This window comes from Monodelphis domestica, chromosome 2, assembly GCF_027887165.1.
Source record: "Monodelphis domestica isolate mMonDom1 chromosome 2, mMonDom1.pri, whole genome shotgun sequence".
NCBI lineage: Eukaryota > Metazoa > Chordata > Mammalia > Didelphimorphia > Didelphidae > Monodelphis > Monodelphis domestica.
In genome coordinates this window covers 135,533,330-136,110,045 of record NC_077228.1, presented here as the reverse complement: position 1 = coordinate 136,110,045, position 576,716 = coordinate 135,533,330, and the positions used below count along the sequence as shown (strand labels likewise).

Genomic DNA, 576,716 nt, shown 5'->3' with positions numbered 1-576,716 from the left:
TGTCTGAGGGCTGATTTGAATTTAGGAAGATGGGTCTTCCTGACTCCAGACCTGGCACCTTATCTACAGTGCTACCTTGAAGCAGTAGGTAAGGTAGTTCTGGATCCTCTGATCCATGTCCTCTTAGTAAGCCTCAGTTTCCTAATCTGCAAAAAAGAATAGTCTTAGACGGCTTCTGGGGCGCTTTTCAGCTCTAGATTTGTCTTTCCTGGTATTCTCAGCTCTTAGAAGAATATCTTGCAGGTGCCTAATAAATGCTTGCTGACTGGCCAGCTATGATTTTCTTCCTTCTTCCTCAGGCTCATTCTTCCTCTTTTTCTATCTTTTTCTATCTCTTCTTTCTTTTCACCTCACTCCTGGAGTGAGGTGCCGCTGAATCCCCATTGGTATCTCCCAGGACCACCAGGGGCATCAGTGTCTGGAGGCAGAGAGGAATACACAGTTTATAGAAAAGAAACCCGTGAGCACCCCCTCAATCCGCACCGCAAAGACCCCAGGCTCCCTCACCCAGCAGCCCTATCTGAGGGGATTCGTCCCTCCTGAGAGCTAAAGAATTCACAGACCGTTTCCAACAAAGCTTCGCCCCAGCCACCCTCCGCCTCCCGTCTCGTCTTCCTTGCTGCTCTCCGAGGTATCTATCCGCCTCCCCAAAGACTTCTCTGACCGAGCTGTAAGCTGTAAACAAGTCTGTTCAGATGTACCCGCAGAGTCACTGAAGGGAGGGAGAAGCTGACAGAGGAAATGATCTCAAAGGCCCAAGCCACAAACTTGGGCGGGTCCTGGCAGGCTCTGTGGATCATGTTTGTCATTTCTGAGCCGCTGAAGGAGGGAAACCTTGCCCTGGAACCTGCCAGCCGTCCTCCCCTTGAATCTACCCATCTTGGCTGAGTGAGCAACAAGAAATAGGATCAAAGAGATGAGCTTATGTAGTCAGAAAGACCTGGATTCAAATTCTGATTCAGACATTCCCTGTATAACCTTGGAAAAGTCATTTAAGGGCTTTGCTCAGTTTCCTCATCTGTAAAATGGGGATATTGATAGCACCAACCTAAAAGGGTTGTTTTGAGGTCCAAAATAGATAATTTTATATGAAGGGCATTAGAAATAGATTCCCTAGCTGTTATTATTATTGATTATTGATTATTGATAGGTCCTCCATATTTTTTTTTTAATGAACGGGGGACAGCAAGCCAAGCCAGGGGTCAGTAGAACCTGGGTTCAAATTTGGCCTCAGACATGTCCTAGCTGTGTGACCCTGGGCAAATCACTTGACCTGATTTGCCTAGCCCTTACCTGCCTTGGAACCCATAAGACAGAAAGTAAGGATTTTTTTTTTAAGAGAGAAAGGAAAGCCTTTTAGTCCTCCATGCACCACCCACCTTCCCAAGGGACTTCCCCAAGAATTTTAGAACGTGCTTGAGAGAAATATTTATTACAAATACAAAAGGAAGGCTTAAAAAAATAAAAAGAGGGCATTGAAAGTATATGTATGAGCTGTTATGATTACACAGAGAGGTCCTCCATAAATTTATTTAAATGAAGAAATGAATGTAACTGCCAAATTCTGTCCTGACACATGGGAGTCCTTCTGGGTGGGCTTTCTGTTGCATTCACCTTTGAGTTCCCTTTCGATCCATCAAGTTTCCTGGATAGGGATAAATCATAGGATGGTAGATTTAGATCTAGAAGAGAACTTTATTTTTTTTAAAACCCTTACTATGAACAAATTGGGGAAAAAATCTTCATAGAAACCTCTGACAAAGGTTTAATTACTCATATTTATAATGAGCTAAATCAATTGTACAAAAAATCAAGCCATTCTCCAATTGATAAATGGGCAAGGGACATGGATAGGCAGTTCTCAGATAAAGAAATCAAAACTATTAACAAGCACATGAAGAAGTGTTCTACATCTCTTATAATCAGAGAGATGCAAATCAAAACAACTCTGAGGTATCACCTCACACCTAGCAGATTGGCTAACATAACAGCAAAGGAAAGTAATGAATGCTGGAGGGGATGTGGCAAAGTGGGGACACTAATTCATTGCTGGTGGAGCTGTGAACTGATCCAACCATTCTGGAGGGCAATTTGGAACTATGCCCAAAGGGCGACAAAAGAATATCTACCCTTTGACCCAGCCATAGCACTCCTGGGTCTGTACCCCAAAGAGATAATGGACACAAAGACTTGTACAAAAATATTCATAGCTGCGCTCTTTGTGGTGGCCCCAAACTGGAAAACGAGGGGATGCCCATCAATTGGGGAATGGCTGAACAAACTGTGGTATATGTTGGTGATGGAATACTATTGTGCTAAAAGGAATAATAAAGTGGAGAAGTTCCATGGAGACTGGAACGACCTCCAGGAAGTGATGCAGAGCGAGAGGAGCAGAACCAGGAGAACATTGTACACAGAGACTAATACACTGTGGTATAATCGAACGTAATGGACTTCTCCATTAGTGGCGGTGTAATGTCCCTGAACAACTTGCAGGGATCCAGGAGAAAAAAACACCATTCATAAGGAAAGGATAAACTATGGGAGTGGAAACACGGAGGAAAAGCAACTGCCTGAATACAGAGGTTGAGGGGACATGACAGAGGATAGACTCTAAATGAACACTCTAATGCAAATACTATCAACAAAGCAATGGGTTCAAATCAAGAAAACATCTAATGCCCAGTGGACTTACGCGTCAGCTATGGGGGTGGGGGGGAGGAAAAGAAAATGATCTATGTCTTTAACGAATAATGCTTGGAAATGATCAAATAAAATATATTTTTAAAAAAAAAGAAAAAAGAAAAAAACCCTTACTATGGTCTTAGAATCAATACCAAGTATCAGTTCCAAGATAGAAGAGCAGGAAGGGCTGGCCCACTGGAGTTTAATGACTTGTTCAGGGTCACACAGCTAGCAAGCATCTGAGGTTACATTTGAACCCAGGACCTCCCATCTCCAGGTCTGTGGAAGGGAAATTTAGAAGTCACTGAGTATAATCATTTTTCTAAGGAAGGAAACTAGAACCCAGAGAGTAGAAGACTTGTCTATGATCACATAGGTAGTAAATGTGGTGTGAATTTGAACCCAAATCTTCCTAATTTGTACCATCCCAAATCCTGACATCCAACTCTTCTCCATTCTAGACTGTTGAGTTCTTTTCAGAACCTGACTCTGCTATCCATCGTTTTCCAGATCCCTCCTAGCTTAGTGTCTTGGGCAAATTTGATAAGCAAATGCTTAGCTGCATCTTCATCTAAGAGGTAGATAAAAATGTTAAACAGCTTGGGGTCAAGCCTGGACACCTGGGGCACCCGCCAGAAGCTGCCTTCCAGCCTCAGATTGAATCCTTAAGGCTTACTCTTTGCATCTGGCCAAATCCACCCTCCCTGCTCTATTTTCTAGTTCCACAGCTTTCCAGATTGCCTGAAAGGACAGTGAAAAGGATTTCGGTGCATGATGAAATCTAGGTAAGTTATTTAATAGATCAAATACATCTGGATATAAAGGATAACCCCAGAGATGTTGTGGTTGGCTTCCAGCCCTCCCAATAAAGCAAACAAATATCGCAATAAAGGAGGTCACATGAATTTTTTGGTTTCCCAGTGCATATAGTTGTGTTTACACTATACTATAGTCCATTAAGTGTGTAATAGTATTATGTGTAAAAAAATGGATGTGGTTTAATTAAAAATATCTTATTGCTAACCATCATCTGAGCCCCCAGGGAGTCGTGATCATTTTTCTGGTGGAAGGTCTTGCCTCAGTGATGATGACTGCCAACCGATTAGGGTGATGGTTGCCGAAGGCTGCGGTAGCTGTGGCAAGTTCTTAAAATAAGACAACAATGAAGTTTGCCCCATTGGTTGATTCTTCCTTTCACTTGAACACTTAGAGGCCATTATAGGGTTATTAGTTGGCCTGATTTCAATACTGTTGTATCTTAGGGAATGAGGAGACTTGAGGAGAGGGGAGAGATGGGGGAAGAATTGGTAGGTGGAGCAGTCAGATCACACACATTTATTGATTCAATTCACTGTCAACATGGATCTTCTTTGTGGCTTCCCAAAATAATTCCAGAGTACCATCATGATCATGGATTACAGATCACCATAACATATATAATAATGGCAAACTAGTATGAAATATTGCCAGAATTACTAAAATGGGATAGAGATACAATGTGAGTATGTGTCATTAGGAAAATGACAGCAGTGAGGCAGTTGGGTGGCTCAGTGGATTGAGAACCAGATTTAGTGATGAAAGGTCCTGGGTTCAAATATGAATTCAGATACTTCCTAGCTGTGTGACCCTGGGCAAGTCACTTGACCCCCATTGTCTAGCCCTTACCGCTCTTTTGCCTTGGAACCAATACTCAATATTGATTCTAAGATGGAAAATAAGAGTTAAAAAAAGAAAAGAAAAATGGCAACAGTAGACTTGCTTGATGCAGGGTTGCCACTACCCTTCAGTTGGTAGAAAACACAGTATGTTCGAAGTCCAATAAAAGGAGTTATGCCTGTAAAAGGACTCTGTGACCTCTTAGGCTACCTCCCAGATCCGAAGACCTCTTGTGTGTGAAGTGGTTAAAATCTTCCTCCCTCTCGGCTGAGTCACTTGGCCAGAGCTTCACAATTGCCATATTATCTTACATTTGCATAGTACTTTGTAGTCACATGGCAAAGTACTTTTTGTACTCAGTCTCATTTGATCAGCACAGTAGCCCTATCTATGTGCACTATTGTTATCCTCATTTTACAGAGGAGAAAACTGGGGTTCAGGATTTGGGGGAATGAGACACAATAGTTCATCTGATTCCAGAAGCCTTGTTCCTTTTCCTTTGTCACAACTTAGAAATTTCCCCCTCCTTAGAAATATGGGGTTTGGGTAGGGTGAGGTCACTGGTTCACTGTCTGAATTAGGCACTCCAGGGTGGAGATATTTGATTTCTCTCTTAAACCTATTCAGTTTCCTATGCTTCTATTTTTTAATTTATTTTTAATTTTTAAAAACCCTTACCTTCCATCTTGGAATCAATACTCTGTATTGGTTCCAAGGCAGAAGAGTGGTAAGGGCTAGGCAATGGGGGTTAAGAGACTTGCCCAGGGGCACCCAGCTGGGAAGTGTGTGAGGTCAGATTTGAACCCAGGACCTCCCATCTCTGGGCCTGACTTTCAATGCACTATTTATTCACTATATATTCACTATATATTATTCAATACACTTTTAATACACTTTTCAATACCTAGCTGCTCCCTCATATTCTTTTAAAAGAAAATTGAGGCTTCCAAATTTTTTCCTCTCTCCCACCCCTCCCTCACCCATTGAGAAGGCAAGCAATGTGACATCATGCAAAACATTTTTCCATGTTAGCCAATTTAGGTGTTTCTGGCTTCTAATTTAGAGAGGGGAGATGGAAAAGGCCAACTCCAGGTCATGGAAGGAAAAGGTTGAGAAGACACAAGGAGAGTCAGTAGTCTCCATATTTGAAGAATTTCCCCTTGGAGTGAGATCCAGGACTTTCTTGGTCAAGCTGAGTTACCTCACTCCCAATGGGAGAGCTCTTTCACTCTGTGTCTGTTATATATTTTCCTATGTACATCCTCTTTGATTTCTATTTTGCTACTCATTTGAGTTGTTTTCTTTGCTATTCATTTTGTGCCTTCATTATGGAATTGGTATTAGGTGGGAAAGAGATTAACCCTGGATATAGATAAATCTTGGGGTCCCCCCTCCCTCAATTACAATGAGATACAATCATTAGAAGTTAGATTACGTCTTGTCAGATCCTGTAGACTAATATTATTTAAGGGAGCAGATAGATAAAATTCTACCCTCATTTTTCCCTTTCTCTGAGAAGACCAGAGTGGTAGCCTCTGACCCCAACTTCCTGCTTCCCTCATGGCGGGAATTAAAGTCTTCCTTGGAGAAGGCTCTATTTTTTCCTCCCTTCAAGGCACACAAGGATAGCCTTGGCCACATGGGAAATCTCCTTTATTTGGAGGGTCTCTCTCTACACTTGGGGGGTCTCCTTACACGTGGAGCCCTTTCAGCTACCCAGCTTTAACCCATCTTCTACCTTTGTGAACCAAATAGAGCAAAGCTATTTCCTGCCATATCCTCTCGGGTACTTGAAAACATTTGTCAAAGGTTCATCAATATAGAACTGGAAGGGACCTTAGGGGCCACCATGTTGCAGACTGAGGCTCAAAGAGGTTAGTCCTAAGACAAACAACTTTGAAAGCCTTAAGAACTCTGGCCAATACAATGACCAACCATGACTCCAGAGAGCAGATGATGAAACAGGTTATCCACTTTGTGACAGAGACGTGATGGAATCAGAATGTGAAATTAGTTATTCATTTTTGGAGATGCGTATTCATCACAAGAATTTCCCCTTCCTTTTAAATTGGGAGGAGAGGAGGAGAGAAAAGAAATGTTTGTTAACTGAAAAATAAAAACTTAACAAGAGCTTAAATGATTTACCTAAAGTTACAAAGGTGGTATGAGTCAGACCTGGGGATCTGACCTCAAATCCACCATACTTTCCAATGGATCACCCATCTTCCCCCTAGACATTCTCAGCTCCTTGAATCAATCCCTATAAAGCGTGAACTTGTAAGCCTTTCAGCATCCTGGTTGTGCCAGATTCTAGTCCACTGAGTCTCTTGAAATGCCACCTTAGGCCACAGTGCTTTTCTATGAAGAATCAGTAAGAGTTATTTTACCCAAAGGAGGAAGAGAAGGAAACGTTCTATAATTCAGTCTGAAATGTGCCCAGCTATCTGGACAGCTACAGAAATGACTTTTTTTTTTTTATCATCGGTCCCTTCACCCTCCCATCCTGCCTGTATTTTCAACCACTAAAATCACTGACCCGGACCCTTCTTTTTATTCCTCTCCAGATGCCTGGCAAAGAGGACCCAGTCGCTTGCCTCCAGCAAATACACTTCTAAATAACACAGACTCTTTTTCTCCTCCTTTTAAAAGCAAAGAAAAAGAGCAGCAAAAAGCGGAGGCAGCTTATCTTCATGCCTGGATTTACTCCTGCAGAATTCCTGCAGCCTTCCTCAGGTCAGATCTGTAATGAGTCTCTCTGTCCAGCTGTCCCATTTATTGGGGATGCCCAAGCACAACTCTTCCTCCTTGGCAGAAGGTATCGAAGACTGGGCAGCAGTCCTAGAAACTTCATGGAGAGGCTGGTTCCCTCCAGGGCATTTGGTCCTTCCCTGTTTCTCCTGTAGCATCTCTTAGCCCCACTACTGTGTCCAGCCCAAGGCTTAAGAAAGCCCAGGAGATCTCTAGCCTGTTTCCTTTTTTCTCAAGATACAGAGCAGGAAATACATTGTGCGGTTCGTGTCCTGGTGAAAGCTTGGCCTCCATGGTCCCCTAGCTTGGAAGAGGAAGGAAAAAGCCCAGAAACATTCTAGGATTTCAAGGCTGCTTCCAGAGAGAGGAGCAAATCTGAAGACTGAGTATATCCTATCTCTCGTTTGTTAATTTGGGCAGCCATAGGTGGCGCAGGAAATAATGAGTGCTAAAACCAGGAAGTTCAAATCTAGCCTCAGATGTAGCTGCGTGACCTGTCTAAGCAACTTAATCCCATTTGCCTCAGTTTCCTCATATAGAAAATTTTAGCCAAGAGTCTGAAACGACTGGACAAGGAACATTTATTTATTCAGTCTTTGATTGTACAGGAAGAGGCAGAAAAGTTCCGAACCCAAACATTGACTTAATTTTCTTTTTAAAAAACAATCCCCTCCAAAAAAAACAAAAAGTATAACATTTTTAGGATGCTTGTAGGGCAGGGAGACAACATTAAGATATAAAAGTCCCTCGGTTATTTGCAAATCACTGTTCTATAGGTTATTGATTACATAACTAACTTTTTTGGGGGGAAAACTTATTGATAGTTTTTGTCTTTACATCATCTTAATTTCCCAATATATACCCTCTTCCTCCTCCAGAAAACTCTCCCTTACAACAAAGGATAAAAACAAAAGAGGGAAAAAATAGTTCAAAGGGACTTAAAAACACATGAACCAAAATTGACAGCATAAGTTTTCCACATCCATAGTCCTCTGCCTCTGCTAAGAAAGAAGGCACATCCTCCAGTCTCTTCTGGTGTAAAAACCTGCGAATACTCATTTTCAATTAAGGTGATAAAGGTGTTTGAATTTAGGATCCAGCACCTGGCTGTGGTCACAAATGTCCCCATAGCCTGTCAATCCCCTGCTATTGAACTACTTTTTTTCGATTTACCATTATTCATTTTCTATTTTGCTCTGCTTATGTCTTATATGAGAGTGTCTCCCCCAGGAGAATGTAAGCTTTTTCGAATAGGGATTGTTCTTTCTTTACACTGATCTCCCAGCACCTAGCACAGTGCCAGGCACATTTTTGTTGTGGTTCAGTTGTTTCAGTCATGTCTGTCTCTTTGTGACCCCTTTTGGGGTTTTCTTTGGTAGGGATCCTGGAGTGGTTTGCCATTTTCTTCTCCAGCTCATTTGACAGATGAGGAAACAGAGGCAAACAGGGTGAAGTGACTTGCCCAGGGTCACACAACTAGTAAATATCTGAGGTCAGATTTGCACCCTGATGTCACCTGATTCCATGTCTGGTGCTCTCAGCAGGGAGCCCTAAAAACTTATTCCTTTCCCTCCTTTCCAACTCTCTGGTTCCATCATCTGTAAAATGGGGAGATCACCCCTTCCCCAGATACTTTGGGGAGGAATGTGCTGGGAAACCCAGATGGTTCAATACCAATGGATCCTAGAGGAATCGAATGTCCCTTCTCCTAGTGTGTGTGTGCTGGGGGCCGAATTCAGCAAGAGAAAAGATAAAGTACCCTTTATTTATATATTCATTTGTTTGTTTTTTAAAACCCTTACTTACCTTTTGTGTTAGAATCAATGCTGTATATTGGTTCCAAGGCAGAGGAGGGGTAAGGGCTGGGCAGTGGGGGTGAAGGGACTTGCCCAGGATCACACAGCTGGGAAGTGTTGGAAGCCAGATTTTTTTTCAATGTTTTTATTTTTTATTTTTGTCAGTTACCTGCAAAAATAATTTTGATCATTGTTTTTTGACATTAAAATTCAGATTTTCTCCCTCCCAGGAGGCCAGATTTGGATAAAGTACATTTTAAAGCAAATGGCCTCAAAACAAAAACAATGGAAAGGGTGCTAAATTCAATGTGAGAGGACCTGAGTTAAAATCCTGGCTCTGCCATTTATTATCTGTGACCATGGGCCAAAACTTCACCTTTTGGTCCCCAGGTTCTTTATAAAATGAGGAAGTTGGACTAGGTGACCTCTAAGGTCCCTTATAAATGTAAGCGCCGTAATGGGGCAGCTGGGTGGAGCAATGGATAGAGGGCAGGGCCTGGAGTCAGGAAGCCTCATCTTTCTGAGTTCAAATCTGGCCTCAGACATATTAGATGTGTGACCCTGGGCAAGTCACTTCACCCTCTTTGCCTCAGTTTCCTCATCTGTAAAATGAGTTGGAAAGGAAATGGCAAACCACTGTAGGATCTCTGCCAAGAAAACCCCCAGATGGGGTCATGAGGAGTCAGACACAATTGAAACAATTGAACAGCAAAAATGTCCCAATGCAGCTAAACTGAGGGCATGAGCTATAACTAGCAAATATTGTGTGGGAGGCCAGCCACAAAACATGTACCGTGAGAAATGCCCTCAAATGAACTCCTTAAGATCAGTTCCCTTTTGAGGCAGCTGGGTGGTACAGTGGGTAGAGGGCAAAGCCTGGAGTCAGGAGGACCTGGGTTCAAATTTGGTCTCAGACATTTCCCAGTTTGTGTGCCCCTGGGCAAGTCTCTTAACCCCCATTGCCTAACCCTTGTCCTTCTGTCTTAGATTTGTTACTATGACAGAAAATAAAATGTTTTTAGATTAAATTAAATTTAATTTATTAATGTATTTAATAAGTTAATTTAATAAATAATTCAATTTATTTTATTTTAAATAATTTATTTTAAAGATTAAAATCAAATAAATTTTAAATGAAATAAAAATTAAAATTTGATTAAAATGAATTAAAAAATAAAATTAAACATTTAATTTCAAATGATAAATTAATAACAACCAATTAATTAATTGAAATTACTTTTTTTAAAAAGGTCAATTCAGTTTTGTGGTAATGTCAGGGAAAAGGCCTTCATCGATCCCATAGCTGTGTCAAATGCAAAGCCAAAATTATTCTAATTATTCTTCATTTCTAGACCAGAAGCAGTAGAAATCTGTCCCAAATGGCCTAGATAGGTCCTGAGAGGCAAAAGAATTGTGCCCAACTGGAGAAAATTCAACACTCCTCCTGCCAGCTACACACACAGGAAGGGAGCAAAAAAATAGGCCTTCAATGGGAGGGGGGGAATGCTTTCTCACAAGAGAGAAACTACTGACCAAGGGAAGGATTGGGGGGGGGGAGGAAGAGAGAAAGGGAGGGAGGGAGGGAGGGAGGAAGAGAGACAGAGAGAGAGAAAGGGAGAGAGGGAGGAAGAGAAAGAGGGAGGAAGAGAGAGAGAGAGGCAGGGAGGAAGAGAGACAGAGAGAGAAAGGGAGGGAGGGAGGAAGAGAGAGGGAGAAAGGGAAGGAGAGAGGGAGGAAGAAAGGGGGAAGGGAGAGGAGAAAGGGAGAGAAGAAGAGAGGGAGAAAGAGAGACAGAGAGGTAGGAAGAGAGAGAGAGAGAAAGAGAGGGAGGAAGAGAGGGGGAGGGAGAAAGGGAAAGAAGAAGAAGAAGAAGAAGAAGAAGAAGAAGAAGAAGAAGAAGAAGAAGAAGAGAAAGAAGAGGAAGAAGAAGAAGAAGAAGAAGAAGAAGAAGAAGAAGAAGAAGAAGAAGAAGAAGAAGAAGAAGAAGAAGAAGAAGAAGAAGAAGAAGAAGAAGAAGAAGAAGAAGAAGAAGAAGAAGAAGAAGAAGAAGAAGAAGAAGAAGAAGAAGAAGAAGAAGAAGAAGAAGAAGAAGAAGAAGAAGAAAGAAGGAGAAGGAGAAGGAGAAGGAGAGAGAGAGAGAAACAAAGAGAGAGTTGGCCTGGGGTGCTTCCAGGGGGGGACCCGAGGGGAGGAGGGAGGCCTGCAGTTTCCTTTTTGCAGCTCCAAAAGGATTTTCAGTGAACAGGTTGTAAGCAAACTGGCAAATCTCCCCCTAATGAGGAGTTTGTGGAACAGGAAGGGCCTGCTAGGTTTAGCTTGTCCTTCACTAAGCAAGAAGGTGGAAGTCTGTTGAGAAAGGGTATTGCAACAGACTGAATTCTAAGTTGAGTCAAATAGAAGTCCACTCTGGTAAAGCAATGAACCCAGGCAGGAAGCTCTCAGAATCTTGGCTCAAAGACAGACCTACTTGACTTTTTGTTTGTTTGTTTATTTTTACTCTAAAAAAAATTAAGAGGGGAGAGAGAAAACACAAATCATGTAAGCTTGGGAAAATATTCTCAAAAAGATAAATAATGTAAAAAAAAGTAATTCTGGGTTTGACATCCAGTTGAATGCTAGTAGTTGTCAATTGGCACCTTTTAGGCATATAATAAATTCTTGTTGAATGAAAAAAAAATAAACAAGAAACCCCAAACCTGAGAGCTGAATCTGCAAGGAAAATATGAGTTCAAATCCATCCTTAGACACTTACTAATCAGTTAACATCTATTTGCTTCAGTTTCTTCAACTTGTAAAATGGAGACAGTAAGAGCATCTAGCTTGAAGGTTATTGGGGAGATCAAATGGGAAACACTGGCAAAAAGCCAGGAGGTACTAAAGAAATGCTTATTCCCTTCTTTTTTTTTTTTAGCTCTTGCAGATATTTCCTCTCTTTCAGGAACCCTGACTCCTAGAATTCTGATTAGTCCTGAGGCTTATTTCAGCCTCAGTTATGGACATTTTTTTGAACCCTCATCTCTGCCTTAGAATCAATACTATGAATTGGTTCCAAGGCAGAAGAGTGATAAGGGCTAAGCAATGGACGTTAAGTGACTTGCCCAGGGTCACATAGCTAGAAAGTGTCAGGTCAAATTTGAACCCAAGACCTCTCATCTCTTGGCCTGACTCTCCATCCCCTAAGCTACCCAGCTGCTGGGTTATGTCAAATAGAAGTCCAATCTGGTAAAGCAATGAACCTAGGCTGGAAGCTCTGAGTCTTGCCTCAAAGTAATGGGCATTTTTTAACATTACTTTAGTTCATAGAGTTTAGGGTTTTCAAAAAGGGCTAATAACTAAGTAGAAAAAGTAAAAATGAGAGGGAAATAAATAATGTTGTAGGGCTAAGTTAACAAAATATGGATCCCTAACGTGGTCGCCTTCTTAGGTTGCTATCTAACTAGAGGCCAGACCTCCTCTTCTCAAATGGGCATCCCCGGGGGGCCAAGCCCCCCAATTCCTTTCGGGCACAGAGATGTCAGCCCTTCTCATCTCTTCCAGTAAACCAAAGTCAGGGGGCTTCCAAGGCAGCTCTTTCCCCCTTCCATAAGGAAACAAGGGAAGGGTCCCATCTTCTAGTTTTACAGCATTTTAGTCTTTTTGACACCCTAGTTCAGCTGCTTTGTCATCGGGGAATTCCCTTGGTGGCCAAAGTCTTCCTACCAGGCAGCATCCCTCTTCCTTGCCAGTCCCCCTTTCCCTTGGCGAGTTCTTTTCTTTTTGGGTGTAGGACCCAGGGCAGCCATCCTTCATCCTTCATCCTTTTCTTGGCCATGCTTCTGACTATAAGGACATTCACAATAGTTCCCACCATCCCACTCCTCTTTCCAGCTCTATTTTTTAGATGTTATCTTTCCTTATTAGAAGAGAAGTTTGTTGAGGGCAGAATCTACCTTTCTTTTTGCTTATATCCCCAGCACTTAGCATCATTGCCTGGCACATAGTATGAACCTAATAAATGCTTGTTATCTATCTTTTTGTTGAACAATAAAAATAGTTTCCACTACATCTTTGATCTCATTATGCCCAAAGCTACTCTGTTTAAGGGGAAAAAAAGTTCTCCAAGGCTCAGCCAATGGCTTTCCATCATGGAACACTGGAAAGAATGCTAGATTTAGACTCAGAGGACCTGGCTTCCAACTTAGGTGTTGTGTGTGACGTTGGGCAAAGCCTTTTATTTCTCTGAGTTTCATGGAGACTTGAGCTTGAGGATATCTAGGGACCTTCCTCTAAATGCATGACTATGATCCTGTGGGAGGGTAAAATTTAATTTAATTTGTTGTACAAGTCTCTGATTTCATCAGGATTGGGAAATTCTGGTGAGGAAACTTCCTCCGCTGAGGCAGATTGGCAAATTATGTGTAATTTTTGGTCCTAAAGAGTTGCTTGGGGCACTGGGCCAGCCAATGACTTGCTCATGATGATATAGTTAATATACGTCAAAAACAAGACTTAAATAAAATAAAATAAAATAAAAATCAGGACTTGAATCCAGGTCTTCCTGATTCTAAGGCTAGCTCTTTATCCATTCTGCCAAGCTGCCTTTCTCTCTAATAATTTAACATTATCTTCAAAAGAAAAGAAACCAAAGGCTTATGGATTACCCAGAAACCGGATACATGAATATCATAAATACTTTTTCTAAGAAGAGAATCAGGAAGTATTAAGTAGGGTGAACATTGGATGGTATCCCCAAAATGAAGTTAAACAACATAGTATAGTGGGGGAAAACACTCCAGAATTGTAGTGAAAGGACCTGGGTTCAAATGCTGGCGCTGCCATTTGCCTTTGTGATCTTGGTTAAGTCCCTTGGTTTCTCTGGGTCTTAATTTCCTCATCTGTAAAATGAAGAGGTTGAGACTGATGGCCTCAGATCTATTGATTGTCCTTTGCTGGCAGGAGTTGGGAGATATTTAGCCTCCCCTGTTGAATAATCCCAACAGATTCAGAGGTGGCTCATTTGTACCCTTTCCATATTCCTTTTGGGTCTTGTGTAAATGGATGACTAGAGACAGGTATTTTTTTTTAATCCTTATCTTCTTTCCTAGTAATAACTATAATACAGAAGGGCAATGACCAGGCAACTGGAGTTAAATGATTTGCCTAGGGTCACACACACATCTAGGAAGTGTCTGAGGTCATATTTGAACCCAGGACCTCTATCTATTGTGCTACCTAGCTGCTCCAGGACAGAGGTGTTGAAGCAGTGGCCCCACAACTTTGATTCCTCAATTTTTAAAAAACCCTTACTTTTTGTCTTAGAATCAGTACTATGGATTGGTTCCAATGCAGAAGAGCAGTAAAGGCTAGGCAATTAGGGGTTAAGTGATTTGCCCAGGGTCACATCTAGGAAGTGTCTGAGGTCAAATTTGAACCTGGGACCTCCCATCTCTGGGCTTGGCTCTCCATACCCTGAGCCACCGAGCTGCCTCTCTCCCTGCAATTACTTCTAAAACAAGTGATCCTCCAGCTCTAAATAAGTTTCATCTTCCTCAAAATGGTGCCCAGGGCTGGTTCCATCCTCCTGACACTCACTAGTAGGAGAGCTGAAAACCGCGGACAGGGATGCTCATGGCCTCAGAACCCTTTGACTTTGTCCAGTGGAGGGGATGGGACAAGCCCGTGACCATTCCTTACTCTGGCAGCCTCCGACAGCCTGACACTCCTATTAGCCCAGGGGAGTAAACAGACCCACAGCTGTCTATAAAAAGCCGGAAACAGTTCTGTTTCCATTCAAGGTGGATGACTGGGGGGTGCGTGGGAGGGGGCGAGGACCGCTACATCTGGGCGAGGGCGGAGATGATCTGCTGCCTCTGACGCTTCTGTTGTTATCCCGAAGAAGGGCTTTCTTCATCCTAGAGACTCGGGTTCTTTGTTTCCTGTGGCAGAGGTGAGAGAAGGGGTGATGGGAAAGCGGGAACCTCCCAACCCCCAAATGACCTGTCTCCCCATTTCTGCTTGGGGAATCTGGGTGGGCTTGTGTGGAGAGCAGGACCGGAAAAGCTTAGCTCAGAAATCCAGACTTGTCTCCCCCCAGAGCCGTCCCAGGTCCAAAAACCCCGAGGCTAATTTGAGCCTGTGTAAATTGCTGCTTTGTCGCGGTTGGGATGAGCCAGCCTGTCAGGCTGAAAATTACACTGCATTTGTCATCCAGAGCTCATGAATAATAGATCAGACACTGCGCCAGGCTCTGCCCAGCCTTTCTGCACAACTCATTCCCACCCAGGTCGTATTTTTTAACCAACCCAGGTAAGGTCCAGGTTAGCGAGAATGCTCCGGGCTCCAACAACAACAACAACAACAATCCTGTTCCTAATAATAATAATGGATGTCTCTGTAGCATTAGAAGGGTCACAGGGACCTTTACCTGCGCTACTTACTTAAGCCTCATGAGGACACAGTGCTGTGGCTATCATTTTTATCCCCATTTTACAGATAAGTAATATTGTGAGAGAGAGCATTCAAACCAAACACATGAAGTATGCTTAGTATCTCTCATAGGATAGGTATATTCCTATCACACAAAAAAGGTTCTGGGAAGGCAGAGAACCCTAGGAAGGCACCCTGAGACAGGAATTCATATCCGATGGTTCCTGTAGTACTGGAAACTTTCAATGTGGAAATAGCCTCCAACGCAACTTATCTATAACTTGAAACCTTAACAAACTTGGCTGGAGACACTGAGACATTGTACGGCTTGTCCAGGGTGCCTAGGGAGAAGAGACCAGAGAAAGGACTTGCCTGAAATCAAAGCTGACCTTCTTTTCATTAAGTATGTTTCCTCTCAGCATGTATAGAATATACACACGTATTTTGTATACACAACTGTTTGGATGGTTTCAAATACCAGAAAACTGCACAAAGACCCTCTATCACACATATAGGTCTACACTAATGCTTTGACAGCTCTATGACCTCAATGATTCAGGCATTCCCTCCCATCAGAGCAGATGGCAACCCATCTGTGCATCTATAAACCCACTGCCAATGGTCCATCCACCATGAAGTGGGGCCATCCTCTAGGATTCTCAATGCATGGATAACAGCAGAACCCAGAAGCTATCCACTGGTACTACCTGATTGGGTACATGCCATTTTCTAGTCTCTCTGATGGTATCCTTGTATACAATTTCTTTTTCTTCATTGATAAGGTCAGATCATATCCACCATGCGTTCCTCCATTGTCTTTTGGGAAACCTGCAATTTTAGACCTTCAGTAACACTGTAAAAATTAAATTTCAACCTATAGTAATAAGATTTTATATTTTATGAGGTTTATTAAGGATCATTAGAAATCAAGGAATAAAGAGGATACAAAATAAAAACCAGTTTCCATGGCTGGTTAGCTATTTTCAAAATCCCCACTCACCACCATCATTGCTGATTGCTGTATCATGCCCAAAAAGAGAGTGTGGGAGGTGTTACCACCAGTTAAATACCAATCTTGCCAACATGGAAACACAGGAGAGATTATAGGGAATTTTGGGAAATACTAAGGACTTCTGGGGAAGGAAGTAAAAGGTTCAAAATCTCCATTTATACAACTATGGCATTCCATGATCTAAAGCCAGAATATTATTTGAAGAAAAATGAAGTTAAAAAATGGGTCTTTAGGGAACAGTTGGGTGGCTCAGAGGATTGAGAACCAGGCCTAGAGATGGGAGGTCCTAGGTTCAAATCTTGCTTCAGACACTATGCGACCCTGGGCAAGTCACTTGATCCCCATTGCCTAGCCCTTATCACTCTTCTGCCTTGGAATCAATACAATGTATTGATTCCAAGATGGAAGGTAAGGGTTAAAAAAATGGGTCTTAAAAAAAAAACAAGACTCAATACTGTGTAATTATAATGATCATCAAGCTTGGCCATGGCTCAGAGTCCTGATTCTGTGGGGATCATCCCTTTGTAAGATCTTTGTATGGATCCTTTGTTTATCTCAGACCATATTTGGCAAGAAGGCACAATTTAGCTTAATTTATGTCCATAGGGCAGTGTGGCAGGTCTATAAGGATTTCTTCCCCCTCCCCTGCATTTCTTTTTTTAAAATTTTATTTAATTAATTAATTTAGAGCATTTTTCCAGGATTACAAAAATCATGTTCTTTCCCTCACCTGCCCCAACCCCTTCCCATATCTGACTCACAATTCCACTGGGTTTTAAATGTGTCATTGGTCAAGACCTATTTCCATATTATTGATATTTGCACTAGGGTGATCATTTAGGGTTTATAACCCCAATCATATCCCCAATGACCCATGTGATCAAGCAGTTGTTTTTCTTCTGTGTTTCTACTCCCACAGATTTTCCTCTGAATGTCGATAGTGTTCTTTCTCATAAGTTACAAGGGTTTCTTAGACTCTTACTTTTTGAATTGTGCTTTTAATTTCTCAAGAGACTTTATGGATAGAATCAAGTTTTATTCCAAAATAGTCCAGAATCCCTGAATTGTTCTAATTTAGGAATATCCAGTTATCGATGTTAACCGTCTCCACCTCTGTTATTGAACCTAAAGGGCTTTTGCACCATTTTGTCAAGCATTTGATGGTAGCTCTAAAGCTTTTTTTATATTACCCAGTATGTGGAATGGAAGCCCTCACTGCTCTAAACAATGACTGTCTTCTCAAAGCTCAATTCAGATGCCACCTCTACCATGAAGCCTCTACAAACACATGATTTAGAGTCTGAAAACCTAAGTTTGAATACTGACTCTGCTTCTTTTCCCTGAGTGGTTTAAGGTAAGTGATTCCTTACTCTGGGACTTCATTTCCCCATCTGTAAAGTGTGTCTCAGGGGAAGGAAGGAACAAGATAAATTCTAATGTGATTTTTCCTTCCAAATCCTGCCAAGCCCCCAAGGTCTTCCTTAAACTGAGGGCCAATCTTTCCCTTGGCTGAAAGTCATCTCTCCCATCTCAAATTTCTCATCCTGTTTTTTTTTCTGCATCACCTTTTCATCTCTCTCTTTCTTTCTTGTTTCATTAACATTTATATCTTTCCCCAAATTAGGTTGTAAGTTCCTAGAGGGCAGGGTATATGTTCTAACTAGGTATCTCCGGTGGCTTAACGTTGTAGGTATTTAATAACAAAAGTTTGTTGATTTGAATTAGCTGCTCTCAACCCCAATTGATCTGGCACCAAGAAGTCATGGTTGAGGCACTGTGGGGGATGAGAAAACCAAGTTCTTTTCTTTCTTTAGCTTTTGTTTTTAAAGAAAGTTCAATTGAGATAATGTTCTGTACTTTTACAAAGGAGTCTTTCAGCTACTCATTTCCAAGAGGTTCTTATTACAGTGTTCATTTCTCCCCATAGCCCTCTTGAGGAGGGTAACCAGACCTGCCTGGTGCTTCATGGGCATGGAGAGGAGGGCAGAACAGACGATTTTCTGCACATTTGCAGTTCAAATGGCATCCTGTTACAGGATAGTCAAGGCCAGTCTGGTGAGGAAATAGTTAATAAAATAAGTCACCTGCATCCCCTTCTATAGTCTATAGACAGAGGGTGATGAGTTTTTGTGTTGATTGAGTCCTGGTCTTGGGCTCTGATGTGTGGGCTCAGGTGTTGCTTCAAATACTTAGCAGTTGTGTGACTCTCAGGGCAAATCACATAAGCTTTCCAAGCCCATTTCCTCAGTAAATAAGGGGAAATAATAGCACCAACCTCATGAGTTATTGGGTAGCTAGGTGGAGCAGTAGATAGAGCACTGAGTCTGGAGTCAGGAAGACTCATCTTCCTTTATCTTTCAAATTTGGTCCCAGACTCTTCTTATCTGTTTGACTTTTTGCCTCAGTTTCCTCATCTGTCAGATGAGCTAGAGAGGTAAATCACTCCAGTATCTTTGCTAAGAAAGCCCCACATGGGGTCATGAAGAGTTGGACATGACTAAACAATAATAAGATGAATTGTTATGAGTGTGTACTGAGAGAATGCATATAAAGTGCTTTGCAAAATGTAAAGCACTCTACAAATGTGAGCTATTATCATTATTATTTCTACAATTGGAGGCTGCAAGATTCCATGGAAAAAGTATACATTAGCTCTTCTGCAGAGGATATGGGCTTATATGCCATCCCTGATGCTTTACCCTGCGATCTTGGACAAGTGACTTTGCTTGCCTGGATATTTTTCTTTATTTGAACTCAGGAAGATGAGTCTTCTTGACTCCAGACCCGGTGCTCTATCCACTGTACCAACTAGGAGTTCCCTACATCAATTAAATCACAAGTCAGAAATGCCAACTTGGGTTTTCCTGGAGAACAACCTCGTTAGCCAACTAAGAAGCATAAATATTGCATGGTTGCCTGTGCAGACCCAACATGGCCAAACGAATGGTAATGCAGTTGTCAAGACTTCTAACCCCCTCTAAGAAGTAGGCTAATCTCTGGAAGTGGAATGATGAAGATTCCCCTACTAAATACTTCCCATTTCTCCATTATTCTTTAGAAGTTCAAGGAATGTGCTCTACCACTGGATCGAGCCCCCATCAGTTTTGTTCTTCCCATTTGTGAGAGGACAGTGACTAGCACCATTAGTTCCATTTAATCACTTAAAAATTAATGATCTTTTACAAAGAGATATTCACTTCAAAGATATAGCCAGAACAAAAATTTAAGCATTTCCCCCCAATTCCTCAAAGACTTACTTTCCCTTTTATGACACTGATCTCCAGAGAGGTAGACTCAAAATGTAGCTCAGTTCCTTTGTAGCATTGGTCCCTCCAAGTTCATGACTAGATAAAGTCTGACCTCCAGCTGAGTCCTTTCTCAACCCTGAGGTCTTGAACATCACTTTCGAAGATCACCCCTTGTTCCATGAGGCTTTGATGCTGTCTGTTGCAAAATCTGATGTAAAACCCAGTGGAATTGCATGTCAGGTTACAGGTGGGGAGGGAAGGAGAGGGAAAGAACATGAATCATGTAACCATGGGAAAATGTTTTTAATTAATTAAGTAAAAATGTTCAACTAAAAAAAAACAGCAGATTGATACATAATAATCTAGATATAAAAGATCACAGTGTAAACAAATTAAAATAACATACAATTATCTTTTGGTTGTTCTGTGAAGAGTTAATGACTAAATGAGTAATAAAATTGCATGTGATAAAGATGACATTTTTTATGTAAAAATATCAATTTGCATATGTAAAAATATTATATATTAATACTAAGAGAACAAGTAACTGAAAAAAAAAATCTGATCTGAATTCTGATTCCCTGAGCTCCTCCACACCGGAATGAGGTACAGAGATGGCTGAGGCTGAGCCAGGTGCTGACCACTCTGGCAAGGCAGCCAATAGAAAGAGGCTCCTTTCACCCACATGGTTAGCCAATTTGAACCCATTACAGAGCAGCCAGGCTTCCTCCATAGATTCTCTGAGACACTGACCTTTTGTGTCATCAGAATTCCCCTAAAAGCCATCTCCCCAGCATCCTCCAGGTGGAGAGGGACTCAGAGTAAGTTGATAACATTTGTTGATTTGTACACTAGACCCCCATTATGAACATATTCCTATAATGAGTATTCTATTTTAAGTAAGAAGACCTGGGTTCAAATCCCAGACTGACACATTCATTTTGTGACTTTAGTCAAGAGGAACCTTTGAGGTCAGCTAATGTAACTATAAAGCTTTGTATAAATGTTAGCTACTCATTGTTTTTAGTAAAAGTAGTAGTTGCAATAGTAATATTTTAATATAATAATAAAAAATAATAATAATTTATATTACTATTGCTAATACTATTTTACTCATGAGTAATGCTAAATGACTACTATATTAAAAGAAAAATATATACCATCTTATATATAACTTTACATAAGCATAGTATAGAATATATAATTTTATAATATAAATCACATATTATAAAAATATATAATTAAATGTTGTTTACCATGTATGCTATCACATTATATATATCAAAGTATATTATGTTACAAATTAAATTACTAAGTGATTTTATATGTTATTACTATGTTATATTATTCGTGGTATCTCCCCTCCTTTCCTGCCTCCTTTATGTTATCTCCCACCATTAGATTATACATTCCTTGAGGCAGAGATTGTCTTTTTAGTATGATATTCCTAGCACTTAGCACAGTGCCTGGCACATAGGATATATTGAATAAATATTTATTGGTTTGGACTGGATTATTACTTTTATGACTACCAATAAAAATAGTAATAATAATAATAAACCTCTAAGATCCAGGAAGAAAAAGTAATTTGCCCAGTATCCCACTGGTAGGATAGGGGCATAGCCAGATAAGACTTATTGCTACTCAGTTTCTCCATCTGTAAAATGGTGCTAATAATACTTACATGACCTTCTGCATTGGGTTGCTGCAAGGAAAGTCGCATCTATAAATGGTGATATAAGAGCAAGTTATTATTACTTCAGTATTTCAAAGATTTCATTGGGATGGGTACTCCCACCACCAACAGAGAATCAAGGTCTCCTTGGCTGAAAAACGCATCTCTTGGTAATCCACTGCCTGGTGATGGATGTGGCAGGCAAAAGGTTTTCTTGGGCAGTTTGTGCTCGAAGCCTGCTAGAGCTTGTCCTCTGCTGCCACAGCCTTCAGGAGTCCAGCATCCCCTCTGTACCATACCAAGACATTGACAAAGTAGAACAGTGAAGCATTGTGGTGGAGTGGCAAGAAGCTGGGCTCAGAGGCTTTTTAATTGTTTATTATTCTCTTGTTTTCAGTTGTGTGTCCAACTTTTGGTGACCCCATTTGGAGTTTTCTTAGCAAAGATATTGGAGTGGTTCAGCCATTTCCTTCTCCAGCTCATTTTACAGATGAGGAAACGGAGGCAAGCAGGGTGAAGTGACTTGTTCAAGATCACACAGATTTCAGCTCAGGAAGATGAGCTTTCCCTACTGCACACCTGGCATTCTATCTGCTATGCCACCTAGCTGCCTCGAGGGCTGTGTGCCCTTGGTTAAATTTCTTCATCTCTCTGGGCTTCTGCTTTCTTACCTGTAAATAATGAAGAATGACAACCTCCTAGGACCTTTTTGGCTCTAAAATTATGATCAAAGCGAGCTGCTACTTTCATTATTGTCATTTTTAAATCTGGTGTGGTACAGTGGGGAAAAAGCAAGTTGGGAAAACTTGAGTTCAAATCCACCATCAGATACTTACCAATGAGGTGACCCTGGGCAAGTCCCTTAATCCTCTCTACCTCAGTTTCCTCACTTATAAAATGGAGACAACAATAGCACCTCCTTCCCAGGGTCATTGTGAGGATCAAATGGGATAATATTTGTAAAGCACTTGGCAAACCCTAAAGTGCTTGGTAAATAATAGCTATTACTGGCTAATCAGAGATAGTATTACACACAGTCTCTGTTGTATGGAGAGTTACATAAGGTATTTGTTGTAGGTGGCTGCTGGGTTTCTAAGGATATAATCCAGCCTGGAGGAGATTATGTCAAGTAAATCAAGGGTCTCTGGTTTTGTTGGTGTGTGGTAACTCCCCATGTGAGAGCTCCCTCCCCTGAGGCAGATCATGACCCCCCAATTCTAAAGAGGGAGAATTACCTGTGGCTCTGGGAGTCAGCACGCTTCCCCATGGTCGCACCATTCATAATAGCTAATAATTGTCAGAGAATTTCATCCCAGGTCGCTCCGCTCCAACTCCAACAGAATATGCATATGGCGTCCTACCAGCCAGCTAGAGCCAGGCTATGCCCCATCTTGTCATCACAGGGTCCTTTTGCCCTTTGTTTTATTTATTTGTTCATTCATTATCATCATTATTATTTTGCTCTTTGTTTTAGAGGAAACTTTGGGCGTGTGTCTAGGAAGACAAGAGTATACAATCCAGTGAAACCTTCTTGTTAGCAGGCCAGGAGAAGAGGCAAAGGCCCAAATAGGCTAGGAACACTCTCTGTACATCTAGAGCTGTCCTATGACACAAGACTCATTAACTCTCACAGGAAGACTAGTTTCTTTTTTTAAAAAATCATATTTTCCAAAGCAGTCAAATGGCTCAGTGAATTGAGAGCCAAATCAGAGGTCCTGGGTTCAAATGTGACCTCAGATATTTCCTAGCTGTGTGAGCTGGGCAAGTCACTTAATCCCCATTGCCTAGCCCTTATCACTCTTCTGCCTTGGAACCAATACACAGTATTGATTCTGAGACAAAAGGGAAGGGTTTTTAAAAAACATTAAACTATTACCTTCTATCTTAGAATTGACACCAATTCTAAGGTAGAAGAATATTCCCAAAGCTGAGAAGTATCTGAGACCAGAACTGAGTTCAGGTCCCCGGGATACCAGACCTGGCACTCTATCCACTGGGCTACCTAGCTGCCCCTTGATGTTCTTAAAAACTCAGTAGAACTTGATATTCCTATATTATTGGGTACCAGCCCGTCTCTGAAGTTCCAGATAACCAGGTGAGAAGTCGTGGGATCTTTCCCCTGCCTAAGAGAGGGGCTGGAAGGTCAGACACAGAAGCTGCCATCCAGTCATGGGAACTGCCACCTTGGGACTCCTAGGAAGTTTGCCCCCCTAAGAAAATAAGGGCCTTCTAGGCAGGCTAGTTTTCCCAGGAACAGACAAACCAGAGAGCCTCGCTAGCAGGAAACATAAAAGCCAAATTACCCTATACTTTTCTTTAATTATAGAACTGGAACAGTTCAAGACCCAAATTCATTAAACAAACATTTAATAAACAGCTACCTAAGAGTAGGGCATTATGGTAGGCTTGAGACCATTTCCTACCTCCTTTCTTCCTCCCTCTGTCCCTGTTCCTTCTTCCTTCCCTCCTTCCTTCCTTCCTTCCTTCCCTCCTTCCTTCCTTCCTTCCTTCCTTCCTTCCTTCCTTCCTTCCTTCCTTCTTTCCTTCCTTCCTTCCTTCCTTCCTTCCTTCCTTCCTTCCTTCCTTCCTTCCTTCCTTCCTTCCTTCCTTCCTTCCTTCCTTCCTTCCTTCCTTCCTTCCTTCCCTCCTTTCTTCCTTCATCCTTTCCCTTCTCCCTTTTTTTGGAGAGGAGTTGAGGTTAATAGCTACAGTGACTCAGTGACTATAGAAGGATATAAGATTACAGTTAGAAAGCAAAGTGCACTTAACTTGGGCTCATGAAATGTGTATTTTAAATCCTGACTCTGACATTAGCTTTGTGACCAAGGAAAATCTCTTAATCAATCTGAACCTCAGTATGCTCCTCTGAAAAATGGAGATGATATTTGACCTACCCACCATCATGAGGTGTTCATATTGTTGCCCACAGTTGGTAAACAAAGTTTTTTGTAAACCTTAAAGAGCTATTTGTTGTTGTTGAGTCATGTGTGACTCTCTGTGACCCTATTTGAGTTTTTCTTGGCAAAGACACTAGAGCAGTTTGCCATTTCCTTCTCCAACTCATTTTTACAGAGGAGGAAACTGGGGCAAACTGGGTTGAGTGATTTGTCTAGGGTCACACAGCTAATAAGTATCTGAGGGTCACATTTGAACTCTCAAAGATGAGTCTTCCTGATGCCAGGCCTGGCACTCTATCCACTGTGCCACCTTGCCACCTAAAAGTCCTAAAGGAATGTGATTATGATTATTTATTTTATAATGATAGCTCAGACAGTTCTTGAGCCTCCATGAAAGGAGTATAGCTTGGAAAACAAAAACTGGAAATTCAATGTTACATATAATTGGTAAAAAAAAAAAGTAAAAAAAGAGAAAACCCTGAATTGGACAACAAAGAGTCAGATGAGACTGAACAACAACATATTCTTTTCATTAGGCATCTACATGCTCTATATACTGGACCCCATTTCTCAGATGATAGTTTTCACTGCCCACTTTACAGGATAAGCTATATGAAAGGATGGGTAGTTATTGCTTTCCAGTTCTAAGTCTATGAAATCATCTGATCCTTGCTCAGTCTCCTCATCTGTAAATTGCTACTATAAAGTATGAAGCAGGTAGTAAAAGTATTTTGGGGATGAAAGAGCTTTATGAGCTATAACGTACCACCATAGAGCCCAAGCTAATATAGCACATGAGGAGGAAACAGTCCAATGAAAAACATCGGACTAAGTAGTGGTCAGGCAATCAAAGAAGAAATCACAGTGGGTCATCTAGGGCACCTGGAGTCAGAAAGACTCCTTCCTGAGTTCAAATCCAACACCAGACACTACTTGGGTAATCTTGGACAAGTCATTTAACTCTGGATGCCTCTGTTCCTCATTAATTCCAAAGGGGTTTAAGTGATTTGTCCAGGGACATAGTTAGGAAGTTTCAGAGGCCAGACTTGAGCCTAGGTCTTCCTGATTCTAGGCTACTGTACTACCTAGCTGCCCCTTAGAAATATTTTATTGAATGATGATGGTAACTATGTGCTTTGTGACTCTGGCACATGGCTGCTAATAAACTTCTTCATTCTCAGGAAGACAGGGTCGATGTAGAAGAAAAAGAAATTTAAAAATATATGGCTGCCACACAGAGCCTCTGAAATGATGGATCTTTGATGGAGGGAAACCCATTGCTACCAAGGCTGATATCTAGTACGAAACAAAATTATAGACTATCTGAGTAGAAGAGGTTCACTCTCAAGCCATCCATCCTTTGTTGTTGTTGTTTTTTAATGACTGCTTTTGACTCCTTGGAATTCTCCACCATTCCTCAACTGCCTTCTCATCCTGGAAGGAACTTCTACCTTTGGAGACCCCATTGGTGAAGTTCTTCCTTGGAACCTCCATGTTGAGGAAAGGCCCAGACCAGCCATGTCCACTCCTGTCCTATCTCAGCTCTGCTCCTGACTCCTTGGACTTCTACCCACAATGTCTCATCTGCCTTCTCACCCTGGAAGAACCCTCTGCCCTTACAGCTTTCCCCTCCCACTGGTGAGTTTTCTTGGAACCTCCATTGGGAGGAAGTGCCCAAGAGATAGAGTCTTTTTTTGCAAGGGAGAGGCCTTACATCTGTCTTCCCAGAGCTTAGTATAGTTCCTGACACATAAAAAAGTACTTAATAAATAGCCATTGATTATTTAGATCACAAATTCTACCTGGTCACAAGCAAGTGGCCAGAGTTGGAAGTGATGAAGGGGGGATGGCTTAAATCATTAATTCAGTGCCCAAACTTCTGATCTAGTCCAGCAGTGCCAGAACACTCAGAGCTAATTTTAGACTTAGCCCCAGTCCATATCTATTTGCCAAGGAGATAGAAGGAAGAGGAAAAGGTCCTAGATGTTCAGAAATATTTTTAACAGATTTTTTTTGCGTGTGTAGTGGCCAAGAACTGAATACTACTGGGGTGCCCATCATTTAGGAATGGCTGAAGAGATTATGGTACATGAATGGAACGGAATATGATCTAGTTGAAAAAAGTGAAGAAACTGTTTCAAAGAGACATAAAAAGGTCTGTATGAGCTGATGCAAAGTGAACTGAGCTGTCGTTATCATCATTGCCTGTAAATTGGTAGTTTTTCACCTCCATAGAATCAGTGTAAAGACCCATGACCAGGGCCAGGTAGGTGGATCAGTGGATAGAGCACCAGGCTTAGAGTTCAGAGGACCTGGGTTCAAATTTGACCTCAGACCTTTCTTAGCTGTGTGACCCTGGGCTAGTTACTTAACCTCATTTGTCTAAAAATAAAACTAAAAAGACCTACCTCCAGATTTTACTTCCAACAAGATAAATTAGTAGTCAAATCATTTATCTCCCTGGGCTTCATTTTCCTCATCTGTAAAATGGGGAGGTTGGACTAGACCACCTCTGAGTCCTTCCAGCTGCAGGGAAATGATGCTATGGATCAGTTGAAAGAAAGATTTTTCTGGGAACTGAGGAATTTGAGAAAGTTACAGGCTATATTTACAAAGGCCAGCATAACCAAGGAGGCTTTCTCTGCTGTGTCCCAGGACACTGAACTGGGTCAGCTTTACAAAAGCTCCTGGAATTTGGCCCCTTTTCACTGATATGCACTTGAGTGCAAGACCCAGCACCTCTTATGATTCAGAGAGTGGCAAAGGAGAGCCATATCATGCTGAGTTAGGATAATTGAAGCTTTGGGCATATGCCTAGGAGTTTTCTTGGAGTCCTTCCCCTGAAATGAAACTATTTAATTAGTGGAACAGAAGAAAAGCCATCTTATTTAAAGGACCACATTTAAGAGTTTGATTGAGTCTTTGTGCTGTTGAGACAGCTTCTAGACTAGGGTATTCCATTGCTATACTCCAGGGAGTCTATTAACAAATTCTCTGGGAGGGAAACCCTGATATATTTAAGGAAGCCAGCCAAGTACATTATCCTCATTTTACAGATTTGCATCATGGGATCACAGATTTAGAGCAGGACATTTGGTACAAGTCCTTCAGTGGGGTGCTTTACATTTCCTGCCAAGCAGATGGCCCAGGGCACAGAGGAAAGAGCAAGGAGGTAGTGTGTGGAGAAATGGTCTCTGAGGGCCAGAAACTCCTAAAAGGGAGAGTAGAGAATGGCTACCTAGTGTCGAGAGATAAAAAAGGAGAGTCCAGCAGTTTGGGAAAGGATGAGATGGTAAGTGAGGGAGAGACAAGGATGGAAGAGAGAAGAGGATGAAGGAGATGAGAAGAGAGTACAAGAAAAGAAGGGAGAGAGAAGAAAGGAGGAAAAGAGAGAAATGGTAAGAGGAAGAAACTAAATGGAGGAAAAAAAGAATTAGATGGAGGAAGGGAAGAGAGCAGAGAACAAAGAAAGAGGCGGAATAATTTTTCTCTACCACTGAACTTTAAGAATTATAAGCCTTCTTTTCTAATGCCCTGCTCCTGCCCCACAGTATTTTTATTTTTGACAATGAAACTTTTGACAGTGAAGTGACCCATTAGAAGTAGCTAATGAAGAGTGGGGGGAGGGAAGGGAAGGAAAAAACATGATTCTTGTAACCAAGGAATAATGTTCTAAATTGACTAAATAAATAAATACATTAAAAAAAAAAAGAAGTAGCTAAGTGTCATAGCAGAGAGAGCATTGAGCCTGGAATCAGGAAAACCTGAGTTCAGGTGTGATTTTGGACACTTAATAGCTATAACCCTAGGCATGTCACTTAACTGCTATCTGCCTCAGTTTCCTCAGCTGAAAAAAATTGAAATCATAACAGAACTTAACTAATAAGGTTGCTACTACGATCAAATGAGATAATGTCTGTAAAGTGTTTGAATAATGCTTGGCACATAGTAGGCAATTATTAAATGGTTGTTCCCTTCCCTCTTCATCAATCTATTCATCTTCCTTGAGGTCCAAAATCCCTTCTTGGGCTTGAGACTAACCCAGCAGGAAAGCCCTGAGAAGCCAGGGTACTTGGGCCAGAGTTCAGTTTCCACTTGGGGTCCTGGTTCCCAAATCTCCATGGCTTGAAGTACTGGGTCCAGTGGGGTCTATTTCACCATTTCTGCAACTGAGAAGGATAAGCAAGACAGAACAGAAACCTGAGATCTGCCTGGGTAAAAGAAAGACTAAGGAAAGGATATCCTTCCCCTTTGACCAGTTCCATCCATAGTGCCCATTACTGAGAGTGAACTCTCATCTTCACTCTCAACACTGAGTAGGAAAAAAAGAGGGAAGGAAAAGTGTGAGCCAGAAAGAGCGGGACTGTCTCAATTTGAGCAATTTAAAAAACAAAGCTTGCTTCTCCTTCAGGCAGCCATTCAAAGGAGGCTACCCTGACCTGTATGGTATGCAGAGTGCCTCCATTTTGGATGAGCCTAAGCAAGCCTTGCTACATATATTTTTTCTTTTGGTTCTCTTTCTGTTAGAGTCCCTTAAAAGGTATTGGTTAAACTGGCGAAAGCATCGCTCACCTGTGACAACTTTTGACATGGCTATTCTCTCAATGAGTCAATCACTTATTCAGTAAGCATTTATTAAATATTCCCTATATGTCAATCATTGTAATAAAGTCTGGGGATTCAAAGAAAAAGAAAAAAATAGTCCCTGTCCTCCTTAAGGGACTTCTGTAGCAATGGGAGAGCCAACATCTATGAATCAGAACATACAAGAGAAATGCATAGTAGTTAGAAGTAACCCTCATGATAATGCCATCAGCAAGTTGGGGCAACAAGAAAGGCCTCTTCAAGGAAGTGACACGTGAGCAGCCAGAAATTCCAAGAGTCTGAAGATGGACAGAAGAGCATGTCAGCATGAGGAACAGTGGAAGCAAAAAATGGAGAAAGGAAATGGGGTGCCCTGCCTGAGGAAAACAAGTCTGCTCATGAAGTTGAGTTTGTAGAATGGATGGATGGGAGAGGAATATAAGAATATTGGAGATGGAGGAAGGAGCCAAGTTGTGAAGAACTTAAAATGCCAAACAAAAGACTATATTTGATCTTGGAATCAGCCCTATGATTTAGGAACATCACTATGGTAGCTAAGTAGAAGCTGGATCAGAGTGGGGAGAGACTTGAGACAGAGAGACTAAGTAGTAATGATCTAGGAGAGAAGTGATGGGGGTCTGAACTAGAGTGGTCACTCTGCCAGTGGAGAGAAGAGGATGTGTTCCAAAGATGTAGAGAAAGAAATAACAAGATTTGGCAATTGAAATATGTGGGATAAGCAAGAAAGAGAGATTGAAGATGACACCAAGGAAGCAAACTGACTGGAAGGATGGTAGTGCTTTCATCAGGAATATGGAAGTTCAGAAGTTGGAAAGGTTTGGGAGAAAAGGTAATGAATTGTATTTTGGAATTGAGATGCCTTGGGATAGCCAGTTTGAAATATACAATAGATAGTTGGTGACATGGAAATAGAACTCAAGAGAGATAGTAGAACTGGATAAATAGATCTGGGGATCACTTCTATAGAATAAATAATGGAGGGGCAACTAGGTGGCTCGGTGGATTGAGAGTCAGGCTCAGAGATGGGATGTGCTGGGTTCAAAACTGGCCTTAGATACTCCCTAGTGGTATGACTCTGGACAAGTCACTTAACCTCACCATATTTCTACCTTAGAAGTAATACACAGTATTAATTCTAATATGGAAGGTAAGAGTTAAAGAAGAAGAAGAGATAGTGCGAATTGATGAGATCATCAAGATAATCTATACTAAATTATTCTGTTGGGTTTTTTTCAGGTATTGGAAATGTGTCTACTTTTCATGTTTTTGGTTTCCTTTGAGAGAGGAGACAAAGAGGAATGTTGGGATGGTGGGATAATGTAGGAAAGTGGGTAGAACAATATGAATTAGGGTTATATCATTGAAAGTATGAACATTGTATCAGATCTATAAAACGGATTAAGCTTTGCTCAAGTGTATCCAAGTAAACTAATACTAAATTCAGCTTAGTAATGATCCTAGAAGGAAAGCTGTTTTTCTTCACTTGAAGGGCCAAGAAGAATTAGATTTCTAGCTTAGATTCTGGATGGACCATGTTATGTCTGGGGAACTTTAGCAAAAGATGATAGAGAGAGAAGACTGCTTAGGACAGAACCTTGAGTTATATCTACAGTTATTGCATGTGACATGAATGAAGATCTTGCAAAAAAAAAGAAAAAGAAAAAGTAGTCAAAGAGATAGGAAAAGAACAAAAAAAAGATAATAGAGTCAGAAAACCACAAAGGGAAAGAGTATGGAGGATTAGCAGGTGGTTGACAGTGTCAAATATTGCAGAGGTCAGCAAGGATGAGAATTGAGAAGAGACCATTCAACTTGGCAATTAGGTCACTGTGAACTTTGGAGACAGCACTTTCAGGGGAATGAAGAGGTGGAAAGCCAGATTACAGAGGAGAGTGAGATAAGAAGAAAGGAAGTGGAGATTTGATCATAGGTGGCTTTGAGAGTTGAGAGAGGATAAGATATATGGAATGATGATATTTAATGGTGACACTCTTGTGAATTTTTTCAGGATTGCAGAGACTTGGGCTTATTCATAGGCAACAGGGAAATAAGGGAAAGATTCAAGATTAAAGAGAAAGTGGGGACAATCTACTGAGAAGATAGGGTCTAGCATCAAGAGCATATATAGTAGGGTTGACGTTGGCCATCATGATGTCCATCTCATCAGAGACTGTAATGAAAGAGGACATAGTGAGGAATGATGTCAGCAGCAGGACCTCTGATTGAGTGGCTTCTGTTTTTTCAGTGAAGTATGAAGCAAAATGAAGGATGAATGACATGGAAAGTCTGAGAAGAGAATAAAATAGTGGGGAAAGCTGCTGTGGTGAGTTAGATATGGAATAAATTAAGGAAGAGTAGGATTGCCTTCCTGAAGTGAAGAACTTGAGACTCGGTAGCATAAATTTATTAGTTCTTAGGCATTAAACCCCATGAAAACTTGGGAAAGAGCCTTCCAGGAAACATGTATCGTGTGGTAAGTTACAGGTATAGTCCAGTAAATTACCTTCTAATCTTATCAGAGAAGTCCCTTTTAATTATTTCAGATGGTTTGTACATCAAGCATCCCTATCTGCCTAGTATACTGTCTGCCTTAGGTGTTTAGAAGATGTGTTAATGTCTTGGATAAATTTCAATTATGATCAAAGTGTCTCTGAAATTTGCCCCCTGGTTATTTTAGTTTGGAATGATGTTTTACAGGTCCTACCATGTGATGATGCTAGTAATTCATGTTTATATACATTTATGTAGGCTTTGAGGTATATAAAGTGCTTTTGTGATGGACATTCAATTACTTGCTCAGGATCTCTCAGTTAAGTGACATGGCCAGAACTCAGTCCTGGGTTTACTGACTCCAAGTAGAGCACTCTATTGAATTCTGCCTACCAATCTTGGCACTTCCCCAGAGTCTTTGGTTGTTTTTTTACTGGAGAATGTTGGGGGAAGGGTGGTTCTCATGGTTAGGTAATCTACCTTCTAGAATTGCCCTGCGAGGTTCAATTAACAGTAAGTATGTAATCATAAAGGAGATTAGAAACAAGTCTCCAGGGGAAATACCTTGATAGATACTAAATGAATATTCAAGTAGGAAGAAAAAGACTTCCTTGCCCACTCTTTGGATTTATGGATCTGCATGACTTGAAGTAAGAGGCAAAGTCAGGGCTTGTCTATAGAGAAGAGCAAGTCATGGTAAAGCTACCTGTTGGGGTGAACTATTTTCTTGCCACTCAATCTCCCTCCTCTGAAAGGATCAAAACATGACCATGAGAAACCCTTGGAACCTTGTAGAGGAAAGGTGTGGTCTCCTTCCAGGCAGTTTTCCAGTCTAGTTGTGTTCATTGTTGAGTTTTTTTCCCTGCCCATTTCTTCTAATCCTTCCAAATTAGCATTCACCAGATCCCCTACAATAATGGTTCTCAAATTTTGGGGATCTCTTTGCACTCTCAAAAATTATTGAGGACCGGGGAGAGCTGGGTAGTTCAGTGGGTCTAGCCAGGCCTACAGATGGGAGGCCTTGGGTTCAAATCTGGCCTCAGACACTTTCCAGCCATGTGACCCTGGGCTAGTCACTTAACTTCCATTGCCTAGTCCTTACCACTCTTCTGCTTTAGAACCAATACCCTGTATTAAGTCTAAGGTGGAATGTAAGAGTTAAAAAAGTAAGTAAGAGTTAAAAAAAATGATTGAGGACCTTTCCCTGCAAGAGCTATTGTTTCTGTGCAGTGTAGCTATTGATCCTTACTATATTTAAAATGAAAACATTTTGATATTATTATGAAAATGGTCTTAAACTTGTGATCTCCCTAGATGTCGCAGGACCACACATTGAGAGTTACTGCTCTACAACATAGCATATAGAAAGAGCTTTTTTTTTCTTCTTCTTGGGAATTTAGAGGCAATCTATACTAAATTATTCTGGGCTTTTTTTCAGGTGTTAGAAATTTGTCTATTTTTCATGTTTGTTTTTTTAAAATTTCCTTTGAGAGAGGAAAGGGTGAAGAAAGCTAGTTAGCCATGGGATTATATAGGAATGTGGGTAGAACAAAATGAAGTAAGGTCATGCCAACAGGAGACTTCCTGATTATATGAAGATGGGATCCAATCTATAAAATGAATAAAGTTTTGATCAAGTTTACACAAGTGGACTAATCCTAAATTTGGCTTAGTAATATTCTAGAAGGAAAGCTACTTTTCTTCACTAGAAGACCCAAGAAGGGCTTGACATTCTGGCTTAGATAGTGGGTGGACCATGCTACATCTGGGGCACTTCAGCAGAAGATGGTTTGATGTCGTGGAAGGAATTCTTGATTTGAAGTTCAATGGCCTCGTCTTGAATCCTAGCTCTACTTATTATCAGTGGAAAATTGGGCAAATCACTTTGTCGTTCTGGACCTTAGTTTCTTCATCTGAAATGAGACCAGAGATTTGTCAGCTGACTGGTATGTATAACAAAGTCAGGAATTTAGAATAATGGATATAATAGCTCAGAAGGTTTCAATTAGTCCTTTTTGTTTTTGTTCTCAGGGTAATTTGCAGGCTTTTATCAGGAGTATTATGGGAGCTGAGGAAAGTCTCATCACTCCAACCCCAAAGAGCTTCTTTTTTGTTGGGTGAAGTTGTCATACTGGTTTGAGGGGATAAAGACTGATAAGAATTAAAAGACATTTCTCTATTCCATAGTCAGAGTGTTGGCAGGGGCTGGAAAATTTGACTGAAAGTCACATAATAGGAACTCATGTTTGCTCTGGCTGGACGTGTTACCTACATAAATGTCCCATACATGTTCATTTGTGTATGGATCCTCTCCCCATTGGTGGTGATAACACACTAGAAAATGTGACTATGGGAGACATTTTTCTCCCTTGTCACTTAATTTACTATACTGTTTGAATAAAAGTCTTTTGCTTTGAACTAATATGTCCTTCCTGTTTGGCTTTGGCCCCAAAAAAGGCAAAGACAGAAAGAAAAGTTTCATAAATATAAAAATCATAGTAGCCCTTTTATGGCGGCAGCAAAAACTTAGAGAAAGTAGGTTCTCATTCTTTGGGGAATGGCTATATAAATGCATTAGAATATGATCCTGTGAGGATTGAACAAATGTGAATAATTCTGGAGAAACGTGGGAAGGTTTGAATGAACTAATATAGACTAAAATAAATAGAAACAGGAAAACAATAGGCACAATGGCTACAACAATATTAATGAAAAGGATGATGAAATGAAACTGAATGTTGTGTAATTATAGTGATCCTTCTTGGATTTGGAGAAAAGAAGAGGAAATGGATTTCCATCTTTCTCTTTACTAAGATGGGGGACTTTGGTTTTAGAACTACAGAATGTCCCCATGTCTAAGCATCAGACATGGTTGATGTGTTGTTGGTTTTGCTTAAATATGTTTTTTTTTTTTTGGTTACCAGGAAAGTCTCGATGGGAAGTGGGAAGTTTAAGAAGGGATATATATCCCCAAAATAACTGTGATGTTGAAATAAAAGCAAAAAAAAAAAAGTGGGAGCTCATAAATTCTGCTTTTGATTGGTACTGAACCACTGATTGTTTCAGATCTGGCATACGTATCTGATGATGCACAAATGAGAAGGACTCAAAAGGAAGACACAAGACTAGATCAAAGCTTTTAAGTATTTTTTATGTCACAGATGACTTTGGCAATCTGGTGAAATCTATGGACCCCTTTTCAGAATATTTTTTTAATCCCAATTGAAGGGAATGTAAAATTTCAGTGAAGATGTTAGTAAAAATAATTATATAATTTTTTTTCTATTCAACTTCTTGGACTCCCCCAAATCTATCTGAAGATCTTCAAGGACCCTGGATTTCAATCAGGAACCCTTGGACTGTATGAAATCTGAAGTCCTTCTCAATTCTAAATCCCACAGTTTAGTTCAAGTTTAGGTTAGAAATCTTAAACCCCAGTCTAGGATGAGTACACATCTTCTTTTGGAGTGTCTGAACTTCTGATTTCTCAGAGGTAGGTAAGGAACTCCTTTTCAAGGAGATTTCCTCAAGGACATTTGCAGATCTCCATTGTTCTCCAATCGGTCACCCTGGAGAGCTTTCTGGTTTAGTGATTTGCATAGAATCACATAGCTAGTATATTCCAGTGGCTAAACTTGAATCCAGACCCTTCTGACTGCAAAGACAGCCCTCTAATCATTATGCCATCTTGCCTATCAGTTTTCTTTTACCTTTAGTTCTAAGAGCTTTGCCATTGGTATAAGTATTACTTCTCAATTTTCCTTGTAAGTAAACCCTAGAAAAGGTAATCAAGCAGTATAATGTTTGTGCAGACAGGGTAGAAGGAAAAGGGAATTAAGATACCAAATCAGCCATAAAGTTACAGAGGCTATGTCTGAAAAGGGGAAAAATATGATTAAGCATCAGGCACAGGAGTCACTGAGGAGATTTATGGGATGCAGAAGATCAGGAACCTTGGAGACTTATAGTCAGTGGTCAGGTTTGGAGCAGTGGTGTCAAATTGAAATGAAAATGGATGCCTGCTGGCTGCAGAGTGACATAGAAACCACAAATTGACATTATCTCCATTGTGCTGTATTTTTATTTATTTTGTTAGACATTTCCCAATTACATTTTAATCTGGAGTTTTGCTTGCCCGAAAGAGCCTGTTAGCTTTAATACTTCTGGTGTAGAAAATCATGAAAAGTGAGCGTTCTGGGGCGAAAGGCAAGGCCACTTGGATATTTCTTAGGGAGATGCTGGCCTAGGGCCAAGAGAAGATTCTTCATAGCTAAGTATTGCTCCCTGGCTTTGGCTTTTCCATTCTAGAAAGAACCTCAAGTAAGCTGAATGACCGCTTTCAACTCCATCACTCTGCTTGTCATCTTGGCATCTTCCTGTTACCTATAGTTGACCTCCTTTGGAGGAAGACCAGTTCTAGTAGTTCAAATACAGTAAAGTTCTAAAGGGGAAGCACTGGGCTTGGAGGGCTTTTGGATTTTCCCACACAGAGCTGGGTCTAGAATAAATGTGTCTTTAATGCATTTGGTGTTAAATTGAACAAGAACTTTCCCCTCTGTCCTAATAATACCTCAGAAGAAGAGTGGCCAAATGTGTATGTTTCTGGCAACTGACCCTAGTTCCCTTTCTCCTTCCTTGGCTCTGGTCATCTTCTCGTTTCTGCTGTATGGGGCAAAACACCAAACTTTTTCAATACAAGAGATAGTTTTCATTTTCTTCAATTGGGGTCAGGAAGGGTGAAATGGAATGATGATGACAGGACACTGCCAGGATGAAGTGTGCCCAACTGGAACTCTGCCCTCTGCCTAGCTCAATAAATGCCAAGGCCGGCTGAACTAAGAGCTGGTGACTTGTGAGTTAGGGGGAGCATCCCAAAAATAAATCTGGGGGCAGGGACTTGGGATCATGGATTAAGGATTAAAAGGAACCTTGGAGACCATCCTGTCTAACCCCCTCATTTTACAGATGAAGAACCTGAGACTTGCCTGAAGGGGGGAACTGACAGATAGGATTTGATCCTACAGGTTCTGACACCACTCACTACTTTCCACCTTCTATCATAAAGACTCTTAAATTTTTAAAAAATCCTTACATTTTGTCTTGGAAGCAATACTATGTGTTTGCTCCAAGGCTGAAGAGTGGTAAGGACTAGGCAATGGGGGTTAAGTGACTTACCCAGGGTCACACAGCTAGGAAGTAACTGAGGCCAGATTTGAAGCCAGGACATTCTGTTTCCAGACTTGGCTCTCAACCCACTGAGTCACCCAGCTGACCCCCAGATATTGTTATAATTCCCATTTTATAAATGGAGAAGCGAGGCTCACAGAGAGCTCAAGGGACTTGCTCATTATCCCACAGCCAGTATGTATCAGAGTCTGGATTTAAATCTGCGTCTTCCTGACTGCAAGTCCAGTAAGTTATCCACAATGCCTGACTGTCTGGATACTGCTCCCCTTCTCAGCTCGTGCAGCAGTAAGGTCCACAGAGGTGGAGCATCAAGGTTTATTTTCCTGAATGAATTATGATGTTACAGATAATCTTTAGGAATTTCCATTGTGGTGAGGTTCCCCTTTGGGGAACATTTCCAATTCTTTTTTTTAAACCCTTTCCTTCTGTCTTAGAATCAATACTACATATTGGTTCCAAGGCAGAAGAGTGGTAAGGGCTAGGCAGTGGGGGTCAAGTGACTTGCCCAGGGTCACACAGCTGGGAAGTATCTGGGATTAGATTTGAACCCAGGACCTCCCGTCTCTAAGTTTGGTTCTTAATTCACTGAGCCACCCAGCTGCTCCCAACACTTCCAGTTATTTATGATTTTATATACAGCCGTGAAAGCTGGGATGAAATTACATGGTGTCGGGAAGCAGAAGCTGCAGCCATAAAAATGTTCTTCAGAGAGAGTAACCCATTTTTGATGCTGCTCCACCGATCACTTTTGCAAGTTCACTTCTTGGTTTTCACATTAAGGCCTAAACTCAAACCACAGATGCACTTAGCATCTCTTCTTAAACAGACCCCTACATGTGTTGGCCCCAAGCCCAGTCCTTCCCACTTCCTGTTGTATGTGTTCTCTTGGCAGTGATCGTTTAGTCCAGGATGTAAAGACTGAACTGAATCCAGAAGTAACGTGTTGGAAATGGCAGTTACATGCATGAGCTTCCATGCTATGAGCCTGAGAGAATTCATGAGATTCCACCCATCCTAAAGGATGAATAGAGGTGAGAACCACTCATTCAAGCCCAAGAATGAACTGCAACTTCTTACAGAGTGTCTGGAATTATTTCTCTCTTGAGCAACAGCTCCTCTGTCAAAAGAAGAGGCAAGATAAGATGGTCCAGGAAGATCTTTCCAGCCCTGATATTCCAGGAGTCTATGGTTCCAGAACCTGTAAATATATTTGAAATATAATACAGAAGCTCATTAGTGACTCCATTCTTTTTAATTTTATTTAGTCAATTCCTTGGTTACAAGAATGATATTCTTTCCCTCCCTTCCCCCATTCCTTCCTGTAGCTGATGTACAATTCCACTGGGTAATGCATGTGTCCTTGATCAGAGCCTATTTCCATATTGTTGGTATTTGCACTAGGATGTTCATTCAGAGTCTACATCCCCAATCATATCCCCTCGACCCATGTGATCAAGCAGTTGTTTTTCTTCTGTGTTTCTACTCCCACATTTTTTCCTCTGGATGTGGATAGCGTTCTTTCTTGTAGATCCCTCCAAGTTGTTCAGGATCACTGCATTGCCACTAATGGAGAAGTCCATTACATTCAATTGTACCACAGTGTATCAGAGTGACTCCATTTTTAATATCAATCAAGCAACAAGCATTTTTAAAGCATCAATATGCCAGGCACTGAACTCTACATTGAAGATAACAAAGACAAAAGCGAGTCCCTGTCCTCAGGGAGTTTATATTCTGTCAGTGGAGACAACCTAAGTATATATAACATACATACAGAATAAATACAAGGCAATTTTTGTGGGGAGATTTCTGTGGAAATTGGGGGATTTCAGGGAGTCAGGAAAGGACTCATAAAGGAGATGATATATATGTATGTATATATATATTTAAGTTAAGTCAATAAAGATTTATTAAGCAAAGCTAATTTGGGCCCTTCTTCAAAATGGAAGTTTGTGAGAAAGTCAACAATGGGAAAAGGGGGCCACAAGGGCAAAGGAAGAAGGCAGGTGACAAAATCTGGAAAACGGAGTATGCAAGGAAATTAGGAACTGTGAGAGAGGGAGGTGAGGAGAAAGAACATTCTAGGCTTGGGAGACAGTTCATTCTGTCTTCCATTCACCTGGATCCCATAAAAACTCTTTCTGGTGAGATGGCTAAGTTGGTAGAGTTAAGTGTTCAGGAGAGGATGGGACTCATGTTAGGAGAACCAACAACCCCAGGAGAGGTCTCTTTCCTGGTTATTATATGAAACATCATGGAAAGGCTGTAGCTGGGATCCAGTACCACGGTCAGCCAGCCTACCAAGTCAAGGAAGGATAGACTGCTAAAGTAGGGAGGATCTTTAGAGATCATCCCCTGCTTATCACCCAGAGGAAGACACTTAAGCCCAGAGAGAGGATGTTGACTTGCCCACACCATACAGTTTGTTAGTGGGAGGGAGAGTCAGGACTAGAACCCATTAGAGGTTTATGGAAATTTCCTCCCACTCTCATTTAGGTCATTTTCCTCTAAAAATCTCAGGATCACATGATCATTATCCTTCCAGCACCTCATGGATTGTATTCTTGGTTTTCTATAAGACCACCTGATATTGATAGTTCCTGAATATCATGCAAGCTGTGAAATGAATATATGTACTAATGAAAAAACATTTGTTGATACTTACTATATGCCCCCAAACTGTCATAAGTGCTAGGGTGACAAATAGAAAAATCGAACCCATCTCTGTTATCAAAGAAGTCACCCTTCAAGTGGAGGAGATGACATATGAAAGGAAGATCAACTAAAGGGAAAATACAAAGAACCAGAAGTCCTAAGTGGCCAGAAGCACAATGACAAAACCCAGGAGTCTAACGTTAAATCAAAAGGTCAGATGATAGTGGCAGGAGTGTGGTCCAGAATCATAGATTTGGAGCTGAAAAGGACCTGAAGGGTCATCTGCTTCAACCCTCTTATTTTATGGATGTAGAAACTGATGCTGGGAGAAAGGAAATTGCCCCAGCTTTCACAGAGAGTAAGTGGCAGTCAGGATTCAAAACCAAGTTCTCTAATGCCAAATCCTAGACTTCTGACTCCAAGTCCAGAATCCTTTCCATTGTACCACACCATCCCCTCTCTCTCCATCCTATACGGTATGTAGCTTTGAAGCAACTTCTTCCTTAATCAAATATCATGCACGCACAACAATCTTTCATTTAAACATTTTGAATAATTTTAAAACATGATTAAAATAATGCATCATTCCATGTTTTTTTGAATGAGAACTGATACAGAGAAGGGTGTTCAAGGTCATCAGACCACTGGCAGACTGTATGGGAACTGATCCTAGTGACTGCACCTGTACTTTCCTTGCTTTGGTCTTGATACAAGGGCACAACCGTCATTTTTTGAAAGTTGAAAGCTTCTGAAAGTCGGAGAGAATTGCATGCTCTACATGTTTGCTTTAACACTTCCTTCTATGGGGCTCTCCGGAACTCCTGTGCAGTAAGAGGGAGGATCCTTTTTTAAAACAAAACAAAACTGTGTGTGTGTGGGGGGAAGTTCTCATTCTTCAGCAGAAGGGTGATGAATACTCTAGCTTAAGATATTGTCCCAGTCCAAGAAAGCACAATTGATACGATGCAATTTTTTTGCTATTCTTGGGAGCAGATTAGAATCATCTGGGAGACAGTGGAGGTAGGAGGTTTGTTGAAAGAGTCTTGTGAGGGGCATCTAGGTGACCCAGTGAATAGAGAACTAGGTCTGGAGATGGGAGGTCCTGGGTTCAAATCTAGCCTCAGACATGTCCTTGCTGTATGACCTTGGGCAAGCCACTTAAAGCTCATTGCCTAGCCCTTACCACTCTTCTGCCTTGAAACCAATACTTGGTATTGATTCTAAGACGGAAGGCAAGAGTTTAAAAAAAATAAAAGAAAGGCAATTGTGAGAACTTAGAGGGTGGAGACAATGGGAATAGAAGAAATATGGAGGTAGAATAGACAGGGCTTGATAACCTTGTATATGAGTGGTGAAAAGAGAGGGAATAGTAAAAAAATAAGCCCAATGTTGCAAATATAGCCTACTGAGTGAATGCCATTGCTACAATTAGAAAGAGCAAAGTCAGAAGGATGAGCAAATGTAGGGAGAAATATATTAACTTGGGTTGTTGATAAGCCTGGAGTAGTAGAAAGAGCCTGCATTGATTAGTGGACCTGGGCATAAAGCTGGCAAGTGAGATTGCTTGGGGATCTTGAGCAAGTCAAGAGAATGAGGACTGAAAAAGTCAGAGACCTCCAGGTTCACTTCCTGGGTCTGTCATTACAGGTGTGATTTGGGCAAATAGCAACCTCTCTGGGTCTCAGTGTCTGCATCGGACCAATGAGAGGGTTGGACCAGATATCATCTAAGATCCTTATGCAGCACTACATCTATGAATTGATGAAAAAAGACAATTGGATTTGGCTTACCCTTTGAAAGATTAGTTTCTATAGTGCAGTAGGGATATAAAACATTGCAAAGATTTAAGAATTGGGTGGGTAAAAAGGAAGTTGAGCTAATGGTTATTGATATGTTTAAAAATTATTTAGTATGATCTTAATATTAAATATCAACCCAACTAATTAAGTGTGCTTTGCAACTATTTTTTAAAAATAATTTCAGTGTATGATATTTCATAACAACCCTTCAGTCACTTCTAAGTCTCCAACAAGATTCTTTGGTTACCCACTCACTTCTTTTTGTTTTTCCTTTTTTGATCCTGCTTTTGTTTATTTTATTTTATTTAATAAAATCCTCTGCACATTTCTATCTATTCCACATTCTTGTCATCTATAATTCAGGGACAGGTGAGGAATCTATATGAATGGAGTGCTGGACATGGAGTCAGGAAGCCCTGAGTTGGATTCTGGTCATACTTACTAGTTGTATGACCTTTCAGCAGGTCAACCAGCCTCAGTTTCCTTATTTGTAAAATGAAGATAATACTTTCCTCACATGGCTGTTGTGAGGGTCAAATGTATATATATGTACATATATATATGTATATACATAAAATATATAAAGTTCTTTTGAACTATGTAAATGTAATGTAAAAATAATATATAATAAAATCAATGATAATTATGTATGCTATAATAATATGAAATTATTATACTACATGTTATGATGAATTGCATTATAATATTTTATTACCTGAATGTACTACATCTTATTTAACTATTGCTCCTCTGTCGCATGCTTTGGTTTCTTCCATGTTTTGGTAATTACAAATAAAACTCTTCTGAAAATCTTTGAACAAAGAATTATTCTTAATTGTTTTTATAACACTATAAGGGTATGTTCCCAACAATGGAATTATTGGATTAGTACAGTAAGTGAAAGAAGTTTGATTGAGAAGTGGAGAGAGGTGATGGCATCTGGACAGCAAGAAAACTCAGAGAAAGACACTGGAGTGGGGATATGTGAGGATGTTCACAGGAAGATGAAAATGAGTCAGTAGAGATGAAGACAAGTTCCATGAAAGAGAAAAAGATGGTTACAAAAATGAGATTATAAAGTTAAAGAAGGATATGGAATAAAGGGCTCGGATAGAAGAATCGACGTTAATGAAGATGTCTCTTTTTTGAAGAGAGGAGGAGAGAATGGCTGTAAAGCAATTGAGACATTTTAAGCAATGGAATATTGGGGCTGAGGGTGTTGATGGTGGGTGGCCTCCACCTTCTCAGGGAAGTAAGAGACTGTTATCTTCTGTGAGGTCATATATCGTGTGGGGGAGGAAGGAAAGAAAAGAAGGTCTGGAATAGACATTGGCCAATCAGAAACAACAAGGGTTAAGTCAGACTGTTGAGTAGCAGCAATATAGGTAGAGTTATACAGTGTGAAACTGCAGTGGGTAAGACTACCTCAATTTTGTGATTTTTCCTCATTCATGCTCAGCATCTCAAGGAAGAAAAAATAAATCATGACAGAGGCTGTTACACAGGAAGAAAGTAGCAGACCTGAGAGGGGGCCCGCTGGTCCTCTGAATCTAAATATGGTCCTCTATTCTCCACACCAACCTCCTTATCTATTTGGTAAAGTAAGATTCACATACTCTTCACTGTACACAGTTATGAGAAAAGTGCTTTATAAACATTAAAAGCAACACATAAATGTGAACAACTGTTATAAAGAGACTTGATCAATTTGATGATTTCCTCAATCAACTGGAGCTGACAGGGAATACCAGTTTCCTGTCAAGATGGCAGAATGAATAGGTGTGCATTTTCAAAGCATTTTTAAAGCATTTACAATTTGCCAGGCTCTGGAGATTCAAATACAAGGGAGAAGAAAAGCCATTCTTGCCTTCATGGGACTTCCATTCTAATGGGAAGAAGATAATATGTGTACATGTGCCATTGATCAAGACCTAGTTCCATATTATTGATATTTACATTAGGGTGATCGTTTACAGTCTACATCCCCAATTTTGACAGCCCTACAATACTCCCACCAAGACACCTCAGGGCTCTCAAGTGAGAGATCTGAGTGCTTGTTCCAAAAAGGAGGTCCCAATTCAGGGAGTAAACTAGAAATGTGAATAAACAGAAGACACTGAAGATAAAGAAATTTCGTGACTCCAAGGATGTTGATGACATAGGCCTAGAGGAAGAGATTATCTCCATAGGGACTATGTGGCAGCTAGATGGTACAGGGTATAGAGCACTGGACATGGAGTCCAGGAAGACCCCAGTTCAAATTTGCCCTCAGAAACTTACTAGTTGAGTAACCCTGGGAAGGTCATTTAACCTTGGTTTGCTTCAGTTTCCTTACCTGTAAAATGGGGATAATAATAACCTGTCTCCCAGGGTTCTTATGAAGATCAAATGAAATAATAATTGTGAAGAGCTTAACACAGTACCTGGCATACAGTAGGTGCTCTATAAATGTTATTATAATGCTGGTGATGTAGAGCCTTAAATTAAAGGATGTAATGGTCACAAGTTCTACCTGAATTCCTAAAAAAAGACAAAAGGAATTGTTAAAAGGGATATTATTGATGAAATGAGTATTCTAGAGGAAAAATAAAATGGAGACTTAATGGTTAAGTACAGGAGGTTACAAAAATCTAGTAACAAACTATCTAAAAATTGGATGAATCAAACAGAAGTAAATGACAACCAGGCAAGAAGATATAGGAGAACAAAATCAAAATGGAAAATAAAAATTATCTCATTAAAAATAATTGAGGGGCAGCTAGATGGCTCTGTGGAGAGAATTCCAGGTCTGGAGTCAGGAGGACCTGGGTTCAAATAAGACTGTAGATGCTTGCAAATCACTTAATCCCAATTGCCTGACCCTTATTGCTCTTCTGCAGTTGGAACTGATATTTAGTATCAAATCTAAAATAGACAGCAAGGGTTTAAAAACAACAAAAAAAATTGACTTAGAAAACATGAGAGAAAAACACCACCACCGCCACAACAACTATAGATTAGATACTATATTTCAATAAATCATAAAAAGAAACTTGCCCAAACCAATTAAAACCAGAGTACAAATAGAAAGAACGTGTTGATCACCTCCTGAAAGAAACTCCAATTTCACAATCCCAGGAGCATCATAGCCAAAAGCCAGACCCCTCAGGATAAATTTTTAAAAATATTATGGGTATACAGAAATAAAGAATTCAAATGCCAAGGATCTGGTGAGCATTACACAAGACTTGATAGCTAACATTATGAAGAACAGGAGATCCTATCTGATATTACAAATTTATTTCTCAGGACACCTAATGACTTTAAGAAGTTAAATAAGACAGACAGTGGTTCTGGGGACAGCTTTGTTCTGTTTTGATTATTTTAAGTGAAAAAAGAAATGGTAAGGGAAAAAGAAATATATTCCAGGAGAAGGATGAATGAAGAGGGTGTGAAATTTATTATTTTACCTAATAAGGGGCAGATATAAAACAAGACTATACAAAGAGAGAAAGTAGTAGGGGAAGTGAAGGTCAAATGAACTTTGTCATCAGAACCAAAGAAGAGTTGAAAACATGTGCACACTCATGTTTACACACAGAATTTAGCATAGAAAAACATTAAAATCAACAGGTAGGCAGGTAGGCATCAAGAGAAGGAAAGAGGTGTTCAACAGGAAGGCAAAATAAGGGAGGGATTAATTAAAACCAAAACTTTGGAAGGTGAATTTTGAAGTAGAAATTAAAAGGAAAGAAAAAAAAAACTTGAAAACCTATGACTGAGGTCTGGGTGAGGAAAAGTAAGTTGTATATAGCACAGGTTCTTGGTTTCATGTGCCATCCTCATTCTTTTTTAAAAATTTGATTCAAAGATATTTTATTTTTCTAATTACATGTAATAATAATTTTCAACATACTTTCCCAAAAATTGTAAGACCCAAATCATCCTCCTCCTTCTCTTCCCTCCACTTGGAGATGGTAAGCAACTGGAGGTGGACCATACATGTATTAGCAAGAAAGACATATTTCCATTTTGGTCATTGTTGTAAGAGCACACTCATACAAAACCAAAACCCCCCAAATAAATCTGTAAATAAACTGATGTGAAAGATAGTATACTTTAATCTGCCTCTGACTTCTGCAGAACTCTTTCTCTAGAGGTGGATAACACTCCCCATCATAAATCTTTCAGGATTGTCCCAGATCATTGCCTTGCTGAGAGTAGCCAAGTTTTCTAAGTTGATCATCATACAATATTGCTGTTAACTGTGTATAATGTTCTCTTAGTTCTGCTTATTTCATTCTTTATCAGTTCACATAGATCTTTCCAGCTTTTTCTGAAATCATTCTATTTATCATTTCTTACAGCACAATAGTATTTTGTCACCAACATATACTACAATTTGTTCAGCCATTCTCTAATTGATTGACATTCCCTTAATTTCCAATTCTTTGCCACCACAAAAAGAGCTGCTATAAATATTTTTGTACAAGTAAGTCATTTCCCTTTTTTATTATCTCTTTGGGATATAGTAGTGGTATTACAGGATCAAAGTGTATGTTCAATTTTATGGCCCTTTGAGCATAGTTCCAAATTGCCCTCCAGAATGGTTGGATCAGTTCACAACTCTACCAACAATGCATGAGAGTCCCAGTTTTGCTCCATCCCCTCCAACATTTATCACTTTCCATTACAGTCATATTGGCTGATCTGATAGGTGTGATGTGGTACCTTATCATTGTTTAATTTGCATTTCTCTAATCAAGACTGATTTAGAACATTTTTCATATGATTATTGATAGGTTTGATTTCTTTATCTGAAAGGTGTTTGTTTATTTCCTTTAACCATTTGTCAGTTGGCAAATGGCTTTTTACAAACCTCATTCTTATATGGCAATGCTAACTTTATTTAATAATTGTTAAATTTAGATCGAAAGAAATTAACTTAAAAGATAACAAAAAAATTATAAAGCTTGAGCCTACTTTTGAGGAGCAATTCCAAAGGGAGGGTCAACATACCAACTGGTCCTTTAGTGAAAGGATAAAGAACTCCTACTTGGTTCCCAATGACCAGGATGCCTCCAATGCACTTGATTGCCTAGAACTCTTGTGGAAGGAGCAATCTCTTTCCATGGTCTATAAAAGCGAACTGACAGATTAGTCATTTTTTGACTTTCTTATATTCCTCTGTTCAGAGCCCTATAGTAAATCCGGACTGGTTTTGGAAGTCTGTATACAATTATAGTTCCTTCCACCAGGAAATGGCTGCTTTGGGGTAGGGCCACAGAAGAGTTGTATGTGCTTGCAGAAGACCTGAAAGGAGAGATACTGAGAGAGGACTTGCCCACCCCAAGAGATAACAGCAATCCAGTCACTGATAGATTTCCTGCAGAAGCACATGGTGCAGGTAGATATATGCATACCCATTTGGTACAAGAGGGTAGTGCAAGGACAATGTGCTTTAACTCTAAACTCCTGAGTGAAGGAAGGTATTTTTAAAAGTTCCCTAGGCAGTTTAATCTGAGTCTAGACTTCTAGCTAGAGAAGGAAAATTTATTGGGCAGTGCTAGCCTGAACTATTCTCCTGTGGCTAGTCCCCCAAACTTCTTCCCCTTCAAGAATTCTCAGGTTCAAGATTTTAAGGATCTAGACCTTCTAGAAGGACTAAAGGGATTTCCTCATTCTACTTGGAGAAAGAAAAAGATTGCCCAAATAGTTCCTGAGCAGTATTCTAAATGGAAAAACAAAGTCAACAAGTTATCTGGATAGGTCAAGTATCACAGAGAGGGGAGGACTGCTTGTTCAGTCATCCTATTTACCTTCAAAAAGGGAGAATTCAAACTATGGGGGTGGTGCTCTGGGGAGCATCCTGTGGGAGAGCTAGAAAGTAATCAGAATGCCAAAGTTGCTATAATTGTTTAGAGCCTCCTGTGAGTTCTTGGTATTTGCTACATTTTCTGGGAAGTAAAATACTGTCTTATTCATATACATTGCTACTTTGAGTGCATATTTTAGAACAAACAGGGACTTTGTTACCCACATTTGAAGAGGGACAAATAGTAAGTGTAAAATATTTTTTAGAGATTTTCCTGGAATAACTCCAAATGGGGGAAAATGAACTAAAGAGAGAAAGTGACCCTTTTGGGATTAGTCCCAAGAATCAGAGCTAGTCCATGTGAACCCAGTATCTTGTGGGGGCACTGGGCCATGGGTTACATCAACATTAAAAGAGAAGCAGTTAGATATATATTCCAAGGAGATCACTGACAACAAATAAAGACTCCATATACAACAAAATATTCACAAGAGGACTTTTTGTGATAGCAGAGAACTAGAAACAAAGTAGATGTCCATCAACTGGGATTTTGTTAACCAAATTGTGGTTAATGGATGCAAAGGAATGTTATGTTGGAAGAGGATGAATATGATGAATATGGAGAAGCATGGAAAAACCTATATCAACTGATGCAAAGTGAAGTAAGCAGGGAAACAGGATGCACAGAGAAGACAGCAATGCAAATGGAAAGAGCCTTGGCCATGAAACAATTGAAAATTAATGTTGCAAAATTATAATAAGCAATTCTAGCCCCAAGTAACAGGTATAATAAGAGGTGTGAGAAGACATTTTCTCTCTCCTTTGGAGAGGGAGAAGGAGGAGGAGGAAGAGGAAGAAGGTAGTAGTAGGAAGAGTAGGAATAGTAGTGGTAGTAGAAGAAGGAGGAGTGGCCAAAAACTGGAAAACGAGGGGATGCCCATCAATTGGGGAATGGCTGGACAAATTGTGGTATATGTTGGTGATGGAATACTATTGTGCTAAAAGGAATAATAAAGTGGAGGAATTCCATGGAGACTGGAACAACCTCCAGGAAGTGATGCAGAGTGAGAGGAGCAGAACCAGGAGAACATTGTACACAGAGACTAATACACTGTGGTATAATCGAACGTAATGGACGTCTCCATTAGTGGTGGTGTAATGTCCCTGAACAATTTGCAGGGATATAGGAGAAAAAAACACTATTCATAAGCAAAGGATAAACTATGGGTGGAACCACCGAGGAAAAGCAACTGCCTGAATACAGAGGTTGAGGGGACATGACAGAGGAGAGACTCTAAATGAACACTCTAATGCAAATATTATCAACATAGCAATGGGTTCAAATCAAGAAAACATGTAATGCCCAGTGGATTTACGCGTCGGCTATGGGGGGTGGGGGGGAGGAAAAGAAAATGATCTATGTCTTTAATGAATAATGCTTGGAAATGATCAAATAAAATATAATTTAAAAAAAAAAAGAAGAAGGAGGAGTGGTAGTGGTAGTAGTAGGAGGAGGAGTAGAAGTAGTTGTAGTAGTGGTAGTAGTAGTAGTAGGATGGGAGGAGTGGTAGTAGTAGAAGGAGTAGGAGTAATAGTGGTAGTGAGAGGAGGAGGAAGAGGAGGCTCCATGGGTTTGGAATGTTGTAAACAAAGTACAATTTTCAAATGATCAGTTTTGCTGTTTTTTTTTTCTATTTTTAGTTTTTACTTTCTCTTTTTTCTTTCAAAAATTTCTTTCAAAAAATTCTTTGTTATTAGGGACAGCTCTCTGGGTGGAGGAAGGGGCAGGAAACAAAGGGGAAATCTAGGTGATGTTAAAGCAAAAGCTATCAATAGAATATATTTTAAAAGAGAGACTCAGAACATTGAGAGAAATAGCCATCTTTGCCAATGATGCCTTTTGTTGATTTTTTTTCATAATTCCTCTGAGAGTGGGGTCAGGGGACAAAGAGAAGAGAAAGGCATGGTGGGGGGTTGGGACTCCCCAGTGTATTAAAAGCTGCTGCTCAGCTGTTTAGCTGGTTTTAACAGAAAACAAGAAGGTCCTATTTATTTTCTTCTTTGAACTCCTCAGGTGCATACCAAGCCTAAAAGAAATCTAAACAAAGCCGCCAAAAGATTGTAGTTCTTCTACCATCTGTGAAAGCTGGTGGGAAAGATAAGGTTCTTGGACACCTTCCCAGGCTCCACACCATCCGTAAACAATGTGCACAGTTCACACTCTCCGGGGGAAAAACGAGCAGAGCAGGTCTTAGAATATACTCACTAGGGAAGGCTTCAATTTTGTTCTGCCTTTCGACTCTAATATTTCAGTGAGAAGCATCCGTCAGACCAGAACGATTTCCCTCTTTCCTGTTTTTCATCCCTGTTTTCTCTCTGTGGCTCTAAGCTATCCACCCTCTCTCTCAGTCACAAGGACAGCCCAGCCATGCTTCAGAATAATTCTTATTTGCAGCCAGTGCTGTTCATACCAGCAGAGGGAGCCTCAGGAAGGGACCGGTTATTAATTCATTCTTCGATTCCTGAGGACGCCATCCAGACATTTTGTCTTCCAGTGGCCAATAGCTTGCTGAAAAGTACATTGTCTGCCTCCTAGTTACTGGGTCACCAAAGTGCAAATTTAATCAAGCAGCCGCGGGTGTGAGCAGAAAGCCACAGATCAGAGGAAGCCAGGAGACTCCAGGGAGTCAGAGGTCTGAATGGCTCTTCCCCAAGCTTGAACTCAGTTCCTCATCCTATAAAGATGATCTGTTTTGAAGATAGGATGTGTAGGACGCCTGGTGGAGAAAAGATCTTCCCTGATTTATGGCTTTGGGGCAAGGTACTGCTGGGGCCAATTTTCGGGATTTTAACAAATGTTCTAGAATAGACTAGTGTTGGGGTCTGTATAAGGAGATGGGGAAGTGAGAGGAGTCAGCAGGTGTCTAGTTCCCCATCTGAAAGGATTTGTCTTTCTCTTCGGGCACTGGCTGTTCACAATTACATGGTGACCTCAGAGTCTACAAATTCCCGGTGTTTTGTAAAGGCTGCCTTCTAATCTGCATTTGGCTGGGCAGTTAAGTATTTCTTTCTTCTAATTAAGGTGGTAGCCAAAGATTAGGTCAGTTCAGTTTTCTATAATAATAATAATAGCTGGAGAGGCAATGGAGCCAGCCTGGCATAATGAATGGAGGATTAGTCTTGGAATAAAGAAGTCCTAGGTTCCAGTTCTGCCTTTGATACAAACTATCTACCTGAACATGAGCAAGTCTTTAAATTCTTTTTTTTTTTCCTTTTTTAACTCTTACTTTTGGTCTTAGTAACAACTCTAAACTAAAAAGGCATGATAAATGGGATTAAGTGACTTGCCCAGGGTCATACAGCTAGGAAGTGTCTGAGTCATATTTGAACCCAGGTCCTTCTGATTCCAGACTACTCTATCTACTGTGCCACCTAGCTGCCCCAAAGTCATTAAATTTCTCAGAGATCCAGGAAATTCCCAAGATATCAATGGAGGAAGTTGCTATAATAGGGAGTACTCTACATCATTGAAATTACATCTGGACAAATAAAAAGGAATAGATAGATGATGGACTCATGATTTCATTGATCTAGAAAATTTCCTGAAGAGGGAATTCCCTTACCAGTGCAGAGATAGTGCCTTTTCTTTAGATCTATTCTTTGAAAAGTTACCTCAAATACAAAAAGGGGGAGTGACTTGCCCAGAGTCACAATAGGTGGTATATGCCAGAGGTAAGACTTGAAGAGCCTTTGGGGCTCTGAGGCAAGCTCTTAATTTAATATGCTACTTAACCCCTACTAGACAAATAAAAATACCCATAACTGAGGTTTGCATAGCATTTTAAGGTTTAGAAAATCCTTTATGTATTTTATCTTATTTGATCAGTCTTTTCTTGCAGCATGTTGGATGGAAATAATTTAGTTCTTTCTGGGAACCCAACTGTGTAATTGGAAATCTTGTGCCTTTGAACTATATTTCCCAGGAGCCCACTGATTTCCTGTCATTACGTGCTGACACAGACAGGAGACAAATTGGGTGATCTTCTGTGGCTAGCTCACCTGCCTTCCTGGATCGGGACACTGGTGGAGCGGGCTATTTGAGCAGGTAGATTAGCCATGGGCACGTGGTTTTATTTTGTTACTTCTAGTGATTATTAATAAATCATAAAATTTAATATTTGAAGTTATTGTATATTAATTTTAATTTTTACACAGCTATGCTGATTGGTTTTGCTGGATATGGTCAATATGGTCACACAAACCCATCTGCTGGCTAATTCATCCAGCAAACTGCTTGGCATTTGACAAGACCTTGCTACAGTGGAAAAAGAAATAAGGGCTTGGAGTTGGGAAACCTGGGTTCAAATCTCTGCTGTTGTTACTTCCTTGGATGTTACCTTGGCATCTCTGACTCGATATGACCTTGATTTCATTTTATTCAAGGGAATTAAGATGAGATATTCTCTAATAATCCCTTCTGGCCCTAAATCTTATGTCTTTGCTGCTGTTCAGTTGTTTCCTCATGTCTGACTCATCATGACCCCCTTTGGGATTTTCTTGGTAAAGATACTGGAATGGTTTGCCAGTTTCTTCTCTAGCTCATTTTACAGATGAGGAAATTGGGGCAAACAGAGTTAAGTGACTTGCCCAGGGTCACACAGCTAGTGTCAGAGGCCAGATTTGAACTCACAATGATAAGTCTTCCTGACTCCAGACCCAACTGCCACTAAAAACAAATCTTATTCCTTAGCAAATATATGCCAGGCACTGTGCAAAACCATGGAGGAGACACAAAGAAAAATAAGATGGAGTTCCCTAGGAGCTTGACTATATTTCAAGGACTAGCAGGGAATGGATGGAAAAAGCAGTTGCAGCTTTTTGTAGTCTTTTCAAACAACTGCTAATTAGCTACATAAACTCTTCCAGAAGCCAAGACTACAATCATCTCTTGGAGGACTGTGGGCATGAGAGTGATATATGCAGGACAGAGCAGGAAACACAATAGGAAGTAGTGAAGAGAATACAGAACTTGACATCTCCTGAGGGCAACCCAGAACCCTGCAGGCCAAAAGTGAGCCACAGGATCCATGGAGAATAGCATCAAGGAACACTCACAGTCTCAGGAGGAATTGCAAGCCGTGGAGTTGCGTTAGAGGCAGAAGCTCCAAGGAGCCTAGCCTGGGCATGATTCTAGGTGACTATGGCTACAGAGACCCACAGGGAATGCCATCATGGACTCCCATTGTTATTTCCCATGAATTATGAAGGGCTCTTAATTGTCTTCTTTGACGTCTCTATGTTTTTAACCTGTTCATTCTCTGAGCCTGGTGAACCATTGGTTTGCAAGGGTATTGGGTGACAATATGCTTAGTAGTATCCTATGGAGGTTCCCAGATTTTCTGGATGCGGATGTTGAGAGAAAGTAAAAAATTCCACAAAGTATATGCAAGTTCTTGTATATACTTTGTCATATGTGAACCTCAGACACAAGAGTTACAATGATATATATTTATTTAGTTTATTTAATCATATATATGTATATTTATATGTTTATCTTACCTTCTGTCTTAAAATCAATACTAAATACTGGTTTCAAGGCAGAAGGGTAGTAAAGACTAGGCAAGTGGGTTTAAGGGATTTGCCCAGGATTACACAGCTAGGATGTGTCTTAAGGCCAGATCTGAACCCAGGATCTCCTGTCTCCAGGTCTGGCTCTCTATTCCCTGAGCCACATAGCTGCCCTTATAATTATGTTTTGCTTTTACCCAGTTTTTATAATTAAAATTTTTTATTAGCAATAAAATTTTAATAAGCATGGCTAATGTGATAGGACCAGTATCCACCAGGGCTCTTCTCATTCCCAGGGTGAGGTTGAGTTTTCCCTAAAAAATGACAAAGGCAGGACTTGATTGTCTGGGAGTGGGGCAAGGCTTAAGCTGTGTTTCTCTTTATACAGTTTCCTAAGGGCCTCTGGCTGAGACGATGGGGCATCCTGGTCACCTAGGGTCATAAAATGTCTTCCTAATTGGTGGATACCTGAAGACAATGTGGGCTGTCACGCCATGTCCTCCTGGAACAGAGATGAGGATCCTGCTTCTACTAAAGCTTAGTGTCACTCTATCCTTGCTATGTTGTGGTTAAGTACAATATCAACCTCCTTTGTTAACATTTCAGGGACTCACAAGTGCCTAATTTCATCCCCACATTCAATTTGAACTAACAGGGTGCCAGCATTAAGTTTACCGCTAACAGTGAAGAAGGATAGCAGCGAATCAGAAAGTCACAAATAAATGTTGAGTGACCACCCTCAGTGCCATGGGGTCAGCAGATTTCAGTTCTAAGCCAGATGCTGACCTATACTACTTGTGTGACCGCGAACACATTCTTTAACCTCTTTGAGGTAAAGTGAACCAGTTGAACTAAATTATCTTCTTAACTTGAACTCTATGATCCTACGACATAGTCTTTCCTCTAAAGAAGCACATCATCTCTTTGGGGAGGGAGAATAATTTGGTACACATGTCAATGACTAAAGGGCAATACACTTGGCAAATTAATACTCCACAAAACATGCCTTCTTTACTAGTTCATGACATTCAGTGACCCAGCCCAGGATAATTGGGGGCAGAGAAGGTCCAGGAGACATAAATCGCAAAACACATTTTTTCTCCCCTAAAAAGCAAGAGCAAAAGTTCTTACTGTGTGGTCATGTCAGCAGATGCCAGTAGAACAATAGCAAGGTTCCTGTTGAGTTTCATGGGAGGAAATAGATGCTGGAAGATGTGTTAGCTATACAGCTATAGAGCAATTTGTTGTAAATCCTCAGTTACACTGTATAGATCCATCTGAAATAAATAGAGAAAGTATGGGGAAAATGACAACTAAGAAGACAGTGAGGATGAAGTGTCTAGAGGCATAAATGTTGACAGTGGAATAACTGGGAGAAACTGTAGGAAAAGTCTATAAACTTTTTGTGTAATTTTTCTTTTGAATATGACATTTTAAAACTATCCTTGGTATCCAGACACTTTTGGAAGTTATTGTCTGGAAGGACTGAGTTCAAATCTAGCCTTAGGCATGTACTCACTGTGTGCCCTTGGGCAAGTCATTTAATTATTGTCTGTTTGGTTTCCTGATCTGTAAAATGGGGATAAAAAGAGTACCCACATTCCAGGATTGTTGTAAGGATCAGATGAGATAATATTTGTAAAGTAATTATAAATCTTAAAGTGCTATATAAATGCTAGTTATTATTATTATAGTTGTTATTTTTTAGTATTACATAGATATTATCATTAACATAATGCTTCATTTTTCAAGTAACAGAAAAGGAATCTTGAAAATATTAAATACCTGTTTAGGGTGATGGGCTAATCCAGTCTAATACAGCAATTGGTAAAATTCTGATGCCATACACAGAAATTTAGAGATACAAATTTTCAGATTCTTCTCTTGCTCACTATTGACCATCCAAAAATGCAAGAGGATTTTGTGAGAACAACTCAGGTTTCCTACAACTCAAGGAGTAGGATCATAGCTCCATAGTTTTTTTAATCAGGGGGGATTTTAGAAGTCATTGAGTCCAATTCTCACATTTTAGAGATGAGGAAACTAAAGCCCAGAGAGATAAAGTGACTTGTCCAAGGTGACAAAGATAGCAAGTGACAGAAGCAGAATTTGCACCCAGGTCCTCTGATTTCAATCTGATGTTTTTTCCTATTGTACCATGAGTACTTTCTTGTCTGATTTATTTCCTGGGATTCTGAGATCAGAAAGTAACCTTAAAGATAATTTAGCACAGCCCCCTTCATTGTACAAAGGAATAAACTGAGACCTAGAAAGGTAAAGTTGGTTATCCAAAGTCCCCTAGAGTGTGCAGAAGAATCTGAACTCAAACTCAGATCTCTTTATTACAAATCCAGGTCTTTTTTGACAGCAGCATTCTGTCTCCACCAATCCTTATGCCTAAATCTTTTATTTGTTGTTATCTCACCCACAAATCTACATCACTTTTAGAAACAACCTCCTTAAGGTCAAGACACATTGTGGAAATACATCAGTGCTTGGCACTTCTTGCCTGGACTGTCATAGTAGCCTCCAAATTGGTCTTCCTGCCCCAATTCATCCTCCATACACCTGCCAACTGATATTCCCATTGCCCTACTCAAGGAGCAGCTATAGTCCCTAACTGCTTCATCTAGAACTAAATATAGACCCCTTGATTTGGCATTTAAAATTCTTCATGAGATAGCTGCAGCCTACCTTTCCTTGCACATCATTTTTCTTCCCACTGTGTTCCAGACAACCTGTTCCTTGTTCCCTACGGATGGTCCTGACATTAGCAAAGATCTGCTTTGCCATGACAGGAAAAAGGATGCTTGTCAAGGTAGGCAAGGAAGACGCCTAGAGTTGATGCATTTGAATAGACTCCCTTGTCCCAGTTGCCTCTCCTTCAGGTCAAAGAGTATTTATTCTTTGCATAGTTGAATGAATGATGTTTTGTGGCAGAAGTCACAATAGGGACTCTGGCATCCCAGATGCTGTTCAGGGATCTGGCTTGGCACATTCCACCTGTCCATCAGACTAGAGAGGAGGCTATGTGATGGTAAAGGGAATCTGCATTAGGGAAAAAGCAGGGGGAATTATGTAGGCTAGAAATGTAAAGAAGGACTGTGATCAGAAGTGATAGAAGAGGGGGCAGCGGAAGGCTCATCAGATTGAGAGCCAGGCCCAGAGATGGTAGGTCCTGGGTTCAAATCTAGCCTCAGACACTTCCTAGCTATGTGACCCTGGGCAAGTCACTTAACCCCTATTCCTTAGCCCTTACCACTCTTCTGCTTTGGAACCATTACACAGTATTAATTCCAAAATGGAAGGTAAGGGTTTAAAAAAAAAGCGATATAAGAGAAGAGATTCTGGGTAAAGAAAATTTTTCTTTCAGAATACGGAGGTAGGGATTTGGTAAATTCTGCTCTTACTGCTACTCAAGGACAGAGCTGGGTAGTCAAGGGCTTGTACCCATGAAACTTCTCAGGACACTGGATATAGCAGTAGGCATTGTTGTCTACTCCTAACCCACTGCTTTATCTGTAGCCATTAAAAACATGTTTGGGGGGCATTTCCTTTATTGAGAAAGGATCCTGTATTTTTATCTGATTTTTCACAATATCCATAGTAGCTCAGAATGAGCAACACTTTATTGAATCATCGCTGCTTGGGTTTCCTGGTGTCTCAATTAGACCTTTGCTTTATAATATTCCCCATTCATAGATAATCTAAAAGGAGCCGTGACAATACAGCCAATTCTAACTACTTACAATCGTCTTTGTTTGAAATCTCAATACTCAGTGAGATAGATCATAAAAGAAAAAAGAATGCATAATTGCTTTTTAAAAACCCCAAAACCTTTACAACACATTTCATAATAGGAAATGACCCACAATGCCCAGGAAATGCAAACCTCAGGGGGTAATACAATGAAGTAAGTCAGTATGCAGACTACCAGTAAACATGACTTAGAACTGAGAACCCATCAAAGAAAAATGTCATGTGGTGTAGTCTTTCAGAATCTTATCTTGTATTCGCATAGCACTTATATAGATTTTCTACAGGTATTTCATTTTTGTTCACTAGACAGCACTGTGTGTGTAGATCTGAGTTCAAATCTGACTTCAGATACTATTTGGCTTTGGGCAAGTCACTTAATCCTGTTTACATTAGTTTCTTCATCTGTAAAATGAATTTGAGAAAGAAATGGCCAACTACTTCAGTATTTCTTCCAAGAAAACTCCAAATGAGATAACAGAGTCAGACACAACTGAATTGATTGACACAGTCATGTTTAAGAAGACTAGAAAGGCAGGAGGGGGATATTAGCTGCCCCATATCTATCTTCTCCACAATGATAGCATGAGATAAAATGTTTAAATGAAATGTATTGATATTTTGTTCTTATATGGCTTAAATTTCTCTTTGTATTCTTCCTGTGTCCTCTACCCAGAGAGTTAAAAAAAAATCTTTTAAGAAAAAGAGAAAGGAAAAGGCAGCAAAACCAATCAATACATAAAAAAAATTCTGAAAATGTAAGCAATGTTTCACACCTGTGGAAGTCTTTTCTCAGCAAAGGAGGAGGAGGAGGTATCTTAATTCTGCTAAACTAAACTTTGGATAAATGATATAATTTATAATTAAATGCACTTATAATCTATAGCATTCTCTTGTAGTTAAGTCATCCCTTTAAAGAATGAAATGAAGTTAGTCTGGCATGGCCTGTTCTTGATGGAGCCGTGCTGGCTCCTAGTGATTATCCATCACTCACTATCTAGATGTTCACTATCTCTTTAATGACATATTCGAGAATTTTCCCAGGAATTGAATTCAGGCTTACAGGCCTATAGTTTGCAGATTCTAGTCTCTTACTTAAAAGGAATATTGGGATGCCATATATACCCTTCCCCAGCCCAATGGTAGCTCTTCTATTGTCTGCAATATTTGAAATAGCTTTGATGGTATTTCAGCAATCAAACCTGCTAGTACATTCAGTGCCCAAGGATGAGGTTTATCTATAGAAAGTGACTTGACTTCTTCTAGAGTAGTTAAGTCCTCCCTTATTCTAGTCTTACACATTTTGAGTATCAACTCTCATTTTTGTTCTTTCCATTCCAAAGATCATTCTCTTTGGCAGAGAAAACAGTGCACAGCACTTCACCCCTGATGCATTGGGGGTATCCTAATGGCTCTATGCTGGGTCTCATTCTTTCTCAGTGATCTCATCAGCTCTTGTGGGTTCATCTTTAAGTAGAGCTTTATATATCTATCCCTTGAAATCTTTCTTGAGTTCTGGTTCCAAGTGTCTATCTAGCTGGACATCTATAACCAAATGTTTCATAGGCATTTCAAATTCATAATGTCTCAAACAGAACTCGTTATCTTTTGCCATAAACCAACTCTTCTCCATTATTACCCTATTTCTATATAAGAACACTACCATCTTCCATCTCAGACCTATCAGACTGGCTAAAATGACAATAAAGGAAAATGATAAATGTTGAAGAGAATGTGGCAAAAGTGGGACTCTCATACATTGTTGGTGGAGTTGTGAATAGATCCAACAATTTGGGAGGGCAATTTGGAACTATTCTCAAAGGGCTATAATTGATCCAGTAATACCACTACTAGGTCAGTATCCCAAAGAGATTTTTAAAAAAAGGGAGGGGAAATGGACCTACTTGTACAAAAATATTTATAGCAGCCCTTTTTGTGTTGGTAAAGAATTGGAAATTGAGGGGATGTCCATCAATTGGGAATGGCTGAGCACATTGTAGTATATGATGGTGATGGAATACTATTGTACTATAAGAAAAGATGAACATAAATAATTTCAGAAAGACCTGGAAAGCCTTACATGAGCTAATGCAGTTAAGTGAGTAGAACCAGGAGAACATTATATACAGTAATAACAATATTGTAGAATGATCAACTGTGAAAGACTTAGCAGCTCTCAGCAATACAAGGATCCAAGACAATTCTGAGGGACTTATGATAAAGAATGCTGCCCGCCTCCATAGAAAGAATTGTTGGAGTTGGAACACACATCAAAACATACTATTTTTCACTTTAGTTTTTTTTTGTTTGTTTTTATGTTGGGGTTTTGGTTTTATATGAGTATTATCTTTAAAAATGAACAATAGGGAAATATGTTTTGCATGATCATACAGGTATAACCCAGATCAAATTGCTTACCATCTCTGGGAAGAGGAAGGGAAGGGAAAGAGGGAGATGGTTTGGATCATATAACTTTAGAAAACTTATGTGGAAAATTGCTATTACTCATAATTGGTTAAATAAAGTATCTTTACCAAAAAAAACCCAGAACACTACTATCATTCTAGTCACTTAGGTTCAGTGTCCTTTATTCCTTGCCCTTCCATTTATAATCAAATGCCAAATTTAATCGATTCCAGGCAGGTCGCACATATGACTGTGCCAAAGAATATTGGCCTTGGAATCAGAAAGACCTTTGTTTAAATCCTGACTCAGGTACTGATGAGTCATGTGACCCTGGGCAAGTCACTTAACTGCTTTGAGTCTCATTTTCCTCATCTGTAAAATGGGGATAAAATTGGCACGACAGGGTTGTTGTGAGGATTAAATGAGATAATATGCATTTAAGTGATTTGCAAAGCTTAAACCACCATATAAGTGATAGCTATTATTATTATTATTACTTCTACCACATTCCTCATATTCCTTTCCTTCTCTATACTCACACAACTACAACCCTAGCACAGACCATAATCAATTCTGGTTTGTTCCACTGAGCTATCTCATTCCTTTCTAGTTCATCCTCCTAAAAGTTACCAAATGGAAAGTCCCAAGGCACAAGTCTGATGTGAATTCAGCTTTAACTCTTACTGCCTTTAGGATAAAATTACAAACTTCTGTGATATTTAAAACCATTTAGTCTGTTGTCAATGTATTTCTCCAGACATATTTCACATTATTTCCCTGGTGTACTCTATGTAGACAATCTGTTGTTTCTTGCAGGTGCCCTTCCTTCTCCCATCCCTGAGTCCTTGAACAGGCTGTCTTTCATGCCCAGCATGTTCTCTTTCCTCATCTTTCCCTTTTAGAATCCCTATCACTTCCTCCCAGGTTCAACTCAGGTGACATCTCTTAACTGAGACTTTTCATTTCCCTAGTTCCTAATACTACTCCTATATGACATCTCTCTCTCTCTCTCTCTCTCTCTCTCTCTCTCTCTCTCTCTCTCTCTCTCTCTCTCTCTCTCTCTCTCTCTCTCTCTCTCTCTCTCTCTCTCTCTCTCTCTCTCTCTCTCTCTCTCTCCCCTCTCCCTCCCCGCAAGCCTTTAATCGGTAAGTAGTTTTTCTAGATGTTAAACCTAATTTGGTGTCTCTGCAACTTTCTCCCATTGTATCCATTTCTACTCTCTGAGGACAATTGGAACAAATGTAATTCTCCCTCCACTTGGTAGTATGATGAGAAAAAATATCTAGGGGTCTTTCCTTATTTTACTGACTGTGTGTTATAGCTCTGCTTTTCTGGGCTTTAGGCAGAGAGATGGTAAAGCCTGTTCTTCCTTTTATGGGGGTGAGTTGGATCTGAAATGAGGATGAAGCCAAAAGCTAGAAAAGAGAGAAGGTTCTGTCCAGGGGAGCCAAGTCTGGAAATGACTAATGATTGGAACCAGTAGAGCACTATCAAATTGCAGCTATGTGATACTAGCAGGGATCAATAACCGGCATAGACTCTATGTCATAGGAGACCAATAGGGAACATGCCTAGAGGACCAGCTTGATGGAATCTCTATTAGAGAGGTTGTGGTCCTACAGTGTTAGGAGCATGTTACCCCTTCACATATGTGCCCTGGCATTTTTTTGTGTGTGTATTTGGTCTTTCATGTACATGTCCTAACCATACATTTTCCCTATGTATTTGTTCCTCCATGAGTGTACTCTTCCCCATGGGGGGAGTATGTACATTTGTGGAACAGTGTGCCTCAAGTTTATGGGGAGAAATGACCTATTTATATGTTTTCCACAAATGCCTTTGTTTTAAACAAATTATGTCTTTGGGCCAACTTGTAAAAAGCAAGCACATCAGTGGGGGCTCGTGAGCTATGGTTTATTAGTCAATTTGCAGACTTACAAAGTACTTTGAAACTTATCTTATACAGGTTTGAAGGACTCATGATGAAAAATGCTATCAGCCTGCAGAGAGGGAACTAGTGAAATCTGAGTGCAAATTGAAGTATAATTTTCCCACTTTGTTTTTCTAGCTTATTTTTTTGCAACATGGCTAATATATTTTACATGATTTTGTATGTATAATTGACATATATTGCTTGTCTTTTCAATGGGTAGGGGAAGAGCTGGAGTGAAGCAGAGAATTTGGAGCTCAAATTTTTAAAAAAAAGGATGCCAAAAATAATAAATTTTTTTTAAAATTAAAAAAGAAACATTTTATCTGGAAAGACCTATCGACAAATTAGAGATTGTGTCCAGGTAACATACATGTGAAAGTTAAATAATAATAATAATAAAAGGAATTTCATACCAAAACACATTAAGCATTGAGTTCAGGGAGGAAAAGTTTACTGTGGGAGGGAGTGATTGGTGAAAACTATGTGGAGGTCAGACTTCAGCAGAATCTTAACAAAAGGTAAGATTTGATAGGAAAGAAGAGGGACTCTGTTTCTTGTTATAATGGAATATGAGACTGAAAGGCTTTATTTCTTTTTCTCTCTTCATACCTAGTTCTACTATATGGATCTCTACTATACCCAGGGATAAGAGGAGGTTGTCAGATCAATCCAATCAATCAAAAACCAATAAGCATTTATTAACTCCCTACTCTATGCCAGGTATTGTTAAGAGCTAGAGATATAAAGGCAAAAATGAAGCAGTCTCTTTCCTCAAGGAGCTAATAAAAAATGCCATTATTTTATTTATTTAATTAAATATTTCCCAATTATGGGAACATGTGCATTTTTTTAAACAATCATTAAAAAAAAAGTTGATTTCCAAATTCTCTCTCTCCCTTCTGAAGGGACAGATGTAAGATATTGTATTAGTAGAAGTGGCAGAAGCTCAGCAACTGATTAGATATAGGGAATGAGGGGGAAGGGAAGAGTTGAGGAAGAACACCAGCCAAGAGCTGTGTTCTTTTTCCAAATCTTTACCTTCTGTTTTAGAATCAATATAGTATAGTGATTCCAAGGCAGAAGAATGGTAAAGGCTAGGCAATGGGGATAAGTGATTTGCCCAGGGTCACACACCTAGAACATGTCTGAGGCCACATCTGAACCCAAGATCTCCCTTCTTTGGGGCTGGTTCTTGATCCACTCAGCCACCTAACTGCCCCAGAGCTGCATTTTTTTTTTAACCTGTATTCAGTCACACCCCATACAGGGCCCCCATTGACAGATAGCAAGTGATTGCTATCTGGTTTGCCAAGTCATGATAGTCTTCCCTCAGAAGAACAACATGATTGTCATTTCCCAAAGGGAACCCTCTGTTTTCTCCTAGTTTCACAGGCTTACTACAAAGTTATACCAAAAATATAGCCAAATGGTACAACTGGTATGGGGAAGAGTCTTCTGTTTAGTTATGGGTCAGCTATTAACTAGCTTGTTAACTTTGGGTAGGCGACTGACTCTTTGAGGACAGAATGACGATGGGGACAGTCAAAGGATCTGGGATCAAATCCCAGATCTGTCTCTTATCACCTATTATGTAAACTTTCTGGGTTTTGGTTCCCTTATCAAATGAAGTGGATCAATTGAATGATCTCAAAGGGCTCTTCCAACTCTAAATCTAATTTGTCCTAGCTATGTGATCTTTACTTATTATTTAGTCCAAACCTTTACTTCTTATTTAGTCCTAAAATTTGATTGAGTTTATAACTAATAAGGAAACAGAGGTACAAAAATCTAATGTGATTTGCTTTAGACCATAGAGAAGTTATCTAATTCTTATACTAGTTTAGGGTACTTTAAATTAATAAACATTTTTTAAAAAAATCTTTATCTTCTGTCTTAGAATCAGCACTAAATAATAGTTCCAAGGCAAAGGAGCAGACTAGCTAGGCAATTAGGGTTAAGTAACTTGCCCAGGGTCACACAGCCAGGAAGTGTCTGGGGGTAGATTTAAACTAAATACCTCCTATTTCTAGGCCTGCTTCTCTAACCAATGAACCACCTACCTGCCCCCAATTAAATTTAAAAGAAAAGTAATTTATTTTTATTCTGAACTTAATAAATACCAAATAAAATGGACATTGTCATAGTAGAACAAAAAAAGGGAATTGTACATGAAACTGTAGATTTCTCTTATGTGTAAGTTGCTTTTCTTTTAAAATAAATAATAAATTCCATCTGTAGCTTTCAAAGCTATCCTACTTTTCTGGTCTTCCTTATTAAACACACATGCACACGTGTGTACACACATACATATGAGCAAACAAAAAGCCATTGATGCCTTAATGATTCTTTTTTTCTTTTAGGGTACATTCCAGAGTTGTACTATAGGTAAAATCCCATTATGATGAATTCCATTAGAAAAAAAGTTTTTTAGAGACACATTATTGTGCTCAGATTCTGCATATGGCTTCAGCAAAGCCTAACCAGGAAATAGTCTTACACAAGAAGGTCAAGGTCTTTGTCCATATAACATTCTCAAAAAAAAACTCCAACAAAACAAAACAAAAAAAGACAAAAGCCGTCAATAATGTGCTTTTGGTTTTCTAGAGAGGAGAGCAGAGTTTACAATTCTTTTGCCCTTTGTACTGAGGACTACACCTAGCTGGGAGAAGAGTGACTTTATAAAGTTATTAAGTTGGTTTTAACTTTAAGCTGAATTGATCTCTACCCAGTCAGAGATGAAAGAACACTGCACTTGGAATGAGAAACTATGGATATGAATTCTGGGCTTTAACACTTAATAACTGTGTGACCTTCTGCCAGCTAAATAACCTCTCTGAGCTTTAACTTTAAGATGGAAATTTAAAAATAATTTTTTTTCTTCCTGACCTATGATTTTATTAATTCAGGGGATTCCTGGTGAAACTCTCTCCCAGCACTTAATAGACCACTCTTCTGTGATGTTATAACCTTCATTGACTGGGGCAATCCAAAGTAAGAGATAAGCAATTTTTGCTTATCCATCTTATATTTTCTGTACCTAAATCTTTCTGATTCTGAAACCAGCTCACTATTGTCTATTATGAAGACAGTATTGTACTAAATACCCTGGGCAAGTCCCTTAACCCTTTTTGCTTTAGTTCCTCATCTGTAAAATGAACTGGAAAAGGAAATGGCAAACCATTACAGCATCTCTGCTAAGAAAACCTCAAAAGAAGTCACCAAGTGTTAGATGTAACTTAACAAAGTCTAGTAAATACTTCACAGGACTGTTACAAAGAAAATACTCTAAAATGTAAAAGCTATTGTTATTAGTTACATACCCCTCACCTGGGCCAAGGCAAGAGCCTTCAACTGGTTTTCCTACCACCCATTTCTCCCCTCTCTAGACCATTTCCACACACAGATTTAATGGAGGAAATCCTCCCCTCCTCTCAGCTGCTAGCATATTCCCTCAAAATATTTCCTTTGATTTGTGGCAACAGGAAGACTGGTAAGAGGAGTCCAACTGTCAATGCCTTTGGGAGGTTTGGTTAGACTGCTTCTGGAACTTCACGATGAAGTGTCATGGAGGGATCCTGCTCTTGACTCAGAGTATGCTTTGTACAGGTGGTCTGTGACCAGGGGTATGGAGAAGCCTGCTCTTCAAGGTCCATTGGGATATTTTTCAGTGTGAGCATTTACACCTAGGAAATTGGTGCTACAAATCGGGGCCTGATTTATTCTTTTTTTTTTTTTTGATTGCTTGTTTCAGTTATTCTAACTTTTTGTGGCCCCTTTGAGGGTTTTCTTGGCAGATACTGGAGTGATTTGCCATGCCGTTCTCCAATTCATTTTACAGGTGAGAAAACTGAGGCAAATATGGTTAAATGACTTACCTAGTGTCCCAGAGCTAGTAAGTGTCCGAGATATGAATTTGAACTTGGGTCTTCCTGACTCCAGGTGACTGTCACCTTGCTGTCCCAGAGGTAGGCTTAGAATACAGAATTCTCCTGACCCTGAAAGCCAGTGCTTGTTCCTGTAAAATGTCTTGGATTTGAAAACTAAAGCCACTGTAAATTGTTTAGTCATCCAGTTAGTTAGAGCTAGAATCAGAAGCCTGGCCTCCAAACCTGGCTAAAAATCTTTCTATGTCACCTCTCACACTAGGATCCATTGTCTGACAAAACCCTGAAGGTTTGTTCTTATATCAACCTTGAAATTTGTGGATTTTGGTGAATTCTGTAGAAGGCAGCAATGAATTTAATACTAAATACTCTTGTTGATTTTTGTAGTTAGCCTTCATTCCTAAAAAAAAAATGATTTGCTTTAAATGATGAATGGAGCTTTCTACTATTTATGCTTCAAAGATAGTTCTAAAAAAATGTCAAAAAACAAATGCAAGCCAAAATGACAGAAATGGACAAGTGGTCAGATAACTTCATGGGAGAAGAAAATCACCTCCCAAGGCACCCTCCATTAATTTGTAAGCGCTCTTAGACCCAAATAGCAAATTGATATCTTTCCATTTTAAAATATTTACGAAGTTCCCAAAAGAAGTCCTATGTCCTACACGATGTACATTATAGCTTTGTTTAGAATCTGAACACAGAACTGGCAACCTCATTTCTAGACCTGATCCTCGGTGGGTCACTTTTATTTCTCTAAAAACTAGTTTGGTTCCTCATCTGTAAAATGGGGATAATCTCATAGGATTGCTGAGGGAAAAAAAAAAAGCAAAGAACCCAAACAACTCCTTTTATCAGCCAAGTAGAAACTTGAACCACAAGACAGAAGAGAGCCGGTGGAGAGCTTACTCTCGGAGCCTTTGTAGTGGAAACAGTCAAAAGAATCTAGCCGGCTTCAAAGCAACTCACTTGGCACAATGTATACTCTTAATTATCAGAATTCTTCCCTGAAGGGGGTGGTCCAGTCGCTTGTAGGCAAAAGGCTGCCCCAGAAGTAGAGGCTTCACCTTTCCCCACAATCTCGTGGGCACGGTTGGAATTTGTAGGGTCCTGGCTCGGCTACTTAACTCTCAGGTCGATCTTGGGCAAGTCACTTATGTCTCTCTGGGCCTTGATTTTTTCATCTGTAAAATGAAACTATTTAACTAGCCAATGTCTAATCCAACCTAAAACCTATGAACCCTGCATCCCTCAGAACTTGCCTTGGGCAGTACTCAACATTTATTAAGCGCTAAAATTGTTAGGTTTTGGGGTTGCGAAAAGAAAGCGAATAGATCTAAGTGCAATAATATCTTAAATGGAGTTCCAGAAAGTCAGTCCCAAGGGAGACAATGCTTTCCCTCTGTCTTGGAGGTCTCTAAATGCTCCAGGGTAACGCAAGAGTCAGGCAAATTCAAGATTGGGAAGAGAATTCTATTGCAGGATTCAAAGAAAATGCAAAACCATTCATTTATTTATCAAAGCCTCTCCACTGTTCCCTCACTGGAAAATTTTCTAACAAAGAACCTTACAGAAGTCAGGCAGAAGGCCGGAGCTGACCCCTCGTTAATATAATTTGCCTTGACTCCTAAGAGGTGCCAAAGTGCTCAAGTCGCAGCTCTCCGCTCTCCGCAAAGCACAAAGAAAGGCCAGAGGAACTGGGGCTGCAAGGTCCTGGCGGGTTTCGGGAGGGAAACGGCTAGGGTGGGTAGCTGGGAGGCCACTAGAGACTGCCCCGGGTCAGACGCGAGGGCGTCTGCGAGGGCGAGATAAAATTGGGGTAAAAGAAGGACTCCAGCCCGCCCTCGGGGTCCGCCCCGCCCCACCACGCAGATCCAGATCTTAGTCCGAGGCTCGCCCACATAGGGCGGCTCTTCTGGAGGGGCCCAGAGAGAACGACAAACACTCGTCCGGCACACGCCACAAGCCCTCTGGCCAATAGGCCGCAAGGCGGACGATTCAAACCGCGGGCAGGAACCAATCAGAATTTTTGGCGCCACCACCCAGCAGCACGCTTTGGGGAGGAGAGAGGAAGAGAAAGAAGGGAGGGGAGGGGTTGGTGTGGGAGGAGCGCGCGCGCGCGTCCCGGGAGGGGCGGAGGCAGCGAGCGCCGCGGGAGCGCGAGAGCGCGGGCTGGAGGCGAGTCGCGCGCCCGGAACCGCCGTCGCTGCCGGATTTACTTTTCTGTACTTTTTTGGATCTGTTTGTGTCCTCATAGGAGCCTCGGCTGCAGGTATGGATCCCTTCCCTTCCCCTTCCTCTCCTCTCCCCTCTGAGGCCCAGTGAAAGGAGGCTGGGTCCAGAGGCCGTTCCTCATCTCGTGTCCTCGCGGGACAGCACCCGGTCCCCCACTCCCCCATGTCGGGCACGGAGCCGCCACCGAAGCGGAGCTTGGGACGTCCTGAATAACAGGCTTGGGGGCTGGTCGTGGTGGTAGTGGTGAGAAAAACTGCCCGGATCTCGATCCCACGATTGGGGGGAGGAGTAAGAAGAGGAAGAGGGAGACCACCCTCCCCGCAAAGGGGAGATGGTTCTTCCCTCCCTCCCCCACCGCGGTGGTTTAAACTGGCCCTGAGTTCTGTGCTTCCTGCAGCTGCAGCTTGCACAACCGGGGGAGGGGGGCTGAGACGGAGAGGGGGCGGGGAGAGGGTCCTCTGCCCCCCCTTCCCTTTCTGCAGGTGGGCTCCCATCTTTCGGCGGCCACGCCAGTTGCACTGGACCTTTGAGTGATTCACTGGGACTTTAAATGACTGACGTTTTCCCTCCATTTCGGCTGCGCTCCGAGGCCAGGGGACAGCCTCTCGGGAAGCGTTCTCCGACGGCCTAGCATTTATTGCTTACGCTAACCTCCCTCATTTTGCACCCTTATTTGGCGGGGTGGTGAGTGGCCGGAGAATAGAGACATAAGCTTTGGACTGTGCAAATACTCCAGTTTAGGAGTAGAATGAAGGCAGTTCAAGATGGGGGAGGGTTGGGGTGGTCCCCGAGCTTGACCTGTGTTTTGTATTTACGTCATCAAGTAAAGGCCTCGGGCTTTCAGTGTAGGACCTACTAGGTGCAAGGCATCATACTAAATGCTGAGGATACCCCCAAAGGCCACCGACAGCTCTTGCCGTCAGGCAGCACATAGTCTAACGGGGAAGGAGGGAGTCTCCATGCCTACAAACTGCACAAACTACTCAGATCCTGGATAGGTTGGCCTGGATCGGAGGGAGGGCACTAAGTTTAAGGAAGGATGGGAAAGGCTTCTTAGCGAAAGTGGGATTTTAGCGGAGTCTTAAAAGAAGCCTGAGGGCAGGAAGCATTTTTTTTTTCCTGGCTTGGTCTGTGATAGTGAAAATGTGCAGAGTCGGGGGTGGAGGTTTTTTTTTTTTTAATTTGCTGTTAGTGCGCTTGGGTTTGTGACGCCGCTTAAAAAAGACAGAAACTGTCAATACCGTTTGAAATGCCAACTTGGAGATAGGCTGTTTTGGACATTTGTAAAGACAGACAGGGTCCTTAGGCGTCAAGCTTTGTGGCCCCAGTTTTAAAAGTTTTTAACGTTTAAAATACAATGTACAGTAAATTCTTTGCAGGCAGGGGCTCTTTTGCGCTCCCCCCCCCCCCCCCCCCGCATCCCCAGTTCTTATCACAGTGCCTGGCACATAGTAGGCGCTAAGTCATTGACGATGTACAGTAATTTCATAATGGTGCCAGCTAATGATTAAATCTTGAGGTGGGGTTTAACAAACTGTTACCTTCGAAAAGTACTTTATTAAGCACCCTTTGTGGAGAAATGAGAATACTTGAAGTGAGTCTGGAGGACTTGGACTCTAACCCTGATTGGCTGACACATTACTTCGCCTCTGTGCCTGAGCTTTCTTTCCCTCTGTCTGTAAAATGGGGGTAATTATACTTGATAATTATCAGTTTGACTGGGTTTTGTGAGGAAAGTTGCTCGCAGATTTTAAAGGCTGTTATGTGAAGGAGAGTTGTGATGGCTGGGGCTTACTCTGCAAGGCACTATTCAGAAAGGATGATAACACCTGGACTTTACTGTCTTAAGTTGATCACTTAATGAAATTGATACACCCTTAGAGGACATTCAGACAGTCGAATAGAAACGTTAAACCAGCACTTTAATGGACGCTAAGGTAACTTCCTCTTTCCAACCTTCCAAGGCTTGTCACAAGTTAGCATTCAGTTCAGCAATTATTTATTGTGGTTGTGCTTGTTTGTCATTTATAAAGTGAATATAATATGGAATGTTATGAGGGAGAAAATTGTGTACAAACTTCTTTTATGGAAGAAAAGGCTATTTTTGCCCATTTCCTTAGTAGTTGTTATAGCCTTTTGGCTTTGAGAGATCCATTAGGGCATTAGGGCAATTAGTGTTAGAATGTTCTTTATTTCATCTTTCATCTTATTGATGACTGTAGTTTAAGACCAATTCTATCTTGAAACAACTGTAAGAATTAGAACCTATGGTAAGTGCCATCTTAGGAAATTACAAGGACATTTTAAGGCAAAATATTTTAGAATGTAAAGATCATATTGCAGAGTTAGAATGTATAACATAGAATCTGCAGAATGTTATAAAATCCTTGACATTTTCCACTATTGCTTAATCCATTCCCTTTTTAAACATAATTAGAGCTGTGACATGTAGATTTGCAGAAGTGCTTAGAGAGCAGATTGACTTTCTCCTTTCCTATGGAGCTGTGATAATCTGGTTTTTGACAGCGTCACTTTTAAGTTAAGAATAAACTTCAAAAGTATTTTTCAGTTTTTCTGTTACTTAGATCTCCAGGCATTTAAAAAGGTGAAATCATTCTTAAAATTTTCCATAACAAAGCTGGATTTGTCTTGAAATTGGAGGGAATCTCTAGATCAGGTATTTTTAACCTGGAATCCATGGACCCTCAAGGGATCCTTGAATAGATTTCAGGGAGTCCCTGAACTTGGGTGGGATGAAAAATAGCATCTTTATGTCAATTTAATTGGTTTCCTTTGTAATCTTATATATTTTTTGCTTTTAAAAATGTTATTCTGACCTTAGAGCCCTTAGGTTTCACCAGATTGCCAAAGTGATCCATGACAAAAAAAAAAAGGGTAAAGAACTGTTGTAGACTTCATTTGGATGCAACCAAAATTAAGAACTATTAGCTTGTTGAAATCAAATCTTTCAGGGAACAAAGTAGAATTGTGGTTTAATGGAGAAGAATTTCAAGGGAACAATAGGAATGAGGATATTGAACTCAGTGAATAGAATTTTATGTTAAAGTCAAATTTAATTGAACCAAGCCCATTCAAGAATATCTAGATATTTACATATACATCTATCCTAAATAATTTTCTCCATTCAGAAAAAGGTACACATTAGCTGTATAGTAGCAATAAATTCTATGTCTTGGTTCCTTGTCCCCCCAACTGAGCCCAAATTGGGATATGACTGTTGTTTTGTAGTGAGTAACTGGGAAAAGAACTTGTAAGATAATTTTTGTTTCTGTTCTAAAATGTTTGGGGAGGAGATGTTTGTACAACATTCACGTGTTTTAGTACCCAGGGAAAATAGGATTATGTAAAATATTGTTGACTATTTTGAGGGGGTTGATTTGTTTTATGATATTACATAGTGAGAGAAGACTTGGTGTAGAGGAAAAGATTGTAAGATCAGTCAACATGCTTGTGTTTAGATATTGGCTGTGCTATTTACTAATATCTGTGTTGATCTTGGACAAGGAACTCTGGGCTTCAATCATCTTTTTGTATGTAAGGGGGTAACCTAGATAAGGGTTGTCAAACTCAAATGGAAATGGATCTCTCTGTACCATATATAGACTTAGAAAACCACAAATCAACATTATATTGTATTTTTTTTTATTGCATATTTCCCAATTATATTTTAATCAGTTAAGGCTGCACTTGGGAGTGTTCTGGGCTGTGTGTGCCCTAGTGTTTGACACCCTTGAACTAGATGACCTAATGTGACCTAATGTGCCCTTTCCATCCTGAAATCTGTGTCTGAGATAAGCTTAAAAAAAACAAACAACAACATTGCTAGTGTGAATTTAAAGAAAGGAAACTTGTAGCCTCTTGATGCTGGAAAATATTGTAGAAAAATACTTGAAACAATTTAAGTGCATGTAAAAATATATGCATTTTGTGTGTATAGTTTTTGAGGTAATCTATGACATGGACTTTACATTAGTTCTGATTTTTTTCTATGCTTCAGAAGCACCTTCCCTTTGTGGAATCAAGATTATAAGGCTAACTTTTTTTGGTGAGGGAAGGTGTTCTAGAAACTTGGCTTTACTGCAGAAGGCTAGGGGAAGACTAGACATTGCTGTCCTGAAAACTGTGTCAAAGTGCTTTTATGCACAACAAAGGAAATGTTCCCTTAACTTTATGTAATCAATTCCTTAGTATTTTATCTTTTTTTTATCATAGCATTCCAGACTCTACCATTATGCCTCTGAAACTTGCTGACTTAACTTCATATACTTTTATTTCTCTTAACTTTCTAGTATATCCTTGTTTATATTGTACAATCTATACTTTTCTAAATTATTTTATCTTTAAGGATTATTAACAGATGAGTTTTTGTTTAGCTTAAGGAAGAGCATTTTCATGGCACTAAGACTGTCTCTGTGTTTGAATATCTCTTTCCTTGGGGTTGTAAGAATACAGAGATGTCTTCATTAAGCAGAATTGCAAAGTCAAGTTTTGGACACCTTGTCTTAAATATCAGCAGTTTAAGAGCACTGCATATAAGGGATCCAATTTAATGGGCATTTATTAAGGACCATAATTGAGACAATTCCCATCCTTGAAGAACTTAAATTTTGTTGAGGGGCTAGGACATTTCTACAAATAAAAATAGTTCAAGGAGAATTTCAGTGGTAAAGAGCATATTCTGGTCATAACAGAGCACCAAGGTCAGTCTTACTATAAATTCTTCCTAATACAATAAATACACATAATCAAGAAAAAGTGCTTGTGGTGAGAGGAAAGCTAGAACTTTAATTAGTGATAAAGGAAACTTCAGAAAAAATGAAACCACATGAATATGAAAAGTGTCATTCTTTCCCTTGTTCTTCCTGTTATCCATTCTCCCCCACAATCTATCCTTACTGACAAAATAATCTTCCTATGTCATAGATCTGATCTGGCTCTACTTCAATAGCTCCCGATTGCCTACAGGATACAAGGCAATTGGGAACTATTGAAGTATTAATCAAACTTATGATCTAATAGGGTGGGAAAGGGAGGGGAGATAATGTTCATTAAAATATTGAGGGATAGAGCTTTCTTCTTGCAAGGAAAAGCAAGGAGGCAAGTATCACTGGGTTTAAGAATACATGGGGAGGAGTAAGGTGTAAGAAGATAAGAAATATTGTAAAGGACCATATTATGAAGGACTTTGAATACCAGGAAATTTTATATTTGATACACAAGGTAATAGGGAGCCACTGGAGTTTTTTGAATAGGCTGTGATATGGTTAGACTTGCCCTTTTAGGAAGATCAATTTGACAAGTGAAAGGAGGATGGTCTGGGATAGGGAGAGACTTGAGGCAAGGAGACTAAGTAGATGGTTTTTGTAAATAGAGATAAATACTTGAAGAGTGGTAATGGTGTCAAAGGAGAGAAAAGGGCATAAAGATAGAATCAGCAGGGTCTGGCAACTGACTAGATCTGGGGAGTGATTGAATGACATACTTCAATTGCAAGCCTGGGTAACTGGGATGGTGATGGTGACCCTGACAGTAATAGAAAAAATTAGGAAGGAGGAGGTGGGCTTAGGTCAGTTTTGGTTGGACATAGTTTGAGATGTCTACAGGACATTCAATGCTCAGTAGGCATTTTGAGATGTGAGATTGGAGGTCAGGAGAGCAGTTAATTCTGGATAAGCACTGCATGGGGAGAATACTTGAATTCATGGAAGTTGATGAGATTATAAAACAAAATAGTTTAGAGCAGTGATGGTGAACCTTTTAGAGACAGAGTGCCCAAACTGTATCTTCATGCCATGTATGAGCTGCCCTTACTCCAGACAGGGGAGGGAGAAAGTGCTCTCATTGGCAAGCTGGGGAGAGGAACTGGTGATGAGAAAAATGTCCTGAGGCATGGTGGAGAGGAGGAGAGCAGCCCCCTCCGGCCTGCTTGCCATAGGTTCACCAACATGTGTATAGAGGGAGAAGAGAAGAGGGTACAGGACTAAGCCTTGAGGGATGCCCATAGTTATTGGGCATACCCTGGCTAAAGATCCAGCAAAAGAGACAGAGAAGGAATATTAAGAGGAGACAGGTAAGAGAAGAGTAGGGTCACAGAAGCTTAGAAGAGAGGAGTATCAATTAGAAGAGGTTGATTAATGGTGTCAGACTATAAAATGGTCAAGAAGGATGAGGACTGAGAAGAAGGCCAGTGGATTTAGCAGTTAAGAAATCATTGGTAACAGAGAGAGCAGCTTCAGGCAGATGATGGAAATCAGAAGCCAGACTGTAGAAAGTTTAAGAAGAAAGAGGATAGGAAGTGAAGACACTTATTGAAGATAGCTTTCTTAAGAAGTTTATCCACAGAAGGGAGGAGACATCAGGCATCTACAATGTCTCATGGGGAATTGAGAGATCAAGGGAAGGCTTGAGAATGAGGGAGACATGGGCATGCTTGTAGTCAATAGAGGAGCCCATAAGACAAGGAAAGATAAAAAAATTAATGAGAGTGAGGATGATAGAATGAGGTGTCCTTTTGAAGAAGATAGGATTGGATTGGGACCACTTGTGCATATAAGAGGGATTTTCCTTGGTATTTGGTCTTTGAGATCAGAGGAAATTAGTGGGGAGTTATCAAGTGTGGGTGGATGGGGAAATGTAGTCAGATGCATACTTTAGAAGAATCATTTTGGCAGCTGAGTGGAGAATGAATTGGAGTTGGTAGAGACTTGGCAGGGAAACTACTCAGAAGGCTATAACAAGAGTCCACTCAAGTTACATAAGGACCTGAACTAAGGTAGTGGCCTGTGGATAAGGAGTAAATATCATAGAGGAGAGATGATGTGAAAGTAGCAACACAAAGGTTTACCAATGAATTGGACATGGGAGTAAGGAAGGGAGGATACAGAGATTGTAAGCCTGAATGAAGAGGTGGATCTTTCAACACTAATGAAATTCAGAAGTAAGGTTTTGCTGAGAGAATTATGAGTTCTGTTTTGTACTATGTTGAGTTTGAAATGCCTTTGGGACCTCCAGTTTGAAATGTCCTGTAAACAGTTGATATGGGATTAGAACTCGAGAGGCTAGGGCTGTGATTTTTTTTTTTTGCATAGAAATGATAGTTGAATCCATGGGAGTTGATGAAATTACCAAGTAATGTAGTATAGAGGTAAAATAGAAGAGAGCCAAGGACAGACCCTACCTGGAAGAATGGACAGATCGAGTGAGAGTTTTGGGAGATCAGGGAGACATGGGCATGTTTGTAGAAAGCAGGGAAGCTTCTAATAGGCAATGAAGATTAGTGAGAGTAGGCTTGATAGAAAAGGCAATCTGTTGGAGATTACTTGTGCACCTAGAGGCAGCAAGGCAGTTAAATGCTTCCCTTCCTCCTTTACTTCCTCCTTTTTGGAAATCTAGGGTTAGTAAGTATGACCTGGATGGAGGTGTAGGAAAGGAGACTGAGAAAGAGTAGTCATATAGGTAAAAGGAAAACCAGTCAGATGTTGCAGAGGTGGTCAAGAATGTTGAAGACTGATAAAAGGTCATTAGATTTGCCAACTAAGACTTCATTGGTAACTTTGGAGAGAACAGCTTCAATTGAATGATGAAGTGGGAAACCAGATTTCAGAGGTTTTAGAAGAGAATGAGAAAAGGAAATGCAGAGGCCCAATATAGATTATTTTTTCAAGGAATTTGGCCAAGAAGGGGAGGAGAGGATATAGGGCAGTAGTAGCTCTCTGGGCATGGGGTAGATAGAGCAAGGTTTTTTGGTTTGTTTTTAAAGATGAGAAAGGTGTAGTGATTTATAGGCAGATTTATAGGCAAATAAAGATTGGGGATTAGAGAGTGGGAAAAATGATGGGAACAATCTATAGGGGATGGGGCGGGTATTAGAATTGAAGGTGCATGTAGATGGATTGGCTTTGATCAGAAGAACTACTTCATATGAGACAGATGTTAAGTAGGAGAGTAGAGGAAGGTTTCTCAGTGAATGGAGATAAAGGAGATGGGAGGAGAAGGAGTTTGGTGCTGGACTCAGCAGAGAAGGTAGAAGGAAGAGAAAGTTTTGTAGGGGACTTTTGAGAGAGGAGAAGGTTGGGAACATCAAATGGATTAGGGAGGAGTAGAACAATTGCCTGGATGTGGTGAGGGCCCATTTGAGATTAGAAAACATAAATTTGTCATTGACTCAGCATGATTTTTTTTTAATTTTCTCCAGCTTTGTTCAGCTGTTTGACTAAAAGTGAAGGAGGCAGATGGTCGTGATAATATAGAGTTGGGATTTGGCAAGGTGATTGGTCATGAAGGTTTAAGGGTTTTGAGTGTAGAAAATGGTGGATAGTTGAACAGTTTTTTTTTTTTTTAAATTAAACCCTTACCTTCCAAGGCAGAAGAGTGGTAAGGGCTAGGCAATGGGGGTTAAGTGACTTGCTCAGGGTCACACAGCTGGGAAGTGTTTGATACCAGATTTGAACCCAGGACCTCCCATCTCTCGGCCTGACTCAATCCACTGAGCTCCCCAGCTTCCCAGATGCCCCCTTGAACAGTTTTAACAAGGAGTCAGGATAAAGAAAGAAGGTGACTATAGCCATCATAGGACTGATGGTCAGGGTAAAACAAAGAATACTTTTGGCGTTAGGATTAGGGGTTGTAAAGTAAAGTACAAAGGAGATTGTTATGATTATGATCAGATAAAAAATTGAAGTTTGTGAACATAGACATGGAATATTTATGGGCAATGGAAAGATCAAGAATCATCTGTGTTGCTTATGGCAGAGTGGAGAAGTGGGTTATGGAAATTGAGTAGATTGAGGAACTACTAAATTAGGGTATTCAAAAGGTCATCAATAGGTAACAGAGTCAGATGTATGAATATACAAAGTATTTAAGTTTATAGACCAGAAGAGTAGCAGATGAATTTTGAGCCCAATGTTTGTAGGAGATAAAAGAAGTTTTTGTTATGATGTAGATTGGAAGCAGAAGAGGATCTAGCAGAGAAAAGTACCTGATAAGCAAAGAGCACATGGATTATAATAAGCAAAGATGGAGTTATTGTTATGATTTGGATCCTGTCTCACTTCATAGGACTACAAATAAGGATTGAAAATCTTACCCCAACCCTAACAAAATTGGCATGTGTTTATAGATTTGGAGCGACATTTCCCCCCTAGTGGTGGATTTTGTAACCTGTAAGTGGAAAGAATTCATCAACACATGTCCTTCTGTGACTTAGTTAATTGTGTCTATAATAATAAATTTTAGTGTGCCCTAGACCAAACATACTGCTAAATTAACTTGGCACTTGATTTTCTTTATCATTGCTATATTTATATATTTTATATCTCACATTCATTTTTTTTTCACTTTCATTTCTGAGAGTATGTTTATCCCTTTTACTCAATAGGCCTTCATTTGGAAGAGATTAAGAAAAACAAAAAATAAAGAGTTCAGTAAAACCAACTCACACTTCTGCCTCTTGACAGCATTTGCAGTATTCTAAAACATCTGTCCTCTCCATTTCCCTCTTCCCCATCTCTGCAATTAAGGGAGGGAAGTTTATCTTTAATGTAGCTTTTGTGACCTTTTGAGCTTTGGTTTTCTTACATGTAAAATGAGGTAGCTGAAAGAAGTGATTTCTAAGGTCTGCCATATTTAATTCTAATACTTTAGAATAGGTTGAATTAATAACATATAGAACACTTCAGAATGTTACATATTATCTGCTAGTTAGTTAAGAAATATTTTTATTGCACTGGTACTATGTATCTCATTTTAAAATTCTTTTAAAAATTATAAAAAAAAAAATTGAGTTCCAAATTCTCTCTGTCCTTCCCCACCCATTGAGAAGTCAAATAATATACCCCTAATTAAAAAAAATTTATTTAATTTGGAATAGTTTTCTATGGTTACATGATTCATATTCTTTCCCTCTCTTCCCTTCCCCCTCCCGGAGCCAATGAGCAATTCAGCTGGGTTTTACATGTATCACTGATCAAGACCTATTTCCATATTATTAATATTTGCATTAGGTTGATCATTTAGAGTCTACAATCCCGATCATATCCCCATCAAACCATGTGATCAAGGACATGTTTTTCTTCTGTGTTTCCATCCTTCAGTTCTTTCTCTGGATGTGTATGGTGTTCTTTCTCATAAGTTCCTCAGAATTGTCCTGGATCATTACATTGCTGCCAGTAGAGAAGCCCATTATATTTGATTGTGCCATAGTTCAAACAATATATCAATTATAAAAATGAAATCATGCAAAATGTATTTTTATATTATTCATGTTGAAAAAAATACCAAGAAAAGTAAAGAAAGTGAAAAATATTTAGTTTATACTCAGAGTTAATCAGTTTTCTCTCTGGGGGTGGATAGCATTTTTCATAATGGGTCCTTCAGAGTTACCTTGGATCATTCATTGTCTTGATCAGAGTAGCTAAGTCTTTCATGGTTGATCATTGTTACAATATTGCTATTATTGTGTGCAATAATCTGTCATTAAGCACTTATTAAGGGCCTACTAGTATGCCAGGCACTTTGCTAAGTACTGGGGATACAAAGAAAAACAAAAATAAACCTAACCCTCTCCCAGCATTCAAGGAATTGACATTCTAGTGGAGATATATTTGAAACAACTAGGTGCATACCAGGTATATGCAGAATAGGTGAAGGGGATCTGAAAGGAAAGAATTATTAGCTAGAAGGCAGATTTTAGCTGATTCTTGAAGGAAGCCAGGGAAACATAGAAGAGAGAGGCACAGGAGGCAGCATTTTGGACATGGAGGACATGGAGTAATAGTAGGAGAGGGAGATATTTCAGTTTTGCATGTATTTATTATTGTTAAAAATTTTTTTCAGATTAACTTTGGAAAATGCCAAGCAGAAAATTTGCTGATGGTGATATAGTAAGAGGACGTTGGCCTGGAAGTTCACTTTATTATGAAGTGGAAGTACTTAGCCAAGATAGCAAATCCCATCTTTACACTGTGAAATACAAAGATGGAACTGAACTTGAATTGAAAGAGAGTGATATAAAGGTAAGGGTGTATTCTTGTACCAAGATATATTTAAGAAATAGTGATAAATATTATTGGGTATCTTATTTAGCTTATTAGGAAAATGTTCTATTATAACTTCTATTTCCCACCCTTTGAGACTCTTAGATAAAGGTGAGGGAGTTTGGAGCCAGTGATCCACAGAAACTAGTCAGTCTCTGACTACACAAACTAAAAATGTAAAATTTGGGGGGGCAAGAAAAAGAAATCATTCCTTTTTTATTACTATTTTATTTATAAAAAGAAATACAAAATATTATTCAGTAAAATATAATTATGTACTTCCAGTTAATAAAAGCATCAAAGATGCCCACTGAAAAAGAGTTGCAAGGTTAAGAAGTATGCTTAGTGGGATAATGTCATCCTCTATTGGCTTTTTAAGATACTGTAATCAAGACTTACAAAGCCTTATTGTGTTTTCACAACTGGTTATAAAAGATGACACCAATTTCATACTCCTACTTCCCAAGTAAAAATTAAGTCTAGTATTAAAATTACGTGCGAGGCCCTGTGCTAAATGTTGAGGGATACATAAAAAAGTGAGAACGTCCCCAAGGTGGTTCTTACCCTCCTCCCTCCAAATCCCTCCAGGTGCTTTACAGGACAGTTAATGTGGGAGACTATGTGTTAACAACTATGTACAAGCTAGATACATGCAGGATAAATTGGAGATAAATTCAGAGGGGAAGCACTAAAACAAAAGAGTACTGGAAAAGGCTTTTTGAAGGTGGTGGGGCTTTGATTCAGAAATGAAATTAAGACAAGGCAGCCTGGAGGCAGAAATGAGGCATGGGGCAATCCAATCAGAGAGTGTCATGTTCAAGCAACAGCAAGGAGGCCAGTGTTACTGGCTAACAGATTATGTGGGGCTGATTAAGACATAAAAGGACTGAAAGATAGGAAGGGGCCAGCTTATAAGGGGCTTTAAAAGTTAGAGAATTTTAAATTTGATGACAGAGGTAGTAAGGAGCCATTGCACCAGAGGTTAAAACTAGAGAACCAAAAGTAGAATAGGTTATAGTTATCCTTTGCTTTAATAAAAATTTATAGCCTGAGAAACTTGTCTTCTGAGATTCTTCTTATTTAAACTAGTCTAATTTCTCCCCATCTTATATGGAAACTCATGTTTCTCAGTTGTTCTTCCTTATTTGAATGAAGGCCAACAGTTCTAGCTGTGTTTTTGATGTGTTAGGTTTGAAAATGCATTTTATAGTTAAGATTTGTCTTTTAAAAGTAAGTTATGAAACTTCAATTAAGCAATGAAACATTTTCCATTTGCTTTCAAGCTTTACTAATATGTTTAGTGTACATCAGTTGTGAGCAAAACAGTTTTCATTGGGTTATTTGAGTTGGCCAAATTCTTAATGGTATTAGTGTCTTTTATCAAATACTTTAAATCTCTAATGATCTTAATTACAATTTGCATATAGTCTTACTGAAAAAGTTCATCTAAGGGTTAATTAAGTTATGTGGGCAAAAAAAAAAAAGCAGTTATCTTGAAGTGTGAGTGGGAGGGTACTTCAAAGAATGGATTGAACTTATGTTATTAGTGTGTGCCTATATTTGGCCCTGTGGACAGGGGATTTTGATTGATTTACTTTTTTCCTAAGTCTTAAACAGCCTAATGCTAAGTTTAAAGGGTAATGACTTAAATATTTTAAATATTTAATAGTAATAGTTACTTTTTGAGGATATGTTTGTGAGTGAAACTATTTTTTCCCTTTTAAACAGATCTATATATATTTTGTAGATTTATATTTGTACATTGTACATTTGTATAACTTAATTGGATTTCTCTTTCCCTTACTTTCTTCCCCAATTTCTTTTAGCCTTTAACATCATTCAGGCAAAGGAAAAGTGGCTCTTCTTCCAGTTCTCCTTCCAGACGCCGTGGGAGTCGATCTCGTTCTCGATCTCGCTCTCCTGGCCGTCCGCCCAAAAGCATACGTCGTTCTGCTTCCCAGCATGCAGAGATTAAAGACAAGAAAGAAATTTTGGAAATCAACTTGTCTCCATTGGTATAGAGACTTTTCTTGTGAAGACTTTAAGATCAACCTTGATAATACTTATACATATAAATATTCACATAGTAAATTTTAGCCATGCAAGTCTCCATCAAAACTTTTAACATGTTATAGTATTTTCCTTTCTGAAGATATTATACATGTATTTTTTCATATTATTTTTTGTTTTTGATGTGGACTTATAATTTCATTAGTGTAGAGAACACTAGATGAAGTAATTTCCTTTGACTTGGCATTTTTGGAGATTTTCTCAAACTGTTTAGAGGTTGACTTGTCCAAACTTATACAACTAGTACATGTCAGATTTGGATCTGAACCTAGGTCTTCCTGATTCTGAAGCTAGTGTACTACCATTACACTGCTGCCTTTAAAGAATTCTAATCTTATTTATGGTTGCACAAAATTGTGTTTTTCTTACCACAAAGTAATAAATTGTATACAAAGATTTAAAACATGATGCTAGAGAATAAGATTTCTTTGCTTTATTTAAAAAAGGATGGTTTTACATTGCAAGGTACATATAGGTGTTTTTAGTTTTACAGTTTTGTCATAATTTAAAAATAGATTATACTATTCCAGAACAAATGGAAACAAAGCTGACTCATTGGATTGAATTTCTACTGACTATAAGCTTATTTTAATTCATGTACAAATTTGTGTGAACCATAATGCCTGTGAAATAGGAATGCAGAGACTTGGGTGAAACTATGGACAAATCATTTCTGGCTTTTTTTCCTCCTCATCTGTAAAATGAGATCAAAATAGGTGATCTCTAAAGTCTCTTTTAACTCTAAAATTCTATAATCTAGCTTCTGTGATGAGTGTTGATGTTAAATGGAACAAATTTTAGCCCCATTCTAAACCATCAACCTCAGTATTTAAAAGTGATGTTATCTAAGGTACTATTTTCAATTAAATATGTTAATAAAACATTGAATATGAAGGTAATCAATGAAATATGCTTAATGCAACTATTTGTATTTAAATTGCCTTCTATACATGAATATTTTAACAACTTTAGTCATATCAGTCCATCAGGATTCTTTGTATAATGATTATTTCCCAAGTGTGTGCATAACAAAATATCACTATGCCCAGCAATACTTTTTGCATAATGCATAATTGAATATAGAGTTAGCATTACCTTTTTAAAGGATCATTTCTCTTAATAGCCTTTTTTCCCCCCTCTCTGAGAGAAAAAAAGGGTCTATTTAAGAAGATTCTGCTTCTTCCTTCCACCACTCCCTATTCTAAACTTAATCTCTGTTTTGTGTTTTGGCACTGAATGACTTAACAATTTTTGGAAGTTAGAAGTTTTGAAGAGCTTCTGGTTTCCTGTGAAAGAATCATCTGAAGCTCATTAATCATGGTCTGAATGTTACTATTCTAGTGATTCTTTTGGGTTTTCTATTATGATGGTCATGGCTTTGGTCTTCTGATCAAAGTTTTCATGAACGTAGTTTCACTATATGTGGGCAACTGTTTTAGGACTAATGGTTGATTACTGTCTTACTAGATAGTGAGTGCAGTTTATAAATGAGACTAGTAGAGAAATATGGCTTACATTCATAGCATAAAAAGTAGTTTAAAATAGGATAGACCTATAACTTGATCTGGAGCTTGACGTATTTATGTTGTACTCTATTAACATTCTAAGGGACATATTGGTTCTTTTCTACTACTTATCAGTATTCTATGATTTGACTTTATCTTACTGCTTCATCTTCATGTTTTTTCATTGTCTTTGGTGTCTTTGGTAATGCATAGCATCATATCCATTACTCAGTCTAGTATTAGAAAAATGTTTTTGTCTTTGGGAGGAGAGATGGAAAGAGGGAAGCAGAACATAGAATAATACTGCTTTGCAAAGAAATGGAATTCAATTAGCAAATTTCACTCAAACAGATAAAAAATGAAATTACTTTAAGTTCTGTATTTTAAGTTGTCAATTTTTATTGCATAAAATTGGCATTGTTTCTCTTAGTAGCAGAAATTCTTAACCATCATTTCTTTCTTCATCAAAGTTTATTATTGTTAATTGTAAATTTCTGTGGGACAGCTATTTCCTCTTTTTCTTCTTTTCCACATCAATTGGTTAGTTTTTCTGGTTATTATAAAACTGTTAAAGGAAACATGTTACATGTATTGTTAGGTCACATATATTGTTAGCCTATGGTTATTGCCTGAAAATTATTATAACATTTTCTAAGTTCTTAAAGGTTATTATAATTTATATCATTTTTCAAATTAGAAGCAAAGTGGAAACAGCATTAACAGATACAATGGTGAACCTGACCGGATAGAAAGGAATGACATCTCTTACAGAAACATTCAGGTATTGAAATTAATGGTTGTTGCTTTTTTTAAGCAGTCCTTTTTTTGATACAGTAGCTTTTTGAGGAAAACAAACTACATACACACCCTAATGTTTTCTCACAAATTGATGTCTAACTTCTTAAATTGTAATGTTTATTATTAATTTAATTATCATTAAGAGATACTGAAATTTTAACTTGGGGAGAGATATGTCTAACACTAGTGTTAAATCTAATGATGATTAATATCTTTTATAAATTAGGACAAATCTTATTTGTCACAAGAAAGCAGCTATCTGGTCACACAGTATAGCCTTCGCCCAAGAAAAGAAGAGATCAAATTTGAAGAAATTATTTCTAGAGAAGAGAGAAATGTTGCAAAAGAACCAAAATCAATAAGAACTTTTGACATGACATCTACAGAACCAGAGGAATTAGAGTTTGGAGGAGGGATTGGTATGTATATTAGAAATTACTTATTTAATTGTTGAAGAAATCACAACCTTAACCCTGAAAGGGACTATGACGTCATTTTAGTTAAGTCTTAAATTCTAGACTTTATGATTTGAAGAAGTTGAGTATTTTTTAAAATAGTGTTTCTATATCCAAAGGATTCCATTATGGGTTACCATTCTGGGTAATTGTTACTTGAAATACAAGTATTGAAATTTAAAATTATATAATCTTTTATCTTTGGACTGGGTTATAGGAGAATCCAGATTTGGAGACAAAAAAATAGTGATGTCACTGGGTTCCCTCCAATATCTGTCCCTGATAGATGACTTGGAAGGAATAATAAAATATTTCAAAAGTTTGGAATTGGCTCTATAATTACCATTATATAGAGAGAAACAAGTTAAACAGGAAGTTTTCAGCTTATTGCAGTAATTCTTTAGTGAACAATTTACTGCCTACTTCCTTTAACTGAAGCATGCATAAGTTGGGCATGCAACTTTTTAATGCAAACCATTAAATACTTTCATTGTATCATTTGGTGTAAATTTGAGGAAAATTTACAATCTGTTTTTGCTTAGATATCCTAGTGCTCATTACTGTAATGACTATATGCTTTCCAGACTATACAGAATTGACCAAATTATCAGAACTGTCTTTCTGACTCTAGAAATGAGAAGTCTCTGTTAGTAGAATTAGCAGCCTCTAGTACCTAAACTCAGACTGCTTCACTATAATAGAGGCAGAAGGTAATGTGAATATTTGGGGATGAACTAGAAATGGGAAACATATATAAAAGAGAGCTACCTGAATCCTCATTATGGGATACATTTGTCATTTAAACAGTCGATGGGAACATCGTTTGTTACATGATGAATTTCTGGGTGGATATTGTATAAAACATTGTATAAAGTTAATACATTGTTGAATAAATTTTTAAAAGTTGTGGTATTGCCCTAATTCATCCTATACATTGCTGTTGGAGTAACTTTTTTTTCCATAGCTATGATTTTTACTTCCATCCTCAGAAACTTTGAGTTGCTTTCTGTACCTCCTAGATAAAGTCAAAGTCAAGTTCTTCCATCCTCTGGCTCCTGCCTTCCTTCCAATTCATCAAATTCTTGTTATGTCTTCCACTAATCCTTACGTATCTTGTGTTCCTCTAGCTAAACACTGTTCACTCATCTCCCAAAAGAACTTTTTTATGTTCAGACTTTTTTTCTCATCCATTTTTTCTGTCAGAAATGGCTGCCCAACTTTTTCTTTCACTTGCATATTGAAATTCTCCCCATCCTTCAAGTTATACCTCCTGTAGTACCTTTCTGAAACCAGTTGCCACGCTTCCAGAGAGTGATCTGAATTCCTTCAGTTTCTTTCTGGTAACTTATTTTTAGATCTTATGACAAAAGGTCTTCTCTTATTGTTTAGAAGATGTTGTTTAAAAAGTAATTCCCTGTTGTCCTCGAGGGCTTGAAGAGAGATGGTTGGGGGTAGCTAGGTGACTCAGTGGATAGAGATCCAGACCTGGAGACAGGTGGTCCTGGGTTCAAATGTGAACTCAGACACTTTCTAGCCATGTGATCACAAGCAAATCAAAACCCCCATGCAGTCCTAGACCGTACTGCTTTTCTGCCTTGGAAGCAATACATATTATTGATTCTAAGACAGAAGGTAAGGGTTTAAGAAAAAAAGAGATAGTTGTTGCTTTGGAAAATGTTCAGTTTGGAGTCAGAGAACCTGGTTATCAATATAGATTCTGCCACTTTCTATCTGTGTGACTCGAAAGCCCTTTTTCTGACTCCTTATTTCTAAAAAAAGGAATTTACATCATGTAGAATCTAAGGTCTCTTTCCAGGTCCAAATCCATAATCTTTTAACTTTATTATTCATCTTTGTATTCCTCATTGAAGCTAACATAGTGCCTCACCCCTAGTGAATGCTCAATAAATTTATGGAATGAATCAATCCTAAATTTCCTAGTATTTATTGTAATGGTATAAGTTACAACTAAAAGTATGCCTATTTCACAGTAGTAGTGTAAAAACAGTATAAGATAAGTCCAGTGGCATTATATAACAATTGATTGGTAAAAATTATAATACAATAAAATTCTGATATGCCACATTTAAAGAGCAAATATTTAAGTATCTTCTGTGTGCTTACTCACTGAGGATATGAAAAATATGATTTAGTCCAAGCCTTAAGTGATTTACTATTTAGTTGTGAAGACAGTAGGTATTAAAAAAGTAACATATATAAGTGCCAAATAAATGCTTCGGAAATATAGCAGATCCTAGCTATAAGAGAGCTTAAAAACTATCCAGTCCAGTTGTTTATTTTCAGGGGAGGAAATGGAAGCCCAGAAATGTTATATAATTTGTCTAGTGACTCACAGGTATTAAATTACAGTTAGGATTTGGACTTATATTCTCTGATCCAGTATTATAACATGTAGTGTTTGCTAAATTGTATTAAAATAATTTATTAATTAAAATTTTTTTTCTCAAAATATTTTTAGAGATAATCTGTTCTATGGTGCTGTACCACTACTTTGTACTGTATTTATATTTACAAGTTCCTAAACTTTTATGTTTAAAATATTTTACTTTCCCAATTAAATGGCTGAACTTTTAGAAATATGACCCATGGATTAGTAATGTGGTTGTTGTATTAAGAGGAGATAGTTTGTTAAGAGCTTTGGATCTGGAGTCAAAAGATCTTGCCCTGATACTTAATTTGTTTTCACTTATTTCAGTTGTGTTCAACTCTTCTTGACTTTTCTTTTTGGGTTTTCTTGGCAAAGTTGTTTGCCAAGGCCTTGCCTAAGGTCACACAGGTAGTAAGTATCAGAGGCTGGATTTGAATTCATGAAGATGAATCTTCCTGAAGTGGCACTCACTGTGCCACTTAGCTACCCACTAGTTGTAGTTAAATCATAAACTATCTGTGCCTTAGTTTCATCAAATGCTAAATGGGAAGAAGAATGCTTGTTCTATCCACCTCTGTAAACCTTAAAGTACCATAAAAATGCAATCTTATAAGAAATATGATGCAATAACTGAAGGCTAGGAAAGCCATAAAATTAGGATATATATTTTGTTACTTCATAGTGTAAGATTTTTTTTTTCACACAAAACACTTTCATATTGGTCATTGTTGTAAGAGCAAATTCATACATAACCCCAAACCCAAAATAGAACAAAAAATACACTGATGTGAAAGACAACTCCAACAGTGGCTTGTCCCAAATCATTGCATTTCTGAGAGTAGCCAAATTTTCAGAGATCATCATTGTCCAATATTGCTATTATTGTGTACAGTGTTCTCCCAGTTGTGCTTGTTTCACTCTCTATCAGTTCCTGCAGATCTTTCCAGCTTTTTCTGAAATTATCTTGCTTATCATTTATTATGGCACAATAATGATCCATTACCAACATGTACCCCAGTTTGTTCAGCCATTCCCCAATTGTTGGATATCTTTCTACAATTTCTAATTTCCAATTCCTTGTCACCACAAAAATAGCAGTTATAAATATTTTTGTGCAAGTAGATCCTTTCCCCTTTTTTATCTTTGGGATATAGACCCAGTAGTGGCATTACTGGATCAGCGTGTATGCACAGTTTTTATAGCCCTTTGGGTATAGTTCCAAGTTGCTTTCCAGAATGGTTGGATCAGTTCACAACTCCACCAATAATGCATTAGTGTCCTAATTTTGCCACATTGCCTCTATCATTTACTACTTTCCTTTACTGCCATATTGACCAATCTGATAGAGGTGAGATGGTACCACGGTGTTGTTTTAATTTGCATTTCTCTAATCAAGAGTGATTGATAACATTTTTTATATGATTATTGATGATTGATTTCTTTGCCTGAAAATTGCTTGTTCCTATCTTTTGACTATGTGTCAATTGGGGATGTAAAATTTCTTTGTGATAGCATTGTATCATTTGGGTTGTCCATTTTCGATGTCTCATTTATGATACATGATTGACTTCCTTCTTTCTCTTTTGTAAATGCAAATAAAAGAAAGGCAGAGCTTATCTAAATGGAATGAGCAGGAAGGTATTTCCCTAAGGGAAAAATGATTTGAGAAATATTGTAGCAGCTGGAACTGTGAGTTTTTGGCTAGAAAGAAGGGTTCTTATTTAGGGAGAGTAGGATAAAAGATTGGAGAAGATAGATAGGACCCAGATTTCAGGGAGTGGTTAAATAAATGAGGTTCGGATTATGACTGCAGGCATTGAGGTTAGTGAAGTTTTTGAGCAAGAAAGCTAATGTGTGCAAATCATTGTCTAATGATAAATCTGATATTGTTGTGAAGCATAGATTAGGAGTGTGGGAGTGGGAAAGAAACTTACTTGAGTTAAGTAGACAAACTGGCTTTATTGAAATACCCAAAGTTGCGATTTTAGAGGAAGAAGTGGTAGATGGTATCTGTGATTGTAAAATCAGAGGGTGATAATATATTTACTTTAGAAGGTTTTTGTGAGGATAAAATGAGAGAAAAGAAACAATATAAAGTATTTTAAAATATAGGTAGAAATGATGGCATTTTGTGAGTTGATAATGAATTTGTTGATTGAACAATAAAGAATTCTCTAAAATTTAATTATTTTGATTTTAGGGTTAAAAATCTTATTCTTTAATAAAATTATTCAGGACTCGCTTTTCTTGTCTGTTTCCTATTGATCTTGTTTTCTTCTATGAATTAAAAAATGCTTTTAATAACCTTTTTTCTTTTTTTATTTTGATAATTCAATTGCTAGACTTCCTTTTCCCTATCTGTCTCTCCTTCCTACTCTGTTCCACTGAAAGAAAGAAAAACAAAATCCAAAACATATCCATATCATCAAGACATCTTTAAAATCATGATTAGTTATTAAAGTAATTATTTGTTATTTTCATGCCTGCTTTCTCTCCTTCCCCACCCCCACCCCCAGTTGGAGAAAGGAAAAACAAAACCCTGTTTCAAACATGTATAGACAAAATGAATTCTCTAACTATCCATTTCTGTTTGTGTGTATCTATGTATATATTTTTTTCCTAGTCTGCTTTCTGAAACCATCTTTATCAAGAAGTAGGTTGCATAGTTCATAGTAAGTGCTCTGGAAATTTGATTGTTTATTGTGTTGACCAATATTCCTAAGTCTCTCAAAATTGTCTAAACAAAATTTCTTTAATAAACTGTTTTCCCCTAGTTTTTGTCATTTTCTCTCTCTATTAGTTCATAGAAGTCTTCATTTTTTCTTGAAACTGTTCCCTTCATGTCATTTCTTACAGCACAGGAGTGTTAACATGCCATTATTTGTCCAGCCAATCTCAGTTGATAGATACTCCCTTAATTTCCAGTTCTTTGCCACCACAAAAAGAACTGCTATAAATAATTTTATACATATAGGTCTTTGTTAATCACAATTTAATTCTCAAATACTAATTGTTTTACAGGAGCTTTTTCCATTATGATTGGTCTGCCGGTTATGCTTTTTATGTTATTGTTGATGTGTAAACAGAAAGATCCCAGTTTTGTGAATCTTCCTCCTCCATTGCCATCTTTGGCTAGTTTATGGGAAACCAGAGTATTTGGAGTTTGTCTGCTTTGGTTTTTTCTTCAAGCCCTCTTCCATCTACTGCCAATTGGAAAGGTAAGTTTTTATTTGTTATGCATGATGGTATAAGATGTTTTTCATTTTTGCCCATGTAAAATATAAATTCAATGATCCTGGATTTTAAAAAATCTACATATTTAATTTTTTGTATTCTCCATAGAGCCTATGTTCCTTGCTTTGCACATAGTAGGTGCTCAAAAAACGCAACCCTTCAATGCTTTATGTTTTAAAGTCTCTTCTTTGCATTGTTATATAACACTTCAGACTTAAGCTGTTCTACTTAAGTTTCTTACATAACTTTTAATATGAATTTAAGCTGAATGATAGGGAAGTTGGATACAAAATAAAATTCCTTTCACTTGTATTACCTCATGTTTCAGATTAAGATTGTATTAAAAATGGAGATAGTTGGGTGCAGCTGGGTGGCTCAGTGGATGGAGAGCCAGGCTTATAGATGGGGTTCTAGGTTCAGATCTGGCCTCAGATACTTCCTAGCTGGGTGACCCTGGGCAAGTCACTTAACCCCCATTGCCTAGCCTTTATCACTCTTCTGCCTTAGAATCAATGTTGAATCTAAGACAGAAGGTAAGGGTTAAAAAAATGGAGATAGTTTAAGGAACTTCAGTAGACTTTGGACATCATATTTTGTCATAGAGGCTATCAATTTCCACTTTCCCTTCTTCTGATAATTGTTGAGATTGTTGAACATTTAATAGTATTTGGAATTAAATATATATGCAATGTGAGAATGCTTACTAAAACAAGTGATTTAAAGGTCTTATTCTTGGGCTTCCAAGTTTGCCAGCTGCCTATATATAAACTTAGAAGATTAGGTTTAGTTTTATTATAGAGGGAAGTATCATTGGAGAGAGAGTAGCACTTAGCAAATAAATTGGAGACTCACTAGAACACTCAATTTATTTTGAAATTCAGTATACATTAGAAAGTAGGTTTGTCTTAGAATTTGTTTCATGGAGTTTAGTTTCTGAAAGTAACAACAAAAATGTATGATATTGATTCTTAATATTTTGACAGTGAGATTACAGTATATAGTAAAATATTACTAATTCACTTTAACTGAGGGGAAATATTAGTTGGGATTACAGTATATTTATTAAGAAAAGTTTTCTTTTAATGTTATGTATGGTAGCACAGGTAGCACAGACTAAAGACCAGGAAAGAATTGTCAGACTATTTTAATGAGTAGGTAAATTTTATTTGACAATACCATGAAGACACTGCTAAGCTGGGGATTCTTAAGTAGGTTAAATAAGTTTGCATTTATTCCCCTGTTCCTTTTTTTTTTTTTAACCCTTACCTTCCATCTTAGAATAAATATTGTGTATTGGTTCCAATGTAAAAGAGTGGTAAGGGCTAGGCAGTGGGGGTCAAGTGACTTGCTCAGGATCACACAACTAGGAAGTGTCTAAGATCAGATTTGAACCCAGGACCTCCTCTCTTTGGGCCTTGCTCTCAATCTACTGAGTCACCCAGCTGCGTCCCCTCTGGCGTGTCCCCCCTGGTGCGCCCCACCCTCCTCAGTTCCTTTTTATAGTCAGTCATCTGGTCAGTGCTTTAGCATTTATTAAGTGCCTACTACATGTGAAGCTGAAGTGAAGTCCTGGGGAGACAAAGCGGCGTAATATAGTCCCTGCTTTCAGGGAGCTCACAGTCTAATGGGAGAGAAAACATGCAAATAGGTATAGATTGAGAAGGTAAATTAGGCCTGGTAGGTCAGATTGAGTTCTGAAATAGTGGAGTTTGAATTAAGAAATGGAATAGCTATTCTCAGGAGTAACATTTGACTTTAATTGGGAAAATGTTTCATTTGTTCAAGTAGTATTTATTGAATGCCTACTGTATGTATAATTAAGTATTGTAGGCTGTGGTATACAAAGAAAGTAGCTGGTCCTGAGGAGATAATCTATGCATTTGACTTCCTATAAAAATAGTGCCATATAAGTATAATGAGTACCACAATAAGAGTTCTGTACAATGACTTAGACTGTATTTAGAAGAGAATAAGAAGTGAGAGCTGGAGTCGTGTAGAAGCCACTGGAAGATCCAGTTCTGGAAGAAGGGGTTCCTACAGGTCATTTTGTATAACACTCATAATTTTAGAGGTGAGGAAAATGAGACCCTTTTAGGTCAAGTGACTTATTTAGGGTAAATAGTAAATTGTGGAGCAAGATTTGAATTTGGGTCCTATCCCCTCCCCCCCAATTTAATGCTCTTTTCATTGTACTATGAGTAATCTGGAAAGGCTTAATGGGTGAGATGAAGTATTTGAATTTTGGTTGAAAAGAATGGGTCTACTGTGTACTTGAATATCAATTAGAGAAGTTTGTTTTTTATTGTCTGTAAGTTTGAGAGCCATTAAAGATTTTTGAGTATGGAAGTAACAAGGTGAAGGTGGTGCTAATTTGGGAAAATTAGTCCGGTAATGGTGTGCAGAGTAGAAGAGACTGGAGGCAGAAATAAATCATTTAGGGAGGCTCTTGCAGTAGTCTATAGTAACAAAGGCTAGGACTACAAAGGTAGTCAGGTAATTGGGAAAGAAAATAGGAGATGATTGGGAAAGGCATTTTGGAGTAAGAATCAATAGGACTAGTTGGATATAGTGGTGAAGAAAAGGGATGAGGTAAAAAAAAACCCAACTTATTAAAAAAAAAGCCTTTGCGGGAGGGGGATGATGGGGAGTAGTGTTAAAAATAAAGACATAAAGAAAGTGAAGGATTTTGTAAAAGTGGGTTTGAGGCAGGTTTGATGAGGGTTATTATGATTACCTTGGATTTTAGGTGATTGTTGTGCATGCTTTTAATAATTTTTTTTTCTTTCTCCTAAGGTAGTAGAAGGAACACCTCTTTATAGTGGAAGAAGACTGAAGTATAGATTAAATGGTAATTTTTGTTGAATTAATACAGTTGTAATTTAGAGTCCTCTACTCTGTAGGTGGGTTAGTTTAATAATATGGCACATGAAATGTTTTTAAGTATGTCGTTTTAGAGGAAACTATTTACTCACCTCACATCTGAAATTAAATACTTCTAGAATTGTATTGTTTAGATATGATATTACTTACTTATTTTTGTCCTAACAATAATTAACAAATTATATCCTTATTGCCTACAAAAGTTATGAGGTTTTCCCCCACTTTCTCTGGATGCTTGGTTTTGTTAGTATAGGCAGTTCTTCCATGGATGCAGACTCTCCATGTCTTAGAAATGGGCTTCATGACTTTCTTTGGCCAAACAATTAATTGCTTAATGGCAGTCTTATGATGATCAATCTTTCCACATTTAGTTGGTTGGTTCTGAAGGATGTGATCAGATTTATCCTTCGAGCCTTTTCTGACTCCTGGGTCCACCATAGTGCTTTCCTTCTGTCTTTGTTTATAAGAGCCCAGGACAACGAAGTCCATAAATAGTAATGGAAGTGGGACTTTATGCCTACATACTAGTTGTCATAAAATCTCAACATAAATCATCTTTCCCTCCAGTTCTTCATAACACTATATTCGCTTTCCCCCTGACTTTAGTAATTTGTGTGTAAGTGAATTGTTTATCCCCTCTCTCTTCCAACACCTGGTAAAGCCCTTTGAGGGAATTAGATATTTATAGCATGTGCCCCTAGTATATAATGAACATAGTTGAATTATAGGATAATAGCTTTGGAGCTGAAAGATACCTTAGAAGTCAACTAATTCAATGCCATTATAGAGAAGGATATTCTTAACTTGACCAAGGTCACTCAGGTAACAAGTAGGGCCAGAATTTAGACCTAGGTCTTTTGCATATCTAACACCCTTAGTGGGTTCTTAAGTTATCAGATTCATTTCAACAAAACATGTGATTATACCATGTAAATGGATGAGAAAGTTGTCTTGTTAATTGGTTTGGGTCTTCTGTGTATAGAAATTTCCTTATGCCAAATGAGTACCTAAGTCCCACTGTAGTTTTGGTTAATAAGTATTTGAGAGTATTTTAGTTTGTTCATAAATATACCTTTTATATACATGTATGTGTGTATACACACAAACACGTGTTTATATTTGTTCTCATCGTTTTTCCTAGACTATATGTACTTTTCCCCCTTGCTTGATAATTACATTATATAAATGTAATTTATGATATTTTATCAATTTTAAAATACATTTATAATCACTCATTCAACTAATCTTTGTTGAACATCTGCTATGTATATATGAAAAAAGAAAAAGAAATGTAATGTGCTTTTGCTCTCCAAGACCTTACAACCCCAAATTCTTTATCACTATAATCCTTGGTATAATATTGAGTACTCAAAATTGGGTTTAATTTGATTAGGATACTTTCTTCATTACAAAACTATGTATGTCTGCCTGTTTTTGGAAAATTGTTACATTGCATTGTTTTAGTTTTTGCCACCAGGTCTCTTAACATAAATAATTTTATAATTTTCTCTCTGAGTGCCAATTTTTGTTTTTCTAAGCAGTCTCTTTTTTTTTCTTTATTCTCAAAGGTTGGGCAAAGTACTAAGGCTTGGGAGATCTGAGAAACATTACATTAGATTAATACTTTCATTGTTTTGTCTATTCAGTGAGTAAAATACATGTTAATAGGATCATATTATGAATTAATGTCCAAGGGGAAGCTAGGTGGTTCAGTGGATAGAGAGCCAGGCTTAGAGATGGAAGGTTCTGTGTTAAAATATGCCCCAGACACTTCCTGGCTGTGTGACCCTTTCCTCTCTTCTGTCTTGGAAGCAATATTAACTATTGATTCTTAGACTGAAGGTAAAGGTTAAAAAATTAATGACTAAAGAATTCAGCAATCAATTATATGCATATTTAATTTTGTATAGTCATTTATTTTTAACTCACCCAGCAACTATGTTTTACCTATCATTTTATTAGGTATCATGTAATAAAGATTGGGCAAAGTATAGCAAATAGAACTAAAAAGTCTACTCTGTGTTATTTACCCAAACCCTATTTGAGAGCAGACTAGATTTTAAAAATAGACTCAGTAAGGTTGATACTTACTGCTGCTTCAAGATGCATTTTTTACAAAAGCAGTTAACATAGAATTCCTTAAAATATTATCTCCCCCCCCAGAAGTTGCTTTCACCATCATTATGTATTATATACTGTGCTCAGTCTTGGGAATACAAATGTGAAAGAGAAATAAATAATCCCTGGCCTTAAGGAACTTCTATTCTTATGGGAGAGAGAGCACACATAACCATTAGGTTAATGAAGGGTGACATCACAGAGGTTGATAAGTGCATCCATGGGATAATCAAATTATATGCCCTTTCAGGAGCAATGGTAGTATTGATTTAATTGCTCTTCCTAGAGCAATAGGTGAAAAGAAGGGACTAGAATTGTGGGAGATGTAGCCAGCTGCATGGTGGGATAATGGTCATATTAGTTATAGATGGCAAGATTCAAAGTATCCTTAAGACTATCTCATGGTTATGGGAATTTGGTATTTAGAATCTTATACGAACTTCTCTTACGCTTCTCAACTCTTAACTTTTGCTCTGAAAAGTAGTAGCTTTACCTAAAGATTATGATTATCAGTTCAAATTTTAAAGGTTTTAGGTATCTATTGATAAAAAATATTAATTTGATTCTTATTTGTCTTTCTAAAAGAGCAAATTACTCCCAGCTTTTCAACATAGTTGATATAGTGTTAATATTCTTAAGTGTTTTCAAGTAATCATGGTTTGTGTATTCTTAGAAAGCCTTTCTATTAACTATACTTAGTCTAAATAGTGAAGATGAAGACATTTTAAAATATTTGTGCCTGCAGTACCTTACATAACTGTCTTCTTGTTTAATTGTTAACTGCCTACTTTTTTTTTTTTAAGGATTCTATGCTTTTATCCTGACATCTGTAGTCATTGGAACATCTTTGTACTGGGGTATAGAGCTCTATTATGTGTATGACCACTTTCTTCAGTTTGCAGTTGCAGCTACAGTTTTTTCTGTAGCCTTGAGCATTTATCTCTATGTGCGGTCCTTGAAAGCATCCAACAATGAGCTCTCTCCAGGAAAATCAGGTGAGCATGCTTTAAAAACATTTTTTTCTTTTAGAATATGGCTTCATGTGGAATTTTGTGAACTTTATACCTTGATACAAGTACTTATTTTCAAATACTTAGGAGGTTGGGCTTTTCTGAAATGAGAAGATGGGGAAAAATTTTAAGAAAGAATGGAATTAATTTCTTGATAGCTTAAGTGTTTATTGCCATTGCACCATTTTTAATAATTTGTTTATAGGGTCCTAGGATTTAGAGTAACCTATGTTTTCATAGGTCATTTGAAGGAATTCATAAATGACTTGCCTAAAATTATACCAAGTATTGTTTCTCAGCCTTTTGGCTAAGATCAAGTGTAGAATTATACCAAGTAGAAGGTTAGAATTTGGCATTCAGATTCCAAGTGAACTTTCTATTATACTAATTACCTACTTTTGGCTAAGGAGCAGTGTCATTTATGAATAATTTTATTTTAAATCCTGATTCAGTGAATAGTTTTTCTTTTTAAAAAAAGAGATAGAGAAGACTCTATCTAGTGTTAATAGGAATTTTATTAGAAAACTATTGGTTTGCAGTTTCCAATTTTTTAAATATCTGGGAAATCTTGTTTCTCTTTCTAAAATCCTAATTCTTATAGATTCATTAGAGTTCAACCAGTGCTTTTCTCATGCCTCAATTCTTTGCATATGCATCCTTTTCAGATGTATTAAAAAATCACCTTCACACACAAAAAAGAAATAACTTCAAATTACAAAATGCTGAAAATTTAAAGCCTCACTATTGGGCTGAAATGATTTTGGAAAAATACTTTTTCTTTTGCAGGAAATATCATCTATGATTTCTTTATTGGCCGTGAATTAAATCCACGAATTGGACATTTTGACCTCAAATACTTCTGTGAATTGCGTCCAGGATTGATTGGTTGGGTTAGTCCTTTCTTAAATTCAGTAATATGGATGATCAAGTTCTATATTAACGTTTAAAAAAAGAAACAAAAACCTAAATACCTGATGCTTTATTTTTAACTCTAATTATAAGGTGTTCATAAATTTAGTCATGCAAAATTAGGTGATTGATGTTAAGAGACTACACGTGGAAACCAGTATTTTAAGATACTCTGCCCTTCCATGGTGTGTATGTTATTAAGGAGATTTACAAATTTTCTTTATGCTTTTTATCATCCATATTTTCATTTCAATATAAAAGTCTTCTAAAAAAGTTTCCTTTTGAAGCCTCATCCTTGCACAGAGATAACTATGGTTTCCTAAGTGCTATGTGTTTGGAAGATAAGCTGTGCTAGACCCTATTCTATTGGATTGTAAAGGTTCAGGCTTAAACCCTGATGTATACTTTGTTTCCATTATCAGAAGACCAGCCTTTTTAAATTTGGGAATGTCCACCATCCTATTGGTTACAGGATGATGTGGGCATATCAATTCTCAATGACTATTTACCAAGTCAAGGTTGTGATTTGCATGGTGTGTTGAAGAGAGAGCATGTTTAACTGGATTCATTTATACTTTTTATCCACACTTCTTCTTTTAGGTTGTTATTAATTTAATAATGCTTTTGGCAGAGATGAAGGTCCAAGGTCGTGACACCCCGTCTTTAGCAATGATATTGGTTAACAGTTTCCAGCTTTTATATGTTGTGGATGCTCTTTGGCATGAGGTAATTATTCCAATATGAGAATTTAAGACTCTTAATAGTTCTGAATACGACACCAAAATTATCTGTGGTTTGTTTTTAATCTTTGTTAATGTGTGCTTCTCTCATGTCCACTCTTGCTCTCCCAGCCTACTGCTACTCTTCTAGGTTTATCCATGAATCCATATGTTGTCACTCTCAATTTTTCTAGCTGTCAGGAAGCCTCTCCCCCTAGATGGTGTGCCCGCATATACTTGTATGTAGTCTCTGGCCATCCATACCCAAGACTCTGAAATAGGGATAAAGAAGAAGATGGGTCTTGCATGAATGGCCCTGCCATTCCTCTCCCTGTGGAGCTGGTGCTGGGCGCCTTGTTTCCCTTCCTTCGTCAGATCCAAGGAGTTGATGTTCTCTATGGTATTAACACACCTTCGCACAAACTCTGAGCTGTCCCAGAGTGCACTGCTCTGAGACTGCCTTCTTTCAGGTGTTTTAGGGATACTACCACCACATATTGCTTCCATTTCCCCACTCTGTTGAGTCTTTTTAAAAACAATTAATTAATAATATTTTTCCATGGTTACATGATTCATTCCCCCACCCTACCCCCCAAGCTGACAAGCAATTCCACTGGGTTATACATGTATCATTGCTCAAAACCTTTTCCCATGTTATTCATATTTGCTGTAGAGTGATCTTTTAAAGCCACAATCTCCAATCATTTCCCCATCAAACCACATGATTGTCCCTATGTTTTTCTTCTGTTTCTGCTCCCACAGTTCTTTCTCTGGATGTGGATAGCTTCTTTCTCATAAGTCCCTCAGAATTGTCCTGGATCATTGCATTGCTGTTAGTAGAGAAGTCCATTACATTCAATTGTACCACAGTGTATCAGTCTCTGTGTATAATGTTCTCCTTGTTCTGCTCCTTTCACTCTGCATCAATTCCTGGAAGTCATTCCAGTTCACATGGAATTCCTCCAGTTCATTATTCCTTTGAGCACAATAGTATTCCATCACCAACAGATATTATAATTTGTTTAGCCATTCCCCAATTGAGGGACAACCCCTCATTTTCCAGTTTTTTGCCACCACAATGAGTGTAACTATAAATATTTTTGTACACGTATTTTTCCTTATTATCTCTTTGAGGTACAAACCCAGAAGTGGTATGACTGGATCAAAGGGCAGACAGTCTTTTAGCGCCCTTTGGGCATAGTTCCACATTGCCTTCCAGAATGGTCAGATCAATTCACAACTCCATCAGCAATGCATTAATGTCCCGATTTTACCACATCCCCTTCAATATTCATTACTTTCCATAGCTGTCATGTTAGCCAATCTGCTAGGTGTGAGGTGATACCTCAGTTGTTTTGATTTACATTTCTCTAACTATGAGAGATTTAGAACACTTTTTCATGTGCTTATTGATAGTTTTGATTTCTTTATCTGAAAACTGCCTATTCATGTTCCTTGTGCATTTCTCAATTGGGAAATGGCTTGATTTTTTGTACAATTTACTTAGCATCTTATAAATTTGAGAAATTAGGCCTTTGTCAGAGGTTTTTGTTATAAAGATTTTTTCCCCAATTTGTTACTTCCCTTCTAATTTTGTTTGCATGAATCCTTTTTAATTTAATGTAATCAAAATTATTCACTTTATGTTTTGTAATATTCTTTACTTCTTGCTTGGTCTTAAATTCTCTCCTTTCCCACAGATCTGACAGGTATACTATTCTATGTTCACCTAATTTATTTATGATTTCACTCTTTACATTTAAGTCATTTACCTATTCTCTCTGTTGAATCTGACCTAGATGCTTTCTACCAGGTTTCTCCTTTTGTGTTCCTAATGTTCTTGAATGGATGTCTGCTTCATATACAGTGCATTTCCCTTCTCCCCCCATTACCTATTCTTTTCCTTTTGACTGAAATGGACTGTAGTTATTATCAGTTCCAACCCCCTCATTTTATAGATGAAGATACCTGAGGCCAAGGAAAGTTATGGCTGATACAGGGGCATTCAGCTTCAGAGGACTTGCTCCCAGGTCCACTGACTCCAGAGACCCTGTTCTTTATACTACTTCAGGTTTGGACTAGATGGAGGGAAGGGAAAGATTCGCATTTAAGTGTTTATTGTGTTGTAAGCTCTGTTCTAAGCATTTTTTACAAATATTATCTTATTTGATCCTCACAATAACCCTGCAAGGTAGGTGCTCATATTATTCTTATTTTATAGTTGAGAAAAGTGAGGCAAATGTTAAGTGACTTGTCCAAGGTTGCATAGCTAGTAAGTGTCTGAAGCTAGATTTAAACTGAGTTCTTCCTGACTCCAAGCCCAACTCATTATCCACTGCACCACTTGATGAGGCTGCTGTGAGGCTTCTTTCAACTCAGAATTTCATAATTCTGGGTAATGTGTAGGTTCTTAATTTTATACTAAGTGGCCTCAAGCTGTATACTTTTTGTGTTCTTTTTTCTCCTTTTTATCTTTCTCTCCTACTTGGAAGGCTGTAAATATCTCTTTGAAGAAGCTAGGTGGTACAGTGGATGGAACATTGGGCCTGGAGTCAGGAAGACCTGAGTTCAAATACCCCCTCATAAACTTGTTAGCTGTGGGTGATCCTGGGCAAATCACTCCTGACTCTTATTTGCCTTAGCTGTAAAATAGGAATAATAAGAGTACCTATCTGCTAGGATTGTGAGGATAAGATGAGATGTTTGTAATTATGCACTTAGCATAGTTCCTAGCACCTTCTTAATAAGCATGCAGACACATGAGAAGATGTGTATAAGGCAAAGTTCCTGACTTGAAAGAATGAGTCTCTGGATGGGGAGGGAGATGAGACTAAAAAGAATGTTTAAAATTACATCTAGAAAGGAGTAATAGGCTCTGAATAATGATTTGTAGAACTCACAGTTCAAGTTCAGGGCTTTAGTGTGACATCTTTTTGCCTTTTTCCTGGTTGTTGGTTGTTTCACATAATTGGAATTGGATGATAAATCGCTATAATTTTTAAATCAAAAGGTGGCTATGACTTCTTAACTGACATCTTCCTATTTTAATGTTTACTCACTTGAATACTATCATTAATTTTAATTTTATGAGAGCTTAATTGTCAGGCCTTGATTTCGGAGGTAAAGTTTTGTTCAGTTATATCTTTTTCCCTACTGTATTTTTAGGAGGCTTTGCTGACAACAATGGACATTATGCATGATGGATTTGGGTTCATGTTGGCATTTGGAGATTTGGTATGGGTGCCATTTGTTTATAGTCTACAAGCCTTTTATTTAGTCAGTCATCCTAATGAAGTTTCTTGGCTTTTTGCATCCGTGATTATTGCTTTGAAACGTAAGTCATAATTTTACTTGTTCAATGCTCATTATTATGCATAGAGTTCATTACACTCCCATATGTCTGTTTATTGCATGTCAGTTATTGAAAATGCTCATGGTTCATGGCAGAAACAGCTTTTAAAAAAATTAAACCCTTACCTTTTGTCTTAGAATTGATACTAAGTATTGGTGTCAAGGCAGGTAAGGACTAGGCAAAGGGGGTTAAGTGTCTGAGGCCAGATTTGAACCCAGGACCTTCTTTTTCCAGGTCTATCTACTGAGTCACTCAGCTATCCCCACAAGTGCTTCTGAGAAGTGTATTAATTGCCAGTTCAGCATTTATTTGCAAATACTTTTTTATACCTGCTATGTACAAACTGTAGGAGATAATAGAATCAAGAAAGATCCTCAAGATTATATTCTAGTAAGAAACTCAAGACATATTCATAAATGCCTTTTTTCCTAGCACAAGGCTATATATGAGCAATTTGTAAGTCAAAGGAAGACCAGAAGCACAGAGGGAGGAGGAGGATCAAAGAAGATTTATAGAAAGTTGGTATTTAACTAGGTCTTGAAATATGGAATTCTATAGTTAGGAAGGAGGGGAAAGTCATATTCAATGGAGGCAGCCCAGCTCCATGGGTGGGGAGCTTGCTCCTAGCTCTTACTGCCTTTGTGACTAGAGCAAGTCATGTGGGAGCAGCAATGGCAGTTGCCTTTGGGCTGTCACTTTCCACGTTTTCTAAACATTTTCTCATGATCCTGAAGGTGTTGGTTTTGATTTTACAGATGAGGAAACTGAGACTCAGAGGATAAGTTATTTGCCAGTGATCACACAGTTAAGCACTAAAAGTACAGTATGAACCCTGTCCTAACTGATTCTAAGTCCAAAATCCTACCCCTATACCTTTGCTATACCTCTCTAATCTTCAGTTTCCTCATCAAAAAATGGGGTTAAAGAATACCTACCATACAGGCTCAAATACCTACCATCTGAGGCTCAAACGATGACAATAATATAGTTGTTTGCAAACCTATTTAAACTAGTAAACCTACTATTTAAACATCAGTTGCTAATAACTATAATGTCATCTTTTCATCAAAGGACAGCATGCATAAAAGATGGTTAGAAAGTACAGGCGTGTTTAGGGAATATAGGGAAATATCCAGCTCTAGATTATTGGTTGATTATTCAGACATTTTACTTTGTGATTATTTTAGTTACTAAATGGAGCAATAATGACACTTTATAGTTTACAAAACTGTAAATAACTGCATAATTATTAGATTTTATTATTTTCCCATTGAGTTATCTTAAAGAGGTAGGATTAGTAAAAATTAAAGTTCAAATTCAGATCTTGGTTGTGCTGATTGCTAATGAGCAGCTCTGATACTTCCTATTTGTTTAAATTCTATTTTGTATAATTTTGATATCTCCTTTCAATCCTTGATCCCAGGGGTTTAATAAATATTGACATAACTAAGGAAAATGTGGCAACAGTAAATTTCTGAAAACTACTAGAGTTCATTAAGTCATTTAAAATAGAATATTTCTTTTTATTTTTAAATTTTAGTTTCAGGATACATAATATTCCGTTGTGCAAACTCTCAGAAAAATGCATTTCGGAAAAATCCCAACGATCCCCGTTTGGCACGTAAGTTGTAATATTATAAATTATTGTATAAAAGAATTCTTTATATGAACTAAAATTGCATGTGCTTATATACTTGATTATATAAATTGTGTAATATCTCTGTTCACAGATCTAAAAGTTATTCATACTTCAAGTGGAAAGAATCTTCTAGTATCTGGCTGGTGGGGCTTTGTTCGACATCCCAACTACTTGGGTGATCTCATTATGGCTCTGTCTTGGTCTCTACCATGTGGTAAGATACTGATATTTAAGTACTTGTTGTAATGGAAGTCATTATTGAGTGTTTTAGCAGCAGAATGAAAGATCAGGCCATGTGAATTTGAATCCAATGTAATAGTGTTTCATTTTTGTCTTATATAGGGTAAGGGTTATACGGGTTCAGTGTCTCAGACTGCTCCTGCTTTGCCCTTTGGAAGAAACCATATATGCTGATATCTAACATACTTGAGTGTTTTGGAGGAGCTGGAAAATTTTCCAAAAATGTTAAATATTTAACTTGTTGATTTGGTCATCATTAAGAATAATTATACACATTGTAGCTAGCAGTGATTCCTTTTTAGGGACTATGGAAGTGCATGGTGTCTTTTGCAATTGTAACCCAAATTGCTTTCCAAAAAATGGCCCCTCATATTCTTGTCTTAAGTGATTTTTGTGCCAAGGAAACTAGATAATCCCAAGTACATCTTAATTTTATCCCTAGTACTAAGTAGACTTTGCCTTAAAATGTAAATGTTCATGATTTGGGGGGGCAGCTGGGTAGCTCAGTGGATTGAGAGTCAGGCCTAGAGACGGGAGGTCCTCGGTTCAAATCTGGCCTCAGCCACTTCCTAGCTGTGTGACCCTGGGCAAGTCACTTAACCCCCATTGCCTAGCCCTTATCACTCTTCTGCCTTGGAGCCAATACACAGTATTGACTCCAAAACAGAAGGTAAGGGTTTAAAAAAAATGTTCATGATTTGGGGGTGTGGAGGGGAAAGACGGGAGTCTTACTGAGTTCTAAATATTAGAGCTATATATATGGATTTTATTTGCAGTGTGCAATGTGGCTGTCACCAAGTAACAGTTTGTAATGTACTGCTGCTGCTATCAATTCACAAGACCCAATAAATAACTTAGCACAAATGTAGCTGTTGTTGAGAAAATTTGTATGTTCTGTTAGGAAAGTGGAAGTTAAAGGAATGCTTTTAAAGCAACTCTTTAAAAATTTTTTTAAATTTATTATTTACTTTTAACATTGTTTTTGAAAATTTTGAGCTCCAAATTTTCTCCCTCTCCTCCCACCCATTGTGAAAGCAAAAAATATAATATCAGTTTTACATGCAAAAAGTAAAATGGAAAAAGTATGCTGCAATCTACATTCAGACTCCATCAGTTCTTTCTCTGGAGTTGGATAGAAATCCTTGAAAAAATGTTCTTAAGTACTCATTGTTAAAGAAATTGAAATTAATTTAACTGAGGTAGTGCTTCATACCCATCAAATTGGCTTAAATTGACAACAATGGAAAATACCAGATGCTAAAAGTGCTGTGGGAAAAAATATTCTTTAAGGTACTGTTGGTTTAGCTTTGAACTGATCCAACTGTTATTTTCCAAAGCCATTGGGAAGCATGTCCAAAAAGCTGTTTAATTCTATGTATTGATTCATTGACACGACTACTATTTCTGTACTCCAAAGAAGTCAAAGAAAGAGAAAAGGGACTTCATATACGAGCAAATATTTATATAATAGCTTTTTTTTTTGTAGTTGCTAAGAATTAGAACATTAAGGAATATCCATTAATTGAAGAATAGCTGAACAAATTATGTTAATGTCGTGGTATATTATTGTGTCATAAGAAATTATGAGGGAGAAAATTTTAGAAAAACCTGGAAAGGCCTAGATGTAAACTGATAACAAGGTAAAGTGAGCAGAATCAAGAGAACAATCTTAGTAGCAGCAATATCATAAGGACAATCAATCACCCGAAAATTCTAGGAACTCTAATCAACACAGTGACCAAACACAATTCCATAGTACTCAAGATGAAACATGTTTTCCACTTTCAGTTAGAAAAGTGATATAGGCTCTTTATGGATTGAAGATAAGGATAATGTGAGAATTTGTTTTGCTTGACTATGCATATTTGTCATAGACTTTGTTTTTCCTTCCTTCCAATGGATGGAGTGGAAGAGGAAAAATTTTGGAACCAAAAATAAAACAAAAGTAAAAAAAAATTAGATAGGGGTTAATCAAGAAGAATGTCTTTATCTACTTCTTGATATTAATGCTCTGTGTTTCCACAGGTTTTAATCATATCTTACCATATATCTATGTGATTTATTTCACCATCTTGCTTATCCACCGAGAAGCTCGTGATGAACACCAGTGTGAGAAGAAATATGGTTTGGCATGGGAAAAATATTGTCAACGTGTGCCATATCGTATATTCCCATACATTTACTAAGATCTCTTGTTTTAAACTCTTAGATGCTTCTGCAGTTCTAGCTTCCTTGCAAACAAAACATACCTCTTTTTTTCCTGCTGGGTCTGTAGGTATTTTGTTCTTTGTTTTGTTTTTTGAAGAAATACATAATTAAACAACATAGTGAGTCCATAGATATATAAGAAATAAGTCTGTCAGGTCAAGTTAGGTTTGTTCATCATTATAGTGACTGAAGTTAGCCAGGATTTTTATGTAATTTGTTTTAACACACTTAAAGGAAAATAAAATCAGAGTACAGATATTTGAATTGGCTTTTAATGAAAATTTTCCTATTCTTAATATATGAAAAGAGGAGTCTTAATAGGAAATCCACCAAACAGAAATGGAACACTTGATTTTTGGATTTGGTTCCTAGCTTTTCAGATAGGCACTTCTGGTTTGATCAGTTGATTTAATTTTTTAAAAAGAAAAATGATAGTTTTTGACTTGGTTTCAGATTGTTTTTTCATGGCTAGTTATATTTTTATTTCATCAATTAGGATAGGCTTTTCATTTATTTCAATTTAAGTGAATCATTTTGAGTTTTTTGAGTTAAAATTAAAACTGATTCTATGTTCAGTGCTGGAAACCAAGGTATGAGGAAGTAGTAATTTAGTTGCAGGCCCTAGAGAAAAGAGGAAAAAGTAACAGCCAGCTTACTTAAAATTCTAAAATTACCTTTAAAATGTAAATACATAGCTTTCTTTGTGTAAAATATGGTGACTTTATGTTCTTTCTGTACAGTATTTTGGATGTGAGGTGCAGTTGCTTATTTAGGACCAGGAAATATCTTTTAACAAAAAATGTTCAGTATTTTTTAATTGTACTTTTATGAAAGTTTTATAAAGTAATGTATTGATATGAAATTAAAGTTTTTTAAACAATCTGAGTTCATTTAAATATTGTATTGGAAAATGCTATGAAAATATAGGGGTCATATTTTTAATCCAAAGGTTGTGAATTTGGCTTTGCTACCTCAATTATAGGTTCTCAGTTGCCTTTTATACTATTACAAATAAGTAAAAATAGTTTGGACATATATATTTATATATTTTTGGAATAACATCACTATTTAAACATTTTTTTACATGAACCTGTGGTTGAAAACTTGCCATTTCGGACTAATATTTTTGTATATTTTTGACTTTTGTAAATTAAAACACTGTGTTTGCTACTGTTCATTTATGCAGTTTATACTATATTTTGTGTATCCAGTAGTTAAAAATTCTACTTCATTGTTGTGATTTTATTTTAAAAATTGTTATTTTTCACCTTTTGAAGCCTCATCTGCAGATGAATTGAACATGTATAAAATGTATTTCTTATTTGATTTTATTTGAAGTGGTTTTTTTTTATGAAGCAGCATCTGCCTTAAAATCTTAAATTTAAAGGGGCTCATTATTAGTTGTCAGTGGTGGAATGGTAGCAAAGTCAGAAAATGTGAAAGTGTTTTTTCTTTTAAACTGAGATTTTTGTGTTAAAAGTTAAAATAGTTCCCAGTGTCTTAAATATGTGGCATTGTAACAAAACTCTAGTGTGCATGTTGGGGTTTTTAATTATACATTTTGTATATGAGCCATTTGGATTTGTAGTGTCTTGTACACTGCGATTTGAAGTATATGTAGTATAGCTTGTTTTAATATGATCATCATGTTTTTTCCTCTAGCACATTGTAACCTGCAGCTTTTGAATATTTCTTTTGGGAAAAATTGTAAAATTTCACTTAAAAATGTTTGTATAGTCACTGTTGTATGTAAGTAGTTTCTTTTTATTATAAACATTTTCAGTATTAAGAAGGCATGGTCTATGATATAGACCATTTGGTCTATGTTATTTTCATTAAATGAGCTTGGTGAGGGGTGGGCTGGGGAAGGGACAAATAGGCTATTTAATCTTCCTAGTGGTGAAAACCAAACAAACTTACTTTCCTACACAGTGACATGATTTCTGAGTGACTTTAGTTATATTTTTTCTTCCTTTTCATTTTGGACACAAATTTGATAAGTAGGAGTTTTTTTTTTAATAAAATTTTAAGTTGAAATAAAGTTGGAAGTAACAGTGTATTAATTTGACCACTTCTCATATCTAGAAAAATACTTAAAGTAGAAGGAACCTTAAGAGATTATTTCATTTCACCCATATAAAGAAACAAGACCAGAATTTCAAGTACAAAAATAACGATAATCGCCATGAGTCTTGAATTACTTTGAAAAAGGAAGCAGACCAAACTTGATCTTACCTCACATCCATTCTCATGCAAATCTTATGGTATTTTGTGTGTTACTCAAGTTGAGTCCGAGGGTTTTGTGTTTCTCTGTGTAACTAAGTGCCTATTGTTGAATGCCTTTTTAAGAAGCACAGTATCCTAGGTACAACAGTAAGTACCACGACTTTTAGTTTTGTTAGTGGTTGTTTGGAACGGTTTGCACTAGATGGATATTTGACAAAAGTTTGTTTCTAGCCCTGACTATATCTTCTAACTGGGGAAAGGCACCGAGCCTCTTTCTTTATAGAAAATGTGGAGGGTTTTTATCAGTTTCCATTTAAGGAAGTGGAGAGACTGAAATGTTTGTAAATATATAGCAAGTTTGTATATATGGAGTAACTTATTCCAAAAAAATTTAAAATATAAATCATTAATGCAAAATGTCTAGTGTGGATGGGACTTCCATCCTTAGGGAAAAGATGAATTGGGTTCCAAGTCTGATCACATAATGTCCAAGCACTGACCTGTATTTTTCTACTACTACAGGTACAGATCCCTGTGGTGCTTATTCTCCCTCTGCCCCTGTTACCCCATTTGGAACACTTGCATGTAGGTGCAGGCATTCAAATATTAACTTGTTTTGAATTTAGGCCCAGGGTTTGGAAGGAGGGCAAGCAATTTCCTTCATTCAAGATGCTTTAGCCTGCTGTAACTTCTTTGGTGTTAATAAAATTATAAGTTTAATAGGGGCTTTATTTTTTAAGTACACCCTGTATTTTATTTGCTATAATATAGAAAAGCTCTCAGTAAAGGAAAAAACTACTAAAACAATGCTAATTCAACAAACATCTATTAAGCACATGCACTTATTAATAAATCATCAAGGTTCTATGCTATGCATAGACTTTATTTAAAGATGAAACATTTACTTTTCTACTGGAGGCATTTGTGGATACTACATAAATACAGAGAAGTTAAATATAAGGTAATTTGAAGAAGAACAAAACCTCAGAATACAAAATAAAAAGGTTTCATGGTTAGAGGAACCTGACTGAGCCTTCCTTGAAGCTAAGAATTTTGAGAAGCATAGTTAATAAAATTCATTTCTAGGTTTATGGAAATGCCCAGAGTATTGGGTGGATCAAATGGTAGTTGTGAGTTTGAGTGGAGAATTTGAGGAGAGGAATAACGTGAAATAATGTTGGAAAGGTATTTTGGAATTAGACCACAGAAGATCTTAAAACGCTAGGCCAAAGAATTTGTTATTCAGTCCAATTATAGAAGCTGTTCAGGGTTTTTGAGTAGGGTAGTGATATGGTCAGACTTAGGATAGAACTATCCCAGAGATCCATTAACCTTGAAATCAGCCGCCAGCTTCTGCCCTCTCTTGTTGCCATAGGGCCATATTCAGGCCTCCTCCCATTTCTACTTAAACAACATCTTCAAGAGTTCCCTTTTCTCTACTCACATAACCACCACTCAGACTCTTAACACATCATACCTACTCATTCTCCCATGTCAAGTCTGTTAGATACCAAACTTGCCTGCCGCAAAGTGCAAGCCTGAACATGGCACATCTCTACTTGGGAACTCTAGGGATTCCTCTTAACCTCTAGAATGAAATAGAAAATCCGTTGTCTTTTAAAAGTCCATCACTGCTTGGCCCTCCCTTTTCCCAGTGTGGTCCCCTCTATATACCTGGCAATCCAGTGGCACTGCTCTTCTTGCCATTTCTTGCTTAAGATTAAAATTAATATCCAATGACTTTTATAAGATTTATTAATTGCTTGAAGTAGAGGAACTAAAAAGATAAAAGTAAAAGCCTGAGTAAAAGATGTTTTCCCAACTGCTTTAGTGGAAGAAGAGTGCGCAAGGGAGGGGTTACAGAAACTATCTCCAAAATGTAAGGACATAATGTGAGGACAAAAGTGGGATTCTGGGAAATGGAGTCCTGGGGTACAAAATTCTAATTACACAATCCCTCTGTGATTCCAATGGAAAACGAGCTTGTAGAAATCTCCCAGATTTACATGCCTAGTTTCCCCATGTTATCAGTATACATAACCAACTTACATCTCTAAAGATCTTTAATTAGAGGTACATAAAATATTGTAGTTTCTAAGGGGAAATTAAAATAATTTGGGGATAAGAGGGAAATAAAAGAGATAAAGAACAAAACCAATGTTAGGTGCATTGACAAAAAACAAATTAGGGGACAGTCCCCTTTGGCATAAGAGTGTATATCCAAAACCAATGCGTTCAACCCCCACAGTTCAAATCACCACATCCCAAAGTTCATTCTGGATCCTTTGGTGCAGTGTGAGGTTTCTGCAGGCATCTCCACGGCGCCTTCTCCAAACAGTTCACTTTCTGGATTAAGTTTCATATCCTAAAGTTACTCTCAAAAACGAAAATTTTTTATAAACCCAGAATTTTATGACAATAATACAATCCTCTCTGAGGAGGGTGTTGACAAACACATGGATCACCCAGGGATACATGGCTGAGTTATGAGGTATATGAATCAATTGTCAAAAGAAAATCAAAAACATCAAAAAAACCCAAATAAAAGAGAAAAAGTAACTTCTGGATGAAATATAAAATATCAAAGACTCATGTGTAACAATTCTACGTAAGAAAAAATAAACCCGTAACAGGTCCTTGAATTAGTACCTGATTAAAGTGATTTATGTCTCACAACCTTTAGTAGCAATTATGCACTTGCCCAATCAGCAGCCAGGACTACAGAAAATTGCCATACTGTAAAAGAGAAAACAGACTAGATTTTGAAGCAGAAAGGGAAATATAATTCTTTGGTCTGATTTTATCTTTGCTTTCAGGGATAGGGTTTGTAGAAGTGTGGATCTGGCACAAGGGAATCCTGCATCTGACTTTGCAAACAGCCACTTCCTTGAACCCCCAAATAAGTTCAAGTCCTTTGTCTTGGCACAGAATCTAATCAATCCCACTGGGATTGGTTGGTCTCCTTAACCTTGTGCTCATTGGCACTACAGATTAACTGTGCTCCTTGGCACTGTGCAGTGGTTCTTTAGTGATCCCTTCTCCTGGAATCAGACACAATCATTAATCAAAGTCCTATAATATTTAACAACCAATGGTAGGTTTCCATAGTCTAAAGCTTTTGGATATGCATTGATGTTAGGGCTAATGGACGTTTTAAACTTTACCCTAGTGCAAAATCAAAAAAACATGAATACTGGTAATATGTGCTTCTGGTACAAAAAAATGAGAGAAAAAAGGAAACTCAAAATACTCTATTGCATATACAAGGAAAAACAAATCAAAAGTGTTTAGTTCACATTCAATGAAAAGGTCAGCCATGTAGTGGCACAATGCAAAGGTTTCTCACCATAAATCAGATCCATTTCCTTTATAATTTGGCCAAGTGTGAGTGCACATAATTTTCACTAAGTAATAGCTTTATAAAATAGTAATATAACAGATAATGCACATTCAAAGAAATACCAAAATCTCCAAATCATAAGAACCCATTTAATGAGAATAGCAAACAAACCTCTCATTAGGATTCACATGAGTCTTTATAGCCACTTAGTGTTTTAAAAAACCTTTGAAGCTCATGGATACTTGTCACAAATTCTCCAGATCTAGCCAATCCTTCAACCTTGCCTGAGATATTTTTAACAAAGTCTATTACTGCTATTATTCCAAAATTTGGCAGGAGAACCCAGAAAAAAACAAACCTCTGTATTACTGATGAAAACCTTTTGGGTCTAAAATGTCACCAAGAATCTAGACCATTCTGGTGGAAAGGTAGAGTAAGCTAAAGAGTACAAATGTAAAGACCCGTCTAGGGGTTACAAAGCCCCCTGGGAAAACCTTCCCACCTCCTAGATGAGATTATTACCCATCATGGGGTAACCAAACCCCTTGGGAAACCTCCCTTCTCTGGTATGAGACTAACAGCCGTAAAAGGCATGTCTTTATATGTCCCATCCTTTGCAGTGTAGAGGCAAGGACTGTAATAGCGAAAATCACTTCAGATGTTTCATCCATTACATTTTTACAAATGTGGAGGTTGTAATATATATTGGGAAAGGAAATGGGAATTGGAAAACAGGAGGATAATGGGAGGTTTGTATAGGGGTAAGGAGAGAGAGGAAATAGTGCTAGGTGAGGCAAGGGAGGGAGATGCCCCCTGCTGAGAGGAAACAGCAGAGGTCCAATAAGGACAGTTTGTCTTTGAATGACTGAAACTGAAGTTCAGCTCCCTCTATGACCAGAAAAGATAGTCCACTTATCTGACTGCGAATTCAAATAATATAAAGTTTAATAATCCAGTTGGAATTGGAGTTTTTCCTTAGCTTCAGAGTATAGGGCCAGGGCCTAGAGGCTGGTGGAGAGTTTGTCCCACTCCCGTCTACTCTCGTTCTAATTCAGAATCTTGGCAGTACACAGAAAGCAAACAAGAACAAATCTGACCTTCAGAAGCCTGTGTCTTCCAGCTGAACCAAGAAGAGCATGCCACTCCAGACTGGGCTGACCACGCTCCTCTCTCCTCCAACACCCGGAAGCAAGCCCCCCAGGCAGGAAGGAAGTGCTAGTCACAAGACCCCACTGCCACACCTGGCAGGAAGGAAGTGCTAGTCACAAGACCCAACTGCCACTCCCAGTTGGCCCTTTCCCCCACAAACTGTCAGTCTTGTTTCCTTTCCACAATCATCCCCTTTTTTTGTTTTGACCTTCCCAAGGTCACATATTTATATTATAGTTACCAATTTACTAAATCTACTCTAAGGATTCTTTGCAGGAAAGTTTGAGTAAGGGTACTTTTGGGGTTTTACAATAAATTCAGTACAATACATGTTGAACAAAACTATTACAAGAAATTTGAGTTTTAGTGCTAATACTACTTACTCTAAGTTAAATAAAACTAATATACTATTTATAGAAATTATTTACATATAATACAACAGTATACATTGTTCCACATCATGATGTCAATCAAATAGAAATATCTATTGATCTTTCTATTTGCCTATTTTGTTAATTGACAGTCTAGTTTGTGAGAAGTTCTACATCAGAGAAAGGAAGATGTGATAGGAGCATTACATTGTTTTCTTATTATTCCTTTTGTTTTGGATCAGGTATATGATTTTCTTGTACTGCAAATTTAGTGTCTATATCCCCTTTATCCACTTCCACATACTTTTCACAAAGTTCTTCATAATTCTTGACTCCCAATGCTGCCAGCATTTCTTCTATTGTGATTGTGTAGTTTATTTCCTTAACTAACTCTTCTGACTGGATCGTTTGTTCTTGATTTGAATTGTTAATGTAATTATCTGTCTTTCCCTCTTGTAAAGCTTTATGATCTTGATTGTAAGGTTTGATATATTCATAAGGTTCTTGGTCTTCTTCATTTTCTGAATCAAACATTATTGAATATAGTGATGCTGTGTGATTCGTGTCTTGCATTGACTCTTGCTTGGTGATCTCTATATTCCCCAAGTCTTTTGCAAGCTCTTTAACTTGGATGTAACTTGTGATTTGGCTGTCTTCAGGAGATGTTTTTAAAACAGATTTAGTTGCTCCTGTATCAATAAGAGCTGGGTAGATCTCATTACCCACTTTTATCATGACCCTTGGTTCTGTGTTCTCATTTTGTTGGCACACTTGGACCATAGGTGCCTCTATTTCTATTTTGTTCAAATCCCAGTTTTGTTCTTCATCTACAGACTTGTTGCTTTAAACATTCATTTTGCCATTCATCATCAGTTTGCAATGGAGTTGCATTATCATGGAGACTTAAGGATGGCATAACAATGTTTGTGTTTGCTTTTTCTTGTGCACTTACTATTGGTTGGAATTCTTCTGCATAAGGATTTAAAGTTGACTTTTCTATTATATCATTGGTATTTTCTTCTGTAATAGCATCCCTGCTTTCCATGCCATTGTTTCTAGGAGGTCTGCTAATTTGAATGTTTTCTGTTATTGCATTTTCCTCCCCATTGGACCCTTCTATTGTTTGCTCATGTGTTTCAATTAATTCATTTACAGTTTGTATATTACAGATTGTTGCCAGTTCTGTTTCTTCCTCTTTCTTTTTAGCTTGTTCTAGTGTTCCAAAAATTTTCTCTTTAATCTGTTACATCATTATCTAATTGGATTTCTTCTTCAATCTGTTCTTTAGTTTTATTTTGTGCTTTTGGCACCCCACATTTCATCTGCATGCAGTCTCCTTCCTTTTCATTTTTCCCTTTTCCTTTCCAATTTTTCCTTTTTGATGTTACCCCATGCACCTGGCTTCATAACTGACTTTGTTTTGCAGCACCTGAGACTACTTGCGAATAACGTGGTTTCACTCCTTGTTGGATGTACCGCTCCATGGTTTCTAACTTTGGTGCTTGCAATGATTTCTTGCAATTGCAATCACAACATTTTGCATTTGTTTGTGTATTATTGCTGCTATACTTTATGTTGCTTTTCCAAGACCTCTGTTTGTTATTAGCTTGGAATAATTGTGCCTTTAAAAACAGTCTCGAACCATGTGACCCATTTTTCCACAGAGGAAATATCTGGGTAAATTTCTCCTTTGATTGCTTTGAGTGTAATTTCTTGTAGGTTTGTATGATTGCAGAGTGGCTAGATTTTTTATTTCTTCAATTTCTTCATATTTACTTGAGCTATTTGCCTCCTTGAGCTTGGCTTTAAGGTCTTTTATTATTTCATCCTTTTCCTCTAGCATTTCTTTATGACCTGAAAATATGTAAGTTGCAGTTTTTCTTAAATCTTTCAGACTTAGTGTTTCCCAATCTGGGCACTGAAGTTTAAAATATGATCTAATAGATGTGTTACTGCCTTTCACAAATTGTCTCCTTATGTGTTGGAGATTTTGTTCAGTTAAATTTTCAAATCCAAGCACATCCTCTGCTACTTCAATCACTCTATCGAGGAACTTTGATGGATGTTCCCCACTTTCTTGTTTCAATTTCTCAAATTTTCCCCAATTATCTGGTCTTTTTGAAAAACTTTTCATTGCCTCTAATAGATCTTCTCTGGCCTTTCTTAGGTAATGTAGATTTTCATTATTAGATGACTCTAAGTCTGTTCCTTCCTCTGGCCATGATGTTAAATTTGGATTTTTTCTAGTTTCATCAAGGAATTGTTGTTTTTCCCTTTTTGAAAATAATTCTGAGAGAAGAATTTCAGTATCCTGGAAATCTGGATCATAAAACCTAATTGCTCTTTTAAATTCTTTTAAACATCTCATTGGTTCTGAAAACCAGGAAGGCATCCGTCTTTTCAGACTTTCAAGGTCAGCTGTTGTAAATGGTTTATGTGTTTTAATATGAATTATGCCACTATCTGGTTGTAGGCTTGTTTGATCTCTTAGTGGCAATATTGGTATTCCACCTTCAGCCCCATCTGTGTTTTCTTACTGAACTACATTGTTATTTTTAGGTATGTCTTATTGTGTGTTAATACCTTTGCAACATTGTTTCTCTTCAGTCAGTTGCTTCATCATTTCCTTTATTTGCATTATCTCCTCCTTCATGACTAAAATAGTCACAGCCATTTCATTATCTTTTGCTTTTTTCCCAAAAATTAGATGCACACCTATTTTTAGGGCATAGTATAATTTGGTTACAAAGAATAATGCTCCAGCATATGTAGGAATGAATGAAATCAAGCGATACATACTTATATTCAGCCTTTGCAATGTTTCATAGATGCTAAGCAGAAAATAAATATAATCCGGAATCGTGACAAAAAATAAGTTGTAAAACATATACAAGAAATACGCAATCCAATCTAGATAACCCATGGCAAGTAATAGTTTCTTTGCCGTCTTGTATCTTGAAAAGGCTTTTGTAACAGAAAAATGTTTTTAAGTCTGGCCCTTTAAGAGTCGCCTCCTCCCTCCAGGAGGAGTGGTTTCTTTTGGGTGTGGTATCACTAGGCAGATTAGTTGCACTCAGCACTGCTCTCAAAATGGTTACTTTTCACAGTCACACAGGCTTTTGAAATGTATGCAGGCCTGACTTCTCTGAAACTCCAATTGCCTTTTTTCCCCCAAAATTCTTGACAAAATAGGTTGGAAAACCTAGCTGGCTCTGCCAAAAACTGTAATATTTATTGGGAAGGAAATAGAATTGGAAAACAGGAGGATAATGGGAGGTTTGTATAGGGGTAAGGAGAGAGAGGAAATAGTGCTAGGTGAGGCAAGGGAGGGAGATGCCCCCTGCTGAGAGGAAACAGCAGAGGTCCAATAAGGACAGTTTGTCTTTGAATGACTGAAACTGATGTTCAGCTCCCTCTATGACCAGAAAAGATAGTCCACTTATCTGACTGCGAATTCAAATAATATAAAGTTTAATAATCCAGTTGGAATTGGAGTTTTTCCTTAGCTTCAGAGTATAGGGCCAGGGCCTAGAGGCTGGTGGAGAGTTTGTCCCACTCCCGTCTACTCTCGTTGTTCTAATTCAGAATCTTAGCAGTACACAGAAAGCAAACAAGAACAAATCTGACCTTCAGAAGCGACTGGGCCTGAATCTTCCAGCAAGAAGAGCATGCCACTCCAGACTGGGCTGACCACGCTCCTCTCTCCTCCAACACCCAGAAGCAAGCCCCCCACGGCAGGAAGGAAGTTCTAGTCACAAGACCCCACTGCCACACCTGGCAGGAAGGAAGTGCTAGTCACAAGACCCCACTGCCACACCTGTCAGGAAGGAAGTGCTAGTCACAAGACCCAAATGCCACTCCCAGTTGGCCCCTTCCCCCACAAACTGTCAGTCTTGTTTCCTTTCCACAAGGTGAGGAATACAATAGTGCTATTGCACTTCAACTACTGAACGGACTTTTACCTCTTGTTACAAACAATTCAAAGGCAGGTAAATGATCAGTCAGAGAGAGTGGTGCTACTAGATAACTGAAAATTACTACTGAAGACCCCTTAAAATCTATTTAAATTCCCAAGTCATTAAATTCTCCAAAGATTATCTATTAGTTGTAACCAGTTTGATGGAGTCCATTTATCATCATCTATGTGACAATTAAAGGCAAAAAGGAACAAAAAGGCTGTTAAGGCAACATGTGATCTTGATGGATCTGGTGACACACCCAGCATCTATAAGGACCTATGGCTTTGCCACAGAAAAGGGTTTGTCCAACTTGTTTATGGACTTTTATAATGGCATTTTCTTCAGTCCAGTCATAGGGGGAGGTACAAATAAAGACAATGTAGCAGAACATATAGTTAATGTCCAAAACACAGTAGCTAAAAATGACTTAGTGTAACAAAAGACATTAGATTAGATTAATATGTGAACTTAAAAAACAAAATTAAATCTTAAAACAATAAGCAAATATAACATATGTGAGAGGATGTGAGCAATCAATCCAAGAGTCCTTTTCTCCAATTCTGATAGTTGCATTACAGAGACTTCACTATTTGGAGGGGAACAAACTGAAACAGTTAACACCAATAAAGCCATGGGGTCTGAAAAGCCTTAAAATTCACCTCCGGATTCTGAGGTTCCTTCCCGTCCCAAGTATCATCATCCATTTAGATTCCTTTGGTCACATCTCTGGGGTTCCCCATTCCTGCACTGAGCATAGTGTAGACATCTATTGGATGTGTTGCAGAGACTGGGCAGGCCAAAATGGTTAAAGGGGTGTAAAGAGATGAATCTCCCCTTAAATCTCTAGATTACTCAAGTTATCAACTGCAAGGTATCCAAGCAGTACACCCTTGAATGGTAGTAAGAAAAGACAACCTAAATTTGTAATGCACTGCTCTTTCATAAAGTGGGCCATGCTTGCAATTCTACTTACTGTCTGTAGGTGGTACTACCCTAGTATGTACTGGCTAAAGTTAAGAGATTTGGTAGAGTATTCTTCCTTCCCCTCTTCCCTAGGGGCAAAAATGCCAGGGAGAACAAAAGGGTATTTGAATAGAAAATACAGGCTCTACCTGATATTTGGGTCAGGAAACCCCAGACACTAATTTCCAGAAATTCTTGCTTCAAATGCTCCCCTCCTCCCCCTATTATGTTGGGTTTTTAGGATGTAGAGGTGGCATAGGAGACACTCCCCCCTGTGCAGGTTAGCCCCTCAGTTTCCACCCTCTCAACCAGAAGCGTGAAAACCTCCAGGGTCAGCTTGCAAGTTAGGTGGGGGTTGGGGTGGGCAGCCTGTAAGGGGCTTCTCTCCTCCCTGAAATGCTGGTCTAAAAACCACCTCAGTTGCAAATTGGAACTTTAAATGGCTACCCCACTTGAGATCCATATGGGGGTAGGGAAGGGGTGTAACCTCAACTGGAGGTGGGGGCAGGGGCCAGTATTAGTCACTCAGATGTTAGCAATATAGGGGAAATATATATTTTACCTTCTTCATGGAGTTTTAGGGAATGGGAGGCAGCAGCCCGGGAGCAGCTCACAGTGATGGTGCAGGGCGGGCAGAGATGCTACTACCCAACTCTTGTGGTGGGCCCATCCTCACCACCAGGAAAACTCCCTACCTTCACTCAAAGGCTATCTTAAAAGAAAATCAAGGATCCTATCTTCCGTACTGGCTTGCCAAAGATGAAAGATTAAAATTAATATCCAATAGTTATATTTTATTTATTTTATTTTATTTTATACAATTTATTAATAATCACTTAAAGTAGAGGAAATAAAAAAACAAAAGCAAAAGGCTAAGTAAGGAGTTTTCCCAACTGCATTAGCTAAAGAAGAGCATGCAATGGTGGGGTTATAGAAACTTTCTCTCCAAAACATAAGGATGTAATTAAGGACGAAAGTGAGATTCTGGGAAATGGAGCCCTGGGGTACAAAATTCTAATTACACACATGTGACCCTCATCTCCGAACACCATGCTTTTGCACTGTTCTCACCTCTGTTTCCTGGCTTCCCTAGCTTCCTTCAAGACCTATTTTCTGCACCAAGTCTCATCTCAATGCTTGTGCCTACACTTACATTTCCCCTGTTCAACTTCTGGGTATTCTGTAAATGGATAGTTATTTGCATATTGTTGCCTTCTAATTAGAATGTCAGCTTCTTGAGGGCAGAGATTCTCTACCTTTCTTGGAATCCCTAGAATTTAGCACAGTGTCTAACATATATAGTATGCACTCATTAAACACTTATCTTTTTTCTTTTTTTTTAACCCCTTACATTCCATCTTAGAATCAACACTGTGTTTTGATTCCAAGCAGAAGAGAGTTAAGAGCTAGGCAATTGGGATTAAGTGACTTACCCAGGGTCACACAGCTGGGAAGGGTCTGAGGCCAGATTTGAACCTAGGACCTCCCATCTCTAGGTTGGGTTCTCAATCCACTGAGCCACCCAGCTGCCCCCATTAGTAAATACTTATTAATTATTTGATTATTAATACCTTTTCCTTGCTCATGCAGTCTTTTAGATAATACATTGTATATTTTAGAATAGATCCTCCTAAAAAACAGAGAGTATTTTTGCTTTTGTGTCTTCAAGCACTTAGCACAGCCCCTCACACAAGGTAAACATTAGAAGTGCTTGTTGACCGACTGACTTATTGGAGAAGGGAGAAACTGATGGCGGGGAGTCCAATCAGAGGCTATTATTCTATCCAGGAGATAGATGTGGATTTGAACTAGACCAGAAAATCCATGAGTATAGAGAATAGCTGTTAGGGAGAGAAATGACCCATTTTAGCAGGTGACTTGAGATGTGGTGTGATAGAGTGAAGAATCATGGTGTCAGAGAGAGCTGCCCTCAACAGATAGAGGGGAATTTGGGCTGGTTTGGAAGCAAGATGATCAGTTTCTTTAGAGGTAAAGGAGAAGTAGAGAGAAGGGAGAATGAAGGCCATTAGCAATGAAGTTGGTAATTTAACTTAGAGAGCTGATTTAGTGGATTGGTGGGTTGAGGAGCCAGATTGAAAGGGTTTTTGAAGTGAGAGGCACTGGTGGGGACTTGGGGGTAGTGAAAATATTTAACTTGGAGCTTTGTAGTAGAAGAGATGGCAGGATAATTGCTTAACAACTGGCTTTCTGAAGAGAAAAAAAGAACATTATTCATAAAACACAAGTTTAACCTGGATTAAAAATTTCCTAGCAATACTTTCTTATCACTTTTAAAAGTCTAGACAATCAAAATAAATCAAGCTCTGATTTGTAGCTTTTTGTCTATTTTTCAGGGTGTAAATACTCACTTTGAAAATGTAGCAACTGATTCTCACTTGTTCTAGCACATTTCATGGTTTGGTGAAGGTTTTTTATGGATGGGAGAAACCTGGGAATGTTTGTAGGCAACAGAGTTATAATGTGTAGGGATTGACAAGAGGGAGTGCTGATGGAGCAATGCCCTGGAAGATATGGCAGAGGGGTGGGATCAAGGACAAAAAATAGATAGGGAGGACTAGATAAGAGCAAAGCAGAGTGTGCCAAAATTGTGCAATAGTTTGGAATTTTGGATTAGGGAAGTGAGAGAACAGACTGGATTTTTTTTCATCTAGTGGAGGAGAGTTCTCTGAGTGGGGTAGGGTGTGTGTCCCTAGGATAACCCCAGATACACCTGGAATTTTTCCTTAAAAGCTTTATGATTCTTAAAGGTGAGGATGGAGAGGAGATATAATTGTTTTTGCAAGCTTTTTTTTTTTTTCTAGCTCATTTTAGAGATGAGGAAACCAAGCCAAATAGGGTTAAGTGACATGTCCAGGGTCACATAGCTAGTAAGTACTGTCTAGGATGGGGTGTATGGGGTGCTCAGGGAGGGGTAATATCTCTGGTATGGAGGGCTTGTCGTGCCCTTCTAGGGCAACTCTCCAGCCACTGACCCTCACCTGACACCCAGCTCTCACTTGTGGCTCCTAGTAGCTGCTAGCATGCGGAAGCGGCCACACCCCGGGCAAGGGCTTCAACAGGCCAGCAAAACCTTGTGAGGGTAGCCATCGGGTCGAAGTCAACCTCTGGTGAACCAGGGCTTTGCTCACCCAGCATGTGAAGACTGCTTCGGCGGAATAGGCGGAAGAAACCAACAAGAAGGTTCAACGGCTGAGATGGCGATACAGCAATGCACTGTGGAGTGCTTAGGGCGTGTTGGAGCACAAAAGACAACATGGCCATCCAATGCAGCTGAGGAAGTCTCCAGGTGTAATGACTTCGTGCCAATGGACCCAGGCTTCCAACGCCGAGAGAGTGGGACTGTCTCTGTGCATCGACTTTTTCACTTAAATCTTCATGCACAGGTATCTTTGTGCACAAAAACGCACAAAGACAATCGTCATCCTCGGTTCGAGAGACAACCAACAACTGTCTAGGACCAGATTTGAACTCAGGAAGATGAATCTTCCTTGACTCTAGGCTTGTCATTCTAGCCACTCCACTACCTAGGTAGGCCTGCAAGGGAACCAACAAATAAACCTTATGTAAAGGGAATTTCTTGAGTACCTCACAAAAGAGGAAAAAAAAAAGGACCCAGCTACCCTAGTCACATGTGCTTTCCAAGTTTTACAGTTCCTTTTGGGAGATTGTCATGAACTTTTTTTGGGGGGGATGTTTTGTGCCAACTATTCCTCTTCTACCACCTTAATAACTAAACTTGATTCTTGACTGATAATCTTGGATGAAAGCATACTGGTGGGGACTCTATTGATTGATTCAACTGTTAACCAACTCAAAATAGGATTAAATTTTATATGATTATACACCTTTCCACATTGCAGGAGTTGGGGTACAGTTGGGGTACTGCACTCCAGAAAATCTGTGTAAGATCTTTTGGTCCTTCCTTTCTACCAGAGAAGAAGTTTGCTTTTTCTTTTCTTTTAAGGGGCTGTTAATAGTACCTTATTGCAAAATTTGAGTTAAGGATGCATTTCTGAGTTTCTAAATTTTTTTCTGTGCCCTCTGCTGACTCTTGTGTGTCAGCTATGGCTTCTGCAAAACTCCCCCCCCCATTCCCATTTAATTTCTTATGCTGACCTGCAATATATTGAAACTGTGATGGGGTAAGTTAGGTTGTGGAAAGGCAACTATATTTGATTTAGGTAATATATTTAGAAATTCAAAACTCACTTTGCAAGTTTAGTATGGGAAAGACATGGTTAAAGAGTGTCTAATTGAAAGTTGGGATGTTTAGAAGATAGCAAGCTTGACATGAATCATCAGTTCAATATGGCAGCCAAAAGGCTATTGTAATCTTAGGCTATAGTAAGGGAATCATGTTGTCTAGGACTAGGGAGGTGGTAGTCTTCCTTGGTTGGACCACACTGGGAATGCTGGGTTCAGTTCTTGGAACCATAATTTAGGGAAGACATTGGTAAACTGGAACAGAGCAACCTGGAGGATGCAAAGTCTCTAGTTCACTTCACTTAAAGGGTTTGTGTGTGTGTGTGTGTGTGTGTGTGTGTGTTTAAGAGTGGGTCTCACCATCTCAGCTAGACTAGATATTCAGTGGTTCCCACTATTGCTTGGCAGCCTGGTGGCCCCATCCCCAATTCCTGGGGGTTTAATACATTGGTGCAAATCTTAACCCTATTATAGCTCAGAACTCCTAAACTCAATTGACCTGCCAATCTTAGCTTCCCGATTATAAGAAATTACAAATATGGGCTAATCAAGAATGATTTAAAACATTTTTTCAAATGATTATTGATGGTTTTGATTTCTTCATCTGAACTGCTTGTTCATATCCTTTGATCATTTGTTATTTGGGGAATGGTGATGGATGTCATTTCAACTAGCAGCCTTGCAGAAGAGGTACGTGGATTCAAGGTGGTCTCTTTTTCATTCTCTTTATCTATGAGACATGTCTTAGGCTGGAATTATGTCTATCTACCACATGTCAAATATCTGCAATCTGTAATAATAAGTTTAGAATAAAAGCTATCTTCCCAGTTTGTTTATAAGGGGGAGTTTTGGGGGGCAGCTAGGTGGCACAGTGAATGGAGCATTGTGTCTAGAGTCAGGAAGACTTGATTTCAAATCTAGCCTTAGACACCAGCCCTGTGACCCTAGGCACCTCACTTAACCTTATTTACCTCAATTTCCTCTTGTGTAAAATGAGCTGGAGAAGAAAGTAGCAAAACTACTCCCCAAGAAAACTCCAAAAGAGTCTGGCACAATTGAAACAACCGAACAACCACAGTTATTTTACTCCTGCCAGTCTGTCTTCCTCCCCCTAATCTGGTTATACAAATGTCATCCACTGATAGCTAGTTAACCTCTTTATCAAAGGAAACAAAGCAGATAAATTATACAGATTAGGACAAACAATACAAGACATCCAAGTAAAAAGGCATTTAGGAATGAACTTGACCCAGTTCAACTAAGGGGAAAATGATGGAATGGGCCATGGGGAAGAGGTGAGGAAGAGCTCCAGGAATGGGAAGCATTATATATTTCTTCATTCTGCTAAATGATGTCTGGTACATAAAGAGGGACCGGATCAATAAATAGTTCTTAGGAATGAATGCCAAATTCATTTCTGCAGAAGTTTGCCTTCTTTTCATCAGATAATGATAAATGGCATATAGTATGTGTAATCTTTGCCTTTAGCTTCCAAGAGGCTCTGACTTAAACCAGCACTGGAAATAATTAACTCATCCCAGGAGTCTGTAAACACCTATTTCTTTATTACTTTGTATTGTTTTTAAAATAATTATTTTATATTATGCTTTAAAAAATTTCCCCAAGTCCCTTTTGGTAGCAGGTACCATGGAACCCTAAATAAATTTATGTCAGTGGAATTTAACCGAAGACTGAATTTTTGTACTAACACAGATGAGGGCTTTTTAGGGAGCAGTAGTTTATCTTATAAGACTGATAACCTGATCCATTTGAAGATAGGGTCCAAACAGACTTTAAACAGAGGCCATAAAATCCTTAGGCTCTTGAGTCTGTTAGTGGATAGAGTGCCATTAAGAAGATTCCTCATGCTGAGTTCAAATCCTCAGATACTTAGTCGCTGTTGACCCTAGGCAAATCACTTCACCCTATTTGCCCCAGTTTCCTCATCTGTAAAATGAGCTGGAGAAGAAATGGCAAACCACCCCAGTACTTTACCAGGAAAACCCCAAGTGGGGTTATGAGAAATTAAATGACTGAAATTAGTGAATAAAAAAACCCTAAGCATCTAATCTATTATTAACTCCAAGATAAAGAAACTCCCTCAGCCAATGTAGGTTGGCATCTTTAATTTATAGTCTTAGAGAAATGCTTAGAGCATGGAGAAGTTACCCAAGGTTCACATAGGTGTAGATGTCAGAGGCAGGACCTCAGTTCAGTTCTTCCTGGTTCTAAGCAGCTAGGTGGCTAATGGATTGAGCACTGGACCTGGAATGATGAGGGATCATCTTCATGAGTACAAATTCAGTCTCAGATGCTTACTGTGTGCGTGACCCTGGACAAGTCACTTAACCAGGTTAGCCTCAGTTTCCTTACCTGTAAAATGATCTGGAGAAGGAAATAGCAAACCCCTCTAGTATCATTGCTGAGGAAACCCCAAACTGGGATCACAAAGAATTAGGTACAAATGAAATGATTGAACTATGAGAACAAACTTCCTAGCTCCAATGCCAGCTCTTCTTCCATTACCCCATTATGCCTCCCCAAATCCCCTCTTATAGTCCCCAATAGCACAGAAAGACTTTGCAATTGCCAGGCACCTCTTACCTAATAAAGGGGGAAAGAAACCCACAGTTGTGAAAGTAATAGGTATGTAGATATTGGGTTTCCAGCTTCCTGAGGCAGGAAGAAAGCTACTTGCTCCCAAGGAATATATTAGCAATAATGGTGGTTGGGGTCTCCCAAGACTTTGCATCCTACTTTTCTCCATCCATTTGCTCTGTTGTATTTTTATTTCTCTTGCCAACTCAGCTTTCACTCCTCTGCCTTTACTAGTTTCCTATGTTCTCCCCCTAATGAAAACAGCTGAGTTCAGTCATTAGCTGTCTGCCTCTGGGCATGTCACTTAAGCTCTCAACCTCAGTTTCCTTGCTGTAAAATGGGAAGAATAATAGCACCCACCTCCATCAAAAGATTGTCATGAAAATAAAATGAGATCATGTTCATAAAGGAATCACCTAAATGTTAGCTATTACTATTATTATCTTATTTGGGATCAATTTCTTCCCAGATACATTCAATGAGCATTCATCCTAGACCTGCTAGGTCCATGAAAATGAATATGATTTCTTCCCTGAAGGAGGCCACAGCCTAGTTACAGACTCCTTCCCATAAAGAAGAGACCCAAAAGGGCAGTGAGATGGCTCCGTGGTTCAAGCATCAAACTTGGAGTTGGAAAGTTCTGGTCAAATATGACCTCAGACACTTCTTAGCTTAGACCCTGGGCAAGTCACTTAACCCTGCTATGATGAAGACGGAAAATGGTTAAAAAAAAAGTCCCAAGTGTTAAAAAAAAAAAGACCCAAAGATAACTGAATGTATAGAGCGCCAGACCTGGAATTGGTAGGACTTGGGTTCAGATTTTACCTCAAATACTTCCTAGCTGTGTGACCCTGAGCAAGTCACTTAACACTCCTATAACCAAGACAGAAAGTGTTATAAAAGGCGGCGGGGGGGGGGGGGGGGGGGGGGAGGGGGGGATTAAAGAACCAGTTGTTCCCCTTGAATAGTGTGTTAACCTCACAAAGCAACAGATCTGTTGGTGGGTTCAAATTACAGGGTGCTTGAAATCCCCAATTTAGGGGATTTAACCTTCTCACCCTCCCCTGCCCCTACTAAGTAGCCAAGATTTTTCTGGAAGGATAAACCTGAATGGGTCGAACTCGGCAACTTCACTGCTCCCAGCCTCAGAGGGGCAGCCGTTGTTCAGCACAGCTGGTGGCAAACCCGATTTTCCTGTACATGCAGTTGGCGGAAGGTTTTTATTTCTGGGGCATCACTTTCACACAAGGCTTCTTCCCTCAAGCCAGGGCAATAGGGAAACATCCACGAGATGGAGAGAAACAGCCCCGGATCTCACAACCACGACTGGAGATTATTTCTCTTCTCAGTTTTGGTCTCGCAGGCTATCAGGGGATGATGCTGTTGAAACACCCGCGGGCGAGGGCTGGGGAGAAAGGGAAGAATGGAAAAGGAGGAAGGGAGGAAGGGGAGGAGATGAGAAGGGAAGGGAAGGGAAGGCCAGCGAAAGAAGGAATGAGCAGGGGAGAGGAAGGGCATAGTGGGGGAAGGAAGGAATGGGCTTAGGGAGAGAGAAGTAACTGATAGCTCCAGGGATGCAGTTAGGAGCCAAGGGAGAAGCCAATTCCTGACATAAAGCAACTTGACCAAAAAAGCAAAACCCAATGATACGGAAGGACTCGATGGGGTTAAAAGAATGAGTGCTTTTTTTTTTTGTCTTTGTATCCTCAGCACCTAGGACAGGGCCCGGCATAGAATAAGTATTTTAAAACAAACTTTTGATTGAGTTGCAATGCCATCCTCTCTTAAGTAGTCATCACTTTACTATTCCTGAACCGAAAAGGGCCGTGTGATAGAGGGGATTAAATATCAAACGTGAGTTCAGATTCTGGCCCTGTGGCTTGGAGATGTCCCTTGTTCTTTGCTGGGCTTCAGTTTCTTCATCTGTACAAAGATGGAGTTGGACTAGAAGAGCTCTAAAGTGACTCCCAGTTCTATAATTTTATGTTTGTCCAATTCGAGGATGAGGATGGAGAAAGAGTCAAGCGAGTATTTGGGAAAAAATTCACGAGGCTTTACTGAAATGTATGTGATAAATATTTATTGAAGATGCTCAAGACCTACTTTCTAGCATACAATGTCTATTTCAGGCATTGATCTGGCTCTTCTTCTCAGATGTGAGATCCTTTATAAATAGGAAGTTTTCCTTTCATTCATTGAGTTCACATATACATGCCACCCTTCTTGTCACCCAGTGACTGGGAGGCTGCTTTGTTTTCAAGAACACTGACGTTATGTAGTTGGTGAACATGCTCGAAGTGTCCCCTGTTTCAATCCTTTGAGGAGTGCGGTAAATCGGACATTCATAAAGACTTTTTTTGTTCATCTCCCAGAAAGCATGAGTTGTGGAACCAATCTTGGTTTGAAAGGAGAAAAAAAAAATAAAGCACTCAGATTGCACATTTCAGGGAAACTCTTATGAATATTTTTCTTTTTGCTAGATTGGAGGGATTTTAATACAAACTCAATGTATGGAAGGCCAGATAGTAATGTATTTTTATTGAGTATTATGACAGAAAAAACAGATCAGCACAAATCATCATGGCCATGGTTTTCTTTAGGATAATAATTGCTGTTACATTCATGGCACTTTATTGTTTGTAAGATGCTTGCATCATAACTCTGAGGTAGATAATGGGAATATGATAAATTCCACTTTACAAAAAAAAAGGGGGGGGGATTTAGTACATAAGCTAGGCCTTGACTAATAGTTTGAATAATGCATGCCCTGAAGTTGTTTCATGTATACTTTTCATTCATACTTTTTTTTTCTTTTTCAATCCTTGCCATCTGTCTTAGAATCAATACAAGAATCAGTTCTAAGGCAGAAGAGAGTTAAGGGCATTTAACCCTGAGACAATGCAGGTTAAGTGACTTGCACAGGGTCACACAATTGGGAAGTGTCTGAGGTCAAATTTGAACCCAGGACCCCCTCTCAACAGGCCTGGTTCTCTATCCACTAAACCATCTAGTTGCTCTTTCAGAACATACTTTTGACATTTAATCTGGATTATTAACATTTTCTCCATCAGTTTCTTAAATCTAGACAATCAACAACATAAAAAAAATTAGGCTCTGATTTCTAGCTTTTGATACTGAGGTATAAATGTTCACACTGAAAATGGAACAGCTGGTTTTCTTCTGCCAGTTGGAGCTGGCTCTTGCAGGCTCTTTAGAGGGGGTCTTTTTTTCCCCTCTTGTTATTGAGAAGATTCATTCTTTCTTGTTTTTTTTTGGCTAAGATCAAATATATGCGATTAACCAAAGAATCACATTAAATCATGTTTAATGATCTCAAGAAATACAATAATGAGTGTCAAGATGAATGATGTTCATCAAGGATATAAACATATTTTCAAACTATATTCAGTTGACTGTAGGTATAATATCAAGAAACATAAAATACATAGGATAATATGTAATAAATCTATTTTGCTAACTCACTTTATAAAGTACAAATCCTATCCTGTCTCTATTTATCATCATTAAGACTCTTATTTGTTGGGGGGCAGCTCAGTGGATAGAAAGGCAGGCTTGAAATCAGAAGATTCTGGGTTCAAATTTGGCTTCAGACACTTCCTACCTGTGTGACCCTAGGCAAGTCACTTAACCCATTTGCCTAGCCACTCTCCTGCCTTGGAATGGACACTTAACATCAATTCTGAAAAAGAAGGTAAGTGTTAAAAAAAAAGTAAAAAAAAAGACAGTCATCATACTATCTCACCTTGGTGATGGGGCCATAAATATTTCAGATCTACCCAAGAACACTATAGAGTCATAGTTGACAGTAAGCTCCAATTTTCAACTTGGATAGTCTAGGCTCATAATCTGCAACAAACCTTTCAAGACTCCCACAATATATGCATATTTATTGAAAACAGAGTCCTTTCTCTGTTTTGATTCACAGAATGTCTGATATATCCTCTATGTCTGGATTCTCTTTCAGGTAGATTTTTTGTAAGAAGGAATTGGAATAATAAGTGCTCAGTTCATTCTAAGCATCAACCTAATAGTGCTTGGCACACAGTAGGGTCTTAACAAATGCTTAATCACTTATTGATATGTAACTTGTAAGTAGTTGTTGAAAATAAAAGGATTTTACCCCCAATGATTTTTTTTTTTTAGTTTTGGCACTTATGTCCAGAAAGAGCAAATTTCTGTTTTGGTGTAGAATTTATTTTAGATTAGAACATGCTTTGAGCTATACTAATTTCAGAAAATAATATTTAGTAAGTCACAAGTCCTATGACAAGGTGGTTTGCATTTTACAGAAAGAAAGCTAGCCAGCCTTTGGCATTAGAGAATTTATGATTTGGTGGTAAATAAGTATTACCTTGAAAGGCAAAAATAGTATTTCTGGAACATCGAAATATCTTTCTCGAATTGCTGGATCATCCAAATGTTGCTCTTGTGAGTTCCATTTTGCCCCCTCCATATGTAACCCAATAACAATAACTCCAACTTGGTCAGGGTTAAGGTTCTGAAACAAACAAACAAAAGAAAAGGTGACAACTCTGGCATTCTTTTAATAAAAGCAGAAATGTGGTAATAACTTGGATTTGGAAAGATGTTGTACAGATCACTGTATAAAATGATGAACAAGTTTATGATGGATTTAGGGGTGTGCTGGAACCAGCTTCCTACTTCCCTCTTTATCCTAGAGCTGATTGTTACATTTTCACTGTGAGAAATTGAGAAGCTACAAATCAGGGCTTCTTTTATTGTTTTGCTTATTGTCTAGATTTAAGAAACTGATGCAGATTAAGCTTAAAGTTGTCTTCCCTCCCTCCCTTCCTCCCTCCCTCCCTCCCTCCCTCCCTTCCTTCCTTCCTTCCTTCCTTCCTTCCTTCCTTCCTTCCTTCCTTCCTTCCTTCCTTCCTTCCTTCCTTCCTTCCTTCCTTCCTTCCCCATGTGAAACCATGGGCAAATCACCTTGCCCACTCAGGACCTCAGTTGCCTCATCTGTAAAATGTGAGGGTTAGACTAGGTGGCCTCTGTGAATGCTTGCAGTCCCAGCCCTACATTTATGATTTGACGATGCTCCTTGGAATGCCATTATTGCCTTCCTCTCTCCTCCACACTCCAAATGTTGTCTCACGTACATAAGACAGGTTAGTAGGTGAATTTGAAACTTGGTGACTGGTAAAAATCAGAACTGTACCCCCCCCCCCATGAGTTTCAAGATCTTTTCCTGCCTTCTATCTTTGTGTAGAGGGTACCAGCCCTGGATTTCAGGAGCCTCTGAGTTCAGATCCAGACTCTGATACTTACTAGCTGTGTGGCTCTGGGCAAAGTCCCTTTACCCTGTTTGCCTCAGTTCCTCATCTACAAGGAAATAGTACAACCACTCCAGTATCTTTGCCAAGAAAACACTAAACAGGGTCCCCAAGAATTGGGCACGGATAATTGACTAAACAACAACAATCTTGAACAGAAATCACATGAACATAAGCTCACTAGCCTACATCAGTGATTTAGTCAAAGCTTCCCCTTCCAGAGGCTTCCCCTCTCCCCAATCTCCTCCACCCCCCTTTTCTGTGGCCACAATCCCACACAAGATGAAGTTGCATACTCATGGACACCTCTGGCCCCAGAAGAGCTGCTGTCGTTCAGGAAACTCAGGAAGACTCAGGAAGCCAAGAAAGGATAATCATACCTTTGTCAAAAGATTTAGCAAGAAGGTTTGAGGCAAAACCAAAAGAGTTTCTGATGAATTTTCTAGCTGCGAGTCCAATTATTTATGAAAACCCCTTGTTCTCTCTCCAAGGATTTCGGCCCCATCGAGGTTTGGATCGATAGCACAGAGAGAGCCTTGACAACAAGGCTGAGCTTTTCAGCTGGGGTATTTTGGCAGAGAGTCAGCCCCAGAAGACTGGTGGCAGGAAGGCGGGGGGCACCCCATTCTTCTCTGGGAGGGCCTCTGGGCCTGCTCAGAGAGGGCCTGTATTCATGGGCTACAACACATTGATTGTTTCCCGCAGGTGGAGAAGCCTGGCTCTGAGGGAGGTTTCATCTCTAATTGAATGGTGGCATGAGAGCTAAAGTTTTTCAAAGTCACAACATGTTTCCGCTATGGAAGGGGCTACTGAAGGAAATCCTACTGGGATTTATTTCTCAAAGGAAAAAAAGAAGGAAGGAAAGAGGCAAACAAATATTTATTAATCATCTGTCATGTGCCAAGTGGGTGAAGTGCTTTACAAGGATCACCTCATTTGATCCTCACAATGGCCCTGGGAGGTGGATGCTATTTTATCCCCATTTTATAGTTGAGGCAACTGAGGGAAACAGAGGAAGTGACTTGCTCAGAGTCACATGGCTAGTAAACATGTGAGGCTGGATTTGAACCTTGGAGTCTTCTTGACTCTAGGTCCAATGGATCATAATTCCCTTCTCAACTTTATTTTTTATAAACCTAAGTTTTAACATAATTCTTAAAAAATACTCTAATTTTCTGTCTTGGAATTGAGGCTCTGGCAGAAGAGCAATAAAGGCTAGGCAATTTGGGTTAGGTGACTTACCCAGGATCACACAGTGAGGAAGTGTCTGAGGCTGGATTTAAACCCAAGATGTCCCATCTCCAGCCTTGGCTCACTATCTATTGGGCCACTTCGCTGCCCCTCAAGATAATTCTTTTCTTTAACTAAGACTGGATAGCTACGTGGCACAGTGGATAGAGTCCTGGCCAGATTATTTAATCCTGTTTTCCTTGGTTTCTTCATTTGTAAAACGAACTGGAGAAGGGAATGGCAAAACCAATCTAATATTTTTGCCAAGAAAACACCAGATGGGGTCGTGAAGGGTTGAACACAACTGAAGTGACTCAACAAGAAGCACATCTGCTGCCTTTTGATGTAAAAGTCCCGGGACAGAGATGATAGCAAATTGGACAAATTACATTACTTCAAGGACCAGCAATGTGAAGGACTCCATCTCCCTGTGTCTATGAGAGGCTCCCGTGGCTGTAGGAAATTGTGGACTTGAGTCTCTGGGGTTTCCCCAAGTCATGACCCAATGGCGGATCTTCTGATGAGGAACCTTCCCAAAGGCAGTGAGGCTGGCCCTCCAAGGAGAGCAGGGCTAACTATATCTGCAGGGCTCACCACCATGTCATGGGAAAGCCATGGGAGAAGGACAGGAGTGGGTTTTGCGGGAAGTCTTACAAAACCAGTCTCCAAAGAGTAGTCACCATTAGGTGATAGATGGGTATATGGGTACATTCACGTACACCAACAGCTACTTAGCCAGTGTATATAGGTCCTGATCCTTAGATATCACTTCATATAGTTGGAAATTCTTGAATCCCTAAAACTACATTACCCACAATTCCTTTCTGTATTACCCAGAATGCTTTCCCCTTTGTGCACCTTTGAGAGGTCACATAATTGTTTATAAGTTCTGTAGCTCCTCCCTCTTCCTCTCTTCTTTCTGGAGTGGGCTGGATGGTTTAGGTAGCTTTTACTCTACTTGTTATTGATACATTTTATAAAATATAATACTTTAGATATTGAACATTAATTTTAAAATCCACAACTTTAATTTCCATAACCAAAGCCTTCCACATGCTGCCTCAGACACCAGGTTCCTGACTCCAGGACTGATTTCAGTAAGAAAGACTCAGATACCAGAACTCTATCTAGTAAGTACAAGAAAAGTCTGCCCATACCAGATCCAATCTCAGAGAAATATGATCAGAGATAAAAATAGCATTTACTAAGCACCTACTATGTGCCAGGCACAGTGCTAAGTGTTTTAGAATGATTATCTCATTTTATCCTCACAACCCTGGGAGATAGGTGTTGTTATTATCCTTACTTTACTGATGAGGAAACCAAGGCAGAGAGTGCCTGGGGTCACAAAGATAGTGTTTGAGGCTGGATTGGAATTTGGGTTCTTCTTGATTCCAGGCCCAGTACTATTACTACTGTGCCACTCGAGAACCTTAGTCAAAATCTATTATGTGTCCATCCTATGGCTGGCAAACTCCTACCTCCTCTTTTTCTAGTCTTATTGATGCAGAATATTTGTGTGTCTAAGCAAAAAAATCCACTTTCCTTTGTGACTGGATACTTTTTTTTTCCGCCTTACATAATATGCCTTGGCTCCAATCTCCCAAACCCCAGGTCATCCCCATCCACTCTTTACATTTTGAGCTTTAAAACTCATGTTTTTCAGTGGAATTTTTCATTGGTTATGGGAGGGAGGTGGGAGGTGGGGAGAGAAAGAATATGAATCATGTAACCATGGCAAAAAATTTTAAATTAAATAATTAAATAAATAAACAAAAAATCCAACCCATGTTTTATCATGAATAAACTTTCCTTCATTTTAGATCATTTTCTCTTGGGCTCTATCTTTTGGTCCATGCAATTTCGCTCAGAAGATATTGTATCCTTGACTACTCTCTTCAGCATTAAGTGAACCTTCTTACATGCTAGCCTTCTCCTCATTAGACCAAGAAGTTCATGCTTTATCCCTGTCCCTTCTGCTTCCAAACATTCCTTATGCCCTCACTCATCAATTTCTCTTTGGGGGTTTCACTCTATCCATACATACCACTTTGTCCAGATCCTGGTGGCAATTGTCTAGTGGCCCCCAGTTCATTTTCTCTCTTTTCTCAAGGAGTTCACATGTCTTCTTCACCCCAATATTTACTTTTAAACTCAGCGATTTTAATGTATATTATAATGTCTCTCAAACACCTTGGCTTCCTATTTCATCAATATCCTCAATTCCCATGACCTACACCTTTACTCTCCTATTCATCACACAGGGATGGTCATACCTTTGATCTCGCTGTGTCCTCTAGTCTCCACAGAATTACAGAATATGAGAGGTGAAAAGGGACCTCAAATGACATCTCATCCAACCTTGTTATATGAAAGGAATTCCTGCTATATGATGCTTCCAATGAGTGGTTGTCCAACTTCTATTTGGAGATGTCTGAGGAGGGGGAATCCACTATCTCTTTTTTAAAAACCCTTATCTTCCATATTAGAATCAATATTAATGTATTCATTCCAAAGCAGAAGAGCATTAAAGGCTAAGCAATAGAGGTTAAGTGAATTGCCTAAGGTCATAGAGCTAGGAAATGTCTGAGGCCAGATTTGAACCCAGACTATATTTCAGTTTCTTTCTACTATTCATTTTTTTATTTGTAATTCCTTAATGACTAAAATAACTAAATAAATGACTAAATTGGAATGACTAAATAAAATAACTAAAATGGAAAATGACTAAAATGGAAAAATGTTTTACACAATTGCACATGTAAAATCTATATCGGATTGCTTACTGTCTCAGGGAGGTGGGAGGGATGAGAGGGAATAAGGAAAGGAGGGTGGGTGAGGAGGGAGAGAATTTGGAACTCAAAATTAAAAAAAATGTCAAAAATTGTTTTTACATGTAATTGTAGAAAAATAAAATATTATTAAAAACTATTCATGTGTTCCTACTATCCCCTCAATCTATCCTACATTTTCCCTCAAATTCATATACAAAGTCCTAGAATAAAATTATCTGTAGCCATTGCTTCTTTTTTCTCTCCTTTCACTTTTTGGGACTGATTTAATTCTCAATAGATGAAAAATATAATAAGCTATAAAGAAGTATCAAGAGAAAGGAATAATCTATTATAAATTTTATAATTTATATATATAAAATAACCAAGTATCTGATTACCCTAAAAGATCTCTTCAGTATCTTCTCTTCAAATGTGAGACCTCTGAAGTATGTTTCATCCTTGGAATCACTGACTATCTGATGCATAAAATTAACAGAATCCACAGAGATTTTTTTGGATCTTGCATAATTCTGCAGTACAGCCATAAAGAAACCTGTGGTAGTAAAATAGATAACAGTAGTCAATCAATTCAACCAGCATTTTATAAGTGGCTAATATGTACCATATATGAGATATGAAGGATGGATCTTTTCCCCCAACTTGTCTTTCTACGATCATCCTATTTATGCTCCTTTTTTTTTTTTGCCTAGTTGGTTAAATATCTCTAGGTTTACATCTCCTTTTTCTTGATAGTTCCTTTCTCAAAGGAGGAGATCAATCCATGTTACATAGAAAGGTATGGGCCTAGGTCTCAGCTAATTCCTGAAGTTGCTTAAGTATTTAGAGATGAAGAATGGTCCATATTCAAACTGCTATGATCTATGACCGATAGATAGCCACACTGCTGCTGTTGATAGATTTCATAATTCTACTAATGAAACTAATTATTACTGTAACTTTTTGATAGCATGTCAGTGGCATTAAAGACCTGGGATTGCCATCTGGGGTATTTTTCCTATTCACTTGGATGGAGTCCCTAATTTCTCTTCTTAACAGCCCAGAAGACTGATTAAAATTCCACAACTGTAAGCATGATAGTTTCATTCTCCACAGATTTAATTAACCCTGCTAAAGCAGAAATGGATAGTAGAGAGTGGAAAACCAAATTAGGTAGGAGAGAGAGAAGGAAATCACTCAGTTTTCCCTTATGACTTCAGGTTGCCAGGCTTAGACATGGCATGCAAATAGAATGGGGGGATAGGTAGTTAAGCCATTATTATTGATATATGAAAAATCCAAAGGCATCCCACAGGACTGGAAAAGACCAAATATTTCAATTTCAAAACAGGTAAGAGAAGAGAGGATGTCAACCAGAGATCGGTGAGCTTGAGTTGGATTCCTGGTAAAATCCTAAAATGTATTGCTAAAGGGATGGCTAGTGAGCATTGAGAAAGGAAAGAAGTGGTCATGAAGAACAAGAACAGGTTATATTAAACTAGCTTCCTTTTTTGATAGAGTAATGAAACTGGTAGGTCAAGGGAATTCTACAGATAGAATTTATCTGGATTTTAGCAAAACATTTGACAAAATCATATTGCTCTTGTGAACAAGATGGACAAATGTAGCCTAGACCAGAGGCTGGCAAACTATATAGCCAGTAGGCCAAATCTGTTTTTTTTTTTTTTTAATATCCCTTGAAAAAAGAATACTTTTTAAATATTTTATTTAAAAATGCATTTAATTACATACAAATAGGCAGTTTATATTTAAATTAGAATATTATCATATTGCTTGTTTTAAAATAAAAAGAGGCAGCAAGGCATAAAGTCCTCTCAGTTGAGAAGACCAAAGCAAAGAGAATTTAAGTGACATCCTTAGTTAGGATCACAGAGTCAGTAAGTGTCTGAGGTAAAATTTGAACTCAGGTCTTTCTGCCTCTAGGGTCAGCACTTTATGTGCCTCTAGCTGCCTCTAAGCATTTATATGCCTTCATGAAGCACTTATTTTGTGACAGGTGCTGTGATAAATTCTAGGGAAACAAAGATAACAGCAAAGCAGTTCCTGCCTTCTAGAAGTTTATATTCAATTCAAATATGGAATGAACCTGTACATACATATATAAGTATATGTAAAACAGATACAAGGTAACCTGAAGTGCAGAGATGTATTAGAAGGTTGGGAGACCAAAGGAAGCCTCTTGAATAAAGGGGTGCTTGAGTTGAATATAAAGGAAACCAGATATTATGAGATTTGCCTCTAGCTTTCCCAGAACCTGGTGGAAGGGTAGAGTCAGGAATATTGACAGTCCTACTGACAATGCTCTTTCTCCCAAGTCACTTTTCTGATTTTGGACCACAGGACCATGGCCAGTCCCCTTTTAGAGAATCTTTCAAGACACTTGAGTCCTGGACACCAGCACCACCGGGAGCCTACTCCCACACCCACTCTCACCATGTTGTTGTTATCTAGATACAGCCCTTCTCCCTTCTTTAGAGGAATATAAATATTAACACTGATGCTTTACATTCCAGTTAGCTAGCTGTGTATTTTCATTTAATAAACAAACAAATAATAAATGTAAATTAAAAGAAAAATTCCTGATCTTGAGATTGTTTTTTTGTGTGTTTTTTTTTACCCTTCAGAAAAATTCCTGCGGGGAGACAAAGCCTATGTCATGATGCCCCAGTTAGGTTTCTAACCTCTCATTCTTAGGTTGAAGGATTCTCCTTTTAAAATGAAATTACACTTGGGTAGAATAGTCTAAGAAACCATGAGCAACAAAAAACCCATTGACTAGATGCATATTAGTATAGAGAGTCCCAGAATGATTGGTTTGAAAGGGAGAGAGAAAGGGGAGAGGGAGCCATATGGGTGTGGGCAGTAGGATCAGGAAAGGATAGGCTCTGGTGGAGAACATAAATGGGAGGGAAAATGAGTGCCTGAAGGGGATGTGTGGTCACCTAAAACCAACTGCTAGCTTCACAATTTCACCTAGGGCTAGCCCCAGGTTCCTACCTTGTGGGAAGAAGAAAGCTGGAAGCCAGAATCGGGAGGGAAAAGAGCTAACAACTCGGACTTTTTCTTCTTCATTTCCGTATTGTTTTCCCCGAAATGGAAAGAAGCGCTTCCAAGCTGAAGTCAGTTTAGAATACCTGATGGTGGGCATAGAATAAGCTTTGAGACGGCTGATGTTACAACAACTTTCTCAGATTTCTGAGATCTCAATTGAATTAGCTCATTTCTATTCAGTCAATGGCAGAAATAGACTATTTGCAGTAAATATGTTTTGGTGGGTGCTGGAGAACTTTAAAAAGACCTGGTCCTTGTTCTTATGGAGCTTAAAGTAAAGTAGGAGAGTATGACGCAAACGTCATCAACACAAGACAGAGTACAGGCTAAATGAACCAGATAGGTACTAAACATAGTTCCTTCCCTTTAGAATGTAAGCATCCCGAGGGCAGGGACTGTTTCATTTTTGTCTTGGTATTCATGGTATATACCACAGCATACTACATGCAGAAAGTGCAGGATAAACACTTCTCAAATTTTTGCAATCTCCTCTTAATCCCTTCTTCTTTTATTTCAGTATCTCTCAACTCAAGCTACCTATCTTTTACACTTCACAGAGGCAAAGTATTTTATAACTACGAAGCTTATGAAGGAAAAAAAGGTAGTTATCATGGGGTAAAGAGTATTTTCTGTGCATGACTCCACTAGAAAACCTTAGCAGCCTTCTCTGCCTCTATCCCTGAGGGCATTTTTGTTGGGGGTCTCAGTCTGTAGAGGGGGATTTTACAGGTAGTGACCAATACATTTAGTTTAAGGGAGTCTAAATATTTGTAACTGAAATTAGGGTGGCTATAAAACATTTTCACTTCATGCCATGAATCAATGGTAGTAGAAGGATGAACTTATAATGCCATTAACCTTGTGAAGCAGTGGTATTTCTAAAGGATCCCCATGACTTATTAGAGCCAGGTGGCACTTTCTGCAGGAAGTGTTTCCTAGTTCTTTCTGCTGCTTTCCCTCTAAGGTTACCATCTACACTGTACATATCTATAAATATCCCTGAAGGCAGGGACTCTTTTTACTTTTGTTTTGTAACTCTCTTGACACATAGTAGGTGCCTAATAAATAAATGAATCCCTGTTTACTGACTGATGGGAAGATAATAGGGTCATAGTATTATAAAGGTACTCTATGTTTATGTGTTACACAAAAACACAAACAAAAGAGTACATAAATAAAACTTTGAGGTCTCCTTGGGTCCAGGAACTTATCTGGCTGGTCTAACTCCAAGCAAGCAAGACTAAGCTAAAAATACCCAAGAGAAAGGGACCCAAACAACAGTCAGGAAGACATGCACAAATATTCTTTGATTCACTTCTTGTCTCTGTAGGTTACAGTAGTGCTGCAATAGCTCCAGTTTCTTTCCTACTCCTATTCTAGTTCCTCAGCTGGGATCTGTAAGCATTATCCTTCCCATAATTGCTCAGTTCTAATAATAATAATAGATAGTGTTTATATAGTGCTTTAAGGCTGGCAAAGAACTTTACAGATGTTAAATCAATCATTCCTCATAATTCTATAAGATATTATTCTTCCCATTTTACAGTTGAGGAAACCAAGGAGCAGAGAAACTTGGGGACAAGTAAGCAAAGTAAGATTCAAACTCAGATATTCAAGACTCCAAGACTTGTGCTCTATTCATTGTGCCATCTCACTATTCCTCTTGCCCCTATTATATGTCCCATTTATAAGACTCCTTCTTGCTTCTAAGGAAGTTAAAGCACAGAATAAGAAGAGGTAGAACACATATGTCTGGTATTCATCCAGGCGGGCCAAAGCAGAAGCCATATTAGTCCTGCAGTCTTTCCTTCAACTCCAGAGTTTGGTAGAAGTTGCCTTTCCCCCTCTGCTTTGGATTGAGAGCTCCCAAAAGTGGTCCTTTCTGACACCCTTAACCTTTGAGAGAGCATGAAGGAGTAAGACAGCTAACTCAAGGTTCCTTTTCTTTCCAGGAAAATTGTGGGACAGGGATGGAATGCCTTCATTGAGCACACCACTGACAAGTCCCAATCTTTGGCAATGCAAAATGCATTGAGCTTCCATCCTCTTCCACAGGCTCGAATTACCTCAGCACAGCCAATAGTGCCAAGAAAGAGTGGCCAAACTTGTGAAAATGGATGGATTTCCTACTACTACAGATTATCTTGCTCCCAGTGTTTAGTCTCATCGACTGAGCTTGCTTAAAGCATGTGGTGATAGATGGGGAACCAAGGAAAATTTTAAAGGTTCATTCTAGCAAGCTGCAGGTTTGGATCTTTCCTCAAGGAATCTTGGTATTTCTGTTATTAGGAAGAGGGCTAGCTAGTCTTCTATTCTTCCATGGAGCAAGGGGAACACCATTTTTGCTGTTGTTGTTGTGTAATTTTTCAATGGTGTCTGACTCTCCATGATCCCTTTTGGGGTCTCCTTGGCAAAGAGAGTGGAAGGGTTTGCCATTTGCTTCTTGCGCTCATTTTATATATGAAGAAACTGAGGCAAACAGGGTTGAGTGACTTGGCCAAGGTCACACAGCTATTAAATATCTGAAAGCAGATTTAAACTCGGGAAAATTAGTTTTCCCGATTTCAGGCCCAGCTCTCTATCCACTGCACCACCCAGCTGCCATCATGAATGCCATATGGATCTGGAAAGCAGGAATGACGAGAAGAGTGACACTTGGAATATACAACTTCAGGGCTAGAACAGGTCTGAGGGGGAAAAGAGATACCTACACTTAAAGATTTAAACACCAATGTCTGTGCCTGGCTTTATGTTTTACTTATATATCAAAGAGTACTGAGAAAATTGTCCTCACTTCCACTAATGTCAAATGCCATCCTTTGGCTAGGAAATGTACTAAACAGTATTAAAATTATTATGCAAGAGAGTTAGCTAGCTTATAAAGTTATTATCAGTTGTTTCTACCTTAGTCAGTCAACTAATCAGGCCCTAAGCTTTCTGGAACAGGTTTTTTATTTTATTTATTTAATTTTCTTTTTAATTGAAAAATTTTACTTAATTAATTTAGAATATTTTCCCATGGTTACATGATTCATGTTCTTTCCTCTCTCTCCCTTCCCCCCTGTAGCCAGTGAGCAATTTCACTGGGTTTTACATGTGTCATTAATCAAGACCCATTTCCATATTATTATGTCCCCATTGACCCATGTGATAAAGTAGTTGCTTTTCTTCTGTGTTTCTACTTCTACAGTTCTTTCTCTGGATGTGAATATCGTCGGGAACAGGTTTTTTAAAGTAGAAGGAAACTGGTGAGAAAGTGGAAGGGCCCTGGGTTCTTAGATGGTATCAGGGCAGAAAGAAGATATAGGAAGAGCTGGATCCAACAACTTTGCTCAGTTCTAATGATATGAGGAAGATATGTTCATCTTGTGACAATTCTGGAGCTGGCTCAGCTCCTTTTCTTTCAATTATGTGTCAAGTCTAATTTTTACTTTGTGAGAAAATTTTATTCAATTGTGGGAATCAATTGTTGCATTATTTGAACTCACCTCTGCATGGTTGGGAAGCTGGACCACCTCTCCATGGCACAATAGAGACCCATAACTAAGGACCTAGAGTATGCTGTCCAGAACCCAATCAGATTCAAAGAGGAATGTCTAATTTTCATAATTTTATATCTCAAGCAACTCATATGTTTTATCTGAAGATTGGCCTTGTACTTGTTACTCTTTCCATGTTTTCTTTTTTTAGCCCTTACTTTCTGTCCTAGTAACAAAGAAGGACAAGGGCTAGGCAAACAGAGTTAAGTGACTTGCCTAGAGTCACACAGCTAGGAAGTGCCAGGTCCTCTTGACTCTAAGTGTGGCTCTCTTCCATTTTCCAGTGATTTGAGTATAGGTACTTGTGTTGAATGGAACACCTCTTTTTCTGATTTCAGGGAATTACATCTGTTTGTTCTGCTCCCTCCCATCTTGGAAAGACTAATATTTTCTTCAATTAGAAATCAGATTAACTAATTTTGTATACTGGTTAATTGTTTTCTATTAATCTTTCTTATTTGATTATTTTAATGCATGAAATTTTTTCTATTCAAGGCACAGTGCCAAAGTTGAGGACTGGTCTTGATATATTATTATTCAGTTGGTATGCTTTGCTTAATAAATTGATATGTTTGGATGCTTGAACTCTTTTTCCCTCAGTCACCCACCACAAAACCTTAAAGTGTGATATAAATGTTACTTACTTTTTATCATTTGAAGAAGTAACATCTTTATATTGTCTTTTTAATTTTATATTATGTACTTAAAATTTCTTTGTATATTTTAAAAATTCTTTGCTAAACAAGATGGTTCTCTTAAAGGGGAAGCAGGGCAGGTAAACAGGATAATGTATAGAGATGAGATATCAATAACAGTTAAATAAACATCTATGGTAAGATATCAACAACAATTAATAAACATCTATGACACGCAGTGTGGCATAATGGATAGGAAGACCTGGGTGGAGGTGCCTCCTGCATAAATATTGGTGGCATGATGCTGATCAAGTCGCTTTTAGAGTTTTATTGTTTGTGCCAACTTTCTAAGACTTAAGAGTAACAAAAGTTTCATGGTGCCTCAGTAGAGGGAGTTTCCTCATCTGGGAGTTCCCTTTAGGAATAAAATCATAAGATCAGTTCGTAACACTAAAAAGAGAGATGTTGCAATTTTTATGTTATACTTTTATTAATCCAGCTACTTTGATTATGGGATAATATCTTTATTTTCCACTTTTGACAAGTTTTAAAATAGATAAGCTTATAATTTTAGGTTTCCATATTCTTAGAATTAGTGAGAGTTTAGATAATTAAAAATGCTTTCCATTCTCTCATTTTCCTATGAAAAGCTCGCCAAATCTAGTTTTGAGTAATAAAATACTCTGGTCCCCTTAGCTGCCAAAATGGATCTTTAGAAAGGTGGGCTAGGTATACCTGCCTTATTTCCCTGGAGGTTCACAATGCTTACTGAATTCCTGCTTAAAATGGGGGTCTCCATTGTTCTAAATTGGCATTTGTCATTCAGGATTGTTCAACTCTTCTTGACCCCATTTGGGGTTTTCTTGGAAAAGCTACTGGAAAGGTTTGTAATTTCCTTCTCCTGCTCATTTTACAGATGAGGAAACTGAGGCAAAAAGGGTTAAGTGACTTGCCCAGGGTCATCCAGCTAGTTAGTGTCTGAGGCTGGATTTGAATGCAGGAAGATCCATTTCCCTGACTGCAGGCTTACCATTCTAACCACTGTGCCACTTAACTGCCAAACTGACATTTGTCTAGACCTGAAAAAATTTTAGATCCCAGAGATTTGCATCTCAACAAGAATTTTCCAGTTAACCTGCTTCCCATACCGATGTTGTATAGCATCGTAGGCCAGTTTTGCCCATTTCCTGATGAAATCCAGTCGCTGGATGAGAAAGGTGATCCAGGAAGACAACAGCTTTCCAGTACTAAAGGAAGAAGTCTATTGGGATTGAGAGACATAGACATCAGATTAAAATTTTTTTTTTAATTTTAATTTTTTAAACCCTTACCTTCTGTCTTAGAATCAACACTGTGTTTTGGTTCTAAGGCAGAAGAGTGGTAAGGACTAGGCAATGGGGGTTAGGTGACTTGCCCAGGGTCTCACAGCTAGGCAGTGTCAGGCCAGATTTGAACCCAGGACCTCTCATCTCTAGGTCTGGCTCTCAATCCACTGAGCTACTCAGGTGCCACCCCCCTTTAAAAATTTTTTTTAAAAGCATAACGTCTATAATGATGAAGTACTTCATTGCAAACTCTAATAATAGGTGCTAGTGTCAGAGAGGGAGAAATCACTATAGGAAGCCATTCCTGCCTCAGGTACTTACTGATGTGTGACTCAAGTGACTCACCCTGGCAGATAGTTTTAAATCTATTTTATAGCCTTTGGAGAAGTGACTATGTCTAGGGTTAGAATACTAGTAAGTGGCAAAAGTTTTCGGACTCTCAGTTTAGTCTTTTAAATAGTTTAAGCGTGGCAGGTTCTCATCATAGTCATAGTCATAGACTATTAGAGGAAGAGAACTATAGCAATTTTTCAGGACAACCCCTTATTTTTACAGATGAGGACACTGAGGCTGGAGGGCTGAAGGAACTTGGCAAAAGTTGCAAAGCTATTTCTGAGAATGTCTATTGTTCCCTTTCCTTGTAGAGATCAATATGCTGCTATAATTGTTGTTGAGTTGTTCCCGTCTTATCTGATTCTTCCTAACCCCATTTGATCCTCCCCCCTCCCAAGATCCTAGAGTGGTTTGCCATTTCCTTCTCCAGCTCATTTTACAGATGAGGAAACTGAAGCCAACAGGGTTAAATGACTTGCCCAAAGTCACACAGTTAGTAAACATCTGAAGATGTATTTGAACTCAGGTCTTCCTAACTCCAGATCCAGCACTCTATCTGCTTCCCTATGCTATAATTGCTTTTTCCTTATTAGAAAGTAATTCTTCATTTCAAGAGACTGGGTGTTCATTACAGTTTTCCTATTCTTGCTTTAGTCATAATTAGCACAATCCCACAATCCATTACTTTAAAAGAGGAGGTAGAACTCTGCACTTTGAAGAATGTTAAGAAGAGCTTACAGTTGTCCAGGGAACTCACCGTAATGATTTATGTCAGTGGTGTCAGTCAAATAGAAAGGGGATGGGGCATGAGAGGAGGCACTAAATTATACCAAAGCATCTCTGTGGGCTGCATAATAACTTAGAAAACATGCTAACATTCTGTAGGCTCTACTGTATTTTTATTTATTTTGTTAAATATTTCCTTAGTTTGGAACACCAGGGCATGTTTGACACCTTTGATGGAAGTTGCTGATGAGAATAATAACGTGTCCAAAACCAAGCTTGGGAAACAACTGCTAATATGGTTTTTTTAAAGGAGGAAATGTGATTGCCTATCAATGTGCTACCTGTCAGAAGAATGCAGAATATGTTAACAATGATCACATGTGAAAAGAGAATAAGAATATTGGTGAAGATTAAAGGAGAAGGACTGAAAGAGTATTTTAACTCATTGGTTTTAAGTAATTTAAAACAAATTGTTATTGAGCAGGTTTAACTTGCTGATTTTACTATTAACAAAAACAAAAACAAAATAGATATCGCACGATCCAAGGACTATCCTGAGCATATCAAATATTTTCCCAGAGTTGGCACAAACATGATTTCATGGGAAGGTCAATGTGTTGATTAGAAGTCATGTTGACATGCAAAGAGAACACTGATTTTTATTTATGTAGCCTGAATCCAAAGTTCTTTAAATAGAAAACTATGTGCCACTCACCTGCCATAAGTCAGGCACCTTGTTATTAATGAGACAATCACAGACATCCTCCAGTTTCTGGTTGAAGGCAGCTTCACCTTTGACAGCATTCTGGAGGTCTTTCAGAGATTGGTGGATCAAGGCTAATAACTTATTAAATCGAACAATTTCTTGACTTAGGAATGTTATTAAGGCAGAATTAAGGAGGGGATCGTAATCTGGTTTTTAAAAAAGAGAAGGCATTATTATAATATCTTATAGAGAAAGAAAAAGGCAGAGACATAAAAAAGACAAAAAAAAAGAGACGTCAAAAGTTAGGCTAATCAAGGTAGGTATTTTTAGAGATCTTGAAAAGTGTTTAAATGAGAGACAAGCTACTGTGAAAGGCAGGAAATGTTAGATCTTGGTTGTAGAATATTTAAATGGCGAATTTATCATAGGAGATGATGTAACTCAGGACTTTATATCCATATTCATTGAAGACAGCAGTTACAAGACTGAAAATACTTAGGCAGCAGACAGGAAAGCAAAAATCCCAAAGGGAGCTCATAAACACCTAGTAATTTGTAGTTTATAACATGACTTCCTCAGAATAGTCCTGAAAAGTATATAAGCATTATAAGTATCATTTTATAGATGGGAAATCTGTGTTTCAAAGAGTGACTTGTCCACAGGCAGACAGCTTTTCTCCATCTTCATTTAGCAGCACATGTATAGAAATCTAGGCAAAGAATAGTAGGAGTATCCTGAGGCTGGGGCTTCTCAGGGCACAATCAGAAGCCATAGACTAAAGAGAGGAATATAATGGTAGAGTGAAGACTTGGACCTCCGTTTTTTGATTCTAGAATTGGCATGTATTCCATTGATCTACATGAGCTCTCCTTATATAGTGCTTTGAAATTTGAAGTGAAATCAGGGCATAGGAACTATTCCCATGTTGGAGAATAACTCTGCTCTTTTATTTTATTTTTCTTTTTAAACTTTATTTGGACAAAAGCAACTAGAGTTTCTGGGCTGAAATTAATTACTCCCTTTCACTACTCCTCACCCCATTTACTACCCTCATTCCTGAAAAGAGCCAGAGCCCTTCTAGGTGCAGGATTGGTCCTTAAATAGACCAATCCCATGCCTGGAAGTGGGGGCGTGGTCTCGTCCTAACACAGGATTGGTCCATTCAGGACCAGTTCCACACCAGGAAGCCTAGGCGTGGTCCCTCCTCCAGCATGGGATTGGTTGCCAGGAAGTAGGAGGGAGGGACCCCTGGGGCATGCTGGGAAATACAGTCCCTGGCCAGGATGCAGTTTGAAACTCACCCTACTATATAGCATGTTATGTCTAACTCTATTCTTTTAGAGTTTGCCCACGCTGTATCCGTATTGATAATGAAAATACCAAGCTTTGTTATAATAAGAATAGTGGGGAGGAGTTGTGCTCTTCTCTGCATTATTATTCATGCTGATTCTCTCCCAAACACATACAGAGGTTCTCAGCCTACTCACTCTTCCAGATCTACTCCACTATACCTCAGTCACACACAAGGATGGTTATAACCCACAAATGCACCATATCTCTGGGTTCAAGATTCAAAATGTCTTCACCTAATCCTAATCGAGACTTTTCTACCTCTCTGCTTTACATTCCTCTTTTTTCTTTCTCTATCTCTCTCTGCTTTACATTCCTTTTTACATTCCTTTTTTTCTACACTCTGACCTTCAATTCCTTGACCCTTCATTTCTCTTCCAGATCATCAACCCTGGACTATCCACATTCTCCTATTTTTCCTCTCTTGATGTCTTGGTGAACCAGTCCAACTCTACATTCTACTCCATTCTTGAGCCTATGGCCGTTATAAAATCTTCAGTTGTGGCCTGAAAAGCCCCAACCAGAGATTATTTCCATTATTTGCTGCCTTAATTGTGCTTCTAAATGAAGGTGGGGAAAATCACCTAACTGTTCTGATAGGGTCCATCAAATTTATGTTACACAACTTCAACTGGACCCTCATTACTGTTAGGCTATCCTGTGCCTCCCTAATGAACTCACTATCACAGCGAGTCTTCCAAACCTTTCTTTCTATCCCTCCTTAAGCCTCCTAAGCCTTGCCCTCCCCTCACTCTTTCATCTGAACTTTGCTTCCTACTTCACAGAGAAAGCTGAGGCCAATCACTCCCTCCTCTCCCTTGTTCTTCATCTCAAATTACTCAGATGCTTTCTGCCACTATTGTCTCCCTCACCTCTGACTCCCAGGAAGAGGTAGTGTTACTTTTCACCCAAGCTTACCCTTTTATATGCAAAAGAGATCTCATTCCATCCTGGCTTCCCCAACAAATTACCCCTCTATAATCCTCACTCTGTCATTTATCTTCAGTCTCTCTTTATCTACTAGCCTCTTCCCTATAGCCTACAAACTTGTCCCCATTTCCTCCTTCCACAAAAAATCCTCACTTGATCTTTCTATCTCTGCTATTGTCTTTTGTCTCTTCTGCCCTGTGGCCAAACTCCTTGAGAAGATTATCAACAGCTGATACTCCATTTTCTCTCTTCTCATTCCACCAAAACTGACCTCTCAACAGTTTCCAATAATTTCTTGATTGCCAAAAGGTTCAGGCATCTTGGCTGAGCCCTTTGGAGTTCAGGCTGATTCTTTCCTCCTTACTCTTCAAAAAAACCTTATCTTCCTAAAGCCTCTGGTCTTCCTCCTGGGACTGGCTAGTGGGGAGAAAATCCTACACCCTTTTCCTTCTTCTTTCTTCTTAATTTCTTTCCACTATATCAATTAAATCACCATAAATTTTCCAGCTGACTTGGTTATATTTCTTTTATATTTGGGATATCCATGGCGACCAAATAATTAGCATAGTTTAGGTCATAACGCTAAATTATCCTTTGTAGTTTTGGCTGACCACCTCGGTTGTGACGAAATACCCTCCATCTTTTTAACTCTCCTAAATCTTTTCTCTTCTGTGATTATCCCTAAGTTCAGCTTTTAATAGCTTATTTTGATTAGCTGTAGAGGTAAGTAAATTTGGAATTTTTTTCCTCTCTCCTTAAATTAGATAGAATACAGCTGTTTTTCCTGTTTTGTTTTTTTTTTTTAAATCCAAAGACCCATGACTGGGAAAACTGTTTAGCTACAAATCTCCTTTCCCTCAGGGAACAACTACCCCAATTAATCTTAATTAGGAGTGAAGGGGATCTAAAGAGAGTTTTTGGCCTTGCCCTGCTCCCCACATGTTTTGTGAAGCCTGCTAGGAAAATAAATACTCTTAACTACTCTCTCTCTCTCTCTCTCTCTCTCTCTCTCTCTCTCTCTCTCTCTCTCTCTCTCTCTCTCTCTCTCTCTCTCTCTCTCTCTCTCTCTCTCTCTCTCTCTCTCTCTCTCATATATATATATATATATATATACATTCTTTGACATTTATATGGAGGTTGAAGAATTAGGGACATTGAGAAATTCAGCATACCTCCAATTTTTTATATTATTAGGTAATGTCATATTTAATGTCAAAGTACTCCTCAGTACTGTGTTTAGAGATGTTAACATAAAAAAATTTTTTGAAGCTGAAATTAAAAAAAAACATGCAAAATTCCAAAGTTAAAATACAAGCACAATTGGAGAATTAAAAATGTTTCTTACAGGATCAATTGGCAAACATCCATGCCACTAGAAACAGGTCTGGTCCTGATAGACCTGTTTCTGAACCTCTAAATGAGGAAATTTCCTTTCCTGAAATAGAGATGGAAAACACCTTCCCTATAGTTCAGTTAACAGACTGGCTCTCTCATGGTCTGCAAATCTTGGCTGAATTTAATCTCCAAGACCTTTCCCCTGTAATCCCAGTTTCTCATGTTCCTTCTCCTACACAAAACCACATTCCAGCCCAAGGGATATCTCATCCTTCTAGAGAAACTCATCTTAGTCAAACTGACCCACAGGGTTTTATACTAGGAATGCAGGGGTATTGAAATACATTAGGAAAACTATAGGCATGACCATATCGACAACAAAACCAACAGAAACTAAATGATTATCTTAATAGATGCAGAAAAAGCCTTTCACAAAATATAATACCTATAGTTTATAAAAACATTGGAGTAAAAGGATATTTTCTTAAAGTGATTAATGGCATCTATATAAAACCATCAGCAAGCACTATTTTTAATGGAGACAAACTAGAACTCTTCCCAAAAAGATCAGGGATGAAGTTCATTGTCCCCACACCATTTAATATTGTGCTAGAAACCCTAGCTATAGCAATAAGAATAGGAAAAGAAATCAAAGGAATTAGACGAGGCAGTGAGGAAGCAGCACTCTCACTCTTTGTAGATGATATGATGATATACATAGAGAACTCCAGAGAATCAATAGTAAAAATAATGCATAACTTTAGCAAAGTTGAAGGATACAAAATAAACCCATGTAAATCATTAGATTTCTATTTACCACTAACAAAGTTAAACAACAAGAGACAGAATAGGAAATTCCATTTAAAATAACTGTAGACAACATAAAATGCCTAGAGGTATACTTGCCAAAACAAACCCAGCAACTATATGAATATGATTATAAAACAGTTTTCACACAAATAAAGTAGGACCTAAACAATTGGAAAAATAATAGTTGCTAATGGGTAAGCTAAGTCAATATAATAAAAACGACAAATCCTGCCTAAATTAATTTACCAATTCAGTACAATGTCAAACTAACCAAAAGTTATTTCGTAGAACTGGAAAAAAATAACAAAATTAATCCAGAAGAACAAAAGATCAAGAACATCAAGGAAACTAATAGAAAAAAAAATGAATGAAGGAGGTCTAGCTATATCATATGTCAAACTATACAACAGTGTTAATCATCAAAACAATCTGATATTGGCTAAGAAATAGAGTGATCAATGAAATAGGTTAGAAAATCTGAAAATAGTTAATGATTTTTTTTAGAAAAAAACCAAAGATCCAAGCAATTGGGAGAACTCATTATTTTACTAAAATTGCTAGGAAAACTAAAAAGCAATGTAGAAGAAACTAAGGCATTAGACCAAAATACACTGTACACCAAGATAAAGAAAAAAATAAATATTTGATCTATAAATAAATAAAAACATAAACAAAATAGAGGAACACAAAGAAGTGTACCTGTTAGTGGATAAGGGAAGAATTTATAACCAAATGAGATATAGAGAACATAAAAAATGAAATGGATAATTTTGATTAAATTTAGTTTAAGAGATTCTGTACAAACAAAATCAATGCAACAAATATTAGAAAGAAAATAACAAATTGGGAAAAATTTTATAGCAAGTGTTTCTCACAAAGGTCTCATTTCTCAAATATATAGAGATCAAGACAAAGAATACAAAGCATTTCCCAGTTGATAAATGGCCAAAGGATATGAACAGGAAGTTCTCAGATAAAGAAATTCAAACTATCTTTAGTCATATGAAAAAATCCAAATCATTATTTTTTTAAACATTATTTTATTTGGTCATTTTCAAACGTTATTCATTAGAAACAAAGACCCCCTTTTTTTTTCTCCCTCCCCCCCCCCCCCCAGCCCTCCCATTGGCGATGCGTGATTCCTCTGGGTGTCACATGCTTCCTCAACCCGAGCCCATTTCCATGCTATTGGTTTCCGTAGTAGGGTGTTCATTCAGAGTCTCTCCTCGATCATATCCCCTCCACCCCTGTAGTCAAGCTGTTGTCCTTCCTTGGTGTTTTTACTCCCACCATTTGTCCTCTGCTTGTGGGTAGTGTTTTTTTTTTCTCCTTGGTCCCTGCAGGTTGTTCAGGGACATTGCATTGACACTAATGGAAAACTCCATTACATTTGATTGTACCACAGCGTATCAGTCTCTGTGGACAATGTTCTCCTGGCTCTGCTTTTTTCGCTCTGCATAACTTCCTGGAGGTTGTTCCAGCCTCCATGGAATTCCTCCACTTTATTATTCCTTTTACCACAATAATATTCCATCACCAACATATATCATAATTTGTTCAGCCATTCCCCAATTGAAGGGCATCCCATCATTTTCCAATTTTTTGCCACCACAAAGAGCACAGCTATGAATATTCTTGTACAAGTCTTTTTACTTATTGTCTCTTTGGGGTACAAACCCAGCAGTGCTATGGCTGGATCAAAGGGCAGACAGTCTTTTATCACCCTTTGGTCATAGTTCCAAATTGCCCTCCAGAATGGTTGTATCAATTCACAACTCCACCAGCAATGAATTAATGTCCCGACTTTGCCACATCCCTTGGGGATAATGAATCCCCAGCATTCATTACTTTCCTTCACTGTCATGTTAGCCAATCTGCTAGGTGTGAGGTGATACCTCAGAGTTGTTTTGATTTGCATCTCTCTGATTATCAGGGATTTAGAACATTTTTTCATGTGCTTATTGATAGTATTGATTTCTTTAACTGAAAACTGCCTATTCATGTCCCTTGCCCATTTGTCAATTGGAGAATGGCTTGATTTTTTGTACAATTGCTTTAGCTCTTTATAAATTTGAGTAATTAGACCATTGTCTGAGGTTTTTGTTATGAAGATTGTTTCCCAATTTGTTGCTTCCCTTCTCATTTTGGTTACATTGGTTTTGTTTGTACAGAAACTTTTTAATTTGATGCAGTTGAAATTACTTATTTTACATTTTGTGACTCTTTCTGTCTTGCTTGGTTTTAAAGTCTTTCTCTTCCCAAAGGTCTGACATGTATACTATTCTGTGTTCACCTAATTTACTTACAGTTTCCTTCTTTATGTTCAGGTCATTCACCCATTCTGAGTTTATCTTGGTGTAGGGTGTGAAATGTTGATCCAGACCTAATCTCTCCCACACTGTCTTCTAATTTTCCCAGCAGTTTTTGTCAAATAGTGGATTTTTGTCCCCAAAGCTGGGGTCTTTGTGTTTGTCATAGACTATCTTGCTGAGGTCACTTACCCCGAGTCGATTCCACTGATCCTCCTTTCTGTCTCTTAGCCAGTACCAAATTGTTTTGATGACCACTGCTTTATAGTATAGTTTGAGATCTGGGACTGCAAGGCCACCTTCTTTTGTATTTTTTTTTTCATTATTTCCCTGGATATACTTGATCCTTTGTCCTTCCAAATTCACTTTTTTATGTTTTTTTCTAAGTCAGTAAACATTTTTTTTTGGAAGTTCAATGGGTATGGCACTAAATATATCAGTTTGGGTAGGATGTTAATTTTTATTATATTGGCTCATCCTACCCATGAGCAGTTAATGTTTTTCCAATTGCTCAAGTCTAGTTTTAATTGTGTGGAGAGTGTTTTGTAGTTGTGTTCATATAGTTTCTGTGTTTGTCTTGGAAGATAGATTCCCAAGTATTTTATTTTGTCTAAGGTGATTTTGAATGGGATTTCTCTTTCTAATTCATGCTGCTGAGGTGTGTTGGAAATATATAGATATGCTGATGACTTATGTGGGTTTATTTTGTATCCTGCAACTTTGCTAAAGTTGTTGATTATTTTGATTAGCTTTTTTGTTGATTCTCTAGGATTCTTTAAGTCATCATATCATCCACAAAGAGTGATAGCTTGGTCTCCTCATTGCCTATTTTAATACCTTCAATTTCTTTTCCTTCTCTAATTGCTACTGCTAGTGTTTCTAGTACAATGTTAAATAATAGAGGTGATAATGGGCATCCTTGTTTCATTCCTGATGTTATTGGGAATGCATCTAGTTTGTCCCCATTGCAGATGATGTTTGATGATGGTTTTAGATATATACTGTTTATTAGTTTTAGGAAAGAGTATTATAGAATATTATTATTATAGGAGGCTATTTCTATACCTTCTAGTGTTTTTTTTTAAACCCTTACCTTCTGTCTTGGAGTCAATACTGTGTATTGGCTCCAAGGCAGAAGAATGGTAAGGGCTCGGCAATGAGGGTCAAGTGACTTGCCCAGGGTCACACAGATGGGAAGTAGCTGAGGCCAGATTTGAACCTAGGACCTCCCGTCTCTAGGCCTGGCTATCAATCCACTGAGCTACCCAGATGCCCCCTCTAGTGTTTTTAATAGGAATGGGTGTTGTATTTTATCAAAGGCTTTTTCTGTGTCTATTGAAATAATCATGTGATTTTTGTTGGTTTGCTTGTTGATATGGTCAATTATGTGGATGGTTTTCCTAATATTGAACCAGTCCTGCATTTCTGGTATGAATCCTACTTGATCATAGTGAATGACCCTCCTGATTACTTACTGAAGTCTTTTTGCTAGTATCCTGTTTAAGATTTTTGCATCTATGTCCATTAGGGAGATTGGTCTGTAGTTTTCTTTCTCTGTTTTTGATCTACCTGGCTTTGGAATCAGTACCATATTTGTGTCATAAAAGGATTTTGGTAGCACTCCCTCTTTGCTTATTATATCAAATAGTTTGTATAGCATTGGGGTTAGCTGTTCTTTGAATGTTTGATAGAATTCACTGGTGAATCCATCAGGCTCTGAGAATTTTTTCTTAGGAAGTTCTTTGATGGCCTGTTGGATTTCTTTTTCTGATATGGGATTATTTAAGAATTCTATTTCTTCTTCTGTTAGTCTAGGCAATTTATACTTTTGTAAATATTCATCCATATCACCTAGATTGGCATATTTATTGCCATATAATTGGGCAAAGTAGTTTTTAATGATTGCCTTAATTTCCTCTTCATTGGAGGTAAGGTCTCCCTTTTCATCTGTGATACTGTTAATTTGCTTTTTTCCCCTCCTTTTTTAAATTGGGTTGACCAGTACCTTGTCTATTTTATTTGTTTTTTCAAAGTACCAGCTTCTTGTTTTATTTATTAATTCAATAGTTCTATCATTTTCAATTTTATTAATTTCCCCCTTAATTTTTAGGATTTCTAATTTGGTTTTCTTCTGGGGGGTTTTAATTTGTTCGCTTTCAAGTTTTTTGATTTGCATGTCCAATTCATTGATCTCTGCCCTCCCTAATTCATTATTATATGCACTCAAGGATATGAATTTTCCTCTGAGTGCTGCTTTGGCTGCATTCCATAAGGTTTGAAAGGATGTCTCACCATTGTCATTTTCCTCAATGAAATTATTGTTTCTATGATTTTTTCTCTAACTGATTTTGGAGTATCATATTATTTAATTTCCAATTGATTTTTGATTTGGCTCTCCACATACCCTTACTGATCATTATTTTTATTGCCTTATGATCTGAAAAGGTTGCATTAATTATTTCTGCTTTTCTACATTTGTATGGCATGCTTTTATGACCTAGTGTATGGTCAATCTTTGTGAATGTGCCATGTGCTGCTGATTTATTTTTCTCCATATATCTATCAACTCTAATTTTTGTAAGATTTCATTCACCTCTTTTACCTCTTTTTTATTTATTTTTTGATTCATCTTAATTTGATAGTGGTTGGTTCATATCTCCCACTAGTATAGTTTTATCATCTATTTTCTCCTTCAATTATCCTAGTTTCTCCATTAGAAATTTGGGTGCTATACCATTTGGTGCATACATGTTGATTAGTGATATTTCCTCGTTGTCTATACTCCCTTTTATCAGGATGTATTTACCTTCCCTATCCCTTTTAATCAGATCTATTTTTGCTTTGGCTTTGTCAGATATCATGATTGCTACTCCTGCCTTCTTTTTGTCAGTTGAGGCCCAATAGGTCTTACTCCACCCTTTAATTCTGACCTTGTGAGTTTCTGCCCGCCTCATGTGCGTTTCCTGAAGACAACATATGGTAGGGTTTTAGATTCTAATCCACTCTGCTATTCATCTAAGTTTTATGGGTGAGTTCATCCCATTCACATTCAATGTTATGATTATCATTTGTGAGTTCCCCAGCATTTTGATATCCTCCCCTAATTCTGACCTTTCTTCTTTTGCTATTACCTTTTAAACCCATGGTTTATTTTAAATCAGTCCCCCTAGTCACCTCCCTTGTTATGCTTCCCTTTCTAGCCCCTCCCTTTTTGTTCCATTCCCCTCCCCCCTCTCCTGCCCTCTCTTTTTGTGTTCCCTCCCCCCCCCCTTTGTTTTTCCCTTCTCCCTTACCCTGTTGGATAAGATAGAATACAAGATCCCAATGGATCTACATGCTCTTCCCTCTCAGATTGGTTTCACTGAGAGTAAGGTTTTAGTATTACCAATTGGCACTCGTATCCTCTCCTTCTTATAAGAGAATTCTTCCCCTCCCCTTCCCATGTATATCTTTGTGTGACAAATATTGTTCTATTTAATTTATTTCTATTTCTTCCAGTATATCTTAGTACCATCATTGATTCCCCCTTTCCTTTTTCTTTCTTTTTTTCCCCTCCCTCTCTTCCAAATCATGTTAATGCCCCAATCTTTCCCTATGAGTGATTCTTCTGATTAATCTATTAATGCATATAATTTTTGAAAGTTGCACATAACATTTCACCCATATGTTAGTATATATAATTTGATCCAATTGTGGCCCTTATAGATGAGAGTTTGAATAAAAGAAAAAATAAAGCACTTTTCTCCTTTCCCTTTCTTTCATATTTACCTTTTCATGTTTCTCTTGCTCTTTGTGTTTGGATGTCAAACTTTCCACTGAGTTCTGGTCTTTTCTTTATGAATATTTGGAAATCTATTTTGTCGAATGCCCATACTTTCCCCTGGAAGTATATAGTCAGTTTTGATGGGTAGCTGATTCTTGGTTGAAGACCCAGTTCTCTTGCTTTTCTGTATACTGTTTTCCAGGCTTTACGGTTTCTTAGCATGTTTGCTGCTAGGTCAAGTGTGATCCTTACTGAAGTGCCTCTGTATCTGAAGTTTCTCTTCCTAGCTTCTTGTAATATTTTCTCATTAGTTTGAAAGCTCTTGAATTTGGTGATTACATTCCTGAGGGTTGTCTTTTGGGGATTTAGTATAGAGGGTGTTCTATGAACTCTTTTGATTTCTATTTTGGCCCTCTTGTTTGAAAACATTAGGGCAATTCTCTTCTATGATTTCTTGTAGTATGGCATCAAGATTTTTGTTAATCTCTGATTTTTCAGATAGATTCTCAATGACTCTCAAGTTGTCTCTCCTTCCTCTGTTTTTCTTGTCTTTCACCTTGTCAGTGGGATATTTTATGTTTTCTTCTATTTCATTAATTTTTTGACTTTGCTTTATTAATTCTTGCTGTTTTGAAAGATCACATGTTCCAGTTGCTTAATTCTGGTCTTTAAGGACTGGTTTTGCTTTTCAGTTTGGTCTGCCCTTCTGTTAGAGGCTTCCAGCTCTTTCTCCAATTGTGAGATTTTGTCTGTCAGGCTGAAGACCTCTTTTTGAATTTGTCCCCATTTTTCTTACCGGAAGGTTTCCATCTTTTGGATAAGCTTCATTTTGAGTTCTTCCAGAGCTTGTGGATAGTTTCCATTTTTTTGGGCGTGTTATGATTTTATTTGCATTTCATCCTCTTTTTCATCTGTAGCCTGGGTTTTACCTCCATAAAAGTTTTCAATAGTCACTTTTCCCCCTTTCTTTTTGGAGGGTTGATCATGGGCACTCTGAGCCATCTCTTTGGTGGTTTTCCCTTTCCTTTTCAGTCAGAAATCTGAGTGAAATGGGTGCATTTTGATGTTTTTGCCTCAGGCTGATTCTTCCCAGCCTCCAAAGTTTGCTAGCACCCACCCACTCAGTCTGTGGTCTCTTCTCTCTCATGCGCGCAGGTTTCCCCTGTAAAACCGTTCCACGGGGTAGTTCCCTGGTAGTCCTTGTTAGTTCCTAGGGACCCTGGCATACCCCCCCTCACTACAGCGAGGAATGGAGGAGATTTTGCCTCAGGCCATTTCTAGAGCCTCCACGTTCCCTGTGGTCTGCGTGCTCTCCAGTGAGACCGCTCTGAGGGGTAGTTCCCTGGGAGTCCTCTTTAGATCCCAAGCACCCTGGAGTGCTCCCCACTCACTGCAGAGATGTTCCTCACTCACTCACTGTCTCCGGTGAGTACGCTGGTCCCTACTCTGGGGTGAGGGAGGGCAGCTCAGCTCAGCTCATGCTAGGCAGTGAGCTTTCTCTCCCTCTTATAGTGTGGATGTGTTCAAACCCCGCATACCTTCGTTGCTGTGGGTTGCTGGAGAGTCCCTCTGATCTTGTAAAGATGATTTTTATGCTCTTTTGAGGTAGTCTATTTCGTTCAGTTTGGGAGAGAGGAAGCAATTTGAGTCTAGATTGCTGCCATGTTTACCCAGAACCAATCCAAATCATTATTGATTAGAGAAGTGCACATTAAAACAACTCTGAGATATCACTCTATACCTATCAGATTGACTAATATGACCAAAAAGGAAAATGATAAATGTTGGAGGGGATGAGAAAAAATTGGGACAATAATACACTGTTGGTGGAATTGTGAACTGATATAATGATTCTAGAGAATAATATGGAACCATGCCCAAAGTACTATAAAACTATACATACCCTTTTGACTCAATAATACCACTATTGGGTCTGTATACCAAAAGAGAACAGAGATAAGGGAAATGACATCCTTGTACTAAAGCATTTTTAGCAGCCCTTTTTGTAGTGGCAAAGAACTGGAAACTGAGGGGGATGTCCATTAATTGGGAAATGAATGAACAAGTTGTGGTATATGGTTGCAATAGCATATTATTGTTCCATAAGAAACGACCAATAGGATGAGTTCAGAGCAACCTAGACAGACTTATATAAACTGATGCCAAGCGATCAGAACCAGGAGAATAAGAGATAGTAACATAAATATTGTACAATGATCAACTGTGAAGGACTAAACTAGTATCAGGAAAACAAAGTCCCAAGATAGCTCCAAGGGGCTCAGGATAAAAAAATGCTATCGACAGTCAAAGAAGGAACTATTGGAATCTGAACACAGATCAAAGCATGCCTTCTTTTATTTTCTTTCCTTCATGAATTTTTTTATTGTATATATCATACATGTCTTCTGTCATGGCATGAGCAAGATAGAAATATGTATTGCATGAAAGCATTGGTACAACCTATATCAGACTATTACCACCTTGAGTGGGAGAGGAAGGAAGAGAATCAGAATCACAAAATATCAGAAAACAGTTGTCAAAAATTATTTCCAAACATAATTAAAAAATAAAAGAAAGTTAAAAAGGAAAATCTTGCTCCATATAGATTTTTTTAGCTTCTTTAAGCATTATTTTGCTCAAGATGTGTATTCACTACAGTTCTCACCTTGAACACTTTGATTAAGCCTTTTCCAGATGGAACTTGCGAGCATGCTTAACAATGTGGTTGGAATGATATCTTTCATTTCATTATCCTGTGGCTCCCTTTCTACAGTCAGAGGCACACGCTTGAGCATATCAGCTATGAGTTCTAGCAACAGGTCCTCTTGGCTCTTTCCACTCCTGAAAAGTAAGTTCTGGGAATTATAGGAGTCACAGGCTAGTTCAGATCAGAAGGCACCTTCATTCAGGTCCTTTCTGGAGACAAACAGCAAAAGGCAACCTCCCGGACGGAATTTGGAAGGAGACGATGCTTTCTGATTGTTTTGGGATTTTAATGTAAGATTTTTCTTACCCTGGTGTGACTATGTAAAATGAGGTCATATACATTCATGTCCCCACCCCAGGCTTCTGTATCCTTTCTGTGTCCTCCCACATCTTCCTCAGGGAAGTCAGTTGGTTTAATTTTTTATATTTACTCATGCATATACATATTGTTTCCCTGTAAGTGAATACAAACTCCTTGAGGGAGTTTCATTGTGTCTTTATATTCTCAGCACTTATTGGGACCTGATAATAGGCACTCCATGAATGCTTATTTTGTTTGAACCCTTACTTTCTGTCTTAGGATTAACCCTAAGACAGAAAGGCAAGAAGTAGGCAAATGGAACCAAGTGACTTGTCCAGAGTCATGTAGCTAGGAAGTATCTGAGGTTAGATTTGAATCCAGGTTCTCTCCACTCCCTGTCTGGGGTTCTGGCCACTGTGCTAACCTAGATGGACCTAGTAAAAGTTTATTGATTGAATTGAATTGAATACTTACCTCTACAAAGATATATCAGGTAGAACCATAGGCATGCATATACATGTATAGCACAGAGGTGGTCCACTGGGGGGTTAAATATTACCTTTAATGCTTCCCCAGCCAATGAGAATATTCTTCTCAGGATATGCTGCACCTCCTTCCCCCTTCCCTCAAATAAATGTCCCTTCCTCAAGAGAGAAACACTTTGACCAGGGGAGTTTACAGGAAAAATCTTATGGATTAACTGGAAAGTAGACTGAGTTGAGAGAATTATTGCAGCTTGGCTTCAAATACTATTAATTCAAGTTGTCATTGACAATCTGATGTAAATCCCAGCTGACTTGCTGAAAATATTATGGTAAAGCTTGGATATATTTAGCAGATTGGGAGATAATATTGTCTAAGGCAATATTACGGAGAGTATGCTTTTATACCATTTTAGGATTTAAGTTCTTTGATAGCACAGAGAGTGTTTTTTTGGAAACTAATTCTCTCTCTCTCTCTCCCTCTCTTCCCTGCCCTGCCTTCCCTCCCTTCCTTCCTTCCTTTATTCCTCCCTCCCTCTTCCCTTCCTCCCTCTTCCCTCCCTCCCTCCCTCTCTTCCTCCCTCCCTCTCTTCCTCCCTCCCTCTCTTCCTTCCTTCCTTCCTTCCTTCCTTCCTTCCTTCCTTCCTTCCTTCCTTCCTTCCTTCCTTCCTTCCTTCCTTCCTTCCTTCCTTCCTTCCTTCCTTCCTTCCTTCCTTCCTTCCTTCCTTCCTTCCTTCCTTCCTTCCTTCCTTCCTTCCTTCCTTCCTTCCTTCCTTCCTTCCTTCCTTCCTTCCTTCCTTCCCCTTAAATTGATACTAAGTATCAATACCAAGGCAGAAGGGTGGTAAGGACTAGGCAATTGGGGTTAAATGTCTTACCTAGGTTGCACACCCAGGAAGTGTCTGAAGACAGATTTGAACCCAGGAATTCCCATCTCCAGGTCTGGCTCTCTATCCACTGAGACACCTAGTTGTTCCTGGGGCCTTTTTTGATACCAGAGGAGAACTCATGAAGCACAAATTCCATTAGTTCTCCTTTCTTACTACATGACTGGCCTACCTCCTTTTTTCTAGTCATATATCTCTTTGGAAAACAATAAGGATAATGACATGGCTAGCCAAAAGGTTGGAAGTAGGGTCAGTATCATAAATGTAAGAAATTGATTTATATTATATTTTGGAATTTAAAGAAAAGCTTTTGTTTCTCAGAAAATCTTACCCTGTGATTATGTTGGCAATAGCAATTCTTGGTTGCATTGAGATGATGCTTTCAATCAGCTCTTTGGCCAGGGATTGCTGATAAATCCTTGAAGCTTGTTGGTGCATTCCAAGGACTTCGGGTGGTTCACTGTCTGGGAGGGATTCTATGTACTCTGTACATTCATTTAGGTTGAAATGATCAGGTATAAGTTTATACTCCTGTAAATTTCATAAATTGTTAATGTCCTTCTTATGAAGTGAGCGAGAGAGAGAGAGAGAGAGAGAGAGAGAGAGAGAGAGAGAGAGAGAGAGAGAGAGGAGACAGACAGACAGACTGAGAGAAAGAAGAGAGACAGAGGGGGAGGAGAGACTTTTAGCATGTATGAGAGATATTTTCAGCAAGGAAAGAGCTGACTATATGAAATGTTGTCTGCAAAATATTATACTGAAATTATATCTCCCCAATTATAAAGTATAGATTTGAGAGCTGGAGTCTGGGGTACATGAATTTTTAAAAGATCGATAGCTGTTTTTCATAATTATACTTCAAGATATTTGGCTTAAACCCCTACAACCCTTTACCTTCTGTCTTAAAATTGATGCAAGTATTGATCCCAAGGTAGAAGAACAGTAGGAGTTAGGCAATTAGGGTTAAGTGACTTAAGTGCCTGAGGCCAGATTTGAACCCAGGAACTCCCAGCTCTAGATCTGGCTCTCAATCTACTGGGTCACCCAGTTGCTGCAAGATAATTGTTTTTTTTTTTTAATGTATCTTACTTTGTTAATTTATAGACATTATTTTGAGGAGAGCAGTAGCTTTACCAAAGGAGACTGTGACACTAAAAAACCCTTAAGAATTTCTGTTCTAGAGATACCTTCAAATAGCAAAATGAATCATTTATCAGAATGGCTAAACAAAGTCTAGTATGTGATCATAACGGAATACTATTACCCTATAGGCAGTAATGGCTATAGGCAGAGAATTATGGGAAGACTTTATGAACTGAAGTAGCATAAAATATGCAGGAGGAAAAAAAACTTATACAATGACTAGAGCAATGTAAATATTAATAATAGTAAACCAAAAACGGAATGCTATCTAATTACAATTACCAAGCCTGCCCTCAGGGAAGAGATGAGAAAATGATTCTCCCTCTTATCAATGGAGAGGCAAGGTGCCACTGTTGTGGAATGGGACATGTGTTGTTGGATATGCTTTAATGTATCACTTTTGGTGAATTGCTTTTTCTTTTTTAATCTTTGACACAAAAGAAGACTCACTGGGTAGTGGAGGAGAACATACTAGAAACAGACTGTAAGACAAAGAGAGTGTCAGTAAGACAGAATCCATACAGTGAGAGAAAAATAAGACTTAAAAAAATTAAAAGAAGTGGGTAGAGGGGGCAGCTGGGTAGCTCAGTGGATTGAGAGCCAGGCCTAGAGATGGGAGGTCCTAGGTTCAAATCTGGCCTCAGCTACTTCCTAGCTGTGTGACCCTGGGCAAGTCACTTGACCCCCATTGCCTAGCTCTTACCACTCTTCTGCCTTGGAGCCAATACACAGTATTGACTCCAAGAGGGAAGGTAAGGGTTTAAAAAAAAAAAAAGAAGTGGGTAGGGAAAGATGGTAGATGTTTTTTGTCAATCACTATGGTAAAAGATTAGGATTTGTTTTTCTCCTATACTGATTACAGATTTTTCACGTAAAGTTAGATCTTTTAGAATGATATTTTCTTCAAAAATCTACCAATGCTTTTTTTTTTCTCTTAGTGAGTGACAATTTCACTAGTACAATTTGAGTTCTTCTCAGGCCAGGGGAGAAGAAGAACTGGAATTGGCCAGGAAGTTGCTGAGTTAAAAAGAATAAGAATTCCATACTTGTGAGAAGTAAAGGAAAATGCTCAGTTATAAACTGAGTTGCATATCTAGAGTGTTTGTTCCTTAGAACATAGGTTATATAAACTGGAGTGGTGAATAAAAGATTTTGAAAAGAAATTAGGATGAGGCAGCTAGTTAGTTCAGTAGGTAGAGAGCCAGGTCTGCAGATGAGACATTCTGGGTTCAAATGTGGCCTTAAACATTTCCTAGCTATGTGATCCTGGGCAAGTAACTTATCTCCAATCGCCTACCCCTTTATTTTTTTCTGCCACATCACATTGTTGACTCATATTGAACTTATAAACCCTAGATCTTTGTTTTTTTTTTCCACAAAATACTGTCTAACCATATTTCTCTCTAGTACTTGTGAAGTTGATTTTTTTGACCAAAATTTAAGACCTTACACTTATCTCTACCAAATTTCATCTTCTTATATCCAGTCTAGGGCTACATTCCAAAGGCCAGCAGTCAAGAACCCATGGCCAAATCTTTCTGACATATATATATATTTTTTTTTTTTAAATGTAAAAACATTCTTGGCAGTTAGGTGGCATTCCAGTATTTTTGCCAAGAAAACCCCAAATGAGGTTATGAAGAGACGGACAGGACTGAAGACGACTGAACAGCAACCAAAAATATTCATAGTCATATAAAACCAAGTAATAGGATTCAGTCTGTGGCTCATATTTTGCTGACCTCCATCCTGGTAATATCTTTTTGGACCATGACCTTTGCCATCCAGTGGTTTTATCCATCAGTTTCAGCAGTGTGCCATTTATAACTATGATGAGCGGGTCATCTACACCTTTATTTAAGCCAATGATTAAATAGGGATGGTGATTAGACTTGTGGTTTCATTGCTCTGGGATCAGTACTTTTCCTGTAATTTATATTCTTAGTGTTATCTAGGATCCTGAGAGGTTAAGTTATTTGCCTAGAGTCACCCAGTCAGTACATGTTAAAGCAGCACTTGAACCCAGGTCTTCCTGGGTTCAAAGCCTGCTCTCTATTCACCATGCAGTGCTGCCACTCTTTTACAAAGCCATTGCTAAAAATATTCAATAGTGCAAGACCAAGTGAAGATCCCTGGAATACTCCGGTAACATTTATTAGAAAGTAGAGCCCCTGCAAGTTGTGTTTTAAATAACCGTTACAAGTTTTTCTTGTTATTTATTTGTTCACATGATTTTGTCTCCCTTTTCATGGATTTTGTTCTCGAAGATATCTTTGATTCCATCTAGTCCAGTTTCTTCATTTTATACGCAAGGAAACTGGGTCACCAGATAAGAGATCTAGTTGGTATCTATTAACTAAGGTAAGAGAGATCTAGTAAACGGCAGAGCAGAAACTCAGACTCAGAGACCATATCTTTGAAAATGCTCAATAAAGATTTCTTGAATTAATTTCAAATTTGTTATTTTGCTTTCATACTGCTTTGCATCATTATTTAAACAGGCATGTAGTGGGGTGCAGTGGATACGGTGCTGGATTTGAAGGCAGGAAGACCTGAGTTCAAATCCAGTCTGGAACACTTTCTATCTGTGTATTTCTGGGCACTTCTGTTTGGCTCATTTTCCTCTACTGTAAAATAGGGATGATAATAGCATCTACTTCACAGGGTTGCTGTGAGGATGAAATGATATAATATTTGTAAATAGTTCTTAGCTTGGTGCTTGGTACAAAGTAGGAGCCATAATACATGATAGCTATGATTATTAATATTTTGTTTCATGTTTGAATATTTTGTTTTTATAATGAGATTTTGAGCTCCTTAATTCAATTTAACCAACATTTATTAGAAAGTTGACCAATGAAATCACAGGTCTGGATTAAACACAATTTATTAAGCTTCTATTGTCTATGGAGTGTTTAAGAGGAGGGGCCATGGTGGCATGGAGTCAGAAAAGATGTGGGTTGAAATGTCACCTGATGAGCTTTGAGATCATAGGCATGTCATTTACATTCTCCGAATTTATCTGTCAGATGAGAATCAATAATCCTGGCAGAGCCTTCCCCTACATCCCTTTGAGAAGAGGATGAAATGAATGAAATAACGTATGAATAGTGCTCTGTTCGCCTTAAAAGTGACAAGTAAATGCCACCTCTCATTATTATTTGCACATCTTTAGTTTCTCTTCTAGAGCCTGGCACTGAATTAGTAAGTAGTTGTCTGGCAAACATGGAAGTGAGCTGCCTTTCCCAAAGTCAGTTTCTAATCCCCAATACTTTCAGTGCCTTTTATTACACGGGTAGTCTATCATGTCCAACATGACTGTGCATCTAGCTAATTCCTGAATAGCAGGGACTTCTCGCAACTGAGCTAGCAGGGAGGAAATACTGAAACCAGTATAACACAAGCCCTGGAAATCGCCTTTATTTCCCAATTTAAAATTTCCTAACCTTAAGCTACACAACATACATATTAACATTCTTAAATTTTAAGAGTAATTTCACAATTTTCAATTAGGTAATATCACCGTAGACTTTCTTTAGAATTGAAAGCAAACATCCGGTGGGGACAGGCATCTCCATCCTTAAAATGAAGTTTTTAACTCCCCTAAATGAATTTCATCTTGACAGAACAGTCAGGGGAGGCATTTTTCAGCAGAAGAACCAGCTGGTTGGCATTCTGCCTGCTTCAAGGGTTCACCCTTCCCCCTTTCCCCAAATTAATGCATCTGGGAATAAAATACAAAGAATCATAGCTCTAGAGTTGGTAGGGATTTTAGAGACCATCTAGTCTAATCTCTTCATTTTATAGGAATGGCCTATAAAATGGCCTTAGGAAGGGGCAGCTAGGTGGCTCAATGGATAGACCGTTAGGTCTGGTGTCAGGAGGATCTGAGTTCAAATCTAGCCTCAGACGCTTCCTAGCTGTGACCAAGAGCATGTCATTTAACCCCAGGTGCCTAGACTTTACCATCCTTCTGCCTTGGAACTGACACTTCTATGAATTTAAGACAGAACAAGAGTTTTTTTTTTTTTTAAAGAGCCCCCAGGAACTTTAAGGGACAGAATCAGGATTCAGACCTAGGTACTTTGACTTCATTTGTCAGAATTGCTTAGAAGCAGCATATAACCACACCAACACATTAGCACTCAATCATTCTTCCTCATCTTTGCAAGGTGCTCTGACTATAGAGGCTCAATAAATTTTATTGTATGAATGAGTGAATGAACGATGGAAAGAATTCTGCTGGTAAATGAAATAGAAAATGCATAAAAACTTGAAAGGAGAATCTGAAAAAAGCAAAAGAAAGTGGTAATCAAGGTTAGAATCCAAAGACTACAGTAACACTTTTAACATGTTCTTGACACTTGGAAGGATCAAGGGAAGTCATCATTAAGAAAATAACTTCGTTTCTCTGGGTAGTCGTCAATTTTCTGTAATTCATGCGAATCTTGTCTAAATCAGGCCTGGGGGATTTCAACTAGTAAAGTCATGATCTTGAAGGTCTCTAAGATGATTTGCTGCCATACCACTAGGGCTTTTTAATGTTTTTGGTGTTATAGTCTCCTTTGGCCATGTAGGAAAGTCTATAGACTCCTTCTCAAAATAATGCTTGAAAATTCATAAAATTAAAAAGGATATCAATTATATTGAAGATGTAATACTTCCCCATTTAAGTTCTGCATGGGGCAATTTGGAATCTCCAGCATCTGGTACTCCCACAATGGTAGCTCTCCTTCAAGGTTTCAAAATGTGGAATGATTTTTATTTACATAGAAAACAAAAGAGATTACATCTGAGCCCATGGGGAGGAGAGAGAAGAGACTGTCACCACCTTGAGTTACCCTCTGTTATTGATGATCTTGATATTGTTATTGGTTATTGATCTTTAGGGCCAATTGATATTGATCAGCTTGAGCTGTTAGGGTCACCTGATGATATATGGTGTATGAAGCTGCTGGACACAGTGTAATCCAACACCTATTTATTATTCTCTATCAGGAAAATAGGGACAGGAAAAGGAGGTAGAAATAATGTAGGGAAGCTCTTATCCTAACTCTAAGATTTCTAACTACCCCCAAACCCAACTATCCCACAAGGGGTTTCTTCATGTCTGATGAGATCAGACCTAACCTAACTTCCTCTCTAGCTATAGATGTAATATCTAACTTACTAAGCTATTCTAATATATCAACTTCAACTACTCTTCACCTTCTTTAAATATAAAATAAAAGTAACAAGTTGTCTTCTCTCACTGACCAATGTGGCAGTTAGAAATTAAAATGCCTTCCTCTGACTCTTCTCAGCTTTGAGTCAGAACTCACACTGATTCAGTGAGAGCAAATAGCGCCCTCCACTTGGCAGCTGCTTTTCCCCTTCAGGAGAACAGCTCTGACGGCAAACAAAAACTCTTTCCACCTCCACAGATGTTCTTGTAAGGTTTCAAGGCTAAGTTTAGCCAAAGTCTCTAACTAATATTAACTGGAGAAAAGTCAACAACCACCTCACCAGCCAGTCAGTTTTTTCAGAGAGTTGCCCAGAATCTCCTCACTGTCTTCCCAGCATGCTAATCTTTCTTAAAATGACCACTACTGTGATTTTTCCCTGGTCATGCATCATAGGGACAGGGAAAGGATCCTTTCTCTGGTATCTATCTCTCTGTATTCTAATTATTGCTATATAACTAATTAATAACTAATTAATCTTTACACCTCTCTTTTGAACTAGAAAACAGTTTCATTGTTTCTATTGTTATTCAAAAAAGTTTTTGACCAATATTTATATTAATTGCTCCTTTCAAGAAAATATTATGGGGTAGGTAAGGAGGCTCACTTACTCTATCCTAGAGACCTTATTTGAGATTCTAAATTCCTTAAGGGTAAGGAGCAGGCTGTGAAGGCTGGATTTGGCTCTTCCCTGATTGTAACAATGAAGATACCTAGTTTAGCTTCCTTGATTGTGAAGATTAAATTGTAATCCCTTGTCTATTTTTAGATTTAATCCTCAAAGTGTAAACATGGTACTTAAATTGAGTATAGATATCTGTCTATTTTTAGATTTTAATCCACCAAAAGTGTAAGCACAGTACTTAAAGTTGAGTATGGAGATCTACCCACTTTGGATTTAAGCACAAAAGGTGTGAACACCCATCTCACACACTGAGTGGGAGGTCTGTGACCCACGTGTGAAAGAGTGGGCAGTCCTGGAGCTAAGCTTTGGCTGTGATTGGTAGACATAAAAATTTAGGGGAAGTGATGCAAGAGAAAAGGTCTTTAAACATGGAGATCAATTTGGAATTTGACAGACACTTGGAGGCACCTCCTGTGAGAAGCAGTTCTGCTAGACTGGCAGTTCTATTGGAGTTGAGGGTGATAAAGAAGAGGCTGATAAAAAAATCTGCTGATTGAACTGACAAGTGGTGAGTGTAAAGGCTGATTCCCTTTCCCTTGGCCTTTCTGGAGGCACCAGCCTAGGGAAAGGCCCATCATCTTGAGACCCCTTTCCTTGGACTGGGGCCTCTGAATTCCTACTTGTCTCAGAGGAAGTGGGGGCAACTATCTCTCTCTCTCCTTTTCTTCTCTTTCTCTCTTCCTTAATATCTTCCCTCTATTGTAAAATAAACTACCATAAATTCCATTCTGAATTTAGTAAATCCTTTGGGATTTGATAATTAAATTCCCGATGACCAACTATTATTCAGTCCAACTGTAAATTTAACAAGGCATTGAAGGAAGTAAGTAGTAAATAAGGAGAATGAAACTACTAAGGAGTAAGGACTACTTCATTCATTGTATAGTTACTTTTGTTATAACATGCTATATGTATTCCTAAAAATCATTGTTTTATGTAAAATTCAGTAATAAAACCATAGAACTTAGGGAAAAAACAGGGATAGTCTACACCCACATATTCTATCCCTCAAACTCCACCTTCTGCCATGTCATCCTGGAGTTAACAGGGAGGAACTTTCTGTTTTCTCCCTGCCTGTAGCCATTAATTTTGCTTCCTTTTAGCCTGTAGCCATTAATTTTGCCAGCTGGTATGTCAAGTTGACGGACTCCACTATTATTTCCTGTAGTATTTACATATTTCTTAACCATTTAACATGTGTAAAATTCATCTGCCATTTTTATTTGGTCATTATCTTTTTTTTTGTGTGTGTGACACTGATGAGATTTTAAAAAATTAGGTCTTTTAGAAAAAAATTCAATTTCTTACCCCATCAGAAGTATAACTGAAGTTCTTCTTCAATACGTCAGGATTACAAAACTTTTGTAGAAGAGCCATTAAGGAGAGCCTATCCCAAGGATCTGTCACTCGACCTCCATAAATTATTTCTCCTGTCAAGTAATATATTGCTTCCCAAGGAATGAATATCTTATCTTTCATGAGAATTCCCAACACTTTGATGGTGACCTTTTGAAGAAAGGGTTAAATTAATCCATCATTTTCTTTTTAAATGTATTTGTTTCTTTAAAATCTTTACCTTCTGTGTTAGAATCTATACTAAGTATTGATGCCAAAACAGAAGAGCAGTAATTGGTAGGCAATTGGGGTTAAGGAACTTGCCCAAGGTCCACAACAAGGAAGTGTATGAGGTCATATTTGAACCCAGGTCTTTTTGACTCCAGGCCAAGCATTCTATGTACTGAGTCTACTGTCCCTAAATGTACTTCTTTATTTTATTTGTATGTCCTTTTGAGAGAGAACCTGAAGTTCTTCAAGAGCTCTAAAAGGTAGACAAGAAAAAGATAGCAAGGGCAACTAAATCCACAGTGGATAGAATGCTGGGTTTGGAGTCAGGAAGACTCATCTTCCTGAGTTCAAATCTGGCCTCAGATATTTACTAGTTGTGTGACCCTGGACAAGTCCCTTAACTCGGTTTGCCTGAGTTTTCTCATCTATAAAAAGTTGTAGAAGGAAATGGCAAACCACTCCAGTATCTTTGTCAAGAAAACCCCAAATGGAGTCATGAACAACAGAGTATTTTAATCTCTGGGGCAGCATTCCCTGGATCCTTAATGCATTTAATGTTCTGTTTGGTCTGGATTTAGTTAATTATTTCAAAGAGCACTGATTTGGGAGTTAAAAAACTTGGTTTTAGATCTGCCACTGAAACTACTAGTTCAACCTCAGGTAATTAATTTCATCAGTCTCGGTCCCAGAATGCTTTTCTGATGAGTGAGGCTGTTGGAAGAGATCACCTTGCCACTAAGCTCTCTTCAAACTCTAAATCTTTGATCTTGTGCCTTTGGCACCACGCTATTGCCCTGGGAATGGGATTGCCTCATGAGTGAGGCCAAACATTTAAACTTTGGTTGCCATTGCATTTGAGACATTAATAAAGAATCCCTTGGCAAAAAGGAGATATTTCAATAATTAAATGGGAAACTATTGGCTCACATCTATAGGCTACTTTATCGAATCACAAATAAGATGTCTGGATGAGGTTTTTTTAAAGCAAAAGAAATTTAAGCACCTCACCAACAAGAACAGTTATATGGTTTAAAGAAAAAGAAGAATTTAATGAAATAACTCCTGTGGTACAGGAGAGAGAGAGAGAAAGAGATGGAGATGGAGATGGGGATGGGAAAGGAGAGAGACGGAAGGAGGTGGAAGGAGGAGGAGGAGAGAGAGGGAAAGAGATCATGCATGACAATTTTGGAATATTTGGGTTCAGGTTCTTCTTCTGACCTAAAGTAGCTATGTGATCTCTCAGTGCCTTGGACAACTCTCTAAGACTACGATTTTATAAGTGAATTGTTGATGTGCCTCTTTGGAGTTCTTCACACCAGTGAAATCATAGGTCTGAATATGTCTTCCTCCCACCAGAAAAAAAATCCCAACCTCACACCAAACCACTCCAATAAAAAACTAGAGTATCATCACTTTAGCCAATCCATAGAACTCATATTAACAGAGGGGGTTAGCACTTTAAATAACCCTCAAACATTTCAATTAAGTCAAGAAGGTATTCTTTTTTTTCCTCAGATTGAACTTTTAAATAATTGTTTTCTCAAAGTATTAGACATAGGGGATAGAGTATTGGTAGAGTCAGGAGGACATGAGTTAAGTTTGAACTCAAACACTTACTAGCTATGCAACTCCACAACAAATAACTTAAACAATGATTGACTCAATTTCCCAACAAAAATAAAATGGGGATAATAATAACACACACCTCCCAAAGTTGTTATGAACTGATAGCTAGATTTTCTAACTTTAAGTCAATTCTCTTTCCACTACACCATGCTACCTTTAAAGTGGATAAATAAATTGGCTAAATTATTGAAAGCTTATTATAAACTTATTGGCTAAGTTACTGAAAACTTGGAAATGAAAACCCTTAAAAGGAAAGGAAGATTCTCTATGTGGTAGGAGGGGGAGGAGAGAGAGGGAAAGAGATCATGCATGACAATTTTGACCAATTACTCTATTGGTCCAAGGCAATTCAGTAACACTTAAACATTTGAAACATTTTATTATTGGGAACCTCAGAAGGTTAGCAATAGAAGGTACCTTGGGGATCATCTAAGCCAACAGTCACCAAATTACATGACTTATACATGAAAAACCCTCTTCCTGTTCTCACTAAAAAATGTCATTTCCAATAGAAAAAGGCTTTTTGGGTACTATTAATAAATAAAATATTATTTCAGCTTTCTCTTTCTTTTCATTTTCTGTATAATATTTATAATGTATACAATTATTAGTACAGTAGAACATTTATAAGTAAATAAGACATATAATTTATAAATAACGCCCAAACAAAATCCTGGTAGCTGTATTCTACAAACCTCTAGAACACTCTCTTTCCATTATCAGGGAGTTCAGTATCTGGTTCACACTTTTCTTCTCCTAGCCTACTCGTGCCTTTATCCCAGGGGACTTTCATATACATATTGATTCTCTCTCAAAAACTTCAAACACTTAGCTCCTTATCCTATATATTTCTCATGATCTATTTCTCCTCTGTATATGGCTATAATCTATTGGCTTTCTTCTTTTCCCTCTGCCTTCCTTTATTAAATACTATTCTTTAACTTGTGTGACCTTTGATCTCTTCATTCCTCAGTTTTGTCCCCTGCATTAGCCACACTCTCCTCTTTCCCTCATCGTGACATCTTTGTCAATCTGTTCAACTCTACATTGTCTCTGTCTCGAGTCCTTGACTCCTTTATCAAATCTTGGATTATGCCCTGCCAAGCCACAGTCTTGGATCATTTCTATCTACTATCTTTGCTCCTAGAACCATGCTGAATGTGAAGGAAATTATGCAACTTCTTACTGATTTGTTACACATTAATGGACCCTCACTGCTGCTGGGAAGTCCTTCTTATGAACTCACTATCCCACTTTCCAAAGTGGCTCTTTTCAGACTTTTATATCTTTTCAAACCTCCCTCCCTCAACTCTCTCAGATGAGAACCTTGCCTAAAATTTCACTGTCAAAATTGAGTCCATTTGCCATGCACTCTCCCTTCTCCCTTCTTCTTCCTCATCTCACATCACTCATATGACTTCTACTATCTCCTCCTTCACATGTTTCACATGAAGAGGTAGCCATACTCTTCACCAAAGCAAACCCTTCTACTCGCACAAGAGATCTTGTTCCATCCTGCCTTCTCCAACTGATTGCCTTCTCTTGTCATCCCCAGTCTAATTTACTGTCAGTATCTCACTATCTATGGCTCCTTCTCTACCACCTACAAACATGCCTGTGTTTTTCCCATCCTCAGAAAAAGAACCCTTACTTAATCCTTCTATCACTGCTATCACGCTGTATCTCTTCTGCTCTGGTGGCCAAATACCTATACTAGGTTACCAATACTAGGTTTCTCTGCTATCTCTCCTCTCACTCTCTACTTAACTTCTTACAATCTGGCTCCTAATCTCATCATTCCATTGAAACTGCTTTCTCCAAAGTTATCAATGATTTCTTAATTGCTAAATGCAATGACCTTTCTCAATCTCAAAGAGTTCTATGACCTTTCTGGAGCCTCTGACACAGTTAATCACTCTCTTTCCCCTTGATATTCTCTTCTCTTTAGGTTTTTCAGAACATTACTCTCCCCTGGCTCTCTTCATACTGGACTTCAGATTCTCAGTCTCATTTGCTGGAGCCTCTTCCAGACCACACACTCTAACCATAGCTATCTTTCATGGGTCTGTCCTGAGCCCTCTTCTCTTTTCCCTCTCTATTTCACTTTATTTGGTAATATCAGTTTCCATAGACTTCATTACCATCTTGGTGCTGAAGGTTCTCAAGTTTACCTATTCTGCCCCAAACTCTGCTGACTTCCAATCTCATCTCTCCAACAAGTGTCTAGTAGTCAAAAATATTCAAAACTGAAATCATTACCTTTCACCCTAAAGTATACCCCCTTATAACTTCCTTCTTACTATTGAGGGCAATGCCATACTTCTAGTCCCCCAAGTTCACCATCTTGGTGTCATTCTTGATCCCTTACTATTTTTCTACCCCCCCCCCCCATCCAATCTTGCCAAGGTCTACTGATTTCACCTTTGCAACATCTCTCAAATAGGCTTCCTTCTCTCTTCTGACATTGCCACTACCCTGGTAGAGTCCCTCATCTCCTCACCTCTGTGTTATTGAAATAGCTTTCTGGTAGCTTTACATGCCTCAAATCTCTCAATACTTCAATCCATTCTCCATTCGATCACTGAAGTTATTTTCCTAAGTATGAAGGTTTGACAATACTGCCTTCCTTCCCCTCAATAAACTCCAGTGGCTCCCTCCCACCTCTAAAATCAAATATAAAATCCTCTATTTGGCATTCAAAGCCCTTCATAATCTAATTCCCTCCTACCCCTTTAGGTATTTTAATATCTTATTCCCAGAAATGTCTTCAGATCCAATAACGCAAGCCTCTTCATTGTTTCAAGAATAAGATGCCTGGAATGCTCTCCCTCCTCAACTCTGCTTTCTGATTTCCTTTAACTCCCAACTAAAATCCTATATTCTAGAAGAAGTCTTCCCAGTCCCTCTTAATTCTAGTACCTTCTCTTTTTAAGCGATTCCCTATTTATCCTGAGTATAGCTTGTTTGTACATATTTGTTTGCTTGTTGTTTCCCCATTCAGACTGTGAGCCCCTTGACAGTAGATCTTTTGACTCTTTGTATCTCTGATGTTTAGCACAGTGTTTATCATATAGTATGTACTTAAGAAATATTTATTGATTCATTGACTAAAGCTTAAAACCACAATATAATTTTTGGAAGACTCAGTATTTACTAGTCAATGTCATATTCAGTGAAAATCTTTTGGAAGAGAAATGGTTTAGGGAAATAAAACATTTTTTGGTTTTGTGTTCTCAATTGTATGGGCAGGTGACTACAGTGGATTAGAGTGCTGGGTTCTGGAGTCAGGAAGATCTGAGTTCAAATCTGCCCTCAGACACTTACCATATAAATCTGGTATTTTACCATTACCAAAAAAAAATCATTTTATCCGGTTTGCCTCAGTGTCTTCATCTGTAAAATGAGCTGGAGAAGAAAATGGCAAACTATTCCAGTATCTTTGCCAGGGAAAATCCCAAATGAGGCCATGAAAAGTAGGATATGATTGAAACAACTCATTAACAACAATAATTGTATGGTGCCTGGATAGATTGATTTTGGTATCAAGGAAGGATTAGGATCTTATTTTTAAAAAACTTACCAAACAATACTCACCTCCAAGTCTGATGTACTAAATTCATAAGGAATATTCCAGCCTAATGTTCCATACTTTTTTCTTTCATTGACTACAGCATTGAAGAAAGAGAGGCTGAATAAAAGTTTTTTCCACGATGGTCCACACTGATCATTACCAAAGATCACTTCTGTTATCTCTCCACTGCCATGATACCCAAATGACTGAAGGAGATTTGCCTTCACACTCTGGGGAGATTCTACTGTTATCTTTAAAGAATGATAAATAAAAGCAGTATATGAGAGTAGCATTTTCATGCCTCTAGATCTAAAGTTTATGTACTTATTTTTGGTACAACAAAGATTTAACTTACTAAGAAGTGAGTAGTAGCCAGTTTCCTTCCAGCCCCTAGAGGGCAGGGACTATATTATTTTTGATCTCCATAGCATCATCTAGCATACTTTCAGGCACACGGTAACTTAATATAGATGTTTTGAATGGAATTTATAGGATGTAGTGACAGATCAAAATCTTGGTTTATGTATTCATATATACACAAATAGACATACACCTATGAAATGTTTATGCATATACATATATATATATATACACATAGTGTACACACATCATACACATATATACATTTCCTGAGGATTGGCTCAACTCTTATTGTCTGAAAGAGGGGTAGAGTTGCTAAGAGGGTAGAGGAAAGAGTTATTTTGGTTTCAAAAATGATACACCAGGATCCAAATTCTGTCTCTGGAGGAAAAGGCCCTTGAAGAAAGGCTTTGGGATGCCAGAAGAAGAAGAGACTGAGAAAGATGACAGATAGTTGGGCTGAGAGCAGCTGCTAGATGCCCTAATTCTTGAGTATAGTGGGAGAAGTCCTCAATTTCCAGAAAAGCTGAATTAAATGAACTCCTTCTGGGTCTGTCGAGGACCACAACCATTCCCTCCCAATTTAATTTCCTCTATGCTTCTCTACTTTTTTTTTTTTACCCCCAAGGATTTTTTCATTTTTGCCAAAGTTTAAAGCAAACACTAAATTCTCACTTCTTTTGATGATAGCCAGATGTATCATTGGTCAATTTTAGTCAGTAGTTTGGTGGATTCTTTCATTGAAAAGATCAGATGTTTGTTTCACTGGATTCTTTAGCTACACAAACTAAATCTTTTAGCATTTTCTAGACATAGCCAAGGTGAAAATCATGAAAAGGGGGGTAGATATAAAAAAAAGATAAATGAAATCCATTGAAAAGTCTAAATTATGGCTTTTTTATTCAATACTTTCAACTCTGTCTTTTAATGAATATTTCATAAGCTCTGTAAACAAATATTAAAATAATTTCTCCTTGTTTGCTACTATTAAATTGTCAGCTACATGCAGTTAGGGCCAGGGCTATGCTGGAGATAGCTTGAACTGGCTCCTGAGATCTTTGTTAAATTTTCAGGTTGAATATTCCCAATTGGCCAATTAGCAAATACTACTAATCAGGCCTTGATTTATTGCCTTGTGGATTGTCTAGACTTAAGAAAGTGATGGAGAAAATGCTAATAATGCAAATGAAATTTAAAAGTGTGGCTTATATACCTTTTCCTTCTATTAAATAAACATTTACCAACCTGTTCCTGCCTTGGACCCTTATATAAATTTTAATTTTTCACAACTCAGCGCCGCATTCTATATACTAAAGGCACTAAATAATGTTCTTTTCTTCAGTCATCCTCAGGTGTGTTCATGAGTTAATTAATTGCATAAATGCCAAGGCAAGTAGCAAAAGCAAGGGCAGAAATCCTGTCCAAACTGAATATTCAGTTCTTAATAATTCAGAGTGGGCCATCTTAGGTAGTGCAGTAGATAGAGTTCTAGGTCAGGAGTCAGAAAAACTCTTCTTCCTTCTTCTCAGACACTTACTAGCTGTATGACCCTGGGCAAGTCTCTTAACTCCACTTGTCTTGGGTTCCTCATTTGTAAAATGAGCAGGAGAAAGAAATTTTAAATTCCTCCAGTATCTTTGGCAAAAAAAAACCAACCAAAAAAAAACCTGAAATGGGATCAGGAAGAGTTGGTCATATCTGAAAAATCACTGAATAATAATAATTCAGAGTATGCCTTAGTCATGTGAAATATAAGAAATTTAAATTGTAAATGCCTCGGGGCCAGTATTCAAATTGTTCATTTCATTCATTTCTTTTTTCCCATGGCTCTTAGTAAAATCAAAGCTCCATCGCCTACTTGCTAAATGACGGACAGCGCCAAACCCTCCCTCTATCTTGACTTAGAGTTATGAACTAAAAATCTTTAGCATTCACACTGGGCTCTTGTCAATATTTAAATGGGTTATTTTTAATATCTGAGAAGCATCTTAGCATCAGAGGACTGGCCTTGGAATCCCAATAGAAATCTAAGTTCAAATCTTGCCTCTGACACAAATTAGCTATATAACCCTGGCTACTTTCTTGTGTCTTTGGCAACTTCTTAAGACTACAAGTTACAGGCTATTTTCTGGTCTGTATTGAAAGAATGATGAGGGAGTTTTCATCAGAAATTCCTCATAATGTGAATCTCCCTCTGTCTTCTGCAACAACCCCAGAGTTCTTACCTTCAAACTCTTTTGCAGAATGGCTAAGGGGAAGGAAGTGTCTGGTTTTGAGCTTAACCATAATCTAAAATCGTTGTCTAGTTTTGAACCATGATCAAATCTGCAAAATAATTAGTTTGTAAATATTATTAATATGAAAAACAAAATGAAAGGAAAGGTTTCACAGCATAGTTGTGTTAGGCATCATTTTTATATTTAAAGTCTTATTTGACTAACAGTTACTTGCTTTTATTCTATGTCTTCCCAAATTTTAAGAACTTGGAGTTTCTTTTTCTTTGCATTATTTTTCGCTAGTGAATTTCCTGTGATTGGTAATCCAGAACAGATAGGAAGGAGAGCCTGAGCAGTGCAGCCTTCTCTTGTAGGGGATAATGAGGCTGCTACTTTTTAGGAAAGGATTATCATTCAACTATGTACATTAGAATAAATAAGAAAAAAAAGAATAAATAACGCGGTCTAGTTGGTAGCTCAGTAGAGTGCTGTCTGATGGATATATCTGATATTTTATCTAGCTACTTAAATTCCTTTCTGTGTGATCAACACTATTTTTCAATTGATAGAATGATACCATTAAACCAAGTATGTATATGGGTGAGTGTTGGGGTTGGGATGTACATGACTAAGGAGGGGCAATGGACAGATGGAAGAGATGAAGGACATTTAGACATAGAGAAATTTCCAGGTCCCTTAGTTCTCATGGGTGATATGGTTTGATTGTGGTGGAAGAGGTCCTCAATTTCCAAGCACATAAATTAGCATAAAGAGGTCCTACATTTTTTATAAACATAAATCTGCCAAACAATATGTTATTAATCCCAGACATTGATTGTTCTTCAATTAAAGACCAATCATCTAAATTTCAGTTATGCTAGTGTAGGTTACAAAGAATGAAATTTTGGAAATTTTCCTTGAATTCTATGTTTGAGAGAGTGGATGGAACTGGAGAGTAAAGAGTAGGTTTTTAGGATAGGGCATAAAAATACCAACAATGGTACGAGGTGCTAAAGTTTGAAGAATAAATACAGGAAATAATTTTAGTAGCTACAGAGGCACTTGGGAATATTGGAGGGCAGACAAACAATGCAATTCATGCTCTTTTTCCAACATAAAACCTTGCATTATCTTGTGGTTGACTTGAATACTTTGTGATCTATGTTTTAAATTACTACCGATGAGACTTTCATCTGAGTAAACTTTAAATAAGTAAAAAAATCGAAACGACCTGTAGTATCCCAGTGATACATACAATAAAAATAGGAAGATGTATCACTCTCACAGCAATCACTTTTTATTATTCAAGGATAACTTAGTCATTCTATTGCAAAATATTTTTACCTTTTTTTCTCCTTAGAATCACTAACATACTTTGATCACTAAAACAGATTTACATTTCACTTTTTTAAACAATGAATTTAATTTTTTGTACTAGATAAACGAATTTTAAAAGCACTCACAAATCTACAATTGCACAAAGTCTTGGCATAAAAGATGCAGCAAGATGGCAGTTCTGAAGGAAGACCCACTGGCCCTTCATTAGTTTTGCCTTGTATATAATTTCTTCTGCTTTAGCAGCCTGGCCACGTCCCAAAGAAATCATGTTTATATGATCTGTACTTCCTCTAATCTCCTGTGCAAATCTCATCAGGAGAGTAGTTGGGTCCATTCCTGTAGAAAAATATTTAGTATTAATTTAGTCTAATTAATTAAATTAAATTAAACTCGATTCAATGAAAGTCTTACATTATGTGCTTATAAGGTATTATTCTCTATTCTGAGTATTGGAGATACAAAGATACTTTTAGTCTTCTTTATCATTACTAGTCCATTTGATTTCCAGATTTTTAAATTTGTTCTCCAATTTTTATGATTTTTCTCTTTAATGCTTACTTTAGATTTGTTTATTTGTTGGCTATTTTAAAAATGTATATTATGCTCATCAATACTCTCCTTTTCTGTTTTGTTAATATTTATATTTTACAGCTGTAATTTTTTTCTTCCTAAAGATTTGCATTAGCTGTATCCCAGAAACTTTGGTATGTTGTTTCATGATTCATTTTTGTCCACATGATTATAATTTATTTCTAAGATTTGTTCTTTGACTCACATATTATTTAGACTTTCATTGTTAAATCTTCATTTGAGCCTGGCTTGCTCTCTCTTTCATTGAGCCATTTATTGTGTAATGGATTGTGAAGGATCTGACTACTATTTCTGTCATTTTACTTTTAATTTCAATATCATGATGCCCTAAAACATGGCCAGTTTTTGTCAAAGTTTCATATGATGCTGAGAAATACTTATATTCTTAAAAAAAAACCCTTACCTCCCATCTTAGAATCAACACTATGTATTGGTTCCAAGGCAGAAGAGTGGTAAGGGCTAGGCAATAGGGGTTAAGTGGCTTGCCTAGCTAGGTTCATAGAGCTGGGAAGTATGTGAGTCTAGATTTGAACCCAGGATCTCCTATATCTAGGTCTGGCTCTCAATCTCCTGAGTCACCTAATTGCCCCAAAATACATTCTTTACCAGTCCCATTTAGAAGATATTGTCATAATTTATCTAGCAATTTGGCCAATTCTCTATTTTCTCTCATGTTTATCTTTTCTGTTACATTTGTATAAAAGAGAGATAGCCAGGTAGCATAGTGGATAGAGTGTTGGGCCTGGAGTCAGAACCTGGGTTCAAATCTGGTCTCAGATACTTTCTAGCTGTGTGACTCTGGGTAAGTCACTTAAGCCAGTTTGCCTAGAATACAGAAAGTAAGGGATAAAAAAATCGTATATAACTGAGAGAGGGACGTTAAAGTTTCTTGCTATTTGTATTACTCTGATGTTTTTAATGCCAGTTAATTTTTCCTCTTTTATTATGAATTTAGTTTTAGATGGAACAGATATATTTAATATTGATATTGGTCTGTTTGTCTATGGTTTCTATGAGGGTAAGTAGTTTATCTCTTCTTTTGTTGTGATTTTTTTTGGGGGGCGTCTGATGTGTGATTGCAACTTTTGATTTTAAAAATTTTATGTGATCCACAGTAAATTTTATTTTAGCCCTTCATTTTTATTCTGTTATGTCTTTGCTTTATAGGTATATTTCTTATAAGTAATAGTTTGTAGGATTTTGTTTTCTTATTCAATTTGGTATTATTTTGTTGAAGTTCAGTTCTATCTGGCTCTTTGTGACCTTGTGGATAAAAGCATATGGGGTTTTCTTGGCAAAGATATTAGGGTGGTTTATCATTTCTTTCTCCAGTGTGTTCCTAGTTTACAGATGAAGAACTGAGGCAAATAGGAATGACATAACTCACCTAAGAGCATGTAGCTAGTAAGTGCCTGATGCTGTATTTGAATTCAGATCTCCCTGACTCTAGGTCAGGAGCTCTAGCTGCTCTAACTCCCAGCTGCTCCATTCATATTTTAAGTTAAGATAGTCATATTTATGTCATCTTCCATTTGTCTCACATTTTAACTCAATTAGAATTTTTGTGTGTCTACAAAGATGACTAATAATCATAGCAATTGACATTTATATGCTATTTCATACCTTGTTAGTGAACTGATTTAATAATCCAACTAAGATTTAAAAAGGCTTACCAGTGGTAGAAATAGTGATAAAGGAAAGGAATGAATAGATGCAAGAGATATCATGAAGGAAGAATGGAAGGGACTTGCCACCATATTGGAAATGGACTCCGAACGAAGAGCCAAGATGATCTTGAGATTTCTAGTATGGCTAATTGTGGTCCCCATGAATAGATACAGAAAAGTTAAGGTGGACTGGGGGTGGTGGGGGATATTTTTGACAAGTTGCACTTTAGATGAGTGGGGAAACCCAGAAGGGAATAGGAAATTGGAGAAGAGAAGTTAGTAAAGAAACAGAGGAGAAACTAGTAATCTAACTTAACACACATTTGTTAAAGATCTTTAAATATGCCAGTATATGGCCCTGAACAACTTGTCAAATGTCCCAGGTGATCACTTATATTGGCAGATGAAGTTTTCTCATTTAAGAGTTCCCTATATTAATGAAATAAGGTATAGGCCTTTCCCCATCCTTATATGCTAGTGGGAGGCACCAAGGACCCAAAGATTAAAAAAAAATACAATACTTGCCCTCAAAGAGCTTAGAGTGTGGTGTGTGTGGGTGTGTGGATAAGGAGTGCTTAAAGTGCTATAGGCAAATTTGAGGAGGATGTGAACATTTTCATTTTAGTGGCATTGGGGAAGGCTTCATGGAAGTGAGTGGAGGTATTCCAAGTGTAAGTGACAGCTTTCAAGATTACAGAGGCCAGATAGACGAGATAAAGACTGAAGAAAAGCTGGAGGTGCATTTTGGAGTTACACTGATGTAAAGTCCTTAAAGGTCAGGCAAAAGAGTTTGCATTTTATTCTAGAGGAAATCAGGAGCCATTGAAATTTTCAGTGTATGTGTTGTTTTAATGTATATTGTGAAAGGGAATTCTTTATTCTCTTTGTCTATTTTGAGTTAACACTTTGTCCGCTATCAAGTAAGAGAATTCACAAGTCACTTACTTGAAGAAGAGAATTCACAAGTCACTTGCTAAAAGGAGTGATAATTCCAGAACTCAAAGCACCCCTACTTAACACTAAGTAAGAGTGTTCAGGCAAGTAATTTGCTAAAGTGGGTGATAACTCAGTCAGAAACTTGTGAATACTATGATAAAAAGTTGATACCTTCAGAAGCCTATGATAAAAGGTTGACACCTTCAGAGGTGAGAAGTGGATCCCACAAACACTGCCCCCCTGGGCAGTGCGAGGTACTTTGGAAGCTGTGATTGACCCCTGTGAAGAGGGGAAGGGACAAAAAGTCATTATAAAAGCCCTGAACTTCTTCAGCTGGAGAGAGTCTTCTGAAAGCAGTCTTCTGAGGATAGTCTTTGGGAGGTTGTGGTCTTTGGTAGGCATCTTCGATTGTTGATCTTTCTTTTGAAGGTAACTTGGGACTTGGACTGCCTCTTGAGTGAGGGAGTAGTTGGCCTTCCTTTCCTGGTGTCTGGAGAGAGATTAGTTATGGAGAGGCCTTCCCTTCTTGGAGGAGGCCACATGGGTGGAACTCTGGGTCCTCTGGTTGAGGGTTAACAAGCCCTGCTGGGCTGAGCATTGGAGCAATATTTAGTGTGATAGGCTAGACATCTTCTCTACCCTCTTTTTGTACTTTGTTATGTTCACTCCTTCCACCTCTTTGTAAATAAAAGGTACTAAAAGTCATTTTTACTTGGGCTATAATATTTTTGAATTGGTGACCACCACATTATTTTGGAATTTCTCACATATTTAGTCAAACCCTTAATTTAATTCCTTACAATATGTAGTTCCTTGTGGTCAGGATTTTTGTCTTTGAATCCATAGGACCTAGCCTAGTACCTTGCACATAGATGATTAATAAATGTTTTAAAGTGGAAATGATTTTTTGAACAAGGGAGAGATGTGGTCAAACCTGTATCTTATAAAGGTTATGTTGGCAGTTATGGGAAGACTAGAGTGGGGAAAGACTAGAAGTAAGAGGCTATTATAATAGTCCAGGTGGAAGATGAAAACATGGGTGACTGAGAGTGAGCAGAAGGAAAGGGATGGATATGAAACACATTGTATAAATAAAATCTATAGGAAAATATTAATAAGAACAGCTAGCATTTATATAGAGCCTATTAGGTTGTAGGGTACTAAGAGCTCTCTGAATTTCTCATTTGATCATCACAATAATCCTGGGAGTGAAAAATCAACCAACAAACCAAACAAAAAAATAACTCTGGGAGGTAAGTTCTATTATTATCCCCATTTTACAGTCGAGAACATTGAGGTATGCAGAAATTCAGTGACTTGTCCAGGGTCACACAGCCAATCTGTCTGGAGTTGGATTTGAACTAAAGTCTTCCTGTCTCCAGACCAAGAGAACATTCTATTCACTGTGCTACCTAACTGCCTATAGGTGAAAGGAAATGATGGAAGATGACATTCAAGTCTCTGTGACTGGAAGATGGTGTTGCCATCAACAGAAAGAGGGAAGTTGTGAGGATGGACATATTTTGAGCAGATGATGAGCTCAGTCATATTGAGTCAGAGGTGTCATTGCAGGCAATTGAAGATACAAGACTGAATCTTAGAAGAGAAAGGGGGTGTGAGTAAATAGATTAGGGATTCAGCTCCACAGAGGTCATAATTGAACGCGTGAAAATGAATGCAATCATTAAGGAAGAGATTTTAGAGTGAGAAGGGAAGAAGTCTGAGGAGAAGGATAATGATTCCTTAAAGAATAGCCAGGAGGGATAATCAATCAGACAGAAAAAGAACAAGAAGGAAGGTATGTCATAGAGAGTTGAAGGAGGAGATGTAGCAGGGAAAGAAGAGAGTGGTCAACAGTGCCAAACACTGCAGAGAGATTTATGAGGAAAAGAAGGAGTGAGGAGTCTAAAAATAGAAATGAATTTCCAATTACACAGGAGGGACCCTAGAATCCATAGATTCACAGACTTTTGTGCTTTTAGGGTCTTTAGAGAACATATTGTCCAACCTCATTTCAGTTATGAGGAAACTGAGGCTTCAAGAGATGAACTGATTTGCTCAGACATATGATTTTGTAGGGTCAGAATGGGGACTCTAACCTGAAATTTCATGATTCATAAACTAGTGTTATTCCAACTGTTCTTCTTTATCAGATGATGAGTTACATATTTGTCTACAAATGTATATTGCCAGAATTAATACCTTTGATAAAGGCAATACTAATCTTGTTCCTCATGTCACCAATTTTTTTTTTTAAGTACTCTGGGTTTTGTGATACATGCTTATAGTCCTCTACTACTGGGGAGAATGAGAATCTTAAATATTAATCACCAATATACTTATAAAAACTCACCATGAGAATGGATGAATATCAGGGGAATTTTGCAATTAGATTCGCTGTATACTTCTTTTATATTAACACCAGCAGTAGGAAGATAATTACGTCCCAATTTTTCAGTAACAAATTTTCTCACTGATTCATTTAAAGATTCTGACTTAAGGATTTTTATCTGAAAGAAAAATTGGAAAAAGTGGATAAAATGCAAACATTATCTATAGGATGTCTCCTCAAATAAAAATGCAATGGGATCGTGCTTGAAGTAAGTCAGAGTTAGCTCTCATTTGTCTTTCTAAACTAATATTCTCCTTATTTTTCAATAATATTTCACTAGTGACAAAACTACCTTGGTATGAGAACTCTACAGGAACTAATTGCTACTATTCCTGACAAATGGGAGACATGCCTGTGGCTCTTCAGAGTTTTGTTCCTTTTTTAGTCTAGGACCCTGCTCTGGCTGTAAAAAGCTCATGTGGCAAGTCCACCAGCATTTTTGCTGGCTGCCTTTTTGTCCGCACCTGCATCCTTGAAGCTAGCAGTATGTGCTTTACTGATGATAACAATAACAATAATTATAACATACCATATGTTAGACACTGTGCTAAATGCTGTACAAATATCTCATTTGATCCACACAACAACCCAGGGAAGTAGGTCCTATTCTAATCCTCTTTTTAAAGTCGATAAAACGGAAACAAACAGAAATCAAGTGACTTGCTCAAGGTCACATGGCTGCTAAGTATCTGAAGCTACCTTTGAACTCAGGTTCACGCAAATGGTTGAAAATTCAGTTTGAATACTAAACAATAAAAAAAGTAGGTTTTAGACAACAATACTAGCTTGTAAGAGTAAAATATGCAATTTCCACAGTATTAGAAAAAAATTTTTTTCTCCACTATCCAACTCTGTTACTTTCTTGTGGTGTGACTTTGAGGTTTCTAAGAATGTGCCGGGGGGCCATGTAAGCCCTGAAAGGTTCTAACCAATCTAAGTCATATCTCTGACACTGAGTGATGGTGGTAGTGACTATAGTCTGTTGTAAAGACCAGTATGGTGGAACCTACCAGACTGGATCCTTCTCATGGTCTAAATCATTTAACATAGCTCTACCTATTGGCCAACAAACACCATTGCACATCTTTTCCTCACTAGAAGAAAATTATAGAATCTTTTCAGAAAAGGGATTTGTGATATTACTGGCATAGGAAACTCTCTCCACCAGAGCAGTGTGTGCCTTCTCTGTATTTTATAGCTTCAGATAGTTAGTTGCCTAGGACCCTCAGAGATTAAGTGACTTGCCAGGGAGTTATATGTCAGAGTTGATTCTTAAAGCCAGGTTTTATGGGCTCTGAGGCCAGCTCTCTCTTCCTTGCTCAATGCTGCCTGTCTCATTTCTCCTAATTGCTCTCCTTTTTCTTCATTGGGTCATCTCCTCATTAGAGAGAGATAAAATAAGGCACTTAAGTTCTTTTTTCCCCTTTACCTCAAGCCCTATAGAAAACAAATTTCTAACTTACCTAAGAAGGGTTCCACGAAAACAAATGTCTTTGTTTAAGTTGCTTGAGAAGAAGGTGATATTAGAAGTGTTAAATGATTTGAAAGGCACTGTGGAAGCAAGGTTTCTGACAGATGAGAAAGAAAGGACTAAGAAATGTTCCCTAGATTATCTCAAGGTAAGAGACTGAGCTCTTTCCTGGTAGGAAAAGATTACAGAATACATACATACAGGATCTACTACCATAATACTCTAGAAGGAGAGCTGGAGGAGATGACGGAGAGGAGATCTAGTTTCCTATTCAACTTTCGTATTTCCTATTCAACTATTCCCTTTCCTATTCAACTTAAAAGTATCATGGACTATGGTGGGGAAAAAAAAAACCCTTGGAAGGACTTTATAAGAAGGAGATAACTGCTGGTATTGACCAAAATCTAAGGATGCCTTACAAAGATGTTGATTTTGAAGAATTCAGAGTTGGAAGTCCAGTGCCTAAAAGATGAAAGAATCTTCTTTTTCCTATCAAATATATTACCAATATAAGTCTTTGAAATGAAGTGAGATCCTCCCAGGGAAAGATTATAGGAGGCTGGTCTTCTGAGTCATTTTCTGGATTAAGATCTAGAAGAGAAAACCGAGATGAATGAACCAATCATTTAAATCATTAAGATAAGACATCCTAAAACTTTAAGTTCTTTCAAAAATTCCTGCCATATGATTAAATTAAATTAAATTAAATAAATTAAATTAAATGAAATCCAATTAATTAATTTTAAGCCCTTACCTTTTGTCTCAGCATCAGTTCTAAGACACAGGAGTAATAAGGGTTAGGCACTCGGGACTAAGTGACTTGCCCAGGGTCACACAGCGAGGATGTGTACGAGAGCAGTTTTGAACTTAGGTCCTTCTGACTCTGGGCCTGGCACTCTATCCACTGTGCTTTCCAGTTGCTCTCGTCACACAATTAAAAAAATTTAGAAACATTAAAATTAAGCTTTAGCTTATGTTTCTATTTATTCTGTAGTCATTTCCTATTCCTATCTGTCATAAACTCTTCCTTGTTTGAGGGTTTGGAGAATGATTGACATGCTTTGTTCAATCCCTGCTGATATGGAATGATAAAGCTATTATATAAAACAGTTATTATAATCAGTTGCTAAACTATTTCTACATACTGTGGAAAGGGGGAAGTCTCTCAGGGAAAAAATTATTATTATACTAGGATGTTGAGGAAATTCTTATAATAAACTGAAAACTAATTTCTATAATGCTGTAAGGTTTATGAGAAGTAGCTAGCAGAGCACATTGGATCCAGGAAGATTTGAGCTCAAAACCCGAAAACCATAACAAATTGTTACCACTAAGGGCTCCAGGCACCTTTCTGAGACTATGAGTTATTTAGCAGTTATTAATCTGCTCCTCTGTGATCGTTCTTCAAAATGTCCCTCATTTGACTGGGTGAAACTGAGCTCTCTTCAGTTGGATTGTTGGAGTTGTCTTTGTTCACTACAATCTGACTCCTGCCCAGGTAGGGCTTGGCAAACTATGGCCCATGGCCCAAATTTGACCTGCTTTCTGTTTTTGTATGGCCTTGCAAGCAGATATGGCTTTCACATTTCAAAATGAAGTTTTATTGGAACACAGTCACATCCACTCATTCACATACTGCATTTTTGCTGCTTTCATGCTAAAAGAGCAGAGTTGAGCAGCACTACAAATTGCAATGACAACTATAAAATTCAGCAGTGTTTTGGGTGCCATATGTATTTCTGTACTGTAACTTTTAATTTAATTTTATTTCTTATTACAAATGAATACCCATCATGTCAAAATAAGAAAAGAAGGGGCAGGAGGGAAGTTTTATTATAATTTTTTAAAACTCAAAGATGGGTTGAAATTTTTCTCAAGGAGAACAACCATCATTAAATACTAGAACTGAATATTGGATGAATTTGGAAATTAACTTCTGATAATAAATTTAACTTAGTTATGGGAAAATGGCAGTTTTATATGGAAAATTTAAAGTGTAGCAAACTCAAATAGATGATAACTAATGTTTGAATTATAAGCTGCTTTATACACTTGCTATTCTGTCAAAAAGTTAAAATGAGAAGCAAAATCTCCAATACCACACAAATTGGCAGATGATACATTTTCCAAGCTGGACCTACAGTTCCAGCAAAATCTTGATTATATGTATAAAGAAATTTCCAAATTTCAAATCCCATTTAAATTGTGTAATAATAATTACTATCTTCCTAGAATATTTACTGAAAAAATTTGCTGAGGCCTGATTAGCAGATTAATGACCCCAATATATTAATGACCCCTTTATATATAATTCTACATAAAGCAAGGTATAACTATGATAAAAGAATCATAGATTTAGAATGAACAGGAACCTCAGAAGCCATCTAGTATAGTCTCATTTCATGGATGAGGAAACTAAGGCATGAGAAGGTTAAGTGGTTCATCTGTATCATTATTAATGACCAAATGACCAAATGGTGACTAAAGCTATCCTCTTTTTTCCCCATGGTTCAAGATGTCAACCAGTCACAGTTCATAACTTGAGCCTATTAACTTATACATTAGATTTATTTAACTTGAAAAAGAGAATTTCTTACCTTCTTGTGATGTATAAGGTATGCTCAAATGTTCATATGTACCGATAACATCCATAAAATAATTCCATTGATGTTTATTTGATAAAAGAGATTGACATAAAAGAGAAAATGGTTTCACGTGATGGCTGACCAATTCACACTCTTTCCACCGGGATTCAGAAAGCCAGAAAAGATGCTTGGATTTTCTGAATTCAATGAAAGCTACAAATGTAAAGGAAACATACATCTTATTACATCTTTTGTTTTTTAATTATTTCCCCCAAGGCAAAAAGAACGAACAAAATTGATCTGATCCATATGGTTGACTCTATGAATCAGATGACTACTTCGATGGGTCTATCAATTAATTTATTGGTGTGAGTATTCATTCCCTTTATGTATACTGTGTCCCATCTACATAGTTTAGGGTCTTTGAGTTGTCATGGCCACAACAATTCATCACTTACTGGGTGATTAATGTTCTTGTTGATAAACCTTTCTGAATTTAGCTAGGTTTATCCTTGCATGACAAAATATTCATTCTATCACCGTTGCCTACTCAAAGATTTTCTACAAACCAAACAAAGCAAAAACCTACTACAATTTGTGCTTAGCTTAGTGGACAAAGCCTTTACCTAGGCTCACTATCATGTCATGGTAAGTCACTGGAGGAAGGCTTTTGTGGAGGGATTTAATAAAATAAAATTTAATTTCACATAGCTACTGTAGAAGAACAGTGCCATATTTAAAACTACTTAAGGAAATTAGATATGTATGCCTCCCATAATTTGCCTTAAATAATTTTACTTTTCAATAATGTAGTACATTATAACAAAATCCTATCTTACAAAGAATTTCAGAATCTTGATAATGAAAGGCACCTATAATAGCTAACTCAATCTAACCACCATTCAGTTCATAAGTTCTATGTACATCTTCCAGCACAATAGAAAATTCCTCATTTGGCAAAGAATGAAAAGTTCAACCAGTCAGAAAATGGCTGTTGGGCACTCTTTGTAGTGGCCAAAAACTGGAAAATGAGGGGGCATCCATCAATTGGGGAATGGCTGAACAAACTGTGGTATCTGATGGTGGTGGAATATTATTGTGCCAAAAGGAATAATGAACTGGAGGAATTCCAAGTGAACTGGAACAACCTCCAGGAAGTGATGCAGAAAGAAAGGAGCAGAACCAGAAGAACATTTTACACGAGGATACACTGTGGCATAATTGAATGTAATAGACTTTTCTATTAGAAACAATGCAATGATCCAGGACAATTTTCAGGGACTTATGAGAAAAAACACTATCCACATTCAGAGAAAGAACTGTGGGAGTAGAAACTCAGAAGAAAAATATGTGATTGATCACCTGGTTCAATGGGTATATGATTGGGTATGTAGACTTTAAATGATCACTCTATTGCAAATATTAATAATAGGGAAATAAGTTTTGAACCATGAACATGTAAAACCCAGTGGAATTTCTTGTTGGCTATGGGAGGGGGGATGGAAAAGAGGACGGAGAGAAAATGAATTGTGTAACTAAGGGAAAATATTCTAATTTAATTAGCTAAATAAATTTTTAAAAATTTAAAAAGAAAAAAAGAAAATGACAGGCATATGAATTATAGATTCTAGAGATAAGGAGGGGCTAGGCGGGGAGAGGGGGAAGTTGTGGAAATGTGATGGAATTGTAGGAGACCAAGTGCAGTGCCTACCAAGTTCACACTCTAGCTTGAAACACTTCCATTGCTAAGGAACTTGTGTTTTGTTTGTGGAGAGGGTAATACTTCCCTTCCCTCTCTTACTTCTCACCCAATATACTTTTCCCAGATAAGAAACTCTGTTTCTGGGTAGTTGCTGAGAGAGGAATCCATACTGCCATTCTAAAAAATAATAAGTTTCTGGTTTCTTCCTATTTTGAGCTTTTATCATTCAAATTTGATCTGGGCAGGAATAAAACTTCAAATAATAACAATGTTTCCATGGAATTGGAATTATCTCCTGTATTGCTGTTAATGTTAAAGTTGTGTTTTCACAGCAACAATGAATATCTTTAGGTAATATGGATAAAAGAATAGCTCTAATAACAGCATTTATAAAGCATTGTAAGATTTGCAAAGTAATATATGTGTATATTATATATGTTTTATATAATTTATATATAATATCTCAACTGAGGCATACAAAGCCTAAATGACCTGCCCAGGGTCACACAGTTAGTAAATATCTGAGGATAAAATCGAACATAAGATTTCCTAACTTCAGGACCAACATATTATAATAACCAACAATATATAAAATTAGAATTCTAGAAGGGTAGTATAATGAAGACAGAGAAAATTTTAATGGTTCCATATTGTAATGATTAAAATTTAGGGGAGACTAAGGCAGGTAGAAATTAGTTTCTCTCTGCAAGGAGTATTCTATTTTTTAGAGGTTTATTAAGGATTAAGGATTAAAGAAAATACAGGATAAGGAAAACGTGCCTAGGCCAGAGGTCTAGACAAGACCTCACCTACATTATGGAAAGAGCCACATCTGCTCCAAACGGAAGTCCAAAAAGAGACTCAAAAGCCTTTGTAATCAGGTTAAATCCCTTTTTGATCTAGGCCCACCTGAGAATTCCTGTGAGATTACAAAGCATTTTGGGGAAGTGGAGCAAGGGCTTGTGGGGATTGAAGTCCAGAGTTCAAATCTCAATTTTACAATATGTAGATATAATTTTGGGGATTTAGGAAGAAAATCTTCACATTGTTCCATTCTGTCCAATAAAATTCAAGTATGCTTTGACACCTGTTTACTTAAGCACCTGATACTATCTCCTTTGGGTTTGAGGAGATTTTGGTCCTGGTCCTTTAAAATTTTTTATCTTATTTAACTTCAGATTATTACTGTCCTGTTAATTCTTTTTCTATTACTAGATAAATGAATTGACAGCTACAACATGAAACATATAATAATAAATCTCTTTCTTCAGAATAAAACATTGCTTTTGTTTCAAAGGACATCTACCTGTTAATTCTGAAAACTTCTTGTAGTAAAAGAAAAAGCAGTGCAGATGCTGAACCTGATATGGAAGGGGGAATGGAGGGGTGAATTAGTTCCTAAGCTGAAAAGGAACATCAGGTGATTCTCCTGACCGCTACTGATTGTCAGAAATAACCTAAGTAAAACGGCTGTTGGGGATGTAGAACAAAGTGTGTGGGCAACATTGTCCTACGTGACATATGTGTAGAGTGATAGAGCCCTGAGGCTTTAGTAGTCTCAAAATTGGAACAAGAGAAAGTCATACAACTACTTTAATTGCATTTTGTAAAAGGTTTTCATAACTTTTTTTTGAGAAGAGGAATTTACATCCCCACATGCTAAATTAGTATTGCCTCTTCTTTTGCCTTCCATGGCTCTGCTTTTGACTTGTTGGAACTTCATGCCTCTAAGCTGGACACCTGAAATCTTATCACCATTCAGACTGATTAGGTTTTTGATACTCATCTTCTCAGCTGCCTTTCCTCTCAGATTAGAGCTGGAGCAATAAACTCCTGCCAGAGCTTTTCTACAGAGAGGGCTCAGAACTTTCTCCGTAATCCTCCATTTCTTATCAACAACTCTGCTTAGTTTTTTAAAATTTTTATTTGGTCAATAAAAAATGATTTTTGTAACCAAGGAATAATGTTTGAAATTGACCAAATAAAATAAAAAAAAAATCAACTATTCTGCTTAGTTTTGACTCCACAACTTCATGGTATGCTGGGTTCCCTCTAATGGATCTCTCTCCTTAGGTTTAGTTTCCTTTTATATGTTGTCTTTCTCCATTAGAGTATAACCTCCGTGAGGCCAGAGACTGTCTTTCTTTTCCTTCTTTGTATCCCTAACACTTAGTAGAGTACACAGAGTAAGAGCCTAAGAAATATTTAAAGAATTGAAAATGGAATTAAATTATTAATAACCTTCTTCACTCTTTCTTGGTGCTATGATGATTTCAGTAATTTCATCACAATTAATTTGAAATTAATTTTTATTTTATCTTTATAAAGTATTGCTGTTCTCTGGCAGTCCTATGTATGTTTCCTATTTATCCTTTTGACAAAGGCAGAATATGTTTGGAGAAATTGGTCCAAGAGATCCAGAGTTCTGGGGTTGGTGTTCATTGCTGACAACTGATCTCAGTTGCCTAATCCAGTTAGATTCCTATCTCTGAGAGCTTCCCATGGATAATAATAAAGAATATGAGGAAGTAATCATCTGATTTGAGGATGCCTTCTGTTTCATTTATGAATTCATCCAACTCCCTAAAATCTATACATAACCTTGGGCTCCTTTTTTTCTCTTCATTTATTATTTTCATCTATTTGCTAATTTCAGCCACTCACTGCCGTATGGTCTTCTTTTTCCGAATCATTCAGCATCATGCCTTACCAATAAGCAACTGCCATCTAGTGTTGAGAGAGAGCAACTTTAAGCTATTCCTTGAGTGTGTCTTTTGAAGGATCAGGGATTCATCTAATTTAAGTATTTCTTCCATCACAGTAGACTGGAATCCATCTTAAAACAAGCTTTCTTTTCTGTGTGATTCTTGTTCATGTTTTTTCATAGATCCTCCATGGAGGAAACACAGAGGATAGAGAGGCAGGTAAGTGGTACTCTAGTTTATAGAAAGGCAGCTAAGTGACAAGGTGGATAGAGGGTCAGCCCTGGAGTCAGAAAGACCTGAGTTCAAATTTGACATCAGACACTTAACAAACTGTGTGAACTTGGTCAAGTCATTTAATCTTATTTACCTTGGTTTCTTCATCATGGAGAAAGAAATGGCAAGCCACTCTAGTATCTTTACCAAGAAAACCCCAAATATGGGCACAAAGAGTTAGATACAAATGAAACTACAACTGAGCCACTAGTGTATAGAACACTGATTTGTCTTGGAAGCAAGAAGATTTGAGTTGAGACCTGAACTCAAATACTTACTAGATTTATGACCCTAGGCAAGCCACTTAATTTCTGTTTGCCTCAGTTTTTTTAATAAGCAAAATGAGAATAATAATAGCAATTGCCTTCCAAGGTTGTTGTGAGTATCAAATGGGAAAACTTTTATAAAGTGTTCAGCACAGAGTTGGTGCTATATAAATGGTAGCTATTATTATAATATTATTAGATCTACCCAACAATATTCTAGGTTAAGTTTTTTCTCTAGTTTTATTTTTTTTTTGCATTTTAAGGCAATCAACTGAATATGAGAATCTTTTATTCTTTACTTATGCCAATCAACTGATCTATTTTCTACTGCAAGCTCCGTAAGGTTCTACCATGCTGGAAAAGTTTGAATATGGGTTTCAGGCAGGTGTGTACTGGCAAATGTTTAATAACTAGCTTTACTGGGGAAAACATATAGAGGCCACAAGTCTAAGCTGCATTATTAACATTTTATCCATCAATTCCATACATCTAAAACAATAAAAGATAATAAACAAGTCCTGCTTTATAGTGTATGTCAATTTCTTAGGGGTAAATGCTCAGACTGAGAACTGAACAATCACTTCTCAGAGCTGATAAGAGCCAGCTCTAGCATATCTCTAGTTCTAGAAACAGATCACTTGTTGTCTGAGTGCCAATCTAACTATGAATGAAGAGGTTCATCACCAATCTGGCCACTAGGCAATGAATTCTTTGGCCTTAGCAAGTTATAAATTAAAGAAAAAGAAAATAATGACTCAATCTCATAAGATCTCTTTGCCTCTTTATACTGATAGTTATGGAGTGATTAAAAAGTGACTGAGGGTGATAAGAATCCATTGTTAGAGAAATTTCCATTGTTAGAGAAATTGTTCAAGGATGAATTGATAGATACTCCTGCCAACCAGAAACTATTAACATGTAGAAATGCTTTTAAAAACTGGTTTATTATGATTACAACATAGATCCATAGTGTGCAAAAAATAGTGAGCCCCTCTGAGCAGTAGTCTTAAGTTACATAATACTGGATTTGGTTACGTAGGCAGGATGGATATAATGGAATTTTACAGAAGGCAGATGGGGAAGAGAAAGACTTAAATCTCAAGAAAAGATAACAAAAGGGAAAGATCTGAGCTGGTCAGTAAACTGTAGGGGCAGTAGGTGGCTTAGTGAAGAGAATGAATCTGGAGTCAGGAAGACCCAAAGTTCAAATGTGACCTGAGACATTTCCTAGCTGTGCAACCCTGGATGCCACTTCACTCCAATTGTCTAGCTCTTACTACTCTTCTGCCTTCGAACCAAAACTTAGCATCTGTTCTAAGAGAGAAGGTAAGTGTTTTTTTAAAAAAAGGAGGAAAAGTTATGAAGGATAGATAGATTTGACTTCTCATGGTCTCCAGGCCAATCCATGTTAGTATGCTAACATGAAATAACCTTAATCATAGTAGTCATTTAAAAATTATTCATTTAAAATTGTGCATTGACTCCCTGTTATATGCAAGGTACTAAGTTTGGTGCCATGGATCAGACTTGGTCTAGCCTTGCCTAAGGAAGTTCATAGTTTAAACTTAGTGCTATAGTCACGTTTCTGAACTCACTTTTTAACAAATACTTCTGGGAAAACTGGAAAACAGTATGGCAGAAACTAGGTATAGACCAATTTTTTTTTTAATTTTTAAAAGAATAAACCCTTACCTTCAGTCTTAGAATCAATACTGGGTATTGGTTCTAAGGCCGAAGAGCAGCAAGGAGTAACTTGCCCAGGGTCATACAGCTAGGAAGTGTCAGAGGCCAGATTTGGACCCAGGACCTCCCATCCCAGGGCCTGACTTTCAGTACACTGAGTCACCCAGCTACCCCGCATAGACCAATTTTTAAAGGGAATTTAAAGGTCATTCATTACAAACTCTTCCTTTTTTAAGAAATTGATTCAGATCCCTTCTGTACAACTTTATGAAGGCTTTTTTATTTACCTTCACTTGATTTCTCTTCAATATTTATCAGTATGCTAGAGTACAAGAAGATGTTCCATTCTTCCTCCCGCAAACATTCTGTACTATTTTGCATTTGAGTTTCATTACAATCATTTTGCAGGATTGAGGTGCAAAGTCGAAAGGAGAAGCAAAGTTTGTTTTTCACAAATAGTGCTGAAGAAACAACCTGGTGGGAAAAGACAACTGTAGGTCCAACAGAGCCAGCAAAAGACATCTGAAAAATCCTGTACACAGAGTCTTACCTTATAAATGCTTTGTGTCAATACGTCGACTAAATCCTCAATATAATTGTCAAAGCGTTCTCGGTCCGTTTGAGGATCAGGCTTTTTATCTTGGTACTTATGTAGTTTCTGAAACATTTCTGCTCTTCTTGAAGTCAAAGTAAACTGATCGTCTTCATCAGTCCTATTACTGAAACTTAAAGATGTCACAAACATCTCCCTGAACCAGTCCAGAGAAAATTGGTACATATAGTTGAGCTGTGCCAGATCTGCTACTAAAAAATAGAGCAAAGCACCACGAGTTGCGATGGGAAGATAGTTTTGGCGGGTGCTTTGAAATTCCATTTCAGTTTTTTCTGCTGCCTGGATGCGTTCTTTAACTTCCATGGATGTAACTTTGGATTTTTTTAAGTTTTCTATAATGGAATCATCATCTAATATACAACCTAAAGGAAAGCAAAAGGCTAATTTAGATAAAATTAGGTAAATTAAAAAAAATTTAAAGAAAATTTTTAAATTTTTAAAAATTTAATTTAAATTAGAAATTTAAAATTAGGTAAAACATTTAGATAAAATTATATAAAATTAGGCCTTTTTCTCATTCTGTTTTCATGTAGGATTTTTTGTATTATTTTTAAAAATTACATTTTTGTTCATACCTTTCATTTTGATATCACTTATATTTCTCCAAGTATCTTTTGACTTCTCCCCATATGACAAGTTACCCATATAACAAATAGTATTTTAGTGAAAAAGAAAAAAGAAAAAGAGAAAAACTCAGCAAAACTGATTGATACATTGAAAAAATCTAAAGATATACGTGCTCTTTGTGATGGCAATAAATTGGAAAAGAAGGGGAGTGTCTATTGATTGGGGAATGGCTGAACAAATTGTGGTATCTGATGGTTATGGAATACTATTGTGCTGAAAGGAATAAAGATCTGGAGGAATTCCACCTGAACTGTAAAGACCTCCCGGAATTGATGCAGAGAGAAAGGAGCAGAACCAGGAGAACATAGTATACAGAGATTTATACATTATGGCACAATCGAATGTGATGAACTTCTCTACTAACAGCAATGCAATGATCCAGGACAATCCAGAGGGACTTAGGAGAAAGAACATTATCCACATCCAGAGAAAGAACTGTGGGAGTAGAAATGTAGAAGAAAAACACATGATTGATGGAGATATGATTGGGGTTTTGGTGTTAAAAGATCATTCTACTACAAATATGACTAACATGGAAATAGGGTTTGAACAATGATACAAGTATAACCCTGTGGAATTGCTCATCAGCTCCAGGAGGAGGGAAGGAAGAGGGGAGTGGAAAGAATATGAATCATGTAACCATGGAAAAAAACCTTCTAAATAAATCAATAATTGATTGATTTTTAAAAGATACAGTTGTCCCTCGCTATATCACGGTTCACTTATCATGGCTTCACTGTATCATGTGTTTTAAAAATATATATTTAATTCTGCATCATAGAGTTTTCACTATATCACAGGATTTTGAGGATGAATACCACTTTATACAGTGAAAATGCAGTAAGTCACTCCCACTTGTGCAAGTTTGCCAACATGAGATTGTATACGGCACCCTATTGGCTACCACAGTGCTGTGTTCTGTATCTTGGGTGTTGATTGGCTCAGTGACTGTGGCATCAGTCTGTTTGCTCTTCTACACTGTGCCTTTATGTTCAGAAGGTGTTTGAACATATGAAGTGTTTATAAGAGTGTGGGAAACGTTAATAAGTGTGGAAAAGCTTATATATATATATATATATTAAAATATATATAATGCCCCTATTTTGTGGATTTTCATTTACTGTGGGGGTTTCTGAAACGTAATTCCCCTGATAGGTGAGGGATCACTGTATTTGTAAATTTGAAAAGAGGGAAGGAAAATATCTTCTCATATACTCCCTGGAGCTATACTTGTTTTTTGTAATTCTGCTATATTCATTAAAAAAAGTTTATATTGACATATTTTTTAATATAATCATAATTCCCCCCAATATTTCTCCTCTTCTAAGAAAGACACCCTTTATAAAAATAATATTTTTTGCAGACTTCTAGCCCCTGGTCCAGGAAAAAGGAAAAAATTAGTAGATCTGATCAACACAACAAAAAAAGCAGGAAAACGTGTAATGTATCATACTCATAGACTTTCTACCTTTAAAAAAGTTTAGGGAGGGAATATCTTCTTATCTCTTTTCTTTGTAGCCATGTATGCACATTATAGTTCTACAATCTTCATTTGTGCTTTTTTGTAGTATTTTTTTCTGTTTACTTTGTTGTAGTCACAGAAAATGGGCATAAACCAACTTTCACACCATATACCAAGACAAGCTCAAAATGGATACATGATTTAGATATAAAGGATGATATCAAGCAAATTAGAAGAACATGGAAGAAATTGTCTGCCAGATTTATGAATAAGAGTTCATGATGAAACAAGAGCCAGATCCATAGAGGTAAAAAAGATAATTTTGATTATACATAAATTAAAAAGCTTCTGCAAACAAAAGACCCCCACTGTAACCAAAAAGTAAAGTAGGAAACCTGGAAAGAATTTGCAACTAGTTTCTTTGATAAAGATCTCACTTCCCAAACATGGAGAATAGAGCCAAATTTATGAAAATAAGAGCAGTGGAATAGTTGAATTCCATGTTGAATCTATGGATTGGCTTATGCAGCCCTGCCAAAGCATGGGAACTGATGAGGGAGGAGGTCCTGGGTGAGCTCATTAGGAGTTAGGTATTACCTTTCTTTACTTTTAGTTCATCAGATTTTATCTCTTTGGGGTTCTTGGTGTATTAAGACATGGAGACAATTGAATTTACATTATCTCTTGTCAATGATTCATATTTCCAAGAGGTTTGAAAGGTACTGAAGTTTGGAGAAAGTGACTAGTGCTCCATTTTGTTGGTCCTATGTCCTAGAATTCCAAACTGTGTGTTTTCACTGGCTCTCCCCATGCCTTGAATTCTTTCTCTCCCAATCAAAAATTGCCTATCTAGCAAAACTGAGCATAGCTTCTTCCAAAAAAAGATAAATAAATCAAGGTCTACCAGACATTCCTAGAAAATAGATTTAATTTAGGTCTTTGATGTATGAGTTGAATACAGGAAAGAATTACATCAAGGTAAAATATTTTTAAAATATTGAATGAATATGGAGGTGCAGAGGATTTTATAGTTGATAGGGATCAAAAAGTGTGTTATTTCTTTGAGTTCCTTGATCATAGGAGGGAATTTAAGAATTAGGAAATGACCATAAATATTATGAAATAATGGGGAAAAATTAAGGACATTGGTGTTGTTTTATTTTTGTTTCCAATCAGTGCCAAAGGATTCAGAGGAGAAAGGCAGATTTGGGAAATGGATAACTTATTAAGAAGATGGTATTTGGGAAAGGAATTTGGATTTATGGACCATATCTTAAGATATAGGGAATGGAGTGCAGCTAATATACCCACAGACCAAATGCATAGGCTAATTAATTAAGCACATCCATTAATTTTTTATAAACCCTGGACCATGACTGCTGGAAATGACTGGTATTGGTGCTCTCTATCACTGAGGGCAGCTGCTTCCAAGGAGAGATTAGGTAGATAGGGGTCAGGAGAGGGTACCTGTACGGGACAGAACTGGTAGCTCTTTGATGAGCAACTACAATTTTTACCCTGTTTCACCACTGCCTGGGCTGGGTGGTAGAGTCCTCTATTTAACTGTAGTGTCACCAACATTTTTTTCAGTTGGAGTACTCAAGACTCTTTTAGGTAGGGTAATGATGGTTAACTTAGGGTAGGTAGAAGCTTCTTCTCTTTTTTGGGTCCCTCAGAATCTTAGTTCTAAACTTGTTTGTCAATTTCAGGAAGAAGACGGAAGAAAGCTTATATATTGTCTTAATGTAGGGTTTGGCAAAGTATGACCTTCAGGCCAAATTCAGCCTGCTGCCTCTGTGTGCATTTGTGTGTGTGTGTGTGTGTGTGTGTGTGTGTGTGTGTGTGCATACCTCAGTGATATTGTGGGTTTAGTTCCTGACCATCACAATAAAGTGAGTCACATGGATTCTTTTGGTTTCCAGTGCAGACTAAAAAAGTTATATTTACACTATGCTTTGGTCTATTTAGTGTGCAATAATAATATGTCTAAAAAATGGAGTGGAGCTAAGATGGAGGTAGAGTAGCAGGAGCTTTCTGAATCTCATTCCAACTAATCAATACAAAACATCTCCAAAGGACAGAAATAAAAATCAGACAAGTAAAGGGACTTTCCCATTGGATACAGCCTTAAAGGTAGGCTGTGTTGAGGGATTTCCATGCTATGAAAGGGCAAAACTGCACTTATCAAAGGGCAAGCTGATCACTCCTCCCCCACACCATGTATCATGCCAGAGTTAGAGTGAGGGTTGGGGCAATTTCTAAATTCTCAGGGGCTAGCTAAAAGCACTACAGACTTACCTCAGAGCAGTGAAAGGCCTTGGCAGTGAGACTTGGGATCTGAGGTTGAAGAAAACAGAGTCTAGACACCAGAGTGTGGAGATTGGCAGAAACAAGGCTGACCACAGCAGAGGCAGCAGGGACTGGAAAAATAGCCTCAGGGCAAAATTCTTTAAAGTGTGCTACAAAATGAACATCACAGAGTTGCTTGTCCTCCTCCTTCAGGTTTCTGACTGGGGAGGAAAGATACTACTAAGGCAAAGTCCTGCAAGACAGAAGCTAAGAAAGCAATGTCCACCAACATGCAGGAACCCCAATCCACTAAAAGGAAAAGGAATAAGCAACAGCAAAAAGCTTTTGACCCTGGATAATTTCTAAGGAGAAAAAGAACAAAATACAGAAGCAACAGCAAAGAATGAAAAGCAAGCAAACACATCCAAACTTTCAAAAAAAAAAAAAAGGAAATTGGTCACAAGCTCTTGAAGAACTCAAAAAGGAGATCAAGAACCAAGTGAGAAATATAGAAAAAAATGGGAAGAAAAGTGGGAAAAAGAAACAAAAGTAATACCAAAAGAAAATAATAGCTTAAAAGACAAAGTTGCCCACATGGAAAAAGAGGCACAGAAAACAAATTGGATACCAGAAATGACCTATTGGAAGCCTTGAAAAGCAGAATAGAACAAACAGAAAAGGAAAATCAAAAGATCATAGCTGAAAATCAATCTATAAAGACTAGAATTGGGCAAGTAAAAGCCAATGATCTCAAAAGATTGCAAGAATTAATAAAGTAAAGTCAAAAGAATGACAAAAAAAGGGAAACATGAAATTTCACTAAGAAAACGACCCATCTGGAAAACCAATCTAGAAGAGACAATTTGAGAATCATAGGCCTACCTGAAAACCTGGAAACAAACAGAAATGTTGACATCATACTATAAGAAATTATTCAAGAAAATTGCCCTGGTGTTCTTTAATAAGAGGGAAAAATAGATATTGAAAGATGTCATAAATCACCCTCTATATTAAATCCTCAAAAGACCACCCCTAGCAATGCCAAATTCAAGACCTTCCAAGCTAAAGAGAAAATATTACAAGAAGCCAGAAAGAGACAAATCAGATATCAAAGGGCACCAGTCAGGATTACACAGGATCTGGCAGCTTCCACACTAAAGGAGTACAAGGCTTGGAATATGATATTCAGGAAGGGAAGAAAATTGGATCTACAACCAAGAATCATCTACCCATTAAAACTGACTATACACTTTCAGGGGAAAGTATGGGCATTTAACAAAATAGAAGATTTCTAAGCATTCCTAAAAAAAAAACAAAAAAAAAACAGAACTAAATGGAAAATTTGATGACCAAATATGAAATTCAAGAAAACCATAAAAAGGTAAACAAGAAAGAGGGAAAAATTTTTAAAGGGCTTCAGTAAGGTTAAATTGATATTTTTTATGTGAAAAATGATATCTATATTCCTTAAAATTATTTTCATTTTCATAGTAGATAGAATTATTCATAGGCAGAGGTTGTGGAACTAAGTTGTTCAAGATGATATGTAAAACAAAAGTGGGAGGAAGAGGATGGTACTTAGAACAACACGAAGGAAGAAGAAAAATAGGATAAATTATACTATATAAAGAGGCTCATGGGGTGGGGGAAGAATATTATTATCAGGAGAGGAAGGGAGTGCTAAAATGTAATACTTAAACCTTACTCTCAATGGAATCAGTTCGGAGAGGGAAGAACAGCCATCTATTAGGGTATAGAATTCTATCTTACCCTACAGGGAAGTTGAGAGGGAATAACAAAGGTGGGGAGTGGGGCAGGGAGTATTAAAAGGAAGGGAAAGATTGGGGGGGCAATTAATAGACCTTAAAGAAAAATAAGAGGGAATAAGAAGGGAGGGGGTGGGAAGGAAAGTAAAATAAGAGTGGGGAAAAGGAGGACTGATTAAAAGCAAAACACTGGTGTAGAAGAAAATAGTGAAAGAAGAAAGGACTAAAAGAGGAAATCAAAATGATGAGGAATACACAGGTGGTAATTATAAATTTGAATATAAATGGGATGAACTCACTCATAAAACAGAAGCAGATAGCAGAGTGGATTAAAAACCAAAATCCTACCATATGTTATCTACAAGAAACACATAAGGCAGGTAGATACACACAGGGTAAATGTAAGAGACTAGTGCAGAATTTATTGGGCAGTGGTCATCAAAACAATATGATACTGGCTAAGAGACAGAAGAGTGGATCAATAGAATAGACTAGGGGTAAATGACTCCATTAAACTAGCGCTTGATAAACACAAAGACCCCAGCTTTTGGGACAAGAATTCACTATTTAACAGAAGCTACTTGGAAAATTGGAAAACAGTATGGGAGAGATTATATTTAGATCAACATCTTTCACCCTATACTAAGATTAACTCAGAGTGGGTAAATGACTTAAATATAAATAGGGAAATCATAAGCAAATTAGGTAAACATAGACTAGTATATCTGTCAGATCTATGGGAAAGGAAGGAATTTAAGACCAAGTGTGAGATAGAGAACACTACAAAATATAAAATTAATAATTTTGATTATATCAAGTTGTGAAAAGGAAAATTGAATCAAGCTTTGTCATTTCTGCCACTGAAGTGGAGCAGACAGCAGTTGAAATGTTGGAGTGAAGATATTGATAGTGAAGGCAGTTGGAGGGGGGAAGGGAGACTTGGAGAATGACAGTTGCTCTCAAGGGTTACTCTTTCCTGGCTCTCTGACTGGAAGGAGCACTCCCTCCCTGTCTCTCTCTATTCCTGGATTTTTCCCAACTGCATACTCTACCTGGATTCCTGTGATTGTGTCATTGAACAAAAGGATCTAAGTGGAACAGTTTGAAATATAAGGTCAGTCTTTAGGGTGTAGCCTAAAGAGACTGGCCCAACCAGCTCTGAAAGTAAGATTATTTTTTCCCTCTTGCTGTCTACTTCTAAAGATTTTGAACTTAAGAAAGCTAGCACAGATACAGCATAGACAGGAATAAAAGAAACCTTCCACCAGCCTGTGAGGTCTGGCCTCAGCTGAAAAGCTGAGAGAGACTCAAATCCAATCTGTGGCAAAGTATAGGGAAAATCCCTCTTCCCTCTACCCTGATTCCTTCCTGATCTAAACTTGTTATTAAATTCATATTTAGTGAAATAAATGCAGTCATATAATTTTTGTAAGGGTGAGGGGAACCTGAAGGGAGTAAGAGTTTTTTAGGGGAGAAGGTATTCTGTACCTCAAGTACCCTAAATCTTTCACCCATATCTATAAGAAGAATATTATTTTACAGTTTTTGGAAAAGCCAGCTAGGTTTTCCAGCCTATTTTGCCAGGAATTTGGGAAGAAGAAGGCAGTTGGAGGTGTTAGAGAAGTTTGAGAGAGATTGGGTCTACATATATTTCAAAAGCCTGTGTGACTGTGGAAATTAGCCATTTTGAGAGCAGTGTTGAATATAGTTAATCTGCCTAGCAACACCACAGCCAATAATAAACCACCCATTCTGAAAGGAGGAGGCAACTCTTAAAGGGTCAGACTTAAAAACATTTTTTCCTTTGCAAAAAGCTTTTCAAGATATAAGATGGAAAAGAAATTATTACTTGACATGGGCTATCTAGCCTTGATAGGACATTTCTTTTATATGGTTTACAACTTATTTTTTGTCATGATTTATTTTCTGCTTAACATCTACGAAAGTTTTTAATGGCTGAAGATTAGTTTAGATCACTTGATTTCCTTCATTCCTACATGTGCTTGAGTATTATTTTCCTTAATCCAATTATACAATGCCCTGAAAAAATGTGTGCATCTAATTTATGAGAAAAAAGCAAAAGACAATGAAATGGCTATGGTGATTTTAGCAATGAGGGAGGAGATGACACAGCTAAAGCAAATGTTTAAGCAACTAACTGAGGAGAAACAAAATTGTAAAGATATTAACACACAACAAGACACACCTAAAAATAACAATGTAACTTATCAAGAAAAGACAGATGGGCCTGAAGGGGGAATACCAATATTGCCACTAAGATATCAAACAAGCTTAGAAGCAGGTGCCAGCATAATTCATATTAAAACACATAAGGCATTTACAGCAGCAGACTTTGAAAGTCTGAAAAAAAGGATGCGTTCCTGGTTGTCAGAGCCTATGTGCTGCTTGAAAGACTTTAAAAGAGTAAAGAATTAGGCTTTAAGATCCAAATTTTCAGGACATTGAAATTCTTCTCTCAGAATTATTTTAAAAAAGGGAAAAACAACAATTCATTGATGAAACTAGAAATAATCCAAATTTAACATCAGGGCCAGAGGAAGAAACAGACTCAGAGTTATCTAATAATGGAAATATACATTATCTAAGAAAGGCCAGAGAAGATCTATTAGAGGCAATGAAAAGTTTTTCAAAAAGAGCAGATACTTGGGGACAATTTGAGAAACTGAGGTAGGAGTGTGGGGAACATTCATCAAAATTCCTTGATAGGGTAATTTAAATATCAGAGGATGTGCTTGGCTTTGAAAATTTAAATGAACAAAATCTCCAGCACATAAGGAAACAATTTGTGAAAGGGATTAACACACCTATTAGATCATATCTTAAACTTTAATGCCCAGACTGGAAAACACTAAGTCTGGAAGATTTAAGAAAAACTGCAACTTACATATTCACAGGTTATTAAATAATCTTAAATGAAAAGGATGAAATAATAAAAGAGCTTAAAACCAAGCCCAAGGAGGAAGATAGCACAATTAAACAAAAAGAAATTGAGGAAATAAAAAATCTAGCCACTCTGAAGTCCTACAAACCCACAATAAATTAACACACAAAACAATCAAAGGAGAAATGTACCCACATGTTTCCTATGCAGAAAATTGGGACACATAGTTTGTGACCACTGTTTAAAGGCACAATTAGTCCAAGCTAACAACAAAAAGATGTCCTGAAAAAGCAATATAAAGTATAGCAGTAACAATACACAAATGCAAAATGTGGCAATTGTTATTGCAAGAATTCATTGCAAGCACCAAATTTAGAAACCATGGAGAAATTCATCCAACAGGGGGTGAAACCATGTCATTCACAAATCATTTCAGGGGCTATTAATCAAAGTCAATTATGAAGCCAGGTGCATGGGATAACATCAAAAGAAAAAAGGGAAAGAGAAATGGGAAAAAGGAAAATGCATGCAAACAGAATTAGGAGGTCCAAAAACACAAAATAAAATTAAAGAGCAGATAGAAGAAGAAATTCAATTAGATAATGATGTAACAGAGATGAAAGAGAAAATTTTTGGAACAGTGAAACAAGATACAAAGAAAGGGGAAGGAACAGATCTGGCAACAATCTATAGCACATAAACCTTAAACTCATTGTAAACTATAATTTAAAAAGCAAAGAACACAAAAGATTAGATCTAAGTAACAGTGAATTGCAACATTTCTCAGCACAAGACAAAAGTAACGTAGCAGAAAGAAAGAGTATACTTTAGCAATAGAAAGTACAGAACAAATACTAATAGAAAAAGCAAAACCATATGAAACATAAATATTAGACTGTTTTAAAATTCTACACAAACTGCAACTGAATTAATTGAAGCAAATGAGCAAGCAACAAAATGGTCCAAGGGGGAGGAAAATGCAATAACAGAGAACATTCAAATTATCAGACCTCCTGGAGACAATGACATTGAAAGCAGGAATGATATTACAAAAGAACATACCGATGACATAATAGACAAGTCAACATTATATCTTTATGTCAAAGAATTCCAACCAATAGCAACTGCACAGGAAAAAGTAAACAGACATTATTACACCAACTTAAGAGTCTCCATGCTAATGCAATTCCATTGCAAACTAATGATGGATTGCAAAATAAATGTTCAAAGCAACAAGAGAAATCTGTAGCTGAAGAACAAAATGGAGATATGAACAAAATAGAAATACAAGCACCTATGGTCCAAGTATGCCAACAAACTGAGAACACTGAACATCATATGTCATGATAAAAGTGGGTAATGAAATCTACCCAGCTCTTATCAATACAGGGGCAACTAAATCCTAAATCTGTTTTAAAAACATCTCCTGAAGACAGCCAAATCACAAGTTACATACAAATAATGGGTGCAGCAGGGGAAAAACAGAGTACCAAAACTAAAATCAAAGATGGTAACTCTAAGACCCCTAACAACAGAACACACATTCTTGTTAATCACAGAATGCCTACCTAACCTCAGTAGAAATTTTTTATGTAAAATTGGGGTGACCATTCAATGTGATAAATCGGGGAAAATCTTTCTACATCTACCAAAAGACTCTTTAAAATATTATTCATTGCTGTTCATGGGGCAAGTGGATGATGTACAAGATGAGAATGAAGGTATAATATTTGAAATACCAAGTGATGTACTAGAGGACTTTGGGTTACACATTTTACAGATATAGAGATTCTAAAGTCAGCAACATGAGTAAAAGTAGAAGTTAAAGAAGGGACACCACCAAAGATACGAAATTTATAAAAATCTAGGAATACAAGCAACATACCACACAGTGTATCATCCTCAAAGTTCATGGCAAATGGAGAGATTAAATAAAGACATCAAAACATTAATAGGTAAATTTTGGACAGAAACACACCTAAAATGGATAGACATTCTACCATTAGTTCTGTTCCATCTTAGAACAAGACCCAGTGGAGATCTGCACATCTCTCCATTTGAGATGCTATATGGACACACAATTTGTCAAGGAAGGACTTGTCAGCCAGTATACATTGCAATGATAAGAGGAGATTGTCAATAAATAAAATATATACAAGCTTTACAAACAAGAATAGCAGAGTTGAAAAAAATGGGTTTGATACAACAAACAGTACCCCTGGATTACAATTTGCACAACATCAAACCAGGAAACAAAGTATACATAAAAAATCTCAACAGAAAATAGGTTACAGACATAAAATGGACTGGACCACATGAAGTATTGCTTACTACTCTGACAGGTATAAAAGTTGCAGGGAAAGACTCATGGTTCCACTGTTCTCACTTAAAACCAGAAAAATCCAACACCACTGTAACAGACATGGAAGAAGAAGAGAGTTACACAAGAGATAGTGCTGAGAAATGACAACAAAAACTGATTAACATCAAAAAGTATACTACAAAGAAAGAATAGTGCCACATAATGTTTGAGAAGAGATCCCAGCAGTCAAGCATGCCATAGCAACAAGAAGAAGACAACTTTCCAATCCAGAGGAAAAGATTTTAAAGCATCCTAGAGGAAAAGTATAAAAAAAAGCTGCTAGAGAGAAGAAACAAAGAGAAAAAGCTGAAATGGACAACTAAGACTTTGAACTTTGTAAATTTGTTTATACAAGAAGAGGACAGATGGAAAATGGGACTTATATGTAAGACTGAGTACAGTGAAAGATTTAAAGAAAATTAATTTCACATATTAAGGAAATAGCATGCAACACTAAATATTGAGGTGCTTGTCCATACCTCTTTCCCATGTCACCCATGGTTAATATCTGTAAGAAGAATATTTTCTTATAAAATTAAAAAAGGTTTTGTATGAACAAAATGAATGTAATCAAAATTGGAAGGAAAGCAACAAACTGGGAGAACATTTTTATAACAAAACTCTCTGACAAAGGTTTAATTTCCCAAATATATAAGGAACGAAGTCAAATTTACAAAAAAATCAAGCTATTCCCCAATTTACAAATGTTCAAGGGATATGAATAGGCAATTTTCAAAGGATGAAATGAAAATTATCAATAAACACATGAAAAAGTGTTCTAAATGCCCCCTGATTAGAGAAATGCAAATAAAAATGACTTTGAGGTACCACCTTACACCTAGCCAACTGACCAATATGGTAGCAAAGTAAAGTGATAAATGTTGGAGGGGATGTGGCAAAATCAGGACACTAATGCTTTGCTGGTGGAGTTGAGAATTGTGAATAATTCTGGAGGGCAATTTGGAACTATGCCCAAAGGACTTTAAAAGACTGCCTATCTTTTGACCTAGCCATACCACTGCTTGGTCTGTACCTCAAAGAGATAATAAGTAAAAATACTTGTACAAAAATATTTATAGCGACACTCTTTGTGGTAGTGAAAAATTGGAAATGAGGGGATGTCCATTGATTGAGGAATGACTCAATAAATTGTGTTATATGTTGGTATTGGAATATTATTATGCTGAAAGGAATAAAGAAATGGAGGAATTCCATGTAAACTGGAATGACTTCCAGGAATTGATGCAGCGTGAAGAGAGCAGAACCAGTAGAAAACTATACAGAGACTGATACTTTGTGGTACAATTGAGTGTAATAGACTAGTAGCCTTGCAATGACCCAGGACAATCCAGACATTTTAGGAGAAAGAATGCTATCCACATCCAGAGAAAAAACTGTGGGAGTAGAAATGCAGAAGAAAAACATATGATCAATCACATGGTTCAATGGGGATATGATTGTGTTTTTGATGTTAAAGGATTGCTTTACTGCAAATATGAATAACATGGAAATAGGTTTTGAACAATGATGCATGTATAACCCAGTATAATAGTTAAAGGAATTGTAGAGGATTGAAGAGGTACAGGGGATAAGGAAGGTTTTGTAACAAGGAATGGAATAGTTGAAGGGATAGAGGGAATATGGATTCTGGTGAGGTAAAAGGAGAGAGATACCCTTTGTTGAGAGGCTGTCTTTGAAAAATGGGGTTCCCAAGAAATCAGTCAACAATGATAGCCTGTGGGGATGTCTTCTCTATTGATTTATGTTGAAGATACCCCAGGGTAGGTAAGCATGGACTCTCCTGAGAGATAAGCCTCCCTCCCCAGACCAAGGTCGCCTGACAGAGGTCCTATAAGGACCATTTATGGTTGAATGGCTGTTGTTACATTCTGCTCCCTCTATGTCCTCTGAAATGATAGTTCTCTTCTTATCTGACTGCGAGTTATTTAAATAAAGATGAATTTAATAACAAGTTTGGATCGGTAAGATATCAGGGTAGAGGGAAGAGAGGTTCCCTATACTTTTTCCCAGATTGGGTTTGAGTCTTTCTCAGCTTTTGAGCTGAGGCCAGGTCTCCCAAGCTGGTAGGTTTCTTTTATTCCGGTCTATGCTAATCTATGCTAACTTTCATGAATTCAAAGTCTTAGCAGTAGACAACAAGAGGAAGAACAGGTTCTGATCTTCAGAGATGGTTGGGCCTGTCTCTTTAGACTACACCCTAAAGACTGGACTTAGTTTCAAACCACTCTTCTTAAATCCTTTTGTTCGATGACACAATCACAGGAATCCAGGTAGAGCACATAGTAGGTAAAAATCAGGAATAGAGGTACTTCTATCCAGAGACAAGGAGAGAGAGCTCCTTATAGTCCGAGGGCCAGGAAAGAGAGTCCTCAGGAGTAACTGTCACTCTCCAAGTCACCCCTCCCCCCACCCACTGTCATCGTTGTCAATATCTTCACTCCAACATTCCAACTGCTGTTGGTTCCACCTCAGTGGCAGAAAGCCCAGAGCTCAATTCTGTTTTCATTTCCAAACCAGTGGAATTGCTTGTTGGCTCTTATAGGGGGGAAGAAAGAATGGTGGTGGTGGTGGAGAGGGATCATGAATGATGTAACCATGGAAAAATATTCTAAATTAAAAAAAAAGAATTTATTAGGTATCAACTGAGAAAAAGAAGGCAGGAGTCACAATCATGATATCTGACAAAGCCAAAGTAAGAATAGATTTGATTAAAAGAGATAAGGAAGGTAGTTACATCCTGATAAAAGGTAGCATAGTCAATGAAGAAATATCAGTACTCAACATGTATGTACCAAATGGTATAGCATCCAGATTTTTAAAGGAGAAGCTATTGTGGCTTAAGGTGGAAATAGATAGTAATACTAATGGGAGACCTCAACCTTCCTCTATCAGATCTAAATCAAAAAATAAATAAGAAAGAAGAGATGTGATTGAAATCTTGGAAAAATTAAAGTTAATCGATATATGGAGAAAAGTGAATAGGAATAAAAAGGAATACACCTTCTTTTCAGTAGCACATGGTATATTCACAAAGATTGACCATGTACTACTGCAGAAAAACATTGCAAAAATGCAAAAAAGAAGAAATAATAAATGTAAACTTTTCAGATCATAATTCAATAAAAATTATAATTATTGAGGGTACATGGAGAGAGAATCAACAATTAATTAACAATTAAATAATCTTATTCTCCAAAACTGTTTGGTTAAAAAACAAATCATAGAAACAATTAATGATTTAATTGAAAAGAATGACAATGAGGAAGCAACATATCAAAATTTTTTGGATACTGAAAAAGCAGTATTCAGGGGAAAATTTATATCCCTGAGCATCCATATTAACAAAACAGAGAAAGAGGAGATTAATGAATTGGGCATGCAACTAAAAAAACTAGAGAAAGAACATATTATAAACCCACAGATTAAGACCAAATTGGAAATCCTAAAAACCAAAGGAGAAATTAATGCAATTGAAAGTAAAAGAACTATTCAACTAATAAATAAGACTAGGAGCTGGTATTTTTAAAAAAACAAATAAAACAGATAAAGTATTGGTTAATCTAATTAAGAAAAAGAAAGAAGAGAACCAAATTATCAGTATCATGAATGAAAAGGGTGACCTCACTTCTAATGAAGAGGAAATTAAGGTAATTATTAAGAACTATTTTGCTCATTTATATGGCAATAAATATGGTAATCTAGGTGAAATGGATGAATATTTACAAAAATATAAATTGTCTGGAGTAACATAAGAGGAAATAGAATACTTAAATAATCCCATATCAGAAAAAGACATTTAACAAGCCATCAAAGAACTCCCTAAGAAAAAAATTCCAGGGTCAAATGGATTCACAAGTCAGTTCTATCAATTAAGGATTCTAAATCAATTAAGGATTAATTATTCCCAATACTCTACAAACTATTTGACAAAATAGGCAAAGAAAGAGTCTTATAAAATTCTTTTTATGATACAAATATGGTACTGATTCCTAAGCCAGTAAGACCAAAAACAGAGAAGCAAAACTATAGACTAATCTCCTTAACGAACATAGTTACAAAAGTATTAAATAAAACACTAGCAAAAAGGCTACAACAAGTTATTGAAAGGATTATCCACTATGACCAGGTGGGATTTATACCCGGAATGTAAGGATGGTTTAATATCAGGAAAACCATCAACATAACTGGCCATATCAACAACTAAACTAATAGAAATCACATGATTATCTCAATAGATGCAGAAAAACCTATTGACAAAATAGAATACCTATAACTATTGAAAACACTAGAAAGTATAGGCATAGCAGGGCTTTTCCTAGTAATAAATGTTGGAGGGGATGTGCATTGTTGGTGGAGTTGTGAATTGATCCAACCATTTTGGATGGCAATTTGGAACTATGCTCAAAGGGGTTTAAAAGACTGTCTATCCTTTGATCAAGTCATACAACTGCTGGGTCTATACCCCAAAGATATCATAGGGAAAAACAGTTGTACAAAAATATGTATAGCTGCGCTCTTTGTGGTGGCAAAAAAAATGGAAAATGAGGGGATGTCCTTCAATTGGGGAATGGCTGAACAAATTGTGGTATCTGTTGGTGATGGAATACTATTGTGCTCAAAGGAATAATGAACTGGAGTAATTCTATGTGAATTGGAATGACCTCCAGGGATTGATGCAGAGTGAAAGGAGCAGAACCAGGAAAACATTATACACAGAGACTGATACACTGTGGTACAATTGAATGCAATGGACATCTCTACTAGCAGTAATGCAATGATCCAGGACAATTCTGAGGGACTTATGAGAAAGAACTCTATCGACATTCAGAGGAAGAACTGTGGGAATAGAAACACAGGAGCAAAACAATTGCTTTATCACATGGGTTTATAGGGATATGACTAGGGATGTAGACTCTAAATGATCACCCTAGTGAAATTATCAATAATATGGAAATAGGTCTTGATCAAGTAAACCCAGTGGAATTGTGCATCAGATATGGGGTGGGGGTGGGGGAAGAAGAGAGGGAAAGAATATAATCATGTAGCCATGGAAAAATATTCTAAATTAATTAAATAAAAATTTTCAATTAAAAAAAGAAAGGCCTTTCCTCAAAATAATAAACAGTATTTATTAAAAACTATCAGCAAGTATCATCTGCAAGGGTGATAAGTTAGATGCCTTCCCAATAAGATCAGGAGTAAAACAAGGATGCCTATAACCACCATTACTATTTAATATTGTACTAGAAATGCTAGTAGTAGCAATAAGAGAAGAAAAAGAAATTGAATGGGTTAAAGTAGGCAATGAGGAAACTAAACTATTGTCCTTTGCAGATGACATGATGTCATACGTAGAGAATCCAAGAAAATCAACTAAAACAACATCAATAACTTTAGCAAAGTTGCAGGGGACAAAATAAATCCACATAAATCATCAGCATTTCTATGTTTCCAACAAAATCCATCAAGAGTTAGAAAGAGAAACTCCATTTAGAGTTACTCTAGATAAGATAAAATACCTGGGAATCTACTTGTCAAGACAAATATAGGAATTATATGAACATAACTACAAAACACTCTTCATACAAATAAAACTAGATCTAAACAATTGGAAAAAACATCCATTGCTCATGGGTAGGACAAATTAATATAATAAAAATGACAACCCTACCTAAATTAATTTACTTATGCAGTGATATACCTATCAAACTACCAAAACACTTTTTTGTAGAATTAGAAAAAAATTATTACAAAGTTCATCTGAAAGAACAAAAGATAAAGAATACCAAGGGAAATAATGAAAAAAAATGTGAAGGATAGAGGCCTAGCTTTCAAACTATCTCAAACTATACTATAAATCAGTGATCATCAAAATTATATAGTATTGGCCAAGAGACAGAAGAGTGGATCAATGTAATAGGTTTGGAGTAAATGACAGTAGCAAAATAGTGTTTGATAAACCCAAAGATCCAAGCTTTTGGGACAAGAACCCACTATATGACAAAAACTGCTGGGAGAATTGGAAAACTGGGAGAAATTAGGCTTAGATTAATGTCTTATACCCTATACCAAGATTAACTCAGAGTGGGTAAATGACAAATATAAAGAGTGAAATCATAAACAAATTAGGTGAACATAGAATAGTATATCTGTCCGATCTATGGGAAAGGAACGAAATTAAGACCAAGCAGGAGAAAGATAATATTACAAAATGTAAAAATTAATAAATTTTGTTATATCAAGTTAAAGTTTCTGCATGAACAAAACCAATGTAATCAAAATTAGAAGGAAAGCAACAAACTGGGAGAACATTTTAATAACAAAACTCTCTGACAAAGATTTAATTTCCCAAATATAAAAGGAATTGTCAAATTTACAAAAAATCAAGCTATTTCCCAATTTACAAATATTCAAGGGATATGAATAGGCAGTTTTCACAGGATGAAATGAAAATTATCAATAAGCACATGAAAAAGTGTTCTAAATCCCTTTTGATTAGAGAAATGCAAATTAAAATGACTTTGAGGTACCACGTTACACCTCACCAACTGACCAATATGGTAACAAAGGAAAGTGATAAATGTTGGAGGGGATGTGGCAAAATCAGGACACTAATGCATTGCCGGTTGAGTTGTGAATTGGTCCAACCATTCTGGAAGGCATTTTGGAATTATATGCAAAGGGCTTTAAAACAATGCATACCCTTTGATCCAGTAATACCATTGCTGGCTTTGTACCCCAAAGAGATAATAAGGAAAAATACTTGTACAAAAATATTCATAGCTACAGGCTTTGTGGTGGCAAAATAATTGGAAAATGAGGGGGTGTCTGAACAAATTGTGGTATATGATTGTGATGGAATTCTATTGTGTTTTAAAGATTGATGATCTGGAGGCTTTCCATATGAACTAGGAGAACCTCAATGAACTGATTCAAAGTGAAATGAGCAGAACCAGAAGAACACTGTACACAGAAAGTAAAACATTGTGGAAAAATCCGATGTAATAGACCTTGCTACTAGTAGCAATGCAATAAGCCAGGACACTCCTGAAGGACTTATGTAAAAGAATGCTATTCACATTGAGAGAAAGAACTATGGGTGTGAAATGCTAACACAAAACATATGACATCACTTATCCTATGTATAAATAAGTATATGATTTGGGGTCTAGGCTTTAAAAGATTGCTCTATAACAAAGATGAATAATATGGAAATAGGTGTCAAGTGACACTTGTACAACCCAGTGGAATTGCTTGTTGGCTCTGGGAGCAGGGAGGGAATAGGGGAAGGAAAGAAAATGAATCATATAAACATGGAAAAATATTCTAAAAATTAAACAAAATTATAAAAATGATATATTATAATTTAAAAATATTTTATTTCTTAAAAATGCTAACCATTATCTTCAGCATCTTTTTGGCCATCTTGCCTCAGTGTTGATGGCTACCAACTAATCAGGGTGGTATTTGCTAAAGGTTGGAGTGATGGAGTGGCAAAGAAGACAACAATGAAGTTTGCTTCATCGATGACTCTTTCATGAACGATTTCTCTGTGGCATGTGATGTTTTTTGATAGCATTTTATCCACAAATGCTATCCCCCCAAATGAACTCAATCCCTTCAAACCATGATATTGCTTTATTAATTAAATTTATGTAATATTCTTTGATACTGTTGTATCTCAGGGAATAGGAAGACCCAAGGAAAGGGAGGCAGGAAAATGGCTGGTTGATAATGTGGAAAGGAAAACTAAATCAAGCTTTGTCATTTCTGCCACTGATGTGGAGCAGAAAGCAGTTGGAATGTTAGAGTGAAGATTGATGGACGGCGTAGGCAGTTGGAGGGGGTAGGGGATACTTGGAGAGTGACAGTTGCTCTTGAGTGGAACTTTTTCCTGGCCCTCAGACTAGAAGGAGCAATCTATCCCTGTCTCTGGATAGAAGTACTTCTATTCTTGGATTTTTCCCCAATTGTGGGCTCTACCTGGATTCCTGTAATTGTATTATCGAACAAAATGATTTAAGGGGAGTGGTTGGAACTGTAGCATGATCTTTAGGGGCATTAGCCTAAAGAGATAGACCCAATCAGCTCTGAAGGTCAGAATCTTTTTTCCCTCTTGCTATCTACTGCTAAAGACTTTGAACTTAAGAAAGCTAGCACAGATATAGCATATAGAGGAATAAAAGAAACCCTCCATCAGCCTGGGAGGCCTGGCCTCAGCTGAAAAGCTGAGACTCAAACCCAATCTGTGGTAAAGTATAGGGCAAATCCATATTCCTCTACCCTGATACCTTTACAGTTTGAACTTTTATTAAATTCATCTTTAGTTAATTAAATGCAGTCAGATAATCTTTATAATGGTGAGGCAACCCTGAAGGGAGTAAGAGTTTCTTAGGGTAGAAGGTTCTCTGTAAACCTCAAGTACTCTAAATCTTGAGGTGCCCATCTGTGCCTCTCCCCCCTTTTCACCCTGGTTAAATATCTCTAAGAAGAGTATTTTCTTAAAATAGAGAAGCCAAAACATACATATTGTTTATGGATTGTTTGCCATATTACATGGGTATGAGGCACCTCAAAACAGTTACAGTGGTGAATCAAAGATCACCGATCACAGATCACCAAAATAGCTAAAATAATAATGACAAAGTTTGAAATTACCAAAGAATTACCAAAAAGTGACATAGAGACATGATCTGAGCACATGCTATTGGAAAAATGGTGCCTTGCTCTATGCAAGACAGTTGTAAAAAAAAAAAGGAAAATCTATAAAGCTTAAGACAATAAGATGCTCCCATAGTTGCCACAGAGCCCTCATGTGACACTTTTATCACTTTGTTCTCTTGCTCCAGTGAACTAGAAATTACAGCATATAGTTATAACTTGACAGTGTTCTGAGTATCATGTATATTTCTGTCCTGTAATATTTTATTAGATTTTTATTAACTATGGATATTCAATATGTCAGAACAAGAAAAGGAAGAGAGGGGGAAAAGTTTGACAATTTTTTTGAACTCAGAGCAAAGCTTGAAATTTTTCTGAATGAGAATTGCCCTCAAATGCTATTTTTAAACACTATATGGCATTGAAAATTAGCCTTTACTCAGACTTGTTAATCTTTCTTAAACAATTTTACCTAAGATTACAAGGTAAAAGAGTTTATGTGCAAAATTTATTTTGTATTAAAGTCAATTCTACAGCAATTTGGTGGTTATTGTTCAATTGCTTCAGTTGTGTTTGATACTTTGTGATCCCATTTGGGGTTTTGTTGGCAAAGATTCTGGAAGGGTTTGCCATTTCCTTCTCTAGCTCCTTTTACAGGTGAGGAAACTGAGGCAAACAGGGTTCAGTGACTTGTCCAGTGTCACACAGCTGTGTCTGAGATAAGATTTTAATTCAGATTTGCCTAACTCTAGGTGTGGTGCTCTACTTACTGTACCACTTAGCTGCCTCCCCCAGCTCAAAGCTCAAAGAGGAACTCAAAGTTAATGAGGAAACTAGAGAAAATAAAGCTAGGGCAATGGTTACAATAAGATATAGCTTAGCTACTTTATTAATGTATGTATCAGTAGATATATAAAAATCTACCCCATTTTGCCAAAAATTCAGTAGGTGAAACCTCCAGACTTTTTTGTCTGATTTATCTCTAGATGTTCAAAGTCCTTTCCAACCCAGAAAATTCCTGACCATACCTTGTGTTTTTTGCAATAAACTCAGTGATTTTTCCTCTAGTTCCCGGAGAGTTAAAAGGTCAGCAGAAATGTTCTCTAACAATTTATAACGCTGATATTCTAAGTGAGGGACTTCTTGAATCACAACGGTGGACAAAAGCTGGTCCTGCAAACCTTGGAATGTCACTGTGAAGTTGATCATGGTAACGTAATTATAAACAGATGGAAGAAAATGTGGGTTGGCTATTTCTGTTGTTATATATAACCTGGAACATATAAAGGACATTTTAGTCATATTCTGAATATGTAGAGAAGTAATCAAACTATTTTTCTACAAATATAAAATGTAGCTTACCTAAAAAACCGTATGTGATTAGTTTTTAGCATTATTTTGTCTTGTAGACAGAATAACTTCAGAACATAAAACACTTGGATGAATAAATGAATGATTGAATGAATCTACTATTTTAGGCTGGTAACATCACTAGAAATTATCTTTCCATTATGTGTGTGTGTGTGTGTGTGTGTGTGTGTGTGTTATGTTAGAGAAAAGGTAAGCCACACATTGTATATATCCTAGATATAGTTTTAGCATAAAGAGTTACTCAGCAGAATGTTTGGCTGCCCACAACCTGGGTATGTGTGGCTGAATGGTTTTTCTCTATAAGTAGCATTTACTAGTCTCTTGAACAAATTGAGCATTTGAAAAAAAAAAAAAAACCAAACTTAACCTTCCATCTTAGAGCAGTAAGGACTGGGAATTGGGGGTTAAGTGACTTGTGCAGGGTCACAGAGCCAGGAAGTGTCTGAAGTCATATTTGAACCCAGGACCTCCCATCTCCAGACCTGGCTCTCTATCAACTGAGCTACCTAGATGCCTCCCAAAGTGAACTTTGGTGCCCCTCTCCCTACTTGTTGGAACAATTTCCTGTTTCAGTAATCCAAAGTAATGTGTAGCTTGACCCAAAGATAACATGATAGTAGGCCATGGGAAATCGCCACACTCTTGGCCTAACTTTGAATTCTGACGTTAAAGTTGTCTACATCTTTATTTCACAATGAAATAGCAGCAAGGCAACGTGAGACTTTTACAGTATTTTTATCTGCTCTGAGATACAGACAAAAGCTAGATTGAGATTATTTTGGCAATTGTATAGACAATGTCCTTAGTTTTGACATAATAGACATGTCCAAAACATTTTGATGATCTATTACTAAATACCCCGCTGAACAGAAAAACTGTTTGAATATTGTACTGCAAAATACAGTTGTCAGTGAGATTAGGATAAGAGGCAGTGTGATATAATGAAAAGAATGAAGCAATTGGAGTTCAGAGACTTGAGTTTGAATCCTATATAAGATACTTAGTAGCTTTGTGATCCACGGGGATTAATACACTAACACTCTTTACCTCTCAGGGTTATTGTAAAGCACTTTACAAATCTTAAATGCCTGTATTAATGAGAAATGTTACTGTTAGGAGAACTGGATACTAGGAGATCAGAATAATATGCATGCGGAATAGAGTTTTTATTTGTTTAAACAAGTTGATTTTTATAAATGCTTTAAAGATAGATGATTCCATTTAAAGGTTTCTTGTTCTAAAGGTATAGAATTCTGGTCTTGGAATGATTGATGGTGATTTTTCGTGATGAAGATGAAAAGCACTCAAAATGAAAACTCAGATTTTTCTAGATTTCTCGAGATGTCATCCCTAGAGATTTCATCCTTATTTTTGCTCTGAAAATTATCTCGGAGGTTTTCCATGCCCTTTCACTTGACATGAAAATGATTTTATTTGATGCCAGGATAAAGATGAAAACATTTTTGCAGCTGCTACTTTTATGTCATACAAGTGGCACTCAGATCTCAGTAATAGTTCTACTTTTAAAATTATAATCCTGTTTTTAATCAGCCTTTTCAAAAATTGTCTTGGAACTCTTCTGCCCAGTTTCATATTTATTTCCCTTTGTATGATATAAAACTGCTACCCACATTAGCACAAGTCAGTGAGACTGGCAATTGTGTAAATAGAAATGCTCTACTGCTTAAGAGTTAAATAAAGTGTGTTGGACTAAAAAAAATCAAGTTGAAATACACAGTATGAATTTAATCACTGAACTTTTCTCTAACAATTAAGGGATATTTTATTTAAGTTAAGTATGAGGAATAATACCTAAAGTTGTAATTGTATTCAATCTCATTTTCATCAATCTTGATAAAAGGTTGTCCTCTTTTGTGATAGATGTCTTTTTTTAAGATGGATTTTAAACTTGGATCTAATGTTTCAGGAAGATTCTGAAAAACCATAGCAGACAGGCAAAATTATTATCATAAGGAACTGATATGTCAAAAGACCATTACAGTTAAATTTTTTTTTGTCATAGTAAAAAATGTGTTTTCACAAATTTGACTTGGCAATTAATTGAGACCAAAGAGGCCCACTTTATAGGTAATTTAACAAATTGGGTTAAACTCAGCTTTTTCTAATTGTGTATTTTCCTCTCTGTCAAAGTTATACCTCCCATAGCCCTTAGTACATAGTTAATACCAATGAGATCTCTGTGAACAGCATTGGGTAAAACATTGTTGTCCAAATACCTGTAAGAGAATACATCCTCCAGTTTTCATTGCATTTTCAATTATTTTAACATAATTCGTTTCAGAAATATGGATTTCCTGAAGTCTTCCACCTTCCATCTGGTGTAGCCAATTGTAGGCTTGTTTATGTGGATCAATTAGCAGAGGCCACTGCAGTCCATTCTTAAGCAAGATAGCATTTTCTATTGAATACTGACCAAGGGGTAAACCTTGATTATGCCAGTGGCGCGTCTAGAATGAAAATATTAGTATTCTTAATCCATTACAAGCTTTTTCATAATTCCTAGTATTCTTCAGATAGTGGTTTGGTTTGCTTCAAAAACACTTATTTATAAAAAGTTGTGTGCAAACCAAATTTTTGTAAATCAAATTATTTCAAAGTGCACTAGAGAAGTTTTCTACTTAAAAAATCCTTGAGGTCAATATATTTGTAAATGGTTTTCTTTTGTAATGTGCCGACTTTCTTTAGTATTTCATGGACCTATGACTTCATTGCTATGCACAATAGCTTCACTGATGCAGAATCACAATGTCCTCCATGTTTGAACAGAGAGTTTAATGAATGGCTGAATAAAATCCATCATCTGGAGGTCACAACTCTGGTGATAGATGAGCCTCTTTGATGTTAGTTACTTAGGCTGGTCCCTACACAACAGATTTAGAGCTCATCATCATGCTCATACATCGATTTATTGATCAAGGCCATACTTGTTAGCTTTGTTAGTCTGGTGGTAGTGGCAGAGTTAGCATTCCATTAGTTTAGCCTTTGAGAAGCTAGGATCACCATCATTGCCATGGAATTGTATTTCTTTTTTTTTTTTAACCCTTACCTTCCATCTTAGAATCAATACTGGGTATTGGTTCCAAGGCTGCAAAGTGGTAAGTGCTAGGCAATGGGGGTTAAGTGACTGACTCAGGGTCACAGAGCTTGGAAGTGTTTGAGGACATATTCGAACTGAGGACCTTCCATTTTTGGGCTAGACTCTATTATCAAGTGCCTGTGATAAAGTCTGTTGATTGATAAAAATCTAACCAAATGTATGCATCTGAGGCTAACTTTAGGTCATCACCATATCAGTGAGGTCAGAATTAGATGATGGAAAATTGACAAGGAATAACAGAGAACCAAAGATTCTGGGTTATTGGAGATATCAACCACCAAATTTCCATGATTTTTATGAAGTCAGAATTAATCTTTTAACTCCAGAAAATTAATAGTAATTGATACCTGCTATAGGAACTGAGTTTTGGTTTGGATATCCATTTTTTATTTTAACCTTTACCTTCCATCTTGGAGTCAATACTGAGTATTGGCTCCAAGGCAGAACAGCAGTAAGTACTAGGCAATGGGGGTTGAGTGACTTGCCCAGGGTCACACAGCTGGGAAGTATCTGAGGTCAGATTTGAACATAGACCTCCCATCTCTAGGTCTGACTCTCAATCCACTGAGCCACCCAGCTGCCCCTCAATATCCATTTTGATTGGGGTATTAGCCAATAATCTATCAAATAAATCTGGAATTATTCCAAACCAAGAAAACAAATAACAAGAAAAAATCCTGCATTTGCTAGGTATGTTAAGATAATAAGTTTAGATTTTCTGATTGAATTGCTGAGTGACAGGCCTTTATATATGTATATATAGCTCTATGTCTAAAAATAGTCCCTGCAACTGAATGAAATCTGATAATTTTAGTAATTGCTCAGAAACCCCCCCCAACAACCTTAGAGGGTTCATAGAAGGCAAATAGCTTTTGGATCACTAGGATAGGGTGATTGGAGGATAGTAGAAAGAACTTAGTATAAATAACAGACAAGTTCTGAAGAGAAATTGTGATTGTGACATTAAAACTCAAATTTTAACCAAATGTTTCCAATTTGGCTTCTGGAGAATATAGAACTCTGCAATATCTCCATCCTAAAAATTTTAAAAAGAGGAAACCCTAAAAGGGCATATTGCCCATTCAAATGTAAGACATAAATACCTCATGTTTATTTCCCATGACATCAATTAAAGAAAATTGTGAAGATTTAGAAATGTTGTTTTCAGTACAGATTTTTTCCCATTCATTCAGAATTAACTGGCGGTACTCAGTTGGGAACACTCCACTGTAGACAATACATGCTGCCGAAATAAGTATATCTCCCACAATTCCTTCCAACCGCTGGTCTAGTGAGGTCACTGTTTCTTCCCATCGACTCTTAATGACCAGAGAAAAGTAAAAAAGTTAATAGCAATTCACAATTGAAATACTACTACTACAAATTTTTAAAAATGAGAAAGTAATCTTCAAATTGTGTCATTACTAATAATGCTACTTGGGCTAAAAATATAACAGATAAAACTCTTGTCTTGGCTCCATTGCTAACTGGTCATTTTATTTATTTCTGCCTTAGTTTACTCATTTTACAAAGGAGGAGTTTGTTTACATAATCTTTAAACTCATATCTTTCTCTAAAAATTCAATGATTCATAAATTACCAAGGCATACGTAGGTCTCTAGGGCAGTGATTTTCAACCTCCCGAGTGGTCATATTATTATTATTTTGAATATATGACAAAAAGATCTGTTATGCAATGTAGAAATAATGGGAATCTCATGGAGAAATAAAAGTTTATCTTAAAATTCATATTAGAAAAGGAGAGAAAAATTAGACAGACTGATGTGGACCACAGCTTTTATGGAAAGCAGATACAATTTCAAAGAAATGACAGACATGTCTATAAAGATCCAGAAGTAAGTACAGGAAACCTACTGACCATTCTAGATTAAAAAAAAAAAAAAAGACAAATACAGAAGATGAAAGGAAAGGCAGGAAAAGGAGGATTGATACAAAAGCAAGGGAGGATTCTGCAAATAATGTATCACAGTGACACTATTAAAAGACTTTGTTACTAACATAAATACAACTATCCAGGACAATTCTGAGGGACTTATGAAAGGAATGCTATTGACATCTAGAGAAAGAACTGTAGGAGTATAAATGCAGGGAAAAACAAACAAACAACCAGAAGTTGTTAATGGGTCTTTAGGAGATAGAAGGCAAAAAAGTGAGAGGAAAAGAGGGAACAGTAGAGAGGGGGAGAGACAATGAGAGGAGGAGGAGGAAGGAAATAGTTCTCAGAGTTATCCTTGGCCCTGAGCTGTTTAACATGCTTTATCAATGACTGATGAAAATGATCACATGGCATTCTTATCAAATTGGCAGATGACACTAACCTGGGAGGGATAGCTAGCATGTTGGACAACAGAATTAGGATTGAAAAAAATCAACTATATTTAATGATTAGCTTAATCTAATGAAATTTAATTTGAGAAACAAAATCTTACATGTAAAATAATAGTAGCTTAATATTTATGTAGAACTCATTATGTGTCAAGTGCTATGCTAAGCATTTTGCAGATATTATCATATTTGGTCCTCATGACAACTGTGGAAGATAGATGCTATTCTTATCCTCATTTTACAGATAAAGAAACTAAGATAAACACAGTTAAGTGACCTGCCCCGGGGTTACACAGATAGTGGGTGTCTGAGGCCAGATTTCACTTAATCAGATATGAATGGCCCTAAGAAGTAAGAGGATAAATTAGTTAATCTGCTTTTTAAATTCTGGTGAATCTCTCTCTCTCTCTCTCTCTCTCTCTCTCTCTCTCTCTCTCTCTCTCTCTCTCTCTCTCTCTCTCTCTCTCTCTCAATAAACACTTGCCTTCTATCTTGGAATCAATACAATACTATGTATTGATTCCAAGGCAGAAGAGTGATAAGGGCTGGGCAATGAAGGTTAAGTGACTTGCCCAGGGTCATACAGCTGGGAAGTGGCTGAGGTCAGATTTGAACCCAGGACTTCCTGTCTCTAGGCTTGGCTCTCAATCCACTGAGCTATCCAGCTGCCCCCCCTCCTCTCTTTTTTTTAAAACATAGTTTGATCAGGAATAGTTATATCGACCATAAATCTTCTAAATGTAGTCTTACTGGAACTGATTAGTGAATATGATAAGAAATCATGCACGGAAAGTCATATGAGGTCAGTTTTACACTTATAAGAGGAAAATGATCTTTTGAGTTCTTCAGAGGAAGGATGCTACATAAGCTAAATGAACAATAATAAGCATAGTAAGTTTTATGAACTCAAATCACATCAATTTTGAAAAAAAAGTGAAAAGCAATACCTTCTCATCTTCGAGAGCTGATAGTAAATTATTGGCACTATGTAAGCGCTTAGTTGTTAGTTGTCTACGATCTGCTAGATATTCTTTTTCCTCAACATTGTCATGGTAGGCAAGTTGTAAAGCTTGCAAATGACCTTCAATCTGAAAATCAATGTAAATGGAGGATTAAAACATTTCTTTTCACTTCAACTTCTATTCATCTCCTAGGGTCATGGACTGAGGAAGGAAGGGACTGTAAGGTAAATCAGGCCATGTGCTTTTATTAGTGAAGGAACTGATGTGCTCCAATCCAATGATCTCACAGGCAGGCAAAGCTTAGATGTAAAGCCTTATCTATTGATCCAATGATTCTAAAACCAGATCCATTCCATTATAAATAATGGAAATAGAATTCATACTGTAATGATGAATAGATTCTGTTATTAAACGTAAGCTTTTACCACACCATCTTCTATCACCAGGATTATTTCCTTCTCTAATTCCTGTGATGCCTTCTTTTTTCTTCTTGAATACAAGGCCTATGTCATATTTCTTTACACTTGGAAAAAAACTGAACTTGTTTATTTATTTATTTATTTTTTTGCCTCAGTTATGTTGAAGAAGAGAAAAAAATAATGAATTTCAAAAGTTTGTAATGAATTTCATCAGAAAATGTTAGTTCTTCCCTTATCTCCCTGTGGAAAAATGAACCACCCATCCTTCTATCCATCTCCTACTGCCTGATGGACATTTTCACTTAGATATCTCCTTGTAAACTGAAAAGCAATATATTTAAAATTGAAATGATAGCATTTTCCCCTCCAGAGATATTTTTCCTATGACTTCCCAATTTCTGTTAAGACTATCAATCAATCAATAAGTATTACTAAGTACCCAGTCATCTGGAAGAGATATGATGATGGTCTGAACCAGGGAACAAGGTTGGTTTGGGTATAAGTGGAGAGAAGAGGATTAGTGTGAGAAATGTCAGGGAAGGAGAAATGACAAACATGCCAATTAACTGAATACAGTAAATGTGTGGGAGTCAAGAGTTGAGGAAGACTCTAAGCTGGTGATACATGGCTTACTAGAATGATGGTGGTGCTCTGGACAGAAAAAGGTAGATTAGGAGGTGAGGCTTGTGCCTCAATCTCACCTGCCATCTCTTTGTCCCTTACTCTTTCTTTGTAACCACCACTGAAATCATTCCTTTCTTTTCATTCGCATTGTCACCATCCCAGATCACTTCCTGTTTGGACTATGGAAATAGTTTCCTAGCCTATAAAGTTTCTCTTGGAATTTGTGGCCTCTTCTTTTGAATATATTCATTGGTGGTAAATTTTTGTCCTCTAAGGGTTAATTTTATTTTTGAAAATAGCAAAAATTGTAAGTAGATGGACCTCTTGAATAAGATGGGTGATCAGACTGTGCAGTGACAGTTTTACAATGTATATTTTAACCCATCCTAGCTTCTTGGGTGTGTATGATTCACGTCATACCAAAAATGAAAGGGGGTAGGGGTGCCTTTTCCAGTCACTTACCCTAATTCAACTAAAGAATATGTAGGGTACTCACAAGAAGATCTGAGGAGGAGGAAGAATGTGAAGGGGGTCCCCTAGAAGAGGGAGGCTTTTTCCAATGTCATATATGTACTTGGATTATGTTGTTTTAATTAATGGGGTAATTCCTGGAGCAAAAAAGAAAAGGTTGACAGACTGCAAAGCAACCTGCCACAGGAAAAGGTGGATCAGAGTAGTGTTGTGGTGGAAGATAATAACTGAATAAGGTGGGTGAGGTTCTGCTAGAGACAGGCCTTGTGACTGGCCAGATATCCTAGGGATTATGGGGGACCCATATTTCTAGCAGCAGATGGGTTGATTCCCCAGTGTTTCCAGTTTGGAGACCATTGCACTTTACTATATTGTTTCTCATTATTCATGTTAATGAGAATAAATGTTTGAAAATTATATAACAAGAGAAAATGAACTGTGATGATAAGTCCAAGATAAGCTAATATTTATTTGCATATATACATTTCTCTTCTATACCAGATTGTAAATAATAATCTCTCAAACCTTTCCAAATTTTGATTATATGATATATTTTAATATGATATAATATGATGACACCGTGATTCCTATTAGGGATATACAATGAAATGATGAACTAAAAAATACTTAATTTTTCTTCCTAATAGTTCACCTGGATAGTAAAGTTGTTGAAAGTTAAGGACAGAATGACAAAACAAATAGATGAGCTTCTTACCAATTCTAAACCCTTCTGTTTTTCTAACAGCTTTTCTCGACCAATCTGGAGTACTTTTTGAGCCTCAGCTACTTGCTGTTGTTTTGGTTGTAACATCTATATGAAAAGAAGTAATATTTCAACATGAGCAAGGAATAATAGTTAAATATTAGTTACATGCCAAAAATTCTCTTCATATTTAAAATATACATCACAACGGCTAGCCCTTAGAAAGAAACTGTTTGGAATTATGACAGTAGTCGATTGACATATTTTCCACTTATAACAGGTCCAAAACTCTAACCAAAGAGTCCAATGTATCTATTGTTGTTGCTATTGTTATTCAATCACTTCAGTTGTATCCAATTCTTTATGACCATACTTGAAGTTTTCTTCACAAAGATACTGGAGGAGTTTGCCATTTCTTTCTCCAGCTCATTTTATACAAAAGGAAAATTGAGGCAAATAAGATGAAGTGACTTGTCCTGGCTCACACAGCTGCCAGATTTCCAAACTCTGCATTCTATCCACTTTGCTACCCAGCTATTGCCCATGTGTCCTATAGAGGGCTAATGAGGGGAAACCCACTTTGTAGATGAAATTAACATATTATAAGAAAAAAAAAACTCTTTTGGAAGGGGCATTCAAAATGGATCAGTTTGGGCAAAATTTACTGGCTCTTGAATTAAGCAGTAAAGGTGAAGTTCCAGTGCATTTAATACAGAGAGAACTTTATTCTCTTCTAACCTCATTGTAACAATGTGGAAAATCCACACTCCTTCAAAATGGTAACATTAGGTATACCAACATTCAGCTTTTACCCGGGTAGCCTAAAGTCACAGATTCTTCTATACTCAGGAGTACCCTTTGTCTAGAAAAGAAACCTTTTGTCATCTAGTCCTGGTAGTAATTTTGATAGCTGGTCTAATTTTTCTTGACTGAAGTTAATGGTCATTCAGTGGTGATCTCCTATTGTACTTTTATATTATCAGGTTAGCAGAAATAACATAAAATTATGCTAAAGGATAACTGGAAATATCACAACATCCAGTTTAATTGAGGAAGAAAACTGCTTAGGAATTTGTTCCTAAGAAGGGAATTATTCAACATGGCCCCTTAGAGAGAAGAAATGATAGCTCTCATGTTTACCTTTTAAAATGTGTTTTTTGATCCTTTTTTGTTTTTGCATCATAGTCAATTTCACTACTCAGGCTGAATCTTTCCTTGTGACAAAATGAAATGAAACCATACCAAACCTAATCCATTCAACACAGAGATATTATATATATATATATATGTATATATATATATATGTATGTGTATATATATATATAAATATTCATTTATTTTTTTTATTACTCCAAGTTCAACTTCTTTTTAGTTATCTTTTTTTAAAAAAATCCTTACTTGCCATTTTAGAACCAGTATTGTATATTGGTTCCAAGGCAGAAGACTGGTAAGAGCTAGGCAATGGGGGTTAAGTGACTTGGCTAGGATCAGACAGCTAGGAAGTGTCTGAGGCAAGATTTGAACCTATAACCTGGCTTTCAATCCACTGAGCCACCAAGCTACCACCTTGTCTTTAGATTTGCATTGTTAAAATCATTGTATAAATTGTGTTGTTGACTTTGCTTATTTCTGTCACATCAGTTCATGTAAATATTTACTCAGTTCTCTGAATTCCTGATAATTGTCATTTCTTGCTCTACAAATATTTTTGATTATGTTTATATACCATCATTTTTCTTCTACTCTCTAATAGATGGTCAGCTACTTTGGTTCCAGTTATCATTACAAAGGGTGTAGTTATGAACTCTTTGACATATTTTGAATTTCCATTTCTATATTTGACCTCTTTAGGATATTTACACAGCTGCAGAGTTCTTGGGCTAAAGGCCATGGAAATTTAGCCATCTTTTTTGTGGGATAACTCTAAAATGAAACCCACAATCATTAAGACTACTTCACAGTTAAAATAAGTGTGAATCAGCATGCTTTTTGATTTCTTGCAGCCCTTCTAGTTATTATATTTTCTTCTTTACCGATTTGAAAGGAGGTGGAACTGTCACTACTTTTTTCTTTAAAGTCTCAGCTCAATAAAATACAATTTATTCTAATTAATATCCAATCTCTGATTCCATTCTGCTTAATTATCGTTATTACTCTTTACAAAGAACATAATCAAGTAGTACAAATCTCCCCTCCACCAACAACAACTAAAACCCCCAAACAAATAATAGTTTCTATCTTGCTTGCTAAGAATTCACAGAAATATAAATGTTCTGTTGATTTTGGTCACAGTTTAACTTTCAATTACCTGTCATGCTGATTATCCATGTTGTCTGCATGGTATGATTTTCACTTGTGGCTTTAATATGAAAACTGTATGGCCACATATTGAAGAAGAATCTTTAAAAATATTTGTCATTCTCATCTTTCCACTCTCCCTCACTCTTCATATCCAGTTGGGATCCATTCAAAGGCATTCTCTCTGGTCTGGAAAGCCCCCCAAGCCTGGAATGCTCTTCCTCTTCCATTCTTACTACTGACTTCCTGGTTTTCTTAAAGTTCCATCTAAGATCACACCTTCTTTAGGAAACATTCCCTACCCCTCTTAAATCTTTCCCTCTCCAATGCATTCTCTAAACAGCTGCCATAGTGATCCTCTTAAAATACAGATGTGACTGGGTCACTCTTTTGCTCAACAAAATCCCTAATAACTCTAAAATTAAGAATAAACTCTACTGTTGATCATTGACACTCATTCACAACCTGTCTCTAATCTATCTTTCCAACCATATTATTCATTGTACCCTTTTATGTACCCTGTGGTCCAATCAATTAATCCATAAACATTTATTAAGCGCCTACTGTGTACAAAGAACTGTGCTAAGTGCTGAAGATACAAAGAGATGGAGCTTATGGTTTAATGGCGGAGGATAACATACTAATAAATACATACAAAACAAGCCAAACATAGGATGAATAGGAAATAATTAACAGAGGGCAGGCACTGGAATTAAGAGGAGTTTATTGAGTAGGGAGCCGGTTACAACTTGATAAAATATGTATTTTAGGAAAATCCCTTTAATGGCCAAATGAAGGATGAATTAGAGAAGAGACTTGAGACTGGTCTTTTTGCTGTTCCTAACAATACATTTATCTTTCTCTTTTAGGCCTTTTAATGAGCTGTTTTTCTTTCCTGAAATGTATGCCAGTTTCACCTTCACCACTTAGAAACTTTAGCTTCCTTCAAGAACCTCCTTTATTCCATAAAGTCCTGATTCCCTTTCCACCCTCCACGTTTCTAATCCCTCTTCATCCCGTTATATTTATAATGCATATATTTTGTACATATCTATCTATCTATGTACTTGTTGTCTCCCTCAGAGAATGTAAGGTGCTTGATGGCAGACTTGTTTTATTTTTGTCTTTTTATTTTCAGCACCTAACACAGAATCTGGCACATAGTAGGCACTTAAGGAAAATGCTTGTTGATTGAGTATAGTTTCATAATGAGATAATTGGTTCCAAACAAAACAGACTGAAAATTCAAAGTATTTTCATCCCCAAACAAATGTGATTAATCAAGACTTGGTAATTACTTCCCAACTGCTTCTCTTATGCCCTTCCAAAATAGATGCTTGATGAAAGCTTTTGATGATACAACTCCCTATTGCTTCATTCCACTTCTCTCTTTTCAGTTGAGAATATTATATTAATTCCTACATCAATGGTTCAAGAATTCTTTTAATAACAGAACTTTAATAGAGTTGTGAAATTTGATTGTGCTTAAAAGGATCATGAATATCATTGAAATTAGTTTGGGGAGAAGATGGGAAATTCCTAAGTGGGACAAAAATAAAAATCTTGGATAAAGGACTTACATTGTGAGTCTTCTTTTGCCAGAAGAAAGGCAACTGATTATTCTAAAGCTTCTTTTCTGTGTTAAATTCCTATGCAATTATCATAAGTGGTTACTTAACTCATTTTTAGGACATTTAAGAATTTTTATTTAAAAGAATTATTTTTCAATTATCAAGCATTTAATTTTTTACCTTTCTAGCTCCTACTCATATAGGAAAGAAAAAAAGAAAACCCCATTTCTGGTAAAAAACTCTAGAAAATATAGGAGCAAAAGAACTTTTCCTTACTATGCTAAATTGTATATATCTAAAAACAAGAGTCAGGATTATATTTTATGGGGATAAACTAGAGTCCTCTCTAATAAGATAGTAATGAAGCAAAGATGTCTATTTTTTAATAGTTTTAGAAATGTTAGTTATAGTAACAGGACAAGAAAATGAAATTGAAAGACTAAGCATAGATAAAATAGAAAGCTATTCATTTTTGGATACAGTGTGATAGTTTGCTTAGAAAACCCCTAGAAAAACAAGAGGATGTACTTCATTGGGGAATGGCTGAATAAATTGTGGTATATGAGGGTGATGGAATGGGTGCTATAAGGAATGATGAATTGATGGAATTCTATAAAAACTGGAAAGACCTACATGAACTGATGTACAGTGAAATAAACAGAACCAGGAGAACATTATACACAGAGACTGTAACACTGTGGGACAACCAAATGTGATTGACTTTGCTACTAAAAGCAATTTAGTGATCCAGGACAATGATGAAGGACTTATGAGAAAGAACTGTGGGAGTAGAAATCCAGAAGAAAACATGTGATTTATCAGTTTTTTATGGGTTTGTGATTTAGGGTTTTGGTTTTAAAGGATTGCTCTTTAAAAAAATGAATAATATGGAAATGGGTTCAAGTAATTTTACATATATATATATCTCCCTGTGTAATTGCTTGTCAACTCTAGGAGGGAGTAGGGATGAGGGAAGGGAGAAAATATGAATCATGTAAGCATGGAAAAAATTTAAAAGTTTAAATTTAAAAAATTAAAAAAAGAAAAACTCTAGAGTGCCAACTTAAAAATGAATTAAAACAATTATTTCAGCAAAATTGCAGAATATTTAATAATCTACTTAAATCATCAGTAATTTTCTGTATAATATCAATAAAAGTCAGCAGGAAATAATATAAAGAGTAATTCCACTTAAAATAACTGTAAATATATAAAACACTTGAGGATCTACTTAACATATATATAAGAATTATATATACCATATATACATACATATGTATATATATATACTGTTAATAGAAGAAAAGACAGATTTAATTAGAAAAATATTAATTCATCATGGGTAGGCTGGGCCAATAAAACAAATAAACAATCTATACTAATTTGTTTATTTAATGCTGTACTAATCAAGATACTAAAGGTTTACTTTATACAACTAGAAAAAATAATAATGAAATCTATCTGGAGGAAAAAAAGGTCAAGAATCTCAATGGAAATAATGAGAAAAGAAAGGAAAGGGGCCTAGTAGTACAGATCTCTAACTATAGAGATACTATAGTAATAAATAAATAAATAAATAAAAATATATATGTAATTCTCAAAGCAATTTGGTACTGGGTAAGAAAACGAGATTAATCACTGGGACAACATATGGAAAATAACCTTGCAGTCTAGTGTTTGACGAACCCCAAAGACCCAAGATTATGGATTAAGGACTCTCTATCTGCTTAAACTTTTGGAAAAACTGGATAGCAGTATGGCAAAAATTAAGTTTGAATTAGCACCTGTTGTAAGGAAATGAGAAGGAGCTGCGAGGGAAGAAGCAAGAAAGGTTCTAGAACTCTGGAGAAGTGACAGGGCTGTGGCTTTTTCCTAACAGGGAAGGAGAAGGTTGATTTTTAGTCTGGTCTTCTAGGGTGGACCTAGTGAGCTAGCTATTTTTCTCTCCTATGGCTTTTCCTGTTGATCCAGCACAACAACTTCCTGTAGCCATGTGTCCTGTGGACTGGTTGAGATATTCCTACAGAGCTGCTAAAGACACCAAAAAGCCATCTGTCAGTGAGACTATCCCTTTGAGCCCTGGTCCTGCTTACTTTCCTATCCAACTACCTCCATCACCATCCAAGGGGGGAATTTGGGTTAGAGAAGTGTAGTTTATTGTAGGAACTGGGACTTTTAGGTAGAGAGCTAACTGTCAGTACAGACATCATCTCTGAAGCTACCATCTTGTTTTGGGGGGAGGTTTATTTATGTTCCTTAGTTGAGATATCCCAAACACTTTTCACCTTTCTCTTAGTTATCAAACCAAACTGTCCCGTTATTATACAGTGTCTGTATTTATTAGCTCAGGGTCTGGCTCTGCCTGCCCTGGGGTGGTATACCCTCCCCCAACCAGATTACTGGCCCTATAATACCACCCTGGAACCTACAATTATCCCAAATAAATTAGTTATTCCAGTTAGTCATGTGCAGATGGAAAATTTTCAACCTGAACTGCATTCCCAGCATCCTTTTAAGTTACGTCCTCATTTTACATAAGGATGCTTGGAAGATAAATTTGGCTGAGACCCATGCTGTGAGGCTCTTTTTTCCGAGTTGGTGCTTTTGGCAAAGTGTTGCAGGTGTGAGTCTCTGTCTCTCCTTGCTCTGCTCACTTGACTGAAAGAACTTTTTTCCTTTTCCTCTCATTATTATTATTAAAATCCTACAGTTATTTCACACCTCACACTATATATCAAGATCAGCTCCAAATGGCCAACTCTTAATATACATATTTTAACTTCACTTTTTGTGGTAGGATTTATAACTTTTGTCAGAAATTTAGTCCCAAATATTTCTTCTCTTAACAGCCTTACCTCTGGTGTTAAATATGATCAGTTTGAAAAGTAAAACTTGAAATACATAACAGCGTCTATGTATAACTAAAATAAACAAACACAAACGTCCCTAGCTTTCAAAATAGGTGGTAAAGATTGTTGAAATCCAGGTTTGAATATAAAAACTTTATGAAATATTTATTATGATATGTATAACCCAGTGGAAATTCTCGACAGCTTTGGGAGGGAGGAGGGAAGCGGGGAGAGAGAGAACGTGAATCATGTAACTATGGGAAAATATTGTATAAAATATGAAAATTTATTATGATAAATGTGTTCCTTTTATGATTGATTTGAGATATATGTTGAGAGCATTAATACTGGAAGTACTTTATATGTGTGGGCATATATTATGTTTGTGTGTGTGTATATACTCTTAAAAATTTATTATTATTTTTTGTGTGCATACTCTTGATTTGATTTCAGGTACTTATTAACTGTGATCCTGGGCAAGTCACTTAACCTCTGCCTGCCAAAGTTTCTTTAACTATAATATCAAGACAATAATGGCATCTACCTCCTGGGGTTGTTGTGAGGATTGAATAATATAATATTAGTAAAGTGCTTAGCACAGTGTCTGGCTCATGATGGACACTTAATGTTTTGTCTTAATCTAGTACACTGCTCATTTTGTTGTTCCTCTTGCATGAGAGTCCATCTTCTGACTCTGTGTGAGTATATATATATATATATACACATATATATATGTATTTATAATACAGAATGATGCATGTGATGTACACATACATATCTACATACATAAATACATAGTTGCTTGTATGCTGTCTTCCTCAATAGATTGGTGGCGACAATTTGCCCTTCTTTGTATCCCCAGTGTTTAGCAGGGTGCCTAGCACATGTCAAGAACATAATAAGTGCTGTTGTTGATGATGATATATATGCATATGTGTAATAGAGTATGTACAATCTATGTTTTGCAGTCCCTGTGTATGCTCCCACATAGACATATATGTGTATATATACATGTAAAGGATTCTAGCAAATTGATGTTTGTATTCTTCTGACATTTACCTCAAATGAACCATAAAAAATGACTATGATAAACATTTGACAAACATTTTTAGAAGCCAGCAATTTTCAACAAATGCTTTAACTCCTCTTCCCCCTCCCACCCCTAACATATTGGGTATCTTTACCAAGATGTCCTTATTATCAGTTTTACTTAGCAGAGTATCTCTGAATTTAATACCTGGGGTAGGTCACTTGGAAGATGAATATTTACAAAACCAATGATGATATAGTAGAGGGCATCTTGTTCTGCAGCAACTCAAATTTATACTTAGCAGTGGGTGACCCTTATAGAGAGGATGACAACTTTCAAGTACTATAGCCAACTTTCTCAGACAGAGCCGAGAACACTTGTAGGTTCTTTCCCCAGGTTCATTAGGAAGGATAGAATCAGGTGAAAGGATATTATTCCAATATTTGTGTGGTCCTAGGCAAGTCATTTAACTACTCTCAGACTCAATTTCCTAAAAAGAAAGAGGTTGGACTCAAAAACCTCTAAAGACTTTTCTTTCTCTGATTCTAAGCTCCTATGATTTTATGAGATTTGCTAGTCTTTGATATTCCTCAGTCTCTCAATTTCATTGGGCAGTTTAACTTCCTGGTCATCAAAACTGTCTATCTACATGTAGATTTTTCTCTTCATTTTTGTATGCATGCATAGAATATGGTTTTGCATATGTATATTTATTATGTATTTGTATAATTATAATATTAATAATAGCTGGAATTTATGTAGTACTCTGAGGTTAGTACAATGCTCTATATTTGTTATCACATTTGATTCTTATAACAACTCTGGAAGGTAGGAAAATAGATTTAGTTTATGTATGTGTATAATTCATTTACAGATGAAGAAATGGAAGATCAGAGGTTAAGTGACTTGCCCAGGGCCAAACAGTGAGTTTGTGTCTGAGAAGGATTGAACTGGTCTGAAGCTTTTACCTATTACTTAGTTCAGGACCAGGATGTGAAATCTTATTAAAAATCATATGATGGAATCCTAGAGTTAATTTTTTTTTTGAGATAGAAGAGACCTTAAAAGGTGTACGGAATAGAGGGCTGGATTTGGAATTGGGAGAATCTAGGGTTCAATCCTACTCTGGATACTTGCTGGTTCTGTGACTCTGAACAAGGTAATCAATCTTACTGTGCTTCAGTTTTCTCAGCGGAAAATAGGAAGTTTGGACTAGATGACTTTTAAGGTCCCTTCCAGCTCCAAATTTACTGTCCTATGAGTCTTAATTTTACTGATGGACAACCTGTGTTCCAGAGACAGATTAATCTTAGTGGAGGAACCTGTAACTTCCCAACTTTAAAATTCTGTGATATTATGATGCTTCCCAATCTAATAATGCTCTTTCTACTGTCCCACAAAGAATCAACATGAAGAGTACAATGGGAATGAAGACCTATAGAACAAAAATATTTATAGCAGCACTCTTTGTGGTAGCAAATGTGGTGAAAAAAGATGGATATCCATAAGTTAGAGATCCATGAATGCAATGGGATATTATTGGCACTATTGCTATTGAGTCTTTTCAGTCATTTGAGTCTTTGTGTTGCCATTTTGGGGATTTCTTGACACAGATACTGGAGTGATTTGCCACTTCCTTCTTTAGCTCATTTTCCAGAGGGGGAACTGAGGCAAACAGGGTTAAATGACTTGGTCAGGATCACACAGCTAGTCAGTGTCTGAGACTGGATTGGAATTCAGAAATATGAGTCTCTGACTCCAGGGCCAGCACTATCCACTGTGTAACTTAGCTGCCCATAAAAGCAAACAGGGAAACTACATATTGCTAAAAGGTACCATACACAATGAAGTAATAAAAATTTTTTTATTGCGAGTTTCTCTAATAAAGGCCCAACTTCTCAAATATATCGAGAACTGAGTCAAATTTACACATTTCCCAAAGGATATGAAAAGGCACTTTTCAGAAGAAGTCAAAAGTATCTATAGTCATGAAAAAAATGCTCTAAATCATTACTGGTTCAAGAAAGATAAATTAAAACAACTCTGAGGTACCACCTTACACCCATCAGAAATGATAAATGTTAGAGAGGATGAGGGAAAATCGGTATGTTAATGAACTGTTGGTAGAGTAGATCTTGGACAATGTCCAAAGGGCTATAAAACTGTGCATATTCTATGACTTATACATTACCAGACAGGGTAAATGCATTGGTTTGTTTAGTTAAATATGCCCTTTTTTGTTACAAAGAAGGATTTTATAGGAGAAAAAAAAGCAATTGGGAAGTGATAGTGTGGAAAGGAAAACTGAAGCAAGTTTTGGACTTTCTGCCACTCAGGTGGAACAAATAGCAGTTGGAATGTTGGAGAGAAGATATTGACAAGAATGACAGTTGGTAGGGGGAGGGGACTTGGAGAGTGACAGTTTGGCTCATGACTCTCTGTCTCCTGGCCCTTGGACTGGAAGGAACACTCTCTCCCTGTCTCTGGAGAGTAGTACCTCTCTTCCTGATCTTTTCCAACTGTGTGCACTACCTGGATTCCTGTGATTGTGTCATTGAACAAAAGGATTTAAGGGGAGCACTTTGAACTGTAAGGCTGGTCTTTAGGAGTGTCAGCCCAAAGAGACAGGCCCAACCAACTCTTAAGGTCAGGACCTTTTCTTCTTCTTGCTGTCTATTGCTAAAGACTGAACTTAAGAAAGCTAGCATAGATATAGTATAGACAGAAATAAAAGAAATCCTCTACCAGGCTGCTAGGCCTGGCCTCAGCTCCAAAGCTGAGAGAGACTCAAACCTCATCTAGGGAATTCCCTCTTCCCTCTTCCCTGATACCTCCCAATTCAAACTTGTTATTAAATTCATCTTTATTTAAATAATCACAGTCAGATAAGAGGACTATCATTTCAGGGGGATATAGAGGGAGCTGAACCCAAGGACAGTTGTTCAACCATAGATGGTCCTTATAGGACCACATGCTGGGTGACCTTGTTTGGGGGGGTGGTGGTGGGTGGAGGCTTATCCCTCAGGGGATTCTGGGCTTACCTGCTCTGGGGTATCTTTAACATCAATCAATAGAGAAGACATCCCCTCAGGCTATCATAGTTGGCCCATTTCTTGGTAACCACATTTTTCAAAGATAGCCTCTCAACAGGGGTATCTCTTCTATTTTATCTCACTGTCAGCCATATTCCCTCTGGCCCTGCAACTCCACCATTCCCTGTTATAAAACCTTCATTATCCTCTATCCCTTAAATCCTCTACTATCACTTTAAAAATTTCAATAGAAATGTTAAATAGCATTAATAAAAATATCAAAAACAAAGTTATTGGTAGGCTAACTAAAGAAAATCATTTCAGAAAAGGTAATAGAATATATTTTTAATGGTCTATATGAAGATATATGGAAATATGCACTCAGAAAATTTTATGCATATATATAAAATACAATAGTAGGATTATATTTTTTAATGTTGATTTTACCAAAATAAACCATTTTAATATTGTCTTAATTATATAAAATAAGGCTATATTCATGTATGTATATTCATATATGTACATTATATAAATATATACATGTTATATAGGTATTTCATGAAAAATAAGAGATTGACATCCTGAATATTTCCTTGCTACTGATGAGCTACTCAAAGGAAGGTACCCAGTATACTGAGCAGATCCTTTTTGGAGAAGTTAAGGAAGGACCTGGAAAAGAAATGCTAGATAGAGAAATTATGATGAGGTTAAGGATCTCCTGAAGTTTTCTAGAGTGGTATTTATGGTTCTCCTCATTTATCCACAATAGGGATTAGTTTTTCTAAAAGACTACAAAGCTGTCCTTGGGACCTGATTGATGCCTGGTACTTAGGGGCATAAAAAATCCAAGTGTAGTCAGGCCCCCCACCAGTTTAGGTAGATGTCTGAAGACCATGTGAGGCACCATAGCTTCCCCTATAGACTAGACAAGCTTCCACATGGAGAAGAGGTGGGTCATGTGCAGAGAAAGAAGCTAAGGGCTTATCTATCCTTGCTGCATGTCCTTGCTGTGTTAAGGTAAAGTAAACTTACCAAAATTGAACCTCAGCTAAGAGAGTGGTGGTATTAGGTCCACCATACCACCAAATATCCCTACAATACACTCTTACTGGAGAAACAATCACAATATATCTAGTCTCATAAGGATGAAAATACATACCTTCCGTACTTCATGGTAATTATTTAAAGCTATTACCCACTGGCACATGGAACAACAGGCCACAGAAACAAGAGCAATCTTCTTTGGGTTGAAATCAGGTAAATTTAAATATTTTTTCAGTTTTACAAATGCCTAAAGGAAATAAAGACATTATATGAGAAAGGTGTTCTGGATTTGACATATTATTTCTGTATATGCATATAATAACTGCTTTCATTATAGAAAATGAGAATTGATTGGATTCTTCTGATCCTTTCTCCTATGGCAGGCCCTTTGGCAAATATTTATGTCCAAAGAGAGGCTGAAACTATACAAAGAAGAACAAGAACTTTAACTCAATATATATAAAATTTTAAATTAATTAATTTGTTTTCTTCATTAAAGTTCTCAGGTATCTTCCTCTCTTCTTCCCCTCTCCATACTAGACAAAAAGAAATGTGTACATATATTGCTGGTTTCTATTTATCAGTTTGTTTTCTGGTGGTGGATACATACACAAGTCATTCAAACAATTTTTCTGTTGCTTTATATAATATTCTCTTGGTTCTGCTCATTTTACTATTCATAATTTCATGTAGATCTTTCCATGGCTCTTTTTAACTCCTACCTTCTGTCTTACAATCAATACTAAAATAGCAGGGTACCCTGACGTGTGTGGATGCTGAAATCTACTAAGGGATACCCTAGTCCCCTGTCAGTGCAGTAAGACAGTTGGGCCTTACCACACTGGGACAGAGAACAACTCAGACCTTAAAACAGTTTCGATGTAAAAATTAACAGGTTTATTGGTAAAACAAAAGGTAGGGAGGGAGGATTTAGGAATGAGGATGCCCTAATTATTAAGGCCTTTCACTTCCCTCTTCCCTCTAAGTTTACTGTGAGGTGAAGGCTTCTTTTTCTTGATGCTCCCTTTTGCTCCCTGCTTCTTGCTAATATCCCCAAAAGCCCTCCTTATTCTACCCGACACTATAAATCTTCCCTGGTTGAGTGATTAAGATGTGACAGGTTTCAAGAAGAAAAAGGATGGACTCCAGGTGTCTGAGTTCACCCCAGCTGGGCTGGGCCTGAGGTTGGCCCTCAGCCCTCATACCAACAACTAACTCTGGACAACAATGTTTTTATGTCAGGGTAGAGAGTATGTAGGATCTTTTCAGGCATATTTCTTCTTGTGAAAAAAGGTACTCCCCCAAAGAAAATCAAAAGGTTTCCTTTCTCTCACCAACAGGCTTGATAAAACTGGATCAGTAGAGATCAGCTTTGTCCTCTCTCAACTACCAGACAAGGAGAGCACAGTTGGTCACTGCTCCTTCAAAATCTTTCCTCCCACATTCCAGAATCTTTATCTAGAGTTCCTAGCATGTGGTCATACTAGTCTCTGCAAACTAACTTTTTACTGCGCTTAAATTAATTTCTATTTCTATTATTTCTACCACAATAATACTAAGTATTGATTCCAAGGCAGAAGAGTGGTAAGAGCTAGGCAATAGGAGGGGTCAAGTGACTTGCCCAGAGTCACACAGCTAGGAAGTGTCTGAATCCAGATTTGAACCCTGGACCTCCCGTTTCTGGGCCTTGCTCTCAATCCACTGAGCCACCCAGCTTCCCCCAGATCTTTCTGTGTTTTTTTAAAAATCAACCTCATTATTTCTTTTTAAATTTAATTTTATTTCTTTGTTTTTTACTCTTACCTTCCATCTTGGAGTCAATACTGTATATTGGTTCCAAGGAAGAGGAGTGGTAAGGGCTAGGCAATAGGGTTAAGTGACTTGCCCAGGGTCACACAGCTAGGAAGTGTCTGAGGCCAGATTTGAACCTATAACCTTCCATCTCTAGGACTGGTTCTCAATCCACTGAGCCACCCAACTGCCCCCCTCATCACTTCTTATGGTATAGCAGTATTCTATCAATGTACACAATGGAAATGCATTATGCCACTACCCACTACAGCTTGCACAAGTTTGCCAATGTGAGACTGTACACAACTGAGTGCAAAGCAGATTTTTCTGTATTGGCTGATGGAATGAAAGGAGACCAACCATAGTGCATAGAAGTTTGTCAAACTTATGAGAATATGAGCCAAAGATAGGAACATATAGGTATATTAGAGGAATGTAAATCAAAACAACTCTGAGATATCATCTCACACCTATCAGATTGTTTAAAATGATGAAAGGGACAAATGACAAATGTTGGAGGCAATGTGGACAAATGGGGACACTAACATATTTATGGTGAAACTGTAAACTAATATAACCATTTTGGAAAGAAATATAGAATTTTGTCCAAGGAGTTTTAAAACTTTGGATACACTTTGACCTAGCAATACCACTATTAAGTTTGTTTTTTAAGATGATCAGGATAAAAAGGAAGAGAAATCACATGCTCTAAAATAATTACAGCAGTGATTGTGGTGGCAAAGAACTGGAAACTGAGGGGATGCCCATCAACTGGGCAACGACTAAGACACTTATAGCATGTAATAATTGTAACTTGTTAGAGTTTCTTTGTTACAGCTTCTGAGAAAATACTTTAAAACACATACTTGGGAATATAAAAAAAAATAGGGCATGTAACCTTAAAAAACTAAACCAAACCCCAAATGACTCTTTTTGGTACAATAGCAATTCTTAGGCCTGGGTTGGTAGTCAATTAGCATTTACTAGGCACCTACTATGTGCTAGACACAGGATTAGCCACTGAGGATCCAAAGAAAAGCAGTCCCTGGTCTCAAGGAGCTGTCCATGTAATGGAGGAGATAATATGAAAGCAACTATGTATGAACATATAAACAGGAAAAATTTAGGGCGATTTCTAAAGGAAGGCACTAAAATTAAAGAGGATTAGAGGAGATTTCTTGTAGATGATGGGTCTTTTGGCTATGACTGGAAGGAAGTCAGGGACCTAAGGGGTGGACATGAGGAGGGAGAGTGCCAAGCATAGGGGACAGTCAATGAAAATGCCAGGAGGCAGGAAGTAGAACTTCATGTGTGAGGAATAGCAAAGAGACCAGTGCCACTGGATCTGAAGATTATGTCTATGTTTGTGAGGGGAGAGCAAGGTGTAAGATGACTGAAATGATAGCAAGGGGTCAGGGCTTTAAAAGCCAAATAATTTTATAATTGATCCTAGAGGTAATAGGGAGCTACTAGAGTTTACTGAAAAGGGGACTTACTTGGTCAGGGTTGGGTTTTAAGAAAATTTATTTAATAGCTAAGTGACTAAGGGAATAGAGAGGGGAGAGACTGGTGGCAGACAGACCAACTAGAAGCTATTGCAATAGTCCAGGCATGAAATGCAGAGAGCCAGTACAAGGGTGGTGGCAAGGCCAGAGGAGAGAGGACGGACTTAGGTGACAGATGGTGCTCTCTTAGTTGACAACTGATTGAGAGTGAGGAGTCAAGTGGTTTCCCCATCTTCAAACTAAGCTAATATAATTGAACAAGGCATATAACTGTTCTGCTTTAGGCAGCTGTATAGACTGCAAATAGGCCCCTTCTTCTGTTCTTCAAAGTCAGAAAGTTATCTCATTGAATAAAAGCTGAATAGGGACAATGAAATTACACCCCCTGGCATGTGGTAGGCTCTGTATAAATGCTTATTTTCTTCCTTTCACTTTCCCACCTTTGCTTCCCTCCTCTATGTCTTTTACTCTGCACACTGAACCAGGATGGTACTATAGTCTGCCATTTATTTTATGTAATTTTATTTTTAAAAATTAAAAAACAAACAGACACCTTCTCTTTTGCCAATATAGCATGGCAAGGGCTAGGCAATTAGGATTAAGTGACTTGTCCATGGTCACATAACTAGGAAATGTCCGAGGCCAGATTTGAACCCAGGCTATCCTGATTCCATATTAGGGACTACTGTAGTCCCTCCCTATACCCTGGGTCACTTATCACAGCTTCACTGTATCCTGGGTTAAAAAAAAATCTAATTCTGTATCATGAAGTTTTCACTATATCACGGGATTTTGCAGATAAATACCACACTGTACACAATGGAAATGCAGTATGCCACTACCCACTACAGATTGCACAAGTTTGCCAATGTGAGGCTGTACACAACTAAGTGCAAAGCAAGTGTTTCTGTATTGGCTGATGGAATGAAAGGAGACCAACCATAGTGCTATGTTCTGAATACTGGTTGCTGATTGGCTCACTGTTTATAAAAGTGTGGGAAAGATTATTAAGAGTGTGGAAAAGGTTTGTAGGAGAGTGGGGTGAAAAAAGAAATTCCACTGGGTTATACATGTATCATTGTTCAAAACCTATTCCAGGGGGCATCTGGGTAGCTCAATGGATTGAGAGCCAGGCCTAGAGATGGGAGGTCCTAGGTTCAAATCTGACCTCAGACACTTCCCAGCTGTATGATCCTGGGCAAGTCAGTTATTAACCCCCATTGCCTAGCCCTTACCACTCTTCTGCCTTGGAGCCAATACACAGTATTGACTCCAAGATGGAAGGTAATAGTTTAAAAAAACAACAAAAAACAATAAAAAACCCTATTCCATGTTAATCATATTTGCAGTAGAGCAATCTTTTAACATCAAAACTCTAATTGTATCTCCATTGAACCATGTGATTAATTATTAATCATTTTTCAGCATTTTTGTTCCCACAGTTCTTTCTCTAGATGTGTATAGCATTCTTTCTCAGAAGTTCCTCTAGATTGTCCTGGATCACTGCATTGCTGCTCGTAGAAAAGTTTGTTACATTTGATATATTGGTTTCTGTGTACAATGATGTCCTGGTTCTGTTCCTTTCACTCTGCGTCAATTCCTGGAGATTGTGCCAGTTCACATGGAATTCCTCCAGTTCATTATTCCTTTGAGCACAATAATATTCCATTACCATCAGATACCACAATTTGTCCAGTCATTCCCCAATTGATGGACACCCCCTCATTTTCCAATTTTTCACTACCACAAAGAGTGTGGCTATAAATATTTTTGTACAAGTATTTTTCCTTATTATCTCTTTGGAGTACAAACCCAGCAGTGGTATAGCTGAATCAAAGGATAGGAATTCTTTTAAAGCCCTTTGTGCATAGTTCCAAATTGCCCTCCAGAATGGTTAGACCAATTCACAACTCCATCAGCAGTGTATTAATGTCCCAATTTTGCCACATCCCCTCCAACATTTATCACTTTCCTTTGCTGCCATATTGGCCAGTCTGCTAGGAATAAGGTGGTACCTCAGAGTTTTTTTTAATTTGCACTTCTCCAATCTGGAGGGACTTAGAATATTTTGAATATTTTCTCATGTGCTTATCAATAGTTTTGATTTCATCATGTGAAAACTGCCTATTCATATCCCTTGACCATTTGTCAATTGGTAAATAGCTTCATTTTTTTTTGTAAATCTGACTTAGTTCCTTATATATTTGAGGAATTAAACCTTTGTTATAGAGTTTTGTTATAAAAATGTTCTCGTAGTTTGTTGCTTTCCTTCTAATTTTGGTTACATTGGTTTTGTTCATACAAACCCCTTTTAATTTGATATAATCAAAGTCATTCATTTTACATTTTGAAATGTTCTCTATCTCTTGCTTGGTCTTAAATTCCTTCCTTTCCCATAGATCTGACAAGTATGCTTCACCTAATTTATTGATGATTTCACTATTTACATTTAAGTCATTTATCCATTTTGAATTTATCTTGGTATAGGGTGTAAGATGTTGATCTAAACCTAAATTTCTCCATACTGTTTTCTAATTTTCCCAACAGTTTTTGTCAAATAGTGAGTTATTGTGCCCAAAACTGGGATCTTTGGTTTATTGAACACTAGCTTGCTGAGGTCATTTATCCTCAGTCTATTCTATTGATTCACCCTTCTGTCTCTTAGCCAGACACCATATTGTTTTGATGACCACTGCTTTAATAGTATAGTTTGAGATCTGGTACTGGTAGGCCACCTTCCTTCCCATTTTTTCCATTATTTCCCTGGATATTCTTGATGTTTTGTTCTTCCAAATGAAATGTTATGGTTTTTTTCTAATTCTATAAAATATTTTTGGTAGTTTGATAGGTATGGCACTATGAATAAGGAGATTAATTTGGGTAGGATTGTCATTTTTATTATGTTAGCCTGTCAAGAGAATTAATTACTTAAGTGACTTACCCAATGTCAAATAGCCAATATGCTTTATAGGTAGGACTTGAACCTAGATCTCCCTGATTTTAAGGGTAACTTTTGATCAACTAGCCCACTTCTGATTTTTTTTCTTAAACTGTTATTTTCTGTCTTAGTAGCAACTCAGAGACAGAGGGATGAGGGCTAGGCAAAAGGGTGTTAAGTGACTTGCCCCAGGTCACACAGCTATGAAATTTTTGAGTTCAGATTTAAACTTAAGTGCTCCCAACCCCAGATCTGAGGTCTATCTATTATGCTACCTAACTGCCCTGCCATTGCTTATTTTTGCAGCCTAGGCTCATATATTGCTATTTCAACTAATTATTTTTGATAATTAGGTACTATGGTCAGTAGCTTCTTCTCACTTGACATGGAATAATGTTAATTACTCCAGAACCTTCTTTTGGAGAATACCTGGGTTTGAATCCTAGTTATGGCACTCAGAGTTGGTGTGACCTTGGACAAATTGCTTGACTTCTGTGGACCTCACTTTCCTCATGTAGAAAATGGAAGTATTGGATTACATCACTTCTAAGGTCTCTTCCTGTTCTGAATTCTATGATCCTACAATGTTAGCAAGTTTACATGTAGAACTTTTTTGATTATTCTGTGTCTTTCATTTTAATCAATGATACATGTAACTCTGCCTTCTAAGCTAAACATTCCCTTTGAACAATGCTATTTATGTTGATCTTAAGTGCTTTACTCTCCAAGGAATTGACTTTTTACCTTTTCAGGTATGCTATCCTTATCCAGGTTAGTCAATTTTTTGAGGAATCCAGGATCAGCAAGGAGTAGTTTTGCAATTGCCCAGCTAGGTCTTTTCTCCAGAAGGACACAAACTGCATTCATGACAGTCAGTACAAGATAGGGCGGATGTGTGTACACTCTGTTAAGAGAAACAACACTTTGAGTCAAAAAACATTCAGTGTCGGTTCTACAGTTAGGTCTCTGTTTGACTGCAAGGGGACATTGATAAAAATGACATTCTGGGTGTTCAAGGACGCCACATTCTCCTGAGTGGAATGACTTATGAATGGTACCAATGGACTACTGTAGTTGTTTGCCTATCAGCTTCCTTATCTTGTGGTCATCCCATCTTCTATTCCTATTGTACATTTCCTTCATAATATTTTTTTTTACTCCTATTCTTTGAAGTTCCTCTGTGATTGCATGTTGCAGCTTGATCATTCCTACTATGAGTCTGCATTACCTTCCATGTGGGTACTCATAGACACCGTAATCTTCTATGTCTCATTTCCAGATATTAAAACTCTTATAATATTGTATTAGAAAAGAGGAATTTGTTTCTATGTGAAATGTAGTGGTCATTAGCAGAAAGAGGTGTTCTTTACTTGGTTCTCAGTTATTATGTCAGAAGACTTTCAGGAAGGTAGGGACATCTATATTCTTGCACCTTTAATCACTGTCATTTGGTACATTAACTGCTTATTCGAGCGATATGACTTAGGGATTTTATTTGAGACTTGGATTGCTTAAATAGACGTGTACTGATTGAGAGTCTGATGTCCAATCAGTCAGTCAATTAACATCGATTAAGAGCTTTTATGTGCCAGGCATTGCTAGGCACTAGGGCACTCTTTAGGCACTCATTTAAAAAAAAAAAAACATAATGAGACTGTCTATGTTCTCAACTGAGAATCTAACTCTAATGTATTGAAAATTCAATTGGCAATATAACTAAATAGATTAATTTAAAATTGAATATTGCATCAAATTTTAAAGTGCTCATTTCTATTTCATTGTACTCTCTTTTAACTTAAACTTAGAAAAATGGTTAGGCAGAGGAGGTAGGAGGAAAATCAAAATAATAACAAATCACAAAGGCTATTATTTTAGGGTATTCACAAGTACTTAAAGAATTAAATAACAAAGTTGGAAATAAACATACCTCAATTCAGATATGTCACTTTTGTCTAGGGCATTCAAAGCCACAATTGCATCTTCAAAAGCTGGTATCACATTACTCAACTCATCTTGTGTTTTCTACAGTAAGGATACAACACCAAAAGGAAATGTCTATTAGCTATAGTTCATAAATAGGAAATAAGAACACTCATTAATTAAATACAAAATATCATGAATTATATTTATTTGCATTATAACTTTGTTAGTTTAACCTATATTTCAGATATACATTATATACAGATAAGGGAGAGTTTGAGAAGGGTAAAGGAAAGAAGAAAGGGATAATACAGAAAAAGAGAAAAGAAAGAGATAGAAGAATGGAAAGAAGCAGACGGGGAGAAGAGAGATATAGGGAGAAGGCTATAGATAAAATCTCTATTCATTGAAAGCACAAAATTGGAGATAAGGCAACATCAGAAGTCTTATGAAATAGGTGAAAAGTTCTAACAATTACTAGCTTGAAACTGGACAAAAGGTTTTCCCAGAGTAGCAATGATTGAAAGTTAATTCTTTAAGAGCCACAGTTTTTGAGGAACATCTTTCTATACATGTTTAAAGTTTACGCGTTAGATATTTCTATCTTTGTACTACTGATTAATTTAACAAATATTTACTAAACCCTCCTGCATATAAGGCATTTACATGATTTTAGTAGTAGTAGGTTGTGTAGGACAGGGGTAAAAGCAACTACAGATGGGGGCTCAGTGGACTGAGAACCAGGCCCAGAGACAGAATGTCCTGGGTTCAAGCCTGGCCTCAGACACTTCCTAGCTGTGTGACCCTGGGCAAGTCACTTAACTCCACTCTTCTGTCTAAGAACCAATACCCAATATTGATTCTAAGACAGAAGGTAAGGGTTTTAAAAAAAGAGACTACAGAGAATGATACTGACAGATACAATTACAATGTCAGTTTTAACTTTTTTTGTTTTTGAATAGAACCCTTGAGACAGTTCTCTTATGGGTAGCAAGATATAAATGAGAAATGCCTGGTGTTAAAAAAAAGACTTTAAATAATGACAACTCCCAACACCTGAGAACCCTTTAATTTCTTTCCTCACTAGGGTCATTATCACTAGGTTAAAATACTGGATGTGAAAGGGTCACGTGAGCTATATGTCATATCATTTAACTTCTCCTAGTTTCAATCTACTCATCTGTGAAATGGGAATACTAATATTCATCCTAGTCCACCTGATAGAGATGTTGTGAGGAATGCTTTTTATGTTTTATAAATTTTTTGTCATTCTTGGTGTAAGGGGGCACTTAAAGGTAAACCTTGAGTTGTAGCATCTATTAAATTTTAAAATTATTTTTATTCTGAACTTAAACACTAGATAAAATAGTTTTTTTCCATATATATAATAGAACAGAAAAGAGGGTTGTAAATGGCAAGATACAGGTTTCTCATATGTATGTACAACATGCATTACTTCTAAAGTATATAATAAATTTAATTTGAATAATTATGAAGAATTATAGAATTAGAAGAGATCTCAGAGATCATTTTGACATGGGTTGTAGACTTTCCCTGGACACCCCAATACTCCAGCCAGAAGAGTATATAGAAGACTCATTTTTTTCCTTGAAGCCTTTTGGCCTGTTCCCTCATTTTTGATGAGCACAGATAGGCACATGCCAGCTTGCTCCTGATCTACTTTATGTCCCAGATATCTAATTGTTCTCTAAACTATAAAGTTCAGTCCCTCTAGACTTTGAGGCATAGGATATAACCACATGAACCATCTCAGGTTCCAGAGACCCAGTAACATGCCATCATCACCCTTTCTCTAGTCACGTAGACCCTGTTGTCAACAGATTATATAAAGCCCAGAATCCATCTCCTCTAGGAGGCAGTGTCTACCCTTGCACAGTGTCTCCTGGCCATTTCAACATGACTTCTAAATTAATAAATTTCTCTTCTTATTTTTAAGCTAAGTTTTGGAGACTTGAATTCTTACAAAGGGTAACCTGTCATGAACTGGGGTTTTTTTTTTTTACTATGAAGCTCTTCTGCAACAATTTTGTCCAGCTGCTTAATTTTATTGATGCTAATACCGAGGTTAACTGGCCAGGTCAGTGTTTGATGTTTGTAAGCCTCATGTTCTGAGAGGCAGAACTCACGCCTGTTTAGCTCACTATGTTGAACATTATAGGTACATGGAGTTATGTGGATGGCATTTAATTATTACCTCAGCATACGCTTCTACAATTTGTATTTCCTGTGCCATCAGTTCTTCATCCTCCTTTACAAGAATCTGAACTTTTTGCACAATTCGTGAATTTTTCTGTAATTTTTCCATGAGGATCTCTGTTTCCTACAGAAAAAAAGAATCAAACTATATGTTTTTTTTCTTAGAATCTATCTGAAACAAATCAAAGCTTCCAATATTTCAGTAATTGACAAATTTATTAGAGAAACTAGGATGCATTTGTTTCTTGAGAGGATTAATGCAGAACAAAATCTCCTTCAGATAATATGTGTGGAGAATGATGATAGGAACCAATTTTGTAATAATATAAAGATCACAAGCAACCAGAACTCCTGACTGATGTCTTAAAGATGCAGGAAACCCCTGATTAGCATCTACTTCTAAGCAAGTATACCTTAGTTTTTTCTTCTATTTGAGGACCAAGGATGACAAGTTCTTCATGCATTTTTGCAATTAGAGACGACGCTTCCAGAATCTTTGAAAGGCCGTTGTTAAAACGATCCCTGAAGAAGGCAAATAGCAAAAAGCTGTAAAGTAGAATTTTTGTGTGTCCTTCAATTGACCTATTTACTAGAAGAATACAACCCTGCATTTTAAAACCATTTGCATCAAAAATACAGCTTAGAAACCCTTCAGAATTTGAAGACGGTGACTATCAGTCACCAGAATTTCTCAAGTTCCTACTGTGTACCCAGCATGGTAGTATAAGCTCTGGTGGTGTTTCCATGGAAACAGAAGACATGGTTCCTGCCTGTGTATAGTTCATGATCTCCAGAGAGAGATAGTATGTAATATATAGATATAATATATAGAAAGAAAAATATCAACAACTACAGAATGTGTAATTGCACATAACTAAATATAGGGATTTGTGGTAATTGACAATGAGCTTCAGCCACAAACACACACACACAAATCCCATTTGATTTACTGATCTTTAAAATTCCTCAATTAGAACAACATTCCATCAGCTAAAGCCAAATGGAATTTTTGTCAGTTTCTTGCCACAATGTGAGGCATTGAGGGAAATTCAAAAGAAGCAGGTGGTTTTTTACCATAATGAAGCATGCATCTTAATCAGCAGGAGGAGATTAATCTATGTAAATCAATAGAAGATAGAATATTATGAAATCCTATATCCTATGGTACATGGATCTAGGAGTTCAGAAATTAACTTCAGTCTCAGCAAGCAATCAAATCAATAAGGACATAGGATCATACTTAGAAGCTGCTGAGTTCTACCTCCTCGTTTGATAGATGAGGGAACTGAGGCTGAGAAATGTTGTGACCTGTCATCACATAACTGGTAAATGTTTGAGGCAATACTTGACTTAGTTATTCTCTACTACAAGTCTAACTCTCTGTTCAGAGGGCCACTTGGCTTTGTTGAATGATGCCAAAGCTGAAAAATATTAGAATTGCATGTAGGGTGAACAATGATCCTAATAATAGCTGGGGATTATTAGAGGGTCATTTCTTTTTTGACTAAGAGAGGCATCTATGACCTAGAAGGAGCATTGACTCTAGGTTCAAATTCTGATTGTTTAAATTCAAATATTAATCTATTTATTCTTAGGCATTTCTGAGCCTCAGTTTCTTCTTGTGTAAAATTAGGCTATTAATTCCCCCAACATGCTTATAGAGTTATTATAATGTTCATTTGATTAGTGTTTGTAAAGCATATAAATAGAGATGTCTGTTGCTCGCCCCCCCCATCCCAGCTTAAAGAAAGTGGCTTTCCTAGACTCCATTTCACAAGGTGTTTCAAAAAATGGATTTTTAAAGGAAAAAACAAACATTTACCTTTTGTCTTGGAATCATTACTAACTATTAGTTCCAAGGCAGAAGAGTTTTATGGTTCAGGCAGTAGGAGTTAAATGATATGCTCAGGGTCACATAGCTAGGAAGTATCTGAGATCAGATTTGAACCTAGAATTTTTCATTTCTGTCCTTGGCTCACAATCCACTGAGCCACCTAGCTGCTCACAGAAAAATGGATTAAAAATTTAGCTAAAACATCATTCAGAGGTACCAAATATGCTCTCATTTGCCTCAGGGCCATAGTACCACATCTTTCAACAAATAATTTTAGTTTCTCTTATTTAACTTAACAACAATATAAAGAACACATTCTTTGTGGCATGGTGGAGGTATCTGGATTTAGGGGTATAATGTATATATATATGTATATTCTGATACATATGTTAGTGTTTTAAAAGTTAAATTAGGTGTTTATGAATATTTAAATCTTTATAGGTTAAAAATTTGATGAATATAGGAGAAGGAAATTGTTCTCTCTCTCTCTCTCTCTCTCTCTCTCTCTCTCTGTCTCTCTCTCTCTCTCTCTCTCTCTCTCTCTCCCTCCCCCTCTGACTGTCTATCTTGGTCTCTTCCACCATCTCCCCTGATAGGTGTTATATGTAGACATACCTGGATAGTAGAAGGAAAACTGGTCCTAACCAATTGGATGATAAAATCATTTGACAACTTTTTGACAACTTGTTTGAAACAAGATAGAACCTCTGAAATTCTGTCTGGAGCAAATCCAGGTGAAGAATGGGGTGTGTATGTGTGGAGAAAATGGCAGTACAGAGTTCCACCCATGCTCTGGCACTGGAGGGGATTGGATAGGCCTTTGGAAAAGATGATAGGTTCATATTTTATCCTCCAAATTTGGGGATGGTGGTTGCTGCTGAAAGGAAATGTATCCTGCTCCGAGAAGTTCATCACGTTTTCAGGAGGCATCCTATTCCTGTTTTGGCTCTTTAGGCCAAATCTCCTTTTGCCCTGTGCTAGTTTCAACTCTGAACATATTATTATCTTCATTTTACAGTTGAAGAAATTGAATTTTAGAGATGACAACATTATTTCAAGAATTCTCTTGATTTTCCAGAAAGTGAAAAAAAAGGACAAAGATTGAATTAACTATATAAATTGGGTTTGCTTTCTTCCCAAGGACTTAGTTTAAAGAAGATAATAAACTCTTAAGTATTTTTCCAATTACCCTGGCCAGAATTAGACAAAGACAATCAAACCTAAAGTACCTCTGAATCCACCTTAGCCTCTAGCAATCACATCCAGGCCATTCCCAGACTTCCTAGCCTCTTGTTACCTCATCTTTCCCAAGCATTTGTGAACTCACATAAGCAGTCTATTATCTTTCCTCTCTAAAAACTCTATAAGCTCCCCACTTTTTAGGGTTCAACAGAAATTCCCAGTATTACATTGCCAGGTATCTTTCTCAAGACTGTAATCCTCCCAGGGCTGTGGCTCTGTGTGGTGCTTTTGATTATAATCTCTCTTGTCCTCAATTAAAGATTTGCTATTCTAACTACTCTGAAAGTTCTCTGATTTTCTCAGGTTGACAGAAGTGTTAAGTGATTTTGACTAGTCACATAGCTAGTAAATTGCTTCTGTGGCCAATTAATTCTTCACAAAAAGACCACAGATCCCTGCTTGGGGCAGGGTGTGTAGAAGTATAAATAGAAGTAGGAGCTAGAGAGTGTAGCTTTTAGTCTTGGCTCCATTATTTAGTTGTTGGGTGATTTTTGATAAGACACAACCTCTTTGAAATTTTAGTTTCCTAGGAATAACACTTGCCTTTGCCTAACTTACAGGGATGTTGTGAGGATCATATTAGTCAGTCAACAAGCATTTCTTAGGTCCTTGCAATGTACCAGGCATTGTTCTAAGCTTTGGGATTAAAAGAAAGGCAAAAACAGTCCCTGTCCTCAAGGGGCTTACCTTCTAATGGAGGAGACAATTAGGTACATCCTAGACAGTAAAGAATAGATGGAGAAGGGAAGGCACTAGCAGAAAGAAAGACCAACAAAGGTCTTCTGCAGTAATGGGGTTTGAGTTTTGACCTGAAAGAAGCCAATACAGCTAAGAGGAGGTGAGGAGGACAGAGCTTTCCAAGCCTAGAGGACAGCCATCCCTTGAAAAGGCATGACCAGTATGACTGGATTGTAGTGTGTGCGGAGAGCTAACTGGAAAGAAGAGGCCAAGTTATGAAGACCATCAGGCAGGATTTTCTTGATCCTGGACATAATAGGGAGCTACTGGAAGGTGGGGACATGTTGGAACTTAAGCTTTGGTACTGAATAGAGGATGTTTGAAAGTGGGGAGGAGTTTGTGGCAGAGATATCACTTAGAGACTATTGTAATGCTCCCGGTAAATGGTGAGAAAGGGCTGCATTAGGGTGGTGACAGTGTTCTTGGAACAGAGAGGAGATATACAAGAGATTGTGAAAAGGTAGACTATAAAAAGATTTGACAATGTGTATTTGAATGTGTTCTGAAAATGACAAAATACTTTAAGCACCTACTGTGTGCTAAGCACTTAATTTCTTTTTTTTTTCTCTCTTCTTTGGGGGATATGTAAAGAGGCTTCTGTTTGATTTTGGAGCTGCTGTGTGAACACATAGCTGAGTGCCAGATATTTTCCTTGGTTCATGTAAAGCTTTGAGGGTATCTCTCTTTCTAATACCTTCTCATTCGGTACTCTAAGGGTTTGCAATTTCAGTCTGGGTGGGTGAGCTCGCTCTATGGACATAACAGATTCTAATTCCTATTCATCTTAGTAGACATTCTCTATGAGTTTCTGTTATCACTTTTATAATACTAACTTATCTTTAATAGGATTTTTCGGTTTATAAATTGCACACACTTGCAAGTAGTGCAAATATCATAACCACCAATTTGTTGGCTAAGAAAATCAGGCTTAGAAAGGTTAAATTTGTCCATGTTTACATGGTTAGGAAGCATCAAGGTCAGAATTTGAACCCAGGTCTTCCAAATTGGAAGCATGGCATAATGGAAAATATGAAGCTGGGTCTGGCTTCAACTCTCACCCATATCACTGACAAGATATGTAACCATGGGCAAGCCACTTCCCCTCTGTGGGCTTCAGATTAGACTATGTGACTTCTACATTATCTTCCATTTCTCAATTTGTAATTCTGTGAGTGCAAGCCCAATGTTCAATGTTACTTCCTTCTTATTTCCCCATCATGGTGAGGAGGGACTCTGGGGCTCAGTATTTGCTTTGTCTCTTAAGAGTATCAGGCTAAAGAGGGATTGTGTATTTCTAATTTGATTTTGTTTTTAAATTCTTACCTTTTTATTAACATTTTCTTTTCCCTTATTTTCAAGATGTGTGTAAAGGTATCCATAAAGTGCAGGTAGCTTCTTGGAGTGATATAATAATGCCTTTTAGTTTCCTTCCAAAATTTGACATTTATTTCAGTGACACTAAGGTGAAACTGAACACATGTTTGGGCGAGTGCTGGTATTAATTCCTGTTAGGACATAATTAGGAAAAAATGGCTGTGACTGAAAAAGAAGGGGAAAAGAACATTTTTGAAACCTTTAATATATGAGATACTCCCAAATGTTTTAATTTATCAGTACTCTGATCTAGAATGATATATTGAGGGAATGGGTTATATGGAACTGAAAAATCTGATGATTAGAGTATTGGGCAGTAGAGGTAGGGTAAGGATTAGTGAGAAAGGGAAAAATTCCTAGCAAGGTATGATGCAAATGACATCCTCTCTCCTCTCCTCTCCTCTCCTCTCCTCTCCTCTCCTCTCCTCTCCTCTCCTCTCCTGTCCTCTCCTGTCCTCTCCTCTCCTCTCCTCTCCTCTCCTGTCCTCTCCTCTCCTCTCCTCTCCTGTCCTCTCCTGTCCTCTCCTGTCCTCTCCTGTCCTCTCCTGTCCTCTCCTGTCCTCTCCTGTCCTCTCCTGTCCTCTCCTCTCCTCTCCTGTCCTCTCCTGTCCTCTCCTCTCCTGTCCTCTCCTGTCCTCTCCTCTCCTGTCCTCTCCTCTCCTCTCCTCTCCTCTCCTCTCCTCTCCTCTCCTCTCCTCTCCTCTCCTCTCCTCTCCTCTCCTCTCCTCTCCTCTCTCTCCTCTCCTCTCCTCTCCTCTCCTCTCCTCTCCTCTCCTCTCCTCTCCTCTCCTCTCCTCTCCTCTCCTCTCCTCTCCTCTCCTCTCCTCTCCTCTCCTCTCCTCTCTTCCTCTCCTCTCCCCTCCCCTCCTCTCCTCTCCTCTCCTCTCCCTCTCCCTCTCCCTCTCCCTCTCCCTCTCCCTCTCCCTCTTCCTCTCCCTCTCTGGGAGGTAAGTCTTATTTTATCCTTGGTAGTAGAGGTCACTAGCTGACAGTGATCTAGCTGCCAGGGATCACTCTCTGGTTGTGACCAATATTCTTCTATTATTATCCTGTGATATCTATATTCTGTTTTCATTCTCCTCCAGTTTCTACTCTTGGTCCATCTGCACTTGGATACTGGAGGGAGTAGCTCCCCAGGTTTGTCATGCTCAAGCAGGACAGTATCCCGTTGCGTCTTTAACGGTCTCCCAAAGCTACTGAATTATCTTAACTCTTCTTCTCTTCTTCATGATGCCAGAGCCCCATCTTTCTGTCCCCTCTAGTGCTTTAGCTATCACTTGGTGACCCGGCAATCTCACCATTCTAGTTTCTGGCTTACCTACTGTGGGATACAGAAAAGAAGTCCTGTTGCATGGGTGCCTTATAACAGTCTCATCATTTTACAGTCCTGTCCTGTGTTTCTAATCAATCTGGGTATCTTAATTGTCATTGACAAAAGAGTATAACATAAAAAATAACCATAGCCTGACTCCAGAGGCTATCCAGAAAGCAAGTAAGAGGTGGAAATGAGGGGAGTACAGGAGGGGCTATTTACACCTGGGGTTATTTACACCTGGAATCTCTTAGATCCCTAGAGTGAAGGTAGAATGTAGGTAGGAGGATGAATCTGGAAAGGAGCACAGACAAAGAAGAAATGGATGATGAGGTATTAGGGGTATGGCTGAAGAGAAATTGATTGTGCTCCCAGGATCTACAACTATGTAGAAGGCAAATGTGCTCTAAGTGGCAGTGAATAAAATTAAATGAGAATATTAAAGTTTAATGTTGCTTTTAGAGGCTTTAAAAACATATCTCTAGGATTAAAATACGTATCTATATACTTTACCTCTTTGGTATCCAGGCCATGTTTTTGCTTTAAATGAGACATTGCTACAGTCAAAAGAGCTTCTTTCGGCCACCTCTCATACCAGTCCACTGTGCTGCAAGTAACTAAGGCTGGATATGCTCGACAATTTCGGCGGAAATTAGGTCCTGCAGGACTTACAGTCATAAATATATGAAGATTTTTTGCTATTCTCTGAATATGAATAGAAAAGAATGAATTAAGGTAGTTACTAATTAAGAAAATATTATACTAAAATCTGACTTGAAATTTGTTTTGATTCTATCAAGGGATATTCTTTTCAGTTAACAAGATATTTAACTTGTTATTTCAGTGTTGTAAAGCAGAACTTCAGAATTGGAAGTGACCAACTCACCCAGCCCATTCCTAAAAAAGGACGCCTTCTGGACTATACTCAACAAGTCACAGTCGAACTTTTGTTTGAAGACCTTTAGTGCGGAGGACCCTACTACCTCCTGAGACAGCCCTTCCTACCTTTATGTTTTTAATAGTTAAGATTATGTTCCTTAGGTCAAGTTAAATAGATACCTCTCCAGTCCCTTTACAACTTCCTTTTTTTATATTATATCTCCCCATTGGAATATAAGCTTCCTAAGGACTCAAGACACTTTCTGCTAGTACAGATATCTTTTCTACCTGCACTAGCAGACTGTGCCCTGCCCTGAAAAAAATTCCAAACCACTCCAAGATCCTGTATAAAATAAAGTTCTTTGTTACTCAAAATCAGGCCTTGCTCCTTTAGCCAGGTCTTGCCTTTCCAGAGAACTTCACAAAGCTGTGGCCTGCTTGAAGTTTATTCAGTCTCTTCTAATTTCCCACTATGCTATCTTAAATAAAATATTCAGATTGCTGCAACATTCTTGGGGAAGGCTCATGACTTTAACTCATCCCAGGTTCTTCTTCATCAGATCATCATATCATTGTGTCTTCAGAGTTTATTCCTGGATCCCCACGTGCTTCTCTGGGACTAACAACCTCTTTAGAATTTTAATCCATACCTATTGAAATCTACTTGTAAAATCTGGAAAGTATGACAGATAAGGCCTTATATTCCTTTCTTTTTCTATCACAAACACTAAAAAAGTGTATTTTTCTTAAGGTTCCTATAATTTCCATCACACTAAGCAACACTTTTGGCAAGAATCAGATCCAGAAAGAAGTGCCCTTCACTTTTTTGTGCCTTTCACTTCATTTGAAGAATGAAATTATTATGAAGGTAAGTAAAGAAATTATTAGCTGCTTGCTTTTGGCAGAAAGAAAGCTCCAGGTGTCATATGGATAATTGCATCCTTAATCACTATGATATGATGCCTCTGTGCCAGGCTTGTTATATTCCCCAAATTTCTATTTGCTCTTTCTGTCTAGGTGATATATAGAGTATACCACAATTACAGAATATTGCTTCCTGTTTCTGCCTCCATTAATATTTATCTAAATTCTCTTTTCCACATGGTTCCTGAATTTCCTTATTTATATTTTCTTCTCTGATCTATAGAATTGATTGGATTGATAAATTGATAACTTATACATATGTAAAATAGACTTTTTGCTACACCAAAGCAGGGGACTGGCAGAAGAGGGAGGAATGGATGGGGATGGGAAGTAGTTACTAGCCTTTCAAGGAGGTGCAGAAACTTGGGGTAAAGGCAGTGGGTCTTTTTTCCCTCCTCCCCACACCCATCAGAAGCATTGCCACCCAAGAGAAACTCAACAGAGTCCAGAGCTGGGCTAAGGGACAGACAAAATGAGGGTTGAGAGAATTCAGATGCTTTGAGGTCCTAGGGAACCCAATGGGCCACTTTGTTCATTCCTTCTATGATAGGGTCAGTCCAGTCCTAGTCTAGGAACTTGTGCATACATGGTGGTGTGCAGAAATGCAGGAAGGAGGATATACCAACAGGGAGGATTTGGGACAAAGGTCTAGCCTGGATCATCTCTGGGAAACATTCAGATTGGTGAAGAGTATGACCCAGTCCAGGGAACTAGCAGTGGCTTTTGTAGATGCCATTGAATGTGATGTAATGTACCAATTTGATGGCATCATGGTCTCTGTAGTTCACCTTTGGCTTATTCCTCTTTTAGTAGTGCATCTTTAGGGCAGAGGGTGCAAATGACTCAAAGCTCATGGAGCTGGGAGGCTAGACCCATTTCTTCTTGGTTGGTAACAACTCAATCTCTGCACTGATCTGTGATTCCTTTATTGCTGCTATAAGACTGACATTCTACACTGATCTTGGCTTTTCTCTTCAGGCAGATCACTTGAACTCCACTTGCACTCAGTGGTTTTGGGATCTTGACTTCAGTTTTCTTGGTCAGCAATGAAGGTTTGCAGTTGGACTTTATGACAACTTGGTCCATTCCCCCTCTCATTCCAGGAGGATCACCTGGAATGAAAGGATGATGTCCTTGATAGTCCAGTACCTCATAACCTCAAACTTTCCATCATGGGGAATGAAACTAATGTTTTATTGAGAGTCACACTTGCTGAGGTACATGTGCTTTTTTGTGCTTCCCACTTTTGCTCATCTCCGTGCCCTTGTCCCACTTTTCAATGACAATCTTTTTTATTTTATACTTGTACTCAGGCATGCCACTCATGTAACGCTTCATCACAACTTGGTGAGACATACAAGTACTTCACACCTGCCCTTTAAGAGTCATGTGCAGGTTGATGCTATTAAGCACATCTAGGAAGAGCTTGATGCTGTACGCTGCCAATTGATCTGCCTCATCACTTGGCTGGGAATCTGAGCCTATTTTTCCTTTGTCTAATACTCTTTTTTAATGCCTTTCTGAGTCTTCAAGTTCTCTGGGTAGCCAAAAGCCAGAATGTCATCCAGGATTGAGCATAATGTTGTTTTTGATGTTCTCTTCAATGATCTTGCCAAAGTTTGCAGTCATGATGTCACGTATCTTATAGAGGAATCCAAAGACCATGGTGGCATTGACATTTTGCTTGTTGATAGCTGCCAGTCAGATGATGGAGTGTTTGACATGGAAAAAACTACTGTAAACAATGTAATTGGGAAATGCACCTGCTACTCAGCATGGATCACGCTGACACAGAAGGTGTCCACAGCATTTCCACCTGATATCATTGATAGACTCAGGAGATGAGTACCCTCCCCCTCATTATGATTGTAGATGAAGAGCCCTCCAGTTATGGTGGCTCTGCTTTCCCCTACTCTTTACAAACTATAGCTTGGTGACTATTCTGACTCTTTCATCTCCATTTAAAAAATTCTACCAATTTAATTTTTCAGGATTCTAAGGAAATACCTTCTTTTAAAAATATATAAATTTTAAGAATATTCACTAAAAATTGAGTTTCAAATTCCCTCTCACACTCCTTCTCTGCCCTACACTTTGAGAAGGCAAGCAAGTTGATATAGATAATACATGAAAAGTCATGCAAAACATATTCTGTATCAGACATGTTGTAAAAGAAGACACAAAAATTGAAAAATAAAGTTCAAAAGCATATTTCATCATGAATGATTTAGAATTGCCTTGGATCATTGTCTTGATCAGAGTAATCAAGTCTTTCACAGTTGATCACCATTGCTATTACTATTTATAATGTACTGGTTTTGCTCATTTCACTTTGACTAAGTTCATATAGGGGTCTTCCCAGGTTATCTGAAATAATTCTGTTCATCATTTCTTATAATACAATAGTATTACATCACAATCATATACTAGAACTTCTTCAGTCATTCCCCAATTGATTGATTTCCAATTCTTTGTCACCACAGAAAGAGCTACCCTAAATATTTTTGTACAATAAGTATTTTATCTTTTTATTTTTGTTACCACTTTACATGTACCAATATATAATATAATGCATGTAATTTGATATAAGTATGTAATAAATTATAATATGCTTATCCAAGGGAAACAAATTCTCACATAAGTTGTGTCCAAAAATCTGTTTCATTTTTCCCCCTCTCCCCTTGCCTTCCAACCATCCTTCCTCCCCAAAAGGAAGGTAAAATGATATAGGTTGTAGATATATTATCATATATACATATTTCCCTGTTTGTCATGTTGTAAAACAAGACATATATTGCTTACATTAAAGAAAAATTGATGGAGGAAATAAAGAAGAATGGTGTTTCAATCTACATTCAGATTCCGTCTGTTCCTTCTATGGCAATGGATACCTTTTTCATCATGAGTCTCTTGGAATTGTTGATAATAGTGTTTTCATTCACAGTTGATCATCATACATTATTGTATAATTTTCTTTGATTTTTTTGGGACACAGAACTAGTAGTGGTATTGCTTGATCAAAAATTATGTACAGTCTTATAGACCTTTGGTCATAGCTCCAAATTGTTCTCCACAATGGTTGGATTGGTTTATAACTCCATCAACAATGCATTAGTGTCTACTTTTCCTCATTTACTCTATTTCTCATTTTTATTTTGTCAAATTATCTAATCTAATAGGTGTGAGTTGGTATCTCAGAATTGTTTGAATTTGCATTTCTTTAATGAGAGGTGATTTAGAGCATTTTTTTCATTAATGACAACTTTGATTTCTTCTGGTGGTTTCTTTATATTCTTTTGACAACATACCAACTGGAAAATGACTCTTATTTTGACTCAGTTCCCTAAATATTTGTAAAATGAGTTTATTATCAGAGAAACTTGCTCTAAAATTTCCCTTTAGTTTTCTATCTTTTAATTTTGGCTGCATTCATTTTGTTTGTGCAAAATCTTTTAAAAAATAAAATAAAAAAATCCAGTTTATTTCTCATGATCCTTTTTATTTCTTGTTTAGTCATAAACTTATCCATAGATCTGACAGGTACATTTTCCCCATACTCCTCAATTCACTTCTTGCAAAATTTTTTATGTCTAAGTCATTTATCCATTTTGATCTTATCTTGGTATATGATGCAAGATACTGATCTATGTCTAGTTTCTTCTAAATTTCATTCCAGTTTTCCTAGCAATTTTTGCCAAATGGTGAGTTCTTATCCCAAAGCTTAGATCTTTGAGTTTATTAAATACTAGATTTACTACTGTGTATTATATACCTATTCTATTCTACTAATTTATCACTTTTTTTCTTAGCCAATACCAAATTGTTTTGATGATTACCACTTGTAATATAGTTTGAAATCTGCTACTGCTGGGCATCCTTCTTTCACTTTTTTTTTCATTGATTTCCTTTGACAGCCTTGATTTTTTATACTCCAAAGTGAATCTTGTTATTCTTTTTTCCCCCTAGTTCTATAAAATAATTCTTTGGTAGTTGGTAGTTGTCTTCATCTCAAAGACAACAATGATCTTTCATTGACTTTGCTTCTCCAGAATTTAATTTGAGGCATTATTTTAAAGTTGTTTGTAGTGCTCAGTCATTTTGGCTCCATTCCTGGAAGTTCATGGAAATATCTCCTTGTCAACTTTTGTTAGTTATATTCTATTCTAATTCCATTCTCAGGCAAAATTTTATTAACTATCTCTTTTACTTTCCAAATGGAAAAAAGGTTCTTCTGTAGAGTGGAAAATATTGCTACAATCAACCAACTATCAAATATTTAATGAGAGGTCTAGTCTATGTCGAACACTATTCCAGTGGCTTTAGGAGATACAAAAGAAGGAAGTATAAATTGCCCTCAATGAGCTTACTTAGCACTCTAAGAGAGTAACGCACCTGAAATAATCAAAAAGACAATAATGTATGCTGTGGGGTACTTTGAGTTGATAGTTGTTTTATTCCTTTTCTGTTCATGATGGTATCTTGTTTCTTTTGAGTTCCTATAATTGTGTCTGATTTCTAAACTAAGAACTCAGTTTTGCAGAATTAAAGTAAAATCATGTTGAAACTCTGATTGTGCCTTGTATTTTTGACTAGCACCCAACAAGTAGGGCAATCCTGTTAAGGTTGACTCAGTTCAGTCACTTGATAGTCAGATATGTCTTTATTTTACAGATGAGTAAAGTTCAATAGAGGTAAAGTGACATGACTAAGATCACATTGCTTATTAGTGAAAGGCATGGGACCAGGATCTAAACAATTCATGTACTTTCTTCAAAAAATGAAATATAAATTTTAAGACTGCCTATTTTTCTACCGTAAAAGATGATCACTGTATCATCTCTTGGGAAAGGCAATATGTGGTTGACTTTACCAGCATGAGGGTATTCTGTTGTCAGTAAGTTGATGACTTCAAAGCATTTATTACTGCATCACTGTGGAAAGAAAACATTGCTTCTTGCTATTGATGTTTCATCTGTTTAACCACAAAATATTGGATGGCATCAATAAGGGATGAAAATAGTCAGAAAAAAGCTCTTTGAAGGAGGTAGGTCTTTGTTTGGGCTTGAAGAATGAATAGATTTAGGGTAGGCAGAGGGAAAGAAGGAGTACATTCCAGATGGAGAATCAGTAAGAGCAAAGGCAGATAGGTAATGAGTACTGTGGGTGTCAAGTACACTGGGAAGACTTAATAATGAAGAGAGTTGGGGAGGGGGTTAAATAGGCACATTGGGTCAGATTGTGATGAGTTGTGAAAACCAGACAAAGAATTTAATCTTGATATGATAGCAAAAGGGAATGATTTCAGAGTGTTAAAAAGGAAAGTCACATAATAGATACCCTAATATTTTAAGTAGAAAATCTGAATAGGTTATGGCAAAAATAAAATAATATTATGTGTGGTATAATCTAACAAAAACTATGTATATCTCTAAGGATTAAGATGCATTTTTGGATGCTAAAATCATGAGAATGTCAAATATCCAAAAGTTTATGTTGTATAAAAACTTCTGATCATTTAAGAACAATATTGTCATTAGCTTAATAAGCTAATTTTAAGAATGAAAATATCAATTGAAAATTATTCACAGAAACATGGATGTGGTCTCAAATATGCATACTTAATTTGATTTTATGGTTTGTTAAAAAATAAATTCACATAAAACAATACCTTTTGGAAGAATACAAACAAAGCTTGTTGACTGTCATCAAAACCGGATTCTTCAGCGAGAGTTCTGAGTCCTAATGATATATTGTCCAACTCTTCAGTTTCAAATAGTTCAGGCATAGATCCTGAATTGAGAATGGAGTTCAAATCTTCTAAAACAGACTCCTTAGATAAAAATACACACACATACATTTTAAAATTAGAAATGTGTAGTTGCTTGTGTTTTCTAATCTAAGACATGCCAACTTATCAGAGTTACAATAAGTAGGCAAACTGATGGTGGGAAACTATGATGGTCTACTCATAATTCAAATCAACCAAACAGGCCATATGATCAACAGGATGAAGGAATAGACATTTTCTCTGACCCTGTCAACCTTTTGAACCACTCCAAAACAAAATTTATGTACCCCAAATGAAGTAACTTCCTCTGACTTTATGATTCAGGATATCTAGAATCAAAAAGAAAAACAACAACCAGATACATCCATGAACTGACACTGATGCTGAGTTCACTCAGCACTCCTTTCCCACCTCTCACACTAGTAAGCAGCAAGATTACATTAGCTAACCCAAAGAATTGATAGATTTGCTAACAAAAAGCAAAACCCAAAGCAAAGCATTAACAACAACCCAACACCCAATTCTTCCTCCATCTCTCCCGTGCTTTGGAAGTCCTGGTTCCAGGTTATATATGTTTGCTTAGGCCATGAAAGATAATCAATACTGCATCAGTATCCCATGGGCAGACAGTAGTAGGATGACCCAACCAGTGCCATGCCAGGCAGTGGTCTGGGCTATAAACGATCTTTGAGGAAAGCAAGAAAGGGCGGGAAAGGAGTAGAACACGAGTCTGGGCTTGAAATAGAGCTCAATATTATATTCCAAAGTCTTCCTTCTAGAGCCTCAGAAACCCAAATGACAGAAATCAACCTCATGTAACACCAGGTAGCTCTTTGAACTGCTGGTGCTGGACCAAAGAAGTGAAGAATAGGAGTGGGACAGGATATTGTGTATGTATGGGGGGTTATAAAGAACTCTGCTTAACCTGAAGGAAAGAGCCCAGCAACCAGCTGGAGCCAATTATGTCCTCCCCAAAGCCACCTGAAGAAGAGACCCAAGCTGGAAAACTCATAAATTGCCAGGTATATGTGTACTATGAGAGGCTTTGGGACACAGTACTTAAGGAATCCACCATTAAAGTATAGGGGGTAAAAGTGAGTAGTAGGGGAAAATAAGGGGGAGGGGGAAAGCCTGAGATTACTGAAGATTTAAGGAAAAAGAAAATTCAAAGATCTCAAATATAAGAAGATAAAACAATAAGGAAAACTTTAATAGCAGAAGGAAACATGACCTCTAGAGCTAATTAAATTTGTTCAAGCATCTATGGATAAATACTGCAAAAAAAAAAAAGAGGAAATGGCCCAATACTTCATGAGACAGAGGAACCTGTGGAATTTGAAAAGAATATGAGACTACCATATTTTCTTTCTGAATGTTTTAAAAGAAAAACGGGAATTATGAAAATAGAATTATATCCTGTACATCAAAAATAATGTGTAGAAGAGAAAAACTAGAATCTGCAATGGCAAGTCTCATGAAAAGAACTAAAGAAAGAACACTAGGTTAGGAGTGTAAATAAAGGACAATATAGATGAAGTGAACCAAAAAACAGTAGTATTACTTAGATGAAGTGGTATAAAGTAAAGTTAGCAGAACCAGGAGAATGTTGTCCATAGTAGAGCATTTTACTTATGCTCAATTGTGAATGACTTAACTATTGTGAATAAGCTAAGGATTTAGGACAACTCCAAGGGGCTCATGAAGAAAAAGGCTATCAACCAACACAGAAGGAACTGAAGAAGTTTGAATGCAGATTGAACTATACCATTCATCACTTAATTTCCTCCATGAATTTTTCTATAGTGTAAAGGATATATATCTTCTTTCAAAATATGATGAAAATGGAAATATATACTGTATGATAATACATGTGTATCCAATATCATATTACCTGTTGTTTTGGGGAGGGGTAGAAGAGAACATGGAAGGTAAAATGTCAGAAAATGATTATTAAAAATTATATCAACATGTGATCTGGAAAAAAATTAAAATTCAAAAAGATAATATTAAAAGAAATATGGTCATTGTATGAGCAAAACATACTGATCTGAAAGACAGGATGAGTAAGGACAATTTAAAAATCATAACTTTCCCAGAAAAGCAGCACAGGACAATAAGTCATAATGAAAGAAATAATATAAGAGAACTGTCCAGAACTTCTGAACACAGAAAATGAAATACCAATTGAAAATATTAATAAATCACCTCCAGAAAAAACTATTAAGACCCATTGAGATTAAGTTTAATAATTCAATTTAGAAACAAGTTCTACACTCAGGAGAAAGACCTAAAATACAAATAGAAGACAATTCAAATAATACAAGACTAATCAATAACCACCAGAAAATGTAGAAGGGAATGGGATAATATATTCTGAAGAGCAATGCAGCTCAAGATGCAGCCTGAGGTCAACCTATATTATAAATCTGAGCTTAACCATAGATGAAAAAAGATGGGCACTTAATAGTAGAATCATTTAGAACATTATTAGAAATAAAACCAGAACTGAAGAGATTATTTGCTTCTTGAATGACCTAGATAACAGAAATGCAGGAGAGGTAAATGAATATAACAGCTAAGGAAAGACAGAAACAACAATAGTGACAAGCAGGAAGACTAGCAACTGACTTCTTTTTTAAATGTACCCAAAGAAACATGAGTGAAGACAGAAGTCAAGTGGGAATAATAGTGAAGAGGAAGGCCTGGAATATTACAGACAGGATCTGGTGACATCTTGCTATAAGTGAATCAATGCTTTTTTTGTTGTTGTTTATTTTTTTTGGGGGGGGGGAGGCAGGACTACATTACAAAATTGGATGGTAAGTGATAAGGAATAAAATGTGTGATGTGCTTGGGGAAAATCAAGAGATAGGCCAACTCCTATGGTCTCAGGAAGAGAAAAGCTCATAGGGGAATGGTTGTAGAGGAAAGGGGGAAGAATTAAAAAGTGGGAAGGAAAGGGAGAAGTCTTGCTTTGGTGATAGTAGGATAGTAGGAGATTATACTAATGAATGAAGAGATATAATCTCTGAACAAAAAAAGGGACCTTGTCCTGGCATGGTCTGAGGGTTTTGGTTCTTGAAAAGGCTATTTGTCCTACCTTGGGATGGGGAGAGGTTGCAATGAATACCTAGAAGGTAAGAGGGTATGGACCCAAAGAGATTTTGAAGCAAATGGAGAAGCGAAGGTAACCAGGGGAAGAGTGAAGATCAGTGATGGACTAAATAATCAAGGATGTATTGGTGGAAAGGTTCTTTCATGGGGAAGTATCTTCTCTGTCAGTGGAAGAAGTTGGCCTTGTTTTAGAGTGAGGCAGAAGGGAAAAGGGGAATCCACAGAGCAAGCTCTATAAGGCAGTGGTGGAAACTATCTAGAGAGGAGATCCCAGAATGAATACTTCAGAAGTTTTCATTCCATGAGAAACACAGAGAATAGAGACTGGATATGTATAGGGATCATGAACCACAGAAGTAGGGTCTAAAGTAGACAGAGAGAAAAGCCTGATAGAATGATTGAAGAAAGTAAGAAAAATCATCTATAAAAGGGGTACAAAATGAAATAAAAATCTAATGAACAGAACTATTTGAAGGAGAGAAGATGAAGGGAGAATCTACTTTAGTGAGAGGAAAAAAAGAGGGAGGAATTAAATAATAAAATAAATGTAGGACAAAAGTAACCTGCGAGCAAATCTCTAAAGATAAAGAGTTAAGTAATCAGAAGAGGGTATTGGGGATGAGAGGAAGAGAGCTAATTAGAATAGGGCCACCTTAAAAAAGAATAAATTAAAGTCACTGAAGGGACAGAGTACTGTGTTTATAATAGAAGAGAGAAAAATTATAACTTAAAAATATTACCAATAAATGTAGGAAAATGTAAACATAGTTCAACTTTAAATATGAATGGATTAAACAGTTTAGTAAGACAAAAAAGAATGATAGTGCATAAGAGAACAAAACTCTATAATACATTGCTTACAAGAAACACATTTAAAAAAATAAAGAAGTACACAAAATAAAATGGAGTGTATGAAAAAATTTACTGTGCTTCAAGTATATTCTAAAAAGCAGGAATTGCAATTATCCTATCTGACAAAACAAAAAAGAAAATAAAAAGATTAAAAAAGGAAACCACATTATGATGAAAGGAATTATGAACAACAAACCAGTATCAGTAACAAACTTATATACTCCAAATACCTTAGTGTCTGAATTCAGAAAGTAAACATTAATTGAGCTACAAGAAGACATAGATAGTGACACAATAGTGATAGGAGACTTTAATATCCCTCTCTCAGGTTTGGATAAATCAAACCAAAAGATAAACAAGGGAAAATATGAAGCTGAATAAATTGACATAGAAACTAGACTTAAAAGATTTGTAGAGGTGAAGTCAAGATGGCAGCCTAGAAGAAACAGAAGTTCAGACCTCTGAATACCCTTCCTTACCAATCACAAACTGAATGCTCCTAGGGGACTGAAAATAAAACCTAAGAACAAGACAGAGCCAAGGAACTCTCCTGCTGGACTCAATTCAAAAGGTATGCCCCCCCCCCAAAGCCAGAATCTGAGAACATTTGGGTTTAAGGGGAAGGCAGAAGGAAGGTCCTAGGACCCCTCCCGCATCACTTAGAGCATTAAGCCTCCAACGGCAGTGGGAACCTCTATGTAGGCAAAGATGCTGGTCAGGAGGGTGTACCTTGTGGGCAGGGCTGTGCCAGGCTTAGAATGTCGAACACAGGCAGCAGGGAAGGAGCCAGAGAGGGAGCATAGAGCAGGCAGCCTGGTCAGAGCACGGCAGAGACCCTCCATATTGTCGAACCTTCCAGGAACTTTTGGCCTTAGAGCACACCTAGTCTAACCCAGCTGAATTTAATCCCATCAAAAGTCTTCAGAGGTCAGGGAATCCCAAAGTCTGACACCCCTCCCCCACAGACTGCTGGACTTTAATCCAATCAAAAGCCTCCAGAGGACAGGAAAGCTCAAACTCTAACAAAACTTCCCCCCAGACTACACCGAGAGATCTTCTGTCAAAGCTCCAAGAGGGGAGACTGACAGAAGCCCCCAAAACCAAAAAAATGAGAGGAGCAAGAGCACAGACAAATACGGGGAGCAAAAAAGGGGTAAATATGAGCAAACATCAGAAAAAGAAGAAAGAAATTACAATTGACAGCCTCCGCACAGGCAATAAACCAAGAACAAACAATACACAGGAGGAGGCAAGTAATAAAACAGAAATCCCAGGGAATTGGACACAGGCTTTGGAAGAACTCAAAATGCAATTCAAAACACAATTAAGAGAGGCTTAAGACAATTGGGACAAGAACTTAAAGACTAAGATAAGTCATCTGGAAACAGAAAATAGTGTCTTGAAAACCAAAATCAACCAACTTGAAAATGAGGCAAAGGAGATGAAAGATGAGGCAAAGAAGATGAAAGATGAGGCAAAGGAGATGAGAGATGAGGTAAAGAGAATGAAAGATGAACTCCAAAGAAAATCAGATCAGAAGGAGAAGGATGACCAAAAAGCCAGGGATGAAATCCAATCTTTAAGAACCAGAATACAACAACTAGAATTAAGTGACCTCACAAGGCAGCAGGACACTATAATACAAAACCAAAAGAATGAAAAAATTGAGGAAAATATGAAGCATCTCATTCACAAAACAGAGGATTTAGAAAATTGTTTGAACAGAGACAATTTAAGAATCATTGGTCTACCAGAAGACCATGACAAAAGAAAAAGCCTGGACATAATGCTGCAGGAAATTATCCAAGAAAACTGCCCTAATATTCTAGAACAAGAGGGAAAAGTAGAGATTGAAAAAATTCACAGATCACCTCCTGTACTTAATCCCCAACTGACAACACCCAGGAATGTTATAGCCAAATTCAAGAACTACCAGACCAAAGAAAAGATATTACAAGCTTCCAAGAAGAAGTCATTCAGATACCATGGAACCACAGTGAGGATAATGCAGGATCTGGCTGCATCCACACTGAAGGACCGAAAGGCATGGAATATGATATTCCAGAAAGCAAGGGAACTAAGTCTACAACCAAGAATCAATAGCAAAACTGACTATATTCTTACAGGGGAAAGTATGGTCATTCAACAAAATAGAAGAATTGCAAGAATTTGTAAAGAAAAGACCAGACCTGAACAGAAAATTTGATGCCCAAGCACAGAACTCAAGAGAATCATCAAAAGGTAATTAAAAAAAGAGGGGAAAAAGAAAAACAAAACAAAACAAACAGACAAAAACCCTTTTTTTAAAAAGAGACTCAGTAAGTTAAAATGTTATGTATTCTTATGAGAAAAGAGATCATTGGTAACTCTTAAAAACTGTTGTTATCACTAGGGCAGGTAGAAGGATTATACTTAGAGGGAACAGTGACAAACTGTATAGTATTAAAGGACAAGACAGAAATATGTGTATAGATATATGCATGCATAAATACATATACATATGTTTGTATATATATATGTATATACAACTAGAGCTAAAAAAGAGGTTAATACTAAAAGAAATGGGAAAAGAAACAAATGGGGGTAAATTTATTTATCATAAAGAAGCTCATGGTGGGAGGGGGGAGAACATCAATACACTGGAAGGGTAAGGAGGTTGGAAATAGGAAATACTCAACTCTTATGTGCAATGAAATTGACCCAAAGAGGGAAGAACAATTCAATCCATTGGGGGCAGAGAATAGATTTGTGCCTTACAGGGGAGTAGAAGGGTAACAAATGGACTGGTGGGGAGGGAAGCAGTATAAGGGAGGGAGAGGGTGGGGGGAGTTTTAGAAAGACTACAGGGAAAATAAGGAGGGGAACAAGAAGGGAGGAGGGGTCAAAAGGGAAGTAAAATAAGGGTGGGAACTAGGGGGACTGATTAAAAACAAATATTGGTGTAGAAGGAAATAGTGAAAGAAGAAAAGGCAGGACCAGGAGTAGAAATCAAAATGCTGGGAAATACACAGTTAGTAATCATAACTCTGAATGTGAATGGAATGAACTCACCCATAAAATGCAAGCAAATAGCAGAGTGGATTAGAATCCAAAACCCTACCATATGCTGTCTACAAGAAATACACATGAGGAAGGTAGATATGCATAGGATGAAAGTAAGAGGATGGAGCCAAATCTATTGGGCATCAACTGATAAAAAGAAGGCAGGAGTTGCAATCATGATATCTGACAAAACCAAAGTAAATATATATCTAGTTAAAAGAGATAGGGAAGGTAATTACATCCTGATAAAAGGCATTATAGACAATGAAGAAATATCCATACTCAACATGTATGCACCAAATGGCATAGCATCCAAATTTCTAAAGGAGAAACTAGTGGACCTCAAGGATGAAATAGATAGAAAAACTATGCTAGTGGGAGACCTGAACCTTCCTCTATCAGAACTAGATAAATCAAACCAAAAAATAATTAAGAAAGAAGTAAGAGAAGTAAATGAAATCTTAGTAAAATTAGAGTTAGTAGACATGTGGAGAAAAATAAATAGGGACAAAAAGGAATACATCTTCTTTTCAGCAGCACATGGTACAATCACAAAAATTGACCACGTATTAGGGCATAAAAACATTGCAAACAAGTGCAAAAGAGCAGAAATAATAAATGCAACCTTCTTAGATCACAATGCAAAGAAAATAATAATTAGTAAGGGTACATAGAGAGGTAAATAAAAATTAATTGGAAATTAAACAATACAATTCTCCAAAACTGGTTATTTAAAGAACAATTCTTTAGAATTGTTTTAAATCTAAAGATTTAGAATCTTTAGAAACAATTAATAACTTCATTGAAGAAAATACAATGATGAGACATCCTTTCAAAACCAATTGGATGCAGCCAAAGCAGTACTCAGGGGGAAATTTATATCCTTGAGTTCATATATTAACAAATTAAGAAGGGCAGAGGTCAATGAATTGGGCATGCAAATTAAAAAAAAAAAACCTAGAAAGTGAACAAATTAAAAATCTTCAGATGAAGATTAAATTGGAGATCCTAAAAATCAAAGGAGAAATTTAAAAAAATTGAAAGTCAAAGAACTATTAATTTAATAAATAAGACTAGAAGCTGGTACTTTGAAAAAACAAATAAAATAGACAAAGTACTGGTCAGTCTAATTAAAAAAGGAAAGAAAACCAAATTGACAGTATGCAAGATGAAAAGGGAGACCTCACCTCTAATGAAGAGGAAATTAAGGCAATCATTAAAAAGTATTATGCCCAATTATATGGCAACAAATATGGCAATTTAGGTGATATGGATGAATACTTACAAAAATATAAACTGCCTAGACTAACAGAGGAAGAAATAGATTACATAAACAACTCCATATCAGAAAAAGAAATTGAACAAGCCATCAAAGAACTTCATAAGAAGAAATCCCCATGTCCAGATGGATTCACAAATGAATTCTATCAAATATTCAACTAATCTCCATATTATACAAACTATTTGACAGAATAAGGAAAGAAGGAGTTCTACCAACTTCATTTTACGACACAAACATGGTACTGATCCCAAAGCCAGGCAGGTCAAAAACAGAGAAAGAAAACTATAGACTAATCTCCTTAATGCATAGAGATGCAACAATCTTAAATAGGATACTAGCAAAAAGACTCCAGCAAGTCATCACAAGGGTTATTCACTATGACCAGGTAGGATTCATACCAGGAATGCAAGGATGGTTCAATATTAGGAAAACCATGCATATAATTAACCATATTAACAAGGCAACTGACAGAAGTCACATGATTACCTCAATCGATGCAGAAAAAGCCTTTGATAAAATACAACATCCATTCCTATTGAAAACACTAGAAAATATAGGAATGGAAGGGTCTTTCCTAAAAATAATAAACAGTATATATCTAAAACCATCAGCAAACACTATCTGCAATGGGGATAAATTAGAAGCCTTCCCAATAAGATCAGGAGTGAAACAAAGATGCCCATTATCACCCCAGTTATTTAACATTGTACTAGAAACACTAGCAGTAGTTAGAGTAGAAAAAGAAATTGAAGGTATTAAAATTGGCAATGAGGAGACCAAGGTATTACTCTCTGTGGATGATATGATGGTTTACTTAAAGAATCCTAGAGAATCAACCAAAAAGCTAGTCAAAATAATCAAAAACTTTAGCAAAGTTGCAGGATACAAAATAAACCCACATATGTCATCAGCATTTCTATATATCACCAACCCATTTTAGCAGCAAGAATTAGAAAGAGAAATTCCATTTAAAATAACATTTAAAATAGACAACATAAAATACTTAGGAATCTATCTGCTGAGACAAACACAGGAACTATATGAACACAACTACAAAACACTCTCCACACAAACTAGATCTAAACAATTGGAAAAGCATTGATTGCTCATGGGTGGGATGAGCTAACATAATAAAAATGACAATCCTACCCAAATTAATTTACTTATTTAGTGCCATACCCATTGAACTACCAAAAACTTTTTTACTGAATTAGAAAAAAACATAACAAAGTTCATTTGGAAGAACAAAAGATCAAGGATATCCAGGGAAATCATGAAAAAAAATTCAAAGGAAGGAGGACTTACAGTCCCAGATCTCAAACTATACTATAAAGCAGTGGTCATCAGAATAATTTGGTACTGGCTAAGATACAGAAAGGAGGATCAGTGGAATAGACTTGTGGTAAATGACCTCAGCAAGACAGTCTATGATAAACCCCCAAATCCCAGTTTTTGGGACCAAAACCCTCTATTTGATAAAAACTGCTGGGAAAATTGGAAGACAGTATGGGAGAGATTAGGTTTGGATCAACATCTCACACACTACACCAAGATAAACTCACAATGGGTGAATGACCTTAATATAAAGAAGTAAACTATAAGCAAATGAGGTGAACACAGAATAGTATAGTTATCAGATCTTTGGGAAAGGAAAGACTTTAAAAACAAGCAAGCGCTAGAAAAAAAATCACAAAATATAAAATCAATAATGTTTATTACATTAAATTAAAAAGGTTTTGTACAAACAAAACGAATGCATACAAAATTAGAAGGGAAGCAACAAATTGGGAAACAAGCTTCATTACAAAAACCTCTGACAAAGGTCTAATTACTCAAATTTACAAAGAGCTAAACTAATTGTACAAAAAAATCAAGCCATTCTCCAATTGATAAATGGGCAAGGGACATGAATAGGCAATTTTCAGTTAAAGAAATCAAAACCATTAATAAGCACATGAAAAAAGTGTTCTAAATCTCTTATAATCATAGAAATGCAAATCAAAACAACTCTGAGGTATTATCTCACACCTAGCAGATTGGCTAACATGATAGCAAAGGAAAGTAATGAATGCTGGAGGGGATGTGGCAAAGTTGGGACATCAATGCATTGCTGGTAGAGTTGTGAATTGATCCAACTATTTTGGAGGGCAATTTGGAGCTATGTGCAAAGGGCGCTAAAAGACTGTCTGCCCTTTGATTCAGCCATAGCGCTGTTGGGTTTGTACCCCAAAGAGATAATAAGGAAAAAGACTTGTACAAGAATATTCATAGCTGCACTCTTTGTGGTGGCCAAAAATTGGAAAATGAGGGGATGCCTTTCCATTGGGGAATGGCTGAACAAATTGTGGTATATGTTGGTGATGAAATACTATTGTGCTAAAAGGAATAATAAAGTGGAGGAATTCCATGGGGACTGGAACAACCTCCAGGAATTGATGCAGAGTGATAGGAGCAGAACCAGAAAAACATTGTACACAGAGACTAATACACTGTGGTTCAATCAAATGTAATGGACTTCTCCTTTAGTGGCAATGCAGGGATCCTGAACAATTTGGAGGGACCTATGAGAAAGAAAACTATCCACATTCAGATGAAAAACTGTGGGAGTAGAAATACCAAAAAAACCCCAACTGTTTGAATACATGGATCGAAGGGATATGGTTGGGGACGTAGATGCTAAATGAACATCCTAGGGCAAACATCAACAACATGGAAATAGGTTCTGATCAAGGACACAAGTAATACCCAATGAAATTGTGCTTTGTCTGTGGGAAGGGTGGGTGGAAGGGAGGGAGGGAAATAATGTGATTATTGTAATCAAGGAATAATGTTCTAAATTGATTAAATAAACTAATCCAAATGGGAAAAATTTTTGTAGCATCTTCTAAGTGGGTCTGCAAAAACATATACATATTTTTAACACCACCCGGGACTTTGATAAAACTGACCATGTATTAGGGCACAAGGATTTTGCAGATAAATATAAAAAGGCACAAATAGATATATTCTTTGCAGCTCATAAAGCAAAAAAAAAAATTGTCAAATAAGTAGACCACTACTTTTTGCAACACATTTTCATGTTAGTCTTTAAATCAGTGACCATAACAAAATCTGCTTACATGAATTAGATGTGTATCAATAATAAGCAAAACAGTAGGTTTTCCTTCTAGCCCTGTTAGTGTGCTGACATGTTTTAAGTCTTCTCTGAATTCCAGGTGGCCATAATTAGTAGATGAAGATAATTTGTAGAGCTTGCAATCTCCCAAATAAGAGGCAAGGGTGGCACATGTTTCTTTTCCACATCCTTCTATTCCAATCTTTAGAGGAGAAAACAGATTATGAAACAAACATGTTTTGAGACATCTTGCAACAAATAATTTTGCTTGTTTATGGTAAGAGTAGAGACAATGTTAGCTAAGATTTTTGGTTGCTCTTCCAAGTCTGCTTTTAAAAAGTCCTCTTTTGTAACACACAAAGCACTAGTCTTGCAGCAGGAAGACCTGGATTCTAGTCTTTACTCTGCTATAAACTGTCTACACAACCCAGAGCAAGTTTCATCATCTCTCAGTGCCCTAGGCAACCCCATAAGGTTATACATTGCAGAGAAAATGTTAATGTGTCTTGGTAGAGGCGATTTCCTCACCAGGGAATTCCCTATACTTGTGAAAGAACATGGCTAGTCCCTATCCCTATCAAAGGTTCATAAAACAGTTTTCTCATGCTTACCATATTATACTTTTAAAAATAGCCAGTTGAAAAAATACTATTAGAACATTTCATTATATTTGAACACAATCTGGAAAGTCATCTTATATTTGCAAAACTCCATGTAAATCAATCTTAGTCACTCTCGTTAGGTGCTACCATTCCCATGTTTAATCCAGAGTTCAGAAATCCAAATTCTCTTCTCAGGTACCTTTTTTCTTAACTTACTTTCACTTCCCTAAAAGTCTCTTATTTTCTGAAGCTCTCAACCCCTCCCAAAACTTATAATGATGCCTTGATATGGTTTTTGGTGTTTCTACAATGTTCTATCTACTCAGTCATCCTTGATTAAGTCATTCATCTGTCCTCAGGGAGTACAGTAGTGGTATGTAAAGGTACAGATGAATACATACACACATATGCTATCAACACAAATAATTTGCATCATGGATTCATTTAATTTTTTAATATGCATATTCTTTAGTTCCTAGGAATCCTAAAAAAACAATATATTACATATATGTTTAGCCAAGATGTTCTATCATGTTCTAATCATTGCCTGTAGAGATACTTTTAACTGCTGCAAGATGGTTTTGGCTAAGGCTAATCAGTGCATATAGCTGTATCCTCTAGGGAGAAGAGTTAGTGAGTGAGACCCAGAAAGTAGTTATAATAACATGGTCACCAATAAAATTTGATATTCATTTGTCTTATTCTTGTCCATATCCCTTTTTCAGAGTTGCATTCCTTTGATTAAAATGAACCTTGGCTCTAGAGTCAGAACTCCCTCTGTAAGTCTAACCACCTGGGTAAATTCCCATGTTTTATCATTTAACATCCATGTTTTGCTTTTTATAAGAGAGATAATAATAGAGATGATAAGCAAAATAATGAAGTTACTCTTATTAAATCCACAAAGCTGTAGAAAGAAGTCTAAAACAATTCTATGCAGATAATTAGGTGACAACATATTCCCTTTGATGTGGAGGTCAGAGTTTGGCTTATTAAATACTTGAGGCAAAAACATTTCTAGCCATTTGTGTGATTTTTCAAGTGTAAATGTATATTCAGAAATAATAACATTTTAAATATGTTGTCATGTCAAATATGATGAAATATCTTTTGAATTTCCCATAAGATATTGGCAAATTAGCTTTAATTTAATTATTTAACTGATGGCTATTGTCCACATTAGGAATTCTTACTAGATACAAAGACTATATCTAGAGAATTATGTTCAATTCTAGAAATCTCATTTTGGGAAAGACATTGAGTAGAGAAGCTGGAGAGTGCCTCCAGAGGAGGAAGGAATATGAAGGAAGGTGGCCCAACTATACCAGACCTCAAACTGTATTATAAAGCAATAATCATCAAAACAGTCTGGTACTGACCAAGAAAAGAATGGTGTGCCAATAGAATAGATTAGGCGCACCATATACAGTTGTAAAAGACCATAGCAATCTAGTGTTTGAAAAATCCAATGATCCCAACTGTTGGGAGAAGAACTCACTATATGGCAAAAACTGCTGGGAAAACTGGAAAAGAGAATGGCAGAAATTAGGTATAGATCAATATCTCACACCCTATACCAAGACATTTCCTCCTCATCCTCCATAATTTGGCATGTAAAAGTTATGCTACAATCCGTGTGTGTGTTTTTAAAACTGTCTAGAGACCACAGTCTTTGAAGATTGGCTGAAAAAGCAAAGAAGATTTTGCTAGGAGAAAAGGATGATAAAGAAGAGATGGGGTGGTAGTAGTAGTAGTAGTAGTAGTAGTAGTAGTAGTAGTAGTAGTAGTAGTAGTAGTATGTATGTATGTATGTATGTATGCATATATTTTAAGGAATATCATACAGCAAAAAGACTAGATTTTTTTGCTTGTCCCCAAAAGGATGAACATAGCATTTGGGAGAAGTTGTAAAGGAAGACAGACTCTACATAAGGAAATACTTGTTAGCAATTAGAGCTGTCCAAAAGTGCAATGGATTGTTGACTCAGTGGGTAATGGATTCTCCTGCCTCAGATGTTATTAAGTAGAGGCTGGATGGCCACTTGTCATATTGTTGAAGGGACTCTTAGTTTGGACTAGATAGATGGGAATTTTATCTCTAACACTGATATTACGTGAAATATCATTTACTTATCTCCTCACGTATGTCAGTGCCTCCAGGGCAAAATAACTTTGAGTTCTTTTATTTAATTGGATGCTACTAGTGATAATATTTATAAAGGGATAAAAACACAGAATAGTTTTATGCCCTTAGACATAATTCGTTTTTTTAATGACTCTGGCTAATAAAGTTTCAATGACATGAGGCTTATTTGTTTACTTCAAAACCTTACTCTAACATTTTATCCTTTACTTGGATGATGATGTTGCCGCAGGTATGTAATCCATACTTGCTGGAGCCTCAATAATCCATTTTTAGTAAAGTTCATAATTTTAGGTGCATTACTATAATGTTCTTTAAGTCGATTACTGAGAGATTTCAAGTCAGTTACATATGTAGATGATAAAAGTGAGCTAATGTAAAGGGTCACTAGATGGTGCCAAATCCATCCTATACACACACCCTCATCCACACATAAGTTTCTGCTCGATATTATTCTGTGTTGATAATGTCTGCTGAACGTTGGAAAACTCAAAACTCCCAAAGCTTGTGCTTTTCAATGGTCGGTGCTGAGGAAACTTTCTGCATAAGAACCATTTTAAAGGATTTCTTAGATCATTCTGATCTTGAGAACTTTATTTATTGTAACGTTTCCTTTCTTACCAGGAACATGTGGCCCCCTGGCTGTCGAAGGACTCTCGCAGCTCTGCAAACATGTTCAGTGGCTTCCTTGAAGAACACCATTGAATTTGAAAGCTAGGAAAGGAATGGAAGGAATAAACGACTCTCAGTGATTCCAGGTGGGGGAATGTCTAATTCAGCCGTGGCTTGGCATAATAGCAGAGAGAAATGAAAGAAAAATACTCTGACAACTATGTTTTTAAATGACTTAAATTTTAATTAGACAGGAGAAAACTTGAATAATCAATAATCTATACAAGGCTATCTCATCCAATAGACTGCTACTGCTGCTGCTGTGATTGAGGCAAAAAGGCAAGGCAGAGAGGAAGAAGAGAAAAAAGAAGGTAGGTAGCAGCATCTGTAGCAGTCTTGCCTTCAGGATTTGATCTCTGTGATAGCTGACCCTTCCTCTACTTCCTCTCCCTTACTGAATGATATGCAGAAGGAGAAAAAAATCCTAAACAAGCTTGTAGCTGCTGCTCTTCTTCTCGTCTTTCCTTATGAGATGCCCCAACATTGCTCCTCAGGGTAGTAGTCATATATAGAGCCTTTATTGTTCAAGGATGTTGAATTACATGGCTTTTGAGGAAACTTTCAGGCCTGTGATCCTTTCCTTATTCTCTTTTTTTTAATTCTGTGTAATTTTCTTCTTAAACTACTTTACCAACTCAATTCTACCAATTCTTTTTTTTTTGAAGCTAACACTTGCCAAAACTTAACTATCTCCTCTTTAACCTTATATCTTATCTGCAGGGGCAAAATAATACAAACCTTTATGACTATAAGAGCTCATTTTGAAACTTGAGGGGTGGATTTGTCTCTCCTGTCCCATATGTTTGAAAATATCCTTACAATTTTAAGGCAGTAGCTACTGGCAATAGATTAGAGAATATCTCTTATTACCTCAAAACCAGATGAGCCCAGTGATAGCTGGAATTCAGAAAGTACATCTGCAATTTTTCTTTGGTTACTGCAGTTCTGATAAATCCTTCTTTTGTGAATTTTGTTTATATCCAAAAAATCCACATACAAAGGTAAGTCACGCATTATTTTGTCTGTGGGCCATATAATCTATGGAAAGAAGTTTCATTTAAATAAATGAAATACAATAAAATATAATTTTACATATTGAGACTAAATGAAATCCCTTATCTGAGATAATAATATCACAAAATATTTTGTGCTTTCAATTGCTTTTAGAGATGTCACAGGTATTCCTCTTGGCTCAATCCTATAATCTGGGTGGAACATGGGAAAATCTAAGTGGTTGATGGCTGATAATGACCTTTCTACTTGTAGGAAGATGTGGCATGAAGGTACCAAAAGGAAGTTATGCTAAAAGAAACCAAAATTCTAAGGTGTTTTTCAATCTCAGGTTCCATGGTGTCCTCCAATATCATTTATATTCCTTTGTGTACATTATGATCAGTGTAGAAGCCTGCATAGATTCCCCAACTTTGGGGTGGTTTAGCTACTCCAACAAACTCCATTCCACTGTCTTTTATGGATCATACAGCTGTCTTCTCTCTGCTCATGTAAGTCCTGACTCTGGTATCAGGTAGAGCTATGGAGGACTGGTTAGCCTACTCTTATCGTCTCATATTTGTCTCCTGCTCTGGTGAAATTCTCAGGCCAGCTTGTGGTGTTCTCAGTTCTCCACACCAACATAGGGGAGCTTGGGAACTCCTAAATCAGTTATTGACATTTTTACCAGTCTCTTTAATTAAGTAACAATTGAAGGGAGGAACAACCCTCAAACTTCAGCATTGTATTTAGGATCATATCTATTAGGGTTTCATAAATATTTTTATTTATTTTAGGGAGAGTTCTCAGGCCAGCAGGAAATCATAATTCCAAGAATTCTGGTAAAAAAGCATGATTTGGTAACTTTGTTTTTACATTTTTTTTGATATTGACAAATATTTATTACATGCATAAAAAAAAGCTTTTAGACAAGGTAAGGTATACTTAAGGATCCTCAACTCACTCAAGGAACTTTTTTCTATGAATGAAGGAAGGGGAGGGCAGCAAATTTCTCAAGAGAAAGGAATAAAGGTGAGAATGCTGGTGGTCTTCAGTGGATGAGAGTAGCTGGAGTGACTGAGTTAGTGTCAAAATGTAGGGAGATGAAAGTCAAGGTAAACAAGTTGAACTTTATCCTTCAAGGTAATGGGGAAACCTCAAAACCTATTGAAGTAGGATTGACAGTAGCAATAAAGAAAGATCATGGGGAAGAGTAAGAATCAGGCTTCTATTTCTTAAAAGAGGTGGGTTGGAAGGGACAGAAAAGAACTAGAACCAGTGAGCCAAGTTTTGGAGATCAGACAAGTTATTGTAATGAAAATTTCCAAATTTCTATTATAACAAAATATGATGGTTTGGAAGGCAGGTTGTCAGTCATAAAACATCATCAATAGACAATGTGAATTACAACTTGTTGGGGACTGTTTATTACTAATAAACATAAAAAGCCCTTCCAAACCTAAAACAAAATATGTAAACACAAAAAAGTGGACTTTATATGAAACCAGGAATGCTAGCATCATACCATTTTCTTTAAGTATAAAATTCTTTACTTTCATTTCAAAATATTTGTCATGCTATTTGAACTTCTCTTCCTTTGTGTGAATTTACAATATTGCAATAGCCATTAAGACATCATTATTGCTAAACCCAACCTCATTTCTCCTCCAAAAACAGTGTTGAGAGGATTTCTAACACCAACAAAATTAATCCCCATATTGGGATTAATCACCGTAGTCAAAATATAGGTTTCTTTATGCATTCGAGTCCATCTCTTCTGTCTCAAAACTTGGTTGTCCAGTTTTTTCATTACTTTCAGCATTATTTCTCTTTACATTGTTGATTTTAATTCTTGATTCTGCTCATTTAACTCAGCATCAGTTCACACTACCAGGATTCTTTCTACATTTCTCTGGATTCCTTTGTTTCTATTCCAAACTTCACACTCAGTTCTGGTCTTTCCATCAAGAATGCCTGAAAATCTTCTACTGAATCAAATGTCCATTTTCCCATACAGGATTATGCCGAGTTTTGAAGGATAAATTATTCTAGGTTGTAAACCCAGGTCTTTTGCTTCTCTAAATATTGTATTCCAAGATCTCCTCTCATTTACGGTTGAAGCTGCAAAGTCTTGTGTAATCCTAATTGTAACTCCTTGGTATTTGAACTGTTTCATTCTTGATTCTTGCAATATTTTCTCCTTGATATGGGAATTCTGAATCTTAACTATGACATTCCTGGGAGTTTTCATTTGAAGATTTCTTATAGGAGGTGATCTATGGATTCTTTCAATTTTTACTCTCCCTTCTGGTCCTAATAAATCTGGGCAGTTTTCAGTTATGATTTCTTGAAAAATAGTATCTAAGCTTTTTACTAGATCAGTGTTTTCAGGGAGCCCAATAATTTTAATATTATCTCTTCTTGACCAGTTTTCTAAATCAGTTGTTTTTGATACCAGATATCTTACATTTTCTTCTTCCAGTTTTTCAATCTTTTGATTTTGTTCCAATATTTCTTGCTGTCTTGAGGAGTCATTGATTTCTGTTTGATCTATTCTTGCTTCCAAGAACTCTACTTTTTGGGCAAGGCTTTCCACATTCTCTTCTAAGCTATTTAATTTACTTCCAATTTTTTCCTCTAGGACTCGTATTTCACTTTTTATCTCTTCTTTCATTTGTTCTAAGAATTGATGAAATTCTTGTGGAAAATTTATTTTTTCCTTAAAGTCTCTAGTTATAGTTGTTATAGAGTTGCTCATTCCTTCATCTTGAGGATCTCTGGTTTTGGTTCTGGATGTTATTTTCATCTTTAATTTATTCGTCTCTCCAGGTTTTGTTCCTGAAATGGGATTTTCTCCTGGAACTGAGTTATGACACAGATAGACCTTCTGGGTATGTTGTCTGCTTATGTTGGGTCTTATCTTGGAGCCCATGTGTTCTGGCACTGACCTCCACATCCTAAGATTAGGCCTCTTTGGATTTTTAAAAGTTCAGAACTGAATCTAAAGGATCTACTGTCAGGAACCTCAGAGTTCTTGGGACTGGACTATACTGTTTTGATAGCTATGGACAGCTACTTTTCTCAGTAGAGTAAATAGTTTGAAATTCCACAACAGTTTGAATCCTAGATGATAACTTTTTGGAAATGTTCAAGAAAGAATTCTTGTCCAGAAATGAGATGACCTCTTCCAACTATGATTCAAAATTCGCTTCACTCAATAATCAGTCTATTAATTTCTGCAAGATTCTGTTTTTACATTGTTAAGAGTTATCCAGTTGGTGGCCAAAAATTGGAAAACGAGGGGATGCCCATCAATTGGGGAATGGCTGAACAAATAGTGGTATATATTGGTGATGGAATATTATTGTGCAAAAAGGAATAATAAAGTGGAGGAGTTCCATGGAGACTGGAACGACCTCCAGGAAGTAATGCAGAGCGAGAGGAGCAGAACCAGGAGAACATTGTACACAGAGACAAACACACTGTGGTATAATCGAACGTAATGGACTTCTCCATTAGTGGCAGTGTAATGCTCCTGCACAATCTGCAGGGATCAAGGAGAAAAAAACACTATTCATAAGCAGAGGACAAACTGAGGGAGTAGAAACACCGAGGAAAAGCAACTGCCTGACTACAATGGCTGAGGGGACATGACAGAGGAAAGACTCTGAGCGAACACTCTGATGCAAATCCTAACAACATGGCAATGGGTTCGAGTCAAGAACACATATGATACCAGTGGAATCACATGTCGGCCACGGGGGGTGGGAGGGAGGAAAAGAAAATGATCTTTGTCTTTAATGAAAAATGCATGGAAATGATCAAATAAAATACTATAAAATTAAAAAGAAAAGGCAAAAAAAAAAGTTATCCAGGCAGTTATTTCTGGCTTAGCATCTATTTGCAAAAGGTTAGAGAGAGAGAGAGGTTATTTTTTTCTGAGGAAACATGATATAGGACAGAGCACATAATCTTAAGGACTTTAATGTGACTTTAACTGCATATTTCTATATAAAGGGTCTTAATGCCTCATTGTTATATTCTCAAAGCAAATAGTTTTTGTAGCCTTAAATTCTTAGTATCTCCTTTGCCCCAAATGAGAACTAATTCTATTATATTCAGTGATAAAAATCACAGAATTTTAGAGCTTGATAGAACTTTAATCTTTGGTCATCTAATCCAGGTCTCCCATTTTATAGAAAGGAAACTATGAATTCCAGAAGATGAATGTGATTTATTCAAAGTTGACAACACCAATCAGATTTCAAATTTTCAGTCCAGGAACCTTTTTCTACACATCTATTTGGATGTCTCAATATGGCTACAACTTCAGCATGTCTCATACTCATTCATTGTGATGACTAGAACTCAAATGATTCTAGTAATTCTTGTAATAATAATTAACTAAGGGTAGGTGTAAACATCTGGATCATATTCTCACTTATTCAGTATGTCTTCATATGAGTGTGGATAAAGATTAGGCAAGTCTTAGGATGGTCTCTCATTAGTAGTTCAGCAGGAATGAATGTAATGTCATTTTGAGGAATGAGAAAACCTGGCAAATAGAGTTGGCCTGCTTCTTCCAGTGATCTTCTTGAAGGCATTTTTAACATCTGCACCATTCTTTCAGTCTGAACATTTGTAAGTGATGAGGTATAATGGAATATTTTGAAATACAATACTTTGTATATTCCTTTTCTGCAAATGAAGTAATATAGACTCACTGAAAAAGTAATAACTTGAGTAACTTGAGTGTGTATATAACGGAGGTGCAAAGCCGAGATAGCTGCAGTTTCAACATGGAACTGGGAATATTTCAAGACTTTTAAATGTAATTCTTCTAGAATGAGGAATCTGTTCTCCAAAACCAGTTTTGAAACTTAGTATGGATTCTTGACTAAAGTGTCTTTATCAATTTTTACACACACCCAAAAATAGTTTAGAACAAGGCTTGTAGCCCCCCACTTCTGCTTTGCAACACTTCAAAATACATGCTGATGACTTTTTAATAAGTCAACCTAGACCTTCTAGGTCACGCATCTCTTCAACTCTCATAACATCTTTACTCCCATAAAGATGATCATATTTTAGATCATCATCCTTAATTGTGCGATTTCCATTTCTTGAACTTGGAAATACTCCAATTCTGATGTGTGTGGAGTGTGTGTAATTTCACATCTACTTTTGCTTTATTTCTAAGCTGAGTTCTTTCCACCATGTTAAACTGTGTTAAAAAATGTTAATAAATTAACTCAGGTTTATAATTACAGAGACATTCTTGACTGATTATTTTCTCTTAATCTTCACAACCAGTTAGCTGCCAAATTTATCAGTTCTCTCTCTTCTCTAATTCTTGCATCTGTCTTGTGGAGAAAAAGAGAGGAACCTTCTATCTCCGTTTCTCTTACCATGAACAATTATGTTTTAGAATTAGACTTCATTTCAATGTAAAGTGAACTAGTTATGCCTATACTGCTTTGCACCCAGGTTTTCCTTCCCTTCTCACTTCTTTTGCCATGTCTTTCAATATCAAGTTATTATCCTTGCTGGAATCTTTCTCAGCATTGTGAAGACTAAGGCTCTAAAATGTTGCAAACTCAAATTAGTGGAGGGGCAAGTAGGTGGCTCAGTAAATTGGTAGGCAGGCCTAGAGAAGGAGGGTCTGGTTCAAATTTGACTCACTTCTTAGCTGTGTGACCACAGGCAAGTCACTTAACCTCAACTGCCTCCCACTTTTCTGTCTTGTATCAATTCCAAGATGGAAGATAAGGGCTTAAAAAATTCATATCATGGATCAGCCATTTCAGACTCAGTTTCTTCATCTGTAAAATGATGGGGTTGCACTTGATGGTCTCTAGGGTCTCTTTCAGGTCTAAATCTATGATGTTGTGATTTGTGAGCTCTGCCTTTTAACACCATAACTTTGTACTTAACAATCTGAGAAACAGCCTTTTGCTTTTGTAGCAATGACTAGAGCAACCATTTCAATTCCCAATCTCACTTGACAAATCAATTCTCTGGAGGATGATTATGATGCTCTCTTGGGTTGATAGAGCCAGCCCCAAAGGGTTGGAGGGTGACCTTTTGATACTGTAGCTCATGAACCTCCACCCATTTGCTTCTTTCCATGTTTATTAGTTGATATCAACTCATCAGCCAGATTTAATTACCTTTTAGAAAAGGAAATCTGCTAAGGTGCCATAATAATAGTTAGTACATAAACATTCTCCTTCCCCCTCTGAAGTCCATGACATACTCTCCCACAAGAACATACAGACCCCAGGAGAAAGTATGTTAAAGCTAAATTTCTTGTAGTCTTGAAGTAGATTTTTCTACTTCAAGCTTATCCTTGGCTTTCCAGGTAGACACACTGCTACATTCACTGTTATTTTGAGGAAGCTGGTAAGATGCAGATGAAAAAAGTCTAATTTCTCTGGACCTTCTAGTCCTCCTCTGGTTCAATTCTTCTTTGGCCTTCATACCAAGGAAAAGACAAAAACCAAAATCTTCTCAGCCACTGGTGAAGAAAGCTCTTCTTTATTTTGACCATCTCACTGAGGGAACCAAAAAGTTTAGACCCTGTTAGGGGGAAAAAAAACCTCTTCTTCCTTTTTCCTTTATAGGAAAAAAATTATTTTCCTCTTTCTTGGCAGCGATCAGGAGGCTATGACCCATGGCCCATACATGTAGGCCTAGCATCTGTCTCTTCCTGTTGGGAGATAATAGCTTCATTTAAATTTTCAAAGTATGACTGATGGTGTTGGTGGGAATGGTGTTTTCTACAAGTACCTTAATCTCAGATGAAGTAGAGAACTTAATCTGAAATCTAGCTGAGCCCAGAGACTCTTGCTTCTTTGTGACATCTTCAGGGTCACTTCAATGATTTTCATAAGTGATAATTATACTTAATTTAAAAGTAATTAACAAAATTATACTTAATGTAACAAATTTCAGGAATCTTTATGAAAAACATTCTTTAACCCCAAATTCTTAATGAAAGAATAAAAAATTTAAAAAATGGATACATTTACCTCAAAATAAAGTTCTAGCTCACTTGAAAGAAGCTTGAAAAAAAAATTTCTTTCCTCAGAATCAATTAAGCGATCATGAAATACTCGGGTTGCTTCATGTACAAAGAACAGGGCAACAGTTTCTTTAGATACAACAACAGCCTTGTTAGCTTGTAATAATCCATGAAGGAGCTGTGAGGAATTTAAAAATGTAATTTTGAAATGTCACTGAAGTATTTAAAATATATTTTCAAGGAGCAAATAAATGTTTGCATTCTACAAGCAAGAAAATATTTATTTGTAAAATTACTTATTTCTACAAGCTATGATATACATTTCCAGTGAAATAGATGGGATAAGGGGAGGAGGAAATCAAGTATAGCAACCAAAGGGAGAAATATGGTTCAAGGTTAAATTTCTTTGCTTTAGGAAAATTATTTTGGCATCTCTGCAAAGTACATATTGACTAGGAGAGGGAGCGGAGTTAGAGAGACAGAATAGGAAACTATTAAAATAGTCTTAGGCAGTTAAGTGGTGCAGTGAACAGAGTACAGGGCCTGGCGTCAGGAAGACCTGAGTTCAAATCTAATCTCAGCTACATATTAGCTGTGTGACCCTGGGTAAGTCACTTAACTATGTTTCAATTTCCTTATCTGTAGAATGAGCTGGCAAAGGAAATGGCAAACCACTCCAGTATCTTTACCAAGAAAATCCCAAATGGAGTGAGGAGAGTTGTACACAATTGAAAAACAACTGAAAAACAGTCTTGGCAAGAGATGAAGGCCAGAACTTAGGTGGTAGAATTACAAATGAAAAAGAGGATGGAAGATAACCAGAGTAGAAACAAAAAAAAAAGAATAAATGCTAAGAGAGCACCTAGCTTGCTTTTAAAGAGTTTAAGTTGTCAAGACATTATAACCTACATTTCAGAGTACTGAAAGAACCAGAAGATGTGACTTCTAAATTTCTATTAGTGATCTCTCTGTGGAGAATTTAATAAATGCTAAATGACTGGGGAAGGAAAAAAGCTTTGATTTTCAAAAAAGGAAAGAGGATGGAATTCTTTATAGGTTAATGAGTATAATTTTAATTTATGGAAAAATTCTGGGATGCATTACAATAGGGCTTATGTATATTTAGAAAGAGATGTACTGATAACTAAAAATAAATTAATGAAAAGTAGGCTGTTTTGGACTAATCAAATATTCTTTTTTTGATAGTGATATTAAGCTGGTATATCTTTGGAAGACTACAGATGTAGTATGACTGGATTTTGGCATGTCTGATGCTATCCCTACCAATAGGATGGATAGATGTAGACTAGATCACAGTGTGGTAGGGGTAGTTTCAGGATTGACTAAATGATTAGACCCCTAAAATGGTCATGAATGACTGTTAACATGGATAGAAGCCAATAGTGATGTGTCTTAGGGCTCTGTGGCTGGCCTTGTGCTGTTAAACATTTTTAGTAGCTACTTGGATGAAGGCATAATATATGGCATGCTTAGGAGATTAATTGATGATCCAAAGCTATCAAGAGATTAGATATCTCCCTATTGAATGACAGAATAAGAATGAAAATATCTCCCACAGACAAGAACTGTAGATTAAATCTGAGTAATTCTGGGTTTAGTAGGGATAAATGTAAAGTCCTATCCTGGGGATAAAAATCAATTAAATAAGTACAGATTCGAGAGTCTACAGAGATGAGAATTCCATTGTACTCTCCTGTATCATGTGCATTTCTGGGCACTAAATTTTAGGAAGACTGCTAAGATACTGAAATGTCTTCAATGGAATATGATTAGGATAATAAGGGGATTGGAGTACATGCCATACTAGGATCAGGTGAAGAAATTGGAGATTTCTGGAGAGGAAACTTAGCTGGGACTTGGTAGCTGTCTTCAAATATTTGTATTAGTCACATTAATATTTTTGCATGTTTCCCTCCTCTTCCCCATACCACATCACAGAAATAGGAACAATGAGTAGATGTTACAGGGAGGCAGATTTTGGTTTTGCATAAGGGAAAACTTTCTAAATATTAAAGACATCCCAAAGTAGAGTGAGTTGGCTTGGAAATAAGCAGATTCTTCATTGCTAACAATGAGTAGGAGTTAGATGACTTTTTTCAGGAGCTAGTGAGAGAAATTGTAGGAAAATTGTAGTAGAGATTAGGATAACAAGTGGTTAATTGTGAGAACTGAGTAAACCACACTGACTCCCATCTTGTTATTTAATTCTGGAGTAAGCTCAGTTCCCTTTCTTTTTTTTTTTTTAAACCTTTACCTTTCGTCTTGGAGTCAATACTGTGTATTAGCTCCAAGGCAGAAGAATGGTGAAAGCTAGGCAATAGGGGTCTAGTGACTTGCCCAGGGTCACACAGCTGGGAAGTGTCTGAGGCCAGATTTGAACCTAGGACCTCCCATCTCTAGACCTGGCTCTCAATCCACTGAGCTACCCAGCTTCTCCCCTCAGTTCCCTTTCTATTCAATTATGGACTTAGTCCAAATTTTGTTCCATGAGAAAAGCTTATTCAGTTGTGGGAATTGAGAGAAAATATTATTGTATTGTTTGATCCTAGCCTTGCATGGTTAGAAAAATGTACCACTTGTATTTTCTATTTAGACACCCTTAACCAAGAACCTTTGATGGTCTCCCAGGCTCTACCAGAATGAAAAGTCTTCAGATATAGACCTAGTTGTGTACTTCGTTCTCACTGTCCAAGGATTATTCTAGTTATGTTCAGAGAGAGGCTTATCACCGGATTGACTAACAAGAGATGGATCATTCAGTTATAGCAAGTCTGAAAGCCCATCTACTCAGAAGTGTCAAGGGAGCAAATACTGAAAGCTGGAAGGACCATAGTGATCATCTAATTCAATCTCATCATTTTATAGAAGATGAAACTGAGAATTAGAGAAAAGTGGTTAAATGATTTGCCTGAGAGCACCTAGATAGAAAGATCATGATCTATGTTAGTGAAAGGGCAATCCATAGCAAGGCAATGGATCCCAAAAGTTCTGCTTGATTGTTCTTGTAGTCTTGAGCAAGATAGTGTTAAAACCAAAACCAAAACCAAAAAACCTCCTATATATTCTATCCTAGAATCAATTCTGTGTATTGGTTCCAAGGCAGAGGAGCAGTAAAGGATAGGCAATGGGGGTTCAGTGACTTTCCCAGTGTCACACACATAGGAAGTATCTGAGGTCAGACTCAAACCCAGAATCTCCCATCTCTAGGCCTGCTTTCTATCTGCCAAATCATCTAGCTGCCCCCAAATTGAGAGTATTTTGAAGAAGTGATTTTGTACATCATTGCCTTAAGTGAAATGTAAGACTTGCAAGTTCAAACCTACTTTTACAAAGCAAATTCACATGGCAATAGTGTAGATAAAAACACACATAAGAAATTTGCTAATTTCTTCTTTGCTTCAGAGATGAGTTTTTTCTCTCCGTTGACTTCCAAGCGCCTGAGGGCTTCCAAATGGAAAGATCATGATCTATGTTAGTGAAAGGGTAATCCATAGCAAGGCGATGGATCCCAAAACATTCAACTTCTCCAATCATTGCAAAAAACCATACAGAAAAAAATCATCCATGGTAATGAGAGGAATTGGCATAAATAATTGAAATCCAAAACTACTTCCCAGAACTCATTTTAACAATTAGTTTCAACTTCCTCTCAATATCAGAGATGATAGCAAGGGACAACACTCTTTGATTTGATTTTCACTTCATTCCTCTTTTCCTGTCCATCCTCCAATAGAAATTTTAACACTAGTGAAAAGAAAGTAAGCCAGCCAAATTAGGATTCTGTTTTGATTTTTGGTACACTACTGGCTGCCAGTGGTCCAAAGGCTGAATATGGAAGCGACATCTGGGGAGCAAAGTTATATTGTCCACAGGTAAAAAGCTTTACTACTGATTTAGAATAAAATTTAATACAAACCTTAAATAGATCCCGGACACTAAACATGTAGTGACACTTAGCTGGGGTTGGTAAGAGATTCTGGCAAACATTATAATATATAGAGAGGGAAAGAGCTGCCAATTGCTGCCTACATTTCTGAACATCAGAGAGGAAGGAATTTTGGTGTAAGTGTATTCCCAGATGAGCCTGAAAAACGAAATTGTTGTGATCAATATTTTTAAAATATTTAAGTATTCCTTAGCTATGACTCCTGCAGATTTGGGCATTATAACATTAATAGAGAGTATAAAGTCTATCAAAAATGCCTGTAGTCACTATATAGTGGCCAACCAGGAATATCTCTCTATTTGTTGGGTGCGTGTGTCTTGGTTGGAGTTGGTGATGACTTAGTGTTTTGCCTTGCTTCTTCACTCTAGCTACCACTTGGGTAGAGCATCCAAGACTTTGTGAGTAAAAGGGAAGAAAGTGGCAGTGTATTTTGGTTGATGATAGTTGAGTATCACCCAGGGGGACTGTTATGGCTTACTGCTTTGCCCTCTTACTTTATTGCAATAACAGGAAGTTACAAAAGGAGTTTGACATCTTAGGATTTGTAAGGTAACTTAATGACCACCTTAAATTCTTAAATGCCACTTTCCCTGAAGTATTGTCAGCTAGGTAAGAAAAGTACCAGGCTTCCCCCAGAAGTTTCAGTCTGATTGTGAGAATTCTCTAGGGTCTGGGGATCATGGTCAGATGTATTTTATATCTACTTCTATATAGTCTCAACCGTGTGCATGGAAGTCCCTTCTGACCCACTGGTTCCCCAGCATATGCTCTAAAGGGCAGCATAAGGTGATTCGACTGGTTCTTCAGTTTTAGTTAATACCTAGGTTCTTTTTCTTATAAATGAAGTGTTTCAAAATATTAAGGAGAGGTCAGAACAATAACAGACATACAGGAGGAAATAAAATAAATTACAAGAATAGCACACATTCATGGGATTAAATTTTACAAAGCCCTTTCCTCAAGATAAGCTCCTGAAGCAGTCAATGCAAATACTATTATCTTCAATTTTACTCATTAGAAAACTGAAGCTCAGAAAAGATGAAATGTCTTACTCAGTAGTGTGCTAATTAACTGGATTTTGATCTAAGTTTTTTAAAACTAATTACATTAATAGAAATTCAACACTTTCCACTTCAGCCTAAATGCCTCTCTTAGTAATGTCTGATGGCATTTTTCTTTAAATGATAGCAGTTTTAAACTTTATATCCCTTCCCACTCTCCTGTTTTCTTAGTCTACACAGAAACCTTTTAATTTCTATTAACTTTTTTCATTCATTACCTGGAGAATAGTATATAAGGCAAATTGTGGAGGATGAGGCATTAATAGTATGAAAAAGTGTTTGAGGAGACGTGGACTGATATCAGTTTTCCCACCAGGTGGAATACCACAAGCTGCAACCAGAGAGATATCTTGAACATTCTGTGAGAAACAGAAAGAAAGATTAACCAGTAGGTAGTAATGCAGACATTGATCTCTGAGTTTACAAGATAGAGCAGATCAAGAGATGGATGAGAGGTTCAGAAAAGACAAGACACCTGATCCTGGGAAGAGACCACCTCTTTCTTTGGCCTTGATGCACCATGGACAGGATTATGGGAATATCTGAAATCTTGGCAACAGTTTCATTTAACACATTATTTACAGAAATGTTACTTATGAGATTGATTCTCTCTCCACTGGTCTGATACATCTGTTTATTGGCGACTCATTAGGGTATAAGAGTATTATAACAACATCCTAGTCATAAGACTAACCAGCTAATTTCAGTCAATGAAAATCCATTAAGTGCACATTACATGCTAGATTCTGAGGATATAAATATAGATGTACAACAGACCCTGCCTACTTTCTGGGTGCTTATGGGTAAATGATGGGAAAGGACAAATAACTTTAAGTTAAAGTAAAATAAGGGCAAGGGGAGGGGCCCAGATGCTATGAGAAATCTGAGAAGGGAGGAGATTATCATTTCAGGAGTGAGGAAAGGGGAAAAGGGGGAATTAGGAAAGGCTTTATTCATGACAAATTTCTTTTCCTTTGATTCCATAATTAGGGAACTGCCATAATGTCACACTTTGGTTTTCCTAACTAGATTTTTCTATAGAGAAAAGAATGAGGCAATTAATTGAATGAAAAGAACATTCTCATTCTTTGTGTATAAAAGATAATTATCTTATTATTTTAACATGTTAATTTTAATGATAACTGATAAATTACCATTCTGATGCAAATTAATCTTTTATAAATGTGAGTAGCGAGAGTCATTCTTTCTAGGGCTTGGTAATAAACCATGACCTACTCATGCCCACCACCCATTTTTTGGTAGCCTAAAACTCTCATGCTCACTATATGCCTTTTGGTAGCCTATACTTTAATTCTTCAGAGACTAAAGTATTCCTTACTTGCAGTCACCTAGCTCCACTGGAGGCTGAAGAAATGGGTCTTTCAAAAAATTTTGGATTATTAAAACATGATAGTCTTCAAATTGCAATGCAACTTATTCTTGTCCTATTTAATTCAGTTCGTTGTCCAGTCTACATGGGAAAACAGTCTCCTACATAGGAAGCTCCTAAGAATAATAACCTTTTAAAACAAATCCTTATCTTCTATCTTAGAATAAACCCTGTATATTATAGAAGAGCAGTAAGGGTTAGGCAATTGGGGTTAAGTGCTTTGCCCAGGGTCACACAACTAAGAAATGTCTGAGGCCATATTTGAACCCAGGACCTCCCATCTGTAGATCTGGCTCTCTATTCAGTAAATCACCTAGCTGCCTCAGTTTTGGAGACACAAAAGAGAAAGAAGATTTCTGAATAATAATACAGCTGCACAAGAAATTCCTTATCTAAAAATTAAGCTTTTAAAATACATTCAAAGAATGTGGAAGTAAAGGCAGGTAACAAGATGAATATAAAATCAAGAGAGAATAATGTCAGAAGTGCTAACACTGGTGAAGAAAGCTAAAGACAATAAAAAGGAAAATAAAAAAAGCTATTTTAGGCAAAAGGGGAAGTTCAACAAAATGAAGGCTAAATGGTTCAACTCTCATTTTGCTTGTTTTCTCTGCCAAGTAAGAAGAGTTTTAGAGGAGAAAGTAGGGATAAAAAAAATGACCAATAGGGAATGTAAACTTAAAATAATATGGAAGTGATGATATGAATATCTTCCTGTCCTCAATGAGTTCAAGTCATCTGGCATAGATGAACTCTTCCCCATAGATTTTGAAAAGCAACAATAATAGACAGTGGTGAATGTGATTGCTTAGAAAATCAGTCAATGCTTTTTGAAGATGGTACAGAGTGGGCAAGGAAGACTCTAGAAAGATAATAGGGGATGGAGGAAAGGAATAACCCTTTATATAGTGCCTACTATATGCCAGATGTGAAGAACTTTACAAATTTTGTCTCATTGGAGATAATGCCCTGTGAGGTAAATTATCCCCATTTAGCAATTAAATTAATTGAGGCAGGGACAGCCAGGTAGTACAGAAGATAAGAGAGCCAGGCTTGGAGTCAAGAGAACCTAGTTTTAAATCTGATATCAGACATTTTCTAGCTATGTGACTCTGGACAAGTCACTTAACCCCAGTTGCTTAACCCAGTGTGCTCTTCTGCCTTAGAACCAATATTGATTCTAATACAGAAGGTAAGGGTTAAAACTAAAGTTGATTAAAGAAAACAGGTTCAGTGACTTGCCCAGAATCACACAGCTATTAAAGTAAGTGTATGAGGCTCATTTTGAACTTGGGTCTTTCCAGCTCCGGGTCTAGTGCTCTATCCATTTAGCCACCAGTTGCCTCATACAGCATCAGAGATTTAGACTGGTCCTTAGAAATAATATGGTTCAATTTCATGTTATAGATGAGAAAACTGAGGGTCACAAATATTAAATAACTTGCTCAATGTCACATAGGAAACAGTAGATTGGGATTTAAAAATACAGGTCCTCTGCTTCATGATCCAGTATTCTTTCCATTATACTAGACTGGTTCCTTCCAGATTTGACAAGATTCTAGATATATTATTTTTGAAAGACATTATTAATGGGCAGCATAGCTCATTGAATAGAGGCCCCATCTTGGATCTAGAAAGACTGGGTTCAAATTTAGCCTCTGATACAAATAATAGCTGTGCAATCATGGATCATCATTTAATCTCTCAATACTCCAGGCATCTCTCAAAAATTTTAAGTTATAGATGAATTGTTGACTCGTAGAGTAATAGGTCTCATTGGGAATTTTCCAAAACTTAGAAAATCACTGGTCTAGACCAAAAAAAAAATAAAAGCATGATTAAGGAACCGCTCAAAAGGAGAATAGTGATTGCAAGGAGTCAACATGGCTTCACTGAACTAACTTAATTTGTCTTTTTTGAGAGATATGTATTAAACTGGTAGATCAGAGAAATACGGCAAATGCAATTACTTAGCTTCAGTACTTAGTTTTTCATGCTATTTTTGTGTAAAATATGGAGGGATGTGGGTTAGGTGCTGGTTGGATTCATAAATGGTTGAACAGGTATATAGCCCTTGATGGTTTAATGGTTTAATGACAATTTGGAAGGAGCTCTCCTGTGGAGTGACCCAGGGATCTTTACTTGGTTCCATACTGTTTAACACCTTTTTTCTCAATGATTTGGAAAAAGGCATAGATGAAATCCTTAACAAATACACAGATGACACAAAGCTTGGAGGAATACCTAACCCATTGTATAATAGGGTTGCCCAGGTTCATCAGCTAGAAAGTCTCAAGCCATAATTGAACCCTGGACCTCCTGTTTCTATGGCTGGCATTCTATCTACGGAACCTCCTAGTTGCCCTTTGGAATAATGTTCTGATCACTTGTCAACTCGTAATAGGGATTTCTTTATCAGTTTGTTTCTAAAGTTTGTTCCAGTTCTCAAATTCTGTGTTGCATTTTGATAAGCTGAATAGGATTGAGAACATGCAGACAGGGGCATCCTATATGGTGAAGCACCTCAACTTCACATATGAAGACCTTTTCCAGGAAATAGGGATGATTCATAGGGAGAAAAGAAGACTTAGGAAGGGCACAATAACTCTCATCAAGTATTTGAAGGACTGGTAGGTGGAAGACTTAATTACTTGTACTGTTTGTCCCCAGAGAGAAGTAGGAGAAATGGATGAAAGATAAACTTAGGCTGGAGATAAGGAAAAGTTTCTGACAATTAGAGCTGTCAAAACTAGAATGGGTGGCTTTGTGAGGCAGTGGGTTTTCCATCACTTGCAGTCTTGAAGATTGGATGCTGCTGCAGACACCCCTTCCCACTCTGAGAGTCTGTGATTCTTAAATGACTTCTATATCTGTTATCATTTGCTTCCTTCCAGGCTGTTATGAGAGTCAGTTCCATTTTAAATGGTGTCATTTGGAACTTGATATGTCTATTTTGCATGTGAATGATCCACAGACATGACGCTCCTACGTAATCTACAAGTCTTCAATCTCTTTTCTTTTTGGATCCTGAACTTTATTTCCCAACATAGCTTTGGTCAAGACTTGTCCAGGATCACACAGTCAGTATGTGGGACTTGAGACCAGATGATCTTGATTTGAAAACCAATTCTCTATCCATTATGCCATGTTGTCCCATTAATAAATATAAGTAAGCAGTGCTTATAATGAGCATAAGTAAAGAGACCACTGTGAAAATTATTACACTGAACTGAAAGCATCAAAGTGCACATTGACAGATTGGAGGACTTTACTAAGTTCTTCGTCAATTTTTCCTGTTTTTCTTTGTCTTGCACCCTGATGAATCATTATGTAACATCACATGCCAATATCATTGTTCATTGGTAATTTTGCTCAGTTCAAGAGCCACCTTCTGCCTGAAGCCTTTCCCGATCCCCCTGGCTACATGAGCTCTCCCTTCATTCCATCAGAATCTGTATTCATTTTGTACAGGTTTATCCGTAAACTTGCTGTCTTACTCCATTTTAATATGAGCTCTTTGAGGTCAGGAATGGTTAACATGAATTCCCAGAGCTCAGCACAAAACCTGGCAGATAGAAAGAATTTCATAAATGTTTCTTGACTGATAAGTTCAATTTTAGTTTCTCAAAGAAAATAAGGTAGTATAATTTCTCCAACTGCTGCTTTTAAGGGGGCACATGACAAGGGCTTGGGGAAGGGAATGACATTTGAATTTTAACACAGAGGGCTTTGAAATAAAATAGCTTTTAGCAAAATTAAGTTCAGAGAGATATAACAATGAGAATACTAGTGGTATTTGAATCTTATTTTTTAAAAATAACTACAATCTGTTTAGAGATAATGAAAATAATTTCTCAAGGAAATATCTGTTTGGAAAGTGTTTTCATTTTGCAATATGTACTTCTGAAAATTCAATATCAATGGACTTGAAAAGCAGCAGACATACCAATTAAAAAAAAATCTGTCCTCTCATATTTTTGTTAGGCATTCCTTGCATATAATAAATGATACATTTGACAAAAATTACCATTAGTTGATTTATACAGTAAAATAATCAATACTATGGAGGCAGGGTATGTTTTTATTTGATTTTAACTGGAATTTTAACTTGCTCACAACCTATTTTCATTTAATCTGGCAATTTGCTTTAAGATACTGGAGTAACAGATTTATTTAATTTGCAAAATTAATTGGCATGGTTGAATTTGAATCTTCTGGTTTTGCTGAAAACAACAATTTGATTATCATTCTTATATTATATATATATATATGCAACATCTGGCTATCTATACAGCTGAGCTACCTCAGATCCTTATGTTATTAAAAATCATTACAAATATTTAGCTCATTGTTAAACAGTAATATTTTATGATCAACAAAACTAAAAAATGGTTCATACCTTCCATGTAAGTTGTTCAGTATTATAAAATCCTTCTAAATCTAATAATTGCCTGATGAGTTCCAAGGGTGGTTGTGCCCCATATGGCTCTGGCACTGGGGTATTCAGATCATCAATAAATATTAGCACCTTTTGGGGAAAAAAACAAACACAATTAATAATCATTTAATGCTTCACTCCTTTTAAACGATTAAATCATTGTGATAATTAAATATAATATAATTAAAAATCATATTTTATGGTAAAAATTCATTTAAAAATTGACTAGCTTGACTTTCTCTGTATTTTTTTTAAACCCTTACCTTCTGTCTTGGAGTCAATACTGTGTATTGGCTCCAAGGCAGAAGAGTGGTAAGGGCTAGGCAATGGGGGTCAAGTGACTTGCCCAGGGTCACACAGCTAGGAAGTGGCTGAGGCTGGATTTGAACCTAGGACCTCCCATCTCTAGGCCTGACTCTCAATCCACTGAGCTACCCAGCTGCCCCCTCTTTTTAAAAAAATCCTTACTTTATAACTTAGAATTGACACTAAGTTTTGATTTTGAGGCAGAAGAGTGATAGGATATAAACAACTGGGACTAAGTGATATGAGGCCATATTTGAACCCAGAACCTCCATCTTTTGGCCTGAAACCACCCACAGGCCCTTCTGTGTACTTTCCTTTAGAGTAGACAGATAGCAGCCAGGTAATGCAGTTGTATTAAACTCAAATAGATTGGTGTGGGCTGCATATTGACTTAGAAAACCATAAATTAATATTCCCTATTTTAAATTATATTTTAATTTATTTTATTAAATATTTTCCAATTAAAATTCAATGTGTATCTGGGAAATACTCAGTAATGTCAGGGGTCCCCATTGAGCTGTGAGGTGTAGTTGTTATAACTTCAGGAATTAGGAAGACCTTATTTTAGACACTTCATTGGATATATGACCTTGGGCAAGTCACTTTTAGCCTCTCTCAGCCTCAGTTTCTTCATTTGTAAAAGAATAATCATAGCACCTATTTCACAGGGTTGTTATGAGGATCAAATGGAATGCTATATGCGAAGTACACTGTAAACCTTAGAGCCAAATATGTTAGCTATTATTATTAGTATGATTGTGAAAATATAGGTTAAAATTGAAATTTTATAGATATTGGATAATAGAAATCATTCTATAAAATACAAATTCAGCCATCCTTTATTTATTTATATTTGTTTACTGCCTTTTTTTTAAACCCTCACCTTCCATCTTGGAATCAATAGTGTGTATTGCTTCCAAAGCAGAAGAGTGGTAAGGACGAGGCAATGGGGGTTAAGTGACTTGACCAGGGTCACACAGCTGGGAAGTGTCTGAGACCACATTTGAACCCAGGACCTCCTGTCTCTAGACCTGGCTCTCAATCCACTGAGCTACCCAGCTGCCCCCTATTGAGTTTTTAAAAATCTTTACCTTCTGCCTTAGTATTGATTCTAAGACAGAAGGGAGGCAAGTAAGCAAGTGCAGTTGAGTGACTTGCACAGGGTCACACAGCTTTTATAGATATTGAAAAATAGCATTCTTTGAAATTGAAACTCAGTCATCCTTAATTAATTAATTAATTTATATTTTATTTGTTTTACAAATCCTTAGCTTCTTTCTGTCTTAGGATCAATTCAAAGACACAAGAGCAGTAAGGGCTAGGCAATTGGGGTTAAAAGACTTGCCCAGAGTCACCCAGCCAGATTTGATCCTGACTCTAGGTCTGGTGCTCTATCCACTGTGCTCCCCAGCTGCCCCCATTCTTTCTTTATTTTTTAAAAATTTATTTATTTATGCAATTTAGAACACTATTCCTTGAAGACAAGGATCCTCCCAGCCTTCTGGTCACTGATGCACAATGCCACTGGGTATTACATATGTCCTTGATCAAAATCTATCCCCATCCTTTATTTAAATAGGATAATTAGTGGATCCAAGGACAGATAGCTTGAAAAAAAATCTGTTATCTATGGGCAGAACTACTTGCCAGATAAAGATGACCTAACTATAGATTAAGTAGGAATTTTAACACACAATGAGAGGAAAATAAAATTATGTCCTTAAGTCATTTCTGCAGCTTTTCATGTGAAAAATAATCAAAATTTTTTTTTAAATTGGACCTATGGTTTTAATGATATTGGGAACTCCCAGGTGAGGAAATTACTCTACCAATCAGATCCACACTTGATCTTCCACTTGAAGCAGAAAGAGGTGGACTTCCAGACAGGAAAGGCTTATCCTCAAATCTGGTGTGTGATCATAGTTATGTATAAATTAAGGGTTAAAGGTTCTGGCACAATCAGCCCACATTCTATATACAATGAAACATAATTGTGTCTGTGTGATATATGCAGAGCTCTGTGATCCTGAACACATAAACCTTAATTTCTCAGGGCTCTGGGCCACTCTATAAGGCAAAGTGAAAAAAAAATCAAGATAAAGTCAGTTGAGCTGGAAGAGAATTGTTCCACTATTAGCTCACATAATTAATAACTTCCTATTTTAGTTATTTGTGCTACCGAGGAAATCACGTCAACGTTTTGTACTCTAAAATGTTGTTGCCCTGAAACGCACCTCCATCACCCTGCCTTAGTTGCGGCTCTCTTTAGTTATCTGTCACAAAGCATTATTATTTATTCAACAAATAGTTCTCGAGAGCTCTTGCTCTGTGAAAGTACAATTCTTAGTCTCTTGTGTGCTTGCTACGTACCTAATGTGTAGAATCTTCAATTCAGGTTGGAATGATGATAGAATTTAATTCCGACACTCAATTTCATCGACTCTTCTCCAATTCTTTCCTTTTTGCTTTGGATCCAGCCACGAGAGTTAGTTTTAATTCTGCACTGGTTTGGGCAGTGGCCAGCTTCAGACAGCCCATGAAGGGACTCATAGCCGCCATGGGAAGATTCAGTCAGATCATGGATAAAATGCCTTTGCCTCCAAGCATAATGAGTGTTTTTCCAAGGGATCTCCAGTTGTCTGAAGGCAGAGGTGGGACTGATACTCTTGGGGTTGTCCCGGTACATCACCATGTGAAAGGATGACTCTGAGCCACTTGGGTGACATTTTTTGTCCCAAATACTTATAAAGCAAGAGTTTGTTGAGTTCCAGGAAGCCCATCTTTTTGATATTTAAACCAATCGATCCAGGGATCACTATTCCTTTTCCATCCTTCTACCGAGTCACATTTACAAGAAGAAAAAGATGGTGGTGGGGGAAAAAAAAGCACCAGCAGAGGCAATCCAGACATGCACCTTCAATTAGAGAGCTTTCCCTTCTATTATGCACTCTCACTCCAAATTCTTAGTCTGCTCATTAGAAGTAGAGCTTCTTGGAAATAATAATCATAGCAGCTAGCATTCATGTACAACTTTATGGTTTGCAAAAAAATGTTTTTATAAAAGTATTATTTCATTTGATCCTCACAGCAATGCTGAAAGGTAGGTGCTATTATTATCCCCATTTTACAGATGAGGAATCTGAGACCAATAGAGGTTAAGTGATTTGCCCACAGCTAGTAAGCATCTGAGGTAGAATCTGAACTCAGGTTTTCCAGTATCCAGACCCAGTGCTCTGTAATTGCTTTTTTTAAATACTTTTTTTCATCTTTATTTTTTATCAAATGGATTTTCTGATGTTTTGAGTTGTTCAGAATCATGTTTTTATTTTATCAATTTCTTTTTACTTACTAACTTCTGTAGGAGCAACTAGAATGGATGCTGAACAAGTCACTCTTCCTCTGTCTGAGTTTCTTTATTTATAACATAAGGATAACAATAACACCAACCTTCCAGGGTTGTTATGAAGATCAAATGAAGTAATAATTGTAAAGTGTTTTAACACAGTGCTTGATACATACAAAGTGCTCCAGAAATGTTAATTATTATTGTTAAAAAAGAAAGACACCAGCCATTTTAGTCTTTAAATGACATTAATTAGGTAATTGGGGAGGGAACTTCTTACCCGGCTAAAATTTGGAGCTCCATAAATATCTTTAGTTTTTCGCATTAATTTCTTAAGAATCATCTCCTGAGTTTTGGCAGCCGTTGTGTTGGCACTAAATTTTATTGTGGACCCAATAATCGTTTCCTCCACTTGAGTTTGTTCAGTTTCCTCTTCTTCCTCTTTTCTCCAATATGACTTTTCTCCAAACCCTAGACACAAATTCACATTGAAATTCTGAGGAAGTGTCTTTGCTCTTCAAACAAAACAGGTTAAGCACCTACTAAGCAAAATACTGTGTTGGATAAATAATTTGCAGTCATAGAAATTGCTGAACTTAGGACCTAGTAGGGGAGATAAGATGTAGACAAAAAACTACAATAGAAAATAAAACCTGATAAGTACCTTAGAGAGGCACAAACAAATTTTTATATTTAAATAATGAAAATAATCCTTCCTGATTTTGGGGATTTGTGAAGGAGATGAAATGGGTTCTTGATCTGGAAGACTGTAAAATTTAAGAAAATGCCAGAATCTGGAATAAAATGAACAAAGGCATATAATAAGGAGGTAGACAAGACTGTCTGGAGGATAAAGTAGGGGAAGTAGAGAGACTTAAGGTTGGGAAAAATGATGAAGGGGAGTGTGTCAGCTTTGGTGGGTCCTATGTGACAGAGTAGAAGTTTGACCTTGATACTACAGGCTACAGAGAGCCATCAAAAGGTTTTGAGGAGGAAAGTGACCATCTAACAGTGACGGGAAGGATGAAGTGGCAAGGGGAGGACACTAAAGGCAGGGGAATCCACTAGGAAACAATTGCAATAGTTCAAGGTGAGAGAAAATGAGGAGTTGGAAAAGTATGGTATCATTACTTCCACACATACTTAGCTCTCTCCTATTCTTAAAAACTTTCCCTTGCTCCTGCCATCCTTTCGAGCTATTTTCCTATTTATCAGTTTCCTTCCTCTGCTAAATTTCTAGGAAGAGACATCTGCATTCTCCTTACTTTCCACCAGTCCCTTATATGAGTGCTTTAGACCCCATCATTATGCTCAGAATGCTTTCCCAAGGTCACCATGAGCTATTCATGGTCAGGCAGAACATTATTTTCTCCCTCTTTGTACTCCCTAACATTTCTATGCCATCACATACTGCTCACCATCTCTTTCTTCTGTGTATGTTGTCCTTCCATGGCTTTCATAACACTAATCTCCTTTGGCCCTCCTCCATTCCCAATCATTCTTTTTCAATACATTTTTGTACAATTCTCATCATATAATACTCCAAGCATATGGGTATATATACATATGTATGGTTAAATATGTGTATATATGTTATATCTAATGTATATACTATATACATTGCAGTATATTAATCTACTATGTGCTATAATATGCATATATACCCAATATATAATCATCATCTATCCATCTATCCATCCATCCATCATCTATCCATCTCTCTCTCTATTTATTAATCTCTGTGTGTCTGCCTGCCTGTCTGTCTATCTATCTGTCTGATTGTCTGTCTGTCTGTCTATCTATCTATCTATCTATCTATCTATCTATCTATCTATCTATCTCTGTCTGCCTGCCTGTATGTCTATCTATCCATCTCTGTCTGTCTGTCTATCTATCTATCTATCTCTGTCTGCCTGCCTGTCTGTCTATCTATCCATCTCTGTCTATCTATCTATCTATCTATCTATCTATCTATCTATCTATCTATCTATCTATCTCTGCCTGCCTGCCTGTCTGTCTATCTATCCATCTCTGTCTATCTATCTATCTATCTATCTATCTATCTATCTATCTATCTATCTATCTCTGTCTGCCTGCCTGTATGTCTATCTATCCATCTCTGTCTGTCTATCTATCTATCTATCTATCTATCTATCTATCTATCTATCTATCTATCTGTCTGTCTATCTATCTATCTATCTATCTTGCTATCTATCTATCTGTCTGCCTGCCTGCCTGTCTGTCTATCCATCTCTGACTGTCTATCTATCTATCTATCTATCTATCTATCTATCTATCTATCTGTCTGTCTGTCTGTCTGTCTGTCTGTCTGTCTATCTATCTATCTATCTATTTATCTATCTATCTATCTCTGTCTGCCTGCCTGTCTGTCTATCCATCTCTGACTGTCTATCTATCTATCTGTCTGTCTGTCGATCTATCCTGTCTGTGTCTGTCTGTCTATCTATCTATGTATCTATGTCTATCTCTCTATCCGTCTTGTTAAAAAGCAAACTCATCATGGGTTCACAGGAACATTGATCTAGATCTGTAGGAAATCTCAGAGTCCAACCACATCTTTTACAGAGAAGTAGAATAGGGCCTTTGGGTCTTAGTTATGGGGAAACTAGGTAGTGCAGTGGGTAGAGTGGGCCTGGAGTCAGGAAAATACATTTTTTTCGGTGATACAGTGAACAGAAGACTCGACCAGTTTTCCTTAGCCACTTGCTAGCTGTATGACTTTGAGCAAGCCACATAACTATCTACCTCAATTTCCTCAACTGTGTAATGGGACTGATAATAACAGCTACTTTCCAAAGCTATTGTGAAAGCAAGATGAGATATTTTAAAAAGCAGTTTGCAGTGCATAAAGTGCTATATAAATGTTGTTATATCACATAAGAAGAAATAGATCAAGATATTGAAGAAAATATTTTTAAAAGGGACAGTCTTAGATCATTATATACAAATGCTTGAGTAGCAAACAATGTGAACTACAGATCATAATGCAAGGAGGCAAAATTAACCTAGTAAATATTGCTATGATTTGGAGGGAACATGATTCCAGACTGGAGTATTCAAATACAATACAGAACTTTAAAAGTACTCATGATATCAAGAAGATTGGCTTCTATATATAATCAAGAATATATCAAGGATATATTTCTTCTTATAAAGATACTGGAAATGAGGATATTCTCTTTCTTCCTCCCTCCTGAAACCTTCCCCATTCTAAATCAATTACTTTTTTCCTTTTAAATCCCTACCTTCCATCTTAGAGTCAACACTGTGCTTTGGTACCAAGGCAGAAGAATGGTAATGGCTAGGAAGTGGGAATTAAGTATCGTGCTCAGAGTCACACAGCTAGGAAGTGTCTGAGGTCAAATTTGAACCCAGGACCTCCCATTTCCAGGTGTGGCTTTCTATTCACTGTACCACCTAGCTGCCTCTTCCCAATTACTCTTAAGGGCACCACCATTCTTTTAGTGCCTCAGGTTAACATCCTAAATATCATCCTTATGAATCCTCATTAGCTTTACCTGACACCTTCCTTCCAATTTATTGCCAAGACCTGTTCATTTCACCTTTGTAACATTTTTCAAATATTCCCTCCTTCTCACCTCTGATATTGCCACCCTAAGCATCCCATGCCTAGATGAATACTATAGTCTGCTAACCTGCCAGCCTTGCCTCTCACTCCAGTCCTTTCTCCACTCAGTTGTGAAAATAATTTCCCTAAAGTGCATGTCCCACCATGAGTAGGGAAGCACAAGAGTGGCCATACCAGTATCTCACTCAATAAATTCCAGAGGTTATTTCTATAATTTCCAAGAGATCAAATACATAAGCATGTAGTTGACTTTTAAAGATCTTTATAACTGAGTGCTCTTTCCCTCTCCCTTTTTAATTTTCTAAAACCTTGCTCTCTTAGCCTTCCTTCCCATCCCATTTCCTTCACATAATGTTCAATCTAGCGATACTCACCTCCTTGTTGTTTTTGGCACGAGGCACTTAATCTTTCCACTCTGGACATTTTCACTGGCTGTCCCCTGTGCCTGGAACACTCTCTCTCTCTCCTGGCTTCCCTGATTCCCTTCTAGTCGCACTTAAAATCCCACCTTCTGCTAGAAACCTTTATTAATCCTTCTGAATTCTAGTGTCTTCCATCTGAAATGATCTCCAGTTGATCCTGTCCATAGCTTGTGTGTATATAGTCGTTTGCATGCTATCTCCTTTTAGATGGTGAGCTCTTTGAGGGCAGGAGCTCTCTTTTGCTTTTCTTTGCATTCTCAGTCCTTACTATAATAGTGACCTGCACATAGTAGACACTTAATAAATGCTGATTGACGGACTCACTGCTAAGATCTGCACATATGAAGGGTTAAGTTCAATGAAGAGCATATAATTTTCAGTGGTTACAGTGCTTACAGAGAGGCAAAGTTCAGTTTGATGTCAGAAAAAAATGTCTAAAAATTGGAGTCAGACAAACATTGAATGGCCATCACCAGGATTCCCCCCTTACATGAAGCCTCCAAACAAAGGCTTTTTAATCACTTATATATAAAGCACTTGTGAAGGGGATAAATGGTCAGGCAATGGAGTGGAAGAGACGGCCTCTGACATGCATCCAATGGTGACATTCTGGGATTCTGGGGTACTATTTAAAGAAACCCTAGTCAATTCACAGTGAATTCAATGATGAACTTAATTTAAAAAAATGTATAGAAGGTGGTGGCAGGGGCAGGTAGATGATGATGGACAGAAAGAGTGGCATCACTTCATTTGGGGAATAGCTGAATAAATTGCAATATATGAACATAATAGAATATTATTGCAATGTAAGCAATGATTGCCAAGCATGCCAGGTAGAATGAATTGGTACAGAGGGAAGTGGGCAGAATCAAGAGAACAGCTTATTCAAGGACAACACTGAAAAGGGGGAAAAAACCCAGCTTTGAAAGACTTAAGAACTCTATCAATGCAATGGCCAACCACATTTCCAGAAAAGCTATGAAGAACTATCTTATCTGCATCCTGGCATGAATGACCTTGAGTTTCCTACATTTTTTTACATGGCTGCTCTGTGAATTTGTTTCATTTCATTCCTTATTAATTACAAGGTTCTTTCTTGCTCTTAGTTTTTTAATTGGGAGTAGAAGTTGAGAAGAGGAGAGGAGAACAGTGTTTAGTAATATTGAAGGCAAAGGAGGGTCATTAAAGCATTTTAAATTTTGTGTTTTTAAAAATGAACAGAACATAAGGAGGTCCTGAAAAAGGTACCAGACTAGTAGGATGTTTTTAAAGTAGAGCTGTAATGTGTATGTGTGCATGTTTATGTGTGTGTGTTTTTAAAAGAAAGTAAGAAAGAGGACAAGTGTTTTTGTGCACACTCATCTACATCATAGATGAAAGCGCACAAAGACAATCGTCATCCTTGATTACTGAGAGACTACTACTAAGAAAGAGGAAGTAGATTAACAGTTTCATATATAATCCTCTTTTTGTGTTCTGCTCTCCAATTTTGATATTTAAGGTAAAAATAAGAAACTAATAAAAAAAAAAACTAAGCCCTGAAAGAGTGGCATTTTTTTGGTAAAAATTTCAGGCACGTTAAAGCTTTTGATGAATGCTAGGAAAAGAACTTGGTTATGTTCAGAAGATATTTATTAATCATTGGCCATACTAGAATTTGGGATTATAAAAATTTGTGCCTAAGGCAAGCTAATTAACCTCTCTGGACTTCAGTTCTCTTATCTGTAAAATCAGGATTAGACCAAATGATCTTTTAAGGTCCTATTTAGTACTAGATCAATGAACCTATTAACTTAAACAAATGATAAAGTTTCCTTCCTTCCTTCCTTCCTTCCTTCCTTCCTTCCTTCCTTCCTTCCTTCCTTCCTTCCTTCCTTCCTTCCTTCCTTCCTTCCTTCCTTCCTTCCTTCCTCCCTTCCTTCCTTCCTTCCTTCCTTCCTTCCGTCCTTCCCAGAAAAACAAACAAAAGGAATGGGCTTAAAGTGCTCTGAAAATGTTGGCAGAACTGTGAATTGGTCCGGCTATTTTCCAAAGCAATTTGGAATTATGTTCAAAAGCTATTAAACCAATCAAATCCTTTGTACTATTGATATTAATACTAGGTTTATACCCTAAAGAAATGAAAGGAGAAAAGAACACATAGAAACAAAAAATATTTGTAGCAATTATTTTTTGTGGTGGTAAAAGGTTTGGAAACATAGAGAATACTCTTCAATTGGGGAATGGTCGAACAAATCATGGTATTTGAATGTGATGGAATACCCTTGTGTTGTAAGAGAGATGAAGGGCCAAGTTTAGGGAAATTTAGAAGACTTATATGAACTGACATAAAGTGAGCAGAATCAAAAGATCAGTTTGTATAACAAACAACTAAGATGAACTTTGGAATTCTGACCTAACAGTGATCAACCACAATTCTAGAAGACTCAGGATGAAATATACCATCTCTAGATCTCCAGATAGAGAGATGATGAACTCAGAGTGCAGACTGAAAAAAAAATATTTTTGTTATGGCCAATGGAGGAATTTATTTTAGTTATACATGTTTTTGTTTGTTTTTTAAACCCTTACCTTCCATCTTAGAATCAATACTATGTATTAGTTCCAAGGAAGAAGAGTAGTAAGGGCTAGGCAATGAGGGTGTGTGTGTGGGGGGTGTTAAATGACTTGCCCAGGGTCACACAGCTAGGAAGTCTGTGGTCAGATTTGAACCCAGGACCTCCCATCTCTAGGTCTGGCTCTTAATCCACGAGCCACCTAGTCATCTCCAGTTATACATGTTTTTCACAGGTGTTTTGTGTTTCTCATTCTTTCAATTGTAGGAGGTTGGAGAAGTGAGAGGAAGAGAATATAAACCAGAAAATAAAATATAATTGAATTAGAAATAAACCTGTAAAATTGTCATTGTTCCTAAAGAAAATGTTCATAATTGTAAGGATAATTGTACCTGTCAATAGATTATGAAGCAAGTTTGTTAAGGTAAGTTATGCTTAATAGTCATTAAGGAAAAAAAATTACTGAGTTGACTCTAGACCTACGATACCTTTAAAGAGCTTCTCATGAATAAGGATAATCGCCCCTTGCCAAAAATCTTTCATGATGGCTTTGGAGATAGGGCTAAAATGAGTTTAATTAATCTGATTATGTTTTAGTTATTTTTTGATGCATTAATATAATCACTTAAGATCATGAAAATTTTACTATCTTATGAAAACTTCAGTGACATATTTTCAAATTATAATCAATGACTGAAATGGAACCATTTGTCTTATAAATCAAACAATGTTTGTTAGTTACATTCCACTACTGGCAAATGATTTGCACGTTGGTAGAATGGGAAGTGAATGTCACTGTATTTATTTCATTGCATTTACCTCAATTCCCACACATACCTTCTCTAGAAGGTGAACTTAAGTTGCTTGAAAGTAAGATGCTGAAAGTTCCTGGCTTGCTGTTAAAATCCAATTTAAAAAATCATGATTAGTTTATTTACATAGTTATTATTATTTTGGTGAGTTAAAAGGGATCAAAATCTATCATTTCATCAATGTGGGTAATGTCTAGCCTTGGAAACTTCCTCCACAAAAGCAGATAAAAAATGAGTAATTTGAAATTGGTGGTCCTTGTAAGTTGCCTAGTGGTATACAAAAAGGACTGTTGTGAGACTCTAAGAAAATAATGGTTGCAAAGCACTTTCCTTATCTCAAAGCACAAAACAAATATCAGTAGTTACTCCTATTATACCCTATGGTCAACAGGCTTGCAGTCTGGTGATGACTCCCTTTCCTCAGCCTTCTACTGCCCTCCTACTGTGCTTAAGCAGTGTTTATAGAGCAAAACCAAAGAATGATGGGAAATGTTTAATAAGCATGTGTTCCCTAGAAAAAAAATTCATGCACACATATTTTAAAGTTTAATCTGCATTATTAACATTTTCTTAAGTCTAGAAAATCAACAAAAATATTAAATCAAGCCCCAATTTGTAGTTATTCCTTATTTCTGAAGTGTGGATGCTCACACTGAAAATATGATTGTGCTTCTCACCATTTAGAACTGGTTTTGCCATACCCCTGGAGGGAGTAAATGCCCAGAGTCAGAGAGCCAGTATTTGTCAGATGAAGAACCTGAATGCAGGTCTTCTTGAATCCAAGGGTGGCATACATCATATTGTCTATTTTAATTGTTACTTATAAAAAAACCTGTTAAAATGTCCCCTCCAAATGAAAACAGGAGACAATGATTTTTGTTTCTAACTGATATAAGAAAATGATGAATAATTTTTCTTCACACTGATATAATTAAAATAATTGTGTTATCAATGAAGGCTTCACTAATTTGTAATTTATAAGAATTACATTTACCTCAATTTCCACACATACGTAAATCTCTAGCAGGTGACTTAAACAATAGATTTATATAGTTTATGTGATTTTTAGTATCATTTTTGAGAACAAAAGGAATCTAATCTAGGTCAGGAACATTTTCAAATTAAAGATTTCTTCAATATGACTCATTTTCCCATCTAACAATTTGTGTATATGTTCTCTTGCTTTGAACAAATTCTTCTCCATTTTGAAAAGACAATCAATAAGAAAGTTTCCCATGCATAAAATTGTTTATATTGCACTTTTTTCTTGCTTTGTAACTCTGAAGATTCAAGTATAGTCATCACATACACATACACACAAACATAGATACCTAGGTAATATAAAGTCTTACCTAGGACGCAGTAAATTTTCATAATAGTAGCAAAAAGAGAATCTCAACTCATTGTCATTTCTTTTTATTGTGGAGAAGGATTTGGGGTTTGCTCTCAGGCATTTATATAATACTTTTACTAGAGGAGTTAGAAATAATGACATTTTCTTTCTCTTTTTTTTCTAAGTAAAGGGGTAGTCCTAGCTCAGAGGGTAGAATATGAGCTCTGGTGGTAGTCTAAGCTGGAGGTGGGACATGGCAGCCATTTATTTCAGATTTCAGTTTTTGTGACAGGAGAAGAGCTTCAATTACCCAGAGGTGACCATACCAGTTACCCTATAAGAGGGTAACTTTATTGGAGCAGTTAGCCAACATTTCCAAGTGGAAACTCCTTCCTTCTCTTATTCTAAGACAACTTAAGTCATATCTCTTTTCTGCTCACTGTCCAGTTTTTCCTTTCCTTTCCCAACAGTGACATAGAAGGAAGTTTTAGACATTCTTGCATTTCCCTGCAATAGTCCATTCATTCCTAGTACATCTAACAGGAGACTAATTTCAATAGCATCCTGACTAACGAGAGGATATGTTGGATTTATCTTACAGATAACATATTTGAAGCAAAGAGATGAAGCAATGGTTCCATAAATGGATCTTAGTGGCACAGAACTGGAAACCAGGTTTTCTCACTATTATTCATGTTCTCAGAGAATATGATATACCATGTACTATGAATGCAAATACAAGTGTGTGTAAACAGTCTAGGCATAATGAGACTAGATATTATTTTAAACCTAAATGTATGTACTGGCTACTCCACATACTAGCTTTGTGACCTTGTATAAGTCACTTAAACTCAGTGAGCCTAAATTCCCCTTCCAGGTCTAATATGATTCCTATGATTGTTTGAGTAAATATAAATGAAACTTAGAGATGTATCTTGTTTTACATATCATGTACATCTCTCAAAATATGAATGTAAAATGAATTTTTATAATTTGAATCATATTTTAAGTATATTAGGAAATCTTACAATTTAAAGGAATCCTACTATGAACTTTTTTTTTAGATTGAAAAAACCCTCTAACTTTTTAAATTAACTTAGACTTTCACACATATATTTGAACTATTTTGGGTTTTTTCCTGCAAGATAAGCAAGGTTAGAGTTGATCATATACAACCTTAATTGTTTCATTTCCTTATACATTAAAACATCTCCTAAAATAGTTCCAACTCTTATATTTAGTCCCCCTGAGTCTTGAAGCCTCTCAAGCATTTGGGTAATGACAGCAGTCTTTCCAACACCAGACTCTCCTAAAAGAAAAAAATATATATATATTAAACTTCTTTTTAACCTAAAAGATTTGCCAAATAGATTTTAGAAAATTCACATTTTAATTTAATAATTATTATTCAACATTCAAAACTATGTAATTTTGAGCCCAAGGCAAAAATGTGAAATTGGTTACCCTTATCTTAAGGCTGTGGATAGTCACTTTTATTTTTTTTACACCCTTACCTTCTGTCTGAGAGTAGATACTAATTTGGATTCCAAGACAGAAGAGCAGTAAGGGCTAGGCAATTGGGGTTAAGTGACTTGCCCAGGGTCATACAGCTAGAAAGTGTCTGAGGACAGATTTAAATCCAGATTTTCCTGACTCAAGGTCTGGCACAGATGCCCCTAGATATCTTTTAGATATTTTCTATACCCTTTAGTTCTATATGAAGGACTCCACTTCTCTTTGTTACATAGTACTGCTCATATCTATTCTTTTCTATATGGAATGAATCAAGAAGGTAAAGCTTAGCCTGATACCTCAAAACTTAACCTCGTATAAGTGAAGAATTATAGCCTTTGATTTCATTTCAGGTAAATCTTCCAAAATTTCCCAAGTTCCTCAATTTTAGTGAAAAAATCCAAAGCCATTTTATTTTGCCCTAAATAGAATAGTTTAAATGTAATAAAAATATAACACCTCTCACATATAGTACTTTTAACTTTTCTGAGAGCTTTTATAAATTATCTCATTCACCACAAACCTCATAATTATAAGGAAGGAAGGGCAGGGATATTTGTTACTATTGCTAGTGTAGCATAAATCTAAGTGGAAGATAACGTTGTGGGCAAAGCATGATTGGCTGGAAGAACCCTAGAACATCAGTATAATAATAACAATTGTACAAAGTACATGGAGTTAATTCAATTGGTTAAACACCTCCTTCACTTCCCACTCCCACTTGGCAATGAGAAGATGCTGATACTCTTGTCAGGTAAGTCAGAGGTGTGACCTAGGTATAATTAAAGCCCAGATATCTCTAACTAAATCACAGACTTCAGACTAAGTGTAAAGAGACCTTTGGTTTAGAAGTCCTTGAGAGCTCCTGGATGAAATAGTACAATTTGTGGATTTGTACTGGGAAGAAAATCTGTTCATGCCCTGTGGATTTTCTATAAAATAGTAACCCACTTTGGAAACTGGAGATTTCCATGCCTGGAAACTTAGTGGTGGAAGCCTCCATTCCAGTTCCTGAGAAGCAGTCACTTGAGATGAGAGGAAAGTCTGAGTCTTAGTCTTGATCTTGATCTCTTCCTCCCTCTTTGGACTAGAGGAAGATCTTGTGAGCTTAAAAGGACCCAGAGGATATTGGACTCTCAATCAGCATATTGGTGTCCTAGTAGAAACCCCAGAACAGCTGGAATAGGTAGCAATGTCTGCATTGGGAACCAAGGATAAGGTTTAAAGAACCCAGCAGAAAAGCTATACTCTGCTAAACAGGAACTTTATGATCAATGCCCTATGAAGGGGAAGAAAGGGCTTTCAGAAACCAGGAGCTGTGAGCTCTCCTCTTTGCCACTTATGATGGGGCATACTTTCCATTGTATTTCTCCACATGTCCTTGTGGGAGAGTGCCACAAATTTTTAGGAGTGATGTTTTGTAGCAACTCTTATTACTATACCTCCTCAGTAAATATTTCTTTTTAAAAATTAAGAAGGCTAGCTAATTTTAAAAATAGAATATTATTCCATGGTTACATGATTCATGTTCTTTCCCTCCCCTCTTCCCTCCCCCCTTCCTGAGCTGGCGAGCAATTCCCTTGGGTTATACATAGATCATATGAAGGAAATTGGGCATCTTGAACCTGGATTAAAGAAGATTCACAGGAGAAAACATAACTGTCCTCAAGGACTCAAAGCGCTGTCATATGGAGGAACTACTTGACTTCCTCCTTTTCCTCCCAGAAATCAGAACTAGGAGCAGTGGGTGGAAATTGCAAAGAGACCAATTAAGGTTTGATGTCAGATAAAACTTCTTAATACTTCAAATTGCTCAGCAATAGAATGATCTTCTTTTAGAGATGGAAAGGTCCTCTTTATTGAGGGTCTTCAGGCAGTAGCTTGAACATTTGTTAGTTTGTTTCTATGGGAATTTCTTTGTTCATTGATTGTCCTAGGTGTCTTCTGAGATTCTTTCCAACTCTAAAAAGCTTGTGATTCTGTGATTTCTCTTGAGTCTTGAGATGCCTACCAGACATGTAATTTGAAAGACCCACTGGGCAGTCAGAAATTTGTGATTATAGCTCTAGAAAGACACTAGGGCTAGATACATAGATTTAGGAAGACTGAGGAGAGACCAGATAGGTAGGAGGGGACACAAGAAAATAAAAACCTAGAGAAGAAAGAGTATCCCAGAGGAGAGGGTCAGCAATATTAAACAGTGCCAGGAGGGTGAAGAAGAGAAAAAATTAAGAAAAGGCCATCAGATCTGTTAATTAAGAAGTCATTGATAACTTTGGAGAGAACAGATTCAATTGGGTAATGAAGTCAAGAGCCAGAATGTAAAGAGTTGGGAAGTTAAGGAAAAGAAGTTGAAGAAATGGTACTGACAGCTTCTTCTATGAATCTGGCTATGAAAGCAGAGAGATATTGAATAACAGCTTCTGGGGATTGTAGGGTCTAGTGAGGACTTTTTCAAGATGAGGATTACTTGGATATGTTTATAGATAGCCAAAACAGAATCAAAAGCTATAGATAGATTATAGGTAAAAGAGAAAAGGGGTGTAATTGTGGGTATAATCTATTAGACATGACTGGAGGGAATGCACACAGTAAGAGGGGTTGGCCTTAGCCAGGAGAAGAGAGATCACTTCATCACAGACTGGAGTAAAGTAGGCAGAATGAAGGATGATAAGAAGTTATGAACTCTGGGAGCTCACAGAGAATGGTCTCAGTTTCCTCAGCAAAGTATATACAGCAAGGTATGGACAGGGAGTAGAAGTAAAGGATGGATGATGTGGGAGGCTTGAAGGGAGGAGAGAAGACTTGGAAAACTCCTATGGGACTTGGGGTATATAATTAGGAAGAAATAAAAAGATTGTCTTGCCATAGAGAAGATCTATTTGGATGAGATAATCCAAATTTGTAGATACCCCATTAACTTGTTGCACTAGTTCTTACAGCTCCATATGAATAGAAGTGGAGAAGGTAGATGGTAGAAGTAATCCTGGGCTGAAAGAGCACCAGTGGTGTAGAGATGAAATGTAGCCTGAGGGCTGAGAAGGGAGGAGGCTAGGGCAAGGCCTGGGAAAGTTCAGAGGATAGCAGGATTGGGGTGCCTGGTAAAGATAAAGATTAGCTTTAGGAGAGTAAGGCAAAGGGAGAGTAGGCTATGGTGTAACAAAAGGAGTTTGGAATTTCTAATTATTCAAGTGGACATTTGTCATATGCACATGTCAGTCATTTATACTCATTCTCTGACAATCTAAAGACAAATGAAATATTCAAAATATTATCAGCTTTCAACATAGCAGCTTTAAGAAAATTAAAGCACCGTGGGCTATAATTAAACTCTAAAGGAAAATGAATTTTTATGCTTACCTCAATAAATAGTGTTTTAACTTTCCCTTTAATTCAACACAAATATGAGAATGTCTTTCTGAAGCTGTATTTATAAAACATTTTATCTTGTAATAGTATTTTAAATCACTTATACCCAAATTTTTATTAGCATTAACTATAGTTTTGTTTTATTTGAATTCATTTTTATTATTACCTGCAATTAGTATAGGATATCTATTCTTGATAAGAAAACTCATCAAAAAGGAGAAAGACACCGTATCTCTAGTAGAAAAATGATGATTAAATTCTATAGAGTCACTAAACTTCAGTATATTATCCAGGGATGTGTTTGAACCAGAATTTGAATTTTCTAGATTTAAAAAGAAAAAAGAAAAAAGTGATTTTGGGGTACATTTTAAACCTGTCTCTAAGGAAAAAATTCACACAAACCCAATCTTTAAATGTTGAAGTAATATCAGAAAGATTAGAAAATCGTTGATACATGAAAAAGACAAAACTGAAATAAATTATTGGAAACATCTGCTTTTATCTTAGATGCTACACTATTCTGGTGAGTTTCTCTCATAAAAGGCAATTCTTCATGGTGCCTGTAGCAGTCCACCCCTATCTAGGGACAAGGGAAACAGTATATACAGAGTGGCTTAGAAGAGAGCATGCTCAGTCTTGTGCATGGCTGGGAAAGCCTTTGACCCTTGATCCCAGCTTCCCCCAGGTGAGGCGGGAAAACAGGTTTCTTTGTGCTCACCTGGCTAAGAGAAACCACACCTATACCTTGTCATTAACCAATGATAATCATCCCTATGTATTGCGTATATTTGCATATCAAGGAGATTAAATACAGGGCCACAGCAAGCTTCGCCCTCTCTCGGATCTTAGCTCTCACTGATGTCTGTCCTTGCTGGAGCTTGGGCCAAGCTCCATCTTTAATTCCTTTCCTTATCTACCTCTCACACCTGGGACCTGGCTTTTGGCCAGGCACTCTCTTTTCTCTATCATGTCTCTGACCTGTGTGGTATTAATTTTGGATCTCAGGATGGATCATGCCTCTGCGACATCTTAAGATCGGGGTTATGCTGTGGCCCTATTATAATCAATAAGGCCTGGTTTCTGACTCATTTCTGCCACCTCATATCTATAACTTGGCTCCACCACACCCCTCGCGGTATCCAAAATTCTATCCTTTTTCTATCTTCCTACCTTGAGGCTTCTCATGGGTTTGGGGAGCCTCAGTGCCCATCCCTTGTCCTTAAGCCATCTATCTCTTTGGCCCTTTTGCCACTTGTCTCTGTACCCTTGGGAGCTAATTAAAGTGTCATTGACATCCTATTTCTCACTGCCAGTTGTGGTCTTTCCTAGCAAATAGTGAAAGAAGACATACCTGCCTCCATTTCATAATTTCATAAATTATCAATGCACTAGAGAATCTTTGATGGTTTATAACCTTTCTCGCTCAGAGAGCTTCTAGGGATAAAGCAAGCTTATTAGAATATAAATTTTTAATCATATCTAAGTATAAAATAAAAACAACTCAACAATAAGCTTAGTATACAAAGATATCAAGCAATTCTCCGTAGTTGTGTTTAAAAACTTATTAATTTATTAATTAATAAATTATTAATTTAATAATTTAATAAGTTATTAATTTAGCATTCTTAGACAAAAATGAAAATAAAAGCTGGGTGAGGCAGTTGAATGAGAATGAACACAACATCTGGAAGAATTATGTTCAAATTGAGCTTCAAACACTTACTAACTGTGTGGCCCTGAGCAAGTCACTTAACCCCTGTCTACCTCAATTTCCTTATCTGTAAAATGAGGGTAGTAATTGCACTTAGGATTGACGTGAGGACAAAAAGAAAGTATTTGTAAAGGTATTTGCAAACTTTAAAGTACTACATGAATGCTAAATATATGTATAATCATAATTAATCTTACTTTCCATTAAACTGTCTGAAGGAGGAATTAATTCTGACCAGGGTACGAAATCACAACTCTGTAAGTCCACAAAGTAACCAAAGACAGAGCGTTCTCCCATTGGCAAGCGGATGCCTAAAAATATTCGAAAGAGAGGGGAAAAAAAGTAAGAAAAAGGATTACAGGATTATATACCTAGTGCTGATAGGGCTCTTAGAGACCATCTAGTCCAACCCACTCTTTTTACAATTGAAGAAATTGAGGTTCAGGGAGATAAGCTACTTGCTTAAGGTCATATAGGTAGCAAGCATCAGAAATAATAACAGCTAGCATATAGTGCCTATTGTGTGCGAGGCTACTGTGGTAAGCACTTTACAAATATCATCTCATTTGATCTTTACAATATCCCTGGGAAATAGGTAATGTTCTTATCTCCATTTTACAGATGAGGAAACTAAGGCAAAGTGAAGTTAAATGTTTTGCCAAGGATCACAGCTAGTAAGTGCCTTGAGGAAGGCTTTGAACTCAGATCTTATTAGGCATAGGCCTAGCACTCTCTTCACCTGAGCCACCTAATTATCCCAAGTACGATTTGAACCCAGCATCCTCTTAGTCCAAAGCACATACTTTCTCCCACTATGATTGTCTTCCGTCAAAGGTTCATTTATGGCATGTATTTTAGGAATTATTGGAAATATATTTGAAAATGACTTTTTATTACATATCTTATTCTGTAAGATAAATAATGTATGTAAAGTACTTTGTATATCTCACACCATTATAAAGATTATAATGGTTATTAATGATTATTTAAAATAACTATTAAAATCAAATAAGTATTCATTAAAAGTATATCTTAAGTGTCATAATAATAAAACAAAACATTTAAAATTTAGTTTGCCAGATATAGAGTAATTACTCCTGAATCAATGGAAAACTACACCATTATTTTTAAAAACAATAAATTTAAACAGTTTAAAACAATAGATATTGATAAATTATGATTGCTGGCTGAATTAATAAAAGTGAACAAGCTTTTTCTAAAATACATACCAAATTCACAAGTAGTAAGTTTAAATATAAACTAACTTTTAATTTACTGTTGTCTTCCCCAAAAGGATATACGCCTGAAGAACTCTCAGGGGATAGGAAGAACATGATAGTTAACTTTAAGGTCAACCCCTTCCCTCTCCACACATAAATACTAGCTTAGTTCTTTTCTTTCTTAGACAGTCTCAACAGGCTTCTAATTGATGTTTGCTTCAATTCTCTCCTCACATCAATCTCTTCACTTAGTGATTTTCCTAAAGCACAGGTTTAATCATATTAAGCTCCTTAAATTCATCAAGTCCTAATAGCTTTCTATTAACTCCAATATCAAATAAAGAGCCATTTGTTTAGCATTTAAAACTCTTTACAAACTCTTTCTATTTTCCCACTTTCCACATGATCTATTCCCTTCCACAATTCTACAGTCTACCTATACTGACCTTGATTGATGCTCCCTAAACAAGATAGTCTATCTTTCATCTTTGTTCCTTTTTCATTGTCCATCCATTACTCTGGGAGAGCTCTCCTCCTCTGCCTCTTAGAATTACTGATTTCCTTCAATACTCCACTTACATGCCACAGTCCCAGTCCTCCTATCAGTTTATCTTTCATCTTCTCTCTATATATACTGTATGTGCCTATTAATTTACTGTTGTCTTCCCCAAAAGGATATAAGCCTGAAGAACTCTCAGGGGATAGGAAGAACATGATAGTTAACTTTAAGCTATTATGGAAGATAAGAAGGAGAGGTGAGGAGAGAAAGTTTTTAAAAAAGGAATGGAGATGAGAGGCAGATAGCATGTGGGAAGCATAGTCAGCTCAGCTCAGCTCAGCTGGAGAGCAAACTAACAGGTATAGTAGATAAGTACAATGCATTCAGAGTCAGAAAAGGATCTGAGTTCAAATTCTACCTTAAGCACTCAGATCTTATTAGGCATTTAATTTAATTTAATTTAAATTATTTAATTTAATTTAATTTAAATTATTTTAAAATATAAGAATAGTCTGTGATCCTGGGCAAGTCATTTGCCATTAACCACTGTCTTCCCCAGTTTTCTCATGTCTAAAATGGTGATATTAATAGCACCTATCTCCCAGGGTTATTGTGAGTATAAAATGAAATATGTAATGCACTTTGCAAACCGTAAAGCACTCTATAAATGTTAGCTCTTCAGAGTGTGTGAAGGGGAGTGAATTATGATTAACTTGAAAAGGTAGGCTGTGGCCGGGTTGTGAAGGATTTTTACTGCCAAACAAGATTTTATGTTTGATATTGGAGGAAATCGTGAGATTAATGAGTAGAAAAGTGCCATGGTTAGCTCTGTGATTTAGGAAGATCACTCGGGAAACTGGAGGATGGATTGGAGGGAGGAGAAACTTGAATGAGAGGTCAGTGAGGAGGTTATTGAACTAGCTGGGCTTGAGAGCAGGAGAACCAGAAATAGAGTGCTAGCTGTGTGGCTGCAGAGAAGAGGACGGATGTGAGAGATATTGATGGGTAGAAATGATGAGATTTGGTTATTGATTGAATATAGGCAATGAGAGAGAGTGAGAGGTCCAGTGTGACAACGAGGTCTTGAATGAGGGTGACTGAAAGGACAGCTTCAACAGAAATAGCGTAGCTTAGAAAATGTTTAGGTGTTTTGGAGAATAGGAAGAGTTCTGTTTTAGACATGTTGAGTTTCAGATGCCTGTTGGACATCCAGCTCAAAATGATGAATAGACAGTTGATAATGTAAGACTCAAGCTCAAGAGAGAGACTGAAGCTAGATAGATTTAGTCCTGGGAGTCTTTTGCAAAGAGATAATAAAGCTCATGGAAGACAGAGTATAGAGAAAAAAAAAGAGAAAGGGGACTAGGATAGAACATTGAGGAACACCTACAATTAGGGGGAACAATATGGATGAAGAATCAGCAAAGGAGATTGAAAAGGAGTGGCCAGACAGTGGGGAGAAGAACAAAAAGGAAGTGATGTCAGAAAAACTCAGAGAGGAAAAAATTTGTAACTTTGGAGAGAATAGTTGCAAATGACTTCTGAGCTTAGAAACTCATGGATCCACCTAAAACTTTACTCTCATCATGATTTTTTCCCCCAATAAGATGCAAGATGATGTCAGTGACCCAGGAGATCCATTTATAATACCTTGGTGTGGTATAGTTGGATTTGTGGCAAATTGTTCCTGAAGATATCTTCCAAAATGTTACTCCCCCCACTATATTGCCAGCTTATAGCCTTCAGAGAAGCTGCCAAAGGAAAGGCTGACATGAATCTGACAGCTATACAGCTATTTAAAATTTTTTTTCCTTCTATCTTAGAATTGATACAATTATCCTTTCCAATGCAGAAGAGTAGTAAAGGCCAGGTGATTGGGGTTAAGCTACTTCTCAAGGTCACACAGCTAGAAAATGTCTGAGGTCAGATTTAAACTCTACATCCTATCTCTAGGCCTATTTCTCTCTCCATTGAGTCACCCAGCTATTCCTGTAGCAGGTTTTTGTCAGATTAAAAAAAAATAGAAGATTCAGATAATGATCAGGAAATTAAATCTAAGCACTTTTGGCTCAATCTTTAAAGTTTTTAATGGGCAAAAGTAAAATATTATTTAAAAAAAATCAGCTACCATCTTTTATTATCTAGTTTGGTGTCTTATTATCATTTGCAAATAAGAGTTCATTATATTTATTCATTCAAAATCCACATTTGGCTGCCCTACTTTGGCATGAGACAGACATTTACTTGTGTCATTAGCACCCCCTGTAATTATCTGATAATTTTCAGTTAGCTGAAGAAGAGATAAGACATTTAGGAAACTTATATAATTATTGATTTGCTCACATTTTTATTCTTCCTATTTTAAAAGGAAAAAATTACTAAAAAGAAGTAAAATGAGTAATTGAAGTGATCTGTTTTGGAGAAAAGAAGATGAAAGGCATGTTCCTCCTTTCAATGAAGAGATAAGGTACTACAAGTAGAGAATTTGCATTTAGTGCCTGTTGTGGCCACCATGTTGATTTGTTGATGAGATTAGATTTTGAACTAGAAAGGAACTAGATTTTGAACTAGTAAGTCCAATCCCCTCATTTTTGTTTAACTAAAATAATGAATTTTAAAAGATATTTATGCCCAAATATAAACAGATTTTTACTTAAGATTTAAAATCAATTGAAAACAAAGGTCAAATGGCATGCCTTTCCTATTTTAATTCTATGCATTTATCAGAACATACCATATGGTGGATCTCCTTCAAATAATTCATGAACAAGGTTGTCAAAATCATAGGTTGTTTTCCGGAGGGTTGCTACTCCATACCCCGAACCTAACAGAACATCATCTTCGTGTTCATCTTCACGTTTCAAAATTCCTCCAAAAGCCCAAGTAAATGCAAATACAAAAATCTTATCGAGCATTATGCACAATTTTTCAGGATATCTCTGGAGAAACCACTTTGACTCTTCACGATTGAATTGTTTTTTGAAAGGCATACTAAAGTAGGGAATGAAAGGATTAGGAAGCAAAGAGAAGGCATGAAAGAATGATGGAGAAATCAACTTACTAATTTACTTAGATATATACTTCTGCTTAAAAATACCATCATTAAATATTTATGTGGAATTAAGAAAAAAACAATCAAAATATATTTACGAAAACTTAAGTTTGGCAATTATTTCTTATTCAAAAGGTAACATATTACATTAAAGGAATATTTGAATCTTTACAATTTCATCTCTTTTGATAACATTTGCAAATTTTGGGTTTTCTTTTCTTCTAAGATGAAACTTGATTTTTAAATATGCAAAAATGAGGCATCTTTGATTTTTTCAGTGCCAATAAAGGGAATTCCTGCTGTTCAGATTCTCTCTATCAATACATGTATGACCCCAATCAAATTGTTTACCATCTCCCAATACTCAGAGTTGGGATCTTAATTCAAGCCTTATTCAATCTCATTAGCTCAGTCTACTAACTCGAATCTATACTAATTTTAATGGTTTTTGTGTAAAAAGATAATAATTAAGAAAAAGTCACTATTTTGAATTTCTTTTTCCTAGCTTATAGAATTTCAGTTGGTAAGATGGTATTAAGGTCACTTAGTATATAACCTTTACCTGAACAGAATTCTTCCTGCAAAAGACTGTAGAAAAGGTCATCTAGTCTTCTCTTGAAAAGCAAAACTTGTTACCTTGTCAACTTATTACCAGAAGTTTTCTTTATGTTATACTGACACCCATCTCTCTGCAGCCTTTATTCATTGCATTACTTTGGGTCCCTTACTTCTTTTTTCTTTCTTTAAACATCTCTTACTTCTTTCTTATTTTTTGTTTTTGGTTTGATTTATCTAGACCTGATAGAGGAAGGTAGAGGTCTCCCACTAGTATAGCTTTACTGTCTATTTACTCCTTAAGCTCCAATAGTTTCTCCTTTAAAAATTTGGGTGCTCTACCATTTGGTGCATACAGGTTGAGTACTGATAATTCTTCATTTTCTATACTACCTTTTATCAGGATATAATTACCTTCCTTATCTCTTTTGTTCAGATCTATTTTTACTTTGACTTTGGCAGATATCATGGGTGAGACTCCTGCCATCTTGTTCTCAGTTGATGCTCAATAAATTCTTCTCCAGACTCTTTCCTTTACCCTGTGTATGTCTACCTGCCTCATGTGTGTTTCTCTGCCGCAGGCTTTTCCCATTCTCTCATCTACAACAGTAGACAACATATGGTAGGATTCGGGTGTTTATTTTTAATTTTTTAATTTTTAATTTAATTTAGTATATTTTTCCATGGTTACATGATTCATGTTCTTTCTGTCTCCTTCTCCCTTCCCCCTCTTGGAGCTGATGAGCAATTCCACTGGATTTTAAATATATGATTGTTCAAAACCTATTTTCACATTATTAATATTTATGATAGAGTGATCATTTAAAGTCAACATCATCAATCATATCCCCAAAGAACCATATGATCAATCATATGTTTTTCTTCTGTGTTTCTACTCTCACAGTTCATTCTCTGGTTATGGATAGTGTTCTTTTTTACAAGTCCCTCAAAATTGTCCTGGATCATTGCATTGTTGCTAGTAGAGAAGTCTATTGCATTCAATTGTGCCACAGTGTATCAGTCTCTGTACAATGTTCTACTGGTTTTGCTCCTTTTGCTCTGCATCTATTCCTGGAGGTCTTTCCTGTTCACATGAAATTGTTCCAGTTCATTATTCCTTTCAGCACAATAGTATTCCATCACCATCAGATGCTACAATTTGTTCAGTCATTTCTCAATCGATGGACACCCCTCATTTTCCAATTTTTCCCCATCACAAGGAGCTCAGCTATGAATATTTTTATACAAGTCTTTTTCCTTATTATCTCTTCCAGATACAAACACAGCAGTGGTATGGCTGGATCAAAGGGCAGGCAGACTTTTAAAGCCCTTTGGCCACATTTCCAAATTGCCTTCCAGAATGGTTGGATCAATTCACAACTTCACCAGTGATGTATTAGTGTACCAATTTTGCCACATCCTCTCCAACATTTATTACTTTCCTTTGCTGTCATATTGGCTGATCTGCTAGGTGGTACCTTAGAGTTGTTTTGATTTGAATTTCTCTAATTATAAGAGATTTAGAACACTTTTATGTGCTTATTAATAGTTTTGATTTCTTTATCTGAGAATTGCCTATTCATTTCCTTTGCCCATTTATCAATTGGGGAATGGCTTGATTTTTTTGTACAACTGACTTAGATCCTTATGAATTTGAGAAATTAGACCTTTGTCAGAGGTTTTTGTTATAAAGATCCCCCCCAATTTGTTGCTTCCCTTCTAGTTTTGTTGTACAAAACATTTCTAAATTAATGTAGTCAAAAATTATTCATTTTACATTTTATAATATTCTCCATTTCTTGCTTGGTCTTAAATTCTTTTCTTTCTCAAAGATCTGACAGATATATTATTCTATTTTCACAAGATTTTGGTTTTTAATCTACTCTGTTATCTGGTTCTGTTTTATGGGTGAGTTCATCCCATTCACATTCATAGTTATGATTATCACTAGTGTCTTCCCTATAATTTTGATTTCTTCTTTTAGTCTTGTCCTTTCTTCTTTCATTATTTCCTTCTATACCAGTGTTTTGCTTTTAATCAGTCCCTTTCTTCCCACCCCCTCCTTATTTTACTCCCCCCCCCACTCTCTCCCTTCTTATTCTACTCTTATTTTTCTTTAAGGTCTATTGATCACTGCCCCCCCCACCAAATTTTCCCTACCTTTTAATACTGCCTGCCCCCACTACCCCCTTCATTATTCCCTCTCAACTTCCCTTTAGGGCAAGATAGAATTCTATTATCTAATAGATCTGGTTGTTCTTCCTTCTCAGAACTGATTCCACTGAGAGTAAGGTTTAAGTATTATCTATTTCCATTTTCTTCTTCCCCTTCTTATTATAGTATTCCCTCCCCTTACCCCAACCATGTGCCTCTTTATGTGGTATAATTTATCCTATTTTTTCTTCCTTGAAGTTTCTCTTTGTACCATCTTCTTCTTTTGGTGCCCTCCCCAGTTATTTTTTTTTTTACATATTATCTTGAACAACTTAAAACCACAATCTCTGCCTATTCTTCTATCTATTATGATAATGAAAACAATTTTTAAAAGTTACAAATACCATTTTTCCACATTGGAGCATAAACAATTTGACCTTACTAAAGCCCTTAATTTTTTCCCCACCTTTTTTGTTTACCTTTTCATGTTTCTCTTGAATTTTGTATTTGAACATCAAATTTTCCATTTAGTACTGGTGTTTTCTTTAGGAATGCTTGGAAATCTTCTGTTATGTTAAATGCCCATACTTTTCCATGAAAGTATATAGTCAGTTTTAATGGGTAGGTGATTCTTAGTTAGAGGCCCAATTCTCTTGCTTTCCTAAATATCATATTCCAAATCTTGTGGTCCTTTAGTGTGGAGGCTACCTGATCCTGTATAATCCTAAATGGGACTCCTTGATACATGAATTATTTCTTTCTGGCCTATTGAAATGTTTTCTCCTTGGCCTAGAAGCTCTTGAAGTTGGTTATAACATTCCTGGGGGTTGTCTTTTGGGGACTTAATGTAGGTGGTGATCTATGGATCCTTTTGATGTCTATTTTGCCCCCTTATTCAAGAACATCAAGGCAGTTTTCTTGGATAATTTCTTGTAATATAATGTCAAGGCTTTTATTTTGTTCCAGGCTTTCAAGTAGACTAATAATTCTCAAATTGTCTCTCCAGGATTTGTTTTCCAGGTCAGTTGTCTTTTCAATGAGATATTTCATATTTCTTCTATTTTTTCATTCTTTTGATTTTGCTTTATTAATTTTTGCTGTCTTGTGAGAGCATTAGTTTCTAATTGCCAATTCTATTCTGTAAGGACTGATTTTTAGCTAAGATCTTTTGATTTTTTTTTTGTTTAGTCTATCCTGCTTTTCATAGCTTCTAGCAGGTCAGTTCTGGTCTCCAATTTGGTTATTACTTCATTTGATTTCTGTGCCTCTTTTCCCATATGGGCAATTTTGTCTTTTAATCTGTTATTTTCTTTTTTTGTATTACTTTCATTTCTTTTTCCCACTTTTCTTCCATTTTTCTTCTATCTTTCTTAGTTGTCTCTTGAACTCCCTTTTGAGTTCCTCGAGAGCTTGTGACCAATTTCCTTTTTTTTTGGGGGGGGGCAGAGTTTGAATATGTTTATTTGCTTTTCATTCTATGCTATTGCTTCTATATTTTGCTCTTTTTCTTCATAGAAATTATACAGGGTCAAGAGTTTATTTTTTAATTTTTAATTTTATTTAATTTTATTATTTTTGCTGCTGTTTATTTCTTTTGCCAGTAGTAGATTGGGATTCCTGCATGTTGAATGCTGTCTTAGCTTCTGTTTTGCAGGACTTTGCCTTGGTAGCATTTTTTACTTCCCAGTCAGAAGCCCGAGTGAGGAGAGGTAATGTGATGTTCTTTGTGCCCTGTGCTTTAAAGCATTTATCCCTGAGGCTATCTTTCAGCCCCTACTGTTTCGGCTGTGTCTAGTCCTGTATCTGCCCAATCTCTGCACCATGCTTGGCTGCTCATGCTCCATGCTTTTCAGCCTCAGGTCTCAATTCTTGCGGCCAAGGCATTACACTGCCCTCAGGGAATAAGTCTATGGTGCTTTCAGCCAGCCCCTAATAATTTAGAGATTGCTCTGCCCCTCACTCTGACTCTGGAGTGTGAAGTGGTGTGGGGGAGGGGTGATCAGCTTGCCCTTTGATAAGTACAGTTTCACCTTATAGCTTGGCAATCCCCAAACACTGCCTACCTTTAAGGCTGTATCCTGTGGGAGAGACCCTTTACTCATCTGATTTTGATTTCTGTCCCTTTGAGATGCTTTGTAATGATCAGTAGGAAGGAGATTCAGAAGGTTCCTGCTACCAAGCTGTCATATTAGCTCTGCCTCTCCTCTCAACTATTCTTTTAAAGCACAACTCTGAACACATCACTTCCTTTCTTGAGAATCTCCAGTGACTATCTGTTGCCTCGAGGCTAAAATTTAAACTCCTCACCTTAGCATTCAGAAATCTTCACAATTTAGTTGCAAATTTATTTTTCACTTTTCCCCTTCACCAAGTGTGTATTCTTTTCAAGTTATATGTAATTTCCAAACTTGCCATTCAATTTTCCATCTCTCTGCCTCTTTATAGGTTATTCCCATGACACTCCTTTTTCACTGCTCTCCTTCCCAATTCCTTATGTTCATTTCAGTCTATGTGTTATCTATTTCAGGACATCTTTCCTGATCTCTCTAGTCTTCTTTCCTTCCTCACAAATATCATGTATATAACTCTTTACATATTACATCTTTCCAATGGAATATAAACTCTTGGAGATGGGAAACAATTAAAATTTTTTTGGCTTTTTATAGAGCTAATGTTGTACCTGCTATGTATATAATAGATCCTTGTTGGATTGATTAGTCAAGGAAAAGTATAGTATGCTCACTCAGTACTTCACTTGTTCTACAAACTATGCTTTGATGAACACAGCCTAAGATGATTTTAAAAATCCAACATGAGAATTTGCATTTATGTTAATTAAATTTCATCTAAATGAATTTGGCCAGGGGATTAAGGTGAAGAAGAAGACTAGGATCCAGGATTTAAGTTCCTTGAAAAGCAAGGGAGAAAAACTTGAGGACCAGTTGTTTAGCTGTCTTAAGCACTTGGATAGTATGATAAATTTGAATAGAAATAGAAAGGGCGAGGAATGATGGTGGTAGAAGACCTAGAAGTGGCCACAGAGTATATCTATTCTTTTTTTTTTCTTGGATCATGGTGTCAGATGATATGAAAATGGAAGGGTGGGGAGGAAAAGTGGGAATACTGGGAAGGAAGGTCATAGAAAATGTCTTTCGGTTAGGGGTAGCATAGAGATCTCTGTGAGCACCAAAACAATGGATGGTACAGGAAAAGGAGAGTTCTTAGATGAAGGGGAGTTATTAACAATACAATGAGTTTTAGGGAATATACTGGAAGAGCTAGGTAGAGTTGGATTAGGGCTATAGTGGTTGGGGATGGGGATGAGAAAATGGAAAGTCATAGTAGGGGAAGGAAATGGTTTTTCTTGGGGAGCTAGGGATTCTGTATCACTGGAATTGGGAGGGCTGTGGGATAGGCTATAGTATATTTTGACTAGGGCACAGTGCTTCATTCTCATTAGTTTTGTGTTGGTAGAAGGATCAAATAGTTCTTCTTTAAGTACTAGGTAAGAAGGGAGCTTACGCCAACTCTTAGTTCTTTCTTTGTTGAAATCCTGGAAACAAGAGGTACACTGTCTGAGTCTTTAGTCCTGAACTTGGTCCTTTTGGTAGGAGCTTGGTGTTGGATAGTTCTGTTCTAGAGTTTAGGGGTCATATGACAAAGGTACTGATGCTGGAGGGGAAGGTGGCTGTTGATAAGAGCCCAGAGGAGAGTAATCAATTTGAAGGAACTAGGCCTTTTTAAGCACTAGAGGAAATATTTTGGGAGAAAATGATATTGTTTTCGGGTATTTGAAGGACTGATACATGATGGAGGGGTTTCTAACAATTAGATTTATCCCAAAGAGGAATGGACTGCCTTAAGAGGTAACTGGCTCTCCTTCACTGGAGATCTTTAAGCAAAAGCTAAATGATGACTTGTTGGATATTTTATAAAGATAATTAACAGGTTGGTCCAAATGGGTCTCTAGTTTTCCTTATAAATCTGAGATTCTGTGATCCTGGCTTTGGTTTACTTGACTCAGGACTCTTCCCTGACTAATTCTTCTGGCCACAGAGTTTAATAAGGAAGGACCTGACTTCTCTTGGATATAGTCTAGATGAAAATGGACTGAAGAAGAGTAACAAGACAATGCTTTTTTGAATAACATTTCACAACACTTATTAGAAGCATGCTTTAAAAATAAAACTACTAAATAACCTGGAAATGGATTCTTGGTTACATAGATATTACAAAGGGTTTCAGATAGGATAGTGTTTCTTATAAAGGTTCTTCGAGTTATTCAAATAATAAAAAAAAATATTCCCTAAGTCCTTTAAAAAATCCCTACCTCATGTCTAAGAATTGATACTAAGTATCAGTTCCAAGGCAAGAAGAGTGGTAAGGACTAAGCAGTGGGGGTTAAGTCACTTGCCCAGGGTCACACAGCTAGGAAGTACTGAGGGCAGATTTGAACCCAGGACCTCTCAGTTTCATACTTGGCTCTCTATCCATTGAGCCACCTACCTGTCCCTCTTAATTGCTTAAAGCATGCTCCCTTCTCCTCTTTTTAATGGGGTCAGTTCTTTGGTGTACTTTTTAATGTTATCTTTATTTGATTCTTATCTTTGAATGATTCTAAAATGATCCATTATACTGATATTTATTAACAAGTATGACCGTACATAGCATACACAGAATATGTTACATAGAAAACAAATATATACTGATTAACAATTTAATTATTTGTAATAGTTATCTAATTTAGAGGTAGATTTTTATAGGGCATGCAACAATCAGCTTGTATAGACTCTAGAGAGCCTATTGTTTAATTTTCATTGTGAGCATTTATATCTAAGAAATTTAGCAAACGATATAATCAGGGCTTCATTTATTGTTTTTTTAATTGTCTAAACTTCAGAAAGTGATGGAGAAGATGCTAACAATGCAGATTAAACTTTAAAATGTGGTTATGCATACATTTCTGCTCCTCCAACTCCACTCCAGCTGGTTGTTAAATGTATTTACTAGCACATTTTTATTTATAAGCAAAACTGATATTACTTTCTCAGGACTTCGTGATATATATAGGTGATAGTAATAGGTGATAGTAAATAAAATTCTTTTCTTCTCATGTGGCCCTAATAGATCCATTTCCCTAAACACCAAAGGAAACTAGGAATCATTTGATACACTGCAATTATAATTTAATAAAATAGTTAATACGATTATTTAATAAGGTCCTAAGACATCTAGGTGTCACAGCAGATAGAGCACTGGTACTGGGGTCAGGAAGACACAACTTCTTGAGTTGAAATTTGGCCTCAGACACTTGCTGGCTGGGTGACCCTAGGCAAGTCATTTAACCTTCTTTGCCTCTGTTCCCTCATCTGTAAAATGAGCTGGAGAAGGAAATGGCAAATCATTCCAGTATCTTTATCAAGAAAACTCCAAATGGGGTTAGGAATAGTCAGACATGACTGAAATGACTGAACAACAACAACAACAAAGACTAGAGTAATCTCAAAAGAATTCATGATGATTTATTTGTTTTTCATAAAGAGATCCTGACCCAATGAATTCAAACAGAATTCAATGAACTCTTTATTACAGCAATAACTAGACTTAATAATTGAAAGATTTCTTTGATAATTATGCAAAAGACTGATAAAACTATGGTAAACCAATCTGAAATAGATGCTTTGAGTATACTGATTCATCACAAAATAAATCTGTGACTGACCTTTTTTTTTCTTTAAGCTCTGTAGGTCTATATTGAACAGAATATTTCATTGTCCTTTTTGCTGGAGTTAGATCCAACTCAGTAGCTGGAAAAAGGGAAATAAAAATATTGTTTTTTAGCTGTCAATAGATTTTCCATCATTTAAGTTGCAAACCAAAAACTATGACCATTTAAGTTTCAAAATGTGGTGAATACATTTGTAAAAACCCCACTGCTCTAGATTTGCCTTTTTAGACTGATAAAGGAGTTAACAAGATGATCCAGTAGTATTTGTGGGAAAGGGAATATTTCTTTTCCAGCTGTCTATCTTTTTATACTCATCCAAAGTATATATCTTTCTAGATTACAGAATGAGGTACTTGAGAAGCAAATGGTTTGAGATAATATATGTTATAGTAAATCTTATATCAGGCCCCTGAAGTTGAAAGGTCCCACTTCCTATATATTAGAAGTACTACGCAGTCCTGTGTCTGGGGTCTGAGCCAGAGATTCTATCCAGGCTTTTTTGAATTTTCTTTTTTCTTAAAAATCCCCAGGAATGTGTTCCTTTCACAGATTCTGGCTTATAGGAAAATTTGAAGATGATTCTTTTTGAGCATAAGACAAAAAATACCTGTAGGGATGGGGAAGGGTGGATAGTTTGATGAACCATCTCTTAATTAGCTATTTGCTAATCTAAGAAGTTTTAGAATGTTTAAGGGAGGGGTTGAATAATGAGGTCAAGATTCAGGGTCTCTGGTCACTTGAGAGGGACATTGACCTTTATGTCACTTTGTTGTTTATGATGTTGGCCTAACCAATAAACAGATATAATCAATACATTGATATTTTCCCTCCAAAATCAGTCTCTCAAGATAATTTTAATCATAACGGGGTTAAGTGACTTTCCCAAGGTCACACAGCTGGGAAGTGTCTGGGACCAGATTTGAAGGAAAGTCCTCCTGAATCCAGGTCTGGTGCTTTATTCACTGTGCCACCTAGCTGCCCCTAGAGATATTCTTTAGGACTTAAAATGTTTTCCTTCTCTTCATAGCCTTTTGGTTCCAGAATACATTTTGCTGGAATCATTAGCCATTTTTTAACAATACAGTAGTTTTTCCTAAATTGTGGTTTTTATGTATCCTTGACGTTCCATGAGAAATTGTTGTTATTTTTCTCTCACAGATCATTACAGCACAAAAGAATGGGCTGAAGTATATTAGTAGGACAGCCAGAAGTTAGTGCCACAGTTTGGCTGTAACTGAGATTATATATATATATACACAAAATATTATATTATTATTTATACTGTATATTATATATTTATTTAATTTATATATTTCACACATTTATTTATTTTATAATTTATACTCACATATAATTTATATATAATATACAATATTTAAAAATATAATATGTAACATTATATATTTATATATAAAATCTCAGTTATATATTTACATATGATGTAGATATAGATACAGATGATGGATGTGATAGATCACATATATTATTCTGACACATATGCTAATATATATTTATAAAACTTTGATAATAGCAATAATGATTATAATGATAATAAATTATATGCTAGCTATTATACATATAATTATAGCTATTATATGCTATTATAGTCACTGTGCTAAATTCTTTATAATTATCTCATTTGGTTTTTACAGCAACCTTGTTGGTTGGGGGGAGGTAGGTGCTATTAACATCCCCATTTTACTGATAAGGAAACTGAGGGAAACAGAGGCTAAAAGATTATCTGAGGTTCCAAGGCTAGTAAGTATCTTAAGGCCAGATTGGAACTCAGGTCATCTCTTGACTCCATGCCCAGATAGCTGGGGGGTTTTACATTTGCTCCTGGAATTGGGGTGGCCCCTTGTATTCGGGTTCTTTAGGCTTAGATTAAGTTTAGGGTTTTTAGGAATCATGATAGAAGGTTTCCCCTTGGATAGAATAGTGATAACATGGGACCATGGGACCAGGAGTTACGGGAATAAGTAAACAGCATGCAATTGAGTTATGTAATGTAATATCTGATATAAATCATTGAGGGACTCTCCTGGTCATTTATTCTGGCCCAGGAGGGGTCTTTTTTCCGCTGCACACTGAAGAAATTAAGGCAGGTTTTTGAAAAATCTTATTCTGATCAAAGGAGCTTTTGGTTCTGCTCATTCCCCCTAAACAGAGTTTCTTCTTTCACAGTCTACCTGTGTGTCTGTCTAATCATCCTGTCTGTGTTTTCATACCTTTGTGGAATGCAGGATTTCTAAAGGAGATGATGCAGTCAGCTGGAAAGATTGCTGAAGTCAAAGAGCTGAGAATGCTAGGAAAGATGACATTTCATACTTGAAGCAATTTCCCTAGTAAGCAGGACTAACTTCCCCAAATTAAAAGGGGGAAAATTGAGCAAAGTTGATAGAATTAAGACGGCAAGTGGTTAATTGTGAGAACTCAGTGAACCACACTGCCTCCATCCTGTGACTCAATTCTGGGGCTAGCTCAGTTTCCTTTCTAGTCAATAAAGGACCAAGTCCAAATTCTGCCTTGTGAAAACTTTATTCAATTGTGGTTATTAGGGGAAATTTTATTGCACTGTTTGAACCTAGTCCTGCTTGGTGGGGAAGCTGGACCATCTGTACTCACTGTTTAGAGACTCTTAACCAAGGACCCAGGTTATGTTGCCCAGAAACACAGACAAATCCCAAGAGTGTTGTAAGGAGTTTTTTGATAATTGCACATCTACATGTCTTATCTGAAAACTGACCCTCTTCTGATCAATCAGTTACTGTTTCCATGTTCCTTTTTTGACACTTAAACTGCACTTTGTAACTTGAGTCCATTTTCTAACTGCCTTATGATGTAATTTTAATTTGCCATAGAAACCAACTAGCTGGCTAACTGCTTCTCCCACCCATACTACCTCCTCCCATTTATAACATCATCTCTTTTTCCTCCCCTATCCCCATGGTTAGAATTCTGGGTCTGGAGTTAGGAAGATCTGACAAATCACTTCTGCTCTGTCTGCCTCAGTTTCCTCAATAAAAACAGGCATAATAATAATAGTTACACCTCAGGACTATTGTGAGAATTAAATGAAATAATATTTACAAAGCACTTAGCACAGTGACTTACACATAGTAGGCGCTTAATAAAAATGTCATTCCTTCCTCCCTTGAGAATAGAATACTTCCTTATGATAAATATACTCAGGCAAAATAAATCAAGGCTCTAGTGACCTCTGACAATAGATGCCTCATTCAGTGACTATAGGCTCCCACCTTTTCGCCTACACTGAAAGCATCACTAATCAGAATTCTGAAGTCTTTCAGCGTCTCCTTTTACATTGAGGAGAGATGAGTAGAAAATCCTGTCCCTACCACTACCACAATTTTCCTTTGAGTTTGGGACAATGGATGGAGGTGAACCACCTATGGTGCTTCTCCTGGTGCTACAAATGACATTGCCCGGAATCCATTTATATAAGTTTTTCCTAGTTTCTGTGAATTCTTCATGTTCAAAATTTCTTATGGTATATTCATAGATCATTATATGAATAGACCACAATTTGTCCAGCTATTCACCAAATGATGAGGACTTCTTTCTTTCACATTCTTTTCTGTAACAAAAAAGTGTTTCTATTATTATTTTTTAAATATGGACCTATCCATTTGGCTTTTACTTCCTTTAGAGTATATGCCAAGCAGTGGCATTATGGGGTCAAAGAATCTGAACAGTTTGATAAGTTTTTTAGTCCCAAGATTCTTCCTTGGAATGATCAGATGAGTTCACAGTCCCAATAAGGGTACATAGATCATAGGAAAATAGATACAGAGATGAAAAGCACTTCAAAAATCACACAATTCAATCTCTTCATTTTACAGATAAGGAATTAGAGGCCTAAGGAATATGCCCAATTCCACTCATGGAGTTAAATAGCAGAGGCAAGATAGAAACTAAGACCTCTGGTTCAAATCCAATGTTCTTGTTGTTTTAATATTTTGTCATCTTTATCAATTTGATGGGTTTAAAGTGAAACCTTAGAGTTGTTTTCATTGGAATGTCTTTTATTGTTGATGATTGGATCATTCTTTCTTGTGGTTGCTGAGAGCTGGCATTTTTACTTTTGAAATCTGCCTACTCATATACTTTCTCCTCTTATTGTGAATAAGGGAATGGCCAAAAGCAAAGCAAATCTGAAGTTTGAAGGGATGCCTCAGAAAAGGGCAAATGGAACCTTCAGGACCTGCAGGGGATGGGAGAGTTCCAGGAAGATTAAAAAAACTGTTGGAACCAGAAAGATTTTTTTCTTCTTATCTAGGACTCTGAGGAAGCTGGATGGGAGAAGTACTCATCTCAAATCCCTTTGGCTGAACTGAACTGAATGAAGTTCTTCATGCCCAACTGAAGACAACCTTTGGAATAGAGAATCTATATTTTTTTCCTTTAGGGGATCTTAGAGCCATATTCCTTCATTCACATTATCCACTGAGGAATGCCTCATTCTTATATTATTCACCAGTTCTCCATTTATATTGAACCAGTGATTTCATCGATATGGGGAACTCTTATTGGGGTAATTTCCTTTACCAGTATAGGCTGACAGATGACTTGCCCAAAGTCATACAGCCAATATGCATTAGAATCAAGTTTTAAGACCTTTAGCAGAAATATTTGTTTCTAACATTTCCCTCAATTAACTGCTTCTTTTCTTTTTTTTTTTAATATGTATTGCTTTCCCTCATTATAGGATTTTGTTATACAATCTTTATCTCAGCATTATCCTTAGACTAAAATCGATCTACCATGTCTCCTAGACCTTTGATCCTGTCGAAAGAGTCTTGACTTTGGGGTAACTTTTGAATTAATTCATTTGGCTCAGATCAATGACACATTTCTTGCCTCCATGGCCATTCTCCCCCACCTGGATTTAAATTTTAGCTGCTTTTTTGGAAATACATTCTCTGCTTTGCTATCTTTTAACAGCTGATAAGCCACTATCATTCTCTGACCACTAGTCTATATTCTCAATATATTCCTATATTATAAACATGCTATATTTAATTATTTAGGCATTTGAACATTTCTAGACAACATTATTATATGGAATGAATGTTTTATTCTAGATTTAATCCTTCCTGCTACAAAGTTCTGCACTAGATACTACAAGATGATGGTACTAATTAATTCTGTTACTAAATCTATTGTTCTTGTCTCTCAGTCAAGCATGTATTGTATCTTCTTATAATACTATATCCATATTCTGGAGTCTCTGATTTAAGACTCACACATTAATTACTATCTCTTCCTCTCTTCAATTTTATCTCTGAATATTTCTCAGAGAGTCTGTTTATTTGAGTTGGGTAAATCTGCTTTTGTTCTCTTGCATCAATTTAGCTTCTCCTTTTCTGCTTTTCATGGACCATATAATCTTCTTGAGATATTTTTCACTATCCTTTATTTTTGTCCACGTCTAACTCTGAAACATAGCTCAGTCTTCTTCCCTAAAGAACCCCATCTGATCACTTTCAAGCTTCATCTTTTATGTATAATCTCATTATTCATGTTTTTAATTTGCAATTTTTCCAACTTGTGCTATTGACACATTGCACCCTATATAAGCTTTATCATTTAAATGTAATATTCTATCTTCCCAACCAGAATGCAAAGTCTTTGTTGGGAGAAGTATGTTTTCAATTCAATTCAATTTCAATTCAAGAAAATCACATGACCTCATTAAGATCATTTGGAAAAAATATTCTACTTACATTTACCAAAGGCTCCACTTTTTTCCATGAAATTAAAAAAAGAATCAAGAATCCTGCATAGATTGATTAAAATTGATATACTATGAACATAAAATGTCTGTTCATTATTATGAGACCTTAAAAACAATAGACCTTCTTCCACACTTTTTTCAAACAATCTTTCAAGATTGGCTATGCCATGTGGTGGAAGAAGTTTTGAAACTTTTTCAAGCCATGACATAACATACGGCTTCCATCCTAGTTCATCAGGATCCTAGAAATAAAAAAGTACATGGGATCAGAGACTAGATTTGTATTTTTCATAATGTATCATTAATAAATGACAATCTGCATAAAATGGTTTCTTAATTATATGAGTGCTTTCTGTTTTCCAAGAAAAGTTAGGAAAATCTTTATGACTTTTATATTCGCTTTATATTTTCTAATGGTGGTTTGGATGTGACTTTTCTCTCTATTCCTTTTTCCTCCTTCCTTAATTTATTTTCATTGGTAGAAGTGGACTGAAACACAGGCCAGAAAAGGCAGATTATCATAGAAAGTCCAGTAGACAATATACTTGGTGCCAATGATCTTGTTCTGCTTTCTGTCAGTGTGCTCCACCAATTGATTCCTTAGTAGAGACTGCTTCTAGACTCGTCTACTCTTTACTCCTTCCAAAGATCAATTCTCAGTCAAATTGTGAAGTAGGCAGAGTTGTTTTTTCCTGCACATGTAGATGCCAAATTTTATTTGCCTTTTACCCCTTCAGTGTCTCCTTTCCCCCACTTTCCATCCACTGAAGTCCAGTGCCTTCATACAGTTTCTTTCCTCCCCTCTATCCAAACATATTCTTAGATTGTCACTAGTCATTGTCACAAAAGTACCAATATTCACATGACTAATAACAACTTAAGTGTTATTCTTCCATGGAGAGTTTAGATTTTGATACGGATCAAAACTGAAGATAAAATGATTATTCGTTCTAATTTTGTGAAGTTCAGGTTATTGGGCAAAAGGAGGAGGATTTTGGTGGGGAATGGAAAACTTTACTGGCTATCTCTGTGAGAGTTTAATTTTCATGTGTTATATTAATTTTTATATCAGACTGTGAAAGGAAATTTTTGGTTCTTTTTGTCTATTCTGAGTTTGTACTTGTGAAAAGGGAATCCTTTGTTCTCTTTGCCTAATTGGAGTTAACACTTTGGAATAACAATAACTTAAGTGCCCTAACATAGTACCTCCCTAGACTGAAGACAGGATTAACTCTCTTTTGTCTACTTTTGAATTAATCAATGAATACACCTATACTTAACCCTAAAGCAGGGGTCCCCAAACTGCGGCCCACAGGCCACATGCAGCCCCCGAAGCCATTTATCCGGCCTCCACCTCACTTCCAGAAGGGGTACCTCTCATTGGTGGTCAGTGAGAGGAGTACTGTATGTGGCGATGCCACACTTTGCAGCGTCGCTCACATACAGTACTACTTCCGGTGACATAATCCTTTGCGTGGCACCTTGTTGTGAGAGTAACTGAATGAGAACGAGGCGCTGTGCAAAGGATTATGTGACTGCACAAGGGAAGATGTCAGCATGGTGAGTGGCGATCTGGGGGAGGGGATTCCACACTGTGTATACTGCTGCCCGGTATAGTGGTGGCAGTGATGGGCCTGTGCAAAGCATGACAGGCCCATCACAGCTAGCACTGCAGCCTCCACTATCCCAGTCAGCAGTACACAGTGTCACAGGCCCAGTACTGCCTCCAGTACTGTAGACAAGCATCAGATAGCAGTGATCTGGTCTGTGACATCAGCGGTGCGCCTCTACTGTGAGAAGTCCACCCACTGGGTGTTTTATAAGACACCCCCCGTTTTTTTGTGTCAAATTAATATAAGACAGTGTCTTATTTTCAGGGAAACATGGTAGTACAATGGCCATCATACTTCCCTAGATGCCCAACATAATGCTACCATTTTGTTTTTTTCTTTAAAATAAGATATGTGCAGTGTGCATAGGGATTTCTTCATAGTTTTTTTTATAGTCCGGCCCTCCAATGGTCTGAGGGACAGTGAACTGGCCCTCTGTGTAAAAAGTTTGGGGACTCCTGCCCTAAAGTAAGGGAAGTCCACAAACTCTTACTCCTAGGAGGAGAGTTAACACATCTAGAGGTGAGAAGCCAGCAAAATACTTGGAAAAGTTCCACCCTTTTTGTCTAACTCAAATAGTTAGAAACTTTTGAATTCTTTTAAGGGTTCACATTCTCACAAGTGGGGATCCGATCCAAAGGTGTGAATCCTAGGAGGAGAGTTGCTACCTTCAGAGGATGAGAGGTGTGACAAATTTGGAAACTGTGATGATTGGACCCTGTGAAGAGGGGTAGGGATAGGAAACTACCATAAAAGCTACAAAAATCCTTCAGCTGACAGTCTGGTGAAGTTGAGTCTTGTGGAGAGTGTCTCCTGGAGATAGTCTTCATGGGAACCTTGACTGCAGTGTGGATCCTGACTTCAACTTAGGAACTGACTCCTGGACTATTTGGTTGGGTGAATGAAAAGGTTGATTCCCTTCCTAGTTTCCTAAGAGACTAGCTTCTGTCTTGGAGGAGGCCACGTGATTACTCACTACCAGCCCTCCTGGCTGAGGACTAGTGTAGGAATTTTCTTTAACCTCTTTCACATTTCTCTACTTTATTGTTTCCCCTCTTTTTTGGTAAATAAACTGTGGCCAACCATTAAATTTAACCTTTACAAGACAGAGCTCTAGAGCAGAAAGGCCTTAAACCAATTCTTAAATGTTAGGGAAAATTCCTGTGTATTTCTGTGTTTGGGGTCTGGGTTAAAGATTCCATCCAGGCTATTGCTTTTTGCATTTTCTTTGCCTTTAGGAATTCTACAAAATGTCTTCCTTTTCAACAGAATTTGGTTAATAAATGAAGGGAATAAGGGTTCTTTTCCTGCATACATGACTTATCCACCTGTGCTGATGGGCAGGGATAGATGACTTGATAGTCATCTCTTAATTAGCTATCCATCATTTAGAAATGTCTTAGAATCTTCAAAGTAGGAGCTGGATAATGAGCTCCTAAAACTATTTATGAAACTGCTTGACTCAGCAGTAATAAATAATATTTATTACCCCAAATCAGTCTCTTGAGATAATTTTAATCATAACATCTCCAGATGGCAACATACATATCCACTGATTTTGCCTAGAGGAGTGTTAGCATTCTTCACCTAAATGAAATACTCTATGCACCTAACTTAGTTGATAAAGTCAAGGATGCAATAACTATACATATCAATTACCTTTCCAAAGAGAAGCAATAACTCCTGTTCATAATCTTCATCCCCAAATTTCCCTAATCTCTTTCCAATTGAGTTTCTATAGCACTCCTCAGTATTTAGTTAACTATCTTGCATATATATATATATTTATATATATACATATATATATATGTCTGAAGCATTCACACATGGCTCATTTAGAATTAATAGCTACTTTTGTTGATTTTTGTTTTGGGAAACATGCTATGACATTTGGCATATGTCAGAGCTGCAAATATCTGGAGCTGGAGAATGTAACCTTAGCCAGTTTGGTGCTTCTGCAGATATTCTATTATTTCCTCACTTCACTGGCAGGCATCAGGTGTTCCTGGCATTTTTACCCTTTTAAAAAGCATTAAATTATTAAACAGAAAAAAAATATATATATACTAATAGTGACAAGATACAAGGAATTAAATGTCTGTGATTCAGTGTAACTTCTTTCTAGTCTCCTGGTGTTGATAACTAGTATATAACCTTTCTAATAAAAATCTCTTCAGCTTCTTAGTTTCCTTAAATTCTTTCAAGACTCAGGTCAAGTTCCACCTTTTGCAGGAGACTTTTCTGAAATCCTCTGTACTTCCCCACCATCTTGCCTTCCCTGTTAGAGAGGGCAGGGATCATGTTATCTGTCTATTTTCATATGCTCCATTCTTAGCACAGTGTCTGGTACTTAACAGGCACTTAAGGAATGTTAATTGACAAAACATGGTATATTTTAGCCATGAGTGATATTGGGATTCAATCTTCATCAAGTGGCAATGATAATACAATGCCACTTTATAATGGTTTATTATCAATTTAAAAAAGATATGTCTAACATTGAATAAAAAAGAAAAAAACCAACAGTAGACCTTGGGGACACAATTTCAGTTGTACCAAGGTCTCTTTTCTACACAAAAAGGAGAAAGAATAACAGATCTTAAAAAATCTATCAGAGAGGAATTTTACTTTTTACAACATATTCTTTTAATAGGAAAATTATTCTTGGAATCATACCATATAGACCATTGCACATCGAGTGATTGTAGCAGGACTGGCCTGAGAGAGATTGTCCACTTCAAAAATCATCCTTATGCCATCAGTTAAAATGATTCTCTCACTGTTAGCAAGGCACAAGGTTTTGTTGTCATCTAGTGCCGTGTTTAAGTTTTCTATCCAGATAGTGTCAACTGGACCATCAAACACTATCCACTGCCACTCTCTAATTGATTTATCTGCAAAATTTTAAAAAAGTGTTTTTTTATGGTTATATGTTTCATTTTTCTTTAAATATATCTTATCAATGTTGACCTTTTATTATATATTTTAAATTACATTTCTAATATTTGGGAAGTTTCTTTTTTAGTCAAGATGAAAGATGGAAGCATAGAAAATATTTTTAGTGAGTATTCTGAAATGTAATCTAAATTTATCTCATTTGGGTGCTAATTGCAGCAAGAAAGTTTTTCACTCTTCCCTAATTGAGTTTCTACAGGATTACCCAAGATGGCTTCTCTTCTCTCCTCAAAATTTCTCTCTTTTATTTCCTCTTTTTTTTTGGTATGGAATTTTTAATACTTTAATGGGAAAAGAAATCAGTCACCCTGAACTCCCTCATCTTTTCTATTCTACATCTCAGGTTTGATCCCCAATTCTCCTTTTGCTTGAGTCTCTAATGAAGAAGTGTTCTTCTCACTAAGATCAATCTTATGAACTTGTTCCCATCTCTTTGGCCCTTCTTCACCTTTCTAAATTTTAATCTCTACCTATCAATTGGCTCTTTCTTTGGGATGTACAAATGTGCCAATGAGTTCTTCTTCTTTAAAAATCTTTGCTTGACCCTACTGTCTCTTAAAGCTACCAGATTTTCTTTCCCCTTACTTTTATAGTTGAAATATTAGAAATTTTTTAAAAAAGGAACTCAGTGCTTCCATTTTTCTCTTCTCACTTAATTTTCAATGCATTTGTGATTGAGTTTCCATAATTACTCAACCAAGATTATTCTTTCAAGAGTCAACATCAATTTCAATTGTAAAATCTGATGAACTTTTCTCAGTCCTTTTCCTTCTTGACCTTTGCAGCATCTGGCACTTGATAACTCTCTTCTTCTAGACATTCTCTCCTCTTTTTGTAACGCTGTGACACTACTCTCTTCTGTTTTCCTCTTAATTGTCTGTTTTCTTCTCAGTCAGGTCTGAATAAGGCTAATCCTCTGTTTATTTAGATTCAATACTAGCATGAAATATGATATATGTAGCCTCATTTAGGCTCATGAAATAATTTACTCAGTGAAACAAGGCTGACCATCATCACTAATATTATTCAATATTTCATTAGAAATGCTACCAATGCCAATAAGAGAAGGAAAAGAAATTGAATCAGAATAGTCAAAGAAGTATTAAAATTATCTTTTTGCAGATGATATGATGGTAAACACTGAAAATCCTAGAGATACAACTAAAAAGTTAGTTGAAACAGTAATTTTAGCAATGTCACAGGGAATAAAACAAACCCACATAAATCATCAACATTTCTATATATTACTAACAAAGCTATGCAAAAAACTAGTAAGAGATACCCCATTTAAAATAACCATTGATAGAACAAAATTCTTGGGCATATACTTGCCAAAACAAAACCACAAACTACATGTATATAATTATAAAATCCTTTTTAATACAAATCATGTCAGATTTAAGCAAAGGAAGAAATACTGTTCATAGGTGGGCCAAACAAATATAATAAAAATGACAATCTTATCTAAACTAGTGTTTTTATTCAAAGCCATCTCAATTAGATTATTAAAAAATTATTTTATTAAGCTAGAAAAAATAATAAAAAACTAAATTTAAATTAAAAAAATTAATTTAGAAGAACAAAAGGTCAAGAATATCAAAGGAATTAATGAAAAAAATGAAGAGGAGGGAGATCTAGCAATATCAGATTTTAAACTATATTTTAAAATAATAATTAGCAAAACTCTGATACTGGCTAAGAAACAGAAAGACTGATCAGTGGAACAGAACAGATATACAATAAATAGTAACAAAAAGATTATAGGACCCCTGTGTTTGACAAATGTAAAGATCCAAGCTTTGGGATAAGAGTTTACTCTTTGGTAAGAATTATTGGGAAAACTGGAAAGCAGTCTGGCACAAACTAGGAATAGACCAATCTTTTATGCCATATACCAACATAAGGTCAAAATGGATACTTGACCTAGACATAAAGGGAGATTCCATAAACAAATTAGAACAGGGAACATATTACCCATCAAATTTATGGATAGGAGAAAGAATTATAAATAAGCAAGTTAAAGCATTGTGAGATATAGAATGTATAATTTTTATTACTTTAAATTAAAAGGTAGAGCAAAGATTAAAAGGAAAGCAGAAAACTGGAGAAAATTTATATATACATATACATATACATATATATGAAACCTTGGATAAGCATATCTCCAACATAGAGAGAAATGTCAAATTTATAAGAATGCAAGTTATTTCCCAACTAATAAACAATCAAAAAGCATGAACAAATAGTTTTTGAATAAGAAATCAAGGATACATATGTGTGTTTATATATATATACATCTCCAAATGAAAAAATGCTCTGTCATTACTTATTAGAGAAATGCAAATCAAAAGCTCTGAGATATCATTTCACATCTATCAGATTGGCTAAAATGAGAAAAGGGCAAAATGTCAAATGTAGGGGATGTGGAAAAATGGTAACACTAATACACCCTTGGTGGAACTGTGAACTGATCCAATCATTTTGGAGAAAAATATGGAACCATGCCCAAAGGGCCATCAAACTATGCATACTCTGACTCAGCAATACCATTGCTGGGTTTGTATCCCAAAGAGATCAGCAAAAAGAGAAAAGAATCTACTTGTCCCCAAAATATTTATAGCAGCTCTCTTTGTGCTGGCAAAGAACTGAAAATTGAGGGGAATGGCTAAACCCATTGTGGCATATGACTATGATACAATACTACTTTGTGTAAGAAATGATGAGCAAGCTAGTTTATAAAAGACATGGAAAAGCCTACATGATTATGAAGGGCTAAATTAGCAGACTAAAACAGCATTATATACAGCAACATAATATTATTTGGAGAATGATTGTGAATGCTCACTCCCAGTGAAAGAACTAATCGAAACATGCATGACATATTTGTTTTGTCAAATGATGACTAAGATGGGGAGGGAGGCATTAGGGGAAGGAAGGAGGGAGATGGAAACTTTAATGTAGCAAACAAACTAGTTAATTATTACACAGCAAGGGAAGGGTACTCATCAAAAGATATGCATCAAGATACTGAGTTGATTTAACTGAACATACATCTCCTGCTTTCAGGTTGTGTGTAGGTCTGATTCGATGCAAGATAAGGCAAAATCTCTCGTAGCTGAGCCCAGTGTGACTCCAGGGCCAGAGTCTAAGATTCCAGTTGGGGACATATAGAGATCAAAGTTAAAGTGCAGACAGCATGGTTGGGAAATGACGAAAGATAATTCCATTTTTTTTTCTCATTGAAACCGTCTATAGAATTTTATTCTTGGGATATTACCATGACCCTGGGGACCCTTAAGTCATGAAATCCCATCTATTCTTCATCTAAAATCCCTGAAATCTGTTCTCTATGAATTAGGGTGCAGATCTCTTGCTTTCCTTTTCTTTATTGCAAACTATAAGAGATATAAGTAATCACTTTTATGAAATGTTTTCATTATTTCTGCCCCAGTTCTTTCCTGTTAGCAAGAATCAGATCTGTATAAACCACTTGTTTTCTCCAGGTAGTCTATAGCATTTTATAATGACAAAATGGTTCCTGTTTCTTATTCCTTTCCAAATACCAATCCCTGAATGCTGCCAATATTTGCCTTCCCTTTTACATACATGTTGCTAACTGTAGATAAAGGGAGTCATTGAATTGATTGGGTTCATTACAAATATATGGAATCTCAATTGGGCTCTCACTGCTACATACCAATCTTTTACTCTTCCCTGATTGATGTCACTCCTCAGTTAAATCTTTTTTTCTCTCCTCAAGCTATTCTGTACATCATCTTACTTTCTATATGACTGTCTTTCCTTTCCTTCTCAGGAGAAGGCTTTACTAAATATTTTTAAAAGTCGATATACATCTTCAGTTCCCTTTTCTATCTAATCCTTTACTGTGCAATATCTTAATATTTTCTCTCATTCTCTTTTGCTACAAATTTGGAGGAAGAAGTAGTTCTTTTCCTTGCAAATACCAACCATCTCTCCTTCTGTCCTGAATCCTATCTCTTCCTTTTAACCATTCCTTCTTTCTCCCAAATTTTTATTTTTTCCCCTTATTTAATGACTACTTCTTCCCAGATGGCATTATTTCATCTGGGGTTGAGTTTTTGGCAAACTTGGAATCATGATAGCTCTTTAACTTTTTTCTTTATACAGGTGAAGGATGCAGGGACTCTACTTGAAACATCTACCTACTCTCCACCATATCCATGAAAAGTAGCAGAAATTGATTCGGCATCATAGGAGAACAAAATAATTGAGGTGAACTAAGGTAGGGGATCAACAGCTGTTCCAGACCTGAAGTAATGAAATTCAACTAGGGCCCATCTTACCCGTCAGAAGCTTCTTAGGGAAGGGAATGAGATTAGCAAGAAATACATTTCCCAACAGATGAGGAGGGTGAATGTTATGATTCATTACTGAGGATAAATCCTCCATTAAATGGGATAGTGTCAGAAAATCAGTGACAGGGTTCCTTCTTGATTCAAGAGAAAAATCAGAATTTTGCCTGAAGAAGCTAGAGGAAAATACAGAATTTATGGTCTCCACAGCAGAAATAATAAGCAGAATGGAAAAACTTGAATTCATGTTGGCAAGTCCTGCCAAGAAGGTGAAAGAGAGCAAAACAGATTATCGAATACAAATATATTGAAGCAAAGGACAGGGAAGAAGAAAGGCTAACAAATGTCAGAGAAACAATTTGAATTCAGGTTTTTCTAACTGCAAATCCAGCACACCATTCAGTATGTAACAATGCTTTTACTATACTATGATGTAACTTACTTCTTACTACCCATATATCTACTTTTTACATGCTATAAAATAAGAAAAGTGATAAAAAACAATGATGATAAAATGTTATATAATAAAGATGAGCAAAGTTTCTATTTGATGAATAGCATTTATATTAACTAGTTCTTCTCAATTTAGTGAGATCACTTACATTGACTCTCTTGAAATTTACATTCTTTTTCATCTTCATCTTCTACTTGACCAAACTCTTCTTTGTCATTAGGATTGAGTGTGTAAGTCTAAGATACATAAAAATTAACATTTACAGTGTTATTTGATTTGTCACAATTGGCTGAAAGGTAGAATAGGATTGAACATGTCAACATCTCCTTTTTATATTTGAGAAGTGAAAAATGAGTTAATCGATAGAGACATATATGACAGGCAATAGAATGAGAATAGGCTTTGGAGTCAGGATCTGGGTTCAAGTATTGCCTTAGGCATGTATTGGCTGTATTACCCTGGACAAATCACTTTGTAAGATTTAAATTAATATCAATAACTCTAAGTACCATTTTTGGAATCACTTGAAGTAGAAGAAATAAAAGAAAAGTAGTTCAAAGCCTAATAATCTAACTAAAGTATGACCACATGTGTAAATTCTCCTGCCTGGCTCAAAGGCAGCTTCAGCAGCCACATTCATTCAGGGGGAGAAAGAGGGAGAGAGAGAGAAAGATAGGGAGAAGGAGAGGGACAGGGACAGGGAAAGAGAGAGAGAGGGAGGGAGGTGGGGTCACACCAAAACTTTATCCTCCTTGTGTTCAGGCAGGGTAAGCACCCAAATGGGATGCTGGATAAAGGAGTCCTAGGGAGCAAATTATATTTACGCAACTTAATATCTCAGTTCATCATGCAAATCTTAAAGAATATGAATTACAAAAAAAGGCTATGAATTACAGAGGTGCTTCTTAATGCATTGATACATAGAAGGAGTTTCTTCACTGGTAGCTCCCTATATCAGCCGAATCACAGGTCTGGTTCACCTATCACATTCTAGCTATATTGCAGAACCTTGCTGATAGTCATCTTGTCTCTTCATGTCAAACTGGATTCCAAGCTGATACAGATGAAAATATTTCTTGAACTCACTCGATGAAGCATCTATGACATGTCCAAGTTACAAAAAAGATTAGATAAACCTTTAATTTCTTTTGGAGGGCCACATAAGAACCAAATGTTAAGCCAGAGTGTGAACAATGGCTGCAAACTTATCTGTCAATGTTCCTGAAAGAACCCAGCTGCTCTTGATGAGATAAAAGCCCCCCATCCTTACTAGCTCTCATCATTTATTACCTTGTTCTGGCTTCTGCTCCTCCTACTTTTTCTTTATTTCAGTTACTCTCTCCAAAGGTGATTAGAGTATAAAGTCCTACAGCTTTTCTTCAGTCCTCATTCACTTTATATTCTCTCCTGACTTAGCTTATGAAAGCACACTCTTGTTCTCTCCAAGCACACTTCTCTCTCTTGCTGGCTTACCTTCTTCTCAGTCCCCTCATACTGATGCTGTCAGAATAGGATTAAATTGGAATCTCATGCAAAATAGTTCCTATTCTTTCAGAAGAAGGTGACAAAATATGTAACAAAATGATAAACCAGAGTGTGAACAATAGCTACAAACAGAAGACAATGTGGATCAGAGAGTCATTAATGATAAGCCTAGATCTTAAGTATGCTATTTCCATGCAACAAAGACAAACCAAAAGGAAATGACAGAAATCAACATGGTACCAAATTCAGGGAGCCAGACTAAAAAAATAAAATATGGTTTGAGCTCTGATAATGGGTTAAAGGTGTAGTTTAAAAGAATAATATGGCAGGAATTAACTATGTGAAAATACTGCTGGTATTATTATGCATCTGATCATAGTTGAATGCAATGGAAGCATTGCCTCATTATCTAAACTGTCCATTTATGAATCCTACTGATACATTGTCTTTTTATCTATGTACAAGTGAAAGGTATCTTAGAGGTCATCTGGTCTAGTACCCTCATTTTACACATGAGAAAACAAGTCCTAGGGGAGCTTCTGTGTCTAACTCAAAGTAAAAAAAGGAAGAAGTACATTTCTTGCCTCAAGTTGCTTTGTTATTTTATTTAATTTCAATTTATTATTCATTCAAAAGATTTGTGCATATATGTGGGTCCTTGCACATAATTATTTTGTTCTTTGTACTAATTTTTTTTCTTTTTGTATTTTAGCTTGTACTTTTACTTATACTTTATTTTGTGAGTTTCTTAACTTTATGAGCTCATAAAGCACATTTAATCTTTATTAAAAATTTTATTATGTTTTCTTATTTTGAATTAATGGTATTAGATCAAAGCATACCATTTTTCATTTGTTTATTTAGGCTTATATTTTGGGGTTTTGGTTTTATAAAGTCACTCATTTACAAAATGAACAGTATGGGAAGATGTTTTGAATGATAATACATGTATAACCCAGATGGAATCTCCTGCCAGCACTGGGAGGGGAAAGCAAAGGGAGGAAGGTACATAAGGTTGATCATATAACTTAGGAAATATTGTGCAGAAAATCAATATTAGGTATAATTGTATAAAACAAAAATATTAAAATGAAAAAATTAAATTAATGCTATTTTAAAATGGCAATATTTTTGGGGAAGGGTTAGCCAATAAACATTTATTAAGGGCTAACTAAGCACTGGGACTACAAAAAAAAAGCCAAAAAGTATAGCCTCAGCCTTCAAGTACCTCCCAATCTAATAAGGGAGACAATGTGGAAATAACTATATCCTGATAAGATATAGTGTAAATAAAAATAAAAAAAACTCATGGGGAATACACTAGTATAGGAAGAGGGAAAGGAGGAGAGGCAAGGAAAGGTTTCTTGCAAGTTTGCTGAATTTTGAAGGAAGCCAGGAAATCCTGGAGTTGGAGATGAGGAGAGAATCATTCCAAACCTAAGGGACAGTCCCTAAAAATATGTAGCACTAATAAATAATATGAATAATTCTATACTTTGTTACATGGTCATGAAGTCACCCAAGTGACTGTCTCTTTAGAATATTTGATTCTACCTCTTCTGTCATCCCCATATCTAATCAATTGACAAGTCCTATCAATTCTAATTCTGTAATTTTTATTTTACTCTATTTTTTCCCTTTCCACTCATACTGCAACCACTTTAGTTCAGGTCTTTGTCATTTGGTTGGGCATCTGTAAGTCTTTGAAACAATCTTCTTGTTCCCAGTCATCTCAGTTGGATCTAGCATTCATTCCCTGACCTGAATGGTCTTCCTAACTCACTCTTCTGATCATATTTAATGTTACTCCTCTATTGTCTCTTAAATAAAGTATAAACTCCTGAATATGACATTCAGGCATTAATCTCCAACCTACCTCTCCAGCTTTACCTAATAGTATTTTACTTCACACACTCTAAACTCTACCCAAAGTAAATTCTTCCTCTCTCTCATTCCCATTCAAAACTATTCATCTATATCTGCTCCCACTGTCCTCCATGCTTACAATGTTTCCTACTCACCAGCAGCCTGTCTATCCCAGAAATCTCCATCCTCTGAAATTCTTCCCTTTTAGACAACTCTTGAGGAATTTTCTGTTAAACCTTCCTTAACTTTACCTCCCTTCAGATTAAAATCATTTTTTTTCTTTTAAAATTCCTCATTCCTTTGTGCCTGGACTTCTTTACATTTATCATATGGTCCTTTTTATCATAACTTTGTTTTTGTTTTTTTATATGTATCATTTCCTTCTAGTAGATTGAGATGATGTTTTGCGTTATATTTTTGTTCCACAGTACCTTGCATGTATTAGGAACTTAATCCATTTTTGTTGAATTGAATTAAATAGATCTTCATCATATAAGCCCCAAATAAGTTATTTATATCAATCAAATTAAGTTTAGGAATTAATACGAAAACTATACTGAACTTACGTCAGAAAAATCCCAAAATTGCGCATTTTGTTCAGACTCTATATCTGTCTTTGCTTTCTTCTTAGAGCCATATTGTACAAATCTTCTCACTGATGATGACAATAATCCATCAGACCATTCCATACTACTCATATCCATTTGACCATAGAGTTCACCAAGAGTAATGCATTTTGGATTTAAAGTGAAAGTCTCTATTTTCCCTCTTTTTCCTGAAAACTAAAATAGATGAATGTTAGTTTTGGAAAAACAATGAGTACATAGACACAGAAGAAGTCATAATTTGCTCATTTTGATTGCAATTAGCAATTGTTGTCAAAATGTACAGTATGGATCTTAAGTTCAAAACACAATCTTCATATGGAGTAGAACCTATAGTATATGCCAGAAGCACAAATCAAAGATAAATACAAATGATGTGCTTACTAAAATTAATTAGAATATACAATATAAAAACATTTTGGAAATACCCAAATAATTCTCTACCAGAAAAAAAAACCATGAACAGAAAAACACACCCATATGTGTAAATATTATTCAAACAGCCTCTGCATTATGAATCAAAGACAATCAAAAGTCTTAAACCAGTTCCACTAGTTACATATCAATTACATAACACTGATGTTAACTTTGTTGTACCACAAATCCTCCTCACTTCTAATTATGAGGACCTCCAGGCTTCTCCACTGTCTTTTCTTCATTGGCAATATTTTCAAATGGAATAAGTAAACCCACTTGACATATTTTGTAGTCAGCTTCCCCAAAATAACAACTTGTCAACACCCTAAATAATTCTGTGAGAACTAGAACTCTCCATCATTACTTTTGTTTATGAAAATTAAATTTATAGAGTACTTTGATCCACATAATGATCTTGTATGCTAGGTACCACAAGAATTTTATTCCCATTTTGCACATGAGAAAATAGAAGTTCAGAGAGGTAAATGACTTACCTAGGGTATATCAGATAGTGTCAGAGGCAAGATTTGAACCGAGATCTCTCTTGACTCCTAATAACATATTTTCCACTTCAAGTACCCTCTCCAAACTCAAACTTGTATCCTTGATCCAATTTTATCTTGCCTATCAAAATCTCTTATTCAAACACCACATACCTTCTTTAACTATGACGTATATTATTTCTGTTATATTAACTATAATATTAATATATGAACTACCTTTCCAAACTGTAGCTCTTTTTCAATGGTCAAAAAAAGTGGAGTTCAATACTTGTTTACTGTCAACCTGAGTTAACAAAACTTCCTTCTCATCTGAGTCTCTTTCTTGGCATTCTCTGTCCAGAAGTCAACTATTCATAAACTCTTAAAAAACCAACAGACTCAGAAAGTGAGTTAAACAATATAGTTTCTGTCCACACTATTAACAGACAAACAGTTGATGCAAAAAAACCCCTAAAACATTGTTTAAGTTCAGAGGAAAGTCAAGCTACATGGTGGATACATCCCTGAAAAAATACAATGCAACCTGAAAACTGGTTGTCTGAACCACTGAGTCAGCTAGCTGCTTGATAAGCTCCTCTTCTTGCCTACTTCTCATCCAGCACCTGAGAAGACTGCCAATAGATCAACTCAGAACAAATTATGGTTTACACATGAGCAGTGCTTTACTTTTGGTCATGGCTTACATAGAAGGTTGGGGGCACCATGAAGCCAGGAATGAATACTGACAGGAAAAAATCTATGCTGGTTCTGTGTCTCACCACTTCACCTACTCTGACTCAGATGATTTATTCCCCTTCCTAATGGCAAGTTCTTCCTGAACATCCATTTTGAGGAGGAAGAGACCAGACCAGCTACTATTCTCTCTCTGAACTTTTCCACCATGCCTTCTGCCCCTCCCCTCTTTTCAGTTCTTTTTTGTCTTCCCTCTTTAAAATTTATTCTCTTTGAGGGAGGAAGCTTTAGTTTTGCCTATATTAGCATCCTTAGCACTTAGCACAGTGCCTGGCACATAATGAATATGTTACAAAGGCTTCTTGACTTGACTTGATTCTACCTCTTTTCCAAGAGGTCAGACAGAATCAATGAATTGTGGAATTATAGAACTGCAAGGGATGAATGATCATCTAGTACACTTTTTAATGTCTTTATTTACTTTATAAAACCCCGACCTTCCATCTTAGAATCAATACTGTGCATTTGTTCTAGGGAAAAAGAGCAGTAAGAGCTAGGCAATGGGGGTCAAGTGACTTGTTCAGGGTCACACAGCTAGGAAATATCTAAAGTCAAATTTGAACCCAGGACCTCCCACCTCAAGGCTTGGTTCTCAAACCACTAAACCATCTCACTGACCCAGCACCTTTATTTTACAGAATAGAACAGAAAGAGATAAATATTTAGTTAGCTGTTACCAGCTCTATTTTGAGGAGAAGAAAGGTCACCTAAGGTCAAATAGAATTTTGGTGGGAGAAAAGGAAGAGAGAAGTGAGATGTCTGACATACCAAATAGAGGTAAAGCTGGACAGCTTTTGAGTTTAAACACTAGTTTTTTGACATAAAACATGAACATATCAATCAGGGTAATTGAGGAGTAGGAGTAGGGTGTTTGATTGCATATGGAGTTGTGTGTGATAAACTTTTATGGAAATCCTATGAACTATTTGACTTATTGGGGATCTTACCATAACAGACCCTCTGTATTTCATTGGTGGAGATACCGTTGGTAAAAGCATTATAGTTTTTTCTAAAATGTTTCTTACTGTAGTCTTCCCTCCTCCTGTGGGACCTACTAACATCACACCAATACAAGCCTAAAAATAAAATTGCAAAGAATAGTTACTTTCTAAAATGTAAAAGTACCATTTTACTTATATTCTTTCAAAATTATAAATATTTTTTCAATATAAATGCCAATGATTAAAGTCAAGTACTTTCTGGGATAAAATGTTCCACCAAGTTAAACATTTAAATAATCCTTAGGAAAAAATATATGTCATCCTAGTTTTAATGAAATCATAAATCATTAGAAAAATATGGTAAAAAGTGATAAATTATGGAAGGAAGTAGATTCCCATTTAAGTTCCTGATTCTATGACTATTCCCAGATTCGGTCATATAGCAAACATTCATTCAAGTATACTATGAACAATGCACTATAATGGGCTATATAAAAGAGAGAAATATGAATAAGACAAGTTTATTTAATTGAAAATTTTTATTTAATTATTTTAGAATTTTTTTTCCATGATTCCATGATTCATATTCTTTCCCTCATTCATCAAGATTTATTTCCATATTATTAATATTTGCATTAGGGTGATCACTTAAAATCTACATCCCCAATCATATCCTCATTGACCCATGAGATCAAGCATCGATCATATTGGTTTCTGCATACAATGTTTTCCTGGTTCTGCTTCTTTCACTCTGCATCAATTCCTGGAGGTCATTCCAGTTCACATGGAATTCTTCCAGTTTATTATTCCTTTCAGCACAATAGTATTCCATCACCAATATATACCACCATTTGTTTAGCCATCCACCAATTGAAGGGCCTCCCCTCATTTTCCAATCCCCCCCCCCCAAATAGGTTGGCTATAAATATTTTTGTACAAGTCTTTTTCCTTATTATCTCTTTGGGGTATAAACACGGCAGTGGTATGACTGGATTAAAAGCCAGAGACAGTTTTTTAAAGCCCTTTGGACATGCTTCCAAACTGCCATTCAGAATGGTTGGATCAATTCACAACTCCACCAGCAATACATTAATGTCCTGACTTCTATAATTTTGGCCAATCTGCTAGGTATGAGATGATACCTCAGAATTTTTTTAAATTTGCATTTCTCTAATTATAAGAGATTTAAAAGACTTTTTCATGTGTTTACTGATAGTTTTGATTTCTTTATCTGAAAAATGCCTATTCATGTTCCTTGTTCATTTATCAATTAGGGAATGGCTTGCTTTTTTGTACAATTGATTTAGTTCCTTATAAATTTGAGTAATTAGATCTTGTAAATATTTTTCCCAATTTGTTACTTCCCTTTTAATTCTGAATGCATTGGCTATGTTTGTACAAAACCTTTTTAATTTAATGTAATAAAAATTGTTTATTTTACATTTTGTAATTTTTTTCTAACTCTTGCTTGGTCTTAAAATCTTTCCTTTCCCATAGATCTGGTAGGTAAACTATTCTATGTTCACCTAATTTACTTATAGTTTCCTTTTTTATATTTGAGTCATTCACCCATTCTGAATATATCTTGGTGTAGGGTGTGAGACGTTGATCTAACCCTAATCTCTCCCATATTGTTTTCCAAATTTCCCAGCAGTTTTTGTCAAATACTGGATTTTTGTCCCAAAATCTGGGCTCTTTGGGTTTATCATACACTGTTTTGTTGAGGTTATTTTTCCCAAGTCTATTCCACTGATCTTCCTTTCTGTCTCTTAACCAGTACCAAATTGTTTTGATGACTATTGCTTTATAGTACAGTTTTAGAACTGGTACTGCTAGCCTCCTATCCTTCACATTTTTTATTTCATTAGTCCCTTGGTATTCTTGATATTTTGTTCTTCCAAATGCCAAATGAACTTTGTTATATTTTTTTTCTAATTTGGTAATAAAAAAAGTTTCTTGTTAGTTTGATAGGCATGGTGCTGAATAAGTAAATTAATTTAGGTAGGATTGTCATTTTTATTATGTTGGCTTGACCTATCCATGAGCAATTAATGTTTTTCCAATTGTTTATATCTAGTTTTAATTGTGTGGAACATGTTTTGTAGTTGTCATACAACTCACATAATTCCTGTGTTGGTCTTGGAAGATAGATTCCTAAATATTTTATGTTGTCTAGGGTGATTTTAAATGGTATTTCTCTTTCTAATTCTTACTGCTGGGACGTGTTGGAAATATATAGAAATGCGGGTTTATTTTGTATCCTGCAACTTTGACAAAGTAGTTGATTATTTCCACTAGCTTTTTAATTGATTTCTAGGATTCTTTAAGTAGACCATCATATCACCCGCAAAGAGTGATAGCTTGGACTCCTCATTGCCTGTTTTAATACCTTCAATTTCTCTTTCTTCTCTAGTTGCTACTGCTAGTGTTTCTAGTACAATGTTAAATAATAGAAGTGATAATGGGCATCCTTGTTTCACTTCTGATCTTATTGGGAATGCTTCTAATTTATCGCTATTGCAGATGATGCTTGCTGAAAAAAAACTAATGAAGAGGAAATTAAGGCAATCATTCAAAACTATTTTGCCCAATTATATGGAAATAAATGTGGCAATCTAGGTGATATGGATGAATATTTACAAAAATATAAATTGCCTAGATTAATAGAAGAAGAAATAGAATATTTAAATAATCCCATAACAGAAAAATAAATTGAGTAAGCCATCAAAGTACTTCCTAAGAAAAAATCCCCAGGACCAGTTTTTAATGATTGCCTTAATTTCCTCTTCATTAGAGGTGAGGTCTCTCTTTTAATCTTTGATACTTTTAATTTGTTTTTTTTTCTTTCCTTTTTTATTAGATTGACCAGTACTTTGTCTATTTTATTTGTTTTTTCAAAGTACCACCTTCTAGTTTTATTTATTAATTCAATAGTCCTTTTACCTTCAATTTTATTAATTTCTCCTTTAATTTTTAGGATCTCTAATTTAGTTTTCTTCTGGTGATTTTTAATTTGTTCACTTTGTATTTTTTAAATTTGCATGCCCAATTCATTGATCTCTACCCTCCCTAATTTGTTAACATATGCACTCAAGAATATTCATTTTCCACTGAGTACTTCTTTGGTTGGATCCTATAGATTTTGATAGGATGTCTTATCATTGTCATTCTCTTCAATGGAATTGTTAATTGTTTCTATGATTTATTCTTTGACTAACAGATTTTGGAGAATCATATTATTTAATTTCCAATCAATTTTTTATTTGACTCTCCATGTACCCTTACTAAATATTATTTTTATTACATTATGATCTGAAAAGTTTGCATTTGTTATTTCTGCTCTTTTGCACTTGTTTGCCATGTTTTTATGTCCTGGTACATGGCCAATCTTTGTGAATGTACCATGTGCTACTGAAAAGAAGGTATATTCCTTTTGGTCCTTATTTATTTTTCTCCACATATCTATTAACTCTATTTTTTCTAAGATTTCATTCACATCTCTTATCTCCTCTTATTTATTTTTTGGTTTGATGTATCTAGATATGATAGAGGAAGATTCAGGTCTCCCACTAGTATAGCTTTACTATCTATTTCCTCTTTCAACACTAGTTTCTCCTTTACAAATTTGGATGCTATATCATTTGATGCATACATGTTGATTACTGAAATTTCCTCATTATCTCTACTGACTTTTATCAGGCTGTAATTACCTTCTCTATCTCTTTTAATCAGATCTATTTTTACTTTGGCTTTGTCAGATATTATCACTGTGATTTTTGCCTTCTTTTTCTCAGTTGATGGCCAATAGATTTTGCTCCATCCTTTTACCTTTACCCTTGTGTCTATCTGCTTGATGTGTGTTTCTTGTAGACAACATATGTTAGAATTTGGGTTTCTAATCTACTTTGCTATTTGCTTCTGTTTTATGGGTGAGTTCATTCCATTCACATATAGAGTTAAGATTAGTACCTGTGTATTCCCCAACATTTTGATTTCCTCTCCTAGTCCTGCCCTTTCTTCGTTTGCTATTTTCTTTTATGTTGGTTGTTTGCTTTTAATCAATAGCCCTAACCCCCATCCTCATTTTACTTCCCTTTCTCCCCCTTCATTTTTTATGCCCCTTTCATTTTTTAGGGTTTATTAAATTCTCTCCCCTCTTTCTTTCCCTCCCTTTTTGTACTCACTGATCCACTCCCCACCTTAGTTTTTCCCTTTTCATTTTCCCTTTGGGTAAGATAGAAATTTTTACCCCAATGGATCTAGATGTGCTTCCCTCTCAGAATTTGTTCCACTGAGAATAAGTTATGAGTATTACCTATTAGTACTTTCTTCCTCTCTTTCTTATGAGTATTCTTCTTCTCCCACTCCCATGTGCCTCTTTGTGTGGTATAGCTTATCCTAATTTTCTTATTCCTTCATGTTTCTCTTGGTGCCATCTTCTATTCCCCACCTTTTCTTTTTTGCATATCATCTTAAACCACTTAGTACCCCAATCTCTACCTATGAATAATTCTTCTAACTACTATAATAGTGAATACAATTTTTGAGAGTTATAACTAACATTTTTCTTATAGGAATATAAACAATTTAAACCTTATTAAAGCCCTTAAAGTAAAAAAAAAAATCTTCCCCTCTTTCTTATTTACCTTTTCATGTTTCTCTTGGTTTTTAATTTGGATATCAAATTTTATGTTTAGTTATATTCTTTCCTCATGAATATTTGGAAATTTTCTATTTTGTTGAATGCCTATATTCCCCCCTGGAAGTATATATTCAGTTTTGATGGGCAGGCGATCCTTGTTTGTAGACCCAGTTCTCTTGCCTTTCTGAATATCATATTCCAAACCTTGTCCTTTAGTATGGAGGCTGCCAGATCCTGTGTAATTCTGATTGGTGCTCTTTGATATCTGAATTGTCTCTTTCTCTCTTTAGCTTGGAAGGTCTTGAATTTGGCAATTACATTCCTAGGGGTTATTTTTTGAGGATTTAATGTAGAAGTTGATTTATGGAGTCTTTCAATATCTATTTTTCCCTCTTGTTGAAGAACATCGGTGCAATTTTCTTGGATAATTTCTTGTAGTATGATGTCAAGGTTTCTGCTTGTTTCCAGGTTTTTAGGTAGGCCTATGATTCTCAAATTGTCTCTTCCAGATTGGTTTTCCAGATGGGTCATTTTCTTAGTGAGATGTCATGTTTCCTTTTATTTTGTCATTCTTTTGACTTTGCTTTATTAATTCTTGCTACCTTTTGAGATCATTGGCTTCTACTTGCCCAAGTCTAGTTTTAATGACTGTTTTTTAGCTCAGATCTTTTGGTTTTCCATTTTGGTTTGATCTATCCTGATTTTTATGGCTTCCAGCAGCTTATTTCTGGTCTTCAATTTGCTTATCAATTTATGTGATTTCTGGGCTTCTTTTTACAAGTGGGAGATTCTGTATTTTAAACTTTTATTTTCTTTTTGAACTTTTCCTCCATTTTCTTGCCAAGTCTCTTCCATCTTTCTCATAATCTCAGATTTGAGCTCTTCAGGAGCCTGTGACCAATTTCCATTTTTTGGGAAGGTTTGGATGTGTTCACTTGTTTGCTGTCGTCTGCTGTCTCTTCTTTAGACTGGAGTTTTTCTGCATAAAAATTATTGAGGGTTAAGGGTTTCTTCTTGTTTTTTTTGGTGGTTGTAGATTGTAGTTCTTGGGAGTTGGTGGCCATTGCTTTGTTCCTTCCTTGTCAGAAGTCTGAGTGAGGAAGGGGGTGATTTTTGTACTGAGCTCCAAAGAGGTTTTTGCCCTGAGAATATATTTTTTGAGTCAAATCAGCTGCATCTACTGTGTGCTGTCCTGTGCTGTCTCATTGCCCAAACTCTGCATTCCTTAGCCTCCTCCGGACCCAAATCTCCCTGCTCTTAGAGGCGCGTCTTTGGTGGCCACAGTCAGCCCCTGAGGATCTAGAGATTGCCTTGCAAGAGGTCTGAGTATGGAGGGTAGGTAAGTCTCTCTGTTGATCTCAAGAGAAGTTTTTGTTCTGAGGCTATTTTTTGAGTCTCTGTCTTATCTGATGTGAGCTGTCCCTCTCTGCTCAATCTCCATGCCCTATCTCAATGTTTCTTTAGCCTCCTTGGGTCCCTAGTTTCGATGCTCTTAGGGGTAAGTTTGTGGTGACCTCAGCCAGTCCCTCCCTCCCCCAAACCTAGAGGTTGCCCTGCACTCTGACTCTGGCACTGTAGGTGGAGTGGGGGTGGGGTGATTAGCTTGCCCCTTGGTGGGAGTAATTTCACCCCCTTTTAGCATGGAAATGATCAAACTTTGCCTATCTTTCATGCTGCACCCTACAGTGGAGCCCCTTCACTCATCTGAACTTGGTTTTGTCTTTTTGAGATACCCTCTCTTGACTGATGGACAGGAGAGGAAGAGCCCTGCCTCTACTCTGGGGTTATCTTAATTTGGAAATACCCCAAGACAAGTTTTATGTAAAATAAAGTGAGAAATTATTTACTAAGGCTTTTCAAGGATCAAGTCTTTGAACCAGGTATTATGCTAAGCCTGGCAAAATAAATACAAGTAAGCAACAGTCAGTTGGGGGTGTTACATTAAAAAATAACACGAATAAGTCCATTTTGTCCTTTAAATACCACTTTGTGATGTTAAATCTCACCTTCATATAAGTCACCTGATTTTGGAGAAGTCACAAGATTACTCTGCCAATGATCTTAGGAATAGGCTTAGGAAATGTCAGAAAAACTACCTCTTTCCCTCTCACCTCAGTGTCTCCTGATCATGTCCACCAAAAAGAAACCAGGTGTCTCAAATCCTATATCCTGTTTTTCACCCCTTCAGATTGCCTATTAAATGAATAGGAACTAATGGTTAATATCCTTGGCTACAAAGTACTTTGGAACTCTTTTGCTTTTGAAACTTCATGCATTGCTAAACAAATAATTGTCTGGATGTAACTACTTGGTATCCTTCTTTCACTGTTAATAGTTGTTTATATTCTAATGGGAAATGTATGTATCAGAGCAAGAATTATCGGCATGGCTTGGAAATGAAAGAAAAGAGGCTGTTAATGGAACTAGGATCATTTAGAATAAGGTGAAAGCTGAAAGAGCCTGGGGCATAGAAATAGAAGTCTAAGTTTCAATGGGAAGAGGGTGAGAAATAGTTCTGAGGATGAATATGGTTTGAATATGGCTTACCACAAACCACAAAAAAAAAATAAAACAAAAAATCCATCCCCCAATCAAATAACACCCCCCACCAAAACACCCAAGCAAGCAAGCAATCAACCAGAAAAACAAATGACCCCCAAACCAAAAACCTAATTGGAGGCTTTAGTTAATCTCTTTCCAAGTATGTCCTTAGCATGAGATGTTGTTCATTTTCTTATCTTTAACATTGTTAAGTGTTTTTCTTTCAAGATGTTTTTAATCACAGAACTGGACTATGCAAATTGATCAACAATTCAAACTTTACTATTATGTGGTAATTAAGAAGGTTATAAAGACCCTTTACTCTGTAAGCCCTACTCCAACTTCTTCTGATTCCATCATCCCCGTCCACTGTAAAAATAATAATGTTGAGTTACATAAAAATAGAAGGGAAAACTATGCCAATAAAGGTTCAAAACTGTTCTGATACTTTTGATAGATGTAATCAAATGTATCTTCAGTGACAAAGTGAAGTGAAGTTCAAATGTGAACTTCCCTTCAGGAATAGGTACAAGGAGGCTAAAGAGATGTTTATAAAAAAATAAAATATTTATTGAGATATATAAGGATAAAAAGGATTCCTAATTCTAAGGATCCACCCAAATAAACTCTCTGGGTCCACAAGGAACTGCTTCTCCTGTGTTTCACAGGCTACACTAATACTCCCTGATCTGTCTAACCCAAATTTATACTATTCTAAATAAAACTACTACTATCATCCTTATAATTCTTAATGTTGCCTTCCAGTTATAAAAAAACAAAGGCTAACTGGTTGAGTCTCAACAAGAATCACATTAGGATTCTGACTCTTAACAGACTCAGAGTCCAAATCAAAGATCAGATCTTTCTTTGGTCTTCTCAGATATAAACCAATTTGTGAAGACAGAAATAGATAGTCAATAGTGTTTCACAAGCTGGAAAAAGAAAACACTAAGCTCCTTCAGGTCTTTCCCTCAGACAGAGAGAGAGCCAAGATGTTACCTCCTCCAGCTCTGAGAGAAAGTCACTGAGTGAGTGTCTCTGCCAACTGCCAGAGACCAACTGCCAACTGCCAGAGAGAGTAACTGACACAGAAAAATGATTATAACTGTCAACATTTGAAATTAACACACTCTCTCAGCTCTGCTTCAAACTCCAATTCTTTCTCAAGCCAGCCACTCTACTTCTTATCTCTAAACTAATTAAACAATACTTATTTTTTAATATCATCGTTATACCAACATGGTAAACAAGGCAGGACTGAACAAGAACTGGTTCAAACATAACACAATGTCTAATAGTGTATCTGATGATTTAAGAGAAGTTTTGAAAAGAAATGTTTCCAGTCCCTTCTAACCTTGGCTTAAAAGTTGTGACAATATACTAAAGATTGCAAAAGACTAGGAAAAGGAGGAAGTAATAAATGAAATTTATTTGTGAAGAATTGTGCCAAGGCTAAAGAGAAATAGAAGCCGGAATTCTGAGAGGGGAAAACTATCAGAAAATATACTATAATAGCTTTAATTAATGTTTAGTATTCTTAAATGATAAGAGAGGTCTCTTTGTGATCAGATTCTCTGTGTTGGTGAATATTTTTAGAGTGGGCAGGAGAGTAAGGTCAAGGGCTGGATGAGATAATGTCTATATGTACCATAAGGAATGTTCTTATATCTAAGAAGACTAATATGACCTCTGAATGGTAGAATTAAGTTCTGAACAATCCTGATCTTATGACTAGGCTTAGGCACGAGTGGGACAATACAATTTTGAAGGTATCCTTTGAAAGTCTTAAGTAAATCAATAATAGTTTATTAATCACATTTAGGCATTTTTTGGGATTTAAATAATTGTAAGCCATAGTCTCTGATCTTAACAGACAAAATATGCTAGGAAAATAAAACTAAAACACATAAAATGAGAGAAAAAATAAGGTGCTTAAATGCATAGATACTTTATGTGTTATTGGACTTCAATGAGAAGAACATAGTGAGCTGATACTTGGAAAAAGGTGTTATCAGGGGGCAGCTCCAGGCAGCACAGTAGAACTGGGAGCCTGGCCTGAAGTTGAGAGGACCTGGGTTCAAATTTGACCTCAGGCACTTCCTAGCTGGGTGACACTGGGTAAGTCACGTTATCCCCAATTGCCTAGAGCCCTTAGAACTGATACCTACTAATTCTAGGACAGAGGTAAGGGTTTTTTAAAAATAGAAAAAGGAAAGAAAAGGTATTATTAGAGCATTTAGAAAGGTAAATAGAAGGCATTCTGGTTGAGGGAACTGATAAAGCAATTGTTATATTGTGTAGAAAATAGCAAGGGTCAGAGGCTGGTATCAAGTAGAGGATGCTCATTTGGTTGTGGTAAGAAGTAAGATTAAACAGAGTAAAGCATGGAAAGCTAGGCAGATGAGGCTATATTTAAAAGGGTAGAAATTAGGCTGTCATTGGAGTTCTTAAACTGAAGACACCATAAGCTCCTTGAACACGGGATCTGCTTCTTTTCTCTCTCTGTAAATCCACTGCCTAGAACAATATGTGCCCCATTTCGATCCCCTTTATAAATAACAAAGTCAGTGTTATAGACTCCTAAAGAAAAAACTATCTAAGCAGAGCACGTAGTTTCTTTCCAAACTGACCATAATTTGCTATTCCTAATGGTTTTTAGTTCCTATGTCAATAAAAATTTTTTCTAAAGCTTGATCATATTGTTAAATACTTAAAAAATTAACAAATGCTAATTGACTGATTGAGAGATACATGGTAATATCAGTATACCAGGAAGTCTCCCTTTCTCTCTCTGTTCCCTTCTCTCTCTGTCTACGGAATAAAACTAGAGATTTTTGGGGGGGGCAGTAAGAAGGAGAGAAGTGAGCAGTAAAGAAGGGAGAGGAACACAATATAAAGGAGATAGTAGCTGAAGGGGGGAGGATAAGCATGATAATGTAATGTAAAAGACAAGAGCAAAGAGATTTTCAAGAGGAATTTAGTATTAAGCAAGTTAAGAGGTTGCCAAGTTCATTGTTGAATGGGGACTCAGAAATTGTCACTAGATTGAATCATTGGGAAATGAGAGACCTCTGTGGAGTAGTGAAGGAAGAAGGTAGGCTCAGAAGGAGAAACAAGGTGACTAGAAACAAGGTGAATAGGGACAGCTAGGTGGTGCAGTGGATAGAGCACTGAGCCTGGAGTCAGGAAGATTCATCTTCTTGAGTTCAAATGTGGCCTCAGACACTTACTAGCTATGTGTGCTTCTTCAAGTCACTTCACTCTGTTTGTCTTAGTTTCTTTATTTGTAAATGAGCAGGAGAAAGAATGGCAAACCACTCCAGTATCTTTACCAAGAAAACTTCTCTAGCCTAGCTCTTTAATTTAATTTTATAGTTAAGGTCTTTTAAAGTTTCAAACTGCTTGACATTGAAGGCCCCAAACTATTTGGCTCCTCTTTTTGCATTCTGGTCCTAATTAATAAAAGGCAAAATCAGATGCCTCACTTTCCCTCAAACATCCTCTAGATTTTCCCAATCTTTACTTATCTTTACTCAAATGAGTCCTTCAGACTTTTACAACCTGTATACTCATCAATTACCTCTTTTCCTTCTCCACAGTAACTTTTGAAAAACTTATATTTTCAAGTCCCCAGGGGTACCTTTTTTATAGTAAGTGATAGCCTCCTACTCCACTTTCCTCAGTTAGCCACCTCTATTCTTAACATTTCTCAGCATCATAATCTATTATCTCCTTTTCTTCTGGCCATTGATGGATATTTGCTATTCACCAAGCCTAATCCCAATATAGGTACACTTTGATCCCATTTCTTCCCACTTCTCCCAGGACCTTGCTCTTTCTCTATTGTGAATAGTCAATCTCTCTCCCCGCCCATTTTGCCATCTCCATACAAATATGCTTAAGTCTTTCAAATTCTAGAAGCAAACCCCTCCAAAAAAAGCCACCTATATTCACTCATAATCTGCCTCCCTATCTCTCTTCTCCAATTCAGTGCTAAGGTTTTAAAAATAAAATTGTCTATATTTGATGCCTCCATTCTAACACTAGTTATTCTCGTCTACTTCTTGTAATATATCTTATGCTCTCACCATCCTAGTACTGAAACAATTCTCTCAAAGTCACCAATTGACTAACAGCTGAATAAAAATCCATTTTTTTGTCATCATCTCCTATAACTCTTCTGTAATATCCCCCACACAATGACCACTGTTTCCTATTGGACATTCTCTCTAGCTTTGGCTTCAGGACAGTATACTCTCCTGGTTCTCTAATCTATTTAATAATTAACTTATTGTTTCCTTTTTTTTGTTCCTTTTGTTCTTTCTTTTTTTTCCTCTTGGCAATCTCATTCGTTCCCATGGCTTTCATGACCATTCCTCTGCAGATAACAGTCAAATTCTGTAAACCTAGGATATTTATATATGAATAACCATTATGTTCAGTAGTCACAAAGAGAGTAGTCACAAAGAAAGAAGAGCAGTTGAGATGAGCATACATTCATATGAGACAATATCTAAGAAAGAAGCTGGGGTAAAATCCATAGTCTCAAGTGGCTATATACAATTGCCTAAAGTTAAAGCAGCAAAATAGAGGAAGAAGCAGAATAATTATAATAATTTCTTTTTGTTTTCTTAGAGATAATCTCATTCTTTAAAAGGAGAAACCAACAAGGGCCAAACTTAGTGAGATGAAATACAATAAACATATTGTCTTGTACTTGGGTATGTAGCAAAGGAAAATAAAACTTATGCAAGGAATGATTGACAGGGTGTGAGACTCAGAATTCTCCCAGGGCTATCAGGATTCTAAACTGGTGAAGAGACACTTCCCCAGCTGTCACTCTGGATCTGAGGGAAGGAGGAGACAGGTGTAGATTTGAATCATCTTGAATCCATTCATCAAACAACAGGCCTCGAGGATCTTCTAGCTGTGGTGAAAGAATAACTCCAGTCTTCTTGGTGGACAGTCAGACTGGGGAATAGATCATTACCCTGCTGAGACATCTGAAGACATCAGCTGGATTCCTGTTTCTGGCTCATCAAAGACTCTTTGTGAGAAACTGATACCATCCCTTGTTGGATTTGCTTTCAGATAACTTAGGGTTTAGTTTGGAATAAGTCAGATAGGGTTGATAGAGTTGGTTAAAGACTTTAGATTTCCTCCTTTCCCCTTTCCCTTTCCTTCATCCCTTCTATGTTAAAATAAATTCAACATTTACATGTTTATCCCTCTGTATTACTTTCCTTTCCCCTATCCAAATTATATTTCCATATAACAGGTATCAAAAATCATACATAAGTATAAGACTGAGGCATCATGGAGATACATATCAATTGTTCTGAAGATCTGAAGATTTTAGTGAGCTACATGTCAACAGGAGTTGGCAGTCTAGTGTGGCAACCAAAAAAGCTAATGTAAACTTGGCTAGTATTAAAAGAAGAGTTTCTAGAAATAGGGAGGAGATAGTTCCACTTTATTCTGCCCTCACCAAACCTCTTCTGGAGCATAGTGCTCAGTTCTGGGACTTATGTATAAGGATATTGCTAAAAAGATCAGTGTCCAAAGGTTAATGACAAGCATGGGGAAAGGCCTTGAATCCAAGACCAAGAAGGTGAATTTTCCTACCTTTTTTTAATGAGAGTGTGGCAAAATCTTGCTTGGCTGGCTTTAATTGACATAAGCACATTTCCATTATGCCTCACATACAGAAACAGGAAGAAGCTGATATGTGAGTAGAAATCCAACTATCTAATTAGATCTACTTGGTTTATTTATCCTTGTTACATTGAGATAGGAGGTCCTGGGTGCAAAGGAGGATCAGTTGAAGAAACCATTCATGTTTAGTTTGAAGAAAAGGAAATTTCAATATCTATGTTCCTTTTGAAGGACTTATCAATTAATCACTTAAGTATGAACTAGATATTTACTTCATGGCTTTTTAAAAATATATATATAGCTTTTATAATCTAGGACAAAGGATTGTTGAAATATAATTTTACATTTACCTGGATTTGATGATAAAACTCTATAACCTTCTTTTTCTGAGATGGCCAAGGTTGTAAGCCTAGCTGGTTTACCACCATATCTATTGCTTTCTAGAAGATAAAAGAAAACCATGATGAATAAATGTGAAAACAAAATGGCTACATTATCTTAGGTTCTGAATTGAATACCCTTGAAAATAATTATTTCTTACAAATAACCAGATATAAAATTATCTTTTACCATCCACCCTTAAAAAGTACCATGGGCTACTTTTTAAAAATTCAATTCAACTAATATTTGTTAAGCACTTACTATATGCAAGGCTTTGTGCTGGAAATATAAAGGCAAAATGAAAAATGGCTCCTGACCACATAGATGTTACATTCCTTTTCACAAGAATATGGAACATTATAAAAATTTATGTTTTGCACATGACTGTAGTTGTAGCAATTTTAAGGGAGAGTAGCAGTATTGTAACATAACATAACTTAAGAAAAAGTCTAAGACAATCTAGGCAGTGTAAGGAATGTGTTCTAATAAGATGCAATTCATTTGAAAAAACCACCCACAAATATTTTACAAGGAAAGGGTATCTTTAGAGAGATCATCTGTTCTAATTCCCTCATTTCATTCATGAGGAAATTGAGGTCTAGGAGGTTAAAGCGATTTGCCCAAAGTCATGTAACAAAAAAAAGAAGAGTTGGAATTTGAACCACGGTTTGACTCCAAATATAATTTTCTAAGTATCAGTTCTAGAGGATTCAGATAGTAATCTCTGAATTTCAACACTAGAATTCTTTTTTCTACACCACTGGATGAGAAGCTAAGCTACAAAGAAATTAAGTGACAGATAGCTAGATGGCTCAGTGGATAGAGAGCCAGACCTGGAGAAAAGAGGTCCTGGGTTCAAATCCCAAAGTGCAAACTTTTTTTTTGGTAAACACTGATTTTATTTTAAATTAACAAACATTTGGTTTCTCTCCTTGCCACTTCTTCCACCCTGCCTCTACTAACAATTGGGAGGGGAGGGGAAAAATCAAACACTTATAGCAAATATAGCCCAAAATATATGTCTTATTCATCAGGTTTATCACTTCTCTATTGGAGAGGAGGTAGCATGTTTCCTTATCATTCTTCAGGGAGCATGGTTGGTCATTGCGTTAACCAATATTTCTTAAGTATTGCAAAGTTCTTAGTCTTTACAATGTAGTTATTAGTGCACATTTGACTGTGTCTCAGTTCATATACATCTTCCCAGGTTTCTCTGAAACTATTTCTTTTTTCCCCCTGTCTTATGGCACTTTTTCATTCATATGACATAATTTGTTCATCCATTCACCAATTGATAGACACCTCCATATTTTCCAGTTCTTTGCCACCATAAAAAAGAACTGCTAAAATATTGTGTGTGTGTGTGTGTGTGTGTGTGTGTGTGTCCTTTTTCTTATTCTTTGATCTCTTTAGGGTATATATAGCCCTACATATAATATATAACTATATTATATACAACTCAATCAGAAGATATGCATATTTTTATAATTTTAGGTTCTCACTCCAAATTGCTATTTAGAATGGTTGGACTAATTCATAAATCCATCACAATGAATTGGTGTGTGTTTTCTCACAGCCATTCCAACATTTGTCATTTTCCTCTTTTGTCACCTTGACCAATCTAATGGGTACAAGTAGAACATGAGAATAGCTTTGGTATTTCTTTCTCCAATTATTAATGAGATGAAGCATTTTTTTCACATAGCTGTTGGTAGCTTTCTTCTTTCTTTTGATTTCTTCTTTTGAAAACTTCCTGTTCATGTCCTTTGACTATCAATTGGAGAAAGGATTTTATTCTTATAAATCTGAATCAGTCTCTTATATATCTTTAATATGAGACGTTTTATCTGAGAAACTTGCTCTAACAATTTCCCCCACTTAATTGTTTCCCTTATAATTTGAATCATATCCATTTTGCTCGTGAAATGACTTTAATTTGTTAGGTAATATAGCCATTAATTTTATCTCCTATGCTCTCTTTATTTTATAAAGCAGCTATGTGGTGCAGAGTACAGAATACTGAGCCTGGAGTCAAGAAGATCAAATCTGGTCTTAGATACTTACTAGTTGTGTGAATTGGAGAAGGAAATGGCAAACAACTCAATAACTTTGCCAAGAAAACCCCAAATGTGGTTATGAAGAGTTGGACACTACTGAAAAACAACTAGACAATATACTTTCTTTTATTATTAACTCTTCCCCAAACAATAGCTTGAAAGATACAAAGTTATTTAAAAAAAGAGTCCATAATGCAGAATCATCACTGCCCAACTATTTGATGTATTCTGTGCTCAAGGATTTTATCAGCTAACAGCACAGTGCATAAAAATTCACTCAGAAATTCAAGCAACACAGAGAAACATAGTCATAAACACAAAGGGAAAACTTCCCTGGTAACCAGATACCTCAGAGTTGGCCTCCTCTGTCTCAATGCAATCTTACTTGGTTAACTTGTTCCTTTTCCTTACAAATATACAATTCAAACACCATAGTATTGTGATCTAGTGTAATACTAGATGGAACGACTTGTCTTCTACTCCCCTTTTATTGTCTAAAGGCAGTCTCAATGTAAGTCTGGAGTACCAATTCTGCAAAAAGTACCCCAAGCCAAGAAAAGGGAAGGATGAGAACCAAGGGAGGTTGTAGGACAGATGGCCAGAATGAATAGCTATTGTTCTAGTCTTGAAGAAAAAGGGACTGAAACCCAACTGGTGCCAATCCTCACCCTCAACAGACACTCAGGACATGAGCTAAGTCTGGTGAAAACCAAATTCCCTAAAATGGGACGAGGTTAAGGCAGCTTTGCAGCCTAGTCCTCTCTCCTCTCATCAATTCTAATTCTTCCTTCACGCAGACCAGCGGATGGAAAATAGGCTTTGTAGGTCTCTAGCACATACCTATCTCTAGTTTGCTACATTAGTGACTTTGAGAAATTTCCTTTCATGTGAGATCTGAGATATTCTCGGTTGAGTTGAGTTACCTTTCTCCCAATGAGAGAGTTCCTTATATATACAAACTCTGTTTTATGTGGTATCTCTTCAGGAAGACCTGAGTTTGAATCCTGTCTCTGATAATTACTAGCTATTTTAACTTGGTAAAGTCACTGAACCTCTGATTTCCTCCTCTTTAAAATGATAGATAATAACTTCATGTGTTTGTTGTGAGGATCATAACATATACATTGCTTCACAAACTTTAATGTGCTCTATGAATGCCAGCTATTATCAGTTATTCAGTTTTTTCCTTTTTTCAGATATCCTGAAATCAGTTTCTCAACATTCTCAAAATTAGGTCCCCTCCCCAGGTATAGATCTCTATATAAACTTAATCTGGTTCAGCTCTCCTTTCCATCTATATTTTCTTTAGTGTCATTTCTACAACTTCTTGCATTACATGATTCTGTGATATTAGAGTCTGAAAACAAGAGGTCCAATTGTCATTGAAGGGAAGGATAGAAGGGAATAAGCATTTATATAATACTGTGTGTATGCCAGGTATTGTGCTAACTGCGTTTTATAAATACTATCACATCTGATCCTCATAACAAACATGGGAGGTAGGTGCAGTTTTTATCCTTATTTTATAGATGAGGAAGCTGAGGTAGAAGTTAAGTGACATGGCCAGGGTCACACAGCTAGTAAGTGTTTGAAGTTGAATTCCAACTCAGATCTTTCTAACTCCAGGACCAGGGTGCTATCTACTACGATAGTAATTTCTTATACTGACAGAACCTTTTCATTCTTTTTTTTTTCCTGTCAGTTATTTGCTTTCTACGTCATTGATTTAAAAAAAGAATTGCATATTAAATTTTATATACATATATACATATATATATACATATATACCTCCAAATATGGATGATTTTCCTTTGGAACTACAAGTCTGGGGAATATATCTGCTAGAATGCTTTCAAAAAGTGGGATATCTTCAGGGAGAAACTTAGGTAAACTAGCTTCTTTCACTGCCAATAGGATGATCAAAATTTCATCCTTTTCAGAGAGCTCTTCAGTGGTGGTCCTTTAGTAGTGGGGAAGAGAGACGAGAAGGAAGGAAGGAAGGACATACATGAGAACCTGCATTAATTTGGAGCAAGCAACTGGATATTCATGATGAAGACAATATATAATCAACATTTTTGATTAGTGTTTTACACAATATACATGTTATACAATATAGACTATATCTCTCATATTAAAATATTTTCAGTGGTTCTCTAATTCCAGACTGATATAAATACTAAAATGGAACTGTAAAGGCTTTCATATTGAAATGACTTGACAAGGATCCCATCATGTGTACAAACAGGTAAATTACTGTTGATGGGCAACCTAAAAATTGTTGGGTATGGGTACTCCAGGCTTCTTTTTCTGTGATTCTGCCATTGTCACTTAGAGGCTGCTCTGTACTGATGGATATTCTGCATTTTTCTCTGTTTCAAAGTTGGTGATGGTCCAATAATTTGTTACAAAGTGGCAGTATATTGTTAATGAAATTCTTTGGATTGTAATCTTCATTTGTGGAGGCAATTTCTACACATAAATTTCCTAATATAACTGAATCACTGATTGGTTTGTATATTTTAATATTCTGTGTGTGTGTGTGTGTGTGTGTGTATGTGTGTGTGTGTGTAGGTATGACTAGATTCTTAGAATAACAAAATCTCTAATTAGATTATCAAATTACAGCTTTTTAGAGGCAATGGAAAGGTGTGTGTTTGGTTTGAATGGGCAGCAACATATTACAGGGGAAACAGCATAGAGGATAGTAAATGGGCACATGATAGGCTCCAGTGATTCAGTTATATATTGAAAGACTGGGATGCCCAATGGACAATCCATGTATATCAAGATCCGTAAGCTGTGTAGACCCTTTGTATAGGATATATGGGATGTAATGGCTAAATACTGCACAGGATGAGGAGTTATGGATGGGTTGTATTTTGCACAGTGCAAAAAAGTACTCACCTTGATAAGGTAGTGGTCATTGAAATACTAAATGCTTACTTGGGGTATAAAGGGGGAATATACTACCTGTAGGACATTTTCCAAATCTGGGATTCTGTGGTACTATTTTTAGACTATTTTTAGATTCCTCTTGGAACTCATTGACTCAAGAATAGATTTATTAGGCCCAAGTGGAAGAACAATGCTTTCTTTGTTTTGTCTGATTCAACCTGCAAATTCTGGTACAAAGACTAAGTGAGCTAGCTCTGGAAAATAGTATTGGCTAGAACCCTTTAGGTTTTCTTTGTTAACATACATAAAACATAAAGTGATTTATGAGTAAAGAAGGTATGAGAATAAAAAAAAAGACCCCAAATCACCCAGAAAACCAAAGCAAAACCCAATGATCTATTTGCAAATAACTTTTATATTGCCAAATAATGTCATACACTTTCTGATGATGAAAACAGCTTATCTTAAGAAAAATCCTATCACTATATATACACTCTGAATTTTTGACAAAGAATATGTCTGAGACAGCTAGTTGGCTCAGTGGATGGAAGGCAGGGCCTGGAGTTAAGACGACAACAATGAACTCAGTTCCCACTAGCTATGTGACTCTGGGCAAGTCACTTAAATTCTGCCTCTCTTGGTTTCCTCATCTGTAAAATAGATATGATGAAAAGTACATATGTCCCAGAATAAAATAATATTTGTAAAGTGCTTTGTAAATCTTTACAGTGCTATGTAAATGCTAGTTATTGTTGTTATAGTTATTTTAAATTATTATTATATGTCATTCAAAGTTTCTCAAAGGGGCCTGTGGAAAGTTTAAGAAGAGAGTGGAGGCTATGTCCTGGACTGAATATGGGGTGGGCAAGATTCGTGATCATTATCAGTATATCCCTGTACCTCAAATATGCCTCTTTCCTGTGTTCTTGTATCTTCCTTAGGGAAGGAAGACAAGCTCAAGATGAATCAGGTATGATGATGACTGAGAAGGACAAAGGGTTTTCAGGGGAGTCCTACCCCATGAAAGTGGCCAGTGCTTTGGACTTCAATGACAGGAAATATAAACACTCATGAGGGGACAGAAGGCAGTGTGCTTTTTCTATTTATAATCAGTAAATCAGGAATCTTCTGATTGGGGAGGTTGGAAGGTGTTCATCCAGCTCCTCCTCCCACATCCTTTATTTAAGGAGGAAGCCCAGGGCAGAAGTCTTGTCATTTCCCACCTGGCTAAAGGTTTTCATCTACTCTGCCCCTCTCAAGGTTGCCCCTTCTGCTCAATAATAGACTATGCGCTCCCTAAGGGCAGGAACTATCTTTGTCTTTCTGAGAGCTTAGCCCAGTTCCTGCTACAGTTTTTTCTTTTTCTTTTTCTTTGTTTTTCTATTTTGAAACCTTTATCATAAGATATAAAGTATCTGTTCCAATGCTGAAGAGCAGTAAGGACAAGGCAATTGGAGCTAAGTGTATGGAAATAAGATGCCATTGTTTTTCCTCAGCCAACTGCACATCCAGCAAAATCTGTCCACAATCCCCTTGTGTTTCCCAGGTTGAGTGTCTGCTCTGAACCAAGTTTTTTTTTTCCTCAATGAAGAAGCTCTAACAGTTATTGTAGAAAGTGAATACAGGCTGGTCCCCTCATACAGCACTTTCTCTCCTTTTCTTTACACTTTTAGAATTCCTGTCCTGTCCATTCTCCATTGTGCTTTCTCAACCAGCCCACCCAGGGTTTCTAGATGGTCATCTCATCTCCTACTAATATTTCTGTAACTTAACTTCTAAATAATATTTTACTTACAACCTATACTCCTGTTTCTTTTGGCCAGCCATAAGTAGCACTGTCTTTATAGCTCTCATGCCGAAGTCATAATGATCCTAGGAAAAAATATATTACTAAAAAAAAGATTATTTTCAAATATATATCAATTTCTTTTGTCAAGTGTATGTGTGTATGTGTGTGTGTGTGTGTGTGTGTGTATGTATGAACATGGTAAGAATACAGGAAACTCTGATTCAGTTCTAGACTTGCTGCTTCCTCACATCTAATTCTGCTCTACCTAATCCACTATCATCTAGTGGCACAGTGAATAGAATGCCTGCTCTAGAGTCAGGAAGACCTGAGTTCAAATGCGGCTTCAGATCCTTACTAGCTGTATGGTCCTGAGCAATCCACTCAACTCCATGTGCCTCAGTTTCCTCATCTATAAAATGGGGACAATAATGGAATCAAGGGTTGTTTTGAAGATCAAAGGAGATAATCAATATAAAGTTCTTAGCATAGTGTTTGGCACATAAGTGCTATATAAATGTTAGCTATCAATATCATTATTATTATTAGTCTTTATGTACAACCCCAATCTAAAAAGAAACATATTAGCTGCTCAGAGAGAGGCTGAAGTTCACTGGCATTTAACTGATATAATGAGCAAATATTTTCTTTTGATGGGAAAAACTGGGAAGAACATGGATAGAGAGATCTTTGAAGAGAAAGAACATGGCTGAAGTTATCAGGAACAAATATGCACAGATTTATCTCTTCAAGGGGATCCTGAGAACCTATTTCTCATGATTGAGAAGGGGATTCTGCAATGCAAAAGAAGAGACATCTCAGTATCACCCTCTGTAGATAAATATAAACTCCTTGAAGTCAGAGACTTTTTTGTTTTCCTTTTGCATCTTTGGGGCATACCATAGGGTTGTGCACTAAATAAATGCTTGGCAGATAGAAATGTATTCATCCCTTTCATTAGCTTGGGAGGGAAGCAGAGGACTCTTGAAATATTGGCCTAAATCCAGCTAAAGGGCAAAACTCCTGAAGAGTTCTGATTCCCTATGGAGAACGCTCTCTTCACTAACTAGGCTAGCATCAGGATCCCTGTCTATTGGTGGAATTCCCTGTACCCATGGCTCTCTCTGCTTCCTTGCACTCTTAGGCAAATAGAACAGTAGAATTGAGGATAGTAAACACTGTGGATTAATGCCAAGAATATCTATTCTTAGAGCCAGAAAAAGAGTGAGAAGGGAAAGTCTTGATAGTGAAACTACCTAGCTATTTAACCCTTTGCAAGGCATTGTTACCTTTCTGAGGTTTCATCTGTTCCTTATCTGGAAAATGAGACTAATTACAAATTCACAAAGCTATTGTGAGCAAAGGTATTTTGTCAAGTTTGAAGTGTCACACAAATAATTCCATTCTACTTGAAGGAAATTGTATTTTTTCCTTCAATTGCATGGGGCCTTGTTTTTCTTATTTGGAAGAATAAGTAGGTCATTTAATAAAACAAATTGTTTATTGTTAGCTTTAACATAGCATGTGGGGTTCTGAGCAAAGCAATTCGTTACCTGGTGTGAAAGTTGCTTGTTAGTCAGTTCATAAAGGTTAATAAGTTTGACTGACAATGGTTTTGCATATTTGAAACCTGATGCAAACAGCATTATTTCAGCAATAAGTTGATAGTGGGGTACCATCATCACCACTGGGCGAAACAGAGATTTTAAGTTATCTGGGAGTTCCACACGTCCTTTGTATCTTAAAAAAAAAACAACAAGGAAAATTCTTGTCAATCCTTAATTTTTTCAAACAATTTTTTTTATCAAATCTGAGAATATTCTTACAACTGGTGCTAACTTACACATTATTATTCTTATGCATTTCACTAATTCTTAGTTTAACTGAATGAAAAGGGAATATTTGTTAGAGCCCTCAGCAATACAGTATGAAACCTAGCCCTAAGAAAAGCTAAGTGGAAAAACATAAATAGAGAGAGAACATTCCTAACAAGTGTGATTTAGCAAATGATGAGATAGATAGATACACACAATTAAATGGTCTATTTGGGGAAGAATTTTGCTTACAAATATTAGTTGTTGTAAGTCTTTTGGGCCTGGCAATAAAATTGTATTATTTTTGTCTTTTTGAGAGGGGAAAAGACTTGGATTCCAGGTCTGTCCTAGATTGCTTATTAACTTGTACAATTAATCACAAGCAATTTAACTACTCAATCTATTTCTTTATTCATAAAATAGTGGGTAGTAATCCTGACTCTACATCTCTTTTGTGACATTTGTAAGGGGAGTGCTTTGTCAACCTGAAAGTACACTGTAGCTAATAGAGGTAATGTGTTTTGTTACTCATTTACTCATTAATTGGTCATGGAGCACCTGTATCGATATATGGAAGAATGTGAATTCAGAGAGACAAACAGATAGACAGACAGAGACAGACAGAGACTTGAGGTTAGCTATTTGTATATCTATCTGATAGCATAACAACTCAATGAAAAATTAACAACTTAGTCAACCAACCAGGCTTCTTTGTGAACACTTTTGTTTATATGACACTGAAAACTGAGGATATTAAAACATGAATTGACTAGTTGTTTTTGTATCACTGATAGAGCTAAGGAAGCTAGGTAGCTCAGCAGATAGAATGTTGAGTCTAGAGTTGGGATGATCTAAATTCAAATCAGGGCTTAACACATTTTTTGGCACTGCGACTCTGGGCTCACTGAACCTTTGGCTATTTCAGTTTCCCAAGCTGAAAAAAAGAGGATGCTATTATTTACTTCTCAGGGCTTTGTGAAGATCAAATGAAGTAACATGTAAAGGACTTTGCAAAACACATTACTATATAAGTGCTAAGTAATATTATTATTGACATTATATTATTTTATATACAAGTGTCTACTACATTAACATGTAGATATTATGTACCCAATAGAGTTAGATGGTTAAATCCAGTTCAATAAATATTTGTTGTGTTGTCATTCTGTTGTATCCAATTCTTTGTGACCCTGTTTGGGGTTTGCTTGGCAAAGATACTAGAGTAATTTTGCCATTTCCTTCTCTAGCTCATTTTACAGATGAGGAAGCTAAGGCAGATAGGATTAAGTGACTTGCTCACGATCACACAACTAGGAAGTGTCTGAAGCCAGATTTGAACTCAGGAACATGAGTCTTCCTGACTCAAGGGTCAGCACTCTATACGCTGAGCCACCAATAAATATTTACTGAATATTTACTACTGCATGTGCTTAGCATCACTATTTTTCAAGAGAAGATAGCTCCATTTTCTTTTATTGATTTAATTTCTTTTTCACTGGTTGTGAATTCACCCTTTTCATTTTGATACTGATAATTTGGTTTTTTTTATTTCTTTCCTTTTTGATCAAATTAACTAATTTTTTGTCTATTTAATTTTTTTCCATAAAACATTACTTGTCTTATCTATTAATTCAATGGTTTTCTCACTTTTAATTTTATAAATTTTCCTTTGATTTTCAGGATTTCCAATGTGGTGTTGAAATGAGGATTTTAAATTTAATTTTAGGGCTTTTAAAAAATTTGCATAACCCAATTCACTGATCTGCTCTTTCTCTCTCTTCCTCTTTAGAGATAAAAGTTTCCCTAAGTACTGCTTTGGCTGCATCCCCAAATTTTTCATTGTTGATTGTTTCTATAATTTCTTCTCTGATGAACTCATTCTTTGGAATAAGGTTATTTAGTTCCCAATTAATTCTTAGACTTTCCCCCCCACAGCCATTTTTTGAGTATAATCTTTATAACTTTATGGTCTGAGAGAATGTATTTAATCTTTCTATTTTTCTGCACTTGTTTGTAAGGCTTTTATGTTGTATTATATGATCAATTTTTGTGAGGGTGCCATATTTTGCTAAGGAAAGGGTATATTCCTTTCTATTACCACATCAAATGTAACTTTTCTTAAAACTTTATTCACCTAGAAAAAATCCATTCACTCTCTTGATTTATTTCTTATTTCTTTTTTTATTTGATTTATCAAATTCTTCTCCCCCCTAAATAATTTCTATCTCTAGCAGCTTTTTTTTTTGCTGGAAAGTATATATTTTAAAAATATTTTCATATTGTTCATTTTTGTGAGTAATCATATAAATCATATAAAACCCAAACCCAAATAAACAAGTGAAAAATTGTATGCTTTCATCTGCATTCTGACTCCAACAGTTCTCTCTCTGGAGGTGCATAGCACTTTGTCATAAATCCCTCAGAATTGTCCAAGATCTTTGTATTGCTGATAGTTGCTAAGTCTAGCACAGCTGATCATTCCACAATATTTCTGTTGCTATGTACAGTGTTTTCCTGGTTCTGCTTATTTCACCTTGCATCAGTTCATGAAGGTCTTTCCAGGTCTTTCTGAAATCATTCTGTTCATTATTCTTCACAACACAATAGTATTCCATCACCATCATATGTGACAATTTGTTGAGCCATTCCCCAATTTATGGACATCCCTTTAATTTCCAATTCATTATCATCACAAAAAGAATAGTTATAAATATTTTTGTACAAGTAGGTTCTTCCTTCTCCCCTACCTTTTCAAAAGTCTCTTTGGGATTCAGATATTATATATATATATATATATATATATATATATAGTGGTATTACTGGGTTAAAGGATATGCATTGTTATGTATAACCCTTTAGGTATAATTCCAAATTGCCCTCCAGAATAGTTGGATCAGTTCACAAATCCACCAGCAATGCATTAGTGTCACAATTTTGCCATATCCCCTCCAACATTTATTATTTTCTTTTATTGTCATGTTGACTAATCTGACAGGTGTGAGGTAGTACCTCAGAGTTGTTTTAATTTGCATTTCTCTAATCAAGAGGGATTTAAGACATTTTATATGATTATTGATAGCTTTGATTTCTTCATCTGAAAACTGCTTATTCATATCCTTTGACCACTTGTCAATTGGCGAATGACATGTGTTCTTATAAATTTGATTTAGTTCTTTATATATTTGAGAAATGAGACCTTTATTAGAGAAACTTGTAATAAAATATTTTTCCCTACTTGTTTCCCTTCTAATCTTGGTTGCATTGGTTTTGTTTGTACAAAACCTTTTAAACTTAATATAATCAAAATAATTCATTTTACATCTTATTTGGTCATAAATTATTCCCTTCTCCATAGATCTTACAGGTAAATTATTCTATGTTCCTCTAGTTTACTTATAATATCACCTCTTATGTTTAAATCATACATCTATTTTGATCTTATCTTGGTATAGGGTGGGGGACATTGATCTATAACTAATTTTTGCCATACTGTTTTCAAATTTCCCCAGAAGTTTTTGTTAAATAATGAGTTTTTATTTCAAAAGTGTGATCTTTGGGTTTATCAAACACTAGGTTGTTGAGGTCATTTATCCCTAATCTATTCCACTGATTCACTATTCTATTTCTTAGTTGGTACCAGATTATTTTAATGATTATTGCTATATAATACAGTTTAAGGTCTGGTGCCACTAAGCCACCATGTTTCAATTTCTTTTTTTATTAGTTCCCTTGATGATCTTGATCTTTTGTTCTTCCAGATGAATTTTGTTATTATTTTTTCTAGTTCTATAAATTTTTTTCTAGTTTGGTTGGTATGGCACTGAATAAATCATTTTAGATAGGATTGTCATTTTTATTATATTAGCTCAGTCTGCCCATGAGCAATTAATGCCTTTCTAATTATAACTAACGTCATTTGTGTGAAAAGTGTTTTGTAATTGTGTTTGTAGAATTCCTTTGTTTGTCTTGACAGATAGATTCCCAAGTATTTTATGTTGTTTACAGTGATGTTAAATTGAATTCCTCTTTCTAACTCTTGCTGCTGGACTTTGGTGGAAATGTATAGAAATGCTAATGATTTATGTGGGTTTATCTTGTATCCTGCTACTTTGGTAAAGTTACTAATTATTTCAACTAGTTTTTTAGTTGATTCTGTATATCATCATATCATCTGCAAAGAGTGATAGTTTCATTTCCTCATTGCCTACTTTAACTCTTTTAATTTCTTTTTCTTCTCTTATTGCTAATGGTAATATTTCTGGTACCATATTAAATAATAGTGGCATTCTTGCTTCACTCCTAATCTTATTGGGAAGACTTCTAACTAATCTCCATTGCAGATGATACTTGATAATAGTTTTAGATAGATACCACTTATTATTTTAAGTAAAGGTCCTTTTATTTCTCTGCTTTCTTGATTTACATAATTCTGAGAGGATAAGGTTAATGTCCCTTACTAATATAGTTTTGTGGTCTGTTTTCTCTTTTAACTCATGTAACTTGTCTTTTAGGAATTCAGATGCTATGCCATTTGAGGCATATACACTTAATATTGATATTACTTCATTGTGTATCATGCCTTCTGTTAAGATGTAATTTCCATCCTTATCTCTTTTAATTAGATTATTTTTGCTTTTGCTTTGTCTAAGACCATAATTACTACATCTGCTTTTTAAACTATAGCTTAAGCATAACAGTTTCTGCTCCAGCCCTTTACCTTTACTATGTGTGTCTCCCTCCTTTAAATGTCTCTTAGAGTTAGCATATCATAGAGTTAGCATTTTAACTCACTCCATTATAGCTCTTCTGTTTTATGGTTGAGTTTATCCCATTCACATTCATAGTTATTATTACTGTGTTTCCCTTCATTTTATTTTTCCCCTGTTCATTTCCCCTCTGTTGAAAGTTAAAGTATGTTTTATTGTATAGATTACCTTTCATATAGATGTATCATCATATATGTTGATCAGGCAATGGAATGGAAAGAGTTGTAGGGGAGGGTAATAAGTCAGAGCCAGCCAAATGATAAACATAATTTTGAAATCTCTTCCAGAATATCAAATAAAATTAAGACAAGGGCAGAATTTAGCTTTAGACCTAGTGAGATTTCCTGTTCCTTCTATAGACTCATTGCAACTTACCCGGGATTCAGGGTGACAAAGATTGCACAGGACAGGTTGATTCGGATATCTTTTCCTTCTAGTACAAACCTAAGATATATTACATTTAAAAAAAATTAGTAGCGAAAAGAAATGTCCTCTATAAGCAGACATGGTTTGATAATATAGGTGAGAATTTGAAATCTCCTAATGCTATGTTCTAAATAATTTTTTAAATATCAAATTTGGTTAAATAATAGGCAAAAGGCAAACAAACAAACCCCAAACCAATCAAACAGTTTACTAATTAAAACTCCCAGAATAAGTCGGGGGGGGGTATGCTTCAATTAATCATTCAGTCGACAAACATTCATTAAAAGCCTAATGGAACAGGCACTCTTTACTTTAATGGCTCAAGAAGAAATTTGGAAAAGTTAAATTGTCCAACTATTTAATCAATTTCACTAAATATATATTTTCACAATTAAACTGAATTCCTTCTTCTGAACATGGTGGGTGTTATTTTGGAAGAAAAAGAATGGAAAAAAGATTTACTTTTTATACAGAACACTAAAAATTCTTCCACAGTATATTTTCTAAGAGCAGAGCTTTCCATCACTGTTCCTAGACATACATGAATATCATACTAATTCAGAATAATGAGGGTAAGGAAGATATGTATTCAGTATGATGATAAGGATGAAAATATGACTATAAATTGATTTTTAACACTGAAAAGTTTGGTCTTCAATGTGAAGTAGATTAATATAAAATGTTTAATTTATGGAAGACTTCCATTAACACCAGACTTTTATTTGCAGGAAGCCTCTAGCCTCAATCCCAAACTGAATTGTAAAATGAATTGGATCAGGTTATAACTTTTCCTTCTCTCATTTACTCTCCTTTTTTTTCCTACTAGGTAGGGGTAGTAAAATCATGTTTGATGCAGGCAGGTAGAGGAGAGGCATCAAGGATAATAGGTCACTGAGACACAAAGTTACAGGATTTAGAGCTAATGTTCAGGGTACCATCATCATCTAGGATTAAAAGTGAGGTGTCTTCCTCTATTCCATAATATCTCTCAAAATCTGTTGCCAAGGACTGTTGATTTCATATTTCTAACATTTCATGCACAAACATTGCCACCACCCTGCTGCAGATCCTCATTACTCTCCACCACCTAGACTATTCCAGACCATCCTTCATTCATTGGCCAAAGTAGCTTTTTACCAATTGTTCCCTTTCACTTTCAGGATCAAAAACAAAGCCCATCACAAAATAGCCTTCTGCCCCTTTCCTCCCATGACCATTCCACTTAGTCTTCATTCTTGTGGCAGAGGACTCTTTTGTGGTTGTTTCCTGTACAAGATATTCTATCCCTAATTTTGGGTATTTTCTCTAATTGTCGCCCATGTCTGGAATGCTCTCCCCCCTCATCTCCATCTCCTGGGTTCCCTGGCTTCCTTTGAATCCCTGCTCATATTTTACCTTCTACAGGAAGCCTTTTCTAATTCCTCTTAATTGTTTTCCCTTGATTATTTCTAATGCATCTTGTGTATATCTTATTTGTAAATAGCTATTTCCATGTTATCTCTTCCATGAGATGATAAGCTCCTCCTGTCTTTTGTCTTTCTTTGTATTCCCAGAATTTAGTATGGTACCTGACCCACAGTAGGCATTTAATAAATGCTTACTGACTGTCTAAAAAGCACGTCACCAGTTATTTAATTCAGTATCCTTTTTTTATATATGACACTGAAACCCCAAAAGTTTAAATGGCTTGCCTCAAGAGCACACACACACACAAAAAAACCATTTCTGAACCAGAACTCAAACCCAGATTCTCTGACTATAATCCAGTGATCCAGAATGCTTCCTATTAGAGACATTTGGCTTTCTAACCTTCTTTGTTTACTAATATATCAGTCAATCAAGCAATATGTATTCATAGAGTGCTTATTAATTTTCAGACATTTCATTAAGTAAGGAGAATACAAAGTCAAAAATGAATCACTCTGGGGCAGCTAGGTAGCATATTGGATAGAGCCCCAGGGATCAGCTATTCCTTAGGTATGGATGATCTTATGCTCATTTATTTTCTTAAGCTAGTAAACTCATGACATATCCCATTTATTGTTCCTGCCACCTACCAAAGATATACTATCAGATAGCTAATGACTGTAAACTGATCTGCAAACCTTAAAGCATATAATAAAGCTAGCTATCATTATTGTTATTTTGATGATTTAAGGTTAAAAAAAATCATACCAGTGTACTATTGTAATTCCTTCCTTCACAATAAAGCTGTCAAACAAAATCTTTATGACTACAACCAACTGAACTATTTTCAATAATACATATGAATAGTAACTTATTTTTTAATAATAAGAATTATACATTTCAGAAAATGAAGGCACAAAGAGAAACAAACTCCTTAATTTCATGATCTGGGGTTTTAAGAATGTGCTTTCTCATGCCTAACACTTTGAAAATTTGCAGACGATGGAGCTATTTTGAGCTTTTTACTTAGGAATTCAAAGCACTATTTCTGAATGCTTATGAATTATAAATTAGTGGAATCTGAATTAATGATATCTTAATAAATTTTACTGTCAAGAAACTTAAAAAACCTACTAGAAATAGCTCCCTAGGGATTATTAAATGCACAGGAATGATTTTTTTTCTAGCACTTTTAAATTTTGCTTATATTTAAATCTCTGCCCCAACATAAAACATACCATTCACAAACATTCAGTTTTCAGTTGTTTCATGGCATAGTAGGAAAAACAGTGGCCTTGGCGTCATTAAATGTAGACTGAAATTCCGTTTTTGTGGTCATCATTAGCTTCCTAAATTTTGCCGAGTCACTAAACATCTCTGATCTTTGTTACCGCCAGAAATGAAGCAGTCTCTAAATGAAATCACGGAGGCAGAGCTCTGAGCCAACAGCTCATTACCAAAGGGATCTGGTCTCCTTTAATGAATAGGATCCCAGACCTTCTTCATGATCTGAGACCTCTTCAAGCTCTAACATAAAAGTTTTAGAATCTTCATGGTCCCAGACAGTCTAGATGGTGCCCTCCTGCCCTCCTGCCCTCCTGTCCTCCTGGCTTGTGGTCATGGGGTTGCAGGCTGATGGGGAGCTGAGGAAATAGAGTGAAACAGCAAAGATGCTAAGGGGCTGCTCGAATGACCAGTGGACTTTCTGCAGAGGCTTATGACATCTCTATTATATGAGACTTAGGTGATTAGGACCTCTAGCTAAAACAATTTCTGATCAGGCACGTGCACTGCTGACAAGTTTACAGTCTAATATAAGAAGAATTTATTTAATCCAATTTAATTACTCCTAATTATATTATGTATTAGGATTAGTTGGTTATCTTTAATTGACTAGGTGTCTATTAATATTTTTAATACAAAAGAAATAATCCCTTCCCTATGGAATCACATTAGACTGGATAATATGGATTAGGATTTAGTGCAGGGATAAAAATCAATAATAAAAATAAAAAATTCAGTAATAAGGTAGGGGTCAATTCAAAAAGGGTGGGAGTTAAATGATTTTGCACACACTCACATTCCCTTTTTGGTTGGATGGTGTTAACTTTAGATATTAAAAGATATAATATATATATATAATTGTATACATTTAAATTATAATAAAGTAGAATATGATACATTGAGGATGTATCATATCCCTGTAAAATTCCAGGGGCAAAGAGGTCCATGGCTTCTGTTAAGGAGCAGACAACCTTAAAAAACCAGCTGAAAGGGTTCCAGACAATGGCCAACTCCATATCTGGATCAGAAATTTTCAGGAAGGAATCCTGGAACATTCTCCTTTGAACATTTGGTATCCTGAACATTTGGTGTTGACATGCAAACAAGCCAACCCATGTATTTGGGCCAGATGTCTAGTCTCTATGTCCAGGCTAGATTCCTGCCTTTGAGGACTATCCTGATAAGCGTGTTTATAGATGGGAATCCCAAAGTAGCCTTGTATGAAAGGAAATGCTTTTCCTCAGAGGCTTGTTATGAAAAAAAAAGCACTGTCTTAAATTTATATAAATGTGAGTTATTATCATATTGTGATTGACCTATTATTATTTATTTAGAAAATTTGTAGAAAGCTGGAGGTTTATCTTTTCAGAGGAAAGAGTCGGGTGACTCTTTATTAAAGCAGTATAATTTCTATGTTTTATTATTTCCAAGGAATGGAAATTCCTGCATTGAGCCACTAAAAGGGAAAAAAAGAATTGGTCCTAACCAGTTTATTTTTGGCAAATGAATTTTTTAAAAAAGATGTAAACCATTATGTCTGCAGCTCTTTTATTCTATTAGTACAGGGCACAGTGAACTAGACTTGGAATCAAAAATGTCCGAATTCTAATCTTACCTCAAACACTTACTAGCTCTGTGACTCTGGGCAAGTCACTTTACCTCATGGTGCCTCAATTTCCTCACCTATAAAATGGGGCTAAGAACAGTGCCTACATCCCAGGGTTTTGGTGAGGATAAGACGAAATAACATATGTAAAGTGCTTTGTAAACCTTAGAGTGCTAAGAAAAGTGAAAAAGATATAATTTTCCATGTAATTTGTTTGATTTGGCAGTTTGTACATCTTTATATAAATTATGTGCAAATGTATGTGTTATGTAAATGTATATCTTGTTCAGTCTTTAAAGTTGGGAGGGATGACAGACCTTTGCTTTAGAAAGTTCACTTTGACAGCTATGTGAGAGATGGACTGGAGGAGGTAAAGACTTGAGAGAGGAAAGCCAATCCGAAGGTAACAATACAGTCTAGGCTGAGGTGGTAGGGGGTCTTCACCAGAGTGATAATCATGTCAAAGGAGGTAAGAAGTTAAGGGAGTGTTTACAACAAGCCTACAACAGTGTTTACAACAAGCCTAGAATTGAGAGGACTTGGCAAATGATTGGGTATGGGTAGGGTGAGGTGAGAGAGTGTAGACTTAAGGATGGTAAGGAGGCTGAGAACCTGGATGAATAGGAAGATGGCGGAGTCCTTGACTATAGTATGGAGGAGGGTTGGCTTGTCTTTCTTGGGGGGGGGGGTTAGTCTACTTTTGGATTTGCTGGGTTTTAAGTATCAATGGAATGTCCAATTTAAAATGTCAAATAGACAGTTGGAAATGAAAACCTAGAGGTTGAGAGAGGAAGGACTAGACAAAGAGGTCTGAAAATCCTCTGCATAGAAATCAAAATCATACTATGGGAAGTGATGAAATTATCAAACTAAACAGTATAGAAAGAAAAGAGAAGAAGATCCAGGACAAAGTCTTGGAGAACAGCCACGGTTAGATGACTTGGCTGAGGATCCAATAAAGGAGAAAGAGAAGGTGCTATCAAACAGTAAGGAGGAGAGAGCAGTTAGCAGGAAAACTTAGAGAAGAAAGTATCAAAGAGCATCAAAGACCTCAGAGTGGTCAAGAAGGATGAGGAATGAAAAAGAGACATCAGATCTGGTAGTTAAGAGACCACTAGGAAATTTGGAGAGTGAGATTCTGGGAGAGAAGCAAGGGAAAGAATGGGTTGATCCAACTACAACCTCAGTCATACTTTTTCTTCAGAGACATGCTTATCTGCCTGAAGTGTTGGGAATCCTAATTATGGATCAGCCAGTGGACATCAAACATGTAGATACTTTCTTTTGAGGGAATGGATCCAGAAACTTAGTCACTAGAAATTGCAAACCTTAATATTAATGACTTGTCTTCACAGGAACATTTGCAACAAATTACTCCTGTTCCGTTTGGAAAATCTGGTCACCCTAATTCTGGGTATTATATTAAACAGTGATACAATAACATAATGATTAGGACATTTTATATTTAATTATATATCCACTTGCAATCCAGTAACATATTTGTATAAATAGCAAAGGTTAGATAATATTAGTTAAGTAAATTAACAAAGTTGCTTTAAAGCATCAGTGTGAATACTGTATGTTATATGTAAAATACATACCTGCTGGAATGATTATCTTTAGCTGATTTAATTGCTTGAATCTGTGAGGCTATCACAGAGAGTACTTCCACATCAATTCGATTAAATTCATCAAAACAACACCATGCTCCTGACTGAACTATTCCAAAGAAGAATTTTCCCATCATCTTAGCAAAAGATAAGTTACTGAAATTAGTAATGATTGCTACTATAGGCTCTTCTTTTGTTAACACATTTTAAAATATTCATTAGTTAATATGTACAATATTCCTTCTATTAAAATTTTATTACAGATTATTATAGCTTTATATTACAGCTTAACATTTTCATTGAGATTTTAGATACTTTGCATATTCATATATATATACATATATATATTTTTAAAAGTTGTCACTACAATTTTCCTTTTCACTTTGCATTGCTGCATATAAAATTTTTTGTATTCCTAAGTAGTATTCATTCTTTGGGGGGATATACTATTCCTTGATCTTATTGTACCAATATGAAAGTCATCACCACTGGTCAGAGCTAAGTGATTCTCAGTTATTCAATATTACTAATAGTGTACCTTTACACAGTGCTGGCACATAGTAGGCACTTAATATTTATTGATAATGGATGAACTGACTTTGCACATATTGTTCTTTTTTATTTTTAATTATTTCCTAGGAATATTTTTTCCAAGTATACAATGGAAATTTACTAGACTCTTTTTAAAGTACAGGAGAATTGAATTACAATTCCAGTTTTAGTTTACCCAAAGAATACTACTAGTTTTAACCATTATTGTGTACTGCCAGCTCACATCCAACAAAATCCATATCACTCAGCTTTTTTTCCTAGGCAGTCCATAAATGCTCCTCTTTCCCAGCTTTATCAGTGGTGAATTTTGTCATTTGTGTTTTTAAATGACTAACTGAAAAGGTTTTGACTATAGACTTAATAAGAAAAGGCAAGCCAGCTTAGCTGAATTTTGAAAATTATCATCAGTCATAAGAAATGATGAGCAGATTAATTAAAAGAACTTTAAAAGAACTTCATGAGATAATGAATAGTGTAATAAGTAGAACCAGGAAAGCATTACATATAGCTACAGATTTAATACTTTAACAATAACTTGTACATGTTCACCTCCAGATAATGAACTGAGAATGAAGAAAATATATAATCTATATATACATATCTGTTTGCTAAATGATGCCTTCTATGTTGTGGAGAGGTGAGGGAGGGGCAGAGATACCTGGAAATAAATTCCATTATTTAAAAAAATTGACTACCAGAGAATTTTCCACCAATTGGTAGATTTTTGAGGTGGCACAGTTCAGGTGACATAGGCTATCTAGTGGGTCTTAGAAAGACTGAGATCACAAGTGAAATGGATAATAATATTAAACATATACAATTATTATATCCTATACCTTCATCTGAACCATTTTAAATTTTATTTGTTGCCTTATTTTAATTTTAAATGTGCATCTTATAGGCAATATATTAAGTGCTTGATACTTATAACAAAAAAGATTTTTTCTTCCACATTTAATTAAAAAATTTCAGTTATACATAGAAATAAGTTTTGAAAATTGTTTTCTGACATTTTACAATTCAGATTTTCTCCTGGCCTCCCCTTTCCCCAAGATGGTATTTCACATTTAGTATTTTAATTTGGGGGTTTGTCTTATCTTCCACCGTTCTTGATTATTTATTTCTTTATGAGGTTTATTTTGATTATTTGTGATATGTGAACTTTGGAGCTATAAGAGTATAATAACTATTCTCAATCCCCAAAAGCCCTTTTTCCTATTTTGAATGCGTTAATGTTATATCAGTGGTACCATTAATAAGGTCACCCCTTCCAGTGGTGCAGGTTATAACACATTCATATACTCTGATTCTGAGACCTTTGTTCATGTCTTCCTACAAATTCTACATAAGTGGTCTATCCAATGGGCTACAAGACTTTCCTTGGGTCTTTCAGCTTTTTTCTTTTAGCAAGTTTTATCATACCTGCATTCTATACATTGTACATTTGTCACATGCTCAAGTTGCTCCTGGACCAGCTCACCTACTCTTGAGTGTACATGCGAAAGGGACATGAACTGTGATTCTGAGGGAACTTGCAAAGCGGAAACTCCTCCTACCAATGCCATCTAGAGTACAGATGGATTAAGTGATATACCCAGAGTTATATAGCCAGAGTTATATATATACAGAGTTATATAGTTATATATATTTCAGAAGCAGGACTTGCATCAGGTCTTCTTGGGTCTGGGGCCAGATTTCTATCCATTATACCTCATATATATGCTGGACATGATCTCTTATGCTTCTTGTTGATAAGTATAAAAAAGAATTTTCTTTGCCCTCAAAATTTCTTTAATTCTATTATGTAAGGTTCATATGGAGTGAACACTTGATGCTATTTATTTCTGTTAACAGAAATCTTTTATGAATATGAAGATATGATGCCAATAAGAGCATTCCCCATATTCCATTTTATACACTATAGGATGATTACTGTTATTGCACTATCATTTTACAAAGATATATTTTAAAAATGATTCCTTTTTAACTTATTTTCCTCTGAGGATACAATAAATCTTACCTTATAATCCAAATTTTCAAAACAGTTGAATACCACACAATGTTTGCCCAAGGCCTGAGGGAAATAATATTATTTTAGAGCATGTACATTTTTTTCTTAAAAGAATATAAAATATTAGTATTAATAAAAACACTTTTTAAAATAAAGGATTTTTTGGAGAAGCATACCCGGGCAAACTTTTTACTTTTACCAGATGACATTTTATGGCAAAATGTTAGTATGGATGTCACAATTTGGCAAATTCACAAAGGTAATAGAGTACACATAAATACCAGTATATATTTAATCCACTTAGTTAAATTAATTAGAACATGGTACCAATGACGCAAAGGTCACAATCCTCAAATAATCTTTGTTCAGACAACATTTCCCACTGTAATGACAAATAATATTCCTAATCTTTGTCAGACCATTAAAAATATATTTAATGCATATAATCAGTTACTAGACAAACTATGACTAGGGCAAATTTATTACTGCTACTAAAAAGAAAAGAAGAAATAGCTTAAAAGCAAATCTATAGGACAATAGGGTTACATTTAAATTTATAAAACATTTTTTGGAATTATTGACCCATCACCAGTGTGTCTATTTTTTCTGTAAAGTGGTAAGAAATTTGTAACGAGCCATACATGGGCTCTGACCAGTCCCTTTTGTAAATAATACCACAATTTGACCAGAAATCTAGAGAATGTGACAGTTTTAAGTTATAAAAGAGGCCCTACACAAGAGTACTTCAGAGATTTATTATACATTGGCAATATAACCATCTATGTCCTAAGAAACAGAGTGACTTTTAAAAATTAGACTATCTTGGAGGTGGAGTCAAGATGGCTGCATAGAAGGAGCAGAAGTTCAGACCTTCCATACTGATCATAAGCTGAATGCCCCTAGGGGACTGAATATCAAACCTAACAACAAGACAGAGCCAAGGAACCCTCCTGCTAGATTCAATTCAAAAGGTACGCCCCCAAAAAGCCAGAATCTGAGACCACTCAGGTTTAAGGGGAAGGTAGAAGGAAGGTCCCAGGACCCATCCCCCCACCAACCTAGAGTGCTGGGCCTCTAGCTGCAGTGGGGACCTCTGGGTGAGCAAAGGAGCTGGTCTGGAGGGTGTACCTTGTGGGCAGGGCAGTGCCAAGCTCGGAGCATCGAGCACAGATTGTGGGGGAGGAGCTGGAGAGGGAGCTGGCAGCCTGGTCAGAGCCGTGGACATCTTCCATACTGCTCCTGCCTTCCAGGAGGTTTTTGGCCTCAGAGTACACCTAGCCCAACCCAGCTGAACTTAATCCCAGCAAAAGTCTTCAGAACTCACAGAAGCCTAGGCTACAAAAACCCTCCCTCAGTGACTGCTGGACTGTAATCCAATCAAAAGCATCCAGAGGACAAGGAAGGACAAACACTAACACTCATCACCCAGAGACTGCACTGAGAGATCTGACAAAGCTCCAAGAGGGGAGCCTGACAGAAAGCCCCAAAACCAAGAAAATGAGAGGAGCAAGAACTCAGACAAATACAGGGAGCAAAGAAGGAGTAAATATGAGCAAACAACAGAAAGGAAGAAAGAAATTACAATTGACAGCTTCTGCACAGGCAATGAACCAAGAACAAACAATACACAGGAGGAGGCAAGTAATAAAACAGAAATCCCAGCGAATTGGACACGGGCTTTGGAAGAACTCAAAATGCAATTCAAAACACAATTAAGAGAGGCTTAAGACAATTGGGACAAGAACTTAAAAACTAGGATAAGTCATCTGGAAACAGAAAATAGTGTCTTGAAAACCAAAATCAACCAACTTGAAAATGAGGCAAAGAAGATGAAAGATGAGTCAAAGAAGATGAAAGATGACCTCCAAAGAAAATCAGATCAGAAGGAGAAGGATGACCAAAAAGCCAGAGATGAAATCCAGTCTTTAAGAACCAAAATACAACAACTAGAATCAAGTGACCTCACAAGGCAGCAGGACACTATAAAACAAAACAAAAAGAATGAAAAAATTGATGAAAATATGAAGCATCTCATTCACAAAACAGATTTAGAAAATTGTTCGAGGAGAGACAATTTAAGAATCATTGGTCTACCAGAACAATATGATAAAAGAAAAATCCTGGATATACTACTATAGGAAATTATTCAAGAAAACTGCCCCAATATTCTGGAACAAGAGGGAAAAATGGAGATTGAAAGAATCCACAGATCACCTCCTGTTCTTAATCCCCAAATGACAACACCCATAAATGTTATAGCCAAACTTAAGAACTACCAGACCAAAGAAAAGATATTACAAGCTGCCAAGAAGAAATCATTCAGATACCATGGAACCACAATGAGGATAACACAGGATCTGGCTGCATTCACACTGAAGGAAAGAAAGGCATGGAATATGATATTCTGGAAAGCAAGGGAACTAGGTCTACACCCAAGAATGAACTACTCAGCAAAACTGACTATATTCTTACAGGGGAAAGTATGGTCATTCAACAAAATTGAAGAATTAGAAGAAGAAAAAGAAGAAAAGACCAGATCTGAACAGAAAATTTGATACCCAAGCACAGAACTCAAGAGAATCATCAAAAGGTAGTTAAAAAAAGGGGGAAAGAAAAAAACAAACAACCTACCTCCCCCTTTTAAAGAGACTCAATAAGTTAAAAGGTTATTTATCACTTTAAGAAAAGAGATCATTAATAACTTTTAAAAACTGTTCAAATCACCTGGGCAGCTAGAAGAATTACACTTAGAGGGAACAGTGACAAACTGTATAGGATGAAAGGACAAGACATAACTGTGTATATAGATATATGCATGCATAAATACATATACATGTATATATATACATATGGTATGTATATATAAAACTAGAGCTAAAAAAGAGGTTAAAACTAAAAGAAATGGGAGAAGAAACAAATGGAGGTAAATTTATATGTCACAAAGAAGCTCATGGTGGGAGGGGGGAGAACATCAATACACTGGAAGGGTAAAGAGGTTGGAGATAGGAAATACTCAACTCTTATGTGCATTGAAATTGACCCAAAGAGGAAAAAACAATCCAATCCATTGGGGGCAGAGAATATATTTGCTCCTTAAAGGGGAGTAGAAGGGTAACAAACAGACTTGTGGGGAGGGAAGCAGTATAAGAGAGGGAGAGGGTGAGAGGTAGTTTTAGAAAGACTACAGGGAAAATAGGGAAAATAAGGGGGGGAATAAGAAGGGAGGGGGTATAAAGGGAAGTAAAATAAGGGTGGGAACTAGGGGGACTGATTATAAACAAACATTGGTGTAGAAGTAAATAGTGAAAGAAGAAAATGCAGGACCAGGAGTAGAAATCAAAATGCTGGGAAATACACATCTAGTAATCATAACTCTGAATGTGAATGGAATGAACTCACCCATTAAACACAAGAAAATAGCAGAGTGGATTAGAATCCCAAACCCTACCATATTCTGTCTGCAAGAAACACACATGAGGAAGGTAGATATGCATAGGGTGAAAGTAAGAGAGGATGGAACCAAATCTATTGGGCATCAACTGATAAAAAGAAGGCAGGAGTCGCAATCATGATATCTGACAAAGCCAAAGTAAAAATAAATCTAGTTAAAAGAGTTAGGGAAGGTAATTACATCCTGATAAAAGGCAGTATAGATAATGAGGAAATATCAATACTCAACATGTATGCACCAAATGGCATAGCATCCAAATTTCTAAAGGAGAAACTAGTGGAGCTCAAGGATGAAATAGATAGAAAAACTATACTATGGGAGACTTGAACATTCCTCTATCCAAACTAGATAAATCAAACCAAAAAATAAATAGGAAAGAGGTAAGAGAAATAAATGAAATCTTAGAAAAATTAGGGTTAGTAGACATGTGGAGAAAAATAAATAGGGACAAAAAGGAATACACCTTCTATTCATCAGCACATGGTACATTCACAAAAATTGATCATGTATTAGGGCATAAAAATCTTACAAACAAGTACAAAAGAGCAAAAATAATAAATGCAACCTTCTCAGATCACAATGCAATGAAAATAATAATTAGTAAGGGTACATAGAGAGGTAAATAAAAAATTAATTGGAAATTAAACAATATGATTCTCCAAAACTGGTTAAAGAAAAAATTATAGAAACAATTAATAACTTCATTTAAGAAAATGACAATGATGAGGCATCCTTTCAAAACCTATGGGATGCAGCCAAAGCAGCACTCAGGGGGGAATTTATATCCTTGAGTTTGTATATTAACAAATTAAGAAGGGTAGAAGTCAATGCATTGGGCATGAAAATTAAAAAAAACTAGAAAGTGAACAAATTAAAAATCCTCAGATGAAGACTAAATTAGAGATCCTAAAAATCAAAGGAGAAATTAATAAAATTGAAAGTCAAAGAACTATTGATTTAATAAATAAGACTAGAAGCTGGTATTTTGAAAAAAAATATAGACAAAGTATTGGTCAGTCTAATTAAAAAAAGGAAAGAAGAAAATCAAATTGAGAGTATCCAAGATTAAAAGAGAGACCTCACCTCTAATGAAGAGGAAATTAAGGCAATCATTAAAAACATGCCCAATTATATGGCAACAAATGTATCAATATTGGTGATATGGATGAATGCTTACAAAAATATAAACTGCCTAGACTAACAGAGGAAGAAATAAATTACCTAAACAACCCCATATCAGAAAAAGAAATTGAACAAGCCATCAAAGAACTCCCTAAGAAAAAATCCCCAGGTCCGGGTGGCTTCACAAATAAATTTTATAAAACATTCAAAGAACAACTAATCCCAATATTATACAAACTATTTGACAGAATGAGCAAAGAAGGAGTTCTACCAAATTCATTTTACAATACAAACATGGTACTGATCCCAAAGCCAGGCAGGTCAAAAACAAAGAAAGAAAACTATAGACCAATCTCCTTAATGAATATAGATGCAAAATCTTAAATAGAATACTAGCAAAAAGATTCCAGCAAGTCATCACAAGGGTTATTCACTATGACCAGGTAGGATTCATACCAGGAATGTAAGGATGGTTCAATATTAGGAAAACCATCTGCATAATTGACCATATTAATAAGCAAACAGAAAAAATCACATTATTATCTGAATAGATGCAGAAAATGCCTTTGATAAAATACAACACCCATTCCTATTGAAAACACTAGAAAGTATAAGAATAGAAGGGCCTTTCCTAAAAATAATAAACAGTATATGTCTAAAACCATCAGCAACCATCATCTGCAATGGGGATAAACTAGAAGCCTTCCCAATAAGATCAGGAGTGAAACAATGATGCCCATTATCACCTCTATTATTTAACATTGTACTAGAAACACTAGGAGTAGCAATTAGAGAAGAAAAAGAAATTGAAGGTATTAAAATTGGCAATGAGGATACTAAGCTATCACTCTTTGTGGATGATATGATGATTTACTTAAAGAATCCTAGGGAATCAACCAAAAAGCTAATTGAAATAATCAACAACTTTAGCAAAGTTGCAGGACACAAAATAAACCCATATAAGTCATCAGCATTTCTATATATCTCCAACCCAGTTCAGCAGCAAGAATTAGAAAGAGAAATTCCATTTAAAGTCATGCGAGACAATATAAAATACTTAGGAATCTATCTGCCGAGACAAACACAGGAACTCTATGAACACATTTACAAAACACTCTCCACACAATTAAAACTATATCTTAACAACTGGAAAAACATTGATTGCTCATGTGTGGGACGAGCTAACATAATAAAAATGACAATTCTACCCAGATTAATTTACTTATTTAGTGCCATACCCATTGAACTACCAAAAAACCTTTTTACTGAATTAGAAAGAAATATAACAAAGTTCATTTGGAAAAACAAAAGTTCAAGGATATCCAGTGAAATCATGAAAAAAAATGCAAAGGAAGGAGAACTTGCAGTCCCAGATCTTAAACTATACTATAAAGCAGTGATTATCAAAGCAATTTGGTACTGGCTAAGAGAGAGAAAGAGGGACTTCCGGTCAAGATGGCGGCATAGAAGCAGAGAAAGTTCAGACCTTGGAAACCCTTCCTTACTGATTGCAAACAGAGTGCTCCTAGGCCACTGAAATTCAAGCTGAACAACAGGATAGACCTGGGGAAACCTCCTCCTGGACCTGGATCAAAAGGTACCACATCCCAAAAGCCAGAACCCTAGATCACTCGGATCCAAGGGGTAGACAGAAAGAAGGTCCCAGGACCCATCCCCCCCAACCCAAAGTGCTGAGCCCACAGCAGCAGCGGGAACCTCAGGGCTCTGAGGACTCACCTTGAAAGCAACCTGAGCCATTCTCCGGGGCGCCCAACACAGATGGCAGGGAAACATATAGAGAAGGGGGAAGCCTGTAACCCCCTGGCTGGGTCCTTCCATCTGAGTCTCAAGGGAGGTCCCAGCTTTAGGGCACCAGCTGAACCCAATCCCATCAGGAGCCCTCAGAGCTACTGAAAGGACAGAAAACTCAGGGCTGGCAAAGGGGTTGCTCCGAAGAGCTTACCTTGAAAGTATCCCAGGCCAGTTTCCGGGCATTCAACACAGACTGTGGAAGAGGAGGTTGCTGCTTTTTTTTCTTCCTTTTTTTGGCTCGGGGATCATTTGGCCCACACCACCGAACCTAATCCCATCAGGAGCCCTCAGAGCCCAGGCAAGCCAGGACCGCTCCCCCCTTAGAGAGCAGGGTCTTCTGAAAGAACCAGCTGAACCTAATCCCATCAGGAGCCCTCAGAGCCCAGAGAGGCCACACATCTCCCCCCTTAGAGAGCAGGGTCTTCTGAAAAAAACAGAAACCTAGAGGCGAAGTCAAGATGGCAGCCTAGAAGGAGCATAGACCTAGCAGCTTGGCCAGAGCTTTGGAGATCCTCCATATCTGCTCCAGCCGTCCAGGAAGTTTAAAACTCAGAGTAAACCCAGCCCAACTAAGCTGAACTCAATCCCATCAAAAGTCTCCAGAACACAGGGAAGCCCAGGCTCCCCATCCATCCTCATACACTGCTGGACTTTAAGCCAATCAAAAGTTTCCAGAGGACAGGAAAGCTCAAACCTCCAACAACCCTCCCCCAGAGATTACACCAAGAGATCCTCATTTAAAGCTCCAAGAGGGGAGACTGATAGAAGTCCCCAAAAAACAAAAAAAAGAGAGGAACAAGAGCACAGACAAATACGGGGAGGAAAGAAGGGGTGAATTTGAACAAACAAAAGAAACAGAAGAAAGAAACTACAATAGACAGCTACTACTCACCAAACGGAACAGAGGGGGAGAGATCAGCAAACGATAAACCAGAAATCCCAGCGAATTGGATACAGGCTGTGGAAGAACTCAAAAACACAACTAAGAGAGGCTGAAGACAATTGGGAAAATAACTTAAAAGTTAAGATAAGTCATCTGGAAACAGAGGCACTTGAACTAAAACAAGAAAATAGTATCCTGAAAGCCAGAATCATCCAGCTGGAAAATGAGGCAAAGGAGATGAAAGATGAGGCAAAGGAGATGAAAGACGAGATAAAGAGGATGAAAGACGATCTTCAAAAAAAATCAGACCAGAAGGAAAAAGACGACCAAAAAGCCAGAGATGAAATCCAATCTTTAAGAACCAGAGTAAAACAACTAGAATCAAGTGACCTCACAAGGCAGCAGGACACTATAAAACAGAACAAAAAGAATGAAAAAATTGAGGAAAATGTGAAGCATCTCATACACAATATAGATGATTTAGAAAATCGTTCAAGAAGAGACAATTTAAGAATAATTGGACTACCAGAAGACCACGACAAAAGAAAAAGCCTGGACATAATACTAGAGGAAATTATCCAGGAAAACTGTCCCGAGATCCTAGAACAAGAGGGGAAAGTGGAGATTGAAAGAATCCACAGATCACCCCCTGTATTTAATCCCCAATGGACAACACCAAGAAATGTTATAGCCAAATTAAAAAACAATCAGATGAAAGAACAGGTATTCCAAGCTGCCAAGAAGAAGCCATTCAGAGACCATCAAAACATGGTGAGGATAACACAGGATCTGTCTGCATCCACACTGAAGGAATACGATATTCCGGAAATCAAGGGAACTAGGCCTACAGCCAAGAATAAAATACCCATCAAAACTGACTATATTCTTACAGGGGAAAGTATGGTCATTTGACAAAACAGAAGAGTTCCAAGCATTCATGAATAAAAGACCAGACCTGAACAGAAAATTTGAAGTCCAACCACAGAACTCAAGAGAATCATCAAAAGGTAATTAAAAAAGGGGAAAAACAACAACAACAACAACAAAAGTTTTTTTAAGAGACTCAATAAGTTAAAATGATATGTATCCCTATAAGAAAAGAGGTCATTGGCATCTCTTAAAAACTGTTGCTATCACCTAAGCAGCTAGAAGAACTACACTCAGAGGGAACAGTGACAAACTGTATAGGATGAAAGGACAAGACATAAATAGGTATATAGATATATGCATGAATAAATACATATACATGTGTATGTATATATATATATATATACATGACTAAAGCTAAAAAAGAAAAGAGGTTATGACTAAAAGAAATGGGAAAAGAAACAAATGAGGGTAAATTTATATGTCACAAAGAAGCTCATGGCGGGAGAGGGGAGAACATCAATATACTGGAAGGGTAAAGAGGTTGGAGATAGGAAATACTCAACTCTTACGTACTTTGAAACTGACCCAAAGAGGGAAGAACAATCCAATCCATTGGGGAAGTGAATAGATTTGCGCCCTATAGGGGAGTAGAAGGGTAAAAAACAGACTGGTGGGGAGGGAAGCAGTACAAGGGAGGGAGAGGGTGGGCGGGAAATTTTAAAAAGACTACAGGGGAAAATAAGGGAGGGAATAAGAAGGGAGGGGGGTAGAAAGGGAAATACAAGGGGGACTGATTTAAAGTAAATCACTGGACTAAAAGGTAGAGCTGAAGAAGAAAGGTTAGAATTAGGGAAGGATATCAAAATGCCAGGGAGTCCACAAGTGACAGTCATAACATTGAATATGAATGGGATGAACTCACCCATAAAAAGTAGACGAATAGCAGAATGGATTAGAATCCCAAACCCTACCATATGTTGTCTCCAAGAAAGACACATGAGGTGGGTAGACACCCACAATGTCAGAATTAAAGGATGGAGTAAGACCTTCTGGGCCTCAACTGACAGAAAGAAGGCAGGAGTGGCAATCATGATATCTGATAAAGCCAAAGCAAAAATAGACCTGATCAAAAGAGATAGGGAAGGTAATTATATTTTGTTAAAAGGGACTTTAGATAATGAGGAAATATCACTAATCAACATGTATGCACCAAATAATATAGCACCCAAATTTCTAATGGAGAAACTAGGAGAATTGAAGGAAGAAATAGACAGTAAAACCATATTAGTGGGAGACTTGAACCAACCATTATCAAATTTAGATAAATCAAATAAAAAAAATAAATAAGAAAGAGGTAAAAGAAGCAAATGAAATCTTAGAAAAATTAGAATTAATAGACATATGGAGAAAAATAAATAGGGATAAAAATGAATACACCTTCTTCTCAGCACCATATGGCCCATTCACAAAGATTGACCATACATTAGGTTACAGAAACATGGCACACAAATGCAGAAAAGCAGAAATAATAAATGCAGCCTTTTCAGATCACAAGGCAATAAAAATAATGATTAGTAATGGTACATGGAAAACCAAATCTAAAACCAATTGGAAATTAAACAATATGATACTCCAAAACCGTTTAAAGAAGAAATCATAGAAACAATTAATAATTTCATCGAGGAAAATGACAACGGCGAGACATCCTTTCAAACCTTTTGGGATGCAGCCAAAGCGGTAATCAGAGGTAAATTCATATCCCTGAGTGCATATATTAACAAACTAGGGAGAGCAGAGATCAATCAATTGGAAATGCAAATACAAAAACTCAAAAGTGACCAAATTAAAACCCCCCAGCAGAAAACCAAACTAGAAATCCTAAAAATTAAGGGAGAAGTTAATAAAATTGAAAGTGATAGAACTATTGATTTAATAAATAAGACAAGAAGCTGGTACTTTGAAAAAACAAACAAAATAGACAAAGTACTGGTCAATCTAATTAAAAAAAGAAGGAAGAAAAGCAAATTAATAGCATCAAAGATGAAAAGGGGGACATCACCTCTGATGAAGAGAAAATTAAGGCAATCATTAAAAATTACTTTGCCCAATTATATGGCAATAAATATACCAATTTAAGTGAAATGGATGAATATATACAAAAATACAAACTGCCTAGACTAACAGAAGAAGAAATAGATTTCTTAAATAATCCCATATCAGAAAAAGAAATCCAACAGGCCATCAAAGAACTTCCTAAGAAAAAATCCCCAGGGCCTGATGGATTCACCAGTGAATTCTATCAAACATTCAAAGAAGAGCTAACCCTAATACTATACAAACTATTTGACATAATAAGCAAAGAGGGAGTTCTACCAAACTCCTTTTATGACACAAACATGGTACTGATTCCAAAACCAGACAGGTCAAAAACAGAGAAAGAAAACTATAGACCAATATCCCTAATGAATATAGATGCAAAAATCTTAAATAGGATACTGGCAAAAAGACTCCAGCAAGTGATCAGAAGGGTCATCCACCATGATCAAGCAGGATTTATACCAGGGATGCAGGGCTGGTTCAATATTAGGAAAACCATCCACATAATTGACCACATCAACAAGCAAACCAACAAGAACCACATGATTATCTCAATAGACGCAGAAAAAGCCTTTAATAAAATACAATACCCATTCCTATTAAAAACACTAGAATGCATAGGAATAGAAGGGTTATTCCTAAAAATAATAAACAGTATATATCTAAAACCATCAGCTAATATAATCTGCAATAGGGATAAACTAAATCCATTCCCATTAAGATCAGGAGTGAAACAAGGATGACCATTATCACCTCTATTATTTGACATTGTACTAGAAACACTAGCAGTAGCAATTAGAGAAGAAAAAGAAATTGAAGGCATCAAAATAGGCAAGGAGGAGACCACGTTATCACTCTTTGCAGATGACATGATGGTCTACTTAAAGAATCCTAGAGATTCAACCAAAAAGCTAATTGAAATAATCAACAACTTTAGCAAAGTTGCAGGATACAAAATAAACCCACATAAGCCATCAGCTTTTCTATATATCTCCAACACAGCTCAGCAGCAAAAACTAGAAAGAGAAATCCCATTCAAAATCACCTTAGACAAAATAAAATACCTAGGAATCTATCTCCCGAGACAAACACAGGAACTATATGAAAATAACTACAAAACACTCACCACACAACTAAAACTAGACTTGAGCAATTGGAAAAACATTAACTGCTCATGGATAGGACGTGCCAATATAATAAAAATGACCATCCTACCCAACCCTATTTATCTATTTAGTGCCATACCCATGGAACTCCCAAAAAATTTCTTTACTGATTTAGAAAAAAACATAACAAAGTTCATTTGGAATAACAAAAGATTAAGGATATCCAGGGAAATAATGAAAAAAAAAACACAAATGAGGGGGGCTTTGCAGTCCCAGACCTCAAACTATATTACAAAACAGCAGTCATAAAAACAATTTGGTACTGGCTAAGAGACAGAAAGGAGGATCAGTGGAATAGACTGGGGGAAAGCGACCTCAGCAAGACAGTATACGATAAACCCAAAGATCCCAGGTTTTGGGACAAAAATCCACTATTCGATAAAAACTGCTGGGAAAATTGGAGGACAGTGTGGGAGAGATTAGGAATTGATCAACACCTCACACCCTACACCAAGATAAATTAAAAATGGGTGAAAGACTTAAACATAAAGAAGGAAACCATACGTAAATTGGGTAAACATAGAATAGTATACATGTCAGATCTTTGGGAGGGGAAAGACTTTAAAACCAAGCAAGACATAGAAAGAATTACAAAATGTAAAATAAATAATTTCGACTACATCAAATTAAAAAGCTTTTGTACAAACAAAACCAATGTAACTAAAATCAGAAGGAAAGCAACAAATTGGGAAAAAATCTTCATAAAAACCTCTGACAAAGGTTTAATTACTCAAATTTATAAAGAGCTAAATCAATTGTATAAAAAATCAAGCCATTCCCCAATTGATAAATGGGCAAGGGACATGGATAGGCAGTTTTCAGATAAAGAAATCAAAACTATTAATAAGCACATGAAGAAGTGTTCTAAATCTCTTATAATCAGAGAGATGCAAATCAAAACAACTCTGAGGTATCACCTCACACCTAGCAGATTGGCTAACATGACAGCTATGGAAAGTAATGAATGCTGGAGGGGCTGTGGCAAAGTTGGGACATTAATTCATTGCTGGTGGAGTTGTGAACTGATCCAACTATTCTGGAGGGCAATTTGGAACTATGCACAAAGGACGATAAAAGACTGTTTGCACTTTGATCCAGCCATAGCACTGCTGGGTCTGTACCCCAAAGAGATAATGGACAAAAAGACTTGTACAAAAATATTCATAGCTGTGCTCTTTGTGGTAGCCAAAAATTGGAAAACGAGGGGATGCCCATCAATTGGGGAATGGCTGAACAAATTGTGGTATATGTTGGTGATGGAATATTATTGTGCAAAAAGGAATAATAAAGTGGAGGAATTCCATGGAGACTGGAACGACCTCCAGGAAGTGATGCAGAGCGAGAGGAGCAGAACCAGGAGAACATTGTACACAGAGACAAACACACTGTGGTATAATCGAACGTAATGGACTTCTCCATTAGTGGCGGTGTAATGTCCCTGCACAATCTGCAGGGATCTAGGAGAACAAAACACTATCCATAAGCAGAGGACAAACTGTGGGAGTAGAAACACCGAGGAAAAGCAACTGCCTGACTACAGCGGTTGAGGGGACATGGCAGAGGAGAGACTCTAAATGAACACTAATGCAAATATTAACAACATGGCAATGGGTTCGAATCAAGAACACATGTGATACCCAGTGGAATCATGCGTCGGCTACGGGGGGTGAGGGGGAGGAAAAGAAAATGATCTTTGTCTTTAATGAATAATGCATGGAAATGACCAAATAAAATACTATAAAATTAAAAAAAAGAGAGAGAGAAAGGAGGATCAGTGGAATAGACTTGGGGTAAATGACCTCAGCAAGACAGTCTATGATAAGCCCAAAGACCCTAGTTTGTGGGACCAAAACCCACTATTTGATAAAAACTGCTGGGAAAATTGGAAGACAGTATGGGAGAGATTAGGTTTAGATCAGCATCTCACACCCTACAACAAGGTAAACTCAGAATGGTTGAATGATATGAATATAAAGAAGAAAACTATAAGCAAATTAGTGTAAAAAATAGACTCGAATACAGGACTACAATCCCCATGAGCCTTTGCTCCACTTCCCCAGAATGCCTTGTAATCTCACCTGGGCCGAGATCGAGAAGGTATTTAAGTTGATTCAAAGGCTTTTGAAGGGCTCTTGGCTCTTTTTGGACTTCCGTTTTGGAGCAGACACGGCTCTTTCCATAATGTAGGTGAGGTCTAGGCCTCTGGCCTAGACACGTGTTTTTTCTTATCCTGTATTTTCTTTTAATCCTTAACTTTAATAAACCTCTAAAAAATATAATACTCCTTGCAGAGAGAAACTAATTTCTACCTGCCTCAGATGCCTCAGTCTCCCCATCTCCCCTAAATTTTAATCTTTACATTAGGTGTATATAGAATAGTATACTTGTCAGATCTTTGGGAAAGGAAAGACTTTAAAAACAAGCAAGAGCTTGAAAAAAATCACAAAATATAAAATAAATAACTTTGATTACATCAAATTAAAAAGGTTTTGTATAAACAAAACTAATGCATCCAAAATTAGAAGGGAAGCAACAAATTGGGAAACAATCTTCATTACAAGAACTTCTGACAAAGGTCTAATTACTCAAATTTATACAGAGCTAAACCAGTTGTACAAAAATCAAGCCTTTCTCCAATTGATAAATGGGCAAGGGACATGAATAGGCAATTTTCAGTTAAAGAAATCAAAACTATTAATAAGCACAGTTCTGAATCTCTTATAATCAGAGAGATGCAAATCAAAACAACTCTGAGGTATTACCTCACACCTAGCAGATTGGCTAACATGACAGCTATGGAAAGTGATGAATGCTGGAGGGGATGTGGCAAAGTTGGGACATTAATGCATTGCTGGTAGAGTTGTGAATTGATTTAACCATTCTGGAGGGCAATTTGGAACTATTCTCAAAGGGCGATAAAAGACTGTTTGCACTTTGATCTAGTCATAGCACTGCTGGGTTTGTAGCCCAAAGAGATAATAAGGAAAAAGAAATGTACAAAAATATTCATAGCTGCGCTCTTTATGGTGGCAAAAAAATTGGAAAATGAAGGGATACCCTTCCATTGGGGAATGGCTGAACAAATTGTGGTATATGTTGGTGATGGAATGCTATTGTGCTCAAAGGAATAATGAACTGGAGGCATTCCATGGAGACTGGAACAACCTCCAGGAAGTAATGCAGAGTAAAAGTAGCAGAGCCAGGAGAACATTGTACACAGAGACTGATACACTGTGGTATAATCTAATGTAATGGACTTCTCCATTAGTGGCAATGCAATGACTCTGAACAACCTGGAGGAATCTACAAGAAAAACCACTATCAACATCCAGAGGAAAGTAAAAACACCAAAGAAAAACAACTGCTTGAATACATGGGTCGAAGGGATATGGTTGAGGATGTAGACTCTAAATGAATATCCTAGTGCAAACAACAACATGGAAATAGGTTCTGATCAAGGACACAAGTAATACCCAATGAAATTGCCTGTTTTCTGTGAGAAGGGTGAGTGGAGGGGAGGGAGGGAAACAATGTGATTATTGTAACCAAGGAATAATGTTCTAAATTGACCAAATAAACTAATTCAAATGGGAAAAAAAAACTAGACTATCTCCTCTGGGAGATGTATTCTAAATCACAAATATTCTTATTGCTTCTGTTTCTTAAAATGGCTAAATCTCATGACAATTCCTTTCCCAACCTAGTTACCTAAAAGCAACAGAAGAATAATTTGGAATATCTGTCTATCTATCTATCTATCTATCTATCTATCTATCTATCTATCTATCTATCTTGATGTGTTTATATCATATATATATATATATCAGTACACTTGTTTATATTTGCACATGTGTTCCACATGTCACAAAAGTGATGTCATGGAAATTAATGAGGTTTAAAAAATTGAATGTATATTTATGACTGTGAGAGCTTGGTACATCTATGCATAAAATGTACTTTTTTTTACTATCTACAATTAATACATGCCTACATGTGCCCTTTTAGATGATGCTTATGGTTATGTTCATTACATGTGTATTCATGTATCCATACCTACTAGAAGTATTTTGCCTGGTCAAATGTGAATACCTTCTTTGGGTTCATAATTATATAAATGCAAACCTATGTAAAGGGACCATGACAAAAATCAGCATGTGAAAATTTAGTTTGTCAAAATAAACATCTTTGCTAGAACTAAGTTTGAAGAGGAACTCAGTAGGCAACAGTGAAGCTATCTTGGCTATTCAAGGGGGAGAGTACAGTGATCAGGAAAGTCCCTGATCAATTTTGAAGAGTCTCCCAATGAACTTATTGAGATTATAGGTTATTTTGGCAACTTTAGACTCTGGAAACCAATTAAGGCTCCTAGTTTCCCAGCAAGGGGCTACGATAACCTCAGAAATGACAAAACTTCCTCTTTTTTCCATTATATTGTTAAAAATCACTGACTGACTTTTTCTTCAACAAACCCAAACAAATTCTTCTATACTGTTATTTCTTTTTCATTATATCTGCTTTTTAAAAAGTCTTTAGCTCTAATGGAGATTGCCCTATATTTCCAAATGAATCTATTTTTTGCTGAATTTTAGAACTCCTGTCACCATTCCCTAAGGCCCAATATGAGGATTAAATTCCTAGCTTTTGGAGTTATCCGAAAATGAAATGAATTCCATTTCTAAGTGGAGGTCTGTCAGAGATATTGTTTCGGGGCTCATATTTCAGATAGGGATTAGACTAGATGACCTTTAGAGGTCCTTCCTAAGATTCTTACAATCTCTAGCTTCTTAATAACTATATCCACTTGGATATTTTACCATCACTTGAGATTATGTGCTCATCTTCACTCTAAACCAGTTACTCTTTCCTAAGTTCCCCATTTTTGTTCATGCAGCTACCATTTCCTGACATTGCATCTCTCTTTCTTCCATCTAAATTCAATCTGTCATCAAATCTTAGCAATTCTTCCTTAGAAACTTCTCTCTCAATTTTTTGCTCTTTGCTCCTCTACTGCCATTACACAAAAATATTATATGTGGATTCAGACAACCTAGATTTAAGTTAGGGTTTAGTTCTGGTATATCCCATGTATGACAAGATACATCAGCTACCTGGCCTCAATGCCCTCATTTGCAAACAAAAGGGTTGGATTTGGTCTTCCCTAAAAGTCTCTTTTAAGACTTATAATGATTCTACAATGCCAGTTTTAATGCTTGTATTTCTGTAAGAGCCCCCTAAGAGGTGACCCAACATTTAGTTTATCCCCTTTTAAATACATGATCCACATTTTCAGGAAAAAAACAAATATTTGAAATGCAACTGCCTTTGCTCAAAAACCTTTACTGGTTTCCATTACCTACAGTCCAAACTGATATTCAAGATGTCTTACTGTTGGTTCCCATTTTATCTCCTTAAATTTATCACTCACTATTTGCCAACATGAACACTGCACTCTCTCCTAGCCAGCCTCTTTGCTAAATTTATGAAAACGTGCACCTTGTGTATTTTTTTGTCAACATTTCCTCATCTTTGTTTATACTATTAGCCTTACCCTTGGTGTGGAGGAGTGAACAAACATTTATTCAGTGGCTACTATGTGTGAAGCACTTAATAAATATTATCTCCTCTTGATCCTTGCCCCAATATTAGGAGGTACATGCTGTTGTCTACAGTTGAGGACACAGTGGTAGGCAGAGTTTAAGGGATTTGCCCAAGGTCACACAACTAAGTAAGGAACTGAGTTTGAATTTGAACTCTGGTCTTCTGTACTCCAGCCCAGCATTCTATCACTTTTACCTTATTATAGCCTCACTGTAGTCACTAGTCTAAAAATTCTACCAGTCCTAAACATGAATACAAATCTCTTTCCTTTCATGAAGCCTTTCCATTTTTTCAATGTGGCAAATTTCCATTTTTCCTTTGACAAACAAGGATAAATGACTTGCCCCAGGTCATCCCTCTAATAAGCTTCTGAGGCCAGGAAGATGACTCCTGGCCAAGGACACCATCCCTTGTGCCACCTAGCTGTCCATGTGCCACCTTGCTACTTAACCTCTAATGTGACATTTTTCTTCTCTTCATGTGCTGGCTGCAATTATGTTCTGGCTGCATGTTTTGTCTTCCAGCTTGATTAAAACTGAGAAACATAAGCCATTTTTCCTACTTTTAGTTTGTACTTCAAATCTGAAAGATTTAAATCTATTTTACATTCTAGGTATATAATAAATACATGAATGATGGCTATTTGTTATAGATAAGTAATACCTTGGGTGTAAATGTAATATAAATTCAAGAATTTATCAGAATTGGCATAAGAAATAAAGGCATATTTCATTTCTTCTTTTTGTAGAAAGGTACTTACTTTTGCCAGGTCTTTGACAGTCTCTGTTTTTCCTGTGCCTGCTGGGCCAGCAGGGCAGCCTCCAAGATTCAAGTGGAGTGCACCAGTAAGGGTTAATCTGCATCTATCTGTGAGAGGTGTAATAACAAGTCTGGTGGTACAGCCCAAATATTCAAAGCCATAAGTAAAGACTGCCTTTCCTTGAACTACAAAACACGTCTTCTCTTTTTCATCCCATTTATAACGCAGTTGCCTAAAAATAAATTTTAAAAAATGCTCAAAAAGTATTACTCAGCCATCAAGCATTTATTAAGCACCTACTAAATGCCAGGTGCTATGCAAGGCACTGGGACACAAAAGCAAAAATTAAACACCAATTGTGTTCAAGGAACTTATTTGTAATAGTAAGAAAACTTATAGGTTTAATGAAGAGGGCTTTAAGCTGTTGGGATAAATATGCTCCCAGATGTGACATCAGAAGAAAATTAGTAGAGGAGATGCTCAGTAATTCACAGGAGATGATATACAATTAGAAAGGAAGAAATGATATTTTATTTTACTTTTTAATTATTATTTACTTATTTAATTTTTCCCCTTGTTTCCATGATTCATTTTCTTTTTTTCTCCCCTTCCCTCTCTGCTCCCAGAGCTGACAAGCAATTCTACTCAGTTGTACATATTAAGTTATCACATGATATTTATTTCCATATTATTCATTTTTGCTATAGAGTGATCTTTTAAAGCCCAAACCCTAATTTGTATACCCATATATACAAGTGATAAGTCATATGTTTTTCTTTTGTGTTTCTACTCCACAGTTCTTTCTCTCAACATGGATAGCATTCTTTCTCATAAGTACTTCAGGAATGTCTTGGATTATTGCATTGCTACTAGTAGTAAAGTCCATTATATTGGATAGTTCCATAATGTTTCACTTTCTTTGTACAATAATCTCTTGGTTCTGCTCAAAAAAAGGAAAATTTTAAGTTAATTAATAGTTACTTAGGGACAGATAGAAGGTGCACTGGATAGTGTACTTGACTTAGAGTCAGGAAGATATAAGTTTAAATCCTGACACAGACACTTTCCAGCTGTGTGACCCTGGGAAATTCATTTAACCTTGGTTGCCTCAGTTTCCTAGTTTATAAAATGAGTTTGAGAAGGAAATGGCCAACAACTCTAATATTTTTGCCAAGAAAACCTCAAATGGAATCATGGAGAATCAGACATGACTGAAAAATGATTAAGCAACTAAAAATGGTTACTTTCATCTTTTTTAAAATTCATTTTTGAAAATGGCTTAGATCTTATTTGCCCCAAACATTTAATTACATATCTAAAGACTCAGTCATTCAGTCTTTCAATTCTATGCTTCTTGGCACAATGAAGAGAGTGCTAGTTTCATAGCTGGAGGACTAAGGCTTGAATTACGACTCTTACTGTGTGCCTGTGGGAATGACACCACTTCTCTGGGCTATTTAGATGAAGATTAGATGGGCTAATTAGATGGAGAATTAATTTCTTCCTTCTAGTTAGCTTCAATTTAATAAATGTCACATCAAAAAATTAAACTATATTTAATGACATATTAGACTTCAATCATGTTTTATCTTAGCTTTTCTTGGAAGTTAAAGAAACAAGATTTTGGAGGGAGGGTTTTTTCCCCTATGAAGTCAGAAAACCAAAGACATAAAATGTCTTTGAAAGTTTGATACTTCACAATTGCTCTAAGGGCTTTATAGATGGTATATATACACTTGTGTATAGTTGGTTCTATTCCCATTTACTCTAATACTTATCTAGAAATATGGTGAAGAGATTCATAATTTAGAGAGCAGACTGAAGTTATAAGCACTGCTCTCCACAAGAGTTATTATTGGAATTAGCAGCAAATCAGGGGGGGAAAGCATAATAATAATAATAAACTAACATGTGTATCTCACTTTGAAGTTCACAAAGCACTTTACTTGTGTTAACTGATTTGATCTTCACAACAATCACGTGAGGTAGGTGATATTATTATTAATATTCCCATTTTACAGACGAGGAAACTGAGGCAGATAGCGGATAAGTGACTTTCCCTGGGTTACCCAACTTCAAGCCTTCATGACTCCAAGTCCAGTACTCTATCCATACAGAGGTTTTAAATATTCTCTACAACAAAAAAATTATGAGGCCAAGAGAGAAAAGGAGGGCAATTAGGGTGAAATGGATGATAGAAAAAGGGATGTAGTGAGGAAGTGGACCAATGAGTATTTATTAAGTGCCTGCTACATGCCAGGCACTTTGCTAAGCACTGAGGATACAAAGAGCTACATAAAACAGTCCCTATTCACCAGGATATAAGTCTAATGGGGGAGTCAAGAAGCAAATAATGATGCATAAATAAGATAGACAAGATAAATGAGAAGGCACAAATATTAAAGAAGAGTAGAAAAGATGAAAAGAAAAACAATGGCCAACATTTATATGGCATTTTAACTAGTCAAAGATCACCACTTTTTACAAAAACATATTTGAGAATTCAGCTTGAATTTTCTAAATTTTGAGCGACTCAATATGCTCAGAGAGAGATGTTTTTGGAAGATTCTTCTTACTTAATAAAATTTAGGAGTACATACCTTGTCCATTCAAAGTTATCTTCTTTAAGGATATGATTGTGTATTATTTCTCTCAATATATCCCTGCAGTAAACATAACGGGTAAGCAATGCTTCTAGGACGATTTTTTTTCGAAAATGAAGAGTGTCAGAAATCACTAGTTCTGCAACCCGGTCTAGGATAGTTAGGAGATTCTCATAGACAATTTTCAATTGCACAGCTGGCTCAGAACTGTTAAAACTGTCTCTACAGTCGTTATAAAACATTATTTGGCTCTGAAAAGAGGACACAAGAATTTGATTATCTTTAATTTTAACTTTCTTCAACCACAAATTTCATTTTAAAGAAAAAATGTAGGCTTTTAAATTAAATTAAGTCTGTGCAGACAGCTAACTAAAATCAATTCTCAAGAACAATTAGCTCATTAGTGAATTATGCTTAATACTTATATTTCTGTTCCAAAAGGTAACTTGTTGTATGGGTAAAACTTTCTATCTTAATTCAAGTGATAAATTAATGAAAATATGTTTGCACATTATAAATACACATTTTTGTTTCAAAGTCTTAAGTTGCAAAATAGGGATTAAAGGTTAGTGAATACTAGTTTAACCTATTAAGGGAAATGGTCAAGGAAGATGTTTTACTTAAATAAGAACTTTGAGGATTTAAAGTGCAAACATTAGTATTATTCAGGAAATTGTTCAATGTTCTTCCTCCTTCTGGGTCCTCTTGAGCAATCTGCTCCCACATAGAAATATTATATTATACTCATTTCATATCTAATCATCTCACCTCTGCCACTATCCTACCCTTTCACCAGAACTTTAAATCTCCATTTAGACTATTGGAGAGGTGATAGGTCCAGACTAGAGAGTAGGCAAAGGAAACAATGGCTAGGAAATTCATGCCTATAGAATATAGAAGTGAAAAAAGAAAAATAGATACTTGATATCTCTAAGCCCTTCTATCCACTAAGTCTTTTATAGAACTTTGTGCCACACAAGACAATATAATATCTTATTAGTTCTATTAGCTGATTTCTTCTATTAATCTAATACCATACCCAAATTATCTTGCTATACAGATGAGAGGTATCAACACAAATGTGATTAGTTTATAGAATGTCTTAGATCTAAGATACCTAGAATAAGAAGGAAAGCAATAAATAGGGGGGAAAGTCTTTATATCAAACATTTCTGGTAAAGATTTGATATCCAAGATATATGGGTAACTACAGGAATATATATGATCATAAGTCATTCTCCAATAGAAAAAAATGATCAAAAACATTCTCTAAAGAAAAACTTCAAACTCTTAACAACAACTTGAAAGAAATTTCCAAATCACTATGAAGAGAAATGAACATCTAAACAATCCGGAGGTTTCCTCTAGCAAATTGTCAAAGATGACAAAAGATAGAAATTGTCATTTTGAAAGGATGGTAGAAATATGAACACATTAATGCATTGTTGGTGGATCTGTGAATTAGTACACCATTTTGTGAAGCAATTTGGAGTTATGCATATAAAATGAATTAAATGTCTGTATCCTTTTGACTTGGAGATTTAATTGTGATGGACATACCCCAACCTATACTATTTATAGCAGCACTTATTGGGGTATTCAAGAATTGAAAACAAAAAAGATACCCATCAATTGGAGAATGACTTAAGAAATTATGGCACATGAAAGTATGATAATAAAAAATTTGAAATAATGAATATAAAGAAGCTTGGAAAATTTTTTAAGAACTGATACAAAGGGGAGTAATCAGAGTCAAGAAAAATTTTACATACTGATAACTAAAAAATTGGAAAAAATCCCCCCTAAAACCAAATTGGATATTGTAAAATCATATGGAACAAGCATGCCTCTAATCTTAGATAAGTATAGAATATATCTCCTTCTGCTCTTTTGCAGATGTAAGTCCAGGGGTTTGAAACACTGCATATAATTTCAGGGTTTTTCAGGGTTTTGATTGATTTTGTCAATTTTCCACTTTTTCAACTGCTACTTTTATTCAATTTTTTCTAAAAAATGGATGGCTGTTTGGAAGGTAGGAGGAGGCATAAGGGGAAATTTATAGGTTATATAAAACAGAGACAAAATACATAAAAACAAAAAACAATTAAAATATTTAAAAATAAAATTTATATTAGTTGATTTTTCACTATTTGGAGTTTCATCAAAACTTTCACAATTAAAATGTATTGGAATAATTAACTTGTTGGTATGAGTAAAGATGAATTCATTAACAATATGCCAAATATCATGAAGTAACTTTTCACTTTTAAAAATTCCAAAGAAATTGTAAAAAAAAATAACAAAGCAATGAATATTTGTCTTAGAAAAACAAATCTTTCACATTAAAAGGTAAACATCAGTAATTCTACAAAGGCAACATGAATGGTCCCTTTTTAGCATATCTTTATATATCTTTTGTTGGCAATGCTTCCATTTTTCCACCAACTATTCAGGCTTACAGTCTATCTTCACAAGAAATAACTTACCGCAAGAATTACCACTTGTCCTGGATGAGATTGTACCCATTCGCTAAAATTTTCTCGGTTATATTGATCAATTCCTTTGTTTAAAAACCTACAATTACAAAATTTTGCATATGGAATTTACAAGCAATGTTGTTGATAACAATAATTTATTTGTTAACTCAGTGACTAAAGCCATAAGGTGAGTGATTTTCTTAGAATCATTTATTTCTCCATGTTATTTTGGTATTGTAAAAAGAACTATTAAAGGTCTATTTTAACCCTGATGCTCAGTTCTCCATGTTCTTCTCTGAGATTGGCACATTCTTTGCCAATGGAGGCTGGTGAGTTTTATGGAGAGCAAGTGATCCTCAAATATGTAGATAGCATAGAGCTAGGAGGGAGGGAAAGACTGAGGAATACAAAGTCATTTTTAGAAATATTAATTTGGCAGTAGTCCACAGAATAGATTAGAAAGATGAGACCAGGTGAGTGAGGAGCTGTGGTCCAGGGTTAAGGAGTGAGGGGCCTGTAGTAGGGTGGCAGCAGGTAGTATGAAAAGAAAGAATTATATGTAAGAAATAAGATTAACCAATAGGAGTTAGTGAGTGATTTCATGAGGGGTGAGAGGGAGAATTAATAGGACAATAGGACTAGAATATTTTGAGTCTGATGATTGACTAAATGGAAGTGATTCAGAGATAGAGAAGTCTGGAGTAGATGACTGTTTGGGGGAAAAGAGGATTATTTGATTTTAGAATGCTTCATTAGAGTTCATGATGGGCTATCCAAATAAAAATGGCCAACATGCAGTTAGAAATGTAGAACTGAAGCTCAGGAGAGAGACTAATGATATAAAAAAAAATGGCATGTGTAAATATTACCTGCAGAGTCCTTATCTACTAATTCCAATTCTGAATGGTACATTTTTCTTAAGACTGTGTCCCTATCTTACTCAAGATGAATGTGTGGCATTTATTCATGTACCAGATCCTATTGCTAATCCACAGGTAAACGTTGATCTGCCCCGTTTCTAATCTGGTCCTGATGATCTCCCCTTAAGTAGTCTGGTGGCCCCTCACTCCCAGGAACTTGCCATATCAGTGCTGGGCTTAATGTGGACGCTCAATTAACTTTAGCCTTACTGCAGCTGAACATTCTCAAAGCAAGTGATCCACCTGTGACTGACACTTTCTATAAGACACATAACTTAAAGATTTAGAAACTAATAAAGTGCCTCATCATAAGCCAATCTTTTCCTCATCTCTGTCCCTGCCATATATTCAGTCTGTTGTAAAATATTATCAAAATTTCTCTAAATCTTCCCTTTTTTACCTTACTATTACCAACTTAAAAGAATATAACAAAATAGCTAGCATTTATATAGGGTGACTTAAGGTTTACAAGTCACTTTGTAACTACTATCTCCTTTGATCACTACAATGATCCTGTGAGGTAGGTACCATTATTACTCTCATTTTACAAATGAGAAAACTGAGTCTGAGAGGTTAAGTAACTTGGCCACCCAGTTATTAAGGGTCTGAGGCAGTTTTGAACTTAGGTCTTCTAACGAATAGGGTTAGTACTCTATTCACTATTCCACCTCCTTGCCTCTAAGAATCTAGAGACAGGGTTCTCGACCTTTTTGTGTCATAGATCAATTTGGCAGTCTGGTCATCTAATCAGTTTTTATTGTTGTTGTTTAGTCATTTTCAGTCATGTCCTGCACTTCCCAAGAGTTACCCATCCTGCACTTAGTTGGTGGGATTTCCATGCCTAGAAATCTGTTTTCCAAAACTCATATCTAAAGCATGTTTGATCCACAAACAGAGGTGGGGGTGGCAGCTGATTTAGAAATTAATGTTCCAAATGAATGCTAAGTGCAAAGAAGTATTATTTATCTCCCCCCAAAAAAAAACACTCCTCTCTTTTAAACTTTCTTGTTTCTGTCTCTGGCAATCCCATCCTTCATAAACTTAGATTAAAATACTCATACTCCACTCCTCACTTTTGACTCCTTATTGTCATTCAGCTGTTTCACTCATGCCCCATTCTTTGTGATCCCATTTTGAGTGTTCTTGGCAAAGATACTGGAGTGGTTTGCCATATCCCTCTCCAGCTCATTTTATTGATGAGGAAATGGAGGCAAACAGGATCAAGTGACTTGCCCAGGGTCACACAGCTAGTAAGTTTCGAGGCTAGATTTTAACTCATGAAGATGAGTTTTCCTGACTCCAGACCTGGCACTCTTTTCACTGTGCCACCCAGTTAGGCACTTACTTTGTGCTAGGCATTTCATTAAGTTCAGAGGTTAAAAAGTAAGAGACAATATATGCTCTTAAGGAGCTCATACTCTAACGAGGAAGATAACTTGAAAATAACTAGGTACGAACAGGATATATATGTACAATAAACATTGGAACTTATCGAGAGAAGGAAAACACTAGTACTGTGTGATTGGGAAAAGCTTTTTTTTTTTTTTGCAGATGGTGGGATTTTGGCTGGGACTTGAAGGATGCCTGGGATAATAGGAGGAAGAGATGAGGCAGGATCTAGGTTTCCAATCATAAAGGACAGTCAACAAGAATGCCTGGATTTGGAAGCTGGAGAATTATGTGCAAGAACCAGTAAGAGGGCCAGTATCCTTGGATATCACAATCTATAAGTAAAGGGTAGGGTATAAAGAAATTGTAATCCTCCCCTGGAAAGGAGGGGAGGATTATGAAGAACTTTGAACACTAATCAGAAGATTTTCTATTTGATCCTGGAAGTAATGGGGCACCACTGAAGTATATTGAATGGTGGGAGTGACAAGGTGAAATTTACACTTTAGGAAGATCAACTCCACAATTGCCTGGAATAAGGAAGAAATCTTCCTCATTAGGGGACCAACCAGAATGCTTTTAAAATAGCCTAGAAATGATGTGATCAGGACCTGATATAAGGGTAATGGCAATGTTGGAAGAGACAGAGGGGTACACAAAATATGTTGTGAAGGTGAAATAGACAGGATTTGGCAACAGCTTAGATACTGGAGGTGATAGAGTGAAGACTGAAAGATAACGCATAGATTGTGAGCCTGAAAAAAGGGAGGATGCTGGTGTCTTTGGAAGAAAAAGCAAAGTTTGGGAAAAGGTGATTTTTTTGGAGGGGAAATAGAATTCAGTTTTGTGGAGATTAAGATACCTATAATTCAGATGGCTAATAGGCTATTGGGACTGAAAGTCTAAAGGTTAGGAGAGAGGTTGGGGCTAGAAAAGTAGATTTGAGAATCTAGCAGAGATGATCATTGAACCTATGGGAACTGATGAGATTACCAAGTGAAGTAGTATAGAAAGAAAAGAGAAGAGGACTCAGGATAGAGTCCTACTGGACCCCCATTTTGACCTGGACAAGCATCCAGCTAAGGATACTTAGAAAGAACATTCAGATAGGAAAAGAAGTAGGATTGAGTAGTCTAGAAAGAAGAGAGGATTAAGGAGAAGGGATAATCGATAATGTCAGAGACTAAAGAGAGGTAAAGAAGGATGAGGAATGAAAAAAAACACATTATATTGGGCAATTAAGAAATCACTAAAAACTTCAGGCAGATACTTTCCATTACATGATGTGGTAAGAAGCCAGACTTTAGAGTATTAAGAAGAGAGTCAGAAGGAAGGAAATTAGGGTATCAATTGTACATAGTCTTTTCAGAGAATTTAACCATAAAAGGAACAGAAATATGAGATGATAATTGGTAGGGATCGATGGAGCATGTGCAGGTGTTTTGAGAAAAAGGGAGACATGGGAAAAGTTGTAGATAATAGGAATACAGCCAGGAGGTAGGAAGAAATAGAAGATAAATGAACAAGTAGAGGTGATGGAGGGGGCAACATCCTGGAGAACTATAGGTGGAATGAGATCATTTATGCATGTAAAAGAATTTGTCTTAACCAACCAAAAGAGCCATCTCTTCATGTGAATTAAGGAAGGAGATAGTTGTAGAAAGAATCCAAATAATGACTTTAAATGCACAAAATAAAATACCTAGGACTACAAAGGAAATTAATGATATTGAAATGTAGTAAACAAAATATCAAGAAGAATATTTCATAATGAATTCCTGAAGATTTTGACTTTAGTCATTTTTCATCTAAAAAACTGGAACTTCTTTTATTCATACTAACCAATTTCCAGCAACATTGCTTTCTCATTGACCTTTAATATGTTAGTATTTTCTTCTTTTGATGGATTTTAGCTTACATATTTTGATGGATCTGTGATCTTAATGAGATGGGTCATACATCTGATGCTCAGAATATTTACATTCCAATTATTTATTTGAAGTGAGTCCTCATACATATTATTAATAACATTTTAAGTTATTTAATGTAATTATGCTGTTTGAATAGTAGTCTATGTATTTTATATCTCTTATTCTTCAAGCATCAAAAAGGAGCTGGCTATTTAATTGTTTGCCCAGTGTTTATCTAGCATATAAGGTTAAGAATTAAATAAAATATTTTGGGTAATGATATGGTCATAGTAATGATAATGATGATAACTGTCATAATTGTTAATACAACATCTTCAAATATATTATTTGCATAATACTAAGGGTTTTTCTAAGTAATATAATATGCTACCAAAAATCCTACATTGAGTTGGTCTGGACATTTCTGCCCTCATAGTCATTCTTGAAATGATAAAGGCTTATAGCATAATTTGTGAAGAGTGAAGTCAAGCAATATTATTATTATTATTTAAGATGTTTTTATTAATGTATTTTGGGGTTTTGTCATCATAGTTTCATCCTGAATTTCTCCTCCTTCCCTCTTAGAGAGCAATCATATCTAAAAACATTTTTAAAAATATAAAAAAGAAAAAAAAGAAAATTAGGAGAGAAAAAATCAACACACTGATTGGTTGTAAAAATGACTGTAAATTTGTGCAGTTCACACTTGTGTACCTCCTATATCTGCAAAGGGGTAGGGTGAGAATATTTTCTCAAGTCTCTTCCTTCGAGCCATGATTGATCTATATAATTTTGTAACATTACCTTTTAAAAAATCCTTTTCTTTTGTCTTAGAATCAGTACTGTGTATTGGTTCCAAGACAGAAGAGTGGTAAGGGCTGGGCAGTGGTTGTTTAGTGACTTGTCCAGGGTCTGACAACTAGGAATATAACATTAACTTTTGCTTGTATGGTTGTATCTTCTTTTGATTTTGTTGTAGTTATTGTGTATATTGTTTCTTTGGCTTTACTTCTTTACTATCATTTCTTGTAGATACTATTATGCTTCTCTGTGTTCATCACATTTATGATTTCTCACATCACAGTAATATTCCATTATATTTATATACCACAATTTGCTTAGCCATTCCCCAGTCAATAGGCATCTACTTTGTTCATAATTCTTTGCTGTCATAAAAATAAACTAAAAAATAGTATCTCATTTTATCTTTACACAACTCTGGAAGGTAGATACTTCTGTTGCTTTTATTTTACAGATAAGAAAACTGAAACATGTGGAAATTAAGTGACTTGCCAAAGGTCACATAGTTAGGAAGTCTGAGGCAGTATTTGAACTTGGATGTTCCTGACTCCAAATCCTGTGTTCATTCGTTGCACCACCTAGCACGTTGCTTAGTTGGGATCTAGAACCCAGCTAAGAGAGCTAACATCGAAATTGCAGACCTCTGGCTTAGGGTTGCTATTTCATTGAAAGATTGTAATGCTTCCATAATGAGATCATGGAAATCAAGACCTGTCAAAAGTTGTGAGTTTTCCAAGGCACATGGGTTTCCCTTCTCACAGACCTCACTGCTAGGCATGTACCATTCTTCTCCATCGATACTGAGTGCTTCAGTGGGAGAGTATGGTGCATGTTGATGAGTGGACTGTTATGCTGTATTATGTTATGATTAATATCATTTATCTTTTGTTAATATGATTAAGTGTGAATGTCATTAGCAGTTATGAATTTGTATAAATGGAGTCCCCCACACCTGGGGACTCAAGAACTACAGCAGTGAATAGGTAGACATTTTTCCCGTCTCTATACCAGAATTACCCCTAGGATCCTGAGGATTAACACCAGTAGTGGGGTGCATAATTCTTACCCCCAAATATGCCCTTAACAGTTCCCAGCATGAATGCAGGCTGGGGTGAGTCAAAACTCAGAAAGAACAAGAGAATAAAGGAAGTTCACAGCCACCCAGATTGGTAGTGTTACCTATAGGCTAAATAGGCATTCAACTGAATGGGGAAGGGGCAAGAGTAGACAAGGTATCAAAGTTCTCTTTTTTAAAAGATTAATTTGCACTAACAACATAAACAATGGATCAAGTAAAAACCTAGTGTGAACAATTCCAAATGATAGAGAGAAAAGAAGGAAAGTCATTGGGAAAAAATTCTCAGAAAAATTGTTACTGTACAATACTAAGTTTTTAAAATGGCTGCTAGAAATAAAGGATTTTGTAGAGTAAAATTATTCAAATCTCTCAATTTCATAGGAATCATCTGGGACAAATTGGTGTCAGTATCAAGAGAAGTTTTCAACTTTTAAAAAAATCTCAAAGCCTACAAAAACCTTAAACTGGCTTTGTATGATAGTGGAGTCAATTTTTCTTGTAACCATTTTACATCCCAAGCCACACTGCACAAGGAATTCATATGGTGGATCTGCCTGGAAATTTCTCACTTTAAGAATGATAGAATATCAGATTGTGAAGGTGCTAGCTCTGACACTCATTACCTGGACTGTTTAAAAAGTTTTAGAATTTGTCTCTAGACCTCTATTGCATCTTTCACCTAACTGTCAAAATAATACATAGGTCTTACTATGTCAGTACCCTCTTCAAAAACCATCTGTTTCCCATAGAATAAAATAGAAAGCCTGGTACTTACTTCTCTCCTCTGTAATCTGACTCCCACCTAGGCTTATTTTATAACACTTTCATTACTATACATTTCATTCTAGCTAGACTGGACTACTTGCTGTTCCTTGATCTCATTCTATTTCCCATAGCTTCTTTGCATTCACATAGGGTATCTTTCATGCCTGGAATATATACCTTCCTAATATCTGCCTATTGAAATCTGAGTGACCATTCAGGCCCAACTTAGGGACCCTTTTTATATTAGCAATTTCTTTTATTTCTTTTGTTTTTAATCACAAAAATTTTATATGTATACATATGTAGTTCAAATTCATTTTCTACTATCAAAATGAGCTGAAAATTGTTGCATATAATTTCATAATAAATTATCATAAATATATGCAAGTTGTATATCTTTTATAAACAGAATAAATTCAGACTTTAATTCTTTATCCTTCTTATGCTTTTTTCCCCCTAGCATGTATTTTGTCCTTCTATCTGCCCTTTCTTTTTTTACATATTCATATCCTTCAGTATTTCTGTTCCTATTCTACTACCTATTCCATGAAATCTTATCTGGATGATCCTAGCTGAAAGTGACGTCGTTTTACTTAAAATTTTAAGAATATTTTTATTCTCTTTTTGTATCCTAGTTCATCCTTTTTTGAAATCATATTTATTTGTTTTCTTAATCTCTTGGACTGTATATTCCTCAAATTTGGGGACCATATAATCTCATTATCTTTCTATTTAATGCCTTGTACATAGCCAGTGCTTAGTAGATGTTTATTGGATTGATAGCTGATAACTGAGTGCATAATTTTTAAAGATAATGAAAGTCACACTTACATCTTTACCATATCAAACATGTTCTTCTCCACATTTACCAGCCATTGCTCTACAGCTGTTCTCACACGAACTTTCCTAGAAGTTTGTAAAGATATTAAAAATTACTAATACATATTAAAATGCTCTAATAATTATACAGTTTTGATAATTTCCCAAGCATCACTTTGATTATAATATAGCTCAGTCAAAGAGAATGAAATCTATCTATATAATCCTATAAACACAAATATTATAATTAAAATCTATGCATATAACCAAAGACTAGATCTCCCTCTTTCACCCAAGCAGGAACTGCTCCCAGACCTGATTCCATTACTGAGAAACATATGAGTTTTGACCTGGCCTCTTTCTAACCTGGGATAGTTTGGCTATCCTTACACAACTTGGTAACCTTTCTCTTTTGGAGTCTTACAATATTAATGGTGAATTTAGTGCAGATTTTCAATCATCATAGGGCTGGCATTGCTAAGAAGATGTGTAGGGAGTAAGATTTGTGGGTAAGAGTAGGCTATGAAAAAAGGAGAAAGAACTAAGAGTTGTAGAAGATATTTGCAAAAAAGTATGTTAATGGTTTTTTAGTCTTAACTTAAATATTAGCCTCAGTTTCCTTATCTATAAAATGACCTGGAAAAGTATATGGCAAACCATTCCAGTATCTTTGTGAAGAAATGACAAGAAATTACCTCAAAAGGGGTCATGAAGAGTCAGACACAATTGAAATGGCTAAACAAGTTTAGATATCAGGAACATATTTAATAAAAAGGAGTTTGTAAAATTCATTTTTAATTATTGATATTTTTATGTAGCATAATTATTCATTGTTCATTCAATGATTAATTTTACTTGTAAATAATCTGGACAAAGTTTCTCCCTTTTTTCTCCTTTGCCACTTCTTTTATAATTTGCTCAATTTTATTTTTTTGATATTGAGTTTTTTAAAATCTCTACTTCTTGTTTTGGGCACTTTACATTTTTGTGGGTAATAATTTCTCTCTTTTTAAGTTCTTGGTTTTGCTACTACTATATGCTTGTCTATAGTAATATACACAGACACAAAAATCCTGATAATCCTCTTAATGAAGCTGAATAGTGCATTTACTATTTTGGTGTCTGGATCAAGCTGTTGATTCATAATGAGTCAAATAAAATCCCTAAATCTTTCACAAATATACAATTGTCTACCTTCACTTCCCTGTATTGTACTTTGTGAAGTGGATTTTTTTGGCCCTTTATAGATATTTAGCTTCATCCATTATAAGTTTCATATTTTTAGGTATGCCCTATTGTCTTCGATTCCTTTCAAACTAGCTCTGCTATCTAAGCATGTTGGCTGTCTCACCTATTTTTAGGTCAGATTTAAATTTGATAATTACATGATCTCTTCTTTTATCTGTATGTTATTTGTATCTTTACAAGAGCCAAGCACAGGGCTGTTTCATTTAATGCATGCTTGTTGACCGATTATTCATATCATGAATATAATTGTTGAATAGCACAGGGCCAAGAACAGATCCCTGGAGACCTCCTTCCAACTGGAAATTCAACCATTAATAATTGCTCTTTATGTCTGGTCATTCAACCAGTTCTGATCTTTGACTGCACTATCATTTAGCCATTCTCTTTTCATCTTCTTCACAAAGATAGCCCAAGAGACTTTTATCAAATACTTTGCTGAAATCTAGAAATACTGATACCATTTCTCTAACCTATCACACAAGTCACCCTGTCAGAAAGGTGAAGTTATTCTAGTTCCTTTTCTTGACAGAGGTATGTTAGTATTCTTTAATTTTCATTCTTTGATGTATGTCATCCCATAATGACAATCATTCAGTTAATGCAAATTGCATCTCTGCCATGCTAGTCCATCTCATGAGATTCTAATTAATGTTGATCTGTAAATCCTCCACAGGGATTTTGCTGAGATCCATTCTCTAGTGATATCACACAAATTATAGTGGAGCATCTGGACTTTTTCTTCCTCTTATCTTTTTGTATGTGTGGTCTTAAAGTTCTGGGATGATAACTTTTACACTTCAGAATTCCCTATTTGCAATTTTTCAACTTGCTCTTGCAACCTCACCCATCATATCCCTCCTTGTTGCCTTTGGATGATCCTTAATATAAACTCTTTGAAAAATATGGTAGAGCATGATTTGTAAGTCATATATTAATACTTAAATGATAGCAGTATTAATAATATGGCTTATACTTTAGGGAGAAGGTTGAGGCCATTAAAAGAATTGTTTAATTTTCTAAAGACTCTAACTTCCATACCCCACTTAATAATAATTCTGGATCTAGCATATTGTCCACTTTCATTACTTATTTGAGATACCCATATCCACACATATCGACAGAGAAGCAATTTGGGGTGTTCATCCTTAGCTATATGTAATAGTTGGATAATAGACATTCTTCATATACTTGGTTTTTCTGATGTGAATAGATAAATCAGGTCCCTTCAAATGGTTCTCACTTAGAGTGTTCATCAATATTCTGTGGCTTTATGTAGGCAACACAGTATCATATGAAAATTAGAGCATTTGGAAGACTTCCCTTTTTATATGGAACCCCTTTGCATTTGGACTCTGTTGAACATTTTTCATGTTCAGTTTCTAGGAAGCATATCTTTCTTTCCCTCTTTTATGCCAGATTGAGAATAAACAAAGGATAACCAAACACATTTCTTTCTCTTGCTGTCTTTCAAGGAATTTTGTATGATTTGATATATGCCTGCCAATTTTTCTGTATTGGTTTTTGAGTTTCATCCTCAAAGGCTACCCAGGCAGCTATGTTTAGTTGAGTATTCTAACACTTTCTTTGAAATATTTCCCCCTTCTCTGCTTTTTGCTGTTTTTAGAAAGTAATAATCTTCAAACATAATCTTCCATCTTTCTTCTTAGAGATTTTACAAATGAGTTGACATTCTGAAATTGAATGGCCCTTAGTTGCCATGTCTCTCAAGTTAGTGAATAATAAGAAGGGAATAAACATGTATATAGCACACCACTATGTACTAGGCACTATGCTGAATGCTTTACAAATATTAACTCATTTAATCATATAGGTCAAGATTTTGCTGACTCCTTTGCCTATTGTTAAAGCCCCCAAGGCAGGACAGGATCATATATTATTTATTTATTTAGTTTAGAATATTTTTCCATGGTTACGTGATTCATGTTCTTTCTCTCCCCTTCTCCCACCCTGCCCCTTGTAGCCAATGAGCAATTTCACTGTTTTACAAAAAGCTTGTTTCTTAAAAATTTTAAACATACATGTAATGATGAAAAAAGATTCTAAATTAATTAAATAAATAGATTTGGGAAAAAAGTAATCTTATACATATATCCTTCATATTTTTCATCTCATAACCTGCATTATTTATGAATGAGTAGTAGGGCTATGGATAGGCAGGGGAGGTTAGCAATTTTGAAATTAGAGCTACAATAAGGTGCATTTCAGTATATTAAATAATATAAGCATTTTAAAGAATTTTATATATTTTTTGTGCCAGAAAATGCTACTCTCATATATAGTTATTAACTGTATGAGGAAAAAAATTAAATGTGTTGCAGTGAAAACTCAAAACCCTCTAACACAGGAAGATAGAGCAGTCCAGTTTTTAAAGAGAGATGAAAGGTTGGGAGGAGGACCATTTTCAAGGTTTAATTGAGGCATACTCTGCTCTCAATAAAGGATTTGCTAAATAACATACTTTAACTAAGCCCCATTAAAGAATTATCAGAAATCACAAGAAAGAATATTCTCTATTATTATTATAATTTTACCATATCTAAAGATTAAATAAAATGTATACCATACTTTGGCAAAAGAATTGTTTCCCCTTCTGAAGAAATGATCAATGTGACCAGAGGAGGGCCTATTTCTTTTCTCCATATAAACAACTGTCTTATGTTCTCAAAACATTTCATAAGATGAGGCTGTGGACCAAAAAAAAAAAATAGCTAAATAGCATCATAAATTCTTAACATGGTCAAGAAAGAAAATTCCTAAGCCTGGTACTAAAATTTTACCTGAACTGCTTCAGGATTTTTGCCTTCAGCCAGAATGTCAAGGAGTTCAGCATTGCTAAGAAAGTAAAATCTTGGGAAAATCACTCTCTTCACTTCAAGATATTCCTGTCTCAGAAAACAGAAAAATATGATTAAGAACCCCAAATACTGATGTCCAATAGTATTTATTTTATAGGATATACAATAAACATGCACAAGACCAAAGCCACTGGAGATTATACACATGCACACACATACACACACACACACACACACACGCACATATATGTTCCTGCATCATTCTAAAATGGCATTTTGAAGCAGCACAATATAATAAAATAAAATATAATAAAAAGAGTGGAGATTTTGTAGTGAAAAGAAACACAGGTTCAAATACTGCCTTTGATATTAAGTGACCAGGTGATCAGAGGCAAATCACTTCATCCCTCAGGCTTTCCTCCTCTGTAAAATTGGGAGGATACCTATAGTATTCACTTTAAAAGGTTGTCGTGAGAGAAATATGCTAACTAATATATGTACTTTATAACATTCTGTAAACCTTGAAGTGCTATATAACTGTCAGCTTAGGATGAATGAAGTGCATTTTCAAAACCTTTTCTTATTAACTATCAGCCAGTTATTGCATTGTGGCAGTATCCACATGCCTACTACATATGTCAGTTTTGCCATGTTCTTCCTTTTGAATGCTTCCAAAGGAAATAGTAGGATCAACTTAGAGAGGTGGATTCATCTTTATGATTCTTTTACTGTTCATTTGGTCAACTTTGCCAAGGCTGAATGTCACCTGCTTTCCCCATATTTTGTTGTCAGGTACCTTGTTGTATTCTAGTGGTCTTACGTTTCTTTTCCCAAGAAGTTTTAATATTTTCAAGAATATGCCTAGGAATATTCCAACTTTGCTTTATTTTAAATGATTTCTTCTTATCTGAGTGTTTTCTATTCCAGTAACCAATATATCCAAAGTCCTTAGAATATAGTCATTTTCTTGGACTTTTTCATTCCTCCAAACCAAGGGTACAAAGCCTTTTACTACTAAGGAAGAGTAGTAGTTCATAATAAGAAAGCTACCACTTCATATGGATTCATCAGTGCCCAAGTTACACCCAAAGTCAGAAAGCCTGGGAATGACAATGGCAGCAGGGCTCCTGACCAACTCTCCTTCCGCCATCCCAGAAGTTGATAAGTGACTGAATTACCTTGCATATGTAATGTAATGACCATGAATAATCCGTATTTTTCCTTTCCTGAAAATTCTCAATCAACTAATGTTTGTGTGGCTGATATGAGAACTAAGACCGCTGACTCCTTGGACTTCATTTGAGGAAAGTAGATATGGACTTGCCTCAAGAAGAGTTTTGAATAAGATATACCCAAAGCAATCTATGGAGGGCAGTTTCAAAGCAATAGATGGAAATCTCTCTCTCTCTCTCTCTCTCTCTCTCTCTCTCTCTCTCTCTCTCTCTCTCTCTCTCTCTCTCTCCAGATTCAATGATTCAATCATACCATTCTTCAGTTTCTTTCTTCTATGAGTTTTTCTCTAGCATAAATGATATGTACCTTCTTTCACAACATGATGAACATGGAAATATGTATTGCATGGTAACAAGTGTAAAACATATATCATATTACCTGCTGTCCTAAGGGGGGAAGGTTGTTAAGAATGGGAGAGAACATGGATTGCAAAATGTCAGAAAATGATTATTAAAAGTTGCATCAACATACAAAAATTAAAAGTTATTAATACTTAACATCTGTGCATTGAATAACATGGCTTTTAATTACTTAAAGAAAAAGTTAAATGAATTACAGGGAGAAATGAACACTAAAACTATAGACCAAAATGTACCTAGAGCAAGCTAGATCAATCTAACAACAACAAATAAGCAGGAAAGAAATTAAGTACCTGAATAAGAATATAAAAAAGTTAGATATGATAGGTCTTTGGTGACTAGGGAAAATGGAATTAATACTAAACTCTTCATTACATTTAGATTATGTTTTATTTTGTAGTTAAATTTTATTTTTTCAGTATGAATTAATTTCTTTTTCTCTCATATTGGGAAGAAAACAAAAATAAAAGTCTTGTACTAAACATGAATAATCAAGCAAAAGAAACTCTTGCTATGGCCATGACCAAAACTGTATATCTCATTCCACATCACAAGCTTATCATAATACTCTCTGTCAAGAGATGGGTAGCATTTTTCATAATTAGGCTTCTGGAATCATGGTTTGTCATTGCATTGATTTCAGTTTTTGTTTTAAATTGTTTGTCTTTACAATGCTGTTGTTGTCATATAAATTATTCTCCCAGATCTATTCACTTCACGCTGTATTAGTACATATATGTCTTCTATATTTCTCTTAAACCATTCCTTTTGTTATTTCTTTTGGTACAATAGTGTTCTATTACATTCATATACTTTAATTTATTAAGCCATTCTCCAATACATGGGTCCCCTTTATTGCCAGTGTTTTGCTACCACAAAAAATCCCACTATAAATGTTGATATATAAATGTTGAGATATAAATGTTGAGATATAAATGTTGAGATATAAATGTTGAGATATAAATGTTGAGATATAAATGTTGAGATATAAATGTTTATATATATATATATATATATATATATATATATCCTTTTCCTCTTTCTTAAACTCTTTGGGTTATAGTCCTAACACTGATATAACTGAGTCCAACATTATGCACACTTTAGTGGATTTAAGGTCAAATTTTAAGGTGAAATCAGCATTTTGTTTCAGTCCAAGATAAGTTGAGAGTGTATAAGTAACCTAAATATAATAAAGCCACATCATTAAAAATATTAGAATATTAGATGCCTTTCATAAGGATAGAAGGAGGGAGGGGGAACCACCTACATTTCCCATTATATCCCTCTTTCAATCCCTCTTGGTAAGCCATCCCTTATAATAAAGGAAAAAATAAAAAATGTTCAACAATACTAACCAACAGATTAAAAAAATGAACATTTAATATAGTGTACCATATCCATAGTCCCCACCACAGCAAAAATGGAGGTATGAATGTATTCTCTTCTCATTTATCTTCTTTGGGGACAAGTTTGTTCACTGTAATTCATGGCACTCAGTATTGATTAGTTTGTTGTTACGTTCTTTTCCAATTACATTGTTTATTGTGTATTGTTTTCATGCTTCTTTTTAATTCATCTGAATTTTTTATATGTTTTTATATCTCTATATTTATTCTATCCATTGTTTCTTAAAGCACAGTAATATTTCATTGCTAAATGCAAAAGTGTATTTAGTCATTCTCCAGTTGATGAGCATCTACTGTCTTCCTGGTTATTTACTAGCACAAAAAAGTGTTTTAATAAATATTTTGGTATATATGTGGTCACTGAGAATTATTTGTAGTGATATAAAATTTGTGTAGAGTTACAAAATAGATGAGAATATTAAAGGGAACTATGAATAAAGGAGGAAATGATTCAACTCAGACAGTCATGTCTCAAATTAGATTCTAAAATGTAAATTACTAAACTTATCTGAGATTGGACAAAATTTATGAAAAAAGATCAGCAAAAGAGAACAGATCATCCAGATTTAGAGTTAGTCACCCAATGACTAATGTTTGATAAATCTGATATAAAACAGTGGAGAATGGAAAACTAGACTGTAGTTTAAGAAAAAGGATTAAATCAGTATTTTACACAACATACCATAATAAATTTAAAATGTATCAGTGATCTAAATAGTAAAAAGGCTGAAGAAAATGGAATCCTATAGCTATCATAATTGCAAAAGGAAAAACATTCTTATCTATTTCAAAAGAAGAGGAATTATAGAAAACAAAAGATGAATTTAATTACAAAATGTATTTCTGTTCAAGAAAAATGCAGTTAAATGATTGACCAATATTTGCTTATCAAGTGTCTCCTATGTCTTAGGGCAGTGATGGAGAACCTTTTAGAGACCTTAGAGACTGAGTGCCCAAACTGCAACCTTCCATCATTGCAGGTGAGCCCTCCACCTTACCCCAGACAGGGGAAAGAGGAGGCACTCCCATTAGGCTGTTGGGCAGAGGGACCAGTCATGTGAGAAATGTCCTCAGGCATGTGTGGAGAGGGGGAAGGGAGCAGTCTGCTCCAGCAAGCTCCAGCATTGTACCATAGGTTTGCCAACACAGTCCTATGGAAAATAGGTGGGCTCAGTGAATAGAAGAGTAGGCATGGAGTCAGGAAGACTCCTTTTTGAGTTCAGAACTGGCCTCAGATAAAGTTGCATTATGACCCTAGGAAAGTCATTTAACATTGTTTGCTGCCATTTCCTCATTTGTAAAATGAGCTGGAGAAGGACACAGCAAACTATTCTAGTATCTTTGCCAAGAAAACTCCAAATAGAGTCACAAAGAGTTGGACCTGTTTGAAATAACAGTAGCAGCAACAACAATAACATTAACACTACGTCCCAGGCACTGGGCACAAGACAAAAGTTATCTTCAAGGAACATATGTTCTATGAAGGAGAAACCTATATTGGTTATATATGAAATATATAAAAAATAAATATAGGCTAATTCTAGTAAGAAAAGTGATCAATAGTAGCCCTTGAATTCAGGCAAGGCTTTATGTAGAAGGCAATGCTTGAACAGAACCCTAAAGGAGTCTAGGAATTCTTAGTGGTTGAGGTGAGATGGGAGTGCATTGGAGGTATGAGGGAAAGCCAATGCAAAGACAGAGAAATGGGAGATAAAGTGTTTTGTTGTTGTTGTGATAGAAAGAGTAAGGCATCAAACTGATTGGGCTCTAGAATGCACTGAAGTATCCTAACAGAAACATTAAGAAAAATACCTTTTCCATAAATATTTTTGATTAAAATCTGGCCTTTAAAATAGATACAAATATATACAAACTGATAATATATCAAATGATACAAAATTATCAAGTTAAGGTATATTTTTCAATGTCTAAGTGGTAAGTACACGAACAAGCATTTTTCAAAAGGAAATACATAAATGAGAAATAATGCAACAACCAAAAAAACCCTGTGAAAATTCTTTACCCCAAAATAACAATTGAAACAACTGCAATGTGAGATGCTACCTCATATGATCAATAAAATGACAAAGACAGTTGAAAACAAAATTCAGTACTGTTTGGACTGTGGAGACATTATTTGGTGCCTGTGGTGGATTTGGGAATGGTCATAATAATTTTGGAAAGCAATATAGCCTTATACTTTAAGGATTATAAAGATGTTTATTTTTTTTTACTCAGTGATCCCACTACAATTAACATGTAATGTTGCCATTGAAAGGTGAAAAAATCTTGTTTATACAAAAATATTCATAGAAACATTTAGAATAGCAGAGCTTTAAACCAATCTGTACACTGGGGAAAAGCTAAAAAACTGTGCTATATGAACACAATAGAATATTATTGTACCATATTAAATAATATAAAGATTACAAATAAAGATTAAAAATAAAGATATTATATAGTGGTATATATAAAAGGAGGAAAAATTAGAATACCAATATGGATATACAATAATGGCAAGGATAATAATATCAACAGAATCTTAAAAAACAGAAAACTTCACAAAGGAAAGCAAAATGTTTTACTAATTTTATCAAAGTTAACTTACATTTAAAAATAAATGATAAATAATGAAGTGTATACTTTTATTTTTCATCTCTTTTTAGTTGTATATTAGAATTTGTTTCTCTTGATGATTACTAAGTTTAGAATAAGCAAAAAAATTGTTTTTAAGTCTGTTGAACAATACCCTATATAATATGTTATCCTCAAGTTTGAGAGGGACAGAATCACTAGCCACAAATCGAAAAGATTCTTTGTGCTAAAATGAGTAAGTTTTACCTCAAGACTTTTCTTTATTTTTTCAAGGTTTGCACTGCTAGCTTGTAACAGTTCAAGGACTACTACCGATATGACTATTTTCAAAGCCTCAGTTTTACTTTCCACTCTTGTTGTCATTTCTTTCCACATAGCAGTCACTTCACTGAAAAGATTTGCTTCTACTGGAAGCTGCCTTTATAAATAGAAACAAAATCTGAGATGACTTAATTTTCTAAAGCACTATCTCCATTCTTAACATAAAATGCTTTTCTACCAAGAGGTATTTATTTTAATTATAGATTTGTATATCATATTTACAATGCTTCTGATTCATTAAATGTTGTCCTTTAATATATTTTGGTTATCTATTCTATTTGCAGTAAAGTGGATGAAGTGCCAGGCCTGAAGTCAGAAAAATTCATCTCTGTAAGTTGAAATCTGGCCTCAGACATTTCCCAGGTGTGTAAGCATGGGCAAGTCACTTAACTCTATTTGCCTCAGTTTCCTTATTTCTAAAATGAGTTGGAGAAAAGGAATTGGCAAACCTTCCCAGTGTCTTTGCCCAGAAAACTCCAAATGGGGTCATAAGAAGTTGGACATGACTAAAAATGACTGAACAACAACAAAAGTCAAGTGTAGAGAAACATAATTCTACAAATATAATTTTCTTGATGTAATAATAGTGCCTATCATTTTGGAACTGATTTAGTATACTTATAGCATTAGAAATAAAATGAGACAATTATAACTCCCATTTTCTTTATATTTTCATGCCACTAATGAGTGAACCCCTCTAGAAATGATATTTGGAATGTTCTTCCTTTAAAGAGATTATATAATAATGAACTCTTTGGCCTTTGGAACTTGACATCTTCCTATATTTTCTGTCTTCTGTCATTTTAATTCCTTTTGAATAATCCATAATCAAATGATGGAGATCTCCTTGCTCTTCTTCCCAAAGGACAATATATCTCTTGACTATGTGTCTTTTCATTGATTGTCCCTTATGCCTGGAGGGCTCTCCATCCCCATTGCAATCTTTTCACAAAGTTCAGCTAAAATCTCACCTTCTTCAAGGTGTTTTTGAATATCTCCCTCTTTGCTCACGCCTTCCCTCTAGAATCACCTCCAATTTACTCTGTACATATTTTATATATACTCAGTTTGTACATTTTCTCTTCCCTTAGACTGTGAGCTTCTTGAGGGAAGGAACTGTGCTTTGCCTTTTTCTCTAAGCCCCATAGCTTAGCCCATTGTTTAGCATATAGTTGCATTTAATATGTGTTTATTAACTTGATTTGTTCAAGTTATCTTTTGTATCTCTAGCCCAAATTAATCTTAACATAGTCAGTTTAAGGATATAGCATAAGGTAAAAATCATAGAAAATGAGAGAAATAACTAACACATACATTTTCCAGTAAAGTATGTATCTTAACTTGGATACCTTTGTATTTCATGAGCAAGAAAAATGGGTTCAAGATAAAGCCAATTTCTTTGACACAACATCCATTCTTCCAATGTGTGGGAGAAGAGATCCAGTTTCTGGTCCCAGTCATCTGTGAGATTCTACATTAAAAAGAACATTTTATTCATTTATTTAAAAAATCCCAACCTCCAATTTCAAAATCAAAACTGCATATTGGTTCTAGGTTCTGTTGGTTCTGTTAATTCAGTTTTTTTAATCTTACATTTTGTCAATTAACATCTAGCAGCTTCATTTTGAGAATAATATCTGGGAAAATTAGGGAATTATCAGTAAGTGAAATGGAAGCTAAGAAATAGCAAAGAATACTGATGAAGTTGCTGCATTAGTTTTTGTCAGAGATGGATTGCTTATGAAAGTAATTTATATCCTTTGGATCATTGCTGTTTTCACTTTCTCTCTTCCTTTTGTTTCTTGCTTATCTTATCCATTTTAAAGCTATTTTTTCTATTCTTTTACCAATGCCATAGAGTTTTAATGACTACTGCTTTATTATGTACTTATTATATACTTTTAATTTTGTAATACTATGCCCACCTTTTCTCATAATTTCCCTTGAGATTCTTCTTAATGAAGAAATTTTGTCTAGTTCTAAAAAAGAAATTCCCTTAGGAATTTGAATGGTGTAGGACCAAATTTGTAAATTCATTTAGATGTGATTGTTATATTGTCATGGACTTCTTTTCATTTTTGCCAAAATTGTTTTGGGAAGTGTATTTGTATAAATCTTGAGAGTATCTTTGTAGCTTAAATGCAGACATTTGATAGACTTGATAGTTTTTTGTTTTTTTTTTTTAGTAAAAATTTTCTTAATATTTTTTCCTGGATTTTGTTAGTACTATAAAGAATCAATGACTCAGTTTGAAACTCAAAAAAATTTTTTTAATGCTAAAAATTATTTTTACATGTAATTGGGGGGGAATAAAATACTTTAAAATCTCTTTCCTGTGTCGTAATATTTACCTTCAATGTCCCAAGATAGGGAGATGCTTTAATTGTTGCAATTATAACTTGAGATTCTTCTAACTGAGATAATGTTTCCTCTAAGGATGAAAGAATAAGAATCTTGTCAGATTCTGTCTCATAAATAGAAAAATGTAATGGAGTGTTGTGCCATAGCTCAATTATCTTATAGAGCATTTTTTCCAGAGCAGCTTCATTTGTTGCTATTGTTGATATTTCAATTATTCTTTCTTCATAGTGAAACAACTAAAATAAACAAAACATTCCTAAGTGTCCTGTATGATCATTATGAGCATGTTTTAATTCAAGACCTCATTTCTATGGGATTAATTGTTACTAAGATTTCCCAAACTTCCCAAACTAGAAGGCTCAGAGATCATTTCCTAGCTACTACTTGCACTAGCAGCAGGTTCTAAAGAGATCAAATTCTTCCAAACTCTCTCCACAAATAAGTGGCTATGAGTTTAATTTTCAGAACTGAGGATTATGGCCTACCTTAGCAGCCCCTTCCTTTAATGACCCCAACACTTCTACAATGATGAATTCTGCCCCACTCCCCTTCTAACCATCTAGCTTTCAAAATCAAGTATTTTAAGCTTCTCAAAGACAGGACCCGCTTGGCTCTTGTCTTTGTCTCCAGAGCTTCACATAGCACCTTGCCAGTAGGCAACATAAAAATACTTGTTGAATCCTACTGAATTGAAAATCTCTTATTGCAGTGTTTTCCTCTGGTGTGCTCTTCATGAAAATAGAGACCTTTCTCTCATCCATTCTTTACACAAACTCCAACTCCTTTTGCTATTTTTTAATTACCTTCATTTTTATTTGTCCTTTTATGTATTAATTCTCTTCCAGTTCCCCATTTATCCTTAAAAACATGGAGACCAATAAAGATCTAGCAATGAACATTCTTGGCAAGCCAACACACATCATCTGAGTGAGTTCAGTGGTTTGGTTGCTTGGTCCCATCCCCACCATGCTGTTAGAACTGAGCAGAAAAGCAGCACTGTTTTCAGAAAGAGCACATTTCTTTGTCTAATTTGGTTTTCTTATCTGTAGGTACAGTTTCCTGACTAGTATTTTTAGAAATACATTTAGTAAATCTAAGTAGCAGTGTCCAAACTCCTATAATATCCTACCCATTCCCCCTTCACTACAATTTGCATTCAAAGTGAAAGTGAAGCCAGTTGGACATAGGCTATTTCCCAGATGACACATTAGCCAAATGTCTGTCTGTCTGTCTATCTATCTATCTATCTATCTATCTATCTATCTATCTATCTATCTATCTATCCATCTGTGTGTCTGTCTCTGCTGCCCTCTGATATGTGTGTGTTTGCACATAGATTTCTCCAAAACAATTTTGGAGAGGTTGAGAACCTAGAGAAACACAACTCTAAATGCCACAGTTTCATGTTTTGTACCTACCTCAAGCTCTAGAAGTTTCTCTACTGTACATTGTGTATCCAAAATAAAATCCTGCCCAACAATCATCTGTATTAAGGTCCAGTGCCTTGGTTTAAGACAAGGATTTACCAAAGCTACAATAGTAGGTATGCCTTGTCTAAAATGCATTACTGATTGTTTAAGAGATTTTACCATAGAATTTTTTGGCAAACCTGTAAATCAAAATAACACAATAAGGTTTTTTGACACATTTTTATGTATTCTGTTTCTATCCTTCTTAAAAGCAACAAATATAGTAGTGATTCATTTCTAATACCATTCCCATTTTTTAGTTGATCTTTTTATCTGCCAATATTCAAACACCTAGATAAAGCTGCTTATATTTGTTATACGGCCCTACTTTCTTATTTCCTGTTCATTTTTAATTTTTTTATGTCATTAAATATTTCTGAATTGCATTAAACAATTTTTAATATTTATTTTTTTAAAATTCAAGTTACAAATTCTCTCCTTCTGTTCTGCCCCTCCTCTCCCTTATGAGAAAGCAAACAATATTATATCAATCATACTTGTGAAGTCATGCAAAATACATTTCCATATTAGTCATGTTGTAAAAGAAAATAGACAAAAAACAAAGAAAAGTAAAATGTATGCTTCAATCTGCACTCAGAACTCATCAATTTTCTTTCTGGAGTTAGATAACATTTTTCATCAGGGGTTCTTTGGAATTGTCTTGAACAACTGTTTTGATCAGAATAGCCAAGTCACAGTTGATCATCATTTTAATATTGCTGTTACTGTTCTCACTCATTTCTTAATATCATGCAATCTGACTTTTCCCCTCTCCACTTGAAACTATTCTGTTCAAGGTTACCAACATATTCATTAATAATAAATGAGATGAACTTTTTTCCATTTCTAGCCTTCATGGCTTTTCTATAGTACCTGATATGGTTGACCAGTCCCTGTCGCTACATACTTTCTGCTGTCTAGATTTTTTATGATTCTACTCTATCTTGATTTTCTTTCTGTTTGACTAGACCTTCTCAGTCACTTCTTTCCAGGATCACCACCCATTTCTCCTCCTACATGGCTGCATACTCTATGGCTTTTGACCAAGTTACTATTCTTTCATCTTATCATCTCTCTTGGATTCAACTATCATTCCTATAAAAATTACTCCCAGACTTCCGGGTAAACATGGCTGCAATTTAGACATGAATCGCTTCCTCTCCCTGGCACCGAATGAAATAGACTACCTCAAAAGAGCATAAAAATCACCTTTGGAAGAACGGAGGGACTCTCCAGTACCCCACAGAAATAAAGGTACATGGGGTTTGAACATTGCCACACTATAAGAAGGAGGAAAAGCTTGCACAAAAATGTGAACTGAGTCGCCCTTCCCCCCACCCCACATCCCCCACCAAACCAGAGTAAGGTATCAGAGCGCTCACTGAAACAGCGAGTGAGTGAGGAACATCTATGTTTGGGGTGGCACACCAGGGTCCTTGGGATCTAAAGACTGCTAGGAAATGACCACTCAGGGTGGTTTCACGGGAGAATCCTGCGCTGAGCACAGGGGCAACTGCACTGAGCACAGGGGCGGCTGCACAGAGCACAGGGGCAGCCACGCTGAGCACAGGGGCGGCCTCACTGAACACAGGAGAGGTTGCGCTGAGCACAGGGGCGGCCTCACTGAACACAGAGGTGGCCACGCAGAACACAGGGGTGGTTGCGCAGAGCACAGGGGCCTGCTCCCTAAGAAACCTTGGAGGCTGGGAAGAACTAGTCTGAAGCAACCTAAATTAACAGAAAACGCACCCATATCACCCAGACCCCAGACCAAAAAGGAAAGGGGAATAAAACCACCACTAAAGGAATGGCTTACACAGCCCAAAATAAAGCCTCCAAGAAGAAAGGGGAAAAGTGACTATTGAAAACTTTTATGGAGGGAGTAACCAAGGAAAATAAGAGAAAGAGGATGAAATCCAAACAAAATCAAAGCATGCCTCCCAAAATGGAAACTATCCACAAGCTCTGGAAGAACTCAAATTGGAGCTTATCCAAAACATGGAAACCTTCTGGAAAGAAAAATGGGAGAAAGAGATCAGCAGTCTGATAGACAAGACTTCACCATTGGAGAAAGAGCTGGAAGCATCTAATAGAAGGGTAGACAAAGCTGAAAAGCAAAACCATTCCCTAACAACCAGAATTAAGCAACTGGAAGACAGTGAGCTTGCAAAACAGCAAGAATTAATAAAGCAAAGCCAAGATTTCCAAGCATTTGCTAAGAAAAGACCAGAACTTAGTGGAAAATTTGATATCCAATCACACAAAGCAAGAGAAACATGAAAAGGTAAATATGAAAGAAAGGGAAAAGGAGATAAATCTTATCTTTTTCTTTAAGTCAAACTATCTTCTATAAGGACTGCATTTACATCAAATTATATATATTAATATGTGGAGAAAATGTATTGTGTAACTCTCAAAAATTGTATGCATCATAAGAGTAGTTAGAAGAACCATGCATAGGGAAAGATTGGGGCATTAAGAAGATTTGGTGAAAGGGGGGCCAAAGTAAGAAAAAGGGAGGGGGGGAATCATCAATAATACTAAGATTTACTTCAAGAAATAGGGGGGGACTAAATAGAATAATCTTTCCCATACAAAGATACACACGGGAAGGGAAGGGGAAGAACTCTCATATGAGAAGGAGAGGAAGAGAGCGTGAAGTAGTATTATTTAAACCTTACTCTCAGTAAAATCAACTCTGAGAGGGAAGAACATCTAGATCCATTGGGATCCTGAATACTATCTTATCCAATAGGGAAAGAAAGAAAGGAAAATTAAGGAGGGGGAGGGGAGAATGAGTATAAAAAGGGAGGGAAGGAAAGGGGGGAGGGGAAGGGAGCATAAAAAGGGAGGGGCTAGAAAGGGAAGCATACCAAGGGAGGGGACTAGGGGGACTGACCTAAAGTAAATCACTGGTTCAAAAGGATATAGCTAAAGAAGATAGGTCAGAACTAAGGGAAGCTATCAAAGTGCCAGGGAATCCACAAGTGACAATCATAACTTTGAACATGAATGGGATGAACTCACACATAAAACGTAGATAAATGGCAGATTGGATTAGAATCCAAAACCCTACCATATGTTGTCTTCAAGAAACACATATGAGGTAGGTTGACACTCACAAGGTTAGAATTAAAGGATAGAGTAAGACCTTTTGGGCCTCAACTGATAGAAAGAAGGCAGGAGTTGCAATAATGATATCTGACAAAGCCAAAGCAAAAATAGACCTGATCAAAAGGGATAGGGGAGATAAATATATTCTGTTAAAGGGGAGTATAGACAATGAGGAAATATCACTAATCAACATGTATGCACCAAATGTTATAGCATACAAATTTTTAATAGAGAAACTAGGAGAAATGAAGGAGAAAATAGACAGTAAAACCATATTAGTGGGAGACTTGAACCAACCACTATCAAATTTAGATAAATCAAACCAAAAAATAAATAAGAAAGTGGTAAAAGAGGTGAATGAAATCTTAGAAAAATTAGAGTTAATAGATATATGGAGAAAAATAAATAGGGACAAAAAGGAATACACCTTCTTTTCAGCACCACATGGCACATTCACAAAAAAAGATCATACACTAGGTCACAGAAACATGGCACTCAAATGCAGAAAAGCAGAAATAATAAATGCAGCCTTTTCAGATCACAAGACAATAAAAATATTGATCGGTAAGGGTACGTGGAGAGCCAAATCAAAAATTAATTGGAAATTAAATAATATGATACTCCAAAATCAGTTAGTTAGAGAAGAAATCATAGAAACAATTAAAAATTTCATTGAGGAAAATGACAACGGCGAGACATCCTTTCAAACCTTATGGGATGCAGCCAAGGCAGTACTTAGAGGAAAATTCATATCCCTGAGTGCATATATTAACAAATTAGGGAGGACAGAGATCAAGGAATTGGAAATGCAAATCAAAAAACTTGAGAACAAACAAATTAAAACCCCCCCAGAAGAAAACCAAGCTAGAGATCCTAAAAATTAAGGGAGAAATTAATAAAATCGAAAGTGATAGAACTATTAAGCTAATAAACAAGACTAGAAGCTGGTACTTTGAAAAAAACAGACAAAATAGACAAAGTACTGGTCGATCTAATTTAAAAAAGGAAAGAAGAAAGGCAATTTAAAGCATCAAGGATGAAAAGGGGGATCTCACCTCCAATGAAGAGTAAATTAAGGCAATCATTAAAAACTACTTTGCCCACCTATATGGCAATAAATATACCAACCTAGGTGATATGGATGAATATTTACAAAAATATAAATTGCCTAGACTAACAGAAGAAGAAATAGATTTCTTAAATAATCCCATATCAGAAAAAGAAATCCAACAGGCCATCACAGAACTTCCTAAGAAAAAATCCCCAGGGCCTGATGGATTCACCAGTGAATTCTATCAAACATTCAAAGAAGAGCTAACCCCAATACTATACAAACTATTTGACATAATAAGCAAAGAGGGAGTTCTCCCAAATTCCTTTTATGACACAAACATGGTACTGATTCCAAAGCCAGGCAGGCCAAAAACAGAGAAAGAAAATTATAGACCAATCTCCCTAATGAATATAGATGCAAACATCTTAAATAGGATGCTAGCAAAAAGACTCCAGCAAGTGATCAGAAGAGTCATTCACCATGATCAAGTAGAATTTATACCAGGGATGCAGGGCTGGTTCAATATTAGGAAAACCATCCACATAATTGACCACATCAACAAGCAAACCAACAAAAATTACATGATTATTTCAATAGAAACAGAAAAAGCCTTTGATAAAATACAACACCCATTCCTATTAAAAACACTAGAAAGCATAGGAATAGAAGGGTCGTTCCTAAAAATAATAAACAGTATATATCTAAACCCATCAACTAATATAATCTGCAATAGGGATAAACTAAATCCATTCCCATTAAGATCAGGAGTGAAACAAGGATGCCCATTATCACCTCTATTATTTGACATTGTACTAGAAACTCTAGCAGTAGCAATTAGAGAAGAAAAAGAAATTGAAGGCATCAAAATAGGCAAGGAGGAGACCAAGTTATCACTCTTTGCGGATGACATGATGGTCTACTTAAAGAATCCTAGAAATTCAACCCAAAGCTAATTGAAATAATCAACAACTTTAGCAAAGTTGCAGGATACAAAAAAAACCCACATAAGTCATCAGCATTTCTATATATTTACAACACAGCTCAGCAGCAAGAACTAGAAAGAGAAATCCCATTCAAAATCACCTTAGACAAAATAAAATACTTAGGAATCTATCTCCCGAGACAAACATAGGAATTATATGAACACAACTACAAAACACTTTCCACACAACTAAAACTAGACCTGAACAATTGGAAAAACATTAACTGCTCATGGGTAGGACAAGCCAATATAATAAAAATGACCATCCTACCCAAACTCATTTATCTATTTAGTGCCATACCCATTGAACTTCCCAAAATTTTTTTTACTGATTTAGAAAAAAACATAATAAAGTTCATTTGGAAGAACAAAGGATCAAGGATATCCAGGGAAATAATGAAAAAAAAATACAAAGGAAGGGGGCCTTGCAGTCCCAGATCTCAGACTATAATATAAAGCAGTGGTCATCAAAACAATTTGGTACTGGCTAAGGGACAGAAAGGAGGATCAGTGGAATAGACTCGGGGTAAGTGACCTCAGCAGGACAGTATACAACAAACCCTGAGAACCCAGCTTTGGGGACAAAAATCCACTATTTTATAAAAACTGCTGGGAAAATTGGAGGACAGTGTGGGAAAGATTAGGTTTATATCAACACCTCACACCCTACACCAAGATAAATTCAAAATGGGTGAATGACTTGAACATAAAGAAGGAAACTATAAGAAAATTAGGCGAACACAGAATAGTATACATGTCAGACCTTTGGGAGGGGAAAGATTTTAAAACCAAACAAGACTTAGAAAAAGTCACAAAATGCAAAATAAATAATTTGGAATACATCAAATTAAAAAGTTTTTGTACAAACAAAACCAATGTAACTAAAATCAAAAGGAAAGCAACAAATTGGGAAGCAATCTTCATAAAAACCTCTGACAAAGGTTTAATTACTCAAATTTACAAAGAGCTAAATCAATTGTACAAAAAAATCAAGCCATTCTCCAATTGATAAATGGGCAAGGGACATGAACAGGCAGTTTTCAGATAAAGAAATCAAAACTATTAATAAGCACATGAAAAAGTGCTCTACATCTCTTATAATCAGAGAGATGCAAATCAAAACAACTCTGAGGTATCACCTCACACCTAGCAGATTGACTAACATGTCAGCTATGGAAAGTAATGAATGCTGGAGGGGATGTGGCAAAGTAGGGACACTCATTCATTGCTGGTGGAGTTGTGAATTGCTTGAACCATTCTGGAGGGCAATTTGGAACTATGCCCAAAGGGCGATAAAAGACTGTCTGCCCTTTGATCCAGCCATAGCACTTCTGGGTTTGTACCCCAAAGAGATAATAAGGAAAAAGACTTGTGCAAGAATATTCATAGCTGCACTCTTTGTGGTGGCCCAAAATTGGAAAATGAAGGGATGCCCTTCCATTGGGGAATGGCTGAACAAATTGTGGTATATGTTGATGATGGAATACTATTGTGCTAAAAGGAATAATAAAGTGGAGGAATTCCATGGAGACTGGAACAACCTCCAGGAAGTGATGCAGAGTGAAAGGAGCAGAACCAGGAAAACATTGTAGACAGAGACTGATACACTGTGGTACAATTGAAGGTAATGGACTTCTCTTAGGGTCAATGCAATGTCCCAAAACAACTTGCAGGGATCTAAAAACACTATTCACAAGCAGAGAATAAACTGTGGGAGTAAAAACACCGAGGAAAACCAACTGCTTGACTACAGGGGTGGAGGGGATATGACTGAGGAGAGACTCTAAATGACTACTCTAATGCAAATACCAAGAAGAACACATGTGATACCCGGTAGAATCATGTGTCAGCTATGGGAGAGGTGGTGGGAGGAGGGGGGAGGAAAAGAAAATGATCTTTGTTTCCAATGAATAATGTTTGGAAATGACCAAATAAAATGTTTAAAAAAATATAAAGCATTACACACACACACAAAATTACTCCCAATTTTTTTTTCATTTAGCCTTTTTCTCTCTCTCCTGATCTCCTGTCCCCCCAAAAAACAAAATCCTGCTGGGCATTTTCACCTGGATGCCCAAAAGCTTTAGCAAACTTAACGTCCAATTCTGAACTTATTATATTTCTCCCTGAACTTATCCATCTGACCACTGTTTAAGGCGCACTACCACTTGTCCAGGATGACAGAGGAGAGAAAGTAGCATAAACACAGGGCTTAAACATATTTTTTCCTTCTGCTTTGTAAGGAATATAAGATCACAAAAATGAGGAAGAAATCGGGGGTGGGGGGGAAGGACTTAGTATTTGAAATGATTTAGGTACACAAAGAAAAATGTGTACAAACATGGCGGACAGAGAGAGAGAGAATAGGTGAAAATAACTCTCATATGAACTGAACAAAGGAGGGCTGAACCCATGTACAAGTTTGGTGTAGAACTACTGCAAGTTCCTCAGGGAAACAAGCAGGAAACAAGAAAGGAGGAAGGAGACTTAAGAGACAAGAGAATCAGGAAAAATATAGTCACAAGCTATCATAATCAGACCTCATCTTCGTACTGGGTTTCATAAAAGGGGAGATTTAAAAAAGTAATAAAATGTAAGAACCAGAAATTGGGGTCTGGGCTAGGTAAAGGGTAATGGGGCAAAGCAGTAAGAACAGACCACTTCAAATACAGGGCAATGGTCTTCATGGGATTTTTTCCCCTCTTTTTTTCTCTCCCTTTTCTTTGAGAATATAGAGGACAGAGGAAAAATATGAGGATAAGGCAAAAGGAAATACACAACAATCGTAACTGTGAACAGGAATGGAATGAATTCACACATGACAGAGAAGGGGTAAAAGAACAGATCAGAAAGCAGACTAACAATATTATTATAAATATATTGATATTTACAATATCAATATAATGTATATGATGCTTTCTATATGTCACACACATATGGCATTTAAGTACTTAAAAGAAAAGCTAATCCAATTAGAGGAGAAAGTTAAATCTTTAATAGTTGGGGACTTCTGCTTTGACTTAGACAAGTCTAAAAAGAACAATAAGAAAGATACTAAAGATAGACTAGAAAAGAGTTTTAGAAAAGTTTGGGATTCCTGAATGGGAACAGAAAGGAATCACTACATATATTAAATATCTGTATATGATTAAATGTGTATATTAATGTGTTTCTTATCTTCATATAGCACCTTTATTGACCAGGTGAAAACCTTAAAAATTGAAAAAGACATTTTAACCACATCCTTTTAATGAGCTCAAACCAAAAAAAAAATGATCATCCATAAACAACACTTGAAGAAAGAACTGAAACTTAAATGCATGTTAAATTACAAGGCTAAAGAATGTACAATCAATAACCAAATCATGGAAAAAATAGATCTAACACTTCAATAAAATCAGGGGCAAAGGAGGCCAATTGTCGTCATTATTATTTCATATAGTTCAACAAATGCTATTTATAATAATACAAGAAAAAGAAATGAAAGAACTAAACATAGCTAAAGAGGAATAAACATTTTTGTTTTTGCTAATGTAAATAATATCACAAACCCCGGAGTTTCAACTAAAATTCTAGGGAAGTAATTAAAATTTTCATCAAATTACCAAGAAGAAAGAAATCTATATATATCATTAGATTTTCTGTATATTACAAAAAATTAAACAGGAGGAGATAGAAAAATAAGTCCTTTTCAAAATAACTGAGAGAATATATAAAATATCGGAGAGTCCAACTAAGACACATTAACGATTACTACAACTCTAAACTTCTATATACAGAAATAAAGATGAACAAATAATTGAAACAGTATTAAATGCCCATGGTTGAGCTTTGCCAAGGTAAAGAAAATAATAATTCTTCCTAATATAAATGAAAGATATAGCACCATACTAATTAAACTACAAAGAGTAGCTTTGTAAAACAAAATAAGAGTCTTAAGGGAATTTTTTTTTAATTGAGAATGTATGGGGCTCAAAAGTACCAGATCTCAAGCTATTCTACAAAGCAACAATCATCAAGACTTTTTTGCTATTGGTTAAAAATAAAAAAGTTATCAGTGGAAAATATTAGGTACATAAGACAAAGTAGCAAATAAACAAAATACAACAGTGTTTGATGAGCCCAAAGACTTCAACCATTGAGGCAGGAATCATTATTCAATAATAACTGCTAGAGAATCAGTCTAAGAGAAATTAGGTTTAGGTCAATATCCCATACCACATAACACAATAAATAGCAAATTAATGCAGAATAGTTATAAAAAGTCACATACTAAAAAAATTTGAGGAGCATGGAAGGCAATGCATTGCATGATTATGAATAAGGGGGAAATGCTTGACCAAACAAGGAAAAGAATTACAGAAAATGGAATGGGCAATTTTTATTGCATGAGATTGAAAATCTTTTTCATACATACATAACAATTTCAGGTAAACTTAGAAGAGAAATATTTCCCTGTGAGGTGAGAGAATCATGCAGTTATATATTTCTCTGAAAATAACTAATATCCAAGATATACAGGGAATTGATTCAAAGGAGAATAAGAGTTATTCTCCAAATGGTAAATGGTCAAAGGATTTGAACAAATATATCTGAAGGGAAGAAACACAAACTATCATTTAACTTAAGCAAAAAAAAAAAAGTGTTCCTAATCACTGAGAGATATGTAAATTGAAACAATTCTGGGATTCTGCCACATAGTCAGTAGACTGGCAACAATGATAATCAAGAAAGTGATTGTTGATGGGAAGGCAAAGAGTGGATAGGTATGCCATGATAATATTGGTGGAGGCATGAACTGATCCCTATATTCTGTAAAAATTTGGAATGATATCCTCACATTTCTAGAGGCAATTAGATGGCATATTGAATAGAGTGCTGGGCCTGAAAGCCAGGAAGAGCTGGGTTCAAATCCAGCCTCAGACATTTACTAACTATAAAATCTTGTGGAAATCGTTTAACTCATATTTGCCTCAGTTTTCTCATTTGTACAACAGGAATAATAATACTATTTATCTTCTAATGCAGTTATTAAGATCAAATGAGATATTTGTAATGAACATGACATGAAACCTGGCAAATAGTAAGTGCTATATAAATGCTAGCTATTTATTATTATTATTTCTAAATTGTGTTTACCAGTTGATTCACTAGTAGGCATATGCCACAAAGATTTATATATATATATATATATATACATATATATACATATATATATATATGGAAAGGATTGAAATGTATAAGAATATTCATAGCAAAAGATTTTGTTGTAACAAAGAACTGGAAACAAATGGATACTTGTTAATTGGAAAATGGATGAACAATTATGGTTTATGAATGTTATGGAATATTATAGCACCATAATAAATGTGGTCAGGGATAGATTCAGAGAAACCTGAGGAATTGTATAAATGGATTCAGAGTAAAATGATCAGAACAAGAAAAATTTATATAGTGATTAGTGTTGTTATAAAGAAAAACAACATTGGGAAATTTATGATCTATGCAATGATCAGTAACTCTAGAAGACTGATGAGAAATCTTATTTCCTAGGTAAAGAGGTGAAAGATTTGATTTTCAGAATGAAACATGTATTTTTTGACAAGGTCAATATGTGGATTTATTTTTGCTTTGCTATACTTATTTGTTACAAGGGAGGACTTTTCTTTGATGGAGAAAGAAACATGGTGAATGGGACAGTAGGAAAAATAAAAAAAAGGCTTAGATCAATCATAAAATAATAAAACAGAAGAAGGAATATTCTTAGAAGGAGACATAGATAAATGGGCAATGTTGAAACTATCATGTTAAATTTAAAAATATTTTTAAAAGCTTTACTTGACAAATTTCCATGATGTCACATACAATGATATTTTCTTTTTTGTACAAGAGACATTTGTGTTCATTGATTTTTGCTAAGTTCATAATAATGTCTTCTTCCACAAAATGATGACTATGGAAATGAGTTTTGTATGATAGCTCATGTATAACCAACATAAAATTGCTAATCATATCAGGGAAAAGAGATGAGAAGTAGGAGTAAGAGAGAGAATGTGGCATTCAAATGTTAGGAAACAAATGCCAAAAATTGGTCTGATAAATTTTATGGAACAAATAAAACATTGAAGTAAAAAAGTGCTATAAAAAGTTTATTATAATTAAAAAAAAAGAAATGTGGGGTGCAATGTCCTACCCTAGCAGAAAGTACTATGGAGTATCACATTTGCATATTTTATTTTTAGTTTTCTGTTCCTTACTTTTTGGTGTGATAGATCATTTGGGTATTTAAGAGTAATCTCATACACACACACACACACACATATATATATGTTTCTGTATAGGAGATTTGAACCTGAAGCATAATATTAAGTAAAGTTCACATTTCTAGTAATACAGCCCAAGGTTTAATCAATAGAGGACATATTCCTAATTTTAGTTCCCTCATCAACATATTTTGAATGCCAGAATTCATGGCATATCTGTTTTATTTGAATTGTAACCTAAAATGCTGCTTTTGGTTTATTCAGTAAATGAAAAAATAGGTGGTTTCAACAAAAATTAATGGACTCTCCCATCCTCAAAACAGAGGCAATTCCTAATGTACAATAAGAATATAGCAGTGTTAAAATCCATATGTGAATGAAATTCTGAAAGGTACCCTTATCTGTGCAGGGCTAGTTTCCAAGACTGTCTGGTAATTTTAACTTGGACGTAAAATCACAAATGACTAGATTATTAAAAGTACGATATTATAATAAGTACAAATTCTTTCTCCTGAGTTGAAGTCACTCTTTTAAGGTTTAAAAATCACTTTAAAAACCTTTCACATCAATTCCATTACCTTTGTTTTTGTTATTATTGATTCATTTTCAGTTGTGTCACATTTTCCATGATCCCATTTGACGTTTTCTTAGCTAAGATACCAGAATGGTTTGCCATTTCCTTCTCCAGCTCACTTTACAGATGAGGAAAATAAGAGTTAAGTGACTTGCCCAGGGTCATGCAGCTAGTGTCTGAGGCCAGATTTGAATTAATATTTGAATTCAGGAATATGTTTGTAGAACTCAAGGTCTGGCATCCTATCCACTGCCCACCTGCCATTATTTTTAAGAGGTAATGGAATCTTGGAATGGGAGTTTAACTGACCATCTGTGATTAGTCTGTGAAGAGGCTGGGAGTTTAGTTGTGATGGCTAAGGGAAAAACAAAGAACTAGGAGAGATTAGTTCCTGAGAGAATAGTTTATCCTTTTTCTTGAGAAGAAATATAAAGAGAATTCTTGAGAATAGTCTTTAATTTATTTCTCTTTCCAGAAAAGAGAAGACAAGAATAATAACAATGATTTAAAAGGTGACTTTAGAAATTACTTTGGGCTAGGAATCATGCTTAATTTTTTACAGAGACAATGATCTTAATTCAGCCTCACAACTCTGAGCTGTAGATACTGTTTTAAGTCCCTATCTTATAGTTGAAGAAACTGAGGAAAATAGAAGTTAAGTGACTTACTTAAGGGTACACAGCTTTAAGGGTCTTTATGGGAAAAGAAACATATCTAGTTTATTTCATAAATGATATTTAGCAGATAGGAATTTGAGCTAATTGATTAATAAGAGATGTTACAATTTTAGTAATGTGAAAATATTAGAACATATCTCTTAATCACATTAGAAATTTTATTAGAAACTAAATAATGAAGATGAGCTTGTAATAGATAGAATGGTGATTAGTTCACCTAGGCTACACAGATGATAACTGATCCTAAACCCTACTACAATGGAAAATCTTTCATTGTTTGAGTCTAGCTTGAAGGTTGATTTCCCAAGAGAACTGTTTATTTTATACTTAACAGCTTCTTTGTTGCTTTAAATTACTTCTGCGTCCTGAAGCATATGATATATAAGGTGTCAAAACTGTAAGTTCTTAAAACCAATGATTCTCATTCTTTTACCTTTTTCTAGCATATAAATCATATGCATCCATCTTGCCACACTCTTCTGGATTATATCTACATTAACGTTGCCAAAAATGCTATTCTTCCACACAAGAGACAGATTCCCCCATTCCACTTGTGCTTCCCATAATATTTTCCTCAAAGTTAGGTCACATTCAATTTCTGAGAGCTCTGAAATCACAGAGTGGGCAACATGCCGCTCCATGGTTACATTTTTCCCTGCAGCAGAACTTTCAAAACGATCCTGATAATTTGAATAAGTATGAGCTTTGTTGGATAAAGTTGAAGCTTCCTCTGAGAGTGTCTCAATAATATCCAAGGCAGTTGCTGGCCGAGTAGCAGGATGCACAAGAACAGGGTTTTTTACCTAGGTAAAAGTAGAAAAAATTCTGTAACCAGTTAATTCAGAGAATAAGGAACATGGTTTATTCAGTTAAAATGTTCTAATACACACACTGGACTCTTTTTTTTAAAAGCAAGACTAAACTGCTAACCAGCAAGAGATCGAGTCTCGTCATTGTTCTTCCATTGACAAACTCTTCTAGCTTGCTCATTTCAACAGTATTCCTTAAATTCTTACTGTGTGTAAAGTACTATAGAAATTGAGAACACAAAGAGGAAAGAAGTCAACCCACTATCAAAAAAATCTATAATTTCAGAGACTATAAGATGATTATGCAAACGTTTGGGATTCAAATTAGAATATTCTAACATAGTTGAATATTTGAGCAAGGGAAAGGCCCAGTGCTCTATGATTGCTTGATGGGAAGAGAAACAACTTCCATTTGGAGGAAATTTAAAAAGGTATTACTGTAAATACAACATGAAAGAAAACTTGCAATAGGGAAGGATTTCAGAGCAGAGAATGAGAGAGGTTCCATACTGAGGAATGGAATTGAGAGAGGATATTGTAGGAATTGGGGAGTGGGGCAGTTGGTACAGAGAAGTATCCAGTCTTGCTAGAATATAGAGTGCACATAAGGGAAAAGTATAAGATCAAATCATAAAAGTAGACTGAGGGAATATCATGGAGGATACTGAATGTCATAATAAGAAATTTGTACTGTACAATGAGAAGCGATTGAAGATTTTAGTGCAAGAATTAAGGGGGGGGGGCTTTGCCAAAAGAAGATACTCTAAGGGAGGGAGGATGAGAGAGAGAAGAGAACATAGATTTCAAAATGTTAGAAAATGATCAGTTTAAAATGTATCAAAGTTAAAAAAATTTTTAATTTAATTTAAGAAAAGAAGATACTATAAAAAACAGAGTACATGATGAATTGGCAGAAGAGATGATGAAATGGAGTAGGATGGGGAAATGGGAGTGGAATAAAGGATAACTTCAATAAATATTGTAGAGGGAAACTGGTAGGAATTTGAAACTGAATGAGAAGGAAGAAGTCAAAAAAGACTATCTGGATATGTACTAGATATGTATGATGAAAGGAGAATAGCATATAATGTCTTTACTTGTCTAAGTGATTTAAATTTCATTTTTAGAAAGTAGAGGATGCAATGAGATGCACTTCTATTTTGGATTTGATTCTGATAAATTAGGAGAAATTGATTTGTGACTGGAAAATGAAAATCAATCACTAAGAATCAGCATGCGTTCATTAAGAACAGGTAATAAAAGTCCAAACTTAATATCTTTTTTTTAAACCCTTACCTTCTGCCTTGGAACCAAATTGGTTCCATTGGTTCCAAGGCAGAAGAGTGGTAAGGGCTAGGCAATGGGGGTAAGTGACTTGCCCAGGCCCACACAGCTAGGAAGTATCTGAGGCCACATTTGAACCTAGGACCTCCCTACCTGGCTCTCAATCCATTGAGCTTCCCAGCTGCTCCCACATCTCTTTTTTTAAAACAAAGATTCAGATCAATAAATCATAGGAATACATACATAGAAATGTATGCATGAACAATAGTTGGCATTATACAATGTCTTCCTCAGTGTCCTTATGCACAATATATAGGCATATAGGCTAGATGATAATATTATACTTAATCAGGAATAAGCTAGATTCAGGGTTGGTTGAACAATGTGACTAAAAGAAGAGTAATAGATTTCCTAGCTGTGTGATCCTGGGCAAGTCACTTAATCCCCATTGCCTAGCTCTTATCACTCATCTGCCTCAAAACCAATATGTAGTATTTAAAAAACAAAAACAGAAAAGGAGAATAACAGACTATCAACCTATGTGGTGGTGTAGTTCTCTGGCCTTGGACCTGTTGCTGTTATTATTTGTTACTATGACTTGGATGAAGACATAGTTGGCATACTTATCAAAATTTTCAGATAAGAAGGAAGAAGGATAGATAAAACACTGGTTGACAGAATCTGGATTCCAAAAGATTTCAATAAGCCAAAGATATAAATCAAATCTAATGAGATGAAATTCAATAGAAATAAATATAAACAATTTTAATTATGTAAAATAATTATGAATATAACTGGATAGAAGTTCATGTCAAAGAGAATCTTGATATTTTAGTGGACTCCAAGTTCAATGAAGATCAATAAGTGATATGACAGATAAAAATACTACTGTAATTTTATTTTATTTTTTAAAAAACCCTTACTGAGCCACCCAGCTGCCTCCTACTACTGTAATTTTAAGCTGCATTAAGAGAAAAAAATTTCCACAAGAGTGAAATAATATCAAAGTCAATAAGAAGGATGACAGAGGATGAGTTGGAAAGGATGTCCATAAATCAGTTAACAAGATCATTGAGAAATGCAAGGAATTATATAACTAGTGGACATGAACCTCAAAGAAAGAGACATTATTGAGTGAAGGGATCAGAAAAAAAATTCTGCAACTTCTCCAGAATCTCAGTAATTTTTATCTAGATAACCTTTATGGCCCATTTCAACTCTGAGCTCTATGATTCTATTATTGACATATGAAATCATCATTTGAGATATTGTTATTAATTCATTATTGTGTAAGCATTTGCCTAAGTGATTGTGAACTCTCATAACACTTTTATTTTATCACATATTGCCTTGTATTAGTTTGTTTTCTGTCTTCATATGTAGATCCTAATGTCTCTGGGATAGGGACTATATCTTATTATTTTTCATATTCCTCATCCACTTTTCCCTACTTTCCTCCTGGGTTTGTACAAGGTATGTGCTCAACTAATATCTGTTGAATCGATCAGTGAATTAATGAGTCAGGAGGTTCTTATTACCTTATTAATTCAAAATGCTTAAAGGTCAATACTGTATTATACATATAATGGTTGTTCAACTAATTCTGGGGATAGTGATGGTAAGAAGACATACACATTACCAAGTTATTGCACTGAAAATGTATGACAGACATCTAACAAAACAGTGTTTCCTTTACAAACACTGTACATGTTCATTTTGTATAAAAATCACTTAAATCTAATGCAATGATGTATTAACTATAAAAAACACTCATAACAGGCACATTTGATGTAAGTAGGATTTATGTGGGAATTAGAAATCTCCCCACCAGAGTCAGCTCTGACTCCCTCTCAACAGTACCATGCTTCCATGAGAAGCTGGAATCCTGAGCAGAAGGAGAGATTAGACACATAGTGGAAGGAAATAGCTCAAATATGCTGATTAAATGTACTATAATAATTTTTGAAACCAGATTGTCTGTCTAAAAAGCTGTTATATACCTGAAATCCTGCAGCAACTGAATATAATAACTTGCATTTATATAATATATGATAGTTCTAAATCATTTGGCAATTATGACTTTATTTGATCCTCACAAGAATTTTGAGGTAGGATGAACAAGTATTATTATACTAATCTTAATGAAACTGAAATGAGTCTCAGAATATTTAAGCTCTTAGCCTCAAATCACCCAAAGAGTAAAAATTTGACTAGGGAAGAAAGTTTTTGTACTGGTGGAGAGCATTTATATCAGATCTGCATTTCAAGAGGCAGCAACAATGATAGTAAAGAAATTTCTCATCAAGGGAAAACATAAACATCTGTACCAAGAGTTCTGCTAAAGCAGTAGCTGAAAGCAACCCCCATTTAAGTCCTCTATAGTTTTTTGAAAGGGTGTATGGGGTGCTCAGGGAGGAGTAATATCTTTGGTATGGAGGGCTTGTCGTACCCTCCTAGGGCAGCTCTCCAGCCTCTGACCCTCACCTGACACCCAGCTCTCACTTGTGGCTCCCAGTAGCTGCTAGCATGCAGCAGCGGCCACACCCCGGGCAATGGCTTCGACAGGCCAGCTAAACCTTGTGAGGGTAGCCATTGAGTCGTTGTGGACCCCTGGTGAACTAGGGCTTTGCTCACCCAGCATGTGAAGACTGTTTTGGCGGAACAAGCGGAAGAAACCAACCAGAAGGTTCAACGGCTGAGATGGCGATGCAGCAAGGCACTGTGGAGTGCTTAGGGCGTGTTGGAGCACAAAAGACAATACGGCCATCCATTGCAGCTGAGGAAGTCTCCAGGTGTAATGACTTTTCGTGCCACTGGACCCAGGCTTCCAACACAGAGTGGGACTGTCTCTGTGCATCAACTTTTCCACTTAAATCTTCATGCACAAGTGTCTTTGTGCACAAAAACGCACAAAGACAATCGTCATCCTCGGTTACCGAGAGACTACTACTACTACCAGTTTTTTGAATGACACTAAATATGTTCCAGCCCCTTCCAGTGCTGACACTCTCCTTGCAAAGAATAGTGTGGAGGGCAGATCCAGTAACTTAGAAAATGAGTATTTTAAATACTAGTCAAAGCATCAGTATATTTTTCCTAGAACAATTAATGTAATGTAATGTAATGGCCATAATTAGGTCCATAATGTAATGATGAGAATGTCAGATTCATCTAAGCCACAATAATGGTAAGATTAGAGAGGCTGATAATATAACAAACATATATATATAGAATGCAGGATTTGGGAGTCAGGAAGATTGGAGGCTGACTCATGCCTAATTCAGTTATTTACTATTGTATGGCTGGGAAAGTAATTTCTCCTCTTAGCCTCAGTTTCCTCATCTGCAAAAAGGAGATAAGAGCTTCTACTTCAAAGGGCTGCATGAGGATTAAATAAAATAGCATATGGAAAGTGCTTTGCAGGACAGAAAGTGCTATGTAAATGTAGTATACATATAAGAACAGTTTGTTCAAATAATCATGGAGGCAGCAGAAGCAGGCGTGTGAACTCTTTGACCTTGGTCAGACATGAAAGATGATGAAGTCATTCACTGCATCCTGAGCCCTTACCAGTCATTTTGAATTTTGCCTCACCATTGAACTTGGCTGACTTTGGAAGAGAGTTAGACTGATGACTCTGTGCAACTCTTCCTCACTTAAATCCAATTTGTTGGCTAGTCAAGACATCACCCCATGATGTCACTAGTCCTCTTCCAAAACAAGGGATAAATAGCAAACAACAACAATAACAATAACAATATAGCTTTGCAAAAAATATGCTTGCCTAAGGAGAATAATACCTTAAGATAAAGAATATGTTATTTTATTTATTTTTCCTAAATATTAATAGATATTTATTAATTAATATATTATATTATTATATATTATATATTATATATAATTAATAGATAATACATAATGTGTTTAGGATTGTATTCCTGGGCTGGTCATTTATAGAGCCCTTTTCCTTTTAAAAATCTAGTTCCTTAATTGATGCAGAGTGAGAGGAGCAGAACCAGGAGAACATTGTACACAGAGACTGATACACTGTGGCACAATTGAATGTAATGGATTTCTCCATTAGTGGCAATGCAGTGATCCTGAACAACTTGGAGGAATCTATGAGAAAGAACACTATCCACATTCAGAGGAAAAGCTGTGGGAGTAGAAACTCAGAAGAAAAACAACTGCTTGATCAATTGGGTTGAAGGGATATGGTTGGGGATTTAGACTCTAAATGAGCATCCTAGTGAAAGCAACACCATTGAAATAGGTTCTGATCAAGGACACAAGTAAGACCCAATGAAATTGTGTGTCAGCTAAGGGAAGGATTGGTGGAGGGGAGGGAGGGAAATAAAGTGAGTATTGTAACCAAAAAAAAAATTTTTTTAAAGAAATCTAGTTCCTTAGAATGACCAAATTTAACCATTAGTGGGGATCTTCAGGATCATTTAATTAAATTCTTTCACTTTACAGATAAGAAAACTGATCTGAAGAGGTTTAGTGATTTGTCCAAAGTTACACAGTTGCTGAGTGGAAGAACTGAAATCAGAACCCAAGCTCTTCTTTTTTGGCGCCACATCATATTGTAATTATAGGATGTTTTATTTATCTTTGTCATATCTTAAGATAGGCAGAGAAACTGAAATATAATGATAATCAGTGATGACATGTGTATCTGTCTTTTTACTTAATCTAATCATCCTTTTAGAGCAGCTATGCGGCACAATGGGTAGAACTGGTGTTGGAGTCAGAGAGACCCGAGTTCAAATCTGGTCTCTGACACTTACTAGCTATATGACCCTGGGCAAGTCACTTAACTCTGTCCCAGTTCCTATCTATAAAATGAGCTAGAGAAGGAAATATTAAACCACTCCAGTAACTTTGCCAAGAAAACTCCAAATAGACCCATGAAGAATCAGACATGACTGAAACAAATAAATAACAATAATCCCTTGCCCATTTCATACAATCCCAATATCTTCAAATAGTTTTTAAACCTACTTACTTATTCATCTATATGTGAATTTAAATGAGATATTAAATTGATTTTTAATAAAAAAAACTTACCTTGACCTTCAAGTTTCTAACTTCAGACTGCAAATGGAGCATATACTCATCTAAATTTGACTTGAATCTAATAATAGCAGTATCCTTATGTGTTTCATGGAACTTAAAAGCTGCTTTAAGTTTATTATATTTTTGAAGGAGGACATTAAGCAGTGCAATTTGTTCTGGTGAAATCTTGACATTGTAGTATTGTGTGACTGAATACATTTGGGTGATAACATTATACTCTCGATCTAGTAAAGGCATTTTTGAAGAAATATAATCTAAGAAAGTCAAATGTTCCACAAATGCTTCCACACCGGAGAGTTCACTGTCGAGCTTTGACAATGATGTTTGAATAATCTGAAATAATAAAAAACATCAATTATTAATGTTACAATGACAAATTTATGTAACCCATCCTCAAATGTGTCTTTGCTTCTTCTAAGCAACACTTCTCTATGCCCTTCATCAACATATATCCCAGAGTGCCTCTTCCAAATCTTCTCATTTTTACTCAAAACATCCCTGGCTTTTCCTCTTTTCTCAGCTGAAAACTTTGTTTCATATTTTCCAGAAAAAAATTGAGGCCATTTTCTGTAAGTTCCCTCTTTTCCTTGTTTCTTCATCATCTGATATTTCTTAGGTATCATTTACCACTATTCTCTTCTTTCAATCCTGTTTCACACAAAAGGTAGGTAGCCTTACTTGTCAGCTTTGATTTTTATTTCATATCAATTTCATGTAACCCAATTTTTTACATTTACTTTTTAAATTTGAATACCAAATTCTATCTCTCCTTTCCACCCTGCCTTCCTTTTTGAGAAGGCAAGCAATACCCTTAATTCTTACCAATGTAACTTCATTTCCCTGCACAAGTGAAAACATTCCCTCCCATCTCTTCCAACATTTTGCTCCCTCTGCTATCTCCCCTCTATCAATTATATTCAATCATTCTTTATATACTGGCTCCTTCCCTACTGCCTACAAACATGCTCCTGCCTCTCCATCCTCAAAAACCTCACATTTGATTCTTCCATCCCTGCTAACTAAGTATTGTTTTATATCTCTTCTGCCTTCATGGCTAAACTCTTTGAGAAAGACATATACATTATTTCTTTACTTTCCCTCCTCTCACTCTTCTTCTTAATCCCTTATAATTTGATTTCTGACCTTATCATTCCAGAAAAATTATTCTGTCCAAAGCTACCAAAGGTCTCTCAATTGCCAAACTCAGTGACTTTTCTCAGTTTTCTTTCTCCTTGACCTCTCTGCAACCTTTGTTTACCTTTCATCACTCTCTCCTCTTTCATCTTCTTCTCTCTAGGTTTTTAGTAATTTCTTCTGCTTTTCCTTCTATATATCAGACTTCTCTCTCTTAGTCTGGCTAGATTTTCATCCAGGTCCTCATTCTAATCCCAGGTGTCTCACAGGGCTCTGTCCTGGACCCTCTTCTGTCTTTCCTCTATACTACTTTGGTTGGTGATCTCATCAGCTCCTGTGGAATTAAGTTAATCTCTAAACTGATGATTCTCTAACCTATTTATCCTGTTGTTATTGCTCTGCTGACCTCCAATCTAGCATTTCCAATAAACTTTCAGATTTCTTGATGTGGAAGTGGACATCTTAAATTCAACATGTACAATCTGAACTAATTACCTTTTCTCCTATACCTGTGATGGCAACCACCAGAGTTTGTTACTAGAAAGCCAGAGTGGCTTAGGTGGGAGCTCTTTCCCTCCCCCTCTCCATGCAATTGAGGACCTTTCTTACTTCATCAACCTGCCCAGCAGCCCAGTGGAATCTTGTTCTTCCCCTGTCTGGGGTGAGGTGCTGGGGGGAGAGGGGTTCACGTGCACTGACAGCAAACTGTTGAGTCTCTGGTGAAGGTGATTCCTGTGGTTGGAGAGGAGCTAGTTTTGAGGGGAGCATAGCTTATGTGGCACATAGCTGGAGGGGAACAGAGCTGGAGGGGAGTGGAGCCCTCTGTCTACTCTCTTCCCCCTTTCCATGAACACCTCTCATCACTTGCCCCTCTGTCCAGCAGCCTAATGAGAGGTCTTCCCCTTTCCCCTGCTAGGTAAGGTGGAGGGGCGGGGGGGGGGGGGTAAGGGACAGGGGAGGAGTGTGTGGCATGGCACTTTGTCTCTGGTGGTGGTGGACACAGCATTTGGTTTGGGTGGGACAGAGCCTGACACTCCTTCTCTAAAAGGTTCACCATCACTGCCCTCACCCCTTCAAAACTTCCCTATTATTATCAAGGTCATCACCATCCTCCCAGTTTCTTAGCCTTCAACCTAAATGTTAACTCATCACTCTCTTACCCCCATATCCAATCTGTTACTAAGATCTAGCAATTTTACTTTTGCAACATCTCTTGAATATGCCACCCTTTTTCCTCTGACAGTGATATCAGTCATTGTCAATAAAATTAGTAAGTATCTACTTTTGCCCGCTACTGCATTAAGCACTGGGGTTATGAAAAGAGGCAAAAGACAGCCTATGCCCTCAAGGAACTCACAGTTTAAAGAAAGAGACAAGAAGTAAACAAAAATTATAGAGGATGAATAGGAAAAAGCTAAAAGAAGACTAGAATAAAGGAAGGTTGGGAAAGTTTGTTTTTTTTTTAATAGAAGATAGGATTTTATAGTTATTATGCCTTGAAGGAAGGCAGGAAGCAGAGATAGGGAGGGAGAACATTCTAGACATGGGGGATAACCAGAGAAAATATCTGAAGTTGAGTGATGTCTTGTTCATAGAATATCGAAGAGGCCATTTGATTTCAAGAGTTCATGGCAGAGAAGAATATGATTCTTGTAATCAAGGAATAATGTTCTAAATTGACAAAATAAAATTTTCAAAAAAAAAAAAAAGAGTACATGGCCGAGAGTAAAGTATAAGACAACTGGAAAGGTAAGAAAGGGCTATATCATAAAGAGCTTTTAATGTTGAACACATTATAAGGAGTCCCTGAAGCTTATTGAGAAGGGCATTGACGTGAATAAGGGACAGTGCTTTTGGTAAATCACTTTGGTGGCTTAAGAGACAACTGAAAGTATTGGGTGGGGAGAGTCTTGAGGAAGCCCCAATGATCCCTTTCAATAATCTAGGAATGAGGGATGCAAATTAAGCATGAAACAGTGAAATGGGGAATAAGGAAAAAAGGAAGAAAGAGAGGGAAGAGGAAAAAAGGAAGAAGAGAAGTAAGGGAGAGAAAGAAAGAGAGGAGGGAAAGGAAGGAGAGAACCAAGGAAGGAGGGAAGGGAGAAGTAAAAGAAGTCAGTAAGGAGGGAAGGATATGAGGGGCTGAACTAAAATTGTGGCAATATCAGAAGAAAGAAGGTGGCATGCACGAAGAGAAGGTACAAAGGTGAAATGAACAGGCTTCGGTATCAGTTTGGATATTGGTGGTAGGGGGAGGTGAGAGTGAGGAATAAAAAGCAACTCCTAATTTGCAAGCCTGAGAGACTGGGAGGAGGGTGTTGTCTTTGAAATTAATAGAGAAGGGACAGCTAGGTAGGTAGCTCAGGGGACAGAGAGCCAGAGAGGACCTGGGTTTAAACCTGTCCTAAGACACTTTCTAATTGTGTGATCCTGGGCAAGTCACTTAACCCCAGTTGCCTAGCCTTCACTGCTCTTCTGCTTTAGAATTGATACTTAATATTAATTCTAAGCAGAAGAGTAAATGTTTTAGAAACAAAGAAACAAAAAGAAAGTAAAAGGAAAGTTAGACATTTAAGAGAAAAGATAATAAGCAATAAAATAATGAGATAAGAGGTTAAGAAGATAATGAGAGGAGAGAAAGTAGACCAATACCCCAAAGAATGCATTTATCACCTCATACCTGGACTATTGCATTAGCCTACAGGGGAGTCTGCCTTCCCTAATTAGGTGTTTCTTAACCTTAATCCCCCCCCCCCATTCAGCTGCCAACGTTATTTTCCTAAAATATAAGTCAAACCATATTATATATAATAAACTTCTGTGGTTCTCTGTCACCTTCAGGGTCAAATCTCAAATCCTTCATTTGGTATTCAAAATTCTTCAAAACGCAGTCCTGTCCTACCTTCCCTGCTTTCCTTTGCCTTACTCTTGCCATGTACTCTTCGATTCAGTGACACTGGTCTCTTTGCTGTTGCTCCCCACTCTGAGCATTATCTTTTGGCTGTCCCCTACGTCTGGCACACTCTCCTTCCTCATCTCTACTGCCTGGCTTCCCTGGATTTGTTCAAGTCTCAGCTAAATTCTCATCTTCTATAGGAAGCTTTTCCCAAATCCCCTCAAAGTCTAATGCCTCCCTTCTGATAATTATTTCCTATTTTTCATAGAAATAGTATTTTATACATATGTTTGCTTAATGACTTCTCATCAGATTGTGAGCTCCTGGATAGCAGAGACTGCCTTTGACTCTTTTTGTATCCTCAGTGCTTAGCACAGTGCCTAGCACATAGACATTGTCTCATAAATGTTTATAAACTGACTAATTGACTACGAATAGGATGAAGAACCTAACACCCTGGCCTGAATTTGTGGATGAGATGAACTTTAAGGAAGACAGAGAAGAACTAATATGATCTATAAAAAAATCAATCTGTCTTGTTTTTAGGAGGTTACAAGGTTACAAGATAATTGATATTGTTTAGTCATTGCTGCTTAAGTTGTGTCAAATGTGTGAAAGCACATTTAAGGCATGCCCCTTTAATATGTGAGGAATTTGGTTGACATAAAGGCAGAAAATAATCTCTAATAATAATAGTTCGCATTTATATGGTGTTTTAAGGTTTGAAAAAATGCTTTATGACTATTAACTCATTTGATCCTCACAACAATCTCACATGGTAGGTATTATAAAACACAAATGTTTATGCCAAGACAAAGAATTCAGTCAACTTGTAATATATGGCCCCCTTTTGTGTATACATATACAATACACTTGGCTATAAAAATGTTCAGAAAAAGAAAATTTCTTTATAAAAACTGCTAAAATTAATATATGAAGAAACTAAGAAATGCTAAGCATGCTAAGAAATCCTTAGATAAACATGAAAAAGAAAATTAGGAGTGGAATAGATAACTGAGGAGACCTATTTGAAGCTAGAAAAGTGAATGAAGTAGAAAGACATTTTGTTTCCTCAGTTCATTTTCACATGATTGTTTCTATAGAGTTTAATTGGTTAAAATTTGCAGTGATAAAAAAAGATAACTGTTTGGAGTCTATGGGAAGCTCAAAAAGGACTATTGATTTCATAAGATAGATATCATTTCATAAGGGAAATCATGGATTACCAAGAGTTTCTGATTTGAGGCACTGAAAATGAAGACCCCCCCAAGCAAGAAAATAGATAAAGACAGAGGTGAGAAGAACTGAGAAAGAAGACACCAGGAAGCAGTTGGGAGGAGAGCAGAGGAGTCCTTTTAACTGGAAAGTTTCAGATACTGTACTTGAGATGCTGCTGACTGGCTGAAGAAAGATAGAAGCTCATTGTGTTAAAAATAAAATTCTTGGATTTTTGCACTGGCGATCAACAAAGAATTTTAAATGGAGCCAACTTTTATTGATAACTTTTATGTTAAAGACAATTTAGCAAAAGGGGAAGGGCCATTACATTTCAGCTCCTCCCCATTTGCTACACCATAAGGAAATCAAATGGACTTCTTCAGTGATTTACACCTAATATAATATTTTACTACTCCCGTGTCCCCTTGCTCTTTCTTTTATCCAGTGCCTTTTCAATCACTCTCCCTCCCTCCCTCCCCTTCCTTTCTTTCTCTCCCTCTCTTCTTTCCTTCCTTTCTTTCTTCTCAGAAAATCTTTCAGAATGATCCTCCAAGATCAATCCTCCTCCAGTCAACCTCCAAGATTAGAGTTTTTGGTTTGTTTTTGCTTAGCACTAATCCTTCCCTAAATACATCCTATTATTCTTCCCTTTCTTCTCGTCTTCCTCCTCCTGTTTTTTCAGGTTTGGTGAAATTCATGGCACATGATTTTGTGTTCTACCCTCTGTTGCCAGTTTGGAAAAAAAAATGAGTTCACATTTTCATTCCTTGTTCTTTCTTTCTTGTTTGCATAGTTTTCTTCTTGTGCAACCTACTTTTGGGTTTTTTTTATTATACAGAGAACTACATGTTTGCAATTTTAAAGTTCATCTCTGCATTTTGGAGAATACATTACCTCCATTGTCCTAGATTTCCTAGGAAGTAGCTATGAGCCAAGACTTTGAGAAAACCATTCAAAGGACACCTAGGCCTTTACTATCATGAAGACTTCTGTCATAAGATTTGCATTGACTAAACATAACTGTATAATCAGGTCTGATATATTTCTGTGAGGAGTACTGGAATTAGCAAAAGTTTAAGTGTAAAAGACATTTTTGGACATGTAATCACCACACATATCCTATAACTATATTAGTAAAGAACAATCGCAAACTACTTACTGTAAAAAGGTTTATATTCTTTTCTTGAATCATGGACTCCAACAATGAATGGCTCATTTTGATGACATTTTCAATATATGGTAAGCAGCTTGACTGATAATTAAGACTCTCTACCTTGATAATATTAATGCGTTTCTCAATAGACATATAAACAACATCTTTATAATAATCCGTGTATATATCCAAGATGGTACTAAAATCATTGGAGGTTAATTGGTCTTGTAATTGTATTATTCTATATGCCATAGACTTTGCTTGTTCTACCATGGTACAAAATTGAAGAAATTGGTGGCTGTAAAATTCAACTCGTGCCATTGAATTAGCAATAATGGTCAGAATGCTCACAATCTGTAAATAAATTATTAACAATTAGAAATTACAATGAATCCTGAGGAACCATGGCTGCATTAAAAAATACTTTCTATTAAGTTTATATTATTTACTCACTTGGGGGGGCATTTTATTAGGCTAAGTTCAGGACTAAATTTTATTAGACTAAAAATCTAAATTTCTAAACTACTTTAGAAAACAAAAAAGATGTTTCTGAAATAATCAGACTAATTTCTTCTTCACGTCATTCTTCTCAGAGTGGCAGACTTTAAAATGATAATAATAGGGGATAGCTGGGTGGCTCAGAGGATTGAGAGTCAGGACCAAATATGGGAGGTCCTGGGTTTAGATCTGGCCTCAGACACTTCCTAGCTGTGTGACCCTGGGCAAGTCACTTAACCCCATTGCCTAGTCTAATATTTCATTTGATCCTCATAAAAACTCTGGAATGTGGGTGCTATTATCACCAATTTGCAGATGAAAAAATTGAGCCAAATAGTCAAAACAGAGGCAAATTTAAGGTTAGGTGATTTGCCTAGGGTCACACAGTTAATAAGCACTTGAAGCCCAATTTTACAACAGATCTTCCTGACTCAAGGCTCAGTGCTAGATTTTGATATTTACTTTACTAATTCAGACCTTATTTTGAGCTTTATTTCCAAACTCACATTCCTTTGGTAGGCAGGGTCTACTTCAAAAAGTACATAGGAATCTGGCCATCTTATCAGCTTTTTCAGTTTCTCCAATTCTTGTTCAGTAGGTATTTGCATAGTCATAGGTTCAAAGAAAAAGATAAACAGACGAGGATCTTGACTGAAAGGAATAAAATGAGCTAAAAAATATAATTTAAAACATTAATGTTTTAGGTTCATTTCATCATTATTATATATACTAATTCAAATGCTATTTAGAGCATAAACAACTATTATGAAATAGGGATGATGAAATAAGAGATGGTATGACATTGACAAAAGTCCTTAATGTGAGGTAGGTTTGTATTTGATGAAAGAAAAAAGGTCACAGAAGTTCTTGTGTTAAGGAATGACATGATGAAAAAAGTGTTGGGATAAGTTTTGGACTAACTTCATAGAGGATATATTGAAGAGGGGTAAGAAGTGTGCGACTGGAGAAAGGGAGAGCCACTGGTGGGTTACTGAAGTACTATTCTGAGTGTGAGGCCATCAGAGCCTGAATACAGCAGTACCTATGAAAATAGGAAGATCTGAATTAGCATAGAAACATAAGAATTTTTTGAATCTTTATTAGAAATGAAGAAAAAGAGAGAGAAAATAAGCACAGAGTTTCAATCTCCTGTAACTTAGAGGATAGTAAAGTTAATGTTATTGATAAACACATTGCTTTTTCTTTCAGAAATCAATTGATCTGTTTCACAATGATTAACTTCTTCTGGTAAATATTCAAGAAATCTCCAGTAGTTCTATATTTTCTGCTGTCTTTTCCTCAAAGCTCTCCCCTTAGAGCTAAGGGCTTTCTTACCTCAGAACTACTATTTTTGTGTATTCTAGGGAAGTTTGGTAATGAAGTTTAAACTATGCCTTCTATTGATGTTATTTCTGACTCTGACTTTTCCTTAATTTTCTATTTCCTATTATTTCTAGCAAACATCTGCTAATTTCGTGAGCCAAAACACAGCTCATTAAATTCCCTCACAGATTTAAAACATTAATTTTCAGGGACTCCTTGAACGTTTAGGCAACTGTAGATATCAAACAAGGGGGGAAAGTCAGGATTAGAAACATTTGCAAAAATAGTTTTTTTAAGGTACATAAGCAGATGATTTTCCTTAGAAACTATAGAAATATAACTCTAGAGCAAAAGTCTCAAATGTGGCCCATGAGTTGCACACAGTCCATAACACTCCTGAAATGCTGCCCAAATTATATTAAAATATAAATGGGAAGTTTTAAACAAAATAAAACATATAATATTGACATTATTTTTCAGATCAATATGTGGCCTACAAATGTCCTAATGTATGTTTCAGTGGCCCTCATTTCTGAGGTTGATATCATTGCTTTAGAGTAAAAAAAAGAAAGTCAAAGGCTGAATAAAAAAAGGAATCCGTATGGGATGAGAGTTCACAAGAGAGAAAATCAATTTGGTCAAATGAAGGCAGAGAAAAAAGAAAAGAAAGAAGAGTGATTATAAGAAATGATAATATTCACAATATAATTCATTGCTGATTTATCTGTAACAATTAATAAAATTCTAAGAAGTCTAGTGACTTCTGTGAAATTTCCAAGTGCCATTTCTTATTTTTATTAGTGAGGCACTGAAAGACTGACCATTAGGACACAGGAACGATGGGCTTTACTTTTCCCATCTTCTAAAGATTGAAGTGGATTGTACAAGATAAACATTTCCCTTTTCCTTTTAGGGTCATCTTATATAATTTTGGCTTAGTGTAGATGATTCAATGCTATTATTTTCATTTTACTTTCTTTTTGTTGTTCCAAATTTTACAAAACCAAATAAGACAAGCATCTCCATATACAAAGAAGACTGTGAATAAATGAAATCACAAATTTCTTATACATTTAGCTTACTTTTCTTCACATCTACATGATAAGTCCCATTCACCATGTTCCAGACTATTTTTCAAGGAGGAAAGATGGATTAAATTTTGTATTCTTTTCCAATTACATAATCTGCTTGCTTTTCAAATTCTTTTGGATTACTGAATATTTTCGGTTGATCAATTATAATAATGTAATTTTATAGCAGAAGAAAACCATACATCCACATGGTCCTTTGGTGATTTTACTCTCTCTCTCCTGGGTGCATCTCTTCCCTAAAGTTCCACTTTTGGATCTTTTAACTGACTGCTTCATATAACTCTCTTGGGGTCCTAGTGGCACTTCAGAGTCAACAAATCCAAGACTTTATCCTTCTTCCCTATTTTTGTCCATTAATGGCACCAACATTCTTCCAGTCAACCCGAATCTGAAGACTAAGGTCCACCGTGACTGTTCCTCTTTTTCCTCATTCTCCAAGTCTAACTAGTTACCATATTCCATAGATTTCACTCCCATGTTATCTCTTATATCCATTCTCTCTTCCAAAAATGTATTATTACTCTTTGACCGTGACATTATAACAATTTCTTAAATGGTCTTGTCACCTTCATTATTTCTCACTGTCAATTTATTCATTCTGATACAGAAATAATCTTCCTTCACACTTTTTCATCTAATCTAATTTCCACATAATTACCCTTTCAAGCTGTAGATTGTAGTGCTGGAAGGCAATATGCTTAAACATCAGCAGAACTCAGGTCTTTTCCAATTAGATTTTAGTCTCTTTTACACAGGCAATGACTCTTCAGATGAACAGGCTTACACCAAAGCAGCTGAATCCTTGTCAACTGTTTTTATACAGATGGCTTTTTTTACAACCTCAATTTCTCATCAGTAAAACTCAAGACATCTACCCTTCTGTTAGGTATGTCCTTATTAAATCTTCCCATAGTCTCCATTTATTCAACATGTAGTTTCATCAATTATAATCTTTAAAGCTCTAATAATAGTCACTTGGAAATGAATTGAAGAGCCACTGTTATGATTTTCTCCACCATAAAATAGATTTTCTAAGTACATTCACCTGAGCAGTAGATCACTAACTGACCAGCCTGGTATTCTGTTTCTCTACATTTTATTTAAAAAACTGTAATTCTTCAGAACCAAATTTCATTTTTTCTTTATATAAGTGACTTTGCTGCTCCTTTTAGCTATGAAATGTACAAAAGGCATAGCATTATATATGTATATATATATATATATAAATGTAATAACTAGAGATTGGTCTCAAAGTCAGAAGATTCAAGTTCAAATCATCCCTCTAAAACATACTGGTTATATAATATTTGACAAATCACTCAAATTTTCAGAGCCCTAGACAACTCTCTAAGATTATAAATTGTAGAGAAGGTACCAACCTACATTTATAAAGAAAGTTTCTTTAAATAGGAGGTCCTTATACTGAATAAAATCACAGGTCTTCTACTACATCTCCCTACCCATTATATGCATATACTCGTATTTTTTTACCTTAATAGAATGTAAGTTCTTTGAAAGCAGGGTCATTTTGTACTCCATATCCTCAAAACCTATTATGTTACCTAAAATAGAATAGGTTTTACTAAATATCACTATTATTCCTTCCACACTATCTTTCCTATCATCATGCCTTTTTATTGGGTATTTCTGGCTCTTAGAAGTCCTGGTTTCCTTCAAATCAGCTCAACTACTACTTGCAGCTATAAGAATTTTCCTATCCCCTCTCCCATTTATAGCAGCTAGTGCTATTTCTTCTAAAAATACCACATGTATTAGAAGAAATGGCACTAGCTTCCTTTTGTGTGTGTGTGTATGTATGTATGTATGTATGTATGTATGTATGTTACCTCCTCCTTTGGAATGCTTTGTTCCCACATCTTAAGAGCTTAGCATAGTGCCTGGCACACAGAAGCATATCATAGATACTTATTGATTAAATAAAAAAGAGAATTCTGGAGATCTACTATAAAGATGCTCATTTATTTGGGTTCCTTCAAGAAAATTACCTCTCCCCATTCTTATCATATAGTGATTTCTACAAGTATATAATGAACATTCCTACTTTTAATATTACTAGCATTCATTTACATTAATTACACTTAATGGTTTTAAATAGTTAAAATTTAAATAACTAAGTTTACTAGACTTAAATTCCATTTATCAGATTCCTGAGATATTGAACAAGGAAAACATCATATAGCCAAAAAGTAAATAAGGTAAATATCATTAAGACTCATGCTAATATAGGTAGATTTCTAGTCATGATTCCTCATTATGAATCAGAGTAGTATGGTTAAGGACCATATTATGGAGGACCTAAATTGTCAACCAATAAATTTGTATTTCATCTCCAAACAATATAGGTCCTATATGTGGTTTTTGTACATCATCAGGTCTGTACTCCAATAATTCCTTTGCAGCTGTGTGGAATATGAATTAAAAGATAAAACATTGAAATCTGTGAGCCAAATGAAGGAACTTTTACAGTAATTCAGGCAATAGATAACAAGCATGTACCTGAATGAATGTGATTCTGTGATCATAAAGAAGGGGAAGGATGTGAAACATATGATGGAGATAGAATTGGTAAGACTTGACAACTGACTGGCTATCTAGAAATGAAAGATGCAGAAGGATCACAGACATATCTGAAGGTATAAGCCTGGATATCTAGGAGGATGGTGGGGCCATCAACAGAAACTGGGCATTTGTAGGAGGCTCAGATTTAATAATGAAAATCATGAGTTTATGATGCACAAAGAATATTCAAGAGAAGCAATTAATGATATAAGACAAAGATTTGTGAAAGAAATTTGTATAGTTGATGCTCAGAGCTATATTTCTAGATCTAGTTACTCTCCTGAGTTCCAGTCCTACGTGAGCAATTGCTTATTAAACATTTGAAACTGGTTATATAATAGGCATGTCAAACTCAATACATCCCCAAAAGGACTCATTAGCTTCTTGTAACCTTGTAACCATCCAGGTTCCTACTTCTACCACGTCTTTCATATAAGTTAAGTCCTCTTTTCTTCACGTCCACATCTCCCCTCAAATGGCTTCTTGTAATGGCTTTCTAATTGATCTTTTGGCTTCCAGTCTCTCCTTTCTCCATTCCATCCTCCACAGAGCTGACAAAGTAATACATATAAAATCTAGATGTGACCATGTCTCACTCCTTCTCTGGGAGCTCTGGGAGCTCCTGATTCTCCTCAGGGTCAAATGCAAAGCTCACTGGCATTTACAAACTTTTACAACCTCTTTGCAACCTTTCTTCCAAGCTCATTATATTTGATTCCTCTTCAAGACCAGTCAATTTAGGATTCCTACTGTTTTCCATATATGATGTTTCTATTTCCCTTCACCAGGCTTCTGTCTGCCATACTTAGAATACACTCTTTCACCTTCCTGCATCAGGGCTTCCTCGAAGCATTATCCTTTTTATGAAGCTGTTCCTGATCTCCTCACTGCTAGTTCCCTGCCTCCCTATCTTATATTTATCCTCTTATAGACCATGTCCCCTCAGTTAACATATAAATCCATAAAGAACAGGAACTAAATCATTCTTTGGAATTCCATTCCTGTTGCCTAGGACAATTTGAAAAAAACTAGATGGCTCAGTGGATAGAGTGTTAGGTCTGGAGTCAAGACCTGAGTTTAAATCTGGCCTTAGACATTTATTAGCTGTGTGACTCTGGGCAAGTCACTTAACCTCTTGATCCACTGGAGAAGGAAATGGCAAACCACTCTAGTAGCTTTGCTAAGAAAATCCCAAGGACACTATGGTCCATGGGGTCATTAAGAATTAGACAAGACTAAATGATTTAGCTACAGTACAATGCTAGGCACCAATGGGTGATTAATGAGTACTTGATGATAAATTGACTGATTAATTAGGAGGCAGGATACAGACACACATAAAAAAAGTAAAAAAGGTAGCCAATATCTTATTAGTCTATGAAATTAGAATCTCAGAGAGAGGGGGTGAGCCAGGAATAAAGACAGAAGCCTTGGGGCATTTAAGGACCACTCTAACATTTTTTAAGGAAATATTTTGCCACCACAAATTCACTATCTTTTGGTGTTGATGTATTTTGCAGTTTTCTAGGCCCACTTGGGTGATGAAGGAGTACTTGGTGAAGTTAAGTATTTCCACAGGGGAGGATAGTGAAAGAATAGAAAGTAGAAAAATTAACAGTAGGGCAGAGAGAATGCTCAACTGGACTTCCAGAGCTTTTTGAATTCTTTCTTCCAGAGAACTTGAGTTCATTTCACAGCACAAACAATAAACTTGGACAAGTTGCTTTATTTCTCTTGGTATTAGTTATTGTACAACAACTGGGCTCAACTTAACATTTATAGAATTTAAGCTTAAGATCTGCAAAATGTTTTCCTCATAAAATCTTGAGAAAGGTAATTCAAGGATTGTCATTCCCATTTTAGAAATGAAGGGGAAAAGTTGAATAACTTGCCAAGGGTCACAGAGCTAGTCAATGTCTGAGGGAAAATTTTAACTCAAGCCTCCTTATCCAAGTTTGTCACACTCTATGAAGATTTTGAATATATTTACTTCTGGAATGTTGCAATAGGCAATGTAGTTTCTTTGCCCTTATGGCTGTTTCCCCCCACTCCACCCCCTTTCATAATCTCTGTGACAATCTTTACTTGGATATTGCTATTAATCAAAGGAAATCAGGTAGATTTTAGCTTTGGGCATCAGTCTGTAGAACAGTCAGGCAGTCAGCAAGCATTTATGAAGCATTTACTATGTGTCAGGCATTATGTTTTGTGCTGGTGATACAAAGGCAGACTCACTCTTAACAGAGAAGGCAGAAGGAGTAATGATTAAAAAAGTCACAAGAAATGGGGACAACTAGGTAGATCTTTAGATTGAGAGCCAGGACTAGAGATGGGAGGTCTTGGGTCCAAATGTGGCATTGGAAATGTTCGAAGTTGTGTGACCCTGAGCAAGTTATATAACCCCACTGCCTAGCTCTTACTGTTCTTCTGTCTTGGAACCAATACACATTTTTTTATTCTAATATGAAAGGTAAGAGTTTTTTTAAAAGCCACTAGAATGAACTTTGGGTTGATCAGACTCTCAGATTAACTGGCCTCTTTATAGGCCAGAAAATGTAAAATTGTAGCATGCCCTTCAAAATCCCATATATTCACTGCTTGTATTTTTGATCATCTTCTATACACTATTAGCTTTTCATCTTTATGCAATATAAAAGGATCAAAGAGAAGATTTTTGAGACTATACTACCAAATACACATATTGCTATGAATTAATCATTTTATATTTTAAGTAAATATAATTGCTATATAAAATTAAATATAATTGGCTAATATATAATTAATTAATTCATTAATATATAAAATTACATATAATTAATAACAAATAAATACAATAAATAGAAACATACTTAATGATTTTTCAAAATTATTTATCATATCTTGAATTTTCTTAGATAGTTCCAGTCTGTTGGGAGATAGGATAAGATTTGCATGGAAATCTGGAATTCTATAAAAAAAGATGTTAGAGGAGCACAATTAATGACAGAAAGCTTTTTGGTTTTGCTTAGATTCACACAATTTTTTGACACTTACTCTTCATTCTTTGGTACGGAGTTATCTTCTGTGTCTAATGACGGTTTTCCTTCTATTTTTCAATAAAAAAGAAAGAATAAAAACTAAGTAAAGACTGGATGAACAAAATGAGGAGTTAGTAAACATGGATAGAGGATAAAATTAATTACTATTGCCAAAAAATGATACTCAGTTCACAAATGACAATGCAAATTTACTATGAATCTATTCATGATCATTTTGAGGATAAATCTTAAGCCAATTTACCAAATGCATACAACTTATACAATCAATGTAAAACAGAAAAATTTTCTTTTTATATATTCCAGGTATTATTTCATAGAATCATAGGATCATACACCTAGAGCCAGAAGGGGTTTTTGGTATTATCTAGTCTCAGGCATTTATTTTACTAATTAGCAAAATAAGATCTACTGAAGTTAAAAGAGCTCACAAGACCTGTACAAATCACAGAGGTTTTAGGTGACAGAGAAGGGATTTGAACCCAAATTAGACTCACTACTAGGCCACTGATCTTTCCATTCTATCATTGCCATGGCATACACTATCATGTAAGACTATTTAAGGCTTTTCATATAGAATAGTCTTATTTGTCTTTTTTTTAAGATTTCAAAAGATATGAGGTTTCATTGGTGTGAATACACCTTCCATTAAGTTTGCTACAGTCTTTTTGCATTTTAGTAGATGGACTTTACTAGTTGGTATGGTTAAGCTTTGATTAAATGTTTAATGATTACAGATTATTAAAAAGTTAGGATAATAGGGACATGTGTTTAGAGGCTATCAAATCCAACCTCTTCATTTTAAAGATGGGAAAAATGAGTCAGAGAAAAGTTGAAACTTGTCCTGGTTCACAATCTGAACCCAAGTATAGCAACATCAAATCCAGAACCCTTTCCATTATGCCATGCTGCCTAACTTCTTCCTTATTGTAGAAAAGTAGGTGGCTATGGATGCAGAATTTAATATATATGGTCAAATCTGGTCATTTTGCCAAATTGTTTTATTTTCTCATTATCACCTTTGTCAGAGTGGATTGAAAAGATGTGAGTATATTAAGAAAAGACAGTGAAGTAACTTTTTCAAAGCTTCGATAGCCCCCTCACCACATCCCCAAATCCACCTTTGGTTTTCAACTATATGATGAGGAGCTTCTAGAATCTCAGGTAGCCAGACCTACAGTGACATAATATATTATAGGACCTATGCTTCCATTTTAGTGCTAACTACAAAGCTAGTAGAGACTTTCAGAACTTTGAGCTTCCTCCATGCTAAGATGAGATATTATAAGGATAAGATGTATATTTTTCTTACCAGTATGTTTTTCATCAGGGATGTATCTTACTTTAGCTTTTTTTCCAGAAATTTTGGAAAACAGTGACTCAGTTGATTTGTTGGAACTAGCAAATTTACTATCTATTTGTGTTTCGTCCCCAAATCCCCAAGTTTTGGATTGAAAAAAATCCTGTCTAAAGAGGGAATCTGTAGAACTTCCAGTTGATTCAGACTTCTCATAAAAAGTTTTTTGAGGAATTTTCAAAAGAATATGTACTTCAAATGTTGACTCATATGGCTTCTTTGCATCTTTTTTCATTCTGAGAGACTTAAACATCTAATTTAAGAGACATGATAAAATATCAGTGATGATTTATAATTTACATTTAAAATCTTTCAAAACTCAAAGACAAAATGAAAGATGGTATAAGACTTAATTCTAGTTATTGAATAACAAAACAAATATTTCACTCACTCCTCTTTGTTAAATCCTTACACTTTCATACAGTTTAAATTTGTTTATGAACACAAACAAACAGAATTACTTCCAAGTCATTCAAATTAAATAAATTAAGAAACTAGTTCAAATTCCATTATGGTGAATTGCATTTTATGTTAAAATTCTATCATTATTTTAGAATTGTTTTGCTTTAGAATATCCAGCCAATAGACTACATCTTTCAAGCAAAATCTATACTAATCCTGTTTCAAGTAATTTTCATAGCAAGTATAGACTATTACTTAATTGTGTAGAATGTTTTAACAAGGTGCTGAATAAGATGAAAAAAGTATTAAGTTGATACTTTGATCAAAATCTCAGTTTCTAAACTATAAGACAGTTAAGAGTCATGCCTAGATTCCAAGTGGTTTGAAAAATACATGGGGATTATTTTGAGGAATGAAAGCTAAATGGATTAGTAGTGTTATATATCAGTCAAAATCAATTTAATCTTAAATTGCACTAAAAGAGGAGTGAAGAGTTTCAGGTAAAATGGCAATATAAAAGATGATAGAGGAGCTGAACTCTTCCCACATATATTCCAACAAATATTTTTTTTAAATCAAGTTAATAATTAAGAAATATAAAGAGCCCCATAACTCCATAGAAAGATAGCCCAAACCCAATAGGTACTGAAAAAACGAGTATTGCTAAGAAGTCAGCAGAGACAAAGGAGGAGGCCTGAAGCCTGTGAGAGCTTTCTTTGACTAGAGAAAGTGAAGGGGTATCTAAAGGCAGAAACATTTTATTGGAATGGGGAGAAAGAAAATAGATTTTTGTTCACTGAAAAAAATTAATTTCATTTAAAAATAATCCTTGTTCTCCCTGGAAATTATAATCAGATAAAATACCTGAATAACATTTTAAGAAACCATATATTTTAGAACCAAAGAGCAAAGTGAAAAGAGAACCTAACAATTACTTCATCTAAGAAACCCCAAAATAAGAACTTCCAGGAATGTTATTAACAAAATCCAGAGTTTTCAGGTAAAAGAAAAAGAAATACTACACTCAATCAGAACAGAAAGAATTCAAATATGAAAGAACTACAATCTGGATCACACAAATTTTTGCAGCAACAATGATAAAGAAAAGAAAAATCTTGAAATATATTATTCCAAAAGACAAATGATGAAAATATTCAGTGAAGAATAACAAAGTCTCTAAAACCAGGCATAACATCACAAAGAAAAAAGTGGTTATATAATGGAATAGAGAACTTTTAAGTATTCATGATAAAAGAGATGAATAGGAAATTCAAAATTAAAACAGCCAAGAGAAAATGAGAAATGTAAATATATTTGAGCAACTAGAGATAATTAAATGATGATCCACATATGGGGAAAAGAGACAGTCTTCTCAGAGATTTACATAAAGAATTGATTAAGATGAAAACACAGTCTAAGGATGTTTTTTCTCCCTTCTGTTTTGATGGCATGAAGAGAGAAAAGAAAAAAGGAAAATACTACAGAAGAATTGAGGAAGAAGATAGAATTTACTCTTTCTCATTATTGGTTGCTTAATTTTTCTTTGTCACCAACAGATTTAAATGGGAAGTGGTCAAAATAATTGAAGCAGAGATAAGACATCAATAAGCCACATTTTGAATAAAACAGGAGAGTTATAAAAGATATGATATCAACAAATATGAACAAACCTCTCAAAAGAAAAATTTTAACAATTGACACCTATGTGAAAGATTGCTCCAAATCACTAATGAAGAGAATGAAAAACAAAATAACTATGAGGTTTCACCTCATGCCCAGGAAAGAAAACTAATAGATTTTCTCCATTTTGGGGGTAGAAAAAACAAATGATCAATGAGCAGCATCCCTAAATAAAGAGGAGGAGGAAGAGAGGGAAATCAGAAATTATAAAGTTCTCTTAATGATTCCCAATATGTTCCTGAATCAAAGACCTTTCTTCTTAATACCAATAATTTACAAGAATTCTTTTGTACAATGATGAGATGTTACCATACTGACTCTGAAATATTTAGTGCTAGCACACATGGGCAATGGAGAGTTAAACAGTAATATGCCAGTCTGTGACATATAACAAATAAGGAACTTAGAGGAACTTCAGGATCAGAAATAGGGGAAGTAAGTCCCCAGGAAAAGATATGATGAAGAAAAAAGACTACTTGTGTTACCTTGCGAGAGTAAGGGAAAAACAATGAGACAGTCAAGTGTTCCATTAGGAGCAAATTGTTAGGGGAAAACAAATCAAGCTTCAGGCATGCTGCCTTTTGAAATGCACGGAAGGAAATGGAAAGAGAAGAGGATGGCTAGGCATGTATGGATTTTGCTTTGCTTCATTGCTGGTCATATACAAATTGATGAGAACACAGATCCATTTGATTACTGTATTTGGAGTTGAATCTGTGTTGTAGAGAAAGCTGACCAAAATAAGTACAAAAGCATCATCGATGATTCTATGGGCAAGATGTGTTTTTCTAAGGACTTTTACCCAGCAGAAAGGAGCTGCTGGATTCCAAGGATTAACTAAAGGTACTACTCAATGTAAAAATGTGTGGCTATTAGCTATGAAAGCTTAAAGATCTTCACTAGATCATTAAAATTTAGTTGAGATAATTAGTGTAGCCAATCACATTTATAATTTCAAGGCCAACTTGTATAAATAGATGTCCAACTTCTATACTGTCATTAAATATGCCACCTAAGTAGTAATAAGAAATGAAATGATATAACATATAATTAATATGTATGAAAAATAGTCAGTGAGTGTCATTAATCAGCAGCAGCCCTGGGGTTTTAAAATAGGAGATAAAATGTCTTTAATAAAGGGGCAAAATCCCAGATGCAGGTCTCCATATATTGTAAGAGGCATTTATGGTTTGCCAAACACAGACCCCAACACAGAATCACACAACAGTTCTAGAGCTCAGAAGGACCATAAAAGTCATTGAGTCTAATCACCTCATTTTGTAATCAAGGAAACTGAGACCTTAGAAGGAAGTGATTTTCTTAGGAGACTCACAGCTTCTAAGAAGGATGTTAACTCAAGATTCCCCCACTTCAGGTTTAGTATTCTATTCACATCAGCATTCTTTTGTATTTCAGGTGGGATCATCCATCTCTATGTCTTCCACTGATCTAGTTTCCTTATTCATCCTCATCCCGATTTCTCATAAAACAGAGAGCTATGTTCCAATACTTCCACATTTGTGGAATAGAACATCTTTATAATTTATTAAACATTTTTATAACTTATTAAACAATTAGCCCTGAACTCTCACCAGCTGAGAAACCTACCTACCTACCCTTAATATTTGTTTATTTCTCTATATCTTCTGTGTTTAAATAAACCAAAAAATATGGATTATACTTTTAACAAACAAGAAAATAGACAAATATAATTATTTACAAACCATCAGTTTTTGAGAAAGATCAAAGCCAAAGTTACCTCATTATGGTTGAAAACTTTGTTATTCTAGAAATAGTCCTTCCACTTAGCTTTCTAAGAATTACAGCTAAGAGCCAGAGTCAAGATGGCTGCCTAGAAGGAGCAGAAGTTCAGACCTCTGAATACCCTTCCTAACCAATCACAAACTGAATGCTCCCAGGAGACTGAAAATCAAACTTAACAACAAGACAGAGGCAAGGAACCCTCCTGCTGGACTTAATTCAAAAGGTACGCCACCAGAAAAAGCCGGAATCTGAGAACACTCGGGTTTAAGGGGAAAACGGAAAGAACGTCCCAAGACCCATCCCTTGTCCCACCCAGAGCACTGAGATTCCAGCTGCAGCGGGAACTTCTGGGTGGGCAAAGGTGCTGGTCTGAAGGACATACCTTGTGAGCAGGGCTGGCCAAGTTCAGAGCATCCAACACAGATAGCAGGGAAGGGGCTAGAGAGGGAGCATAGACCTGGGAGCCTGGCCAGAGCTGTGGAGATCCTCCATATTTGCTCCAGCCTCAGAGCACATCCAACCCATCTAAGCTGAACTTAATCCCATCAAAAGTCTCTAAAACTCAGGGAAGTCCAGGCTCCACACCCATCCGCATTGCCTACTGGACTTTAATCCAATCAAAAGCCTCCAGAGGACAGGGAAGCTCAAACCCCAACAACTCCCCAACAGAGATGACACCGACAGATCTCCTGTTAAAGCTCCAAGAGGGGAGACTGACAGAAGCCCCCCAAACCAAAAAAATGAGAGGAGCAAGAGTACAGAAAAATATGGGCAATAAAGAAGGGGTGAATTTGAGCAAACAGAAAAAGAAGAAAGAAACTACAATAGACAGCTTCTACTCAGCAAAGGAACAGAGGGGGAGAGATCATCAAATGATGAATCAGAAATCCCAGCAAACTGGATACAGGCTGTGGAAGAACTCAAAACACAATTAAGAGAGGCTGAAGACAATTGGGAGAAGAACTTAAAAATTAAGATAAGTCATCTGGAAACAGAGGCACTTGAACTAAAATGAGAAAACAGTGTCTTGAAAGCCAAAATCAACCAGCTGGAAAATGAGGCAAAAGAGATTAAAGATGAGGCAAAGGAGATGAAAGACGAGGTAAAGAGGATGAAAGATGACCTTCAAAGAAAATCAGATCAGAAGGAGAAGGATGACCAAAAAATCAGGGATGAAATCCAGTCTTTAAGAACCAGAATACAACAACTGGAATTAAGTGACCTCACAAGGCAGCAGTACACTATAAAACAAAATGAAAAGAATGAAAAATTTGAGGAAAATATGAAGCATCTCATTCACAAAATGGATGATTTAGAAAATCATTTCAGAAGAGACAATTTAAGAATTATTGGTCTACCAGAAGACCATGACAAAAGAAAAAGCCTGGGCAAAATAAAAGAGGTAATTATTCAGGAAAACTGTCCCGATATCCTAGAACAAGAGGGGAAAGTGGAGATTGAAAGAATCCCCAGATCACATGCTGTATTTAATCCCCAACTGACAACACACAGGAATGTTTTAGCCAAATTAAAAAACTATCAGACCAAAGAAAAGATATTACAAGCTGCCAAGAAGAAGCCATTCAGATACCATGGAAACACAGTGAGGATAACTCAGGATCTGGCTGCATCCACAGTGAAGGACCAAAAGGCATGGAATATGATATTCCGGAAAGCAAGGGAACAAGGTCTACAACCAAGAATCAAATACCCATCAAAACTGACTATATTCTTACAGGGGAAAGTATGGTCATTGAACACAATAGAAGGATTCCAAGCATTCATAAGGAAAAGACCAGACCTGAACAGAAAATTTGATGTCCAAGCACAGAACTCAAGAGAATCATCAAAAGGTAAATTAAAAAAGAGGGGGAAAAGAAAAACAAAACAAAACAACAAAAAAAATTTTTAAGAGACTCAATAAATTAAAATGACATGTATCCCTATAAGAAAATAGGTCACTGGTAACTCTTAAAAATTGTTGCTATCACCTGGGCAGCTAGAAGAATTACACTTAGAGGGAACAGTGACAAACTGTATAGGATGAAAGGACAAGACATAAATAGGTATATAGATATATCCATGCATAAATACATACACATGTGTGTGTTTATATATATATACCAGAACAAAAAAAAGAGGTTACTACTAAAAGAAATGGGAAAAGAAACGAATGGGGGTAAATTTATATGTCACAAAGAAGCTCATGGTGGGAGGGGGGAGAACATTTATACACTGGAAGTGTAAAGAGGTTGGAGACAGGAAATACTCAACTCTTACGTGCTTTGAAACTGACTCAAAGAGGGAAGAACAATCCAATACACTGGAGCAGAGAATAGATTTGTGCCCTATAGGGGAATAGAAGGATAAAAAACAGACTGGTGGGGAGGGAATCAGTACAAGGGAGGGAAGAATGGAGGGGCAATTTTAAAATGACTACAGGGGAAAATAAGGTGGGAGGAATAAGAAGGGAGGGGGTAGAAAGGGAAGTAAAATAAGGGTGGGAACTAGGGGGACTGGTTATAAACAAACATTGGTGTAGAAAGAAATAGTGAAAGAAGTAAAGGCAGGACCAGGAGTAGAAATCAAAATGCTGGGAAATACACATCTAGTAATCATAACTCTAAATGCAAATGGAATGAACTCACCCATAAAATGCAAGCAAATAACAGAGTGGATTAGAATCCCAAACCCTACCATATGCTGTCTGCAAGAAACACACATGAGGAAGGTAGATAAACAGAGGGTGAAAGTAAGAGGATGGAGCCAAATCTATTGGGCATCAACTGATAAAAAGAAGGCAGGAGTCCTAATCATGATATCTGACAAAGCCAAAGTGAAAATAAATCTAGTTAAAAGATATAGGAAAGGTAATTACATCCTGATAAAAGGCAGTATAGACAACGAGGAAATATCTGTACTCAATATGTATGTACCAAATGGCATAGAATACAAATTTCTAAAGGAGAAACTAGAGGACCTCAAGGATGAAATAGATAGAAAAACTATACTAGAAGGAGATCTGAACCTTCCTCTATCCAAACTAGAAAAATCAAGCCAAAAAATAAATAAGAGGTGACAGAAGTGAATGGAATTTTAGAAAAATTAGAGTTAGTACACATGTGGAGAAAAATAAATAGAGACAAAAAGGAATACACCTTCTTTTCAGTAGCACATGGTACATTCACAAAAATTGACCATGTATTAGGGCACAAAAACATTGCAAATAAGTGCAAAAAGGCAGAAATAATAAATGAAACCTTCTCAGACCACTATGCAATGAAAATAATAATTAGTAAGGGTACATGGAGAGATAAATAAAAAATTAATTGGAAATTAAACAATATGATTCTCCAAAATCGGTTAAAGAACAAATCATAGAAACAATTAATAACTTCATTGAAGAAAATGACAATGGTGAGACATACTTTCAAAACCTATGGGATGCAGCTAAAGCAGTACTCAGGGGGAACTTTATATGCTTGAATTCATATATAAACAAATTAAGAAGGGCAGAGGTCAATGAATTGGGCATGCAAATTAAAAAACTAGAAAGTGAACAAATTAAAATTCCTCAGATGAAGACTAAATTAGAGATCCTAAAAATCAAAGGAGAAATCAATAAAATTGAAAGTCAAAGAACTATTGATTTAATAAATAAGACTAGAAGCTGGTACTTTGAAAAAACAAATAAGATAGACAAAGTATTAGTCAGTCTAATTAAAAAAAAGGAAAGAAAAAAACCAAATTGACAGTATCCAAGATGAAAAGGGAGACCTCACCTCTAATGAAGAGGAAATTAAGGCAATCATTAAAAACTACTATGCCCAATTATATGGCAACAAATATGGCAATCTAGGTGATATGGATGAATATTTACAAACATATAAATTGCCTAGACTAACAGAAGAAATAAATTACCTAAACAACCCCATATCAGAAAAAGAAATTGAACAAGCCATCAAAGAACTCCCTAAGAAAAATCTCCAGGTCCAGATGGATTCACAAATGAATTCTATCAAACATTCAAAGAACAACTAATCCCAATATTATACAAACTATTTGACAGAATAAGCCAAGAAGGGGTTCTACCAAATTCTTTTTATGGCACAAACATGGTACTGATCCCAAAGCCAGGCAGGTTAAAAACAGAGAAAGAAAACTATAGGCCAATCTCCCTAATGAATATAGATGCAAACATCTTAAATAGGATACTAGCAAAAAGACTCCAGCAAGTCATCACGAGGGTTATCCACTATGATCAGGTAGGATTCACACCAGGAATGTGTGAACCTTAAAAATTCTCTGACCCTACTTCATAAGGTTTGGTTAAGACCATTCCCCATTTTAAACAATGAAGGGACTTATATCAGGAATGTGAAACCTCTACTTAGATCAGGAATGTGAGACCTCTATTCCACCCCTACTTAAGCCTGCTTTAGGGGAAGAAACTCCTTGCTGAACAATGAAAAATACTTAAACCCATACTTATAGTAAGGCAAAAGTTCTTAAGCTGTGCCTATTTTTAGATCTAATACAAAAGGGTGCTAACTACTTATAAAGGTCAGGCAACTTGTGAATTTACAAGGAACAAAGAGGTGAGAAACTTACTCAGAGGTTTTTTCAGGTGTGAACTTAATCAAAAGTTCAAGCCTTTTTAGGTCTGAATTAAGAATGGTTTGTCCTTTGGAAAACACCTACTGTGGTTGGTAGATGTGAGAACTTAGGGGAAGAGACATAGGAGAAAATTCCCTTTCAAAGGAGATGAGAAACTGAGAAAGAGGACTCTCGCTGGAGCTCCCTCTGAGGAGACTCTGTCCCTCTGGGGTCTCTCTCTCAGGAAAGTCAGCTAGGAAAGCTGAATTGGAGGAAGCTGAACTGGTATCTCTCTGAACACTAGAATCCTTGCTTGGACAAATCTTGTGGTGAGTAGATAAAAGACTGACTGATCTTTCTCTTAGGGCTTTGGCCTGGGTTGGCCAGGGCTGGCCTGAGCCGGCCTATCTTTTCTCATTATTTCCTTTTTTTCTCTCTCTCCCTTTCTTTAAATCCTCATTTGTATTATTTAAAATCTCTATAAAACCCAGCTGACTTGGTTATATTTAATAATTGGGAATTTTTCCCTTGAGACCACCTTATATTTGATTTAAAACAAGACACTGTCTTGAAACCATATTTTCTGTGGTCACAATTTATTCATCCACTCCTTTATATGCCAACAGTTTATAACCCTCCACTATTTTAATTATTACAAATGCAAGGATGGTTCAATATTAGGAAAATTATCCACAAAATTGACCATAACAAGCAAACTGATAAAAATCACATGATTATCTTAATAGATACAGAAAATTCCTTTGATAAAATACAACACCCATTCCTATTGAAAACACTAGAAAGTATAGGAATAGAAGGACCTTTCCTAAAAATAATAAACAGTATATATCTAAAACCATCAGCAAACATCATCTGCAATGGGAATAAACTGGAAGCCTTCCCAATAAGATCAGGAGTAAAACAAGAATGCCCATTATCACCTCTATTATTTAACATTGTACTAGGAACACTAGGAGTAGCAATTAGAGAAGAAAAAGAAATTGAAGGTATTAAAATTGGCAATGAGGAGACCAAACTGTCACTCTTTGCAGATGATATGATTATTTGCTTAAAGAATCCTAGAGAATCAACCAAAAAGCTAATCAAAATAATCAACAACTTTAGCAAAGTTGCAGGATACAAAATAAACCCGCATAATTCATCAGCATTTCTATATATCTCCAACCCAGTTCAGCAGTAAGAATTAGAAAGAGAAATTCCATTTAAAGTCACCCAAGGCAATATAAAATACTTAGGAATCTATCTGCCGAGACAAACACAGGAACTATATGAACACAACTACAAAACACTCTCCACACAATTAAAACTAAATCTACACAATTGGAAAAACATTGATTGCTCATGGGTGGGATGAGCTAACATAATAAAAAAGACCATTCTACCCAAACTTATCTATTTTGTGCCATATCCATTAAACTTCCAAAAAACTTTTTTACTGAATTAGAGAAAACCATAACAAAGTTTATTTGGAAGAACAAAGGATTAAGGATATCCAGGGAAATAATGAAAAAAAATACAAAGGAAGGTGGCCTTGCAGTCCCAGATCTCAGACTATATTACAAAGCAGCAGTCATCAAAACAATATGGTACTGGCTAAGAGACAGAAAGGAGGATCAGTGGAATAGACTGGGGGTAAATGACCTCAGCAAGACAGTCTATGACAAACCCAAAGACCACAGCTTCTGGGACAAAAATCCACTATTTGATAAAAACTGCTGGGAAATTTGGAAGACAGTGTGGTAGAGATTAAGTTTGGATCAACACCTCACACCCTACACCAAGATAAACTCAGAATGGGTGAATTTCGTGAATATAAAGAAGGAAACTATAAGTAAATTAGGTGAACACAGAATAGTATACATGTCAGACCTTTGGGAAGGGAAAGTTTTTAAAACCAAGCAAGACTTAGAGTCACAAAATGTAAAATAAATAATTTTGACTACATCAAATTAAAAAGTTTTTGTACAAACAAAACCAATGTAACTAAAATTAGAAGGGAAGCAACAAATTGGGAAACAATCTTCATAACAAAAACCTCTGACAAAGATCTAATTACTCAAATTTATAAAGAGCTAAACCAGCTGTACAAAAAATCAAGCCATTCTCCAACTGAAAAATGGGCAAGGGGCATGAATAGGCAGTTTTCAGCCAACGAAATCAAAACTATTAATAAGTACATGAAAAAGTGTTCTAAATCTCTTATAATCAGAGAGATGCAAATCAAAACAACTCTGAGGTATCACCTCACACCTAGCAGATTGGCCAACATGACAGCAAAGGAAAGTAATGAATGCTGGAGGGGATGTGGCAAAGTCAGGACATTAATTCATTGCTGGTGGAGTTGTGAATTGCTTGAACCAAAGAGGGCAATTTGGAACTGTGCCCAAAGGGCGATAAAAGACTGTCTGCCCTTTGATCTAGCCATAGCACTTCTGGGTTTGTACCCTAAAGAGATAATAAGGAAAATTTTTTGTACAAGAATATTCATAGCTGTGCTCTTTGTGATGGCAAAAAATTGTAAAATGAGGCGATGCCCTTCAATTGGGGAATGGCTGAACAAATTGTGGTATATGTTGGTGATGGAATACTATTGTGCTAAAAGGAATAATAAAGTGGAGGAATTCCTTGGAGACTGGAACAACCTCCAGGAAGTGATGCAGAGTGAAAGTAGCAGAGCCAGGAGAACATTGTACACAGAGACTTATACACTGTGGTATAATTGAACGTAATGATCTTCTCCATTAATGGCAATGCAATGACCCTGTGCAATCTGCAGGGATCTAGGAGAAAAAATACTATCTTTAAGCAGAGGACAAACTGTGGGAGTAAAAACACGGAGGAAAGGCAACTGCTTGACTACAGGGGTTGAGGGGATATGATTGAGGAGAGACGCTAAATGAGCACCTTAATGCAAATACCAATAACAAGGAAATGGGTTCAGAACAAGGACACATGTGATACCCAGTGGAATTGGGCGTAGGCTATGGAATGGGTGGAGGGTGGGGGGGAGGAAAAGAAAATGACCTTTGTTTCCAATGAATAATGTATGAAAATGACCAAATAAATAATGTTTAAAAAATAAAGAAAAAAAAAGAATTATAGCTAAAGTTTTCTAAGAACTCTATAATTTTTTTTTTTTTTGCAAAAGTTTAAAGAGTTATCTAAGGAAGGAAATTTTTCATGCTTTTTTTTCACTGTCCTTTTAGTCTCTCTTGTGTCATGACAGGTAAATCTTCTGAATGACCAATAAAACTGCCAAGCCCTCAATATCCTATCACCTCTTAAAGATTCAGTAACAGTAGCTACAGTCTCTGTGGAAGAGCTATTAAAATGAATGAGTAGTATACAAAAATGTTATCGGGGTCTATCATGTGGAAATATTTTTTATGGAACATAAACATCAAAATTTTATCCAACAAGTTTGCTAATTTGCTCTTTTGCTTACACTGAATAGACTGACCAGTTCAGATTATGAGTCAGAGTTTCAATGAATATGTATCTCCCCTGTTTTTATCTCCTGAATGTCACAACTAAATATAGCACATGCAACAACATACAAAATATAATTCAATATGAAGGGGAAAAAACAAAATCATTAAACTTAGATTCTTGTTCTTTATTAAATTTTAACAAATATTTATATTTTCTGTTCTTCATTGGTTATTTTACCTCAGTAATATCATGTTGACAAATTTTGATCTCGGGTTCCTCTGGCTTACTTTCTTTTTCTTCTTGAACTTGTTCCTTAATATTTATGGTTGACATTTTGGCTAAAATGGTCTCCATACTTTCCCTAGATGAACAAAGAACAAAAATGAGACAACTTTCAATTATATATTTTAAAATTGCTTAAATTTATGTAACATACAGAAACAATTTAATTAAACTGTAAACAAATTAATAAAATATTTACAAATCTTAAATCTTATAAGAATGCCTTTACTATTTGTTTTCAAAGAGTACAACATAATTTTCTTATTTCTGTTGGACATTTAACTTTTGAATCACATAAAGCTTATATTTGGTTATTACTATCTCTAGGATAAGATCACATGAAATAGTAAAAAGAATACTGGTTTATGAGACCAAAATTCTAGTTTACTGATGTATGTACTAGGATTGTATAGAACAGTATTTTTAAAGCTTGGTTTTCTCACCAGGAAAATGATGAGATTGGACTAGAAGCTGTCTTCTAATTCCATAATTCTATGATTTATTACTTCCAGGTGATGTTTTTGTGGTTTAAAAATATCTATAAAACTTTTCTTGACCCTTTTGAAAGTCACAACTATTTTTAGTTTCTATTGAATCTTCTAAAGAATTATATAATAGAAAACTATCCTGAATTATAATTATGACCACTTTGACATATATTCAGTGGGTCAAAAAGTGCAAAAATACATTTTAAAAAAAGGAATAACGAAGAGTTAGAGGAAAACTTTGCTGCAATACCCTAACTACTATCATTGACATAAATAGCAAAATGAAAACTTTGGCCCTCAAAAGTATTCAGAGAAATATACATAACTCATGTGTGTAGGTATGTGTCTTAAATGCTAGCATTTTATTACATAGGGTTGTTGTTGTTATGTAGCTCTGAAATTTCATCCACTTGGGTAACTCCTTATGTAGAAACTCCTTTCAGTAATACAGATTAATAACTCATGTGCAGCTTATTATTTTAAATAACTGCCAAGGCTACTTTCCCATGGACATTCACAGCCGGTGAGTGTCACAGGCAGGATCTGAATATGAGTCTTCCTGATTCCAAGGACTGTTCCTCTATCAAGTATTGCATTTACTTAAAGAAAAAAATTACTTTCAAAAATATTTGGAATGATGTCTGTGCTATATTTCGGTTGGGTTATTTTAAATATTAAAAAAGTATTTCTTGGAAATTGAATCAATTTTCTTTAAACTTTGTAATTCCTCTGATAATCATGCTGAGAGCTAAATTAAAGGGGACACATTCCATGCACACAGACATGCAAAATTCAGAGTGAAATGAATTTATTATTTTAAATTGGAGAATAGAATGTAACAAAGTATTGTAAAAGAATATACTTGATTGATATCAGTTAAGATTACATAAAATAATTATCAAAGGATTTTTTCCGAATTGTTTTAAATATGAGATAATCCTTTCAAAAAGCAAGAAAATTATTACATATCTTTTATACAAGAAAAAATGTAGACATTACATTATGAGGGAGTTATTCTTTTTCTCTCTTGAATATTTCACTTTATTAGATCCATTAAGTAAATCCAAAAATAGTTTGACTGCAGTCTGTACCAGGATTCGGATGACTTCTTGAAATAGGCTGTCAACTAATTTAAGAAATCTTGAAAATGTTTTTATTAAACATCGATGAGCAGGTGCCTTATAATGTTCTATCTTGAAGGTAAGTGGTTCATGAAGAAAATAATTTTTTAATCCTTTATTTTCTGCAGCCTTGAAGGAAAAGTACAATTTCTTTATTTATTGAGCTATCATTTTAATTGTTTGTAACATTATGCCAATAATGCAATGAAATAAAACTTCATTAATTTAATTTAAAATTCATCATAATAATATGCTATCTTAAATATTAATCTGAAGAAAACCCACCACTAGGTATTTTGAAAAATACATCTTAAATCAACACAAGACTTATGAGCAGTCAATTGGATTCCTGGATATCAGACAAGGAAACCCTGAGTAATCCTAGGTTGTTGAATATATCTACAAAGGCCTTTATGTCTTGAGCATAAAGTTCATGCCTAAAAAATAGAGGAATGTAAGCCACAACAGAAAAAAGCTCCAAAAGTTCTAGAAATTTTTTGAAAAGTTGAATTCTATAAAGAACTTGTTAACAGATGTTTTATTTTTCAACTAGCCTGGAGCATTGAAATAAATGCTATGGTTAGAGAGCATGATCTTGGGTGTTGTTCTGTTGTTGCTGATTATTTGATTAATCATGTCTGACTCTTTATGATCTGGGCTGGAATTTTCTTCGCAAAGATATTGGGGCAGCTTGACATTTCTTTCTCCAACTCATTTTACAGATGAGAAAACTGAAGCAAAGTGACTCTCCCAGAGTCACATAACTACTAAGTGTCTGAGGCTGGATTTGAACTCAGATCTTTCTAACTAGATCCATTGCTGTATCTACTATACTCCATAGCAACCCTGGGCAACTAGGAGATTGCTGATAACTTGAGAGAGAGAGAGAGAGAGAGAGAAGTTTGGTGGAACATAACATTAGAAGAGAGAGAAAATAGAGGTACTTATTGTATATTCAGAAGTTACACCCATGTGAAGAAATGTAGTACCCAGATTAGGGCAGCATAATAAATTATATTTGAGAAAAGATCAATGGAGAGAGAAACAAATGAATGTCACTGTAGAACACTATATTCCAAATGGACAAAAAGGTGAAGTAGATAAGAAGTTTGGCAAATGAACTATAATATCCTGGCAAAAAGGTATAACATAAATGAGGTAAGCCAATTATCCACATATCTTCAAGTTTTCCATCTACCCAAAACAGTGCAACTTCTCAAATTGCCTTTCTTTATTCTTTAAAGGAGAAAATTAAATGAATCTTGTATGATTTGATTTTACTGAGTCCTCATAAGCAGCATTCACTTTTCTAGATTTTCATTCTGCATCCTTTTAAGTTCTATAATTTGGCCAGGAAATGTAGTCAAGGAAGCAACAAGGGAAAATGCCATTCAGGATCTGATTCTCACCAAAAAAAAGAAACTGATTCCTAGGGTAGAAGTGGTAGACACACACGAGAAAAAATGACCATTTCCTCTTGAGTATGTAACAGAGAAGAAGAAAACTCAACATGTTCTTATATGCTCTCTCAATTGAAGTAAAGCAGATTTCCAAGAATCCAGAAGAATGATGGGTAGAACATGAACCAAAATTCTGCAGCAAAAGTTGGCCCAGTAGAGGTGAGATGCTCTCAAGAACAAAATTGTGAAGACATTTAAAAAATCACTTCTGATGAGGACAGAGAGGAATTGTCTAAGGATACCTCATCAACCAATTAACACTTTAAAAAAATTGTATACTTAATATGGAAGAAATGAGTGGAAACAGTATAAATTTTTAAATGTGGCATGATACTGTAAAAATAGCCTCAGGAATGTTAAAGTTCCAAATGAACAGAGGCTAAAAAGAAAGGTAAAGGGAAACCCATAAGTTTTGTTATTGTTGTTTTATAATATACTGGAGAAAAAGAGAATCAAAGCAGAGATAATGAATACTGCTAAGGACTGTTGAGAGACTGATAACTGATGAAAAAAGGAGACTTGCTTAATTCTGCCTTTGCTTCTATTTTATTAGCCAAAAAGAATGCTCTTTGGGCTGGAAAGCAAAGAACAAAAATGGTGAAAAGATCCCAAATAAATAAGACAACCTCATTGCCTTTGATAAATTTAAGTCACAATTAGTCATGTCCAACTCTTTGTGACTCCATATGGGTTTTTCTTGTCAAAAATACTGGAATGGTTTGGCAAATAAATGAGAAAACAGAGTTAAGTGACTTAGGACCACACAGCTAGAAAGTATCAGAGGCCATATTTGAACTGAGGTCCTCCCAATTTGAGGATCAGTACTCTATCCACTGTATCACCTAGTTATACAGATAAACTATATTCTCTGATTCTGAGAGACCTGAGGAATGTGACTGCTGAAGTATAATGAGTGATATCTGAAAGTTCATAAAGAAAGGGGGAGGTAATGGAGGACTGGATCAAAACAAACAGTATTCTAATACTCTGAAAAGGAAAAAAAAAAGAATAATTGGTCAGGGAGTGGCCTTGACTACATATTCTGGCTAAATTACATAACTTAAAATTAAAGGGATTCTGAATGAATATCTAGAAAAGTGAGTGATGTTTACAAGGACCCAGTGGTTCATACAAGTGATTTTCTCTTTTGAAAACTCAATTGCAGAAATACTGTAGGTTGCACAGATTTTAGCAAAGAGCTTTGTTGAAGGATTTCATGCTATTCTTTTTTAAAAAACCCTTACCTTCTGTATTGGTTCCAAGGCAGAAGAGTGGTAAGGGCTAGCAAATGGGGGTTAAGTGTCCAGGATCACAAAGCTGGGAAGTGTTTGAGGTCAAATTTGAACCTAGGACCTCCCATCTCTAGGCCTGGCTCTCAATTCACTGAGCTACCCAGCTGCCCCCTTATGCTATTCTGATGGAAAAGAATAACAGACATGGGGAATATAACACAGGGCAATTAGATGGTTTCTGAACCAAACTCAAAGAGTAATCATTGGTGTTTTGAAATCAACTCAGAAGGTGGTCTTTCATGGATTTTACCAGTGTTATATTTTTGAACTGCTGTTTAACATTTTTAACCAATGACTTAGAAAAAAAGAGTCCAAGTGGTATCATCATATGGAAAATAGAAGGATAGTTAACACTAAGGATGACAAAAACAGGGCCCAAGCAGATATAGTAGGGTAAATCTTTGGGTTGACTCTATTAAGACAAAATTATCTAGTGATTAAAGAAAATAAATTGGACTTAATTCTTTTTGTCTCAAAGAGATGCAATAGGTGGAAATTGCAAAAAGAGAAATGTAAGCTTAATGTCAGAAAAACTTTCTTAACAATTGGAGCTACTCCAAAAGTGGACAGGGCTACTTCAAGAATTTATGGATTTCCTTCAAACTGTGAAAAGGGAATTAATGCTTCCTTTGTTTTAACTTAATCAATCAGAGACTTGAATTCCCCTCCCTTTTAATTTAATCGGTCAGGAACTTGAAGATCCTTTATCACTGATAGCAAGGAAATTCACACTCTCAGAAATAGGAAATTGATCCCACAGGCACTGTTATCCCCAGGGTAGTGCCAGACAAATTAAGGAACTATAATTGGTTCCTGAGGTGTGACATGGGAAAGCCAATGGGTGGAGAAAACTGTGTATAAACAAGGACCCAGCCACTGCTCATTCTCTCTTGGGTTAATGGCCCTTGCTGAAGGGACTCTCAAACTCAGATTCAGATTCCTGCATTGGTGACTCAGTCTAGAGATAGATATTTACTCTGGGGATTCTTGCTGAAGAGACTCCCACGATTTTCTGATTAGAGATTGGAACTTTGCCAGGGGTAAGCTGGATTTCATCAAATTGGCAATTAGGGTATTTAGCTAGGCAACTCTCTAGCTCCTTCCTACATTTCATTTGTTTTACTATCTCTATTTTGATTAAACTAAATTGTTAAAGCTATTAACAGCTTCATAATTTTAATTGTGATTACAATTCTTACAAATTGGTGACCAAGGTTACAAAAAAGAATCAAATTAATATCTCCTGGGAAGCCATTAGAATGTTAAAAAAATCTTTTACCTCAATACAAAACATTAAAAAAAAGATTGCTTTTTTCACAAAAAAAATTATCAATCTAAACCATTGAAGAATGAATAGGTATTTCAAAATGTAATAATCTAATTGATAAATGTGATAAAGGGCAAATTATTCCTAACACTAACTCAAGAACCTGTTTAGCATCTGGCTAACACTGTTTTCTTCCTCTTGACTATATGCTTAAAATGATAGTAATTCTATGATTTTCTAGACCACAAGTTTGATGAATTAGTACTACAAACCAAGTAAGACAATAAACTGAAGAGGTCACCTAGATTTTATAGTGGATGTTCTATTTAAAAAGGGTCAAATATAAAGGATTTCCTATTGAAGATGAGGTTTTGAAAATTTTCCTGTTTATGGTGATATTGAACTACTTGCATCCATTACTGAAATTGTGAGTTTTCTCCTCACTGACGATATGTTCATTCAAAAGAAATCTTATTAGCATGGTAACAAGCACATAGTAGGCTGAAAAAGTGTTACTTATAATTGTTATTATGAAATCCAAGACAATAAGAGGAAATACGATATCTATATAACAAGAGTGAAGGAAAATGGATGGACTTTACCTAAGAACTTCACTGGTATCCACAAATATTAAAAGAACTAGTCAAAGATTTCTAGAATATCATATGGATGATTTCAAGAAAGTCATCAATAATGACCACAGAGGACTTCCAGGTGAACATGGTGGCAGCATAGATGCAGGACTTTTCCTCTCCTCACCACCTACTGATATGGCCTACCTCAAAAGGTCAAAAAAACCAAATGCATATGAATTAAGGCACTCTACAGTAGAGTGCATCATTGAAGGTATGTGGGATTTGGGTATTTCCACACTATAAGGGAGTGAAAAAGCTTCCACCACCCCCACTCAACCTGTTGAGCCAGAGTCAGAGCCAGTTCATGATAGAATCAGTGAGTGAGCAAGAGGTACTTCTAGAGGGAGAGAGGGGAACATCTAGGTCCTTGGCAGCTGACTAAGACCACCAAAGACCTAACACTGAGAGCAGCTACACTTGAAACTCAGTAGGCTGAAGAGCATAGACCTTGGACACCCATGGGGAGATAGCATAGAGAAGGGAAGCAAACAGTAGAAGCTTCAGAGACTGGAGAGGTGGCCTTCAGGCAAAAACCTAGCTCCTTAGCTCAATATAAGAAAATCCTGCCCTCCTCACTCAGAATTCTGACTGGAAAGGGAAGAAAAAAACACCATAGTGATGCCAAAGAGTCCCCAGGAACAACTTCCCAAAACCAAGAAAAACAATAAAAAGGGGTTGAACCTGGATAATTTTTACAGAGGAAAAATCCAGACTATAGAGGAAGTATCAGCAGAAGAAATACAAATAAATGTACCAAAACCTTCCTCCCCAAAATGGAAATTGGCCACAAGCTCTTGAAGAATTTAAATTGGAACTTATCAAAAAGATGGAAACCTTCTGGCAAGAAAAGTGGGAAATAGTTTAAAAAAAAAACAGATTAAAGGACAGGAATGCCCAATTGGAGAAACAGTTGGAAGTCACGAAAAGCATGATAGACCAAACCTAAAAGAAAAACCAGTCTTTAAAGACCAGAATTAGGCAATTGGAAGCCAATGATCTTGCAAAACAGCAAGAATTAATAAAGCAAAGTCAAAACACTGACAAAATAGAAGAAAACATAAAATATCTCACTGACAAAATGACAGATCAGGAAAACAGAACACAAAGAGAAAATCTGAGAATCACTGGTCTACCTGAAAATTCAGAAATAAACAGAAATCTTGATATCATACTACTAGAAATTATCCAAGAAAACTGCCCTAATGTTTTTGAACAAGGTGGCAGAATAGACATGGAAAGAGTACACTAAATCCTCAAAAGACAACTCTCAGGAAGGTAATTGCTAAATTCAAGAGCTTCCAAGCTAAGGAGAAATTTTTATAAGAAGCCAAAAAGAGACAATTTAGATATCAAGGAGCACCAATCAGGATTACACAAGATCTGGCAGATTCCACACTAAAGGACCTCAAGGCTTGGAATATGATATTCAGAAAGGCAAGAGAATTGGGTCTTCAACAAAGGATCACCTACCCATCAAAACTGGCTATATACTTCCAAAGGAAAGTATGGGCATTCAACAAAATAGAAGATTTTTTAATATTTGTAAAGAAAAGACCAGAACTAAGTGGAAAGTTTGATATCCAAATGCAAAATCAAGAGAAACCTGAAAAGGTAAATAAGAAATAGAGGGGCAAGGGAAAAATGTTTTTTTTATTTAAACTTTCTTCTTTAAGGGCTTCAATAAGATCATATTGTTTATATTAATAAATGGGGAAATGTTATTTGTAACTCTCAAAAATTATATTCACTATTATAAGTAATTAGAAGAATCATTCACAGGAAGATATTGGGGTAATAAGGAGTATAAGATGATATGCAAAAAAAGAAAAATGGAGCGGGGAATAGAAGATGGCACCAAGAGAAACTTGAAGAAATGAGATAAATAGGATAATCACACAAAGAGGAACAGGAAAGGGGAGGGGAAGAATGCTATTATAAGAAGGATAGGAAGAGAGTACTAATAGTAAATACTTAAACCTTACTCTCAGTGAAATCAATTCTGAGAGGGAAGAACATCTAGATCCATTGGGATATCAAATTCTATCTTACCCTACAGGGAAAGTGAGAAGGGAAAACTAAGAGGGGGTGTACAAAGAGGGAGGGAAAGAGAGGAGAGAGGGAACTTAATAGACAATAAAAAATAAGAAGGGAACAAAAAGGGAGGGGGGAAGAAAGAGAAGCATATTAAGAGTGGGGATTAGGGGGACTAATTAAAAGCAAACAACTGGTTTAAAAGGATACAGCAAAAGAAGAAAGGACAGAACTAGGAGAGGATATCAAAATGCTGGGGAATACACAAGTGGCAATCATAACTTTCAATGTGAAAGGGATGAACTCACCCATAAAATGAAAACAAATAGCAGAGTGGATTAGAAACCAAAATCCTACCATATGTTGTCTAGAAGAAACACACTTGAGGTGGGAAGACACTCACAAGTTTAGAATTAAAGGTTGGAGCAAAACCTATTGGGACTCAACTGATAGAAAGAATTCAGGAGTTGCAATCATGGTATCTCACAAAGCTAAATTAAAAATAGATCTGATTAAAAGGGATAGGGAGGATAACTACATCCTGATAAAATACAGTATAGACAAGGAAATGAGGACATAGACATGAGGAAATATCAGCAATCAACATGTATGCACCAAATGGTATATCACCCAAATTTCTAAAGGAGAAACTAGTAGAATTGAAGGAGGAAATAGATAGTAAAACTATACTAGTGGAAGACCTGAACTTACCACTTTCAAATCTAGATAAATAAAATCAAAAAATAAATAAGAAAGAGGTAAGTGAAGTAAATGAAATCTTAGAAAAATTAGAGTTAATAGATCAGTGGAGAAGAATAAATAGGGACAAAAAGGAATACACCTTCTTTTCAGCAATACATGATACATTCACAAAGATTGACCATGTGCTAGGGCATAATAAAACCATGGCAAACTAATGCAGAAATAATAAATGCAACCTTTTCAGATCATAATGAAACAAAAATAATAATTAGTAAGGGTACATGGAAAGCCAAATCAAAAATTAATTGGAAATTAAATAATATGATTCTATTAAATTGGTTAATTAAAAAATAAATCATAGGAACAATAATTTCATTGAAGAAAATGACAATGATGAGACATCCTTTCAAAATCTATGGGATGCAGCCAAAGCAGTACTCAGGGAGAAATTTATATTTTTGAGTTCATATATTAACAAATTAGGGAGGACAGAGGTCAATGAATTAGACATGCAAATCAAAAAACTTGAAAGCAAACAAATTAAAAATCACCAGATGAAAACTAAATTAGAGATCCTAAAAATCAATGGACAAATTAATAAAATCAAAAGTGAAAGAACTGTTGAATTAATAAATAAGATTAGAAGCTGCTATTTTGAAAAAAAACAAACAAAATAGACAAAGTATTGGTCAATCTATTTAAAAAAGGAAAGAAGAAAACCAAATTGACAGTATCCAAGATGAAAAGGGAGACCTCGCCTCTAATTAAGAGGAAATTAAGGCAATCATTAAAAACTACTATGCCCAATTATATGGCAACAAATATGGCAATCTAGGTGATATGGATGAATACTTACAAAAATATAAATTGCCTAGACTAAAAGAGGAAGAAATAAATTACCTTAACAACCCCATTTCAGAAAAAGAAATTGAACAAGCCATAAAAGAACTCCCTAAGAAAAAATTCCCAGATCCAGATGGATTCACAAATGAATTCTATCAAACATTCAAAGAACAATTAATCCCAATATTAAACAAACTATTTGACAGAATAAGCCAAGAAGGAGTTCTACCAAATTACTTTTATGCCACAAATATGGTACTGATTTCAAAGCCAGGCAGGTCAAAAACAGAGAAAGAAAACTACAGACCAATCTCCTTAATGAACATTGAGGCAAAAATCTTAAAAAGAATACTAGCAAAAAGACTCCAGCAAGTCATCACGAGGGTTATTCACTATGATCAGTTGGGATTTATACCAGGAATGCAAGAATGGTTCAATATTAGGAAAACCATCCACTTAATTGACAATATCAACAGGCAAACCAACAAAAATCACATGATTATCTCAATAGATGCAGAAAAAGCCTTTGATAAAATACCACACCCATTCCTATTGAAAACACTAGAAATATAGGAATAGAAGGGCCTTTCCTAAAAATAATAAACAGTATATATCTAAAACCATCAGCAAGCATCATCTGCAATGGGGATAAACTAGATGCATTCCCAATAAGATCAGGAGTGAAGCAAGGATGCCCTTCTATTCTTTTCTTCTCTTCTATTCTTCTATTATTTAACATTGTACTAGAAACAATAGTAGTAGCAATTAGAAAAGAAAAAGAAATTGAAGGTATTAAAATTGGCAATGAGGAGACCAAGGTATCACTTTTTGCAAATGATATGATGGTTTACTCAAAGAATCCTAGAGAATCAACTAAAAAGGTAGTGGAAATAATCAACAATTTTATCAAAGTTGCAGGATACAAAATAAACCCACATAAGTCATCAGCATTTCTATATATCTCCAACCCAGTTCAGCAGCAAAAATTAGAAAGAGAAATTCCATTTAAAATCACCCTAGACAATATAAAATACTTAGGAATCTATCTGCCAAGACAAACAGAGGATCTATATTAGCACAACTACAGATCAATTTCCACACAATTAAAACTAGATCTAAACAATTGGAAAAGCATTAACTGCTCATGTATAGGATGAGGTAACATAAAAATTACCATCCTACCCAAACTTATTTACTTTTTTTTAGTGCCATACCCATTGAACTACCAAAAAACTTTTTTACTGAATTAGAAAAAAAAAAACATAAAGTTCATTTGGAAGAACAAAAAATCAAGGATATCCAAGGAAATAATGAAAAAAAATGTGAAGGAAGGGGGCCTAGCAGTACCAGTTTTTAAACTATACTATAAAGCAGAGGTCATCAAAACAATATGGTACTGGTTAAGAGATAGAAAGGAGGATCAATGGAATAGATTTGGGGTAAGTGACCTCAGCAAGACAATGTATGATAAGCCCAAAGATCCTAGCTTTTGGGACCTAAAACCACTGTTTGATAAAAACTGCTGAGAAAATTTGAAGACAGTATGGGAGAGATTAGGCTTGGATCAACATCTCACATCCTACACCAAGATAAATTCAGAATGGGTGAACAACTTGAGTATAAAGAAGGAAACTATAAGCAAATTAGGTGAATACAGAATAGTATACATGTCAGATCTTTGGGAAAGGAAAGATTTTAAGACCAAGCAAGAGTTAGGGAAAAAAATCACACAATTTAAAATAAATTGTTTTGATTACATTATATTAAGAAGTTTTTCTACAAACAAAACCAAAGCAAACAAAATTAGAAGGGAAAGAACTAATTTGAAAAAAATCTTCATAAAAAACCTCTGACAAATGTTTTATTACTCATATTTATTAAGAAATCATTCAATTATAGGAAAATCAAGTCATTATCCAATTGATAAATGGGCAAGGGACATGAATAGGCAACTGTCAGATAAAAAATCAAAACTATTAATAAGCACATGAAAAAAGTGTTCTAAATCTCTTATAATCAGAGAGATGCAAATCAAAACAACTCTGAGGTATCACCTCACAGCTAGAAGATTGGCTAACATGATAGCAAAGGAAAGTAATGAATGCTGGAGGGGAAGTGGCAAAGTTGGGACATTAATTCATTGCTGGTGGAGTTGTGAACTGATCCAACCATTCTGGAGGGCAATTTGGAACTATGCCCAAAGGGCGATAAAAGACTGCCTTCCCTTTGATCCAGCCATAACCCTGCTGGGTTTATATCCCAGAGAGAGTATAAGGAAAATTTTTTGTACAAGAATATTCATAGCTGTGCTCTTTGTGATGGCAAAAAATTGTAAAATGAGGGGCTGCCCTTCCATTGGGGAATGGCTGAACAAATTGTGGTATATGTTGGTGATGGAATACTATTGTGCCCAAAAGAATAATGAAGTGGAGGAATTCCATGTGAACTAGAACGACCTCCAGGAATTGACGTAGAGTGAGAGGAGCAGAACCAAGAGCACATTATATACAGAGACTGATACACTGTGGTATAATCGATGTAATGGACTTCTCCATTAGTGGCAATGCAGTGTTTTGAACAACTCAGAGGGATTTACAAGAAAGAACACTATCCACATTCAGAGGAAAAACTGTGGGAGTAGAAACACAGAAGAAAAACAACTGCTTAATTCCATGAGGGATATGATTGGGGATGTAGACTCTAAATGATCATCCTAGTACAAACATCAACAACATGGAAATAGGTTCTGATCAAGGACACATGTAAAACCCAGTGGAATTGCACATTGGCTATGGGAAGGGGTAGGGTGAGGTGAGGGAAAGAATATGATTCTTGTAACCAAGGAATAATCTTCTAAATTGACTAAATAAATTTTTCAAAAAAAAAAAGAATGACCACAGAGAATAAGATGGCATGGGACTTGTTATAATCTATATCAAAGAGAGGGTAACTGTATATCTGTATTTATATCTATATCTATATATGTATGTATGTGTGTGTATATGTGTATGCATCTCCCAATATTGGATGTCAAATCCAAACCCTGAAAGGAAGCAGTTCTAATTCTGTGGGTGTGATGATTGCTAAACAAATCATGGGAAGAATTTCTTAAGATAGAAATCTTGCCACACTATTTTATAATTTGTAATAACAAGTTCTGATATGGTCTGCAGAAAATGGCCCCAGGAAATGCTCCTAAAAGAAAGACCCATGAGAGAGCTAAGACATTTATGGAATCACACTGTTGTAAATGATTCTTTCCTTTCTGGTTGGCCACGTGGAGAAGGCAATCCAAAGATAGGGAAATGAGTCAGAAAAAAAAGAAAAAGAGCTAGAGGCAAGGGCTCATGGGAGCCAGTTCTTGCCAAAGAGAGAGATCCAACTGTTAAATTTAAGCATAGGAATTTATACCCTAGAAATCAGCAAGTACTACAAATCAGTTTAATGGATTTTTTTGTTGATTTTATAGGCTCAAAGTGATGGAGAAAATGTTAATAATGTAGATTAAATATAAAAATGTGTCATGTTGTTAAACAAAATACTTCTTGTTAGAAGGATCACAATAAGACTCACCTGACTAATCAAAAATAATGTGAGGTTATGACTCTCATTAGCTGTCAGCATTAGAAAAATAAGGAGATTTCTGGTTCCAGAGCCATGATGACAGAATAGAAGCAAGGAAGCTAGAAATCACCATAATAATCCTCACCAACCAATCTTAAAATAACATCACATAATAAATAAAGAAGTGAAAGAACATGTGAAGCAACTTTCATGAAGAGAAAACTTTGAAAGATAGAGAATATCTGGGGCACAGGGGTGCACAGCCAGCAGGAGACTAAAGCAAGGAGTAAGAAGCAAGCCAACAGCAATCCCCACCTACACCACATCTATTGTTTCAGTTTCTGAACCTGGGCCAAAGCCAACATCTAGACCCTGAGACTCTGCCTGGGCCAATAGCACTTCAACCCAATGCACACCACTTAAAAGTTCTAATCAAACCTCTTGTGAAGTCTGGAATTCCAGCCCGGGGTGGTCTGTGTTATATAGCCTGATCTGTATAGGCCCAGAACAAGGCCAGTGATCTCAACCTGAGATTGTGGTGAGGACATATATCCCAGTTTTTGGCATTTCACAGACCCAAAGCTGGGTCCCCAATCCCCAACAGGGGCTGTCCTTAGGGGGCTGACTTGAGGGAGCTGGCTGACCCTTGCCAAAATTCAAGGCAGAGCCACAGGGAAAGACAATCTGTTGTATGCTGAGTGACTGACCTTATCAATCTGAGGAGACCAGGAGTCTGTACCCAAGCCTAAGTCTATATTTGAGCCATCAGTAGTCTCAGGGGGGTAATTGAATCAACAGAGAGAGATGGCTCTCAGAGCTCTCAACCCACATTCCATCATACCATCTTGGAAGAACTGAAGTTTGCAGAAACTCAGAAATAAGGTTAAGGATAGTATCAAGGCATGGTTGAAGTTTAAGAGGATGCCTTAACCTCTTAGAAAACTGAGTCTTCCTTTAAAAAGGCTGGGAAAAATCAGCAAATGTTAAAAAACAAAACAAAACACCTAATCATAGAGAATTTTTATGATGACAAAGAGCAAGGCATAGACACAGACAAGGACAATGAAAGCAAAGCAAACACTTGCAAAGTCCAAAAGAAAAATATGAATTGGACTCAGATTTAGTAGAGCTCAAAAAGGACTTCAAAAATTAACTAAGAGAGGTAGAGGCAAAATAGGGAAGAGAAATGAAAGTAATGCAAGAAAAAAATGGATCAAATGAAAAAGGAGGCTCAAAAAATGAAGGAAGGAAATAATTTTTAAAAAATTAGAATTGGGCAACCAGAAGTGAATGACTTTATGAGGCATCATGAAACAATGAAGCACAACCAAAATAATGAAAATACAGAATAAAACATGAAATATCTCATTGAAGAAATAACTGACCTGGAAAATAGAAAAGACAATTTAAGAATTATTGGACTACGTGAAAGCCACAATAAAAATATTAATCAAAGGAAATTGCCCATATGTTCTTGAAAAAGAGAAAAAATAGAAATTGAAAGAATCCATAATCACATACAGAAAGAAATCCTCAAATAAAAACTCCCAGGAATATACTAGCTAAATTCCCCCCCCCCCCAAGTAGAGGAGAAAATATTGCTAACAGTCATAAAGCAACAATTCAAATACCATGGAGCTACAATCAGGATCACACAGGACTTTTGCAGTTTTCACATTAAAGGATCAGAAGACATGGAATATGATATTCTGAAATGTGAAAGATCTAGGTTTACAACCCGGAGTCACCTACCCAGCAAAGCTGAGTATATTCTTTCAGAGGGAAAAGTGGTCATTCAATAAAATAGAAGATGTCCAAGCATTCCTGATGAAAAGATCAGACCTAAACATAAACTTGGAATCCAAACACAATACACAAGAGAAGCCTAAAAAGGCTAATAAGAAAGAGAAAATTTAAGGGGCTCAATGAAGTCTAACTATATGTATTCCTACATGGAAAGAAGATATTGGTAATTCTTAAAAATTCTTAAAGTACTAGAGGAGTTAGACAGAATTCATTTAGACAAAGAGTAGAGAAGTAAACTGATTAGGATTATATGACATGCAAGAAAAAAAGGGTGAAAAAGAGGATTGCACAGTGGGAAAAGGTAATGGAGAAATGGAATATGATAAAATATCTAACCTAAAAAGGTGTGAAAAACTTTTACAGTGAAAGGGAGGATGAGGGCGGTGGATGGGCAATGTTTAAACTTTAATTTGATTGTAACTGGCTCAGAAAGGGAATGACAACCATTCTCATTTGAGTATAGAATCCTATCTTATATTATAGAGAAGTAGGAGGGGAATGACAAGGGAAAGGGGGTGGTAATAGGAGGAAGAAGGAAGTGTGGGATAATAAAAATCAAAATCCTGGTGAGGAATAACAGAGTGAAAGGAAAAAAAGAACATGATTAAAAAAAGGAAAATAATATGGAAAGGAATATATACTTGATAAATATAACTGTGAATGTGAATGACATGAAATTACCCATAAAAAGAAGTGGATAGCAGAATGTATTAAAAACCAGAATCTTACTATATGTTGTTTATAAGAAACACATTTGAGGCAGGGTGACAGACACAGAGCAAAGGTAAGGGGTTGGAGCAGAATTTATTGTGCATCATCTAAAGTAAAAAAAAGCAGGAGTAGCAATCATGATCTCAGAAAAAAAAAACAGAAGTAGATCTGATTAAAAGAGATAAGGAAGGAAATTGCATCTTGCTAAAAGGTATTATAAACAATAGAATAATATCAATATTAAACATATATGCACCAAATGGTGCAGCCTCTAAATTTTTAAAGGAGAAATTAAATGAACTTCAGGGAGAAATAGACAGTAAAATTAGACTAGTCGGAGGTCTCAACTTCCTCTTTCAGATGCAAATAAATCAAAACAAAAAAAAATAAGAAGTAAAGAAAGTAAATGAAATCTTAGAAAAGTTAAAGTTACTATATCTCTGGAGAGAACTGAATGGCAATAGAAAGAAATATACCTTATTTTCATCAGTACATGGCTACTATACAAAAACTGACTATGTATTAGGGCATAAAAACTTCACAACCAAATGAAAAAAGGCAGAAATAATAAATGTATCCTTTTCAGATAGTAGATCATAACACAATAACATTATAATCAGTAAAACTCCATGGAAAGATACATCAAAAATTAATTGGAGAATAAATGATTTAATGCTAGAAAAAAGTGGGAGTCAAGGAACAAATTATATAAAAAATCAATAATTTTATTAATGAGATCCATAATGAGGAGACAAGATATAAAAATTTATGGGATATAGCCAATGCAGTGCTTAGGGGAATATTTATATCTTTAATGTTTACATCAATAAAATAGAAAAAATGCAGATTAATGAATTGATCATGCAACTGAAAAAAGTAGAAAAAGAACAAATTAAAAATCCTTATTCAAAGACCAAATTGGAAGTCCTAAAAATTAAAAGAGAAATGAATAAAATTGAAAGTAAGAGAACAATTGAACTAATAAATAAGATTAGGAATTGGTTTTTAAAAAAACAAATAGAATAGACAGAGTGTTGGTTAATTTGATTAAAAAAAAGAAAGGAAAGAAAAAATGAAAAGGATGAACACACCACCAATGAAGAGGAAATTAAAGCAATCATTCAGAGCTATTTTGACCAATTATATGCAAATATATCTGACAACCTAAGTGAAATGGATGAGTATTTACAAAAATACAAATTGCCCAGATTAACAAAAGAGGAAATAGAATCCTTAAATAATACAATATCAGAAAAAGAAATTGAACAAGCCACCAGTGAACTCCTTAAAAGGAAATCCCCAGGGTCAAATAGATGCACAAGTGAATTCTATCAAACATTTAAAGAGCAATTAATCCCAATACCATATAAACTATATGGGAAAATAGGCAGAGAAGGAATATTACCAAATTCTTTTTATGAAATGAATATGGTAGTATTCCTTAAGCCAGGAAGAACAAAAACAGAGAAAGAAAATTAAAGGTCAGTTTCATTACTGAATATAGATGCAAAAATTTTAATTAAGATACTATCAAGGAGGATATAATAGCAATATATCACAAGGATCATTCACTATGACCAGGTGGTATTTATACCAGGAATGCAGGGCTGGTTTATATTAGGAAAACTATGAGTATAACTGGCCATATGAATAATCAAACTAACAGAAATCACACGATTATCAATAGATACAGAAAAAGCCTTTGACAAAATACAACACCAATTTCTATTTAAAGCACTTAGAAAGCATAGGATAAAATGAGTCATTCCTTAAAATGATAAGTTTTATATAACTAAAATCTTCAGCAAGTATCATTTGCAATGCAAGTAAGTTAGGAGCCTTTCCAATAAGATCAGTGGTGAAGCAAGGATACCCATTATCACTATTATAATTTAATATTGTATAACTGCTAACTTTAGCAATAATAAAAGAAAAGAAATTGAAGGAATTAAAGCAGGCAAAAGAAAATTAAACAATCACTCTTTATATATGATATGATGGTATACTTAGAGGATCCAAGATAATCAAATAAAATGCAGCTGAAATAATAACTTTAATAAAATTTCAGGATACAAAATAAATTCCACATAAATCATCAGCATTTCTATATATTATCAACAAAGTCCAACAGGAAGAGTTAGAAATTCCATTTAAAATCACTCTAAACAACATAAAATACCTGGAAATCTATTTGCCAAGGCAAACACAGGAATTATATGAACACAATTACAAAACACTTTTCCCACAAATAAAAAGACAGATATAAACAAGTGGAAAAATATTAATTGCTCATGGATAGGCCAAGCTAATATGATAAAAATGACAATCCTATCCAAATTAATTCATTTGCTCAGTGCCATACCAAACTACCAAAAATTATTTCATAGAACTAGGAAAAATAAAATTCATCTGGAAGAACAAAGTGTCAAGAACATCAAGGTAACAGTTGGAAAAAAAAATGTGAAAAAAGGAGGCCTAGCAGGACCAGATCTCAAACTGGTAGCAATCATCAAAACAAGCTGGTACTGATTAAGGAATAGAATGGTGGATCAATGGAGGAGATAAGATATACAATATCTTGGGGCAAATGACCCCAGCAACCTAGTGTTTGAAAAACCCAAAGACCACAGCTTTTGAAATAAGAACTTACTCTTTAACAAAAACTGCTGGGAAAATTGGAAAACAGTATGGCAGAAATGAGGTATAGACCAATATCTCACACCATATACCAAGATCAAATCAGAATGGATCTATGATTTAGGTATAAAGAGTGATACCATAAGTAAATTAGGGGAACACAAAGTAGTTTATCTGGCAAATCTTTGGAGAAGGGATGAATTTATGACCAAACAGGAGAAAGAGAGTATTATCAGATGTAAAATGATTAAAAAGAGGCTAATTACCTTAGGACTGAATTTGTTCATTGAAATCTATCAGGTATCATAAAGACTCAATCGTAGTGCTAGAAAGAATACTTCCTTTTATTTCAATTTCATTGTTAGCAGTCTAGGAATGCAGTGTACCTGCATACTGCCATCAGATTGATCTTCTGAAATGAGCTTTATTTCATTGCTGAGCCCAGAAATTTCCAGTGGTTTTCCATTGTGTATATCATGAAATACAGACTTATTATGCTGACATTAAAGGCTCTCACCAATTTGGTCCCAGCATTATTTTTTACCACTACTCATATACAAATGTAATACAACAGTAAAAAAAAAAAAAACTCACCATACATCAAATAGATTTGGGATGTTTCCCTTAATTCACCGTGCTCTTCGCCTTAAGAGACCTCATTTCAGCATATCTAAATTGTCATAATTGTTCATTAAACCTCCCTTGACCTCCTTAGCTAAAATAGATATCTTCCTCCTATGATTTTTTTTTTTGGAGTTAACACATAATGTATACACCACTCATTTGTCACTTATCACATTGCATTTATCTTTTCAAGATTATACCATGTCCTTAACCAGATTTTAAGTTCCTTGAGGGTAGGACCACATCTTGTAGATAGTTCTTTGTATTCTCTATAATACTTTGTGAAATGTAATGTATATAACAGGTGCTCAATAAATAGGTTGAATTGATCAGTCCTTTGGCCCCTCAACTTAACTTCTCCCTGATCCTTTCAGGACTCCAATTTGGGACAATAATTCTATTTAAGACACAAAAGTTATTCTTCAATAACCTTGGTAAACTGAATAAGCGGTCAGAAAGGAACTGAAGAGTTTTAGCATGGTATATATGGCACAACATTTACTTCTAGAGGATTACTATAGAGAAATAAGACATCTTAAAGATTACCTTTAAAAATGTACTTTTAAGCACTGAAATGATTTCTTCCTTAAGTTTCTCCAACTTTTCCTTTGCTACAAGAGTCTGATGTGATTGCTCCTCACAAAATTCATCTAGAGAGTATGTATGGGATCGGTCCAGCTAATACAAGAGTAAAGAATAAGCCTTTGAAATTTAGAGTTACTTGATAAATCTAAGGTAAGAAAAATATTTTGCTAATTGTTTTCTGATCATAAAAGAGGAAATTAAAAGGATATTTCAACATAATTGCTATAAAAACAAGCAAATACAAAACCCCAGATAATTTGCAGAATTAACTATGTCAAAAGAATAAGGAAACCCATGATTACCAATTATTAAAACTAGTTTTAAGGAAATGTACAAATTTAGAATGAAGGCAATTTTTAATGATCTGTAACCCCAGCCTCATCCACTTCCATCCTCACTGCAGGAAAACTTCATAGAATAATAATAGAAAAAGTTTCCAACCAGGAAATAAGAGGCATAAGTTCTATTTTCTATTCTACAACCACCTACTTAACTATTTAACCTTAGACTAGTGTCTGGATCACAGATTCCTTTTCTATAAAATTAGGAAATTGCTGCATGACCTTTGAGATTTGATTTGACTGATGCTCAGTGCCTCAAACTCTACAGGTCTCAAATTTGAATCATTATCTTCCCCTAAATAATCTGTCCTTTTCCCTAAATGCCCACTTATTATTGAAAGCACCATCTTCCATTCTTTCAAACTCAAAATATAGGATCCACTTTTAACTATTCCTCTACAATAATTCCCACTCTCTCTCTATTGCCAAGTTCTACAGATTGCACTTTAATAGTGCTCTTGTTTCTTTATCTTCTTTTCCACTGACACTGCCAACATCCTTATCAACTCTCAGTAGTAGCCTTATAACTCATTGTTTCCCATGAGTGCAGAGTTCTAGGGGGCAAGTATATAATGATTAGATTATAGTTAGAGTATGGTTATTCTATGATTAAAATATGGAGGTAGGGGAGAGAGGTTTCTAACATTTTTCTTCGGTAACTACAACACTCTGAATCAAGGGATAAAGGGAGAGGAAGCAGGAAATTTGCCAACTGTTGGACTACATTTTAGCTGAAGTACCATCTAACTCTAAATCACTTTCTTCCAAATGTATGTAGCCTTTTGTTCATGAATATTCCTATTAAATCAGGTTCTTATCACTTCATATCTATTGCTACTGCCTCTTTAATTGGTCTTTTGATCTCCATTCTTCCTCCTGTTGCAAACAGGATCTATCAAAACTAAAATCATGTTAATCTCCATAATGTACAATTTTAATTACATAATTTCCTTGTACATTAATTTTCAAATAGTCCTCTTATAACAAAAGAATAAAATTTAAATTCTTGAACCAAACATTCAAAGACCTACACAATCTAATTGCAACCTAAATCATATGACCAAAACTTACTAGACATCTACTATTCAGCTCAAGAAACATGTTGGGAACCTGTGTGTGAAATATTTTTTTAGAACTAAGAGACAAAGATGAAAACAAGGAATTTATATTCTGATAAAGAGATAAGGCATATAAAATGGGCAATAGCAGGGTAAAACGATAAAGGTGAAGGGGGATATAGACAAAATAATATGAAGAGGGAAGAGAATAATGTGATACAGTATTAAGTGAGTGGCATTGTCTCACAGAATAAAGTATAATATATTCAGTTCTGGTCACCATATTTTAGGAAAGAAAATATATTGACACATGGCCAGATCATACATATCCTGTGATAAGAAAATATTATTCAACACTTGATGCCACATTTTATTTAGGGCAATATCTACCTGGATTGTGCCTAAAGGTTGATGACCAGAATAGTAAGGGGAATCGAAAAGCATGACATGTGAGGATGAATTAAAAGAATTGGGGGCAGAGCCAAGATAGTAGAATAAAGGAAGCACATATTCTCCCAATATTCCCCTCCAAAAAACTTAGAAACAGTTCCTACAATTGAAGTCTGAAGCATAGAAAAAAAAAAGGTGAAGGTGAGAAATTTTTCCAATCCAAGACAACTTGAGAGATCAGTAGGAATGGTCTATAACACAAATGTTGGTACAGGCCAAAAGAACACATGATGGAAAAATGAGTTGTGGGACTGGTATGTTGTAATAGAAGCAGTTTTAAAGTTCTAAAGGAATTTTAAAGTCCCGAGATGTTAAAAGGATTTTGTGAATTAAAATTCTGTGAATTTTAGATTTTCTACATCCTGTTTAGTTTTTAGAAATTTTAGCAACCAAGAATGTATACACTCTTACTTAAGGGTTAATGTTGAGGAGGATGGCCTATGATTGACATGTGCTAGCAAATGACAAATGAGAAATAACTGAAAGACCCCCTGGGCTTTTTTAGTCAAACTTAAGCTACCATTGGTACATGTGAGATGCAGGAAGTGATGTAAAGAATGGTCTATATATTTCATGTCACTTCCTCTTTCCAGCCTCTCTTGTGGAGACATTGGGCTCATTTGCGATGTTGGTCTCTGTCTGGGGAGTGCTAGGTGGCTTTTTTGTGTGCTTGCAGCTCTTGTCGGGTTTTGGCATTTGTGGCTGGCCAGTGAGGAGACTGGGAGAAGCTCTGTAGCATGGGTCTTGTGAGGAATCTTCCCTGAGCTGTCTCGGGGGTTTAGGCTGATTCCTTTTTTTCCTTTATCTCCTAAAATGCTATCCTCCTAGGAAGGCCCTCATCTCAGAGGAGGCCTCATGGCTAGAAGCCAAGCTAGATTGAGAAGCCCCCTTGGCCTAGACCTCCAACTCCTATCTGGCTTGCCAGAGCAGTCCAAATTCCCTTTCCTCTCTCCTTCTTCTTAATTTCTTCCTACTATTGTAATTAAACCACCATAAAAATCCCTAACTAAATTGAGTGTTCCATTGGAATTGAATTTTAATCCCTGGTGACCACTAAAATAGTATATTCAGTCAATAATCCCTAATTTTACCCTTTACAATACCCCTGTGCTAACACTGGATGCATTACAAAAGTGCTGTTCAATAGAATAGGTTCCCTGTCAGATCAATGTAGAAGGGAAGAATTTATGATCAAACAAGAGATAGAGAGCATTACAAGATATAAAATGAATTGTTTTGGCTATATTAAAAACCAATGTAAGCAAAATAAGAAGGGAAATAACAGCCTGGGGAAAAGTTTTATAGCATTTCTCTGATAAAGGGTCTCATTTCTCAAATATATAAAGAAATAAGTCAGACATATGAGAATATAAGTTATTCTCTAACTGATAAATGGTCAAAGGTTATAAATAGGCAGTTTTCAGATGAAGAAAACAAAGCTATCAATAATCACATGAAATAATGTTCTAAATCCCTTGCTTAGAGAAATGCAAATTAAAATAACTCCAAGATACCATATCACAACTTTCAGATTAGTCAATATGACAGTCAAGGAAAATGAATGTTGGAAGGGATGTGGCAAAATGGAGAACCTAATGGTTGGTGGAGTTTGTGAACTGATCCAACCATCCTGGAGGACTATTTAGAACCTTTATTATACTCTTTGATCCAGTAATGTCACTACTAGGTTTTCATCCCAAAGGGATCCAAAAAAGGGGGGGAAAGGACCCACTCATACAAAATTATTTATAGTAGCCCTTTTTGTGGTGACAGAGAATTTGAAAATTAGGAGATGTCCAACAGTTAGGGAATAGCTGAGCAAATTGTGGCATATGGTGGTGATGGAATACTATTATGGTATAAAAAATGATGAACAGGATGATTTCAGAAACAGCTGAAAAGACCTACATGAACTGATGCAGAGTGAAATAAGAAGAACCAGGAGAACATTGTACAGAGTAATAGCAAAATTGTAAGATGATCAAGTGTGAAAGACTTGCCTATTCTCAACAATATAACGATCCAGGAAAATTCTGAAGGACTTATGACAAAGAATGCTATTTACATCCAGAGAAAGAACTGTTGGATTCTGGATGCAGATAAAAGCATACTATTTTCCACTTTAGTTTATTTTTGGGTTTTTATTTGGGGGTTTTGGTTTCATATGAGTATTCTCTTACAACAATGTCCAATTTGGAAATGTGTTTTGCAACATAATGCATGTATAACACAGATCAAATTGCTTACCATCTCGAGGAAGGGGGAGTGAAGAGACAATTTGGATATTTTAACTTCAGGAAATTTATGTGAAAAATTATTATTACATATAATTGGTAAAATAAAATCTTAAACAAAAAAACAAAGTGCTGTTTGGCAATCCCATTGCCTAGATTCACTTCTTGGTTGTAGTTCCAGGGCTAAGAGGAGTGCTTTTGGTCACAAAGGAGCACGATCCCTGAGGAACACTATGACTTTTGATCACAAGGGAGTAGGAACCTTAAGGAGCAACAGCACTTTGGGCTATAAGGGATCAGGAGTCTCTCCTATACATGGACCAAAACATAGACCAAGAGAACAATGACCTCACCTTTTCCCAGATCACACTACCCTGGAAGCACTGAAAACTTCCAAAGCCCCAGCACTAACTCTAAAGACAGTAGCGTGCGCACACACACACACACACACACACAAAATGCCTGGATCTTGAGACAATGTCTTCTCTTTCTCCTACCCCGAGGTGAACAGAGCCTAACTTAAAGATAAAGTTCCAAGTCAGAAAAGAGGTTGGAAAAATGAAAAAACAACAACAATCTGATCATAGAAAACTACTAATTCTCACATGAGCTAGGGTACTTTTCCCTTCCATAGTTTGATGACTAAAGCCATTAATAAAAACTGACACTGACTTAGGAAGTTATTGAGGGTTCTCTGGTATAATAGTAACCTAATTATCAGTATCTACAAACCTTTTACATGTTTAGTTTCCATTTAAAAGGAATAATAATTTGGCATTTGGCCTCCAGTCAACAGAAACCTCCCCAACAAAACAATGCAAAGTCAGGTCTCTTTCTGAGGGGACTCATTTCAATAGTCTCATTAGGATTAATCAGAATAGATTAATCTGAGTAGCTCTCAATAATGTGATAGGGTGAGAGACCAACCAGGTGGGTAAAATGTTTCACAGATGTTTTTGATTTTAAGTTCAAAAGGAAGCTTATTGTTTGCCTCGGTTTCCTCACCTGTAAAATGAACTTGAGAAGGAAATAGCAAGACAGTTTTTTTCTTTGCCAAGAAAACCCCAAACAGGGTAACAAAGAGATGAATGTGAAATGACACAATGTCAATAACAACAAGGATTATAAGAGATGGAGATGACAAGTCAACATTCCAGGCACTGGCAACAGCCAGTGGGAAATGACAGAATGATGTGTGTGAGAAGCAGCAAAGGTGTCAGTATTGTTCCATCATAGTAGAATTTATAACAGTTTTATGTAAGAAGATATCAAAAATGGCGAAGAATTTTTAAAAGCAAGACAAAGAATTTTATTTCTGATCATAGAAGTAACAGAGACACTAGGATTTATTGAGTGGTAATGGTGAGTGATCAGCTTCCTCTCAGACATAAACCTAATCTCATCTTGACTAAAGGTATTACATATCTATTACCAAAAAATGCTATAATATTTATTCAACCTTTTTTTATTATTGCAAAATACTTACTAAGTTCAGGAACTGATGGCTTATTTAGATAGTGCAGAGGATAGATTGCTGGTCCTGGAAGTCAGAAAGACTTGAGTTCCAATCCTGCCCAAGACACTAGCTATGTATGTATTGATCAGTCATATCTCCAAAGAAGCACTGAATGAATGGCTAAATCATGTGGATATGCCTCTAGAAACAGGAGTTTTATAATGGAAATTCACAGCAAGTTCTGCCCACCATAAGGAGTCCAGATTTAGTGATCCAAGTAAGTTATGCAAGAAAATGGTAGAGAATATATAACACAGCACTGCAGCTATACCTACCAAGACATTATCTGGTGATTATAAGTACCTCAGAAACTTTTTGTGACTTTTTGTGAACTGTCAGATGGCAGATTTCCATGCTACCTGTACAAATACAGACTTCAAAATAGTCCAGAGAACCCAACTTAGCTAAGTGTACAGGCAGTAAAACCTAACCTGCATCAGACATTTAACAGCTGTGTGACATTGAGCAATTCATTACTCTTTCTAAGATTCAGTTTCCCTAGCTGTCAAATAGGGGCAATAGCATCACACAATATCACACAAAGTTGTCAAGATAAAGCACTCTGCAAATGTTAAAGTAGTACATATTAGCTATTGTTACCATTATTATAATAATACCAAAACTCATCAAATGATTATGTAATTTAAGGTTTTATAAGATTAAAATCAGGAAAATTATAAGAAACATACTTTTTAAATATTTAGCTCTTCCTTTGGATGTTTTAGTTGTCTGAAGAAAGGGGATGGGATGGAGGAAGGATCAGATTCAATTGTTTTCTCTAAAAAATTTAACTAGTGCTAGAATTAGGATTACATATTTCTCTGAATTGAAAAATTCAGTGTAATTATTTTATAAGGTTTTTATATACTAACTTCAAGGTATAATATTTTTTACTCACCTTAACCAGAACAATGGCAGAGGGATTATCCTCAAAGACTTTTCCTTTTTGGAGGGCAGTTGCATCTTCACAAAGGTTCCGAATTTGAAGCAAACATCCTTGAAATAACTTATCAGCCAAAAAAAGGTGCTTGTTCAATATCAATCTGGAAGTTTAGAAATTATCTCAAAACTCAATTATTAAAATAGTTAATTATTGGGGTAGTTGGATGGCTAAGTGGATTGAGACCCAAGCCTAGAGATGAAAGGTTCTGGGTTCAAATATGGTCTTACACATTTCCTAGCTGTATCACTTTGGGTAAGTCATTTAACTCCCATTGCTTAACTCTTATAGCTCTTCTGTCTAGAAATCAGTACACAGCATTGTGTACTGATTCTAAGACAGAAGGTAAGGGTTTAAAAAATAATGATAATTTCATCAATTTCTGAGTCAGCTAGAATAATTTACTTTATGAGTTTTGAGCTAAAATTTAAAGTGATATTATTATTCTCTACCACTTTAAGATCTTCAGTGGCTTTTAGCTTTTTGCTTTTAGGACTCTACAGGCAAACAGATTTCTCTATGAGGAATGTAATTCTGTTTTCCTAAAGGGTATATATCTATATGTAGATATATAGGTAGGGGTGCTCTGCCAAAATATTCTATCTGAAATACTAGGGAGTAGGGATCAATAAGAATTGCTAAAACCATCCTTGGTTTACACCACCATTCAAATAAAACACAACTATTTAATTACAAAATATATATTTTTATTGAATGTTTTCCATGAGTGCTGGGTAAGATGAAATAAAAGAAACAAAAAAGTTAGCCATGACATAGGGCATGGTCCCTAGCTTCTTAGAGCTTGTAGTTAGTGAGTAGGGAGTGGGGAGGGGGAAAGAATATCAATAAAACATATGGAAGAAATGTATGAGTCTAATTACATTCATGATTTTAGTGAACAAGACATAGTGTAAGGAAAAGTTAAAGACTGAGTATTATATGCCATCTGAGAGGGAAAATTTCACTTTCATCAAGAGATATGATGAAAGCTTTACAATGGAGGGGAAATATATGTTGAACTTTGAAGGACAAGCAGGAATTCAACAATTAAAAATGTTTTCAAGACATAGTTCAGGAAGCCTATGGCACCCCCCGTGGGCAGAGTAGAAGAAATAAATCAATTATATAGTAGAGAGGTACCAGAATATGAATGCTACTGGATTCCAAACAAAGGTGAAAGAGAAATAATGAAAAGTAAGAGATATCTTCTCTTTTCTATTCACACATAGAATATAGTCAGAAATACTAAAGTCAAAAAAGAGGAGGAAGAAAATGGTACTAGATTTTGGCCATGTTGACTTTAAGATGCCAATGGATTATCCAGGAAGAAATGTCTGATGGGCGGTTAAGATGCAGGTCTGGAGCCATTGATTTGAAAGTCATCTGAGTAAGAGAGGTAGCTAGAACCATAGGATATTGCCAAAGTAGTGAAAAGGGAAGAAAAAGCAAAACTTGAGAAACGTCCACATTAAAGAGTTAAGGGAGGAGCTTATGAAGAAGACAGAGGACTAGTTAGAGAGTAATGAAATTCAAGAGAATATTGCAGCTCTAGAGCCTAAGGAGAAAGTATCCTTCCAGAAGGAGGGAAGAGTCAGATGTCAAATATTATAGTGAAGGAAAGAAAGATGAGGACTGATGAAGTTCATTAGACTTGATTACAAAGAAAGTCATGGATGTACTTTGAGAGGGTAATATAGTAACAGCTTAGTAAATGCTTTTTAATTCTGTTAGCTACTCATGGTCTGGAGAATAGGCAAAATGGTTGAAGAGTCTCAAGATCATAAACTAGGAGGTTTGGTGAAGGAATTGGAGATGTTTAGTCTGGAGAAGAGAAAACTTCATTGTCTTTAATAAATGAAAGGCTGTCTTACCCACAAAAGACATATTAAATGTGTTCTTAAAGTGTGTAAGTTGAAAGGGGAAAAATTAGATTTGATGTCAAAGAAAACTGATTAAAAATTAGAGCTTTTCCTAAGTACAAGTTTCTTTGGGCTCTTCTAATTGGAGTTCTTCAGACAAGTGTTGAACAGCTATTTACCTGTGAGGCACACTAGAAGTATTCTTGTCTATGTATAGTTTGGGAGAGATAACTTCTAAAAGACCCTCAAACTCTGAGATTGTTATTCTTGGGAATGCCTTCATGTATACTAAATTTTAAGGAAAATTCATATCATTTCTTTGCCCTTTCCAATGAAAAGTAAATGAGATGAATGGATTGAGCTTATTTCAAAAGAAAATTCAATTTAGTATAAGAAAAGATTTCTCAATTATAGGGTGACTACTACCAAATTAAATTATTAGGGAAGAGTACAGACTCTCTAATCATGGAAACATTTCCAAATGAGATCAACAATCCTGGATCGTTTTAGTGTTTATCCACTCTTCTGAAAGCACAGATCTGGGCCAAAGATCAAGGGAAAATTATGGTTCTTTGTAGATCTATGATAAGGAGTTTAAGAATATTCTATAATGTTCCAAGAAAAGCAATATGAATTAACAATCAATGGTTTAAAAACACTGAGCTATAGGCACATAAAGGTAATAGACTGAATCACTTTCCAACGTCCTTTTTTAATTCTATGAATGTATTAAATCATTTACATCTGTTTCAATGTTACAGTTAAAAATGTGTTTTCCTTTGGAAATTTTCACAAACATCATTTCTATGAATATTTACTTGTTATTCTCTCTTTTATTTCTTTTAACATTCTTCTTCCAGATGTCAAATGATTTTCTTATCCTGAAAGAAGAAATATATGTTAGGAAGAACGGCCAAGAGTGACATCTTATGCTTCTCTGGTGGGAGGCCTATTAATATTTGTAAATACCCTAGACTAGCTTCCTATTCATCTATTCAAATGTTGCTATCTCCGAGTTCCAGTAACTAAAAACTCTTATAATGACCTTTAATACTACATAGTCAAATAGAGGACAATTTTTCCCTATGAATATACTTTGAAACTAGTTTTGAAAATATATAATTATGCTTATAATTTTCATTATATCATATGCTCTATTGGTATAAGCTTAAATATCCAATAGTCCTGGTATTATATTTTATAACATTTATTAAAAATAACTAAAATTAAAAGCTGGAACAAAAAGGGTACTAACTTAGCCATGGCCACAAGAGAAGTGAGAAAGGGGGCAGAGTTTCAGCCAACCATATACAAAATGTGACTATATAACACAGTGGAGAGAGGAGAGGAATTCTAGGAAATACAAAAGGAATTCTGGGGAACGTAGTTCAAAGGTAGACAATTTCCACTTATATAATGACTTGTTAATTTTATGAGAGTTAAAGCATAGTTTTTCAAGAGATAATTGTGCTCCAGTCTTTATATCACTCTAATACCATCAATTTTTTTTTTTAGTTTTTAAAACATTATTTTATTTGGTCATTTTCATACATTGTTCATTGGAAAAAGATCATTTTCTTTTCCTCCCCAGAAACCCTTCCCCCGACCCCCTGCCACCCTTCCCTAGCCTATGTGCAATTCATCTGGGTATCACATGTGTCCTTGCTCTGAACCCATTTCCTTGTTGTTGGTATTTGCATTAGGTTGCTCATTTAGCGTCTCTCCTCGATCATGTCCCCTCCACCCCTGTAGTCAAGCAGTTGCTTTTCCTCTATGTTTTTACTCCCTCAGTTTGTCCTCTGTTTGAGTAGAGTTGTTTTTGTTTTTTTTTTTCTCGTAGATTGCTGCAGGTTGTTCAGGGACATTGTAAAGCCATTACTGGAGAAGTCCATTACGTTCTCTTGTACCACAGTGTATTAGTCTCTGTGTACAATGTTCTCCTCGTTCTGCTCCTCTCACTCTGCATCACTTCCTGGAGGTTGTTCCAGTCTCCATGGAATTCCTCCACTTTATTATTCCTTTTAGCACAATAGTATTCCATCACCAACATATACCACAATTTGTTCAGCCATTCTTCAATTGAAGGGCATCCCCTCATTTTCCAATTTTTGGCTACCACAAAGAGCGCAGCTATGAATATTCTTGTACACGTCTTTTTCCTTATTATCTCTTTGGGGTACAAACCCAGAAGTGCTATGGCTAGATCAAAGGGCAGACAGTCTTTTATCGCCCTTTGGGCATAGTTCGAAATTGCCCTCCAGAATGGTTCAAGCAATTCACAACTCCACCAGCAATGAATTAATGTCCTGACTTTGCCACATCCCCTCCAGCATTCATTACTTTCCTTTGCTGTCATGTTGGCCAATCTGCTAGGTGTGAGGTAATATCTCAGAGTTGCTTTGATTTGCATCTCTCTGATTATAAGAGATCTAGAACACTTTTTCATGTGCTTATTAATAGTCTTGATTTCTTGAACTGAAAATTGCCTATTCATGTCCCTTGCCCATTTTTCAGTTGGAGAATGGCTTCATTTTTTGTACAGCTGGTTTAGCTCTTTATAGATTTGAGTAATTAGACCTTTGTCAGAGGTTTTAGTTATGAAGATTGTTTCCCAATTTGTTGCTTTCCTTCTAATTTTAGTTACATTGGTTTTGTTTGTACAAAAACTTTTTAATTTGATGTAGTCAAAATTATTTATTTTGCATTTTGTGACTCTTTTTAAGTCTTGCTTGGTTTTAAAATATTTCTCTTCCCAAAGGTCTGACATGTATACTATTCTGTGTTCACCTAATTTACTTATGGTTTCCTTCTTTATATTCAAGTCATTCGCCCATTCTGAGTTTATCTTGGTGTAGGGTGTGAGGTGTTGATCCAAACCTAATCTCTCCCACACTGTCTTCCAATTTTCCCAGCATTTTTATCAAATACTGGATTTTTGTCCCAAAAGCTGTGGTCTTTGGGTTTGTCAAAGACTGTCTTACTGAGGTCATTTACCCCAAGTCTATTCTACTGATTGTCCTTTCTGTCTCTTAGCCAGTACCAAATTGTTTTGATGACCCCTGCTTTGTAATATAGTTTGAGATCTGGGACTGCAAGGCCACCTTCCTTTGTATTTTTTTTTCATTATTTCCCTGGATATCCTTGATCCTTTATTCTTCCAAATGAACTTTGTTATGGTTTTCTCTAATTCAGTAAAATAGTTTTTTGGTAGTTCAATGGGTATGGCACTAAATAGATATATAAGTTTGTGTAGGATGGTCATTTTTATTATGTTAGCTCGTCCCACCCATGAGCAATCAATATTTTTCCAATTGTTTGGATCTAGTTTTAATTGTGTGGAGAGTGTTTTGTAGTTGTGTTAATATAGTTCCTGTGTTTGTCTCAGCAGATAGATTCCTAAGTATTTTATATTGTCTAGTGTGATTTTAAATGGAATTTCTCTTTCTAATTCTTGCTGCTGAACTGGGTTGGAGATATATAGAAATGCTGATGACTTATGTGGGTTTATTTTGTATCCAGCAACTTTGCTAAAGTTGTTGATTATTTCAATTAGCTTTTTGGTTGATTCCCTAGGATTCTTTAAGTAAATCATCATATCATCTGCAAAGAGTGATAACTTAGTCTCCTCATTGCCAATTTTAATACCTTCAATTTCTTTTTCTTCTCTAATTGCTACTGCTAGTGTTTTTAGGACAATATTAAATAATAGAGGTGATAATGGGCATCCTTGTTTTACTCCTGATCTTATTGGAAAGGCTTCTAGTTTATCCCCATTGCAGATGATGTTTGCTGATGGTTTTAGATATATACTGTTTATTATTTTTAGGAAAGGCCCTTCTATTCCTATACTTTCTAGTGTTTTCAATAGGAATGGGTGTTGTATTTTGTCAAAGGCTTTTTCTGCATCTATTGAGATAAGCATGTGATTTTTGTCGGTTTGCTTGTTTATATAGTCAATTATGTGGATGGTTTTCCTAATATTGAACCATCCTTGCATTCCTGGTATGAATCCTACCTGATCCTAGTGGATAACCCTTGTGATGACTTGCTGGAGTCTTTTTGCTAGTATCCTATTTAAGATGTTTGCATCTATATCCATTAGGGAGATTGGCCTAAAGTTTTCTTTCTCTCTTTTTAACCTGCCTGGCTTTGGGATCAGTACCATGTTTGTGTCGTAAAAAGAATTTGGTAGAACCCCTTCTTGGCTTATTCTGTCAAATTGTTTGTATAGTATTGGGGTTAGCTGTTCTTTGAATGTTTGATAGAATTCATTTGTGAATCCATCTGGACCTGGGGATTTTTTCTTAGGGAGTTCTTTGATGGCTTGTTCAATTTCTTTTTCTGATATGGGGTTGTTTAGGTAATTTATTTCTTCTTCTTTTAGTCTAGGCAATTTATATTTTTGTAAGTATTCATCCATATCACCTAGATTGCCATATTTTTTTGCCATATAATTGGGCATAATACCATCAATTTTTAAAGATTAATACTTGTAAAGAGAGAGAGAAGCCAGATAAGTCCATAATAACAACTAGAAAAATAATTGATATAGTTATCATGAAAAATGTTTTGGACTTTACACTGAAACATAGGTTGATTTTTATTCAAAAAATTTGTAGCACTTTCAATAAATGCCATTTTGTAAAAACCTAAATCAGAAAAAGCTTGAAAGTTTTAAAAAAGTTTTTTAAAAAAATATTTCCTCAACTCCAGATTGATTCTATACTTGAGATCAAATTACCTCTATTCTTAGAATTAGAACAAAGCAACATGTGCTCCCTCACTTCCTATATGTTTGTCTAGTTTGTTACACCTTCCAGCAAAGAGATAATAATTTTCACTCTTTCCCCATAGTTGAGCTGCAAAATATTCTCTCTCTCTTTTTTTAACCCTTACTTTATGTCTCAGAATAGATACTAAGTATAGTTCTAAGGCAGAAAAGCGGTAAGGGCTGGGCAGTTGGGATTAAGCTACTTGCCCAGGGTCACAGAAGTAGGAATGAGTTGCCAAAGATTCTTAAAGAGCTACAAGTTATTTTAGTCAAAATACCTCCATTAATTATTCCACATACATGACAACCTATCTTATACCTTTGCCTTTTTACAAGTTCCCAACCATGGCTAGACTACAACTTCACACAGTTAATTTCTGAATGAAATAGAAATTTAACATTCCTGAATAAACAACCATTTGGAAATCCAGAATTTAGCATTAGGGCTAGGGTAATCCTTTCCATTTCTTTATAGATCAACAATAAACCCTGATGAAATACCCACTATGTATCAGGTCTGGGGAATCAAATATAATAATGAGACAGTATCTGTTCTTAAGGATCTTACATTTTCCTTAGTAAATACCACTTATATACAAGAGAAGCAAAGAAAAAATATACAAAATAAATGGGGGTGGGTGGGTGGGGAGGAAGGTGGTACATTATTGCATGCTTAAGACTTGAAAGGACTTAGGAATTCCAAGGGGCAGATGTAAGGGATAGCATTTCAAGCAGGAAGGATACAGCCTATGCAAAAGGAGAGAAAAGCAAGATATAAAATGGTATATATAAGGAAAGGGAAATAAGAAGTGTGGCTGGAATGTAGAATATGTAAAGGAGGGTGTTGTCTAATCAGCCTGGATAAAGGCTCCAGTGAGAGTCTGTAACTTACTCTACTGAGACCATCGGAGTCTCACAAGTGACAAAATTTACACTGCCAGTCAATGGCCAGAGAGTCCCAGATCCTCAGGCAAAACTTTATTTCCAGTCATTCAGTAAGAATGGTTCTCTGTTTTCTCAGCACAAGAAAGATAAGAAGTGATCAATTAGAAGAGAGCAATAAATTAGAAGAACCAACAAACTGATGGTGATGGAATCAATCAATCAATGTATTAAGCTTAATAAAGCAGGTATTGGGCTAAATGATGGAAGATTCAAGTACAAAGTATGAAAAAATCTTTTCTTACTATGAGTTGGCATTCTAAAAGGGGAATCAATGGGCACATTTAACTGTAAAAAGCATAAAGTCAGTAATATACACACACATACAAAGTAATCTAGTAGTTTGAGAGGAGAAGTACTAACAGTTGGCAAATTGGAAAAGACTCCCTACAAAGTATAGGACTTGAGCTAAATCTTAAAGCAAGGCTTTCGACACTATTGATCATTGCCTTGTCCTGGCTTCTCTCTTCTCTCTTGGTTTTTGTGACACTGCTCTCTCCTGGTTCTCCTACCTGTCTTACAATTCCTTCTCTTCCTCCTCTGCTGGGTGTTATCCAGGGTGTGTCTCAAAGGGCTCTATCCTGGACCCTCTTCTCTTTTCCCTCTATTATTTCACTTTGTGATCTTATCAGCTCCCATGAATTCAGGTATCCTCTCTGCAGATAAACCCTAGTTCCAACCTCTAAATCTCTAGTCTTTAATCTCCAACTATCCACTAGATATCTTGAATTGAAAATTCTGTTAACATCTTAAACTCAATTATTTCTAAAACAGAATTCATTATCTTTCCTCCCAAACCCTCCCCTCTTCCTAAATTCCTTATTGGTACCATCTTCCTCTTCATCACCAAGGCTCACAAGCTGGATGTCGCTCTTGACTCTCTCACCCTCCCCGAATCTCTGTTGCTAATTCTGTCTTCAAAACATCTCTAATACAAACCCCTTTTCTCTACAGTATTGCTACCCTAGGACAGGTTCTCATCACCACACACCAGAACTATTGAAATATAATACAACAAAAATATAAAATCCTCTGCTTGGCATTTTAAAAAAGCCATTACTTTCCATATAGTGGTATGGCCTAAGCAATGGAGGTTAAGTAACTTGCTTAGGGAAGTTGGGAAATAGGACGCTGGGAAATGTCTGAGGACACATTTGAACCCAGAACCTCCTGCCTCTAAGACCTCACTTTCAATCTACTGGGTCACTTAGCTGCCCCCTCTATTTGGCTTTTATAACCTTCATAACCTGGCCCTTTCCTTTCTTTCTAGCCTTTTTTTTAACCTTTTATCTTCAGATATTCTGTGATCCAGTGACAATGGCCTTTTTGGTATTCCTCAAGCAAGACAATTAATCTCTCTCCTTTGTGCATTTGTACTGGCTAGCCCTCATGCCTGGAATGTTTTCTTTCCTCAATTCTGCTTCTTAATTTTTCTGGCTTCTTTGAAGTCTCAGCAAAAGTTCCACCTTATGTAAGAAGTCTTTCCCAGTCTTCTTTAATATTAGGACCTTCCCTCCAGAGATTATCTCCAGTTTATTCTGTAGGCGTATCATTTGTACTTAGTTGTTTGCATGTGGTCTCCCCAGGGGATTATGATCTTATTGAAAGCAGAGACTTTTTTTGTTTTTGTTTTTGTTTTTGTTTTCCAACACTTGGCACAATGCCTGGCATATAGTAAGGGCTTAATAAGCATTTGCTGATTTGAGCTGATTCTATGAACAGAGGTAAAGTGCATTTCAGACTTTTGCGGGAGGTTGGGGGTGGGAGAGAAATAAAAACACTTTAAGACTAGATAAAAACCTAAAAAGCACAGTAAATGCTTAATAAAGTTTGTTGATTTGACTTGACTGTGAACAAAAGTAAAGATAGAGAACATTTAGAACAGGGAAGAAGTAAAAATATTTTAATATTAAATAAAATCCTCAAAAGCAGCATATTTTGTACATATTTGGCAGAGATAAATGGTCCTGTACACCTAATATTTTCAGAGGATATTATATAAATATATATTAGCACAATAAAAAATCATGCTTTGTTTGAATAAGAAAAAGTATAATTTTAAAAATATTTCTAATAGAAGTAATTAAAATTTTCAGTGGTTAGAGGCAGAAACTTTAAATTATTTAGAAAATAAATCTATATTGATCAGCTGAAAAAGAATAGACAGGATCCAGCTCAAGTTTGGCCCTTTATCTCTTGTGTGAGGTTAAGCATGTTATTTTACAATTTTAGGACTCAATTTTCTTACCTATTAGGTGAGGAACATGCAATCTAGGGTCCTTTCTTTTTTGTAAATCCCATAACCCTATTCCACAGCAAACAGTAGGCAAAGGCTACTATGTTCAAATCTAGCTGTCCTGTCCTCAACATTTTCTAGGAACCTGAATTACTTTTCCTCAGTAAAGATTCTTTTATTTGTCTTACCGGAATTTGCTAAAGAAAGGAAATTTACGAAATGTAATGAAGTGATTTCTTTCCATAAGCCATTCCATGACAGGTATCATATCTACTTTTTCTTTCTTATCTATTCGAGTAACCTGAAAAAGAAAAAGAAAACTTCTGATTTTGCTAAAAGAAAAATAATAAAAGGAAAAGTACCTACTTGCATGGAAATGAGGAAATTATGAATTTATATAGCCATGAAAGTTTTATATAATTGTCAGTTCCAAGTCATCTCTTTTATTGTACTTGCCTAAAACTTTTAGTAAACATACTCTCCAGAAAATAGTAAACATAAAAAAAGCTTGCCTTCATTAATAAGTCATTCCAGGAACTAGCAATATATGGGCATTTACTTTATTTCCAATTGTTTGCCATTATAAGAAGGGTGTTGCTACAAATATTTTGGCATAATTGGGAACGTTCTTCTTATTGATATCTTACTTCGTATTGGAATCTCTGGTTCAAAGGGTATGGCATTGTAGTTGCTTTATGTGCATAATGCCAAATTGCTTTCCAAAATGGTTGTATCACTTCATAGTTCCACCAATAATATTACAAGTATGTTTATCATTCCATAATCCCATCAACATGATACTATTCTCTCAGTTTTGGGGGGTCATTTTTGCCAGTTTGCAAGATGTGAGTTGTTCTGTTTTGCATTTCTCTTATTATTAGTGATTTACAGCATTTTTAATGAGGTTGTCAATACTTTGCAATTCTTCTTTTAAGAACTGTTTGTTACTATCCTTTGACCACTTATTTGTTGGAGAATGGCCATTAATCGTATACATATTTATTAATTGTTTACATATCTTGGATATGAAACCCTTATCAGAGAAATTTAAATCAGATTCTTCCCATTTGATGTGTTACTTTATTATCCTATGTGTTCATTTTATTTGTGTACAAGTTTTTCAGTTTCATGAAATCAAAGTTTTTCTATTTTATCTTTTGTAGTTGTTTCACAACCATTAGAAAATGAAGGCTTTTTACATTAGAACAAAAATGGAAGCTATCCACCATAAGCCACTTTTGCTTCCCTTTTCCTACCTCACATTCTTTTAAAATTAACCTACACAGCACAGTGTTTGGCACATAATTAGTACTTACATGTATTATCTAACCCTATTGTTTTTATTTTAGTCTCTAATAAAGACTGCTTTCAAAGATCAGTCTTGTCATATGAACCTTGAATTTCATCCCTTCCTATTGTCTCTAGCAAGTTGTCATCAGTATAACCTTCACTCTCTTAATTTTCCATCTTTCACTATCTACTGGTTCTTTCCCTGACACCTACAAAAATATTAGTATCTCATCCATTCCTCAATTAATCCAACCCTTCTCAGCAGTTACTGCCTTCTCTCTCCTGTTAAGCTCCCTAAAAATATCTATATTCAGTTCTTTTCCTTCCTCTGCTCTCACTCTTCTGAACTCTACAATTGGACTTCCAATTTCATTCTACTGAAACTCTTTCTCCAAAATTATTGGTAATCTCTTAATTGCCAAATGAAGAGATTGAGAGACAACTCTGACTACCTTTCAATCCCCTTTTAAATTCTCTGCAACATTTGATGCTATTAATTATCTTTGTCTCCTGGACACATTCTCTAGGGTTTCAAAATACAGTTTTCTCTTGGTTTTTTCCTATTTGCCTGACAGATCATACTCAGTCTCTCTCTCTCTCTCTCTCTCTCTCTCTCTCTCTCTCTCTCTCTCTCTCTCTCTCTCTCTCCATTCTTCTCACACCTCCCACATAACACAGTCTAAGATTCATCGATACCACCCTGCTTGCTTCTCCTTTCATGTGACATTCCATCTGTGCCTTTGAACTGGGTCCCTTACCTAAGTAAAGCTCTATCTGCTCACCTTAGGAAGACAGGGACATCCCTTCCTTCAAGACTTGACTAAGATGACACCATAGACCCTCACCATTTTCCTGTCTATCTAATCCTCCTTCTCTGAAGCTACTTTCCACTTATTTTGCATGGATCTTATATACATAAATATATAATTTACCTGTCTTCTCCTTAAAGTCAATAACTGTTCTGAGATTTAACTTAAAAAAAACCCTTCTTATTAATAAATCCACAGTGCCTGGGAATTCTCAGTAGAGTGTCTAGCACACAAAAAGTATAACTGTCTGTTGACCAACTGATTAACAATAATTCTTTTCCATATGCTTCTTTTTTTTTTGCTAGAATTGTCTAAAAGGCACAGATTCATCAAATTCAACCATAGATATAATCTTTTCTTAAGCTGATTATGAATGCATTAATTGTCTAGAAGGATACATTACCTTTGAGACATATGAAGCTGTAATAACCCAATATTCTTGACGGGTTCTAGCATCATTTGCAGAAACCACTTGAATCTCATATGGGTTATAAAGAGCTCTGCAATCATCCCTATATCTGAGCAGTCCATATATATATTCTCCATCATCTGGAAGATCTTCTGTTTCCTATGAACAAAATAATTTTATCCTCATTTTGTCCAACTAAAAATAATCTAATTACAAACAGAAAACTAATTAAATCATTAAAAGTGACTTAATAGCAAAGATCCATGATTTGATCAGTATGAGTCCTCTCTCCATTAATACAGAGGGCAAGTCCTCTGTTTTTGTAAGTAATTATATGAATTCCTGTGACCAAAAAAATGTCAAACTCATTAAGCCTTTATGAAATAAATAGACTGACCACCATGCAAATATCTCTAAAAGACTAATTTCAAATTAGAAGCATTTCTCAATACATAGAATCAGCTAAACTATATTCTGCTGGCATATACTTCAAGAATCCAGGATCTCTTTCACACAATGGATGAAATCTTGCAGTAGGACTTTAGTGGAGGAAATGTGAAGAACCTAGGAAAACTAAATAGGGAAGAAATCTCAGATTTTCCAATGATGTTCAGTCAAAAAGAGGCAATGTGGCATAACACAAAGAAGTTAGGCAAGAACTGAATTAGAATCGCCCCTCTAACACCTACTAGCTATATGGTACTGGGGAAAATATTAAAACTTCTTTGACGCCTCAGTTTTTTTCACCTCTAAAACAGAAGTATGCTACAGTCAGATCCAAATAAGCTATTATTTGGAATGAATTTTACAAACCTTTATGTATTAAAGAAGTGCCAACAATTATCATGAGAGATTTTAAAAACTTTCTATGATCCTACTTATTTTGCACGTATACTGGTAAAATGCTTATAATGGTACAACTACATTGAATGCAGATGATTTGGGGCAAAATATTTTAGAAATACTTGCCATAATGCCAGGAAATTTTTATACTAACTTGAGATTTCTGTTGTCTTAGAATGTTATTACCAAACATCAAAATCATTTAAACACTAGTGGTAATGATGGTTCAATAACAAAATGTAAATAACATCTCTTTCAGTTCTACATCTATCATTCTAAATTTTTTATATTTAGATTTTAACACCTCTTCTTCTAGCTAATGATTAGATTTTGTCCTGTTTGGCAATTGAAAAAGTCTTCCTCATAATGTTAGTTATGCCCTTTGTTGATGTTCAAATGATAAAAATTAAAAATGGGTTTGACAAATATAAGAACTTAAAAAAATTATTGTGATCACCATTTATAAAATTAACTCTTAAGTCACAAGGCTATTAGCATCTTTAATAGCTTTATTACAGCAAGATGGAGATAGTAAAGGGGGAAATGTAGGAAGGTGATCAGGAGATTGTCTAGCCTACCACTCTAAGTCTGCTCCAAAGAAATCTAGCTCACCCCCCAACAAAGTTCCAATCTCTGGCCAGAGGACGGAGAGAGTCTCTACCACCAAAGCATAAGTCCTCCAACACAGAAGAGGTGCCACGCAGAAGAATCCAATGCAGAGATACCAACAAAGAGGTCCTCCCTCAGCAAGAGCCGCCAGTGCAGCAGAAGCAGAAGATCCTCAGCAGGAACCATCAGCACGGAAGAAGTAGAAGAGGTCCTCCCTCAGCAAAAGCCACAATCATAGCAGAAGCAGAAGTGACCTAGAATGCTCTCTGCTGGCTTTTATAAGCAGTTTTCTCTATGTCACTTCCTACCTTTCTAGTTCCTCCTTCCTTTTACTGTGGGCTGGTCTATCACATCTCAGGAACCAACCAAAGCCTCTCAATTTGCCTAACACTACCCAGGGGTCAGTGTTGGTGGGATCTGTACTGTCCTTTGAGGGGGTGAACTCTTGGATTCACAAGTTCCTGTCTGATTTAGTTAAAAGGGTGGAGCATTCCAAGTAATTGATTAAGTTAATATTTTAAAATTCCCTTTCACAAAGAGAATGATAAAAGTAAAATGCACCATATAAACACCATGTTTTATTGACATTATTATTATTATTATTATTATTGTTGTTGTTGTTGTTGTTGTTGTTATTATTATTATTATTATTATTGTGGTTGTTATTCCTGCCTTAGAGTTCTCCATGGTCTGAAAGCTAAGTCTATATTCATAAAAGCTATGCCAATTATAGTTCAAGCTCTACTATCTTCTACAAAACTGCAAAGACTCAGATTAGAGGCCTAGAGATTGTGTATTCACTGTCTAAGGAATAGTCAAGCTTGAGTTTGGAGGCAAATTGGCAACATCATGATGCATTTTTTTCAACAACTGCAAAATATAAATACTGTACACTGAGTATTGAGGGATGTGTGACATACATTGGCTCAAAGAATCAAATCCACACATTTTGACTTTAAATCCAATGTTCTGCCCATGATGCCCATTCCTCGTTGGATCATAGGGTCAACAAATTAGAAATATTTCACCTTGTTCATTTTATAGAAGAAACTGAGGCCTCAAAAGTTTAAAGGATTCCCTAAGGTAATAAAAATGGCAGAGCTAGCTCAGATCCTCTCACTCTAAATCTACTGCTCTTTTCACTTTAATATTCCGCCAACAATATTAATATATATATATATATATATATACATGCACATACATAGATATGTACAGCCAAATGTATAACTAAAATCGTTTCTCTAAAAGGCTCAACTGTAGTGTTAGTCTTTACCCTAGTATCACTTCCAAAATTAAATAAGTGATGATAATAGGGGTAAAAAGTAATAGGAAAAACCATTTTTCTAAGGAGGGATACCAATAATTAGACTTAAGGGGGGGGGGGGAGAGTCTTGGTAGATTGTGTTTCAAGGTCTTCTTCCAGGCTAACAGTAGAGAATTCAAAGAAGTAAAGCATATATGAAAAAAGGAGGGATTTGTTCAGCAGTTCTTAGGCCCAAGAAAGTCTGAAAAGGCACAAAATCTAAAAACTCAAGGGTCACAACTCCCAAATTCAGTTCATACCTTAACCTGAATGACCTTAGCATATATGAAAAAAGGAGGGATTTGTTCAGCTTTGGATTGCCTATAGTAGTGATGGGAAATCCACTAATTCCCAAGGAAGCCCATTCCACTTTCGAATAGTTCTAATGGCTAAGAAGGTTTTCCTTGCATTAAACCTAAATCTCTTTCACTGCAGTTTGTACCACTGCTTCAAGAGACAAGTAGAATAAGTAGAACAAAGATTGATATATTGTGTCCATTCAAAATCTCTAAATCTCTTCTCTAGGCTAAATATAACCAATTCCTTCTATTTATCATTCTATAGCAAGAACTCGAGGCACTTCCAAAAAATGTCATCTTCCTATAGAACCTCTTTAGCTTATCAATTTCTTTCCTAAACTGTCATGTCTTGATTTCTAGGTATAGACTGGCCAAGACGAAGGATAGCAAAATAATATACTTTCCTTCCCAAAATAGGGAACAATGCCTTTCCTAAATACAGCTGAAAATGGAGTCAAACACTTTGGTCATCAAGACACATTGATGAGATATGATTAATCTGTAATTAAAGCCTCCGGATATTTTTCAGACAATCCTATGACTGTTGAAGGGACCACATCATTTTCTCACTTGTCCAAGTGCATATTCCTTATTCCCACTCATCCCATAGATCCAAATGGTGACCAAATCTTCGTTTTCTGCCACATCTCTCACATTATTGTTCTTTTCTCTCTACTGGCACAGCTATCACTGAATTTAAGTCTCTTATCCCTTCTTCTCTACACTACTGAAATAGCATTCTTAATAGTCTCCTTGCCCATCACTTTCAACCTCCACAGCAGCTACAGTGGAGAGCAGGGGAAGAGAACTCTTGAGAATGGGGTCTCATCAAAGAAAACGTAATCAAAACCAATATTAGGGAGAAAGTATTGGCTTAAAAATTAAAAATATTTTATAAAAAAGTTTTGGTTTCCTTCCTTTAAGACTTGACTCAAATGTGCATCTACTCTGTATGTATCTTGTATATATGTATTTACTAAGAATTATAGCTAAAATTTATATAAAAGGTTTACATAGTACATTACATATATCATTGGATTCTCACAACAATTCTGAGTGTAGGCACTATTATTATCATCCCCATTTTACAGATAAGAAAATAGGTTAAGAAAAGTTAGGCGACTTATCCAGGATCTCAAAGTTAGAAAGTATATTAAACAAAATTCAGCAACCCATATTTATATACATAATGTTATTTCTGCCACATAAATGTAATTTTTTTGATGAAAAGAACTATTTTGATTTTCTTTTCTATCCTGAGCCTTTGTAACCTGACAGTGGTTGGTATTCAATACATGTCTGATTTAATAACTAATCATTCTTTTTTCTGCTGGTTTTTTGGTTGTTGGGGTTTAGAGAAGGCAGCATATTATTTCCCCATGGGTGGTCAAGTGATTCATGTAGCTTATAGCTATATTAATGTGAAAAGGCAATATGATAGAGAGAAAAAAGAGCTGAACTTAAAGTCAGGAGAGAACTGGGTTTAAATTCCCCTCTGAAATTTACTTTGTGAATAAAAGCAAGTCACAACCTAATTATCAATTTTCCCATCTGTAAAGTGGGGACAATAATAATACCTATTTCACAAGACTTTTTGTAAAGACTTAGACAATGCACTTTGTAAATCTTAAGGCATTATATAAATGTTGTCTGTTATTGTAAAAACATTCATTCAATTCAACCCAAATGAAAGGTTCTTATTATGTTTTGTCATGGACCCTTGTGTTGTCTAATGAAGCCTATGAGTCAATTCCCAGAATGTTTCTAAAAGGTTAAAATAAATACACAGGATTACCAAGGAAACCAAAAATGTTGAAATAGTTATCATAATATTTTTTTTTAATTCAAAGGCTGCAAGATAAGAACTCCTAGACTAGGTATTGAATATCACATAAAGCTTTTGGGTTTTTTGTTTTGTTTTGTTTTTTATTTCACTTACTACCTTCTGCAACTACTAGTGGCTCCAGAAAAAAACCTCTCAAGCTTATTTATTTTTCTCTCATTTATAAGGGACATGAGAAAACACAGGATGTGCTGAGTTAATTTCCTTTAAACTTCACATTTATTTTTCTATCTACAGTTGGCAAAATAAATAAAATGTAGATTAAAATAAATTTTCCAGTCAACTTTTAAGTTATTCAAATTATCCTAAATTAAATTAAGATAGCATAGATACCTAAGTAATATAAAGCAATGTAAATAAAAATACCATAGGTATGATCTTCACATAGCGCTCTCTAGTTTTTCTTGCATCCAGCTTACGTGTCTTTATTTCAGTTTTCCAATTGAGCTTTTCTCTCAGTCTTAAAATATGTCTTAAAGCATTGTCATCCTTTGGTACTAGATAAAAATATATAAAAATGTTATAAGTAAGTGCAATATCCATAAATTAGATTATCAAAATATCTTCATAGAATAATAAAAATGTCTGCATATAGAAAATATTTAAGCACAAATTCTATAAATCTAAATATTATAATACAAGTAAGTGTAGGGGCAGCTTAGTGACTCAGTGCTTTGAGAACCAGGCCTAGAGAAAGAGGTCTTGAATTCAAATCTAGTCTCAGATACTTCCTGCTATGGGATCCTGGGCAAGTCACTTAAACTTTATTGCCTAGCTCTTACCACTCTTCTGCCTTGAAGCTAATACATAGTATTGATTCTAAGAATGATGATAAAGTTTTTTTTTTAAAGATAAGTTTACTTGAAGATAATGTCAATATAAGAGAGAAGGGAAATATCTTAAAACCTAGTCTCATGGTAGCTCATTATAGTCCTTCCATTTCTTAAAAAAGCTCAGAAGATTTAATTTCATAGCTATATGTGTAGGTCACAATCATTTGCCATTACTTCATATTTAAATACAAAGAAAGAAAATAGTCTCATGCCATGGGGAGCTAGTTGGCACAGTGGATAGAGGGCTGGGCCTAAAGTCAGGAAGATTCATCTTTCTTCCTGAATTCAAATCTGGTCTCAAACACACATTAGCTGTGTAACTCTGGGTAAAACACTTAACCTTACTTGCCTCAATTTCCTCATCTGGAAAACGAGCTGGAAGAAGAAATGGGTAAACCATTCTGGTATCTTTGCCAAGAAAACTCCATATGGGGTCACAAAGAGTTGGGCATGGGTGAAATAAATTAGTAGTCAAGATTCCATGCTTGAATCTCTTCTTTAATATTTATTTTAGTCCATTTTATCCAATCTTATGGCATCAAGAATCAATGAAACTTGTTGAGTGGGGACAATAATCAGAATAGAAATTCCAAGGAACAGAACTGATAAAGTGGGGGGAAAGGAAGGAGAGGTGAAGAGTATTCTATATTAAGAAACATATGCTTTAGAGGAAATCTAAGAACCCAAAGGAAAAGCATAAGGAAGTGTGATTAGTTAAATTTCAGCAGGAAAATAAAATGATATTGTCATAGCATCTCAACCTACATCACCCAAAGAAAAGGGAGAAAAAAAACCAAAAAATTACAGAAACAAACCACAAATCTAGCATGGGGTCATAACATCCATTTAAATAATTACTGGGATATTCGGTCAAAAACAGAAGAGGTGGTAAATCCTTGGCTTGCCACACTATTAATTTCATCCTTCAAAAGAAATAATTAGCAAACTAGGAATTGGACTTATTTCTAACCTACAAGTTAAAATTGAATGCTAAAGTTGAAGGTCAGAAAAATGGAAGAATGATACACAATCTGATATATACCTATACCTTTAGGAGAGCAGTTTTAACAAGATTTACATAGGATTAGATAAATAAAAAGATAGAGTTGTTGGTTGTTTTTCTAATGTGGTTACATAAGGGCATTCATCAATCAATCTATATCTTTTAAAAGACATTTATTAAAAATAGAAAAAAATACAAAAATCTAAATGCACTTATTTATTTGTCCCTGACTTAGTGACCAAAAAAAAAAAAAAAGCTCCCATACATACTGATTCCTGAAATAGAAATGTTAATCTGTGGAAACTATTTCTTATTGAAATAGAAAAGGTGATCTGTGTGACACTATTACTTGTTGCTGCAGTGACTGGATGCTCTGGCTTATGACTAAAGGGCAGCTGCTGGTATGGGACACTTGCTACAGAGATAGAGATACTGCCACAGGGAATACTGCTACAGGGGATACTGCTAAAGGGGAATGCTCTGGGGTTTGCCTACTGATCCCTACTGATGACTAGTAGATCAATCAATTTCCTAACCTCTTTCATCCCTCACTCCCTCCCTTAATGGCCCACTTCTGGAAGCCTTTTGACTTCCTCCCACCCCCCTGAGTGGACTATAAAATACTCTAGTTTTCTTTCTCAGGTAAGGGGTTTATTGTGATAACAGGATGGGAAACTGAGGTAAGAGGGATGAGGGTTTCGCTAAACTACAAGGAGAATTTAGTAGGGTTATGAAAATAATCAGTCTTGTCACAAACTATGACAGAGAGACCATTAGAGATGGAGGACAACAGTTAAAACCTCCTTTCTTCTTCACAAAGCCACCAAGAAAGTCTCTCCTTCAGCCTGGCTTTCCTCCAACTGTTGGTCAGTCAAATCTGAGAGAGCAGAGATTTCTCCCTTGGTCAGAGAGGCCCAAAATCTAGCCAGTCCCACAAGGGTCCTCAGCCAGCTTCAACCGTCAACTCCTGGGAACATTCCGTTTGAAACCTTCTTCTTGATTGACAACCAGCTCTCCAGTCTTGGTTCTTGCATCTTGGCTTGTCCTGCAAAACCTCTCTTCAAGTCTCTACCACATTCCTCTACCTTTTTTTTCCCAAGGAAAGGCTTTTGCAAACTATATTTCATAGGGGAAAATTTATCTTCCTTATAAGACAACTGAGCTATTTCAAATCCCAGAAAATTTCAAAACTTCCTGGACAAGATTCAAAATTGTTCAAAAGATAGTCTAATTATGCATGAAAAAAGTCAAATAGAGGAAGAATGCCTATTGTTCAGACCACATTATTCAATTGAATGAACAACCTATTGAGTTTTATCCAAAAGTACATGTAAATTTGACAGATATTACAAGTGGGGGGAAAAGCAGATGTCCCTACTTTAAAAAAATACTCATATCATGATTTTAAGTTCCATTTATAGTAAAATTCCAAGACATGTTATTAATACAATGGTTTGTAAGAATTTGGAAGGAAAGAAGTGATCACTAAAACAGTTTGGAATCATCTGATGTGAGTTCACTGGCTTAATAGTTTGAAGAATCTACCCAAATTTATGTTTTGAAAAATTGTTATGTAGTGAAGACCCCCAAGTATAATGAGAGGGATTCTCATGTAGAAAGAGGGACCCCCTAGATGTAAGGACTGTCTTTGTGTGGCTCAAAGGGAGGCAGAATGGACATCTCTAGCCTCTTCTCCCCTCATCTTTCTCCAGGGGAGGTTTTCATTCTTGTCATAAAGATAAAGAAGAAAGAAGTTCAAGCTAGAAACCACTCTCAGTTCTCTTCAAAGACACTGGATAATAGGCTAGTATATCTATCAGTTTACTTCGATATTATTAGTCTAGAGGATATGATCAAGTTTGAGCTAACTTGTCATTTCTTGCAGGAGGGTATGGGAAAAGGGCCCCCACCTCTATATTTAAGACTTAACCCTTTTTCCTACCAAATACCAGTTCCTTAATGAATGTACATTTTTGGGTTTCTTTAATGAGGTGATGGGTGAATTCCATTTTCCCTTTGTCCTGTAGTTTTAATAAAGTAGCTTTTATTTATTATTTTTTGAAATATGATGTCCAATTTCTTATTTTAGTTGTGGATTTCCAGTTTGATGATTTTTCTAGTTTAGTTGTTTCAAATAATGTATATAGGCATTAGATTTTCTTTTACATTTAAAAATCTTTTTGTTATTATTTAATCATTTCAGTTGTGTCTTACTCTTCCTGCCTCCATTTTGAGTTTCCTTAACAAATATACTGGAGTGCTTTGCAGCTTCCTTCTTCAGTTCATTTTCCAGATGAGGAAAACTGAAGCAAACAGGGTTAAGTGACTTGCCCAGGGTCACACAGCTAGTAAGTGTTTGAGGCAGGATTTCAGGTCTCCCTGACTCTAGGCCTTGTGCTCTGTCTACTATTCCACATAGCTTCCCCAAATTCATCTTACTTTGTTCAAAAATTTCTTGTCTCATAGAATAATTTATTCTTTTTATCCTCAATTCTGTTTTCAGAGTCTATTTCTTGGATGCTTTCCCATTCTGATTTTTTAAATTTTCTTTTTATTCTCAATTTAACAAATAAAAATAACATTTCCATACCAAAAAACACATTTAAAAAAGAGATTGTACTTTAGACTCTGAATTGCTACTATATAAAGCTTGCCTTTCCTTTGAAGTATATGATACACTTAATATATATTTCAAAATGCATTGCAAAATTTTCTGCTTATGTTTTCTTCTGGCCTTCTATCTCCTCTAGTTATTGAAATAAACACTTCAATGACTTCCCTTTCATCCTGTTCGTTTTCTTTCTTTTTTCTTTTTGGCAAGCATGTTGCAAGCTTCCCTCTGTCTTACATTTGTTGCCCTCCTGCACCTCCAAATGAAAATAAAACACCTTTGTAACAAATATGCAAAGTCTAGAGAAACAAATTCTCAGATTGGTTAAATCTGAAGATGTATATCTTATTCTCTGTGTTGAATCCATTATCTTCTTTTTACAAAGGGATGACAAGCATGCTCCATCAAGAATGTTATGTAGTTGTGGCTCATTATTGCATTGATCAAAGCTCTTAAGTCTTTCAAAGTTGGTTAGGTTTACAGTGATTTAATGAATAAATTGTTTTCCTGGGTTTGACCTCTCCCTCTTATAATAGTTCACACAAGCCTTCTTAAGATTCTTAATTTTTTTTTCATTTAACAAATATTTTCCCCATCATTCTTCCAACTCACCACCAATTGGAAAAGGAAAAAAAAAAGCAAAATGCTATGACAAAAATGTATAGCCAAAACTCCCACAAATTCCCACATTAACCAGGCCTAAAAATGTTATGGCTCACTCTGAATCTTAAACCCATACCCTCTTTGCCACCAGGGATGAAGCATTATCAAACCCCCTAAATCATGGTTGGTAATTGCATTGATCAGAGTTCTTAATTTTTCTTCAAAGTTGTTTGTCTTTAAAATACTGTTGTTCAAACCCTGGTTTGTAACCCAGATTCTGCTCTAAAAGAGTTTGGTGTGATTTCTCATTGCTCTCATTATCTTTCATGAAATTATCTAATTTTTTCTCTAATTTGTGCTTTGCCCTACAAATTCTTTAGAATTAAATTTAGTCTCCATATTTAATCTTTTTGCCAATAAGCCTTTATTGAAGACAATTTATACTGCATGATGAGCCATAAAGGATGTGTATAGTTTTTGCTTTTCTGCATTTGTTTGTGAAGCATCTATGAACATTTTTTGAAATATGTTATATGAGCTAAGAAATATGAATTTTCCTTTCTATTTCTATTTCATCATTATCTGGGGATGGGAGTGGGAGGAAGAAAAGAAATGAATATTTATACACTGCCTACTATGTGCCAAGAATTGTGCTAAATATTTTTAAAAAATATTATCTCACTTGATCCTCAAAACAATAGTGCAAGGTCTTTCCCTATTTTGTAGCTAAGGAGACTAAGATAAACAGAGGTTAATAGTTAATGGATATCTGAAGCTTGACTTGAACTTAGATCTTCTAGACTCCAAGTTTGGTGAACTTTCCACTGCTCCACCAGTTTTATCAAGATGCATCATTTCTAACTTTTCTAAAATCCTCTTCCTACTCTAACTTTTTTTTGTTAGATTTGTCTAAGTCTGAAAGTAGTACACTGAGTTTTCTCCCTATTATTAGCTTTACTCTCTATTTTCCCCTTGAATTCATTCAGTTATTCTTTTAAGAATTTAGATGTTATACCATTTGCTTCTAATCAAAAGGTAAAGGATTTATGAGAGGCAAGGTTGATTTGGGATGTAAACATTTGGCTAAGAGTAATGATTGGATTTATGGCTGTCTTATTATTTGGGAAGGATGGGCTCTTGGGTAAGGATAAATACTATGTATTGATTCTGAGGTGGAAGAGTGGTAAGGGCTAGGCATTAGGGGTTAAGTGACTTGCCCAGGGTCAGATATCTAGGACATCTCTGAGGCCAGATTTAAATATATAGTCCTCCTCTCTCTAGACCTGTCTCTCAATTCCCAAGCCAACTAACTGCCCTCTTTGCTTATCTCTTTTAATCAAGTTTAGTTTTCCTGTTGCCTTACTTGAGAACATGCTTTTCTGAATCAAGCTGATTGGCTCATTACATGCAGATTCTATTCTTTTCCATTTTTTGAAGATAGGGAGAGACATTATCTTCTATGAATCAGTAATCCTCTCCCATGAACAAATCTTCCAATCTTCCTCCCATGTCACGTCTGTTTTTTTTTTTTTTGTGATATTTGGCTTGGCAGATATATAGGGTCAATTTTCTTACCACCCCCTCCATTTTAATTTAGAGAACTCTTTGTCAGTTTTACAAGTCTTTAGGCAATTATTTATTTTACTGAAGAACCCATTCCTCCCAAATAACGAGATAGCCATAAATCCATTCATTTGTGTTAGCCAAAAGTTTACATCCCAAATCAATCTTGCTCTCATAAATCCTTTACCTTTTGATTAGAAGCAATGATGAAAAGATTGCCTATGCCCCTGTGGTCTTTAGTTTCTTACCCAGGATTGTAATCCCCAAAACTATTTTCAAGATTTATTCAGAAGGCTTCTATCTGAACTATTGTCATTGGTCATTAGGTCTGACAGATTTGGAAGATCTCCATTATAACTCAGATATATGCCCCACAAAAGTAAATGGAAAAGATTTGGAAAAGGGTTTTTTTGTTGTTGTTTCTTTTTTTTAAACCCTTACCCTCCATTTTGGAGTCAATATTGTGTATTGCCTCCAAGGCAGAAGAGTGGTAAGGGCTAGGCAATGGGGTTCAAGTGACTTGCCCAGGGTCACACAGCTGGGAAGTGTCTGAGGCCAGATTTGAACCTAAGACCTCCCATCTCTAGGCCTGGCTCTCAATTCACTGAGCTACCCAGCTGCCCCCTTGAAAAAGTTTTAAACTGCATTTTAAAGATAATGGCAAATATCAGTGAATGAATTCCTGTGCATTTGTAGTCTAGTAACTGCATCCTTGTTTAAGATAATAGAAAAAGAAATTCAATGTCTTTTACTTTTCCAAAAGGTATAAAGCAATTTATTCTTTAATAATAAAAAAAATATTTTCTAATTCAGAACCTTGGCATTATAGAAGTATTGTAAATATACCACACATTGAAGATTATTGATCCTTATATATGTTTTCAACTAAACCATCATAACACAGAAATAGGATTAAAAAGATAGCAAATATAAGAATTATGCACTAAAACACAACTAGGTCTAGATGTCTGTAATTTATCCATTTTAAAAGACAGAGAAAGAAATAGTGTGGGTGATAGAACGAGGGGAAGGGAAGCTATTTCCTAAATAAAAAGAACCACTGAATTTTTTTGAGGGGAATAGTAGCATTATTGAAATTATGAAGGGAGCTTGATCTGACAGGGGGCACACAAAACAGGCTATCAAAGTGGAACGATGGAGACAAGTAATTCAGTTAGGAAGCTATAAAAAAATTGCAGAGAGATGTATTGTTATGGACATGAGCAGTATAGATGGCACAGAGGGTAAAGCACAGTGGCTGCAACCAGGAAGACTCTTCTTCCAGAGTTAAAATCTAGACTCAGACACTTTATAGCTGTGTGACCCTGGCCAAGTCACTTAATCTTGTTCACCTCAGTTTCCTCATCTGTACAATGACCCAGAGAAGGAAATGGCAAACCACTCCAGTATCTCTGCTAATAAAATTTGTATGGGGTCACAGAGTAAGACATTACTGAAAAAGCAATTGAATAGCAACAATTGAAAGAGAGGAATTGAAAGTGGAATAGAGGAGTTAATCTTCAACTGGTCTAGGTGGTTTGGAGTTTTTTCATTTTTTATTTCAGGAAGTTCATCTCAAATAAAAAATCACTGCATACTGACCAGATAGATATTGATATGGGATTAAGAGGTTACAAAGCTAGGCAAGAATATAGCTTGTTATCTCAAGAAATTTAATATCTAATCTGGAACACAAACAAATATTAATAAAACACATATCTTAAGTTGCTCTTTTCAAATACAGTTGCATGATGAATGGTACATTTTATAAAAAGCAAAATTTTAAAGAGAAATATGAAATCATAAAGGAAAATTTTCATGTAAAATCTGAGTATATATTCATTTGTATTCCATTAAAAATCTCCACTCTTTTAATTTATAGGCATTCCTTTAAACTACAGTGATTTATTCTAAGTTAAGAAAATAGATGTAGTAGGTGAATTCTACTGGTCAAATTTCTAATACCAAACAATTTAGGGGTTCTGAGTATAAACTTTGAGTTGAACAGTTATTTTTTAAAGAAGCCAAGCACACAAATCACTTAAACATTTTTAAAAATTATAACATAAGTATAATCACTCAAGCAGTAGTAATATTTGATAACTTTTGGAGCTATTTAGAAAGTTATTTATCTGAAATTACATACCTGTTGGGTCATATCGAATAAGGTTTGCAAAATCTTTTCTCAAATAAGCAGGTATAGAATCTGTTTCCTTATCTGCCAATGTTTTCTTTTTTTTCTGTAACAATGAGTCTTCAGAAGCTGTATACTCAGTTATCTGGAGGTCTGTAGAACCTGAAATGAAAAAATCTTAGTAATTATATATGTAGGCTGTGATATATATCTATATATCATACCAAATCTTGATCTTTTATGTTAACATTTCTTTGATTTCTTCACATTAGCACAAATGATAAGAGATCCTTCATGCTTAAAGACAGTGGGCTCACAAAGTATGAAATATACAGGAGATTTCTTATTCACATGCACATAGTTTGTGAGATTTGTCTTTAAAACTCAGGCAAGTAATTGTTATCTATGCTCTAGGTGAAGGATCACTTTTCTCCTAAAAAAGAAAGTAAATGGAGTCATGAAAACACTTCTCCACACTCCATGTGTAACCTTAAAATTTCACAGACTTATGAATGTTAAAAATTTTACTCCACATTGAGGAATCCTCCAATTCCCTACTTGAAATAATTCCCTACCAGATAGTGAGAACTCTACTTGAATGCGAAAACTCTTTGCTATGGGAGTATCCCTACTCCACCCCTACTTAAGACTGCTTTAGGGCAGAAAACTCCTTGCTAAACAATGAAAGTACTTGAAAACCATACTTATAAAGGAAAGGAGTTCTTTGAGCAATGCCTGTTTTTTTAGAATTGATTTTCATTTCTCTAATTATTAGTGATTTTGTAGCATTTTTAAAAATATGGCGATAAATGTTAGCTTTCTTGCCTTGAAAACTACCTGTTTGTGTCCTTAAACCATTCATCATTGCAGAATGGCTTTAAGTCTCTTAATTTTGAACTAGTTTCTTACATATCTTGGAAATGAAATCTTTGGCAGAGGAATATGCTGCTAAAGGTTCCCCCCCCCCCCCCAGCATTTTCCTTTCTGATATTAGCCTCAGATGTGTTTATAAAATTTTTTTCTTAAATGTTATATAATCAGAATGAACCATTTTATCTTCTTTGACTCTCTCAGTACCTTCTTTGGCCAGAACTCTTTTCTTATCCATAGATCTTAAATATAATTCTTGTTATTTTTCTAGTTTGTCCTTTTTCTAATTAGGTCATTTATTCATTTAGAATATATATATTTGTATATGAGATGTGATATTGGCCTAGGACCAATTTCTGCCAGGCTGCTGTCCAGTTTTTGTCAAATAATCAGTCTTCACCGTCATTACTTGAGATCTTTGAGCTTATTGAATACTAGGCTATTAAGTTAATTTATTTCAATATATTGGGTTAAAAACAAAAACAAAAAAATATTTTCCTTCTGTCTTAGAATTGTTACTAAGTATCAGTTCCAAGGCAGAAGAACAGTAAGGGCTAGGCAATTGGGGCTAAGAGGCTTGCCCGGGGTCAAATAGCTAGGAAGTATCTGAGACCAAAGTTGAACCCAGGACCTAGGTCGGGTTTCTATCCACTAAGCTACCTACTTCCCCCTCTGTAAATGCTTATTAAGTAATATATATTCCAGGATAGTGACTTCTTGGGAGAAAAGAATGGAAGCAAATATATATAGTCTGTATATATTCCCTGGATCTCTCTATGGATACACAATTCTATCTTTGTTTCCTAGATATAGTATAGATTAGAGAGAAAAGCCAAGCGAGAATAAGGTGTGAAGGGACATCTGGTTAGCTCAGTAGATTTGAGAGCTAGGCCTAGAGATGGGAGGTCCTGGGTTCAAATGTGACCTCAGACACTTCCCAGCTGTGTGACCCTGGGCAAGTCACTTGACCCCCATTGCCTAGCCCTTACAACTCCTCTGCCTTGGAGCCAATACACAATATTTGACTCCAAGATGGAGGGTAAGGATTTAAGAAAAAAAAAGAATGAGGCGTGAATCAATCCAATTCAATAAAAATTTATTAAGCACTTACTATGTGTTAGGGGGTTGTGTTAAGTGCTGGGAATAAAAATTTAAAAAGAAAGTCATTGCCCTCAAGGAGTATACAATCTAATAGGGGAGGATCACCAAAACAGGAGGGTAACATTCCATCGAATTGAAACCAACAGGAATGCCAAGGTCAGATCCCAGCCCTCTATAAAGGAATGCTTGGGGATGAGTTGAGTGTTCCAACCTCCAGCCCTCCTTTCTGAGTGGAGAGGCGACTAAGGGAATTGAGAAGACATTGGGTATCAGAAACTGGGTCAATCAGAATGATGATGGGATTTTAGGCAATCATTTTATCCTGGCTCAGTTGGCATGATGTGTACTGGAGACAAAAATGAAGCAGAGTTTGAAAATGGAAAATGGGATCGGATTCCGCCTGAGGACCGATCCTGCCACTGTGTTAACTCTTTCATACCTAGTGAAGGGTGTCTAACTTCATGCACCAGAAAATGATTTAAGGATTACTGAAAGAGGTATCAAATGGACTCAAAGTACACAGGTACTTTATGAAGCTATTCTTTTTAAAAAGAAATTTTTCCATGTTTCCATGATTCATTTTCTTTCCCTCCCCCCAACCCAGAGCTGACAAGAAATTCCACTGGGTTTTACAAATGTTGTCACTTGATACTATTTCCATATTATTCATTTTTTGCTAGAGAGCAATTTTTAAAGCTCAAACTCCAAATCACATACCCTTATATACATGTGATAAGTGATGTCATATGTTTTGCTTTTGCATTTCTACTCTCATAGTTCTTTCAATGTTGATAGCATTCTTTTACATAAGTTCTTCAGGAATGTTCTTGCTTGTTGTATTGCTACAAGGAGCAAGATTCATTATGTTGGATTTTTCCACAGTGTTTTATTTTCTGTGTATAATGTTCTTCTGGTTCTGCTCACTTCACTCTGCATCAGTTCATTGAGGTTTTATGAACCTATTCTTAAGAATCATATGTTAAATACTATTTCAGATTCTATTTAACATATCTCCCCCTTTAAAATGTCATAAAACTGACTTTATTCATCATAAAATATTGCAGAAATTGACTTACTTGAAAATTCCATTCCATGTAATGAAATGCTAGGAGTTGTCCCAGACTTAGAACTTAATGGAGAACTCAAAGCTGTGTCTTCTTGTGCAGCATCTGTTTTTGCAATTTGAGCCAGTCGACTAAACTCTGTGGTCACTTTATTTAGGTCTTTTCCCACTGTTTTATGGAACCTAGAATAACAGAGAAAACAATGTTGAAGGTATTTAAATATTCACATGAATTAAATAACTAAGATTTTCAATTATAATTAAATACATAGCTTCTATGAACTTAATGTACAGTTAACTTTACTCCATGTTGTTTATAATTTGGAGAAATTAAACTAAGTTAAAACATATTTCATTTCAAATTTATTTCCTTTTAAATATTTGACTGGAAATTTGAAAAGCACATATCAAATGACAACAAAGGAATATTATCAAATTCTCAATATCTCTAAATGTTTTAACTAAAGATTATTTCAATCTTTTAACAATTATCATTATTAGAAAATGTATATGTTATAGGAATTTTAAAGATGATCTAAATTAATCTAATTTTTATGAATGAAGAAACTGGGGTACAAAAGATTTGTTCAAGGTCACACAGAAGTCACATGGTGGCAAAGCTGGAACCTAGAATAATGATCTCCTAACTCCCTGTTCTCTGTGCTCTTCCCACTAAATTATACAAACTAAGTGAAAAAATAAATAGGAAAAACAAAGAAACAAGACAAGGCCATACATTTATAGGCCTCAAAACTTTGGATTATTGGCTGCAAGCTAAATGGTTAACTTCACTTAGCTATTAAAGCTATGTATTTAATAAGAAATAAGACCACTAAATGTACTCTTGAACTAAGAAACTAAAGTTGTTACCAAGGGAGAAAAATCCAGAGTTTGTACAAGATCATTTCAATATAAATCAGAAAGAAAGAAGATGCAAAGAAACCTTCTGGGGTCTCTATTCCCACAACCCTATCATACCCTTTCTCTTATTACAAGATTTATTAAACCACCTTTTAAATAGAAAATCGCAGTCAGATTCAAATTGAAGGAAGATGCAAAGAAAAGAGGGTGGTGGGTTGGGCTAGTCATTATCCTAGGCTAAACAACAAAAGCCAGAAGTGACAGTCTGCTTGCCAGACAAGGGGGACTTCTAGAGTTTCAACTACCAGTCAAGCCTTGAAGATTAAACTCCACTATTCCCCAGAAGTCCACTCAAAAACACTGGTCCTATCATTCTTAACTAATAATTGACCCAGGGTATCCCTTTGTGGGTTGAGTGTGAAGGAACTACAAAGATTTGTCTCTCAGCCCAGAGGGTACCTTTATCCATTTACCTCACCAGCCTTCCATAGTCTCTCTGTCCCTTTACTGCCTCCATTCCCTGTTACCAACCCTTCCTTATTCTCTGTACCTCAATCCTTACACACTCATTTCCTCAATGCCATATGGAATACCACAGATATAATTTTTTTTCCTATATTGAAACCTTTCAAATATTTGAAGACATCTATGATGCTTTTCCCTAGTATTCTCCAGGATAAATCTATATGATTCCTTTAAACATTCCTCACATAACATGACTTTCCATTTATGTAATAAATAATTAAGAAGATGCTTGGGGATCTTGAGAGGCAGAGCTCCAAAGGTACAACCACAAGGACCTCAAAATCAAGCGGGAAAGATAAAATAAACATGCTAAATCTACATCTCAAAATTATTATTATATATTGCTACAGATTTTCAAGATTAGAAAGGACTTTTAGATTTAATTTTAAAAATGAGGTCTAGTCAGATACATAATTACTGGGAGAGTAAAAAGCCAAAATCAGGTCTCTCTTTTCCAAGTCAGTGTTCTTTTCACCAAAAATCATGTTGCTTCCAATAAGGTGTTCAATACTTCTTCCAGTGGGAGTACTCTTCCAGAAAAGTATGATTACCATAAAATTTTCTGGTCTCTTGAGGCAAATATCTTTCCAACAAAGTTGCATGCAATTGAGCAGATGGGACTAGTTTCTGAATGACCAGAGTACCCAATGGGTCACAGATTTGACCTCTAAACCAGAAGACATCCTGGGTTTTATCACTAAGAAACTAGGTTTTATTAAACATCTATAGCAGTATTTCCATTGCTTTTTGTATAATCAACCAATTAATCAAATAAATAAATGAAAAGGAATAAGAAAAAAATTTTCATCTATGAAATGACTATTAGGTCCTCAATACTATCATGATCCAAGATCAGTATTTTGGGGAACAGATACATAAGCGGAGACCATTATGACCAAGCTCTGCATGGCCGCCATGTAAACACATCTGGTTAAGTCAACGGGGCTTCTCTAAAAGATAATCAAATAGACTTGCAGCAGACAAACAGCTGTGTACCATAACAGGGAGAGGAACAGGTTAAACATCAGATAACACTGGATAAAACCAAAATGTCATCAGTGGGAAGCCACAGATTCAAGTCAGTAAGGAAAAGAGAGACTCAACCAACCAATTTAGGAATCATCACTCAGTTGAAGGTGACAGTGCCATGCTAGAAAATAGGTCAGGTTAGATAGGTTCCCATGCTGGCTTGGCCATGAGGGAATCAAGGGATGTGAATAAAGCTAGGTGTCACCATCAAAGACTAAATCAGTGGTCCTCAAAGGATGTTCCAGGGTACTTGAGGTGCCTCAAGTTTCTGCTCTGTTAGCAACTAAATGGAACTTAGACTTGCAATCACATGCATGTGTCTCCTTCAATTTGTTTGAGACTTACACTTTCAAATGTATGCACATTTTGGAGTCTCCTTACTCTAAGGAGCCACAATTGCTTAGGGCAAAGAACAGTCTTTTGCCATAAACAACAACAAGTTTATGAACTACCTGCCTAGTCTATGGAAGCTGGATAAATAAAGTATTTAAAAAGTGTTTGCACTTTTTAAAAATACAAGCAAGGAAGATAGTCAATGCCTGAAGAAGTTTATATTCAAAAAGCATTGTACAATATACCTAGAGGACTTCTGTAAAGCAGATGGGGGTAGGGTGGGCTATAAGGGATCACCGTAAGGAGGTGGTCAAGAAAAGGTGAAAGTTCGCCTATCTGAGCAGAAGAACCCAGGACAGATTCAAAGGTTCTGGAGGAGGAAGATGAGGATGATGTCCAAAGAGCAGCCAGTGTGACGAAACAGCTGGGAAGTGGCATGGTCACATAGGCATAGTCTAAGGCAATTCATTGCATAAGATAAGAGGCACAATATCTTAAAAGCACTAAAACCATTATTCTGGCAGAATTATTGCTTTAAATTATGATGTCTGGGAATTACTGGGTTGATATTGCATAATACATCTGGACAGTAAGCTGGTGTACTTTTATCATCATAAACAACATACTCCCCATAGCCAAATGATCTCACCAAGGTTAAACCACATGTAGCAATACCAAGATGGATAAACAGAGAATATCTGCCCATATGCTTTTCTCTTTAAGAGTGCAGGTAGATATCCCAAACTACCCTGGCCAGACCTCACAACCATTAAGAAGCTCAAGAAATCTCTGTATTTCACAAAGGTATTATCATAAACCGAGTGCAACTTTCTCCATACTAATAGTGCCCTTAGCAAGTCCACTACAAAAAGTTCTTATCTGGACCCTTGGAGTTAAACAGTTTAACTCTTCAAATATCCTATGTGTTGAGGCACAACCAGTGTCTCCCTTAATGCACTTAATACTTCTGCATATAATTCTTCTTCTGAGGAACTTTGAGAGTTATGAAGACTAGGAGAAAAAAAAACCTAGTCTTCCATTTTGTAGTTCCATATTGTTCACGTGACTATTATAATCGCTGTTCTCTCAATTGCCAAATCTAATTGCGTTTTCTCAATCCTCATTCTTCTGGCTCTTACAGTGAGCCTTTGACAATGTTAATTGGCAAGTCTTTCTAAATACTCTCTTCTGAGAGTAGAAATGCAGAAGAAAAACATATGATTTATCACTTGTTTATATGGTATATGATTTGGGGTTTGGGTTTTATAAGATTACTCTTTTATAAAGATGAATAATATCAAAATAGGTATTGAGTGGTAATACATTTATAACCCAGTGGAATTGCTTGTCAGCTCTGGGAGGGGAAGGGAAAAGGGGAGGGAGAGAACATGAATCATGTAACCGTGGAAAAATATTCTTAAAATAAAATATTAAAAATAAAATAAAATTAGTATAACAAAAATAATAATGAATAAATAAATACTCTCTTCTATCTAGGTTTCTTGCTATTTTATTCTCTCCTGGTTCACTTCTTCTTACCATTCATTAAGTTCTCTGCTAAAAAGTTCTCCAAGTCACACTCACTAATCACGAACATCTCCTAGAAGTTTGTCCCAGGCCCTCTTCTCTTTTCACCCTATATCCTTTGGTGATATCATCAACTACCATAGGGTTGAGTTGCCATCTCCCTTGCAGATGATTCCCAGATCTCCACTTTGTTACTGTTTCTTCTCTTCTGAGCTACAATCCTGTATCACTAATGACCTCTTAGATCTCTCAAACTGAAATGCACCTACAGTATTTCACATTTAACATATCCAAAACAGAACTCCTTCTCTTTATCTTACTCCCCAAACTCTTCTTCCCTATTTTTCTTGAGGGCTCCATCTACCTCCTATGGCTTAGATCTCCTACCTCAGATTTATTCTCCTTAATCTCAGACATCTCACACATCTAATCCTTTGTCAAATATTGATAGTTCTCCCTTCATTGTACCTCTCAGACTCATCTCCTTCTTGACATTTAAATTACCACCACCCAGCTCAGGCTTTGATTACCTCTTACATGGAATATAGCCAATGACCTCTTTAGCTGTTATTGAGAGAGGCGGTATTTCAAGATATATAGGCTTGATTGTCTCAATTACACTCTTTTCAGACTTTATGCATATATTTTTGGGTATTGCATTTTTAAAAGTATGTGGACAAACTAGATAATACCCAGAGAAGGGCTTCCAGTCTTGGCATATGAGAATTAGTTAAAGCAACTGAGATGTTTGGCCTAGAAAAGACTCAAGTAGGACATGACATCTGTCATCAGGTACATAAAGTTGAAGAAAAAAGAAGGAAAAATTCAGTTCAATTCAATGTGGTTCAACAAGCATTTATTAAGTATCTACTATGTTCTAGAAGCTGAGGATACAAAGACAAAAATAAATGAGTGTCTGTTCTCAAAGAGGCAGTTACACTGGATTGGAAGAAACATGTTGTACACAGAGAAGGTAATATAAAATATACAAAAAATAATTTATGGATACGGGCATCTGTTGCCTGATGGAATCAAAATGGGTTTCCAGGATGAAATGGCACCTGAGCTGAATTTTGAAGGAAGTAGGTGATAGTATGAAAGTGAAGAAGAGGAGGGAGTGAAAACCCAGCAGAGGCCAGGCAGTGAAGATGAAATTCTTTGTTTGGGAAATATTAAGCAGGCAGTTTTGGCTAGATTTTAGAATTTGTAAATCAAAGTAATGTACAGTAAACCTGGAAAAGTTAACTGAAGTTTAAAAGCTGACAAGATAAACTGATATTTTCTTCTAAACACAAGAGGGAGCTCCAGGAGCTTCTTGAGAAGAGAAATGACATGATTGGATACGTACTTTACGAATATTAATCAGGCAGCTCAAGTACTAGAAAGGAGAGAGATAGAGGCAAAGAATCCAGTTAGAAGGCTACTGAAATAGCCCAAGGGAAAGGTGATAAGGGGGATGTAGGAGTAAAGAGAATGGCGGCACATATGAGAAGCATATTTAAGGAAGAATTGACAAAAAGTTTAGTATCTGGTTAGAAATAAGAAGGGAGGAATAGGTAAGAGTCAATCAATCAATAAATATCTATTAAAAGCCTAAGCTTTGCAAGGCAGTGTACTAAGGGCAGGGGATACGAATGAAGGAAAAAGAAGTCCCTGTTCAATCCGTTCATAATCTAAGAGGGGATACAATATGGAAACAATTATTCACAAACAAGATTGATTTTGGATATATAAAAATAATCAACAGAGAAGACACTAGCATGAATCACTGAGAAAGGCTTCTTGTAGAAGGCAGGATTTTAGCTGGGACTCAGAAGAAAGTCAGGGAAACCAGGGGGTAGAAAGGAGGAAGAAGAATATGTCAGGCATGGGAAGAAAGCCAATAAAAATGCTCAGAGTTTGGGAAATGGACTGTCCTGTTCCAGGAGTAGGAAGGAGGCCAGTGTTGCTGGATTAATGAGCATACAGAGGTGAATTAAAGTGTAAGAAGACTTACTCAGAAGGTGGGTGGTGGTGGTAGTGGTGGGGAGATTATGAAGGGACTTGATAAGTCAAACAGCAGACTTTACATTTGATCCTGAGAGTAAGACAGAAACACGGGAGTCATTGATTGGAGAAAGGGGAAGGGGTGACAGGGTCAAGCATGACTTCAAGATTTTGGACTTGGGTGACTGAAAAGAGAGTGGTATTCTCAACAGAAACAGGAAGAGAGGTGGGTGGAAGAAGGGGGTAAGATGCTCTGGATGTGTTGCGTTTGAGATGCTTATACATTATACCAGTTGAAGATATCCAAAAGTCAAGGCTGAAGTTCAGGAGGGACACTGGAAGTAGAAATATAGGTCTAAGAGTCATCTACTTTGAGGTATAGTTCAACCCACAGAAGCTGATGAGCTCCCTGACAATAGTAGTAGTCTCTCGGTAACCGAGGATGACGATTGTCTTTGTGCATTTTCATCTATGATAGATGAGTGTGCACAAAGACACTTGTGCATGAAGGAGATTTAAGTGGAAAAGTCGTTGCACAGAGACAGTCCCACTCTCTCAGCGTTGGAAGCCTGGGTCCATTGGCACGAAAAATCGTTACAAAGAAAGAGTAGGAGACCCCCAGAGCTTCAGTATAAAAACATGCAATAAGATGTAGAAAAAAGACAATAATCCTACAAAAGAAGCTAATATGATTATGGTCAGACAGTTGGAAGAACCATGAGAGAGCAGTGACATGAAAACCTAGGGAGAAAAGGGCATCTAGGAGAAAGGCTGGGATATATATAGCAGTCAAACAAGAGCTGGTATGTAAGAGTTAAACATTTATCCAATGCCTACTATGTGCCAGGCACTATAGTACTAAGCACTTTATAAATGTTATCTCATTCTATCCTCAAAACAACCCAAGGAGCTTGGTACTTTTATTATCCCCATGTTGCAGTTGAGGAAACAGGAAGACTTGCCCAGGGTCACATAGCCTCATAAGTGTCTAAGGCTGGATTTGAACTCATGGTTTTCTGAAACCAGGAGCAGTGTTGCATCCACCATGGCACAGGTGCCATTAAATTTATGATACATTACCATTTCACACCTATCCATTAAAACATTTTCTCATATATTTTGATTCATTTCAAAGCATAAGTTTTTAAGTTTTTTTTTAATTACAAGGATACAAAAAGGAAAGGTTTTGTCTTTCTGAGAGTTTGAAATTTATTGGGAGGACATATGCACCCAAATAAATATGGTACAAGGTAAGTTGAGGAAAGAAAAGAAATAATTCCTAGAATGACCAAAGAAGGCTTCAGGGGGTAGGTGACCTTAGAGGAAAGCCTAGAAGGAAGACAAAGAGGCTGAGATTGAGGAGAATATGACTTCCAAGTATATATTAAGTCAATGAATGGAGAGAATATGAAGTTCAGGAAATAATTGGCTAAGTCCAGTTTGGCCAAATATAGAATCAACAAAGAAGATCATCATACAAAATTGCAAAGGTGGTAGTTAAGAAACAGATTGTGATGGGCATTAAATTCTCAGCTGAGAAGTATGTGTTTTATTTTATGGACAATAGCTTTGCTTATTGACAAATATTTATATCTTAGTTTTTGAGAATCTTAATTTTGCATTCAGCTGGACTCATTTGGGCTTCTGCATCATGCTCCTATATCATTGTACCTTTCTACTTCTTTTCATCTTCCTTTTGTGGGTTGTCTTTTCCCAATAGATTGTAAGCTACTACAGAGTAGCAATTATTTCTTTACCCTCCCACAGTCTAGCATTGTGCCTACTTCATTGTAGACATATTATAAATAGTGATGGACTAATATATACTATGCTCAAAAGTAATAAAACTATATTTCATCAAAAATATTCTCTAATCCAAACTTTTCACCTAGTCAGAATAACATTCATTACCTCATTTCTTTTTTTCCCTCAAATTAGTGATATTTTGCTTTAGAGTTTATTTAAAAGGCAAAAGTATAGTTATTTTCCAATTTCATCATTACCTTACTTTTGGCTTGGTTTCCTCTTTCTCGGTAGCTTTTTTCTTTAAGTCGAGGTACATATCTGAAACTTTTTGAAAACGATTCAATGGAGGTGGCTGCAGAGAGACATTCATATTAGTTTGCTTTTCATTTTAAAAATGTAGGCACAAAGGGAGTTTATAATTTCTAAGCTAATTCTAATCATTAGTATGTAAAATGGAACTCAATTTACATAACTTTTTCTAGAAATTTAGAATTAGAAAATACCTTCATGATCACCCAGTCCAACCACTCATTCAATGTAAAAATCTTTTTTACAGTATGTAATAGATGGCCATTTAATCTCTGTCTGAATAACTCCAGTGTTGGTATGCTCATTGCTTCACGAGACAGTTTATTTCATTGTTGGATAGCTCTAATATTTAAAAACTCCTTTCATATGCTGCATGAAAACTGACTCCCTAGAATTATTATCCATCAGTTGGAGTTTATCCTTCTTGAGCAACACAGAGTAACTTTCTCTCTCTTTGACTTAATAGAACTTTAACATTTGAGAGCAGCTAGGTAGTGTAATGGATAGTGCTGGACCTGGAGCCAGGAAGCCATCTTCCTGAGTTCAAACCTGACTTCAGACACTTGGTAGCTGTGTGATCCTGGGTAAATCTCACCCTGTTTGTCTCAGTTTCTTCATCTGTAAAATGAACTGGAGAAGGAAATAGCAAGCTACTTTAGTATCTTGGCCAAGAAAACCCCAAATGGCCCTTAAAGGTCAAACAGGGACTGAAAAACAAACTACATAAACTTTTAAAAGATGAGTTGACCTCCCCTTCCAAATTACTTATGGGCAGAGAAGTTCTAAAGAAATCTGCATAGAACTAAAAGCCATGGACATAATGGGCCCCTCCTCCAGTAAGATTTAAAAACACCTTCTCTATTACAGCCACTTTCTTATGATTTCTTAAGGTCCCAGAGTAAGTAGGGCAATACTCCTCTTAGTAGGAATTGTTTATACAGAGTTTAAATGTATGATTAATAAGTAATTATAACAACATAATTAAAAGCCTTTAGAATATTCAAATTCTCATCTAAGATTATTTAAGTTATGAGTTGTCAAAAAATATAAAAAATATAATAATCTGGTCATTTGAGAAGGTGGATTTGATCATTGTTCATTTAACTTTATCTGTCTCCTAAGGAGAAAGAAGCATTGGATAGATTCCTTGGCCAGGAGTTGGGAAAATTTGAGTTTAAAAAAAATCCCAGATGTTTACTAGCTGTATGACCCTGGGCAAGTTGCTTAACTTCTATTTGCCTAAGGTTCCTCAACTATAAAATGAGTATAATAATAATTATGAGAATCAAATGAGATAATTGTAAAATAACTTAGCACAGGGCATAGCACATATTGGAGGTTTTATAAATGCTTATTCTCTTCCCTTCTTTCCCCTTTGAACAAAATTGGGTATTTTAATTATGAAATAGAGATTATATTAAAGAAGGAGTAAGAGAAGAGTCAGATAAAGTTTGTTGGTAAGGCAATTACAACAATCAGCATCTCTGGGCATATTCCAAGTAAACTCTGCTGTGTTCCCTTTGAGAATAGTATTCAAAAGAATTTTGGTATTTGAATCCCTAAACTTCCCTCTATGTGTTTGTGCCCAGCTCTGCTGACAAGAAATGGACACATTTACAGATAAAGGAAAAGACTATAGAGGAAAATGGTGCCCAGGATGAAGAAAGGCTCCCAAAATACAAAAATAATAAAAACCAAATGCAAATATTAAACATGCATGTCCCTACAGTACTACTGCAGTACTTGGTACTACTCAGCACAAAGTAGCTCCTTCTTCTGGCATTGGGTAACTCTTGAATTTCTTCCATTCTAAGAACATGTCTGTATGAGTAGTCAAGAAGGCTTTGCAGCCCTTATTCCCTCAACCTCAAAATTTAGGGTTTATCTCTTTGGCTATGAGTATTTCACTCCCCCTCCCCCCCAAGGATGAGGAGGTCAATCTTTAACCTATATTTAAGAAGTTCAAGTGTATATACTGTACTCTACACCCAAATCCTTTATCTTTATCTCCTTGATTCTATCCTTGCTCATCCTTTTCCAAAACTCAATAGTCGATTATTGCCACCATCTATCTGCCTTCTCACATAAATCAATCAATATACATTTAATAAGTTTTGTGCAGGCACTGGGATAAACACTGGGGATACAAATACAAGGGAGGAAATAATGGGTAGTCTCAAAGAATATATGTACTTAAGACATAGCTTATACATTTGAATGCATATCTAGAACAAATAAAGGGAAAGAAGTCAAATACATAGGAGTTATAAAAAGAAGGACTTACCATTAGGAGGGATCATAAAAAAGTAGAAGGTACAATTTAAGCTTTGCCTTTTAAAAGGAAGGGGATGGGGGAATGGCCAGTGCAAGGACATGGAGAGGGACAGGAGGGGAAGTGCTATGTGTATGGAATAGAGAAAATGCCAGGTTAGCTAAATTGTAGAGTGTATAAAAGGGAATAATGAGGCTAGAGAGTTAGGTTGGTATAAGGTTGTGAAGGGCTTTGAAAGCTAAAGAAAATCTATATTTCATTTGAGAAGCAATTGAGAACCACAGGGTTTTATTAACGGGGGAGTGGCATGAAAAGTGCCACATCAGCATCACATCAGCAGATGATGATTGGAGTGGGGAAAGACTTGAAGCAGTCAGAACAATTTAAAAGTCACTGGAATAGGGGGGGTGAAAGGTAATGAAGTCCAGAACTAAGATGTTAATTGCACGAGGAGAGAAAAGAGATATGAAGTAAGAGATGTGGGTATAGAAATGTCAAAATTAGGCAAATTACTAGATATGAGGATCAAGGGAGAATGAGAAATCAAGGGCAATAACTAGGTTGATGAATGAACTGGGATGCCTTCAATAGAAATAGGGAAGTTATTTGATCCAGCCATAGCACTGCTGGGTTTGTACCCCAAAGAGATAAGGAGAAAGACCTGTACAAGAATATTCATAGCTGCACACTTTGTGGTGGCAAAAAGTTGGAAAATGAGGGGATGTCCTTCAATTGGGGAATGTCTGAACAAATTGTGGTATATGTTGGTGATGGAATGCTATTGTGCTCAAAGGAATAATAAACTGGAGGAATTCCATGTGAACTGGAACAACCTCCAGGAATTGAGGCAGAGTGAAAGGAGCAGAACAATGTACAGAGACTGGCATACTGTGGTACAATTGAACATAATGGACTTCTCTACTAGCAGCAATGCAATGACCTAGAACAATTCAGAGGGACTTATGAGAAAGAACACTAACCACATCCAGAGGAAAAACTGTGGGAGTAAAACACAGAAGAAAAACAACTGCTAGATCACATGGGTCAATGGGGATATGATTGGGGATGTAGACTAAATGATCACCCTAGTTCAAATATCAATCATATGGAAATAGGTCTTGATCAATGACACACGGAAAATCCAGTAGAATTGCAACTTTGGGAGGGGATTGATGGAAGGGATGGGAAAGAACAAGAATCTTGTAACCATGGAAAAATATTCTAAATTAACTAATTAAATAAAATTTAAATTAATAAAATATAAAAAAGAGAAATCGGGAGGTTAAGTAAAGGAATGGGTTTGTGAAGGAAAAAAAAAAAGATGAGTTCTATTTTGGACATTCTGAGCTTAAGCTGTCTTCAGAAAATGCCAAATAGGTAGTTTATCAAGGGGGAAAACTCAGAGGAGAGCATGCAGCTGGAAATACTGGTTGTGAGTTCCTGCATAAAGATGTTAATTAAACAAAAAGGAGCTGGTGAAGTCACTAGCAGAAAGGAGGAAAGTTGAAGAGGAGAAGACCTAGGAGAGAGCTCTGAGAAACACCTACACCTGCATTGATGGGGATGTTGATCCATGAAAAAGAATAATAAGACAGACAGAATAGCTAGAAGATAGTCAAATCACAAAAAAACAGAGGAAAGATCAGAAGGTGGTCATGTGTCAGCTGCAGCAAAGAGTTAAAAAAATTATGGAGACTGAGCAAACATTTGGCAATTAAGAATTATTTGTTATTTTTGGAGTCATTTTAATTGAAGGATGAGATCAGATGCCAAACTGCAAAGAGTTAAGGAGTAAGAGAGGAGAAAAAGTAGAGTCAATATGAGTAGATGGCTTTTAACTATCCTAGCAAAAGTAAATAAATTTGACTGAAAAAGGAAGGAAAAATACAGGAATCTAGATAGAAGGTTTTTGTTTTGGTTTATTTTAGCCTAAGAAGTGAAAGAGGAGAATATTTTAAGGCAAGAAGGTAACCTAAATGAAACTATGATGAATGAAATGAACAGAATCAAGAGAACATCACATACAGTAACAAAAACATTTTTTGAAGAATAACTTATGAATGTCTACCTCCAGCGAAAGAAATGATCAATAGAAATTAGCAGAGAAGGGAGGGAGGGAGTATCCTGGGATTTTTAATGTAACAAACAAGTAAATAAACTTAAAAGTTAAGACACACACACATATACAAAGACAGTCAGAGAGGCAGACACAGAGAGAACCTTCTTGGAATCCATTAACTTTTTGTAGTCTTGTCCCAGGCAAAAGAAAACAAGTAGATTCTCTTGTATCTGATCATCATTGTTATAACCAGGTTTTGCTGTGATGGTTTTCCCACATCCTATATTGCTTCATTAGCCTCACTTACTTATTTTGTGTATATTTATATCAATAACAATGAAATCCTTAAAATTTAAAAAAAAAAAAGGAAGGTGGGTAGAAATTAGTAGATAGGAAAAGACTAAATATAAGATAAGGGCAAGTGCCTGAGAAGAAAATAGGCTGGAAATGACAAGAGGAGGACACATGTAAGAAGGTTGTCCTTAGCAAGGAGAAGCCACTTCATTTCAGAGAATGGAATAAAGAGGGAGGGGGGGGGGAAGTCAAGGAGTTTTTGAAGAGAAGAAAAAGGAAGAGGAGCTCAGTTCACAGTAAATGACTAATTTTCTAATAAAGATCATAAGACTCTGAGGCAAGGGGGTGAATAGAAAGGAAGATAGAGAAGACTTGAGGAAAGAAGAAATTTAGAATAGCTTCTGAACAGATAAGATAGGGAAAAGAGGGAAGACTTGGGAAGAAATGAATTCAATTTTCAATTAAATAAACCCAAGAAAGTAAGTTATTTAGGGAAAAATCCTCTATTCAACAGTAATCTATACACTGAAAATAGAATAAAAAAGAGATTATGAGAAGGGTAGAAACCAAAGATAAACAAGGAGATAAAAAGTGCCTTCCTATTTTTAATAAGTTGAAATCACCAGACCAAAACAAAATGTATCCTAGAGACCTGAATTGAAAAACTTAGAAATGAAAACTTACAAATGTAAGCATTGTGATATTCAGAAGGCTGCACTGAAGGAGACTGGAAGGGGGCAAATATTGGTCCTACTTTTTTTTAAAGGTAGGAGAGTAAAATATGCAAATTATTGACGGTGTACTTGACTTCTATCCATGGAAAATTCTAGAATGCATTATTAAAGTCTTTTAAGCATTTAGAAAAGAAAGGGTGGATTGTGTTGATCAATTGCATCTGATCAGCTTCTTTAATAAGATTGTGAAATAAAAGAATCAAGTAAAAGAGATAAAGAAATTAAAACTTTTGTCACCCCCTTTAGAATTGGAGCAATTGTATTCACACCTTAAAAGGGTACATCCCTGTCAGATTTGAATGGATCATCTCAAACCTTCTCAAGGGTATAATACCTTGAATATATCACAAAATAATTCATTCCCCCCCCCCCCCAATACAGAAGGTGTGAATTGGAAGTGGCCCATTTGCAACTTCAAAAGGAGGGATAAAATTTTCATTTGAAGGTATCCTTTAGTTGCCTGAAGGATCTTACACATCCCTACTGATCTTTAAATAGCAAGCAAACCAGCTCTGCAGACATTCTCTGTATGAAGTTATCTCCAGCAGTCTAGAGTAGAACCAACTAAAGAAGAACCTAGACCTTGACAGGGCATAGTTTCTTACCTCTAGGAGAGCAAGGAATTTCACACTTATCCCCTCCCCTGACTCTCAATAATTGCACTTTACAGTAGAACAATTAATCCTATTGGGAATGAATTATGAGGCTGAGGGCATGCCCAAAGGGTTGAACTGTATTGGGGAATAGATTCAGAGATTGTAGCTGAATGACTTGCTAAGGGGGAGCAACATGAAGACATGATAAAAAGAAAAAATATATTAAAGTCCTTTAATGCTAAAGACTAAAAAACTATAAAGAAATAGTGTTCCCTATGTGTGTCTCTCTACTAGGTTATTCTATGTATGAGCCTACTCTTCCTACTGATGTTATCAGTATCTGGGAGATAAAGTTTATGGGGGAAATGTTGTTATCTACCACTATGCTATGCCATTTTAGTAAATGTCTTTACTTTGAGCTAATTAGGTCAAATGACTGAATATTAAGGTTAACTTCTCAGTGGGGCCTCATGAGCTATAATTTTAGAAATATGTGCCCAAAGGGAGCCTTGACCATGAGATAGTTATATGGTCCAACCCATGAGTATGGGTTTGTGAAAATTTAACACTAGCCTATAAACCTTTCTTTGGCATCCCAAGACAATATTTAGATTTTTTAAAAAGGAAGAAAGGCTTAATATTAAGATTGAAGTGTATTACTATGCTCCTTGACCCACCCTCTGGTTGAATAAGAATGCAAACAAAGACTATTATTTACCTGTAGACAATTTATTTAAGATAGTGGGGTAGAGGAAAGATAGTGGTGGGCATGAATACTCTATAGTCATTCTAAAGGTCTTGGACTCCTGGTGTTCCCAACACCTGCCTCTTGCCCAAAGAGAGATAGGAGTCCTGCAGTCAGAGGGGCTTTGGAAAGGGGAATCACTAAGAATAGAAATTAGAGCAGTGGGAAGAAGTCATGACTTTTGGCTTGGAATCCACAACAAGGTGTGCTTTGCACTGTCTCCTGGCTCTCAGCTGTTGGGAGGAGGATGTTAAGGAATCAACTGACCACAAATGGCCAGTGCTCTCTCTTTCTGGCCCACTTTTTATTATTTATAATTTTTATATATTTAAAATTTTATTCATAATTCAGACACAGTACCTAGGGAATTTTAATCTTAACACATTCAAGAGGAATTTCAAGAGGCATCATTTCAGAAACACTAAAAGCCAGCCTATTTTAAAGAATACTTCATGCCAGACTAACCTTACTTCTTTTACTGACAGGGGTGACTGAGAACAGGGGATGTAAAGCAGTCTGTCATGCTAGCTTTGTAGATACCATGAAGGGACATAGGCTAGATTACAGCTGGGTGAAATGAATTTGAAACTAGCTGAATGGTTGAACCTAAAAGTTATCAAATTAGAGGGAGAACCCCAGAAAAGCAACCTAATGATGTGTCCTTGGCCTTATAGAGTTTGAAGAATTTGTCAGTGACTTGGAAAAAGTCTCAGTTTGCATGCTTGCCACACCTACATATTACACAAAGCTGGGATGGATATCTATCTATCCCTTTGGATCATAGACTCAAGATTCAAAAAATCCTGGCCAGGCTAGAAGAATGAGCCAAATAGAAAAGGATTAAAGTAAAAAGAACAAAATTAAGTGTTACACCTGGATGCATAAAGTGAAATTCACAAATTCAGGTTATGGAAACAAAGCTCCCAATTGGCCAATATGAAAAAAGTTCCAGTATTTTTAGAGAATGGCTAGCTCAACATGAATCAACAGTGTGGCTAGAGAAACATTCAGAGGATAGCGTTAAAACAATAAAGAGCCTTGGGATCAGAAGGGACAGTTGAAGGAACAGGCAATGGTGGACCGAAGAGAAAAGACTTTAAGGACTATTGCATGGAAGAGGGATTTAACTTTTTCGTCATAAGCCTCAAAGGTAGAATTAGAGACAAAATAGGGGAAATTGAATGTAACAGATCTAGGCTTGAAAGAGGTAAAATTCATTAATAGAAGTATCCAAAACTAGAATAAGCTGCCTTGGTAAGTACTGGGTACTCAATCAGAAGGGGTCAGCCAGCTCATGTTTAAAGACTTGCAATTGGGAATAATGAAAAGGGATTCTTAATCAAGTATAAGTTAGACTACATGGCTTCTTGGGTGTCTTGCTATTTAGATTCTCTGTATGGTTTTGAAAAAGTTTTTAACTTTTCATTTTTAAGTGCTATTTATTTCAATGATAAAGTTTCATAAAATTTCAAAGTTAATAAACTATTTAAAAAGTTAGTATCTTACTGCAGAGATTACTATCCTGTTAAAAGCTAAGTATAGATACCTAGTCCAAACCATCTGAGTATTGTTACTATACAACCATTAGCCTAGATGTGTTTAGTGCGTTTCTGCAATTATTCTAAAAGATTATTCGAAAAGAGCCCCAAACTGAAAGAAATGGAATAAGTTCCCCATATCTTTTTGTTACACTTATTTTTATTTATGTTGAAATAAATTAAAATAAATCAAGAAAATAAGGAAGAAGAAAAAAAACAGAAAAAAAACAAGAAAAAAAATTGGGAACTTCTAATTTCAAAAGATTGACTTAAATTATAAAGAACTTTTCATATTGAAAAAGTACATGTTTTTACATCTTAGTCCATAATTTCTTTTCTAGTGCCTATTTTAAGTTGCATATATGATAAGAAAATGCTGCAATATATTTGAGCTATATCAATAATTATGATAGAAATTTTTAAAAGAATTTCTTACTGGTGAAAGAACATCTCTTTTTCGATCTTCAGTATCTTCAAAATACACTTTCTTTTTCCTCACGAATTGTATGGCATCTGACTCCAAGGGACGAAGGCGAATTTGAGAAGAAAGTCTTTTCTTCTTCTTATCCATTTCAGTTAAATATCTTTGATCCTAATGATGAAAATAGCTGATGAATATAAATTTTATAAGTACGAATACTATAATTTTTCAATACTTAAATGTGTGTATTAGTAATTTCTTGGTCTAGCATTAAAAAAATTTGCAATTCACTCCAAATTTTATTTTCAGAAAGGTAGTTTCAGTGAAAGAAAAATTTTAATTTTCATAGCACCTAAAATTATTAGTCCCTAGAATCAATCAGAGGATCACAGATTTGGAGGGCTAAAAGAAAACCATAGAGGCTACTGAGTCAAATCCCCTCATTTTATAGATGAGAAAAATTAGGCAAACAGAGGTGCTTAAACAGGCATAAGTATACAAAAAACCCCTCCATAATATGTAATCCTAACATGTCTATATAGTACTTTAAAGTCTACAAAAATTAATATAGTTTATTACCAATTTTTGAAGTTCTACTCAAAACAGGGCTAGATCATACCTCTTTAAAATTTTACTGAAAGGTTAGTGTTCATCTACCTTTCTTAATTGAGTGTCTAAGGTAAGATTTAAACTTGGGTTTTCATGACTTCAGGTCTAGTACTACCAAATGTACTTATGCTCTCTGGAAATTTATCAGGTAAAGCGGAAGGTTAATAGAGTTTTTGTCTAAAACTCATACATTTTCAATTCTATCTTGCCCTTATTCAGGTCTTTGCTCCAAGGGGTTTATGGTATTTTGAAGAGACTATGACTTATACACAAAACAATTAGAGACCTAGATACTTTGTAATAAAGAGCTTAAATGGATGGAACAAGCAATAAATACAATAGGAAGTTAGTGAAAGAAAGCACAGATATCATTAATATCAGCAGAATTGGTGCTGTACAAAGGATTATCTGTCTAGATAATTAGAATATCTGTCCCTGGTGAAGTCATCACGGAGCCTAGATCAACTGCATCCTCAGGTCCTGAAAGAACTAGAAAATATGAATGATGTGCCAACACCAGTGATTTCTAAAAGTTCATTGAAAAGAGAGTTGGCATGGGATTGGAAAAGGACAAATATTGTACCAATTTTCAAAAAAGGGAAGAGAAAAGAATCTGACAACTAAAAGCCAGGTGAATTTGACTTTGATATCCAGGAAAATCCTAGAAATATTCCTTAAAAAGTTGGTTGACAAAAATCTAGAAATATGGATTGCAAAGAGCCAGAGCATCTTCTTCAAGAACAGAGTATTTCTTGCAACGATCCAGGACAATTCTGAGGGATTTATAAGAAAGAATGCTATCCACATCCAGAGGAAGAACTGGGGAGTAGAAACACAGAAGAAAAACATATGATTGATCATATGGTTTGATGGGTATATGATTGGGTATATTGAATTTAAATGATCACTCTACTGCAAATTCTAATGATATGGAAATAATTTTTGAACAATGATACATGTAAAACCCAGTGGAATTATTCAGCTACGAGAGGAGGAAGGGAGAAGGGAAGGGAAAGAACATAAATCATGTAACCATGGGAAAATATTCTAAAGTAATTAATTAAATAAAAATTGTTTTTAAATTAAAGACCAATAAACTAAAAATAAAAAGCTGGGTATTTCTTATGTACAAAAATATTCATAGCTGTACTCTTTGAGGTGGCAAAAAATTGGAAAATGAGGGGTTGTCCCTCGATTGGGGAATGGATGAACAAATTGTGGTATATGTTGGTGATGGAATACTATTGTGCTCAAAGGAATAATAAAGTGGAGGAATTCCATGGGAACTGGAACAACCTCCAGGAATTGATGCAGAGTGAAAGGAGCAGAACCAGGAGAACATTGTACACAGAAAGTAAAACATTGTGGGAAAATCCAATGTAATGGACTTTACTACTAGTAGCAATGAACAAGCGAAGACACTCCTGAAGGACTTATGTAAAAGAATGCTATCCACATTGAGAGAAAGAACTTTGGGAGTAGAGATGCAAAAGCAAAACATATGACTTACCACTTGTATATGTGGATATATGACTTGGGGTTTGAGTCTTTAAAATATAGCTCTATAGCAAAAATGAATACTATGGAAATAGGTATCAAGTGATATTTGTACAACCCAGTGGAATTGCTTATCAGCTCTGGGGTAGGGGAGGGAAGAGAGGAGGGAAAGAAATGAATCATGGAAACATGGAAAAATATTTAAAAATAAATAAAGTGAAAGAACGGAGTATTTCAGAGTAGCCTCATTTCCTTTCCTTTTTTAGGATTCTTAAATTAGTAAATTCAAGAATGGTTTACATGTGGTTTACCAAGATTTTAGTGAAGCTTTTTTGGTAGAGGTATTTCATACTATTAATGTGGAAATGAATGACCACAGAGGGAAGAACAAGGAATGACATTAGGTAGAATATGTGAAGAGGCAAATCTAAGTTAAATGTTGATGAAAATCTTCCTAATAATTAAAACTGGCCAGAAATGGAAACAGTTCCTCACTTTTTGGGTATCTTCCAGCAAGAATTGGGTATATTATGATGGGGTTTCCTTTCAGATATTGGTCAGACATCTAAATGATCCTTCTGAGGTCCCTTCCATCTCTCAAATAATATGATTCAGTAATGTAACATCAGAAAACGCAATTTATATGGTAAAGATTCGTTTGGAATAAAAGCATCAAAACAGGCCATGAAAATTTGAAAAAAATATGAGAAAAGGTTAAGTGTGACTCAATGTCTGAAGAGTCTAATGGATACTGTTAGAGATGAAAGAAAAATTCTTAAAAATAAAATTCTGTCTGGAAAATTATAAACAAAACCAATGAAAAGGAGGGAGGCAGCTAAAGAAAACCAAGAGTGTTGAGTAGAAAGTACATTGATAAGGTTACATTTAAACAGGAGTCACACCGAAGACTCTAGGAGGTAGATATAGCCATATAACCAAGGAAAAGGAGAAAAAAGGGGGCACAGGGCTATAAAAATACTATCCAGGAAGGATAAATCTCAGAACTCAACAAATATTTCCTGAGCTGCTGCTAAGTGCAAGGTTTTGTACATATTGTACAACTGTTCATGTGGGAGATGCAACCAGACTTTGCCTTCCAAGGACTTATCTTTTTAAAAGGCAGCATAATATAACAACAACTAGATCATATAGCACTTGAAGATTTACAAAGTACTTTACACATATTATCTCCTTTTATTCTTCTGCCATCCCTGAAAAGTAGATGTTATATCCATTTTAAAGTTGAGAAAACAGAGGCAGAGTTTAAGTGAGTTGCCTAGGATCTTGCAGCCAGTGAGTATCTAAGGTTAGATTTGAACTCAGGTTTTCCTGACTCCAGGTCCAGCTCTTTATCCATTGCACAAAGAACAGAAGAATTGGAATCAGAAATTTTTGTTCAAATGTCAGTTTAGCCACTTATTTTCCTTTGGTAAGATTTTTATTAATAATAATCTTGATTTCTCAAACTTTATAAAGGAACTTGGAGATTTGCAAAGAAGTTTACATATGCTATCACATTTAGTTCTCACTATAACCATATGAGGGAGATTAGAGTTAGGATTACAAATCATAGATGAGGAAACTAAGTTTGAGGGGGGAAATGAAATTTGACATGGGTCAAATTGCTAGTATGTTTGAGACAGGATTTGAACTCCAATCTTTTCAACTCAGGCACAGAGCACTACCTAACACACTATTTAAATTCTTGGAGTCTCAGTTTCCTCAGGTATAAAATGGGTTCAGCCTCCCTCACTTATTAGCTGGGTGACCCTGAAAGTCACTTAACCCAGTTTGCTTCAGTTCTAATCTATGAAATGAACTGGAGAAAGAAATGGCAAAGTTCTCCAATATCTTTGCCAAGAAAATACCAAATGGGGTCATGAAGAGTTGGATACAATTAGAACAAGTGAACAACAATTAATGTGAATTATTAGCATTACAATTTATAAGGGGAGGTATATAAAAAAAGATGACTTAGAAGGCATGAGGACAGAAATTATGAAAGTGGTAAAAATAAGAAAATATAGAAGTTTGGAGGAAAAAAAAGGAAAATAATCATGTCCACTGAAGTTACTTGATTCGAGCTTTCCCAGGTGGAAGCAGTTTATTTCCACAGTACAGAGTAAAGAGCTCTGGTTTGGAAATCAAAAGACTCAGATCTATCCATTAGCTGTCACTCCCTAGCAGTGTGACTTTGGACAAATCACTCCCTCTCTGCATTTCAGTAAAGAGAATAAAGCAAAAGGTCTTAAATTAAGTCTCTTCCCATGGAGATTCTGTGGTTCTAAGTTAAGATTTCTAAAAGTAGAAATGGTAGGGAGCAAGCATCTGGGTAGCTCAGTGGATTGAAAGCCAGACCTAGAATCAAGAGGTTCTAGATTCATATCTGGCTCCAGACACTTCCCAGTTGTGTGACTTAACCTCCATTGCCTAGCCCTTATCACTCTTCTGCCTTGTAACCAATACACAGTACGGATTCCAAGACAGAAGGTAAGGGTTTAAAAAAAAAAAGAAATGGTTGGGGAGAACATTTCAAAACAACAAAGATAAGAAAATTCAAGTCTCAAAAATATACATATATTTGAGAGAGAGAAAGAGAGAGAGAGAGAGAGAATGAATTGAATCGAATTGAATTGTGTATTTTGGCTGGTACACAGGAGAAAAGTATGGAGGCCAGACTATATGAAGTCTCCAAATGTGAAATTAAAAGTTTAGATTGTATTCTAAAGGTAACAGAGAACCTCTGAAGGTTTTGGAGTGTTTGTATGCCAGTCACAGTTAGGATGCTAGTAATTATGAACTAGCTGCAAAATGTAGAATGACTTGCAGTGTTGGTAAAGACATCAGTTAGTAGACATATTCAAATGCTCTAGAACCGAGGTAAGAAAAGACTTGAAGTAGGCGGTGGAACTAAAAATGGAAAGGGAAGGAATACAAAATATACAAAAAGAAATAATCAACTAGACTTGGTAATTAGTTGGATTTTTTGGGTAACAATGAAGAATGAACAGAAAGCAAGGTTTTGAACCAAGGTAACTGGAAGGATGACGGCACTATACTAGTAGAGAGAAGTCAAAGGGAAACCGGCACTTAGAAAAGATTCAAAAAAGCTAAGCCTTTAATAGCAGGCATTTGAGTTCCCGTAGGGTTCAGTGTGCTGAAGGAGCATTCTAGCATTCTAGGTGATAATGTCTAACATGCAGTTGAAAAAAGGCAATTTGGGAGATACAGGTATACCATATTTTATTGTGCTTCACATATATTGCATCCTGTTTTGTGCATATTTTTTTGTTTTTTGTTCTTTTTACAAATTAAAGGTATGTGGAAACCCTTTTTGGAGCATCAATTGGAAACCATTTTTTTCAACAGTATATATTCACATCAATATGTCTGTATCACATAACATTTCAAACTTTTAGGTTATTACTATATTTCTTATGGTGATCTTTCATCAATGATCTTCTATGTTATTCTTCTAATTGATTTGGGTGACACAAACCTTGCCCATGTAAGAGAGCAAACTTAATTAATAAATGGCTGTGCTCTGACTGCTCCACCAACCTGCCATCCCATCTCTCCCTTTTCTCTGGCCTCCATATTCCCTGAGACACAACAATATTGAAATTGGGTATGTAATAACCCTACAATTGTTTAAGTAAAAGAAAGAGTCATCCATTGCAGCCAATTTTATTGTCTTATTTAAGCAAATTGCTAGAGCCACCCCAGCCTTCAGCATGTCACCACGCTGATCAGTCTGCAGTTATCAACATGGAGGCAAGACCCTCCACCAAACAAAGAGCATGACTCCCTGAAGCTTCAGATGACAGTTAGCAGTTTTTAGCAATAAAGTATTTAAAAAAAAAAAAAACTCTTACCTTTCATCTTGAAGTCAATACCGTGTATTGGCTCCAAGGCAGAAGAGTGGTAAGGGCTAGGCAATGGGGGTCAAGTGACTTGCCCAGGGTCACACAGCTGGGAAGTGTCTGAGGCCAGATTTGAACCTAAAACCTCCCATCTCTAGGACTGGCTCTCAATCCACTGAGTTCCCAGCTGCCCCCGATAAAGTATTTTTAAAATAAGGTGGCCTACATTTTTTACACAGAATACTATTACACACTTAATATACTACAGTATAGTGCAAACATAACTTTTATATGCACTAGGAAACAAAAAAAATGTGATGCATTTTATTTTGATATTTGCTTTATTGCAGTGGTCTGGAACCAAACCTGCATTATCTCCAAGGTAATCCTGTATATATTTGGAAATCATTGATGTAAAAGTGATCACTAAAGACATTGAAGCATATATAGCAGCAAGGGAGAAAGTATGAAGAAATAAAAGAAGAGATATGAGGACAGAAACCTGGGGAATGGCCAGCGTTAGGGAATAGGAGAAGAAAAGAGCTATGAAGGGACAGAACTTACTTGGAGAATGACCCTATAAAAGCAATGAGTGATATATGATAAAGGAATAATATGGATGTATGTAATAAGGAGATGTGATTAAGGAGTAATCAATGAGGAAGGAAGAAAATGAGTATAATTCAATGTGATGGAAATCAAGGGGAAAGGAAACTTTATAAGAGGTGGGATAGTCAACCAAGACAATTGTTGAAAACAGGTGAAAGGGCAATAAGAACTGTGAGAAGGACGTAGATTTTAGTAATTAGATAGGCGGAGGCTAAGGAAATGTTAAAGGTAATAAAAAGGGGCTTTTAAGCTAGAAGAAGAAGAATAAATGAATAAGGCTATTGCTTGGGAGAAATAACATAGTGGAGAGGCATAACCACTCAACTCCAACTTTTCCTCTTAAACCACAGAGTGGTATTGTTAAACATATTGTTTACAATAAAAAAAAAAAACCAGGCATCAGGAGGCTTACATTCACCAAGGCAATTATGTTGCTCTACACCAGAGTAGAATGAATCAACAAATGAACCAATGAACAAAAGAGTATTTGTTAAATATCTTCTATGTTCTAGGCACATAGACTGAGGATATAAAAATAAAGTTATCCAGTGCTGCCTGCTTTCAAAGAGCTTATATTTCAATAGGGGAAAAAAACAAAACCTCACATAAAGGGGAATAATGGTAATAGTTGTGGGGAGTGGGGAAGGTTGAGTGGAAATGTAAGACTGTAAAACTCAAGTTCTTTCAGGTAGCAATATACATTTATATTGATTTGATGGTTGTTTCCAAATAAATATAGGGATTAGGGAGATTTAGTCACAGGGCTAGGACTAATGATTAGATGTTCAAGAAGGCCATGAGTCTGATAGAAAGGTGAAATATGGTCTGAAACTGCCTAGATTAGATGTTCTCAATTTTTTTTTGGGGGGGAGGCATGTCCTCCCTCCACTCCACTCATATCACGACCAATCCAGTTCAGGTACTCATCATTTCTCATCTGAATTACTGAAAAAACTTACTAACTGGTGTCCCCCAAGTCTCTCTCTATGAATCCACCCTCCATACAGATGACACAGTGATTTTCCTGAAATCTAAATCAGACCATGTCACCCCACTTATTCATTAAATTTCAGAGATGCTTTATTAGTAATAGCAAGACTTCATAGAACCCTTTAAGGTTTGCAAAGTGTTTTACATATAGTATGCCATTATCATGACAACAACACTGGAAGATGGGTGCTATTATTATCCCTTTTAAAGATGAAGAAACTGAAACAGACAGAGGTTAAGTGACTTACCCAGGGTCACAGAGTCCTTAAATATCTGAAGCAGGATTTGAACCTAGGTCTTCCTGATTCCTAGGCCTACACTCCTTACACTGTCCTACTTAGCTGCTTATTCCATGTAGGATAAAATAAAAACTCTGTTTGGTCTTTAACACACTACAGAACCATTTCTTGTGTAATCCTTATTATATATTATTCCTTTTCACACAAAACTAACATTAAGCTAAATGGCCCTTCTTGATGTTTTTCCTACATGGCATTCCACCAACCATCTTTCTGCCTTTACTTGGGCTATCCCTCATGTCTTGGATGCACTTTGTCTTCTGTTTCTACAGGTAAATGTCTCAACCAATCAAATGTAAATTCATCAACTACAGGAGCCATTTCATTTTGTCTGTACACATACTTCTGCTTATTGAGTGAAGTTAACTGCAAAGGTTCCAGAATAAGAGAAAAAGACAACTGTTTGAATTTTTAAAATATGGGAAAAGTATTTATTTTCAAATGAACTCACATCTATTCCCAAAAATAATCCAAATTGAAATAGTAAATGTTTGTGTATGTAAGTAGTGATCACCAAGCTCCAGAATGGTCAGCTGGAAAAAATCATGGTGCAATATCATTTCCCTCTTGTAAAAAGGCCATTAAAGGATTACTATTAAAAAAACTATAATAATATGGTATTTTGATTTTAACAAGGCATTTGATTAAAATGTTTTAATATGTTCATATGGACAAGATAGAAAAGTGTGACCTTTATATCACCTAAATTAGGTTAGATTAATAGCTAGTTAAACAATCATTTGAAGAAGTTTTGATTCAATATAAAACTAAGTCTCTGATGTCATGTCTTTCAGTTCCTTCCTGCTCAATATTTTTATCAATAGCTTAGATGAGGATACACAAGCCACATAAAGCTAGGAGAATCAGCTAATAGGATGGGTAGTGGAATCAGAATGCAAAATTAGTTCAGAAAGCAAGAATCTTTATCTGAAATCTAGTTAAATCTAAAAGAAGATAAAATCTAGTAGGGATAAGTGTTAAGTACTGTATTAAATTTCAGAAAATCAATAGCTCACATAAAGAATGGGAGGTATTTAGCTTGACAGCAGCTCATGTTAAAAAAAAAAGACAAAAACCTATGATTTGACTGGACCACAACATCAATAAGATGCAATAGTGAGATGCAAAAGTTTTTTTAAGCTAATTAAATCTCAGACTACATTAAAAATAATTCTAGAGTTCAGAATAATTATATCAGTATATTGTTTTCATTTTGTAAATCATAACTATTTCAGTGGATCTGCAATCTCAGAGATAATAGGCAATTCATCAACACGGTAGATCTCAAACCTTTGCTCTCTACATGATCTTTGTTTATGCCATCCCCAAAGCAGTGGTGTCATATTCACATAGAAATAAGGACCACTAATCTGTACATAAGGATCTCTGTGGGTTGCATATTGACTTTGTTTTAAAAGTAATATTAGCAAGGGCAGCTAGGTGGCTCAGTAGATTCAGAGCCAGAGGTCTAGGGTTCAAATCTTATTGCAGATACTTCCTAGCTGTGTGATCCTGGGTTAGTCACTTTAACCCCAATTGTGTACCCTTTACTGCTTTTCTGCCTTGGAATCAATCAATACACAGTATTGATTCTAAGACAAAGATAACGGTTTGATTTTTTAAGTACAATGATCAATTTTTCCTTGTATTCTTATTTCTTTTGTCAAACTATTTCCCCATTACATTTTAATCTGATTTAGACCATTTCAGAGTGTTTTGTGTTGCATGCTTGATACCTCTGTTCTAGAGAATCAAATCAACATGCTGTAGATCTTCTTTTAAGTCTTTTATAGCATTCCTCATGTCCCACAGTTGCCATCCAATTGACCATCTGTTATTTCTCCTTCAGGCATATTCTAGCTCAAACACAAACTGGCTATTTATTCCCTAAACTCCTCATGTCATCTCTTACAGCCCTGAATTCCCCCTACCTACAATATCCTGCTCTTGCCCCCTTAAAATTTCCTCCTTCAATGATGAACAGAATGATTTCAGAAGGAATTGGAAAGTTCTAAGGGAACTGATGCAGGGTGAAATAAGCAGAACCAGTAGAACATTATATATAGTAACTGAAATATTGTAGATCAAATGCGAAAGACCTTGCTACTAACAGCAATACAATGATCCAGCACAATTCTGAGGAACTTATGAAAAAGAAAGCTATCTACCTCTAGAGAAAAAAACTATTGGAGTATAAATGCAGATGAAAACATACGATTCATCACTTGTTTATTTGTGTATATGATTTGGGATTTTGGTTTCATAAAATTATTCATTTATAAAAATGAATAATGTGGAAATAAATTTTCTGTGATAATATATGTATAAGCCAGATTGAATTGCTTGTCAACTCCAGGAGGGGGAAGGGAAGAAGGAAGAGAGACAAAGTGAATGATATAACTGGAAAACTTATGTGGAAACTTGTTATTAAAATAAAATAGATAAAAAAAATTTAAATCTCTTCCTTCAAGGCCCATTTTATGTGTAATTCTAAGAGAAGCTTTTCCTGGCTTCTTTAAATTAGTGCATTCTTCCTCGTCCTCAACTTATTTTATACTATATATTATATATACATATATGTCTGTATATGAGTTTTAATATGACATTTAAAAATAAACTAGATGTTTTAATAAATATTTTAAAGTATTGTCAGTACAATTTAACATATATTTATTTATATCTATATAGATATATCCAGATAGATAGTTATATAGATGGCTAAGTGGATAGACAAATATGGAATGAAAGACAAAATATAGATGGATGGATAGAAAGACAGGTAGAATTAGATAGATTAGACTAAATTAGGTAGATTAGCTAGCTAGCTAGCTAGCTAGAGAGAGAGAAAGAGAGAGAGAGAGAGAGATTTGGAAGACTAGTATTCAAATCCTGACTCAAACTTGGTAGCTGGGCTACTCCTGGATAAATCAATTAATCTCTGTTTACCTGAATTTCTTCATCTGTGATGGGAGTAATAATAGCACCTACCTTTCCAGGTTGTTGTGAGGATAAAATGAGATTTTTGTAAAGTATTCTGAAAAACTTAAAGCACTATGTAAATGTAATTATTAGTCATTATGATGATGATGATGATTATACATGCCTGTTTATTTTATCTCCCTACTAAAATTTAAGTTCCTCCAAGAGCAGGGACTATTTATTTTTCCTTGTTATCTTTGTACCCTCAGCACTCAGCACTATACCATGGACTCTTTATTTTCTAAAGAGGATGGGGTGAGGGGTGGGGGATGCTAGGATAAGAAACCTGTGCTTTCACAGTCATTGAGAATTCCTGATGAGGAAATTCCTTCTTCCAATGCTTATATAGTCTTAAAGAAGTTAAATGACTTGTCCAGGGTCACAAAGCCAAATGGTAGGAAGACAGGCAATAGTGGATTGAAGGAAACATATCAAATGCTCGGTAAAAAGTCAAGGAATTATGGTTTGCCTTCTACTCTACAGTGTGACCAGTATTACTTGTCCTGCCCTAGACCGTGACGTTTGACATCCTGTTTTCCTCCGGAAGGAGCACTGTCCCGTCCCTTCCCCAGATAATTCACCTGTTTTCAGAAACCAGAAATCGAAATTTTGGCTTTCCGAACCCAACTAAGGCTAAAGCAGTGAGAAATTAAGGCTGTGATGTCGTCTCTGGTACAACCCTCCTTCCCAACCTTACCAGCAGTCGGAGTTCAGCTTCTAGAGACAAAGGACCACAACAACGACAGTTCCCAGGAGACCGGGCACTAAGAACGCAGCGGGGGAGGGGCGTGATGACGATAATCTATATCTACCTGACAAAGTTGTTTGACTCGTGAGATAATATCTTTAAAAATGCCTGGCAAACCTTAAAAAGCTATGTATATGTTAGCCATCCTTGATAAGATCTTTTTCATTAACTTAGGGCTTGTCCTTCAAAGATATAATCAAGAAATATCAAGAAATGTATTAAATGTTTACTTTGTGCTAGGTGCCATACTAAATACTGGAGAGGCAAAGAAAGGCAAAAATAAACCTTGGCCTAAAGATGCTTACGTTCTAGTGAGGAAGACAATGAGGAAATAAGGGGCGGGGGAGGGGGCGACCCAGTATCTTAAACATTTTTGTTCCTCTAGTGCTCTCACACAATCAATCAATATAATTCTGGACACACAACAGTAAAAAGTACTTAGTCGCCTGGCTAAGATGTCAGGAAATGGCTCCGACAAATTCTAGAGGGGTTGTGGGAAAATTAGCACAAGAATGCACTGTTGGTAGAGCTGTGAATTAGTCCAACCATTCTGGATAACAGTTTGAAACTATGCACAGAGACTCTAAAACTGTGCCTTGATCCAGCAGTACTGCTACCAGGGCTGTACTCCAAGGAGATCAAAGAAAAAGGAGAAGGACCCATATAAGAAAATGCTTGTAGCAGGGTTGGTTTGTTTTTTTTTTTTTGGGGGGGGGGGAGGCAAAGAATTGGTAACTGAGGGGATAACCATCAATTGGGGGATGGCTGAACAAGTGATGGAATTCTATTGTGCTGTAAGAAAAGATTAAATGTTTTCCATTTGAGGATTCTTCCACAAAATAACTAATATGTAAAAATATTTTACCTTATTATACATGTAAAACCTATATCAGATTGCTTGCTGTCTTGCGGGGGGGGGGGGGGGTGAAAAGGAGGGAGGGTCAGAAGAAGAAAGAGAACTTGGAACTCAAGACTTTTTAAGAATGAATGTTAAAAATTGTTTTTACATGTGATAGGGGAAAATGCTTTTTAAAGAAATGATTGAATGGATGGTTTTAGAAAAACCTTGGAAGACATAAATTGAAATAAAGTTAAATAAGCAGAACCAGAACAATGTACATAGTAACAATATTGCAAAAATAATTCTTGTCAAGGTAACAATCCACCAAAGCTCCAAAGGGCTCATGGTGAAAAAATGCCATCCACTTAGTAAACAGAGAACTGATGGATTCAATGTAGAATGAATCGTTTTTCCCTTATTTTTCTTGCTTTGAAAATGAAAAAGAACACAGCTAATGTAGAAATATATTTCGTATGGATTCAAATGTATAAAGGAAATGATAGTTCTCCCCTTCTCAGTGGGCGGGAGAGGAGGTGGAGGGAGGGAGAGAATTTGGAACTGAAAATAAAAATTAAATTAAAATCTTTTTTTAAAAAACAAATAATCTTCATGGGAACTCTGAGAGTAAAGAGTCTGGAGGTCTTTGCATTCTATATGCATGTTGTTTTCATTAATATCAACTGATTAATAATTATTAGGGTAATAATTTGGAGGGGGATCATAGGTGATAATGTTAAGAAACTTCACTCTTAGAGTTATCCTATGATCAGACTTTGAGTGAAGTAATCCCCTTCTGGGGATCCAGACCACTAGTACAAGTGAGGACTAGGAAAGTGAACCTAAAGAGGATGCTAGAGAAGGATGGCTTAAGAGAAGAGATTTAAGGACAAGTATACTAATTAGGAAGATTTTGCAATGATCCCTACAAGAACAGATGAAGACTTAAATGACGGTAAGGATTTATGAGTAAAAAGAAGGGAATCTATGAGATGCTATAATGGTAGAATCAACAAGATTTAGCTGATTGGAATATTCATGAGTTTCAATCAGTAGCAGGATTATATACATCAAATATTAATAAAAATAAAGAGCTAAATGTGGCAATAAAATGTGACTGACAGGGATTCTAAGGGGAAAAGGAAGCTTAATCACAATCAAGTGGGCTCTCTCTGCTTTTCAAGCAACTACTGTGCTAGGTGACCTAGAACATTACACACAAAAAGATGTAGCTATTAAAAGCTGGACATTATGCTGTAGAATAAGAGTTAAATCAACTTGGGCAGGACATATTTTCCTGAAGTGTCAGAAGGTTCTACAGAAAGTCGTTGCTTGGCAGGGATGGTCTGTAGTTATCTGTGACAAAGATACTGAAACCATCAAGAACATTAAGAGGACAAACAAGGTGCCCCATTCAGTGAACTGTCTGCAGGGAATTCTCAGTGTTATTCTCTTGCAACTAACTATTGGCTTTCCACCTTGCCATTCCGAGAGGATATAATGTTGATTTCCCAAGAAATCTGGTCAAATCTGTTACAGTGGAAAAAAGGACATCTGAAACAATGAAGGAGATAGTGTGTAAAGAAGCTTTCTTGTATCAAATAACTTGATTTTTAAAATCATCCCCTTTTATCCTTATTTCATTAAATCAAGATATAGCAACTATTATTATTTTTCACCTTAATTAGTGGGGGTTTTGTGAAAATTATTTCTTATATTTTTCTGACATGTATTTTTGTTGTTGTTTTAAATAATGAAATCTCTGTCAGGTAGACAATTTTTCTTTAAAAAATTAAGGCTTAAGTTTCAGTCCTCTGAAGAGGGTTTTATTTTATTAAATATTCAGTGTTTCCTGGGAGAGGGGGGAGAATCTATTTTCCTGAAAACCCATTTACATAGCACCAAGATAACTACAATAAAAAAATGTTAAGTTCACAAATTTTATTTTTAAAACTCACAGCCAGATTGGCTATAAACACTATCAACATAAGCACCCACAGTTATTTTATCACATGAAAAGAAAGTATGACTCCATATGAAGTCCTTTGCAAAGAAAAGATATATTTTCTTGTTTCATTGTTGCATTATAAGATGTTCTATATCTAATAAAATTACAAGAAAAAATAAAATGAACCTAATAATTTTTAATATTCTAAATATAACATAAAATTCAATAGTGTTAAATAGAAGCATGAGCACTTAGGAGCCCAAACCAGACAACACAGCACAAACTAAAGAAAGATTGACTTAAGTAAAGGAGAAAAGATTGAGGAATCATAGTTCACTTTAAGATGATCAAATTAGGAAGATGGGCTTTTAGATAAAACAAATCAACATGATACTGAGATCTATTTAAAAAATTGACATGTAAACACCATAAATGAATTTCAACATTAGTTAAATCTTTAGGAGAATGTTATATCTAGCTCTTGTCATTATGGTTTTGCAAATATATGGAAAAATGGGTGAAGATATAGACAAGACTTACTGAAATGATTAAAAGTAAGGAAAGCATGACATATGAAGAAAAATTAAAATTATTAGAAGTTCTTAGATGAGATGTGCACCCAAAAAGAATGTTGTTTTGCATATCAAAAATTCCCAGATGAAAACTAAATTAAAGATCCTAAAAATTAAGGGAGAAATTAATAAAATCAAAGTAAAAGAACTATTGAACTAATAAATAAGACTAGAAGATGGTATTTTGAAAAAACAAACAAAAAAGACAAAGTACTGGTCAATCTAATTAAAGAAAGGAAAGAAGAAAAGCAAATTAATAGCATCAAAGATGAAAAGGGGGACATCACCTCCAATGAAGAGGAAAATTAAGGCAATCATTAAAAACTATTTTTCCCAATGATATGGCAACAAATATGGCAATCTAGGTAATATGGATGAATATTTACAAAAATATAAATTGCCTAGATTAACAGAAGAAATAGAATTCTTAAATGATCCCTTATTAGAAAAAGAAATAGAACAGGCCATCAAAGAACTCCCTAAGGAAAAAATCCCCAGGGCCTGATTGATTCACAAGTGAATTCTATCAAACATTCAAAGAACAACTAATCCCAATATTATACAAACTATTTGACATAATAAGCAAGGAAGGAGTTCTCCCTAATTCCTTTTATGACACAAATATGGTATTGATTCCAAAGCCATGCAAGTCAAAAACTGAGAAATAAAACTATAGAACAATCCCCTTAATGAACATAGATGCAAAAATCTTAAATAGAATACTAGCAAAAAGACCCCAGCAAGTGATCAGAAGGGTCATTCACTATGATCAAGTAGGATTTATACCAGGAATGCAAGGATGGTTCAATATTAGGAAAACCATCCACACAATTGACCATATCAACAAGCAAACCAACAAAAATCACATGATTATCTCAATAGATGCAGAAAAAGCCTTTGACAAAATACAACATTCATTCCTATTGAAAACACTAGAAACACAGTATTTATCTAAAACCATCAGCAAACATCATCTGTAATGGGGATAAACTGGATGCATTCCCAATAAGATCAGGAGTGAAAGAAGGATGCCCATTATCACCTCTATTATTTAACATTGTACTAGAAACACAAGCAGTAGCAATTAGAAAAGAAAAAGAAATTGAAGGTATTAAAATTGGCAATGAGGAAACAAAGCTATCACTCTTTGCAGATGATATGATGGTCTACTTAAAGAATCCTAGAGAATCAACTAAAAAGCTAGTGGAAATAGTCAACAACTTTAGAAAAGTTGCAGGATACAAAATAAACCCACATAAGTCATCATCATTTCTATATATCCCCAACACATCTCAGCAGTAAGAATTAGAAAGAGAAATTCCATTTAAAATCACCCTAGACAATATAAAATACTTGGGAATCTATCTGCCAAGACAAACACAGGAACTATATGAACACAATTACAAGACACTTTCCACACAATTAAAACTAGATCTAAACAAATGGAAAAACATTAACTGCTCATGGGTAGGATGAGCTAACATAATAAAAATGACCATCTTACCCAAACTTATTTACTTATTTAGTGCCATATTCATTGAACTATCAAAAAACTTTTTTTGCTGAATTAGAAAAAAGAAATAACAAAGTTCCTTTGGAAGAACAAAAGATCAAGGTTATCTAGGGAAATAATGAAAAAAAATGCAAAAGAAGTGGCCTTGCAATACCAGATCTCAAACTATAGTAAAAAGCAGTGGTTATCAAAGCAATATGGTACTGACTAAGAGACAGAAAGGAGGATCAGTGGAATAGACTTGGAGTAAGTGACCTCAGGAAAGTTGTCTATGATAAGCCCAAAGATCCCAACTTTGGGGACAAAAATCCACTATTTGATAAAAACTGCTGGGAAAATTTGAAGATAGTATGGATGAAATTAGGTTTAGATCAACATCTCATACCCTACACCACGATAAACTCAGAATGGGTGAATGACTCAAACATAAAGAAGGAAACTATAAGTAAATTAGGTGAACATAGAAAAGTATATATGTCAGACCTTTGGGAAAGAAAAGATTTTAAAACCAAGCAAGAGTTAGAAAGAAATCACAAAATGTAAAATAAATAATTTTGATTACATCAAATTAAAAAGTTCTAAAGGTCTAATTACTCAAATTTATAAAGAGCTAAACCAGTTGTACAAAAAAATCAAGCCATTCTCCAATTGATAAATGGGCAAGGGCTATGAATAGGCAACTTTCAGTTAAAGAAATCAAAACTATTAATAAGCACATGAAAAAAGTGTTCTAAATCTCTTGTAATCAGAGAGATGCAAATCAAAACAACTCTGAGGTATTACCTCACACCTAGCAGATTGGCTAACATGACAGCTATGGAAAGTAATGAATGCTGGAGGGGTTGTGGCAAAGTTGGGACATTAATTCATTGCTGGTGGAGTTGTGAATTGATCCAAACATTCTGGAGGGAAATTTGGAACTATGCCCAAAGGGTGCTAAAAGACTGTTTGCCCTTTGATCCAGCCATAGCACTGCTAGATTTGTACCCCCAAAGAGATCATCATAAGGAAAAAGACTTGTACAAGAATATTCATAACTGAGCTCTTTGTGGTGGCAAAAAAATTGGAAAATGAGGGGATGCCCTTCAGTTAGGGAATGGCTGAACAAATTGCGATATATGTTGGTGATGGAATACTGTTGTGCTCAAAGAAATATTAAAGTGGAGGAATTCCATAGAGACTGGAATGACCTCCAGGAATCTATGAAGAATGAAAGGAGCAGAACCAGGAGAACATTGTACAGAGACTGACACACTGTGGTATAATCGAATGTAATAGACTTCTCCATTAGTGGCAATGCAGTGATCATAATCCGGAGGAATCTATGAGAAAGACATCCAGAACAAAAACTGTGTGAGTAGAAACACCTAAGAAAAACAACTGCTTGACTACATGGATCAAGGGGCATATGATTGGGGATGGAGACTCTAAATGAATATCCTAATGCAAACACCAACAACATGGAACTAGGTTCTGATCATGTACACATGTAATACCCAGTGGAATTCCATGTGGGCTACAAGAAAGGTGGAGTCGGGGAGGGAGGGATAGAATATGATTCTTGTAACCAAGGAATAATGTTCTAAATTGACTAAATAAATAAAAAAAAGAAAAATGTTGTTTTTTAGTAGAAAAAATGCTGGAGTGGGGGTCATGAGACTTGGATTCAAGTCTTGATTTTGCCACTAATTATATGACTGGTCAAATAATTTCACATTTTCTTAATGTAAAGAATCAATCCATTGGACTAGAATCATTCCAACTCTAACATTATTTGATTCTAGTCCCTTCCCATGCTCAAAGAAAATTGAACAGAAGGGAAAAGGTGTAAATTAAATGAGAGATTACCATTGGATGGAGGAAATAAATTTCTGATTGTTAAATATGATAAAACCCTGAAATGATCTACTTAGTCTTCCTTAATCTTAGTGCCTTATCTCTCAATTTATCTTGTATGTTTCCTGTTTATAGATAGTTGTTTGCCTGTTGTCTTTTTCTATTAGACTAGAGGCCCTTTAAGAGTGTTGTCTTCCCTTTTTATCTTCAGTACTTAGCACAAGGGCTGGTACAAAGCAGGCATTTAATAAATGCAAGTTGACTGACTATTGAAAGATGCTATGAAGTTAAGTAACAATCTTTCCTAGAAGGCTTAGGCATTCATTTTCCTGAATGCAAGTGTCCAGAGTAGAGTATCTTCTTGAGTTACTTCCAGTTCTATCAACTGATAACCCAGAGTATGATGGAAAAGCCTCCCAAGTGCAATGCCCATCCATAAGATCTCTTTATGTATGAAAGAACTGCCTTTCAGTGGGCATTTCTAGGGCACTGAGCAAGAGTGTGACTCCCATGAAAAATTGTGCCTGTGGTTCCTGCTTTTTATTTATCATGCACACCATAGTAAATGTGTACATGATAGCTGCTGAAATACATCTGACCCACTATTGTTAAAGTAGGGATACATAGTCTAAATGGAATTCAAATAAGCCACCTGAGATTGCAGACTTCTGAAGAAAATGATTTATGGCTATTTAATTTGTTTTGTATAATATCCAACACAACACTATGGGCACTTAGGTTAAAACAAATTTCTGCTAATTAAAAAAAAATTAACCATGAGAACTAGAAGAAGCTAAAGCTTTATAACCAAAACATTTCAAATTATAACAATAAAAGACTAGAGGATCTGTCATAATGAACACTGAACTAAGTACTTTAGTTCTTTGGGCCTCAATTTCCTCATTGGTAAAATGAGGCAGTTGGGCTAGATGATCTCTAAGGGCTCTTCCAAAATTAAATCCTATGATTAGAATAAGTACATTTATGTTTCAAGAACTCTTACGGGAATGTGGCTAGACAACAACACATTAGGTCATTTTAATTTTTATGCTCTAGAATATTATACATCATTTAAAGTCTTTTAATTAGTAATGTTAAATTGTTTTGCTGAACATTATTTAGACTATTCAAAGTAGAACTAATTAAGATCTTCAATGCTAAAAATATTTGTATTACTACCATTCTAGTTTCAAAAAGATGGGATTGAATGCACAAACAGATAATTAAATATTAAAGGCAAGACAAATGTAATGACAACTTAGATATTTGGAAATCAGAAAAGTTAGCATTAGTTCTTAATAAAAGGAAATATATTGAACGTAAAATCAAAAGCTATATTTGTGTGTTTGTATTAAACAGAATAAGTAAATAGGACATCATAGTTAATTTCAGAGTTCCTAGATAAAAAGTGTTCATGGGTTTAAATTTTGAGAAAATTTAAATTAAAAAGGGAAAAAACCCACAATAACTAAAAATTATAGTGTGTTTCCCCAACAGCACTGTTCTCTATGTGTTTATTGTAGGTTGGTCTTAAGGGAAAAAGACTTGACTATCTCTAAATGTTCCCTTTTATTTGGGGTATTGAAGTGTTCTCCCTCATAAAGTAAGGAAATGGGGCTGCAATAGGTGTGAGGGGTGTGGAAGATCTAAAGTGAAGAGGGAAAACAACCTCCATCAGGAGGTTGACAGGTAGAAGAATATCACACAGAGGAGAAAGGAAAAGAAAGACTATCAGTATACCTGAAGCTTGTGAATCTTGAAATTTCTCAGACTTGTGAATGTTAAAAATTTCCCCATTGGGGAATTCTCCATTGGAACAATTCCCTACTGGGACATTCCCCATTTGGAATGTGAGAACTCTACTTGGATCAGAAATGGGAGGACCTCTACTCCACCCATACTTAGGATTGCTTTAGGGGAGAGAACTCCTTGCTAAACAATGAAAGTACTTAAACCCATACTTATAATGAGGCAAAAAGTTCTTTAAGCTATGCCTATTTTTAGAATTAATACAACTGGGGTGCTAAGTACCTATTAAAGGTCAGGCAACTTGTGAACTTACAAGGAGCAAAGAAGTGAAAACTTACTCAGAGCTTTCCTGATGTGAATTATTCAGAAGTTTTAGTCTACCCAGAAAAGGTGAGAGCAAGATGTGAATTAAGAAGGTGATAACAAAATGTGAATTCAGAATGGGCTGTCCTTTGGAAAACATCTACTGTGATTGGTAGATGTAAGAATTTAGGGGAGGTGACAAAGGAAAAAATTCCCTATATAAGGAAAAGAAAAACAGTTTCTTGAGAACAGTCAGCTGGGAAAGGCTGCCTTGAAGGGTCTCTCTCAAGGCTCTCTCGGGACTCATTCAGAAACATTCAGATGGAGGATTGAGCTGGTGAAAGCAGCTGAGATGGAGCTGGCCTGGTGTCACTAGAATCCTTGCTTGGACAGATCTTAAGGTGAACTCAGGTCTAGGCCATGTTGGCTTAAGGCCCTTTATACTTATTCCTTTCTTACTCTTTCTCTATTTCTTTAATTCCTCATTGTATTATTAATTAAATTCTCTATAAAACCCAGTTGACTTGGGTATATTCATAATTGGGAATATTTCCCTGGCGACCACCTTATATTTGATTTAAGACAAGACACTGTAGAGAAAACATATTTTCTGCAGTCACAATTTACTCACCCACTCTTATATCAACTACAATTTATATCTTCCACTATTTAACTCACTACAGTTTACAACCTCAACCATTTTAACTGTGGCTCTCTCCGAGGGGAGAGAAGCCACAAGGTAGGAAGATAGAGACAGGATAGAAGTTTTGAATACCACGAGGGGGATGACGGAGTCCAATTAGAGATATGAGGTGGTCAGAATGAGTCTTTATTAATTATCAATGAGCCACAGCTAAGCTCTGATCAAAGGACCATTGCGTAGGCTTTTCCAGTCCTGAGATCCATACCACACAGGTCAGAGAGGTGAATAGAGAAAGATTAAAGATGGAGCTTGGCCAGAGGCCAAGCTCCTGCAAGGACAGCCATCAGGTAGCCTGAAAGAGAAGGAGAGAGAGAGGCTGAGCTTGCTGGGCTACTTATAGTTTTTGATATGCAAATATACACAGTACATAGGGATGACCCTCATTGGTTAATGACAAGGCATAGGTGAGGTTTCTCTTAACCAGGTGAGAACAAAGAAACCTGTTTTCCCGCCTAACCTGGGAGAAGCTGGGGTCAAGGGTCAGAGGCCTTCCCAGCCATGAGCACTACTGAGCATGCCCAAGACTGACTGTTCCCCTTGCCCATAGCTAGGGGGCGGACTGCTACATTAACTCTTACAGTTTATGGCAAGAACCTATTTTAAATATAACAAGCTAAAATCCAACTTTGCAATGCTTCCTGAAGAGGAGAGAGCTCAGATCTCTAAGAATGAAGCCTCTAATGTCACCAACGGAATTTATTAAGGTAGACACAAAAGTTTCCTGGTTAAAAATCATTCAACAAGGATCAAAGGAAGAAGAGAACTAGTGGTTAGTAATCCCATGCTAAGAAGAACTGAGGCCCTTCTAAGGTACTAAAAGGTACTCATTTCTTGATCTAATAGCAACAGTGCAGTCTGCTGAGTTGCTGGGGCCCATATCCAACACTTAATGTAACATCCTCAAACTTGGACCGATTAAATACCACTTGGATCTGATGATTCACATGGACACAAATAATACTGTGAGAAGGAATCTGGAAAGTACTGCCAAAGAGGATAAAGACTGAAAGACAGGTTTTGTTTTCTTATTGTCAGGTGACTCAATGGATAGAGAATTGGAACTGGAATCAGGAGGACCTGAGTTCACAGCTGGTCATTTACTAACTCTCTGACCCTAGTTAAGTCACTTAACTTCTGTATGCCTCAGTTTCCTCACAATTAATATTCAGGGGAGGGGAGGATAATAGTGACTACCTCCTAAGGTGAAATAATATTTGTTATGTGCTTTGAAAATCTTAAACTGCTAGGTAAATGCTAACTATTATTATAATTATTATTGCTACCCAAAGAAAGCAAATTATATAGAAGAGAAATTTTAATTTGTGAAGTGAACAACTTCTTATGTAGGTAGTTCTGGATCGTGGCTTAAAATATAGGAATAATATTTCCCTCACCAAGGTACCTAAGATAGGTATAAGAATAAACTATCTCTGTCTATCCCTAAAGTTAGATTCAATGTAGAGAAAAGCTACAATGATAAAAGAAGAACAGCAGAAGTACTTAAAAGTTTACAGGCAACCTCCAGAAAGGAGTCAGTAATAAAACTCATGACCACAAATGTCTATATACAAATCCCCAAAGTTTAGGCAATGTGCAAGATCAATGAAAATAGAGTTCCTAAGGCAAGGAGAAAATTATGACTTCTTAGGTCTCATAAATATTCAATAGGATGAAACCCATGACTGGAATATGGTTCTGATTAGCTAAGCTTTATTCAAAAGAAAAAGAAGAATTAAAGGAGAGTTGGTGAAGTAGCATTCCATATTAGGATTCCTCACTTGTAAGGAAATCCAAGAACCAAAGTGGAGAAACCTAAAGGAGAGCATCTGGGTGAAGATTATTGGATCTAGACAGAAAAAAGAAATAGCCAAGGAGTTGTAGGAAACTTTAATTATCCAGACAGATAATTTCTGTTTTGAATCTAGTCTCACTCACAGCAAGGAATTTAGTTATTAGGATAGAAATTATGGGGATCTTGTTGGGGGAAGGAGCCTTCATCTCTTAAGAGTTTGTGATTGAGGTGAGTATATCCTGGCATAGTCTGGCATGCACTCAACATTTTGGAAAAGCAAATTTCAAGGAATTCAGAGTTGGGATAGGTATGATCCAATGGACTACAATTCTTCAAAGAAAGTAAGTCCAAAAAAAAGATAGAAAATTCTACTCTGAAGACACAAAAGGTAACACTTCTACTGAGGAAGAAAAGCACTTATCAATTGACTTACATCTTAAGACTTGTATTTGTAGCATCCACTCTGGATTCCCTCACCTAACCCACACTGGCAAATAGAGTTCAAAGAGGATGGTTATTTATTTAGAATTCTAGGAATAAATCCATTGGGATAGTAGCTTCTGATAGCTTTAGAGCTCTCTTCCCCCCATAACAATTAACTAGATGGTATTAATTAGTTTTAATTGTCTGGGGCACTTTGAGAGTACTGGGGTTCCATTATTGAGAAAGGAAATAGAGAGAGAGAGAGAGAGGTAGATAGATAGATAGATCTAGAGATCTACAAATAGATGAAGAGGTAAAAAGGCATGGGCCAGACAGGGAGGCATGATGTCTATGAACTCCATTTATTATGACAAAGAGAAAGACTTTTACAGAGAGTAAAACACTAAGCATTACAGCATTCTTTGGGTGTATTACTTTCCCACAGGATAATGTTTCTGAAAAATGGCTTCACACAAGAACGTTACCATAGTTGCTAATACAGACGTAAACAAGTTCAGAAAGAGTGATAACTAGTCTATTCTACGTTCTTTGGTAGATTTGGTACTTTCAGTTTTGATATTACAAAAACTTCTTTGCTCTTCATAGTGAGGGGAGACTCAGGGTTTAATGATGACCTTTGGTTGAGAGCAGCAGTGCCTTTGTGTGAGAGATTGGGATCTTGCCAGCAATCTCAGAAAAGCCTGGATATTTTTGCTCAGTGGGTCTGATTTGTCCCAAGTACTCCACATTTGATAAAGGGATATTTACCAGGAAGGTATGGAAAGAAAAGTAGTTATGGAACCCCAAGAGGAGAGAGGTGGGCTCACTCTTTATTTGAATATACAAGGATCCTGAGAAGAGTGGGTTCAAGCTTAAAGTAGCTGGTAAAAACATTTCCCTCAACCCAGGAGAACCTTCTCCTCCTGCTCACATGAAAAGGCTGAAATGTGAAGTACAAAGGTATATACATATAAGGAATTAGAAAGGAGTTAAGAATTACCTTGTGGGTTCTAGCCCTGGAAACACTTTTCTCCCTTGGTAGAATCCACACCAATTTTATTTCTAGGCATGGCATCAGCAATAGATGAATGCCTTTCTTGCTTAATTGGGTTGGCTTCTCAGGAGACACACATTGTTGTTACTAGGTCTAATGGTTTCTCCTTCTAACTCCTGTTGCTGAGAGAACTTCAAATGGCTTCTTACATTTTTCTAAGCTCACAGGCTCATAACATTGTCAATTGTATCACCAGATACTCATTCTCCTAATATAAGGAAAGAATAAACATTTACAGTCACCATGCACTCAGGAATATTTGATGGCCAAGTGAGGAGAAAAGAGTCAGTGATCCTCCCCCTAAATGTGGAGTCATCATGGTCTGCCTCACTGGAAAGTCTCCAGGGGATCAAAGGATAACAAAAGGGTTGAAACTGGTTTAAAAAAGAACAAACTATTCTGAGGGAAATAGGAGGATCAAATAAGGCATACAATCACTGTTAGAGATACGATCTATTAGGAATGATAATAAGAGAGAAAGAGACCATTCACTGCAACTTTTTCTCTGTGCAATCTACACTGGCTCAGTCTCTACTAAATTAGCATTCAGTTCTTCCAGCTCCTCAATCAACTTGAAGACTTTAGATGATGACATGCTATACTGAGTCATCATGGCCAAAATCAGCTTCCAAAGATCCACAGGCTAGATTGGTAATAGGCAGAGAATATTATACATTCTCTGTATAGCCTAATAGAAAGGAATATCCAAGCAAATGCCAAGGACATAGTCTTGATTGGCCAGTCACCTCATTATATATAGAAGATGGTAGCCAATCTAGGTGACAGAGGATGTATAGAAGAGTGTGGCACAATACATCAAGAATAGATTGCAAGCTCTTTAAGGGCAAAGGCTGGCTTTACTTTTCTTCATGTCCCTAGCCTGACATACAATTTGTATTTAATTAATGTTTATAGACTGTGTAAGGAGGCTAAGGTGTGCTGAACCTCAGAAGAAACTGTGATTGACATAAGAATCTAAGAATAGCAAAAGAGTTAAAAAAAAAACTATACTAGGGGAAATAGGAGGATGAAACAAGTCATACAATCTCTGTGATAAATGAGGTACAATAGGAAGGACAATAATTGACAACAGAGATCAAAGAAGGCTGCTCAAATCTTATTTTGCTTTTTTTCCCCCTGCCAAAGAGAATGGCCTTTGTACTAGAAATTTAAAGACAAAAAATGAATAACAAGAAGTTAAGCTTCAAGGTAAGAAATCAATTATATGAGAAAATCTAGGGGCCCTTAAGATACATTAAAATGAGTTAGATAAAAAAAATCACTTAGATCAGATGAACTATATATTCAAGTATTGAAAGAACTGGCAGATATAATTACTGGGTCACTGTTAGTGACATTTAAAAGGTCAAGGAGAGCAGGAAGCATACTACCAGCACAGAGAAGGTCTGATTTAAAAAAAAAAATTACTATGCCAGGAACTCAAGAGAATGTCAAAGAAATGTAATTTCCCTAGATTTTAGTGAAACATTTGTAAAAAGTTTAGGATTTAAAAGGATGTAAAAAGTATAGAATTTATCCAACACTCCAAGAATTATATTTTTATGAAATTAATTAATAATCACTTGAAATAGAAGGAATAAAAAGGAAATAGAAATAAAAACCCTAATTATTTAACAAAACTAAGACCACATGACTAAGTTCTCCTTGTCTGTTTAAAAAGCCTGCTTCACCAAAGCCATGACAGGAAGACAAGAGATCAAGAGGCAGGGCTACATCAAATTTATATCCTCCCTATGTTGGCATGTAATGTGAGGAGAGTGGGGTGCTGGGAATTGAAGATTTTAGGGTAACAGATTCTAATTACACAATTCCCTCTGTGATCCTTTGGAAATCTAATCTCTTCAATGGATCATTTAAACATAACTATACCTAAAGGGGCATACAACATTACACTTTCTAAGTGGAAACTACAATAGTTAGAAATAAGAGGGAAATGAGAGAGAGAGAGAGAGAGAGAGAGAGAGAGAGAGAGAGAGAGAGAGAGAGAGAGAGAGAGAGAGAGAGAGAGAGAGAGAGCGCAAATCCGGTTTGCTAGGGGCATTGACAAAAAGCCAAGTAAGGCAGTCCCCTCTGGCATAAGAGTTTACATTCAAAATAAATATGTTTCAATCCCCCACAACTCAATTTCACTATATCCCAAAGTTCATTCTGGATCTATTGGTACAGTGTGAGATTTCTGCAGCCATCTCCATGGCACCTTCTCCAAATAATTCACTTTCTGAATTCAGGGAGATAGCAAGTTTCTTATCCTAAAATTACTCTCAAACAAGAAATTTTTTAAATAAAACTATAATTTAAATTAATTACATAATTCCCCACTGAGGAGGGTGTTGACAAACACATGGATCACCCAGGGATGCATGGCTGAGTTGTGAGGTATGTGAATGAATTGTTATGGTAGTAGTCTCTCTGTAACCCAGGATGACGATTGTCTTTGTGTGCTTTCATCTGTGACATAGATGAGTGTGCACAAAGACACTTGTGTGTGAAGGAGATTTAAGTGGAAAAGTCGATGCACAGAGACAGTCCCACTCTCTCAGCGTTGGAAGCCTGGGTCCAGTGGCACGAAAAGTCCTCATACCTGGAGACTTCCTCAGCTGCATTGGATGGCCGTGTTGTCTTTTGTGCTCCAACATGCCCTAAGCACTCCACAGTGCTTCGCTGTGTTGCCCTCTCAGCCGTTGAACCTTCTTGTTGGTTTCTTCTGCCTGTTCCGCCGAAGCAGTCTTCACATGCTGGGTGAGCAAAGCCCTGGTTCACCAGGGGTCGATGACCCGATGGCTACCCTCACAAGGTTTAGCCGGCCTGTCGAAGCCGTTGCTTGGGGTGTGGCCGCTGCCGCATGCTAGCAGCTACTGGGAGCCACAAGTGAGAGCTGGGTGTCAGGTGGGGGTCAAAGGCTGGAGAGCTGCCCTAAGAGGGCACGACAAGCCCTCCATACCAGAGATACTACCCCTCCCTGAACACCTCGTACACCCCGAATGAATTGTTAAAAGGAAGTTAAAAGCATAAAAAACACAAATAGAAGGAAAAAAAAATAATATTAAATAGAATATAAAAATTCTGAGTAAGCAAGAATAAACCTATAACAGGTGCTATAATCAAGGCTCAATTAAAGTGATTTTTGTCCCAAAGGTCTGTAGTAGCAATTATGCACTTATCCAAATAGCAGCCAGGACTACAAAGAAAATTGCTGCACTATGAAAGACATAAAAATGACTAGATTTTTGTAACATACAGGAAATATGATTTCCTGTCTGATTTTACCTTTGCTCTCAGGAATAGAGGGGCCAATACTCTAACCAAATTAAGGTACTTGTCAGAATGTGGCACAGGGAAGAACTGCATCTGACATGTGTCAAACAGCTTCAACCTTGAGACCCAAACAAGTCTTCTGTTTTGGCACAGATCTCATCAATCCCACAGGGATTGATTGGTGTCCTTGACTTTGTGTTCATAAGCACCATGCAGATTAACTTTATGCTTACTTGGCACTGTGCAATGGCTCTTTTGGAATCAGACACAATTATTAATCAAAGGCCCATAATATTTATTAATCAATGGCATGTTTCCATAGTCTAAAGCTTTTAAGTATGCATTGATATTAGGGCTACTGGATATTGTAAACTTATATTAGTGCAAAAACCATTAATGCTGGTAATGTGCTTCAAAAACAAAAAAAAAATGAGAAAAAAATAAAACTCAAATACTCTATTACACATACAAGGGAAAAATAATGAAAATTTAAAAAAATCAAAAATAAATACTTTACAATCAGTGACACACTGTGTTTGCCAAAGGAGGGGCAGAATGCAAAGATTTCTCACTCAAAAATGAGGTCCATTTCCTTTTTAACTTAGCTATAATCCACAGTGTGAGTGTACATAATTTTCAACAAAAAAACAGCTTCATAAAAAATAGTAGTATAGCAGTTAATGCACATTTAAGAAGTACCAACCCCCCCCCAAATCATAATATCCCATTTAATGACAATAGCAAACAAACCTGCTATCATTAGAATTCACATGAGTCTCTATAGCCACTGAAGCTCATGGATATTTATCACAAGTTCCCCAGATCTAGCAAATATTTCAACCTTGATTGAAATATTTTTAACAAAGTCTATTCCTGCCATAATTCCAAAATTTGGCAGAAGAACCCAGAAAAAACCTCTGTACTGCTGATGAAAATCTTTTGGGTCTAAAATGTCATCAAGAATCTAGTTCATTCTGGTGGAAGTGTAGAATAAGCTGAAGAGTTACAAATATATTGAAAAAAAAACAGTCAGAAGCTACTAGATTTTTATAGCAAATGCTCCCTCTCAGGGACCGTTCAGGGGTACCATGCCCTCTAGGAAAAACTTCCTACCTCCCAGATGAGAATATAACCCTCATGGGGTAAACAACCCCCTTGGGAAATCTTCCTCCTCTAGCATGAGACTGTAACAGCTATAAAAGGCATGTCTTTATATGTCCCATCCATTGCAATGTGGAAGCAAGAATTACAATAGTGAAAATCACTTCAGATGTGTCATCCATTACATTTTTATAAATGTGGAGATGGGGAATATAATAGTGCTGCAGTACTTCACTTCAGCTACTAAAGGGACTCTTTACCTCTTGTTACAAACAACTCAAAGGTAGGCAAATGATCAGTCAAATGTAGTGGTGCTATTGGATATCTAAAAATCATTTCTAAAGGCCTCTTAAAATCAATTTAAATTTTTATGTCATTAAATTTTCCAAAGTTTGTATACAAGTTGTAACCAGTTTGATGAAGCCCATCCATCATCACCTATGTGGCAATTAACAAAGGCAAAAAGGGACAAAAGAAAATTTAGGCAACATGTGACCTTCATGGATCTGGTGACAAACCCAGCATCCATAAGGACCTATGGTTTTGCCATGGCAAAGGGTTTTCACAAGTTGTTTATGAACTTTTACAATGGCATTTTCTCCATTCCAGTTATATGGAGAGTTACAAATAAAGACAGTAAAAGAATATATAGCTAATGACCAAAACACAGCAACTTAAAGTGATTCAGTATAATAGAATAGCATTAGATTAGATCAATATGTGAACTTAAACAAAATTAAATCTTAAAACAAACAATCAGCAAATACAATATATGTGACAGAATGGAGGCACTGAATTCAAGAGTCATTTTTTCCCAATTCCAATGACTGCATTACAGACTTCTTCACACATTTGGAGGGGAACAAAATTGAAAGAGTTAACAATGGAGCCTGAACATGCTTAAAAATTGACCTCCAGATTCTTTAAGGTTCCTTCCCCTCCCCAGTATCATCATCCATCTAGATTCCTTTGGTCACACCTCTGGGTTTCCCATACCTTCACTGAGCATAGTGTGGATGAATCCCATATTGGATGTATTGTAGAAACTGAACAGGCCAAAAGGTCAAGGGTATGTAGGGAGATGAATCCCTGCCCCCAAATCTCAGGATTACTCAAGCTAATAACAAGGGCTGATGAACAGTAGTAAGAGAAGATACCCCAAAACTTTGAATTGTGCGAGCTCTGTAATGCTCTTCTTGCCTAAAAGAAACACCCAGGCTTTGCATTCAGGTGTTAGCAATGCAAGGGAAAGAGGGGTTAATTATTTACCAGTAACAGCAGTAGGAGGAGGAGAAGTAGAGGCTGCAATGGTGGGTGGGACCACCCAGGAAGTAAGTGAGGGAGGCAGCAACAATAGCAGTAGGAAGCAAAGCTGATAGGTAGACATGCCATTATTACCTGGAGGGGAAAGGCTAAAAATCCATGGCAGGAGAAACATGGTTTCTTTTCAAACTAATTTATTTAGAGAGAATTAAGAGTTCTAAACCCCACTTCTGGTCCCCATAAATGTAGGATTTAAATTAATATCCAGCACTCAAAGAATTATATTTTTATGAAGTTTATTAATAATCACTTGAAGTAGAAGGAATAAAAAGAAAATAGAAGTAAAAATCCTAATTATTTAAGAAAATTAAGACCATGTAACTAAGTTCTCCTTGCCTGCTTAAAAAACACACTACACCAAAGTCACAACAGGAAGACAAGAGAGAGAGTGGTGGGGCTATACCAAATTTATATCCTCCCTATGTCATCACATAACATGAGGTGAGTGAGGTGCTGGGAAATGTAGTTTTTAGGGTAACAGATTCTAATTACACAGTAAGACTATTGAATTGCAGATCTAGAGCTGGAAGGGACCTCAGAGACTATCTCATCTAACCCCCTCCTTTTACAGATGAATAATTTTTTTGCATTTTATTTATTTCATATGCCTATATCTGTCCCTCTTACTTCCCTAGTCCCCCTCTCCATTGATCAATTTTTAAATAAATAAACTATTCCTGACAAATGTGCATAATTTCAGCAAAAAAAAAATTCCACATTGGTCATGTCCAAAAACATATGCATCATTCTGCATATTATGTCCATCACTTCTCTGGTGAGAGGTGGAGAGCATATTTCATCTTTAGTCCTCTGGTATTACCATTTATCATTTCACTGATCAGAATTTGAAAATGATTTAAAGTTCCTTCTTTACAATATTATCATTGTATGACTTGTTACTAGCTCTTCTTACTTCATTTTGTTTCAGTTCCCAGAGGTGTTCCAAGTTTTCTCTGAAACTGTCCATTTTGTTATCATTAATGAGGTGATGATATTCCATTACATTTATATATCATGATTTGTTTAGACATTCTTTAATATATGAATCCCCCTTTAGTTTTTTTATTTTTACTGCTATGAAAAGTTCTGCTATAAATATTTCATATAAATAGATCCTTTTCTCTTTTTTGGAATTCTTTGAGTTAAAGGCCTAGTATTCTATATTGGGTCAACAGTTATGAACAACTTAATGAATTTTTTAATATTGTTACAAACTCTGTTCTAGAGTAACTAGACCAATTAATTCATAACTAAAACACTGCACCTATTTTCTTGAAGCCTCACCAATATTTTTCATTTTTCTTTTTGTGTTCTTTGCAAATCTGATGAATATCAAGTACAACCTCAGAGGAAGTTCAATTTACATTTTTGAATTATTAGTTGTTTTGAATCGTTTTCTTCCCTTGAAAACTAGATGTTATATCCTTTGACCTTCTATCTATTAA

General features: G+C 36.3%; 2 protein-coding genes, 1 long non-coding RNA gene and 1 pseudogene across 7 annotated transcripts; 2 read left to right on the top strand and 2 right to left on the bottom strand.

Annotated features, from left to right (window-relative positions):
• The first annotated feature begins 25,263 nt into the window (after positions 1 to 25,263).
• Positions 25,264 to 41,680, top strand: LOC103097256 (uncharacterized). The gene is made up of 3 exons (XR_461751.3): positions 25,264 to 25,760; positions 26,148 to 26,277; positions 37,297 to 41,680. It is a non-coding gene; the product is annotated as an uncharacterized LOC103097256 (long non-coding RNA).
• A 24,654-nt stretch (positions 41,681 to 66,334) lies between these two features.
• On the top strand, positions 66,335 to 105,058 carry LBR (lamin B receptor). 3 transcript variants are annotated; one of them, XM_007481481.3, is made up of 14 exons: positions 66,335 to 66,471; positions 77,292 to 77,470; positions 79,318 to 79,506; positions 81,764 to 81,847; positions 82,091 to 82,283; positions 87,730 to 87,926; positions 90,736 to 90,790; positions 93,744 to 93,935; positions 94,737 to 94,840; positions 95,460 to 95,585; positions 98,744 to 98,912; positions 100,471 to 100,551; positions 100,661 to 100,783; positions 102,835 to 105,058. In XM_007481481.3, exons 2-14 carry the CDS (start codon positions 77,306 to 77,308, stop codon positions 102,993 to 102,995), a joined length of 1,839 nt encoding a protein of 612 aa, XP_007481543.1. In that variant the 5' UTR covers positions 66,335 to 66,471; positions 77,292 to 77,305; the 3' UTR covers positions 102,996 to 105,058. The 3 variants fall into 3 exon arrangements, with proteins under 3 accessions (XP_007481543.1, XP_016285686.1, XP_056671979.1); XM_016430200.2 differs by lacking the exon at positions 66,335 to 66,471 and adding an exon at positions 66,551 to 66,677; XM_056816001.1 differs by lacking the exon at positions 66,335 to 66,471 and adding an exon at positions 66,945 to 67,118.
• An 18,852-nt stretch (positions 105,059 to 123,910) lies between these two features.
• Positions 123,911 to 557,004, bottom strand: DNAH14 (dynein axonemal heavy chain 14). Of its 3 annotated transcripts, none has more exons than XM_056815999.1 (87): positions 556,790 to 557,004; positions 545,262 to 545,417; positions 536,536 to 536,630; positions 528,285 to 528,454; positions 525,250 to 525,399; positions 516,857 to 516,987; positions 511,588 to 511,752; positions 509,274 to 509,386; positions 501,955 to 502,017; positions 499,236 to 499,380; positions 492,700 to 492,831; positions 474,460 to 474,710; positions 472,928 to 473,051; positions 460,751 to 461,048; positions 459,437 to 459,488; positions 459,253 to 459,350; positions 451,916 to 452,079; positions 450,918 to 451,265; positions 444,502 to 444,843; positions 437,772 to 438,141; positions 424,624 to 424,814; positions 423,196 to 423,441; positions 422,194 to 422,315; positions 420,770 to 420,941; positions 414,910 to 415,014; positions 414,698 to 414,816; positions 410,876 to 410,950; positions 403,191 to 403,278; positions 400,702 to 400,955; positions 398,102 to 398,333; positions 380,352 to 380,405; positions 377,771 to 377,916; positions 371,822 to 371,890; positions 366,420 to 366,606; positions 364,876 to 364,952; positions 361,971 to 362,142; positions 358,095 to 358,184; positions 344,913 to 345,041; positions 342,275 to 342,490; positions 338,506 to 338,593; positions 333,291 to 333,508; positions 328,994 to 329,246; positions 323,241 to 323,325; positions 314,492 to 314,748; positions 310,236 to 310,349; positions 308,494 to 308,649; positions 304,623 to 304,755; positions 302,139 to 302,197; positions 294,995 to 295,185; positions 291,027 to 291,155; positions 285,456 to 285,596; positions 284,147 to 284,314; positions 280,217 to 280,387; positions 273,066 to 273,233; positions 272,145 to 272,237; positions 268,783 to 268,980; positions 257,254 to 257,415; positions 250,296 to 250,487; positions 248,420 to 248,601; positions 243,696 to 243,804; positions 243,281 to 243,406; positions 241,073 to 241,167; positions 239,890 to 240,049; positions 233,027 to 233,158; positions 221,100 to 221,195; positions 218,856 to 218,996; positions 216,666 to 216,881; positions 214,682 to 214,912; positions 214,257 to 214,378; positions 212,102 to 212,346; positions 190,921 to 191,345; positions 190,658 to 190,844; positions 183,754 to 183,954; positions 181,662 to 181,747; positions 179,647 to 179,803; positions 174,225 to 174,435; positions 172,771 to 172,870; positions 170,209 to 170,436; positions 164,731 to 164,928; positions 156,704 to 156,903; positions 154,662 to 154,837; positions 141,509 to 141,705; positions 139,558 to 139,670; positions 134,182 to 134,318; positions 131,565 to 131,719; positions 126,220 to 126,366; positions 123,911 to 124,242 (listed from the first exon to the last, which is right to left on the bottom strand). In XM_056815999.1, the coding sequence occupies exons 2-87, from the start codon at positions 545,394 to 545,396 to the stop codon at positions 124,036 to 124,038; spliced, it is 14,046 nt and encodes a 4,681-aa protein (XP_056671977.1). In that variant the 5' UTR covers positions 545,397 to 545,417; positions 556,790 to 557,004; the 3' UTR covers positions 123,911 to 124,035. The 3 variants fall into 3 exon arrangements, 2 of the variants coding, with proteins under 2 accessions (XP_056671977.1, XP_056671978.1); XM_056816000.1 differs by lacking the exon at positions 556,790 to 557,004 and adding an exon at positions 556,674 to 556,781; XR_008916229.1 differs by lacking the exons at positions 123,911 to 124,242; positions 126,220 to 126,366; positions 131,565 to 131,719; ... (9 more) ...; positions 179,647 to 179,803; positions 190,658 to 190,844 and having other exon boundaries at positions 556,790 to 557,002.
• LOC130457591 (AP-2 complex subunit mu-like) lies at positions 251,568 to 253,411 on the bottom strand (annotated as a pseudogene).
• Positions 557,005 to 576,716: the final 19,712 nt, after the last annotated feature.

What these genes read in the sequence shown, in the direction of transcription:
- LBR (XM_007481481.3), top strand. Translation starts at nt 77,306, where the DNA reads ATGCCAAGCAGAAAATTTGCTGATGGTGATATAGTAAGAGGACGTTGG. An exon ending in AAATCAACTTGTCTCCATTG is followed by an intron (nt 79,507 to 81,763) that starts GTATAGAGACTT and finishes TTTTCAAATTAG; the next exon opens with AAGCAAAGTGGAAACAGCAT. An exon ending in ACTGAAGTATAGATTAAATG is followed by an intron (nt 90,791 to 93,743) that starts GTAATTTTTGTT and finishes TTTTTTTTTAAG; the next exon opens with GATTCTATGCTTTTATCCTG.
- DNAH14 (XM_056815999.1), bottom strand. Translation starts at nt 545,396, where the DNA reads ATGGATAAGAAGAAGAAAAGACTTTCTTCTCAAATTCGCCTTCGTCCC. An exon ending in AGTGACATATCTGAATTGAG is followed by an intron (nt 240,050 to 241,072) that starts GTATGTTTATTT and finishes TTCTCTTAACAG; the next exon opens with AGTGTACACACATCCGCCCT. An exon ending in AGGATAGCATACCTGAAAAG is followed by an intron (nt 233,159 to 239,889) that starts GTAAAAAGTCAA and finishes TATTTCCTTTAG; the next exon opens with GCATTTGTAAAACTGAAAAA.